At 41.8% G+C, this 416041-nt stretch overlaps 3 protein-coding genes across 16 annotated transcripts; 1 reads left to right on the top strand and 2 right to left on the bottom strand.

The window, feature by feature from the left end:
• Positions 1–30006: 30006 nt before the first annotated feature.
• Positions 30007–177646, bottom strand: LOC139752974 (aspartyl/asparaginyl beta-hydroxylase-like). 10 transcript variants are annotated; one of them, XM_071669131.1, is made up of 11 exons: positions 177286–177646; positions 112485–112667; positions 102600–102688; positions 91748–92959; positions 83570–83701; positions 72112–72361; positions 71621–71793; positions 63616–63783; positions 50574–50701; positions 39964–40195; positions 30007–32287 (listed from the first exon to the last, which is right to left on the bottom strand). In XM_071669131.1, exons 1-11 carry the CDS (start codon positions 177335–177337, stop codon positions 32006–32008), a joined length of 2901 nt encoding a protein of 966 aa, XP_071525232.1. In that variant the 5' UTR covers positions 177338–177646; the 3' UTR covers positions 30007–32005. The 10 variants fall into 10 exon arrangements, 7 of the variants coding, with proteins under 7 accessions (XP_071525232.1, XP_071525233.1, XP_071525234.1 ...); XM_071669132.1 differs by having other exon boundaries at positions 112494–112667; positions 177286–177443; XR_011713632.1 differs by lacking the exon at positions 30007–32287 and adding an exon at positions 43221–43572 and having other exon boundaries at positions 40058–40195; positions 177286–177443.
• A 909-nt stretch (positions 177647–178555) lies between these two features.
• LOC139752973 (U3 small nucleolar RNA-associated protein 25 homolog) lies at positions 178556–311354 on the top strand. Of its 5 annotated transcripts, none has more exons than XM_071669129.1 (10): positions 178560–178664; positions 197326–197540; positions 201538–201843; positions 233623–234314; positions 238471–238681; positions 242660–242794; positions 269218–269364; positions 274065–274325; positions 285878–286057; positions 310655–311354. In XM_071669129.1, the coding sequence occupies exons 2-10, from the start codon at positions 197367–197369 to the stop codon at positions 310823–310825; spliced, it is 2277 nt and encodes a 758-aa protein (XP_071525230.1). In that variant the 5' UTR covers positions 178560–178664; positions 197326–197366; the 3' UTR covers positions 310826–311354. The 5 variants fall into 5 exon arrangements, with proteins under 5 accessions (XP_071525231.1, XP_071525230.1, XP_071525226.1 ...); XM_071669125.1 differs by having other exon boundaries at positions 178563–178664; positions 269134–269364; XM_071669128.1 differs by lacking the exon at positions 178560–178664 and adding an exon at positions 196580–196594 and having other exon boundaries at positions 269134–269364.
• Positions 311355–339247: 27893 nt separating this feature from the next.
• On the bottom strand, positions 339248–372468 carry LOC139752972 (uncharacterized). The gene is made up of 7 exons (XM_071669124.1): positions 372363–372468; positions 369411–369639; positions 367492–367625; positions 353658–353828; positions 344684–344830; positions 344356–344532; positions 339248–339678 (listed from the first exon to the last, which is right to left on the bottom strand). The coding sequence occupies exons 2-7, from the start codon at positions 369568–369570 to the stop codon at positions 339382–339384; spliced, it is 1086 nt and encodes a 361-aa protein (XP_071525225.1). The 5' UTR covers positions 369571–369639; positions 372363–372468; the 3' UTR covers positions 339248–339381.
• Positions 372469–416041: the final 43573 nt, after the last annotated feature.

Here is a 416041-nt window from a genome sequence, read left to right as displayed (position 1 = left end):
ACAGACTATCGGAGTGCAAAAATGCCACCAGAAGCGCTCCGTATATTTGCGCTCCTTACCTCTCAGGTTAGCGCGCACAGAGTGTCGGAGGGCAAAAATGGTCCCGGAGACGCTCCGTTACTTTTCGCTCCTTACCTCTCAGGTTAGCGCGCACAGAGTGTAGGAGGGCGAAAATGGCCTCGGATGCGCTCCGTCACCTTCCGTTCCCTACCTCTCAGGTTAGCGCGCACAGAGTATCGGAGTGCAAAAATGCCACCAGAAGCGCTCCGTAAATTTGCGCTCCTTACCTCTCAGGTTAGCGCGCACATAGTGTCGGAGGGCAAAAATGGTGCCGGAGATGCTCCGTTACTTTTCGCTCCTTACTTCTCAGTTTACCGCGCACAGAGCGTCGGAGGGCAAAAATGGTCCCGGAGACGCTCCGTTACTTTTCGCTCCTTACCTCTCAGGTTAGCGCGCACAGCGTGTCGGAGCGCAAAAATGCCACCAGAGGCGCTCCGTAAATTTGCGCTCCTTACCTCTCAGGTTAGCGCGCACAGAGTATCGGAGGGCAAAAATGGCCTTGGATACGCTCCGTCACTTCACGCTCCTTACTTCTCAGGTTAGCGCGCACAGAGTGTCGGAGGGCAAAAATGGTGCCGGAGACGCTCCGTTACTTTTCGCTCCTTACTTCTCAGGTTAGCGCGCACAGAGTGCCGGAGGGCAAAAATGGTCCCGGAGACGCTCCGTTACTTTTCGCTCCTTACCTCTCGGCCTATCACGCGCATAGTGTCGGATGGCAAAAATGGTCCCGGAGAAGCTCAGTTACTTTTCGCTCCTTACCTCTCAGGTTAGCGCGCACAGAGTGTAGGAGGGCAAAAATGCCACCAGAGGCGCTCCGTAAATTTGCGCTCCTTACCTCTCAGGTTAGCGCGCACAGAGTGTCGGAGGGCAAAAATGGTGCCGGAGATGCTCCGTTACTTTTCGCTCCTTACTTCTCAGGTTAGCGCGCACAGAGTGTAGGAGGGCAAAAATGGTCCCGGAGACGCTCCGTTACTTTTCGCTCCTTACCTCTCAGGTTAGCGCGCACAGAGTGTCGGAGGGCAAAAATGGTCCCGGAGGCGCTCCGTTACTTTTCGCTCCTTACTTCTCAGCCTATCACGCACATAGTGTCGGACGGCAAAAATGGTCCCGGAGACGCTCCGTTACTTTTCGCTCCTTACCTCTCAGGTTAGCGCGCACATAGTGTCGGAGGGCGAAAATGGCCTCGGATGCGCTCCGTCACCTTCCGTTCCCTACCTCTCAGGTTAGCGCGCACAGAGTATCGGAGTGCAAAAATGCCACCAGAAGCGCTCCGTAAATTTGCGCTCCTTACCTCTCAGGTTAGCGCGCACATAGTGTCGGACGGCAAAAATGGTCCCGGAGACGCTCCGTTACTTTTCGCTCCTTACTTCTCAGGTTAGCGCGCACAGAGTGCCGGAGGGCAAAAATGGTGCCGGAGATGCTCCGTTACTTTTCGCTCCTTACTTCTCAGTTTACCGCGCACAGAGCGTCGGAGGGCAAAAATGGTCCCGGAGACGCTCCGTTACTTTTCGCTCCTTACCTCTCAGGTTAGCGCGCACAGCGTGTCGGAGCGCAAAAATGGTCCCGGAGAAGCTCCGTTACTTTTCGCTCCTTACCTCTCAGGTTAGCGCGCACAGCGTGTCGGAGCGCAAAAATGCCACCAGAGGCGCTCCGTAAATTTGCGCTCCTTACCTCTCAGGTTAGCGCGCACAGAGTATCGGAGGGCAAAAATGGCCTTGGATACGCTCCGTTACTTTTCGCTCCTTACTTCTCAGGTTAGCGCGCACAGAGTGTAGGAGGGCAAAAATGGTCCCGGAGACGCTCCGTTACTTTTCGCTCCTTACTTCTCAGGTTAGCGCGCACAGAGTGCCGGAGGGCAAAAATGGTCCCGGAGACGCTCCGTTACTTTTCGCTCCTTACCTCTCGGCCTATCACGCGCATAGTGTCGGATGGCAAAAATGGTCCCGGAGAAGCTCCGTTACTTTTCGCTCCTTACCTCTCAGGTTAGCGCGCACAGAGTGTAGGAGGGCAAAAATGCCACCAGAGGCGCTCCGTAAATTTGCGCTCCTTACCTCTCAGGTTAGCGCGCACAGAGTGTCGGAGGGCAAAAATGGTGCCGGAGATGCTCCGTTACTTTTCGCTCCTTACTTCTCAGGTTAGCGCGCACAGAGTGTCGGAGGGCAAAAATGGCCTTGGATACGCTCCGTCACTTCGCGCTCCTTACTTCTCAGGTTAGCGCGCACAGAGTGTCGGAGGGCAAAAATGGTGCCGGAGATGCTCCGTTACTTTTCGCTCCTTACTTCTCAGGTTAGCGCGCACAGAGTGTCGGAGGGCAAAAATGGCCTTGGATACGCTCCGTCACTTCGCGCTCCTTACTTCTCAGGTTAGCGCGCACAGAGTATCGGAGGGCAAAAATGGTCCCGGAGACGCTCCGTTACTTTTCGCTCCTTACCTCTCGGCCTAACACGCACATAGTGTCGGAGGGCAAAAATGGTCCCGGAGACGCTCCGTTACTTTTCGCTCCTTACTTCTCAGGTTAGCGCGCACAGAGTGCCGGAGGGCAAAAATGGCCCCGGAGACGCTCCGTTACTTTTCGCTCCTTACCTCTCGGCCTATCACGCGCATAGTGTCGGATGGCAAAAATGGTCCCGGAGAGGCTCCGTTACTTTTCGCTCCTTACCTCTCAGGTTAGCGCGCACAGAGTGTAGGAGGGCAAAAATGCCACCAGAGGCGCTCCGTAAATTTGCGCTCCTTACCTCTCAGGTTAGCGCGCACATAGTGTCGGAGGGCAAAAATGGTGCCGGAGACGCTCCGTTACTTTTCGCTCCTTACTTCTCAGGTTAGCGCGCACAGAGTGCCGGAGGGCAAAAATGGTCCCGGAGATGCTCCGTTACTTTTCGCTCCTTACCTCTCAGGTTAGCGCGCACAGAGTGTAGGAGGGCAAAAATGGCCTCGGATGCGCTCCGTCACCTTCCGTTCCCTACCTCTCAGGTTAGCGCGCACAGAGTATCGGAGGGCAAAAATGGTCCCGGAGACGCTCCGTTACTTTTCGCTCCTTACCTCTCGGCCTATCACGCACATAGAGTCGGAGGGCAAAAATGGTCCCAGAGAAGTTCCGTTACTTTTCGCTCCTTACCTCTCAGTTTAGCGCGCACAGAGTGTAGGAGGGCAAAAATGGTCCCGGAGACGCTCCGTTACTTTTCGCTCCTTACCTCTCAGGTTAGCGCGCACAGCGTGTCGGAGGGCAAAAATGCCACCAGAGGCGCTCCGTTACTTTTCGCTCCTTACCTCTCAGGTTAGCGCGCACATAGTGTCGGAGGGCAAAAATGGTGCCGGAGACGCTCCGTTACTTTTCGCTCCTTACTTCTCAGGTTAGCGCGCACAGGGCAAAAATGGCCTCGGATGCGCTCCGTCACCTTCCGTTCCCTACCTCTCAGGTTAGCGCGCTCAGAGTATCGGAGGGCAAAAATGGCCTTGGATACGCTCCGTCACTTTCCGCTCCTTACCTCTCAGGTTAGCGCGCACAGAGTGTCGTAGTGCAAAAATGGCCTTGGATACGCTCCGTCACTTCGCGCTCCTTACTTCTCAGGTTAGCGCGCACAGAGTGCCGGAGGGCAAAAATGGTCCCGGAGACGCTCCGTTACTTTTCGCTCCTTACCTCTCGGCCTAACACGCACATAGTGTCGGAGGGCAAAAATGGTCCCGGAGACGCTCCGTTACTTTTCGCTCCTTACTTCTCAGGTTAGCGCGCACAGAGTGCCGGAGGGCAAAAATGGCCCCGGAGACGCTCCGTTACTTTTCGCTCCTTACCTCTCGGCCTATCACGCGCATAGTGTCGGATGGCAAAAATGGTCCCGGAGAGGCTCCGTTACTTTTCGCTCCTTACCTCTCAGGTTAGCGCGCACAGAGTGTAGGAGGGCAAAAATGCCACCAGAGGCGCTCCGTAAATTTGCGCTCCTTACCTCTCAGGTTAGCGCGCACATAGTGTCGGAGGGCAAAAATGGTGCCGGAGACGCTCCGTTACTTTTCGCTCCTTACTTCTCAGGTTAGCGCGCACAGAGTGCCGGAGGGCAAAAATGGTCCCGGAGATGCTCCGTTACTTTTCGCTCCTTACCTCTCAGGTTAGCGCGCACAGAGTGTAGGAGGGCAAAAATGGCCTCGGATGCGCTCCGTCACCTTCCGTTCCCTACCTCTCAGGTTAGCGCGCACAGAGTATCGGAGGGCAAAAATGGCCTTGGATACGCTCCGTCACTTTCCGCTCCTTACCTCTCAGGTTAGCGCGCACAGAGTGTCGTAGTGCAAAAATGGTCCCGGAGACGCTCCGTAAATTTGCGCTCCTTACCTCTCGGCCTAACACGCACATAGTGCCGGAGGGCAAAAATGGTCCCGGAGACGCTCCGTTACTTTTCGCTCCTTACTTCTCAGGTTACCACGCACACAGTGTCGGAGGGCAAAAATGGTGACGGAGACGCTCCGTTACTTTTCGCTCCTTACCTCTCGGCCTATCACGCACAGAGTGTCGGAGGGCAAAAATGGTCCCGGAGACGCTCCGTCACCTTGCTCTCCTTGTCTCTCAGCCTATGGGACATAGAGTGTCGGAGCTGAAAAACATGACAAAGGTGCTCAGCTAACCCTTGATGCTGCTGCACCCTCCTCCTCCTTGCATGGAAGGTAAGGGGGAAACATCACCTCACAATTATCGACGCCAGTAGCGTCCGCAGCGAGTTTCCTTCTTACCTGAGAACATTATACGAGTCACAAGGGGAGGGAAACCACTTTTAATGCCTGGTGGCGTGTCTGATCAATAGTTCCTCTTATAGCAGAGGTAAGGGACGATATTTTTGGGGCGACATTCTCACCTAAAGCAATGAACCCACATCTGTGATGTGAGGAGGAGGCACGGAAAGGAGCGACTGATGGAGGGACCCAACAGGAGGATACAGGCAAATTTTCACACGAAAAATTTCCCCAAGCTTTTCCTCCGTTAACCAAGGGCTCTCTCTCTCCATACGTATGGTGGTGAACATCATCATTAGTGGACCTCTCTGAGGTGAGGAGGTACGTAAGGGAGCGATCGGCTGGCTGACATTTTTGCTCCCTCCCCGAGCGCGCATACATACCCACCACACACACACACACACAATCCTCACTGTCTCTCTCATCATCATCAGTTTCGAGTACCTGCCTGTCGTTGAAAATAGCTCGTGTGTGTTTTATATCTATATATGTAGGATGTTGCCATCGATTGGCGTGACAAATCCCCTAACCTTTTTGGGGTTAAACCTTACCGGATCGCACCTAACCTAACCTAAGCGAGAGAGCGGCGGCGGCCGATCCCCCTCCCTCCAGCGCGCATACCACACGTACACACCGAGCCAGCCAGCCACCTTCTCCTCACTCTCGCTTTCGATGACGCGCGGCCGACCCACCTCCCTCCCTTCCTCACCCACGGTGGTGGTGGTGAACATCAGTGGCCCATTATCGATCGACCCACATTGCATCCGTGGAGTTTGACATCACTCACTAGATTGGCGGTTGTTTTAGTAACGTATTCGTACGCGAGCGAGAGAGCGGGAGGTGGCGGGGGCGGAGGAGGAGGAAGAGGACCGCCACCCACCCCCCCCCAACCTCCACACCCCGCGCGGTCTCGCATTCCATACCACACACACCCAGCCAGCCACCCCCTCCTCACTCTCAATGCCGGCGTAGGGGGTCCATTTACGTTAGGTTAGTTGTACATTTACATACGTACAATGCTACTGACTTGTACGATTACTTACGGTGGCGAAATACACATGTCGATGGCATATAAATAAAACGTAAGTAAATGTACGGGCGCTTACCACACATACACCGAGCCAACCAGCCAGCACGCCACCTCCTCACTCTCGCTTTCGATGACGCTCGGCCGACCCACCTCCCTCCCTTCCTTACACACGTTGGTGGTGGTGGTAAACATCAGTGAACCATTGTCGATCGTCCTACATTGCATCCGTGGAATCTGACATCACTCACTAGATTGGCGGTTGTTTTAATAACATTGTCGTACGTGAGCGAGGGAGCAGGCCGGTGGCGGCGGAGGAAGAGGGCGGCACTTACGTTAGGTTAGTTGTACATTTACATACGTACAATGCTATTGACTTGTACGATTACTTACGGTGGCGAAATACACATGTCGATGGCATATAAATAATATATTTATTTATTTATTTTGCTTTGTCGCTGTCTCCCGCGTTTGCGAGGTAGCGCAAGGAAACAGACGAGAGAAATGGCGCAACCCACCCCCATACACAGGTATATAAATAAAAGGCATATAAATAAAACGTAAGTAAATGTACGGGCGCATACCACACATACACCGAGCCAACCAGCCAGCACGCCACCTCCTCACTCTCGCTTTCGATGACGCTCGGCCGACCCACCTCCCTCCCTTCCTTACACACGTTGGTGGTGGTGGTGAACATCAGTGAACCATTGTCGATCGTCCCACATTGCATCCGTGGAATCTGACATCACTCACTAGATTGGCGGTTGTTTTAATAACATGTCGTACGTGAGCGAGGGAGCAGGCCGGTGGCGGCAGAGGAGGAGGAGGGCGGCAACCCCCCCCCCCCAACCCCCCACCCAAGCGCCTCCCTTTCCCCAACCGCCCGCGCGCTATCACATTCCGTACCACACACACCCAGCCAGCCTCCTCCTACGCCGGCATTGAAAGTGAGGGCGAGAGGGAGGTCCAGTTACGGTGGCGAAATACACAACTCATCTTAATCCATATGTCTACTATGCAGGGGCTTTTGCCATCGATTAGCGTGACAAATCCCCTAACCTTTTTCCGGGTTAAACCTTAGTGGATCGCAGTGAGGAGACTGCTCTGCCACTCACGGCACCCAGGCTGATACGCAAGTCGTATGCAAACGGTTCGGTACAGCACATCAGGTTTTGGTTGATCCGTATTTGGGATGGGATAAAGTAGCAACTATAGCTCTCAACTCTACCCAATTTCCTCCCTTTGCTGCTGCTGGGGCATTGGTGTACAACACTAAGACCTACGATTCGCACGCGCACGGTCAAGCGACATGATGCATGTACTTGCCGAGGCAGAAGCTCTGGTGTAATCATCACCGTCTAATCATCATCATAAGAATTGGCTGGAGCGGGTGCCACCACAACATCCCGCACCTTTTTAAAACAAGGAGAAAATCCCATCTTGTGGAATTCTCAGGAAATGTACTGCATTGAAGCGTCGGGGGAAGGTAGGCAACTCTCACAATAGGAAAAAGCCATAAACGGCAAGGCGTCGTCTCCCCCGTGCTGCAGCGGGGGCCATGACGGTTCCATACGGAGAAGAATGTCTTCGAAAAGACAGACCAAGGATATCATTAGATTGGGTCTAATGGAATTGAAGAAGGATACTACTAATGCAGCTGCCGCTGATGTTGTTGTTGCGGCGGCGGCATTAGGGTCGAACACTAATACTACGATTCGCACGCGCATGGCCGAGCGACAGGATGCATGTACTTGCCGAGGCAGAAACTTAGACGACGGTACAGGGAGACCTAACAAACCTACAACAAAAAGGAGAATCAAGCTCCTACGACCAAGGAACTCCACAGGCATTCGTACAAGTATGACAAGACTCTTATGGTTTTCGTGCCTAACCTAACCTAACACAACCGCCCCAGGCGCATACCACACACAAACCGAGCCAGCCAGCCAGCCACCACCTCCTCCTCCTCACTCTCGCTTTCGATGACGCGCGGCCGACCATCCCTTCCTCACACACGGTGATGGTGGTGAACATCAGTGAACCATTATCGATCGACAAGTAAATGTAAAAGTCGATGGCATGTACATTTACTTACGTTTTATGTATGTTATCGACTTGTACATTCACTTACGTTTTATCTTTATGTCCTCGACTTGTACAAGTTGATGGGTAATAAATAAAAGGCAAATGTACGATTTGCTGGCATATAAATGAAACGTAAGTAAATGTACAAGTCGATGGCATATATATAAAACGTAAGTATATGTACAAGTCGATGGCATACATATAAAACATAAGTAATTGTACAAGTCGATATATATAGAGTAACGTATCCCAACACAAACCCCAAAAAATTCATAACGTGTTTCTTACCCCTAACAAGTTCCCCATTTTCTGCAATGACTAATTTTTACCATTTTCTGTGATTATCATGTCAAGCCTAACGTAACCTAACCTGTCGATGGCATATAAATAAAACGTAAATAAATGTACAAGTCGATGACATATAAACAAAACGTAATGTTCGAGTCGCTGGCAAATAAATAAAACGTAATTAATTGTGTAAGTCGATTGCATATAAATAAAACGTAAGTATATATACAAGTCGATGGCATATATATAAAAGATATGTAATTGTAAAAGTCGATATATGCAGAGTAACGTATCCCAACTTCTTACACCTAAAAAAATCCAATATGTTTGTAGAAAATGGTAAAATTTTTAGGGGTAACAAAGACCAATTTTTACCATTTTCTATTATTATCATTTCAAGCTTAACGTAACCTAAAATGTGGTTGGCATATAAATAAAATGTAAGTAAATATAAGAGTCGCTGGCATAAAAATGAAACGTAAGTAAATATATAATCTAATGGCATATAAATAAAACGTAAATAAATGTACAAGTCGATCGCTTATAAGTCAAACGTAAACAATGTACAAGTGAATGGTATATAAATAAAACGAAAGTAAATGTACAAGTCGATATATATAGAGTAACGTATTCCAACTTCTTAAACCACCCAAAAATTCATAACGTGTTTGTAGAAAATGGTAAACTTTTTTTGGCGTAACAATGACTAATTTTTACCATTTTCTGTGATTATCATTTCAAGATTAACGTAACCTAACCCGTCAATGGCACGTAAATTAAACGTAAGTAAGTGTACATTTCCTTACGTTTTATTTATATGCCAGCGACTCGTACAAGTCGATGGCTTATAAATAGAAAGCAAGCTAATATACAATTCGATGGCATATAAATAAACCGTAAGTACATGTATAAGTTGATGGCATATAAATATAACGTAAGTAAATGTAGAAGACGATAGCTTATAAATAAATAGTAAGTAAATGTACATGTCGATGGCATATAAATAAAACGAAAGTAAATGTACAAGTCGATGTCATATGAATAAAACGTAAGTAAATGTAGAGTGGCTGGCATATAAATGAAACGTACGTAAATATACAAGTCGATGGCATACAAATAAAACGAAAGTAAATGTACAAATCGATAGCATATAAATAAAACGTGTTAGTATATGTACGAGTCGCTGGCATATAAACAAAACGTAAAAAAATGTACATTTACTTACTGTTTATTTATATGCCATCTAGTTATACAAGTCAATGGCTTATATATAAAATGTAAGTAAATGTACGAGTCGATGGCATATAAATAAAACGTAAGTAAATGTACAAGGCAATGTATGTAGAGTAACGTATCCCAACTTCTTAAACCCTAAAGAATTCCTAACATTTGTTTCTTACCCCTAAAAATTTTACCATTTTCTACAATGACTAATTTCTACCATTTTCTGTGATTATCATTTCAAGCCTAACGTAACCTAACCTGTCGATGGCATATAAATAAAATGTAAGTAAAATTACAATTCGTTGTCATATAAATAAATCGTAAGTAAATGTACAGGTCGATGGCTTATAAATAGATTTTAAGTAAATGTACATGTCGACGGTATGTTAATAAAAGGTAAGTAAATGTAAAAGTCGATATATATATAGAGAGAGAGAGTAACGTATCCAAACTTCTTAAACACTAAAAAATTCCTAACATGTGTTTGTTAACCCTTAAAAGTTTACCATTGTATACACTGAATAACTAACCATTTTCTGTGATTATGATTTCAAGCCCAACGTCACCTAGACTATCGATCGCACATGAATAAAATGTAAGTAAATGTACGAGTCGCTGGTATAAAAATAAAACGTAAGTGAATGTATAATTCGATGGCATATAAATAAAACTTATGGAAATTTACAAGTCGATGGCTTATAAAAACGAAAGTGAATGTACAAGTATATATATATATATATATATATATATATATATATAGAGAGAGAGAGAGAGAGAGAGAGAGAGAGAGAGAGAGTAGCGTATCCCAACTTCTTAAACCCTAAAAAAGCACATGTTTCTTACCACTAAAAATTTTAGCATTTTCAACAATTACTATTTTCTACCATTTTCTGTGATTATCAATTCAAACCTAACGTAACCTAACCTGTCGATGGCATGTAAATAAAACGTATGTACAAGACATATGTATAGAGTAACGTATTCCAACTTCTTAAACACTAGATAATTCATAACGTGTTTGTAGAAAATGGTAAACTTTTTAGGTGTAACAATGAATAATTTCTACCATTTTGTGATTATTATTTCAAGCCTAACATATCCTAAATCAAACACAAGTAAATGTACAAGTCGATGGTATAAAAATAAAACGTAAGTGAATGTATAATTCGATGGCATATAAAAAATACCTAAGTAAATTTACAAGGCGATTGTTTATATATAAAACGTAAGTAAACGTACAAGTCGATGGCAAATAAATCAAACGTAAATAAATGTAAAAGTCAATATATATATATATATATATATATATAGATATATATATATATAGAGAGAGAGAGAGAGAGAGAGAGAGAGAGAGAGAGAGAGAGAAACGTATCCCAACTTTTTAAACCCTAAAAAAATCATAACATGTATCTGTTACTCCTAAAATGTTTACCATTTTCTACAAGGACTAATTTTCACCATTTTCTATGATTATCATTTCAAGCCTTACGTAACCTAACCTGTCGATGGCATATAAGTAGAACGTAAGTAAATGTACAAGTCGATGACGTATATAAAACATATGTATATGTAAAAGTCGATGGCATATAAGTAGAACTTAAGTAAATGTACAAGTCGAAATATGCAGAGTAACGTATCCCAAACATAGCACATGACATCAAAACCCTCGAGTTATTGTCAAGTTCTATCAGAGACACTGGGCGTGTATTTTGCAACCGTATCGCCAAATCCCTTACCTTATAAGAACACTCAAATCGTTGCACGGTAATTACAATGTAGACCCAGTCACTTTTACCCAGATCAAATCATACACTTACTGGTAACTATTACGTTCAACGGTGTCTAATTTCTCCTAAAATCCCTTTAAGTTGCCCCAGGTACCTCGGACATTAGTTTTCAATTTCTGACATTCCTGATAACACTATTAAATGTATTACCGCGCTCTTCACACCACAAGACAACTAAAGGCAAGCTAAAGAAGTTTGTCGCACCCAGACTTAAGGTAAAAAAGTTCTTCGCAGCCAGACATTTTAATGAAAGAGTTGAAACATATGACGTTGGACACCACAGGAGCTTTTCACCAGGAGTCGTTCAAAGTGGTGGAACCATCTGATGAGTTGTCAATGCTTATTGCCAAAGCAAAGAAGGCTCACTTTATTGAAGACTTGAAATCATTCTTGTAGAGTCATGCAAATATTGTGCTTAGCGGCGCAGAGCCACAAAAAGTTACCCAACATTTCACTTTTTGGTAACACATTGAAACGTTGAGTTGATGAACTTTTAGACATTACAAAACGAATCATGATACAGATAATCCCACTGTTTTGGAACACAGTACGATGAAACCACTGATGCTGATCAAAGCTTTCAACTGCTTGTTTATCCTCGATTAGAGGATGGAGTTGCGAAATACGAAATGATTTTCTCGAAAGCACTGGAGACCACATGAAAAGCTTCCGGTATCAATGAAAGTCTTTTTTTCAGGAGAATTACATTTCATGGGAAACGATTGTCGGAGTCTCCAATGACTGTGCACTAACGATGCTTATGTCTCGCTCGGATTCATAGAATTGTTCAAAGAAATGAATGGATCCGTAACTGGGACTCTTGCATCATCCACAGAGGAGCACTTGCTGCCAAGACTCTACAGAAAACATAAGTAATTCAACTTCCTAATGACCTACACAATTTGTTGAATTTGGCAATAAAAGTTATTTTGTAAAGAGCTCTTTATATTCTTTGCATCTCTGCACAGATGTTGGACCTCACCACAAAGCTCTCCCGTTTCCACATGGATGTCATCTGACCTTCAAAATGATATATGCAGGGTCGGCTCTATGAACGCAAGAGAGAGAGCAATTCTTTTCAATAAAGCCATAAACAAGTAGAACTGTAAGACGCATTTACAGGAGAAAAGTTTTAGTTTTCACGAGCGTACCTTGTGCACATTTCTGGGTATCAACAACCTCAATCTACAAGTTAGAAACGCAATTACCATAGCGTGTTATGCAATCAAAAGTTTCAAGGAGAAAACTGCTTCGGAAACATCTGGACCTTTTCATAGTCTCAAGAAACTCCAAACAAATTTCAGTGACTTCCTCACGCTTCAAACAAAAATGCATGTAGGTTTTTTTAAATTCCATTTTCCTGAGCAAAGAAGTTACGATTTTTTTTTTTTTTTTTACTTACAACACACAACAACCTACCAACGTTAAAGACTCCTGAACTTGTTGCTTCCCTTCCCAACAACCACTCACTCCCCACTAAAAATCTTACCAATCATCCTGACATCCCCGCTTCCCTAAGCTCTATCACAAATCCAACGTCCCTGGCCACCACCAGCACTACTGCAAAGCTTTCCTCAATTTCCCTAAAATTCTACATTTTTTACCACGACTCCCATCACCTCCCAGACCATCACTTATTCCAGGTCCCCACTTATCAATTCCTCTCCTCCTTCCTCCACCACACTGAACCTGGTCTTCCTGGAGGACCTCCAGAATCAGACCGTTAACTCATACGATAACTTCTCCATCAATACACTTTCCAACATTGAAATTCAATACCTCGACGAAGACGCTTCCCCGTCAAACCCCAGACCGTCCTCGACCCATGACCAGACAACTAGTCAAAAACAATCACAATCGAATGAAATTGGCTTATCTAGGCAAACTTAAATCATTTGATTTTTTCCAAAAATAAAATACCTAAAATATTGCAATCCAACGTGTTCGGCTACTACAATAACCACCGCCTGACCGCTACTCTCCTTGAACACGTAAAAGCAGACCAGACATTGTCTTCAGCAGTGGGGCAGCAATTACCTTCAATTTCTATCTCCCAGGTCTCTATGGGGTTCCGATTACATTCCCTTCTACCTTCAACTCTCATCTAATAACCTCATTATCATTACAAGAAGTCCCATTGGGACACTTTCAGAAACTCACTAATCACACATACGCGAAAAATTGCCATTATCAATCCGTCACATTCACAGACACAGAGATAGGGCACATACATCAGCAAATCATATGCAGCTGTCAACAGTCTCTAAATCACACTCTCCCCAAGATACTACTCCTTCCCTTCTACCAAAACCAAGTCTTCTCTGGTGCTACCGTCGATGATTTGACCAAAACTGACACCGATTAGGCCTAACACACTGGGATCTCACTACCCCAAGCAGCCACATAATGAACAGCCTCAGAGCAACCACATAATGAACAGCCTTAGACAGAGCCTAAGAATTCAGTAATCACCACAGCAGAAAAAAAACACAATCCCAAGACTTTTAGAAGCAAATCCATTAATTCAAAAGTACACCCAAAACAGACGTCAACAGGCTAAAAAATAGCACTTAACATCAAAACCCTCAAGACACTCAACATCTTTTAGAAACATTGGAAGGGTATTTATCAACCACATCCCCAACACTTAGATCGTTGCACAGCACATACAAAGTAGACCCAGCCACTTTGACCCAGTCAAGTCATACACTTATCCTTCCTCACAGAAGACCACTTATTCCCAACTATTACGTTTAACGATGTCAAATTTCTCCTACTTAAAAATCCCTTTAACTAGCCCAGGTTGTCTCGAGCATTGGTTATCAATTCCTCACACATATTCCTGACAACAATATTAAAGCCATTACCGCGAAATTCAGACCACAAAGCAACCAAAGGCCAGCTAAAGAAGTTCTTTGGAGCCAGACAGAATTGAAACATGACTGTGGACACCACGGGAGCTTTTCACCAGGAATCGTTCAAAGTGGTGGAAGCATCTTACGAGTTGTCACTGCTTATTGCCAAAGCAAAGGCGGCTCACTATTGAAGAGATTAATGAAATCATGCTCGAGACCTACAAATATTGTGCTTGGCGCAGATCCACAAAAAGTTATCCAAGATGTCACTTTCTGGTAACACTGAAGCGTCGCGTTGATGAACTTCTAGATGACAAAGTACAAATTATACAAATGAGAATCCCAGCGTTTTGGAACAGTACAACAAAACCACTGATGCTGACCAAAGCTTTCAACTGCTTGTTTATCCTACATTAGAGGATGAAGGAGTTGTGAAAGAATCTTTCTCTGGAAAGCACTGGAGACCACGTGAAAAGCTTCTAGTATCTTTGAAAGTTCCCCAAGAAAATTATCTTCCATGGGAAACGTATGTCGGAGTGTCCAATGACTGTGCCCTAACAATGCTTGTCTCTCGTTGGGGATTCATAGAATTGGTCAAAGAAAAGAATGGAGCCATAACTGGGACTCTTGCCTCATCCACAGATGAGCACTTGCTGGTAAAACCCTTTAAGAAAACATGCAATTCATCTTTCAAGATGACCTACGCAATTCATTGAATTGGTTAATAGAAGTTGATTATTTTGTGAAGATCTTTATATTCTGGCCTCTTTGCAGCTCTCTGCACAGATTTAGTTGCTGATCATAAAATTATCCTGCTTCCACATGGAAGCCCGCTGGCCTTGAAAAGGAATCGTGTCGAGTCGGCTCTATGAACGTGGCAAATATGAAGAGCAACTCTTCCCAATAAAGCCAGAAACAAGATCTGTATGACGCATTTACAAGCGAAAAGATTTAGTTTTCACTAGCGTACCTTGTACATATTTCCGAGACCATCAACAAACTCGATTTACAGTTACAAGAAAGGCAATCATTGTGCATTATGATGTAATCAGAGGTCTCAAGGAAAACTCTGTTTTGGAAACGGCAGAACATTTTCATAGTCTCATCTCAAGGAACTCCATGCTGACAGGAAAGATCATGATCAGTATGGTCTGGACACAAAGAAAAAATCTATCCCATCTGGATTCCGTTGCCGAGGAATCTATGCGCCATTTTCCATATCTTTGTGTTGGAAATTGGCGTGGTATCCATTTAACATTGATGTGGGGTAGTTAACGAATCCTGTGCAAGAAGCAGCCATCGAATTTATGCGCGACGCGAGTGCAAATGATAAGTTTGAAACCATGAGTATGGAAGAGCTCTGGGTCAAATAACTCCCAGTCTACCCAAAACTTGGCGAGGGAGCACTTCGTTTCAGGATTTTCTCTTCTATTTATCTCTGCCATTGTCCTGGACACAAAACAGCGTAATCTAACGAATACTAGAAAACTACTTGCGTAGTGCTCTTTTATCCCCGAAACCTATAATTTCTGAAAGAATGGCAGCAGCATCCACCTCGTTGAATGCACAAGATTCAAATCATCCTTTACTTCCAGTATGGTAATAGTTGAATATTAGATTCGACAGTTTTAATTCGTTTGCATATGATTTGTTTGTTCTAATGGGTTTACAAGATTTAACGTGTTTTTGGTTTCTATGATATTGGGTGTAATTTGGCTTTGGCTCACCTAAGTGTTGGCCAAAATGAATACTTATACCCTTGATACATGTTATGTTTTGACATTATTTCTATCTAATTTGTCTTCATCCATGCTCACGAGATACAAGGCTACATAAATGACGAACTAGCTGATCCTCAATACTAAAACACAACACAAAATGTCAAATTCTTCAAAAGAAATGGGGACGGGGGGGGGGGGGGGGGTTGAGCGAGTATTTCGTGAAAGCCAACAGGCGAGAGTCATGAAAGCTTGAGAAACACTGATCCAAGTGTATCAGACGATAAAACTAAACTTATCCAGGAAAAAAAAAATCGCCAAGGAAACCTGCAACGAAAATTTCGTTCATTTACTGTAACAACTGCCCGGCAGCGATGACCGAACTCTGAAAATCCTCACTATTTGTTTATGGACCGAATACATAAACGCCTATCGGTAGAGCATTAGGAGAAAATAATATTTATGAGAGTCACTCGTCTGTCATGCAAACCAACAATACAGAACTTACTAACACATATGCCTATTACGTCCTGCTTTGTAAATCTAACTTCTGAAATGCAGATATGTTAAGGATGAACAGAGATAATGCACTAATTCAATTTACGATGAACAAGGAACATTATGATCCGAGTTACCCAATTCAGAACGTGAACTTGCCGTAGCCCTGACCACGGGAAGATGGTACCACCTGCTACATTACACGACACCTACGCAATCCTCGTCTTGCACTATATAAGAGTCAAGTGGCAGATTACCTCTAGGACGACTAGTAGTATCCTAATACCCAAACAACCAAATACCCTTCATATCTACATCTTTATGAGATCTTATGCTAAACCTTTTGAGAGTATGGTCCTCTGTCATTTAGAGAACGAGAGATCCTCAACAATGAACCTTTAACTCCATCCAAGACACCACAAAAATTAATGTAAACACTAGATAATAGTAAAAACCGTTACATCTAGCTGGATATCATGGCGGCTATATAAACAATATACCATCACAAGGAATTTTCCGAGGTCAGTTATAAGAAAAAAATATGGCAGAAAGGAAAATAACAGTACTATAATGCAAACAATCGGGCGAATGTTCTGTCTATGGAAAACCCGCAGTCGGATATCTGGCAGTCTTTGTATCATCATTTTCAGGACGAGTTACCGATTCAATCAATTCCTCCTCCATGTTGCATCATTCACAATAAGGTAAGTTTCTTAGTGGTTCCTTCGTTATAGGTACGAAATTGTTACAATAGGTTTGGTTAGGTTTGATAATCGTTTTCTTACTAGCGGTAATCTTTAGGTAACGCTTGGCTAAGTTAAAGAACGTTAGGCTTCGTAACGTTAAGACTAAATTGTGTTTGGTCTTGTTATGGGTCGTTTGACTTCGTAATGTTACGGTAAAGTTAGGCTGGGATTGATTACGTTTCGAGTTACGTTAGGTTAAGGTAGGACGGTGGTGTGTCAGTTTATATATTTGTAATCCAGTATTTCCCTCTCTCTAAAGCCCAACCACCCCACCCACTGTGTGGAACTCAAAAGTCTTGTACACTTTTTTTTACGTCATTTCCGTATTTAAACAAGACGAACTGCTCCGGATTATAATACTGCGTTGTTTCTCCCAGAAATAACGATGACAATAAGTTAAAAAATAGCATAAACGAAGTTCCTACATACAATTTTAACAGACATCAAAAATGAAAAATAAAGTAACCGCGACTCAAATACTTAATACGTCCTGCGCTTTATGACAACTGAAGCAGCCCTGTGGCGCTTCCCTTATGCACTCACCGAGTGTTGTGGCAGCGAGGAGGTAATGGAACAGCAAAGCAGGATTTTGTCACTGTACATGAAAACCTATGTGTTGTGTTCAATGGTTTGCTATATCTTATTGCGCTTACTGTTACTTTCACTTTCAGAACGAAAAAGGCTTCCAAGCAAGATCTTACATCAATGGACAGGACAATTTCTGCTGTGCGAATGGAGTTTTTACGCCTAAATCACAAACAAGACAAATATCACACCTAATGAAAACTTCTACTAATTGTATTTTGGTGTGAAGATGGGAGACCACGATATATAGTGGGCACCGCACGTTGTTAGGTTACATCATCTGTGAATAACCATGAATATAATGCGTTCATGGATAACTGCATTATTTTTCTTTGGTCGTTACATAAATCTATATATTAGAAAATGGTAAAGTTTCCAGTCAACTTATGCACTGCGCAAAATAATGACGTCCTACATGACTTTGAAAGCCAGATCTGAATGCAGCAAGTCTGGATCGATCAGAAATTTTTTAGAAAAAAATTAGCGTAAATACCCAAATGACCAAACAACCAGCTACAGAAAGACTAGTGGAGGAAATCAACACCGAAAGACTAAAATCAAGTAAAAATATAATCAAATAAAAACTCCATGGATAAGCGGAAAAAAATAAACGTTTCCCAGAATACATCAAGAATCTCACCTGGACGTGGGCGAAATTCTAGCATGATGAATCAACAGAAATGTTCGAGTATTACGGACGACCCTCACACGAAGATATTATACACAAAACATACCTGAAAAATGAGAGAACAATATATCAGAATCAAGAAAAATATACAATTTCTTGGTTATTTGTATTGTAAAGCTTCAAGAAAAACCTGTGAAACTTTATAAGGAAACTAAGTTATAATAATGGCGTTAATGTTAACCTACTTGCTGAAATAGGCATCTTCAAAATCATGAAACTAGATAATCCCATACACATATAACTCTTAAATACCTTTTGGATGTGGTGGTACAAGGCAAAGACGGGTAACATTCCATTATACGACCGAACGTAAACAATTCTTACTTAGAAATCGTAACATATTCGTCAAACTCCGTGTGGCACGTATGAACGATAATTATAGTAATATTCCTCACACCATATAAACTCAGATCTAAATATTTACCACAGTGTACATCAAATTTACGTAGATAGTTCGAGCCCAACGTGTCCACACATCACTGACCTGCTACATCCTGCGACGAACACGAGTCCTGGTACTGGCAGATGTAATACCAGCACAAACATTACTCTCACTTAAGCTGTTGTCAGTACATATTCTCTGCACACTTCTACACGATCAGGTGTTTCCCACAGCAGCCCATTTTGAATATACTTCTCGACAAACACAGATATCAACACACACCGCGACCCGCTCGTCCAGCTGACGTTAACCCTATGGTAAAAGAGGTTCCACAAACTTCTATCTGGAGTACCGGCAGCGGTGGTGGCATTATGGGAGAGAGACTTCAGCTGCACCAATCATCGGCCACAATGCTTTGTTTACATTTGCTGGGCGACAACGACTGCTCTAACTACCTCTTATCGTCAAGGTACGATTACACGGTAGTAGGTAAAACTTTTTATTCATAAATGAGATAAACTAAAGAGCACAATTAACAAACGAGTTCTCCAGGACTCAGGTAAATAAGACAATCTTTCATCAGTACAATACTGATGACGCCTGAACAAGCCCGCCCACCGCGTGTTGACTGGTGCTTCGATACGGAGGATGAACCAATAGCAAGACCTTACAATAACGGAGTTTGACATCACTCACTAGATTGGCGGTTGTTTTAGTAACGTATTCGTACGCTAGCGAGCGAGCGGGAGGTGGCGGGGGCGGAGGAGGAGGAGGAACGCCACTCCCCCCCCCCCCCCCTCAACATCCACATCCCGCGCGGTCTCGCATTCCATACCACACACACCCAGCCAGCCACCCCCTCCTCACTCTCAATGCCGGCGTAGGGGGTCCATTTACGTTAGGTTAGTTGTACATTTACATACGTACAATGCTATTGACTTGTACGATTACTTACGGTGGCGAAATACACATGTCGAAGGCATATAAATAAAACGTAAGTAAATGTACGGGCGCATACCACACACACCGAGCCAACCAGCCAGCACGCCACCTCCTCACTCTCGTTTTCCATGACGCTCGGCCGACCCACCTCCCTCCCTTCCTTACACACGTTGGTGGTGGTGGTGAACATCAGTGAACCATTGTCGATCGTCCCACATTGCATCCGTGGAATCTGACATCACTCACTAGATTGGCGGTTGTTTTAATAACATTGTCGTACGTGAGCGAGGGAGCAGACCGGTGGCGGCGGAGGAGGAGGAGGGCGGCATGCCAGCATGCCACCTCCTCACTCTCGTTTTCCATGACGCTCGGCCGACCCACCTCCCTCCCTTCCTTACACACGTTGGTGGTGGTGGTGAACATCAGTGAACCATTGTCGATCGTCCCACATTGCATCCGTGGAATCTGACATCACTCACTAGATTGGCGGTTGTTTTAATAACATTGTCGTACGTGAGCGAGGGAGCAGGCCGGTGGCGGCGGAGGAGGAGGAGGGCGGCAACCCCCCCCCCCCCCCCCCCCCGCCCCCCCCCACCCACCACCCAAGCGTCTCCCATTCCCCCACCGCCCGCGCGCTCTCACATTCCGTACCACACACAGCAAGCCAGCCTCCTCCTACGCCGGCATTGAAAGAGAGGGCGAGAGGGAGGTCCAGCTACGGTGGCGAAATACACAACTCATCTTAATCCATATGTCTACTATGCAGGGGCTTTTGCCATCGATTGGCGTGACAAATCCCCTAACCTTTTTCCGGGTTAAACCTTAGTGGATCGCAGTGAGGAGACTGCTCTGCCACTCACGGCACCCAGGCTGATACGCAAGTCGTATGCAAACGGTTCGGTACAGCACATCAGGTTTTGGTTGATCCGTATTTGGGATGGGATAAAGTAGCAACTATAGCTCTCAACTCTACCCAATTTCCTCCCTTTGCTGCTGCTGGGGCATTGGTGTACAACACTAAGACCTACGATTCGCACGCGCACGGTCAAGCGACATGATGCATGTACTTGCCGAGGCAGAAGCTCTGGTGTAATCATCACCGTCTCATCATCATCATAACAATTGGCTGGAGCGGGTGCCACCACAACATCCCGCACCTTTTTAAAACAAGGAGAAAATCCCATCTTGTGGAATTCTCAGGAAATGTGCTGCATTGAAGCGTCGGGGGAAGGTAGGCAACTTTCACAATAGGAAAAAGCCATAAACGGCAAGGCGTCGTCTCCCCCGTGCTGCAGCGGGTGCCATGACGGTTCCATACGGAGAAGAATGTCTTCGAAAAGACAGACCAAGGATATCATTAGACTGGGTCGAATGGAATTGAAGAAGGATACTACTAATGCAGCTGCCGCTGATGTTGCTGCGGCGGCGGCATTGGGGTCGAACACTAATACTACGATTCGCACGCGCATGGCCGAGCGACAGGATGCATGTACTTGCCGAGGCAGAAACTTAGACGACGATACAGGGAGACCTAACAAACCAACAACAAAAAGGAGAATCAAGCTCCTACGACCAAGGAACTCCACAGGCATTCCTACAAGTATGACAAGACTCTTATGGTTTTCGTGCCTAACCTAACCTAACCCAACCGCCCCAGGCGCATCCCACACACAAACCGAGCCAGCCAGCCAGCCACCTCCTCCTCTTCCTCACTCTCGCTTTCGATGACGCGCGGCCGACCATCCCTTCCTCACACACGGTGATGGTGGTGAACATCAGTGAACCATTATCGATCGACAAGTAATTGTACAAGTCGATGGCATGTACATTTACTTACGTTTTATGTATGTTATCGACTTGTACATTCACTTACGTTTTATCTTTATGTCATCGACTTGTACAAGTTGATGGGTAATAAATAAAAGGCAAATGTACGATTTGCTGGCATATAAATGAAACGTAAGTAAATGTATAAGTCGATGGCATATATATAAAACGTAAGTATACGTACAAGTCGATGGCATACATACAAAACATAAGAAATTGTACAAGTCGATATATATAGAGTAACGTATCCCAACACCTTAAACCCTAAAAAATTCATAACGTGTTTCTTATCCCTAACAAGTTCCCCATTTTCTGCAATGACTAATTTTTACCATTTTCTGTGATTATCATGTCAAGCCTAACGTAACCTAACCTGTCGATGGCATATAAATAAAACGTAAATAAATGTACAAGTCGATGACATGTAAACAAAACGTAATGTTCGAGTCGCTGGCAAATAAATAAAACGTAATTAATTGTGTAAGTCGATTGCATATAAATAAAACGTAAGTATATATACAAGTCGATGGCATATATATAAAAGATATGTAATTGTAAAAGTCGATATATGCAGAGTAACGTATCCCAACTTCTTACACCTAAAAAATCCAATATGTATTTGTAGAAAATGGTAAAATTTTTAGGGGTAACAAAGACCAATTTTTACCATTTTCTATTATTATCATTTCAAGCTTAACGTAACCTAAAATGTGGTTGGCATATCAATAAAATGTAAGTAAATATACGAGTCGCTGCCATAAAAATGAAACGTAAGTAAATATATAATCTAATGGCATATAAATAAAACGTAGATAAATGTACAAGTCGATCGCTTATAAGTCAAACGTAAACAATGTACAAGTGAATGGTATATAAATAAAACGAAAGTAAATGTACAAGTCGATATATATAGAGTAACGTATTCCAACTTCTTAAACCACCCAAAAATTCATAACGTGTTTGTAGAAAATGGTAAACTTTTTTGGCGTAACAATGACTAATTTTTACCATTTTCTGTGATTATCATTTCAAGATTAACGTAACCTAACCCGTCAATGGCACGTAAATTAAACGTAAGTAAATGTACATTTTCTTACGTTTTATTTATATGCCAGCGACTCGTACAAGTCGATGGCTTATAAATAGAAAGCAAGTTCATATACAATTCGATGGCATAAAAATAAACCGTAAGTACTTGTATAAGTTGATGGCATATAGATATAACGTAAGTAAATGTAGAAGACGATAGCTTATAAATAAATAGTAAGTAAATGTACATGTCGATGGCATATAAATAAAACGAAAGTGAATGTACAAGTCGATGTCATATGAATAAAACGTAAGAAAATGTAGAGTCGCTGGCATATAAATGAAACGTACGTAAATATACAAGTCGATGGCATACAAATAAAACGAAAGTAAATGTACAAATCGATGGCATATAAATAAAACGTAAGTATATGTACGAGTCGCTGGCATATAAACAAAACCTAAGAAAATATACATATACTTACGTTTTATTTATATGCCATCTAGTTATACAAGTCAATGGCTTATATATAAAATGTAAGTAAATGTACGAGTCGATGGCATATAAATAAAACGTAAGTAAATGTACAAGGCAATGTATGTAGAGTAACGTATCCCAACTTCTTAAACCCTAAAGAATTCCTAACATTTGTTTCTTACCCCTAAAAATTTTACCATTTTCTACAATGACTAATTTCTACCATTTTCTGTGATTATCATTTCAAGCCTAACGTAACCTAACCTGTCGATGGCATATAAATAAAATGTAAGTAAAATTACAATTCGTTGTCATATAAATAAATCGTAAGTAAATGTACAGGTCGATGGCTTATAAATAGATTTTAAGTAAATGTACATGTCGACGGTATGTTAATAAAAGGTAAGTAAATGTAAAAGTCGATATATATATATATATATATATATATATATATATAGAGAGAGAGAGAGAGAGAGAGAGAGAGAGAGAGAGAGAGAGAGAGAGAGAGAGAGAGAGAGAGAGAGAGAGAAACGTATCCAAACTTCTTAAACACTAAAAAATTCCTAACATGTGTTTGTTAACCCTTAAAAGTTTACCATTGTATACACTGAATAACTAACCATTTTCTGTGATTATTTCAAGCCCAACGTCACCTAGACTATCGATCGCACATGAATAAAATGTAAGTAAATGTACGAGCCGCTGGTATAAAAATAAAACGTAAGTGAATGTATAATTCGATGGCATATAAATAAAACTTATGGATATTTACAAGTCGATGGCTTATAAAAACGAAAGTGAATGTACAAGTATATATATATGGAGTAGCGTATCTCAACTTCTTAAACCCTAAAAAATTCATGTTTCTTACCACTAAAAATTTTAGCATTTTCAACAATTACTATTTTCTACCATTTTCTGTGATTATCAATTCAAACATAACGTAACCTAACCTGTCGATGGCATGTAAATAAAACGTATGTACAAGACATATATATAGAGTAACGTATTCCAACTTCTTAAACACTAGATAATTCATAACGTGTTTGTAGAAAATGGTAAACTTTTTAGGTGTAACAATGAATAATTTCTACCATTTTGTGATTATTATTTCAAGCCTAACATATCCTAACCTGTCGATGGCAAATAAATCAAACATAAGTAAATGAACAAGTCGATGGTTAAAAATAAAACGTAAGTGAATGTATAATTCGATGGCATATAAAAAAAACCTAAGTAAATTAACAAGACGATTGTTTATAGATAAAACGTAAGTAAATGTACAAGTCGATGGCAAATAAATCAAACGTAAATAAATGTAAAAGTCAATATATATATATATATATATATATATATATATATATATATATATATATATATATATATATATATATATATATATATATATATTATATTATATTTATTATATATATATATATATATATATATATATATATATATATATATATATATATATATATATATATATATATATATATTTTGCTTTGTCGCTGTCTCCCGCGTTTGCGAGGTAGCGCAAGGAAACAGACGAAAGAAATGGCCCAACCCACCCCCATAAACATGTATATACATACGTCCACACACGCAAATATACATACCTACACAGCTTTCCATGGTTTACCCCAGACGCTTCACATGCCTTGATTCAATCCATTGACAGCACGTCAACCCCGGTATACCACATCGCTCCAATTCACTCGATTCCTTGCCCTCCTTTCACCCTCCTGCATGTTCAGGCCCCGATCACACAAAATCTTTTTCACTCCATCTTTCCACCTCCAATTTGGTCTCCCTCTTCTCCTCGTTCCCTCCACCTCCGACACATATATCCTCTTGGTCAATCTTTCCTCAATCATTTTCTCCATGTGACCAAACCATTTCAAAACACCCTCTTCTGCTCTCTCAACCACGCTCTTTTTATTTCCACACATCTCTCTTACCCTTACGTTACTTACTCGATCAAATCACCTCACACCACACATTGTCCTCAAACATCTCATTTCCAGCACATCCATCCTCCTGCGCACAACTCTATCCATAGTCCACGCCTCGCAACCATACAACATTGTTGGAACCACTATTCCTTCAAACATACCCATTTTTGCTTTCCGAGATAATGTTCTCGACTTCCACACATTCTTCAAGGCTCCCAGAATTTTTGCCCCCTCCCCCACCCTATGATCCACTTCCGCTTCCATGGTTCCATCCGCTGCCAGATCCACTCCCAGATATCTAAAACACTTCACTTCCTCCAGTTTTTCTCCATTCAAACTCACCTCCCAATTGACTTGACCCTCAACCCTACTATACCTAATAACCTTGCTCTTATTCACATTTACTCTTAACTTTCTTCTTTCACACACTTTACCAAACTCAGTCACCACCTTCTGCAGTTTCTCACATGAATCAGCCACCAGCGCTGTATCATCAGCGAACAACAACTGACTCACTTCCCAAGCTCTCTCATCCCCAACAGACTTCATACTTGCCCCTCTTTCCAAAACTCTTGCATTCACCTCCCTAACAACCCCATCCATAAACAAATTCAACAACCATGGAGACATCACACACCCCTGCCGCAAACCTACATTCACTGAGAACCAATCACTTTCCTCTCTTCCTACACGTACACATGCCTTACATCCTCGATAAAAACTTTTCACTGCTTCTAACAACTTGCCTCCCACACCATATATTCTTAATACCTTCCACAGAGCATCTCTATCAACTCTAGCATATGCCTTCTCCAGATCCATAAATGCTACATACAAATCCATTTGCTTTTCTAAGTATTTCTCACATACATTCTTCAAAGCAAAAACCTGATCCACACATCCTCTACCACTTCTGAAACCACACTGCTCTTCCCCAATCTGATGCTCTGTACATGCCTTCACCCTCTCAATCAATACCCTCCCATATAATTTGCCAGGAATACTCAACAAACTTATACCTCTGTAATTTGAGCACTCACTCTTATCCCCTTTGCCTTTGTACAATGGCACTATGCACGCATTCCGCCAATCCTCAGGCACCTCACCATGAGTCATACATACATTAAATAACCTTACCAACCAATCAACAATACAGTCACCCCCTTTTTTAATAAATTCCACTGCAATACCATCCAAACCTGCTGCCTTGCCGGCTTTCATCTTCCGCAAAGCTTTTACTACCTCTTCTCTGTTTACCAAATCATTTTCCCTAATCCTCGCACTTTGCACACCACCTCGACTAAAACACCCTATATCTGCCACTCTATCATCAAACACATTCAACAAACCTTCAAAATACTCACTCCATCTCCTTCTCACATCACCACTACTTGTTATCACCTCCCTATTTGCGCCCTTCACTGAAGTTCCGATTTGCTCCCTTGTCTTACGCACTTTATTTACCTCCTTCCAGAACATCTTTTTATTCTCCCTAAAATTTAATGATACTCTCTCACCCCAACTCTCATTTGCCCTTTTTTTCACCTCTTGCACCTTGAGACGTATCCCAACTTTTTTTTTTATTATATTTTTTATTATACTTTGTCGCTGTCTCCCGCATTTGCGAGGTAGCGCAAGGAAACAGACGAAAGAAATGGCCCAACCCCCCCCCCCATACACATGTATATGCATACGTCCACACACGCAAATATACATACCTACACAGCTTTCCATGGTTTACCCCAGACGCTTCACATGCCTTGATTCAATCCACTGACAGCACGTCAACCCCGGTATACCACATCGCTCCAATTCACTCTATTCCTTGCCCTCCTTTCACCCTCCTGCATGTTCAGGCCCCGATCACACAAAATCTTTTTCACTCCATCTTTCCACCTCCAATTTGGTCTCCCTCTTCTCCTTGTTCCCTCCACCTCCGACACATTTATCCTCTTGGTCAATCTTTCCTCACTCATCCTCTCCATGTGCCCAAACCACTTCAAAACACCCTCTTCTGCTCTCTCAACCACGCTCTTTTTATTTCCACACATCTCTCTTACCCTTACGTTACTGACTCGATCAAACCACCTCACACCACACATTGTCCTCAAACATCTCATTTCCAGCACATCCATCCTCCTGCGCACAACTCTATCCATAGCCCACGCCTCGCAACCATACAACATTGTTGGAACCACTATTCCTTCAAACATACCCATTTTTGCTTTCCGAGATAATGTTCTCAACTTCCACACATTCTTCAAGGCCCCCAGGATTTTCGCCCCCTCCCCCACCCTATGATCCACTTCCGCTTCCATGGTTCCATCCGCTGCCAGATCCACTCCCAGATATCTAAAACACTTCACTTCCTCCAGTTTTTCTCCATTCAAACTCACCTCCCAATTGACTTGACCCTCAACCCTACTGTACCTAATAACCTTGCTCTTATTCACATTTACTCTTAACTTTCTTCTTCCACACACTTTTCCAAACTCAGTCACCAGCTTCTGCAGTTTCTCACACGAATCAGCCACCAGCGCTGTATCATCAGCGAACAACAACTGACTCACTTCCCAAGCTCTCTCATCCCCAACATACTTCATACTTGCCACTCTTTCCAAAACTCTTGCATTTACCTCCCTAACAACCCCATCCATAAACAAATTAAACAACCATGGAGACATCACACACCCCTGCCGCAAACCTACATTCACAGAGAACCAATCACTTTCCTCTCTTCCTACACGTACACATGCCTTACATCCTCGATAAAAACTTTTCACTGCTTCTAACAACTTTCCTCCCACACCATATATTCTTAATACCTTCCACAGAGCATCTCTATCAACTCTATCATATGCCTTCTCCAGATCCATAAATGCTACATACAAATCCATTTGCTTTTCTAAGTATTTCTCACATACATTCTTCAAAGCAAACACCTGATCCACACATCCTCTACCACTTCTGAAACCACACTGCTCTTCCCCAATCTGATGCTCTGTACATGCCTTCACCCTCTCAATCAATACCCTCCCATATAATTTACCAGGAATACTCAACAAACTTATACCTCTGTAATTTGAGCACTCACTCTTATCCCCTGTTTGATGATAGAGTGGCAGATATAGGGTGTTTTGGTCGAGGTGGTGTGCAAAGTGAGAGGGTTAGGGAAAATGATTTGGTAAACAGAGAAGAGGTAGTGAAAGCTTTGCGAAGATGAAAGCCGGCAAGGCAGCAGGTTTGGATGGTATTGCAGTGGAATTTATTAAAAAAGGGGGTGACTGTGTTGTTGACTGGTTGGTAAGGTTATTTAATGTATGTATGACTCATGGTGAGGTGCCTGAGGATTGGCGGAATGCGTGCATAGTGCCATTGTACATGTATGTATATATGTGTGTATATTAGTGGATGGGTCTTTATTCATCTGTTTCCTGGTGCTACCTTGTTTACATGAGAAACAGTGATCAAGTTTAATAAATGTAAATGAATAAAAGTATACAAACATAACATGCATGGAATATTAAATGTACACGGTATACAGTGAACTAGAACGATCTGGTATACAGGATGACTTGCTGTCATCTCACTGAACCAGGTCATGTGAAGTGTCAGGGGTAAGCCATGGGAGCTGTGGTTTTGGTGCATTACACATGATAGCTAGAGAACGACAGTGAGTAGATGCAACCTATCTTCTGTTCCTGGCTCTACCTCTCTAAAGCCAGAAGCAGTGAAAAAGTATGAAAAATAAATTATATTTTTTCATCATACTTAACTGCCATCTCTCACATTATTGAGGTAGCACAAGAAAAAACATGAGGAATAGCCCAACCCACCCACATACACATGTATATACATAAACCACAGCTCCCTCTCCACATACCTTTCCATGGTTCACCCCAGACGCTCCACACGCCCTGGTTCAGTCCACTAACAGCATGTTGACCCCAGTATACCGCATTGTTCCAACTCACTCCATTCCCCACACCCTCCTGCATGTTCAGGCCCCGATCACTCAAAATCCCTTTCACTCCATCCCCCGACCTCCAGTTCGGTCTCCTGCTTCTCCCTCTTCACCCACCTCTGACACACATATCCCCCTTGTCAACCTTTCCCCACTCACTCTCTCCACATGTCCAAACCACCTCAACACACCCTCTTCTGCTCTCTCAACCACACTCTTTTTATTACCACACCTCTCTCTTACCCTTCCATTACTTACTCGATTAAACCACCTCACACCACATATTGTCCTCAAACATCTCATTTCCAACACATCCACCTTCCTCCGCACAACCCTATCTATAGCCCACACCTCGCAACCACAACATTGCTGGAACCACTATTCCTTCAAACCCACCCAACTTTGCTCTCTGAGACAACATTCTTGCCTTTCATACACTTCAATGCTCCCAGAACCTTTGCTCCCTCCCCCACCCCACAAATCACCCCCGCTTCCTTGGTTCCATCAGTTGCCAAGTCCACTCCCAGACATCCAAAACACCTCACTTCCTCCAGTCTTTCTCCATTCAAACCCACCTCCCAACTAACTTGTCCCTCAAACCTACTGAATTTAACAACTTTGCTGCCATTCACATTCACTCTCAACTTTCTTCTTTCACACACTGATAGGCGTGTAAAAGGGAGAATTTTGGATGTTAATGTGCTAAGCAGCTGGAGGGATGTCTGATCACTATCTTGTGGAGGCAAAGGTGAAAATATATATATAGCATTTGATTTGGGCATTCAGTTGCCCATGCCATCTCAGCTTTAGAGAAAAATAGTCAACACTTGGCAATTTCTTTTTGTTTTCTTCCTCCACCCCTGCAGTCACTTCCATAACTAGATTCTTTACCATTCCCTCTATTGCTGGTCCATTCCCCACTAAAGCTGATGTAGTGAAGAAAACTCTGTCATCATTATTGCAGCAGCAGCAAAATCATAAGTATTATGCCCCGTTGGGGTATGGAGTTTTGCTGTTACATTTGATGAATATCTGCAACAAAGTAAATTAACACCATAATATAATATTTCAGTTTATCTCATTAATATATTAGGCAGAATTATACTTTATATCTCATTACATATCAGGTAGAATCAGCACATAAAATAGCAATATCCCTTTATTTAGCAATAAGAACCATCCATAAAAAAGTCCATGTACACCAAATTAGATAATCCTAGTTGGCTTCTTGAAAGGGGGGAAAATAATACAAGACCCTTTATCCCTTGTACAGGATTGTATATCTATTTTGCAGGAGAGGTACAATACTACAAAAAGTGTACAAGAAGTCACCTCTATCATATTCAAATATCAGCTATTATTGTTGAGAAAATTGAGCAGTATCTGAATTAATAAATACTTGAAGGATAAAATATAGAATGAAAACATAAAAATTTAGAGACTCATGTTAGGATAAGAATTTTAACTTAATTTTCAGGACATATAATGAGAGAAATCTTGCAAAGCTTCAAATTTCCTAAACCAGTTATAATTTTTCCAAGCAAATGAACATTGCCAACTGTAAATAATCTCTCAATCGTTGCTTCAAAGATTAGCTGAAAAGAGCAAGGCAACATATAGAATCCACATATAGAGTATTCTGGTACCATTCAAATTTTCTCAAATCCTTTCTTTTGATCAAGCCCTTTGTGAACTAGTTATTTTTTCCGAGTGGCACAGTGGCCACGGTCTTGATAATATCAATGCACAAGAAAAAAATATATGTGTATATGTATGTGCATGTGTACAAACAGTGTCTAGGACACACACAATAATTATTTTATTATTCTGAACACAGCACTCTGCAGATTATATGTAAAATCTCATATTGCTGAGTCATATTTTCCAAGTGATACTGATTTAACATAAAATAAGTATAGTTTTGCAAAGTAAAACTGTACCATTATAAATATATTTAACAGCCAGCCAAGTCTCGTAGCCACTGGCCCCTGAACATTTGAGCAGTGGTAAGGCACACTAGGAAGTAGTCTTTGACCAGTAACTCTGGTCCTGACTAGCAGAGCATGTGGTAAATTGAAACATTTGATAAATAAAATAATTTGTAAATCGCTACACACTTTAGCTCCTGAAATAAATAAATACCTCTGCAACTCTACCTCTGAAATGTGCATCATTCAAAACATCAAGCACCAATTATAAGCTTACTTTTTCACTTTCAAAATTTTACAAAGGAAAAGCACCAACTACAATATCAATCTGGGCATAAAATTTCATAACAAGCACCAGCTGAATGGAACTCGACCATAAAAACAAGTCTAAGATTCTGTAATACAAGATCAAACATTTGAGAAATTATAAGACAAAACTTATTACAAAAAATGTTTGTACACCCAAAAACCATTCTATTATTAAAAGGTAAAAAATAATATATGTCATTCTATTATTTAGGAACAACATTGAAAAACTCTACTCAAGCCATGAGTACTTTAAAACTAAAATTAACAATCACTTTTGAATATTCATGCTAGGTTGGCAATAATGCTTGTATTGTAAATAACAGCAAATTACTTGATCAACTATGGAGTATAGGTTTTAATGGTTTTTTGTCCATTTGAAACATTTCACATCTTCACAAAGTTAGCTTTTAAGAATTAAGGTTACTATAAGAGAAGTCTCCAGTTGCTTTATCTATTTTATATTAAAAAATCCAAGAGGCCTTTTTCAGTATTTCAGTAGTTTTTCAACACTAATCAGAGTAAAACTATAAAGATAAAACTAATGTAATGAAACAGTGTTACTCAACTAACTAGGTTGCTTACATAATTATAATTCATTTGTATACTGGGGTTCATTTTCACAGAAGGCAGTGTATCTTCGAAAATGAACCCTACATCGAAAGAAATACATTTGCATGACTACTTTGTTTTGAAATTTGAACAAACCTGCAAGACTTGAGCCTGCCTTTAACAAAGTTATATAAGTCAATGCAAACAGCAATAATAAATCCAAGCAGCTGGTGTCTAGGTATGACAGGTGTACAGGAATAAAATAATTACTGGCCATTACTGACTAAGCTCAGTAATCTTTAAAATCTATTTTGATAAATGTGAATGATTATGAAGTAACCTATTAAACTAACTAACTTTTATATTGTTGACAAGGTTTTTCTCTCATGATCTGAGAGTTCTGGATGCCAAACATCCACGATCAACACTAGCCGATATGAGTCCCCTTCATGCCACACTTCATGTTCCCAGCTGTCATCAAATATAAGGATCTTTCCTTCTTGCCATGTAGTCATTTCATTCCCAATTCGAAGGCGGAGCCCAGATGGTACAACTAGACCCAAGTGAGCGCGCAGACGACAGTTGGTAGGGCCAGTGTGAGCATGTACGTGAGTGTCTGGGTGCATCACACTGAACTTTACCTGAAGATAGGCAATAAAGTAACTATTTTATACCTAAATGCTCTCTTAAAATTCAACAAAAGGTGGTAAATACAATATACAGCAAACAAGTTTATCTAAAGGTGAACAATAAAATATATTTATCTCTTCTGCAGTCCACCCATGAAAATAAAAATGTATTCCTTGAGAATATATGGGTCAAAAACCTTCCAAATCTAATGATTTTCAGAAAGGAGGCACCAGCCTTCACTCATCCTCTGCAAATTACCCTTGTGTGACAGCCACAATCTAGTTTCAGATCCGCCCTCAGACAAACAATGACCATCAGCATGATGTCATAAAACCACTCAACAATTTCTGGCAATGCACACTGTCATGACATACTGTAAGCAGCCACTCCTGTTACTGAATTTTCAGCACTCATGTCTTTCATTTCATTATTAACTGTATACTAGCATTCCCAATGTGTTATACAAGGCGACTAAAGGGGGCCCCATTCGTTCACACTCAGTCTCTAGCTGTCATGTAATAATGCACCAAAACCACAGCTCCCTTTCCACATCCAGGCCCCAAAGAACTTTCCATGGTTTACCCCAGACGCTTCACATGCCCTGGCTCAATCCATTGACAGCACGTCGATCCCGGTATACCACATCGTTCCAATTCACTCTATTCCTTGCACGCCTTTCACCCTCCTGCATGTTCAGGCCCCAATCACTCAAAATCTTTTTCACTCCATCTTTCCACCTCCAATTTGGTCTCCAACTTCTCATTCCCTCCACCTCTGACACATATATCCTCTTTGTCAATCTTTCCACACTCACTCTCTCCATGTGACCAAACCATTTCAAAACACCCTCTTCTGCTCTCTCAACCACACTTTTTATTACCATACATCTCTCCAACCCTATTATTACTTAATCAAACCACCTCACACCACATATTGTCCTCAAACATCTCATTTCCATTACATCCACCCTCCTGCGCACAACTCTATCCATAGCCCACGCCTTGCAACTATACAACATTGTTGGAACCACTATTCCTTCAAACATACCCATTTTTGCTTTCCAAGATAATATTCTCGACTTCCACACATTCTTCAAGGCTCCCAGAATTTTCGCCCCCTTCCCCACCCTATGATTCACTTCCGCTTCCATGGGGATAGGGGAGAAAGAATACTTCCCATGCATTCCTCACGTGTTGAAGAAGGTGACTAAAGGGGACGGGAACAGGGGGCTAGAAACCCTCACCTCCTTGTATTTTAACTTTCTAAAAGGGGAAACAGAAGAAGGAGTCACGCGGGGAGTGCTCATCCTCCTTGAAGCCTCAGATTGGGGTGTCTAAATGTGTGTGGATGTAACCAAGATGAGAAAAAGGAGAGATAGGTGGTATATTTGAGGAAAGGAACCTGCATGTTTTGGCTCTGAGTGAAACGAAGCTCAAGGGTAAAGGGGAAGAGTGGTTTGGGAATGTCTTGGGAGTAAAGTCAGGGGTTAGTGAGAGGACAAGAGCAAGGGAGGGAGTAGCACTACTCCTGAAACAGGAGTGGTGCGAGTATGTGATAGAGTATAAGAAAGTAAACTCTAGATTGATATGGGTAAAACTGAAAGTTGATGGACAGAGATGGGTGATTATTGGTGCATATGCACCTGGGCATGAGAAGAAAGATCATGAGAGGCAAGTGTTTTGGGAGCAGCTGAATGTGTGTGTTAGTGGTTTTAATGCACGAGACTGGGTTATAGTGATGGGTGATTTGAATGCAAAGGTGAGTAATCAGGCAGTTGAAGGAACAATTTGTATACATGGGGTGTTCAGTGTTGTAAATGGAAATGGTGAAGAGCTTGTAGATTTATGTGCTGAAAAAGGACTGGTGATTGGGAGTACCTGGTTTAAAAAGCGAGATATACATAAGTATACGTATGTAAGTAGGAGAGATGGCCAGAGAGCGTTATTGGATTACGTGTTAATTGACAGGAGCGTGAAAGAGAGACTTTTGGATGTTAATGTGCTGAGAGGTGCAACTGGAGGGATGTCTGACCATTATCTTTTGGAGGCAAAGGTGAAGATTTGTAGAGGTTTTCAGAAAAGAAGAGAGAATGTTGGGGTGAAGGAAGAGTGATGAGAGTAAGTGAGCTTGGGAAGGAGACTTGTGTGAGAAAGTACCAGGAGAGACTGAGTACAGAATGAAAAAAGGTGAGAACAAAGGAGGTAAGGGGAGTGGGGGAGGAATGGGATGTATTTAGGGAAGCAGTGATGGCTTGCGCAAAAGATGCTTGTGGCATGAGAAGCATGGGAGGTGGGCAGATTAGAAAGGGTAGTGAGTGGTGGGATGAAGAAGTAAGATTATTAGTGAAAGAGAAGAGAGAGGCATTTGGATTATTTTTGCAGGGAAATAATGCAAATGAGTGGGAGATGTATAAAAGAAAGAGGCAGGAGGCCAAGAGAAAGGTGCAAGAGGTGAAAAGAGGGCAAATGAGTGTTGGGGTGAGAGAGTATCATTAAATTTTTAGGAAGAATAAAAAGATGTTTTGGAAGGAGGTAAATACAGTGCGTGAGGCAAGGGAACAAATGGGAACTTCAGTGAAGGGGGCTAATGGGGAGGTGATAACAAGTAGTGGTGATGTGAGAAGGAGATGGAGTGAGTATTTTGAAGGTTTGTTGAATGTGTTTGATGATAGAGCGGCAGATATAGGGTGTTTTGGTCGAGGTGGTGTGCAAAGTGAAAGGGTTAGGGAAAATGATTTGGTAAACAGAGAAGAGGTAGTAAAAGCTCTGCGGAAGATGAAAGCCGGCAAGGCAACGGGTTTGGATGGTATTGCAGTGGAATCTATTAAAAAAGGGGGTGACTGTATTGTTGACTGGTTGGTAAGGTTATTTAATGTATGTATGATTCATGGTGAGGTGCCTGAGGATTGGCAGAATGCGTGCATAGTGCCATTGTACAAAGGCAAAGGGGACAAAGGTGAGTGCTCAAATTACAGAGATATAAGTTTGTTGAGTATTCCTGGGAAATTATATGGGAAGGTATTGATTGAGAGGGTGAAGGCATGTACAGAGCATCAGAATGGGGAAGAGCAGCGTGGTTTCAGAAGTGGTAGAGGATGTGTGGATCAGGTGTTTGCTTTGAAGAATGTATGTGAGAAATACTTAGAAAAGCAAATGGATTTGTATGTAGCATTTATGGATCTGGAGAAGGCATATGATAGAGCTGATAGAGATGCTTTGTGGAAGGTATCAAGAATATATGGTGTGGGAGGCAAGTTGTTAGAGGCAGTGAAAAGTTTTTATCGAAGATGTAAGGCATGTGTACGTGTAGGAGGAGAGGAAAGTGATTGGTTCTCAGTGAACGTAGGTTTGCGGCAGGGGTGTGTGATGTCTCCATGGTTGTTTAATTTGTTTATGGATGGGGTTGTTAGGGAGGTGAATGCAAGAGTTTTGGAAAGAGGGGCAAGTATGGTCTGTTGTGGGTGAGAGAGCTTGGGAAGTGAGTCAGTTGTTGTTCAAAATACTCACTCCATCTCCTTCTCACATCACCACTACTTGTTATCACCTCCCCATTAGCCCCCTTCACTGAAGTTCCCATTTGCTCCCTTGTCTTACACACTTTATTTACCTCCTTCCAGAACATCTTTCTATCCTCCCTAAAATTTAATGATACTCTCTCACCCCAACTCTCACTTGCCCTCTTTTTCACTTCTTCCACCTTTCTCTTGACCTCCTGCCTCTTTCTTTTATACATCTCCCACTCATTTGCATTTTTTCCCTACAAAAATCGTCCAAATGCCTCTCTCTTCTCTTTCACTAATAATCTTATTTCTTCATCCCACCACTCACTACCCTTTCTAATCAACCCACCTCCCACGCTTCTCATGCCACAAGCATCTTTTGCGCAAGCCATCACTGCTTCCCTATTTTTTTTTGTTTTTTTTTTTTTTGCCGCTGTCTCCCGCGTTTGCAAGGTAGCGCAAGGAAACAGACGAAAGAAATGGCCCAACCCACCCCCATACACAATGTATATACATACACGTCCACACACGCAAATATACATACCTATACATCTCAATGTACACATATATATACACACACAGACACATACATATATACCCATGCACACAATTCACACTGTCTGCCTTTATTCATTCCCATTGCCACCTCGCCACACATGGAATACCATCCCCCTCCCCCCTCATGTGTGCGAGGTAGCACTAGGAAAAGACAACAAATGCCCCATTCGTTCACACTCAGTCTCTAGCTGTCATGCAATAATGCCCGAAACCACAGCTCCCTTTCCACATCCAGGCAACACAAAACTTTCCATGGTTTACCCCAGACACTTCACATGCCCTGATTCAATCCACTGACAGCACGTCAACCCCGGTATACCACATCGATCCAATTCACTCCATTCCTTGCCCTCCTTTCACCCTCCTGCATGTTCAGGCCCCGATCACACAAAATCTTTTTCACTCCATCTTTCCACCTCCAATTTGGTCTCCCACTTCTCCTCGTTCCCTCCACCTCCGACACATATATCCTCTTGGTCAATCTTTCCTCTCATTCACTCCATGTGCCCAAACCATTTCAAAACACCCTCTTCTGCTCTCTCAACCACGCTCTTTTTATTTCCACATATCTCTCTTACCCTTACATTACTTACTCGATCAAACCACCTCACACCACACATTGTCCTCAAACATCTCATTTCCAGCACATCCACCCTCCTGCGCACAACTCTATCCATAGCCCACGCCTCGCAACCATACAACATTGTTGGAACCACTATTCCTTCAAACATACCCATTTTTGCTTTCCGAGATAATGTTCTCGACTTCCACACATTCTTCAAGGCTCCCAGGATTTTCACCCCCTCCCCCACCCTATGATTCACTTCCGCTTCCATGGTTCCATCCGCTGCCAGATCCACTCCCAGATATCTAAAACACTTTACTTCCTCCAGTGCTTCCCTATATATATATATATATATATATATTATCCCTGGGGATAGGGGAGAAAGAATACTTCCCACATATTCCCTGTGTGTCGTAGAAGGCGACTAAAAGGGGAGGGAGCGGGGTGCTGGAAATCTTCCCCTCTTGTTTTTTTTTTAATTTTCCAAAACAAGGAACAGAGAAGGGGGCCAGGTGAGGATATTCCCTCCAAGGGCCAGTCCTCTGTTCTTAACGCTACCTCGCTAACGCGGGAAATGGCGAATAGTTTGAGGGCAAATGAGAGTTGGGGTGAGAGAGTATCATTAAATTTTAGGGAGAATAAAAAGATGTTCTGGAAGGAGGTAAATAAAGTGCGTAAGACAAGGGAGCAAATCGGAACTTCAGTGAAGGGCGCAAATGGGGAGGTGATAACAAGTAGTGGTGATGTGAGAAGGAGATGGAGTGAGTATTTTGAAGGTTTGTTGAATGTGTTTGATGATAGAGTGGCAGATATAGGGTGTTTTGGTCGAGGTGGTGTGCAAAGTGAGAGGGTTAGGGAAAATGATTTGGTAAACAGAGAAGAGGTAGTGAAAGCTTTGCGGAAGATGAAAGCCGGCAAGGCAGCAGGTTTGGATGGTATTGCAGTGGAATTTATTAAAAAAGGGGGTGACTGTATTGTTGACTGGTTGGTAAGGTTATTTAATATATGTATGACTCATGGTGAGGTGCCTGAGGATTGGCGGAATGCGTGCATAGTGCCATTGTACAAAGGCAAAGGGGATAAGAGTGAGTGCTCAAATTACAGAGGTATAAGTTTGTTGAGTATTCCTGGTAAATTATATGGGAGGGTATTGATTGAGAGGGTGAAGGCATGTACAGAGCATCAGATTGGGGAAGAGCAGTGTGGTTTCAGAAGTGGTAGAGGATGTGTGGATCAGGTGTTTGCTTTGAAGAATGTATGTGAGAAATACTTAGAAAAGCAAATGGATTTGTATGTAGCATTTATGGATCTGGAGAAGGCATATGATAGAGTTGATAGAGATGCTCTGTGGAAGGTATTAAGAATATATGGTGTGGGAGGAAAGTTGTTAGAAGCAGTGAAAAGTTTTTATCGAGGATGTAAGGCATGTGTACGTGTAGGAAGAGAGGAAAGTGATTGGTTCTCAGTGAATGTAGGTTTGCGGCAGGGGTGTGTGATGTCTCCATGGTTGTTTAATTTGTTTATGGATGGGGTTGTTAGGGAGGTAAATGCAAGAGTTTTGGAAAGAGGGGCAAGTATGAAGTCTGTTGTGGATGAGAGAGCTTGGGAAGTGAGTCAGTTGTTGTTCGCTGATGATACAGCGCTGGTGGCTGATTCATGTGAGAAACTGCAGAAGCTGGTGACTGAGTTTGGTAAAGTGTGTGGAAGAAGAAAGTTAAGAGTAAATGTGAATAAGAGCAAGGTTATTAGGTACAGTAGGGTTGAGGGTCAAGTCAATTGGGAGGTGAGTTTGAATGGAGAAAAACTGGAGGAAGTGAAGTGTTTTAGATATCTGGGAGTGGATCTGGCAGCGGATGGAACCATGGAAGCGGAAGTGGATCATAGGGTGGGGGAGGGGGCGAAAATTCTGGGGGCCTTGAAGAATGTGTGGAAGTCGAGAACATTATCTCGAAAAGCAAAAATGGGTATGTTTGAAGGAATAGTGGTTCCAACAATGTTGTATGGTTGTGAGGCGTGGGCTATGGATAGAGTTGTGCGCAGGAGGATGGATGTGCTGGAAATGAGATGTTTGAGGACAATGTGTGGTGTGAGGTGGTTTGATCGAGTGAGTAACGTAAGGGTAAGAGAGATGTGTGGAAATAAAAAGAGCGTGGTTGAGAGAGCAGAAGAGGGTGTTTTGAAGTGGTTTGGGCACATGGAGAGAATGAGTGAGGAAAGATTGACCAAGAGGATATATGTGTCGGAGGTGGAGGGAACGAGGAGAAGAGGGAGACCAAATTGGAGGTGGAAAGATGGAGTGAAAAAGATTTTGTGTGATCGGGACCTGAACATGCAGGAGGGTGAAAGGAGGGCAAGGAATAGAGTGAATTGGAGCGATGTGGTATACCGGGGTTGACGTGCCGTCAGTGGATTGAATCAAGGCATGTGAAGCGTCTGGGGTAAACCATGGAAAGCTGTGTAGGTATGTATATTTGCGTGTGTGGACGTATGTATATACATGTGTATGGGGGGGGGGGTTGGGCCATTTCTTTCGTCTGTTTCCTTGCGCTACCTCGCAAATGCGGGAGACAGCGACAAAGTATAATAAAAAAAAAAATAATAATATATATATATATATATATATATATATATATATATATATATATATATATATATATATATATATATATATATCCCTGGGGATAGGGGTTTAAGAATACTTCCCACGTATTCCCTGCGTGTCGTAGAAGGCGACTAAAGGGGAGGGAGCGGGGGGCTGGAAATCCTCCCCTCTCGTTTTTTTTTTAATTTTCCAAAAGAAGGAACAGAGGGGGCCAGGTGAGGATATTCCAAAAAAGGCCCAGTCCTCTGTTCTTAACGCTACCTTGCTAACGCGGGAAATGGCGAATAGTTTAAAAGAAAGAAGAAATATATATATATATATATATATATATATATATATACTTATGATCACATGCTTACTTTATTCACATACTCTGGGGAAGTTTATGTCAAATATGAAAAAAAATAAGATGAAGAAAGACATGAATATGCAGTCTGCATAGTAAACAAAACAAAACTCATACCTGGCCTCTTTTACAACCAGCAGCTGGAGGGAAATTTTCAATCAATGAACAGGTTTTGGAGGCTTTTACACAGTTAGCTGTGATCTTGCGTCCCCGAGAGAACAACTCGTACTGTTTCCAGTCCCCAGTGTCTTGGAGATTTTCTGCCTCAGGACGAAATCCATCTTGTGGTGGCAATGCCAATAATGCAACACCTTCATCACGAATAGTCCTCCAGTTTTTCTCAAGATTCCTGTTAAAGTTTTGAGACTATTTGAACAAGAAAGAGCAGAAATATGTGTTTTCAATCTTCAAATTGGTAACAAGTTCAGTGACTAATTCATTAGTGAGAATGGAATGACAGAAAAATATCTGGCAAAGCAAATAATGATGATTACCACAAAATTAGTTATGAAACTCTACAAGCTTACTATATCCCTACTGAAAGAACATTGCACGCACCCAAAAACTAGTGTTCAGTTACAATTTAAATTTATCCTATATTGTTAAAATCATATCGTGATTCATCCAAAGTCTACTTTGGACCTGTTCATTATATTTGCAATGGAGTACTTGTACAAATCGTGAATCGACTTCCGCTGTTCATACGAGGTCAATTTACCTCCTGCAAGACATGTAAGGTATTTGCATATTCAAGATAAAATCCCAGTTCCTTTAAGTTCAGCTATACTTTACACAATTTCCTGGCATACATATATTCCAGAAGATGGTACATAGAGTGAGCACAAGAAGACAAAAACAGTGAGAAAAGCTGAAAGGAAGTGGTATCAGAAAAAATAGGTAAAAAAGATATGTAGAGAATATTTTGAATAACTGTTGAATGATTAGATGACAGAAGTAGCTGTGGTGCGTTTGGGATGGGGTGAGATGTGGATCAAGAGACTCGTAACAACTGGATGGTAAAGAGAGAGAAGGAAGTGTTGCAGCAAATAGGATGATGAAAAGTAAGAAGACAGTGAAAGCCTTCAGTAATTGAAATATGAAGTGTTGGAAGTGGACTGTACTGCAGCTCTCAAGAAAAGGGGTAACAATGTTGTTGAATGGTCAATCAGGATATCTGAAATATGTTTGGTACATGGTGAGTTGACAGGAGACTGGCTGAGTGCATGTATAGTGCGCTTGTACTGAGGGAAAAAGAGAAAAAATGAATTTTCAAATAAAGGTTAAAGTTTTTTTTTTTTTTTTTATATTGTCGCTGTCTCCCGCGTTTGCGAGGTAGCACAAGGAAACAGACGAAAGAAATGGCCCAACCCCCCCCCCCCCCCATACACATGTATATACATACGTCCACACACGCAAATATACATACCTACACAGCTTTCCATGGTTTACCCCAGACGCTTCACATGCCTTGATTCAATCCACTGACAGCACGTCAACCCCGGTATACCACATCGCTCCAATTCACTCTATTCCTTGCCCTCCTTTCACCCTCCTGCATGTTCAGGCCCCGATCACACAAAATCTTTTTCACTCCATCTTTCCACCTCCAATTTGGTCTCCCTCTTCTCCTCGTTCCCTCCACCTCCGACACATATATCCTCTTGGTCAATCTTTCCTCACTCATTCTCTCCATGTGCCCAAACCACTTCAAAACACCCTCTTCTGCTCTCTCAACCACGCTCTTTTTATTTCCACACATCTTTCTTACCCTTACGTTACTCACTCGATCAAACCACCTCACACCACACATTGTCCTCAAACATCTCATTTCCAGCACATCCATCCTCCTGCGCACAACTCTATCCATAGCCCACGCCTCGCAACCATACAACATTGTTGGAACCACTATTCCTTCAAACATACCAATTTTTGCTTTCCGAGATAATGTTCTCGACTTCCACACATTCTTCAAGGCCCCCAGAATTTTCGCCCCCTCCCCCACCCTATGATCCATTTCCGCTTCCATGGTTCCATCCGCTGCCAGATCCACTCCCAGATATCTAAAACACTTCACTTCCTCCAGTTTTTCTCCATTCAAACTCGCCTCCCAATTGACTTGACCCTCAACCCTACTGTACCTAATAACCTTGCTCTTATTCACATTTACTCTTAACAGGTTAAAGTATGCTAAGTATTTCTTAAGGTGTGTGTGCAATTAGGGCATTGCCTGGCTCCACCTGCAAGAGGTAACCCTGAGTGTGAAAAGTCACCTTCGATGAGCGTGTATCATTGGGAGTACAGTCTTGTCAAAGAAGTTCACTCCAAAAGAGTCTAAATTTCCCTGCTACTGAAAGTAGCATACCCTTGGGTTACAGGAGCCTATATATGTCCTAGGTAACACCAGGACTTCATAAAAATTAGCCCTGGGGTAATCATAAATAAAAAAAATATGGGAGAGTGGCGTCTAAAGGCCTGTCTACACGAGCGGGCCTGATTGGCGGGCTTGCCCGTTAACGGGCATATTTGACGGGCAAACGATCAAATTGCCCGAAAGCCCGCCGAGCGAAATCACTGAGCTGGTGCCCGGTAGCTGGAGTTTCTACCCTGCCAGACGCAAGATAATATCGTGAACCCACAGCGGGCCTTCATGCCACATCCCACGGCATAGTAGCACAGTGAACATTTAACGATGGCAGCCCAGGATAACTCTAGTGAGCCACCCACAATTTTTTGGTCTAAAGCACTTACTAGTACTTTGATTGACCTTTATCGTAAGAATCCATGTTTATGGGATGTGAAGCTGAAATGCTATAACAACAGAGACAAATGCATAACAGCAGTGAAGGCTATTGCTGCAGAGATGAGACAGCATGGTACTTCCGTTACGACGGATGACATAAGAAAGAAAATAGACACGCTGCGTAACCAATTTCGGCGTGAATGCAAGAAAGTAAAGCATTCACGGAAGTCAGGAGCTGGGAGTGAGGATATCTATGTACCTAAATTGTGGTGCTTCTATGACCTGATTTTCCTCCATGACAGTGATAATCCAAGACCTTCATTGTCAAACTTGGACACAAGCCAAAACACTGGGAATGGTGAGGATACGTCTTCCGGAGAAACATCTGATAATGAGGTAAGTAGTCAGCCTTCAGCACCTCGTATATGGCCCTACATGTTTCTGGTATTATGCGGGACAAGCTTTGCTTTGATATGCGTGTACTGTACTGCAACTCCGAATAAGTAGACCCACTTGCTAAAAATCGCAGAGTTGCTTCCAGACGAGCTTCTGCTGTAATGCTGTTTCTCATAACTGTGTCTTTCTTCACTATGTATGGCTCCACCTTTGATAACAAGATGTAAAAAGTGCTTACACTCATCCTCAGGTAATTTCTGAAGTCGTGTTCCTCACTACTTTGTAGTTCATGAAGTATTGTTGCAGTGCTTCCAAACATACTTCTTTTCTTTAACCAATCTTTATACCATATCCTTTTCTTCTTTTTCTTCTTGAGACACAAAGCTATTATCATAGAGCACAAAATCTTTTTCTTGACAATGTTAGGCACCATGGTTCTCGTACCGCACTCCACCCGCTACTGGCAACATCGTCGGGCAGGCCCGGCTGTTCATCACTTCGGTCGTGTGGACAACATTCACGGGCAGGCCCGCCAGGATTTGCCCGTTAACGGGCAAACCCGCCGATCAGGCCCGCTCGTGTAGACAGGCCTTAAGAAAGGAGAAACAATGTGGTCTCAGAAGAGGAAGAAATCATAGAGCAGATGCCTGCATTGAAAAATGTGTGAAGTATTTGCTAAAGAATTTGGCTTGAGTGTTTTTCAAAGATCTTGAAAAAGCACATAATTGGATAGCCTTATGCATTGCAGTAAAGATACACAGCATGGGATAAAAACATAATTGGGTAACCTTATGCAATGCAGTAAAGATACACAGCATGGGATAAAAGGGAAGTTTCTAAATGCAGAGATAGTTCTACTACGAAAGTACAGCACATGTGCTGGCAATAAGGGATTAGAGCAGTTCACAGAGAAGAAGTATGTAGGTGAAAGTGTGATAGAATGGATGCATCCAATATATAATTTAGCACAGAAACAAAAAGTCACACCTTAGGACTGGGTGAACTTTAACTGTTCCTTTACTCAACAGAAAAGGTGCTAAGGATGTATGTAGCAATTATAGGGGAATACGACAGCGGAGCATACCAGAAAAAGCATATGCAAGAATGATGATTGGTAGAGTGATGGAAATGACAATGCAGAATAAATGAGGAACAAGAGGGTTTTAGGAAAGGTAATGGATGTGTGAAAAGTATCTAGCTAAAGGTAAAAAGCTGTATATAGCTATTTTGGATCTAGAGAAATGCTTTACGGAACCTTATGCATTGCAGTAAAGATACACAGCATGGGATAAAAGGGAAGTTTCTAAATGCAGAGATAGTTCTACTACGAAAGTACAGCACATGTGCTGGCAATAAGGGATTAGAGCAGTTCACAGAAAAGAAGTATGTAGGTGAAAGTGTGATAGAATGGATGCATCCAATATATAATTTAGCACAGAAACAAAAAGTCACACCTTAGGAATGGGTGAACTTTAACTGTTCCTTTACTCAACAGAAAAGATGCTAAGGATGTATGTAGCAATTATAGGGGAATACGACAGTGGAGCATACCAGAAAAAGCATATGCAAGAATGATGATTGGTAGAGTGATGGAAATGACAATGCAGAATAAATGAGGAACAAGAGGGTTTTAGGAAAGGTAAGGGATGTGTGAAAAGTATCTAGCTAAAGGTAAAAAGCTGTATATAGCTATTTTGGATCTAGAGAAATGCTTTACGGAATGCATTAAGGGTATATGGAGAAGGGGGACAACTGTTGGATGGTGTGAAAGCCTTTAAAATAGCGAATGTATGCATGAGTGGATGGAGAGTTCAGCAAAAGTTTTGGAATACAAATGGGTGTGTCAGGGTTGTGTGATGTCATCGTGGCTTTTTAGAACATATATAGATGGAGTGTTAAGAGAGATGAAAACAAAACTAGGGAAAGTGGGGGCATAGATGGAGTGTGGTAGTGATGTATGATGGTTAGTGACAAGCCTGTTTGCAGATGATACCATTTTGTTAGCCGTATGTTTTATGATGTGTGTAAGTGTAAGCAACTGAAAGCAGATGTAAGCAAAACTACAGTAATGGTGTCTGAAAGGAAACAGAATAAAAAAACATATTTTGCAAAACTATATAGAGTGAGAGGAAAGTGTACTAAACCATCTTATGGGGGAGAAAGACTAGATGAGGTTAGAGAATTTAAGTATTTAGGAGCTATCTTGGTATTTTGGGTGAGATGGAAAGAGAGATGAGGGAGAGAATAGAATAAGGTAGAAGAATCACTGGGTCCTTTAACAGAATAATGAAGGGTAGAGGTGTAAGCATGGAAGTGAAGAAAGGTTTAAGGAACAGCAAAGTCCTCCCAACCCTGGCGTATGCAGCCAAAACTTGGACATGGAATGAGTCACAATTAAGAGTCTAGGTTGTGGAAATGAGCTATTTAAGAGGAGCATGTGGTACTACTAGATGAAATGCGGGAGTATGTGAGAGATGTATAACAGGGAAAGCAAAGGGAATGAACTGTGGATTGGTAGAGTGGATGAAACATAATACTTTGAGGTTGGGCATGTGGAAAGAATGCAAAAAGGGCAATTTAAGTGTATGGGAGTACAATTAAAGTAGTTGGTATGAAAGGAAGACCATCAATGACATGGGGAAGTAGAGTGGAAGAGTAATGGAGGGAGGGAAATGGAGGAAGAATGCATAGAATGGTATATGTGAAGGAGGCAAGTAAGAACAGGGATAAGTGGGTATTCTTTTGCTGTGGTCATCTACATGAAAGGAATTCCCATACGGAATAGGCATCAGATATATAGATAGACTGATATTTGCTCTGATATATAAGTCTCTTAGTTTCTCTACACAAATTTGAGTAATTCACTTTGTCATACTGGTTTTGAATTTCTTATGTGCTAATTTCTTAGACAACAAACAGTTCTTTAAGTCACTGCTCCATCATTTCAGCCTCATTTTGGAACATGACTATCTTATGCTCATTGGAACATATGTTGCCTCCACTACTTGGAAAGTGTTACTGAATCTTTTCCAAGCTATGTCCATATTGTTTTTATTAATTATATCATCCTAGGTTTGCCTGTCTAGAGCAATGGAAAGACCACTAAAAATTTCCACGCCTAAAATCTGGTACTTCTTTGCAACTTTTGTGTTGACCAGCATTACAGGCTATGCTGAGAGTTACTTCAAAAGTGATTTGCCAGTGATCACTTGTACCAAACCTTTCTCCCATGTCAACATCATGAACGAGATCCTCATATGTAATTAGACCAAAATCTAGTATATTCTCACTGAGTTAACTGTGTTAGGGCACTATCAAGCAAATTTCAGTACAGCCCAAACCTTGTGCTACTGGAAAGGGACTCTGCCCACTGAAATACCATTATGTTAAAATCTCCCATAATGGTTGAATGTTGTTCATTACAAATTTCGGCCAGGTAATCATAAAGTCTTTCATTGATCAGTGGTGGCTGTGCTGGGGTCCTATTAACTAATCCAACTTATTTTCTTATGAAGCTTGTCTTTAATTTCAACAAAAATGAAGTTGATTTTATCAAGAGCTGGAATTTTTTTTTTAGCATGGGATTAAGATGAGATTTAACAAAGAGAAAGACACCACCTCCTTCTTTAGTTTCCCTATCACTGTTTAACAGTGTACCCTAGAATTGCATATTAGGTAAGTGAATTTCTATTCTTAAGATTTACCAAGATTCTGAAATGCAAATTACATCAAAATTTGCTTTCAAAGTAATTGTTTTTAGAAATGCTCCATGCATTGACATAAAATATTCTGATATATAACTGAGACTTTTCATCACTGGAATGTGTGTATGTGTGTGTTGCAATGGGAATGATGCTAAAAACTTTAGTGTATATTTTCCTCTGCAACTAGTAAGTACCTTTGAAATCAATTCCCAGGGTCTGGTTATTGGTAAGTGAGTTTCAAACTCGGTTAGTCTGCACATGTGCGTGCACATTGGAAAAGAGAAGCCTGATGAGTGACAGTGCTGACTTTTTCCCAGCTCCCACTTGGATATTTTCCTGCAACCCCCTTGTTTGCCCTTATGCCTACCAGCTTCGATACCAACAGATGACATTGACAGATCCCACTATATTCCCTTACTGCCTCCCTACCCGAAACTACTTGAGATACAGCCCCTACCTGGGAACTTTCCATTACCTAACCTTTCCTATTCTCCTCTTTCTGATGCCAAACAAGTTCCCTAAAATCCTGGTCCACTCATCTCCTGCTTCTATATGCCAGATTTGTTCCTTAACCTGAATCCCAGTTTTCATTCCTCTGATCCTTGAGTATATAAATAATTTATGTTTCTGAAAAGAATGAGCCTAATATTCTTGTCAATGGCTCAGTTAAGGCGGGCTTTCCCCATTCCATTCAAATGAAGACCATCTCTAGCATTCAAGCTCCTATCATAAAAGAAGTAGTACCATAGATCTATGTAAAAGACTTTATCCTCCTTCCTACAGAAAGCCTTAACTTTGCTGTTCATCTCCAGTATTCTACCAATGGTACAAGAGTTAACATCAAAGCTAGGAAGCAATCCCAACAAAACTAATCTCTTACAGCTCACTTTAAACTTAAATACAAGATCTATATATTATGCTGAAGTTTTTCTAACCTACTATCTTGACGACAAATGTTGTGTCCTCCAGAGTAAGTCAACCTTCTCCAGAATATCTTTTAATTTACCACCAGGAAGCACAAATTTTTCCTTTTTTTCCTTAATACAGAGCTTCTGGTCCTGATCCCTAACAAGGGAGTGTCTAAACAGAATGATACTTTGATCATCTTGTACTTCATTTTCTAGCATACTAAACATATTTTGAGTTCATTTCTCCCTGGTCTAAGATGCTAGAATCCTACAAGTCTCCATAATTTGTTTGTGAATGGGGTGGTTAGGGAGGTAAATGCAAGAGTTTTGGAGAGAGGGACAAGAATGCAGTCTGTTGGGGATAAGAGGGCATGGGAAGTGAGTCAGTTATTGTTCGCCGATGATATAGCACTGGTGGCTGATTCGAGTGAGAAACTGCAGAAGATGGTGAGATGAGTTTGGAAAAGTGTGTGAAAGGAGGAAGTTGAGATGTACGTATGAATGGATAAAAATTGGAGGAAGTGAAGTGTTTTTGACATCTTGGAGCAGACTTAGCAGTGAATGGAAGTAGAGTTGAGTCACATGGTGGGGGAGGGGTCATAGTTTCTGGGAGCGATGAAGAATGTGTGGAAGGAGAGAACATTATCTCGGAGCAAAAATGGATATGTTTGAGGGAATAGTAGTTCCAGCAATGTTATATGGTTGTGAGGCATGTGCTATAGATAGGGTTGTACAGAGAAGGGTTGATAAGTTGGAAGTGAAATGTTTGAGTAGAATATGTGGTGTGAGATGGTTTGATCAAGTAAGTAATGAAAGGGTAAGAGAGATCTGTGGAAATAAAAAGAGTGGTTTGAGAGAGCAGAAGAAGGTGTGTTGAAATAGTTTGGACATATGGAGAGAATGAGTGAGGAAAGATGGACAAAGAGAATATATGTGTCAGAGGTGGAGGGAACAAGGGGAAGTGGGAGACCAAATCTGAGGTGGAAGAATAGATTGAAAAAGATTTTGAGTGACCAGGGGCTGAACATACTGGAGGTTGAAAGGCATCCAAGAAATGGAGTGAATTGGAACAAGATGGTATATGTGCTGTCATTGGACTGAAACAGGGCATGTGAAGCATCTGGGGTAAACCTTGGAAAGGTCTATGGGGCCTGGATGTGGATAGGAAGCTGTGGATTCTGTGCATTGCACATGACAGCTAGAGACTGAGTGTGAACAAATGTGACCTTTTCTGTCTTTTCCTGGTGATACCTCACTGAAGGGGGTGCTATTTCATGCAAGGTGGGGTAGTGACAGGAATGGATGAAGGCAAGCAAGTATGAATATATACATTTGTATATATGTATATCTTTTTTTCTTTCAAACTATTCGCCATTTCTCGCATTAGCGAGGTAGCGTTAAGAACAGAGGACTGGGCCTTGAGGGAATACCCTCACCTGGCCCAATTCTCTGTTCCTTCTTTTGGAAAATTAAAAAAAAAATGAGAGGGGAGGATTTCCAGCCCCCCGCTCCCTCCCCTTTTAGTCGCCTTCTACGACACGCAGGGAATACGTGGGAAGTATTCTTTCTCCCCTATCCCCAGGGATAATATATGTATATGTCTTATGTATATTTATGTATATGTTGATATGTACGTGTGTGGCGGGGTGGCGATGAGGGTGAGTAGGGGCAGAAGGTGTGAATTGTGTGCATGTGTATATATGTGTGTGTCTGTGTGTGTATGTGTACGTTGGGATGTATGGGTGTGTATGTTTGCGTGTGGGGACGTGTATGTGTATACATGTGTGTGGGGGTGGGTTGGGCCATTTCTTTCGTCTGTTTCCTTGCACTACCTCACAAACGCGGGAGACAGCGACAAAGCAAAATAATAAAAATAATAAAAAAATGTTGATATGTATGTATATGTGTGTGTATGGGCGTTTATGTATATATATGAGTGTATAAGTGGATGGGCAATTCTTTGTCTGTTTCCTGGTGCTGACTTGCTGACACAGGAAACAGCAATTAGGTATAAAAAAAAAATGAAATGAAAAAATGCTACATATTGTAACGAGTACAATAAATAAGTAAGCTGGTCAAACAAATGTTATACGTGGTGTAATTACAAGCAATAAACACTTTCATATTGTGATTATTTCCCATATTACTAATTTATGAGTTGAGTAAAATGTTTCTGAAGGAAACTGTGTAAAAATCAATGTAAAATCTGAAAGAGTACAATATGTTTTGATGAGTACAAGTTAATAAATGGGAAGTGCACCATGTCAAACAACTATTGTAAGCAGCGTAACTAAGAATAATTACAAATTTATTTCATGATAATTTCCCACATTGTCAACACAAGTGTTAGGCACATTTTTGAAGGGAACTGAGTAAAAGAGGCAACAGTAATTAAAAATGAAAAAATTACAAAGTATCTTCCAATAATACATCACTGTGGCATGTTTAGTGTATAACTGGCACTAACCACATTAAATATATAGGTGGTATGCTTAATGTGCAGGGTTAGTAGCTCATACATAACCTCACACAGAGGTATGTCATATGTCATACATGTAGATGAAGCTTATTTTTAAAGAAATGGCTCTTGATACTATTTTTTAAAGAATTGGCCCTTGATACTTCCAACATATTTCTTAACGAGCCATTTCATTTTTTGACTCAATAAACATTCCACTTGCATATCATTATTACCAAAAAAAAAAAAATCTTAAAACAATTCCTTAAGTATTATTATGCTAAGAGGGTTAGGGAATAGCATTTGTTATCAATATCTCTATACACTTCAAAAAATTTCCTTCTCAAAATCAAAAAATTATTCATTAAACATAATAAGACAGAAACAGCAATAACAAATTTTTTACCAATACTCAATTTTACTGTATCAATAACCTTTTAAATTTGCATCCAAGAGACTCAATGTACCAATCACAAATGCACTATAACTGCCAAATAACATGTTATTCTGCATCTACAAACCTGAAGAACATTTGGTAGGTAGTCTCTTCTGGGGTCCAGCATGGTTTTGAAGTGAGCCTATCCACATTGTATAAAGATCGTTGGTAGCGGTTGAGAAACAAGCCTTTTTTTACTGCCAGATCATACACCTGAGTTAAAAATGTAAATGCTAAATATCATTCACTGTACACACTGTACATCTGTCAGAAAATAGGCAATTTCTTCAGGCTGATAAAATGACATAATGGATTGCCACTCCAAGTGATAACACTGCAAGCAAGAAAACACCTTCAATGAGGGTACATCATAAAACCAGTAGGCTGCAGGAGCTACACAAAAGGGATCTTAGGGCTACATAATAATAATATTAACACTAATAATATCTTAATTTTTATAATTGTAAGCCATTTCCCATGTTAACAAGGTAGCACCAGGAACGGGCAAAGAAAAGGCTTTACATCAATTCTCTATCTGTCGAGTGTAATGCACCAAATCACAGCTCCCTATCCACATTCAGGCCCCACAGACTTTTCCATGGTTTGCCCAAGGTGTTTCACATGCCCTGGTTCAGCCCACTGACAGCATGCACATCGACCCCAGTACACCACATCGTTCCAGTTCACTCTTATTCCGTTAACGTCTTTCACCCTCCAGCATGTTCAGGTCCTGACCACTCAAAATCTTTTTCACTCCATCCTTCCACCTCCAATATGAACTGCTTCTCCTTGTTCCCTCCACTTCTGACATATAAATCCTCTTTGTAACCCTTCCTCATTCATTCTCTCTGTATGTCCAAACCATTTCAATTTTAGCACACGCTCTTCTGTCTCTCAATCTCTCAACGACACTCTTTATATTATCACACATCTCTCATACCCTTTAATACAATCATACATACATATAAATGTATATATATATTTATCCCTGGTGATAGGGGAGAACGAATACTTCCCACGTATCCCCTGCGTGTCGTACAAGGCGACTAAAAGGGGAGGGAGCGGGGGGCTGGAAATCCTCTCCTCTTGTCTTTTTTTTTTAATTTTCCAAAAGAAGGAACAGAGAAGGGGGCCAGGTGAGGATATTCCTTCAGAGGCCCAGTCCTCTGTTCTTAACGCTACCTTGCTAACGCGGGAAATGGTGAATAGTTTGAAAAGAAAGAAAAGATATATATATATATTTTTTTTATACTTTGTCGCTGTCTCCCGCGTTTGCGAGGTAGCGCAAAGAAACAGACGAAAGAAATGGCCCAACCCACCCCCATACACATGTATATACATACGTCCACACACGCAAATATACATACCTACACAGCTTTCCATGGTTTACCCCAGACGCTTCACATGCCCTGATTCAATCCACTGACAGCACGTCAACCCCGGTATACCACATCGATCCAATTCACTCTATTCCTTGCCCGCCTTTCACCCTCCTGCATGTTCAGGCCCCGATCACTCAAAATCTTTTTCACTCCATCTTTCCACCTCCAATTTGGTCTCCCACTTCTCCTCGTTCCCTCCACCTCCGACATATATCCTCTTGGTCAATCTTTCCTCACTCATTCTCTCCATGTGCCCAAACCATTTCAAAACACCCTCTTCTGCTCTCTCAACCACGCTCTTTTTATTTCCACACATCTCTCTTACCCTTACATTACTTACTCGATCAAACCACCTCACACCACACATTGTCCTCAAACATCTCATTTCCAGCACATCCACCCTCCTGCGCACAACTCTATCCATAGCCCACGCCTTGCAATCATACAACATTGTTGGAACCACTATTCCTTCAAACATACCCATTTTTGCTTTCCGAGATAATGTTCTCGACTTCCACACATTCTTCAAGGCTCCCAGGATTTTCGCCCCCTCCCCCACCCTATGATTCACTTCCGCTTCCATGGTTCCATCCGCTGCCAGATCCACTCCCAGATATCTAAAACACTTTACTTCCTCCAGGTTTTCTCCATTCAAACTTACCTCCCAATTGACTTGACCCTCAACCCTACTGTACCTTGCTCTTATTCACATTTACTCTTAACTTTCTTCTTTCACACACTTTACCAAACTCAGTCACCAGCTTCTGCAGTTTCTCACATGAATCAGCCACCAGCGCTGTATCATCAGCGAACAACAACTGACTCACTTCCCAAGCTCTCTCATCCACAACAGACTTCATACTTGCCCCTCTTTCCAAAACTCTTGCATTCACCTCCCTAACAACCCCATCCATAAACAAATTAAATAACCATGGAGACATCACACACCCCTGCCGCAAACCTACATTCACTGAGAACCAATCACTTTCCTCTCTTCCTACACGTACACATGCCTTACATCGTTGATAAAAACTTTTCACTGCTTCTAACAACTTGCCTCCCACACCATATATTCTTAATACCTTCCACAGAGCATCTCTATCAACTCTATCATATGCCTTCTCCAGATCCATAAATGCTACATACAAATCCATTTGCTTTTCTAAGTATTTCTCACATACGTTCTTCAAAGCAAACACCTGATCCACACATCCTCTACCACTTCTGAAACCACACTGCTCTTCCCCAATCTGAAGCATTATACATGCCTTCACCCTCTCAATCAATACCCTTCCATATAATTTCCCAGGAATACTCAACAAACTTATACCTCTGTAATTTGAGCACTCACTCTTATCCCCTTTACCTTTGTACAATGGCACTATACAAGCATTCCGCCAATCCTCAGGCACCTCACCATGAATCGTACATACATTAAATAACCTTACCAACCAATCAACAATACAGTCACCCCCTTTTTTAATAAATTCCACTGCAATACCATCCAAACCTGCTTCCTTGCCGGCTTTCATCTTCCACAAAGCTTTTACTACCTCTTCTCTGTTTACCAAATCATGTTCCCTAACCCTCTCACTTTGCACACCACCTTGACCAAAACACCCTATATCTGCCACTCTATCATCAAACACATTCAACAAACCTTGGAAATACTCACTCCATCTCCTTCTCACATCACCACTACTTGTTATCACCTCCCATTAACCCCCTTCACTGAAGTTCCCATTTGCTCCCTTGTCTTACGCACTTTATTTACCTCCTTCCAAAACATCTTTTTATTCTCCCTAAAATTTAATGATACTCTCTCACCCTAACTCTCATTTGCCCTTTTTTTCACCTCTTGCACCTTTCTCTTGACCTCCTGCCTCTTTCTTTTATACATCTCCCACTCATTTGCATTTTTTCCCTGCAAAAATCGTCCAAAAATCATGCCACAAGCAACTTTTGCGCAAGCCATCACTGCTTCCCTAAATACATCCCATATATATATGTTATTTATTTTTATTATATTTTATTTTGCTTTGTCGCTGTCTCCCGCGTTAGTGAGGTAGCGCAAGGAAACAGACGAAAGAAATGGCCCAACCCACCCACATACACATGTATATACATACACGTCCACACACGCAAATATACATACCTATACATCTCAATGTACACATATATATACACACACAGACATATACATATATACACATGTACATAATTCATACTGTCTGCCTTTATTTATTCCCATCGCCACCTCGCGACACATGGAATACCATCCCCCTCCCCCCTCATGTGTGGGGGGGTAGTGCTAGGAAAAGACAATAAAGGCCCCATTCGTTCACAATCAGTCTCTAGCTGTCATGTAATAATGCACCAAAACCACATCTCCCTCTCCACACCCAGGCCCCACAGAACTTTCCATGGTTTACCCCAGACGCTTCACATGCCCTGGTTCAATCCATTAACAGCACGTCGACCCCGATATACCACATCGTTCCAATTCACTCTATTCCTTGCACGCCTTTCACCCTCCTGCATGTTCAGGCCCCGATCACTCAAAATCTTTTTCACTCCATCTTTCCACCTCCAATTTGGTCTCCCACTTCTCCTCGTTCCCTCCACCTCCCACACATATATCCTCTTGGTCAACCTTTCCTCACTCATTCTCTCCATGTGACCAAACCATTTCAAAACACCCTCTTCTGCTCTCTCAACCATACTCTTTTCATTTCCACACATCTCTCTCACCCTTACATTACTTACTCGATCAAACCACCTCACACCACATATTGTCCTCAAACATCTCATTTCCAGCACATCCACCCTCCTGCGCACAACTCTATCCATAGCCCACGCCTTGCAACCATACAACATTGTTGGAACCACTATTCCTTCAAACATACCCATTTTTGCTTTCCGAGATAATGTTCTCGACTTCCAAACATTCTTCAAGGCTCCCAGAATTTTCGCCCCCTCCCCACCCCATGATTCACTTCCGCTTCCATGGTTCCATCCGCTGCCAAATCCACTCCCAGATATGTAAAACACTTCACTTCCTCCAGTTTCTCTCCATTCAAACTTATCTCCCAATTGACTTGACCCTCAACCCTTCTGTACCTAATAACCTTGCTCTTGTTTACGTTTACTCTTAACTTTCTTCTTTCACGCACTTTACCCGACTCAGTCACCAGCTTCTGCAGTTTTCACATGAATCAGCCACCAGCGCTATATCATCAGCGAGCAACAACTTCCCAAGCTCTCTCATCCACAACAGACCGCATACTTGCCCCTCTTTCCAAAACTCTTGCATTCACCTCCCTAACAACCCCATCCATAAACAAATTAAACAACCATGGAGACATCACACACCCTTGCCGCAAACCAACATTCACTGAGAACCAATCACTTTCCTCTCTTCCTACTCATACACATAACTCACATCCTCGATAAAAACTTTTCACCTCTTCTAGCAAATTTCCTACCACACATATTCTTAATACCTTCCACAGAGCATCTCTTTCAACTCTATCATATGCCTTCTCCAGATCCATAAATGATACACACAAAACCAGATGCTTTTCTAAGTATTTCTCACATACATTCTTCAAAGCAAACACCTCAGCCACACATCCTCTACCACTTCTGAAACCACACTGCTCTTCCCCAATCTGATGCTCTGTACATGCTTTCACCCTCTCAATCAATACCCTCCCATATAATTACCTAGGAATACTCCATCAAACTTATACCTCTGTAATTTGAGCATTCACCTTTATCCCCTTTGCCTTTGTACACTGGCACTAGGTATGCATTTTGCCAATCCTCAGGCACCTCACCATGAGTCATACATACATTAAATATCCTTACCAACCAGTCAACAAGACAGACACCCTATTTTTTTTAATAAATTCAACTGCAATACCATCCAATTCCGCTGCCTTGCTGGCTTTCATCTTCTGCTAAGCTTTTACTACCTCTTCTCTGTTTACCAAATCATTCTCCCTAACCCTCTCACTTCGCACACCACCTCGACCAAAACACCCTGTATCTACCACTCAATCATCTAACACATTCAACAAACCTTGAAAATACTCACTCCATCTCCTTCTCACATCACCACTACTTGTTATCACCTCCCCATTAGTCCCCTTCACCAATGTTCCCATTTGTTCTCTTGCCTTATGCACTTTATTTACCTCCTTTCAAAACATCTTTTTATTCTCCCTAAAATTTAATGATACTCTCACCCCAACTCTCATTTGCCCTCTTTTTCCACCTCTTGCACCTTTCTCTTGACCTCCTGCCTCTTTCTTTTATACATCTCCCAGTCATTTACACTATTTCCCTGCAAAACTCATCCAAATGCCTCTCTCTTCTCTTTCACTAATAATCTTACTTCTTCATCCCACCACTCACTACGCTTCCTAAAATTCCCACCTCCCATGCTTCTCATGCCATAAGCATCTTTTGTGCATGCCATCACTACTCCCCTAAATACATCCCATTCCTCCCCCACTCCCCCTTACATCCTTTGCTCTCACCTTTTTCCATTCTGCATTCAGTCTCTCCCGGTACTTCCTCACACAAGTCTCCTTTCCAAGCTCACTTACTCTCACCACTCTCTTCACCCCAACATTCTTCTTTTCTGAAAACCTCTACAAATTTTCACCTTCACCTCCACAATATAATGATCAGACATCACTCTGGTTGCACCTTTCAGTACATTAACATCCAAAAGTCTCTCTTTTGCATGCCTATCAATTAACACGTAATCCAATAATGCTCTCTGGCCATCTCTCCTACTTACGTATACTTATATATATCTCTCTTTTCAAACCAGGTATTTCCAATCAGCAGTCCTTTTTCAGCACACAAATCTACAAGCTCTTCATCATTTCCATTTAAAACACTAAACACCCCATGTACACCAATTATTCCCTCAACTGCCACATTACTCACCTTTGCATTCAAATCACCCATCACTATAACCCAGTCTCATGCATCAAAACTACTAACACACTCACTCAGCTGCTCCCAAAACACTTATATACACACACACACACACACACACATATATGCGTTGAAGAATGTGTGGAAGTCAAGAACATTATCTTGGAAAGCAAAAATTGGTATGTTTGAAGGAATAGTGGTTCCAACAATGTTATATGGTTGCGAGGCGTGGGCTATAGATAGAGTTGTGCGGAGGAGGGTGGATGTGCTGGAAATGAGAGGTTTGAGGACAATATGTGGTGTGAGGTGGTTTGATCGAGTAAGTAAAAATAGGGTAAGAGAGATGTATGGTAATAAAAAGAGTGTGGTTGAGAGAGCAGAAGAGGGTGTTTTGAAATGGTTTGGTCACATGGAGAGAATGAGTGAGGAAAGATTGACCAAGGGGATATATGTGTCAGATGTGGAGGGAATGAGGAGAAGTGGGAGACCAAATTGGAGGTGGAAAGATGGAGTGAAAATGAGAGAGAAGAGGTGTGAACCTAATAACCTTGCTCTTATTCACACTTACTCTCAACTTTCTCCTATCACATACTTTTCCAAACTCAGGTCACCAACTTCTGTAGTTTCTCACTTGAATCAGTGAACAAGAACTGACTCACTTTCCAGGCCATCTCAACCTCAACAGCCTGCATACTTGCCTCTCTCTCCAAAACACTTGCATTTACCTCCCTAACCATCCCATCCATAAACAAATTAAACAACCATGGGGACATCACACATCCCTGCCACAGACCAACCTTCACTAGGAACCAATCACTCTCCTCTCTTCCTACTCTGCACATGCCTTACACCCTTGATAAAAACTTCTTGCTGCTTCTGGCAGTTTACCTCCCACACCACATACTCTATAAGACCTTCCACAAAGTATCTCTATCAACCCTATCATATGTCTTCTCCAGATACATAAATGCTACATACAAATCCTTATGTTTTTCTAAGTATTTCTCAAACACATTCTTCAAAGCAAACACCTGATCCACACATCCTGTACCACTTCTGCTCTTCCTCAAACTGATGCTCTGTACATGCCTTCACTCTCTCAATCAATATCCTTTCATACAATTTCCCAGGAATACTCAACAAACTTCTGCCTCTGTAGTTTGAACATTCACATTCATTCCCATTACCTTTGCACAAAGGCACTATACATGCATTCCACCAATCCTTAGGCACTTCACCATGATCCATACATACATTGAATATCCTTACTAACCAACCAACAACACAGTCACCCCCTTTTTAATAAATTCAACTGCAATACCATCCAAACCCACCGCCTTGCTGGATTTCATCTTCTGCAAGACTTTCACCACCTCTTCTCTCTTCACCAAACCACTCTCCCTGACACTCCCACTTCACACACCACCCCGACCAAAACATACTACATCTGCCACTTTATCATCAAACACATTCAACAAATCTTGAAAATTCTCACTCCACCTCCTTCTCACTTCATCACTACCTGTTATCACTTTCCCCCATTGCCCCCTTCACTGATGTTCCCATTTGTTCTCGTCTCACACACGTTATTTACCTCCTTCCAAATCATCTTATTCTCCCTAAAGTTTAATGATAATCTGTCACCCCAACTCTCATTTGCCCTCTTTTTCAACCCTTGCACCTACCTTTTGACATCCTCCAACTTTCTTTTATACATCTCCCAGTCATTTGCACTCCTTCCTTGTTTTCTCTTTCACTAACAACTTTACTTCTTCATCCCACCACTCACTACCCTTTCTAACCTTCCCACCTCCCACCTTTCTCATGCCATATGCATCTCTTGCATATGCCATCACTGCTTCCCTAAATACATCCCATTCCTCACCCATTCCCTAACATCATTTGCTCCAAGTGAAGAGAAGAAGAAGAGGCAGTGAAGGTCTTGCATAGGTGAAATGTGGCAAGACGATTGGAGTGGATGGTATCGCTGTTGAATTCATTAAGAAAGGGGATGACTATGTTGTTGATTGGTTTGTGAAGATATTCAATATATGTATTAATCATGGATTGGCAGAACACTTGTATAGTGCAAATGTATAAAAGGCAAGGGGGACAAAGGTGAGTGTTCAAGCTACAGAGGTATGAACTGTTTAGTATACCTGGCAAGTTGTATGGGAGGGTATTGATGCAGAAGGCAGAGTTGTCAGATTATTCTGATGAAAAGTAGCTTAAACACAGTTCAAAAGTAGCAGACTTTAACACAAGGTAGCCCAATACAGATACATATTTCAACTAGTACTTACCAGTCTCCATTCATATGTTTGGTCTCCTCTTGCTGCATCTTCTCCAAAGGCAATGCCCTGGCTTCATTTTCATTTTGTTTGTTTTCTTTGCTTCTTTTTCATGCTTCATTTTGTTCTTTTTTTCTTAATTATTATCTTTTTGAGTTTACAAACAACGTACTTCCTTACAGTTTTAAATAAAGTATTTTTCCTTTTAAATAAATTATTTTCTTGAATTTATACTGCCATCTTATTGTTTTAACTGATAGATTTTATTTTCCCTTTAACTTAAGTGGATTCCGTTTGAGTTTACAAACTGTCCTCCTTCTTACAGTTTCAATATAGACTTTTTCCTTCCAACTTAATGTTTTCTTTCCCCTTTTAACTAGAGAAATATGTTCTTGCATCTTACTTTATATACAGATTTGCTTCATTCAATGTTATTTTCCTCTTCCATATCCTCTTCCTCTTTTCTATAGACTGGGGAATCATAGTTTTACATGTCCTTTGTTGGTTCAAATGATAAGAACAGCATGTTTCATTTAGTTCAAGGCTTGTTTTTATTCTTAATATTGATGTTCAGAGTTCCAATCCCATCTTGTTCCTTAACTTAGTTTTCACTTATGTAACTCGTGAAAACACCTGTTTAATTAGAGCATTACTTATTGGCAGGCTGTACGCTTTTAGTGCAAACTGTGCAAGGTCTTTCAGTACAATTTTTCCACCTGCATTTTGTACTGTTATTGCTTTTGTCTAAAACAAGGATCCAGTTCTTGGTACATCGCCTATAAATATGTCATTCCAGTCCATGGTTAATATCTGATGTCACTGGCTCTTTAGAGTGATCATCTAGATCAAGTGGTAGCTTTGAAAATGGAGGTCATGTGTGACTTTGGCAAACAGTTGGTGATAGGTTCTTAAACTTTTTCAATGTATCAAAATGTTCTGGTATATGAGCAAGAAGTTCCTCACATGCTCTGATTAGAAAATTGTGGCATCTAGACTTACTTTTAAACAAGTCTTCCTCTGAAACTAAACTGGCTTTTTTCTTCTTAGCCAATAGGACAGAGAATTCATAATCCAAGTCTTCTTTTCAAGGGAAAGAAAAATGGGAGTGAATCTGATGTCAACTTCCAACTTTAGTCAGGATATAAGATTCTTCTCAGCATGAGTGTGAGTTTTTCCAGCTCATCAATAAGACCAAAGATCAGCTTCCTCCTTTTGGAAAAGCAAGGTCATGCTTTCAAAATCATTTCATATTGGTCTCAAAAATTTTGAATACAGCTCATTTTCATGATCTGAGTACAGAGAATGGAGCTCTCTGGATATATACTTATTACATAAGGGAGCAGCAATCTCAAAATGAGCTTTTAGTGAGTACAACTGGTCAAGGACCCTTTTAATACTATTGTTTCTGGCAAACCAACATGTACCTGAAAGAGGCACCAGTTGCGGAGGTTCTTTACCATCATTAATGAATTTATAGATGTCCATAGAAGCCTCTTTTCTCAAAGCAGATCTATGAAACCAATTGTAAGTTTCTCTCAACAAATGATCAATACATGATGGCAGTTCATCTGATGCATGATGACAAGGTGAAGAGAATAACAGACACATTGCACAAGAATCAAGTTTGGTATGTCCTTCTTCATTAACATGTATACTGACTGGTGACATCCACATAAGTCTGCAGCTCCATCAGTCCCTAGTGCAAAACACTGCTTTAGATCAATCTCAATTTCCAGGAAAATAATCTTTGATGTGCTGATACAAGGCCTCTGTTGTGGTGCACATAACTGGAATAAGTCCCACAAAGTGAGTAGTCATCTTATTGAATTTAGCATTGTAAAACTGACATACACACAAGTGCTTTACGCATGCAATATCAGTTGAGTCATCTGTGACCAAAGAAAACAGGGCAGCATGCATGTCACTTACTAGCTCTCAAAAGCACTGGTGATATCACTTTCTTGATCAAGTCTGATGCTCTCAGAGCTTGGAGGGCATGTCTTCCTTTAGAATTAAAAAATTGCACAAGTGATCAATGAAATTAATTGATGAATGACATGCAACACATACTGAAAGCTGTAGTTCAAATTGTGAGACTGTTTCTCCCTTTGAAAAAGCAATTTTCAGACTTATTTGTTTTGGATTTAACTCCGACATGTTTTGTCTATGTTTTACTGATTCACCATGTTTTTTTCAGATCAGTTCTATGGGCTCTAAGCTCAGTCTTACACACTTTACAGTGGGCCTTCGTGTGATCATTTTTCACTTCTAACTATTTTTTGAACAATGAGTTTTTATCCAAGGGCTATGAAAAGCTCTGTCATATGTGGACCATTTCCCCATTGTATAACCACTTAAGATTTGATAAAACAGAAGAGGCAAGCCACAAGCAGGGTGTGCTATTCATGAGTGATACATGTTCTAGTCGGGTCCAAGCCTCCAAGAGGTGAAGGGCACGGGGCTGTCAGGTCGTAACAATTAATAGTAAAAAATAATAACTATCATTCTCTATACCTAATGTTTTCTATATTATTATCTTATAATTACTGTTATTATAATCACTAAAATTATTGTTACAGAAATAGCCCAATCATGTTCACAACTAGCCCAAATGTAATACGAAGTAGTCCAAAAAGTAGCAAGTAATAGATTAAATATTCAAGTAGCATGTAGCCTTTACAAAAAGCCCAATCCATGACTTTTCGCCCAATCTGACAACCGTATCAGAGGATGAAGGAATATACAGAGCATCAGATTCAGAAGAAATTTGGTTTCAGAAGTGGTTGAGGATGTGTGGATCAGGTGTTTGCTTTAAAGAATGTGAGAAAAATATTTAGAAAAACAGATGGATTTGTGTGTGGCATTTATGGATCTGCAGAAGGCATATGATAGGGTTGATAGAGATGCTTTGCAGAAAGTCTTGAATATATATGGCATGGGAGGTAAGCTGTTAGAAGCAGTGAGAAATTGTAATAAAAGGTGAGGCTTGTGTATGACAAGGAAGAAAGGAGACTGAACGGTTCCAAGAGGAAGTTGGTCTGTGATATCATGATGGTTGTTTTATTTGTTTATGGCAGGGGTGGTGAGGAAGGTCAATGTAAGAATCTTGGACAGAGGGGTGAGTAAGCAGTATGTGGGGAATGAAAGGGACTGGGACGTGACTTAGTTGTTTGCTGATGTTACAGCACTAGTGGCAGATTTTAATGAGAAACTGCAGAAGATGGTGACTGAGTTTGGAAGTGTGAGAAATGAGAAAGGTGAGAGTAAATGTGAATAAAAGCAAGGCTATAAGGTTCAGCTAGGTTGAGGGACAAGTTTATTGGAGTGTAAGTTTCAATGGAGAAAAACCTGGAGGAAGTGAAGTGTTTTAGATATCTGGGAGTGGAAATGGCAGCAAATGGATCCTTAGAAGTAGAGTTGGTCATAGGGTGGGGAAGAGGGTAAAGGTTCTAGAAGCATTGAAGAATGTGGAGAGAAAATCATCTGGAAGGGGAAAAATGGGTATGTACGAAGGAATAGTGGTCCAAACAATATCATATGGATGCAAAGCATGGGCTATAGATAGTGTTGTGCAAAGGAAGGTGGATAAGTTGGAAATTAAATGTCTGATGAAAATATGTGGTGTGAGGTCATTTGATCAAATAGGTAACGGAAGGATAACAGATGTGTGGTAATAAAAAGTGTGGTTAAGAGAGCAGAAGAGTTGAAATGGCTTGGACATATGGAGAGAATGAGTGAGGAAAGGTAGACAAATAGGATATATGTGTCAGAAGTGGTGAGAACAAGGAGAATGGGGAGACCAAATTAGAGTGCTATATAAAAGTCTGAAAGAGATATTGACAGAAAGTGGACCAAACGTAAAAGAACTGGATACCATCATAGATTGAAAACTAGATTTCAAAGAGCATACTGGAAATACAGCACTATTAAGTGATCATTGGTATGCCAGTTATCTGTTTGATTTTAATAAGTTGTGGTGGCAAAACTTTTCAGTAGCAAGATATCCAAAATCCTGATATCCAAAATCTTTATACTTATGAAATCTGGCAACTACTCAACCCATGGGTTGAATGACTCGAGACATTTGACTGTAGATATACAAACATATCTCTGGAATGCATTTCAATTCATATGAATTATGGATGGTCTGACAATGATTAGAGAACACATAGTCAGTATTACCTTGTTTCAGAAAAAGACATTATGACTGAAATTAAGTAAAAAAATTCTTTTACAATTTTTTTTCTTTATTCAAGTAATTATGCTTACAGGTTGGTGATAGGATGCTGTGGCTGAATCACATGTCTCAGCAACACAGCTGACATTACATCCAACAATTCTAATTCAATATTTCAGTTCCCCTAATAAAGTAGCAATGGGCTCAAACCTACTATATTAAGCTTAGCAGCTAAGTCCATTAACCTTACAGGTAACCACATAACCTTCCATTTAACAGGTATATAATCATTATCTCATGCACAAAACCATTCCAGAAGCTCACCTCATATGCCTCTTTGGTCTTGCCCTCACGCTGTAATGCATCACCAAGGTGGAAGTAAAATCGCCCATCCTCTGTTCCCTCTGCTCCACTTTCAATTCCTTTTTGCATATACACAGCTCCACCAGTGTTATTGTTGTAAGTAGTTTTCAAAATATATCCATAATGAACCTACATATTAAAAAAGACAAAGTACATCAAAAAAAATAAATAATCAGTTAAATATGTCAAAACAGCACAACTGATATTCATCACATAAAAAGCATGTCAGTAATGTCCAACCGTTACAAAGTTTTTTTTTCAGCAAAGACCTTTACTTCACATAACAGAAGACAAATATAAATGAGTATAAATAAGGTTGTGTAAACTGAAATGCATAAATATGTAAACTAATCAGACAAGAAAATAATGGCAATTAAGAATTTGAGTAAAATGAAATGGAGTTAGAGCAGAAAGTGACTAAGAATAGGTGGAAGAACAAATTAGCAGGGTGGGTGTGACAGGGTTCATGCATCAACAGTGACATCTACAAAATATAGAGAATGGAACTCTATTCCTTGTTACCTGAGCATTCTCAAACTAATCTTTGGTGCAAAAAAAACATTCCAACTTCATTTGAGATGCTTGTGTTCTGAAAATTATTAGCTCATTTTATTATCATGCTCATTTTATCAATCTATCTATATCTCTGATACCCATTCCCTCCAGGAACTCCCATCAAGGGGATGGCATGGTAAGTCTCCACTTATCCCTGTCCTTCCATGACTCCCTCGCATATATCATTCCATGCATTCTTCCACCACTTCTCTCCCTCCAGTACCCTTCCAATCTATTTCCCCATGTCACAAGTGGTCTTCCTCTCACACCAACCCATTTAATTGTACTATTATACCCTCTCCTTGTAAACTCCCTATATTGCATTCTTTCCACAAGCCCAAACTACCTCAAAGTATTATATTTCCCCCATTCTAACACTTCACAATTCATTCCCTTTGCATTCCCTACCATAACACATCTCTCATACATCTCCTCAGTTCTTCACCTTGTCATACCACAAGCCCCTCTCAAATAACCGATTTCCTCAGCCTGGATTTTTGACCTCTGTGACTCATTCCATATCCAAGTTTTGGCTGAACAGGTCAGGGTTGGGAGGACTATGCTGCACCTTAATCCTTTCTTCACTCCCATACTTACACCTCTACCTTTCATCACTCCCATACTTACCCCTCTACCTTTCACCATTCTGTTAAGGGACCCAGTGGTTCTTCTGCCCTGTGCTGCTCTCTCCTTATCTCTCCTTCCATATCACCAAATTTACCCTGAATAGCTCATATATTTTCAAGTTCTCTCACCTCTTCCAGTCTTTCTCACCCCATATCTTTTTCTTTCTTTCAAACTATTTGCCATTTCCCGCGTTAGCGAGGTAGCGTTAAGAACAGAGAACTGGGCCTTTGAGGGAATATCCTCACCTGGCCCCCTTCTCTGTTCCTTCTTTTGGAAAATTAAAAAAAAATAATGAGAGGGGAGGATTTCCAGCCCCCCGCTCCCTCCCCTTTTAGTCGCCTTCTACGACACGCAGGGAATACATGGGAAGTATTCTTTCTCCCCTATCCCCAGGGAATATGCCATTATCTATATCTATATCTATAGCACAGTTTTGTACACTTTCTTCTTTCACTATATAGGGGTTTGCAAAATCTATGCTTTCACTCTGTTTCCTTTCTATCACCATCACTTCACTTTTACTTGCATTTACCTTCAATTGCATACTCTTAAACACATTATAAAAAAAAAACAATTATGGCCATTTGCAACTCCTCTTCACTCTCAGCAAACAACACAGTATCATCCACAAACTGACTTTTCATTAGCCACCAGACCTCACCACTACACTCCATCTCCGCATCCCATTCCTCAAGTTTTGCTTTTACTTCTCATCACTCCAACCTCATATATGTTAAAAGCCACACTGACATCACACACAACCCTGCCTCACACCCACATGTATATTGAAACTTTTGCTCAACTCTTCATCCACCCAAAATATGTATTATGCTGCTCTTTAGATGGCTTTCACATCATCCAACAGTTGTCCCCCTACCCTACAACCTATTAAGCATTTCACTCAACTGTCATGAGTTTTTTTTTCCAGATCCACAAAAGCTGCATACAACTTCTTACCTTTCACTAGACACTTTTCCACAGTCACTTTCACCACAAAAATCAGATCCAAACATCCCCTACCTTTCCTAAAAACCCCTTGTTCCTCACTTATTCTGCATTCAGTCACTTCCATCACTCTATCAATCAACATTCTTGCATACACTTTACCTGGTGTACTCAGCAGGCTTATTCCCCTATAATTGCTATATACATCCCTAGCACCTTTTCCTTTGAATAAAGGAACAATAATAGTTTTCACCCATTCCTCACAACCCTCTGTTTCCATGCTAAATTGCATATCAAATGCATCTAGTCTACCACACTTTCTCCTCCATACTTCAGCATTTCAGCCTTAATCCCATCCACTCCAGGTGCCTTTCTTATCTTCAGCCTCATTATCACCCTTCTTATCTCCCTTCTTGCTATAGGCCCTTGCACTTGCATCCTTTTCCCTCCATCTTCAATATCCATGCATGTAACAAATGCTGCCTCACCTTCTCCCACATTCATCAGTTCTTCAAAATACTCTTTCCGTCTTCCTTTCACTTACTCCTCTTACATTATACCTCCACTTCTCGCTGATCCTCACCCCCACAAGAATTGCAAAATGGTCAGTCTCCAAGGAATCCTCTCACAACTCTAGCATCTACCACAGCCTTTCTCAAACTCAGCTGTAATACAAGAGATGCTTTCCAATCATAGTTGTGGGAGGCTTGAGAAGGGTATTACAACATAAGAATGCAGGTTATATTACCAACACAAGCTCAGGTGAGTTGGAGTACCTGCCAAATATATACCAGAATTCGCCACTTGGTTTTCACACTTTATTACACTAGTAGCCCTGAATTATCATTCACCAATTCACCAGTTATTGCAGCACATACTCTTTGAATATTATTATTTTTTTTATTATTTTGCTTTGTCGCTGTCTCCCGCGTTTGCGAGGCAGCGCAAGGAAACAGACGAAAGAAATGGCCCAACACACCCCCCATACACATGTATATACATACACGTCCACACACGCAAATATACATACCCATACATCTCAATGTACACATATATATACACACACAGACACATACATATATATACATGCACACAATTCACAGTCTGCCTTTATTCATTCCCATCGCCACCTCACCACACGGAATAACATCCCCCTCCCCCCTCATGTGTGCGAGGTAGTGCTAGGAAAAGACAACAAAGGCCCCATTCGTTCACACTCAGTCTCTAGCTGTCATGCAATAATGCCCAAAACCACAGCTCCCTTTCCACATCCAGGCCCCACACAACTTTCTATGGTTTACCCCAGACGCTTCACATGCCCTGATTCAATCCATTGACAGCACATCGATCCCAGTATACCAGATCGATCCAACTCACTCTATTCCTTGCCCACCTCTCACCCTCCTGCATGTTCAGGCCCCGATCACTCAAAATCTTTTTCACTCCATCTTTCCACCTCCAATTTGGTCTCCCACTTCTCCTCGTTCCCTCCACCTCCGACACATATATCCTCTTGGTCAATCTTTCCTCACTCATTCTCTCCATATGCCCAAACCATTTCAAAACACCCTCTTCTGCTCTCTCAACCACGCGCTCTTTATTTCCACACATCTCTCTTACCCTTACATTACTTACTCGATCAAACCACCTCACACCACATATTGTCCTCAAACATCTCATTTCAAGCACATCCACTCTCCTGCGCACAACTCTATCCATAGCCCATGCCTCGCAACCATACAACATTGCTGGAACCACTATTCCTTCAAACATACCCATTTTTGCTTTCCGAGATAATGTTCTCGACTTCCACACATTCTTCAAGGCTCCCAGGATTTTCGCCCCCTCTCCCACCCTATGATTTACTTCCACTTCCATGGTTCCATCCGCTGCCAGATCCACTCCCAGATATCTAAAACACTTTACTTCCTCCAGTTTTTCTCCATTCAAACTTACCTCCCAATTGACTTGACCCTCAACCCTACAGTACCTAATAACCTTGTTCTTATTCACATTTACTCTTAACTTTCTTCTTTCACACACTTTACCAAACTCAGTCACCAGCTTCTGCAGTTTCTCACATGAATCAGCCACCAGCGCTGTATCATCAGCGAACAACAACTGACTCACTTCCCAAGCTCTCTCATCCCCAACAGACTTCATACTTGCCCCTCTTTCCAAAACTCTTGCATTCACCTCCCTAACAACCCCATCTATAAACAAATTAAACAAGACATCACACACCCCTGTCACAAACCTACATTCACTGAGAACCAATCACTTTCCTCTCTTCCTACACGTACACATGCCTTACATCCTCGATAAAAACTTTTCACTGCTTCTAACAACTTGCCTCCCACACCATATACTCTTAGTACCTTCCACAGAGCATCTCTATCAACTCTATCATATGCCTTCTCCAGATCCATAAATGCTCCATACAAATCCATTTGAAACTTTGCAATATTTGTTTTTCATTTATTCTTTCATACTTGTTCATCATGTCCCAAATTAGCAAGGTAGCACCAAGAACAGATGAGAAGACGTCATTCGTTCACATCCATTCTCTAGATGTCATGAGTAATGCACTGGTATCACAGCCCCCTTTCCACAGCTAGGTCCCATAGACCTTCCATCACTTCCCCCAACAGCTTCAGATGTCTTGGTTCAGTCCAGTGACAGCACATTGGCCCCTGTATACCACATCACTCCTATTTGCCCTCTCCATATACACTTTTCACCCTTTGGAATATATGGAACTTGCCTCCATTCACAATTTCACATATTCCTACATTTCCTCCTTGAGCATTAGTGCTAACCCTTCCTTAGCTCTTGCCCTCACACTAATCCCTGACCCTATCCCTAAAACATTCCCCAGACCATTCTTCCCCCTTTTTCATGTTTCACTCACAGCTAAAACATCCAGGTTCTTTCCCTTAAATATACTACCTATCTCTCCTTTCTCCTCATCTTGGTTAAATTCAAACATATTCAGACACCCAAGCCTGAGCTTTTGAGAAGGATGAGAACACCTTGCTTTTAGAAACTGAAATACAATTAGGGGAGGCTTTTTAGCTCCCAACTCCACCTCTCTTAGCTGTCTACTACAATACCTAGGAAATACATTGAAAGTAGCCTTTTTCCATTACCCCCAGAATAAAAACCTTATATAAGAATAAAATTGGCAAGGCAGCAGGAGTAGATGGTATTGCCACTGAATTTCTTAAGAAAGGGGGTGACTGCGAAGGTTAATTGGTTAGTTAGGATTTTCAATGTATGTGTGCATCATGACGAGGTGCCAGAGGATTGGCAGAATCCAAGTATACTGTCAGTGTTATTATAAAGGTAAAGGGGACTTGGGTGAGTTTTAAATTTACAGAGGTACAAGTTTGATGAGTGTACCCAGTAAGTTGTACAGGACAGTGGTAATTTGAGAGGGTGATGGCATTTAAAGAGGATCAGACTAGGGAGGAACAATATGGCTTCATAAGTGGTAGAGGATATGTGGATGAGGTGTTTGCTTCCAAAAACATATATGAAAATTACTTAAAGAAACAGAAAGATTTGCATGTGGCATTTATGGATCTGGAGAAAGCATATGATGGGGTTGATAGACATACTCTGTGGAAGGTGTTACAAATATATGAAGGGGAAGAAAAGGTATCGGAAGCAATGAGAAGTTTTTATTAGGAGAGTAAGACGTGGGTGTAACTAAGTAAAAAGGAAGGCGAGTGGTTCCAAGTGAATGTGGATTTCCAGCAGATGTGTGTGTCACCATGGCTATTTAAACTGTTTATGACAGGGGCAGTGTAAATGCAAGAGTCTCCGAGGAGCCACTACGCAGTCTGTTGGAGGTGGGGGTGATTGGGAGGTGAGTTAGTTGTTTCCTGATGATATTGCTGTTGGCACATTTGAGTGAGAAACTGCAGAAGCTGGTGACTGAGTCTGAGAAAGTGTATGACAGAAGAAGTAATTGTGAATAAAAGCAAGATTTTAGGTTTAGCAATGCAAAAAGACAGGTTATCTGGAATATTGTAAGTTTGAATAAGACAACTGGGAGAAAGTGGTTTTAGATGCCTGATAAAGGATAAGACAGCAAATGGAACAATGGAAGCTGAATTGAGCGATAAGGCAGGTATGGGAGTAAAAGTCTTGGGTGTATAGAGGAATGTGTGGAAAGAGGTCAATGTCTTTCAGGGCAAAAATAGGCGAGTCTGATGGTATAACTGTCCCAAGGGTTTTGCATAGATGCAGTGTTTGGCCCTTAGACAAAAATGTAAAGAAAAGCATGGATGTGTTGAAAATGAAATGACTGAGGGGGTACACTGAATAAGTAATGCCAGGGAAAGAGAGAGGCATGATAATAAGAAGAGTATATACGAGAGAGCTGAAGAGGGTGTGCTTAAGTGGTTTTGACATACGGAAAGGATGAGTTAGGAGAGGATGATTAAAAAGGTATACACCTCAGATGTGGAAGAAACAAGGAAAAGAAGGAAAACAAGTAGGTGGAATGAAGTGAAATATGCTCTGAATGCTTAAGGCCTGAACATGCAGGAGGGTGCAGGGCACACAGGGGAGAGAGCAAACAGAAACAATTTCGTTTACAGGAGATGACACAGCGGCAATGGGTTGAGTTGGCACATGAAGTGGTCATGGGAAACCATGGAAAGTCTATTGGTCTGTGAAACCTAGTTGTGGATAAAGTACTCTGGTTTTACAGCATTATGCATGATAGCTAGAGAGTGGATGTAAGCAAATGTAGCCATTTCTTAACCAAATCCTGACACTAACTTAATAACATGGGAAATGGCAAACTTATGAAAAATATTTCACACTTGTTTGTCAGGAACAGATGAAAGACTGGCCTCATTCACTCACATCCACTCTCTAGTTAGCATGTACAGTGCACCAAAACCACAGCCCCCATCCACAACCAGGCCCTAGCCTAAAGCCAGACACCTAATTTACCTACCTGTCCCTAGGAGAGGTCAAACATCTAGGTGGACGGCAGGCCCCTGCATGTATCATGGTTGATAACACTAACCACTACACCATCAAGGTCATATCACATGTAACACACATTGTATTTAACAGACTAACCAAAAAATGTGTAAAGAAACTTTGAGACAGTGGTGGAGTGTAATGGGGGTAAAATGAAGGCACTAGGTGGGCAATGAGGGAGGGAAGCTAGGCTAATGTACTTCACCTATTGAATTGTGCAATCCAGCAACTGTTTCAACAGAGGACAACCACAGTTAAGCAAATGCCTAAACTTACCGAGGATGTAATAAATAGAGGAGTAGCAGTGAACACAAATGAATGTATTTTCTGTTGTTAGAATACAAATAGAATGGAAATTTGCTGTGACATAATTATAATATATATGATAAGTATGCAAAATACCTCACATATGGTGATATTCTTTCATAAAATAAAATATTCTTTCACACATTAGAAATATATAGACAAAAAATTCTTGTATTTTCCATTCTGTCACAAGTTAAAGCATAGTGTTATAAGTCAATAAAACATACCCTAAACTGCCAGAATTCCCAAACATCACAACTCAAAGCCTTGCTGCAGTGATACATTAGACAGTGATGAATTACTGTACAGATGGACAGCATGTAGATAAATAAACAAACTTAATTCTTAATATTCTTTGTACATTAAAAACTACAACTTAAAGAGTTGATTTGAATAAGTACAACTAAAATGGTGTTACAGTAACTAAGATATCTGGAAATTTCATCTTGTTCACCTAAGTTGTACAGAAAAATAAATCAAAGTATCATACATGTAACTACCAATGCTGACATTGGAGCATCAAGTCACCAACCTGAGCAAATCCATTATCAGGCCACTTTTGCAGCACAGTCTCAAAGATCTCCTTGGCAGCAGATCCCTGATTCATGAGAAGGAAAGTGACACCCATCTTGTTTCTTAACAGCACATCATCTGGGAACCACTGAAGAAGACGTTGCTGTACCCTCACTGCCTTTCCCAAAAACCCTATGACACGATACTTATATGAATCATGTATTGCTTTATCATTCAACCATCCCAAAGTTCATATATTGCATTTATACAGTCAACAATCCATTTACAATCTTAAGCTACAAGTGAAAATTAACTGAATTTGTGAAACACAAATTTCCTGTTTACATACTTAAAGATGGACTTGACACAATTAAGTGAAAAGCTGTATATTCCTCCACAATTCAATTACTCAGTAATATATGTGGCAATTATTAAGTTACATGAATTCAGCCTCAACAAATAATAGAAACGTTTACTGAGACAGACCTTTAACATACAAGCTAAACAAACCTCTAAATATCATGCGATCAATGCATCTCTCAGCAGACATACGTAAGAGTGGGAGTGGTACTAAGTTTGGGTCTTCATCAGCAAGATCAAGCAGTCCTCGGTAGATCACGATAGCTTGCTCCAATTTTGAATTAGATCGCTCTACTTCTGCTAACTGGTCCAAAGACCTAGCACGACCGTATAAGGCCCTTGCCGATTTGGGGTTGTGGTGAAGGATAGCCCCAAAGGTATTAAGGGCTTCCCTTGGGTTCTATGCAGGCAGAGCAAATGGGCAGGGTAGTCAGGCCGGGTGTGGAGGTAGGTTGTGAAAAAGGTTGAAGGTAAAGGTTGAAAGTGTACAGACAAGGAGCACACACCCATAGAAGCAACGAAAAAAAGATGAGGTGAATTATGGGTGAAGTTAAAAAATTGAAGTAAAAGATGTGTTTGTATAGCACATAAGAGTGATCAATACATAAACTAGGTCCAAATTCAAAGGTACAAGAAATGGAACTATGGATACTAGAAAAAGTAGCAGGCACAGAAAAAATTGACTGTAGTTTAGGAAGGCAAGGAAATCTTTGAACAAACAAATAAAATATTTTGAAAATATTTAAAAGCACACTACCATTTCCAACTGGTAAAATCATAAAAAAAAATCAACCAAAAATCATGTTTCAGTGATAAATGAGACAGACAAACACTGAACCTATACTTTCTAGTTGCATCAAAACAAACCTAATACCAACAAGTTTTAAACCCAGGCTGTAGAACTAAACATGTACAAATAATGTGTGAAATAAGTTGTCCTTATCCTGAGTAACCTATACAGATAAAATCCTAGACAAGTTTGTTTGTAAAAATGATCTATCACTGCAGTAGTCACAGTAAATATTATGCTTCCACAACAAAATCTTACAGTGTTACATACTACGGCTGATCTTAGTTCAACAAAAAAATAAAATAAAAATAAAATTCATAGGGTGGAGAGGCAAAACTGAATGAAAACGATTTTTCAACTATTTACTACCTAACATTAATCTTTTTTTTACTGAGTTTTTCATATGTTATTTATACTCATACTTTCAATCACTCTTCCTCTGTTATCAAAATAAATAAAAATCTGCTCCAACAACTGAAATGAATATACAACCCACAAATAATAAAAAAAGACATTGAAAAAGAAAAATTATTAATACTTCAACTTTGGAAAATTAAGCTTTCCCACAACATTAAACAGGACGGAACAAAAATATGACATGCAATAAAAGACATGACTACAGGAGATCGGAAGAACTTATTGAAGAGTCATGTGTCATCTATGTCCCATTTGAGCTTCATTACAGCACCACTACAGCTATGTATCCCTGCACTACAGACTAAAATCTACAACTAACATTAGCACTATTTCTTACCTTAGAGAAAATCTCTCCTTGGTTTTTCAGTTTACTGAGAACACTTGTGAGGTTATTTGCGACTAATAGAAAAGTTCAACTTTTATTTCAAAATCTTACTGAAGCTTGCTCACAAGTGAGAAAAAAAATTACATTTTCAGTATGAACTACAATTTCAAAAGAATTAAGTAACTGACACAAAAAATACTACACTGAATTTATCCTTGCACTACCACCCAAGACTCATGTGGCAATGACATGTACGGAAATTTCTATGCATCACAAAATTCCACAAACCAAACCTAAACAAATTTAAGAATGCATTATGGGTTAATGAGATGCTTAATACCACTACTGATATTCTGGTATTCCTTCTGCATCTTTCTGAGCCAGTTACAATGCACTTCAATGCATCATTCCAAGGCAATTAATATCAATTACAAATGTCCTTTTGATTTGAATATAAAGAACCTTTAACACTGCCCCATCTAAAAATGCTTTAATTCACATTGAGGCACAAAATTTGTATTAAAAAATATGAGCTTAAGCAATGTTTATCCATTTCTGTGCAAGGGCTCATATTGCAGGTTTTGATAACCTACACTACTTTCAAGATAGGAAATAAGTGGTTTACTACTAATACAAGAAGGGACTTGGTGACTGAATACCTCTTTCTTGCAAAAGTACTTAGCTGTCCTTTTAAAATGAAGAAGAAAGGATACTACACAAAGGAAATTCATAGAAGTAAGGAAAAAGGACAGAAAAGGAAGAAAGGATGAATTTAGGGACCCTAGAAAGATAAAAAGTACCATTTTAGAAATCTGTCAGTACAAATTTTGATAAAAAGTACATTACAAATATTCTATCAAAGGGCGTCCAAACTGAAACTATCAAAACAACTTTTGACAATTGTCATGTGATATGATAGATATTTGGCTGAATCCTAAAAAGTGAGAATGCATTCTTCATTTCATGTTAGTATAGGAGCTTCATTCATCTTACAACTTCATCAAAAATAAGTTAATACTCTTATTCCACCCTTGACTGAAGATGATCATATAAATATTCACTTGACTGAAGATGATTATATTAATATTCACTTAACAGGAAGACAAAAAATTTCTGAGTGAACAATGTTGAACTAAAAACTAATAAATAAAATATTAAAAAAACAATTAAGCATAAGGATATAAAATCTCAGTTCACCTGCCTCCACAATCCTATGGCCCGGATTTGTTCCCACAATTAGGAAGGAACAGCAAGGTATTATCAGCAATTGTATCTGCAGAACTGCTCACTATTACTATTCCTAAGCCCAATATTATGTTGATCCATCTGTCTATCTACTTATCTATCTATCTATCATTATTACTCAAGTTCCACTGGGTGCATAAGGTGCATACAACTTCAGAAATCATTCATACACATCCTCAAAGAATGCCTACTCAGCTAATAAACAGCAGTTTATCCTTAATTACGTAATCATGATTTGGAGGAAAAATAATCAAATTATCTGTCTCCCATTGTTAAGTGAAAGCAATACATGTAAAAGTAAAGGATACATAAAAACAAATCAGCAAACATAATTTATATGGCCAAGGTATGGCACTACAGTTCTATCAAGGGGTGGCCATGATAAAAGAGTCTCTACGTATCCTTGTCATATGCTTCCCTCACATACAACATTCCACACATTTTTCCTGTTTCTCTCCCTCCAGTATTCCTACACCCTATTTGCCCATGTCACAGGTGGTCTTCCACTAACACCAACCTCTTTAATTGTACTATCATACACACTCCTTTAAACTCCCAGTCTTGCATTCTTTCCACATGCTCGATCCATCTCAAAGTATTACGTTTCACCCATTCTACCACTTCAAAATTTACTCCCTTTGCGTTCCTTGCCATACCACATCTCTCATATATCCTTCCATTTCTTTCTTCATTCCATCTAATCACATGCTCTTCTCAAATTACTAATTTCCACAGCCTGGATTCTTGACCTTTGTGCCTCTTTCTATGTCCATGTTTTGGCTGCATAAGTCAAGGTTGGGAGGAATATGATGTCCCTTAATCCTCTCTTCTTTTCCCTACTTACACCTCTGCCCTTCATTATTCTATTCAGGGACCCAATGACTCTTCTACCCTCTACCAATCTTTCCCTTATCTCTCCTCCCATAACACCACAATTACCCAAGACAGCTCCCAGATACTTAAATTCCCTCACTTCTTCCAGTCTTTTTCCCTCCATATCCACAGCACAATTTAGTACACTTTCATCTTTCAACCTAGGTAGTTTTACAAAATCTATACTTTCACTCCGTTTCCTTTCAAATACCATTACTCTACTTTTATTTGCATTTAACTTCAATCCCCTATGCTTACACACATCATAAAACACACTTACCACCTTCTGCAACTAATGACAAGGAAATGGCTATCAGACTAATTTATTCTTTTAACTCTGTATTCACAATTGAACAAACATCTCAAATACCACAACCAATGAAAATGTTTCAAGAATCTGATGAAGAAGAGTTGAAGGTTAGTAAAATAAAGAACTATGAAGTACTTAAATACCTGGAACACTTAAATCCTAACAAAGCCAAGATAACTTACCTCTAAGATCTTTAAAGGAGGTCGGGAGACAGCTGATATACCCCATAACAAAAATATTCAACTAATCTCTATTGGATTTGTCAGGTGCCAACTGACTGGAAATGTTACTCCTATTTATAAAAAAGGAAATAAAAAGTGTGCCTTGAACTACTGCCCAATTTGCCATAAGTCGGTGTTAGGTAAAACGATGGAAAGAATAATACGAGATAAAACTAACATTTCTAGAAAAACAGAAATTCTACATTAATCACCACGGTCTCCACAGTAGAAGATCCTGCCTGACAAATTTGCTGGAATTATCTAATGTCATCATAATTGGATCAAAAAAATTACCATTTGATGTAATATATTTAGATTTCCAAAAGGCTTTTGATAGGTACCTCACAAGAGACTTTTACATAAACTTAAAGCAAACAGAATCAGTGAAGAACTCTGTGCATGGATCAGAGACTGGCTTACTGGAAGAAAACAGTGTGTAGTATTAAACGGCACAGCCTCAGATTGGCTAGACGCAACGAGTGGTGTGCCACAGGGGTCGGCTCTAGGCCCAATTCTTTTCATAACATAAGTTAATGACCTAGAATTTGGTCTCATATCTAAGATCTCCAAATTTGCTGACAATACTGAACTAGGAGGTAGAGCTGTAAACAGGCAGGATTGTGAAATGACTCAAAAAGATCTTAACTTACTAGCAGAAAGGTTAGACAGATGGCAAATGACATTTAATGCTGACAAGCATAAAGTTTTGCACTTTGGAGAAAAGAATATACATCACAACTACAAACTATTTGGAAACTCTCTCACTAAATTGTATGAAGAAAAGGACCTTGGAGTTGTCACTAACAACAAATCTGAAATACACTAAACAGTGTCAAGTAGCAAGTAAAAACTGCAACCAAACGTTAGGTTTCATAGCCAGGAACACAGATTACAAGACACCAGAAACAATTCTCACACTTTATAATTCTCTAGAGACCACACCTTGAATATGCGCATAGTCCAGATTTGGTCCTCAAACTATAAAAAGGATGAGGAAAAATTTGAGCAAGTACAAAGGCACGTGACAAAACTGATCCCATCCCTCTGAAACCTGGCATATGAAGACCGGCAAAAATGAGTGGATCCCTTCTCCCTTCAACAATGTAGACTTTGCAGTCACTTAATCCAAGTGTTCAAAATTGTGAACAAGTTCATCAAAGTAAATTACAAACATCTTTTTGAAATTCAAGAAAATACAGTTACCAGGACAAATGGAATGAAACAAACCTCAAAGATGTACTACAGATGTGGGAAAAAGCTTCTTTTTCTATAGGTGTGCTGACCATCTGAATAAGTTATCGTCGTACATATTGAATACTAAGACTATGAATACACTAAAAAGTCGTTTAAACAAATATTTTATACATTCAGGTATAGTGAGAAAACTGCCTGAAATAAACTGTATAAATGACAGTGGTAGCAGGGAAACTAAAAGCTAAAGTGCAGCAGTGGGGAGTCGGTGATAGCTTAAAAAACTGCTGAGTGGAATTACACTTTCTTGAAAAAAAAAAAAATTCTACTAGACAACTCAGTCGTGGGCCAATCAGGCCTCCTGTTGTCTGTCTTTCTCATGTAAGCTCATGTAAACACCCCTTAACTCTCAGCAAACAACACAGTATCATACACAAACAGGCTTGCCACTAGCAACCATATCTCACCACCACACTACACCTCTGCACCCTCCCTCTCTAGTTTTGTTTTCATCTCTCTTATCACTCTATATATATATATATATATATCAAAAAGCCATGGAGATATCACACTATCCTGCCTCACACCTACATGTATCCCAAAACTTTCGCACAGCTCTCCAACCACTCTTACATGTTTGCTCCTCTATATAGAAGGCTTTTACACCATCCATCAGTTGTCCCCCTATACCGTATATCCTTAACACATCCTACAAAGCATTCCACTCAACTCTGTCAAATGCTTTCTTCAGATCCATAAAAGCTGCATACAACTTCTTACCTTTCGCTAGATACTTTTCCACAGTCATCTTTATGACAAAAATCTGATCCATATCCCCTACCTATCCTGAAACCCCCTTGCTCTTCACTTATTCTGCATTCAGTCGCTTCCATAATTCCTGTCAATTAATGTTCTTGCATACACTTTTCCTGGTATACTTAACAGAATTATTCCCCTATAATTGCTACATACATCCTAAGCACCTTTCCCTTTGAATAAAGGAACAATAATAACTTTCACTCAATCCTCGGGCACAACCTTCTGTTTCCATGCTAAATCACATATAAGATGCATCCACTCGATCACACTTTCTCCTCCATACTTCAGCATTTCAGCCGTAATCACATCAACTACAAGTGTCTTTCCTACCTTCAGCCTCATTATTACCCTTCTTACCTGCATTTGGTTCTTCTTTATACTTGATCACCATTTCACAAATGAAGAAAGGCAGCATCTACTCACATTCATTCTCCAACTGTCACACGTAATGCACTGAAACCACAGCTCCTTATCCACAACCAAGCCCCACAGTACTTTGCATGGTTTACCCCAGAAGCTTCACACGCCCTGGTTCAGTCCATTAATAGCATGTCATCTCCAGTGTACCACATCATTACAATTCACTCTATCCCATGCATGCTTTTCACCCTCCTGCATCTTCAGACCCCGAATACTTAAATATTTTTCAATCTAACTTTCCAACTCCAATTTCTTCTCCTCGTTCTCCTTGTTCCCTCCACTTCTGATACATATATCCTCTTTGTCAACCTTTCCTTACTTATTCTCAATGTTCCAAACCATTTCAACAAACCCTCTTCAGCTCTCTCAGTTGTTTGCATACATATTCACACCAGAATTGCTTCCAGAGAAATGTAGTCTCTAAAATAAGCACCTATAGTGACCAAGGCAACACTTAACAGCCTGCTATGTAATCCATCATATGAAAATTCCTGGCATTTAAAGATTAAAATGACATGAACTTCCATTCTTTTAACTCTTAAACTGCAGCAATTATTAGAATTAAAGTTGGTTATCACTGTATGTGACACATGCAGAAGAATGAAAAATGAGAAAAAAGCCTTTATATACATTTCTTTTGTCAAGGTGGAGTGTTGGAGTGAGTATCTGAAGGCCAACCAACCAGCATCTCAGTATAGTAGAAGGGGGAGGACCAAAAGGAGAGAGCCATGTGTAGCAATGGAGGACGGAGCAAAATGTGAGTGGAGCACTAAACTTTGAATGCAGTTTTTAAAACAGTAGGTGGAAGTTCTCTCTGGTGATGCATGTCACAGCTGATTACTGATATGATATGATGTATACTGAAGTCTGGATATCCAAACAAGAGAGTAACCGAAACAAAGACAGTAAACAAGTTTTTCTAAGAATTGCAACAAAGCTCATGCTTTGCAAACACTTCTTTGCTGCCTTCCCTGCTGCACTACCTATACTGTAGAAGTATATGGTATTAGTTGATAGTAATTTGGTCTATGGGGCCTGGTTGTGGATGGGGGCTGTGGATACATGCATTATGCATGACAGCTAGAGAACTGATGAGTGAAAAAATTCATACTTGATCACTGTTTCCTGTGTTAGCAAGGTAGTGCAGGAATAGACAAAGAAAGGCCTCTTTTGCTCACTTCCATTCTGTAGCTGTCATGTGTAATGCACCAAAACCACAGCTCTCTAACCACAATCACCAGAAGAGTTCTTTAAGGTTTTAATTACATTGCTTATATCAGCAGGAGTGAAAGGTGGATGGGCAGTAGTTTCAGGATACATTTTGTGTAGGTTTTTCATGACTTTCGTGTTCTAGGGTGTCGGTCATTCGTGGCTGATTTTAGAACAGTGTTTCAGTAATGTTTGTGTTTTCTGAGTGAAAGGACTTCACTGGAATTGGTCAGGAGTGCTTTGTGAGTGGGGACTGGACTGGCATGATAAGAAGGGACTTTCTTAAAAGTGTACTAGAGTTGGTTTGCTGTAGGTCTTGTGATTCACTGCAATGAAGAAGGAGTGTCAGTTTTCAGTGTGTATTTCAGTTATTAGATTAGTGATGGTGTCATTTTTACTAAGGAACTGTTCTATGACTTCTATTAATGGTGAGAGGCTGTGTTTGAACTGGTTTCTTTGATCTATGAGGTATGCAATTTGTAGGGAGAAATTGGGTTATATTTCTTTCTGTACCCTTGTGGTTTGTGCTTTTTGCTGGCTTGGTTGGAGATGCTGATGAAGTGTGAGACTACATGATCTAGCAATGAGAAATCATTTATACTGAAGTCTTGGAGCTTTGTTTCTATCTACAATGCAAAGTCTGGTCAGTCTGCTTTCCTGTAGTTTGTGTTAAGTTTTTTGATGATTGTGATGATTTGGTGAGGTCGATGGAGTATAATCAAGATGGGTATGTGGTCAAAAGATAGTTCATGTAAGATGCTCCTGTTGATTCTTGTATGTACTGCTGGTAAGCAGGCTGTGATATCTGGAGAGACTGGATGCTAAAGGTGGCGAACTGGGAGTCTGATTGGATAGTTGCATACGTTGAGGATACTAAGAAGAGACAATTGTTTACGAGTAAATACCTTCAGGGATCATGGGTGTGTGTTAAGCCAAATGGAATGGTGGGTATAGAAATCTCCACAGAGATATGTATAGGTCATCCTTGTGAGGTTCTCCAGATGAGGAATGTACCTGGAGGTATTAAGATGGGGAATGTATGAAGATGCTGATTATGTTTTAGATGGTATGATGAAGTTTTATTCTTATGGACTGTATTCCAAGGTGTTGTTATTGTCTATGGGATGTTTTGTAACATCAGTGGTGTTGGAAATAGGGTATGATTTGGTGGAAGAGAATCATGAGTCATCCTCTTTGACCTTGTTGTCTGTCATTTCTTTCAGCTATGCAGTTGTAGAAAGGTGGGAGGTATATCTGAGTGCGAGTCTGGTTTCTTGGATGAGGGATATGTGGATGTTATCCTCTGAGCTGGTTGAGTATTACTGTACATTTGTTTCTGATGCCAATGATGTTAAGCTGCAGTGTGTTTAGCTTGTCACTAGGGATTTTTGTAGTAGAATGATTTGTTTGTGAAAAGTGAGAGTGTGCATTCAGTGATGTTTGTTGGATGCATGTACTAGAAGTGATGGGGTTTGTGATGGGATTTTGGGAGTTGCTGTGTAAGTGTTTGTTGCATCTCCAGTGTTATGAGCAGACTTTACTGGAAAATAGTGATGTGCATTGATGGTGATACTGAGAGCAGTTGGAGCAACAGATGGTGTGGTGCTTACTGGCATCAGGTTTTTGACACTGGGCATTGGTATACGAATTTTCCATGGTTAGGATCAATGTTATCAGCTTGCATAAGCAGTAAGGAGACTGTGACAAGGCCATATCCTTTTATTAGGGGAGAAATGTGAGTGAATGTGTAAAATATCAGAGTATGACTCACGGTCCAGCATGGCTGCTGAGGACACCTCAAGGCAGCACTCCACATGTGAAGTGGGATAAGTGGAACCCTTTGGGTCACGAAAACTTTGCAGGGCATGGCTCCAGTCAGTGGCATCCCAGTTCTTCTATTCTTGAGAGTAAGCAATAAGATGCTGCAGCTGGTCGTTCCCCCTTCTTACCCACAGTACCACCACAGGCAGGTGGGTTCCACTGACATATATGTATGCATGTATGTATGCACACATGTATGTATGTTTTCTCATATTTGATCACCGTTTCCCAACATTTGCTAGGTAGCTACATACCACCACAGGAAAATCTAGTTATGAATAATGAGCTGCATGAGCTAAGTGCTGTCAAAAGTTACATATGACAAGGAGAAATTGTATGTTTGTGGACAAAATGCCTGAAGTACGCATGTTAGTGAGGCAGAGAGAAAAGATAGCTACCTGGGTCAGACGAGTGCAACTTGACAGCCACTAAAAAGCTGGCTCACTAAGCAGATGTCACTAACCCTCCTGATTCCCGGGAGGGTAGTACTTACTTCTCACATCTACATTTCCACTCTTACATCCATCTCTCCTCTTTTACTCCCTTCCAGTACAATTTTGTATTTTCCTTAATCCTTTCTCTTAACTTCCTTCCAGAATCTTCATCCACTCTTTCTTTTCTTTCCTCTATCAGCTTCTCAACTTCCCATTTACACAACTTACAATCTTCCCTCCTCCTTTGCTGAACTTCCACTGGCATATTCCTTTCATGCAATCTATCGTTTGTCTTTTTCTTATCTTGCACAGCATTTCTAATCTCATCAATCCACCATGCATTTCCATTCTTATTCTTACATTTCACAACTTTGTATTCAGCTATGAATTCTACAACCTTTAACAGTCTTTCTCCAAATATTCTAACACTTCATTCACACATGACTCTCAAGCAAAATACCATATGCCTTTTTCTTCTCTTCTACAGCATTTCTAATGTCATATGTCCACCATATATTTCCCTTTAAATTCCTATATGTCACATCCTTGTACCCAACTACTAATTTTACAACTTTTAACAGTCTTTCTCTAACCATTTTAAATGCCTCATTCAGACTGCAACCCCACATTTACTGCACTTTCAACTACACTTTTTGTCACCCATCTTTCATACTCCTCCTTGCAATCTTTCTGATTCTTCTCCCTTGCCATCACTTTCACCTCTCCATTCCTTCTAATGTCACAACTCCACTTCTCCCTGATCATCACCTCCACTAAAGTGCAAAGTGGTCAGAATCTTCACAAAATCCCTCACAACTCTCCCTGATCATCATCTAAAGAAACTTCAAAGTGGTCAGAATCTCCACAAAATCCCCCCATTAGCAAGGTAGCATTAAGAACATAGGAGTGTGCCTTAGAGGGTATATCCTCACTTGGCCCACCTCTCCATTCCTCTTTTGGAAAATCATAAATGGGAGGGGAGGATTTCCAGCCCCCCGCCCCCTCCCTTTTTAGTCGCTTTCTATGACACGCAGGGAATACATGGGAAGTATTCTTTCTCCCCTATATATATATATATATATATATTATATTTGATTGCAATTTACTGTATCACCAATGTAGTGCAAGGAAATAGATGAAATACACATATATTTACATAAATGCCCATACACACAAATATATATAAACATATCAACATAACACATATACATACATACACATGCACATATTCACATTTGCTTGCCTTCATCCATTCTTGGCACTACACCACCCCACAGGAAACAGCATCGCTACCCCCTGCTTTAGTGAGGTTGTGCCAGGAAAAGACAAAAAGGCCACATTCACATTGTCTCTGTATTGATAGTATTCTATGTCCTTATTTACCCTGACAAATGTATTTCTGAAAAAAATTCAAAACAAATTTCAACAACTAACTATTGTCATTTCATTAGAGATAATCTAATCCCCAGAAAATAAACAGTCCCCTGTTCTATAATGAAATAATCTTTAAAAAACACAAAAATATCAACTTACCCTGGGTATTAATTTCTCTGCAGCATCAAGCTCCTCACGGAGACCATTGTCAATTTCACTAGTAATGTCTGCTTTCTCATGAAAAGGTGTTTTTGAGTCTTGTATAGCATCCTTCAGGTGTTCATTAGGTCCCTGCAGAGGTTCAATATGAATGGGATCAGGAATTACTTCATCTACAGGAACTGGATTTTCCCCTTTCACAGATGGAGGAAGGTTAAAGTTGACCACTTCACATGGGGGAAAAACATGAGGACGATCTATCTGGAGCAAATCATGGGGCAATATTTGTGCTTCAATGTCCGCAACCACAGCCTCAGGGATGCCCTCAGATTTTGTATGAGCTACAGGAGAGTAACAGTCCTTTGAGACTTCTTTCTCCACTTGTCCTCTTACTGCCACTGTTTCTACAAAATCATGTGTACTACTTTCTACTTCAGGTTCTGGCTCATCAACTGACTGTGGTTCAGGCTCCAGCTGATCAGCAGCTAAAGACTCAACAACAGGTGTGTCAATAGTCAGAGTCTGGAAATCAAATCCTACCTCAGTATGATAAATCACAAGCTCAGGCTCATGTTGGGTTTCAAGCACAGGTCTCAGCACCCCTTCTATGTGAGTGATCCTGGAGTAATGGATATGCTGGATAAGCGGGTAAAATTTGTTAATGTCATCAGTCCCTAGAAAAAAGGTAAACTTGATAGCTACTATGGAAAAAAAATTGAGTGAATGACTTACATCCGTTTGCAACTGATATCACAAAAACTTCACACAATATTCTCATTCAGTTTTACAAAACACTTTGAACAAAACTTAAAAGAAATTACAAAATAAATATATGTTAACTACTGAGCAGGCACTACAACTGGTGCAATGAAATAACTTAACTCATAGTGTAGTACATTAATCTTATTAATTGAGAATCTTACCAATTGAACTGGCAATGCACAACAAAAGAAAGAATTATAACAAACCCAGCCACATAAACATCAATCACAAAGTAAGATAATTTAGTGTAGCAAAATGAAATGCACAGAAAAGTATGTGAAAAGCATTGGTATGCCTACTGTGCAACAATATTATCATATGATGAACAAATATGTATCTTATGCAAATCTCTTCTGAACTTCAAAGTTTCATGACAAATAACCACTTCTTCCCATATTCACATTTATATAGAGGATTTTACAGTAATGCCTAAAATATTTACACAAAGCTTTAATTAAGATGCAAGTGTACTGGTTGATTGAGTTAAAACATAAAGCTTACCACAGCAATTGTACATATGGAAAATTAGGTTTTGAAGCAAAATAACAGAGTCCAGACAGACTCGTAGTGAGGATGGAAACAGGAAACAGTGAATGCAAATGGCTTGGCTCTAACAAGGATTATCCGGATGCAAGACATGGAAAATCATCTGAACAGATAGTAACAGAGGCTAGACATGGAAAATCATCTGAACAGATAGTAACAGAGGCCTACCATAATTAATATGTACAGCACTAAACAAAGGTTACCATAATAGGAATATCTGCCAACAAGTGGCACTAACTCAACACCAAGAACTATCAAAGTATTGTTATCTAAATCCAGAAACTTATGGACAGGAAGGATGGTATTTGTAACCTTGCTTCATCTATGCTCATGAAAATCACTTTCTTAACATAAACCAATTTTCTAAGTATTACAATGAGACAAGAATAAACATTCCTTGTATGAAACAAAAGATTTACCCACAAACAAACTAAAAGATACTAGTTTGCTTCTTCAGGTATTCGAAGAACAATGGAAAATTAGTCTCTACTTAAAAACCTACATCATTAATTGATATATAATCAAGGAAAAGTGAAACTCCAAGTAAAATTTAAGACCCTTTCAACTTTGGAACATGACGTTCATTGAGTAGATTATCTGTGCTTTCTAAGCTCAAAATCTGTATCATCAGAACCAAAGCAACAACATAAAAATCTTACAGAATATGAGGTAATATTGACTTTGGAATCTTTCAACAAATGTGACAGTCCCTGAATATAGACTTCCTACAGGGACCAAAGTATCAGGACTCTGAAAGCTTATCCAAAAATTTCATTCTAAAAGTAGTCCAAAGTATAGAGGATACAAAAGATAGTGAGAGGACTCCTGGCCATATGTTCAACAATGTAGTAAGCTGAAGACAAAGGAAGCCTGTAGGCATGGTTTCACTAAAAAGGAGACAACTAACTCTGGTACAAGGACCCAGAGGTGGGTTAGGCAATAAAGCTCCAACCCCCTGACTGATCCTCCTAAACCATAGGAGGGGGTCATACAGATTACATTTTCTCCATTAACAAGGAGGTGGGTCAGGCAGAAGGTAGCTGTCAGTTGGTTAGTCTTCAATGTGTCCTTAGGGGCTTAGTGCCAGCCCAAAATATCTCCACCTTAGCATCTGTTGGTATCACAGTCCCTAGAAAGTGGTCCAAAAAGTTTGTGTCAAGTGTCAACTCCACCATGCCCTTATGTTACAATGTCCAACATCTGCTACTGCATCTGTTCTTTTCTGTAACACTGATACTAGGTTGGAAGGATAGTTGTTTAATGTCTGTTTCTAGTCTTCTCTGTAATGTTGTTACTAAGTTGGAGGGATACTTGCTTGTTTAATGCCGGTTGAGTCATTCTAAAGTGATAATGTTTTTTTACTAGGTTGGAGGGATAGTTGTTCAATGCTGTTGAGTCATTCTAAAGTGATTATGTTTTTTTAAGTGTTATGATTGCTTAGGCAGGGGTAATTCAAACAGCAACAGATCAATGTGTCCTTATTAGGATCTTTGTTTTCAGTATCTAAACTCTGTGAAAAACTGATCTACAACAGAATGATGCAAAACATCCCATTCTCACGTACACAACATAGCTTCAGATTGAACCATTTCACCACCACTCTACACACTGACCTCATACAAAATATTCTTGATTGCTTCAACCAACCATAACCAATATCCCACACAATACTAATGGCAAAAAACATGAACAAAGTATTTGACATTCCCTTGAAACATCCTCACACAAAAGAAACATAACACTACCCTCCACAACAAATGATACTTGACACTACCTTCTACAACAATGACAAAAAGAAGTTAGCCAATTTTATAGCTGAGCATCATGCCATAGTCATTCACAATGGCTTCACCTCTACAACCTTTAAACTCTTGAGTGGAGTTCCCTAAGGAGCAGTTGATTCTCCAACCCTTCAATCTCTTCCCACACATCATCTTATTACCTCCAGGAAACCACAACATGAAGGTCCACTCATATGCAATGACGTGACAATAACATCATAACACCCTAACACCAGATTAAAAACAACAAACATGCAGCAGTACATTATATCTTCAGAACACAGGCTCACCACGAACAGAATTTCGGCATAACCAAAGAAATCTTCAATCATTCTTTTAACCCCAGACATCCATGAAACCAGTTTACACCCTCCAGTCACCCTGAATCATAATCACTCTCAATGAACAAATCACCAACCATTCTAATTATCACATATGACACTCCTGACATTCACCTCACCCCCTGCAATACCCATAACAGCAACATGAAAGCAACACAAACTAAATGCCCTCAGAAAACTAACTAACATCAGATTTGAACAAGAACATGAATCTCTACAAGCAATTCATCTCCACTCTATACTGTCTCACTTGTGTGGTCTTCCACCCTCTAAAAAGCAAATAAAACAAGAGCTGCAAACCACACAGAACTGAGCCCTTGCAATAATCACTGGCTGATTAGCAACCATATATACTTAACACTTACACAATGAAACAAAAATCCTCCCAATACAATCTCAACTCTAAAAGCTTGATTTTCAAATCTTGAAACAACAATAAACCCCTCCTGTCTAAAGCATTTCACAAGTAACCAACAACCTCCAAGCAGAAATTAAAAGCCTAACTCTGCCTCACACTTCAGCAACCTCTACACTCAGATCCCCTCACCCCAGCAGCATAACACCAATAAAATACACATACAGCAATGACCCAGCAAGCACTACATGGCCACTCTCTCAACTTAGTCTTAAACTTCAAACACCATCCATCAGAAGCTACACTCACAAACAAACAAGTCATATTCACCACAACCCAGGACCTTTCACGTCTGTGATAAAACAACCACTATGAACACATCGAACACCAACTGCTTAAATACCTCACACTCTCCACAGACAGATACACACAAAACTTTACTCCACTTTAGGACCCATGGTCATGCCCTGTGGACATGGCCATCTTCCTTAGTGCTGCAGGGGTTTCATAAAGAAAGAAGGAAGGAAGCTAGTAAGCATACATAGACTGCATCCTAGTTCAATCATACAAGAATGCTTATCACTGGTAATGTCAAAAGATGGTAAATGGTCTGGGCCCTCATCCACCTGCAAACTGAGATCATGTCGTCATGTCAAGGGACAACATCAGTCAAAATCTTGGACACCTCCCAAAGTTGTTCAAACCAAATAAAGGCTATACAAATTTTCAAGTATTTGGACCCTGCCAGAAGAGTGTCTGAAAAAGACAAGAAAGGCTGGATTTGTCTAACAGACTTGAAGATCCAGAGAATTATGTGTTGATCAACAAGGTGTGTGCTTACAGACAGCACCATAACGATCAAAGCCAGTTGATGATTGCTGATTGGCAGGGAGTACACTCAAAATGACCTACAGCTGCAACCACTGAATGGATGATTTGTGAAGGATGAGTAGATTTAAGCCCAACCAAAGATAGCGGGTTAGAGGCTTCTAACCCCCAGAGATTATGGCGATTCTCTCATAGCTAGTGGAATAAACTGACCTATGAGAGAAACAGTCATCCATTAATGATTATATAATCATAAATCCAAGGCAAGTGTTTTGGGAGCAGCTGAATGAGTGTGTTAGTGGTTTTGATGCACAAGACCGGGTTATAGTGATGGGTGATTTGAATGCAAAGGTGAGTAATGTGGCAGTTGAGGGAATAATTGGTATACATGGGGTGTTCAGTGTTGTAAATGGAAATGGTGAAGAGCTTGTAGATTTATGTGATGAAAAAGAACTGGTGATTGGGAATACCTGGTTTAAAAAGCGAGATATACATAAGTATACGTATGTAAGTAGGAGAGATGGCCAGAGCGTTATTGGATTACGTGTTAATTGACAGGTGCGCAAAAGAGAGACTTTTGGATGTTAATGTGCTGAGAGGTGCAACTGGAGGGATGTCTGATCATTATCTTGTGGAGGCGAAGGTGAAGATTTGTATGGGTTTTCAGAAAAGAAGAGAGAATGTTGGGGTGAAGAGGGTGGTGAGAGTAAGTGAGCTTGGGAAGGAGACTTGTGTGAGGAAGTACCAGGAGAGACTGAGTACAGAATGGAAAAAGGTGAGAACACAGGAGGTAAGGGGAGTGGGGGAGGAATGGGATGTATTTAGGGAAGCAGTGATGGCTTGCGCAAAAGATGCTCGTGGCATGAGAAGCGTGGGAGGTGGGTTGATTAGAAAGGGTAGTGAGTGGTGGGATGAAGAAGTAAGATTATTAGTGAAAGAGAATGAGTGGGAGATGTATAAAAGAAAGAGACAGGAGGTAAAGAGAAAGGTGCAAGAGGTGAAAAAGAGGGCAAATGAGAGTTGGGGTGAGAGAGTATCATTAAATTTTAGGGAGAATAAAAAGGTGTTCTAGAAGGAGGTAAATAAAGTGCATAAGACAAGGGAGCAAATGATAACTTCAGTGAAGAGGGCAAATGGGGAGGTGACAACAAGTAGTGGTGATGTGTTTGATGATAGAGTGGCAGATATAGGGTTTCTTGGTCAAGGTGGTGTGCAAAGTGAGAGGGTTAGGGAAAATTATTTGGTAAACAGAGAAGAGGTAGTAAAAGCTTTGCGAAAAATGAAAGCCAGCAAGGCACTGGGTTTGGATGGTATTGCAGTGGAATTTATTAAAAAAAGGGGTGACTGTATTGTTGACTGGTTGGTAAGGATACTTAATGTATGTATGATTCATGGCGAGGTGCCTGAGGATTGGCGGAATGCGTGCATAGTGCCATTGTACAAAGGCAAAAGGGATAAGAGTGAGTGCTCAAATTACAGAGGTATAAGTCTGTTGAGTATTCCCAGTAAATTATATGGGAGGGTACTGATTGAGAGGGTGAAAGCATGTACAGAGCATCAGATTGGGGAAGAGCAGTGTGGTTTCAGAAGTGGTAGAGGATGTGTGGATCAGGTGTTTGCTTTGAAGAATGTATGTGAGAAATACTTAGAAAAGCAAATGGATCTGTATGTAGCATTTACAGATCTGGAGAAGGCATATGATAGAGTTGATAGAGATACTCTGTGGAAGGTACTAAGAATATATGGTGTGGGAGGCAAGTTGTTAGAAGCAGTGAAAAGTTTTTATCGAGGATGTATGGCATGTGTACGTGTAGGAAGAGAGGAAAGTGATTGGTTCTCAGTGAATGTAGGTTTGCGGCAGGGGTGTGTGATGTCTCAATGGTTGTTTAATTTGTTTATGGATGGGGTTGTTAGGGAGGTGAATGCAAGAGTTTTGGAAAGAGGGGCAAGTATGAAGTCTGTTGTGGATGAGAGAGCTTGGGAAGTGAGTCAGTTGTTGTTCGCTGATGATACAGCGCTGGTGGCTGATTCATGTGAGAAACTGCAGAAGCAGGTGACTGAGTTTGGTAAAGTGTGTGAAAGAAGAAAGTTAAGAGTAAATGTGAATACGAGCAAGGTTATTAGGTACAGTAGGGTAGAGGGTCAAGTCAATTGGGAGATAAGTTTGAATGTAGAAAAACTGGAGGAAGTAAAGTGTTTTAGATATCTGGGAGTGGATCTGGCAGCGGATGGAACCATGGAAGTGGAAGTGAATCATAGGGTGGGGGAGGGGGCGAAAATCCTGGGAGCCTTGAAGAATGTGTGGAAGTCGAGAACATTATCTCGGAAAGCAAAAATGGCTATGTTCGAAGAAGTAGTGGTTCCAACAATGTTGTATGGTTGCGAGGCGTGGGCTATGGATAGAGTTGTGCGCAGGAGGGTGGATGTGCTGGAAATGAGATGTCTGAGGACAATATGTGGTGTGAGGTGGTTTGATCGAGTAAGTAATGTAAGGGTAAGAGAGATGTGTGGAAATAAAAAGAGCGTGGTTGAGAGAGCAGAAGAGGGTGTTTTGAAATGGTTTGGGCACATGGAGAGAATGAGTGAGGAAAGATTGACAAAGAGAGGATATATGTGTCGGAGGTGGAGGGAACGAGGAGAAGAGGGAGACCAAATTGGAGGTGGAAAGATGGAGTGAAAAAGATTTTGAGTGATCGGGGCCTGAACATGCAGGAGGGTGAAAGGCGGGCAAGGAATAGAGTGAATTGGATCGATGTGGTATATCGGAGTCGACGTGCTGTCAATGGAGTGAATCAGGGCATGTGAAGCGTCTGGGGTAAACCATGGAAAGTTCTGTGGGGCCTGGATGTGGAAAGGAAGCTGTGGTTTCAGGCATTATTGCATGACAGCTAGAGACTGAGTGTGAACGAATGGAGCCTTTGTTGTCTTTTCCTAGCACTACCTCGCACACATGAGGGGGGAGGGGGGTGTTATTCCATGTGTGGCGAGGTGGCGATGGGAATGAATAAAGGAAGACTGTGAATTGTGTGCATGTGTATATATGTATGTGTCTGTGTGTGTATATATATGTGTACATTGAGATGTATGGGTATGTATACTTGCGTGTGTGGACGTGTATGTATATACATGTGTATGGGGGTGGGTTGGGCCATTTCTTTCATCTGTTTCCTTGTGCTACCTCACAAACGCAGGAGACAGCGACAAAGCAAAATAAAATAAATAAAAAAAAAATCCAATTCAATGACAGCTTAGAAAGGCATCTCAGGTAACATGCAGTTACCCTGAATAAGCATGCTGAGCACTTCTGTAAGTCATGTTGTACTTTCATATAATAACCAATATGTCAAAAAGCTGTTTGTGCTGCAAAAATTCTACCACCTGTAAGGATAATGGTTCATTTTGAAATACTGCTCATCCAATTCATAATTTTGTATCATTGCCAAAAACAATCTTTATATGCACAGCAATAACTGAAATCCATTTTTCACTTTAATTAGAAGAAAGGCAGAACATATACTGAAATTCTTTATTAAGCATGCAGAACTTATAACTTCAATTTACTCACCTCTTTTTCTTCAACACGTCCCTTGACATCCTCCAAAAGAACTTGAATATGACTTAGTGTATCAAGCAACCCTTCTGTTTGACCACTTTCCATGGCACGAAGAACTCCTGAAAGATGTGGAGCCAACTGTGCAACCATGGCATTATCTGGATCCTTCATTAAAACTTCCTCAGCCAATGCCTCTACACGAAGATAAGCATCAGTTAAGGCTCCAGCCCCACCCTCTTTTCCATATTGTGACCAATCTTCTTCCTGTTCTTCAGTTTCTTCTTGACTTAATTTAGCACCAGCACCTCCCTCTTCTTTATCATCATCTGTTTCATGCTCTTCAACTTCAATATTATCATCTGTTTCCTTAGTAGATTCAACAGTAAGTGGGGAAGGTTCATCTTCCTGTACCTCAACAGAAGCATCTAAACCTTCAACTACTTTAGAAACTTCTGGTTCTTCAACTACTTCGACTGATGCAGTCTTCTGCACAACTTCCTCTCTTAGTGTACCATCCTCTACAACCCTCTCAGGAAGTATATCTTCATTCACACCCTCCATTGTAGGTACAGCTGTTTCAACTACTAAGGGGGCATCCGATTTAATTTCTTCCACTTTTTCCTCTGCCTGTGCAGCTTCTTCAACAGGTGTGATTTCTTGCGCTTCTGGTGTTACTTGCTCTACAGGGGCAACTTCTTCAACTACCTCCACAATTTCAACAACCTCCTCAACTGGGGTAATTTCTTCTATAACTTCAACAATTTCAACAACCTCTACTGGAGCAGCCTCTTCTACAGCACCCTCTATAGGTTCACTCTCATCTTTAGCATCCTCAACAGATATAGCTTCTGCAAAATCAGTGGAAGGTGATTCTTGGGAAAACTCATCTACTTTGACAACTTCTTCATCAGTTGTCTTATCTACTTTGACAACTTCATCAGTTGTCTCATCTACTTTGACAACTTCATCAGTTGTCTCAACTTCTTCAGTGGAAACAGCATTTAACACTGCATCTTCTTCAACAGCGACCTCTGCTGGCACAACTACTTCCTCCACAACCTGTCTTTGTTCTGGGGGTGGTACTTCTACAATAACTTCCTCAACTACTTGGACATATTCCTCCAGAGGAGGTGTTGCCTCTATAGGTTCATATTCTTCTTCCATTTCATGTTGTAATACAGGTGATGGAGCTTCTGGGATTATTTCTTCATCCATATCTATACTCTGTAAATATATGTACATCTATATTATTATTTTTTCATAATCATACCTATCGCCATTTCCCATATAAGTGAGGTAGCATCAGGAAACAGACTAAGAATGGCCCATCCACTCATATACACATATAAATACATAAACGCCCATGCACGTACATACATATACATATCAACATATCTACATACATATACGTACACATAAACAGACATGTGAATATATACATGTACATATTTATGCTTGCCTTCCTCTATTCCAGAGGATACAACATCGCTACCCCCTGCTTCAGCAAGGTAGAGCCAGGAAAACAGACAAAAAAGGCCACATTTGTTCACACTCAGTCTAGCTGTCATGTGTAATGCACCAAAATTACACCTTCCTATCCACATCCAGGCCCTACAGACCTTTCCATGGTTTACCACAGATGTTTCACACAATTTGGTTCAGTCCATTGACAGCACATCAACCCTGGTATACCACATTGTTCCAATTCACTCTATTTCTTGCCCGCCTCTCATCCTCCTAAATGTTCAGGCCGTGATCGCTCAAAATCTTTTTCACTCCATCCTCCCACCTCCAATTTGGTATCCTGCTTCTCCTTGTTCCCTCCACTTCTGACTCATGTATCCTCTTTGTCAATCTTTCCTCACTCATTCTCTCCGTATCTCCAAACCATTTCTGCTCTCTCAACCACACTTTTTTTATTTACCTCACATCTCTCGTACCCTTTCATTACTTACTCGATCAATCAACTTCACACCACATATTGTCCTCAAACATCTCACTTCAAACACATGCACCCTCCTCTGTACAACCCAATCTATAGCTCATGCCTCACAACCATATAATATTGTTGGAACTACTATTCCTTCAAACATACCCATTTTTGCTTTCCAAGTTAACATTCCTTACACATATTCTTCATTGCTCCCAGAACCTTCACCCCCTCCCCCATCTTGTAACTCACCTCCAATTCCATGGTTCCATTCTTTGCTAAGTCCATTCCCAGATACCTAAAAAATTTCACTTCCTCCAATTTTAATCCATTCAAACTTAATCCTATCTAACTTGTCCCTCAACCCTGCTGAACCTAATAACCTTGCTCTTATTCACATTTACTCTCAACTTTCTCCTTTCATACACTTTTCCAAACTCAGTCACCAACTTCTGCAGTTTCTCATTCGAATCATCCACCAGTACTGTATCATCGGTAACAACAACTGACTCACTTATCTCCTACAGACTGCATACTCGCCCGTCTCTCTAAAACTCTTGCATTTATCTACCCAACCACCCCATCTATAAAGAAATTAAACAACCATGGGGACATCACACACCCGTGCCGCAGACTGACCTTCACTGGGAACCGGTCACTCTCCTCTCTTCCTTCTCATACACATGCCTTACATCATTAGTAAAAAGTATTCACTGCTTCTAACAGCTTACCTTCCACACCATATACTCTTACGACCTTCCACAAAGCATGTCTATCAACCCTATCATATGCCTTCTCTAGATCCATAAAGCTACATACAAATCTATCTGTTTTTCTAAGTATTTCTCACATACATTCTTCAAAGCACACACCTGATCCACACATCCTCAACCAATTCTGAAACCACACTCCTCCCCAATCTGACACTCTGTGCATACCTTCACCTTCTCAGTCAATTCCCTCCCATACAATTTCCCAGGAATACTCAACAAACTTATGCCTCTGTAGTTTGAACACTCACTGTATCCTGTGGGGTGGGGTAATGCCAGGAATGGATGAAGGCAAGCAAGTATGAATATGTGCATATATATTTATATGTATGTGTATGTTGATATATGTATATGTATGCATATATGCGTGTATGAGCATTTTATGTACATATATATATATATATATATATATATATATATATATTTATTATATTATATTATTATACTTTGTCGCTGTCTCCCGCGTTTGCGAGGTAGCGCAAGGAAACAGACGAAAGAAATGGCCCAACCCCACCCCCATACACATGTATATACATACGTCCACACACGCAAATATACATACCTACACAGCTTTCCATGGTTCACCCCAGACGCTTCACATGCCTTGATTCAATCCACTGACAGCACGTCAACCCCGGTATACCACATCGCTCCAATTCACTCTATTTCTTGCCCTCCTTTCACCCTCCTGCATGTTCAGGCCCCGATCACACAAAATCTTTTTCACTCCATCTTTCCACCTCCAATTTGGTCTCCCTCTTCTCCTTGTTCCCTCCACCTCCGACACATATATCCTGTTGGTCAATCTTTCCTCACTCATCCTCTCCATGTGCCCAAACCACTTCAAAACACCCTCTTCTGCTCTCTCAACCACGCTCTTTTTATTTCCACACATCTCTCTTACCCTTATGTTACTCACTCGATCAAACCACCTCACACCACACATTGTCCTCAAACATCTCATTTCCAGCACATCCATCCTCCTGCGCACAACTCTATCCATAGCCCACGCCTCGCAACCATACAACATTGTTGGAACCGCTATTCCTTCAAACATACCCATTTTTGCTTTCCGAGATAATGTTCTCGACTTCCACACATTCTTCAAGGCCCCCAGAATTTTCGCCCCCTCCCCCACCCTATGATCCACTTCCGCTTCCATGGTTCCATCCGCTGCCAGATCCACTCCCAGATATCTAAAACACTTCACTTCCTCCAGTTTTTCTCCATTCAAACTCACCTCCCAATTGAATAGACCCTCAACCCTACTGTACCTAATAACCTTGCTCTTATTCACATTTACTCTTAACTTTCTTCTTCCACACACTTTACTAAACTCAGTCACCAGCTTCTGCAGTTTCTCACATGAATCAGCCACCAGCGCTGTATCATCAGCGAACAACAACTGACTCACTTCCCAAGCTCTCTCATCCACAACAGACTTCATACTTGCCCCTCTTTCCAAAACTCTTGCATTTACCTCCCTAACAACCCCATCCATAAACAAATTAAACAACCATGGAGACATCACACACCCCTGCCGCAAACCTACATTCACTGAGAACCAATCACTTTCCTCTCTTCCTACACGTACACATGCCTTACATCCTTGATAAAAACTTTTCACTGCTTCTAACAACTTGCCTCCCACACCATATATTCTTAATACCTTCCACAGAGCATCTCTATCAACTCTATCATATGCCTTCTCCAGATCCATAAATGCTACATACAAATCCATTTGCTTTTCTAAGTATTTCTCACATACATTCTTCAAAGCAAACACCTGATCCACACATCCTCTACCACTTCTGAAACCACACTGCTCTTCCCCAATCTGATGCTCTGTACATGCCTTCACCCTCTCAATCAATACCCTCCCATATAATTTACCAGGAATACTCAACAAACTTATACCTCTGTAATTTGAGCACTCACTCTTATCCCCTTTGCCTTTGTACAATGGCACTATGCACGCATTCTGCCAATCCTCAGGCACCTCACCATGAGTCATACATACATTAAATAACCTTACCAACCAGTCAACAATACAGTCACCCCCTTTTTTAATAAATTCCACTGCAATACCATCCAAACCTGCTGCCTTGCTGGCTTTCATCTTCCGCAAAGCTTTCACTACCTCTTCTCTGTTTACCAAATCATTTTCCCTAACCCTCTCACTTTGCACACCACCTCGACAAAAACACCCTTTATCTGCCACTCTATCATCAAACACATTCAACAAACCTTCAAAATACTCACTCCATCTCCTTCTCACATCACCACTACTTGTTATCACCTCCCCATTTGCGCCCTTCACTGAAGTTCCCATTTGCTCCCTTGTCTTACGCACTTTATTTACCTCCTTCCAGAACATCTTTTTATTCTCCCTAAAATCTAATGATACTCTCTCACCCCAACTCTCATTTGCCCTTTTTTTCACCTCTTGCACCTTTCTCTTGACCTCCTGTCTCTTTCTTTTATACATCTCCCACTCAATTGCATTTTTTCCCTGCAAAAATCGTCCAAATGCCTCTCTCTTCTCTTTCACTAATACTCTTACTTCTTCATCCCACCACTCACTACCCTTTCTAATCAACCCACCTCCCACTCTTCTCATGCCACAAGCATCTTTTGCGCAATCCATCACTGATTCCCTAAATACATCCCATTCCTCCCCCACTCCCCTTGCTTCCATTGTTCTCACCTTTTTCCATTCTGTACTCAGTCTCTCCTGGTACTTCCTCACACAGGTCTCCTTCTCAAGCTCACTTACTCTCATCACCCTCTTCACCCCAACATTCACTCTTCTTTTCTGAAAACCCATACAAATCTTCACCTTAGCCTCCACAAGATAATGATCAGACATCCCTCCAGTTGCACCTCTCAACACATTAACATCCAAAAGTCTCTCTTTCGCACGCCTGTCAATTAACACGTAATCCAATAACGCTCTCTGGCCATCTCTCCTACTTACATAAGTATACTTATGTATATCTCGCTTTTTAAACCAGGTATTCCCAATCATCAGTCCTTTTTCAGCACATAAATCTAAAAGCTCTTCACCATTTCTATTTACAACACTGAACACCCCATGTATACCAATTATTCCCTCAACTGCCACATTACTCACCTTTGCATTCATATCACCTATCACTATAACCCGGTCTCGTGCATCAAAACCACTAATACACTCATTCAGCTGCTCCCAAAACACTTGCCTCTCTTGATCTTTCTTCTCATGCCCAGGTGCATATGCACCAATAATCACCCACCTCTCTCCATCAACTTTCAGTTTTACCCATATTAATCGAGAATTTACTTTCTTACACTCTATCACATACTCCCACAACTCCTGTTTCAGGAGTATTGCTACTCCTTCCCTTGCTCTTGTCCTCTCACTGGAAGCGGAAGTGGATCATAGGGTGGGGGAGGGGGCGAAAATTCTGGGAGCCTTGAAGAATGTGTGGAAGTCGAGAACATTATCTCGGAAAGCAAAAATGGGTATGTTTGAAGGAATAGTGGTTCCAACAATGTTGTATGGTTGCGAGGCATGGGCTATGGATAGAGTTGTGCGCAGGAGGGTGGATGTGCTGGAAATGAGATGTTTGAGGACAATGTGTGGTGTGAGGTGGTTTGATCGAGTAAGTAATGTAAGGGTAAAAGAGATGTGTGGAAATAAAAAGAGCGTGGTTGAGAGAGCAGAAGAGGGTGTTTTGAAATGGTTTGGGCACATGGAGAGAATGAGTGAGGAAAGATTGACCAAGAGGATATATGTGTCGGAGGTGGAGGGAACGAGGAGAAGTGGGAGACCAAATTGGAGGTGGAAAGATGGAGTGAAAAAGATTTTGTGTGATCGGGGCCTGAACATGCAGGAGGGTGAAAGGAGGGCAAGGAATAGAGTGAATTGGATCGATGTGGTATACCGGGGTGGACGTGCTGTCAGTGGATTGAATCAGGGCATGTGAAGCGTCTGGGGTAAACCATGGAAAGTTGTGTGGGGCCTGGATGTGGAAAGGGAGCTGTGGTTTCGGGCATTATATATATATATATATATACATACCTATACATCTCAATGTACACATATATGTACACACACAGACATATACATATATACACATGTACATAATTCATACTGACTGCCTTTATTTATTCCCATCGCCACCTCGCCACACATGGAATAACAACCCCCTTCCCCCTCATGTGTGCGAGGTAGAGCTAGGAAAAGACAACAAACGCCCCATTCGTTCACACTCAGTCTACATATTTCATTTATTTTTTTTTTCTTTGTCGCTGTCTCCCGTGTTTGCGAGGTAGCGCAAGGAAACAGACGAAAGAAATGGCCCAACCCACCCCCATACACATGTATATACATACGTCCACACACGCAAATATACATACCTACACAGCTTTCCATGGTTTACCCCAGACGCTTCACATGCCCTGATTCAATCCACTGACAGCACATCAACCCCGGTATACCACATCGATCCAATTCACTCTATTCCTTGCCCTCCTTTCACCCTCCTGCATGTTCAGGCCCCGATCACACAAAATCTTTTTCACTCCATCTTTCCACCTCCAATTTGGTCTCCCACTTCTCCTCGTTCCCTCCACCTCCGACACATATATCCTCTTGGTCAATCTTTCCTCACTCATTCTCTCCATGTGCCCAAACCATTTCAAAACACCCTCTTCTGCTCTCTCAACTAGGTTCTTTTTATTTCCACACATCTCTCTTACCCTTACGTTACTTACTTGATCAAACCACCTCACACCACACACTGTCCTCAAACATCTCATTTCCAGCACATCCACCCTCCTGCGCACAACTCTATCCATAGCCCACGCCTCGCAACCATACAACATTGTTGGAACCACTATTCCTTCAAACATACCCATTTTTGCTTTCCGAGATAATGTTCTCGACTTCCACACATTCTTCAAGGCTCCCAGGATTTTCGCCCCCTCCCCCACCCTGTGATCCACTTCCGCTTTCATGGTTCCATCCGCTGCCAGATCCACTCCCAGATATCTAAAACACTTTACTTCCTCCAGTTTTGCTCCATTCAAACTTACCTCCCAATTGACTTGACCCTCAACCCTACTGTACCTAATAACCTTGCTCTTATTCACATTTACTCTTAACTTTCTTCTTTCACACACTTTACCAAACTCAGTCACCAGCTTCTGCAGTTTCTCACATGAATCAGCCACCAGCGCTGTATCATCAGCGAACAACAACTGACTCACTTCCCAAGCTCTCTCATCCACAACAGACTTCATACTTGCCCCTCTTTCCAAAACTCTTGCATTTACCTCCCTAACAACCCCATCCATAAACAAATTAAACAACCATGGAGACATCACACACCCCTGCCGCAAACCTACATTCACTGAGAACCAATCACTTTCCTCTCTTCCTACACGTACATATGCCTTACATCCTCGATAAAAACTTTTCACTGCTTCTAACAACTTGCCTCCCACACCATATATTCTTAATACCTTCCACAGAGCATCTCTATCAACTCTATCATATGCCTTCTCCAGATCCATAAATGCTACATACAAATCCATTTGCTTTTCTAAGTATTTCTCACATACATTCTTCAAAGCAAACACCTGATCCACACATCCTCTACCACTTCTGAAACCACACTGCTCTTCCCAATCTGATGCTCTGTACATGCCTTCACCCTCTCAATCAATACCCTCCCATATAATTTACCAGGAATACTCAACAAACTTATACCTCTGTAATTTGAGCACTCACTCTTATCCCCTTTGCCTTTGTACAATGGCACTATGCACGCATATAGTGCCACTGTATAAAGGCAAGGGGAACAAAATTTGAGTGTTAGAACTACAGAGGTGAAATTTTGAGTATATCTGGTAAGTTGTATAGGAGAGTAGAGATTAAGAGGGTAAAGGCATGTACAGAGCATCAGATAGGGCAGGGACAACGTAATTTCAGGAGCAGTACAGAATGTGTGGATCAGGTGTGGTTTTAAAGAATGTGTAAGACATACTTACAGAAAAAGAAGGATTTGTATATGGCATATGATATGGCTTAAAGAAATACCTTGAGGAAGGTCTTACAAATACATGGGGTGGAAGGAAAGCTAATAGAAGCAAGGAGTTTTCATCAAGAGTGTAAGGCATGCGAGTGGGAAAAGAGGAGAGAGGATGGTTTTAGGTGAAGACTGGCTTGTGCCAGGGATGTGATGTCACCATTACTGTTTTATTTGTTCATGGATGGGGTGGTGAGAGTGGTAAATGCAAGGGTATTGGAGGGATGGGTAAGAAGTCTGTAGGGGAGAGGGGTTCTGAGAAGCGAGTCAGTTGTTGTCTGCTGATGACACAGCACTGGTGGCAGATTCAAGTGAGAAACTGCAAAAGTTTTTTACTGAGTTTGGAAGTGTGTGTTAAAGGAGGAAGTTGAGAATAAATGTGAATAAAAGTGAGGTTATTCAGTTCAGCAGGGCGGAGGGTTAGGTTATTTGGAATTTGAGTCTGACTGGACAAAATCTAAAAAATTGAAGTGTTTTAGATACTGGCAATGAACATGGCAGCAAATTATGGAAATAGCAAAGTCTGCCTAAAAGAAACTGGGAGTCCTGTTTAGGTGTCAAAATTTCTTTCCTTCTGAACAGTTGCTCCATTTATACAGAGGAATAATCCATCCTTGTATGTTATATTGCTCTCATCCTTACTTGACAGAGTTGGGTTGAAAGCAGTCCAGCTCATCATCTTTCCCAGGCTAACTTCAAAACTTGACCCACTTGTCATATGCCACACTGTTGGTTCACTTTCCCTCTTTTAAAGGTATTTCTTAGGTTTTTGCTCCATACAAGCTGGCTGCTTGTGTGCCCGCACTATCATTCAGACTGTGCAATAGGTATCAAACTGCAATGTCTCATGATTACTGTGAGGCTACTGGCAATTCATGGATGGGCCATTTTGAAAACTGTCTCTTTCCCTACACCTTGAAGCTTTGGAACTATCTATACACTCATGTCTTTTCCAAAAACTATGTCCAGGCACATTTTGAAAGTAAAGTTTTTCACTTACTCAAAAATTCGTATGTACTTTTCCTTATCTCTTCATTTTCCCTTTAATTAACCTCTTTATATTTCAATTAAGGCCCAGCCTTGGTGTGGACTTTTGTCCATGGCTGGAGCTTCCAATATAAAAGGAAATAAAAAAATAAAGGAGCCTTGGTAATGGAAGCAAGTTGTAGGGTGAGTCAGTGGGCAAAGGTTCTTGGAACACTGAGGAAATTGCTATCAAGGAGTGTGAAAGTGGGTATGTTTAAAGGTATAGTAGTCACAGTGACATTGTATGGATACAAGGCATGGGCTATAAATGAGGATGCAAGAAGGGTGTAGGTGTTGAAAATGAAATGTTTGAGGATAATGTCGTGTCAGGTGGTGTAATCAACTAAGATACAAAAGGGTAAGAGTTAGGTATGGTTACAAAAAGATGTGGGAAGATTCTACATACCACAGAGGTTTGAATTAAAAAGATGTATATAACTTGGAAAAGGGAAACTCCTGAAAGAAGGAAATTTCTATCTACAGAAACAGTTATGTTTCTTTAAACTTACCCTAGTTTATATGAGACTAGTTTTATAATGAAATGCCTAAATCATCAAACCTCTATGAATATGAATGTTACCAAAAGGCCTGGCAAAATCTTTCTAACCCTTAACATATTTTGGTGAATCATCCCAAGAAACCTTATTTTCAGGCTTTACTAAAAATGTTTATACTTTTCACTGTTATCATTCGTATGGTCATAATATAATCCCCGGACCCCTTTCTCTGAAGGAGCTCCAATAGCTTAAAGGCTGCACTACTTCCAGTAGCTGGGAAAAGATGGTCTCCTATGGAATGAGAAGTTCCAAGACAAAACTGTACTCCTTTTCTCCAACATTTAATCATAAAGCCTTGACAAAGGTGACTTTTCAAACAGCATAACCACAAGGAAATGAAGCCCAGTAATGCCAATAGTTCTCATTAAACCATGATGCAAGAATCATACTACATAACATGAACTACCTGACAGCTCTAAAACATATATGATAACATGAAACTGTTGCAGCCTTTCATCAAAGTTACAACTAAAAGTACAGAAGCTCAAGAAAAATACAAAACATTACCGATGAGGGTATTTCAGGAGCAGGAAATTCCTCTTCCTTTCTGGCATCCTCTGCTTCAGATATCACAGACACAGTCTCCTTCATGCCCACTGTAAAATTAGAAATTTATAAGCTCTAATTTTCATTTATGAAAAAAATTAATAAAAAATCCATAAATGTTCAGTGTTGTAAATGGAAATGGTGAAGAGTTTGTAGATTTGTGTGCTCAAAAAGGACTGGTGATTGGGAATAACTGGTTTAAAAAGAGAGATATACATAAGTATACGTATGTAAGTAGGAGAGATGGCCAGAGAGCATTATTGGATTACATGTTAATCGATATATGCGCGAGAGACTTTTGGATGTTAATGTGCTGAGAGGTGCAACCGGAGGGATGTCTGATCATTATCTTGTGGAGGCGAAGATAAAGATTTGTAGAGGTTTTCAGAAAAGAAGAGAGAATGTTGGGTTGAAGAGAGTGGTGAGAGTATGTGAGCTTGGGAAGGAGACTTATGTGAGGAAGTACAAGGAAAGACTGAGTACAGAATGGAAAAAGGTGAGAGCAAAGGACGTAAGGGGAGTGGGGGAAGAATGGGATGTATTTAGGGAAGCAGTGATGGCTTGCGCAAAAGATGCTTGTGGCATGAGAAGCATGGGAGATGGGCAGATCAGAAAGGGTAGTGAGTGGTGGGATGAAGAAGTAAGATTATTAGTGAAAGAGAAGAGAGAGGCATTTGGACGATTTTTGCAAGAAAATAGTGCAAATGAGTGGGAGATATATAAAAGAAAGAGGCAAGAGGTCAAGAGAAATGTGCATGAGGTAAAAAAGAGGACAAATGAGAGTTGGGGTGAGAGGGTATCATTAATTTTAGGGAGAATAAAAAGATGTTTTGGAAGGAGGTAAATAAAGTGCGTAAGACAAGGGAACAAATGGGAACATCAGTGAAGGGGGCTAATGGGGAGGTGATACCAAGTAGTGGTGATGTGAGGAGATGGAGTGAGTATTTTGAAGGTCTGTTGAATGTATTAGATGATAGAGTGGCAGATATAGGGTGATCTGGATGAGGTAGTGTGCGAAGTGAAAGGGTTAGGGAGAATGATTTGGTAAACAGAGAAGAGGTAGTAAAAGCTTTGCGGAAGGTGAAAGCCAGGAAGGCAGCAGCTTTGGATGGTATTGCAGTGAAATTTATTAAAAAGAGGGTGACTGTGTTGTTAACTGGAAGGTAAGGATATCTAACGTATGTATGACTCATGGTGAGGTGCCTGAGGATTGCCAGAATGCATGCATAGTGCCATTGTACAAAGGCAAAGGGGATAAAAGTGAGTGCTCAAATTACAGAGGTATAAGTTTGTTGAGTATTCCTGGGAAATTATATGGGAGGGTATTGATTGAGAGGGTGAAGGCATGTACAGAGCATCAGATTGGGGAAGAGCAGTGTGGTTTCAAAAGTGGTAAAGGATGTGTGGATCAGGTGTTTACTTTGAAGAATGTATGTGAGAAATACTTAGAAAAGCAAATGGATTTGTATGTAGCATTTATGGATCTGGAGAGGGCGTATGATAGAGTTGATCGAGATGCTCTGTGAAAGGTATTAAGAATATATGGTGTGGGAGGCAAGTTGTTAAAAGCAGTGAAAGGTTTTTATCGAGGATGTAAGGTATGTGTGCAAGTGGGAAGAGAGGAAAGTGATTGGTTCTCAGTGAATGTCAGTTTGCGGTAGGGGTGTGTGATGTCTCCATGGTTGTTTAATTTGTTTATGGATGGGGTTGTTAGGAAGGTGAATGCAAGAGTTTTGGAAAGAGGGGCAAGTATGAAGTCTGTTGTGGATGAAAGAGCTTGGGAGGGGAGTCAGTTATTGTTCGCTGATGATACAGCGCTGGTGGCTGATTCATGTGAGAAACTGCAGAAGCTGATGACTGAGTTTGGTAAAGTGTGTGAAAGAAGAAAGCTGAGAGTAAATGTGAATAAGAGCAAGGTTATCAGGTACAGTAGGATTGAGGGACAAGTCAATTGGGAGGTAAGTTTAAATGGAAAAAACTGGAGGAAGTGAAGTGTTGTAGATATCTGGGAGTGGATTTGGCAGCAGATGGAACCATGGAAGCAGAAGTGGGTCACAGGGTGAGGGAGGGGACGAAAGTACTGGGAGTGTTGAAAAATGTGTGGAAGGCGAGAATATTATCTCAGAAAGCAAAAATGGGTATGTTTGAAGGAACAGTGGTTCCAACAATGGTATATGGTTGCAAGGCATGGGCTATAGATAGAGTTGTGAAGAGGAGGCTGGATGTGTTGGAAATGAGATGTTTGAGGACAGTATGTGGTGTGAGGTGGTTTGATTGAGTAAGTAATGAAAAGGTAAGAGAGATGTGTGGTAATAAAAAGAGTGTGGTTGAGAGAGCAGAAAAGGCTGATTTGAAATGGTTTGGTCACATGGAGAGAATGAGTGAGGAAAGATTGACAAAGAGGATATATGTGTCAGAGGTGGAGGGAACAAGGAGAAGTGGGAGACCAAATTGGAGGTGGAAAGATGGAGTGAAAAAGATTTTGAGCGATCGGGGGCTGAATATACAGGAGGGTGAAAGGCGTGCAAGAAATTGAGTGAATTGGAACGATGTGGTATACCGGGGTCGACGTGCTGTCAATGCATTGAACCAGGGAATGTAAAGCGTCTGGGGTAAACCATGGAAAGTTTTGTGAGGCCTGGATGTGGAATGGGAGCTGTGGTTTCGGTGCATTATACATGACAGCTAGAAACTGAGTGTGAAAGAATGTGGCCTTTGCTGTCTTTTCCTAGCACTACCTCACGCACATGCGGGGGGAAGGGGGTTGTCATTTCATGTGTGGCGGGATGGCAATGAAAATGAAAAAAGACAGCAAGTATGAATTATGTACATGTGTATATATGTATATGTCTGTGCATATATATATATATATATATATATATTTTTTTTTTTTTTTTTTTTTTTTTTTTTATACTTTGTCGCTGTCTCCCGCGTTTGCGAGGTAGCGCAAGGAAACAGACGAAAGAAATGGCCCAACCCCCCCCCCCCATACACATGTACATACACACGTCCACACACGCAAATATACATACCTACACAGCTTTCCATGGTTTACCCCGGACGCTTCACATGCCTTGATTCAATCCACTGACAGCACGTCAACCCCTGTATACCACATCGCTCCAATTCACTCTATTTCTTGCCCTCCTTTCACCCTCCTGCATGTTCAGGCCCCGATCACACAAAATCCTTTTCACTCCATCTTTCCACCTCCAATTTGGTCTCCCTCAGGCACCTCACCGTGAGTCATACATACATTAAATAACCTTACCAACCAGTCAACAATACAGTCACCCCCTTTTTTAATAAATTCCACTGCAATACCATCCAAAGCTGCTGCCTTGCCGGCTTTCATCTTCCGCAAAGCTTTTACTACCTCTTCTCTGTTTACCAAATCATTTTCCCTAACCCTCTCACTCTGCACACCACCTTGACCAAAACACCCTATATCTGCCACTCTATCATCAAACACATTCAACAAACCTTCAAAAGGCAAAGGGGATAAGAGTGAGTGCTCAAATTACAGAGGTATAAGTTTGTTGAGTATTCCTGGTAAATTATATGGGAGGGTATTGATTGAGAGGGTGAAGGCATGTACAGAGCATCAGATTGGGGAAGAGCAGTGTGGTTTCAGAAGTGGTAGAGGATGTGTGGATCAGGTGTTTGCTTTGAAGAATGTATGTGAGAAATACTTAGAAAAGCAAATGGATTTGTATGTAGCATTTATGGATCTGGAGAAGGCATATGATAGAGTTGATAGAGATGCTCTGTGGAAGGTATTAAGAATATATGGTGTGGGAGGCAAGTTGTTAGAAGCAGTGAAAAGTTTTTATCGAGGATGTAAGGCATGTGTACATGCAGGAAGAGAGGAAAGTGATTGGTTCTCAGTGAATGTAGGTTTGTGGCAGGGGTGTGTGATGTCTCCATGGTTGTTTAATTTGTTTATGGATGGCGTTGTTAGGGAGGTGAATGCAAGAGTTTTGGAAAGAAGGGCAAGTATGAAGTCTGTTGGGGATGAGAGAGCTTGGGAAGTGAGTCAGTTGTTGTTCGCTGATGATACAGCGCTGGTGGCTGATTCATGTGAGAAACTGCAGAAGCTGGTGACTGAGTTTGGTAAAGTGTGTGAAAGAAGAAAGTTAAGAGTAAATGTGAATAAGAGCAAGGTTATTAGGTACAGTAGGGTTGAGGGTCAAGTCAATTGGGAGGTGAGTTTGAACGGAGAAAAACTGGAGGAAGTGAAGTGTTTTAGATATCTGGGAGTGGATCTGGCAGCGGATGGAACCATGGAAGCGGAAGTGGATCATAGGGTGGGGGAGGGGGCGAAAATTCTGGGAGCCCAGACGCTTCACATGCCCTAATTCAATCCACTGACAGCACGTCCACCCCGGTATACCACATCGATCCAATTCACTCTATTCCTTGCCTGCCTTTCACCCTCCTGCATGTTCAGGCCCCGATCACTCAAAATCTTTTTCACTCCATCTTTCCACCTCCAATTTGGTCTCCCACTTCTCCTCGTTCCCTCCACTTCCGACACATATATCCTCTTGGTCAACCTTTCCTCACTCATTTTCTCCATGTGCCCAAACCATTTCAAAACACCCTCTTCTGCTCTCTCAACCACGTTCTTTTTATCTCCACACATCTCTCTTACCCTTACATTACTTACTCGATCAAACCACCTCACACCACACATTGTCCTCAAACATCTCATTTCCAGCACATCCATCCTCCTGCGCACAACTCTATCCATAGCCCACGCCTCGCAACCATACAACACTGTTGGAACCACTATTCCTTCAAACATACCAATTTTTGCTTTCCGAGATAATGTTCTCGACTTCCACACATTCTTCAAGCTCCCAGGGTTTTCGCCCCCTCCCCCACCCTATGATTCACTTCCGCTTCCATGGTTCCATCCGCTGCCAGATCCACTCCCAGATATCTAAAACACTTTACTTCCTCCAGTTTTTCTCCATTCAAACTTACCTCCCAATTGACTTGACCCTCAACCCTACTGTACCTAATAACCTTGCTCTTATTCACATTTACTCTTAACTTTCTTCTTTCACACACTTTACCAAACTCAGTCACCAGCTTCTGCAGTTTCTCACATGAATCAGCCACCAGCGCTGTATCATCAGCGAACAACAACTGACTCACTTCCCAAGCTCTCTCATCCACAACAGACTTCATACTTGCCCCTCTTTCCAAAACTCTTGCATTCACCTCCCTAACAACCCCATCCATAAACAAATTAAACAACCATGGAGACATCACACACCCCTGCCGCAAACCTACATTCACTGAGAACCAATCACTTTCCTCTCTTCCTACACGTACACATGCCTTACATCCTCAATAAAAACTTTTCACTGCTTCTAACAACTTGCCTCCCACACCGTATATTCTTAATACCTTCCACAGAGCATCTCTATCAACTCTATCATATGCCTTCTCCAGATCCATAAATGCTACATACAAATCCATTTGCTTTTCTAAGTATTTCTCACATACATTCTTCAACAAACACCTGATCCACACATCCTCTACCACTTCTGAAACCACACTGCTCTTCCCCAATCTGATGCTCTGTACATGCCTTCACCCTCTCAATCAATACCCTCCCATATAATTTACCAGGAATACTTAACAAACTTATACCTCTGTAATTTGAGCACTCACTCTTATCCCCTTTGCCTTTGTACAATGACACTATGCACGCATTCCGCCAATCCTCAGGCACCTCACCATGAGTCATACATAGATTAAATAACCTTACCAACCAGTCAACAATACAGTCACCCCCTTTTTCAATAGATTCCACTGCAATACCATCCAAACCTGCTGCCTTGCCGGCTTTCATCTTCCGCAAAGCTTTTACTACCTCTTCTCTCTTTACCAAATCATTTTCCCTAACCCTCTCACTTTGCACACCACCTCAACCAAAACACCCTATATCTGCCACTCTATAGATAATGAAGTATAATAATAATAATAATGAACAAGAAGGTTAAAATGTTAAAATGCACAAAAGCAAGCATCTAAGCCACAAGTAATGAATACAAAAATACTGTAGATGCTTAAAATTCCATGCCACAGTTGTTAAAATAGTATCCATTATCTTGAGAGAAGACACTCAAAAGTGCACTGGAAAACACAACTGCAGGCAAAGGACCTCTGTATAAGGTTCAACAAGAATGAAAGTGTCAAATATCAAAAAATGTGGCATTTCACATCAGAATGGTATGTAGTTATCTCATGAATATTGTGGGGGGTTGCTATTTCCTGTGTGGCAGGGAAGAGACAGGAATGGATGAAGGCAAGCAAGTATGAATATGTACTGTTCATGTGTATATACATACATGCCTGTGTATGTATATGATGTTATGTATATGTCTGTATATGTAAGTGTATGGGCATTTATTATATATATATATATATATATATATGTGGATGGGCCATTCTTCATCTGTTTCCTGGCGCTACCCACAGACACAGGAAACAGCGATTAAGTATAATGAATAAATGAATAACAAAATAACCATAAAAAACCATAATGAACCCCTATATGATGGTAAAATTCTGTAAAATTCACCTTCCTCATAAACACACATACACACACTCACAAATAAAGTTAAAGCTTCATATAATATTAGATGCCATCCAATAGTGAACAACTGCTGGCTACTGCTTTTAAGACCAGCATCTGTCAATTCATACATTATCTTTCCCTTTAACTGTTAATAAATACAGGCTTTCAAAACTGAAAAACCTTTTCTCACCAGGGCAATGTCCCACAAGCATGAGATTCTCCAGAAAAATCTCTAGTAAAAAAAACGGGGTCAGGATCTTCCAACCCTCAGTATTTCTGTGAGGAAGGATTGGCCTTTCTCACCCTTTGCTAAAATTTGATTGATGGTGAGAAACCATGGATCACAGATTTATGCGAGGTCCCCTTCACCATGCAACATAGATCAATGTAAGGCCTGGTACAGGATTACAAATTTTCTCCCAGAGAATACACTGCAGGTAAAAGAGAAATCTGGATCTAATAATGCAAATCCAAGGACACATCCGATGCAAATGCCCCAACAACCAAAACTGAAGAAACACACATCATTATCAATGCACTGTTTCTGATAGCAAGACCCACTTTGAACACTACTCCTTAGAAAAGGATCCAACTGAAAACCATCCCTTTTGCCATTTCTGATGACATTGTGTGTGATCTCAATCAAGCTTCTGCCCAGATACTACATACTCCTTGGAGAAAAGAGGTCTAAGAAAGAAGGGCCTTGAGACACAACTAAGGAGACAATTTTTTTCCACTGACTTTACAAGGAGGAATCTGTAAAAACCTTTGTTAATCAAGGAAGTTGACAGCCACAGCACTGTAAAGGAGAAATGAAATTCCACATGCTTGACTCTGGAAGTTCTGGGAGATGAAAAACCAGGAAACCAAAGTCCCCTTTTTGCTAAAATGAAAGGAATTTGCAAAAACAGTAAAAAAAATCATCTTACCACTTACTTTTTGTGTGGAATAATATGACACCATAGATGAAGAGTTTTGAGAAATGCCCATTAGTCTGGCCTCACGTTGGTAGCCCTGTTTTTGTGATATTTCAATATATCAATTAGTGAAGGCATTTCCTGTCATTCGCCAAAATGAATGATATATTGACATCATACATGACAGAAATAACTATAAAACAGGGCTACCATAATCATTAGGAAATCAGTTCTCACATTCACACTTACCAAGCCTACCAAGTCAACACAAGTTATATTGATCAATTCAAAATTCATTGGACCCATTCTGAATGATACTTTTTTTACCATGTGTACCTCCATCCAAAGGCTTGTAAGTACATGACTCCCCCAAAAATAGAAACTCCATCCTTGATTCAACATGTACATTCAAACCAGAAAAGTTGCAAGAAAATTCCAAGTCAAGAGTTTCTGGAGGTTCTCTAAATCAGTTTACCAAGATTCGGGAAGTTCACAGACATGTGCTCTTGGAGGATTTCTGCTTTCCATTTCCAGAGGAAAAAATGTGTTTAACCAAAAGGTAACCTTTTCAGCCTACAGCTTTGCCATGCACAAGAGTGTAAAACTGGACTTGACCAGAAGTTGCTCTGGATGATGTTAAGACATCAACATCTGGGAGTGTAAGGCATCTGCAACATGTGCTTAATCTTGAGCTTTGTTCCAAGGTAGGTAAAGAGTGCCAATCCAAGTGTACCAATCATATTTCACAGCCATGTAAAGTTCTGGCTAATAACAAGATCCCATTATTGACCAAAATGTTTAATGTGCTGATGGCTTTCAAAGCCAATGGCTCCCTGGCAGACAGATACTGAAGGCCCAAATCTACTTTAGTGAGGGCCTGTCAGGACTGAAAGTTCCCTAATATGTCATCTGTAATCCAACTGAGGTAATGGGACTCTCCAGTTACAAACATGACTTCTTTTCTTTCTTTCTTTTATACTATTCGCCATTTCCCGCATTAGCGAGGTAGCGTTAAGAACAGAGGACTGGGCCTTTGAGGGAATATCCTCACCTGGCCCCCTTTTCTGTTCCTTCTTTTGGAAAAAATAAAAAATGAGAGGGGAGGATTTCCAGCCCCCCACTCCCTTCCCTTTTAGTTGCCTTCTACGACACGCAGGGAATACGTGGGAAGTATTCTTTCTCCCCTATCCCCAGGGATAAACATGACTTATCTATATATTTTTTCTTCTAAAAACACCTTATCATGATTAGGGGATCAAAATATCTTGCCTCAGAGATTCTTGCAGTAACTACACTTGGAATGCAGGTATGTGAACCAGGGGTTATCTCACACGGTAGTGACTCAAGATGAACCATACCATACAAGAGATAGAAAACTTACAGTCAAATTGGATTAATAAAGTTTATGAACGTTTAACAATGCTATATTGGTCTATACTACTTTTGCCACCAACAATTCAACTCTGCCCTCCAACCTCTTCCTTGGGATTGGCTGTTTACAATATCATATTTTTGAAAAAGCTTACATTTTTTGGTTTATACACTTTCTTTTACCATACACATCTAATATGCTGCAGATATCTTTACAAGTCCTATCGCTTGCTAGCAAATGATTGCTCATGTGAACATGTGATCATCAGAGCGATTATCTGTCTCTGTTGCAACCAGTTTGTAAAACTTTTTCAAAACTTTTTCTATGTCTACATTATTCAATGTAGTGGTTGGAAGTGAGTGGGTTGGTAATCTCATACTGGTAGCAGGTGCTAACAGGCTACCAGCAAGCCAGAAACAGGCAAGCTGTAAATATGACTGATCAGTAGTTAGCGAAGGGTGAAGAAGGTCAGCACTTGCTAATGAAAATACTGAAACTTGGATGGTCCTGACCCTGAATTACCCAGAGATCATCCTGAAGAATCTCTCATGCTTACAGGACAGACTGCAAAGGAGAGAAAGATTGTTAATGGTATCATAACAATTAGTCAGTAATGCAAACACATGCAATCAGTACTCATTTCCAGTGTCCAATCCTGGCAAAAAGTTAACAATTACATGTCTAAAATTAGCAGCACTTTATCCTTAATAATATATTTTGCCAATGACTTCAGTACATTAACATATCAGCAATTCCCATATTTCTTATTTTGATTTTAATAATATCTAATCAGATCATACAAAAATAAACCATAGCTATTAATAACTGTGAATACAGTAACTCAATGAATCTTTAACTGGATATATTAGTCACTACCATAAAGTTTCTTCAGTTACCAAATCTTCTCATTTCAAAACGGCTTAAAGATCATTATCTAAAGCAGCAAGCATGCCATGCCCTACCCTGCTTGCCTCGTAGTTCAACCAAGATGAGCCCGATGACCACTGATAATGAAATGAGCAGGATCAAGAAAATAATCTTAGCCACAACTCCGCTGCTGTCACTGTTACTTGTGCTGTGGCTTTTGCTGGAATGATTTGCCATCCCTTTGCTCTTAATGTCTGTGACGTCATCATCCATTTCATCTGCAAAAGGAGACAAATTAAGCTTCGGCATTATCATCATTATTATCATTATTATAGTTGTCATCATCATTAATATTAAGCCTCAATGACCCCTTCAGGTGCTTCGCAAGCTTCAAGGCTTCTTTTCAATTGGCAGAAATGAAAAGATGGACTTGCCTGGAGTGAGAAGTTCTTTGACAAGATTGTACTCTGATGATACAATCTTGCAAAAGGTGATCTTTCACTCACAGTGTAACCACAAGCAGGAGGAGTTTGGTAATACCATTTTGCCACTTGAAAACAATATGATAATCATTTTTGACACATGATACAGCCTTGTACAAGTTAAAGTCAGCAAATGCAAGGCATTTTCCCTTACAACATGGATATTTACAGCCTTAACAGCCTTATATATGGAAAAAGACACAAAGCAACACCACTACTCTTGCAAATTAGCAATTTAGAAAAAGAACAAACTTATCAGTAGCATAAGTTATGGATCATTTGCAGATGATAACAGCCGTTTCCTTATGGCTACTATAACAATGGATTCAACACAAACACAAAATATTTCCTATGAGAAACCTTACATCATATAATGTAAGAAATATTACCATCTTTATCTTCCTTGTTCCAAATAAAAAAAATTCAAATATATAAGATATAGCTTTGTGAGTCAAACATGAATTTTTGACCCCTAGCCCTTTCCAGTAATTTTTCTTTCTTCTCATTACTAAAAAAAAAATTCACTTCTTTACCTAACTGCCTCTACTACTTTAGTAATGCCCTGTTAGCAATAAACAATGACTTCATTTGCACACATCCACTTATCAGCTGGAACGTCAGCACCCCTTCCGGATGAATAACAGAGCACGCTCTTTCTTTATTGGATTATAGAGTACCTAAGCAGCATTTGAATTATAATGCTGTCTCATTTCTTATGAATTGCCAGTGATTTGTGTGTGATCAAACTTGCCTTTTACAAAAGCTGCATTGACATACAATATGTTACAACTGGGTACTACCAACTATCCAGGCTATACCCAAACTGGACATGTCAGCACTCACTATGGAAACACAATCCCCATCCCCTCCAACCTAGATGGTGCAATGAGGGTTATCTAAGCCAAACCCAGGTCTCTCCTTCAAAATGGAACACTTCTGAGAAAATCAATCAAGCTGACAACCTTGAAAAGCCTACAACCATATAGGAGTTACATAAGTCATGAAGGGTGAAGATCAGTGCCATGCAGCTTAGGATTAGCAATAACATTCCTGCAACCCTTTGGGTCCTGATGACATAGGCAGGGGACCCACACCCCCCACCCCCATTCTAACTGGTACAAGTTACAGTTCCCCAAACACATGCAGCCAAGTTGTCGTGGTGCTTAAACTGCCAACTTCACTAAAGAAGACAAGAATCTAAAGGTTTAAACTAGGTATGGGGAAGACAATTATTGCAGTCATGTAGGACCCAGATGCAGTACCAGTGGTTGCTTCAGTATAACTACAAATGGCGGAGCCTTTTATACTTCAATTACTTAAAGATATGAAGATGAAGGTAATTATTAAAAACTTTCCAATTTTTTTGCCAGTACAATTCAGGATAAAATGTCTCTTGCCTGGGCCATAAAAAATGTGGGTATTGGTAAGGAGAATAAGTGTGTTACAGCTCTCTGGGATGACCAATTACTGAAGAAGCTCTACATTCCTGGCTGTTTCCCCTCTTAAGTTGGAACACTTCATTTGGGGACTGCCTTCCTGTGGGTACTGTCAAAGTTGGAGGCTATGAACTTGGTTACCAGTGTGGATCTCATGCCAGGTGTGGTTTCTTCAAAGGATGCCATGACTTAACTTTATGCAAAGAGAACATTGTTCTAAGGAAAAGAGTACCCTCCAGGTGTCTAAACTGTGGAGGGACTCACAATGCTTAGTCAATAATGTGTAACAGAAGGCTCAGTTGGGCATGTCAAGTACCATCATCAGCAATTCTGCTGGGGAGCTGACAACAAGATCAGTCAAAATCAGGATGGAAGACCACTTATGCTTAATGACAAAGACATTCCTTTATTATGGGAAATAACTGGCAAGAAACAATACGATGACAGTAGTTTTGTGAGCTGCAAACCAAGAGCATGACAGAAGGATAATGGTGTGGTGACCTATAAGCTGAAGATACAATAGAATTGACAATTAGTAATGTGGTGAACTGCAAGCTAAAAACATAACAGAGGAATAGTGGTGTGGTGAACTGTAAGCTAAAGGCATAACAGAGGAATAGTGGTGTGGTGATCTTCAAACCAAAGGAAACTATGGTCACCGATCACTTGAGTTACAGTACCAGTACCACCTTTGAACACTCATCACAAAGTACACTCGGTTAAAGACATACACACATCTTGACTATCTAGTGATATGACTGGTGTTGTTAAGCAAACTGTACCTATGGAGCCCCAAAATGACTCACTACAACAAAATATGCATGAAGGATTTCTATATACAGAGAGAGAATTCTATGTAACCTGACAAGTGCAATAAAGAATTTTCAGGTCAGTTGTACTGATATGGTTCCAAAATGCTCTCCTGATACTGACTCAAATAGTAGTATTGTATGAGGACTCTCAGACAATGGTTCAGGCTAATGTTTTCCTAATAAAATTTTAAAGGGGACCCTTTCAATTATAGTCATTCATATGCAAGTTTTCCTTTTCAACTAAATTCTGAGTCTTTTGTGTACTCATGGGGAAGTTATATTCATGGGTATATTATTAGAAACAATCTACAAATACCTGCACAGCCAATAGCAGCTGGTATGGCTGTAATGCACACACTACACCATATTGTGAATGGGGTCCCTCCCTTTTCTCAAGGATAAACATTTGATATCTGAAATCTGAAATCCAATTTATAGCTGTCCTGTGCAGCATCCTATTCTAAAATAAGAACCTACCATACATGGCCAAATCCCACAGCCTAAAACATAGTTTACCTTAACCACGTAAAATGCCATGGTTCTACACAATCACAGCACATCGTCCCACTGTACCACAGGATGCATGGGGCCAACATTACAGGGTGTATGTAGATGCATGGGGTAAGTGGATATAGAGTACTGGTTGACACACTGTGTTGGGGGAGGTGGGGATAAAGGGTGCTCGTGGATACAGGGCAATGGTAGATGAATGTGTTCACTGGTACCGGTTGCAGGTGTGTCATGATGCAGGTGGTAGAGAGTGCTGGTGTATTATGATGCAAGTGATACAGGGTGCTGGTGTATTATGGTGCAGGTGGTACAAGGTGCTGGTGTACTATGGTGCAGGTGGTGCAGGGAGCTCATGTATCATGATGCAGGTGGTACAGGATGATGGTGTATCATGGTGCAAGTGGTACAGGGTGCTGGTGTATCATGGTGCAGGCAGAATAGGGTGCTGGTGTATCATGATCCAGGTGGTATAGGATGTTGGTGTATCATGGTGCAAGTGGTACAGGGTACTGGTCTATCATGGGACAGGGAGTAGAGGGTGCTGGTGTATCATTGTGAAGGTGGTACAGAGTGCTGGTGTATCATGGTGCAGGTGGTACAGGGTGCTGGTGTATCATTGTGCAGGTGGTATATGATAGTTTATCATGGTGCAAGTGGTACAGGATGCTGATGGGTCATGGTGCAGGTGGTACAGGGTGCTGGCATATCATGATGCAGGTGGTACAGGATGATGGTGTATCATGGTGTAGGTGGTATAGGGTGCTGGTGCATCAAGGTGCAGGTGGTAAAGGATGCTGGTGTATCATGATGCAGATGGTACAGGATACTGGTGTATCATGATGCAGATGGTACAGGATGTTGGTGTATAAAGGTGCAGGTGATACAGGGTGCTGGTGTATCATGATGCAGTAGGTGGAGGATGCTGGTGTATCATGCTGCAGGTGGAACAGGGTGCTGGTGTATTACGGTGCAGGTGGAACAGGGTGCTAGTGTATCATGGTGAAGATGGACCAGGGTGCTGGTGTATCATGGTGCAGGTGGTATAGGGTGCTGGTGTATCATGCTGCAGGTGGAACAGGGTGCTGGTGTATCATGCTGCAGGTGGTACAGGGTGATGGTGTATCATGGTGCTGGTGGTACAGGGTGCTGGTGTATCATGATGCAGGTGGTACAGGGTGCTGGTGTATCATGATGCAGGTGGTACAGGGTGCTGGTGTATCATGATGCAGGTGGTACAGGGTGATGGTGTATCATGGTGCAGGTGGTACAGGGTGCTGGTGTATCATGGTGCAGGTGGTACAGGGTGCTGGTGTATCATGGTGCAAGTGGTACAGGGTGCTGGTGTATCATGGTGCAGGTGGTACAGGGTGCTGGTGTATTATTGTGCAAGTGGAACAGAGTGCTGATGTATCATGGTGCAGGTGGTGTAGGGTTCCAGTGTATTATAGTGCAGGTGGTAAAGGGTGCTGTTGTGTCATGGTGCAGGTGGTCCCGGTTGCTAGTGTATTATGGTCCAAATGGAACAGGCTGCTGGTGTATCATGATGTAGGTGGTACAGGGTGCTGGTGTATCATGGTGCAGGTGGTCCAGGTTGCTAGTGTATTATGGTCCAAATGGAACAGGCTGCTGGTGTATCATGATGTAGGTGGTACAGGGTGCTCGTGTATCATGGTGCAGGTGGCACAGGGTGCTGTGTATCATGGTGCAGGTGGTAAAGGGTGCTGGTGTATCATGGTAAAGGTGGTATAGGGTGCTGGTTTATCATAGTACAGGTGGTACAGAATGGTGCACCATGGTGCTGGTGTATCATGGTGCAGGTGGTACAGAATGGTGTATCGTGGTGCAGGTGGTACAGGGTGCTGGTGTATCATGATGCAGGTGGTACAGGGTGATGGTGTATCATGGTGCAAGTGGTACAGGGTGATGGTGCATAATGATGCAGGTGGTACAGGGTGCTGGTGTATTACGATACAGGCAGTACAAAGTGCTGGAGTACCATGGTGCAGGTGGTACAGGGTGCTAGTTTATCATGGTGCAGGTGGTACAGAGTGCTGGTGTATCATGGTGCAGGTGGTAAAGGGTGCTGGTGTATCATGGTGCAGGTGGTACAGGGTGATGGTGTATAATGATGCAGGTGGTAGAGGGTGTTGGTGTATTATGATATAGGCAGTACAAAGTGCTGGTGTACCATGGTGAAAGTGGTACAGGGTGCTAGTTTATCATGGTGCAGGTGGTACAGAGTGCTGGTGTATCATGGTGCAGGTGGTAAAGGGTGCTGGTGTATCATGGTGCAGGTGGTATAGGGTGCTGGTGTATCATAGTACAGGTGGTACAGAATGGTGCACCATGGTGCTAGTGTATCATGGTGCAGGTGGTACAGAATGGTGTATCGTGGTGCAGGTGGTACAGGGTGCTGGTGCATCATGATGCAGGTGGTACAGGGTGATGGTGTATCATGGTGCAGGTGGTACAGGGTGATGGTGTATAATGATGCAGGTGGTACAGGGTGCTGGTGTATCATGATGCAGGTGGAACAGGGTGCTGGTGTATCATGATGCAGGTGGTACAGGGTGCTGGTGTATCATGATGCAGGTGGAACAGGGTGCTGGTGTATCATGGCGCAGGTGGAACAGTTCGCAGGTGTATCATGATGCAGGTGGTACAGAGTGCTGGTGTATCATGATGCAGGTGGTACAGGGTGCTGGTGTATCATGATGCAGGTGGTACAGAGCACTGGTGTATAATGATGCAGGTGGTACAGGGTGCTGGTGTATCATGATGCAGGTGGAACAGTTCGCTGGTGTATCATGGTGCAGGTGGAACAGGGTTCTGGTGTATCATGGTGCAGGTGGTACATGGTGCTGGTGTATGATGGTACAGGTGGTACAAGGTGCTGGTGTATCATGGTGCAGGTGGTACAGGGTGCTGGTGTATCATGGTGCTGGTGGTACAGGGTGATGGTGCATCATGATGCAGGTGGTACAGGGTGATGGTGTATCATGGTACAAGTGGTATAGGGTGATGGTGTATCATGGTGCAGGTGGTACAGGGTGCTGGTGTATCATGGTACAGGTGGTACAAGGTGCTGGTGTATCATGGTGCAGGTGGTACAGGGTGCTGGTGGATCATGGTGCTGGTGGTACAGGGTGATGGTGTATCATGATGCAGGTGGTACAGGGTGCTGGTGTATCATGGTGCAGGTGGTACAGGGTGATGGTGTATCATGGTACAGGGTGCTGGTGCATCATGGTGCAGGTGGTACAGGGTGCTGGTGTATCATGGTGCTGGTGGTACAGGGTGATGGTGTATCATGATGCAGGTGGTACAGGGTGCTGGTGTATCATGATGCACGTGGTACAGGGTGATGGTGTACCATGGTGCAGGTGGAACAGTTCCCTGGTGTATCATGATGCAGGTGGTAAAGGGTGCTGGTGTATCATGATGCAGGTGGTACAGGGTGCTGGTGTATCATGGTGCAGGTGGTACAGGGTGCTGATGTATCATGGTGCAGGTGGTACAGGGTGCTGGTGTATCATGGTGCAGGTGGTACAGGGTGATGGTGTATCATGGTGCAGGTGGTACAGGGTGATGGTGTATCATGGTGTAGGTGGTACAGGGTGCTGGTGTATCATGGTGCAGGTGGAACAGTTCCCTGGTGTATCATGGTGCAGGTGGTACAAGGTGCTGGTGTATCATGATGCAGGTGGTACAAGGTGCTGGTGTATCATGGTGCTGGTGGTACAGGGTGCTGGTGTATCATGATGCAGGTGGTACAGGGTGCTGGTGTATCATGATGCAGGTGGTACAAGGTGCTGGTGTATCATGGTGCTGGTGGTACAGGGTGCTGGTGTATCATGATGCAGGTGGTACAGGGTGCTGGTGTATCATGGTGCAGGTGGTACAGGGTGCTGGTGTATCATGGTGCAGGTGGTACAGGGTGCTGGTGTATCATGGTGCAGGTGGTACAGGGTGACGGTGTATCATGGTGCAGGTGGTACAGGGTGCTGGTGTATCATGGTGCAGGTGGTACAGGGTGCTGGTGTATCATGGTGCAGGTAAAACAGTTCCCTGGTGTATCATGGTGGAGGTGGTACAGGGTGATGGTGTATCATGATGCAGGTGGTACAAGGTGCTGGTGTATCATGGTACAGGTGGTACAGGGTGCTGGTGTATCATGGTGCTGGTGTACCATGATGCAGGTGGTACAGGGTGCTGGTGTATCATGGTACAGGGTGATGGTGTATCATGGTGCAGGTGGTAAAGGGTGCTGGTGTATCATAGTGCAGGTGGAACCGTTCCCTGGTGTATCATGGTGCAGGTGGTACAGGGTGATGGTGTATCATGATGCAGGTGGTACAAGGTGCTGGTGTATCATGGTACAGGTGGTACAGGGTGCTGGTGTATCATGGTGCTGGTGTATCATGATGCAGGTGGTACAGGGTGCTGGTGTATCATGATGCAGGTGGTAAAGGGTGCTGGTGTATCATAGTGCTGGTGTATCATGGTGCCGGTGTATTATGGTGTTGGTGGATGTAGGTCACTGGTAAGGTGGACGGTTGGAAACAGGAGAGAGAGAGTGTGTGTGTGCCGTTGGAGGGCGCGCCAGTCAGCCGGTTGGTTATGTAAAGTTCCATCCACAGTATGAAGGAACCAGCCAGCCGGGTGACGACCGGCTACTAATGATAAACCTGTCTCACCAGCCCTCCTGATATCTGCTTATATAAGACCTTTCTAGTATATGCTAATATAACAACAGCCAACACACATACTATCTATCATTGCCCATCCAACTTTTCCAAACGTCAGAGTACTTAGTGTATGTAATGACCTATTTGTAGTATAGGACGGAATTTTGCACTGGTTGGGTGCCATCACTTGAACATTATCTACTATCTATCATTATACAAGTTGTCTGATATATTAACCAAGTCTCACACACAGGACACCACCTCCATCAGGTTACAACGTCGCTGGAAATGCATCTTTTGCCAGGCTGTATCGCTGCCAATACAGACGACCTAAAGAACATCTCACTCCAAAGTACATATTTCCCTAATACTGGAAGCAGCGCACCTTTGACCTGTAGAAACAGATCCTGGTATATATATATTTTTTTTTTCGCTGTCTCCCGCGTTTGCGAGGTAGCGCAAGGAAACAGACGAAAGATATGCCCCCCCCCCCCATACACATGTATATACATACGTCCACACACGCAAATATACATGCCTACACAGCTTTCCATGGTTTACCCCAGACGCTTCACATGCCCTGATTCAATCCACTGACAGCACGTCAACCCCGGTATACCACATCGATCCAATTCACTCTATTCCTTGCCCTCCTTTCACCCTCCTGCATGTTCAGGCCCCGATCACACAAAATCTTTTTCACTCCATCTTTCCACCTCCAATTTGGTCTCCCACTTCTCCTCGTTCCCTCCACCTCCGACACATATATCCTCTTGGTCAATCTTTCCTCACTCATTCTCTCCATGTGCCCAAACCATTTCAAAACACCCTCTTCTGCTCTCTCAACCACGCTCTTTTTATTTCCACACATCTCTCTTACCCTTACGTTACTTACTCGATCAAACCACCTCACACCACACATTGTCCTCAAACATCTCATTTCCAGCACATCCATCCTCCTGCGCACAACTCTATCCATAGCCCACGCCTCGCAACCATACAGCATTGTTGGAACCACTATATATATATATATATATATATATATATATATATATATATATATATATATATATATATATATATATATATATATAAAGTATACGCTGAGGGCAATTTTCTTTAATGCATATTAAATTGAATACGAGAAAATAGTTATATGTTCTCTAATGTTCACAGTATTATTCTACCATTAGGTGAGTGCTCAAATGCCAGTTTTCCGTAGTCCATCATTTAATACATTCAAGCTTTCGCCTTCAAAGAGGCATCATCAGGAATCTACTAAAAAATAGTGCGTCACAAAACTTAAATACGAAAAGTAAAACGCAAACAATATAAAAACACAGCACCTAAGTAAGGACACTTGAAGAGGCCTATTGGCTCATGCTAGGCACATTAAACTATGGGAAACACTAAACAAATTAGTAATCTCATGAACGGTAGTACAATCTAACATATGGAAACACAAAAATATTAAACTAACACTCGAGAAAAGAAAAACAATATTACACAACAAAGTCCATTACTAAATATACTAAGAAGGACCTTATTAGCCAGTTGTGGCGCTGAGGTCAGGTTGGGCTCGTCTGATTCCTGCATAACGTTAGACCAAGTTCCTGACGCCTACTAGTAGCGGGTCAAATCCCTCTACGTCCTACTGGCAGGCCATCAGCGAGCTGTATGGCAGTGGTCATGGTTGTCTGCATGTTGATGACAGGTGCTTTCTCTCTAATGTGAATGGCTTCTAATATCTGTAGTCTCCACCGATCACTGCAACCAGTAATGATTTTGGTTATTCACAATAATCTTTCTCGTTACCCTCGTTCCATGCCTATGTTCATGTCTGATTCCACCTTTTTTGTATATGTAGTGAGTGGCGGCGGCTCAGGATGCAGGTTATGTCCAATGTGGATTATGTGGTGGGGCTGATAGTGCCCAATATTACGTCGGTACTCATATACCACATCAGTAAGATTCCAACTTCCAGAGCGACCTACCATATTATTGTTCATGACGAGCGAGCATGGTTTTCGATTACTGTAGTATATCATCAGACCGATATCCTTGTCTTCATCAAGCCCAGGCCACAATATCTCGCACAATCTTCTCGTCCTTTCGATATGATGTGGTAAATATACTCGGGAGTGTAGTGAACTTTAATGCTGTCATGTTCAGGAAGTTTGTCTGCCACCAGACGCTGCTCTGGTATGTTCTGTACAATAGTATCAAATTCAGTACTTGAATATCCACTATTATTAATTAAGGTTTACCGGACATGTCGAAGATCTTGGTGTGGAAGTGGCCAGGTTGAGCACACCTTGATCGCTTGCTCTCCTCACGTATGCAACAATGACATTCCTCTCATCATCTAGTAATGTCATTCATAAATTGACCTTGGTTGGTGGGCTCTCTGTAAACATCGATGACAAATCTTGTGGAACTCATCATAACATCCAATAATCTTACCAGAAAGCATCATTACTACCAGTCATCCCTAGGACAACCATTACCACCAGTCATCCCTCGGGCATCATTACCACCCGTCATCCCTAGGGCATCATTACCACCAGTCATCCCTAGGACAACCATTACCACCAGCCATCCCTAGGACAACCATTACAATCAGTCATCCCTTGGACAACCGTTACCACCAGTCATCCCTAGGACAACCATTACCACCAGTCATCCCTAGGACAACCATTACTACCAGTCATCCCTACGACAGCTATTACCACCAGTCACCCCAAGGGAATCATTACAACCAGTCATCCCTAGGACAACCATTACCACCACTCATCCCTCGGGCATCATTACCACCAGTCATCCCTAGGACAACCAGTACCACCAGTCATCCCTAGGACAACCATTACCACCAGTCATCCCTAGGGCATCATTACAACCAGTCATCCCTCGGGCATCATTACCACCAGTCATCCCTAGGACAACCAGTACCACCAGTCATCCCTAAGGCATCATTACCACCAGTCATCCCTAGGGCATCATTACAACCAGTCATCCCTAGGGCATCATTACCATCAGTAATCCCTAGGACAACCATTACCACCAGTCATCCCTAGGACAACCATTACCACCAGTCATCCCTAGGACAACCATTACCACCAGTCATCCCTACGACAACCATTACCACCAGTCATCCCTACGACAACTATTACCACCAGTCATCCCAAGGGAATCATTACAACCAGTCATCCCTAGGACAACCATTACCACCACTCATCCCTCGGGCATCATTACCACCAGTCATCCCTAGGACAACCATTACCACCAGTCATCCCTAAGGCATCATTACCACCAGTCATCCCTAGGACATCATTACAACCAGTCATCCCTAGGGCATCATTACCATCAGTAATCCCTAGGACAACCATTACCACCAGTCATCCCTAGGACAACCATTACCACCAGTCATCCCTAGGACAACCATTACCACCAGTCATCCCTACGACAACAATTACCACCAGTCATCCCTAGGGCATCATTACCACAAGTCATCCCTCGGACAACCATTACCACCAGTCATCCCTAGGAAAACCATTACCACCAGTCATCCCTAGGACAACCATTACCACCAGTCATCCCTAGGGCATCATTACCACAAGTCATCCCTAGAACAACCATTACCACCAGTCATCCCCAGGACAACCATTACCACCAGTCATCCCTAGGACAACCATTACCACCAGTCATCCCTAGGGCATCATTACCACCAGTCATCCCTACGACAACTATTACCACGTCATCCCTAGGGCATCATTACCACCAGTCATCCCTACAACAACTATTACCACCAGTCATCCCTAGGATAACCATTACCACCAGTCATCCCTAGGGCATCATTACCACCAGTCATCCCTACGACAACTATTACCACCAGTCATCCCTAGGGCATCATTACCATCAGTCATCCCTAGGGCATCATTACCACCAGTCATCCCTAGGACAACCACTACCACCAGTCATCCCTAGGACATCATTACCACCAGTCATCCCTGCCTCCCTCATTTCTTCATACCAGCCTCCCTGTCTACCTCCCTCATTCCTTCTTACCAGCCTCCCCGTCTACCTCCCTCATTCCTTCTTACTAGCCTCCTAGCCTGACTCCCTCATTCCTTCTTCCTACCCTCCCAGTCTGACTCCCTCATTCCATACTTTCCTCCTTAACTGCCCCCTTCCTGCAGTCTCCCTGCCTACCTCCAGCCTACATACACCAGCCTTCAGCCTACATACACCACCCTCCAGCCTACATACACCACCCTCCAGCCTACATACACCACCCTCCAGCCTACATACACCACCCTCCAGCCTACATACACCACCCTCCTGCCTACATACACCAGCCTTCAGCCTACATACACCACCCTCCAGCCTACATACACCACCCTCCAGCCTACATACACCAGCCTTCAGCCTACATACACCACCCTCCAGCCTACATACACCAGCCTTCAGCCTACATACACCACCCTCCAGCCTACATACACCACCCTCCAGCCTACATACACCAGCCTTCAGCCTACATACACCACCCTCCAGCCTACATACACCACCCTCCAGCCTACATACACCACCCTCCAGCCTACATACACCAGCCTTCAGCCTACATACACCACCCTCCAGCCTACATACACCACCCTCCAGCCTACAAACACCAGCCTTCAGCTTACATACACCACCCTCCAGCCTACATACACCACCCTCCAGCCTACATACACCAGCCTTCAGCCTACATACACCACCCTCCAGCCTACATACACCACCCTCCAGCCTACATACACCACCCTCCAGCCTACATACACCACCCTCCAGCCTACATACACCAGCCTTCAGCCTACATACACCAGCCTTCAGCCTACATACACCACCCTCCAGCCTACATACACCACCCTCCAGTCTACATACACCACCCTCCAGCCTACATACACCAGCCTTCAGCCTACATACACCACCCTCCAGTCTACATACACCACCCTCCAGTTTACATACACCACCCTCCAGCCTACATACACCAGCCTTCAGCCTACATACACCACCCTCCAGCCTACATACACCAGCCTTCAGCCTACATACACCACCCTCCAGCCTACATACACCACCCTCCAGCCTACATACACCAGCCTTCAGCCTACATACACCACCCTCCAGCCTACATATACCACCCTCCAGCCTACATACACCACCCTCCAGCCTACAAACACCAGCCTTCAGCCTACATACACCAGCCTTCAGCCTACATACACCACCCTCCAGCCTACATACACCACCCTCCAGTCTACATACACCACCTCCAGCCTACATACACCAGCCTTCAGCCTACATACACCACCCTCCAGCCTACATACACCACCCTCCAGCCTACATACACCACCCTCCAGCCTACATACACCACCCTCCAGCCTACATACACCAGCCTTCAGCCTACATACACCACCCTCCAGCCTACATACACCAGCCTTCAGCCTACATACACCACCCTCCAGCCTACATACACCACCCTCCAGCCTACATACACCACCCTCCAGCCTACATACACCACCCTCCAGCCTACATACACCAGCCTTCAGCCTACATACACCACCCTCCAGCCTACATACACCAGCCTTCAGCCTACATACACCACCCTCCAGCCTACATACACTCCACAAAAGAAGACTGGAACGCCGCCAACTGGATCCACGCCCCAAAGGCTCTCAACTAACCCAGGTCAGGCATGTACTGCAGCCCCCAGCAGGCCTGCATCATCATCATCATCATCATCATCATCATCATCATCATCCTTATGAGAAAATCATACCCTTCCATATTACCAAAATGAGTCATACCCTTCCACATTAACAACATGTGTCATACCCTTCCATATTATCAACATGAGTCATGCCCACATTATTAATGAGTCATACCCACACATCTTACACATCAATAACAAGGGTCATATCCACACATCTTACACATTAATAACATGAGTCATACCCACACATCTTATACATTAACAACATGAGTCATATCCACACAACTTACACATTAATAACATGAGTCAAACCCACACGTTAATAACATGATACCCACATAACTTACATATTAACAACATGAGTCATATCCACACATGTTACACATTAACAACAAGAGTCATATCCACACATCTTACACATCAATAACATGAGTCAAACCCACACATTAATAACATGATACCCACATATCTTACACATCAATAACATGAGTCATACCCACACATCTTACACATTAACAACATGATTCATACCCACACATCTTACACATCAATAACAAGGGTCATACCCACACATCTTACACATTAACAACATGAGTCATATCCACACATCTTACACATTAATAACATGAGTCAAACCCACACGTTAATAACATGATACCCACATATCTTACATCAATAACATGAGTCATACCCACACATCTTACACATGAACAACATGAGTCATACCCACACATCTTACACATTAACAACACGAGTCATACCCACTCATCTTACACATTAATAACACGAGTAAAACCCACACATCTTACACATTAATAACATGAGTCAAACCCACACATTAATAATATGAGATACACACATATCTTACACATCAACATGAGTCATACCCACACATCTTACACATTAATAACATGAGTCATGCCCACACATCTTACATATAAATAACATGAGTCGTACCCACACATCTTACATTAATAACATGAGTCATACCCAAACATCTTACACAAAATACCATGAGCCATACCCACATATCTTACACATTAATAGCATGTCATACCCACATATCTTACACTTTAACAACATGATGAGTCATACCCACATATCTTACACATCAATAACAGGAATCACACCCACATATCTTGCACAATAATAACATGAGTCATACCCACACATCTTGCACATTAACAACGCGAGTCATACCCACACATCTTACACATTAATAACATGAGTCGTACACACACATCTTACACATTAATAACACGAGTCATACCCACATATCTTACACATTAATAACATGAGTCATACCCACACATCTTACACATTAATAACACGAGTCATACCCACACATCAATAACATGAGTCATACCCACACACCTTACACATTAATAACATGAGTCATACCCACACATCTTACACATTAATAACATGAGTCATACCCACACATCTTACACATTAGTAACATGAGTCATACCCACACACCTTACACATTAATGAGTCATACCCACACATCGTACACATTAATAACATGAGTCATACCCACACATCTTACACATTAATAACATGAGTCATACCCACACATCAATAACATGAGTCATACCCACACACCTTACACATTAATAACATGAGTCATACCCACGCATCTTACAAAATAATAATATGTCATACCAACACATCTTACAAATGAGTCATACCCACACATCTTACACATAAATAACATGAGTCATACCCACATATCTTACACATTAATAACATAAGTCATACCCACACACCTTACAAAATAATAATATGTCATACCCACACATCTTACACATTAATAACATGAGTCATACCCACACACCTTACACATTAATAACATGAGTCATACCACACCTTACAAAATAATAATATGTCATACCAACAAATCTTACAAATGAGTCATACCCACACATCTTACACATAAATAACATGAGTCATACCCACATATCTTACACATTAATAACATAAGTCATACCCACATATCTTACACATTAATAACATGAGTCATACCCACACATCTCACACATTAATAACATGAGTCATACCCACACATCTTACACATGAGTCATACCCACATATCTTACACATTAATAACATAAGCCATACCCACATATCTTACACATTAATAACATGAGTCATACCCACACATCTTACACATTAATAACATGAGTCATACCCACACATACACCTTATAAATTAAATAATATAAGTCATACACATACATCTTACACATGAGTCATACCCACACATCTTACACATTAATAACATAAGTCATACCCACAAATCTTACACATTAATAACATGAGCCATACCCACACATCTTACACAATAATAACATAAGTCATACCCACACATCTTACACGTTAATAACATGTCATACCCACAAATATTACACACTAATAAAATGAGTCATAACCACACATCTTACACATTAATGAGTCGTACCCACACATCTTCACATTAACAACATAAGTCATACCCACACATCTTACACATTAATGAGTCGTACCCACACATCTTACACATTAACAACATAAGTCATACCCACACATCTTACACATTAATAACATGAGTCATACCCACACATCTTACACATTAATGAGTCATACCCACACATCTTACACATTAATAACATAAGTCGTACCCAAACATCTTACACATTAATGAGACATACCCACACATCTTACACATTAATAACATGTCATACCCACACATCTTACACATTAATGAGTCATACCCAAACATCTTACACATTAATAACATAAGTCGTACCCAAACATCTTACACATTAATGAGACATACCCACACATCTTACACATTAATAACATGAGTCATATTCAAACATCTTACACGTTAATAACATAAGTCGTACCCAAACATCTTACACATTAATGAGACATACCCACGTATCTTACACATTAATAACATGAGTCATATCCAAACATCTTACACATTAATGAGAAACATTTGTTCAGAAGTAGCAGATGTTGACCCAGTCATCATCTGCTACCTACTTGGAGATGATGACCCAGTCACCATCTGTTAATTACTGGAAGATGATGAGCCAGTCATCATCTGTCAACTACTGGATGATGGGCCAGTCATCATGTCAACTACTGGAAGATAAGCCAGTCATCATGTCAACTACTGGAAGATGATGGACCAGTCATCATGTCAACTACTGGAAGATGATGGGCCAATCATCATCTGTCAACTACTGGAAGATGATGGGCCAGTTATCATGTCAACTACTGAAAGATGATGGGCCAGTCATCATGTCAACTACTGGAAGATGATAAGCTAGTCATCATGTCAACTACTGGAAGATGATGAGCCAGTCATCATGTCAACTACTGGAAGATGATGGGCCAGTCATCATGTCAACTACTGGAAGGTGATGAGCCAGTCATCAAGTCAACTACTGGAAGATGATGGGCCAGTCATCATGTCAACTACTGGAAGATGATGGGCCAGTCATCATGTCAACTACTGCAAGATGATGAGCCAGTTATCATCTGTCAACTACTGGAAGATGATGGGCCAGTCATCATGTCAACTACTGGAAGATGATGGGCCAGTCATCATGTCAACTCCTGCAAGATGATGGGCCAGTCATCATCTGTCAACTACTGCAAGATGATGGGCCAGTCATCATGTCGACTACTGGAAGATGATGGGCCAGTCATCATGTCAACTTCCGGAAGATGATGGGCCAGTCATCATGTCAACTACTGGAATATGATGGGCCAGTCATCATGTCAACTACTGGAAGATGATGGGCCAGTCATCATGTCAGCTCCTGGAAGATGATGGGCCAGTCATGTCAACTACTGGAAGATGATGGGCCAGTCATCATGTCAACTACTGGAAGATGATGGGCCAGTCATCATCTGTCAACTACTACTGGAAGATGATGGGCCAGTCATCATGTCAACTACTGGAAGATGATGGGCCAGTCATCATGTCAACTACTGAAAGACGATGGGCCGGACATCATGTCAACTACTGGAAGATGGGCCAGTCATCATGTCAACTACTGGAAGATGATGGGCCAGTCATCATGTCAACTACTGGAAGATAATGGGCCAGTCATCATCTGTCAACTACTGGAAGACGATGGGCCAGTCATCATGCCAACTACTGGAAGATGATGACCCAGTCACCATCTGTTAATTACTGGAAGAAGATGAGCCAGTTATCATCTGTCAACTACTGGAAGATGATGGGCCAGTCATCATGCCAACTACTGGAAGATGATGGGTCAGTCATCATCTGTCAACTACTGAAAGATGATGGGCCAGTCATCATGTTAACCACTGGAAGATGATGGGCCAGTCATCATGTCGACTACTGGAAGATGATGGGCCAGTCATCATGTCAACTACTGGAAGATGATGGGCCAGTCATCATGTCAACTACTGGAAGATGATGGGCTAGTAATCATCTGTCAACTCCTGGAAGATGATGGGCCAGTCATCATGTCAACTACTGGAAGATGATGGGCCAATCATCATGTCAACTACCGGATGATGAGCCAGTCATCATGTCAACTACTGGAAGATGATGGGCTTGTCATCATCTATCAACTACTGGAAGATGATGGGCCAGTCATCATGTCAACTACTGGAAGATGATGGGCCAGTCATCATGTCAACTACTGGAAGATGATGGGCCAGTCATCATGTCAACTACTGGAAGATGATGGGCCAGTCATCATGTCAACTACTGCAAGATGATGGACCAGTCATCATGTCAACTACTGGAAGATGATGGGCCAGTCATCATGTCAACTACTGGAAGATGATGGGCCAGTCATCATCTGTCAACTACTGGAAGATGATGGATCAGTCATCATGTCAACTACCGGATGATGGGCCAGTCATCATGTCAACTACTGGAAGATGATGGGCCAGTCATCATGTCGACTACTGGAAGATGATGGGCCAGTCATCATGTCAACTACCGGATGATGGGCCAGTCATCATGTCAACTACTGGAAGACGATGGGCCAGTCATCATGTCAACTACTGGAAGATGATGGGCCAGTCATCATGTCAACTACCGGATGATGGGCCAGTCATCATGTCAACTACTGGAAGATGATGGGCCAGTCATCATGTCGACTACTGGAAGACGATGGGCCAGTCATCATGTCAACTACACTACATTTCCAGGAGCGAAGTTTAGGCGTAATGAATAGTAAAATTCATTTACAAATTATGCTTTGGCTGACAGGCTATGGCCGAGTAGAAAGTGTAGCCCCATTGTTATAAAGAACTGGGACTATATGCCTCATTACTGCATGCCGTCACACACTTAACTGTAAACTGAGTCGCAAAGCAATCGCAACATTTGCATACAAACATCAATATTCGCCTGTACTTCTCATAATAATGCAGTCTATGTAAATATGTAGTGTTGTGAGTGGGACCTTGCCTCTCACAATTATGTGTGTGTGTCTACACCAGTACAAACCATATATACAAAGTTAAGAGACATCATCACAACAACACAAGGGGATATTTCGCCTCGTAACATACAAATAGAAATCAAAAGAAATGGACGCTGCAATCCTGGTGTTGCAAGTGTTTGGTGTAGCATTTTATGTTGCACTATGCTTACATAACTAAGTGGCAACTAATACACATACTCTCATAGGAAAATAAGAAACTTTACTAGTACAGCAATACACTATAATGCGTACCTTCAAGTTAGTTAATATACGAAAAATAACAAGAATGAGAATAAAAATGTCAAAATAATAAGGCATACACTGTGTTACACCACCATATTAAAGTTAGATAATACTTCAGCTGTTATGGTGATGAAGGAGCAAACTTGTAAGTAAAGGTAATGCCATATTAATAATGTTCAAACTCATTACCTGACAACAGTATTGTAGCAGTACATTGTGAAACCAAACTTTATCATAACATGATGAACCATCTATCATGACATGATGAACCATCTATCATGACATGATGAACCATCTATCATGACATGATGAACCATCTATCATGACATGATGAACCATCTATCATGACATGATGAACCATCTATCATGACATGATGAACCATCTATCATGACATGATGAACCATCTATCATGACATGATGAACCATCTATCATGACATGATGAACCATCTATCATGACATGATGAACCATCTACCATGACATGATGAACCATCTATCATGACATGATGAACCATCTATCATGACATGATGAACCATCTATCATGACATGATGAACCATCTATCATAACATGATGAACCATCTATCATGACATGATGAACCATCTATCATGACATGATGAACCATCTATCATGACATGAACCATCTATCATGACATGATGAACCATCTATCATGACATGATGAACCATCTATCATGACATGATGAACCATCTATCATGACATGATGAACCATCTATCATGACATGATGAACCATCTATCATGACATGATGAACCATCTATCATAACATGATGAACCATCTATCATGACATGATGAACCATCTATCATGACATGATGAACCATCTATCATGACATGATGAACCATCTATCATGACATGATGAACCATCTATCATGACATGATGAACCATCTATCATGACATGATGAACCATCTACCATGACATGATGAACCATCTATCATGACATGATGAACCATCTATCATGACATGATGAACCATCTATCATGACATGATGAACCATCTATCATGACATGATGAACCATCTATCATGACATGATGAACCATCTATCATACATGATGAACCATCTATCATGACATGATGAACCATCTATCATGACATGATGAACCATCTATCATGACATGATGAACCATCTATCATGACATGATGAACCATCTATCATGACATGATGAACCATCTATCATGACATGATGAACCATCTATCATGACATGATGAACCATCTATCATGACATGATGAACCATCTATCATGACATGATGAACCATCTATCATGACATGATGAACCATCTATCATAACATGATGAACCATCTATCATGACATGATGAACCATCTATCATGACATGATGAACCATCTATCATGACATGATGAACCATCTATCATGACATGATGAACCATCTATCATGACATGATGAACCATCTATCATGACATGATGAACCATCTATCATGACATGATGAACCATCTATCATGACATGATGAACCATCTATCATGACATGATGAACCATCTACCATGACATGATGAACCATCTATCATGACATGATGAACCATCTACCATGACATGATGAACCATCTACCATGACATGATGAACCATCTATCATGACATGATGAACCATCTATCATGACATGATGAACCATCTATCATGACATGATGAACCATCTATCATGACATGATGAACCATCTATCATGACATGATGAACCATCTATCATGACATGATGAACCATCTATCATGACATGATGAACCATCTATCATGACATGATGAACCATCTATCATGACATGATGAACCATCTATCATAACATGATGAACCATCTATCATGACATGATGAACCATCTATCATGACATGATGAACCATCTATCATGACATGATGAACCATCTATCATGACATGATGAACCATCTATCATGACATGATGAACCATCTATCATGACATGATGAACCATCTATCATGACATGATGAACCATCTATCATGACATGATGAACCATCTATCATTTTTTACACTTCTCGCAGAAGCTTAGCAGTCTGATGCAGCGCCGACAACAGCTTAAGTTGGCATCAAGCTTTGGGAAATTTCCGGAAAAGTTATCATACCTTTATATGGCCTATTTCCATGGTACGAGTCTATGTACAAAAAATGTAGGATATTATACTGAACTAAACAAGAAGAGAGTAAACACAAGAAATGGCAACTTTCACGTCGAAAGAGACTGCAAACACCACACAACCTGCTATTCCGGTCAACAGCTAGCAGCTATACAACCCACCTTCTCACATATTAACGGTCAACAGCTAACGGCTATACTACCCACCTTCTCACATATCAACGGTCCACAGCTAACGGCTATACAACCCAGCTCTTCATATTAACGGTCAACAACTAACGGCTAAACAACCATGTTTCTCACATATTAACGGTCCACAGCTAACGGCTATACAACCATGTTTCTCATATTAACGGTCAACAGCTAGCGGCTATACAACCGTGTTTCTCACATATTAACGGTCAACAGCTAGCGGCTATACAACCCAGCTTCTCACATATTAACGGTCAACAGCTAACGGCTACACAACCATGTTTCTCACATATTAACGGTCAACAACTAACGGCTATACAACCATGTTTCTCATATTAACGGTCAACAGCTAACGGCTATACAACCATGTTTCTCACATATTAACGGTCAACAACTAACGGCTATACAACCATGTTTCTCACATATTAACGGTCAATAACTAGCGGCTATACAACCATGTTTCTCACATATTAACGGTCCACAGCTAACGGCTACACAACCCAGCTTCTCACATATTAACGGTCAACAGCTAACGGCTACACAACCATGTTTCTCACATATTAACGGTCAACAGCTAACGGCTATACAACCCACCTTCTCACATATTAACGGTCCACAGCTAACGGCTATACAATCCAGCTTCTCACATATCAACGGTCAACAGCTAACGGCTATACAACCCAGCTTCTTACAGATTAACGGTCAACAGCTAGCGGCTATACAACCATGTTTCTCACATATTAACGGTCAACAACTAACGGCTATACAACCATGTTTCTCACATATCAACGGTCAACAGCTAGCGGCTATACAACCCAGCTTCTCACATATTAACGGTCAACAGCTAACGGCTATACAACCATGTTTCTCATATTAACGGTCAACAGCTAACGGCTATACAATCCAGCTTCTCACATATTAACGGTCAACAGCTCACGGCTATACAACCATGTTTCTCATACTAACGGTCAACAGCTAACGGCTATACAACCCAGCTCTTCATATTAACGGTCAACAGCTAACGGCTATACAACCGTTTCTCACATTAACGGTCCACAGCTAACGGCTATACAACCATGTTTCTCATATTAACGGTCCACAGCTAACAGCTATACAACCATGTTTCTCACATATTAACGGTCAACAGCTAGCGGCTATACAACCCAGCTTCTTACAGATTAACGGTCAACAGCTAGCGGCTATACAACCATGTTTCTCACATATTAACGGTCAACAACTAACGGCTATACAACCATGTTTCTCACATATTAACGGTCAACAGCTAGCGGCTATACAACCCAGCTTCTCACATATTAACGGTCAACAGCTAACGGCTATACAACCATGTTTCTCATATTAACGGTCAACAGCTAACGGCTACACAACCCAGCTTCTCATATTAACGGTCAACAGCTAACGGATATACAACCCACCTTCTCATATTAACGGTCCACAACTAACGGCTATACAACCCAGCTCTTCATATTAACGGTCAACAACTAACGGCTAAACAACCATGTTTCTCACATATGAACGGTCAACAGCTAACGGCTATACAACCATGTTTCTCACATATTAACGGTCAACAACTAACGGCTATACAACCCAGCTTCTCACATATTAACGGTCAACAACTAACGGCTATACAACCATGTTTCTCACATATGAACGGTCAACAGCTAACTATACAACCATGTTTCTCACATATTAACGGGTTACAGCTCACGGCTATACAACCATGTTTCTCACATATGAACGGTCAACAGCTGACGGCTATACAACCATGTTTCTCACATATGAACGGTCAACAGCTGACGGCTATACAACCATGTTTCTCACATATTAACGGTCAACAGCTACCGGCTATACAACCCAGCTTCTCACATATTAACGGTCAACAGCTAACTGCTATACACCCATGTTTCTCACATATCAACGGTCAACAGCTAACGGCTATACAACCCAGCTTCTCACATTTTAACGGTCAACAACTAACGGTTATACAACCATGTTTCTCACATATTAATGGTCAACAGCTAACGGCTATACAACCATGTTTCTCATAGTAACGGTCCACAGCTAACGACTATACAACCCAGTTTCTCATATATTAACGGTCAACAGCTAACGGCTATACAACCATGTTTCTCATATTAACGGTCAACAGCTAACGGCTATACAACCCAGCCTCTCACATATTAACGGTCAACAGCTAACTGCTATACAACCATGTTTCTCACATATTAACGGTCAACAGCTAACGGCTATACAACCAAGTTTCTCACATACTACCGGTCAACAGCTCACGGCTATACAACCCAGCTTCTCACATATTAACGGTCAACAACTAACGGCTATACAACCCAGTTTCTCATATTTTAACGGTCAACAACTAAAGGCTATACAACCGTTTCTCATATATTAACGGTCAACAGCTAACAGCTATACAACCATTTCTCATATAAACGGTCAACAGCTTACAGCTATACAACTGTTTCTCACATATTACCGGTCAACAGCTATAAAACCATGTTTCTCACATATTAACGGTCAACAGCTAACGACTATACAATCCAGCTTCTCACGTATTTAGATGAAAACTACTACTATCGAGACCTCCAAGAATAATCAACAAACGCTTTACTATATACATACTTCCATTATATATATATATATATATATATATATATATATATATATATATATATATATATATATATATATATATATGCTCTAACTGTGACTACATCGTTAAATAAGGTTGAGGTAAGCGTTAGCATTGCCTACAGTAAGATGACTAGCGAGACTTGGCAACCATTTCAGCTGTTACTAAGCAGAGGAAGGAAAGCGACGCGACGCGTCTCTTACATAACTAAGACTCGCCACTCCGTCCAGAAGTGAAGGTCACTTTTGCCTCACACACGTCCAACACCTTAACTTTTATATGCCAATTGTAGTTCATGATATGTTCCCACAAAACATTGCCATCAAGTACATAATCAAGTCAATCATATTTCGACAATTACTTCAATTTCATCCGTTAATGATGGTGCTTCCCGAAATGCTGTGATACTTGAATAGGATTAAATGTATTTAACCATAAAGATCAGAACGTTGTAAAAATTAAAAAAACTATCTCATATTCTGACGTACAGTATCTTGCAATAATGGGGATAAGCCAACTGTATAACTGCCTTGGTTTTATGCAACTGTGGATGCACCATGTGACAAACCTAACAGTAAATCAGGTGTTATCTTTCCATGATGGGTTTCATACACTCCTCACGACGCCGAAACAATTACATAATCTAAACCGTCATTTCCCAACATGTCACTATACTAATCTCTTCAAACAGCAGTGAACAAGTGTAAAGCCTACAATGATCTAAACAGGACTGCTCGACATTACCAATGACTTTCTAAGCTACACAAGTCTAAAACAGGCTACCTAGCATAATCCTTGGCTAAAGGATAAAGCCTGGGGAAAGGCATGATGGATTTCCAGGCGGGAATCCTCCCCTCCTATATTCTTACCTGAAGGAGCACAGAAAAGTGAAATAATTTTCCTCTAAAGCTTGTCATCTATTTTGGGCGTTTCCTCGATCATGCACTCTTGTGAAGGTGAAGATTTGAGTTTTTCAGAAAAGGAGAGAATGTTGGGGAGGAGAGAGTGGAGAGTAAGTGAGCTTGGAAAGGAGACTTGTCTGAGGAAGTACCATGAGAAATTGCGTGCAGAATGGCAAAAGGTGAGAGCAAAAGACGTGAGGGAAGTGGGGGAGGAATGGGATGTATTTAGGGAAGCAGTGATGGCTTGTGCAAGAGATGCATATGGCATGAGAAAGGTGGGAGGTGGGCGGATTAGAAAGGGTAGTGAGTGGTGGCCAAAGTAAAGTTGTTTGTTAGTGAAAGAGAAAAGAGGCATTTGGACGATATTTACAAGGAAGGAGTGCAAATAACTGGTAGATGTATAAAAGAAAGCGGCAGGAGATCAAGAGGAAGATGCAAAGGTTTAAAAAGTGGGCAAATGACAGTTGAGGTGACTATCATTAAATTTTAGGGAGGATAAAATGGTGTTTTTGGGGGAGGTAAATAACGGGCGAAAGAAAAGAGAACAAACGGGAGCATCGGTGATGGGGCAAGGGTGGAAGTGATAACAGGAAGTGATGAAGTGAAGAGGAGATGAAGTGAGTATTTTGAAGGTCTGTTGAATGTGTTTGATGACAGAGTGGCAGACGTAAGGTGTTTGGGTTGGGGTGGTGTGCGAAGTGAGAGGGTCAGGGGAATGGTTTGATTAACAGAGAAGAGGTAGTGAAGGCTTTGCAGACAATGAAATCCAGCTAGGAGGCAGCTTTGGATGGTACTGCAGTAGAATCTAATAAGAAAGGGGTGACTGTGTTGTTGATTGTTTGGTATGGTATTCAAAATATGTATGGACCATGGTGAAGTGCCTGAGGATTAGCAGAATGCATGTATAGTGTTATTGTACAAAGGCAAAGAGGATAAAGGTGAGTGCTCAAACTACAGAGGCATAAGTTCGATGAGTAATCATGGGAAATTATATGGGAGGGTATTGACTGAGAGGGTGAAGGCATGTACAGAGCATCAGACTGGAGAAGAGCAGTGTGGTTTCAGAAGTGGTGCAGGATGTATGGATCAGGTGTTTGCTTGAAAAAATGTGTGAGAAGTATTTTGAAAACATACATTTGCATGTGGCATTTATGGATATGGAGAGGGCATATGACAGGGTTGATAGAAATGCTTTGTGGAAGGTCTTAAGAGCATACAGTGTGGGAGGTAAGTTCCTAGAAGCAGTGAAAAGTTTCATCAAGGACTTAAGGCAAGTGTACAAGTAGGAAGAGAGAAGAGTGATTGGTTCCCAGTGAAGCTCGGTCTGCAGCAGGGGTGTGTGATGTCTCCATGGTTGTTAAATTTGTTTGGAGAGAGGGGCGAGTATGCAGAGTTTTGGAGATGAAAGGGCCTGGGGAATGAGTCAGTTGTTGTTCGCCAATGATACAACACTGGTGGCTGATTCAAAATGAGAAACTGCATAAGCTGGTGACTGAATTTGGTAAAATGTGTGAAAGAAGAAAGTTGAGAGTAAATGTGAATAACAGCAAGATTAAGCAGGGATGAGGGACAAGTTAATTAGAATGTAAGTTTGAGGAGAAAAATTGGAGGAAGTGAAGTGTTTTAAATGTCTAGGGAAGGACTCAGCAGCAAATGGAACCATGGAAGCAGAAGTGAGTCATAGGGTGGGGAAGGGGGGCGAAGGTTCTGGGAGTGATGAAGAACGTGTGAAAAGAGAGAATGTTATCTCAGAAGGAAAAATGGGTATGTTTGAAGGAAAAGTAGTTCCAACATTATATGGTTGTGAGGCACGGGCTATGGATAGGGCTGTACAGAGGAGGGTGGATGTACATATTTATACTTACTTGCCTTCATCCATTCTGGCAACATCCCAACCCACAGGAAACAACATCGCCACCCCCTGCATCAGCAAGCTACCGTTAGCAAACAGACGAAAAATGGCCACATCCACTCACACTCCTTCTCTAACTGTCAAGTATAATTCACCAAAACCACAGCTCCCTATCCACATCTAGGCCCTCCAAACCCTTCCATGGTTTACCCCAGACGTTCCACATGCCCTGGTCCAATCTACTCACGGTACATCAACCCCAGTATACCACATCGTTCCAAATCACTCTATTCTATGCATGCCTTTCACCCTCTTGCATGTTCAGGCCCAGATTGCTTAAAATCTTTTTCACTACATCCTTCTGACTCCAATTAGGTCTCCCACTTCTCCCCTTTTTCCCTCCACTTGTGACACACACATATCCTTTTTGTCAACTTTTCCTCACTCATTCTCTCCATATGTCAAATCATTTCAACACACCTCTTCAGCTCCCCCAACCACACTTTTTATTACAACCCATCTCTCTTACCCTTTCATTACTTACTCGATCAAACCATCTCACACCACATATTGTCCTTAAACATTTCATTTCCTCTCTGACTGGATTATGATCTTCATCCAGTCCAAAATAATCAAGGATTTTCATGTCAATTTCTGGGTTTATTTGTCAAACCTCCAAGTTTATACATCTATCTTACATCTATCTGACTTCATGACTGAGCCCACTAGTTTTGTTTCATTATTCTCTCTGTTTCTGGTTTTCTCTATAATTTCACCTTCTGCTTACAAGCAATGATCATGTATGCTCTGCACTTTCCTAAACTTTTTGTCTACTACACCAAAAAGCTCAACTCAATCCTAGTGCTACTCTGTTAGCAGTGTCCCCAGGTTCATGTCCCAATGCATCAATCATCATGTTCACAGTCTGTGTATCCCCATTTACAACGTTCTCTTTGGTTTCTGTGGCTTGTGTTTTGGACATTTCTTCTTCTCAACATTCTCTATGTCATCTAGAATAGCCTTCTTTCCTTTAATTATGTACACACTGATACCCTTCACCTGAGGTGTTCATGCTCCATTACTCTGTTTTCTAATTCATTTAGTTATTTTCGTATCGCAGAGCACCCTTCATGATCCTTGAAATGATGCTTCAGTTTCTTTAACTCCTTTAGGTATGAAGTGTTAACTTATGGTCTTGCTTTTTAACAATTTCCCTAACACATCTCTAAATATTTGTTCTTTGTTCGTTCCTCCTTCATCCCTCCTCTTGTCTCTTCCTTGTGAAACTTCCCATAACTGACTGGTCATGGTATAGTCCCCAGCTGAAGTCCATAACCAATGGGAGGCTAATTTTTAACAAAATAAAGTACTCAGCTCTGTTAGTATTTGTTGACTGGTTTGTCCTTGCTTTCATCTAATATTTCCACCTTCTTTAATACTTTTTCTTTCTTTCCTGGCTCAGTTAAACTGATCTCCTAAAGTAATGCTGGAAACAGAACGAAACTTACAAGCACAAAAGTAGCCCCAACCATAAGGAAAATTCAAATCTTTAATTGACAGTGAGTGTTGCCTTTTGGTTAAAATTCAGCTTTACTCCCTTATGTATAGTCATACCTACACTTTATACAGTAGAGCTATGCTATAATGTTTCATTTCATCAAAGCTGTTAACATTGATGGGCATTCAATTTGACAGAGAAAGTTCAAAAGTTAAGGCCTCACAAGTGTCAAAGTCCCTCCCCATACTAAATGAGTAATTGCACACTAAAACAAAAAAAAATCCAAAACAATTATACAATAAAAATATTGAAGGAACAATCAGGAATGAAAGGGTAGCAGCAGGAAATGCAATTCTCTGATATGGTTGGCATCTAATTAAAAAAAAAGACTTCAGTTACAAAGAGATACACATGGAAAATTCAGATTACCAATATTATTCTTTAAAGAAGTATTATTACCATACTTTGATGCTGTCTCCCGTGTTAGTGAGGTAGCGCAAGGAAACAGACGAAAGAATGACCCAACCCACCCACATACACATGTATATACATAAACGCCCACACATGCACATATACATACCTGTAAATTTCAAATTATACATACATATACATACAGACATATTCATATATACACATGTACATATTCATACATGCTGCCTTCATTCCTTAAAGAAGTATATTTATTTACTTATTCATTTTGCTTTGTCACTGTCTTCCGCATTAGCGAGGTAGTGCAAGGAAACAGACGAAAGAATGGCCCAACCCACCCACATGTATATATAAAAATGTCCACACATGCACATATACATACCTGTAAATTTCAAATTATACATACATATACATACAGACATATTCATATATACACATGTACATATTCATACATGCTGCCTTCATTCCTTAAAGAAGTATATTTATTTACTTATTCATTTTGCTTTGTCACTGTCTTCCGCATTAGCGAGGTAGTGCAAGGAAACAGATGAAAGAATGGCCCAACCCACCCACATGTATATATAAAAATGTCCACACATGCACATATACATACCTGTAAATTTCAAATTATACATACATATACATACAGACATATTCATATATACACATGTACATATTCATACATGCTGCCTTCATTCCTTAAAGAAGTATATTTATTTACTTATTCATTTTGCTTTGTCACTGTCTTCCGCATTAGCGAGGTAGTGCAAGGAAACAGATGAAAGAATGGCCCAACCCACCCACATGTATATATAAAAATGTCCACACATGCACATATACATACCTGTAAATTTCAAATTATACATACATATACATACAGACATATTCATATATACACATGTACATATTCATACATGCTGCCTTCATTCCTTAAAGAAGTATATTTATTTACTTATTCATTTTGCTTTGTCACTGTCTTCCGCATTAGCGAGGTAGTGCAAGGAAACAGATGAAAGAATGGCCCAACCCACCCACATGTATATATAAAAATGTCCACACATGCACATATACATACCTGTAAATTTCAAATTATACATACATATACATACAGACATATTCATATATACACATGTACATATTCATACATGCTGCCTTCATTCCTTAAAGAAGTATATTTATTTACTTATTCATTTTGCTTTGTCACTGTCTTCCGCATTAGCGAGGTAGTGCAAGGAAACAGACGAAAGAATGGCCCAACCCACCCACATGTATATATAAAAATGTCCACACATGCACATATACATACCTGTAAATTTCAAATTATACATACATATACATACAGACATATTCATATATACACATGTACATATTCATACATGCTGCCTTCATTCCTTAAAGAAGTATATTTATTTACTTATTCATTTTGCTTTGTCACTGTCTTCCGCATTAGCGAGGTAGTGCAAGGAAACAGACAAAAGAAATGGCCCAACCCACCCACATGTATATATAAAAATGTCCACACATGCACATATACATACCTGTAAATTTCAAATTATACATACATATACATACAGACATATTCATATATACACATGTACATATTCATACATGCTGCCTTCATTCCTTAAAGAAGTATATTTATTTACTTATTCATTTTGCTTTGTCACTGTCTTCCGCATTAGCGAGGTAGTGCAAGGAAACAGATGAAAGAATGGCCCAACCCACCCACATGTATATATAAAAATGTCCACACATGCACATATACATACCTGTAAATTTCAAATTATACATACATATACATACAGACATATTCATATATACACATGTACATATTCATACATGCTGCCTTCATTCCTTAAAGAAGTATATTTATTTACTTATTCATTTTGCTTTGTCACTGTCTTCCGCATTAGCGAGGTAGTGCAAGGAAACAGACGAAAGAATGGCCCAACCCACCCACATGTATATATAAAAATGTCCACACATGCACATATACATACCTGTAAATTTCAAATTATACATACATATACATACAGACATATTCATATATACACATGTACATATTCATACATGCTGCCTTCATTCCTTAAAGAAGTATATTTATTTACTTATTCATTTTGCTTTGTCACTGTCTTCCGCATTAGCGAGGTAGTGCAAGGAAACAGACAAAAGAAATGGCCCAACCCACCCACATGTATATATAAAAATGTCCACACATGCACATATACATACCTGTAAATTTCAAATTATACATACATATACATACAGACATATTCATATATACACATGTACATATTCATACATGCTGCCTTCATTCCTTAAAGAAGTATATTTATTTACTTATTCATTTTGCTTTGTCACTGTCTTCCGCATTAGCGAGGTAGTGCAAGGAAACAGATGAAAGAATGGCCCAACCCACCCACATGTATATATAAAAATGTCCACACATGCACATATACATACCTGTAAATTTCAAATTATACATACATATACATACAGACATATTCATATATACACATGTACATATTCATACATGCTGCCTTCATTCCTTAAAGAAGTATATTTATTTACTTATTCATTTTGCTTTGTCACTGTCTTCCGCATTAGCGAGGTAGTGCAAGGAAACAGACAAAAGAAATGGCCCAACCCACCCACATACACATGTATATACATACGTCCACACACGCAAATATACATACCTACACAGCTTTCCATGGTTTACCCCAGACGCTTCACATGCCTTAATTCAATCCACTGCCAGCACGTCAACCCCGGTATACCACATCATTCCAATTCACTCTATTCCTTGCACACCTTTCACCCTCCTGCATGTTCAGGCCCAGATTGCTTAAAATCTTTTTCACTCCATCTTTCCACCTCCAATTTGGTCTCCCACTTCTCCTCATTCCCTCCACCTCTGACACATATATCCTCTTGGTCAATCTTTCCTCACTCATTCTCTCCATGTGACCAAACCATTCAAAACACCCTCTTCTGCTCTCTCACCACACTCTTTTTAATACCACACATCTCTCTTACCCTTTCATTACTTACTCGATCAAACCATCTCACACCACATATTGTCCTTAAACATTTCATTTCCTCTCTGACTGGATTATGATCTTCATCCAGTCCAAAATAATCAAGGATTTTCATGTCAATTTCTGGGTTTATTTGTCAAACCTCCAAGTTTATACATCTATCTTACATCTATCTGACTTCATGACTGAGCCCACTAGTTTTGTTTCATTATTCTCTCTGTTTCTGGTTTTCTCTATAATTTCACCTTCTGCTTACAAGCAATATCATGTATGCTCTGCACTTTCCTAAACTTTTTGTCTACTACACCAAAAAGCTCAACTCAATCCTAGTGCTACTCTGTTAGCAGTGTCCCCAGGTTCATATCCCTATGCATCAATCATCTGTTCACAGTCTGTGTATCCCCATTTACAACGTTCTCTTTGGTTTCTGTGGCTTGTGTTTGGACATTTCTTCTTCTCAACATTCTCTATGTCATCTAGAATAGCCTTCTTTCCTTTAATTATGTACACACTGATACCCTTCACCTGAGGTGTTCATGCTCCATTACTCTGTTTTCTAATTCATTTAGTTATTTTCGTATCGCAGAGCACCCTTCATGATCCTTGAAATGATGCTCAGTTTCTTTAACTCCTTTAGGTATGAAGTGTTAACTTATGGTCTTGCTTTTAACATTTCCCTAACACATCTCTAAATATTTGTTCTTTGTTCGTTCCTCCTTCATCCCTCCTCTTGTCTCTTCCTTGTGAAACTTCCCATAACGACTGGTCATGGTATAGTCCCCAGCTAAGTCCATAACCAATGGGAGGCTAATTTTTAACAAAATAAAGTACTCAGCTCGTTAGTATTAGTTTGACTGGTTGGTAAGGTTATTTAATGTATGTATGACTGATGGTGAGGTGCCTGAGGACTGGTGGAATGCTTTGCATAGTGCCATTGTACAAAGGCAAAGGGATAAGAGTGAGTGCTCAAATTACAGTTATAAGTTTGTTGAGTATTCCTGGGAAATCATATGGGAGGGTATTGATTGAGAGGGTGAAGGCATGTACAGAGCATCAGATTGGGGAAGAGCAGTGTGGTTTCAGAAGCGGTAGAGGATGTGTGGATCAGGTGTTTGCTTTGAAGAATGTATGTGAGAAATACTTAGAAAAGCAAATGGACTTGTATGTAGCATTTATGGATCTGGATAAGGCATATGATAGAGATGCTCTGTGGAAGGTATTAAGAATATATGGTGTGGGAGGCAAGTTGTTAAAAAGTGAAAAGTTTTTATCGAGGATGTAAGGCATGTGTACGTGTAGGAAGAGAGGAAAGTGACTGGTTCTCAGTGAATATTGGTTTGCAGCAGGGGTGCATGATTTGTTTATGGATGGGGTTGTTAGGGAGGTGAATGCAAGAGTTTTGGAAAGAGGGCAAGTATGAAGTCTGTTGTGGATGAGAGAGCTTGGGAAGTGAGTCAGTTGTTGTTCGCCAATGATACAACACTGGTGGCTGATTCATGTTAGAAACTGCAGAAGCTGGTGACTGAGTTTGGTGAAGTGTGTGAAAGAAGAAAGTTAAGAGTAAATGTGAATAACAGCAAGATTAAGCAGGATGAGGACAAGTTAATTAGAATGTAAGTTTGAGGAGAAAAATTGGAGGAAGTGAAGTGTTTTAAATGTCTAGGGAAGGACTCAGCAGCAAATGGAACCATGGAAGCAGAAGTGAATCATAGGGTGGGGGAGGGGGCAAAAGTGCTGGGAGCATTGAAGAATGTGTGGAAGGTGAGAACATTATCTCGAAAAGCAAAAATGGGTATGTTTGAAGGAATAGTGGTTCCAACAATGTTATATGGTTGCGAGGTGTGAGCTATAGATAGAGTTATGTGGAGGAGGGTGGAAGTGCTTGAAATGAGATGTTTGAGGACAATGTGTGGTGTGAGGTGGTTTGATCGAGTAAGTAATGAAAGGGTAAGAGAGATGTGTGGTAATAAAAAGACTGTGGTTGAGAAAGCAGAAGAGGGTGTTTTGAAATGGTTTGGTCACATGGAGAGAATGAGTGAGGGAAGATTGACAAAGAGGATATATGTGTCAGAGGTGGAGGGAACGAGGAGAAGTGGGAGACCAAATTGGAGGTGGAAGGATGGAGTGAAAAAGATTTTGAGTGATCGGGCCTGAACATGCAGGAGGGTGAAAGGCACGCAAGGAATAGAGTGAATTGGAACGATGTGGTATACCGGGGTTGACGTGCTGTCAATGGATTGAACCAGGGCATGTGAAGCATCTGGGCTAAACCATGGAAAATTTTGTGGGGCCTGGATGTGGAAAGGGAGCTGTGGTTTCGGTGCATTATACATGACAGCTAGAGACTGAGTGTGAACGAATGTGGCCTTTGTTGACTTTTCCTAGTGCTATCTCACACACATGCAGGAGGAGGGGATTTTCATTTCATGTGTGGTGGGGTGGCCACAGGAATGAATAAGGGCAGCAAGTGTGAATTATGTACATGTGTATATCTGTATATATCTGTATATGTATCAAGAGAAAGGTGCAAGAGGTGAAAAAGAGGGCAAATGAGAGTTGGGATGAGAGAGTATCATTAAATTTTAGGGAGACTAAAAAGATGTTTTGGAAGGAGGTAAATAAAAGGAACATCAGTGAAGGGTGCAAATGGGGAGGTGATAAAATGTAGTGTGGTGTGAGAAGATGGAGTGAGTATTTTGAAGGTTTGTTGAATGTGTTTGATGATAGAGTGGCAGATATAGGGTGTTTTGGTCGAGGTGGTGTGCAAAGTGAGAGGGTTAGGAAATGATTTGGTAAACAGAAAAGAGGTAGTAAAAGCTTTGCGGAAGATGAAGGCCGGCAAGGCAACAGGTTTGGATGGTATGCAGTGAAATTTATTAAAAAAGGGGGTGACTGTATTGGTTGACTGGTTGGTAAGGTTATTTAATGTATGTATGACTGATGGTGAGGTGCCTGAGGACTGGTGGAATGCTTTGCATAGTGCCATTGTACAAAGGCAAAGGGATAAGAGTGAGTGCTCAAATTACAGAGGTATAAGTTTGTTGAGTATTCCTGGGAAATCATATGGGAGGGTATTGATTGAGAGGGTGAAGGCATGTACAGAGCATCAGATTGGGGAAGAGCAGTGTGGTTTCAGAAGCGGTAGAGGATGTGTGGATCAGGTGTTTGCTTTGAAGAATGTATGTGAGAAATACTTAGAAAAGCAAATGGATTTGTATGTAGCATTTATGGATCTGGAGAAGGCATATGATAGAGATGCTCTGTGGAAGGTATTAAGAATATATGGTGTGGGAGGCAAGTTGTTAAAAAGTGAAAAGTTTTTATCGAGGATGTAAGGCATGTGTACGTGTAGGAAGAGAGGAAAGTGACTGGTTCTCAGTGAATATTGGTTTGCAGCAGGGGTGCATGATTTGTTTATGGATGGGGTTGTTAGGGAGGTGAATGCAAGAGTTTTGGAAAGAGGGCAAGTATGAAGTCTGTTGTGGATGAGAGAGCTTGGGAAGTGAGTCAGTTGTTGTTCGCTGATGATACAGCGCTGGTGGCTGATTCATGTTAGAAACTGCAGAAGCTGGTGACTGAGTTTGGTGAAGTGTGTGAAAGAAGAAAGTTAAGAGTAAATGTGAATAAGAGCAAGGTACAGTAGGTTGAGGGTCAAATCAATTGGGAGTAAGTTTGAATGGAGAAAAACTGGAAGAAGTGAAGTGTTTTAAATGTCTAGGGAAGGACTCAGCAGCAAATGGAACCATGGAAGCAGAAGTGAATCATAGGGTGGGGGAGGGGGCGAAAATCCTGGGAGCCTTGAAGAATGTGTGGAAGGTGAGAACATTATCTCGGAAAGCAAAAATGGGTATGTTTGAAGGAATAGTGGTTCCAACAATGTTATATGGTTGCGAGGTGTGAGCTATAGATAGAGTTATGTGGAGGAGGGTGGAAGTGCTTGAAATGAGATGTTTGAGGACAATGTGTGGTGTGAGGTGGTTTGATCGAGTAAGTAATGAAAGGGTAAGAGAGATGTGTGGTAATAAAAAGACTGTGGTTGAGAAAGCAGAAGAGGGTGTTTTGAAATGGTTTGGTCACATGGAGAGAATGAGTGAGGAAAGATTGACCAAGAGGATATATGTGTCAGAGGTGGAGGGAACGAGGAGAAGTGGGAGACCAAATTGGAGGTGGAAGGATGGAGTGAAAAAGATTTTGAGTGATCGGGCCTGAACATGCAGGAGGGTGAAAGGCACGCAAGGAATAGAGTGAATTGGAACGATGTGGTATACCGGGGTTGATGTGCTGTCAATGGATTGAACCAGGGCATGTGAAGCATCTGGGCTAAACCATGGAAAATTTTGTGGGGCCTGGATGTGGAAAGGGAGCTGTGGTTTCGGTGCATTATACATGACAGCTAGAGACTGAGTGTGAACGAATGTGGCCTTTGTTGACTTTTCCTAGTGCTATCTCACACACATGCAGGAGGAGGGGATTTTCATTTCATGTGTGGTGGGGTGGCCACAGGAATGAATAAGGGCAGCAAGTGTGAATTATGTACATGTGTATATCTGTATATATCTGTATATGTATCAAGAGAAAGGTGCAAGAGGTGAAAAAGAGGGCAAATGAGAGTTGGGGTGAGAGAGTATCATTAAATTTTAGGGAGACTAAAAAGATGTTTTGGAAGGAGGTAAATAAAAGGAACATCAGTGAAGGGTGCAAATGGGGAGGTGATAAAATGTAGTGTGGTGTGAGAAGATGGAGTGAGTATTTTGAAGGTTTGTTGAATGTGTTTGATGATAGAGTGGCAGATATAGGGTGTTTTGGTCGAGGTGGTGTGCAAAGTGAGAGGGTTAGGGAAAATTATTTGGTAAACAGAAGAGGTAGTAAAAGCTTTGCGGAAGATGAAGGCCGGCAAGGCAACAGGTTTGGATGGTATGCAGTGAAATTTATTAAAAAAGGGGGTGACTGTATTGGTTGACTGGTTGGTAAGGTTATTTAATGTATGTATGACTGATGGTGAGGTGCCTGAGGACTGGTGGAATGCTTTGCATAGTGCCATTGTACAAAGGCAAAGGGATAAGAGTGAGTGCTCAAATTACAGTTATAAGTTTGTTGAGTATTCCTGGGAAATCATATGGGAGGGTATTGATTGAGAGGGTGAAGGCATGTACAGAGCATCAGATTGGGGAAGAGCAGTGTGGTTTCAGAAGCGGTAGAGGATGTGTGGATCAGGTGTTTGCTTTGAAAAATGTATGTGAGAAATACTTAGAAAAGCAAATGGACTTGTATGTAGCATTTATGGATCTGGATAAGGCATATGATAGAGATGCTCTGTGGAAGGTATTAAGAATATATGGTGTGGGAGGCAAGTTGTTAAAAAGTGAAAAGTTTTTATCGAGGATGTAAGGCATGTGTACGTGTAGGAAGAGAGGAAAGTGACTGGTTCTCAGTGAATATTGGTTTGCAGCAGGGGTGCATGATTTGTTTATGGATGGGGTTGTTAGGGAGGTGAATGCAAGAGTTTTGGAAAGAGGGCAAGTATGAAGTCTGTTGTGGATGAGAGAGCTTGGGAAGTGAGTCAGTTGTTGTTCGCCAATGATACAACACTGGTGGCTGATTCATGTTAGAAACTGCAGAAGCTGGTGACTGAGTTTGGTGAAGTGTGTGAAAGAAGAAAGTTAAGAGTAAATGTGAATAACAGCAAGATTAAGCAGGATGAGGACAAGTTAATTAGAATGTAAGTTTGAGGAGAAAAATTGGAGGAAGTGAAGTGTTTTAAATGTCTAGGGAAGGACTCAGCAGCAAATGGAACCATGGAAGCAGAAGTGAATCATAGGGTGGGGGAGGGGGCAAAAGTGCTGGGAGCATTGAAGAATGTGTGGAAGGTGAGAACATTATCTCGAAAAGCAAAAATGGGTGTTTGAAGGAATAGTGGTTCCAACAATGTTATACGGTTGCAAAGCGTGGGCTATAGATAGGGTTGTGCGGAGGAGGGTGGATGTGTTGGAAATGAGATGTTTGAAGAAAATATGTGGTGTGAGGTGGTTTGATCGAGTAAGTAATGAAAGGGTAAGAGAGATGTGTGGTAATAAAAAGACTGTGGTTGAGAAAGCAGAAGAGGGTGTATTGAAATGGTTTGGTCACATGGAGAGAATGAGAGAGGCAAGATTGACAAAGAGGATATATGTGTCAGAGGTGGAGGGAACGAGAAGTGGGAGACCAAATTGGAGGTGGAAGGATGGAGTGAAAAAGATTTTGAGTGATCGGGGCCTGAACATGCAGGTGGGTGAAAGGCGTGCAAGGAATAGAGTGAATTGGAATGATGTGGTATACTGGGATCGACATGCTGTCAGTGGATTGAACTGGGGCATGTGAAGCGTCTGGGGTGAACCATGGAAAGTTTTGTGGTGCCTGGACGTGGAAAGGGAGCTGTGGTTTCGGTGCATTATACATGACAGCTAGAGACTGAGTGAGAATGAATGTGGCCTTTGCTGTCCCTTCCTAGCACTATCTCAAGCACGTGCAGGGGGAGGGGTTGTCATTTCATGTGTGGTGGGGTGGCCACAGGAATGAATAAGGGCAGCAAGTGTGAATTATGTACATGTGTATATCTGTATATATCTGTATATGTATATATATCTGTATATGTATCAAGAGAAAGGTGCAAGAGGTGAAAAAGAGGGCAAATGAGAGTTGGGGTGAGAGAGTATCATTAAATTTTAGGGAGAATAAAAAGATGTTCTGGAAGGAGGTAAATAAAGTGCGTAAGACAAGGGAGCAAATGGGAACTTCAGTGAAGGGTGCAAATGGGGAGGTGATAACAAGTAGTGGTGATGTGAGAAGGAGATGGAGTGAGTATTTTGAAGGTTTGTTGAATGTGTTTGATGATAGAGTGGCAGATATAGGGTGTTTTGGTCGAGGTGGTGTGCAAAGTGAGAGGGTTAGGGAAAATTATTTGGTAAACAGAAGAGGTAGTAAAAGCTTTGCGGAAGATGAAGGCCGGCAAGGCAACAGGTTTGGATGGTATTGCAGTGAAATTTATTAAAAAAGGGGGTGACTGTATTGTTGACTGGTTGGTAAGGTTATTTAATGTATGTATGACTCATAGTGAGATGCCTGAGGATTGGCGGAATGCGTGCATAGTGCCATTGTACAAAGGCAAAGGGGATAAGAGTGAGTGCTCAAATTACAGAGGTATAAGTTTGTTGAGTATTCCTGGTAAATTATATGGGAGGGTATTGACTGAGAGGGTGAAGGCATGTACAGAGCATCAGATTGGGGAAGAGCAGTGTGGTTTCAGAAGCGGTAGAGGATGTGTGGATCAGGTGTTTGCTTTGAAGAATGTATGTGAGAAATACTTAGAAAAGCAAATGGATTTGTATGTAGCATTTATGGATCTGGAGAAGGCATATGATAGAGTGATAGAGATGCTCTGTGGAAGGTATTAAGAATATATGGTGTGGGAGGCAAGTTGTTAAAAAGTGAAAAGTTTTTATCGAGGATGTAAGGCATGTGTACGTGTAGGAAGAGAGGAAAGTGACTGGTTCTCAGTGAATGTAGGTTTGCGGCAGGGGTGTGTGATGTCTCCATGGTTGTTTAATTTGTTTATGGATGGGGTTGTTAGGGAGGTGAATGCAAGAGTTTTGGAAAGAGGGGCAAGTATGAAGTCTGTTGTGGATGAGAGAGCTTGGGAAGTGAGTCAGTTGTTGTTCGCTGATGATACAGCGCTGGTGGCTGATTCATGTTAGAAACTGCAGAAGCTGGTGACTGAGTTTGGTGAAGTGTGTGAAAGAAGAAAGTTAAGAGTAAATGTGAATAAGAGCAAGGTACAGTAGGGTTGAGGGTCAAATCAATTGGGAGTAAGTTTGAATGGAGAAAAACTGGAGGAAGTAAAGTGTTTTAGATATCTGGGAGTGGATCTGGCAGCGGATAGAACCATGGAAGCAGAAGTGAATCATAGGGTGGGGGAGGGGGCGAAAATCCTGGGAGCCTTGAAGAATGTGTGGAAGTCGAGAACATTATCTCGGAAAGCAAAAATGGGTATGTTTGAAGGAATAGTGGTTCCAACAATGTTGTATGGTTGCGAGGCGTGGGCTATGGATAGAGTTGTGCGCAGGAGGGTGGATGTGCTGGAAATGAGATGTTTGAGGACAATGTGTGGTGTGAGGTGGTTTGATCAAGTAAGTAATGTAAGGGTAAGAGAGATGTGTGGAAATAAAAAGAGCATGGTTGAGAGAGCAGAAGAGGGTGTTTTGAAATGGTTTGGGCACATGGAGAGAATGAGTGAGGAAAGATTGACCAAGAGGATATATGTGTCGGAGGTGGAGGGAACGAGGAGAAGTGGGAGACCAAATTGGAGATGGAAAGATGGAGTGAAAAAGATTTTGTGTGATCGGGGCCTGAACATGCAGGAGGGTGAAAGGAGGGCAAGGAGTAGAGTGAATTGGATCGATGTGGTATACCGGGGTTGACGTGCTGTCAGTGGATTGAATCAGGGCATGTGAAACGTCTGGGGTAAGCCATGGAAAGTTGTGTGGGGCCTGGATGTGGAAAGGGAGCTGTGGTTTCAGGCATTATTGCGTGACAGCTGGAGACTGGGTGTGAACGAATGGGGCCTTTGTTGTCTTTTCCTAGTGCTACCTCGCACACATGAAGGGGGAGGGGGATGGTATTCCATGTGTGGCGAGGTGGCGATGGGAATGAATAAAGGCAGACAGTGTGAATTGTGTGCATGGGTATATATGTGTGTGTCTGTGTGTGTATATATGTGTGTACATTGGGATGTATAGGTGTGTATATTTGCATGTGTGGACGTGTATGTATATACATTGTGTATGGGGGTGGGTTGGGCCATTTCTTTCGTCTGTTTCCTTGTGCTACCTCGCAACGTGGGAGACAGCGACAAAGCTAAATAAATAAAAATAAATAAATGTATATATATGTATACGTTGAAATGTATAGGTATGTATATGTGCGTGTGTGGACATGTATGTGGGTGGGTTGGGCCATTCTTTCATCTGTTTCCTTGCGCTATCTCACTAATGCGGGAGACAGTGACAAAGTATAATAAACAAATGATAATTTCAAAAGTGGTTTCATAGTGGTAGACAATATAGCTCCAAAACAGTAAGATGGGATGGGTAAGAAGCATTGAAAAGTATTGGAGTCACCACAAAAGACATTAATATGCTAACAAATGAAACTAAAGAAGACTCCTCAAACTGGATGTGCTAAAGGGGTACATTGATGAACAAGACAGGTTACTCAAATGTTCAATACAACACAAAAGGAGGGCTCAGTACCAAAAGGCAAACTCACACCTTTATGAGAAGAAAATGGAAAACTGCAGAGAACTACTGATCACTTTCTCTAGCATGTGGTGTATAATACACCAGAAAAGATAATAAGAAAGCAACTTGCAAAGGAGAACCTACATAAGTGAGAAGCAGCAACACATATCCTAAGGAGGGAGGTTAGGCATTAAAAATCTCTTAGACTTCTTTTTTAAACAAAAACAGAGACACAGGTGGATTTTGCATCTCGAATGTTAGCACGTAAATCACACTATCGTCAGAGGAAGGTACAGATGCTAGATCTTCAAGCAGGACCCACTGTTCTTCATGATCTATGTAATTAAATCCCTATTTTTATTGTCATGGAGGAGTTTTACACTCCTGGGTCCCCATCCCTTGAACATTACATACCATCTTACAACTTCTCAAATTCATGCATACTGTCTGCATTAACAATGTCCTTTGTCATTCTGTTCACTTCATTTAATCGCTCTTATTTTCCATTTTGCTGAAGGCTCCAGTCATGGACATAAGTCCACATCCAGGCCAGGCCTTCATTGAAATAGAGAGAGGTAAATGAAAGGGAAAACAAGAGACAAGGAAAACTATTTACAAATTTTGTGGGATGTAAAAACCTCTTTTAAAATGTACCATGTCATAGTTACTGAGAAAGAAATGAGAGGGTAGAGTTCCAAAGCCTTGAGGTGTAGGGAAAGAATCTGTTACCAAAACATTGAACCCTTAAATTGCCAACAGCCACACATCATGTGATGCAATAGCTTGTTGGGTATTATGTGATCTAGCTGATGGTGGGAGCACAGCAGCAGCCAGGTCTTGGGAGCAAAAACTAAATACCTACAAAAGAGGGAAACCATCATTATGGCATAAGGCAAGTGGGAGAGTTATTATGATGGACAGCTTTCAACACAACTCTGTCAAGTAAGGATTCAGAGTTAGAACCACACCAGATATGATAGCAGTAGTCCATATAAGAACAGATCAGATCGTTGTATAAATGAAGCAACTACTCAAAAGGAAATAAATTTTGATACCTAAACAGGACTCTAAGTTTCACAGGGGCAGAGTTAACTATTTCCATAAAGTGAGGTTTCCAAGACGGTGTGGATGTCACAACAATACTAATTATTCCTATCCTGGGGATTGGGGAGGAAGAGTACTTCCCACGCATTCCTCACATGTCGTAGAAGGCGACTAAAGGGGATGGGAGCAGGGGGCTAGAAACCATCCCCTCCTTGTATTTTAACTTTTTTTTTTTTTTTTTTTTTTTTTGTCGCTGTCTCCCGCGTTTGCGAGGTATCGCAAGGAAACAGACAAAAGAAATGGCCCAACCCACCCCCATACACATGTATATACATACGTCCACACACGCAAATATACATACCTACACAGCTTTCCATGGTTTACCCCAGACGCTTCACATGCCTTAATTCAATCCACTGCCAGCACGTCAACCCCGGTATACCACATCGCTCCAAATCACTCTATTCCTTGCCCTCCTTTCACCCTCCTGCATGTTCAGGCCCCGATCACACAAAATCTTTTTCACTCCATCTTTCCACCTCCAATTTGGTCTCCCTCTTCTCCTCGTTCCCTCCACCTCCGACACATATATTCTCTTGGTCAATCTTTCCTCACTCATTCTCTCCATGTGCCCGAACCATTTCAAAACACCCTCTTCTGCTCTCTCAACCACGCTCTTTTTATTTCCACACATCTCTCTTACCCTTACGTTACTTACTCGATCAAACCACCTCACACCACATATTGTCCTCAAACATCTCATTTCCAGCACATCCATCCTCCTGAGCACAACTCTATCCATAGCTCACGCCTCGCAACCATACAACATTGTTGGAACCACTATTCCTTCAAACATACCCATTTTTGCTTTCCGAGATAATGTTCTCGACTTCCACACATTCTTCAAGGCTCCCAGAATTTTCGCCCCCTCCCCCACCCTATGATCCACTTCCGCTTCCATGGTTCCATCCGCTGCCAGATCCACTCCCAGATATCTAAAACACTTCACTTAACTTTCTAAACGGGGAAAAAGAAGGAGTTACGCGGGGAGTGCTCATCCTCCTCGAAGGCTCAGATTGGGGTGTCTAAATGTGTGTGGATGTAAACAAGATGAGAAAAAAGGAGATAGGTCATATGTTTGAGGAAAGGAACCTGGATGTTTTGGATCTGAGTGAAACGAAGCTCAAGGGTAAAGGGGAAGAGTGGTTTGGGAATGTCTTGGGAGTAAAATCAGGGGTTAGTGAGAGGACAAGAGCAAGGGAAGGAGTAGCACTACTCCTGAAACAGGCATGGTGGGAGTATGTGATAGAGTGTAAGAGAGTAAACTCTAGATTGATATGGGTAAAACTGAAAATGGATGGAGAGAGATGGGTGATTATTGGTGCATATGCACCTGGGCATGAGAAGAAAGATCATGAGAGGCAAGTGTTTTGGGAGCAGCTGAGTGAGTGTGTTAGTAGTTTTGATGCATGAGACTGGGTTACAGTGATGGGTGATTTGAATGCAAAGGTGAGTAATGTGGCAGTTGAAGGAATAATTGGTGTACATGGGGTGTTCAGTGTTGTAAATGGTAATGGTGAAGAGCTTGTAGATTTATGTGCTGAAAAAGGACTGGTGATTGGGAATACCTGGTTTAAAAAGAAAGATATGCACAAGTATACGTATATAAGTAGGAGAGATAGCCAGAGAGCATTATTGGATTACGTGTTAATTGATAGGCGCAAGAAAGAGAGACTTTTGGATGTTACTGTGCTAAGAGGTGCAACTGGAGGGATGTCTGATCATTATCTTGTGGAGGCAAAGGTGAAGATTTGGTTTTCAGAAAAGAAGACAATGTTGGGGTGAAGAGAGTAGTGAGAGTAAGTGAGCTTGGGAAGGAGACTTGTGTGAGGAAGTACCAGGAGAGACTGAGTACAGAATGGAAAAAGGTGAGAACAAAGGAAGTAAGGGGAGTGGGGGAGGAACGGGATGTACTTAGGGAAGCAGTGATGTCTTGTGTAAAAGATCCTTGTGGCATGAGAAGCGTGGGAGGTGGGCAGATTAGAAAGGGTAGTGAGTGGTGGGATGAAGAAGTAAGATTATTAGTGAAAGAGAAGAGAGAGGCATTTGGATGATTTTTGCAAGGAAATAATGCAAATGACTTGAGAGATTTATAAAAGAAAGAGGCAGGTCAAGAGAAAAGTGCAAGAGGTGAAAAAGAGGGCAAATGAGAGTTGGGATGAGAGAGTATCATTAAATTTTAGGGAGACTAAAAAGATGTTTTGGAAGGAGGTAAATAAAAGGAACATCAGTGAAGGGGGCTAATGGGGAGGTGATAAAATGTAGTGGTGGTGTGAGAAGATGGAGTGAGTATTTTGAAGGTTTGTTGAATGTGTTTGATGATAAGAGTGGCAGATATAGGATGTTTTGGTTGAGGTGCTGTGCAAAGTGAGAGGGTTAGGGAGAATGATTTGGTAAACAGAAAAGAGGTAGTAAAAGCTTTGCAGATAATTAAAGCTGGCAAGGCAGTGGGTTTGGATGGTACTGCAGTCGAATCTATTAAAAAAGGGAGTGACTGTATTGCTGACTGGTTGGTAAGGTTACTTAATGTATGTATGACTGATGGTGAGGTGCCTGAGGACTGGTGGAATGCTTGCATAGTGCCATTGTACAAAGGCAAAAGGGATAAGAGTGAGTGCTCAAATTACAGTTATAAGTTTGTTGAGTATTCCTGGGAAATCATATGGGAGGGTATTGATTGAGAGGGTGAAGGCATGTACAGAGCATCAGATTGGGGAAGAGCAGTGTGGTTTCAGAAGTGGTAGAAGATGTGTGGATCAGGTGTTTGCTTTGAAAAATGTATGTGAGAAATACTTAGAAAAGCAAATGGACTTGTATGTAGCATTTATGGATCTGGATAAGGCATATGATAGAGATGCTCTGTGGAAGGTATTAAGAATATATGGTGTAGGAGGTAAGTTACTAGAAGCAGAGAAAAGTTTTTACTGAGGATGTAAGGCATGTGTACTTATAGGAAGAGAGGAAAGTGATTGGTTCTCAGTGAATATTGGTTTGCAGCAGGGGTGCATGATTTGTTTATGGATGGGGTTGTTAGGGAGGTGAATGCAAGAGTTTTGGAAAGAGGGGCAAGTATGCAGTATGTTGTGGATGAGAGAGCTTGGGAAGTAAGTCAGTTGTTGTTTGCTGATGATACAGTGCTGGTGGCTGATTCAGGTGAGAAACTCCAGAAGTTGGTGACTGAGTCTGGTAAAGTATGTGAAAAAAGAAAGCTGAGAGTAAATGTGAGTATGAGCAAGGTTATTCGGTACAGTTGGGTTGAGGGACAAGTCAGTTGGGAGGTAAGTTTGACTGGAGAAAAACTGGAAGAAGTGAAGTGTTTTAGATATCTGGGAGTGGATTTGGCAACGGATGGAACCATGGAAGCAGAAGTGAATCATAGGGTGGGGGAGGGGGCGAAAATCCTGGGAGCCTTGAAAGATGCGTGGATGTCGAGAATGTTATCTTGGAAAGCAAAGAAAGGGTATGTTTGAAGGAATAGTGGTTCCAACAATGTTATATGGTTGCGAGGTGTGAGCTATAGATAGAGTTATGTGGAGGAGGGTGGAAGTGCTTGAAATGAGATGTTTGAGGACAATATGTGGTGTGAGGTGGTTTGATCAAGTAAGTAATGAAAGAGTAAGAGAGATGTGTGGTAATAAAAAGAGTGTGGTTGAGAAAGCAGAAGAGGGTGTTTTGAAATGGTTTGGTCACATAGAGAATGAGTGAGGGAAGATTGACAAAGAGGATATATGTGTCAGAGGTGGAGGGAACGAGGAGAAGTGGGAGACCAAATTGGAGGTGGAAGGATGGAGTGAAAAAGATTTTGAGTGATCGGGGCCTGAACATGCAGGAGGGTGAAAGGCACGCAAGGAATAGAGTGAATTGGAACGATGTGGTATACCGGGGTTGACGTGCTGTCAATGGATTGAACCAGGGCATGTGAAGCATCTGGGCTAAACCATGGAAAATTTTGTGGGGCCTGGATGTGGAAAGGGAGCTGTGGTTTCGGTGCATTATACATGACAGCTAGAGACTGAGTGTGAACGAATGTGGCCTTTGTTGACTTTTCCTAGTGCTATCTCACACACATGCAGGAGGAGGGGATTTTCATTTCATGTGTGGCGGGGTGGCGACGGGAATGAATAAGGGCAGACAGTATGAACTATGTACATGTGTATATATGTATATCTGTGTGTGTATATATATGTATACGTTGAGATGTATAGGTATGTATATGTGTGTGTGTGGACGTGTACGTATACACATGTGTAAGTGGGTGGGTTGGGCCATTCTTTCGCCTGTTTCCTTGCACTACCTCGATAATGCAGGAGACAGCGACAAAGTATAATAAAAAAATGTAAATGTTCATTCAAGAGGTGGAATTATAGACCTCTCAAAAGGAAAGTTGTGGGGAATGTTCAAAACAGAGATGGCCAGAAACTGGATCTTGAAGGCATTAAAGTTAACAAGATTTCAGCTAAACAACTGAGATATCTTGTTCAAGTCCCAGTTTACGTTGTCAAGATGAGATGCAGATTGAGTAAGAGAGGAAGGAGCAGATTTGAATGATGTGGAGGAATGCAGTTTTGAGTCATCAGCATATGAGTGCACTTGGTTAAACACAGAAGAAAATCATTGGTAATAGGGAGAAAAAGTGTAAGAGACATGACAGAACACCATTATTGATGGAGAAAGGATGAAAGGCTTATTCATCAACAACCACATAGATAGATCAGCCAAAGAGGAAGCTAGATATGAGGGGCCACAGAGAGAGAGGGAAGCCAAAAGAGCAGAGCTCAGAGCTAAAATCCTGATGCTATACCCAGTCAAAAGCTTTGGATATATCAAGGGCAACTACATTGGATTCCCCATAAGAAAGGACTTCACTTGTGGATCTAGCCCTATGGAAGCCATACTGGTGATTAGAGAGGAGACAGTGAGATTCAAGATGTCTGAGGATAGGGGACTTAAGGAGCAATTCAAAGACCTTGGAAATAAAAGTAAAACAACAGGATAATAGTTTGAATGGTCACCATTCGACTGGATGAGATGTGCGAATGCACGCTTCCAAGAAGAAAAAGCTCTGGTTTTCAACAGAAATGGAGCAGACAAGCAAGCATAGGTGTAAGTTCCAAAGTCCATTTGCTTGTATCCAGAGAGCAGCACTTTTTGGAGTTTAAAGAGAGATTACAGGGACAAGCATACAAATAGTAAGAGGAGCATTAGTGGGTGAGGGAATGTTACAGTCATCCACGGTAGAGTTAGAGGAGAAACAAAAGCCAAAGAGACACTCTGCCTATGGAAGAGACAGCTATAGTACCATCAGAACAGAAAAGTGGAGGAAAGGGAGAGCAACTGAAGTTGTTAGTAATGCCTTCAGCTGAAGACCAAAAAGACCTATAAATGGATGAAGAGGAGAAGCTATCACACTTCTTTTAAATAAAGGAATATTTTGCCTCATGGGTAATATATTTGCAATGATTATGGGCAGTGATCAACGCTGAATGAGAACTGGAGGAGGGAGAGATTTTTCAAGCCCAGTATACCTGGTCCCTTGCCTGAATGGCCTTAGAACAGGAATAGCTTAACAATGGAATGGAAGATGTGACAGTTTTGGAGGATGAGGGCATATATGCTTTCATTCCCATAACAATAACCTCTGCATTACATGTGGCAGAGACAAAAGCATCACAAAGTGAGAGAGTAATCTACCCAGGGAAAGTCATAAAACAATTTAAGTAAATATTTCCCGTGACTCTTTATATCTCTTTTAACATGTTTCTTGCTCAATTTCATGTTAAGCTCTCCAGCTGCTCTTTTCCTACATTTCTCAAAGACATGTTCATTGTGTATGTCTTCAAAGTTTAAGGGTTGTGTTCAGGTCACCCCTCACTCTTCTCTCTTACAAGGTGGGCAAATTCAAATCCTCTAGCCTTTCCCTGTAACACAGATCTTACAATTCTGGTGCCATTTTTGTTGCCTGACTCTAGACCAAACTTGAGAAGTATATTCAACTTTTGGCCTCATGTAGAATATGAACAACTTGCTAAATATTTCCTCATCTATATACAAAAGTTATTCTAATACTTGCCAGAAAACAATTTATGTCCTTAACTTTTCTAATTAGCGAGGTAGCGCTGACACGGGAAATGGCGATTAAGTATAATAATAAAAATAATAATGGAGAAAGAATACTTCCCACTCATTCCTCACGTGTTATAGAAGGCGACTAAAGGGGAAGGGAGCATGGGGTGTTGAAACCCTCCCCTCCTTGTACTTCAACTTTCTAAAAGGGGAAACAAAAGAAGTCATGCGGAGAGTGCTCATCCTTCTCAAAGGCTCACATTGGGGTGTCTAAATGTGTGTGGATGTTACCAAGATGAGAAAAAAGGAGAGGTAGGTAGTATGTTTGAGGAAAGGAACCTGGATGTTTTGGCTTTGAGTGAAACGAAGCTTAAAGGTAAAGGGGAAGAGTGGTTTGGGAATGTTTTGGGAGTAGAGTCAGGGGTTGGTGAGAGGACAAGAGCAAAAGAAGGAGTATAACTACTTCTGAAACAAGAGTTGTGGGAGTATGATAGAAAGTAAGAAAGTAAACTCTTGATTGATATGGGTAAAACTGAAAGTGGATGAAGAGAGATGGGTGATTATTGGAGCCTATGCACCTGGGCATGAGAAGAAAGATCATGAGAGGCAAGTGTTTTAGGAGCAATTGAGTGAGTGTGTTAGCAGTTTTGGTACATGAGTCTGGGTTACAGTGATGGGTGGTTTGAATGCAAAGGTGAGTAATGTGGCAGTTAAGCAAATAATTGGTGTACAAAGGGTGTTCAGTGTTGTAAATGGAAATGGTGAAGAGTTTGTAGATTTGTGTGCTGAAAAAGGACTGGTGATTGGGAATACCTGGTTTAAGTATAAGCATGTGAGTAGGAGAGATGGCCAAAGAGCGTTATTGGATTATGTGTTAAATGATAGACGTGTGAAAGAGAGACTTTTGGAGGTTAATGTGCTGAGAGGTGCAACTGGAGGGATGTCTCATCATTATCTTGTAGAGATGAAGGTGAAGATTTGTAGAGGTTTTCAGAAAAAAGAGAAAATGTTGGGGTGAAGAGAGTGGTGAAAGTAAGTGAGCTTGGGAAGGAGACTTGTGAGAGGAAGTACCAGGAGAGACTGAGTGCAGAATGGAAAAAGAAGAGAGCAAAGGATGTGAGGGGAGTGGGGGAGGAATGGGATGTATTTAGGGAAGCAGTGAAGGCTTGCACAAAAGATACTTGTGGCATGAGAAGCAAGGGAGGTGGGCAGATTAGAAAGGGTAGTGAGTGGTGGGATGAAGAAGTAAGATTATTAGTGAAAGAGAAGAGAGAGGCATTTGGACAAGTTTTGCGGGGAAATAATGCAAATGACTGGGCGATGTATAAAAGAAAGAGGCAAGAGGTCAAGAGAAATGTGCAAGAGGTGAAAAAGAGGGCAAATGAAAGTTGGTGTTAGGGAACATTGGTGAAGGGGGCTAATGGGGGGAGGTAATAACAAGTAGTGGTAATGTGAGAAGATGGAGTGAGTATTTTGAAGGTTTGTTGAATGTGTTAGATGAGAGAGTGGCAGATATAGGGTGTTTTGGTTGAGGTGGTGTGCAAGTGAAGAGTCAGGGAGAATGGTTTGGTAAACAGAGAAGAGGTAATGAAAGCTTTACAGAAGATGAAAGCCAGCAAGGCAGCTGGTTTCGATGGTACTGCAGTGGAATTTATTAAAAAACGGGGGTGACTGTGTTGTTGACTGGCTTGTAAGGATATTCCAGACTGGCTTGTAAGGATATTCCATGTATGTATGGCTCATGGTGAAGTGCCTGAGGATTGGCGGAATGCGTGCATAGTGCCATTGTACAAAGGCAAAGGGGATAAAGGTGAGTGTTTAAATTACAGAGATATAAGTTTGTTGAGTATTCCTGGAAAATTATATGGGAGGGTATTGATTGAGAGGGTGAAGGCATGTACAGAGCATCAGATTGGGGAAAAGCAGTGTGGTTTCAGAAGTGATAGAAGATGTGTGGTTCAGGTGTTTGCTTTGAAGAATGTATGTGAGAAATACTTAGAAAAACAAATGGATCTGTATGTAGCATTTATGGATCTGGAAAAGGCATACGAGAGGGTTGATAGAGATGCTCTGTGGAAGGTATTAAGAGTATATGGTGTGGGAGGCAAGTTGCTAGAAGCAGTGAAAAGTTCTTATCGAGGATGTAAGGCATGTATACGAGTAGGAAGAAGAAAGTGATTGGTTCCCAGTGAATGTCAGTTTGCAGCAGGGGTATGTGATGTCTCCATGGTTGTTTGTTTATGGATGGGGTTGTCAGGGAGGTGAATGCAAGAGTTTTGGAGAGAGGGACAAGCATGTAGTCTGTCGTGGATAAGAGGGCTTGGGAAGTGAGTCAATTGTTGTTCGCTGATGATACAGCGCTGGTGGCTGATTCAGGTGAGAAACTGCAGAAGCTGGTGACTGAATTTGGTAAAGTGTGTGAAAGAAGAAAGCTGAGAGTAAAGTGAGTAAGAGCAAAGGTTATTAGGTACAGTAGGATTGATGGACAAGTCAATTGGGAGGTAAGTTTGAACGGAGAAAAAACGGAGGAAGTGAAGTGTTTCAGATATGTGGGAGTGGATTTGGCAGCAGATCGAACCATGGAAATGGAAGCAAGTCACAGGGTGGGTGAGGGGGCGAAGGTTCTGGGAGTGCTGAAGAATGTGTGGGAGGCGAGAACATTATCACGGAAAGCAAAAAGGGGTATGTTTGAAGAAATCGTGGTTCCAACAATGTTATATGGTTGCAAGGTGTGGGCTATATATAGGGTTGTGTAGAGGAGGGTGGATATGTTGGAAACGAGATGTCTGAGGACAATACGTGGTGTAAGGTGGTTTGATCAAGTAAGTAATGAAAGAGTAAGAGAGATGTGTGGTAATAAAAAAAAAAGTGTGGTTGAGAAAGCAGAAGAGGGTGTATTGAAATGGTTTGGCCACATGGAGAGAATGCGTGAGGAAAGATTGACAAAGAGGATATAGGTGTCAGAGGTGAAGGGAACAAGGAGAAGTGGGAGACCAAATTGGAGGTGGAGGGATGGGGTGAAAAAGATTTTGAGTGATCAGGGCCTGAACATGCAGGAAGGTGAAAGGCATGCAAGGAATAGAGTGAATTGGAATGATGTGGTATACCAGGGTCAACGTGCTGTCAATGGATTGAACCAGGGCATGTGAAGTGTCTGGGGTAAACCATGGAAAGTTTTGTGGGGCCTGGATGTGGAAAGGGAGCTGTGGTTTTGGTGCATTATACATGACAGCAAGAGACTGAGTGTGAATGAATGTGGCCTTCGTTGTCTTTTCCTAGTGCTACCTTGCACACGTGCGGGGAAGGGGGGTGTCATTTCATGTGTGGTGGGGTGGCAAAGGGAATGAATAGAGGCAGCAAGTATGAATTATGTACATGTGTATATATGTATATGTGTGTTTGTATATATCTGTATACATTGAAATGTATAGGTATGTATATATGCAAGTGTGGACATGTATGTATATACATGTGTAAGTGGGTGGGTTGGGCCATTCTTTCGTCTGTTTCCTTGCGCTACCTCACTAACACAGAAGACATTGACAAAGTATAATAAATATATAAATAAATAATAATCATAATAATCTTTCTAATGTGGACTCTGTTCACAGGTTAGAGATGCTGCAGACTCCTAAGTCCTTCTCATACAGAATCCTGAAGCTTATTTCCTGCTAGATAATAATCATAGCGAGGCCTTCATCCCATCCTCATTACTTTGCATATGCTCAGGTTGAATTTCATCAACTATGCATCAGACCAACTTTGGAGTATATGTAAATGACTTGCCAGAAAACCAAACTCATAATGGAATATGTTTGTGCATGAATCCATAATGAATAATGATGACAATGATTCTATGGTCACAATGAAAATGACTTATCAACTGAAAAGGAAACATCAGTAAATTCTTTCCATCATAACTCGTAAGTGGTAAGGGCACTTGAAGGGGAAAAAAGAAGGAAAGAATATTAAATGTGTAAGCCAAATATTAAGAAGCTGATACAGAAAAGCAAAGATAGAGTAGATAAAGATTTTGGAAGTTGAATGAAAAGTTAAGGGAAAATAAGAAACTGTAATGGAAGGAGATAAAAAGGAAAAAGGTGGATGTAAAATTAGAAACGTTAAAGTAAGATGTATGGGAGGGGACTTGCTGAATCAAAAGGTGGAAGTGAAAGGAAGATGGAAAGGGTAGTTTAAAGAACTGAAGAGTGTGGGAGAAGGTGACGCAGCAGTTGTTACACACGAGTATGGAGAATGGAAGGAAGAAGATACCAGTGCATGGAAGTATAGCAAAGATGGAGGTAAAACGAATGATAATAAGGCTGAGAGAAGGTAAGACACCTGAAGTGGATTGGATTATGGCAGAAATGCTGAAGTATGGAAGAGAAAAAGTGATATAGTGGATGCACCTGATATGTAACTTGGCATGGAAAAAGAAGGTTGTGCCTGAGGAATAGGTGCAAACTATTATTGTTCCTTTATTAAAAGGAAAAAGTGCTCAGGATGTATGTAGCGATTACAGGGGAAAAAGTCTATTAAGTATACCAGGAAAAGTACATGCATGAATGTTGACTGATAGAGTCATGGAAGTGACAATGCAGCATAAGTGAGGAACAATGGGGTTTTGGGAAAGGTGAGGGATGTGTGGATCATATTTCTGTGGTGAGGATGACTTTGTAAAAGTATTAGCAAAAGGTAAGAAGATGTATGCAGCTTTCGTGGATCTACAGAAAGCATATGACAGGGTCAAGTGGAATACTTTATGGGATGTGTTAAGGATATATGGGGTAGGAAGACAACTGTTCGATGAAGGGAGTCTTCTATAAAGAAGCAAATGCATGTGTAAGAGTGGATGGAGAGCTGAGTGAACTTGGGGATACATGTTGGTGTGAGGCTGGGCTGTGTGATGTCACCATGGCTTTTTAATATAAATAAGGATGGAGTGATAAGAGAGATGATAAAAAAAATTGGGAAAACGGGTGCAGAGATGAAGTCTGGCAGTGAAGTACTTTGGCTAGTGGCAAGACTGTTCGCAAATGATACTGTGCTATTTGCTGACAGTGAAGAAGAGTTGCAGAGGGTTGTGTGTTTTATGATGTGTGTAAGCACAGGCAATTGAAGGTAAATGCAAGTAAAGGTAAAGTATTGGCATTCTAAGGGAAACAGAATTGAAAGTATACATTTTGCAACTGGGTTTTGGATATGGAGGAGAAAAACTGAAAAACATTAGAGAATTTAAGTATCTAGGAGCTGTCTTGGGTAAGTGTGGTGATATGAATGGATATATAAGGGAGATAGCAGTACGGGGCAGAAAAGTCATTGGGTCCCTTAATAGATTATTAAGGGTATAAGTATGCAAGTGAAAAGTGGATTAAGGGACAGCATACTTCTCCCGACCCTAACCTATGTAGCCGAAACATGAAACATGGAATGAGTCACAGAAGTCAAGAATCCTGGCTGTGGAAATGAGCTATTTGAGAGAAGCATGTGGTATGACTAGGTGAAATGAAGAAGTGAAGGGGTGTATGAAACACGTAAGGCATGGATAAAAAGGGAATTAATTTTGAAGTGGGAGAGTGGGTGAAGGTGGTTTGGGCTTGTGGGATGAATGTAAACCTGGGAGTTTACATGGAGTGTGTACGAGAGTACACTTAAATTTATTTATTTATTTTTTTTTTTTTGCTTTGTCGGTCTCCCGCGTTTGCGAGGTAGCGCAAGGAAACAGACGAAAGAAATGGCCCAACCCATCCCCATACACATGTATATACATACGTCCACACACGCAAATATACATACCTACACAGCTTTCCATGGTTTACCCCAGACGCTTCACATGCCTTGATTCAATCCACTGAGAGCACGTCAACCCCGGTATACCACATCGCTCCAATTCACTCTATTCCTTGCCCTCCTTTCACCCTCCTGCATGTTCAGGCCCCGATCACACAAAATCTTTTTCACTCCATCTTTCCACCTCCAATTTGGTCTCCCTCTTCTCCTCGTTCCCTCCACCTCCGACACATATATCCTCTTGGTCAATCTTTCCTCACTCATTCTCTCCATGTGCCCAAACCATTTCAAAACACCCTCTTCTGCTCTCTCAACCACGCTCTTTTTATTTCCACACATCTCTCTTACCCTTACGTTACTTACACGATCAAACCACCTCACACCACACACTGTCCTCAAACATCTCATTTCCAGCACATCCATCCTCCTGCGCACAACTCTATCCATAGCCCACGCCTCGCAACCATACAACATTGTTGGAACCACTATTCCTTCAAACATACCCATTTTTGCTTTCCGAGATAATGTTCTCGACTTCCACACATTCTTAAATGGGTTGTTGTAATAGGAAGACCATCTGTGACTTGGGTAAAGAGAGTAGAAGAATACTGGAGGAAGAGAAATGGTGGACAAATGCATAGCATAGTGTATGCGAGGAAGGAATGTAAGGACAGACATAAGTGTAAGTGGAGACTCTTTTGTCTTGGCCAACCCAATGATGGGAGTTTCTGGAGGGAATGGGCATCAAAGATATGGTTACAACAGATAGAATAAACATGTTTTTTTCCCAGAGGTATAACACTTATTCTTTTTAAGTCAAAGCATTCAATACAGGACTTGGTTACATCTCTCATGGGTCACTTCTAACACCCTCTTTCCCAAAAGCCTATTACCTAAACATATGTAGTTGATAGAGATGCTCTGTGGAAGGTATTAAGAACATATGGTGTGGGAGGCAAGTTGTTAGAAGCAGTGAAAAGTTTTTATCGAGGATGTAAGGCATGTGTACGTGTAGGAAGAGAGGAAAGTGATTGGTTCTCAGTGAATGTAGGTTTGCGGCAGGGGTGTGTGATGTCTCCATGGTTGTTTAATTTGTTTATGGATGGGGTTGTTAGGGAGGTAAATGCAAGAGTCTTGGAAAGAGGGGCAAGTATGAAGTCTGTTGGGGATGAGAGAGCTTGGGAAGTGAGTCAGTTGTTGTTCGCTGATGATACAGCGCTGGTGGCGGATTCATGTGAGAAACTGCAGAAGCTGGTGACGGAGTTTGGTAAAGTGTGTGGAAGAAGAAAGTTAAGAGTAAATGTGAATAAGAGCAAGGTTATTAGGTACAGTAGGGTTGAGGGTCAAGTCAATTGGGAGGTGAGTTTGAATGGTGAAAAACTGGAGGAAGTGAAGTGTTTTAGATATCTGGGAGTGGATCTGTCAGCGGATGGAACCATGGAAGCGGAAGTGGATCATAGGGTGGGGGAGGGGGCGAAAATTTTGGGAGCCTTGAAAAATGTGTGGAAGTCGAGAACATTATCCCGGAAAGCAAAAATGGGTATGTTTGAAGGAATAGTAGTTCCAACAATGTTGTATGGTTGCGAGGCGTGGGCTATGGATAGAGTTGTGCGCAGGAGGATGGATGTGCTGAAAATGAGATGTTTGAGGACAATGTGTGGTGTGAGGTGGTTTGATCGAGTAAGTAACGTAAGGGTAAGAGAGATGTGTGGAAATAAAAAGAGCGTGGTTGAGAGAGCAGAAGAGGGTGTTTTAAAATGGTTTGGGCACATGGAGAGAATGAGTGAGGAAAGATTGACCAAGAGGATATATGTGTCGGAGGTGGAGGGAACGAGGAGAAGAGGGAGACCAAATTGGAGGTGGAAAGATGGAGTGAAAAAGATTTTGTGTGATCGGGGCCTGAACATGCAGGAGGGTGAAAGGAGGGCAAGGAATAGAGTGAATTGGAGCGATGTGGTATACAGGGGTTGACGTGCTGTCAGTGGATTGAATCAAGGCATGTGAAGCGTCCGGGGTAAACCATGGAAAGCTGTGTAGGTATGTATATTTGTGTGTGTGGACGTGTGTATGTACATGTGTATGGGGGGGTTGGGCCATTTCTTCCGTCTGTTTCCTTCCGCTACCTCGCAAACGCGGGAGACAGCGACAAAGTATAAAAAAAAAAAAAAAAAAAAAAAAAATGTAGTTTGCAAAACCCAGGGTCTTCTATGGTTGCCAAGGGACTTCTGTGTCTTCAGTACCCTCCCCTCTTTCAAAGTATTTTAACATTAAAGAAAAAAATTTAAAAATTACAGCACAATTGCAGTTTAGTACTGCTCTCTTATCAACTGTAAAATCTTAGTATTTTACAGCACAGCCTATTATCTTTCATGTTATTACATAGAGATTAAAACTGCCACAGCATGACTAGGATATTTTTCTCAACCTAGAACATTAAATGTGGGTTTAAGTAATGCAGAAGGTATAAATGAACAACCAAACTTCACCAAGTAGCTTTACATTTAAGCGTTTCTGTGTAAATACTAAATACAAGATACAAACATGATTTTAACATCATGATAACTCCTATATAATTTAGATAAAGTAGTTGACTCTCTGCAACTGATGACTCCACTGCCTATCCTCACCAAAACAGTAATATCACACAGTTTACAGCAGCTCACAATATTAACATTGCCATACTTCTGGCATGAATCTCGGCTACTAGGAAAACAGTCTAAAAAAAACCTTGTCTGCCATCCCATACATTTTCAAAGGTGATGCCACACTTACATTTTAGTATTTTGTCATCTCTCCTTTGGCCTTGTTTACTATTTTCAGATATCAGGGCCTGGGATTGATAAGGTTCCTGAAGAATTCTATGTCCATGTTACCTTGACCTAAATGAGGCGATGCACTGATTGGGAGTTGAAGGAAGCAGCTGCCTGATCATTTGTTCTGAGCACCCAGCGCACCTAAAAATCTCATGTGTACCCCAACCGTTTTCTTGCTTCCAGTCAAGAATTTGAGCTTTCTTCTCCTTAGGAAGGTTAGAGCCAACTAGCTTGAACAGGTGGATGAAATCCAGCATCCAAATGTGAAATTCCTAAAACAAAAAGGCAGCAAGAAGAGTAAAGAAAGAGTATCCTTCCCTTAAGATAGCCTCAGGCAAACTGAGGCAGGTTGCTGGTGTTCAAGCCATTAGAAACAATAGTTTCAGTGATCACATGTATGATGATTTCACTCTGCGAGCATCATGTTTGTATCCACAAAAAACGTTAGCCATGTATCACCTTTGTTTTTTGCGGACACCCTAGTTATAAGAGGTTCATTTTATTTGTTAAACCTACTTTTACATTCATTAATGCCACAATTTTCATGATATTCATAACCTTTATTACTATCCTAACCTGGGGATAGGAAAGAAAGAACACTTCACACATAATCCCTGTGTGTCACAGAGGGAGAATAAAAGGGAGGAGAGTGGGAAATGGAAACTCTCCCCTTCTTAATGGTGGTACAAGAGGAGCCAAGTAAGGAGTGCTCATCCTTGTCAAAGTCATAAGCTGGGTGTCTAAATGTGTGTAGGTGTAACCAAGATGAAAAGAAGGGAGAAACAAATAAGTGTATTTGTGGAGAGGAACCTGGATGTTCTAGCTCTGAAAGAAACAAACCTCAAGGATAGGGGGAAAGAATAGTTTTGGAATGTCTTCATGGTAAAGTCCGAGCTTAATATGAGGGCAGACATTAAGGAGTGGGTAGCACTTCTGTTAGAGGAATTATAGGATGTGTGAGAGTATAAAAAGTGAGCTACATACAGATGTGTGTAAGAATGAAAGTGGATTACTAAAAGTGGGTTATTATTCGTGCTCATGCATCTAGAAGTGATATGAGTTAGTAAGGGAGGAGAGTCATCTGAGAGGAGCTGAGTGGGTTTGTCAGCAGTTTTGAGGCAAGATCAGGTTATCTTACAACAAGAGTGGGTTGACAGTTGAGCACTCAGTGATGCGAATGAAAATGGTGAGCAGCTTGGTAATTTGTGTGCTGAAAATGGACTGCGGACAGGGAACAACTGGTTTGAAACAGTGACAAACATAAGTATAAAAAGGTGAGCAAAACAGGTGGTCAGCATGCACAACTGGGTTATGTACTAATTATCTGGCATGCAAAAGAGACACCTGGATGTAATTGTGCTGAGAAGGACAACAGGTGAGATGTGCGATCAATACTTGGTGATGAAGTAAAGGTTTGTAAAGGCGTTAAGAAAAGAGGAAATCATATGATGGGAAGATGGGGGTGAAAATGACTAAGCTTGGCAAAGAGGCTTTTATGAGGAGATATCAGAAATGTACAATGGCAAGAGGCAAGAATAAGTGAAGCTGGAGGAGTAGGTGAAATATATCTGGGAAGAATTTGGGTAAGCAGCACTGATGTGCAAGAGAGGCTTGTGTGAGATGGGCATCTGAGAAAGGATACCAGTAAAGTTGCCAGAGAGAAAAGAGAAATATACGAGTGTTACTTGTACCAAAGAAATGTGAGTGATTGGGAAACATACACATGGTAAAAAAGTATCTCATAACTTTTTGTGTAAAACAATATGAAAGCATGAACGAAGGATTCTGAGAAATGCCCATTGGTCTGACCTCATTCTGGTAACCCTACTTTAAAGATATTGTAGTATATCAATTGCTAGTGACATTTGCTGTCACTGACCATAATTAGTATTATATCAATTTCATATTTTAATAACTACATAGTAAGGCTACCCTTATTAAAACAATCTGTCTCACATTTATGCTTCCTAACACCACCTAGACAACACAAGTCATATTGATCATTTTGAAATTCATACATCCAAGAAGATACTTTATCTATGTTTGTATAACAGAAGCAGTAGGTCAAAAGGAAGGTGTGGGGACTGTAAAAGAAGGCAAATGAGGGTTGGAGTGAGCAACTACCAGCAAACTTAAGGAAGAATATGAAAATGTTTTGAAAGGTAAATAAAGGTTAATAAATGACAATATCTGTGAAAGGGGCAAATGGGGAAGTAATTACAGACTGAAGTAAGGTGAAGAAGAGATGAAATGATTTCTCTGATGGATTCCTGAATGTGTTTGATGATACGGTAGCAGATGTGGAGTGACAGGGTTGATGGGAAATGCTCTGTGAGAGAGCCATGGCAAGTAATTGGGTGAAAAGAGATGTGGTAAAAGTTTTGCTTAAGATAAAGTGTGGCAAGACAATTTAAATGGATGGTATTACTATTGAATTCTAAGAAAGAGGGATGACTGTATTGTTGACTGGTTAGTTTGGATTTTCAATGTAGGTATGAATCATGGTGAGGTGCCTGAGGATTAGTGGAATGTCTGTATAATGACACTGCATAATGGCAAGGGTAAGAAGCTGAATGTTCAAATCACAAAGGATGTACAAATCAGGTATTTGCTTTAAAGAATATGGGTGAGAAATGCTTACAGGATCAGGTTTAAAGATGATGTGGGAGGAAAGCTTTGAGAGGCAGCATGGAGTTTTTAATGAAACAGGATGGCATGCGCATGAGTATGCAAAGGAGCATGGGTGGTTCCATGTAAAGATGGGTCTGCATCACCATGGATATTTAATATATTCATGGATAAGGTGGTCAAGGTGATGGAAAGTGGGGTAGGTCTGCAGTCTGTGAAGAGTTGGGGTCTTGGGAGGTGAGTCAGTTACTGTTTGTAGATGATTCAGTGACATCCCACCAGCTGCCCCTCTCCACCACATTAACATCCAAAGGTCTTTCTTTTACACGCCTATCAATTAACACATAATCTACTAATGCCTTTTGACCATCTCTCCTACTCACATAAGTATACTAGTGTATATATCTCTTTTTAAAAAAGGTATTCCCAATCACATGTCTTTTCTCAGCACACATATCCACAAGCTCTTCACCATTTCCACTCACAACAGAGAATACCCAATGTACACCAATTATACCCTCAACAGCCACATTGCTCACCTTTGCATAAAAAACCTAGTCTCTTGCACCAAAGCTGCTGACACACTCAGTCAGCTGCTCCCAAAACACTTGCCTCTCAAGATATTTCTTCTCATGACCAGGAGCATAAGCACCAATAATCACCCATCTCTCTCCATCCATGTATGTTTGTTGAGTATTCCTGAAAAATTGTATGGGAGGGTATTTACTGAAAGGGTGAAGGCATGTATAGTGCATTAGATTGGGGAGCAGCAGTGTGGTTTTAGAAGTGGTTGAGGATGTGTGGATCAGATGTTTGCTTGAATGTGTGTGAGAAATACTTAGAGAAACAGGTGGATTTGTTTGTGGCATTTATGGATCTGGAAAAGACATATGACAGGGTGAATGGAGAGGCTTTGTGGAAGGTCTTAAGGGCATATGGGATAGGAGGTAAGCTGCTAGAAGCAGCGAGAATTTTTTTATCACAGGTGTAAGGCACATGAATGAGTAAGAAGAGAGGAGAGTGATTTACACAAGACAGACAACAGGAGGCCTGATTGGCCCATGACTGGGTTGTCTGAAAAAAAAAAGATTCAACCTAACAAGAAAAATTTAATTCCACTCAGTACTTTTAAAAGCTATCACTGACTCCCCACTGCTCCACATCAGCCTTCTAGTATCCCCATTAATGCTGTCATTTACATTTTCATTTCTAGTGTTTTTCTCAAAGTATACCTGAATTTATATTTGTCTACACAACTTTTGAAGGTATTTATAATTCTAGCATTCACTTCGTCTGACGGTAACTTACTCCAGTGCTCTACACACCTACAGGAAAAATGCCTTTTTCCTAGGTCTGCCATACATCTTTGAGCTTTGAGTTTTATTCCATCTGTCCAAGTAACTGTATTTTCTTGTATTTCAAAAAGATGCTCATGGTTTACTTTATGGAACTTGTTCCGAATTTTGAACACCTGGATTAAGTGGCCGTGAAGTCTACACATACATATACATATATACACATGTATTATTCAAGATTACTTCCCTTCAATCTATTCCCGGCACCAGCTTACCCCACAGGAAACAGCATCAATGATCCTCCTCTTCAGCAAGGTATCGCCAGGAAAAAAAAAAAAAAAAAAAAAAAAAAAGGCCATTCGTTCACACTCAGTCTCTAGCAGCCACGTGTAATGCACCAAAACCACAGCTCCCTATCCACATCCAGGCCCCACAGACCTTTCCATGGTTTACCCCAGACATTTAATATGCCCTAGTTCAGTCCACTGACAGAGTTGACCCCAGTATACCACATTGTTCCAATTCACTCTATTCCTTGCACGCCTCTCACCCTCCTGTATGCTCAAGCCCCGATCACTCAAAATCTTCTTTGATCCATCCTTCCATCTCCAATTTGGTCTCCCGCTTCTCCTTGTTCCTTCCACCACTGATACATATATACTCTTTGTCAACCTTTCCTCACTCATTCTCTCCATATGTCCACACCATTTCAACACTCTTCTGTTCTATCTACCACACTCTTTTTATTATCACACATCTTTCTTACCCTTTCATTATTTACCTAATCAAACCACCTCACACCATACAATGTCTTCAAACATTTCATTTACAACACATCTACCCTCTTCTGTACACCACTATCTATAGTCCATGCCTTGCAACCATATAATATTCTTGGAACTACTATTCCTTCAAACATACCCATTTTTACTTTCTTAAATAATGTTCTCTCCTTCTACACATTCTTCATCGCTCCCAGAACCTTCGCCCCCTCCCCCACCCTGTGACTCACTTCCGCTTCCATAGTTCCATTCGCTGCCAAGCCCACTCCCCGATATCTAAAACACTCCACTTCCTCCAGTTTTTCTCCATTCAAACTTATATCCCAATTAACTTGTCCCTTAACCCAACTGAACCTAATAACCTTGCTCTTAATCAATTTACTCTCAATTTCCTCCTTTCACACACTTTTCCAAACTCAGTCACCAACTTCTGCAGTTTCTCACTTGAATCAGCCACCAGTACCGTATCATCATTGAGCAACAATGGACTCACTTCCAAGGCCCTCTCATCCCCAATACACTGTACAATTGCCCCTCTCTCCAAAACTCTTGCATTTACCTCCCTAACCACCCCATCCATAAACAAATTAAAAAACCATGGATATATCACATACCCCTGCTGCAGGCCGACCTTCACTGGGAATCAGTCACTCTCCTCTCTTCCTACTTGTACACTGGCCTTACATCCTTAATAAAAACTTTTCACTGCTTCTAAAAGCTTATCTCTCACACCATACACTCAAAAGACCTTCCACAAAGCATCTCTATCAACCCTGTCATGTCTTCTCCAAATCCAAAAATGCCACATACAAATCCTTCTGTTTTTCTAAAGTATAATACGTAACTAATAAAAAGATAAAAGTATGGTTTTGGAGCTGAATGTGCAGAAATGGTTTGTAAATATGAAGAGAATGATTGAGGAGATACTGACATTGACAGTTTACACGTCAGAAGTGGAGGGAACGAGAAGGGGGAAATTGAACTGGAGATGGGAGGATGGAGAGAAAAATTTTTTAAGTGCTTGGAGCCTGAAGAAGCAGAAGGAAGTAAGGCCTGCACAGGATAGAGGGAACTGGAATGATGTCATACACAGAGGTTGACCCGCTGTCAATGGACTAAATAAGGGCATATCAAGTAGTCTGTAGAAACAATGGAAAGGTCTCTAGGATCTGGTTGTGGATAGGTGAAAGTTTCAGAGTATTACACATGATATGTAGATAGTGGATGTGAGGGAATGAGGCTATTTCTTTATCTGTTCCTGGCACTGCCTTAATGATATGGGGAAACAGCAAAGAAGTATGAAAAATATATCAACCCATATCATGCTCCACAGTGTAGCCATTTCCTAAATAACCCACTACCTATGCAAAACAATATCACTTAGTATCGAGTATCCCTAAACTCCAAACACAACTAAAATTGAAGAGGATTGTCACAGATTCAGTAAAATACATCTGTAATATTGTATGAAACCCAGGTGGCTGTAGAAAAATTTTCATGTTTATTACATTTCTGTATCTATTCACATGAATTTGTTATCTGAACTCCAACCCAATGATGTGACATCATACTTTCCAATATCTGAAAAATCTGCATTGCTCAAGGAAATTTTTTTTTGTGTAGTGAAAGAACCTCATATATAAAACATATAAAGCCAAAGAAACAAGTAGTAGGCTGTAACTTATCCAGGGAAGAATAAAAACTTCCAGTAAGAGTGTATTACCAAGATAGCAGTATTAGAAAGTTTGGTGTTGGCCGTGTCACCAAATGGCATTCAGTTCTTAGCACATACACCACCAGCTGCTGATGTTCCTCATTGCTTTAGATGGGCTTTCAGTTTCTTTACATCTGTAGTGAGGATTTCAGTGATCTTTGTTGGGGGGAGGGGGGGGGGGGTGATGCCTGAATATTCAAAGTACTAAAATGTGTGAAGCTAAACAGATACATGACCTGCAAAATAAAGCAGTTTCTGAATCACTTGGTAAGTGTAAGGAGTTCATTTATCTTCATCTCTTCCAATTCTATAAAAAAAATTCTATGCTATTGTTTCGTCCATCAATTTAATGAAGAGGCACATGAAGAGTACAGTACCAACCAAAATCAATCTATCAAATCATGAACTATATATACTACAGAGAAGTAATGAGTACAGTACCAACCCAAATCATGTACAATATATGTACTACAGAGAAGTAATGAGTACAGTACCAACCCAAATCATGTACAATATATGTACTACAGAGAAGTAATGAGTACAGTACCAACCCAAATCATGTACAATATATGTACTACAGAGAAGTAACGAGTACAGTACCAACCCAAATCATGTACAATATATGTACTACAGAGAAGTAATGAGTACAGTACCAACCCAAATCATGTACAATATATGTACTACAGAGAAGTAATGAGTACAGTACCAACCCAAATCATGTACAATATATGTACTACAGAGAAGTAATGAGTACAGTACCAACCCAAATCATGTACAATATATGTACTACAGAGAAGTAATAAGTACAGTACCAACCCAAATCATGAACTATATATACTACAGAGAAGTAATGAGTACAGTACCAACCCAAATCATGAACTATATATACTACAGAGAAGTAATAAAACAAAAATAAGAGACCCGAGATGTATGACGAGAATACAAAACAGAGTGAAGTTAAAGGTGGCAAGAGGTTTATATTTAACTAGATTTCAAAATCTGCACCAAATGATACTAATCACTGGACCCAGATGTGGAGTAGCATTATATTATCACTGGAACCCCCATCTCTAGCGCTCAAGATCTGACCACAGCATCATCTGTGATTTGACTAACGGCGTATTCTTTTTACTTAATTATCTACTCTCGATTTAACCTATCTCACATATTCACTCTATGATGGATACTCCATCAGAAACAACGTGTAAATACAGAGAGCCAAGATTAACAATTCAGTCTCGTGAAATCGGTAATCTTGATTTGTTGTTCTGTCCGTCTCATCTCCACTAAATATAACAATACTCGCTTCACTTCAACATAAAGTATTGACGCTACATTTACTAATACGTACCTTTTTTCTTTCCCTTCCCCTTGCGCTTTCTGGGTTGGATATCGCCTGACATTATTACTGGGTAGGTAATCCAGTGGTGTCAGATAGTTCCTGAGATGATGTGTGTGTGCGTCCTTCCTCACCGACGGTCAGGCCAAGACTGGACCGCTCAAAACAAAAAGATGTTGTCATATGAGACTACCTCCTCACATTGCATGAATCAGCACAAAAAATCTTAATTTCGTTCTGATTTATTAATTCAATTCATTTTCAACATTTCAGGAGAGCCTTTCATCGTGAATATAAGATGAAGTTAATATGTGGTGAATATATAATCAGCCGAGCATCCCTGTATGTGATGATGTGTGCAGACGCAGCAACAATGATACCAGATCAAAAGTTTCTATATAGTGAATGAAGTATACAGTTTTAAATTAATCCCAGAAAGTTATGAAAAAATCTGTTGTATTCAAATCATATATGGTAATTCAAATATGAAGAAATACAGCATTACGTCAAAGAAAAAATTATACTTCACTATAGTTTAATAGTTATTTAGACAAGTCAGGTGGCAATACTGAGACTTGTGGCCCGGGAAAATTCGACCCATTACTAGTGTACTTCCATCTCTTCATTGACTTACATGGATATATTCATATTGAGATAAGGGGAGGTAGATGCTTTAGGGATACCACACTTTGGGATCCCCATAGATCTAAATTCGGTTCTGCTGATTTTATCTCTCCCAATATGTCTCCCCTATCTTTTAACTCTATTCACTTTTTTCCTTTCCTCTTCATGATGTTGGAAGAGCATTCAAAGGTGCATACATTATATATAATGTACATCAAGAGCATATGTGGCTCATGTTATACACACATTCCAGCTTCATCCAATGCACTTCCAGGTTAGTGTGTAAAACATGATGATGGCTTTCGAAAAGGATTAACTTAATTCAAATTTAGTATTGTAGTGTTTAGAAAATAAAAAAAAAATCAGGTGAAGAATATTTAAAACGTTATATCCAGTTCTGTGATATTGAATAAGTTGATCTGAGTGAGAGCTATAAAGACGAGGGAATATATGATGAATGTGAAATATTCCACATATTTAAACATGAGCAGTGTTGCCAACTGTACTACCATTACCTTAGGTAGGCACTTGACTAATTTTCAAAGGCGTGGGGAAGTCAAGGCAAAATTCTTAAAAACCCAGGGATTTTGAACATTTATTGATAATTTGAATGTTTTTCTGTTAGAAAAGTAGCAATTATAGTGTGTTTCTTTACTTGTTAGATTCTTCGTTTCAACTACAAGAAAAGTGGCGCGGTACACCACATGTTCTTCCTCATCATGTGTTACAATAGCACATATTTACCGTATCACTCACTCTTTTCTTCCGTAAGTTGGAAAATATCATTGATTTGTTGACACATGCAATACAGTATTACATTGAATGGATTGTGTATCAGTGGGAAGTTTTAGGATTACTTTTTGAAAAACCAAATAAAGGATAAGGTATTTTGAGCAAAACTAATTATGAAAGATTTCTACAATCCTTATTCAAAAGCCTACCTGACCTCTTTGAAGTATGTCTTAGGATATTTCAATAAAATGAATGCATTGTCAAATTAGAATGAGTTTGATAGCTATCCTACAAGATGAAATTATCCAAATGACAAGAATAATATTTAAGACTTTCATCAGAGCAGAGTTTGTAGATGATTTATCCAAGATAATACAAGTCATCTTCTTGATCAATTTAGTTTAGCAAGTGAGTCAATTTCGTCTTGATGAGAATATTAACACTTCAGGAGAGCACAGGTTATCTCTCCTTTTATCAAATCGCATTTGTTCATCAACTCAATAAAAAAAATGCTTGCTTCTCTTTGATTTTTTGTTTAAGGAAATGAAATTCACATCTACTAAGACTGCATTGGATTTGGATGCTAAGGAAAGTCTACCAGAGCTAGACAATTTGATGATATGATCATTGAGTATATTCTCAGTGATGGTCTTCCTAAAGTGGCAGGAGTTGCCGGCATATTTCAGTGGTGATAAACGTCAAATGCTTCTTAAGAAAAGCTGTGAAAAGTTGTATCTTTCCAAACTCTGAAATTTTTCTGAGCAGAATGTTATTTGGAACCTTACCTCTCTCACAAAGCTTATCCTAATTTTGCCACATTCCAATGCAGAAACTGAGAGGCTCTTTAGTGGCAAGTGCCAAAACCAAAAAAAATAAATAGGATGGGACCTGAGTTATTACGTTTCTTACCGTTTATCAATTCTATTATGAAATCTAAAGATAAGAATTGTCTTGATATTGCAAAGGAGATTGAATAAAGAGAGAATTGGCATTTCATAAATAGGATGGGACCTGAGTTATTACATTTCTTACCATTTATCAACTCTATTATGAAATCTAAAGATAAGAATTGTCTTGATATTGCAAAGGAGACTGAAGAGGGAGAGAGAGAGAGAGAGAGAGAGAGAGAGAGAGAGAGAGAGAGAGAGAATTGGCATTTCATAACCAACAAATCTATGATCACAAAGGATAAAGTTTTCATCATGTCATAACTTAGTTATGCTCATTATGAAGCAAATCTGATTCTAATGAAATACTGCAAGTGTTTCCTCAGAGCTAAACATACATACCATGGCAGAAAGTACGACATTCCTCTATTTAGTGACTAATTCTCTTTCATGAAATATACGCCTTTCACCCTGGCATGATCATCAGAAATATATACCTTTCACCCTGGCATGATCATCAGAAATATATACCTTTCACCCTGGCATAATCATCAGAAATATATACCTTTCACCCTGGCATAATCATCAGAAATATATGCCTTTCACCCTGGCATGATCATCAGAAATATATACCTTTCACCCTGGTATAATCATCAGAAATATATGCCTTTCACCCTGGCATGATCATCAGAAATATATACCTTTCACCCTGGCATGATCATCAGAAATATATACCTTTCACACTCGCATGATCATCAGAAATATATACCTTTCACCCTGGCATGATCATCAGAAATATATACCTTTCACCCTGGCATAATCATCAGAAAAATATACCTTTCATCCTGGCATGATCATCAGAAAAATAAACCTTTCACCCTAGCATGATCATCAGAAATATACGCCTTTCACCCTGGCATGATCATCACAAATATATACCTTTCACCCTGGCATAATCATCAAAAATATATGCCTTTCAACCTGGCATAATCATCAGAAATATATGCCTTTCACCCTGGCATAATCATCAAAAATATATGCCTTTCAACCTGGCATAATCAGAAATATATACCTTTCATTCTGGCATAATCATCAGAAATATATACCTTTCATCCTGGCATAATCATCAGAAATATATACCTTTCATCCTGGCATAATCATCAGAAATATATACCTTTCACCCTGGCATAATCATAAGAAATATATACCTTTCACCCTGGCATAATCATCAGAAATATATACCTTTCATCCTGACATAATCATCAGAAATATATATCTCATCCTGGCATAATCATCAGAAATAATTAAAAGAACTACCAAGGCAATGAAACATATTATCAAGTTAACTAAATTGAAAATAAATGTAAACTTAATTTTTTCCTGTTCTCAATTTATGAGGAATTAAGAATATTGGATGCATATATATTGAAACAAAATAACTTACTTTTCTCTAATAAACATTAAACATGTCATTGCATTCATTATTTGGTTCTCTTTCTCCATGAAGTCTATTAATCACTTCATAAGAAATATATCATATGCATTTCTTGGTAAAAAACAAATTCAGTTCAAGTAGGGACTTTGACTTTGTCAGCAGGAACACATACAGACTTTTCATGATTTCTTCAGTGATATTTAGACAAAAGATTAATTTCTGAGTTTGCACCACTGAATATGAGAGCTTGGCATACCTTCCCAGCAGTCAAGATGTACTTACTATATACCATCTTTATTACTGTTGTACACATATCTTACCCCAGCAGTCAAGATGTACTTACTACATACCATCTTTATTACTGTTGTATGCATACCTTACCCCAGCAGTCAAGATGTACTTACTATATACCATCTTTATTACTGTTTTATGCATATCTTACCCTAGCAGTCAAGATTTACTTACTATATACCATCTTTATTTCCTTGCGCTACCTCGCTAATGCGGGGGACAGAGACAAAGTATAATAAATAAATATTTCATATATATTCTATTCATTATACTTAATCGCTGTCTCCCGTGTTAGCGAGGTAGTGCAAGGAAAGACACGAAAGAATGGCCCAACCCAACATAAATGCCAACACAGGCACATATACATTCCTGTACATTTCACCGCATACATACATATACATACGCAGACATACACATATATACACATGTACATATTCATACTTGCTGCCTTCATCCATTCTCGTCGCCACCCCGCCACACATGAAATAGCATCCCCTCCCTCCACATACACACACCATCTGAGAGGTAGAGCTAGGAAAATACAACATAGGCCACATTCATTTCCACTCAGTCTCTAACTGTCATGTGTAATGCACTGAAACCACAGCTTCCTTTCCACATCCAGGCCCCACAAAACTTTCCATGGTTTACCCCAGACGCTTCACATGCCCTGGTTCAATCCAATAACTGCACGTCAACCCCGGTATACCACATCGTTCCAATTCACTCTATTCCTTGCATGCCTTTCATTCTCCAGTATGTTCAGGCCCGATCGCTCATAATCTTTTTCACTCCATCCTTCCACTTCCAATTTGGTCTCCCACTTCTCCTCATTCCTTCTATCTCTCACATATACATCCTCTTTGTCAATCTTTCCTCACTCATTCTCTTCATGTGACCAAATCATTTCAATAATCCCTCTTCTGCTCTCTCAACCATACTCTTTTTGTTACCACACATCTCTCTTAACCTTTCATTACTTACTCGATCAAACCACCTCACACCACATATTGTCCTGAAACATCTCATTACCAACACATCCACCCTCCTCCGTACAACTCTATCTATAGCCCATTCCTCACAACCATATAACGTTGGAACCACTATTCATATGAACACACCCATTTTTTCTCTCCAAGATAACGTTCTCGCCTTCCACACATTCTTCAACGCTCCTGGAACCTGCGCTCCCCCCCCCCCACCCCACATGACTCACTTCCACTTCCATGGTTCCATCTGCTGCCATATCCACTCCAAAATATCTAAAACACTTCACTTCCTCCAGTTTTTCTCCATTCAAACTTACGTCCCAGTTAACTTGTCCCTCAACCCTACTGAACCTAATAACCTTACTCTTACTCACATTTACTCTAAGCTTTCTTCTTTCACGCATTTTACCAAACTCAGTCACCAACTTCTGCAGTTTCTCACCCGAATCAGCCACCAGCGGTGTATCATCAGTGAACAACAGCTGACACTTCCCAAGCCCTCCCATCCACAACATACCGCATACTTGCCCCTCTCTCCAAAACTCTCGCATTCACCTCCCTAACCACCCCTTCCATAAACAAATTAAACAACCATGGTAAAATCACGCACTCCTGCCGCAAACCAACATTCACTGGGAACCAGTCACTTTCCTCTCTTCCTACTCGTACACATGCCTTACATCCTTAGTAAAAACTTTTCACTGCTTCTAGTAACTTACCTTCCACACCATATGCTCTTAATACCTTCCATAAAGAATCTCTATCAACCCTATCATATGCCTTCCCCAGATCCATAAATGCTATACAGAAATCAATCTGTTTTTCTAAGTATTTCTCATATACATTCTTCAAAGCAAACACCTGATCCACACATCCTCTACCACTTCTGAAACCACACTGCCCTTCCGAAATCTGATGCTCTGTACATGCCTTTACATTCTCAATCAATACCCTCCCATATTATTTTCCAGGAATACTCGACAAACTGTAATTTGAAAATTCACCTTTATCCCCTTTGCCTTTGTACAATGGCGATATGCATGCATTCTGCCAATCCTCAGGCACTTCACCATGAACCATACATACACTGAATATCCTTACCAACCAATCAACAACAACGTCATACCCTTTTTTAATAAATTCCACTGCAATACCATCCAAACCCGCCGACCCGCCGCATTGCCGGCTTTCATCTTTTGCAAAGCTTTCACTACTTCTTCTCTGTTTAACAATCCATTCTCCCTGACCCTCTCACTTTGCACACCACCTCGACCAAAACACCCTATATCTTCCACTCTATCATCAAACACACTCAACAAACCTTCAAAATACTCACTCCATCTCCTCACTTCACCACAATTTGTTATTACCTCCCCATTAGCGCCATTCACCGATGTTCCTATTAGTTCTCATGTCTTACGTACTTTATTTACCTCCTTCCAAAACAACCTTTCATTCTCCCTAAGATTTAATGATACTCTCTTACCCCAACTCTCATTTGCCCTTTTTCACCTCCTGCACCTTTCTCTCGACCTCCTTCTGCTTTCTTTTATACATCTCCCAGTCATTTGCACTACTTCCCTGCAAAAATCGTCCAAACGCCTCTCTCTTCTCTTCCGTTATCAATCTTAATTCTTCATCCCACCACTCACTACCCTTTCTAATCTGCCCACCTCCCACCGTTGTCATATGGATATATATATATATATATATATATATATATATATTTTTTTTTTTTTTTTGCTTTGTCGCTATCTCCCGCGTTTGCGAGGTAGCGCAAGGAAACAGACGAAAGAATGGCCCAACCCACCCCCATACACATGTATATACATACGTCCACACACGCAAACATACATACCTACACAGCTTTCCATGGTTTACCCCGGACGCTTCACATGCCTTGATTCAATCCACTGACAGCACGTCAACCCCGGTATACCACATCGCTCCAATTCACTCTATTCCTTGCCCTCCTTTCACCCTCCTGCATGCTCAGGCCCCGATCACACAAAAGATTTTTCACTCCATCTTTCCACCTCCAATTTGGTCTCCCTCTTCTCCTCGTTCCCTCCACCTCCGACACATATATTCTCTTGGTCAATCTTTCCTCACTCATTCTCTCCATGTGCCCGAACCATTTCAAAACACCCTCTTCTGCTCTCTCAACCATGCTCTTTTTATTTCCACACATCTCTCTTACCCTTACGTTACTTACTCGATCAAACCACCTCACACCACACATTGTCCTCAAACATCTCATTTCCAGCACATCCATCCTCCTGCGCACAACTCTATCCATAGCCCATGCCTCGCAACCATACAACATTGTTGGAACCACTATTCCTTCAAACATACCCATTTTTGCTTTCCGAGATAATGTTCTCGACTTCCACACATTCTTCAAGGCTCCCAGAATTTTCACCCCCCTCCCCCACCCTATGATCCACTTCCGCTTCCATGGTTCCATCCGCTGCCAGATCCACTCCCAGATATCTAAAACACTTCACTTCCTCCAGTTTTTCTCCATTCAAACTCACCTCCCAATTGACTTGACCCTCAACCCTACTGTACCTAATAACCTTGCTCTTATTCACATTTACTCTTAACTTTCTTTCACACACTTTACCAAACTCAGTCACCAGCTTCTGCAGTTTCTCACATGAATCAGCCACCAGCGCTGTATCATCAGTGAACAACAACTGACTCACTTCCCAAGCTCTCTCATCCCCAACAGACTTCATACTTGCCCCTCTTTCCAAAACTCTTGCATTCACCTCCCTAACAACCCCATCCATAAACAAATTAAACAACCATGGAGACATCACACACCCCTGCCGCAAACCTACATTCACTGAGAACCAATCACTTTCCTCTCTTCCTACACGTACACATGCCTTACACCCTCGATAAAAACTTTCCACTGCTTCTAACAACTTGCCTCCCACACCATATATTCTTAATACCTTCAACAGAGCATCTCTATCAACTCTATCATATGCCTTGTCCAGATCCATAAATGCTACATACAAATCCATTTGCTTTTCTAAGTATTTCTCACATACGTTCTTCAGAGCAAACACCTGATCCACACATCCTCTACCACTTCTAAAACCACACTGCTCTTCCCCAATCTGATGCTCTGTACATGCCTTCACCCTCTCAATCAATATCCTCCCATATAATTTACCAGGAATACTCAACAAACTTATACCTCTGTAATTTGAGCACTCACTCTTATCCCCTTTGCCTTTGTACAATGGCACTATGCACGCATTCCGCCAATCCTCAGGCACCTCACCATGAGTCATACATACATTAAATAACCTTACCAACCAGTCAACAATACAGTCACCCCCTTTTTTAATAAATATATATTTTTTGATATATATATATATATATATATATATATATATATATATATATTTTTTTTTTTTTTTTATACTTGGTCGCTGTCTCCCGCGTTTGCGAGGTAGCGCAAGGAAACAGACGAAAGAAATGGCCCAACCCCCCCCCATACACATTTACATACACACGTCCACACACGCAAATATACATACCTACACAGCTTTCCATGGTTTACCCCAGACGCTTCACATGCCTTGATTCAATCCACTGACAGCACGTCAACCCCTGTATACCACATCGCTCCAATTCACTCTATTCCTTGCCCTCCTTTCACCCTCCTGCATGTTCAGGCCCCGATCACACAAAATCTTTTTCACTCCATCTTTCCACCTCCAATTTGGTCTCCCTCTTCTCCTCGTTCCCTCCACCTCCGACACATATATCCTCTTGGTCAATCTTTCCTCACTCATTCTCTCCATGTGCCCAAACCATTTCAAAACACCCTCTTCTGCTCTCTCAACCACGCTCTTTTTATTTCCACACATCTCTCTTACCCTTACGTTACTCACTCGATCAAACCACCTCACACCACACATTTTCCTCAAACATCTCATTTCCAGCACATCCATCCTCCTGCGCACATCTCTATCCATAGCCCACGCCTCGCAACCATACAACATTGTTGGAACCACTATTCCTTCAAACATACCCATTTTTGCTTTCCGAGATAATGTTCTCGACTTCCAAACATTTTTCAAGGCTCCCAAAATTTTCGCCCCCTCCCCCACCCTATGATCCACTTCCGCTTACCTGGTTCCATCCGCTGCCATATCCACTCCCAGATATCTAAAACACTTTACCTCCTATAATTTTTCTCCATTCAAACTTACCTCCCAATTGACTTGACCCTCAACCCTACTGTACCTAATAACCTTGCTCTTATTCACATTTACTCTTAACTTTCTTCTTTCACACACTTTACCAAACTCAGTCACCAGCTTCTGCAGTTTCTCACATGAATCAGCCACCAGCGCTGTATCATCAGCGAACAACAACTGACTCACTTCCCAAGCTCTCTCATCCCCAACAGACTTCATACTTGCCCCTCTTTCCAAAACTCTTGCATTCACCTCCTTAACAACCCCATCCATAAACAAATTAAACAACCATGGAGACATCACACACCCCTGCTGCAAACCTACATTCACTGAGAACCAATCACTTTCCTCTCTTCCTACATGTACACATGCCTTACATCCTCGATAAAAACTTTACACTGCTTCTAACAACTTGCCTCCCACACCATATATTCTTAATACCTTCCACAGAGCATCTCTATCAACTCTATCATATGCCTTCTCCAGATCCATAAATGCTACATACAAATCCATTTGCTTTTCTAAGTATTTCTCACATACATTCTTCAAAGCAAACACCTGATCCACACATCCTCTACCACTTCTGAAACCACACTGTTCTTCCCCAATCTGATGCTCTGTACATGCCTTCACCCTCTCAATCAATACCCTCCCATATAATTTACCAGGAATACTGAACAAACTTATACCTCTGTATATATATATATATATATATGAATGTATATATATATATATATATTTTTTTTTTTTTTTTTTTTTTATACTTTGTCGCTGTCTCCCGCGTTTGCGAGGTAGCGCAAGGAAACAGACGAAAGAAATGGCCCAACCCCCCCCCATACACATGTATATACATACGTCCACACACGCAAATATACATACCTACACAGCTTTCCATGGTTTACCCCAGACGCTTCACATGCCTTGATTCAATCCACTGACAGCACGTCAACCCCGGTATACCACATCGCTCCAATTCACTCTATTCCTTGCCCTCCTTTCACCCTCCTGCATGTTCAGGCCCCGATCACACAAAATCTTTTTCACTCCATCTTTCCACCTCCAATTTGGTCTCCCTCTTCTCCTCGTTCCCTCCACCTCCGACACATATATCCTCTTGGTCAATCTTTCCTCACTCATTCTCTCCATGTGCCCAAACCATTTCAAAACACCCTCTTCTGCTCTCTCAACCACGCTCTTTTTATTTCCACACATCTCTCTTACCCTTACGTTACTCACTCGATCAAACCACCTCACACCACACATTGTCCTCAAACATCTCATTTCCAGCACATCCATCCTCCTGCGCACAACTCTATCCATAGCCCACGCCTCGCAACCATACAACATTGTTGGAACCACTATTCCTTCAAACATACCCATTTTTGCTTTCCGAGATAATGTTCTCGACTTCCACACATTCTTCAAGGCCCCAGAATTTTCGCCCCCTCCCCCACCCTATGATCCACTTCCGCTTACCTGGTTCCATCCGCTGCCATATCCACTCCCAGATATCTAAAAACACTTCACTTCCTCTAGTTTTTCTCCATTCAAACTCACCTCCCAATTGACTTGACCCTCAACCCTACTGTACCTAATAACCTTGCTCTTATTCACATTTACTCTTAACTTTCTTCTTCACACACTTTACCAAACTCAGTCACCAGCTTCTGCAGTTTCTCACATGAATCAGCCACCAGCGCTGTATCATCAGCGAACAACAACTGACTCACTTCCCAAGCTCTCTCATCCCCAACAGACTTCATACTTGCCCCTCTTTCCAAAACTCTTGCATTCACCTCCCTAACAACCCCATCCATAAACAAATTAAACAACCATGGAGACATCACACACCCCTGCTGCAAACCTACATTCACTACCTTCCACAGAGCATCTCTATCAACTCTATCATATGCCTTCTCCAGATCCATAAATGCTACATACAAATCCATTTGCTTTTCTAAGTATTTCTCACATACATTCTTCAAAGCAAACACCTGATCCACACATCCTCTACCACTTCTGAAACCACACTGTTCTTCCCCAATCTGATGCTCTGTACATGCCTTCACCCTCTCAATCAATACCCTCCCATATAATTTACCAGGAATACTGAACAAACTTATACCTCTGTATATATATATATATATATATGAATGTATATATATATATATATATTTTTTTTTTTTTTTTTTTTTATACTTTGTCGCTGTCTCCCGCGTTTGCGAGGTAGCGCAAGGAAACAGACGAAAGAAATGGCCCAACCCCCCCCATACACATGTATATACATACGTCCACACACGCAAATATACATACCTACACAGCTTTCCATGGTTTACCCCAGACGCTTCACATGCCTTGATTCAATCCACTGACAGCACGTCAACCCCGGTATACCACATCGCTCCAATTCACTCTATTCCTTGCCCTCCTTTCACCCTCCTGCATGTTCAGGCCCCGATCACACAAAATCTTTTTCACTCCATCTTTCCACCTCCAATTTGGTCTCCCTCTTCTCCTCGTTCCCTCCACCTCCGACACATATATCCTCTTGGTCAATCTTTCCTCACTCATTCTCTCCATGTGCCCAAACCATTTCAAAACACCCTCTTCTGCTCTCTCAACCACGCTCTTTTTATTTCCACACATCTCTCTTACCCTTACGTTACTCACTCGATCAAACCACCTCACACCGCACATTTTCCTCAAACATCTCATTTCCAGCACATCCATCCTCCTGCGCACATCTCTATCCATAGCCCACGCCTCGCAACCATACAACATTGTTGGAACCACTATTCCTTCAAACATACCCATTTTTGCTTTCCGAGATAATGTTCTCGACTTCCACACATTCTTCAAGGCCCCCAGAATTTTCGCCCCCTCCCCACCCTAGATCCTCGCTTCCATGGTTCCATCCGCTGCCAGATCCACTCCCAGATATCTAAAAACACTTCACTTCCTCCAGTTTTTCTCCATTCAAACTCACCTCCCAATTGACTTGACCCTCAACCCTACTGTACCTAATAACCTTGCTCTTATTCACATTTACTCTTAACTTTCTTCTTCCACACACTTTACCAAACTCAGTCACCAGCTTCTGCAGTTTCTCACATGAATCAGCCACCAGCGCTGTATCATCAGTGAACAACAACTGACTCACTTCCCAAGCTCTCTCATCCCCAACAGACTTCATACTTGCCCCTCTTTCCAAAACTCTTGCATTTACCTCCCTAACAACCCCATCCATAAACAAATTAAACAACCATGGAGACATCACACACCCCTGCCGCAAACCTACATTCACTGAGAACCAATCACTCTCCTCTCTTCCTACACGTACACATGCCTTACATCCTCGATAAAAACTTTTCACTGCTTCTAACAACTTTCCTCCCACACCATATATTCTTAATACCTTCCACAGAGCATCTCTATCAACTCTATCATATGCCTTCTCCAGATCCATAAATGCTACATACAAATCCATTTGCTTTTCTAAGTATTTCTCACATACATTCTTCAAAGCAAACACCTGATCCACACATCCTCTACCACTTCTGAAACCACACTGCTCTTCCCCAATCTGATGCTCTGTACATGCCTTCACCCTCTCAATCAATACCCTCCCATATAATTTACCAGGAATACTGAACAAACTTATACCTCTGTAATTTGAGCACTCACTCTTATCCCCTTTGCCTTTGTACAATGGCACTATGCACGCATTCCGCCAATCCTCAGGCACCTCACCATGAGTCATACATACATTAAATAACCTTACCAACCAGTCAACAATACAGCCACCCCCTTTTTTAATAAATTCCACTGCAATACCATCCAAACCTGCTGCCTTGCCGGCTTTCATCTTCCGCAAAGCTTTCACTACCTCTTCTCTGTTTACAAAATCATTTTCCCCAACCCTCTCACTTTGCACACCACCTCGACCAAAACACCCTATATCTGCCACTCTATCATCAAACACATTCAACAAACCTTCAAAATACTCACTCCATCTCCTTCTCACATCACCACTACTTGTTATCACCTCCCCATTTGCGCCCTTCATAAGTATACATAAGTATACTTATGTAAGTAGGAGAGATAGCCAGAGATCGTTATTGGATTACGTGTTAATTGACAGGCGCGCGAAAGAGAGACTTTTGGATGTTAATGTGCTGAGAGGTGCAACTGGAGGGATGTCTGATCATTATCTTGTGGAGGTTAAGGTGAAGATTTGTATGGGTTTTCAGAAAAGAAGAGTGAATGTTGGGGTGAAGAGGGTGGTGAGAGTAAGTGAGCTTGGGAAGGAGACCTGTGTGAGGAAGTACCAGGAGAGACTGAGTACAGAATGGAAAAAGGTGAGAACAATGGAAGTAAGGGGAGTGGGGGAGGAATGGGATGTATTTAGGGAATCAGTAATGGATTGCGCAAAAGATGCTTGTGGCATGAGAAGAGTGGGAGGTGGGTTGATTAGAAAGGGTAGTGAGTGGTGGGATGAAGAAGTAAGATTATTAGTGAAAGAGAAGAGAGAGGCATTGGGACGATTTTTGCAGGGAAAAAATGCAAATGATTGGGGGATGTATAAAAGAAAGAGGCAGGAGGTCAAGAGAAAGGTGCAAGAGGTGAAAAAGAGGGCAAATGAGAGTTGGGGTGAGAGAGTATCATTAAATTTTAGGGAGAATGAAGGGATGTTCTAGAAGGAGGTAAATAAAGTGCGTAAGACAAGGGAGCAAATGGGAACTTCAGTGAAGGGCGCTAATGGGGAGGTGATAACAAGTAGTGGTGATGTGAGAAGGAGATGGAGTGAGTATTTTGAAGGTTTGTTGAATGTGTTTGATGATAGAGTGGCAGATATAGGGTGTTTTGGTCGAGGTGGTGTGCAAAGTGAGAGGGTTAGGAAAAATGATTTGGTAAACAGAGAAGAGGTAGTGAAAGCTTTGCGGAAGACGAAAGCCGGCAAGGCAGCAGGTTTGGATGGTATTGCAGTGGAATTTATTAAAAAAGGGGGTAACTGTATTGTTGACTGGTTGGTAAGGTTATTTAATGTATGTATGACTCATGGTGAGGTGCCTGAGGATTGGCGGAATGCGTGCATAGTGCCATTGTACAAAGGCAAAGGGGATAAGAGTGAGTGCTCAAATTACAGAGGTATAAGTTTGTTGAGTATTCCTGGTAAATTATATGGGAGGGTATTGATTGAGAGGGTGAAGGCATGTACAGAGCATCAGATTGGGGAAGAGCAGTGTGGTTTCAGAAGTGGTAGAGGATGTGCGGATCAGGTGTTTGCTTTGAAGAGTGTATGTGAGAAATACTTAGAAAAGCAAATGGATTTGTATGTAGCATTTATGGATCTGGAGAAGGCATATGATAGAGTTGATAGAGATGCTCTGTGGAAGGTATTAAGAATATATGGTGTGGGAGGCAAGTTGTTAGAAGCAGTGAAAAGTTTTTATCGAGGATGTAAGGCATGTGTACGTGTAGGAAGAGAGGAAAGTGATTGGTTCTCAGTGAATGTAGGTTTGTGGCAGGGGTGTGTGATGTCTCCATGGTTGTTTAATTTGTTTATGGATGGGGTTGTTAGGGAGGTGAATGCAAGAGTTTTGGAAAGAGGGGCAAGTATGAAGTCTGTTGGGGATGAGAGAGCTTGGGAAGTGAGTCAGTTGTTGTTCGCTGATGATACAGCGCTGGTGGCTGATTCATGTGAGAAACTGCAGAAGCTGGTGACTGAGTTTGGAAAAGTGTGTGGAAGAAGAAAGTTAAGAGTAAATGTGAATAAGAGCAAGGTTATTAGGTACAGTAGGGTTGAGGGTCAAGTCAATTGGGAGGTGAGTTTGAATGGAGAAAAACTGGAGGAAGTGAAGTGTTTTAGATATCTGGGAGTGGATCTGGCAGCGGATGGAACCATGGAAGCGGAAGTGGATCATAGGGTGGGGGAGGGGGCGAAAATCCTGGGGGCCTTGAAGAATGTGTGGAAGTCGAGAACATTATCTCGGAAAGCAAAAATGGGTATGTTTGAAGGAATAGTGGTTCCAACAATGTTGTATGGTTGCGAGGCGTGGGCTATGGATAGAGTTGTGCGCAGGAGGATGGATGTGCTGGAAATGAGATGTTTGAGGACAATGTGTGGTGTGAGGTGGTTTGATCGAGTGAGTAACGTAAGGGTAAGAGAGATGTGTGGAAATAAAAAGAGCGTGGTTGAGAGAGCAGAAGAGGGTGTTTTGAAGTGGTTTGGGCACATGGAGAGAATGAGTGAGGAAAGATTGACCAAGAGGATATATGTGTCGGAGGTGGAGGGAACGAGGAGAAGAGGGAGACCAAATTGGAGGTGGAAAGATGGAGTGAAAAAGATTTTGTGTGATCGGGGCCTGAACATGCAGGAGGGTGAAAGGAGGGCAAGGAATAGAGTGAATTGGAGCGATGTGGTATACCGGGGTTGACGTGCTGTCAGTGGATTGAAGCAGGGCATGTGAAGCGTCTGTGGTAAACCATGGAAAGCTGTGTAGGTATGTATATTTGCGTGTGTGGACGTATGTATATACATGTGTATGGGGGGGGGGGGGCCATTTCTTTCGTCTGTTTCCTTGCGCTACCTCGCAAACGCGGGAGACAGCGACAAAGTATAAAAAAAAATATATATATATATATATATATATATATATATATATATATATATATATATATATATATATATATATGTGTGTGTGTGTGTGTGTGTGTGTGTATGTATATATATTTATTTATATTTATTTATTTTGCTTTGTCGCTGTCTCCCGCATTAGCAAGGTAGCACAAGGAAACAGACGAAAGATTGACCCAACCCACCCACATACACATATACATACACGCCCACACACGCAAATATACGTACCTATACATCTCAACATATACATTCATATATACACACAGACATATACATATATACACATGTACATAATTCATACTGTTTGCCTTTATTCATTCCCATCGACACCCCGCCACACATGAATTAACAACATAATGCACTCCAACAGAAAGGATTATTGTCCAGACATTTTTGCGTGTTCACTAGGAGAGCCAACTGCTAGACTATGATAGCCCCTTAATAGGAAAATGACCATTCGAATACTAGTAATGGAAAACCCTTCGTCTCCCATCCACGAGGAACGGGGTCTAAACTGGTCAGATCCCTTCAGGCTCACATTACCAGTAGTTAGCCATTTTACATAACTTACATGTGGTGGGAGTATAAAAATGTGATATAGTGTATATGAACATGCACTTTTTATAGAGTACTGAATACCTTCCAACAGTAACAAATGTTCTCCTGCTAGTGGGGTGTGTGCCTACTGTAATACAATGACAAATGTTCTGCTGGTGGGGTGTGTGCCTAGTGTAATACAGTAACAAAATGTTCTGCTAGTGAGGTGTGTGGCTACTGTAATACAGTAACAAATGTTCTCTTGCTGGTGGGGTGTGTGCCTACTGTAATACAGTATCAAATGTTCTCCTGCTGGTGGGGTGTGTGCCTACTGTAATACAGTAACAAATGTTCTCCTGCTGGTGAGGTGTGTGGCTACTGTAATACAGTAACAAATGTTCTCCTGCTGGTGGGGTGTGTGGCTACTGTAATACAGTAACAAATCTTCTGCTGGTGAGGTGTGTGGCTACTGTAATGCAGTAACAAATGTTCTCCTGCTGGTGAGGTGTGTGGCTACTGTAATACAGTAACAAATGTTCTCCTGCTGGTGAGGTGTGTGGCTACTGTAATGCAGTAACAAATGTTCTCCTGCTGGTGAGGTGTGTGCTTACTGTAATACAGTAACAAATGTTCTCCTGCTGGTGAGGTGTGTGGCTACTGTAATGCAGTAACAAATGTTCTCCTGCTGGTGAGGTGTGTGGCTACTGTAATACAGTAACAAATGTTCTCCTGCTGGTGGGGTGTGTGGCTACTGTAATACAGTATCAAATGTTCTCCTGCTGGTGAGGTGTGTGCCTACTGTAATGCAGTAACAAATGTTCTCCTGCTGGTGAGGTGTGTGGCTACTGTAATACAGTAACAAATGTTCTCCTGCTGGTGAGGTGTGTGCCTACAGTAGCAGGTGTTGCTCTTGTGCTGAATCTTGACTCTCCAACTTGGATGACATCTGGCTCAACATTTTTCCGTCTTCTTTTACCATGTTTGTGTTTTGTTAATGTTCCATGTAAAACGGTTCGACTATTTGGCTTCTTGCCTTTAAACTAAGCTCTCTCTCTCTCTCTCTCTCTCTCTCTCTCTCTCTCTCTCTCTCTCTCTCTCTCCACATTCACAGGCTGACATACTTTGTCTGGGACATTTCAAAGTACATCACAAGGACTGGTTAGGCTCTAACCGGCACTATCCTGGTGGAGGCGAAGCATTTTCTTTTTCTATCTTTAACGATCTGGAACAATTAATTAATCACCTTGTCCGTGTTCCCGACAGTCGGGACCATTCCTCTAAGGCATTAGAACTTCTTTTCTTCTGAAGCCTTCCACCACTGGTCATACGGTATTTTTGTCCTGGAAAATTGTCCTCTGAGAACAGTATTACTCATGGCCATCCTCTCTATCCGCCCCAACAGGAATGCCACTTTAGGAGGACTTGCTGGGAGGTTTACTGTCTCTCTGGTTAGGATACCTCGTTTTGTACTGAGCGCAGAGCAGAAGTTATTTCGGCAGCATTGTAGTCTTACATCTCATCTTCTTCCGTCTTTTTTCTCCACAATCTTGTTTTGATCCTTACGTCCATGATGCCTGTTGCATCACGGATGGTTCGTACCAGACCATGAAACTCTTCCCTTCCCCAATAACCCATACCATTTTCATTTTTGCTCTAAATCATTGCAAAGTTATTGGCAAAGTCCAAGAAACTGTACTGACTTGACTTCTACCAACAAATCTTCATGATCTTCAACCAAATGTTAAACGTCTGGTATCCTACCTTTCCTCGTCTCTTCCGACCTACTAACTAAGCGGCTCTCTTTGGCACCTTGTTTTCCTCTAAGTCAGCTTTGAATGACTCATATTCTAATCCTCCACCCCATGTCCTCTCTCTGAACTTATGCCGTCTCTTAGATTCTCCTCACCCAAGGTCTTCCAGATACTCTCCCAGTTACAGATTGGAGAGGGCGTAAGGCTCAGATGGTATGCTTCCTCCGATTCAAAGGGGGTATGCTTCAAAGCAATCACCAATCCTTGCTCGCATATTTCGCCACTGTCAAAAAAATCCAAACTTTTTTCTTTGCTCAGAAGCTCATATCGGTACAGCCAACCCACTCCAACTATAACCACATTGCTCTCACTTTTGTTATGACCAAAGTCTTTGAAACTCTCCTTAACTCTCGCTATCTCAAACACTAAGAACCTCGTTTCCTTGTTTCTGGCCACCAGAATGGATTTCGTAATACTAGGTCTCTGGCGATCTCTCCTATGTGACTCACCTCTGGTTCTCCTCTCTTAGGGAGTTGGGTCAAACTTTCGTCGTAGTCCTCGACGTCTTAAAAGCATTTGACAGGGTGACAAGAGTCTTTGCTTTCTAAACTCCCTTTGGTTTCACTGCTTTTCTCTGTTCTCTAATGCATAGCATTCCCTCAGGCCGCTCCATCCTAGTTGTAGTCGATGGAGCGACTTCAATAGTGATGTTCCTCAGGGTTCTGTCCTATCACCTACTTTCTTTTCACAGTAAACGATCTCATCAGCTTCTAAACCTATTCACTCGTACGCTGATGATTCCACTTTATATATTTCATCTCAACCATCCTTCTACTTGATTCTCGTTCTCTTTTCTCCTACAGATCGTATTTCCTCTCTGGGTTGTAACCTAAGCACCATTTCGGATTGAGGAATAATATGAAGATGTTAGGCATAACTCTATCCTTCACACTCTCCTGGAATCCCCACACGATCATCATAAAGTCTGCTTCCCAATAGGTGGCAGTGTTGTATAGGTGCCGTAATTATTTTCCTGTGAACAACTGTTTCATATGTACAGGGGTTTGGATGGCTCTGAGGTGCCTCATCCTCTACCTCCCTAATAACTAGAGAGGAATCAAAAGCCTTCCTCCGTCTTACTGATCCTCCTGGTATCACCTCTCCTCTTTCCCGTACGCCACTGTTCTCGTAGACCCACCCACCCTGATCAAGGTTTGAACCTGTGCCACGTACGAGTTGGGGCTGCTGCTTTCCACAGCTAGTGTGTGATGACCGGCCAATCGAGACTGTCCCTTATTAATACCTCCCTCTTCCCTCGGCCAGCTAAGCTTTGGAATTCGTTTCCTTCTCTTTCTTTCATCATATAACACTTTCTTCCTTTAAGAGTCAGGTCTACAAAGACTTGTGAAGCCCTAACTTATTTCTTATTCATTTTATTTTTTCTTTCACCCGAACTGGCGTTGTTTGGAGCACATAATGTTGGCGACTTTAAGTGAAAGATATTGAAGAACAACACCTTCCATATCTTTACATGATGATTGGTACAATTATGACGATTTCAATGTCTGGTCTTTGTATAAAAGTTGTTGGAACAAATTGTACCTAACCTGACAGGCTGGCGGCTCTGTCACCTTCCACACGTGGGAGTGTTTACATTAAGAACAGGACAAATACTGTAATAAAAGATTTTGTCGTTTTTGTTAAAATGTTGACGATATATTATGAATATTATGATTTTGTAGAAGTTTGATTATTGGGGTTTATGATCTGATCTTTATTTTTAGACGAGAACCCTGAACGATTCCATTATATTTGGAATAATCATGATAAGTTGATAATAGAATGATAAATCATCATCATCATCATCATTATTATTATTATCATTATTATTATTATTATTATTATTATTATTATTATTATTATTATTATTATTTCCTGTGTAGCTGGAGTTGTGCTGGGGAGGTGAACGTTGCCGAGGTAAACAATGGCTGGGGGAAGAGGTGGTCGTCGGCGGAGCAGTTATCTCCACAAATCATCATTTACAAAGGCAAGAGGAAAAGCTTGGAAAAGTAAAAATAATCAGGAGAGAAAACAGTATGAGGAATTTGGTGAAGCGCACCCTATCGAGGAAAAAGATTTAAGCGTGAAAAGAAGGAAGGTAATGTATTAATGAAGTGTTTGAGGTTAAGATACATTTTTCATGTCAGAAAAATAAAGATTAATTATATAGAATAACTCGGCATCAGTCATAACTTGGATTCTTGTGATCTGCTTGACCATGTTATGGTAGAGAACATTAAGTTGTGAATCATGCTGAAGAACATTTTATTAAACGATATTAGCTAAACCGATAAGTTTATATATATATATATATATATATATATATATATATATATATATATATATATATATATATATATATATATCCTTAAGGTAATTGTAGAGCTATTGGAATAGGTTATAAAGCTTCAAAAAATGTAAGATTTTGAAATATGGACGTGCATTATATAGGTTTAGAGTGTTTGGTGTACTCGTATAGAATTGTTATTGATGTAAAGTGTAAAGCTGTATTACATTTTCTTTTTTATCCCAGAAAACCTATTTTTCCTTATTGGATAACTTGTCGTTGGTACGGTAGCAAGATGGTAGATATCCTCCATTAACACAAGTATATCATGATGGTAGATAGCCACTATTAACACAGCCGTAGCAAGATGATACATTACTACGTAACAGGTGTACGATTATGTTTTTTATAATGTTCAAGGCTCTAATCACGGACATAAGTCCACGTCAAGGCTGGATCTTAGAAGAAATATAGAGAGAAATTTGATATGGAAAATTAAGACAAGCAAAGTATTTATAAATTTGGAGAAAGTGAAAAACCTGTCTTTTGAAATGGGCCAGGTCATAGTTATTGGGAAAGGCATGAGAATGTAGGGAATTCCAAAGCTTTGACACGTAGGGAAAGAAGCAGGTATCAAAATGGGCCCACCTTTGAGTTGCTGATGGCCACAAAATAATCATGTGATGCAGCAGCTTGCTGAGTATTGCATGGTCTACCTAGTGGTGAGGGCACACAAGCAGCCAACTCTTAGGAGCAAAATCCATCATAATACCTATAGAAGAGGGAAAGTGAACCAACATTGTGGCATAGAGCATGGTGGTCAAGTTTGGAATTTAGCCTTGGACAGTTTACATGTTGGACTGCCTTTAGCTGTGTCAAGTAAGGAAGCAGAACTAGAACCACTCTAAATGTGAGAGCAGTTCTTCTTACAAGGATGAATCAAACCCATGTATAGATGAAGCAACTGTTCAGAAGAAATAAGTTTCGACATCTAAACAGGACACTCAGTTTCTTAGAGGCAGACCTAGCTATTCCTATAATTTGGGGTTTCCAAGAAAGTTTAGATATTACAGTAATACCAAGTATGTTCAATGAGTCAAGAATGGAATTACAGAACCATTGAAAGAGAGGTGAGAGTTGTGAGGAGTTTTCAGTTGAGAGATGGGTAGAAATTGTACTGAGATATCCTGTCAGAGTTTACTGAGGAAGCTGTTTCAAGACAAGATACAGATCAGGTTAAAGAAGCGGAAGCAGAATTGAAGGATACAGATGAATGCAGTGTTGAGTTGTCAGCGTATAAGTGAATTAGATTATTTGTGGGGGATAGGAAATTGTTGAAAAAAAAGAAGAAAAAGTGTAGGGGACAGGACAGAGCCTTAAGGGACACTGCTGTTGATGGAGAAAAGGGGGAAGGCTGATCCATCAACAACCACCGAGACATCGGCTGGAGTGGAAGCTAGATACAAAGGAGCAAAGTGAGGGAGGGGAGCTTAGAGATGATACCCTAATGCCATACCCTGTCAAAAGCCTTAGATATGTCTAGGACAACTACACAAGATCTTTCAGGGATGATGACCGGACATTAGTAAGATAGGAAAGGATATCACTAGTGGATCTCGCCTTACAGAAGCCATACTGATGATCAGAGACTGTGATTTTTGAGTTGTTTAAGGATATGGGAGTTGAGGAGGGATTCAAAGGCTTTGGAAATGGTAGATGTCAGAGCAATAGGATGATAAATGAGGGATCAAAGCAATCATCCTTCTTAGGGATGGGATGGATCAATGCATAGTTCTAAGGAGAAGGAAATGTTTTGGTTTTTAAACAGAAACGGAAGACGATGAAACACAGGTGCAAGTTCAGAGGCACAGGAAGGGGCATAGGATTATTAAGAAGAGCATCAGGGGGTGAAGGAATGTTAGTCATTCAAGGTGGAGTTAGAGGAGAAACGGGAAACAGAGAGTTGCTTTGTCTGTGGGAAAGACAACTATTGTATCATCAGAACGGAAAAGTGAAGGTAAGGTATGGCAACAGAACTTGTTAGAGATGCCTTAAGCTAAAGACTAGAAAGACCTATCAGTTGATGATGAGGGGAGGTTATCACACATCCTTTGAATAAAGGAATGTTTTGTCTCAGGTAACATGCTTGCAGTGATTACAATGATAAAAGCTGTACGACAGCCAGAGGAAGGAGAGTTTTTCTGAGCCCAATGTGCCTGATCATTTGTCTGAATGGCCCCAGACAGGAATGGTTGTTCTATGGATTGGATGAAGAGGTCATCTTGGAGGGAGAGGGGATAAATGCTTCCGTTCTGGCAAGAATAACCTTTGCCATGCATTTGGCGGAGACAGAAGCATCACCATATAAGAGAATAATTTACCCAAGGGAAGTCAGAAGTTGCATAAGTTATTCCAGTCAGCTTTATTGACGTGCCAGTATTTACACTTAGAAGGGGCTGCTAGTGGGGAAATGCCATTAGAATAGATATTATGAAAGTGTGATCAAATGAACCAGTTAGGGGCGAGATTGTGTATTTACAGTGGGATGGACTAGAGTGGTCATAGGGGTCAAGAATATGGGTGGTGTGAGAGGTAATTTTCTCTAAATTATTGAGAATGGAGAACATGAGGGCCTCAATCCCTCTACCATCTGTGTGGGAGGAATGCAACCATTTCCTGTGGTGAATGTTGAAATCCCTTAGGCAGAGGATCTCAGCTTGCAGGTGATAAGATGTCACAGTCTCATGGCAGGAGTTTAGATAGTTGAAGAAGGATATAAAATTTGTAGAATTAGGAGAGTAGAAGGCAAAACAGAGGAAATGTGTGGTAGTTGGGAGACAGACCTTGAGCCACATAACATTAAAGTTTGGAGACTCAAGGTTCTTAAGGTGCACAACAGGTGTGTTGCTGTTGCTATAAGCAGGAGCATAACCTTTGAACTGGAATGGAGAGTGGAGGTTATAGTTAGATGTGAGAAAGGGTCTAGTGAGAAGATCATTAGACAGCTGTATCTTAGACAGAAATAAGATACTAGTAGTGGTACCAGACAGATGACGTTCATCTGAAGAGAGGTTACTGGAGAGACCATGAATAGGAAAAAAGGAAGGTCTAACAGAGAAGGAGAGGTCGTGGGAGGGGCAGTTACTGCTACTGCCAGAGCCCTCCATCTTTGGCAGTAGTCAGGCAGAAACCTGGAGTTTCTTAGCACTCCATGATGCCAGGGAATAGGGGCCATAGATTAGACGAACTCTGTCATGATGATACTTGTAAATGTTTGAGCAGACAGTAATTGGCAAGAGTACTTATGTGAAAAAAAGTCGTGATAATAAGCAAGGTTTGAGCAGATGTATAGTGCTTGGAAGAAGATGGTAGGACTTGTCCAGTTTTAATGAAAAGAAAAGTAAGACCAGCAATCCTAACATGGAGAGTGTAAGATGATTTCGGCAACATTTTAACACTCCTCAGTTAGGTAGATAGACACAGTTAACACAGGTATGGCAAGATAGTAGATAGCCACTGTTAACACAGGTCAGCTTACTGGAAGTCCAAGTGATGGCTGTTTCACTGAAGTATTCCCTTTGTAAGAGAATGATTGAAGGCCAAGAAGACAAGTGGATAAGAACAGAGCTAAAGTTTGCAGTACAATAGTCAATCTTGCCGATACTTTAGATGTTGGGATTTGTGCACATCTACTTAGAGATGTATTGTTTGCCTGACTCAGAGTGATTATTATGATTTGCCATGGTATGTGTTTGGTTATGTGATTTAATTTCTTTGCCTTTACTTTGAGATTTCTTCTGATTTACAGGCACATGATACTAATGAAAATTATGATGAAAATGTAGTGGAGGAAGACAGTGATTTTTCCAATGATGAGGAAAATGTATGTTCAGATGCAGTATCTTCACTCCTTGCAACTTTCAAAACCAGTTCTTGTAAAGCCTTTGGTAGTGATGAAGAAACTGCACTTGAGGAAGAAGATGCGTCTGATGTAATTGAGGAGACTGACATAGATAGTGAAGATAATCATGCCAGTTCTGAAGAGGAAAATATTGCTGATTTTGAACAAGAAGTCATAGCTTCAGATGATGCAGAAACTTTAGACCAAATGCAGGTTAGTACTCATGAACTTGCCATAGGGGAGTAAAATTTTAATGTAACCAGAAAGGCAACACAGTGTTTCTTAAAGATTTAAAATCTCTTAATGTTTATCTTCTTTTATTATACGTGATCACCGCCTCCTCTGACAGTGAGGTAGCACCAGGAAACAGAAAAAGAATAACCCATCCACACACACACACACACACACACACAACACACACACACACACACACACACACACACACACACACACACACACACACACACACTCAGTGGTTTGGTCACATGGAGAGAATGAGTGAGGAAAGATTGCCAAAGAGTGGAAGGAACGAGAAGTGGGAGAAAAAATTGGAGGTGGAAGGATAGAGTGAAAAAGATTTTGAGCAATCGGGACCTGAACATGCAGGAGGGTGAAAGGCGTGCAAGAAATAGAGTGAATTGGAATGATGTGGTATACCGCGGTCGACGTGATGTCAATGGATTGAACCAGGGCATGTGAAACGTCTGGGGTAAACCATGTAAAGTTTTGTGGGGCCTGGATGTGGGAAGGGAGCTGTGGTTTTGGTGTATTATACATGACAGCTAGAGACTGAGTGTGAACATATGTGGCCTTTGTTGTCTTTTCCTAGTGCTACCTCGCACGTGTGCGGGGAAGGGGGTTGTCAGTTCATGTGTGGCGGGGTGGCGACAGGAATGAATAAATGCAGCAAGTATGCATTATGTACATGTGTATATATGTATATGTCTGTGTATGTATATATATGTATACGTTGAAATGTATAGGTATATATATATATATGTGCATGTGTGGACGTGTACGTATATACATGTGACTATAGGTGGGTTGGGCCATTCTTTAGTCTGTTTCCTTTAGCTACCTTGATAACGCGGGAGACAGCGACAAAGTATAATAAATATATATATGTATATGTGTGTGTGCGGCGGGGTGGCGATGGGAATAAAATAAAGGCAGACAGTATGAGTTATGTACGTGTATATATGTATATGTCTGTGTATGTATATATATGTGTACATTGAGATGTATAGGTATGTATAGTTGCGTGTGTAGACATGTATGTATATACATGTGTATGTGGGTGGGTTGGGCCATTTCTTTTGTCTGTTTCTTTGCGCTACCTCGCTAACGTGGGAGACAGCGACAAAGAAAAATATATATATATATATTTGGTGAAGAGCTTGTAGATTTATGTGCTGAAAAAGGACTGATGATTGGGAATACCTGGTTTAAAAAGCGAGATATACATAAGTATACTTATGTAAGTAGGAGAGATGGCCAGAGAGCGTTATTGGGTTACGTGTTAATTGACAGGCGCGCAAAAGAGAGACTTTTGGATGTTAATGTGCTGAGAGGTGCAACTGGAGGGATGTCTGATCATTATCTTGTGGAGGCTAAGGTGAAGATTTGTATGGGTTTTCAGAAAAGAAGAGTGAATGTTGGGGTGAAGAGGGTGGTGAGAGTAAGTGAGCTTGGGAAGGAGACTTGTGTGAGGAAGTACCAGGAGAGACTGAGTACAGAATGGAAAAAGGTGAGAACAATGGAAGTAAGGGGAGTGGGGGAGGAATGGGATGTATTTAGGGAATCAGTGATGGATTGCGCAAAAGATGCTTGTGGCATGAGAAGAGTGGGAGGTGGGTTGATTAGAAAGGGTAGTGAGTGGTGGGATGAAGAAGTAAGAGTATTAGTGAAAGATAAGAGAGAGGCATTTGAACGATTTTTGCAGGGAAAAAATGCAATTGAGTGGGAGATGTATAAAAGAAAGAGACAGGAGGTCAAGAGAAAGGTGCAAGAGGTGAAAAAAAGGGCAAATGAGAGTTGGGGTGAGAGAGTATCATTAAATTTTAGGGAGAATAAAAAGATGTTCTGGAAGGAGGTAAATAAAGTGCGTAAGACAAGGGAGCAAATGGGAACTTCAGTGAAGGGCGCAAATGGGGAGGTGATGACAAGTAGTGGTGATGTGAGAAGGAGATGGAGTGATTATTTTGAAGGTTTGTTGAATGTGTTTGATGATAGAGTGGCAGATATAGGGTGTTTTGGTCGAGGTGGTGTGCAAAGTGAGAGGGTTAGGGAAGATGATTTGGTAAACAGAGAAGAGGTAGTAAAAGCTTTGCGGAAGATGAAAGCCGGCAAGGCAGCAGGTTTGGATGGTATTACAGTGGAATTTATTAAAAAAGGGGTGACTGTATTCTTGACTGGTTAGTAAGGTTATTTAATGTATGTATGACTCATGGTGAGGTGCCTGAGGATTGGCGGAATGCGTGCATAGTGTCATTGTACAAAGGCAAAGGGGATAAGAGTGAGTGCTCAAATTACAGAGGTATAAGTTTGTTGAGTATTCCTGGTAAATTATATGGGAGGATATTGATTGAGAGGGTGAAGGCATGTACAGAGCATCAGATTGGGGAAGAGCAGTGTGGTTTCAGAAGTGGTAGAGGATGTGTGGATCAGGTGTTTGCTTTGAAGAATGTATGTGAGAAATACTTAGAAAAGCAAATGGATTTGTATGTAGCATTTATGGATCTGGAGAAGGCATATGATAGAGTTGATAGAGATGCTCTGTGGAAGGTATTAAGAATATATGGTGTGGGAGGCAAGTTGTTAGAAGCAGTGAAAAGTTTTTATCGAGGATGTAAGGCATGTGTATGTGTAGGAAGAGAGGAAAGTGATTGGTTCTCAGTGAATGTAGGTTTGCGGCAGGGGTGTATGATGTCTCCATGGTTGTTTAATTTGTTTATGGATGGGGTTGTTAGGGAGGTGAATGCAAGAGTTTTGGAGAGAGGGGCAAGTATGAAGTCTGTTGGGGATGAGAGAGCTTGGGAAGTGAGTCAGTTGTTGTTCGCTGATGATACAGCGCTGGTGGCTGATTCATGTGAGAAACTGCAGAAGCTGGTGACTGAGTTTGGTAAAGTGTGTGAAAGAAGAAAGCTGAGAGTAAATGTGAATAAGAGCAAGGTTACTAGGTACAGTAGGGTTGAGGGACAAGTCAATTGGGAGGTAAGTTTGAATGGAGAAAAACTGGAGGAAGTAAAGTGTTTTAGATATCTGGGAGTGGATTTGGCAGCGGATGGAACCATGGAAGCGTAAGTGAATCATAGTGTGGGGGAAGGGGTGAAAGTTCTGGGAGCGTTGAAGAAAGTTTAGTAAAGTGTGTGAAAGAAGAAAGCTGAGGGTAAATGTGAATAAGAGCAAGGTTATTAGGTACAGTAGGGTTGAGGGACAAGTCAATTGGGAGGTAAGTTTGAATGGAGAGAAACTGGAGGAAGTAAAGTGTTTTAGATATCTGGGAGTGGATTTGGCAGCGGATGGAACCATGGAAACGGAAGTGAATCATGGGGTGGGGGAGTGGGCGAAAGTTCTAGGAGCCTTAAAAAATGTGTGGAAGTCGAGAACGTTATCTTGGAAAGCAAAAATGGGTATGTTTGAAGGAATAGTGGTTCCAACAATGATATATGGTTGCGAGACGTGGGCTATAGATAGAGTAGTGCAGAGGAGGGTGGATGTGCTGGAAATGAGATGCTTGAAGACAATATGTGGTGTAAGGTGGTTTGATCAAGTAAGTAATGAAAGGGTAAGAGAGATATGTGGTAATAAAAAGAGTGTGGTTGAGAGAGCAGAAGAGGTTGTTTTGAAATGGTTTGGTCACATACAGAGAATGAGTGAGGAAAGATTAACCAAGAGGATATATGTGTCGGAGGTGGAGGGAACAAGGAGAAGTGGGAGACCAAATTGGAGGTGGAAAGATGGAGTGAAAAGGATTTTGAGTGATCGGGGCCTGAACATGCAGGAGGGTGAAAGGCGGACAAGGAATAGAATGAATTGGAATGATATGGTATACCGGGGTAGATTTGCTGTCAATGGATTGAACCAGGGCATGTGAAGCGTCTGGGGTAAACCATGGAAAGTTCTGTGGGGCCTGGATGTGGAAAGGGAGCTGTAGTTTCGGTGCATTATCCATGACACCTAGAGACTGAGTGTGAACGAATGTGGCCTTTGTTGTCTTTTCCTAATGCTACCTTGCACACATGAGGGGGGAGGGGGTTGTTATTTCATGTGTGGTGTGGTGGCAATGGGAATGAATAAAGGCAGACAGTCTGTATTATGTACATGTTTACATATGTATATGTCTGTGTGTGTATATATATGTATACATTGAGATTTTTATCGAGGATGTAAGGCATGTGTACGTGTAGGAAGAGAGGAAAGTGATTGGTTCTCAGTGAATGTAGGTTTGTGGCAGGGGTGTGTGATGTCTCCATGGTTGTTTAATTTGTTTATGGATGGGGTTGTTAGGGAGGTAAATGCAAGAGTTTTGGAAAGAGGGGCAAGTATGAAGTCTGTTGGGGATGAGAGAGCTTGGGAAGTGAGTCAGTTGTTGTTCGCTGATGATACAGCACTGGTGGCTGATTCATGTGAGAAACTGCAGAAGCTGGTGACTGAGTTTGGTAAAGTGTGTGAAAGAAGAAAGTTAAGAGTAAATGTGAATAAGAGCAAGGTTATTAGGTACAGTAGGGTTGAGGGTCAAGTCAATTGGGAGGTGAGTTTGAATGGAGAAAAACTGGAGGAAGTGAAGTGTTTTAGATATCTGGGAGTGGATCTGGCAGCGGATGGAACCATGGAAGCGGAAATGGATCATAGGGTGGGGGAGGGGGCGAAAATTCTGGGAGCCTTGAAGAATGTGTGGAAGTCGAGAACATTATCTCGGAAAGCAAAAATGGGTATGTTTGACGGAATAGTGGTTCCAACAATGTTGTATGGTTGCGAGGCGTGGGCTATGGATAGAGTTGTGCGCAGGAGGATGGATGTACTGAAAATGAGATGTTTGAGGACAATGTGTGGTGTGAGGTGGTTTGATCGAGTAAGTAACGTAAGGGTAAGAGAGATGTGTGGAAATAAAAAGAGCGTGGTTGAGAGAGCAGAAGAGGGTGTTTTGAAATGGTTTGGGCACATGGAGAGAATGAGTGAGGAAAGATTGACCAAGAGGATATATGTGTCGGAGGTGGAGGGAACGAGGAGAAGAGGGAGACCAAATTGGAGGTGGAAAGATGGAGTGAAAAAGATTTTGTGTGATCGGGGCCTGAACATGAAGGAGGGTGAAAGGAGGGCAAGGAATAGAGTGAATTGGAGCGATGTGGTATACCGGGGTTGACGTGCTGTCAGTGGATTGAATCAGGGCATGTGAAGCGTCTGGGGTAAACCATGGAAAGCTGTGTGGGTATGTATATTTGTGTGTGTGGACGTATGTATATACATGTGTATGGGGGTGGGTTGGGCCATTTCTTTCGTCTGTTTCCTTGCGCTACCTCACAAACGCGGGAGACAGCGACAAAAAAAAAAAAAGTTGAGATTTATAGGTATGTATATGAGTGTTGACGTGTATGTATATACATGTGTATGTAGGTGGGTTAGGCCATTCTTTTGTCTGTTTCTGTGTGCTATCTTGCTAAAGCGGGAGACAGTGACAAAGTATAATAAATATAATAAGTAAATATAATAAGTAAATATATTGGTTCTCAGTGAATGTAGGTTTGCGGGAGGGGTGTGTGATGTCTCCATGGTTGTTTAATTTGTTTATGGATGGGGTTGTTAGGGAGGTGAATGCAAGAGTTTTGGAAAGAGGGGCAAGTATGAAGTCTGTTGGGGATGAGAGAGCTTGGGAAGTGAGTCAGTTGTTGTTCGCTGATGATACAGCGCTGGTGGCTGATTCATGTGAGAAACTGCAGAAGCTGGTGACTGAGTTTGGGAGAGTGTGTGAAAGAAGAAAGTTAAGAGTAAATGTGAATAAGAGCAAGGTTATTAGGTACAGTAGGGTTGAGGGTCAAGTCAATTGGGAGGTAAGTTTGAATGGAGAAAAACTGGAGGAAGTAAAGTGTTTTAGATATCTGGGAGTGGATCTGGCAGCGGATGGAATCATGGAAGCGGAAGTGAATCATAGGGTGGGGGAGGGGGCGAAAATCCTGGGAGCCTTGAAGAATGTGTGGAAGTCGAGAACATTATCTCGGAAAGCAAAAATGGGTATGTTTGAAGGAATAGTGGTTCCAACAATGTTGTATGGTTGCGAGGCGTGGGCTATGGATAGAGTTGTGCGCAGGAGGGTGTGAGGTGGTTTGATCGAGTAAGTAATGTAAGGGTAAGAGAGATGTGTGGAAAATAAAAAGAGCGTGGTTGAGAGAGCAGAAGAGGGTGTTTTGAAATGGTTTGGGCACATGGAGAGAATGAGTGAGGAAAGATTGACCAAGAGGATACATGTGTGGAAGGTGGAGGGAACGAGGAGAAGTGGGAGATCAAATTGGAGGTGGAAAGATGGAGTGAAAAAGATTTTGAGTGATCGGGGCCTGAACATGCAGGAGGGTGAAAGGAGGGCAAGGAATAGAGTGAATTGGATCGATGTGGTATACCGGGGTTGACGTGCTGTCAGTGGATTGAATCAGGGCATGTGAAGCGTCTGTGGTAAACCATGGAAAGTTGTGTGGGGCCTGGATGTGGAAAGGGAGCTGTGGGTTTGGGCATTATTGCATGACAGCTAGAGACTGAGTGTAAACGAATGGGGCCTTTGTTGTCTTTTCCTAGCGCTACCTCGCACACATGAGGGGGGAGGGGGATGGTATTCCATGTGTGGCGAGGTGGCAATGGGAATGAATAAAGGCAGACAGTTTGAATTGTGTGCATGGTTATATATGTATGTGTCTGTGTGTGTATATATGTGTGTACATTGAGATGTATAGGTATGTATACTTGCGTGTGTGGACGTGTATGTATATACATGTGTATGGGGGTGGGTTGGGCCATTTCTTTCGTCTGTTTCCTTGCGCTGCCTCGCAAACGCGAGAGACAGCGACAAAGCAAAATAATGATAAAAAAAGATATATATATATATTTTGTATGTACATACACATGTATGTATATACATGTGTATGGGGGTGGGTTGGGCCATTTCTTTCTTCTGTTTCCTTGCGCTACCTCGCAAACGCGGGAGACAGCGCCAAAGTAAAATAGATTTTTTTTTTCTTTTTTTTGTCTCCCGCGTTTGCGAGGAAACAGACGAAAGAAATGGCCCAACCCACCCCCATACACATGTATATACATACGTCCACACACGCAAATATACATACCTACAAAGCTTTCCATGGTTTACCCCAGACACTTCACATGCCCTGATTCAATCCACTGATAGCACGTCAACCCCGGTATACCACATCGATCCAATTCACTCTATTCCTTGCCCTCCTTTCACCCTCCTGCATGTTCAGGCCCTGATCACACAAAATCTTTTTCACTCCATCTTTCCACCTCCAATTTGGTCTCCCACTTCTCCTCGTTCCCTCCACCTCCGACACATATATCCTCTTGGTCAATCTTTCCTCACTCATTCTCTCCATGTGCCCAAACCATTTCAAAACACCCTCTTCTGCTCTCTCAACCACGCTCTTTTTATTTCCACACATCTCTCTTACCCTTACATTACTTACTCGATCAAACCACCTCACACCTCACATTGTCCTCAAACATCTCATTTCCAGCACATCCATCCTCCTGCGCACAACTCCATCCATAGCCCACGCCTCGCAACCATACAACATTGTTGGAACCACTATTCCTTCAAACATACCCATTTTTGCTTTCCGAGATAATGTTCTCGACTTCCACACATTCTTCAAGGCTCCCAGGATTTTCGCCCCCTCCCCCACCCTATGATCCACTTCCGCTTCCATGGTTCCATCCGCTGCCAGATCCACTCCCAGATATCTAAAACACTTTACTTCCTCCAGTTTTTCTCCATTCAAACTTACCTCCCAATTGACTTGACCCTCAACCCTACTGTACCTAATTACCTTGCTCTTATTCACATTTACTCTTAACTTTCTTCTTTCACACACTTTACCAAACTCAGTCACCAGCTTCTGCAGTTTCTCACATGAATCAGCCACCAGCGCTGTATCATCAGCGAACAACAACTGACTCACTTCCCAAGCTCTCTCATCCCCAACAGACTTCATACTTGCCCCTCTTTCCAAAACTCTTGCATTCACCTCCCTAACAACCCCATCCATAAACAAATTAAACAACCATGGAGACATCACACACCCCTGCCACAAACCTACATTCACTGAGAACCAATCACTTTCCTCTCTTCCTACACGTACACATGCCTTACATCCTCGATAAAAACTTTTCACTGCTTCTAACAACTTTCCTCCCACACCATATATTCTTAATACCTTCCACAGAGCATCTCTATCAACTCTATCATATTCCTTCTCCAGATCCATAAATGCTAAATACAAATCCATTTACTTTTCTAAGTATTTCTCACATACATTCTTCAAAGCAAACACCTGATCCAAACATCCTCTACCACTTCTGAAACCACACTGCTCTTCTCCAATCTGATGCTCTGTACATGCCTTCACCCTCTCAATCAATATACAATAAATGAATATATATTTTTTTTTTTTTGCTTTGTCGCTGTCTCCCGTGTTTGCAAGGTAGCACAAGGAAACAGACGAAAGAAATGGCGCAACCCACCCTCATACACATGTATATACATACACATCCACACACGCAAATATGCATACCTGTACATCTCAATGTACACATATGTATACTCACACAGACACATACATATATACACATGCACACAATTCACCCTGTCTGCCTTTATTCATTCCCATTGCCACCTCGCCACACATGGAATAACATCCCCTTCCACCCTCATGTGTGCGAGGTAGCGCTTGGAAAAGACAACAAAGGCCCCATTCGTTCACACTCAGTCTCTAGCTGTCATGCAATAATGCCCGAAACCACAGCTCCCTTTCCACATCCAGGCCCCACACAACTTTCCATGGTTTACCCCAAACACTTCACATGCCCTGATTCAATCCATTGACAGCACCTCGACCCCGGTATACCACATCGATCCAATTCACTATTCCTTGCCCGCCTTTCACCCTCCTGCATGTTCAGGCCCTGATCACTCAAAATCTTTTTCATTCCATCTTTCCACCTCCAATTTGGTCTCCCACTTCTCCTCGTTCCCTCCACCTCCGACACATATATCCTCTTGGTCAATCTTTCCTCACTCATTCTCTCCATGTGCCCAAACCATTTCAAAACACCCTCTTCTGCTCTCAACCACGCTCTTTTTATTTCCACACATCTCTCTTACCCTAACATTACTTACTCGATCAAACCACCTCACACCACATATTGTCCTCAAACATCTCATTTCCAGCACATCCACCCTCCTGCGCACAACTCTATCCATAGCCCACGCCTCACAACCATACAACATTGTTGGAACCACTATTCCTTCAAACATACCCATTTTTGCTTTCCGAGATAATGTTCTCGACTTCCACACATTCTTCAAGGCTCCCAGGATTTTCGCCCCCTACCCCACCCTATGATTCACTTCCGCTTCCATGGTTCCATCCACTGCCAGATCCACTCCCAGATATCTAAAACACTTCACTTCCTCCAGTTTTTCTCCATTCAAACTTACCTCCCAATTGACTTGACCCTCAACCCTACTGTACCTAATAACCTTGCTCTTATTCACATTTACTCTTAACTTTCTTCTTTCACACACTTTACCAAACTCAGTCACCAGCTTCTGCAGTTTCTCACATGAATCAGCCACCAGCGCTGTACATCAGCGAACAACAACTGACTCACTTCCCAAGCTCTCTCATCCCCAACAGACTGCATACTTGCCCCTCTTTCCAAAACTCTTGCATTCACCTCCTTAACAACCCCATCCATAAAAAAATTAAACAACCATGGAGACATCACACACCCCTGCCGCAAACCTACATTCACTGAGAACCAATCACTTTCCTCTCTTCCTACACGTACACATGCCTTACATCCTCGATGAAAACTTTTTACTGCTTCTAACAACTTGCCTCCCACACCATATATTCTTAGTACCTTCCACAGAGCATCTCTATCAACTCTATCATATGCCTTCTCCAGATCTATTAATGCTACATACAAATCCATTTGCTTTTCTAAGTATTTCTCACAAGCATTCTTCAAAGCAAACACCTGATCCATGCATCCTCTACCACTTCTGAAACCACACTGCTCTTCCCCAATCTGATGCTCTGTGCATACCTTCACCCTCTCAATCAATACCCTCCCTTATAATATACCAGGAATACTCAACAAAATTTTTTTTTTTTTTTTTTTCAAACTATTCGCCATTTCCCGCATTAGCGAGGTAGCGTTAAGAACAGAGGACTGGGCCTTTTTCGGAATATCCTCACCTGGCCCCCTCTGTTCCTTCTTTTGGAAAATTAAAAAAAAACGAGAGGGGAGGATTTCCAGCCCCCCGCTCCCTCCCCTTTTAGTCGCCTTCTACGACACGCAGGGAATACGTGGGAAGTATTCTTAATCCCCTATCCCCAGGGATAACTCAACAAACTTATACCTCTGTAATTTGAGCACTCACTTTTATCCCCTTTGCCTTTGTACAATGGCACTATGCAAGCATTCCGCCAATCCTCAGGCACCTCACCATGAATCATACATACATTAAATAACCTTACCAACCAGTCAACAATACAGTCACCCCGTCTTTTAGTAAATTCCACTGCAATACCATTCAAACCTGCTGCCTTGCCGGCTTTCATCTTCCGCAAAGCTTTTACTACCTCTTCTCTGTTTACCAAATCATTTTCCCTAACCCTCTCACTTTGCACACCACCTCGACCAAAACACCCTATATCAGCCACTCTATCATCAAACACATTCAACAAACCTTCAAAATACTCAGTCCATCTGCTTTTCACATCACCACTACTTGTTATCACCTCCCCATTAGCCCCCTTCACTGAAGTTCCCATTTGCTCCCTTGTCGTAAGCACTTTATTTACCTCCTTCCAGAACATCTTTTTATTTATTTTGCTTTGTCGCTTTCTCCCGCATTTGCGAGGTAGCGTAAGGAAACAGACAAAAGAAAATGGCCCAACCCACCCCCATACACATGTATATACATACACGTCCACACACGCAAATATACATACCTATACATCTCAATGTACACATATATATACACACACAGACATATACATATATACACTATATACACATGTACATAATTCATACTGTCTGCCCTTATTTATTCCCATTGCCACCTCGCCACACATGGAATAACATCCCCCTCCCCCCTCATGATTGCGAGGTAGCGCTAGGAAAAGAGAACAAAGGCCCCATTCGTTCACACTCAGTCTCTAGCTGTCATGTAATAATGCCCAAAACCACATCCAGGCCCCACAGAACTTTCCATGGTTTACCCCAGACGCTTCAAATGTCCTGATTCAATCCATTGACAGCACGTCGACCCCGGTATACCACATTGATCCAATTCTCTCTATTCCTTGTCCGCCTTTCACTCCCCTGCATGTCCAGGCCCTGACCACTCAAAATCTTTTTCATTCCATCTTTCCACCTCCAATTTGGTCTCCCTCTTCTCCTCGTTCCCTCCACCTCCGACACATATATCCTCTTGGTCAATCTTTCCCCATTCATTCTCTCCATGTGCCCAAACCATTTCAAAACACCCTCTTCTGCTCTCTCAACCATACTCTTTTTATTTCCATTCATCTCTCTTACCCATACATTACTTACTCAATCAAACCACCTCACACCACATATTGTCCTCAAACATCTCATTTCCAGCACATCCACCCTCCTGTGCACAACTCTATCCATAGCCCACGCCTCGCAACCATACAACATTGTTGGAACCACTATTCCTTCAAACATTCCCATTTTTGCTTTTCAAGATGATTTTCTCGACTTCCAAACATTCTTCAAGGCTCCCAGGATTTTCGCCCCCTCCCCCACCCTATGATTCACTTCCGCTTCCATGGTTCCATCCACTGCTAGATCCACTCCCAGATATCTAAAACACTTTACTTCCTCCAATTTTTCTCCATTCAAACTTACCTCCCAATTGACTTGACCCTCAACCCTACTGTACCTAATAACCTTGCTCTTATTCACATTTACTCTTAACTTTCCTCTTTCACACACTTTACCAAACTCAGTCACCAGCTTCTGCAGTTTCTCTTATGAATCAGCCACCAGCGCTATACCATCAGCGAACAACAACTGACTCACTTCCCAAGCTCTCTCATCCCCAACAGACTTCATACTTGCCCCTCTTTCCAAAACTCTTGCATTCACCTCCCTAACAACCCCATCCATAAACAAATTAAACAACCATGGAGACATCACACACCCCTGCCGCAAACCTACATTCACTGAAAACCAATCACTTTCCTCTCTTCCTACACGTACACGTGCCTTACATCCTCGATAAAAACTTTTCACTTCTAACAACTTGCCTCCCTCACCATATACTCTAAGTACCTTCCACAGAGCATCTCTATCAACTCTGTCATATGCCTTCTCCAGATTTATAAATGCTAAATACAAATCCATTTACTTTTCTAAGTATTTCTCACATACATTCTTCAAAGCAAACACCTGATCCACACATCCTCTACCACTTCTGAAACCACACTGCTCTTCCCCAATCTGATGCTCTGTACATGCCTTCACCCTCTCAATCAATACCCTCCCTTATAATTTACCAGGAATACTCAACGAACTTATACCTCTGTAATTTGAACACTCACTCTTATCCCCTCCGCCTTTGTACAATGGCACTATGCAAGCATTCCGCTAATCCTCAGGCACCTCACCATGAATCATACATACATTGAATAACCTTACCAACCAGTCAACAATACAGTCACCCCCTTTTTTAATAAATTCCACTGCAATACCATCCAAAGCTGCTGCCTTGCCGGCTTTCATCTTCCGCAAAGCTTTTACTACCTCTTCTCTGTTTACCAAATCATTTTCCCTAACCCTCTCACTTTGCACACCACCTCGACCGAAACACCCTATATCTGCCACTCTATCATCAAACACATTCAACAAACCTTCAAAATATTCACTCCATCTCCTACTCACATCACCACTACTTGTTATCTCCTCGCCATTAGCCCCCTTCACTGAAGTTCCCATTTGCTCTCTTGTCTTGTGCACTTTATTTACCTCCTTCCAGAAATCTTTTTATTCTCCCTAGAATTTAATGATACTCTCTCACCCCAACTCTCATTTGCCCTCTTTTTCACCTCTTGCACCTTTCTCTTGACCTCCTGCCTCTTTCTTTTATACATCTCCCAGTCATTTGCATTATTTCCCTGCAAAAATCTTCCAAATGCCTCTCTCTTCTCTTTCACTAATAATCTTACTTCTTCATCCCACCACTCACTACCCTTTCTAATCAACCCACCTCCCACGCTTTTCATGCCACAAGCATCTTTTGCGCAATCCATCACTGCTTCCCTAAATACATCCCATTCCTCCCCCACTCCCCTTACCTCCTTTGTTCTCACCTTTTTCCATTCTGTACTCAGTCTCTCCTGGTACTTCCTCACACAAGTCTCCTTCCCAAGCTCACTTACTCTCACCACCCTCTTCACCCCAACATTCTCTCTTCTTTTCTGAAAACCCATACAAGTCTTCACCTTTGCCTCCACAAGATAATGATCAGACATCCCTCCAGTTGCACCTCTCAGCACATTAACATCCAAAAGTCTCTCTTTCACGCACCTGTCAATTAACACGTAATCCAATAACGCTCTCTGGCCATCTCTCCTACTTACATACGTATACTTATGTATATCTCGCTTTTTAAACCAGGTACTCCCAATCACCAGTCCTTTTTCAGCACATAAATCTACAAGCTCTTCACCATTTCCATTTACAACACTGAACACCCCATGTATACCAATTATTCCCTCAACTGCCACATTACTCACCTTTGCATTCAAATCACCCATCACTAACCCGGTCTTGTGCACCAAAACCACTAACACTCTCATTCAGCTGTTCCCAAAACACCTGCCTCTCATGATCTTTCTTCTCATGCCCAGGTGCATATGCACCAATAATCACCCATCTCTCTCCATCAACTTTCAGTTTTACCCATATTAATCTAGAATTTACTTTCTTACATTCTATCACATACTCCCACAACTCCTGTTTCAGGAGTAGTGCTACTCCTTCCCTTGCTCTTGTCCTCTCACTAACCCCTGACTTTACTCCCAAGACATTCCCAAACCACTCTTCCCCTTTACCCTTGAGCTTCGTTTCACTCAGAGCCAAAACATCCAAGTTCCTTTCCTCAAACATAATATCTATCTCTCCTTTTTTTGCATCTTGGTTACATCCACACGCATTTAGACACCCCAATCTGAGCCTTCAAGGAGGATGAGCACTCCCCGCATGACTCCTTCTGTTTCCCATTTTAGAAAGTTAAGATACAAGGAGGGGAGGATTTCTGCTTTGTCGCTGTCTCCCGCGTTAGCGAGGTAATGCGAGGAAACAGACGAAAGAATGGCCCAACCCACCCACATACACATGGCAGATATAGGGTCTTTTGGTCGAGGTGTTGTACAAAGTTAGAGGGTTAGGGAAAATGATGTGGTAAACAGAGAAGAGGTAGTAAAAGCTTTGCGGAAGATTAAAGCTGGCAAGGCAGCGGGTTTGGATGGTATTGCAGTGGAATTTATCAAAAAAGGGGGTGTCTGTATTGTTGACTGGTTGGTAAGGTTATTTAATGTATGTATGACTCATGGTGAGGTGCCTGAGGTCTGGTGGAATGCTTGCATAGTGCCATAGTACAAAGGCAAAGGGGATAAGAGTGAGTGCTCAAATTACAGAGGTATAAGTTTGTTGAGTATTCCTGGGAAATTATATGGGGGGGTATTGATTGAGATGGTGAAGGCATGTACAGAGCATCAGATTGGGGAAGAGCAGTGTGGTTTCAGAAGTAGTAGAGGATATGTGGACCAGGTGTTTGCTTTGAAGTATGTATATGAGAAATACCTAGAAAAGCAAATGGATTTGTATTTAGCATTTATGGATCTGGTTAAGGCATATGAAATAGTTGATAGAGATGCTCTGTGGAAGGTATTAAGACTATATGGTGTGGGAGTTTAGTTGTTAGAAGCAGTGAAAAGTTTTTATCAAGGATATAAGGCATGTGTCTGAGTGGGAAGAGAGGAAAGTGATTGGTTCTCAGAATGTCGGTTTGCGGCAGGGGTGCATGATGTCTCCATGGTTGTTTAATTTGTTTATGGATGGTGTTGTTAGGGGGGTAAATGCAAGATTTTTTGGAAAGAGGGGCAAGTTGAAGTTGTTGGGGGGAGAGAGCTTGGGAAGTGAGTCAGTTGTTGCGCTGATGTACAGCGCTGGTGGCGGATTCATGTGAGAAACTGCAAAAGCTGGTGACGGAGTTTGGAAAGTGTTGAAAAAAGAAAGTTAAGGTAAATGTGAATAAAAAGGTTATTGGACAGTAGGGTTAGGGTCAAGTAAATTTGGGGAGGTGGTTTGAATGGTAAAAACTGGAAAGGGGAGGTTTTGATATCTGGGAGTGGATCTTCAGCGGATGGAACCATGGAAGCGGAATGGATCATAGGGGGGGGGAGGGGCGAAAAATTTTTTGGGAGCCTTGAAAAATTTTGGGGAAGCGGAACATTACCCCGGGAAAGCAAAAATGGGTATTTTTAAAGGGAAAAGTAGTTCCAACAATTTTGTATGGTTCGGGCGTGGGTATGGATAGATTTGCGCGGAGGATGGATGTGCTGGAAATGAGTGTTTGAGGAAATTGTGGTTTGAGGTGGTTTATGAGTAAGTAACGAAAGGGGTAAGAAGATGTGTGGAAAAAAAAGAGCGTGGTTGAGAGAGCAAAGAGGGTGTTTTGAAATGGTTTGGGCACAGGAGAAATGAGTAGGAAAGATTGCCCAAGAGGATATATGTGTGGGAGGTGGGGGGAACGAGGAGAAGGGGAGACCCCAAATTTGGAGGTGGAAAGAGGGGAGTGAAAAGGTTTTTGTGTGATCGGGGCCCTGAACATGCAGGAGGGTGAAAGGAGGGCAAGGAATAGAGTGAATTGGATCGATGGGGTATACGGGTTGACGTCGTCAGTGGATTGAATCAAGGCAGTAAAGCGCCCGGGTAAACCATGGAAAGCGTGTAGGTATGTATATTTCCGTGTGGGGAGGTGTATGTACATGTGTAGGGGGGGGGTTTGGGCCTTTTCTTTCGTCTGTTTCCTTGCGCTACCTCGCAAACGCGGGAGACAGCGACAAAGTCAAAAAAAAAAAAAAAAAAAAAAAAAAAAAATATATATAGGGTGTTTTGGTCAAGGTGGTGTCAAAGTGAGGGGTTAGGGGGAATAAATTGGTAAACAGAGAAGAGGTGTAAAACTTGCGGAAGATGAAAGCCGGCAAGGGAGCAGTTTGGATGGATTGCGGGGGAATTTATAAAAAAAAGGGGGGCTGTATTGTGACTGGTTGGTAAGGTTATTTAATGTATGTATGACCTGGGGAGGGCCTGAGGTTGGGGGAATGCTTGCAAAGTGCCATTGTAAAAGGCAAAGGGGGTAAAAGTGAGTGCTCAAATTCAGAGGTATAAGTTTGTTTAGTATTCCTGGTAAATTATATGGGAGGGTATTGATTGAAGGGGGAAAGCATGCCAGAGCATCAGATTGGAAAAGCAGTGGGTTTTAGAAGTGGTAGAGGATGTGTGGATCAGGTGTTTGCTTTGAAGAATGATGTGAGAAATATTAGAAAAGCAAAAGGATTTGTTGTAGCATTTATGGATCTGGAGAAGGCATATGTAGACTTGATGAGTGCTCGTGGAAAGGGATTTAAAATATTGGTGTGGGGGGCAAGTTGTTTGAAGTAGTGAAAAGTCTTTATGGGGATGTAAGGCATGTGTAGTGTAGGAAAAGAGGGAAAGTGATTGGTTCTGTGAAAGTAGGTTTGAGGCAGGGGTGGTGTTTTCTCCGTGGGTGTTTTAAAGTGTTTAGGATAGGGTTTTTTAGGGGGGTGAATCCAGTTTTGGAAAGAGGGAAATATAGTTTGTTGGGGATGAGAGAGTTGGGGGAATTTAGTCAGTTTTGTTCGCGATGAACAGCGTGGTGGGTGATTCGTGTGAGAAACGCAGAAGCGGGGACTGAGTTTTTGGGAAAGTGTGGAAAAAGAAAGCGAGAGTAAATTTTGAAAAAGAGCAAGGTTACTAGGTACATAGGGTTGAGGGACAAAAGTCAATTTGGGAGGTAATTTGAATGGGGAAAAAACTGGAGGAAGTAAAAGTGTTTTTAGATATCTGGGAGTGGATTTTTGGAGGGATGGAACCATGGAAGCGAAAATGAATCTAGTGGGGGGAAGGGGTAAAGTTCGGGGGGCGTTTAAAAAAGTTTAGTAAAAGGGGTGAAAGAAAAAAGCTAGGGTAAATGTGAATAAAAGCAAGGTTATTAGGTACGTAGGGTTGAGGACAAGTCAATTGGGAGGTAATTTGAATGGAGAAAACGGAGGAAGAAAGTTTTTTAGATTTCTGGGAGGGATTTGGCAGCGGATGGAACCAGGGAAACGGAAGTGATCATGGGGGGGGGGAGGGCGAAATTCTGGACCCTTTTAAAAATGTGGGGAAGTCGAGAACTTTATTTTGGGAAAAAGAAAAAAGGGGTATGTTTGAAGGAAATGGTTCCAAACAATGTTATGGTTGCGAGCGTGGGCTATGGAAGAGTGTCGAGGGGGGTGGATGTGCTGGAAATGAGATGCTTAAAGCAATATGTGGTGTAAGGGGGTTTTGATCAAGTAAGTAATGAAAGGGTAAGGAGATTGGAATAAAAAGAGGTGGTTGAGAGAGCAAAGGGGGTGTTTTAAAAGGGTTTTTGGTCCATACAGAGAATGAGTGGGGAAAGATTCCAAGGGATATATGTGTCGGAGGTGGAGGGAACAAGGAGAAGGGGAGCCCAAAATTGGGGGGGAAAAGAGGGAGTGAAAAGGATTTTGAGTGATCGGGGCCTGAAATCGGGAGGGTGAAAAGGCGGACAAGAATAGAAGAATTGGAATGATATGGTTATCCGGGGGTAGATTTGCTGTCAATGGTTAAACCCGGGGCATGTAAAGCGTCTGGGGTAAACCAGGAAATTCTGTGGGGCCGGGATGGGGAAAGGGAGCTGTATTTTGGGTGCTTTATCCAGACACCTAGAGACGAGTGTGAACGAATGTGGCCTTTTTTGTCTTTTCCAAAGGGCCCCTTTCACACTGGGGGGGGGGGGGTTGTTATTTATGTGGGGTGTGGTGGCAATGGGAATAAAAAAAGGCAACTCTGTATTATGTAATTTTTACATATGTTTGTCTGTGGGTTTATATATGTAACATTGAGTTTTTATCGAGGATTAAGGCATGTTACTGTAGGAAGAGGGGAAAAGTGATTGGTTCTCAGTAATGTAGGTTTGGGCAGGGGTGTGTGATGTCTCCAGGGTTGTTTAATTTGTTATGGAGGGGGTTGTTAGGGGGGAAAATGAAAGATTTTTGGAAAGGGGGGGCAAGTAGAAGTCGTTGGGAGAGAGAGCTTGGGAAGTGAGTATTGTTTTTTCGCTGATGATACAGCCTGGGGGCTGTTTCTGTGAGAAAGCGAAGGGTACTGATTTTGGTAAAGTGTGTGAAAGAAGAAATTAAGAGAAAATGTGAAAAGAGAAAGGGTTTTTTTTGGTACGTAGGGTTGAGGGTCAAGTAATTTGGAGGTGAGTTTGAATGGAGAAAAACGGGAGAAGTGAATTTTTTAGATTCTGGGAGTGGATCTGGAGCGGTGGAAACCCATGGAACGGAAAAAGGGGATCATAGGGTGGGGGGGGGGCAAAATTCGGGGAGCCTAAGAATGTGGGGAAGTCAAACATTATCCGGAAAGCAAAAATGGGTATTTTGCGGAATAGTGGTTCCAACAATGTTGTATGGTTTTGGAGGCGTGGGCTATGGATAGAGTGTGGCAGGGGGATGGATGTACTGAAAATGAGATGTTGAGGACAATGTGTGGTGTGGGTGGTTTGACGAGTAATAAGAAGGGAAAAAGGAGTGTGGAAATAAAAAAGCGGGGTTGAAGAGCAAAAAGGGGGGTTTTTTGAAATGGTTTGGGCCAGGAGAGAATGAGTGGGGAAAGATTGACCAAGAGGATAATGTGTGGAGGTGGGGGGAAAGAGGAAAAGGGAGCCCAAATTGGGGGTGGAAAATGGAGTGAAAAAGATTTTGGTGATGGGGGCCTGAACATGAAGGAGGGTAAAAGGGAGGGAAAGGGAAATAGAGTAATTGGGCGATGTGGTATCCCGGGGGTTGGGTTGCTGTCAGTGGATTGATCGGGGCAGTGGCGTCGGGGGTAAACCGGGAAAGCTGTGGGGTTTTAAATTTGGTGTGTGGACGATTATATACATTGTAGGGGGTGGGGGGGCCCATTTCTTTCGTCTGTTTCCTTGCGCACCTCCAAACCGGGAGACAGCGACAAAAAAAAAAAAATTTTGAGTTTTTATAGGTATGTATATGAGTTTTGACGTGTAGTATATACATGTGTATGTAGGTGGGTTAGGCCATTCTTTTGTCTGTTTCTGTGTGCTATCTTGCTAAAGCGGGAGGACAGTGACAAAGTATAATAAATATAATAAGTAAATATAATAAGTAAATATATTGGTTCTCAGTGAATGTAGGTTTGCGGGAGGGGTGTGTGATGTCTCCATGGTTGTTTAATTTGTTTATGGATGGGGTTGTTAGGGAGGTGAATGCAAGAGTTTTGGAAAGAGGGGCAAGTATGAAGTCTGTTGGGGATGAGAGAGCTTGGGAAGTGAGTCAGTTGTTGTTCGCTGATGATACAGCGCTGGTGGCTGATTCATGTGAGAAACTGCAGAAGCTGGTGACTGAGTTTGGTAAAGTGTGTGAAAGAAGAAAGTTAAGAGTAATGTGAATAAGAGCAAGGTTATTAGGTACAGTAGGGTTGAGGGTCAAGTCAATTGGGAGGTGAGTTTGAATGGAGAAAAACTGGAGGAAGTAAAGTGTTTTAGATATTCTGGGAGTGGATCTGGCAGCGGATGGAACCATGGAAGCGGAAGTGGATCATAGGGTGGGGGAGGGGGCGAAAATTCTGGGAGCCTTGAAGAATGTGTGGAAGTCGAGAACATTATCTCGGAAAGCAAAAAAATGGGTATGTTGAAGGAATAGTGGTTCCAACAATGTTGTATGGTTGCGAGGCGTGGGCTATGGATAGAGTTGTGCGCAGGAGGGTGTGAGGTGGTTTGATGAGTAAAGTAAGTAAGGGTAAGAGAGATGTGTGAAAATAAAAAGAGCGTGGTTGAGAGAGCAGAAGAGGGTGTTTTGAAATGGTTTGGCACATGGAGAGAATGAGTGAGGAAAGATTGACCAAGAGGATACATGTGTGGAAGGTGGAGGGAACGAGGAGAAGTGGGAGATCAAATTGGAGTGGAAAGATGGAGTGAAAAAGATTTTGAGTGATCGGGGCCTGAACATGCAGGAGGGTGAAAGGAGGGCAAGGAATAGAGTGAATTGGATCGATGTGGTATACCGGGGTTGACGTGCTGTCAGTGGATTGAATCAGGGCATGTGAAGCGTCTGTGGTAAACCATGGAAAGTTCTGTGGGGCCTGGATGTGGAAAGGGAGTGTGGGTTTGGGCATTATTGCATGACAGCTAGAGACTGAGTGTAAACGAATGGGGCTTTGTTGTCTTTTCTAGCGCTACCTCGCACACATGAGGGGGGAGGGGGATGGTATTCCATGTGTGGCGAGGTGGCAATGGGAATGAATAAAGGCAGACAGTTTGAATTGTGTGCATGATTATATATGTATGTGTCTGTGTGTGTATATATGTGTGTACATTGAGATGTATAGGTATGTATACTGCGTGTGTGGACGTGTATGTATATACATGTGTATGGGGGTGGGTTGAGGGGTTGGGCCATTTCTTTCGTCTGTTTCCTTGCGCTGCCTCGCAAACGCGAGAGACAGCGACAAAGCAAAATAATGATAAAAAAAGATATATATATAATTTTGTATGTTCATACACATGTATGTATATACATGTGTATGGGGGTGGGTTGGGCCATTTCTTCTTCTGTTTCCTTGCGCTACCTCGCAAACGCGGGAGACAGCGCCAAGTAAAATAGATTTTTTTTTTCTTTTTTTTTTGTCTCCCGCGTTTGCGAGGAAACCAGATTTTCCCCCCCCTCCCCCACCCAAATAAACCCCACTTCCGTTCCAGGGTTTTTACCCCGCGGGCCCAGATCCACCCCCAGTTTTATCAAAACTTTTTAATTTCCCCTCCAGTTTTTCCCTCCATTCAAACTTACCCCCCCCAATTGACTTGACCCTAAACCCCCTACGTCCCCAAAATTAAACCTTGCCCCTTTAATTTCACATTTTAACTCTTAATTTTTCTTTTTTCCCCACCCCCAACCTTTACCAAATTTAAAGTCACCAGTTTCCCCGGGCGGGTTTTTCTCACATGAATCACCCCACCAGCGCTGTACCCTCAGCAAACCCAACAACTGCCCTAAACCCCCCCCAAGTTTCTCTAAACCCCCAAACAGATTTTCATATTTTTCCCCCCCTTTTTCCCAAAAAATTTCCTTTGCTTTCCCACCTCCCCCCCCAACCCCCCACCCCATAAACAAATTAAAAAACCCCCAGGGAGACACCCACACACCCCGGGCCCAAAAACCCCCTACATTCACTGAAAAAAACCAACCCATTTTTTCCCTCTTTTTCCTACACGTACACATCCCCTTACACCCCCTTCGAAAAAAACCCTTTTCCCAACGGCTTCTAAAAAAACCCTTTCCCTTCCCACCCCCCAAAAAAAATTTCTTAATACCTTCCACAAAAAGAAAATCTCTATCAACCCCAATCAAAATTCCTTCCCCCCCAGACCCCCAAAATTTGCAAATAAAAAAACCCCATTTCCCTTTTCAAGTATTTCCCCCACATACTTCTTCAAAGAAAAAACCCCCCTTAAACCCCCAAAAACATCCTCTCCATTTCCCTAAAACCCAAACCAACGGGCCCTTCTTCCCCAAAACTAAAATCCCTCTGTACACCCCCTTCCCCACCCCCCCCAATCAATAAAAAATTTAAATAAATTTAAAATATTTTTTTTTTTTTGTTTTTGCCCCGCTGTCCCCCCCGGGTTTTTTTCCCAAGGTAAACGGGGAAAAACAAGGGAAAGAAATGGCCCAACCCACCCCAACCCCATGTATATAAAATACAATCCACAAAACCCAAAAAAACATCCCCTAAAACACTCAAGGGTTACACATATGTAAAAACTCCCCCCAAAAGACCCATAAAATTAAAATACACATGCCCCCCCAATTCCCCCCGGGCCCCCTCCCTTTTAAATTCCCAATTCCCATTGCCACCTCGCCAAAAAAGGGAAAATAAAAAACCCCTTCCCCCCTAAATGTGGGGGGCGAGGAAAGCGTTTGGGAAAAAAGACAAAAAAGGGCCCCCCTTTCCCTTTTCACACCCCCAGCCCCCCCTAGCGTAAAGCAATAAGCCCGAAACCACAGTTTCCCTTTCCAAAACCGGGCCCCCCACACAACTTTCCCCAGGGTTTTTCCCCCAAAACCAACTTCACATGCCCTGATTAAAAACCCCAATTGCCCAGAAACCTCGACCCCGGTATACCACATCGACCCCAATTTTAAACTTTTCCCCTTCCCCGGGGCCCCTTTCCCCCCCTTTCCCTCCATTTTTAAAGGCCCTAAACACTAAAAATTTTTTTCCCATTCCACCCTTTTCCACCCCAATTTGGCCCCTTTCCCACTTCTCCTCGTTTCCCTCCCCCCCCAAACACAAAATATCCCCCTTGGGCCCCCAATTTTTCCCCTCACCCCATTCTCTCCATGTGCCCAAACCATTTAAAAACACCCTCTTCTCCCTCTCAAACGCTCTTTTTATTTCCAACATCTCTTTCCTAACTTTAAAATTTTCGACAAACCCCTCACACCACATATTGTCCTCAAAACTCTTTTCCGCACATCCACCCCCGCCCAACTCTATCCATACCCCACCCTCCAACCATAAACATTGTTGGAACCACTATTCCTTCAAACAAAACCCATTTTTGCTTTGAGATAATGTTTTCGATTTCCCCAACATTTTTTCAAGGCTCCCGGATTTTCCCCCCCACCCCCACCCCTAAATCACTTCCGTTTCCCAGGGTTCCATCCCTGCCAGACCCCACCCCAATATCAAAAACACTTTACTTCCCCCAGTTTTTCCCCCATTCAAATTACCCCCCCAATTGCTTCCCCCCCCAACCTACTGTACCTAAAAACCTTTGCCTTATTAAATTTACTTTAAACTTTCTTCTTTCACACACTTTACCAAACTCAGTCACCACTTCTGCGTTTCTCACGAATCAGCCCACGCTGTACATAAACGAACAACAACTGACTCACTTTCCCAAGCTCTTCTCCCCAACAGACTCATACTTCCCCTTTTTTTTCCCAAAAAAACTCTTGCATTCACCTCCTAAAAACCCCACCAAAAAAAAATTAAACAACCATGGAGAAATCCACCCCCGCCCGCAAACCACATTCACTGAGAACCAATCACTTTCCCTTTTTCCCACACGCACATCCCTTTTTACATCCCGTAAAATTTTTTTAATGCTTCTAAAACTTGCCTCCCCCCCAAAATATATTCTTAGTACCTTCCACAGAGCATCTTATAAACTCTATCATATGCCTTCCCCCAGTTTTATAAATGCTAATACAAATCCATTTCTTTTCTAAGTATTTCTCACAACATTTCTTCAAAGCAAACCCCTGATCCACATCCTTACCACTTCTAAAAACCCACTGCTTTCCCCAATTGATGCTCTGTCTCCTTCCCCCTCTCAAAACTACCCTCCCTTATAAAACCAGGAATATCAACAAAATTTTTTTTTTTTTTTTTTTTCAAACTTTTTCGCCATTTCCCGCATTACCAAAAACTTAAAAAAACAAGGACTCCCCCCTTTTTTTAATTTTCCCCCTCACCGGGGCCCCCTCTTTCCCCTTCTTTTGTTTACCAAATCATTTTTCCCACCCTCTCACTTTTTCACCCACCCTCGCCAAAAAACCCTATTCGCCCTCTAACATCAACCATTCAACAAACCTTCAAAATACCATCCATCCTTTTTTTACTCACCACTAATTGTTATCACCTCCCCATTAGCCCCCCTTTACTGAAGTTCCCATTTGCTCCCTTGTCTAAGCACTTTTTTACCTCCTTCCCGAACATCTTTTTATTTTTTTTGCTTTGTCGCTTCTCCCCCCGTTTTTCGAGGAAGCAAAAGGAAACAGCAAAGAAAAAGGCCCAACCCACCCCCATACCCATTTACAAAAACGTCCAACCACCAAAATAACATACCTTACTCTCAATGTACACAATATAACACACACAGACAAACATTCACATTAAAATGACTAATTCAACTGTCTGCCCCTTTTTTTATTCCCTTTGCCACCTCGCCAACATGGAATAACATCCCCCTCCCCCCTCATGTTGCGAGGTAGCCTAGGAAAAGAAACAAAGGCCCCTTCGTTCAACTCATCTCTAGCGTCAGAATAATGCCCCCAAACCACATCCAGGCCCCACAAAACTTTCCATGGGTTTTCCCCCGCGCTTTTAAATGCCTGATTCAATCCTTACAGCACCCACCCCGGTATACCAAAATTTATCCAATTCCTCTATTCCTTTCCCCCCTTTCACCCCTGCATGTTTTAGGCCCGACCCCCAAAATCTTTTTTTTATTCCATCTTTCCACCTCCCAAATTTTGGGCTCCCCTTTTTCGTTCCCTCCACCTCCCACACATATACCTCTTGGCAATCTTTCTCATCATTCTCTCCCATGGCCCAAACCATTTCAAAACACCCTCTTCTGCCCTAACCAACTCTTTTTATTTTCCACCCTCTCCTTACCCAAAAATTTTAATCAATCAACCACCTCACACCACAATTTTCCTCAAACATCTCTTTCCAGCAATCCACCCTCCGGCACAAATCTATCCATAGCCCACCCTCGCAACCCTCAACATTGTTGGAACCACTATTCCTTCAAACATACCATTTTTGCTTTCGAGATTTTCTCGACTTCCACACTTTCAAGGCCCCAGGATTTTCGCCCCCCCCCCCACCCTATGATTCACTTCCCCTTCCAGGTTCCATCCGCTGCCAGATCCACTCCCAGATATCTAAAACACTTTACTTCCTCCAGTTTTTCTCCATTCAAACTTACCTCCCAATTGACTTGACCCTCAACCCTACTGTACCTAATAACCTTGCTCTTATTCACATTTACTCTTAACTTTCTTCTTTCACACACTTTACCAAACTCAGTCACCAGCTTCTGCAGTTTCTCACATGAATCAGCACCAGCGCTGTATCATCAGCGAACAACAACTGACTCACTTCCCAAGCTCTCTCATCCCCAACAGACTTCATACTTGCCCCTCTTTCCAAAACTCTTGCATTCACCTCCTTAACAACCCCATCCATAAAAAAATTAAACAACCATGGAGACATCACACACCCCTGCCGCAAACCTACATTCACTGAGAACCAATCACTTTCCTCTCTTCCTACACGTACACATGCCTTACATCCTCGATAAAAACTTTTCACTTCTAACAACTTGCCTCCCACACCATATATTCTTAGTACCTTCCACAGAGCATCTCTATCAACTCTGTCATATGCCTTCTCCAGATTTATAAATGCTAAATACAAATCCATTTACTTTTCTAAGTATTTCTCACAAGCATTCTTCAAAGCAAACACCTGATCCATGCATCCTCTACCACTTCTGAAACCACACTGCTCTTCCCCAATCTGATGCTCTGTACATGCCTTCACCCTCTCAATCAATACCCTCCCTTATAATTTACCAGGAATACTCAACAAAATTTTTTTTTTTTTTGCTTTGTCGCTGTCTCCCGCGTTAGCGAGGTAATGCGAGGAAACAGACGAAAGAATGGCCCAACCCACCCACATACACATGTATATACATACACAAACATATACATATATACACATGCACACAATTCACCCTGTCTGCCTTTATTCATTCCCATTGCCACCTCGCCACACATGGAATAACATCCCCCTCCCCCCTCATGATTGCGAGGTAGCGCTAGGAAAAGACAACAAAGGCCCCATTCGTTCACACTCAGTCTCTAGCTGTCATGCAATAATGCCCGAAACCACAGCTCCCTTTCCACATCCAGGCCCCACACAACTTTCCATGGTTTACCCAGACACTTCAATCCATTGACAGCACCTCGACCCCGGTATACCACATCGATCCAATTCACTATTCCTTGCCCGCCTTTCACCCTCCTGCATGTTCAGGCCCTGATCACACAAAATCTTTTTCACTCCATCTTTCCACCTCCAATTTGGTCTCCCACTTCTCCTCGTTCCCTCCACCTCCGACACATATATCCTCTTGGTCAATCTTTCCTCACTCATTCTCTCCATGTGACCAAACCATTTCAAAACACCCTCTTCTGCTCTCTCAACCACGCTCTTTTTATTTCCACACATCTCTCTTACCCTAACATTACTTACTCGATCAAACCACCTCACACCACATATTGTCCTCAAACATCTCATTTCCAGCACATCCACCCTCCTGTGCACAACTCTATCCATAGCCCACGCTCGCAACCATACAACATTGTTGGAACCACTATTCCTTCAACATACCCATTTTTGCTTTCCGAGATAATGTTCTCGACTTCCACACATTCTTCAAGGCTCCCAGGATTTTCGCCCCCTCCCCCACCCTATGATTCACTTCCGCTTCCATGGTTCACCATCCGCTGCCAGATCCACTCCCAGATATCTAAAACACTTTACTTCCTCCAGTTTTTCTCCATTCAAACTTACCTCCCAATTGACTTGACCCTCAACCCTACTGTACCTAATAACCTTGCTCTTATTCACATTTACTCTTAACTTTCTTCTTTCACACACTTTACCAAACTCAGTCACCAGCTTCTGCAGTTTCTCACATGAATCAGCACCAGCGCTGTATCATCAGCGAACAACAACTGACTCACTTCCCAAGCTCTCTCATCCCCAACAGACTTCATACTTGCCCCTCTTTCCAAAACTCTTGCATTCACCTCCCTAACAACCCCATCCATAAACAAATTAAACAACCATGGAGACATCACACACCCCTGCCGCAAACCTACATTCACTGAGAACCAATCACTTTCCTCTCTTCCTACACGTACACATGCCTTACATCCTCGATAAAAACTTTTCACTGCTTCTAACAACTTGCCTCCCACACCATATATTCTTAGTACCTTCCACAGAGCATCTCTATCAACTCTATCATATGCCTTCTCCAGATTTATAAATGCTAAATACAAATCCATTTACTTTTCTAAGTATTTCTCACAAGCATTCTTCAAAGCAAACACCTGATCCATGCATCCTCTACCACTTCTGAAACCACACTGCTCTTCCCCAATCTGATGCTCTGTACATGCCTTCACCCTCTCAATCAATATACAATAAATGAATATATATTTTTTTTTTTTTGCTTTGTCGCTGTCTCCCGCGTTAGCGAGGTAATGCGAGGAAACAGACGAAAGAATGGCCCAACCCACCCACATACACATGTATATACATACAAGTCCACATACACACATATACATACCTATACATTTCAATGTATACATATATATATATATATATACATACACAAACATATACATATATACACATGTGCAAAATTCACATTTGCTGCCTTTATTCATTCCCGTCGCCACCCCGCCACACATGAAATGACAACCCCCCCCCCCATATGTGTGCAAGGTAGCGCTAGGAAAAGACAACAAAGGCCACATTCGTTCACACTAAGTGTCTACCTGTCATGTATAATGCACCGAAACCACAGCTCCCTTTCCACAACCAGGCCCCACAAAACTTTCCATGGTTTACCCCAGACACCTCACATGCCCTGGTTCAATCCATTGACAGCACGTTGACCTCAGTATACCACATTGTTCCAATTCACTCTATTCCTTGCACGCCTTTCACCCTCCTGTATGTTCAGGCCCCGATCACTCAAAATCTTTTTCACACCATCTTTCCACCTTCGATTTGGTCTCCCACTTCTCGTTCCCTCCACCTCTGACACATATATCCTCTTTGTCAATTTTTCTGTACTCATTCCCTCCATGTGACCAAAACATTTCAAAACACCCTTTTCTGTTCTCTCAACCACATTGTTTTTATTACCACACATCTCTTTGTCAATCTTTCCTCACTCATTCTCTCCATGTGACCAAACCATTTCAAAACACCCTCTTCTGCTCTCTCAACCACAATCTTTTTATTACCACATATCTCTCTTACCCTTTCATTACTTACTTGATCAAACCACCTTACACCACATATTGTCTTCAAGCATCTCATTTCCAGCACATCCACCCTCCTCTGCACTACTCTATCTATAGCCCACGTCTTGCAACCATATATCATTGTTGGAACCACTATTCCTTCAACCATACCCATTTTTGCTTTCCAAGATAACGTGGAGGCGAAGGTGAAGATTTGTAGTGGTTTTCAGAAAAGAAGAGAGAATGTAGCGGTGAAGAGAGTGGTGAGAGTAAGTGAGCTTGGGAAGGAGACTTGTGTGAGGAAGTGCCAGAATGGAAAAAGGTGAGAGCAAAGGACGTAAGGGGAGCGGGGGAGGAATGGGATGTATTTAGGGAAGCACTGGTGGCTTGTGCAAAAGATGCTTGTGGCATGAGAAGCGTGGTAGGTGGGCAGATTAGAAAGGGTAGTGAGTGGTGGGATGAAGAAGTAAGATTATTAGTGAAAGAGAAGGGAGAGGCATCTGGATGATTTTTCGAGGGAAATAGTGCAAATGACTGGGAGATGTATAAAAGAAAGTGGCAGGAGGTCTAAAGAAAAGTGCAAGAGGTGAAAAAGAGGGCAAATGAGAGTTGGGGTGAGAGAATATCATTAAATTATAGGGAAAACAAAAAAATGTTTTGGAAGGAGGTAAATAAAGTGCATAAGACAAGAGAACAAATGGGAACATCAGTGAAGGGGGCTGATGGGAAGGTAATAAGTAGTGGTGATGTGAGAAGGAGATGGAGTGAGTATTTTGAAGATCTGTTGAATGAGTTAGATGATAATGAGTGGCAGATATAGGGTGTCTTGGTCAAGGTGGTGTGTGAAGTGAGAGGGTTAGGGAGAATGATTTAGTAAACAGAGAAGAGGTAGTGAAAGCTTTGCAGAAGATGAAAGCCAGCAAGGCAGTGGGTTTGGATGGTATTGCAGTGGAATTTATTACAAAAGAGGGTGACTGTGTTGTTGACTGGTTGGTGAGGATATTCAATGTATGTATGGCTCATGGTGAAGTACCTGAGGATTTGCGTAATGCATGCATGGCCCCATTGTACAAAGGCAAACGGGTTAAATGTGAGTGTTTAAATTACAGAGGTATAAGTTTGTTGAGTATTCCTGGGAAATTATATGGGAGGGTATTGATTGAGAGGGTGAAGGCATGCACAGAGCATCAGATTGGGGAAGAGCAGTGTGGTTTCCGAAGTGGTTAGAGGATGTGTGGATCAGATGTTTGCTTTGAAGAATGTAAAACAAATGGATTTGTGTGTAGCATTTGTGGATCTGGAGAAGGCATATGATAGAGTTGATAGAGATGCTCTGTGGAAGGTATTAAGAGTATATGGTGTGGGAGGCAAGTTGCTAGAAGCAGTGAAAAGGTTTTATTGAGCATGTGTACGAGTAGAAAGAGAGGAAAGTGATTGGTTCCCAATTTTGCAGCAGGGGTGCATGATGTCTCCCTGGTTTTTTAATTTGTTTATGAATGAGGTTGTTCGGGAGGTAAATACAAGAGTTTTGGAAAGAGGGGCAAGTATGCAGTCTGTTTTGGATGAGAGGGCTTGGGAAGTGAGGCAGTTGTTGTTTGCTGATGATACAGCACTGGTGGCTGATTCGTGTGAGAAACTGCAGAAGCTGGTGACTGAGTTTGGTAAAGTGCATGAAAGAAGAAAGCTGAGAGTAAATGTGAATAAGAGCAAGGTTATTAGGTACAGTAGGGTTGAGGGACAAGTCAATTGGGAGGTAAGTTTGAATGGAGAAAAACTGGAGGAAGTGAAGTGTTTTATATATCTGGGAGTGGATTTAACAGTGGATAGAACCATGGAAGCAGAAGTTAGTCATAGGGGAGGGAAGGGGGCGAAGGTTCTGGGAACATTGAAGAATGTGTGGAAGTCAAGAACATTATCTCAGAAAGCAAAAATGGTTATGTTTGAAGAAATAGTGGTTCCAACAATGTTATATGGTTGCGATGCATGGGCTATAGATAGGGTTGTGTGGAGGAGGGTGGATGTGTTGGAAATGAGATATTTGAGGACAATATGTGGTGTGAGGTGGTTTGATCGAGTAAGTAATGAAAGGGTAAGAGAGATGTTTGGTACTAAAAAGAGTGTTGTTGAGAGAGCATAAGAGGGTGTATTGTAATGGTTTGGTCACATGGAGAGAATGAGTGATGAAAGATTGACAAAGGATATATGTCTCACAGGTGGAGGGAACGAGAAGTGGGAGACCAAATTGGAGATGGAAGGATGGAGTGATAAAGATTTTGAGCGATCGGGGCCTGAACCTGTAGGATGCTGAAAGGCTTGCAAGGAATAGAGTGAATTGGAATGATGTGGTATACGGTGTCGACGTGCTGTCAGTGGATTGAACCAGGGCATGTTTAGTGTCTGGGGTAAACCATGGAAAGTGTTGTGGGGCCTAGATGTGGAAAGGAAGCTGTGGTTTCGGTGCATTACACATGACAGCTAGAGACTGAGTGTGAATGAATGTAGCCTTTTGTTGTCTTTTTCTTGTGCTACATTGTGCGCGTGTGGGGGGAGGAGGGTGCAATTTCATGTGTGGCGGGGTGGCGACGGGAATGGCTGAGGGCAGCAAGTATGAATATGATGTACATGTGTTTATATGTATTTGTTTGTGTATGTATATGTATGTATATATTGATATTTTCTTTTTTTTTCTTTTATACTATTCGCCATTTCCCGCATTAGCGAGGTAGTGTTAAGAACAGAGGACTGGGCCTTTGAGAGAATATCCTTACGTGGCCCCCTTTTCTGTTCCTTCTTTTGGAAAATTAAAAAAGAATGAGAGGGGAGGATTTCCAGCCCCCCGCTCCCTTCCCTTTTAGTCGCCTTCTACGACACACAGGGAATACGTGGGAAGTATTCTTTCTCCCCTATCCCCAGGATAAAAATATTGATATGTATAGGTATATATATGCATCCTCCTGCAAGGGGGCCGGGTAAATGGATGAGGAGATTCAATCCAATTAAGTGCATGGTAATGAGGAAGCACAAAGAACTAATAAAGAAGGTCCAAAGGAGAGCAACAAATATAGCTCCAGAATTAAGACAGCTGAGTTACAGGGAAGGACTAAAGGCCTTGAAGTGGGCAAAATAAGGCATAAGAGTTGTCTTGGTCTTAACCTTTATGTTTTTAAATCAGATCTTTGACACAAACAGTGAACATCTCTTCAAAAGATGTAAAGACAGAAGAACCAGAGGCCATAGCATGAAATTAGGAAACTTGTTGGAGAAGATGTAAAGAAGGACTTTTATAGTGTGAGAGTTGTGGATGAATGGAATATACATAGTTGAGAATATGATGTGGATGGTATACAAAACTATAAAATCACATGATAGAGAAAATTTAAGAGATAGGGCCTCATGAATGTAGAATTCCCTTCCTGTACACAGTTTTGTAAAGTATCAGATTACATATTGAACATAATTATTTAAGCCTGTTAATCATAAGCTTTTCATTAAACAGGTTGTTAGTGACAGTACTGAAGTGGAAGAAGAGGAAGAGGACTCAATGGAAAGCCAGGAAGACCCATTCATAAAGCATTTTGAAAGAAATCTTAGTGAAACTGCTGCAGGGCAAATCAGGGATATCAGAAGTTGGACAGCATCTTTCCAAAATTGGTGTACATTGGGGAGAATTAAAGTAGAATTTCCAAATGTTGAAATGAAAGCTCAGGAACTTTCATTACTTGGAGATAAAAAGGAACTTTCATTACTTGGAGATAAAAAAGAGGAAACCTCTTCACCTAACTTTGCAGCCATTCCAAAACCTCCTGATTTAACTAACTACAATATAGAGGACTATTACATTAAGAAGGAATTTTGTGAGAGAATATCAGCTACTAATCAGTGTTATAGTTCTAAATGCCCAACAAATCTAACAGATTTACAAAAGGAACTATTTTGTATTTTATCTAATTATTCAGATCTTTATTTTCCTGAGGCTACTTATGAACACTGGGAAGAGGTAAGGACAGTTTATGCAGTCCATGCTATTAATCATATCCTGAAAACTAAGAAGAAAGTAAAAAATCACACTACCAAAATCATCAAGGCAAAATTAGAGAAGAGGTATGAGGACTCTGATAGATATCGTGATCAAGGGTATGCAAAGCCGAAGATTCTTATTCTCCTTCCTTTCAAACATTCTGCATACAGGTATTTTTCCTCAATGAAAAGAAACCTTTTGTAGATATTTTAATCTATTTTTGTGTAATATACTGGATATTTTTGAGTTTTTAATTTGCCAGAACAAGCCTTTACAATTAAGTGTCTCATGAGATATGGTGTCCTTTTTTTCTCTTCTTTTTGCATGGATTTAATTTTCTGTGTATTATCGTTGGTCCAATCTTGATGGAGTCTTTAAGTTGCATACAACCTCTGCAGCATATGTATCCTTAACCTTTGATTAGTCTGTTAAGATGAAACATGGATTTCCAAACTTATTAAGGCACTCTTTATTTTTTCAGTGTGTAGAGTAAATTGATTCATCTGCTAAGACCAGAATCTTCATTCATACCTTTTTTATACACAGTATGTTTTCTTTTCAGTCATTCCTGTAAACTCTTCATCTGGAATATATGCCCTAATCAGTTTTATCTACTGTCCATATCTTCTGTGGTTTGCCTCTTCCTTAAACCTTCTACTGTAGTACAGTATGTCTTCTTGATTAGTCAGTTGTCTGCCATTCATTTCACATAGTCTTACCATTCATGTGCCTTGATAATGAGTTATTCCCATAACTGCCTCATATCTTTGTTCCCTCCTCCTCCCACCTTTTTCATTTATGGATCTGGAGAAGGCATATGATAGAGTTGATAGAGATGCTCTGTGGAAGGTATTAAGAATATATGGTGTGGGAGGCAAGTTGTTAGAAGCAGTGAAAAGTTTTTATCGAGGATGTAAGGCATGTGTATGTGTAGGAAGAGAGGAAAGTGATTGGTTCTCAGTGAATGTAGGTTTGTGGCAGGGGTGTGTGATGTCTCCATGGTTGTTTAATTTGTTTATGGATGGGGTTGTTAGGGAGGTGAATGCAAGAGTTTTGGAAAGAGGGGCAAGTATGAAGTCTGTTGTGGATGAGAGAGCTTGGGAAGTGAGTCAGTTGTTGTTCGCTGATGATACAGCGCTGGTGGCTGATTCATGTGAGAAACTGCAGAAGCTGGTGACTGAGTTTGGTAAAGTGTGTGAAAGAAGAAAGTTAAGAGTAAATGTGAATAAGAGCAAGGTTATTAGGTACAGTAGGGTTGAAGGTCAAGTCAATTGGGAGGTAAGTTTGAATGGAGAAAAACTGGAGGAAGTAAAGTGTTTTAGATATCTAGGAGTGGATCTGGCAGCGGATGGAACCATGGAAGCGGAAGTGGATCATAGGGTGGGGGAGGGGACGAAAATCCTGGGAGCCTTGAAGAATGTGTGGAAGTCGAGAACATTATCTCGGAAAGCAAAAATTGGTATGTTTGAAGGAATGGTGGTTCCAACAATTTTGTATGGTTGCGAGGCGTGGGCTATGGATAGAGTTGTGCGCAGGAGGGTGGATGTGCTGGAAATGAGATGTTTGAGGACAATGTGTGGTGTGAGGTGGTTTGATCGAGTAAGTAACGTAAGGGTAAGAGAGATGTGTGGAAATAAAAAGAGCGTGGTTGAGAGAGCAGAAGAGGGTGTTTTGAAATGGTTTGGGCACATTGAGAGAATGAGTGAGGAAAGATTGACCAAGAGGATATATGTGTCGGAGGTGGAGGGAACCAGAAGTGGGAGACCAAATTGGAGGTGGAAAGATGGAGTGAAAAAGATTTTGTGTGATCGGGGCCTGAACATGCAGGAGGGTGAAAGGAGGGCAAGGAATAGAGTGAATTGGATCGATGTGGTATACCGGGGTTGATGTGCTGTCAGTGGATTGAATCAGGGCATGTGAAGCATCTGGGGTAAACCATGGAAAGCTGTGTAGGTATGTATATTTGCGTGTGTGGACGTGTATGTATATACATGTGTATGGGGGTGGGTTGGGCCATTTCTTTCGTCTGTTTCCTTGCGCTACCTCGCAAACGCGGGAGACAGCAAAAAAAAAAAAAAAAAAAAAAAAAAAAAAAAAAAAACTTACACCTCTACCTTTTACAATTCTTTTAAGGGACCCAGTCACTCTTCCACCCTGTTGTGTTCTCTCCCTTATCCCTCATTCCATATCACCAAACTTACCCATGGTAGCTACTAAGTACCAAAATTCTGTCTCCTCTTCCAGTGTGTCTTCCCCCATACCTATAACAGCTTAGTACACTTTCTTCTTTCACTTTATAGTGTTTTGCAAAGTCTATACTTTTCCTTTGTTTCTTTCCAAACACCATTACTTTACCTTCAGTTGCTTATGCTTACACACATCATAAAACACTTACAACCTTCTGATGCTCCTCCTCACTGTCATTAAAAAACAATATCCTTCAAAGACAAGCTTGTCACTGGCCACCATACCTCACCATGTCACTTCATCTCTACACCCCCTTTCTATAGTTTTGCTTTCACCTCTCTTATCACTCCATTGCATATGTTAGAATGCCAAGGTGACGTCACACAGCCCTGCCTCACACCCACATGTATACTGAAACTTTTGCTCAACTCTCCGTCCACTCTTATACAACATTTGTTACTGTGTAGAAGTCTTTCACACTATCCAACAGTTGACCCCCCTATTTCATGTATCCTTAACACCTCTTGTAAAGCATTCAACTTGACTCTGTCATATGCTTTCTGCTGATCCATGAAAGCTGCATACAACTTTTTACCTTTGCTTGATACTTTTCCGTAGTCATTTTCACCCAAAAAAATCTGATCCACACATCCCATAACTCCTAAAACCTTCTTGCTCCTCTTTTATTCTGCATCCAATCACTTCCATTATTCTCAGTCAACACTTGCATATGCTTTTTTTTTGTTTACTTAATAGACATATTCCCTTATAATTGCTACATACATCCTTAGCACCTTCTCCTTTGATTAAAGGAACAATAATAGCTTTTTCCCAATGTTCAAGCACACCCCTTTGTTTCCATGCTAAATTGCATATCAAATGCATCCACTCTGTCACACTTTCTCCTCCATACTTTAGCCTTTCAATCATAATCCCATCCGCGTTATTGCCCTTTTTGCCTCCCTTCTTACTGTAGCCCTATGCACTTGCATCTTTTTCCTTCCATCCTCCACACCCATGCATATAACAACTGCTGTTGCACCTTCTCCTACATTCATGAGTTCTTCAAAATACTCTTTTCCATCTTCCTTTCACTTCCTCTATTTGATTCAGCAACTCCCCTGCTTACTTTTCACATTAACATTTCCACAATTACATCTGCATCTTTCCTTTTTCACTTCCTTCCAGACCTCTTTCATACATTTGATTTTTTTCACAGATTTAAGTACAGTAAACCCTTAATTTGATGGACTCTGATATAATGGATTTTGGATTTAACGGACTGGGCAAGTGATAAGACATTAGTTAATGATAATTAAAAGAGATTCAAAAATCTCAAACGTTGCACCATGTTCATTTCATATCACACTTGTTTTTGGTAGTGTGGGGTATACTTGCTTTGTTTCAACCACAGTTTGCCTCAAGCCATGGTGCTGTCAGGATGCTTACAGAGAATTATGACTTTATTTATGAAATAATTTTGCAATCCTTACAATTCAAAATGGCATCAAGTGATACAGGGGTTAAAAGAAAGCATGTAAATAGTATTTTGTATATTGTATAAAAAATGGCTCATAGGTTACATTCGATTTAACGGACTTTCAGCATTAATGGACACCCCTCCCTCTATTGTCCATTAAATCAAGGGTTTACTGTATTCTTTGAAATTTGATCTATACTGTATACTGCAGGTGATATAGTTGAATATCTTTTTAAGATGTAGAACTAATCTTGGCATCATGCACAAGGCTTGGTTTTTTGTAAATGGCATGTAGCCCCATAAGCACTAGTGTATTTGGGATTCTAACATGAATCTAGTAGTTTGTTATATATTTTCGGTTCTGCAGCTGTGTAGAACCTTTTTAAACATTAAGAACTGAATGTTTGTAGATGCACATTCATTCTTGCAGTGCTTTGGTATGCAAGGCCCTCTTTTTATTTTATTGGCTTTGATAGATTCATAATCTTTAATTTTTTATTCATGATCACTTCGCCACGTTAGCGAGGTAGTGCTGGGAACAGACAAAGAATGGACGCATACATTCACATCAATTTTTTAGCACTAAAACCACAGCTTCCTATCCACAACTGACCCCACAGACCTTTCTGTGGTCTTATAGTACCATATTTCTTTTACAGACTGGTGGAAACAATTATAAAACTCCTGTTTGAGGGTAAGAATATCACAGTTCAGAATCTAAGTCGTTTCCGTGAAGACTTTGGCCCAGGAGAGGAAGGACAAGATGTTTTTAGGATGCAAAGTAAAGCAGAAGATTTCCAAGAAATATTTAAGGGTAATATCACTGAGGACTTCAAGATTGGTTTGAAACTCACAAAATGCTCACTCAAGGTAAGAGTATTTTCCGTAAAGTTGAAGATTTTTAGGCAATAATTCTATAGCTATCCAAGAAGTTTGTTTTAGTTTATGTAGTTATTATTGGAAACTTTCAGTATCTAGATTTTTGAAACCAGCATAAGTCAGTAGGTGGCATATTTCTCTCCAGGGTCAGTTTGTATAATGAGGCATGAGAGATTTCTTGGATCTACTAGGGTTAGAATTCTCTTAACCCCACCTCACTGGATAGGCTAATGCCTGTCACCCCACAGTAAATACCAGATAGGTAGTCAGCAGTGTGGTTTGGCATAGGTCTGTGCTCTTTCCATTTAATAATCTCCATTCAGTGGTGATGTATTAACCCTTTCTTCCCTTTGACCCTTTTTGTTTATTGTATTGTCTTGTCTGTATTTTTCTCTTGTAGAGTCTTTCAGTGTATTGACCCCTTAAAGGGGGAATACACAGAGGTTGGTACTAAAAGGGTGCTGTTTCAAAGCAACAGTGCACTTTACTTTGACTTCCAGTGTTTCAACTTGTTTCATTTTGGAATTGCAACATTTAAGAATTAGGGCATGTTGTGTAGAGTTGTGACACGTATGCTTTGACTTGGAACAAATTTGAAAAAGTTTCTTTACCTTCATATGTTGATGTTGAAAAGAATCTACTTTTTTGATAGTAGAATCTGTCTTTGTTTATAAAGGTATTTATGTTCTGATGTTGCATATTTTAACTTTTTAAAGATCGGTGACTTGCAAAAAGTTAATAACAATAGACAAAAAACAGTCTTCATTTTTTTCCGTTTACAGTTTGAAAGAAATATATATGTGTGTAGGGTGTAGAAAAAAGCTCACAAACATACCTTATGTGGCTGTGGTACAATTCTGGTTGGTGGAGATATGTAGGAAGAGGGTTTTGGTGGGTTTGCATCACTGAGATTACCTTCTCCCCATTTTAGAATGAAAGGAATTCATGTAAAAGCAAAAGCAATGTGCAAAAAGTGAGCTAATATCTTCTGTCTGTGGTATATTATGATGAAGCTAACACTTAGATCCCCCTGTGAGTAGTGGAATATAGTTTTTGGGAGGTGTTGTCATTTCATGTTCCTGTTTCTCATAATAAGATGAAAGAAATACATGTGAAAGTATAGGATATCTACAAAAATAAAAGTTAGCTAACATATTTTGTATTTCTATGATTATTTATTTATTTATTTCATTTTACTTTTTTGCTGTCTCCCGTGTTAGCGAGGTATTGCAAGGAAACAGACGAAAGAATGGCCCAACCCACCCACATACACATGTATATACGTACACGTCCACACACGCAAATATACATACCTATACATCTCAATGTATACATATATATACACACAGACGTATACATATATACACATGTACATAATTCATAGTGTCTGCCTTTATTCATTCCCATCGCCACCCCACCACACATGAAATAATAACCCCCTCCCCCCTCATGTGCGCGAGGTAGCGCTAAGAAAAGACAACAAAGGCCCCATTCATTCACACTCAGTCTCTAGCTGTCATGTAATAATGCACCGAAACCACAGCTCCCTTTCTACATCCAGGCCCCACAGGACTTTCCATGGTTTACCCCAGACGCTTCTCATACCCTGGTTCAATGCATTGACAGCATGTCAACCCTGGTATACCACATTGTTCCAATTCACTCTATTCCTTTCACGCCTTTCACCCTCCTGGATGTTCAGGCTCCGATCACTCAAAATCTTTGTCACTCCATCTTTCCACCTCCAATTTGGTCTCCCACTTCTCGTTCCCTCCACCTCTGACACATATATCCTCTTGGTCAATCTTTCCTCACTCATTCTCTCCATGTTACCAAACCATTTCAAAACACCCTCTTCTGCTCTCTCAACCACACTCTTTTTATTACCACACATCTCTCTTACCCTATTATTACTTACTCGATCAAACCACCTCATACCACATATTGTCCTCAGACATCTCATTTCCAGCACATCCACCCTCCTCCGCACACCTCTATCTATAGCCCACGCCTTGCAACCATATAACATTGTTGGAACCACTCTTCCTTCAAACATACCCATTTTTGCTTTCCGAGATAATGTTCTCGACTTCCACACATTCTTCAACGCTCCCAGAACTTTCGCTGCCTCCCCTACCCTATGATTCACTTCCACTTCCATGGTTCCATCTGCTGCCAAATCCACTCCCGGATATCTGAAACACTTCACTTCCTCCAGGTTTTCTCCATTCAAACTTACCTCCCAATTGACTTGTCCCTCAACCCTACTGTACCTAATAACCTTGCTCTTATTCACATTTGCTCCAGTGTAATTGTATTTATAAGAGGATAACAGTCCCTCTTAGATTTTAGGAATCTAGAATATGATATTGCACTTCTATCAGATGACACAGAATGTTAGAATAAAGAAATTGGAAAATGTATGTTGGAGATAGGAAGAAAAGTATAGTAAAATATAGGTTTGCGGCAGGGGTGTGTGATGTCTCCATGGTTGTTTAATTTGTTTATGGATGGGGTTGTTAGGGAGGTAAATGCAAGAGTCCTGGAAAGAGGGGCAAGTATGAAGTCTGTTGGGGATGAGAGAGCTTGGGAAGTGAGTCAGTTGTTGTTCGCTGATGATACAGCGCTGGTGGCTGATTCATGTGAGAAACTGCAGAAGCTGGTGACTGAGTTTGGTAAAGTGTGTGGAAGAAGAAAGTTAAGAGTAAATGTGAATAAGAGCAAGGTTATTAGGTACAGTAGGGTTGAGGGTCAAGTCAATTGGGAGGTGAGTTTGAATGGAGAAAAACTGGAGGAAGTGAAGTGTTTTAGATATCTGGGAGTGGATCTGTCAGCGGATGGAACCATGGAAGCGGAAGTGGATCATAGGGTGGGGGAGGGGGCGAAAATTTTGGGAGCCTTGAAAAATGTGTGGAAGTCGAGAACATTATCTCGGAAAGCAAAAATGGGTATGTTTGAAGGAATAGTGGTTCCAACAATGCTGTATGGTTGCGAGGCGTGGGCTATGGATAGAGTTGTGCGCAGGAGGATGGATGTGCTGGAAATGAGATGTTTGAGGACAATGTGTGGTGTGAGGTGGTTTGATCGAGTAAGTAACGTAAGGATAAGAGAGATGTGTGGAAATAAAAAGAGCGTGGTTGAGAGAGCAGAAGAGGGTGTTTTGAAATGGTTTGGGCACATGGAGAGAATGAGTGAGGAAAGATTGACCAAGAGGATATATGTGTCGGAGGTGGAGGGAACGAGGAGAAGAGGGAGACCAAATTGGAGGTGGAAAGATGGAGTGAAAAAGATTTTGTGTGATCGGGGCCTGAACATGCAGGAGGGTGAAAGGAGGGCAAGGAATAGAGTGAATTGGAGCGATGTGGTATACAGGGGTTGACGTGCTGTCAGTGGATTGAATCAAGGCATGTGAAGCGTCTGGGGTAAACCATGGAAAGCTGTGTAGGTATGTATATTTGCGTGTGTGGGTGTGTGTATGTACATGTGTATGGGGGGGGGTTGGGCCATTTCTTTCGTCTGTTTCCTTGCGCTACCTCGCAAACGCGGGAGACAGCGACAAAGTATAAAAAAAAAAAAAAAAAAAAAAAATATAATAGATGAAGAAAAGAATATCTGGGTAGGTGAAGTTGAATCCGATAGAATTAATGGGCCACAAAAAGTAGGAATAGTACATAGAAATGTAGAATTGTTTGGATTCTCTTAGGTTTGTGCGCTTATATGATGGAGTGGTGGTCAGATGTACCAAGATAATTTATTTTTGGGCATTGATGCACATAATAATAATTGGCATCCTATGGAAGGGTCATATGTTTTGTACCAAAGACACTCACTGTTCTGAGGATATTTCTCTACAGCTTTTAATTAGATTATTTTAAACTTTTCAGCTTTATGCAGATTTTTACCATCCACTGCCACTGTTCTGAGGATATTTCTGTACAGCTTTTAATTAGATTCTTTTAAACTTTTCAGCTTTATGCAGATTTTTACCATTCCGACATCATCATAGCTTCACCACTTGGTCTTCGTTATGTTGTTGGAAACTCAACCAGGACTGATGCAGAGACAGACTTCCTAACTTCAATTGAAGTCCTCATTCTTGATCAGGTAAAGGATGATATACTGTTTAAGGTATTTCATTGCACTGGTTGCACTGTAAACCGATTCTTGCCATTAGTTAAGTTGTAGAAGAGAAGTCATCTCTGCAAGGCTGTAACATTGTCAGTTGAAGGAAAGAAGTATAGTTTCATTAGGACATTGTTGCTCCAAAGGAGCACATTGTTGCACCAAAGGAGCAACAATGTCCTAATGAAACTATTTTTCCCTAATCCTGTATGGAGTTCATCCTTGAAGCAATAGGAGCTCCAAAAAAGTGGTGTGGGTTAAGTAATAGGGGAGAAAGAATACTTCCCATGTATTCTCCGCGTGTCGTAGGAGGTGACTAAAGGGGACGGGAGCAGGGAGCTGGAAACCCTCCACTCCTTATATTTTGATATCTGAAAGAGGAAACAAGAAGGAGTCAAGTGGGGAGTGCTCATCCTCCTGGAAGGCTCAGATTGGAGTGTCTGAATGTGTGTGGATGTAACCAAGACAATAAGAAAGGGGAGATTGGTAATATGTTTTGGGAAAGGAACTTGGATGTTCTGGCTCTGAGTGAAACGAAGCACAAGGGTAAATGGGAAGAATGGTTTGGAAAAGTTCTGGGAGTAGAGTCAGGGGTTGGTGAGAGGAAAAGAGCTTAGGAAAGAGTAGCTCTACTCCTAAAGCAGGAGTTGTGGTAGTATGTGATAGAGTGTAAGGAAGTAGATTTTAGATTCATGTGAGTAAAACAAAGTGGATGGAGAGAGATGGGTGATTATTGGTACATATGCACTTGGTCATGAGAAGAAAGTTCTTGAGAGGCAAGTGGTTTGGGAGCACCTGATTGAGTGTGTCAGCAGTTTTGGTGCACTAGACCAGTTATTAGTGATGGATGATTTAAATGCGAAGGTGAGCAGTGAGGCAGTTGAGGGTATAATTGGTGTACATGGGGTATTCAGTGTTGTGAATGGACGTGTGGAAAGCCTGTGGATTTGTGTGCTAAAAAAAGACTGGTGATTGGGAATACCTGGATTAAAAAGAGATATACACAAGTGTACCTATGTAAGTAGGAGAGATGGCTAAGGGCATTATTAGATTAAGTGTTTATTGATAGGCATGTAAAAGAGAGACTTTTGGATGTCAATGTGCTGAGAAGTGCAGCTGGAGGGATGTCTGATCACTTCCTTAAGGAGGCGAAGGTGAAGATTTGTAGAGGTTTTCAAAAAAGAAGAGAGAATGTCAGGAAAAGAGGGTGGTTAGAGTGAGTGAGCTTGGAAAGGAGACTTGTGTGAGGAAGTACCAGGAGAGATTGAGTGTAGAATGGCAAAAGGTGAGAGCAAATGACTTGAGGGGAATAGGTGAGGAATGGGGTGTATTTAGGGAAGCAGTGATGGCATGTGCAAAAGATGCATGAGGCATGAGGAAGGTGGGAGGTGGGCAGATTAGGAAGAGTAGTGAGTGGTGGGATGTAAGGTTGTTAGTGATAGAGAAAAGAGAGGCATTGGGAAGGTACTTGCAAGGAAGGAGTGCAGATGACTGGGAGATGCATAAGAGAAAGCCTCAGATCAAGAGGAAGGTGCAAGGGTTGAAAAATAGGGCAAATGAGAGTTAGAGTGAAAGAGTATCGTTAAACTTTAGGTAGAATAAAAAGATGTTTTGGAAGGAGGTAAATAATGTGTTTAAGACAAGAGAACAAATGGGAACCAGTGGAGGAGGTAAGGGAGGAAGTGATGACAGGTAGTGATGAAGTGATAAGGAGATGGATTGAGTATTTTGGAGGTTTTTTGAGTGTGTTTGATGACATAATGGCAGATGTAGGATGTTTTGGTTGGGGTGGTGTGCGAAGTGAGAAGAGTCAGGGAGAGTGGTTTAGTGCAGAGAGAAAGTTGGTGAAGGACTTGTGGAAGATGAGATCTGGCAAGTTGGTGGATTTGGATGGTATCACATTTGAATTTATTAAGAAAGCGGGTGACTGTGTTGTTGATTGGTTGGTAAGGATATTCATTGTATGTTTGGATCATGGTCATGTGCCTGAGAATTGGCAGAATGCATGTATAGTGCCATTGTACAAAGGCAAAGTGGATGAAGGTGAATGTTCTAACTACAGAGGTATAAGTTTCTTGAGTATTCCTGGGAAATTATACGGGAGGGTGTTGATTGAGAGGGTCAAGGCATGTACAGAGCATCAGATAGGGGAGGAGCAGTTGTTAAGCATTCCTGGAAAATTGTATGAGAGAGTACGGATTGAGAGAGTGAAGGCATGTACAGAGCATCATATTGGGGAGGAACTGTATGGTTTTCATAAGTGGTAGAGGATATGTGGAGCAGATGTTTACTGTGAAGGATGTGTATGAGAAATGCTTAGAAAAACATGGATTTATATGTGGCATTTATGGATCTGGAGAAGGCATATGACAAGGTGGATAGAGATGCTTTGTGGAAGGTCTTAAGAGTACATGGTGTGGTGGGGAAGCAGCTAGAAACAGAAAAGTTATTCTCTAAGGTGTAAGGCATTTGTACAAGTAGGAAGAGAGGAGAGTGATTGGTTCCCACTGAAGGTCGGTCTATGGCAGGGGTGTGTGATGGCACCATGGTTGTCTACTTTGTTTATGAATGGGGTGGTTAGGGAGGTAAATGCATGAGTTTTGGAGAGAGGGGTGAGTATGCAGTCTGTTTGGGATGAGAGGGCCTGGGAAGTGAGTCAGTTGTTCGCTGATGATACAGCTGTGGTGGCTAATTTGAGCGAGAAACTGCAGGAGTTGGTTATGGAGAAAGTAAATGTGAATGAGAATAAGGTTATTAGGTTAAGTAGGGTGAGGGGACAAGTTAATTGGGATGTAAGTTTGAATGGAGAAAAATTGGAAGAAGTGAAGTGGTTTAGATATTTGGAAGTGGGCTTAGCAGCGAATGGACCCATGGAAGCTGAAGTGAGTCACAGGGTGGGGGAGGGGGTGCAGGTTCTGGGAGCAATGAAGAATGTATGGAAAGAGAGAATGTTATCTCAGAGCAAAAATGGTTATGTTTGAAGGAATTGTAGTTCCAACAATATTATATTGTTGTGAGGCATGGGCTATATAGATGGGGTTGTATGGAGGAGGGTGGATGTGTTGGAAATGAAATATTTGATGACAGTATGTAGTATGAGGTGGTTTGATCAAGTAAGTAATGGAAGGGTAAGAGAGGTGTGTGGAACTAAAAAGTGTGGTTGAGAGAGCAGAAGAGGGTGTGTTGAAACGGTTTGGACATAAGGAGAGAATGAGTGAGGAAAGATTGACAAAGAGGATATATGTGTCAGAGGTGAAGGGAAGAAGGAGAAGTGTCAGAGGTGGAGGGAACAAGAGGAAGCGGGAGACCAAACTGGAGGTAGAAGGATGGAGTGATAAAGATTTTGAGCGATCGGGGCCTGAACATACAGGAGGGTTAGAGGCATGCTAGGAATAGAGTGAATTGGAACAATGTGGTATGCCAGAGTTGACGTGCTGTCAATGGACTGAACTAGGGCACGTGCAATGTCTTAGGTAAGCCATAAAAAGGTCTGTGGGGCCTGGATGTGGATAAGGAGCTATGGTTTCAGTGCATTAAGCACGACAGTTAGAGACTGAGTGTGAATGAATGTGGCCTTTTCTGTTTGTTTCCGTGGTGCTACCTTGCTGAAGCAGGCGGTAGTGATGCTGTTTCCTGTGGGGCGGGGTAGTGCCAGGAATGGATGTGTTATGCAATTGGGAATTTGCTGTCAATGGATTGAACCAGGGAATTTGAAGTGGCCAGAGGAGACCAATAAAAAGGCCTGAAGAGCCAGGTTGTGGACAGGGTGCTATGGTTTCCCTGCACTACACATGACAGTTAGAAAATGGATGCAAGTGAATCCAGCTTGTTTTCATGTGTTCCTCAAACTAACACTAGAAGTGCAGGACAAATATGAAAAAAAAAATCATCACATGAAAATATTCCATCTTATTCAGATTCATTTTAAACTTTCACTAAGGGTCATGTTTTAGTTCACCAAACCAATAAACCTATTGTGGTTTGTAAGGAACGGGTCTTGAATGTCAGCAGTTATCTTAACCAAAGCATTCCAGTAAAAAACTACACATACTGACAACATATGATGCAACATCAATGGAAGTGCACTGTCTTTCCCTGTATCTTAATGGAGCAGTAATATCATTATTGATTATTATTATTATTATTATTATTATTATTATTATTATTATTATTATTATTATTTTCTTTTTTCTTTCAAACTATTTGCCATTTTCCGCGCTAGTGAGGTAGCATTAAGAACAGAGGACTGGGCCTTTGAGGGAATATTCTCACCTGGCCCCCTTTTCTGTTCCTTCTTTTGGAAAATTAAAAAGATAACGAGAGGGGAGGATATCCAGCTCCCCGCTCCCTCCCCTTGTAGTCGCCTTCTACGACATGCAGGGAATACGTGGGAAGTATTCTTTCTCCCCTATCCCCAGGGGTAATTATTATTATTATTATATTTTTTTATTTATCTTTTATTAGGGAGGTGAATGCAAGAGTTTTGGAAAGAGGGGCAAGTATGAAGTCTGTTGGGGATGAGAGAGCTTGGGAAGTGAGTCAGTTGTTGTTTGCTGATGACACAGCACTGGTGGCTGATTCATGTGAGAAACTGCAGAAACTGGTGACTGAGTTTGGTAAAGTGTGTGGAAGAAGAAAGTTAAGAGTAAATGTGAATAAGAGCAAGGTTATTAGGTACAGTAGGGTTGAGGGTCAAGTCAATTGGGAGGTGAGTTTGAATGGAGAAAAACTGGAGGAAGTTAAGTGTTTTAGATATCTGGGAGTGGATCTGGCAGCGGATGGAACCATGGAAGCGGAAGTGGATCATAGGGTGGGGGAGGGGGCGTTAATTCTGGGGGCCTTGAAGAATGTGTGGAAGTCGAGAACATTATCTCGGAAAGCAAAAGTGGGTATGTTTGAAGGAATAGTGGTTCCAACAATGTTGTATGGTTGTGAGGCGTGGGCTATGGATAGAGTTGTGCGCAGGAGGATGGATGTGCTGGAAATGAGATGTTTGAGGACAATGTGTGGTGTGAGGTGGTTTGATCGAGTGAGTAACGTAAGGGTAAGAGAGATGTGTGGAAATAAAAAGAGCGTGGTTGAGAGAGCAGAAGAGGGTGTTTTGAAGTGGTTTGGGCACATGGAGAGGATGAGTGAGGAAAGATTGACCAAGAGGATATATGTGTCGGAGGTGGAGGGAACAAGGAGAAGAGGGAGACCAAATTGGAGGTGGAAAGATGGAGTGAAAAAGATTTTGTGTGATCGGGGCCTGAACATGCAGGAGGGTGAAAGGAGGGCAAGGAACAGAGTGAATTGGAGCGATGTGGTATACCGGGGCTGACGTGCTGTCAGTGGATTGAATCAAGGCATGTGAAGCATCTGGGGTAAACCATGGAAAGCTGTGTAGGTATGTATATTTGCGTGTGTGGACATATGTATATACATGTGTATGGGGGGGGGTTGGGCCATTTCTTTCGTCTGTTTCCTTGCGCTACCTCGCAAACGCGGGAGACAGCGACAAAGTATAAAAAAAAAAAAAAAAATCTTTTATTATACTTTGTTGCTGTCTCCTGCGTTAGCGAGGTAGCTTAAGGAAACAGACGAAAGAATGGCCCAACCCACCCACATACACATGTATACACATACACACCCACACATGCACATATACATACCTATACATTTCAATGTTTATTATTGTTAGTAGTATACTTTGGCGTTGTCTCCTGCATTAGCGAAGTAGCAAGGAAAACGACGAAAGAATGGCCCATCCCATCCACATAAACCCACACGCACATGTACATACCTATACATTTCAATGTATACATATATATACATACACAGACATATACATATATACACATGCACATAATTCATACTTGCTGCCTTTATTCATTCCCATCGCCACCCCGCCACACATGAAATGACAACCCCCCTCCCCTGCATGTGCGCGAGGTAGCGCTAGGAAAAGACAACAAAGGCCACATTCGTTCACACTCAGTCTCTAGCTGTCATGTATAATGCACCGAAACCATAGCTCCCTGTCCACATCCAGGCCCCACAAAACTTTCCATGGTTTACCCCAGATGCTTCACGTGCCCTGGTTCAATCCATTGATAGCACGTTGACCCTGGTATACCACATCGTTCCAATTCACCGTATTCCTTGCACGCCTTTCACCCTCCTGCATGTTCAGGCCCCGATTGCTCAAAATCTTTTTCACTCCATCCTTCCATCTCCAATTTGGTCTCCCACTTCTCCACATTCCCTCCACCTCTAACACATATATCCTCTTTGTCAATCTTTCCCCTCTCATTTTCTTCCCGTGACCAAACCATTTCAAATACCCTCTTGTGCTCTCTCAACCACAGTCTTTTAATTACCACACATCTCTCTTACCCTTTCATTACTTACTCAATCAAACCACCTCACACCACATATTGTCCTCAAACATCTCATTTCCAACACATCTGCCCTTCTCTGCGCAACTCTATCAATAGCCCACGCCTCGCAACCATATAACATCGTTGGAACCGCTATTCTTTCAAACATACCCATTTTTGCTTTCAAAGATAATGTTCTCGCCTTCCACACGTTCTTCAACATTCCCAGAACTTTTGCCCCCTCCCCCACCCTATGATTCACTGCCAACTCCACTCCCAGATATCTAAAACACTTCACTTCCTCCAGTTTTTCTCCATTCAGACTTACCTCCCAATTGACTTGTCCCTCAACCCTACTGTACCTAATAACCTTGCTCTTATTCACATATACTCTTAGCTTTTTTCTTTCACATACTTTACCAAACTCAGTCACCAGCTTCTGCAGTTTCTCACCGGAATCAGCCACTAGCGCTGTATCATCAGCGAACAACAACTGACTCACTTCCTAAGCCCTCTCATCCACAACAGACTGCATACCCTCCCCACTCTCCAAAACTCTTGCATTCACCTCCCTAACAACCCCATCCATAAACAAATTACACAACCATGGAGACATCACTCACCCCTGCTGCATAACGACATTCACTGAGAACCTATCACTTTCCTCTCTTCCTACTCGTACACATGTCTTACATCCTCGATAAAAACTTTTCACTGCTTCTAAAAACTTGCCTCCCACACCATATAGTCTTAATACCTTCCACAGGGAGAGATAGGTAGTATGTTTGAGGAAAGGAACCTGGATGTTTTGGCTCTGAGTGAAACGAAGCTCAAGGGTGAAGGGGAAGAGTGGTTTGGGAATGTCTTGGGAGTAAAGTCAGGGGTTAGTGAGAGGACAAGAGCAAGGGAAGGAGTAGCAGTACTCCTGAAACAGGAGTTGTGTGAGTATGTGATAGAATGTAAGAAAGTAAATTCTCGATTAACATGGGTAAAACTGAAAGTTGATGGAGAGAGATGGGTGATTATTGGTGCATATGCACCTGGGCATGAGAAGAAAGATCATGAGAGGCAAGTGTTTTGGGAGCAGCTGAATGAGTGTGTTAGTGGTTTTTATGCACGAGACCGGGTTATAGTGATGGGTGATTTGAATGCAAAGGTGAGTAATGTGGCAGTTGAGGGAATAATTGGTATACATGGGGTGTTCAGTGTTGTAAATGGAAATGGTGAAGAGCTTGTAGATTTATGTGCTGAAAAAGGACTGATGATTGGGAATACCTGGTTTAAAAAGCGAGATATACATAAGTATACTTATGTAAGTAGGAGAGATGGCCAGAGAGCGTTATTGGATTACATGTTAATCGACAGGCGCGCGAAAGAGAGACTTTTGGATGTTAATGTGCTGAGAGGTGCAACTGGAGGGATGTCTGATCATTATCTTGTGGAGGCTAAGGTGAAGATTTGTATGGGTTTTCAGAAAAGAAGAGTGAATGTTGGGGTGAAGAGGGTGGTGAGAGTAAGTGAGCTTGGGAAGGAGACTTGTGTGAGGAAGTACCAGGAGAGACTGAGTACAGAATGGAAAAAGGTGAGAACAATGGAAGTAAGGGGAGTGGGGGAGGAATGGGATGTATTTAGGGAATCAGTGATGGATTGTGCAAAAGATGCTTGTGGCATGAGAAGAGTGGGAGGTGGGTTGATTAGAAAGGGTAGTGAGTGGTGGGATGAAGAAGTAAGAGTATTAGTGAAAGAGAAGAGAGAGGCATTTGGACGATTTTTGCAGGGAAAAAATGCAATTGAGTGGGAGTTGTATAAAAGAAAGAGACAGGAGGTCAAGAGAAAGGTGCAAGAGGTAAAAAAAAGGGCAAATGAGAGTTGGGGTGAGAGAGTATCATTAAATTTTAGGGAGAATAAAAAGATGTTCTGGAAGGAGGTAAATAAAGTGCATAAGTCAAGGGAGCAAATGGGAACTTCAGTGAAGGGCGCAAATGGGGAGGTGATAACAAGTAGTGGTGATGTGAGAAGGAGATGGAGTGAGTATTTTGAAGGTTTGTTGAATGTGTTTGATGATAGAGTGGCAGATATAGGGTGTTTTGGTCGAGGTGGTGTGCAAAGTGAGAGGGTTAGGGAAAATGATTTGGTAAACAGAGAAGAGGTAGTAAAAGCTTTGCAGAAGATGAAAGCTGGCAAGGCAGCAGGTTTGGATGGTATTGCAGTGGAATTTATTAAAAAGGGGGTGACTGTATTGTTGACTGGTTGGTAAGGTTATTTAATGTATGTATGACTCATGGTGAGGTGCCTGAGGATTGGCGGAATGCGTGCATAGTGCCATTGTACAAAGGCAAAGGGGATAAGAGTGAATGCTCAAATTACAGAGGTATAAGTTTGTTGAGTATTCCTGGTAAATTATATGGGAGGATATTGATTGAGAGGGTGAAGGCATGTACAGAGCATCAGATTGGGGAAGAGCAGTGTGGTTTCAGAAGTGGTAGAGGATGTGTGGATCAGGTGTTTGCTTTGAAGAATGTATGTGAGAAATACTTAGAAAAGCAAATGGATTTGTATGTAGCATTTATGGATCTGGAGAAGGCATATGATAGAGTTGATAGAGATGCTCTGTGGAAGGTATTAAGAATATATGGTGTGGGAGGCAAGTTGTTAGAAGCAGTGAAAAGTTTTTATCGAGGATGTAAGGCATGTGTACGTGTAGGAAGAGAGGAAAGTGATTGGTTCTCAGTGAATGTAGGTTTGCGGCAGGGGTGTGTGATGTCTCCATGGTTGTTTAATTTGTTTATGGATGGGGTTGTTAGGGAGGTGAATACAAGAGTTTTGGAAAGAGGGGCAAGTATGAAGTCTGTTGGGGATGAGAGAGCTTGGGAAGTGAGTCAGTTGTTGTTCGCTGATGATACAGCGCTGGTGGCTGATTCATGTGAGAAACTGCAGAAGCTGGTGACTGAGTTTGGTAAAGTGTGTGAAAGAAGAAAGTTAAGAGTAAATGTGAATAAGAGCAAGGTTATTAGGTACAGTAGGGTTGAGGGTCAAGTCAATTGGGAGGTGAGTTTGAATGGAGAAAAACTAGAGGAAGTGAAGTGTTTTAGATATCTGGGAGTGGATCTGGCAGCGGATGGAACCATGGAAGCGGAAGTGGATCATAGGGTGGGGGAGGGGGCGAAAATTCTGGGAGCCTTGAAGAATGTGTGGAAGTTGAGAACATTATCTCGGAAAGCAAAAATGGGTATGTTTGAAGGAATAGTGGTTCCAACAATGCTGTATGGTTGCGAGGCGTGGGCTATGGATGGAGTTGTGCGCAGGAGGATGGATGTGCTGGAAATGAGATGTTTGAGGACAATGTGTGGTGTGAGGTGGTTTGATCGAGTAAGTAACGTAAGGGTAAGAGAGATGTGTGGAAATAAAAAGAGCGTGGTTGAGAGAGCAGAAGAGGGTGTTTTGAAGTGGTTTGGGCACATGGAGAGAATGAGTGAGGAAAGATTGACCAAGAGGATATATGTGTCGGAGGTGGAGGGAACGAGGAGAAGAGGGAGACCAAATTGGAGGTGGAAAGATGGAGTGAAAAAGATTTTGTGTGATCGGGGCCTGAACATGCAGGAGGGTGAAAGGAGGGCAAGGAATAGAGTGAATTGGAGCGATGTGGTATACCGGGGTTGACGTGCTGTCAGTGGATTGAATCAGGGCATGTGAAGCGTCTGGGGTAAACCATGGAAAGCTGTGTAGGTATGTATATTTGCGTGTGTGGATGTATGTATATACATGTGTATGGGGGTGGGTTGGGCCATTTCTTTCGTCTGTTTCCTTGCGCTACCTCGCAAACGCGGGAGACAGCGACAAAAAAAAAAAAAAAAAAAAAAAAAAAAAAAAAAAAAAAAACCTTCCACAGAGCATCTCTATCAACTTTATCATATGTCTTCTCCAGAACCATAAATGCTACATACAGATCCATTTGCTTTTCTAAGTATTTCTCACATACATTCTTCAAAGCAAACACCTGATCCACACATCCTCTACCACTTCTGAAACCATACTGCTCTTCCCCAATCTGATGCTCTGTACATGCCTTCACCCTCTCAATCAATACCCTCCCATATAATTTCCCAGGAATACTGAACAAACTTTTTTTTTTTTTTTGTCGCAATTTGTCTGTAATTTGAGTACTCACCTTTATCCCCTTTGCCTTTGTACAATGGCACTATGCATGCATTCCGCCAATCCTCAAGCACCTCACTATGAGTCATATATACATTAGATATCCTTACCAACCAGTCAACAACACAGTCACCCCCTTTTTTGATAAATTCCCCTGCTATACCATCCAAAGCCGCTGCATTGCTAGCTTTCATCTTCCGCAAAGCTTTTACTACCTCTTTTTTCCTTCTTTTCTTTCATACTATTCGCCATTTCCCGCGTTAGCAAGGTAGCGTTAAGAACAGAGGACTGGGCCTCTGAGGGAATATCCTCACCTGGCCTCGTTCTCTGTTCCTTCTTTTGGAAAATCAAAAAAAAAAAAAAAAAAAAAAAAAACTACCTCTTCTGTGTTTACCAAATCATTCTCCGCAACCCTTTCACTTTGCACACCACCTAGACCGAAACACCCTATATCTGCCACTCTATCATCAAACACGTTCAACAAACCTCCAGAATACTCACTCCATCTCCTTCTCACATCACTGCTACTTGTTATCACCTCCCCATTAGCCCCCCTATACCGATGTTCCCATTTGTTCTCTTGTCTTAGGCACTTTCTTTACCTCCTTCCAAAACATCTTTTTATTCTCCCTAAGATTTAATGATACTCTCACCCCAACTCTCATTTTCCCTCTTCTTCACCTCTTGCACCTTTCTCTTGACCTCCTGCCTCTTTCTTTTATACATCTAGTCATTTGCACTATTTCCCTTCAAAACTCGGCCAAATGCTGCTCTCTTCTCTTTTACTAGTAATCTTACTTCCTCATTCCACCACTCGCTACCCTTTCTAATCTGCCCACCTCCCACGCTTCTCATGCCACAAGCATCTTTTGCTCAAGCCATCACTGGTTCCCTAAATACATCCCACTCCAACCCCACTCCCCTAATGTCCTTTACTCTAACCTTTTTCTATTCTGCACTTAGTCACTCCTGGTACTTCCTTACACAAGTCTCCTTCCCAAGCTCACCTACTCTCGCCTCTGTCTTCACCCCAACATTCTCTCTTTTCTGAAGACCTCTACAAATCTTCACCTTAACCTCCACAAGATAATGATCAGACATTCCTCCAGTTGCACCTCTCAGCACATTAACATCCAAAAGTCTCTTTTTTGCACGCCTATCAATTAACATGTAATCCAATAATGCTCTCTGGCCATCTCTCCAGCTTACATATGTTTTCTTATGTATATCTCTCTTTTCGAACCAGGTATCCCCAATTACCAGTCCTTTTTCAGCACACAATTCTACAAGCTCTTCACCATTCCCATTTACAATACTGAACACCCCATGTACACCAATTATTCCCTCAACTGCCACATTACTCACTTTTGCATTCAAGTCACCTATCACTTTAACCAGGTCTCGTGCATCAAAACTACTAACACACTCACTCAGCTGCTACCAAAACACTTGCCTCTCATGATCTTTCTTCTCATGCCCAGGTGCATATGCACCAATAATAACCCATCGCTCTCCATCCCCTTTCAGTTTTACCCATATCAATCTAAAGTTTACTTTCTTACACTCTATCACATAATCCGAGCACACCTGATTCAGGAGTAGTGCTACTCCTTACCTTGCTCTTGTCCTCTCACTAACCCCTGACTTTGCTCCCAAAACATTTCCAAACCACTCTACCCCTTTACCCTTGAGCTTCATTTCTCTCAGAGCCAAAACATCCATTTTCCTTTCCTCAAACATACTACCTGTCTCTCCTTTTTTCTCATCTTGGTTACATCCACACACATTTAGACACCCCAATCTGAGCCTTTGAGGAGGATGAGCACTCCCCGCGTGACTCATTCTGTTTCCCTTTATTTTATTTATTTCGTTATACTTTGTCGTTGTCTCCCGTGTTAGCAAGGTAGTGCAAGGAAACAGACACCATCCCACCACACATGAAATAACAACCCCCCTCGTACCTCATGTGTACGAGGTAGCGCTAGGAAAAGACAACAAAGGCCACATTCGTTCACACTCAATCTCTAGCTGTCATGTAATAATGCACCGAAACCACAGCTCCCTTTTCACATCCAGGCCCCACAGAACTTTTTATGGTTTACCCCAGATGCTTCACATGCCCTGGTTCAATACATTGACAGCATGTCGACCTCGGTATACCACACCATTCCAATTCACTCTATTCCTTGCACGCCTTTCACCCTCCTGCATGTTCAGGCTCTGATCACTCAAAATCTTTTTCACTCCATCTTTCCATCTCCAATTTGGTCTCCCACTTCTCCTCGTTCCCTCCACCTCTGACACATATATCCTCTTGGTCAATCTTTCCTCACTCATTCTCTCCATGTGACCAAACTATTTCAAAACACCCTCTTCTGCTCTCTCAACCACACTGTTTTTATTACCTTACATCTCTCTTACCCTTTCATTACTTACTTGATCAAACCACCTCACACCACATATTGTCCTCAAACATCTCATTTCCAGCTCATCCACCCTCCTCCGCATAACTCTATCTATAGCCTATGCCTCGCAACCATATAACATTGTTGGAACCACTATTCCTTCAAACATACCCATTTTTGCTTTCCAAGTTAATGTTCTCGACTTCCACACATTTTTCAATGTTCCCAGAACTTTTACCCCCTCCCCCACCCTATGATTCACTTCTGCTTCCATGGTTCTATCCACTGCCAAATCCACTCCCAGATATCTAAAACACTACTTCCTCCAGTTTATCTCCATTCAAACTTACCTCCCAAGTGACTTGTCTCTTAACCCTACTGTATCTAATAACCTTGCTCTTATTCACATTTACTCTCAGCTTTCTTCTTTCACACACTTTACCAAACTCAGTCACCAGGTTCTGCAGTTTCTCATGCAAATCAGCCACCAGCGCTGTATCATCAGCGAACAACAAGTGACTCACTTCCCAAGCTCTCTCATCCAAAGCAGACTGCATACTTGCCCCTCTTTCCAAAACTCTTGGATTCACCACCCTAACAACCCCATCCATAAACAAATTAAGCAACCATGGAGACATTACACACCCCTGCCGCAAACCAACATTCACTGAAAACCAATCACTTTCCTCTCTTCCTACATGTACACATACCTTACATCCTCGATAAAAACTTTTCACAGCTTCTAACAACTTACCTCCCACACCATATATTCTTAATACCTTCCATAGAGCATCTCTATCAACTCTATCATATGCCTTCTCCTGATTCATAAATGCTACATACAAATCCATTTGCTTTTCTAAGCATTTTTCGCATACATTTTTCAAAGCAAACACCAGATCCACACATCCTTTACCACTTCTGGAACCACACTCCTCTTCCCCAGTCTGATAATCTGTATATGCCTTTACACTCGATCAATACCCTCCCATATAATTTCCCAGGAATACTCAACAAACTTATACCTCTGTAATTTGAGCACTCACTCTTATCCCCTTTGCCTTTGTACAATGGCACTATACAAGCATTCCGCCAGTCCTCAGGCACCTCACCATGAGTCATACAATCATTAAATAACCTTACCAACCAGTCAGTAATACAGTCACCCCCTTTTTTAATACATCCCATTGCAATACCCTCTAAACCCGCCGCCATGCCGGCTTTCATCTTCCACAAAGCTTTTACTACCTCTTCTCTATTTACCAAATCTTTCTCCCTAACCCTCTCACTTCGCACACCACCTTGACCAAAACATCCTGTGTCTGCCACTCTATCATCAAACACATTCAACAAACCTTCAAAATACTCACTCCATCTCCTCACATCACCACTACTTGTTGTCACCTCCCCATTAACCCCCTTCACTAATGTTCCCATTTGTTCCCTTGTCTTACGCACTTTATTTACCTCCTTCCAAAACATCTTTTTATTCTCCCTAAAGTTTAATGATACTCTCTCACACCAACTCTCATTTGCCCCCTTTTTTGTCTCTTGCACCTTTCTCTTGACCTCCTGCCTTTCTTTTATACATCACCCAGTCATTTGCATTATTTCCCTGCAAAAATCGTCCAAATGCCTCTCTCTTCTCTTCCACTAATAATCTTACTTCCTCATCCCACCACTCACTACTCTTTCAAATCTGCCCACCTCCCACACTTCTCATGCCACAAGTATCTTTTGCACAAGCCATCACTGCTTCCCTAAATACATCCCATTCCTCCCCCACCTCCCCTTACGTCCTTTGCTCTCACCTTTTTCCATTCTGTACTCAGTCTCTCCTGGTACTTCCTCACACAAGTCTCCTTCCCAAGCTCACTTACTCTCACCACTCTCTTCACCCCAACATTCTCTCTTCTTTTCTGAAAACCTCTACAAATCTTCACCTTTGCCTCCACAAGATAATGATCAGACATCCCTTCAGTTGCACCTCTCAGTACATTAACATCCAGAAGTCTTTCTTTCACGCGCCAATCAATTAACATGTAATCCAATAACGCTTTCTGGCCATCTCTCCTACTTACATATGTATACTTATGTATATCTCTTTTTAAACCAGGTATTCCCAATCACCAGCTCTTTTTCAGCACATAAATGTACAAGCTCTTCCCCATTTCCATTTACAGCACTGAACACCCCATGTATACCAATTATTCCCTCAACTGCCACATTACTCACCTTTGCATTCAAATCACCCATCACTATAACCCGGTCTGGTGCATCAAAGCTACTAACACACTCCCTTAGCTGCTCCCAAAACACTTGCCTCATGATCTTTCTTCTCATGCCGAGGTACATAGGCATCAATAATCTCCCATCTCTCTCCATCCACATTCAGTTTCACCCATATCAAACTAGAATTTACTTTCTTACACTCTGTCACACTCTATCACATACTCCCACCACTCCTGTTTCAGTAGTAGTGCTACTCCTTCCCGTGCTCTTGTCCTCTCACTAACCCCCGACTTTACTCTCAAGACATTCCCAAACCACTCTTCCCCTTTACCCTTGAGCTTCGTTTCACTCAAAGCCAAAACATCCAGGTTCCTTTCCTCAAACATTCTACATATCTCTCCTTTTTTCTCATCTTGGTTACATCCACACACATTTAGACACCCCAATCTGAGCCTTTGAGGAGGATAAGCACTCCTTGCATGACTCTTTCTTCTGTTTCCCCTTTTATTAAGTAAAAAGACAAGGAGGGGAGGGTTTTTAACTCCCCACTCCCATCCCCTTTAGTCGCTTTCTACGACACTTGAGGAATGTGTAGGAAGTATTCTTTCTTCCCTATCCCCAGGGAAATTATACTTCATCGCTTACTCCCGCGTTAGCGAGGTAATGCAAGGAAACAGATGAAAGAATGGCCCAACCCACCCACATACACGTGTATGTACATACACGTCCACACACGCACATATACATACCTATACATTTCAACGTATACATATATATACATACAGACATATACATATATACACATTTGCATACTTCATACTTGCTGCCTTCATTCATCCCTGCCGCCACCCCACCACACATGAAATGGCACCCCCTCCCCCGCACATGCATGAGGTAGCGCTAGGAAAAGACAACAATGGCCTCATTCGTTCACAGTCAGTCTCTAGCTGTCACGTGCAATGCCCCGAAACCACAGCTCCCTTTGCACATCCAGGCCCCACAAAACTTTCCACAGTTTACCCCAGACACTTTGCATGCACTGGTTCAATCCATTGACAGCATGTCGACCCCGGTATACCACATCATTCCAATTCACTCTATTCCTTGCACGCCTTTCACCTTCCTGAATGTTCAGGCCCCGATCACTCAAAATCTTTTTCACTCCATCCTTCCACCTCTAATTTGGTCTCCCACTTCTCGTTCCCTCCATCTCTGACACATATATCCTCTTTGTCGATCCTTCTTAACTCACTGTCTCCATGTGACCAAACCATTTCAAAACACCCTCATCTGCTCTCTCAACCACAGTCTTTTTATTACCACACATGTGTACGTGTAGGAAGAGAGGAAAGTGATTGGTTCTCAGTGAATGTAGGTTTGCGGCAGGGGTGTGTGATGTCTCCATGGTTGTTTAATTTGTTTATGGATGGAGTTGTTAGGGAGGTAAAGGCAAGAGTTTTGGAAAGAGGGGCAAGTATGAAGTCTGTTGGGGATGAGAGAGCTTGGGAAGTGAGTCAGTTGTTGTTCGCTGATGATACAGCGTTGGTGGCTGATTCATGTGAGAAACTGCAGAAGCTGGTGACGGAGTTTGATAAAGTGTGTGGAAGAAGAAAGTTAAGAGTAAATGTGAATAAGAGCAAGGTTATTAGGTACAGTAGGGTTGAGGGTCAAGTAAATTGGGAGGTAAGTTTGAATGGAGAAAAACTGGAGGAAGTGAAGTGTTTTAGATATCTGGGAGTGGATCTGGCAGCGGATGGAACCATGGAAGCAGAAGTGGACCATAGGGTGGGGGAGGGGACGAAAATTCTGGGAGCCTTGAAGAATGTGTGGAAGTCGAGAACATTATCTCGGAAAGCAAAAATGGGTATGTTTGAAGGAATAGTGGTTCCAACAATGTTGTATGGTTGAGAGGCGTGGGCTATGGATAGAGTTGTGCGCAGGAGGATGGATGTGCTGGAAATGAGATGTCTGAGGACAATGTGTGGTGTGAGGTGGTTTGATCGAGTAAGTAACGTAAGGGTGAGAGAGATGTGTGGAAATAAAAAGAGCATGGTTGAGAGAGCAGAAGAGGGTGTTTTGAAATGGTTTGGGCACATGGAGAGAATGAGTGAGGAAAGGTTGACCAAGAGGATATATGTGTCGGAGGTGGAGGGAACGAGGAGAAGAGGGAGACCAAATTGGAGGTGGAAAGATGGAGTGAAAAAGATTTTGTGTGATCGGGGCCTGAACTTGCAGGAGGGTGAAAGGAGGGCAAGGAATAGAGTGAATTGGAGCAATGTGGTATACCGGGGTTGACGTGCTGTCAGTGGATTGAATCAAGACATGTGAAGCGTCTGGGGTAAACCATGGAAAGCTGTGTAGGTATGTATATTTGCGTGTGTGGACGTATGTATATACATGTGTATGGGGGGGGTTGGGCCATTTCTTTCGTCTGTTTCCTTGCGCTACCTCGCAAACGCGGGAGACAGCGACAAAGTATAAAAAAAAAAAAAAAAAGAAAAAAAAAAAAATCTCTCTTACCCTTTCATTACTTGATCAAACCACCTCAGACCACATATTGTCCTCAAACATCTCATTTCCAACACATCCACCCTCCTCCGCACAACCCTCTCTATAACCCACGCCTCACAACCATATAACATTGTTGGAATCGCTATTCCTTCAAACATACCCATTTTTGCTTTCCGAGATAATGTTCTAGCCTTCCACACATTCTTTAAAGCTCCCAGAACCTTCGACCCCTCCCCCAGTGTTTGACCCACTTCCGCTTCCATGGTTCCGTCTGCTGCCAAATCCACTCCCAGATATCTAAAACACTTCACTTCCTCCAGTTTTTTCCATTCAAACTTACCTCCCAATTGACTTGTCCCTCATCCCTATTGTACCTGTTAACCTTGCTCTTATTCATATTTACTCTCAGCTTTCTTCTTTCACACACTTTACCAAACTCAGTCACCAGGTTCTGCAGTTTTTCACCCAAATCAGCCACCAGCGCTTTACCATCAGCAAACAACAACTGACACTTCCCAAGCCCTCTCATTCAGAACAGACTGCATACTTGCCCCTCTCTCCAAAACTCTTGCATTCACCTCCCTAACAACCCCATACATAAACAAATTAAACAACCATGGAGACATCATGCACCCCTCCCGCAAACTGACATTCACTGGGAATCAATCACTTTCCTCTCTTCCTTCTCGTACACATGCCTTACATCCTCGATAAAAACTTTTCATTGCTTCTGGCAACTTAATTCCCACATTTTATACTCTTAATACCTTCCACAGAGCATCTCTATCGACTCTATCATATGCCTTCTCCACATCCATAAATACTACATACAAATCCATTTGTTTTTCTGAGTATTTTTCACATACATTCTTCAAAGCAAACACCTGATCCACGCATCATCTACCACTTCTGAAACCACACTGCTCTTCCCCAATCTGATGCTCTGTACATGCCTTCACCCCTCTCAATCAATACCCTCTCATATAACTTCCCAGGGATACTCAACAAACTTTTTTTTTTTTTTTTTTTTGTTGCTGTCTCCAGCGTTTGCGAGGTAGCGCAAAGAAACAGACGAAAGAAATGGCCCAACCCACCCCCATACACATGTATATACATACGTCCACACACGCAAATATACATACCTACACAGCTTTCCATGGTTTACCCCAGACTCTTCACATGCCCTGATTCAATCCACTGACAGCACGTCAACCCCGGTATACCACATCGATCCAATTCACTCTATTTCTTGCCCTCCTTTCACCCTCCTGCATGTTCAGGCCCCGATCACACAAAATCTTTTCCACTTCATCTTTCCACCTCCAATTTGGTCTCCCACTTCTCCTCGTTCCCTCCACCTCCGACACATATATCCTCTTGGTCAATCTTTCCTCACTCATTCTCTCCATGTGCCCAAACCATTTCAAAACACCCTCTTCTGCTCTCTCAACCACGCTCTTTTTATTTCCACAAATCTCTCTCACCCTTACGTTACTTACTCGATCAAACCACCTCACACCACACATTGTCCTCAAACATCTCATTTCCAGCACATCCATCCTCCTGCGCACAACTCTATCCATAGCCCACGCCTAGCAACCATACAACATTGTTGGAACCACTATTCCTTCAGACATGCCCATTTTTGCTTTCCGAGATAATGTTCTCGACTTCCACACATTATTCAAGGCTCCCAGAATTTTCGCCCCCTCCCCCACCCTATGATCCACTTCCGCTTCCATGGTTCCATCAGCTGCCAGATCCACTCCCAGATATCTAAAACACTTTACTTCCTCCAGTTTTTCTCCATTCAAACTTACCTCCCAATTGACTTGACCCTCAACCCTACTGTACCTAATAACCTTGCTCTTATTCACATTTACTCTTAACTTTCTTCTTTCACACACTTTACCAAACTTAAACTCAACAAACTTATACCTCTGTAATTTAAACACCCACCTTTAACCCCTTTGCCTTTGTACAGTGGCACTATGCATGCATTCTGCCAATTCTCAGGCACCTCATCATGAGCCATACATACATTGAATATCCTTGCCAACCAGTCAACAACACAGTCACCCCCTTTTTTGATAAATTCCACTGCAATACCCTCCAAACTTGCCGCTTTGCCGGCTTTCATCTACCACAAAGTTTTCACTACCTCTTCTCTGTTTTCCAAATCACTCTCTCCAACCCTCTCACTCCGCACACCACCTCGACCAAAACATCCTATATGTGCCACTCTGTCATCTAACACATTCAGCAGATCTTCAGAATACTCACTCCATATCTTTTTCACATGACCACTACTTGTTATTGCCTCTCCATTACCCCCCCTTCACGGATGTTCCCATTTGTTCTTTTGTCTTACGCACTTTATTTACCTCTTTCCAGAACTCTCTCTCCCCAACTCTCATTTGCCCTCTTTTTCACCTCTTGCACCTTTCTCTTGACCTCTTGCCTCTTTCTTTTATACATCTCCCAGTCATTTGCACCATTTCCCTGCATACATCGTCCGAATACCTCTCTCTTCTCTTTCACTAATAATCTTACTTCTTTATCCCACCACTCACTACCCTTTCTAATCTGCCCACCTCCCATGCTTCTCATGCCACAAGCATCTTTTGCGCAAGCCATCAATGCTTCCCCAAATACATCCCATTCCTCCCCCACACCCCTTATGTCCTTTGCTCTCACCTTTTTCCATTCTGTACTCAGTCTCTCCTGGTACTTCCTCACACAAGTCTCCTTCCCAAGCTCATTTACTCCCACCACTGTCTTCACCCCAACATTCTCTCTTCTTTTCTGAAAACCTCTACAAATCTTCACCTTCTCATGACCAGATGCATAGGCACCAATAACCACCCATCTCTCCATCCGCTTTCAGTTTTACTCATATCAATCTAGAGTTTACTTTCTTACTCTCTATTACATACTCCCACAACTCTTGTTTCAGGAGTAGTGCTTCTCCTTTCTTTGCTCTTGTCCTCTCGCCAACCCCTGACTTTACTCCCAAAGCATTCCCAAAACACTCATCCCCTTTACCCTTGAGCTTCGTTTCACTAAGAGCCAAAACATCCAGGTTCCTTTCCTCAAACATACTACCTATCTCTCCTTTTTTCTTATCTTGGTTACATCCACACACATTTAGACACCGCAATCTGAGCCTTTAAGGAGGATGAGCACTCCCCGCGTGACTCCTTCATCTGTTTCCCCATTTAGGAAGTTAGAATACAAGGAGGGGAGGGTTTCTATCCCCCTGCTCCTGTCGCCTTTAGTCTCCTTCTACGACACGCAGGGAATGCGTGGGAAGTATTCTTTCTCCGCTGTTCCCAGGGAGGGATGTCTGATCTGTGTTTAATGGTAGAATGGCAGATATAGGTTGTTTTGGTCAAGGTGGTGTGCAAAGTGAGAGGGTCAGGGAGAATGATTTGGTAAATAGAGAAGAGGTAGTGAAAGCTTAGCGGAAGATGAAAACCGGCAAGTCGGCGGGTTTGGATGGTATTGCCGTGGAATTCATTAAAAATGGGGATGACTGTGTTGTTGACTGGTTGGTGAGGATATTCAGTATACGTATGGTTCATGTTGAAGTGCCTGAGGATTGGTGGAATGCATGTATAGTGCCATTTTACAAAGGCAAAGGGGATAAAGGTGAGTGTTCAAATTGTAGAGGTATAAGTTTGTTTAGTATCCCTGGGAAATTATATGGGAGGGTATTGATTGAGAGGGGTTAAGGCATATACAGAGCATCAGATTGGGGAAGAGCAGTGTGGTTTCAGAAGGGGTAGAGGATGTGTGGATCAGGTGTTTGCTTTGAAGAATGTATGAGAGAAATACTTGGAAAAGCAGATGGATTTGTATGTAGCATTTATGGATCTGGAGAAGGCATATGATAGAATCGATAGAGATGCTCTGTGGAAGGTATTAAGAGTATAAGATGTGGGAGGCAAGTTTCCAGAAGCAGTGAAAAGTGTTTATCGAGGATGTAAGGCATGTGTACAAGTAGGAAGAGAGGAAAGTGATTGATTCCCAGTGAATGTCAGTTTGCGGGAGGGGTGCATGATGTCTCCATGGTTGTTTAATTTGTTTTTGTATGGGGTTGTTAGGGAGGTGAATGCAAGAGTTTTGGAGAGAGGGGCAAGTATGCAGTCTGTTCTGAATGAGAGGGCTTGGGAAGTGTCAGTTGTTGTTTGCTCTGTGGAAGGTATTAAGAGTATAAAATGTGGGAGGCAAGTTGCCAGAAGCAGTGAAAAGTTTTTATCGAGGATGTAAGGCATGTGTACGAGTAGGAAGAGAGGAAAGTGATTGGTTCTCAGTGAATGTCGGTTTGTGGCAGGGATGCGTTATGTCTCCATGGTTGTTTAATTTGTTTATGGATGGGGTTGTTAGAGGGAGGTGAATGCAAGAGTTTTGGAGAGAGGGCAAGTACACAGTCTGTTGTGGATAAGAGAGCTTGGGAAGTGAGTCAGGTGTTGTTTGTTGATGATACAGCGCTGGTGGCTGATTTAGGCAAGAAACTGCAGAAGTTGGTGACTGAGTTTCGGTAAAGTGTTTGAGAGAAGAAAGCTGATAGGAAATGTGAATTAAGAGCAAGGTTATTAGGTTCAGTAGGGTTGAGGGACAAGTAGATTGGGAGGTAAGTTTGATTGGAGAAAAACTGGAGGAAGTGACGTGTTTCAGATATCTAGGAGTGGATTCGGCAATGGATGGAATCATGGAAGCGGAAGTGAGTCATAGGATGGGGGATGGGGCGAAGGTTCTGGGAGTGTTGAAGAATATGTGAAAGACGAGAATGTTGTCTCGGAAAACAAAATGGGTATGTTTGAAGGAATAGTGGTTCCAACAATGTTGAATGGTTGTGAGGCTTGGGCGATAGATAGGATTGTGCGGAGGAGGATGGATGTGTTGGAAATGAGGTGTTTGGGGACATTATGTGGTGTAAGGTGGTTTGATTGAGCACGGAATGAAAGGGTAAGAGAGATATGTGGTAATATAAAGAGTGTGGTTGAGAGAACAAAAGAGGGTGTATTGAAATGGTTTGGTCACATGGAGAGAATGAGTGAGGAGAGATTGACAAAGAGGATATATGTGTCAGAGGTGGAGGGAACGAGGAGAAGTGGGAGACCAAATTGGAGGTGAAAGTATGGAGTGAAAACAATTTTGAGCAATTGGGCCCTGAACATACAGGAGGGTGAAAGGTGTGCAAGGAATAGAGTGAATTGGAATGATTTGGTATACCGGAGTGGATGTGCTGTCAATGGATTGAATCAGGGCATGTGAAGTGTGTGGGGTAAACAATGGAAAGTTTTTTGGGTCCTGGATGTGGAAAGGGAGTTGCGGTTTCGATGTGTTAGACATGACAGCAAGAGTCTGAGTGTGGACGAATGTGGCCTTTGTTGTTCTTTCCTTGTGCTACCTTGCACGCATGCCAGGGGAGGGTGGTGTCATTTCATGTGTGGCGGAGTTGCAGAGGGAATGGATGAAGGCAGCATGTATGAATATGTGCATGTGTATATATGTATATGTCTGTGTATATGTATGTATGTATGCGTTGAAATTTATAGGTATGTATATATGTGTGTGTGTGTGCGTTTATATATATACATGTGTTTGTGGGTTGTTTTGGCCCTTCTTTCTTTTATTTCTTTGCCCTACCTCGCTAATGCGGGAGACAGGGACAAAATATGGTAAATGATAAATAAATGACATATAAATGCTTATACATACACATGCAAAGACATATATACACATGTATATATTCATCTCCCACTCCCACTCAGATTTATAAAAGAAAGAGACAGGAGGTCAAGAGAAAGGTGCAAGAGGTGAAAAAGAGGGCAAATGAGAGTTGGGGTGAGAGAGTATCATTAAATTTTAGGGAGAATAAAAAGATGTTCTGGAAGGAGGTAAATAAAGTGCGTAAGACAAGGGAGCAAATGGAAACTTCAGTAAAGGGCGCTAATGGGGAGGTGATAACAAGTAGTGGTGATGTGAGAAGGAGATGGAGTGAGTATTTTGAAGGTTTGTTGAATGTGTTTGATGATAGAGTGGCAGATATAGGGTGTCTTGGTCGAGGTGGTGTGCAAAGTGAGAGGGTTAGGGAAAATGATTTGGTAAACAGAGAAGAAGTAGTAAAAGCTTTTTCGGAAGATGAAAGCCAGCAAGGCAGCAGGTTTGGATGGTATTGCAGTGGAATTTATTAAAAAAGGTTGGTAAGGTTATTTAATGTATGTATGACTCATGGTGAGGTACCTGAGGATTGGTGGAATGCGTGCATAGTGCCATTGTACAAAGGCAAAGGGGATAAGAGTGAGTGCTCAAATTACAGAGGTATAAGTTTGTTGAGTATTCCTGGTAAATTATATGGGAGGGTATTGATTGAGAGGCTGAAGGCATGTACAGAGCATCAGATTGGGGAAGAGCAGTGTGGTTTCAGAAGTGGTAGAGGATGTGTAGATCAGGTGTTTGCTTTGAAGAATGTAAGTAAGAAATACTTAGAAAAGCAAATGGATTTGTATGTAGCATTTATGGATCAGGAGAAGGCATATGATGGAGTTGATAGAGATGCTCTGTTGAAGGTATTAAAAATATATGGTGTGGGAGGCAAGTTGTTAGAAGCAGTGAAAAGTTTTTATGGAGGATGTAAGGCATGTGTACGTGTAGGAAGAGAGGAAAGTGATTGGTTCTCAGTGAATGTAGGTTTGCGGCAGGGGTGTGTGATGTCTCCATGGTTGTTTGATTTGTTTATGGATGGGGTTGTTAGGGAGGTGAATGCAAGAGTTTTGGAAAGAGGGGCAAGTATGAAGTCTGTTGTGGATGAGAGAGCTTGGGAAGTGAGTCAGTTGTTGTTCGCTGATGATACAGCGCTGGTGGCTGATTCATGTGAGAAACTGCAGAAGCTGGTGACTGAGTTTGGTAAAGTGTGTGAAAGAAGAAAGTTAAGAGTAAATGTGAATAAGAGCAAAGTTATTAGGTACAGTAGGGTTGAGGGTCAAGTCAATTGGGAGGTAAGTTTGAATGGAGAAAACTGGAGGAAGTAAAGTGTTTTAGGTATCTGGGAGTGGATCTGGCAGCGGATGGAACCATGGAAGCGGAAGTGAATCATAGGGTGGGGGAGGGGGCGAAAATCCTGGGAGCCTTGAAGAATGTGTGGAAGTCGAGAACATTATCTCGGAAAGCAAAAATGGGCATGTTTGAATGAATAGTGGTTCCAACAATGTTGTGTGGTTGCGAGGCGTGGGCTATGGATAGAGTTGTGCGCAGGAGGGTGGATGTGCTGGAAATGAGATGTTTGAGGACAATGTGTAGTGTGAGGTGGTTTGATCGAGTAAGTAATGTAAGGGTAAGAGAGATGTGTGGAAATAAAAAGAGCATGGTTGAGAGAGCAGAAGAGGGTGTTTTGAAATGGTTTGGGCACATGGAGAGAATGAGTGAGGAAAGATTGACCAAGAGGATATATGTGTCGGAGGTGGAGGGAACGAGGAGAAGTGGGAGACCTAATTGGAGGTGGAAAGATGGAGTGAAAAAGATTTTGAGTGATCGGGGCCTGAACATGCAGGAGGGTGAAAGGCGGGCAAGGAATAGAGTGAATTGGATCGATGTGGTATACCGGGGTTGACGTGCTGTCAGTGTATTGAATCAGGGCATGTGAAGCGTCTGGGGTAAACCATGGAAAGTTGTGTGGGGCCTGGATGTGGAAAGGGAGCTGTGGTTTCGGGCATTATTGCATGACAGCTGGAGACTGAATGTGAACGAATGGGGCCTTTGTTATCCTTTCCTAGCGCTACCTCGCACACATGAGGGGGGAGGGGGATGGTATTCCATGTGTGGTGAGGTGGCGATGGGAATGAATAAAGGCAGGCAGTGTGAATTGTGTGCATGGGTATATATGTATGTGTCTGTGTGTGTATATATATATATATATGTGTACATTGAGATGTATGGGTGTGTATGTTTGCGTGTGTGGACGTGAATGTATATACATGTGTATGGGGGTGGGTTGGGCCATTTCTTTCTTCTGTTTCCTTACGCTACCTCGCAAATGCGGGAGACAGCGACAAAGCAAAATAAAAGATAAAAAAAAAAATACATATATATATTCATACTTACTACCTTCATACATTCCTGTTGCTACCATACCACACAGGAGATAGTACCCTCCATTCTCTCTTCAGGGAGGCAGCACCAGAAAAAGACAAAAAGGACACATTTGTTCACACTCACTCTCCAACTGTCATGTGTAATGCACCGAAAGCACAGCTCCCTTTCCACATATGTTTATTATTGCTCTAGGATCGATCTCTTTTTAAGAAAGAGTCCTGGTGTTATCTAGGACTTTCTTTCCAGAGGCTCTTGCACTCCAAGGATGCACTGCTTCTAGTTGCTGGGAAATGATGGACTCCTTTGAAGTGGGACGTTCTGTGATGAGATTGTATTTCTGATGATACAGCCTTGCCAAAGAAGACCTTTCATTTGTGGCAACATCCACAATGGATATGAGTTCTTACATGTGTACTTAAAAATACAAGTGGAAATGGATACATGATTTTGTATATGCATACTTAAGCATACAGATAGATAAAGATGTAAGGAAAGAGAGGAGAATTCTCCATCTCCTAATCCCATTTGTAATTTCACAGTGCTTTTGTCTTTTGTACAGGCTGATATCTTTATGATGCAAAATTGGGAACATGTTCTTGTATTGATGGAGGTAATTAACCGTCCTCCTATTGACATTCATAAGCTTGATGCGGACTTGACTAGAGTGCGCTTGTGGTCTCTGGAAGGTCATGCTTCACTGTATCGTCAGACTGTTGTCTTCTCAGCCACTCATGTAGACCACAACAGAGCACTTATCAGCAAGTGTACCAATTTTACAGGAAGATTACAGGTATTGTGAGCAATTTTTTATTCTTGTTTATGTCACTGAGGATTTTAAGAATTAGTTAGTTGTTGTATGATGATACTGCACTGGTCACAGATTCGAGTGAAAGACTGCAGAAACTGGTGTATGAGTTTGTGCGTGTGTGTGAAAGGAGAGGATTGAGAGTAAATATGAATACAAACAAGGTTATTAGTTTAGCAGTGAATAGAGACAGGTTATATGGATTGTGAGTTGATATGGAGAAAACTAGGAGGAAGTGAAGTGTTTTAGATGCCTGGGAGCAGATATGTCAGTAAATGAAACCATGGGAGCTGAAGTGAGCCATAGAGTGGGTGAGGAGGCAAAGGTCCCACGATAGGTGCATTTAGGAATGTGTGGAAAGAGAGGTCACTGTCTTTAAGGGCAAAAATAGGTATGTTTGATGGTATAGTAGGTCCCTTAGGGATGTCTGAATGTTAGGTGTGGGCCTTAGGCAAAAATATATAGAATAGATTGAAGATGTTGGAAATTTAATGTTTGAAAACATTATGTGGTGTAAGGAGGGTTGATTGAATAGAAATGATTGGGTAAGATATTGACTAAGATTATTATTATGTCTGATAAGATAAACCTTTCTCCCCTATCCATTCAAACTTATATTTATTTATTTATTTATTTATTTATTATACTTTGTCGCTGTCTTCTGCGTTAGTGAGGTGGCGCAAGGAAACAGATGAAAGAATGGCCCAACCCACCCACATACACATGTATGTACATACACATCCACACACGCACATATACATACCTATACATCTCAACGTATACATATATATATACACATACAGACATATACGTATATACACATGTACATAATTCATACTGTCTGCCCTTATTCATTCTCGTCGCCACCCTGCCACACATGAAATGAAAACCCCCTCCCCCCGCATGTGTGTGAGGTAGCGCTAGGAAAAGACAACAAAGGCCACATTCGTTCATGCTCAGTCTCTAGCTGTCATGTATAATGCACCGAAACCACATCTCCATTCAAACTTACATCCCAATTAACTTTTTCCTCAACCTTACTGAATCTAATGACCTTGCTCTTATTCACATTTACTCTCAACTGTCTCTTATCACACTTTTCCAAACTCAGTCACCAACCTCTGCAGTTTCTCACACGAATCAGCCATTAGAGCTGTATCATCAGCAAACAACAACTGACTCACTTCTCAGGCACTCTCATCCACAACAGACAGCATACTCGCCTGTCTCTCCAAAACTCTTCCATTTACCTCCCTAACCACCCAAGTCATAAACAAATTGAACCATGGGGACATCACACACCCCTACCGCACACCGACATTCACTGGGAACCACTCACTTTCTTCCTACTCGTACACATGCCTTGAATCCTTGGTAAAAACTTTTCACTGCTTCTAGCAACTTACCTCCCATACGATATATTTTTAAAACCTTCCACAAAGCATCTCTATCAACCCTATCATATACCTTCTCCAGATCCATGAAAGCTGCATACAAATCCATTTGTTTTTCTAAGTATTTCTCATACAGATTTTTCAAAGCAAACACCTGATCCACATATCTTCTACCACTTTTGAAACCACACTGCTCTTCCCCAGTCTGATTGTCTGTATGTACATGCCTTCACCATCTCGATCAATACCCTCCCATATAATTTTACAGGTATGCTAAACAAACTCATGACTCTGTAGTTTGAACACTCTCCTTTATCCCCTTTGCCTTAGTACAGTGGCACTATGCATGCATTCTACCAGTCCTCAGGCACTTTACCATCATCCATACATACATTGAATGTCCTTGCCAACCATCAACAACACAGTCACCCCCTTTTTTTAATAGATTCCACTGCAATACCATCCATACCCGCCGCCTTGCCAGATTTCATCTGCCGCAGAGCCTTCACTACCTCTTCTCTCATCCCCAAATAATTTTCCCTGACCCTCTCACTTCATACACCACCCCAACCAAAACACCCTATGTTTGCCACTCTATCATCAAACACATTCAACAAACCTTCAAAATACTCACTCCATTTCCTTCTCACTCCATCACCATCTGTTATCACTTCCCCACTTGCTCCCTTCACCGATGTTCCCATTTGCTATCTCGTCTTATGCATGTTATTCACCTCCTTCCAAAACATTTTACTCTTCCTAAAATTTAATGGTACTCTCTCAGCCCAACTCTCATGTGCCCTCTTTTTCAGCTCTTGCACCTTTCTGTTGATTTCTTGCCACTTTCTTTTATACAGCTCCCAGTCATATGCACTACTTCCTTGCACATATTGTCCAAACGCGCCCCTTTTCTCTTTCACTAGCAATCTTACTTCTTCATCCCACCACTCACTACCCTTTCTAATCTGCCCATGTCTCACCTTTCTCATACCACGTGCATCTTTTGCATAAGACATCACTGCTTCCTTAAATAGATCCCTTTCCTCACCCACTCCCCTCTCATCATTTGCTCTCATCTTTTGCCATTCTGCACTCAATCTCCCCTGACACTCCCTTCACGTCTTCTTTCAAAGCCCACTTATGCTCACCACTCTCTTCTCCCAAACATTCTGTCTTCTTTTCTGAAAGCCTCTACAAATCTTCACCTTCACCTTCACAAGATAGTGATCAGACATATATGTATACATGTATATTTTTTATATAGTTGATAGAGGTCCTCTGTGGAAGGTATTAAGAGTATATGGGGTGGGAGGTAAGTTGATTGAAGTAGTGAAAAGCTTTTATCAGGGATGTAAGGCATGTGTACGAGTAGGAAGAGAGGAAAGTGATTGGTTCTCAGTGAATGTCGGTTTGTGGCAGGGGTGTGTGATGTCTCCATGGTTGTTTAATTTGTTTATGGATGGGGTTGTTAGGGAGTTGAATGCAAGACTTTTGGAGGGAGGGGCAAGTATGCAGTCTGTTGTGGATGAGAGAGCTTGGGAAGTGAGTCAGTTGTGGTTCGCTTATGATACAGCGCTGGTGGCTGATTCGAGTGAGAAACTGCAGAAGCTGGTGACTGAGTTTGGTAAAGTGTGTGAAAGAAGAATGCTGATAGTAAATGTGAATAAGAGCAAGGTTATTAGGTACAGTAGGGTTGAGGGACACGTAAATTGGGCAGTAAGTTTGAATGGAGAAAAACTGGAAGAAGTAAAGTGTTTTAGATATCTGGGAGTGGATTTAGCAGCAGATGGAACAATGGAAGCGGAAGTGAATCATAGGGTAGGGGAGGGGGCTAAGGTTCTGGGAGCGTTGAAGAATGTGTGGAAGGCGAGAACGTTATCTCAAAGCAAAAATGGGTATGTTTGAAGGAATAGTGATTCCAACAATGTTATATGTTTGTGAGGCATGGGCTATAGATAGGATTGTGCGGAGGAGAGTGGATGTGCTGGAAATGAGATATTTGAGGACAATATGTGGTGTGAGGTGGTTTGATCGAGTAAATAATGAAAGGGTAAGAGAGATGTGTGGTAATAAAAAGACTGTGGTTGAGAGAGCAGAAGAGGGTGTATTGAAATGGTTTGGTCACATTCAGAGAATGAGTGTGGAAAGATTGACAAAGAGGAGATATGTGTCAGAGGTGGAGGGAACAATGAGAAGTGGGAGATCAAATTGGAGGTGGATGGATGGAGTGAAAAAGATTTTAAGTGATCAGGGTCTGAACATACAGGAGGGTGAAAGGCGTTCAAGGAATAGAGTGAATTGGAACGATGTAGTATACCGGGGTTAACGTGCTGTCATTGGATTGAACCAGGGAATGTGAAACGTATGGGGTAAACCATGGAAAGTTTTGTGGTGCCTGGATTTGGAAAGGGAACTGTGGCTTCGGTACATTACACATGACAGCTAGAGTCTGAGTGTGGACAAATGTGGCCTTTGTTATCCTTTCTTAGCACTACGTCGCACGCACATGGGGGAGGGGGGGTGTCATGTCATTTGTGGCGGGATGGCGGCGGGAATGGATGAAGGCAGCATGTATGAATATGTGCATGTGTGTATATGTACATGTCTGTGTATGTATATTTCCTTGCGCTACCTCGCTAATGCGGGAGACAGCAACAAAGTATAATAAAACAAATAATAGTATATTTTTTATATGTAATTTTTTGCTACATACAAATTTACTGTGGCAGTCTCTCCTGGACCTTATGTCGTATTGCTTCTTTGACAGCGTTGTATTAGCACAGCAAGATATGTTAAGAAAATTTTTTTCATAATTAGTAGACATGTCTGAAATTTTTTTTGTCCAACCGGTGAAATTACAACCTGAGTTTATAGGGTATATTGGTAGTTATGCAAGTCAAGTGTATAATATGAGTGATTCCTGAAAGTTAATGTGGCTGTAGATATATGGGTTCACTGTGGTTGATAGTTGAGGAGCAGGTGATCATTTCAGGTAAACTGCTTTTTTATGATGCATTTTGTAAAACTGGTCATAAGGTGATTGTTCTCATAGTCTATGATATCTTTTGTAGGAGAGATCTAAAGGTGTGTGTGTTTGCATAGTTTTAAGATTGTTCATGCAAGCAAAGATGTAGAAGTTTGTAACATTGACTCATTCTTAAAGTATCATCTTTAGTCATATATTTTTAAGAGCAAATTAATTATCAGAGAAATAATTTAGTCATAGAGCACATACTTTATATGATATATTACTTTTCATAGATCATTGTATTAAAACTGATTTTTATACAGGTACTAAACCCTGTGAAATATGGGTCCCTGCAGGAAGTTGTTGTTCAAGCTGAACTTGTCCTTAGTCGTATAGCAGGGATGAGAGATCCAGACAGTCGTTTCCACTACTTTACACGAGAGTTGCTTCCTCAATTCCAATCAAGCATGCGCTCCCATACAATGATATACATTCCAGATTATTGTGATTATGTTCGATTGGTGCGGTTTTTGAAAGAGGATCGTGGCACTAGTATTGCTACCATTAATGAATACATGGTTGGGGTAAGTATAACATTTTGCCTTTCATTCAACAAAGATAAAATGGATAAGACAAGCCAAAGTAGGCATACTCAAACCAGTACTTAGTGTTATGGTGATCACCACATTTTCCATTAATGGTTTTATATTTATCATTAGCTACAGCAGAATATCATAGAGAGGTTCCACTTTTTCAGAACCCTTACAAACCTTTTACAGGGTACAATGTTTATTTTATTTATTTATTTTTTTTTTTGCTTTGTCGCTGTCTCCCGCGTTTGCGAGGTAGCGCAAGGAAACAGACGAAAGAAATGGCCCAACCCACCCCCATACACATGTATATACATACGTCCACACACGCAAAATATACATACCTACACAGCTTTCCATGGTTTACCCCAGACGCTTCACATGCCCCGATTCAATCCACTGACAGCACCTCAACCCCGGTATACCACATCGCTCCAATTCACTCTATTCCTTGCCCTCCTTTCACCCTCCTGCATGTTCAGGCCCCAATCACACAAAATCTTTTTCACTCCATCTTTCCACCTCCAATTTGGTCTCCCTCTTCTCCTCGTTCCCTCCACCTCCGACACATATATCCTCTTGGTCAATCTTTCCTCACTCATTCTCTCCATGTGCCCAAACCATTTCAAAACACCCTCTTCTGCTCTCTCAACCACGCTCTTTTTATTTCCACACATCTCTCTTACCCTTACGTTACTTACTCGATCAAACCACCTCACACCACACATTGTCCTCAAACATCTCATTTCCAGCACATCCATCCTCCTGCGCACAACTCTATCCATAGCCCACGCCTCGCAACCATACAGCATTGTTGGAACCACTATTCCTTCAAACATACTCATTTTTGCTTTCCAAGATAATGTTCTTGACTTCCACACATTCTTCAAGCCTCCCAGAATTTTCGCCCCCTCCCCCACCCTATGATCCACTTCCGCTTCCATGGTTCCATCCGCTGCCAGATCCACTCCCAGATATCTAAAACACTTCACTTCCTCCAGTTTTTCTCCATTCAAACTCACCTCCCAGCTGACTTGACCCTCAACCCTACTGTACCTAATAACCTTGCTCTTATTCACATTTACTCTTAACTTTCTTCTTTCACACACTTTACCAAACTCAGTCACCAGCTTCTGCAGTTTCTCACATGAATCAGCCACCAGCGCTGTATCATCAGCGAACAACAACTGACTCACTTCCCAAGCTCTCTCATCCCCAACAGACTTCATACTTGCCCCTCTTTCCAAAACTCTTGCATTCACCTCCCTAACAACCCCATCCATAAACAAATTAAACAACCATGGAGCCATCACACACCCCTGCCGCAAACCTACATTCACTGAGAACCAATCACTTTCCTCTCTTCCTACACATACACATGCCTTACATCCTCGATAAAAACTTTTCACTGCTTCTAACAACTTGCCTCCCACACCATATATTCTTAATACCTTCCACAGAGCATCTCTATCAACTCTATCATATGCCTTCTCCAAATCCATAAATGCTACATACAAATCCATTTGCTTTTCTAAGTATTTCTCACATACATTCTTCAAAGCAAACACCTGATCCACACATCCTCTACCACTTCTGAAACCACACTGCTCTTCCCCAATCTGATGCTCTGTACATGCTTTCACCCTCTCAATCAATACTCTCCCATATAATTTACCAGGAATACTCAACAAACTTATACCTCTGTAATTTGAGCACTCACTCTTATCCCCTTTGCCTTTGTACAATGGCACTATGCAAGCATTCCGCCAATCCTCAGGCACCTCACCGTGAGTCATACATACATTAAATAACCTTACCAACCAGTCAACAATACAGTCACCCCCTTTTTTAATAAATTCCACTGCAATACCATCCAAACCTGCTGCCTTGCCGGCTTTCATCTTCCGCAAAGCTTTTACTACCTCTTCTCTGTTTACCAAATCATTTTCCCTAACCCTCTCACTTTGCACACCACCTCGACCAAAACACCCTATATCTGCCACTCTATCATCAAACACATTCAACAAACCTTCAAAATACTCACTCCATCTCCTTCTCACATCACCACTACTTGTTATCACCTCCCCATTTGCGCCCTTCACTGAAGTTCCCATTTGCTCCCTTGTCTTACGCACTTTATTTACCTCCTTCCAGAACATCTTTTTATTCTCCCTAAAATTTAATGATACTCTCTCACCCCAACTCTCATTTGCCCTTTTTTTCACCTCTTGCACCTTTCTCTTGACCTCCTGTCTCTTTCTTTTATACGTCTCCCACTCAACTGCATTTTTTCCCTGCAAAAATCGTCCAAATGCCTCTCTCTTCTCTTTCACTAATACTCTTACTTCTTCATCCCACCACTCACTACCCTTTCTAATCAACCCACCTCCCACTCTTCTCATGCCACAAGCATCTTTTGCGCAATCCATCACTGATTCCCTAAATACATCCCATTCCTCCCCCACTCCCCTTACTTCCATTGTTCTCACCTTTTTCCATTTTGTACTCAGTCTCTCCTGGTACTTCCTCACACAAGTCTCCTTCCCAAGCTCACTTACTCTCACCACCCTCTTCACCCCAACATTCACTCTTTTTTTCTGAAAACCCATACAAATCTTCACCTTAGCCTCCACAAGATAATGATCAGACATCCCTCCAGTTGCACCTCTCAGCACATTAACATCCAAAAGTCTCTCTTTCGCGCGCCTGTCAATTAACACGTAATCCAATAACGCTCTCTGGCCATCTCTCCTACTTACATAAGTATACTTATGTATATCTCGCTTTTTAAACCAGGTATTCCCAATCATCAGTCCTTTTTCAGCACATAAATCTACAAGCTCTTCACCATTTCCATTTACAACACTGAACACCCCATGTATACCAATTATTCCCTCAACTGCCACATTACTCACCTTGCATTCAAATCACCCATCACTATAACCCGGTCTCGTGCATCAAAACCACTAACACACTCATTCAGCTGCGTGAAAGAATACTTCCCACGCATTCCTCGCGTGTCGTAGAAAGCGACTAGAGGGGACGGGAGCGGGGGGCCAGAAATCCTCCCCTCCTTGTATTTTTTAACTTTCTAAAATGGGAAACAGAAGAAGGAGTCACGCGGGGAGTGCCCATACTCCTCGAAGGCTCAGATTGGGGTGCCTAAATGTGTGTGGATGTAACCAAGATGTGAAAAAAGGAGAGATAGGTAGTATGTTTGAGGAAAGGAACCTGGATGTTTTGGCTCTGAGTGAAACGAAGCTCAAGGGTGAAGGGGAAGAGTGGTTTGGGAATGTCTTGGGAGTAAAGTCAGGGGTTAGTGAGAGGACAAGAGCAAGGGAAGGAGTAGCAGTACTCCTGAAACAGGAGTTGTGGGAGTACGTGATAGAATGTAAGAAAGTAAATTCTCGATTAATATGGGTAAAACTGAAAGTTGATGGAGAGAGATGGGTGATTATTGGTGCATATGCACCTGGGCATGAGAAGAAAGACAATGTTTATACGTTGCAATTTTGTGTACTGTGAGTTAGGGTATAAGCTTGGGAAATTTCTTAATTTAAGAAAGAAATTCAAGGGATTTTTGAAGATATAAAACTCATTGGTTAACTGCATTGTTAGGCTTTGAAGTGATATATTGCCTCCTCGCAAAATTGAAATGAATCCATTTGACTAAATATGAAGCATTTTTTCTTTAATTCAGCTTGCTTTTCTTCTGTCTTAGGTTCATTTATTTATAAGCAATAGGTGCTTGTATCAGGGTTAGGGGAGAAAGAAGTTCCTGTGTGTTGTAGAAGGCAATTTTATGGAATGGGAACTGGGGAGCCGGAAACCCCATTCTTGAATTTCAGATTCTAAAGGATGGAACAAAAGAAGGTGGCTTAGGCTGGGTTCTCTGAATGTGTGTGGATGTAACCAAGATGTGAAGAAAGGAGATATAGGTAGTATGTTTGAGGAAAGGACCCTGAATGTGTTGGCTTTGAAACAAAGCTCAAGGGTTAAAAGGAAGACAGGGTAAGGTTTGGAAATGTCTTTGGAGTAACGTGAGGTTTTGGTGTGAGGGCAAAAGCTAAGTAAGGGGTATCACTGCTGCCATAGCAGGAGTTGTGGATGTTTGAAAGAGTGGAAGGAAGTGAGATCCAGACTGATGTGTGTAAAAATGAAATTTGATTGTGAAAGTTAATTACTAGTGCTTATGCACCTGGCCATGAGAAGAAGGAGCATGAGAGGTAATTGTTTTAGGAGTAGCTGAGTTAGTGCATACCACATCATTCCAATTCACTCTATTCCTTGCACACCTTTCACCCTCCTGCATGTTCAGGCCCCAATCGCTCAAGATCTTTTTCACTCCATCCTTCCACCTCCAATTTGGTCTCCCACTTATCCTCGTTCCCTCCACCTCTGACACATATATCCTCTTTGTCAATCTTTCCTCACTCATTCTCTCCATGTGACCAAACCATTTCAAAACACCTTCTTGTGCTCTCTCAACCTCGCTCTTTTTATTACCACACATCTCTCTTACCCTTTCATTACATACTCGATCAAACCACCCCATACCACATATTGTCCTCAAACATCTCATTTCCAACACATCCACCCTCCTCCGCACAACTCTATCTATAACCAACACCTCGCAACCATATAACATTGTTGGAACCACTATTCCTTCAAACATACCCATTTTTGCTTTCCGAGATAATGTTCTCGCCTTCCACACATTCTTCAACACTCCCAGAACTTTCGCCCCCTCCCCCACCCTGTGACTCACTTCCGCTTCCATGGTTCCATCCGCTGCCAGATCCACTTCCAGATATCTAAAACACTTCACTTCCAGTTTTTCTCCATTCAAACTTACCTCCCAATTGGCTTGTCCCCCAACCCTTCTGTACCTAATATCCTTGCTCGTATTCACATTTACTCTCAGCTTTCTTCTTTCACACACTTTACCAAACTCAGTCACCAACTTCTGCAGTTTCTCACCCGAATCAGCCACCAGCGCTGTATCATCAGCGAACAACAACTGACTCTTTTCCCAAACCCTCTCATCCAGAACAGACTGCATACTTGCCTCTCTCTCCAAAACTCTTGCATTCACCTCCCTAACAACCCCATCCATAAACAAATTTAACATCTATGGAGACATCACGCATCCGTGCCGCAAACCAACATTCACTGAGAACCAATCACTTTCCTCTCTTCCTACTCGTACACATGCCTTACATCCTCGATAGAAACTTTTCACTGCTTCTAGCAACTTGCCTCCTACACCATAGAAACTTTTCACTGCTTCTAGCAACTTGCCTCCTACACCATAGAAACTTTTCACTGCTTCTAGCAACTTGCCTCCTACACCATATATTCTCAATACCTTCCACAGAGCATCTCTATCAACTCTATCATATGCCTTCTCCAGATTCATATATGCTACATACAAATCCATTTGCTTTTCTAAGTATTTCTCACACACATTCTTCTGAGCAAACACCTGATCCACTCATCCTCTGCCCCTTCTGAAACCACACTGCTCTTCCCCAATCTGATGCTCTGTACATGCCTTCACCCTCTCAATCAATACCCTCCCATATAATTTACCAGGAATACTCAACAAACTTATACCTCTGTAATTTGAGCACTCACCTTTATCCCCTTTGCCTTTGTACTGTGGCACTATGCATGCATTCTGCCAATCCTCAGGCACCTCACCATGAGCCATACATACATTGAATATCCTTACCAACCAGTCAACAACACAGTCACCCCCTTTTTTGATAAATTCCACTGCAATACCCTCCAAACCTACCACCTTGCCGGCTTTCATCTTCCACAAAGCGTTCACTACCTCTTCTCTGTTTACCAAATCATTTTCCCTAACCCTCTAACTTCGCACACCACCTCGCAAAGACACCCTATATCTGCCACTCTTATCATCTAACACATTCAACAAACCTTCAAAATTCTCACTCCATCTCCTTCTCACATCACCACTACTTGTTATCATCTCCCCATTAGCCCCCTTCACTGAGGTTCCCATTTGTTCTCTTGCCTTACGCACTTTATTTACCTCCTTCCAAAACATCTTTTTATTCTCCCTAAAATTTAATGATACTCTTTCACCCCAACTCTCATTTGCCCTCTTTTTCACCTCTTGCACCTTTCTCTTGACCTCCTGCCACTTTCTTTTATACATCTCCCAGTCATGTGCCCTATTTCCCTGCAAAACCCATCCAAATGCCTCTTTCTTCTCTTTCACTATTAATCTTACTTCTTCATCCCACCACTCACTACCCTTTCTAATCTGCCCACCTCCCTCACTTCTCATGCCACAAGCATCTTTTGCACAAGCCATCACTGCTTCTCTAAATACATCCCATTCCTGCCCCACTTCCCTTACATCCTTTGCTCTCACCTTTTTCCATTCTGTACTCAGTCTTTCCTGGTACTTCCTCACACAAGTTTCCTTCCCAAGCTCACTTACTCTCTTCACCCCATTTTCTCTTCTTTTCTGAAAACCTCTACAAATCTTCACCTTTACCTCCACAAGATAATGATCAAACATCCCTCCAGTTGCACCTCTCAGCTTATTAACATCTAAAAGTCTCTCTTTCATGCACCTATCAATTAACACGTAGTCCAGTAACGCTCTCTGGCCATCTCTCCTACTTACATACGTCTTCTTGTGTATTTTTTTATTATTTATTATAGTTTGTCGCTGTCTCCTGCATTAGTGAGGTAGCGCAAGGAAACAGAAGAAAGAATGGCCCACCCCACCCACATACACATGTATGTACATACACGTCCACACACAGCATATATACATATCTATACATCTCAACGTATACATATATATTCACACACAGACATATACATATATACATATGTTACACATGTACATATTTCATACTGTTTGCCCTTATTCATTCCCCTCGCCACCCTGCCACATATGAAATGAAAACCCCCTCCCCCCACATGTGCACGGGGTAGTGCTAGGAAAAGACAACAAAGGCCACATTCATTCTTCCTCAGTCTCTAGCTGTCATGTATAATGCACCAAAACCACAGCTCTCCTTCTTATGTATATCTCTTTTTAAACCAGGTATTCTCAGTCAACAGTCTTTTCAGCACACAAATCTCCAAGCTCTTTACCATTTCCATTTACAACACTGAACACCCCATGTACACCAGTTATTCCCTCAATTGCCACTTTACTCACCTTTGCATTCAAATCACCCATCACTATAACCCGGTCTCGTGCATCAAAACTGGTAACACTCGCTCAACTGCTCCCAAAACACTTGCCTCTCATGATCTTTCTTCTCATGCCCAGGTACATAGGCATCAATAATCTCCCATCTCTCTCCATCCACTTTCAGTTTCACCCATATCAATCTAAAGTTTACTTTCTTGCACTTTATCACATACTCCCACAACTCCTGTTTCAGGAGTAGTGCTACTCCTTCCCTTGCTCTTGTCCTCTCACCAACCCCCTGACTTTACTCCCAAAACATTCCCAAATCACTCTTCCCTTTATCCTTGAGCTTTGTTTCACTCAGAGCCAAAACCTCCAGGTTCCTTTCCTCAATCATACTTCCTGTCTCTCCTTTTTTCTCATCTTGGTTACATCCACACACATTTAGACACCCCAATCTGAGCCTTCAAGGAGGATGAGCACTCCCTGCATGACTCCTTCTTCTGTAGGCCGTTTTAGAAAGTTAGAATACAAGGAGGGAAGGGTTTCTAGCCCCCTGCTCCCATCATCTTTAGTCCCCTTCTATGACACGTGGGAAATGCGTGGGACGTATTCTTTTTATTGATTTAATATATTTATATCTATTATCTTCTGTTAGGGTTGTTAGGGAGGTGAATGCAAGAGTTTTGGAAAGAGGGGCAAGTATGAAGTCTGTTGTGGATGAGAGAGCTTGGGAAGTGAGTCAGTTGTTGTTCGCTGATGATACAGCGCTGGTGGCTGATTCATGTGAGAAACTGCAGAAGCTGGTGACTGAGTTTGGTAAAGTGTGTGAAAGAAGAAAGTTAAGAGTAAATGTGAATAAGAGCAAGGTTATTAGGTACAGTAGGGTTGAGGGTCAAGTCAATTGGGAGGTAAGTTTGAATGGAGAAAAACTGGAGGAAGTAAAGTGTTTTAGGTATCTGGGAGTGGATCTGGCAGCAGATGGAACCATGGAAGCGGAAGTGAATCATAGGGTGGGGGAGGGGGCAAAAATCCTGGGAGCCTTGAAGAATGTGTGGAAGTCGAGAACATTATCTCGGAAAGCAAAAATGGGCATGTTTGAATGAATAGTGGTTCCAACAATGTTGTATGGTTGCGAGGCGTGGGCTATGGATAGAGTTGTGCGCAGGAGGGTGGATGTGCTGGAAATGAGATGTTTGAGGACAATGTGTGGTGTGAGGTGGTTTGATCGAGTGAGTAATGTAAGGGTAAGAGAGATGTGTGGAAATAAAAAGAGCGTGGTTGAGAGAGCAGAAGAGGGTGTTTTGAAATGGTTTGGGCACATGGAGAGAATGAGTGAGGAAAGATTGACCAAGAGGATATATGTGTCAGAGGTGGAGGGAACGAGGAGAAGTGGGAGACCAAATTTTAGGTGGAAAGATGGAGTGAAAAAGATTTTGTGTGATCGGGGCCTGAACATGCAGGAGGGTGAAAGGCGGGCAAGGAATAGAGTGAATTGGATCGATGTGGTATACCGGGGTTGACGTGCTGCCAGTGGATTGAATCAGGGCATGTGAAGCGTCTGGGGTAAATCATGGAAAGTTGTGTGGGGCCTGGATGTGGAAAGGGAGCTGTGGTTTCGGGCATTATTGCATGACAGCTAGAGACTGAGTGTGAACGAATGGGGCCTTTGTTGTCTTTTCCTAGCGCTACTTTGCACACATGAGGGGGGACGGGGATGGTATTCCATGTGTGGCGAGGTGGCGATGGGAATGAATAAAGGCAGACAGTGCGAATTGTGTGCATGGTTATATATGTATGTGTTTGTGTGTGTATATATATGTGTACATTGAGATGTATAGGTATGTATATTTGCGTGTGTGGACGTGTATGTATATACATGTGCATGGGGGTGGGTTGGGCCATTCTTTCATCTGTTTCCTTGTGCTACCTCGCAAACGCGGGAGACAGCGACAAAGCAAAATAAATAAAAAATAAATCTATTATACTTTACCGCTGTCTCCTGCGTTAGTGAGGTAGCGCAAGGAAACAGATGAAAGAATGGCCCAACCCACCCACATACACTTGCATATACATATACGTCCACACACGCACATATACATACCTATACATTTCAACTTGTACATATATATATATACAGACACAGACATATACATATATACACATGTACATGATTCATACTTGCTGCCTTTATTCATTCCTGTTGCCACCCCTCCACACATGAAATGACATCTCCTCCCCACCCCACATGCGTGCGAGGTAGCGCTAGGAAAAGACAACAAAGGTTACATTCGTTCACACTCAGTCTCTAGCTGTCATGTATAATGCACCAAAACCACAGCTCCCTTTCCACATCCAGGCCCCACAAAACTTTCCATGGTTTACCCTAGACGCTTCACATTCCCTAGTTCAATCCAATGACAGCACGTTGACCATGGTATACCACATCGTTCCAATTCACTATTCCTTGCACGCCTTTCACCCTCCTGTATATTCAGGCCCCGATCACTGAAAATCTTTTTCACTCCATCTTTCCACCTCCAATTTGGTTTCCCACTTCTCCTCGTTCCCTCCACCTCTGACACATTTATCCTCTTTGTCAATCTTTCCTCACTCATTCTCTCCATGTGACCAAACTATTTCAAAATCTTTTGGGATCTCTATTGATATTATTTTGAAATACTAACTTTGTATTTTCTCTTGGCTTCTGATTGTGCTATACTGTGTTGCAGTATTTGGGTCACTGTCCAATTTCTTGAGCTTATAAAGTTTGTTTTTGTCTCATATAGCTCTTTGAATATTTTGGGTTTACCTTTCAGGCTTGTTGGTTGTATTGCTTCTGTCGTGCTTTGAATGAATAAAATTGGCCCAGAATTCCTCTGAGCATGAACCAACAAGGGTGAGACTCTTTAATTCACCCTGCAGCCCATAAAAATTTGCCCTTTTAAAGTTTAGGAGTAATAGTACTGGTTTTTGGAGTCTGTTTTGATATTTACATCAAACTTAACTCTGTTATGGTCATAAATGCTTAGAGGTTTGCCAACATGGCTCTTAGTTATTAAGGACTTCTGTGACATATATGTCAGCTCAGTGATGGTTTGGTAGAGGAAATTGTCTTTGACAGACTTTCTACACCTGAGACAGTTTAAATACCAATTGATTTCTGGGAGATTAGAATTCCCAAGAATGATTGAGTCTTTATCTTGTATTACTCATAAACTCTTGTACATGACTGTGTCATTATCTACTGGCTGACTAGGGCATCTATAGATAATGTTTTTGCAAAGTTTGGAAGATTTTGTGCTATTCTGAACATACAAGTGTTCAATAGTATTGGATGTTGTAGTCTGAATTTTGATGGGGTTTAGGTAAGGTTTTACATAAAGTGCAGTTCTGCCTCCTCAACCGTTTCTGTCCCTTATAAGTAATTTGTAGTCTGGTAGATTGTGCTTGCTAATCTTATGTTTTTTTTGTGTTCAGAAATGTTTCTGTTAAACCAGTGGTATCAACATGTTCACTGTTTACCAAACAATGCAATTCAGCTGTTTTGTTTTAAATGGATCTTATATTCATGTTGTCCATTTAATTTCTTCAAGTGATTTCTTTAGGACACTGGCGGCATAATTTGGTGACCAGCTACTTTTAGGACCAGGTGTGATGAGTCCCCATGACTTACATCCCTGATATCACTGCGTGGTGCAGTGGGGAGGGGATTTGATCTGACCATCCTTGTGTTTTATGTAATATGACCAGACCTGACAATAACCACCCATTTGATGTGGTCAACACACCACCCTCTACTGGGTCTCACCAAAAATTTTACCCCATTAGTTGTAAGGCAGTTTAATCTTTGATTTGCATAACTAAGAGTTCTGCCCCTTTATTGTTGAAGTGAATGCTGTCTTTGTTGTATTGTTCCTTTTCTTTTATGAATTTGAGCCAAGGACCTAAAAAACCAATGTTAACATCTGAGAGAGAGAGAAAGAGAGAGAGAGAGAGAGAGAGAGAGAGAGAGAGAGAGAGAGAGAGAGAGAGAGAGAGAGAGAGAGAGAGAGAGAGAGAGAGTTTTAGGCTGGATATTATTTGCTGTGGTATGATCAAAAGTTTTATGACCATCTTGTCCGCTAAACCTTCATAAACACATGGATGCAGCCCACATTATCTTTTATGAGTAATTCAGATGTTAGGTAATTTCTTATCTTTGTATCTATGGAAAGTACCATATAACTGAGTAATTAATTTTTCAGTCTTGCTTGATTTTCATATGAAATTGAGAAACCTCTTTTGTATATCCATATATATCATACTATGTAAATAGACTGTAGAAAACAAAGAATGTCTAATATTCCTTTGTCTTCAGCATAACAGCAAAGTTGCTAAAGCCCGTAGTCTGTTCTTCGATGGAAGACGCAAGTTTCTCTTGTACACTGAACGATTTCATTTCTACCGACGCTATCGGATCAAAGGAGTTAGAGATATTATATTCTATGACCTGCCAACTTACCCACACCTGTTCTCAGAAATTTGCAACTTTTTAATGGTAAGATGTGAGTGTTTTGGTTAGGATTCCAGAGAGGTAGAGTACTGCTTTGAAAATGACTCACTGTACAATGCAGAAAATAAGATAGGAATTATTAGTATTTAACCAAAGAAATGAGGTAGCGCAAAAAATAAGATATGAATTATTAGTATTTAACCAAAGAAATGAGGTAGCTTTTGAATATATTATTTGCTTTGTCGCTGTCTCCCGCATTAGCGAGGTAGCGCAAGGAAACAGACGAAAGAATGGCCCAACCCACCCACATACACATGTATATACATGCACGTCCACACGCAAATATACATACTTATACATCTCAACGCATACCTATATATACACACACAGACATATACATATATACACATGTACATAATTCATACTGTCTACCTTTATTCATTCCCATCGCCACCTCGCCACACATGAAATAACAACCCCTTCCCCCCTCATGTGTGCGAGGTAGCGCTAGAAAAAGACAACAAAGGCCCCATTCGTTCACACTCGGTCTCTAGCTGTCATGTAATAATCCACCGAAACCACAGCTCCCTTTCCACATCCAGGCCCCACAGAACTTTCCATGGTTTACCCCAGATGGTTCACATGCCCTGGTTCAATCCATTGACAGCATGTCGACCCCGGTATACCACATTGTTCCAATTCACTCTATTCCTTGCCCGCCTCTCACCCTCTTGCATGTTCAGGCCCCGATCACTCAAAATCTTTTTCACTCCATCTTTCCACCTCCAATTTGGTCTCCCACTTCTCCTCGTTCCCTCCAACTCTGACACATATATCCTCTTGGTCAATCTTTCCTCACTCATTCTCTCCATGTGACCAAACCATTTCAAAACACCCTCCTGTGCTCTTTCAACCACACTCTTTTTATTACCACACATCTCTCTTACCCTATTATTACTTACTCGATCAAACCACCTCACACCACATATTGTCCTCAAACAGCTCATTTCCAGCACATCCACCCTCCTGCACACAGCTCTATCCATAGCCCATGCCTCGCAACCATATAACATTGTTGGAACCACTATTCCTTCAAACATACCCATTTTTGCTTTCTGAGATAATGTTCTCGACTTCCACACATTCTTCAAGGCTCCCAGAATTTTCGCCCCCTCCCCCACCCTATGATTCACTTCTGCTTCCATGGTTCCATCCGCTGCTAAATCCACTCCCAGTTATCTAAAACACTTCCCTTCCTCCAGTTTATCTCCATTCAAACTTACCTCCCGATTGACTTGACCCTCAACCCTACTGTACCTAATAACCTTGCTCTTATTCACATTACTCTCAACTTTCTTTCACACACTTTACCAAACTCAGTCACCAGCTTCTGCAGTTTCTCACATGAATCAGCCACCAGTGCTGTATCATCAGCGAACAACAACTGACTCACTTCCCAAGCTCTCTCATCCACAACAGACTTCATACTTGCCCCTCTTTCCAAAACTCTTGCATTCACCTCCCTAACAACCCCATCCATAAACAAATTGAACAACCATGGAGACATCACACACCCCTGCCACAAACCTACATTCACTGAGAAGCAATCAGTTTCCTCTCTTCCTACACGTATACATGACTTACATCCTCGATAAAAACTTTTCACTGCTTCTAACAACTTGCCTCCCACTCCATATATTCTTAATACCTTCCACAGAGCATCTCTATCAACTTTATCATATGCCTTCTCCAGATCCATAAATGCTACATACAAATCCATTTGCTTTTCTAAGTATTTCTGACATACATTCTTCAAAGCAAACACCTAATGCACACATCCTCTACCACTTCTGAAAGCCATACTGCTCTTCCCCAATCTGATGCTCTGTACATGCCTTCACCCTCTCAATCAATACCCTCATGTATAATTTCCCAGGAATACTCAACATACTTATAACTCTGTAATTTGAGCACTCACCTTTGTTCCCTTTGCCTTTGTACAATGACACTATGCAAGCATTCCGCCAGTCCTCAGGCACCTCACCATGAATCATACATACATTAAATAACCTTACCAACCAGTCAACAATACAGTCACCCCTTTTTTATTTATAAATTCCACTGCAATACCATCCAAACCCTCTGCCTTGCCGGCTTTCATCTTCCGCAAAGCTTTTACTACCTCTTCTCTGTTTACCAAATCATTTTCCCTAACCCTCTCACTTTGCACACCACCTCGACCAAAACACCCTATATCTGCCACTCTATCATCAAACACATTCAACAAACCTTCAAAATACTCACTCCATCTCCTTCTCACATTACCACTACTTGTTATCACCTCGCCATTAGCCCTCTTCACTGAAGTTCCCATTTGTTCCCTTGTCCTACACACACTATTTACCTACTTCCAAAACATCTTTTTATTCTCCCTAAAATTTAACGATACTCTCTCACCCCAACTCTCATTTCCCTCTTTTTCACCTCTTTGACCTTTCTCTTGACCTCCTGCCTCTTTCTTTTATACATCTCCCACTCATTTGCATTACTTCCCTGCAAAAATATTTTGAAATATTTTATTAAAGAATTTTATTAGTTTATTAGTTTCTTTTGAAAAATTCATGTAGGACTCAGGGCTCTTTATATGAAAAGGGCACAGAGCACCTGCTTCATGAGAGTGCATCTGAAGAAAGGGAGGTATCTATTGTATTTCCATTTAGGGTGTTATGTGTGATTAGAATTCATGTTCATTATTATATTTATTTTAGTAAGGCTCACACTTATACAGAATGTTTGAAATGCTTTTTGTAATGGGTTAGGGCATTATTTTCACTGTATTTCTATCTGTTTAGGATATATTTGATATAAGAATTCATATGCAGTTTCCTGTGAGCATAATCAGAACTCTAGTAATCCTTGAATGATTTTTATTGAGTCTGTGGGGTTGCCATGTTGGAAATCTGCTTTTGCCTAACCTATGGGATTTAGGTTGGGAATCATACTGCTGGAAAATTGATATTCACTAGTGTATTATACCTGCATGTAGTTGATCCACCTCATATAAATGAGATTCAAAGGTAATACTGTAGGTAGAAAGATAGATTTCTTGACCATAGAAATATGAAAACAGATTTCTGTCTTTAGCTTTTGAGGAAATCTAGGCAGCAGCTAGCTCAGAATCAATTCTGTACATCATTGAGGAAAAGAGAAAGTAAGAGAGAGTGCAGCACCATCCTATGAGTACATTTACCATTAAGTGGTGCTAGCATGTATTACTAACCTTATGGCACTCACAGCTGTTTAGGGTTCATCTACAACTGATTTTAGCCATTTATTAGGGCATCTTTAGAAGGTTTATAATCCCATGCTGCTTTCATATTTCTTTTGTAACATTAGATTCTGCAAATATGAATATGTTTTTTATTATTTTGCTTTGTCGCTGTCTCCCACGTTAGCGAGGTAGCGCAAGGAAACAGATGAAAGAATGGCCCAACCCACCCACATACACATGTATATACATATACGTCCACACACGCAAATATACATACCTGTACATCTCAATGTGGGAGATGGCAGTTAAGTATAATAATTTTTTTTATTTTCTTATTTTTTTTTTTGCTTTGTCGCTGTCTCCCGCGTTTGCGAGGTAGCGCAAGGAAACAGACGAAAGAAATGGCCCAATCCACCCCCATACACATGTATATACATACGTCCACACATGCAAATATACATACCTACACAGCTTTCCATGGTTTACCCCAGACGCTTCACATGCCCTGATTCAATCCACTGACAGCACGTCAACCCCGGTATACCACATCGATCCAATTCACTCTATTCCTTGCCCTCCTTTCACCCTCCTGCATGTTCAGGCCCCAATCACACAAAATCTTTTTCACTCCATCTTTCCACCTCCAATTTGGTCTCCCACTTCTCCTCGTTCCCTCCACCTCCGACACATGTATCCTCTTGGTCAATCTTTCCTCACTCATTCTCTCCATGTGCCCAAACCATTTCAAAACACCCTCTTCTGCTCTCTCAACCACACTCTTTTTATTTCCACACATCTCTCTTACCCTTACGTTACTTACTCGATCAAACCACTTCACACCACACATTGTCCTCAAACATCTCATTTCCAGCACATCCATCCTCCTGCGCACAACTCTATCCATAGCCTACGCCTCTCAACCATACAACATTGTTGGAACCACTATTCCTTCAAACATACCCATTTTTGCTTTCCGAGATAATGTTCTCGACTTCCACACATTCTTCAAGGCTCCCAGAATTTTCGCCCCCTCCCCCACCCTATGATCCACTTCCGCTTCAATGGTTCCATCTGCTGCCAGATCCACTCCCAGATATCTAAAACACTTTACTTCCTCCAGTTTTTCTCCATTCAAACTTACCTCCCAATTGACTTGACCCTCAACCCTACTGTACCTAATAACCTTGCTCTTATTCACATTTACTCTTAACTTTCTTCTTTCACACACTTTACCAAACTCAGTCACCAGCTTCTGCAGTTTCTCACATGAATCAGCCACCAGCGCTGTATCATCAGCGAACAACAACTGACTCACTTCCCAAGCTCTCTCATCCCCAACAGACTTCATACTTGCCCCTCTTTCCAAAACTCTTGCATTCACCTCCCTAACAACCCCATCCATAAACAAATTAAACAACCATGGAGACATCACACACCCCTGCCGCAAACCTACATTCACTGAGAACCAATCACTTTCCTCTCTTCCTACACGTACACATGCCTTACATCCTCGATAAAAACTTTTCACTGCTTCTAACAACTTGCCTCCCACACCATATATTCCTAATACCTTCCACAGAGCATCTCTATCAACTCTATCATATGCCTTCTCCAGATCCATAAATGCTACATACAAATCCATTTGCTTTTCTAAGTATTTCTCACATACATACTTCAAAGCAAACACCTGATCCACACATCCTCTACCACTTCTGAAACCACACTGCTCTTCCCCAATCTGATGCTCTGTACATGCCTTCACCCTCTCAATCAATACCCTCCCATATAATTTACCAGGAATACTCAACAAACTTATACCTCTGTAATTTGAGCACTCACTCTTATCCCCTTTGCCTTTGTACAATGGCACTATGCAAGCATTCCGCCAATCCTCAGGCACCTCACCATGAGTCATACATACATTAAATAACCTTACCAACCAGTCAGTAATACAGTCACCCCCTTTTTTAATAAATTCCACTGCAATACCATCCAAACCTGCTGCCTTGCCTGCTTTCATCTTCCGCAATATATATAATAAATGATATATAATTTTTTTTTTTTTTTTGCCGCTGTCTCCCGCGTTTGCGAGGTAGCGCAAGGAAACAGACGAAAGAAATGGCCCAACCCACCCCCATACACATGTATATACATACGTCCACACACGCAAATATACATACCTACACAGCTTTCCATGGTTTACCCCAGACGCTTCACATGCCCTGATTCAATCCACTGACAGCACGTCAACCCTGGTATACCACATCAATCCAATTCACTCTATTCCTTGCCCTCCTTTCACCCTCCTGCATGTTCAGGCCCCGATCACACAAAATCTTTTTCACTCCATCTTTCCACCTCCAATTTGGTCTCCCACTTCTCCTCGTTCCCTCCACCTCCGACACATATATCCTCTTGGTCAATCTTTCCTCACTCATTCTCTCCATGTGCCCAAACCATTTCAAAACACCCTCTTCTGCTCTCTCAACCACACTCTTTTTATTTCCACACATCTCTCTTACCCTTACATTACTTACTCGATCAAACCACTTCACACCACACATTGTCTTCAAACATCTCATTTCCAGCACATCCACCCTCCTGCTCACAATGCTATCCATAGCCCACGCCTCGCAACCATACAACATTGTTGGAACCACTATTCCTTCAAACATACCCATTTTTGCTTTCCGAGATAATGTTCTCGACTTCCAAACATTCTTCAAGGCTCCTAGAATTTTCACCCCCTCCCCCATCCTATGATTCACTTCCACTTCAATGGTTCCATCCGCTGCCAGATCCACTCCCAGATATCTAAAACACTTTACTTCCTCCAGTTTTTCTCCATTCAAACTTACCTCCCAGTTGACTTGACCCTCAACCCTACTGTACCTAATAACCTTGCTCTTATTCACATTTACTCTTAACTTTCTTCTTTCACACACTTTACCAAACTCAGTCACCAGCTTCTGCAGTTTCTTACATGAATCAGCCACCAGCGCTGTATCATCAGCGAACAACAACTGACTCACTTCCCAAGCTCTCTCATCCACAACTGACTGCATACTTGCCCCTCTTTCCAAAACTCTTGCATTCACCTCCCTAACAACCCCATCCATAAACAAATTAAACAACCATGGAGACATCACACACCCCTGCCGCAAACCTACATTCACTGAGAACCAATCACTTTCCTCTCTTCCTACACGTACACATACCTTACATCCTCGATAAAAACTTTTCACTGCTTCTAACAACTTGCTTCCCACACCATATATTCTTAGTACCTTCCACAGAGCATCTCTATCAACTCTATCATATGCCTTCTCCAGATCCATAAATGCTACATACAAATCCATAAATGCTACATACAAATTTTGTTCTGTGAATTGTTTCTGAATTCTTTCTGGCTTACTAATTTTGTTCTGTCTTGATAACCATACATTACTGCAGTTTGCTTATTATGTGTATTGAACAGCCTCATAAAGTTAGCTGGTCCAGTAACGATTATGGAAGTTAACTTCTGATGATAGTCCGATAAAGATTAACTTCAATAATTGTCTCTGCATATGCCCTCTCCAGATCCATAAGTGGTACATACAATCCATCTGTTTTTCTAAGTATTTCTCACATACATTCTTCAAAGCAAACACCTGATCCACACATCCTCTACCACTTCTGAAACCACACTGTTCTTCCTCATTCTGATGCTATGTACGTGCCTTCACCTTTCAATCAATACTCTCCTGTATAATTTCCCAGGAACACTCAACAAACGTATGCCTCTGTGGTTTGAACACTCACCTTTATCCCCTTTGCCTTTGCACAATGGCAGTATGCATGCATTCTGCCAATCTTCAGGCACCTCACCATGATCCATACATACATTGAATATCCTTACCAACCAATCAACAACACAGTCACCCCCTTTTTTAATAAATTCCACTGCAATACCATCCAAACCCACCTCCTTGCCGGCTTTCATCTTTCGCAAAGCTTTCACTACCTCTTCTCTCTTTACCAAACCATTCTCTCTGTACCTTTCATTTCGCACACCACCCTTACCAAAACACCCTGTATCTTCCATTCTATCATCTAACACATTATACAAACCTTCAAAATACTCACCTTATCTCCTTCTTCTGGTGACTGAGTTTGGTAAAGTGTGTGGAAGAAGAAAGTTAAGAGTAAATGTGAATAAGAGCAAGGTTATTAGGTACAGTAGGGTTGAGGGTCAAGTCAATTGGGAGGTGAGTTTGAATGGAGAAAAACTGGAGGAAGTGAAGTGTTTTAGATATCTGGGAGTGGATCTGGCAGCGGATGGAACCATGGAAGCGGAAGTGGATCATAGGGTGGGGGAGGGGGCGAAAATTCTGGGGGCCTTGAAGAATGTGTGGAAGTCGAGAACATTATCTCGGAAAGCAAAAATGGGTATGTTTGAAGGAATAGTGGTTCCAACAATGTTGTATGGTTGCGAGGCGTGGGCTATGGATAGAGTTGTGCGCAGGAGGATGGATGTGCTGGAAATGAGATGTTTGAGGACAATGTGTGGTGTGAAGTGGTTTGATCGAGTGAGTAACGTCAGGGTAAGAGAGATGTGTGGAAATAAAAAGAGCGTGGTTGAGAGAGCAGAAGAGGGTGTTTTGAAGTGGTTTGGGCACATGGAGAGAATGAGTGAGGAAAGATTGACCAAGAGGATATATGTGTCGGAGGTGGAGGGAACGAGGAGAAGAGGGAGACCAAATTGGAGGTGGAAAGATGGAGTGAAAAAGATTTTGTGTGATCGGGTCCTGAACATGCAGGAGGGTGAAAGGAGGGCAAGAAATAGAGTGAATTGGATCGATGTGGTATACCGGGGTTGACGTGCTGTCAGTGGATTGAATCAAGGCATGTGAAGCGTCTGGGGTAAACCATGGAAAGCTGTGTAGGTATGTATATTTGCGTGTGTGGACGTATGTATATACATGTGTATGGGGGGGGCCATTTCTTTCGTCTGTTTCCTTGCGCTACCTCGCAAACGCGGGAGACAGCGACAAAGTATAATAAAATAAAAAATATCTCCTTCTCAGTTCATCACTACCTGTTAACCTCCCCACTTCCCCCCTTCACCAATGTTCCCATTTGTTCTCTTGTCTTACACATGTTATTTACCTCCTTCCAAAACATATTTTTATTTTCCCCAAGATTTAATGATACTTTCTCACTCCAACTCTCATTTGAAATTTAATGATACTTTCTCACTCCAACTCTCATTTGCCCTCTTTTTCACCTCCTTCACCTTTCTTTGACCTCCTGCCACTTTCTTTTACACATCTCCCAGTTATTTGCACTACTTCCCTGCAAGTATCATCCAAACACTCTTGTCTCTTTCACCAGCAACATTACTTCATCATTCCACCACTCACTACCCTTTATAATCTGCCTACCTCCCGCTTTTCTTATGCCACATGCATCTTTTGCGCAAGCAATCACTGCTTCCCGAAATACATCCCATTCCTCACCTATTCCTCTCATGTCATTTGCTCTCACCTTTTGCCATTCTGCACTCATTCTCTCATGATACTTCCTCATGCAAGTCTCCTTTCCAAGCTCGCTCATTCTCACCACTCTTTTCTCCCCAGCATTCTCGCTTCTTTTCTGGATACCCCGACAAATCTTCACCTTTGCCTCCACAAGATCGTGATCAAACATCTTCCAGCTGCCCCTCTAAGCACATTAACATCCAAAAGTCTCTCTTTTACAAGCCTATCAATTAACACACAATCCATTAATGCCCTTTTACCATCTCTCCTACTCACATACGTATATTTACGTATATCTTGGAAAGCAAAAATGGGTATGTTTGAAGGAATAGTGGTTCCAACAATGTTATATGGTTGCAAGACATGGGCTATAGATAGAGTTGTGCAGAGGAGGGTGAATGTGCTGGAAATATGTTTGAGAACAATATGTGGTGTGAGGTGGTTTGATCGAGTGAGTAATGAAAGGGTAAGAGAGATGTGTGGTAATAAAACGAGTGTGGTTGAGAGAGCAGAAGGGGGTGTTTTGAAATGGTTTGGTCACATGGAGAGAATGAGTGAGGAAAGATTGACAAAGAGGATATATGTGTCAGAGGTGGAGGGAACAAGGAGAAGTGGGAGACCAAATTGGAGGTGGAAAGATGGAGTGAAAAAGATTATGAGTGATCAGGGCCTGAACATGCAGGATGGTGAAAGGCGTGCAAGGAATAGAGTGAATTGGAATGATGGGGTATACCGGGGTCAACGTGCTGTCAGTAGATTGAACCAGGACATGTGAAGCGTCTTGGGTAAACCATGGAAAGTTTTGTGGGGCCTGGATGTGGAAAGGGAGCTGTGATTTCGATGCATTATACATGACAGCTAGAGACTGAGTGTAAACGAAAGAGGACTTTGTTTTCTTTTCTTAGCGCTGCCTCACGCATATGGGGGGGGGGGGGGGTGATTTCATGTGTGGCGGGGTGACGATGGGAATGAATAACGGCAGACAGTATGAATTATGTACATGTTTATATATGTCTATGTCTGTGTATGTATATATATATGTATACGTTGAAATGTATAGATATGTATATGTGCTGTGTGTGGATGTGTATGTATATGCATGTGTTTGTGGGTGGGTTTGGCCATTCATTTGTCTGTTTCCTTGCGCTACCTCGCTAACATGGGAGACAGCAACAAAGTAAAATAAATAAATAAAATGTATATAGATATCTGGGAGTGGATTTGGCAGCGAATGGAAGCGGAAGTGAATCATAGGGTGGGGGAGGGGACGAAAATTCTGGGAGCCTTGAAAAACATGTGGAAGTCGAGAACATTATCTCGGAAAGCAAAAATGGGTATGTTTGAAGGAATAGTGGTTCCAACAATATATGGTTGCAAGGTGTGGGCTATGGATACAGTTGTGCGGAGAAGGGTGGATGTGCTGGAAATGAGATGTTTGAGGACAATATGTGATGTGAGGTGGTTTGATCGAGTAAGTAATGTAAGGGCAAGAGAGATGTGTGGTAATAAAAAGAGTGTGGTTGAGAGAGCAGAAGAGGGTGTTTTGAAATGGTTTGGTCACATGGAGAGAATGAGTGAGGAAAGATTGACCAAGAGGATATATGTGTCAGAGGTGGAGGGATAGGGGAGAAAGAATACTTCCCATGCATTCCTTACGTGTCGTAGACGGCTACTAAAAGGGGAAACAGAAGAAGGAGTCATGCAGGGAGTGCTCATCCTCCTCGAAGGCTCAGATTGGGGTGTCTAAATGTGTGTGGATGTAATCAAGTTGAGAAAAATAGAGAGATAGGTTGTATGTTTGAGGAAAGGAACCTGGATGTTTTGGCTCTGAGTGAAATGAAGCTTAAGGGTAAAGGGGAAGAGTGGTTTGGGAATGTTTTGGGAGTAAAGTCAGGGGTTAGTGAGAGGACAAGAGCAAGGTAAGGAGTAGCACTACTCCTGAAACAGGAATTGTGGAAGTATGTGATAGAGTGTAAGAGTATGTGATAGAGTGTAGGAAAGTAAACTCTAGATTGATATAGGTAAAACTGAAAGTGGATGGAGAGAGATGGGTGACTATTGGTGCATATATACCTGGGCATGAGAAGAATGATCAAGAGAGGCAAGTGTTTTGGGAGCAGCTGAGTAGTGTGTTAGTAGTTTTGATGCACGAGACCGGGTTATAGTGATGTGTGATTTGAATGCAAAGGTGAGTAATGTGGCAATTGAGGGAATAATTGGTGTACATGGGGTGTTCAGTATTGTAAATGGGAATGGTGAAGAGCTTGTAGATTTATGTGCTGAAAAAGGACTGTTGATTGGGAATACCTGGTTTAAAAAGAGAGATATACATAAGCATATGTATGTAAGTAGGAGAGATGGCCAGAGAGCGTTATTGGATTATGTGTTAATTGATAGGCGCACTAAAGAGAGACTTTTGGATGTTAATGTGCTGAGAGGTGCAACTGGAGGGATGTCTGATTATTATCTTGTGGAGGCAAAGGTGAAGATTTGTAGAGGTTTTCAGAAAAGAAGAATGTAGGGGGTGAAGAGAGTGGTGAGAGTAAGTGAGCTTGGGAAGGAGACTTGTGTAAGAAAGTACCAGGAGAGACTGAGAACAGAATGGAAAAAGGTGAGAACAAAGGATGTAAGGGGAGTGGGGGACAAATAGGATGTATTTAGGGAATCAGTGATGTCTTGCTCAAAAGATGCTTGTGGCATGAGAAGCGTTGGAGGTGGGCAGATTAGAAAGCGTAGTGAGTGGTGGGATGAAGAAGTAAGATTATTAGTGAAAGAGGAGAGAGGGGCATTTGGATGATTTTTGCAGGGAAATAATACAAATGACTGGGAGATGTATAAAAGAAAGAGGCAGGAGGTCAAGAGAAAAGTGCAAGAGGTGAAAAAGAGGGCAATTGAAAGTTGGGGGTGAGAGAGTATCATTAAATTTTGGGGAGAATAAAAAGATGTTTTGGAAGGAGGTAAATAAAATGTGTAAGACAAGGGAACAAATGGGAACATCAGTGAAGGGGACTAATAGGAAGGTGATAAGTAGTGGTGATGTGAGAAGAAGATGGAGCGAATATTTTGAAGGTTTGTTGAATGTGTTTGATGATAGAGTGGCAGATATATGATGTTTTGGTTGAGGAGGTATGCAAATTGAGAGGGTTAGGGAGAATGATTTGGTAAAGAGAGAAGAGTAGTAAAAGCTTTGCAGAAGATGAAAGCCAGCAAGGCAGCGGGTTTGGATGGTATTGCAGTGGAATGTATTAGAAAAGTGGGTGACTGTATTGTTGACTGGTTGGTAAGGTTAATTAATGCATGTATGACTCATGGTGAGATGCCTGAGGATTGGTGGAATGCTAGCATAGTGCCATTGTATAAAGGCAAAGGGGATAAAAGTGAGTGCTCAAATTACAGAGATATAAGTTTGTTGAGTATTCCTGGGAAATTATATGGAAGGATATTGATTGAGAGGGTGAAGGCATGTACAGAGCATCAGATTGGGGAAGAGCAGTGAGGCTTTCAGAAGTGGTAGAGGATGTGTGGATCAGGTGTTTGCTTTGAAGAATGTATGTGAGAAATACTTAGAAAAGCAAATGGATTTGTATGTAGCATTTATGGATCTGGAGAAGGCATATGATAGAGTTGATAGAGATGCTCTGTGTAAGGTATTAAGAATATATGGTGTGGGAGGTAAGTTGTTAGAAGTAGTGAAAAGTTTTTATCGAGGATGTTTGGCATGTGTACGTGTAGGAAGAGAGGAAAGTGATTGGTTCTCAGTGAATGTTGGTTTGTGGCATGGGTGCGTGATGTCTCCATGGTTGTTTCATTTGTTTATGGATGGGTTGTTAGGGAGGTGAATGCAAGAGTTTTGGAAAGAGGGGCAAGTATGCAGTCTCTTGTGGATGAGAGAGTCAGTTGTTGTTCGCTGATGATACAGCGCTGGTGGCTGATTCGGGTGAGAAACAGCAGAAGCTGGTGACTGAATTTGGTAAAGTGTGTGAAAGAAGAAAACTGAGAGTAAACGTAAATAACAGCAAAGTTCTTAGGTACAGTAGGGTTGAGGGACAAGTCAATTGGGAGATAAGTTTGAATGGAGAAAAACTGGAGGAAGTGAAGTGTTTTAGATATCTAGGAGTGGATTTGGCAGCAGATGGAAATATGGAAGCGGAAGTGAATCATAGGGTGGGGGAGGGGGTGAAAATTCTGGGAGCCTTGAAGAATGTTTGGAAGTCGAGAACATTATCTCGGAAAGCAAAAATGGGTATGTTTGAAGGAAAAGTGGTTCCAACAATGTTATATGGTTGTGAGGCGTGGGCTATGGATAGAGTTGTGCGCAGGAGGGTGGATGTGCTGGAAATGAGATGTTTGAGGACAATATGTGGTGTGAGGTGGTTTGATCGAGTAAGTAATGTAAGGGTAAGAGAGATGTGTGGAAATAAAAAGAGTGTGGTTGAGAGAGCAGAAGAGGATGTTTTGAAATGGTTTGGTCACATTTAGAGAATGAGTGAGGAAAGACTGACCAAGAGGATATATGTATCAGAGGTGGAGGGAACGAGGAGAAGTGGGAGACCAAATTGGAGGTGGAAAGATGGAGTGAAAAAGATTTTGAGTGATCGGGGCCTCAACATGCAGGAGGGTGAAAGGCTTGCAAGGAATAGAGTGAATTGGAATGATATGGTATACCAGGGTCAACGTGCTGTCAATGGATTGAACCAGGGCATGTGAAGCGTCAGGGGTAAACCATGGAAAGTTCTGTGGGGCCTGGATGTGGAAAGGGAGCTGTGGTTTCGGTGCATTATTACATGACAGCTAGAGACTGAGTGTGAACGAATGGGGCCTTTGTTGTCTTTTCCTAGCGCTACCTCACACACATGAGGGGGGAGGGGGCTGTTATTCCATGTGTGGCGAGGTGGCGATGGGAATAAATAAAGGCAGACAGTATGAATTATGTACATGTGTTTATATGTATATGTCTATGTGTGTATATATGTGTACATTGAGATGTATGAGTATGTATATTTGCGTGTGTGGACGTGTATGTATATACATGTGTATGGGGGTGGGTTGGGCCATTTCTTTCGTCTGTTTCCTTGCGTTACCTCGCAAACGCGGGAGACAGCGACAAAGCAAAATAGATAAATATATATTATTTATTTTGCTTTGTCGCTGTCTCCCACGCCTACAAGGTAGCACAAGGAAACAGACGAAAGAAATGGCCCAACCCTCCCCCACACACATGCACACACACACACACGTCCACACACGCAAACATACACACCCACACATCCCAACGTACACACATATATACACACACAGACACACACATATACACACATGCACACAATTCACACTGTCTGCCCCTACTCACCCCCATCGCCACCCCGCCACACACTGAATGACATCCCCCTCCCCCCTCATGTGCCCGAGGCAGTGCCAGGAAAAGACAACAAAGCCCCCATTCGCTCACACTCAGTCTCCAGCTGTCATGCAATAATGCCCGAAACCACAGCTCCCTTTCCACATCCAGGCCCCACACAACTTTCCATGGTTTACCCCAGACGCTTCACATGCCCTGATTCAATCCATTGACAGCACGTCAACACCAGTATACCACATCGATCCAATTCACTCTATTCCTTGCCCGCCTTTCCCCCTCCTGCATGTTCAGGCCCCGATCACTCAAAATCTTTTTCACTCCATCTTTCCACCTCCAATTTGATCTCCCACTTCTCCTCGTTCCCTCCACCTCCGACACATATATCCTCTTGGTCAGTCTTTCCTCACTCATTCTCTCCATGTGCCCAAACCATTTCAAAATACCCTCTTCTGCTCTCTCAACCACGATCTTTTAATTTCCACACATCTCTCTTACCCTTACATTACTTACTCGATCAAACCACCTCACACTACATATTGTCCTCAAACATCTCATTTCCAGCACATCCACCCTCCTGCGCACAACTCTATCCATAGCCCACGCCACGCAACCATACAACATTGTTGGAACCACTATTCCTTCAAACATACCCATTTTTGCTTTCGGAGATAATGTTCTCGACTTCCACACATTCTTCAAGGCTCCCAGGATTTTTGCCCCCTCCCCCACCCTATGATTTACTTCCGCTTCCATGGTTCCATCCGCTGCCAGATCCACTCCCAGATATCTAAAACACTTTACTTCCTCCAGTTTTTCTCCATTCAAACTTACTTCCCAATTGACTTGACCCTCAACCCTACTGTACCTAATAACCTTGCTCTTATTCACATTTACTCTTAACTTTCTTCTTTCACACACTTTACCAAACTCAGTCACCAGCTTCTGCAGTTTCTCACATGAATCAGCCACCAGCGCTGTATCATCAGCGAACAACAACTGACTCACTTCCCAAGCTCTCTCATCCCCAACAGACTGCATACTTGTCCCTCTTTCCAAAACTCTTGCATTCACCACCCTAACAACTGCATCCATAAACAAATTAAACAACCATGGAGACATCACACACCCCTGCCACAAACCTACATTCACTGAGAACCAATCACTTTCCTCTCTTCCTACACGTACACATGCCTTACATCCTCGATAAAAATTTTTCACTACTTCTAACAACTTGCCTCCCACACCATATATTCTTAACACCTTCCACAGAGCATCTCTATCACCTCTATCATATGCCTTCTCCAGCTCCATAAATGCTAAATACAAATCCATTTGCTTTTCTAAGTATTTCTCACATACATTCTTCAAAGCAAACACCTGATCCACACATCCTCTACCACTTCTGAAACCACACTGCTCTTCCGCAATCTGATGCTCTGTACATGCCTTCACCCTCTCAATCAATACCCTCCCAGGCGGGCATGGAATAGAGTGAATTGGATCGATGTGGTATATCGGGGTTGACTTGCTGTCAGTGGATTGAATCAGGGCATGTGAAGCGTAAACCAAGCGTAAACTTCGCACGTCTTCTAACCCCACAGCTCGCGCTAGGCCTAAGTGGTTGAGAGAAGGTGGTTGTTCAACCATGCTGTTGGTGACCGCGGCCCGTAGGTCTACGTAACCACCACAGATGGATAACCAGGTACACCTTGTAATGACAGCATTCTTTAGTTTCTCCGTCGTGTATGCCACAGTGCAGCTGATGGCTGCAGGCGACGTGCTGCATAGCGTTGCGCTCGGGATAAACCATGGAAAGTTCTGTGGGGCCTGGATGTGGAAAGGGAGCTGTGGTTTTGGGCATTATTGCATGACAGCTAGAGACTGAGTGTGAACGAATGGGGCCTTTGTTGTCTTTTCTTAGCGCTATCTCGCACACATGAGGGGGGAGGGGGATGGTATTCCATGTGTGGCGAGGTGGCAATGGGAATGAATAAAGGCAGACAGGGTGAATTGTGTGCATGGGTATATATGTATGTGTTTGTGTTTGTATATATATGTGTACATTGAGATATATAGGTATGTATATTTGCATATGTGGACATGTATGTATATACATGTGTATGGGGGTGGGTTGGGCCATTTCTTTCGTCTGTTTCCTTGCGCTACTTCGCAAACGCGGGAGACAGCGACAAAGCAAAATAAAAAGAAAATATATATATATGTTTTTTTTTTTTTTTTTTTTTTTTTTTTTTTTTATACTTTCTCGCTGTCTCCCGCGTTTGCGAGGTAGCGCAAGGAAACAGACGAAAGAAATGGCCCAACCCCCCCCCCATACACATGTACATACACACGTCCACACACGCAAATATACATACCTACACAGCTTTCCATGGTTTACCCCAGACGCTTCACATGCCTTGCTTCAATCCACTGACAGCACGTCAACCCCTGTATACCACATGACTCCAATTCACTCTATTTCTTGCCCTCCTTTCACCCTCCTGCATGTTCAGGCCCCGATCACACAAAATCTTTTTCACTCCATCTTTCCACCTCCAATTTGGTCTCCCTCTTCTCCTCGTTCCCTCCACCTCCGACACATATATCCTCTTGGTCAATCTCTCCTCACTCATTCTCTCCATGTGCCCAAACCATTTCAAAACACCCTCTTCTGCTCTCTCAACCACGCTCTTTTTATTTCCACACATCTCTCTTACCCTTGCGTTACTTACTCGATCAAACCACCTCACACCACACATTGTTCTCAAACATCTCATTTCCAGCACATCCATCCTCCTGCGCACATCTCTATCCATAGCCCACACCTCGCAACCATACAACATTGTTGGAACCACTATTCCCTCAAACATACCCATTTTTGCTTTCCGAGATAGTGTTCTCGACTTCCACACATTCTTCAAGGCTCCCAGGATTTTCGCCCCCTCCCCCACCCTATGATCCACTTCCGCTTCAATGGTTCCATCCGCTGCCAGATCCACTCCCAGATATCTAAAACACTTTACCTCCTCCAGTTTTTCTCCATTCAAACTCACCTCCCAATTGACTTGACCCTCACCCCTACTGTACCTAATAACCTTGCTCTTATTCACATTTACTCTCAACTTTCTTCTTCCACACACTTTACCAAACTCAGTCACCAGCTTCTGCAGTTTCTCACATGAATCAGCCACCAGCGCTGTATCATCAGCGAACAACAACTGACTCACTTCCCAAGCTCTCTCATCCCCAACAGACTTCATACTTGCCCCTCTTTCCAGGACTCTTGCATTTACCTCCCTTACAACCCCATCCATAAACAAATTAAACAAACATGGAGACATCACACACCCCTGCCGCAAACCTACATTCACTGAGAACCAATCACTTTCCTCTCTTCCTACACGTACACATGCCTTACATCCTCGATAAAAACTTTTCACTGCTTCTAACAACTTGCCTCCCACACCATATATTCTTAATATATGTATTTTATATTTTATATTTTTATCGAGGATGTAAGGCATGTGTACCTGTAGGAAGAGAGGAAAGTGATTGGTTCTCAGTGAATGTAGGTTTGCGGCAGGGGTGTGTGATGTCTCCATGGTTGTTTGATTTGTTTATGGATGGGGTTGTTAGGGAGGTGAATGCAAGAGTTTTGGAAAGAGGGGCAAGTATGAAGTCTGTTGTGGATGAGAGAGCTTGGGAAGTGAGTCAGTTGTTGTTTGCTGATGATACAGCGCTGGTGGCTGATTCATGTGAGAAACTACAGAAGCTGGTGACTGAATTTGGTAAAGTGTGTGAAAGAAGAAAGTTAAGAGTAAATGTGAATAAGAGCAAGGTTATTAGGTACAGTAGGGTTGAGGGTCAAGTCAATTGGGAGGTAAGTTTGAATGGAGAAAAACTGGAGGAGGTAAAGTGTTTTAGATATCTGGGAGTGGATCTGGCAGCGGATGGAACCATTGAAGCGGAAGTGGATCATAGGGTGGGGGAGGGGGCGAAAATCCTGGGAGCCTTGAAGAATGTGTGGAAGTCGAGAACATTATCACGGAAAGCAAAAATGGGTATGTTTGAAGGAATAGTGGTTCCAACAATGTTGTATGGTTGTGAGGCGTGGGCTATGGATAGAGTTGTGCGCAGGAGGGTGGATGTGCTGGAAATGAGATGTTTGAGGACAATATGTGGTGTGAGGTGGTTTGATCGAGTAAGTAACGTAAGGGTAAGAGAGATGTGTGGAAATAAAAAGAGCGTGGTTGAGAGAGTAGAAGAGGGTGTTTTGAAATGGTTTTGGCACATGGAGAGAATGAGTGAGGAAAGATTGACCAAGAGGATATATGTGTCGGAGGTGGAGGGAACGAGGAGAATTGGGAGACCAAACTGGAGGTGGAAAGATGGAGTGAAAAAGATTTTGTGTGATCGGGGCCTGAACATGCAGGAGGGTGAAAGGAGGGCAAGGAATAGAGTGAATTGGATGGATGTGGTATACCGGGGTTGACGTGCTGTCAGTGGATTGAATCAGGGCATGTGAAGCATCTGGGGTAAACCATTGAAAGCTGTGTAGGTATGTATATTTGCGTGTGTGGACATGTATGTATATACATGTGTATGGGGGTGGGTTGGGCCATTTCTTTCATCTGTTTCCTTGCGCTACCTCGCAAACGCAGGAGACAGCGGCAAAAAAAAAAAAAATATATTTTATATAAGAGAGAGGCATTTGGACGATTGTTGCAAGGAAAAAATGTAAATGAGTGGATGTATAAAAGAAAGGCAGGAGGTCAAGAGAAAGGTGCAAGAGGTGAAAAAGAGGGCAAATGAGAGTTGGGGTGAGAGAGTATCATTAAATTTTAGGGAGAATAAAAAGATGTTTTGGAAGGAGGCAAATAACATGCGTAAGACAAGGGAGCAAATGGGAACTTCAGTGAAGGGGGAGGTGATAACAAGTAGTGGTGATATGAGTAGGAGATGGAGTGAGTATTTTGAAGGTCTGTTGAATGTGTTTGATGATAGAGTGGCAGATATAGGGTGTTTTGGTCGAGGTGGTTTGCAAAGTGAGAGGGTTAGGGAAAATGATTTGGTAAACTGAGAAAAGGTAGTAAAAGCTTTGCGGAAGATGAAAGCCGGCAAGGCAGCAGGTTTGGATGCTATTGCAGTGGAATTTTTTAAAAAAGGGGGTTGACTGTATTGTTGACTGGTTGGTAAGGTTATTTAATGTATGTATGATTCATGGTGAGGTGCCTGAGGATTGGCAGAATGCTTGCATAGTGCCATTGTACAAAGGCAAAGGGGATAAGAGTGAGTGCTCAAATTACAGAGGTATAAGTTTGTTGAGAATTCCTGGTAATTTTTTTTTTTTTTCCCGCTGTCTCCCGCGTTTGCGAGGTAGCGCAAGGAAACAGACGAAAGAAATGGCCCAACCCACCCTCATACAACATGTATATACATACGTCCACACACGCAAATATACATACCTACACAGCTTTCCATGGTTTACCCCAGATGCTTCACATGCCCTGATTCAATCCACTGACAGCTCGTCAACCCTGGTATACCACATCGATCCAATTCACTCTATTCCTTGCCCTCCTTTCACCCTCCTGCATGTTCAGGCCCCGATCACACAAAATCTTTTTCACTCCATCTTTCCACCTCCAGTTTGGTCTCCCACTTCTCCTCGTTCCCTCCACCTCCGACACATATATCCTTTTGGTTAATCTTTCCCCACTCATTCTCTCCATGTGCCCAAACCATTTCAAAACATCCTCTTCTGCTCTCTCAACCACGCTCTTTTTATTTCCACACATCTCTCTTACCCTTACGTTTCTTACTCGATCAAACCACCTCACACAACACATTATCCTCAAACATCTCATTTCCAGCACATCCATCCTCCTGCGCACAACTCTATCCATAGCCCACGCCTCGCAACCATACAACATTGTTGGAACCACTATTCCTTCAAACATACCCATTTTTGCTTTCCAAGATAATGTTCTCGACTTCCACACATTCTTCAAGGCTCCCAGGATTTTCGCCCCCTCCCCCACCCTATGATCCACTTCCACTTCCATGGTTCCATCCGCTGCCAGATCCACTCCCAGATATCTAAAACACTTTACTTCCTCCAGTTTTTCTCCATTGAAACTTACCTCCCAGTTGACTTGACCCTCAACCCTTCTGTACCTAATTACCATGATCTTATTCACATTTACTCTTAACTTTCTTCTTTCACACACTTTACCAAACTCAGTCACCAGCTTCTGCAGTTTCTCACATGAATCAGCCACCAGTGCTGTATCATCAGCGAACAACAACTGACTCACTTCCCAAGCTCTCTCATCCCCAACAGACTTCATACTTGCTCCTCTTTCCAAAACTCTTGCATTCACCTCCCTAACAACCCCATCCATAAACAAATTAAACAACCATGGAGACATCACACACCCCTGCCGCAAACCTACATTCACTGAGAACCAATCACTTTCCTCTCTTCCCACACGTACACATGCCTTACATTCTCGATAAAAACTTTTCACTGCTTCTTACAACTTGCCTCCCACACCATATATTCTTAATACCTTACACAGAGCATCTCTATCAACTCTATCATATTCCTTCTCCAGATCCATAAATGCTACATACAAATCCATTTGCTTTTCTAAGTATTTCTCACATACATTCTTCAAAGCAAACACCTGATGCACACATCCTCTACCACTTCTGAAACCACACTGCTCTTCCCCAATCTGATGCTCTGTACATGCCTTCACCCTCTCTATCAATACCCTCCCATATAATTTACCAGGAATACTCAACAAACTTATACCTCTGTAATTTGAGCACTCACTCTTATCCCCTTTGCCTTTGTACAATGGCACTATGCACGCATTCCGCCAATCCTCAGACACCTCACCATGAGTCATACGTACATTAAATAACCTTACCAACCAGTCAATAATACAGTCATCCCCTTTTTTAATAAATTCCACTGCAATACCATCCAAACCTGCTGCCTTGCCGGCTTTCATCTTCCGCAAAGCTTTTACTACCTCTTCTCTGTTTACCAAATCATTTTCCCTAACCCTCTCACTTTGCACACCACCTCGACCAAAACACCCTATATCTGCCACTCTATCATCAAACACATTCAACAAACCTTCAAAATACTCACTCCATCTCCTTCTCACATCACCACTACTTGTTATCACCTCCCCATTTGCGCCCTTCACTGAAGTTCCCATTTGCTCCCTTGTCTTACGCACTTTATTTACCTCCTTCCAGAACATCTTTTTATTCTCCTTAAAATTTAATGATACTCTCTCACCCCAACTCTCATTTGCCCTCTTTTTCACCTCTTGCACCTTTCTCTTGACCTCCTGTCTCTTTCTTTTATACATCTCCCACTCAATTGCATTTTTTCCCTGCAAAAATCACCCATATGCCTCTCTCTTCTCTTTCACTAATAATCTTACTTCTTCATCCCACCACTCACTACCCTTTCTAATCAACCCACCTCCCACTCTGCCACAAGCATCTTTCGCGCAATCCATCACTGATTCCCTAAATACATCCCATTCCTCCCCCACTCCCCTTACTTCCATTGTTCTCACCTTTTTCCATTCTGTACTCAGTCTCTCCTGGTACTTCCTAACACAAGTCTCCTTCCCAAGCTCACTTACTCTCACCACCCTCTTCACCCCAACATTCACTCTTCTTTTCTGAAAACCCATACAAATCTTCACCTTAGCCTCCACAAGATAATGATCAGACATCCCTCCAGTTGCACCTCTCAGCACATTAACATCCAAAAATCTCTCTTTCGCGCGCCTGTCAATTAACACATAATCCAATAACGCTCTCTGGCCATTTCTCCTACTTATATACGTATACTTATGTATATCTCGCTTTTTAAACCAGGTATTCCCAATCACCAGTCCTTTTTCAGCACATAAATTTACAAGCTCTTCACCATTTCCATTTACAGCACTGAACACCCCATGTATACCAATTATTCCCTCAACTGCCACATTACTCACCTTTGCATTCAAATCACCCATCAGTAACCCGGTCTCCTGCATCAAAACCACTAACACACTCATTCAGCTGCTCCCAAAGCACTTGCCTCTCATGATCTTTTTTCTCATGCCCAGGTGCATATGCACCAATAATCACCCATCTCTCTCCATCAACTTTCAGTTTTACCCATATTAATCGAGAATTTACTTTCTTACATTCTATCACATACTCCCACAACTCCTGTTTCAGGAGTACTGCTACTCCTTCCCTTGCTCTTGTCCTCTCACTAACCCCTGACTTTACTCCCTAAGACATTCCCAAACCACTCTTCCCCCTTACCCTTGAGCTTCGTTTCACTCAGAGCCAAAACATCCAGGTTCATTTTCTCAAACATACTACCTATCTCTCCTTTTTTCACGTCTTGGTTACATCCACACACATTTAGACACCCCAGTCTGAGCCTTCGAGGAGGATGAGCACTCCCCGCGTGACTCCTTCTTCTGTTTCCCATTTTAGAAAGTTAAAAAATACAAGGAGGGGAGGATTTCTGGCCCCCCGCTCCCGTCCCCTCCAGTCGCCTTCTACGACACGCGAGGAATGCGTGGGAAGTATTCCCTCAACCCTATCCCCAGGGATAATATATATTATATGGGAGGGTATTGATTGAGAGGGTGAAGGCATGTACAGAGCATCAGATTGGGGAAGAGCAGTGTGGTTTCAGAAGTGGTAGAGGATGTGTGGATCAGGTGTTTGCTTTGAAGAGTGTATGTGAGAAATACTTAGAAAGGCAAATGGCTTTGTATGTAGCATTTATGGATCTGGAGAGGGCATATGATAGAGTTGATAGAGATGCTCTGTGGAAGGTATTAAGAATATATGGTGTGGGAGGCAAGTTGGTAGAAGCAGTGAAAAGTTTTTATCGAGGATGTAAGGCATGTGTACGTGTAGGAAGAGAGGAAAGTGATTGGTTCTCAGTGAATGTAGGTTTGCGGCAGGGGTGTGTGATGTCTCCATGGTTGTTTAATTTGTTTATGGATGGGGTTGTTAGGGAGGTGAATGCAAGAGTTTTAGAAAGAGGGGCAAGAATGCAATCTGTTGTGGATGAGAGAGCTTGGGAAATGAGTCAGTTGTTGTTTGCTGATGATACAGCACTGGTGGCTGATTCATGTGAGAAACTGCAGAAGCTGGTGACTGAGTTTGGTAAAGTGTGTGAAAGAAGAAAGTTAAGAGTAAATGTGAATAAGAGCAAGGTTATTAGGTACAGTAGGGTTGAGGGTCAAGTCAATTGGGAGGTAAGTTTGAATGGAGAAAAATTGGAGGAAGTAAAGTGTTGTAGATATCTGGGAGTGGATCTGGCAGCGGATGGAACCATGGAAGCGGAAGTGGATCATAGGGTGGGGGAGGGGGCGAAAATTCTGGGAGCCTTGAAGAATGTGTGGAAGTCGAGAACATTATCTCGGAAAGCAAAAATGGGTATGTTTGAAGGAATAGTGGTTCCAACAATGTTGTATGGTTGCGAGGCGTGGACTATGGATAGCGTTGTGCACAGGAGGATGGATGTGCTGGAAATGAGATGTTTGAGGACAATGTGTGGTGTGAGGTGGTTTGATCGAGTAAGTAACGTAAGGGTAAGAGAGATGTGTGGAAATAAAAAGAGCGTGGTTGAGAGAGCAGAAGAGGGTGTTTTGAAATGGTTTGGTCACATGGAGAGAATGAGTGAGGAAAGATTGACCAAGAGGATATATGTGTCGGAGGTGGAGGGAACGAGGAGAAGAGGGAGACCAAATTGGAGGTGGAAAGATGGAGTGAAAAAGATTTTGTGTGATCGGGGCCTGAACATGCAGGAGGGTGAAAGGAGGGCAAAGAATAGAGTGAATTGGAGCGATGTGGTATACCGGGGTTGACGTGCTGTCAGTGGATTGAATCAAGGCATGTGTATGGGGGTGGGTTGGGCCATTTCTTTCGTCTCTTTCCTTGCGCTACCTCGCAAACGCGGGAGACAGCGACAAAGCAAAAAAAAAAAAAAAAAATATATATATATATATATATATATATATATATGTATATGAGTGAATAGGCAGTTCTTTGTCAGTTTGTTGGTGCTACCTTGCTGATGCTGGAAACGGCACTCAAGTTTGGTAAATAAACAATAGAAATATATGCATATACATGTATACATTTGTTTGCTTTGCCATCATCCATTCCTGATGCCACCTCGCCCCACAGGAAACAGCACAGATGCATTAAAGACAAAAACGTGATAACATGTATAGTTTCTTCTCCTCCTTCATCAGTGAAGTAGCGCCAGAAAACATATGAAGAAAGGCCTCATCCGTTCACATCCATGCATGAGCCCTCATGTGTAATTCATTGAAACAGCAGCTCCCTATCCACATCAAGGCCCCTCAGATCTTTCCATGGTTTACCCCAGATGTTTCACATTCCCTGGTAAAATTGATTAAAATGCATTTTTAAAACAGGAGGGGAACCAGAACCCAAGGATACGTCATAAGCACCTCGGAGCAAGCACAGTGACAGTTCTCTTCCAGCGGACAGACCTCAGCAAGCTGATTGGAGTCTTAGGATCAAAGAGAGCATGGGAAGTAATCAATTCAGAAAAATCTGTTCACCTTTGTGTGATTGGGAAATAACTGAAAACAACTTTGATTTACAATTGTGAATGTTTGCAGTGTGACTCGTATAACTAGGAAGCAAGTATCATCACCATCAAACTTTCAGGTCCTGCACATTCAGAATGAATTTTTTATTCTAAAAATTTTATGATCCAATAAACCTATTTTCTGAATATTGTTCATTCTGTTTACCTTTTTCCATGAAACTTTATTTCTCTACAATAGAGAAAGATGAATGTGTTGTTTATTAGAAGACTACATTGAATAAAAGGAAACTAATCAGGACTTTGGTATGGGTATAGGTCAAACAATACAAAGGATTACAAAAATTTCAAACAACAACAGACCAGTGGGTCCTTTCGAGGCTGTTTGTACTGCTGAAAGATATCAGAAATTCACAGACTGGTGTGGTAAGAGAATAATGACAATCGCTTGTTTTACCAAATGGCGTCCTAGCTTTGTCTCTTCGATGTATATCAATTGACTTATATTTCTCTCTTGTGTCTCCCCTGATGATGTGATTATTACATGAAAGTGCACTTAGGAACTTATTGTGTTTCATTTTCCCTGTGGACTCATAGAAATGTATGTATATGTGCATGTATGTGCATTTATGTAAGTATATATATATATATATATATATATACCCCTCTCATTTTTTTTTAATTTTCCAAAAGAAAGAACAGAGAATTGGGCCAGGTGAGGGTATTCCCTCAAAGGCCCAGTCCTCTGTTCTTAACGCTACCTTGCTAATGCGGGAAATGGCGAATAGTTTGAAATAAGAAAGAAAATATATATATATATATATATATTTTTTTTTTTTTTTTTTTTTTTTTTGTCGCTGTCTCCCGCGTTTGCGAGGTAGCGCAAGGGAACAGACGAAAGAAATGGCCCAACCCACCCCCATACACATGTATATACATACGTCCACACACGCAAATATACGTACCTACACAGCTTTCCATGGTTTACCCCAGACGCTTCACATGCCTTGATTCAATCCACTGACAGCACGTCAACCCCGGTATACCACATCGCTCCAATTCACTCTATTCCTTGCCCTCCTTTCACCCTCCTGCATGTTCAGGCCCCGATCACACAAAATCTTTTTCACTCCATCTTTCCACCTCCAATTTGGTCTCCCTCTTCTCCTCGTTCCCTCCACCTCCGACACATATATTCTCTTGGTCAATCTTTCCTCACTCATTCTCTCCATGTGCCCGAACCATTTCAAAACACCCTCTTCTGCTCTCTCAACCACGCTCTTTTTATTTCCACACATCTCTCTTACCCTTACGTTACTTACTCGATCAAACCACCTCACACCACACATTGTCCTCAAACATCTCATTTCCAGCACATCCACCCTCCTGCGCACAACTCTATCCATAACCCACACCTCGCAACCATACAACATTGTTGGAACCACTATTCCTTCAAACATACCCATTTTTGTTTTCCGAGATAATGTTCTCGACTTCCACACATTCTTCAAGGCTCCCAGGATGTTCGCCCCCTCCCCCACCCTATGATCCACTTCCGCTTCCATGGTTCCATCCACTGCCAGATCCACTCCCAGATATCTAAAACACTTTACTTCCTCCAGTTTTTCTCCATTCAAACTTACCTCCCAATTGACTTGACCCTCAACCCTACTGTACCTAATAACCTTGCTCTTATTCACATTTACTCTCAACTTTCTTCTCTCACACACTTTACCAAACTCAGTCACCAGCTTCTGCAGTTTCTCACCCGAATCAGCCACCAGCACTGTATTATCAGCAAACAACAACTGACTCACATCCCAAGCTCTCTCATCCACAACAGACTGCGTACTTGCCCCTCTTTCCAAAACTCTTGCATTCACCTCCCTAACAACCCCATCCATAAACAAATTAAACACCCATGGAGACATCACACACCCCTGCCGCAAACCTACATTCACTGAGAACCAATCACTTTCCTCTCCTCCTACACGTACACTTGCCTTACATCCTCGATAAAAACTTTTCACTGCATCTAACAACTTGCCTCCCACACCATATATTATTAATCCCTTCCACAGAGCATCTCTATCAACTCTATCATATGCCTTCTCCAGATCCATAAATGCTACATACAAATCCATTTGCTTTTCTAAGTATTTCTCACATATATTCTTCAAAGCAAACACCTGATGCACACATCCTCTACCACTTCTGAAACCACACTGCTCTTCCCCAATCTGATGCTCTGTACATGCCTTCACCCGCTCAATCAATACCCTCCCATATAATTTCCCAGGAATACTCAACAATCCTATACCTCTGTAATTTGAGCACTCACTTTTATCCCCTTTGCCTTTGTACAATGGCTCTATGCAGGCTTTCCGCCAATCCTCAGGCACCTCACCATGAGTCATACATACATTAAATAACCTTACCAACCAGTCAACAATACAGTCACCCCCTTTCTAGCCCCCCGCTCCCATCGCCTTTCGTCGCCTTCTACAACACGTTAGGAATGCGTGGGAAGTATTCTTTCTCCCCTATCCCCAGGGATAATATATATATTTATATTTATTTTGCTTTGTCGCTGTCTCCCGCGTTTGCGAGGTAGCGCAAGGAAACAGACGAAAGAAATGGCCCAACCTACCCCCATACACATGTATATACATACACGTCCCCACACGCAAATATACATACCCATACATCTCAATGTACATGTATATATATACACACAGACATATACAAATACACACATGTACATAATTCATACTGTCTGTCTTTATTTATTCCCATCGCCACCTCGCCACACATGGAATAACATCCCCCTCCCCCCTCATGTGTGCGAGGTAGCGCTAGGAAAAGACAACAAAGGTCCCATTCGTTCACACTCAGTCTCTAGCTCTCATGTAATAATGCCCGAAACCACAGCTCCCTTTCCACATCCAGGCCCCACAGAACTTTCCATGGTTTACCCCAGATGCTTCACATGCCCTGATTCAATCCATTGACAGCACGTCGACCCCGGTATACCAGATCGATCCAATTCACTCTATTCCTTGCCCGCCTTTCACCCTCCTGCATGTTCTGGCCCCAATCACTCAAAATCTTTTTCACTCCATCTTTCCACCTCCAATTTGGTCTCCCACTTCTCCTCGTTCCCTCCACCTCTGACACACATATCCTCTTGGTCAATCTTTCCTCACTCATTCTCTCCATGTGCCCAAACCATTTCAAAACACCCTCTTCTGCTCTCTCAACCACGCTCTTTTTATTTCCACACATCTCTCTTTCCCTTACATTACTTACTCGATCAAACCACCTCACACCACATATTGTCCTCAAACATCTCATTTCCAACACATCCACCCTCCTGCGCACAACTCTGTCCATAGCCCATGTATATATCTTTTCTTTCTTTCATACTATTCGCCATTTCCCGCATTAGTGAGGTAGCGTTAAGAACAGAGGACTGGGCCTTTGAGGGAATATCCTCACCTGGCCCCCTTCTCTGTTCCTTCTTTTGGAAAATTAAAAAAAGAATGAGAGGGGAGGAGTTCCAGCCGCCTGCTCCCTTCTCTTTTAGTCACCTTCTACGACACGCAGGGAATTTGTGGGAAGTATTCTTTCTCCCCTATCCTATATATATATATATATATATATATATATATATATATATATATATATATATATATATATATATATATATTTTTTTTTTTTTTATACTTTGTCGCTGTCTCCCGCGTTTGCGAGGTAGCGCAAGGAAACAGACGAAAGAAATGGCCCAACCCCCCCCCATACACATGTACATACACACGTCCACACACGCAAATATACATACCTACACAGCTTTCCATGGTTTACCCCAGACGCTTCACATGCCTTGATTCACTCCACTGACAGCACGTCAACCCCTGTATACCACATCGCTCCAATTCACTCTATTCCTTGCCCTCCTTTCACCCTCCTGCATGTTCAGGCCCCGATCACACAAAATCTTTTTCACTCCATCTTTCCACCTCCAATTTGGTCTCCCTCTTCTCCTCGTTCCCTCCACCTCCGACACATATATCCTCTTGGTCAATCTTTCCTCACTCATTCTCTCCATGTGCCCAAACCATTTCAAAACACCCTCTTCTGCTCTCTCAACCACGCTCTTTTTATTTCCACACATCTCTCTTACCCTTACGTTACTTACTCGATCAAACCACCTCACACCACACATTGTCCTCAAACATCTCATTTCCAGCACATCCATCCTCCTGCGCACAACTCTATCCATAGCCCACGCCTCGCAACCATACAACATTGTTGGAACCACTATTCCTTCAAACATACCCATTTTTGCTTTCCGAGATAATGTTCTCGACTTCCACACATTTTTCAAGGCTCCCAGGATGTTCGCCCCCTCCCCCACCCTATGATCCACTTCCGCTTCCATGGTTCCATCCGCTGACAGATCCACTCCCAGATATCTAAAACACTTCACTTCCTCCAGTTTTTCTCCATTCAAACTCACCTCCCAATTGACTTGACCCTCAACCCTACTGTACCTAATAACCTTGCTCTTATTCACATTTACTCTTAACTTTCTTCTTCCACACACTTTACCAAACTCAGTCACCAGCTTCTGCAGTTTCTCACATGAATCAGCCACCAGCGCTGTATCATCAGCGAACAACAACTGACTCACTTCCCAAGCTCAAATATATATATATATATATATATATATATATATTTTTATCCCTGGGGATAGGGGATTAAGAATACATCCCACGTATTCCCTGCGTGTCGTAGAAGGCGACTAAAAGGGGAGGGAGCGGGGGGCTGGAAATCCTCCCCTCTCTCTTTTTTTTTTTTTTTTAATTTTCCAAAAGAAGGAACAGAGGGGGCCAGGTGAGGATATTCCAAAAAAGGCCCAGTCCTCTGTTCTTAACGCTACCTCGCTATCGCGGGAAATGGCGAATAGTATGAAAAATAATAAATTTTTTTTTTTTTTTTTTTTTTTTTTTTATACTTTGTCGCTGTCTCCCGCGTTTGCGAGGTAGCGCAAGGAAACAGACGAAAGAAATGGCCCAACCCCCCCCCCCCATACACATGTACATACACACGTCCAGACACGCAAATATACATACCTACACAGCTTTCCATGGTTTACCCCAGACGCTTCACATGCCTTGCTTCAATCCACTGACAGCACGTCAACCCCTGTATACCACATGACTCCAATTCACTCTATTTCTTGCCCTCCTTTCACCCTCCTGCATGTTCAGGCCCCGATCACACACAATCTTTTTCACTCCATCTTTCCACCTCCAATTTGGTCTCCCTCTTCTCCTCGTTCCCTCCACCTCCGACACATATATCCTCTTGGTCAATCTCTCCTCACTCATTCTCTCCATGTGCCCAAACCATTTCAAAACACCCTCTTCTGCTCTCTCGACCACGCTCTTTTTATTTCCACACATCTCTCTCACCCTTACGTTACTTACTCGATCAAACCACCTCACACCACACATTGTCCTCAAACATCTCATTTCCAGCACATCCATCCTCCTGCGCACAACTCTATCCATAGCCCACGCCTCGCAACCATACAGCATTGTTGGAACCACTATTCCCTCAAACATACCCATTTTTGCTTTCCGAGATAATGTTCTCGACTTCCACACATTTTTCAAGGCTCCCAAAATTTTCGCCCCCTCCCCCACCCTATGATCCACTTCCGCTTCCATGGTTCCATCCGCTGACAGATCCACTCCCAGATATCTAAAACACTTCACTTCCTCCAGTTTTTCTCCATTCAAACTCACCTCCCAATTGACTTGACCCTCACCCCTACTGTACCTAATAACCTTGCTCTTATTCACATTTACTCTCAACTTTCTTCTTCCACACACTTTACCAAACTCAGTCACCAGCTTCTGCAGTTTCTCACATGAATCAGCCACCAGCGCTGTATCATCAGCGAACAACAATTGACTCACTTCCCAAGCTCTCTCATCCCCAACAGACTTCATACTTGCCCCTCTTTCCAGGACTCTTGCATTTACCTCCTTTACAACCCCATCCATAAACAAATTAAACAACCATGGAGACATCACACACCCCTGCCGCAAACCTACATTCACTGAGAACCAATCACTTTCCTCTCTTCCTACACGTACACATGCCTTACATCCTCGATAAAAACTTTTCACTGCTTCTAACAACTTGCCTCCCACACCATATATTCTTAATACCTTCCACAGAGCATCTCTATCAACTCTATCATATGCCTTCTCCAGATCCATAAATGCTACATACAAATCCATTTGCTTTTCTAAGTATTTCTCACATACATTCTTCAAAGCAAACACCTGATCCACACATCCTCTACCACTTCTGAAACCGCACTGCTCTTCCCCAATCTGATGCTCTGTACATGCCTTCACCCTCTCAATCAATACCCTCCCATATAATTTACCAGGAATACTCAACAAACTTATACCTCTGTAATTTGAGCACTCACTCTTATCCCCTTTGCCTTTGTACAATGGCACTATGCACGCATTCCGCCAATCCTCAGGCACCTCACCATGAGTCATACATACATTAAATAACCTTACCAACCAGTCAACAATACAGCCACCCCCTTTCTTAATAAATTCCACTGCAATACCATCCAAACCTGCTGCCTTGCCGGCTTTCATCTTCCGCAAAGCTTTTACTACCTCTTCTCTGTTTATCAAATCATTTTCCCCAACCCTCTCACTTTGCACACCACCTCGACCAAAACACCCTATATCTGCCACTCTGTCATCAGACACATTCAACAAACCTTCAAAATACTCATTCCATCTCCTTCTCACATCACCGCTACTTGTTATCACCTCCCCATTTACGCCCTTCACTGAAGTTCCCATTTGCTCCCTTGTCTTACGCACCCTATTTACCTCCTTCCAGAACATCTTTTTATTCTCCCTAAAATTTACTGATAGTCTCTCACCCCAACTCTCATTTGCCCTTTTTTTCACCTCTTGCACCTTTCTCTTGACCTCCTGTCTCTTTCTTTTATACTTCTCCCACTCAATTGCATTTTTTCCCTGCAAAAATCGTCCAAATGCCTCTCTCTTCTCTTTCACTAATACTCTTACTTCTTCATCCCACCACTCACTACCCTTTCTAAACAGCCCACCTCCCACTCTTCTCATGCCACAAGCATCTTTTGCGCAATCCATCACTGATTCCCTAAATACATCCCATTCCTCCCCGACTCCCCTTACTTCCATTGTTCTCACCTTTTTCCATTCTGTACACAGTCTCTCCTGGTACTTCCCCACACAGGTCTCCTTCCCAAGCTCACTTACTCTCACCACCTTCTTCACCCCAACATTCACTCCTCTTTTCTGAAAACCCATACCAATCTTCACCTTAGCCTCCACAAGATAATGATCAGACATCCCTCCAGTTGCACCTCTCAGCACATTAACATCCAAAAGTCTCTCTTTCGCACGCCTGTCAATTAACACGTAATCCAATAACGCTCTCTGGCCATCTCTCCTACTTACATAAGTATACTTATGTATATCTCGCTTTTTAAACCAGGTATTCCCAATCATCAGTCCTTTTTCAGCACATAAATCTACAAGCTCTTCACCATTTCCATTTACAACACTGAACACCCCATGCATACCAATTATTCCCTCAACTGCCACATTACTCACCTTTGCATTCAAATCACCCATCAGTAACCCGGTCTCGTGCATCAAAACCGCTAACACACTCATTCAGCTGCTCCCAAAACACTTGCCTCTCATGATCTTTCTTCTCATGCCCAGGTGCATATGCACCAATAATCACCCACCTCTCTCCATCAACTTTCAATTTTACCCATATTAATCGAGAATTTACTTTCTTACATTCTATCACATACTCCCACAACTCCTGTTTCAGGAGTATTGCTACTCCTTCCCTTATATATATATATATATATATATATATATATATATATATATATTATCCCTGGGGATAGGGGAGAAAGAATACTTCCCACGTATTCCCTGCGTGTCGTAGAAGGCGACTAAAAGGGAAGGGAGCGGGGGGCTGGAAATCCTCCCCTCTCGTTTTTTTTTTTTTTTTTTTTTTCCAAAAGAAGGAACAGAGAAGGGGGCCAGGTGAGAATATTCCCTCAAAGGCCCAGTCCTCTGTTCTTAACGCTACCTCGCTATCGCGGGAAATGGCGAATAGTATGAAAAAGTATATATATATATATATATATATATATATATATATATATATATATATATATCCCTGGGGATAGGGGATTAAGAATACATCCCACGTATTCCCTGCGTGTCGTAGAAGGCGACGAAAAGGGGAGGGAGTGGGGAGCTGGAAATCCTCCCCTCTCTCTTTTTTTTTTTTTTTCTAATTTCCAAAAGAAGGAACAGAGGGGGCCAGGTGAGGATATTCCAAAAAAGGCCCAGTCCTCTGTTCTTAACGCTACCTCGCTATCGCGGGAAATGGCGAATAGTATGAAAAAAAAAAAATATATATATATATATATATATATATATATATATATATATATATATATATATATATATATATATATATATATAGAAGAATATATGGTGTGGGAGGCAAGTTGTTAGAAGCAGTGAAAAGTTTTTATCGAGAATGTAAGGCATGTGTACGTGTAGGAAGAGAGGAAAGTGATTGGTTCTCAGTGAATGTAGGTTTGTGGCAGGGGTGTGTGATGTCTCCATGGTTGTTTAATTTGTTTATGGATGGGGTTGTTAGGGAGGTGAATGCAGGAGTTTTGGAAAGAGGGGCAAGTATGAAGTCTGTTGTGGATGAGAGAGCTTATGAAGGGAGTCAGTTGTTGTTCGCTGATGATACAGCGCTGGTGGCTGATTCATGTGAGAAACTGCAGAAGCTGGTGACTGAGTTTGGTAAAGTGTGTGAAAAAAGAAAGTTAAGAGTAAATGTGAATAAGAGCAAGGTAATTAGGTACAGTAGGGTTGAGGGTCAAGTCAATTGGGAGGTAAATTTGAATGGAGAAAAACTGGAGGAAGTAAAGTGTTTTAGATATCTGGGAGTGGATCTGGCAGTGGATGGAACCATGGAAGCGGAAGTGGATCATAGGGTGGGGGAGGGGGCGAAAATCCTGGGAGCCTTGAAGAATGTGTGGAAGTCGAGAACATTATCTCGGAAAGCAAAAATGGGTATGTTTGAAGGAATAGTGGTTCCAACAATGTTGTATGGTTGCGAGGCGTGGGCTATAGATAGAGTTGTGCGCAGGAGGATGGATGTGCTGGAAATGAGATGTTTGAGGACAATGTGTGGTGTGAGGTGGTTTGATCGAGTAAGTAACATAAGGGTAAGAGAGATGTGTGGAAATAAAAAGAGTGTGGTTGAGAGAGCAGAAGAGGGTGTTTTGAAATGGTTTGGGCACATGGAGAGAATGAGTGAGGAAAGATTGACCAAGAGGATATATGTCTCGGAGGTGGAGGGAACGAGGAGAAGTGGGAGACCATATTGGAGGTGGAAAGATGGAGTGAAAAAGATTTTGTGTGATCGGGGCCTGAACATGCAGGAGGGTGAAAGGCGGGCAAGGAATAGAGTGAATTGGATCGATGTGGTGTACCGGGGTTGACGTGCTGTCAGTGGATTGAATCAGGGCATGTGAAGCGTCTGGGGTAAACCATGGAAAGCTGTGTAGGTATGTATATTTGCATGTGTGGACGTATGTATATACATGTGTATGGGGGTGGATTGGGCCATTTCTTTCGTCTGTTTCCTTGCGCTACCTCGCAAACGCGGGAGACAGCAGCAAAAAAAAAAAAAATATATATATATATATATATATATATATATATATATATATTATCCCTGGCATAGGGGAGAAAGAAATACTTCCCACGTATTCCCTGTGTGTCGTAGAAGGCGACTAAAAGGGGAAGGAGCGTGGGGCTGGAAATCCTCCCCTCTTGTTTTTTTTTTTTTTAATTTTCCAAAAGAAGGAACAGAGAAGTGGGCCAGGTGAGGATATTCCCTCAAAGGCCCAGTCCTCTGTTCTTAAAGCTACCTCGCTAACGCGGGAAATGGCGAATAGTTTGAAAAAGAAAAAAGAATATATATATATATATATATATATATATATATATATATATATATATATATATATATATATATATATATATATATATATATATATATATCCCTGGGGATTGGGGAGAAAGAATACTTCCCTCATATTCCCTGCGTGTTGTAGAAGGCGACTAAACGGGAAGGGAGCGGGGGGTTGGAAAGCCTCCCCTCTCGTTTTTCATTTTCCATAAGAAGGAACAGGGAAGGGAGCCAAGTGAGGATGTTCCCTCGAAGGGTCACTCCTCTGTTCTTAGCGCTACCTCGCTAACACGGGAAATAGCGAATAGTAGTACGTATATATATGTATATGTTATCCCTAGCGATAGGGAAGAAAGAATACTTCCCACGTATTCCCTGTGTCTTGTAGAAGGTGAATGAAACGGAAGGGAGCGGGGGCTGGAAATCCTCACCTTTTGTTTTTTTTTAATTTTCCAAAGGAAGGAATAGAGAAGGGGGCCGGTTGAGGATGTTTCTTCAAAGGCCCAGTCCTCTGTTCTGAACGCTACCTCGCTGACGCGGGAAATGGCGAATAGTATGAAAGAAAGAAAGAGTGAAAGCAAATGATGTAAGGGGAGTGGGGAGGAATGGGATGTATTCAGGGAAGCAGTGATGGCTTGTGCAAAAGATGTCTGTGGCATGAGAAAGGTGGGAGTTGGGCAGATTAGAAAGGGTAGTGAGTAGTGGGATGAAGAAGTAAGATTGTTAGTGAAAGAGAAGAGAGAACCATTTGGATGATTTTTGCAGGGAAATAGTGCAAATGACTGGGAGATGTATAAAAGAATGAGGCAAGAGGTCAAGAGAAAGGTGCAAGAGGGCAAGTGAGAGTTGGGGTGAGAGAGTATCATTAAATTTTAGGGAGAATGAAAAGATGTTTTGGAAGGAGGTAAATAAAGTGCGTAAGACAAGAGAACAAATGGGAACATTGGTAAAGGGGGCTAATGGGAGGTAATAATAAGTAGTGGTGAAGTGAGAGGGAGATGGAGTATTTTGAAGGTTTGTTGAATGTGTTTGATGATAGAGTAGCAGATATAGGGTGTTTTGGTTGAGGTGGTGTGCTTAGTGAGAGGGTCAGGGAGAATTATTTGGTAAACAGAGAAGAGGTAGTGAAAGCTTTGTGGTAGATGAAAGCCAGCAAGGTGGTGGGTTTGCATGGTATTGTTGTGGAATTTATTAAAAAAGGGGGGTGACTGTGTTGTTGACTGGTTTGTGAGGATATTCAATGTATGTATGGTTCATGGTGAAGTGCCTGAGGATTGGCGGGATGCATGCATAGTGCCAATGTACAAAGGCAAAGGGGATAAAGGTAAGTGTTCAAATTACAGAGGTATAAGTTTGTTGATTATTTCTGGGAAATTACATGGGAGGGTATTGATCGAGAGGGTCAAGGCATGTACAGAGCATCAAATAGGGGAAGAGCAGTGTGGTTTCAGAAATGGTAGAGGATGTGTGGTTCAAGTGTTTGCTTTGAAGAATGTACGTGAGAAACACTTAGTAAAACAGATGGGTTTGTATGTAGCATATATGGATCTGGAGAAGGCACATGATAGAGTTGATAGAGATGCTTTTTGGAAGGTATTAAGAGTATATTGTGTGGGAGGTAAGTTGCTAGAAGCAGTGAAAAGATATTATCGAGGATGTAAGGCATATGTACGAGTAAGAAGAGAGGAAAGTGATTGGTTCCCAGTGAATGTCGATTTGCGGCAGGGGTGCGTGATGTCTCCATGGTTTTTAAATTTGTTTATGGATGGGGCAGTTAGCGAGGTGAATGCAAGAGTTTTGGAGATGGGCAAGTATGCAGTCTGTTGTGGATGAGAGGGCTTGGGCCCAAAAGTGAGTGAGTTGTTGTTCACTGATGACACAGCGCTGGTGGCCTATTTCGGGTGAGAAACTGCAAAAGTTGGTGACTGAGTTTGGTAAAGTGTGTGAAAGAAGAAAGCTGAGAGTAAATGTGAATAAGAACAAGGTTATTAGGTTCAGTAGGGTTGAGGGACAAGTGAATTGGGAGGTAAGTTTGAATGGAGAAAAACTGGAGGAAGTGAAGTGTCTTAGATATCTGGGAGTGGAGTTAGCAGCGGATGGAGCCATGGAAGCGGAAGTGAGTCACAAGATGGGGGATGGGGTGAAGGTTCAGGGAGCGTTGGAGAATCGAGAACGTCATCTCGGAGAGCAAAAATGGGTATGTTTGAAGAAATAGTGGTTCCAACAATGTTATATGGTAGCGAGGCTTGGGGTATAGATAGGGTTGTGTGGAAGAGGTTGGATGTGTTGGAAATGAAATGTTTAAGGACAATATGTCGTGTGAGGTGTTTTGATCGAGTAGGTAATGAAAGGGTAATAGAGATGTGTGGTAATAAATTGAGTGTGGTTGAGAGAGCAGAAGAGGGTGTGTTGAAATGGTTTGGTCACCTGGAGAGAATGAGTGGGGAAAGATTGACAAAGAAGGTATATATGTCAGAGGTAGAGAGAACAAGAAGTGGGAGACCAAATTGGAGGTGGAAGGATGGAGTGAAAATGATTTTGAGTGATTGGGGACCTGAACATACAGGATGGTGAAAGACGCGCAAGGAATAGAGTGAATTGGAACCATGTGGTATGCCAGGATGGACATGCTTTTAGTGGATTGAACCAGGGCATGTGAAACATCTGGGATAAACCATGGAAAGATTTGTAGGGCCTGGATGTGGAAAGGGAGCTTTGGCTTTGCTGCATTACACATGACAGCTAGAGACTGAGTGTGAACAAATGTGGCCTTTTTTTTGTTTTTTCCTATTGCTACCTTACTGGAGGGGGAGGGGGGTTATTTTCTGTGTGGCAGTGTAGTGACAGGTGTGGATGAAGGCAGCAAGTATGAATGTGGGGGGAAGGGGATGCTATTTCATGTGTGACATTTTTAATCAATATTCTTATGTATGTGTTATGGACACATGACATTTTATGTTCCTATTATCAGATGAGTGTTAACAGAACCTGATATTTTTGTTATTCTCAAGTGTGTCATCAAGACCTGACATTTTCTTTTATTATTCTCAGATGAGTGTTATCAAGACCTAACATTTTGTGTTATTATGAGATGAGTGTTATCAAGACCTGACATTTTCAATCATTATTCTCAAATGAGTGTTTTCAAGACCTGACATTTTATGTTTTTATAATCAGATATGTGTTATTATGTCCTGACATTTTGCGTTCTTATTATCAAGATGTTATCAAAATCTGACGTTTTGTGTTGTTATTATCAGATGAGTTAACGTTATCAAGACCTGACATTTTCAGTCATTATTCTCAATGAGTGTTATCAAGACCAGCATTTGTTTGTTATTATTGGATGAGTGTTATTAGGTCCTGACATTTTGTGTTGTTATTATAAGATTGATGTTATCAAGATCTGACATTTTGTGTTGTTATTTTCAAATGAGTTTTATCAAGACCTGACATTTTCGATCATTCTTCTCAGATGAGTGTGATCAAGACTTGACATTTTGTGTTGTTATTATCGGATGAGTGTTATTAGGTCCTGACATTTTGTGTTGTTATTATCAGAAGAGTGTTATTAGGACCTGACATTTTGTGTTGTTATTATCCGATGAGTGTTATCAAGACCTGACATTTTGTGTTGTTTATTACAGATGAATTTACCAAGACCTGATCTTTTATGTTGTTATCAGATGAGTATTATCAAGACCTGACATTTGTGTTGTTATTATCGATGAGTGTTTATTAGTTCCTGACATTTTATCGTTGTTATTATCAGATTAGTGTTATAGGACCTACATTTGTGTTGTTATTATCCGATTAGTTTTATCAAGACCTGACCATTTTGTGTTGTTATTATCAGATGAATGTTATAAGACCTGACATTTTGTGTTTTTTATGAGATAGTGTTATAAAGACCTGACATTTGTGTTGTTATTATGAGATGAGTGTTATAAAGACCTGACATTTTGTGTTGTCATTACCAATGAGTGTTACAAGACCTGACATTTTGTGTTGTTATTATCAGTTGAGTGTTATCAACACCTGACATTTTCAGTCATTATTCTCAATGAGTGTTACCAAGACCTGACATTTTGTGTTGTTATTCCAGATAGTGTTACCAAGACCTGACATTTTGTGTTGTTATTCTCAGATGAGTTTTTATCAAGACCTGACATTTTCAATCATTATTCTCAATGAGTGTTTATCAGACCTGACATTTTGTGTTGTTATTACCAGATGAGTGTTATCAAGACCTGACATTTTGTGTTGTTATTCTCAGATGAGTGTTATTATTAAGACATGACATTTTCAATCATCATTCTTAGATGAGTGTTAGCAAAACTGACATTTTGTTTTTTATTGTCGGGTGAGTGTTATCAAAGACCTGACATTTTAAATTTATTATTTTGAGGGGGATGTTATCAAGACCTGACATTTTGTGTTGTTATCATCATTGAGTGTTATCAAGACCTACATTTTGTGTTGTTATTCTCAATGAGTGTTATCAAGACCTGACATTTTGTGTCATTATTATTGGATGAGTGTTATTAGGACCTGACATTTTGTTTTTGTTTTTATCCACTGAGTATTATCAAGACCTGACTTTTTTGTTTTATCAGATGAGTGTCATGAGAACCCACACTGTATAGTTTATTATCCGATGAGTGTTATTAAAATCTGACTTTTGTATTGTTATTTCAGATGAGTTATCAGACCTGACAGTTTGTGTTGTTATTATTGGATGAGTGTTATCAAGACCAACATTTTGTTGTTATTCTCAGATGATGTTATCAACAACCTGACATTTTGTGTTGTTATTATCAATGAGTGTTTTCAGCACCGACATTTGTTTTTGTTATTATTGGATGATGTTATGAAAAACTGTGATTTTGTGTTGTTATTTCAGATGAGTATTATGAAGACCTGACACTTTGTGTTGTTATTACCAGATGATGTTACTATCAAGACCTGACATTTCGTGTTGTTATCAAATGAATGTTATCAACACCTGACATTTTCCAATCATTATTCTCAAATAAGTGTTATCAACACCTAAACTTTTATGTGTTTTTATTTTCAGATGAGTGTTATTAAGACCTGACATTTTTGTTATTATTATGGGATGAGTGTTATTAAAAACCTGACATTTTGTGTTGTTTTTTTACGATGAGTATTATCCAGACCTGACTTTTTGTGTTGTTATTATCAGATAAGTGTTAAATTAAAGACCTACATTTTTAGTCTTTAATTTCTCAATGAGTGTTATCATGACCTGACATTTGTGTTGTTATTCTCAGATGAGTGTTATCAAGACCTGAAATTTAGTGTTGTTATTGTCAGATGAGTTTATCAAAACCTGACATTTTCAATTATTATTCTCAATGAGTGTTTATCAAGACCTGACATTTTGTGTTGTTATTATCAGATGAGTTATTATCAAGACTTGACATTTTTCAATCATCATTCTCAGATGATGTTATCAAGACCTGACTTTTGTGTTGTTATTATCGATGAGTGTTATTAGGTCCTGACATTTTTGTGTTGCTATTATAAAGATTAATGTTACTAGATCTATCATTTTTTGTTATCAAATGAGTGTTATCAAGACCTTACATTTTCAATCATTTTTCTCAGATGAGTGTTATCAAGGCCTGACATTTACAATCATTATTCTTAGATGAGTTTATCAAGACCTACATTTTGTGTTTTTTTACTATCGGATGATTGTTTTTGGGTCCTGATATTTTGCGTTGATATTATCAGAATGTGTTTGATGATAGAGTGGCAGATATAGGGTGTTTTGGTTGAGGTGGTGTGCTTAGTGAGAGGGTCAGGGAGAATTATTTGGTAAACAGAGAAGAGGTAGTGAAAGCTTTGTGGTAGATGAAAGCCAGCAAGGTGGTGGGTTTGCATGGTATTGTTGTGGAATTTATTAAAAAAGGGGGGTGACTGTGTTGTTGACTGGTTTGTGAGGATATTCAATGTATGTATGGTTCATGGTGAAGTGCCTGAGGATTGGCGGGATGCATGCATAGTGCCAATGTACAAAGGCAAAGGGGATAAAGGTAAGTGTTCAAATTACAGAGGTATAAGTTTGTTGATTATTTCTGGGAAATTACATGGGAGGGTATTGATCGAGAGGGTCAAGGCATGTACAGAGCATCAAATAGGGGAAGAGCAGTGTGGTTTCAGAAATGGTAGAGGATGTGTGGTTCAAGTGTTTGCTTTGAAGAATGTACGTGAGAAACACTTAGTAAAACAGATGGGTTTGTATGTAGCATATATGGATCTGGAGAAGGCACATGATAGAGTTGATAGAGATGCTTTTTGGAAGGTATTAAGAGTATATTGTGTGGGAGGTAAGTTGCTAGAAGCAGTGAAAAGATATTATCGAGGATGTAAGGCATATGTACGAGTAAGAAGAGAGGAAAGTGATTGGTTCCCAGTGAATGTCGATTTGCGGCAGGGGTGCGTGATGTCTCCATGGTTTTTAAATTTGTTTATGGATGGGGCAGTTAGCGAGGTGAATGCAAGAGTTTTGGAGATGGGCAAGTATGCAGTCTGTTGTGGATGAGAGGGCTTGGGCCCAAAAGTGAGTGAGTTGTTGTTCACTGATGACACAGCGCTGGTGGCCTATTTCGGGTGAGAAACTGCAAAAGTTGGTGACTGAGTTTGGTAAAGTGTGTGAAAGAAGAAAGCTGAGAGTAAATGTGAATAAGAACAAGGTTATTAGGTTCAGTAGGGTTGAGGGACAAGTGAATTGGGAGGTAAGTTTGAATGGAGAAAAACTGGAGGAAGTGAAGTGTCTTAGATATCTGGGAGTGGAGTTAGCAGCGGATGGAGCCATGGAAGCGGAAGTGAGTCACAAGATGGGGGATGGGGTGAAGGTTCAGGGAGCGTTGGAGAATCGAGAACGTCATCTCGGAGAGCAAAAATGGGTATGTTTGAAGAAATAGTGGTTCCAACAATGTTATATGGTAGCGAGGCTTGGGGTATAGATAGGGTTGTGTGGAAGAGGTTGGATGTGTTGGAAATGAAATGTTTAAGGACAATATGTCGTGTGAGGTGTTTTGATCGAGTAGGTAATGAAAGGGTAATAGAGATGTGTGGTAATAAATTGAGTGTGGTTGAGAGAGCAGAAGAGGGTGTGTTGAAATGGTTTGGTCACCTGGAGAGAATGAGTGGGGAAAGATTGACAAAGAAGGTATATATGTCAGAGGTAGAGAGAACAAGAAGTGGGAGACCAAATTGGAGGTGGAAGGATGGAGTGAAAATGATTTTGAGTGATTGGGGCCTGAACATACAGGATGGTGAAAGACGCGCAAGGAATAGAGTGAATTGGAACCATGTGGTATGCCAGGATGGACATGCTTTTAGTGGATTGAACCAGGGCATGTGAAACATCTGGGATAAACCATGGAAAGATTTGTAGGGCCTGGATGTGGAAAGGGAGCTTTGGCTTTGCTGCATTACACATGACAGCTAGAGACTGAGTGTGAACAAATGTGGCCTTTTTTTTGTTTTTTCCTATTGCTACCTTACTGGAGGGGGAGGGGGGTTATTTTCTGTGTGGCAGTGTAGTGACAGGTGTGGATGAAGGCAGCAAGTATGAATGTGGGGGGAAGGGGATGCTATTTCATGTGTGACATTTTTAATCAATATTCTTATGTATGTGTTATGGACACATGACATTTTATGTTCCTATTATCAGATGAGTGTTAACAGAACCTGATATTTTTGTTATTCTCAAGTGTGTCATCAAGACCTGACATTTTCTTTTATTATTCTCAGATGAGTGTTATCAAGACCTAACATTTTGTGTTATTATGAGATGAGTGTTATCAAGACCTGACATTTTCAATCATTATTCTCAAATGAGTGTTTTCAAGACCTGACATTTTATGTTTTTATAATCAGATATGTGTTATTATGTCCTGACATTTTGCGTTCTTATTATCAAGATGTTATCAAAATCTGACGTTTTGTGTTGTTATTATCAGATGAGTTAACGTTATCAAGACCTGACATTTTCAGTCATTATTCTCAGATGAGTGTTATCAAGACCAGGCATTTTGTTGTTATTATTGGATGAGTGTTATTAGGTCCTGACATTTTGTGTTGTTATTATAAGATTGATGTTATCAAGATCTGACATTTTGTGTTGTTATTTTCAAATGAGTTTTATCAAGACCTGACATTTTCGATCATTCTTCTCAGATGAGTGTGATCAAGACTTGACATTTTGTGTTGTTATTATCGGATGAGTGTTATTAGGTCCTGACATTTTGTGTTGTTATTATCAGAAGAGTGTTATTAGGACCTGACATTTTGTGTTGTTATTATCCGATGAGTGTTATCAAGACCTGACATTTTGTGTTGTTATTATCAGATGAATGTTACCAAGACCTGATCTTTTATGTTGTTATCAGATGAGTATTATCAAGACCTGACATTTTGTGTTGTTATTATCGGATGAGTGTTATTAGTTCCTGACATTTTTCGTTGTTATTATCAGATTAGTGTTATTAGGACCTGACATTTTGTGTTGTTATTATCCGATGAGTGTTATCAAGACCTGACATTTTGTGTTGTTATTATCAGATGAATGTTATGAAGACCTGACATTTTGTGTTGTTATGAGATGAGTGTTATCAAGACCTGACATTTTGTGTTGTTATTATGAGATGAGTGTTATCAAGACCTGACATTTTGTGTTGTCATTACCAGATGAGTGTTATCAAGACCTGACATTTTGTGTTGTTATTATCAGTTGAGTGTTATCAACACCTGACATTTTCAGTCATTATTCTCAGATGAGTGTTACCAAGACCTGACATTTTGTGTTGTTATTCTCAGATGAGTGTTACCAAGACCTGACATTTTGTGTTGTTATTCTCAGATGAGTGTTATCAAGACCTGACATTTTCAATCATTATTCTCAGATGAGTGTTATCAGGACCTGACATTTTGTGTTGTTATTACCAGATGAGTGTTATCAAGACCTGACATTTTGTGTTGTTATTCTCAGATGAGTGTTATTATTAAGACATGACATTTTCAATCATCATTCTTAGATGAGTGTTAGCAAGAACTGACATTTTGTGTTATTGTCAGGTGAGTGTTATCAAGACCTGACATTTTCAATTATTATTTTGAGGTGGATGTTATCAAGACCTGACATTTTGTGTTGTTATCATCAGTTGAGTGTTATCAAGACCTGACATTTTGTGTTGTTATTCTCAGATGAGTGTTATCAAGACCTGACATTTTGTGTCATTATTATTGGATGAGTGTTATTAGGACCTGACATTTTGTGTTGTTTTTATCCACTGAGTATTATCAAGACCTGACTTTTTGTTATTATCAGATGAGTGTCATGAGAACCCGACACTGTATAGTTATTATCCGATGAGTGTTATTAAAATCTGACTTTTTGTATTGTTATTATCAGATGAGTTATCAGGACCTGACAGTTTGTGTTGTTATTATTGGATGAGTGTTATCAAGACCAGACATTTTGTTGTTATTCTCAGATGAGTGTTATCAACACCTGACATTTTGTGTTGTTATTATCAGATGAGTGTTTTCAGCACCTGACATTTTGTGTTGTTATTATTGGATGAGTGTTATGAAAAACTGTGATTTTGTGTTGTTATTCTCAGATGAGTATTATGAAGACCTGACACTTTGTGTTGTTATTACCAGATGAGTGTTACTATCAAGACCTGACATTTCGTGTTGTTATCAGATGAATGTTATCAACACCTGACATTTTCAATCATTATTCTCAAATAAGTGTTATCAACACCTGACATTATGTGTTGTTATTTTCAGATGAGTGTTATTAAGACCTGACATTTTGTGTTATTATTATCGGATGAGTGTTATTAAGACCTGACATTTTGTGTTGTTTTTTTACGATGAGTATTATCCAGACCTGACTTTTTGTGTTGTTATTATCAGATAAGTGTTATTAAGACCTGACATTTTTAGTCATTATTCTCAGATGAGTGTTATCATGACCTGACATTTTGTGTTGTTATTCTCAGATGAGTGTTATCAAGACCTGAAATTTAGTGTTGTTATTGTCAGATGAGTGTTATCAAAACCTGACATTTTCAATTATTATTCTCAGATGAGTGTTATCAAGACCTGACATTTTGTGTTGTTATTATCAGATGAGTATTATCAAGACTTGACATTTTCAATCATCATTCTCAGATGAGTGTTATCAAGACCTGACATTTTGTGTTGTTATTATCGGATGAGTGTTATTAGGTCCTGACATTTTGTGTTGCTATTATAAGATTAATGTTATCTAGATCTATCATTTTTTGTTATCAAATGAGTGTTATCAAGACCTTACATTTTCAATCATTATTCTCAGATGAGTGTTATCAAGGCCTGACATTTACAATCATTATTCTTAGATGAGTGTTATCAAGACCTGACATTTTGTGTTGTTACTATCGGATGATTGTTTTTAGGTCCTGATATTTTGCGTTGATATTATCAGAATGTGTTTGATGATAGAGTGGCAGATATAGGGTGTTTTGGTCGAGGTGGTGTGCAAAGTGAGAGGGTTAGGGAAAATGATTTGGTAAACAGAGAAGAGGTAGTAAAGGCTTTGCGGAAGATGAAAGCCGGCAAGGCAGCAGGTTTGGATGGTATTGCAGTGGAATTTATTAAAAAGGGGGGTGACTGTAGTATTGACTGATTGGTAAGGTTATTTAATGTATGTATGACTCATGGTGAGGTGCCTGAGGATTGGCGGAATGCGTGCATAGTGCCATTGTACAAAGGCAAAGGGGATAAGAGTGAGTGCTCAAATTACAGATGTATAAGTTTGTTGAGTATTCCTGGTAAATTATATGGGAGGGTATTGATTGAGAGGGTGAAGGCATGTACAGAGCATCAGATTGGGGAAGAGCAGTGTGGTTTCAGAAGTGGTAGAGGATGTGTGGATCAGGTGTTTGCTTTGAAGAATGTATGTGAGAAATACTTAGAAAAGCAAATGGATTTGTATGTAGCATTTATGGATCTGGAGAAGGCATATGATAGAGTTGATAGAGATGCTCTGTGGAAGGTATTAAGAATATATGGTGTGGGAGGAAAGTTGTTAGAAGCAGTGAAAAGTTTTTATCGAGGATGTAAGGCACGTGTACGTGTAGGAAGAGAGGAAAGTGATTGGTTCTCAGTGAATGTAGGTTTGCGGCAGGGGTGTGTGATGTCTCCATGGTTGTTTAATTTGCTTATGGATGTGGTTGTTAGGGAGGTGAATGCAAGAGTTTTGGAAAGAGGGGCAAGTATGAAGTCTGTTGTGGATGAGAGAGCTTGGGAAGTGAGACAGTTGTTGTTTGCTGATGATACAGCACTGGTGGCTGATTCATGTGAGAAACTGCAGAAGCTGGTGACTGAGTTTGGTAAAGTGTGTGAAAGAAGAAAGTTAAGAGTAAATGTGAATAAGAGCAAGGTTATTAAGGTACAGTAGGGTTGAGGGTCAAGTCAATTGGGAGGTAAGTTTGAATGGAGAAAAACTGGAGGAAGTAAAGTGTTTTAGATATCTGGGAGTAGATCTGGCAGCGGACGGAACCATGGAAGCGAAAATCCTGGGAGCCTTGAAGAATGTGTGGAAGTCGAGAACATTATCTCGGAAAGCAAAAATGGGTATGCTTGAAGGAATAGTGGTTCCAACAATGTTGTATGGTTGCGAGGCGTGGGCTATGGGTAGAGTTGTGCGCAGGAGGATGGATGTGCTGGAAATGAGATGTTTGAGGACAATGTGTGGTGTGAAGTGGTTTGATTGAGTAAGTAACGTAAGGGTAAGAGAGATGTGTGGAAATAAAAAGAGCGTGGTTGAGAGAGCAGAAGAGGGTGTTTTGAAATGGTTTGGGCACATGGAGAGAATGAGTGAGGAAAGATTGACCAAGAGGATGTATGTGTCGGAGGTGGAGGGAATGAGGAGAAGTGGGAGACCAAATTGGAGGTGGAAAGATGGAGTGAAAGATTTTGTGTGATTGGGGCCTGAACATGCAGGAGGGTGAAAGGAGGGCAAGGAATAGAGTGAATTGGAGCGATGTGGTATAACGGAGTTGACGTGCTGTCAGTGGATTGAATCGGCATGTGAAGCGTCTGGGGTAAACCATGGAAAGCTGTGTAGGTATGTATATTTGCGTGTGTGGACGTATGTATATACATGTGTATGGGGGTGTGTTGGGCTATTTCTTTCGTCTGTTTCCTTATGCTACATCGCAAACGCGGGAGACAGCGGCAAAAAAAAAAAAAAAAATTATCAGATGAGTGATATAGAGACCTGACATTTTATGTTGTTATTATCATATGAGTGTTATCATGACCTGACATTTTCAATCATTATTCTTAGATGAGTGTTATCAAGACCCAACATTTTCAATCATTATTCTTAGACGAGTGTTATCAAGACCTGACATTTTGTGTTATCATCAGATGAATGTTATTAGGTCTTGACAATTTATGTTGTTATTATAGGATTAGTGTTATCATGGCCTGACATTTTCTGTTGTTAGTATCAGATGAGTGCTATCAGGACCTGACATTTTCAGTCATTATTCTCAGATGAGTGTTATCAAGACCTGACACTTTGTGGTTATGATTGGATGAGTTTTATTAGGTCCTGACATTTTGCGTTGTTATTATAAGATTAATGTTATCTAGATCTGACATTTTGTGTTATTATCAAATGAGTGTTATTAAAAACCTGACATTTTCAGTCATTATTCTCAGATGAGTGTTATCAGTACCTGACATTTTTAATCATTATTTTTAGATGAGTGTTGTTAACACCTGACTTTTGTGTTGTTATTATCGGATGAGTGTTATTAGGTCCTGACATTTTGTGTTGATATTATCAGATGAGTGTTATCAAGACCTGACATTTTGTGTTGTTATTATCAGATGAGTGTTGTCAAGACCTGACATTTTCAATCATTATTCGTTGATGAGTGTTATCAGTATCTGACATTTTGTGTTGTTTTCATCGGATGAGTGTTATTAGGTCCTGACAATTTTTGTTGTTATTATAGTATTTGTATTATCAAGACCTGACATTTTGTATTGATATTATCAGATGAGTGTTATCAAGACATTACATTTTGTGTTATCAGATGAGTGTTATCAAGACCTGTCATTTTGTGTTGTTATTATGAGATGAGTGTTATCAAGACCTGACATTTTGTGTAGTTATTATCAGATGAGTGTTATCAAGACCTGACATTTTCAATTATTATTCTCAGATGAGTCTAGACCTGACATTTTGTGTTGTTATTATCAGAGAGCGTTATTGGATTACGTGTTAATTGACAGGCATGCGAAAGAGAGACTTTTGGATGTTAATGTGCTGAGAGGTGCAACTGGAGGGATGTCTGATCATTATCTTGTGGAGGCTAAGGTGAAGATTTGTATGGGTTTTCAGAAAAGAAGAGTGAATGTTGGGGTGAAGAGGGTGGTGAGAGTAAGTGAGCTTGGGAAGGAGACCTGTGTGAGGAAGTACCAGGAGAGACTGAGTACAGAATGGAAAAAGGTGAGAACAATGAGAGTAAGGGGAGTGGGGGAGGAATGGGATGTATTTAGGGAATCAGTGATGGATTGCGCGAAAGATGCTTGTGGCATGAGAAGAGTGGGAGGTGGGTTGATTAGAAAGGGTAGTGAGTGGTGGGATGAAGAAGTAAGAGTATTAGTGAAAGAGAAGAGAGAGGCATTTGGACGATTTTTGCAGGGAAAAAATGCAATTGAGTGGGAGATGTATAAAAGAAAGAGGCAGGAGGTCAAGAGAAAGGTGCAAGAGGTGAAAAAAAGGGCAAATGAGAGTTGGGGTGAGAGAGTATCATTAAATTTTAGGGAGAATAAAAAGATGTTCTGGAAGGAGGTAAATAAAGTGCGTAAGACAAGGGAGCAAATGGGAACTTCAGTGAAGGGCGCAGATGGGGAGGTGATAACAAGTAGTGGTGATGTGAGAAGGAGATGGAGTGAGTATTTTGAAGGTTTGTTGAATGTGTTTGATGATAGAGTGGCAGATATAGGGTGTTTTGGTCGAGGTGGTGTGCAAAGTGAGAGGGTTAGGGAAAATGATTTGGTAGACAGAGAAGAGGTAGTAAAAGCTTTGCGGAAGATGAAAGCCGGCAAGGCAGCAGGTTTGGATGGTATTGCAGTGGAATTTATTAAAAAAGGGGGTGACTGTATTGTTGACTGGTTGGTAAGATTATTTAATGATTGTATGACTCATGGTGAGGTGCCTGAGGATTGGCGGAATGCGTGCATAGTGCCATTGTACAAAGGCAAAGGGGATAAGAGTGAGTGCTCAAATTACAGAGGTATAAGTTTGTTGAGTATTCCTGGTAAATTATATGGGAGGGTATTGATTGAGAGGGTGAAGGCATGTACAGAGCATCAGATTGGGGAAGAGCAGTGTGGTTTCAGAAGTGGTAGAGGATGTGTGGATCAGGTGTTTGCTTTGAAGAATGTATGTGAGAAATACTTAGAAAAGCAAATGGATTTGTATGTAGCATTTATGGATCTGGAGAAGGCATATGATAGAGTTGATAGAGATGCTCTGTGGAAGGTATTAAGAATATATGGTGTGGGAGGAAAGTTGTTAGAAGCAGTGAAAAGTTTTTATCGAGGATGTAAGGCACGTGTACGTGTAGGAAGAGAGGAAAGTGATTGGTTCTCAGTGAATGTAGGTTTGCGGCAGGGGTGTGTGATGTCTCCATGGTTGTTTAATTTGTTTATGGATGGGGTTGTTAGGGAGGTAAATGCAAGAGTTTTGGAAAGAGGGGCATGTATGAAGTCTGTTGGGGATGAGAGAGCTTGGGAAGTGTCAGTTGTTGTTCGCTGATGATACTGCGCTGGTGGCTGATTCATGTGAGAAACTGCAGAAGCTGGTGACTGAGTTTGGTAAAGTGTGTGGAAGAAGAAAGTTAAGAGTAAATGTGAATAAGAGCAAGGTTATTAGGTACAGTAGGGTTGAGGGTCAAGTCAATTGGGAGGTGAGTTTGAATGGAGAAAAACTGGAGGAAGTGAAGTGTTTTAGATATCTGGGAGTGGATCTGGCAGCGGATGGAACCATGGAAGCGGAAGTGGATCATAGGGTGGGGGAGGGGGCGAAAATTCTGGGGGCCTTGAAGAATGTGTGGAAGTCGAGAACATTATCTCGGAAAGCAAAAATGGGTATGTTTGAAGGAATAGTGGTTCCAACAATGTTGTATGGTTGCGAGGCGTGGGCTATGGTAGAGTTGTGCGCAGGAGGATGGATGTGCTGGAAATGAGATGTTTAAGGACAATGTGTGGTTTGAGGTGGTTTGATCGAGTGAGTAACGTAAGGGTAAGAGAGATGTGTGGAAATAAAAAGAGCGTGGTTGAGAGAGCAGAAGAGGGTGTTTTGAAGTGGTTTGGGCACATGGAGAGAATGAGTGAGGAAAGATTGACCAAGAGGATATATGTGTCGGAGGTGGAGGGAACGAGGAGAAGAGGGAGACCAAATTGGAGGTGGAAAGATGGAGTGAAAAAGATTTTGTGTGATTGGGGCCTGAACATGCAGGAGGGTGAAAGGAGGGCAAGGAATAGAGTGAATTGGAGCGATGTGGTATACCGGGGTTGACGTGCTGTCAGTGGATTGAATCAAGGCATGTGAAGCGTCTGGGGTAAACCATGGAAAGCTGTGTAGGTATGTATATTTGCGTGTGTGGATGTATGTATATACATGTGTATGGGGGTGGGTTGGGCCATTTCTTTCGTCTGTTTCCTTGCGCTACCTCGCAAACGCGGGAGACAGCGACAAAGTATAATAAAAAAAAAAAAAATAATTATCAGATGAGTGTTATCAAGACCTGATATTTTGTTATTATTATCAGATGAGTGTTATCAAGACCTGACATTTTGTGTTGTTATTATCAGATGAGTGTTATCAAGATATGACATTTTCAATCATTATTCTCAGATCTGGCAGCGGATGAAGCCATGGAAGCGGAAATGAATCATAGGGTGGGGGAGGGGGCGAAAATCCTGGGAGCCTTGAAGAATGTTTGGAAGTCGAGAACATTATCTCCGAAAGCAAAAATGGGTATGTTTGTAGGAATAGGGGTTCCAACAATGTTATATGGTTGCGAGGCGTGGGCTATAGATAGAGTTGTGCGCAGGAGGGTGGATGTGCTGGAAATGAGATGTTTGAGGACAATATGTGGTGTGAGGTGGTTTGATCGAGTAAGTAATGTAAGGGTAAGAGAGATGTGTGGAAATAAAAAGAGCGTGGTTGAGAGAGCAGAGGAGGGTGTTTTGAAATGGTTTGGGCACATGGAGAGAATGAGTGAAGAAAGATTGACCGAGAGGATATATGTGTCGGAGGTGGAGGGAACGAGGAGAAGTGGGAGACCAAATTGGAGGTGGAAAGATGGAGTGAAAAAGATTTTGAGTGATCGGGGCCTGAACATTCAGGAGGGTGAAAGGCGGGCAAGGAATAGAGTGAATTGGATCGATGTGGTATACCAGGGTCGACGTGCTGTCAATGGATTGAATCAGGGCATGTGAAGAGTCTGGGGTAAACCATGGAAAGTTCTGTGGGGCCTGGATGTGGAAAGGGAGCTGTGGTTTCGGGCATTATTGCATGTCAGCTAGAGAGTGAGTGTAAACGAATGGGGCCTTTGTTGTCTTTTCCTAGCGCTACCTCGCACACATGAGCGGGGAGGGGGATGTTATTCCATGTGTGGGGAGGTGGCGATGGGAATAAATAAAGGCAGACAGTATGAATTATGTACATGTGTATATATGTATATGTCTGTGTGTGTATATATATGTGTACATTGAGATGTATAGGTATGCATATTTGCGTGTGTGGACGTGTGTGTATATACATGTGTATGGGGGTGGGTTGGGCCATTTTCTTTCGTCTGTTTCCTTGCACTACCTCGCAAACGCGGGAGACAGTGACAAAGCAAAATAATAATGATAATAATAATATTCTCAGATGAGTCTAGACCTGATATTTTTTGTTATTATCATCAGATTAGTGTTATCAAGACCTGACATTTTTAATCACTATTCTCAGATGAGTGTTATCAAGACCTGATATTTTCTCTCATTATTCTCAGATGAGTGTTACCAAGACCTGACATTTTGTGTCATTATTATTGGATGAGTGTTATCAAGACCTGACATTTTCCTGGCATTTTGTGTTGATATTATCAAATGAGTGTTATCAAGACCAGACATTTTGTGTTGTTATTATCAGATGAGTGTTATCAAGACCTGACATTTTCTCTCATTATTCTCAGGTGAGTGTTATCAGAACCTGACATTTTGTGTCATTATTATTGGATGAGTGTTATCAGGTCCTGACATTTTTTGTTGTTGTTATCAGATGAGTGTTATTAGGACCTGACATTTTGTGTTGTTATTATCCTATGAGTGTTATCAAGACCTGACTTTTTGTGTTGTTATTATCAGATGAGTGTTATTTGGACCTGACATTTTGTGTTGTTATTATCTGATGAGCGTTATTAAGAACTGACATATTGTGATATTACCAGATGAGTGTTATCAGGACCTGACATTTTTTGTGATTATGGATGAGTGTTGTCATGACCTGACATTTTGTTGTTATTCTCAGATGAGTGTTAATAAGACCTGACATTTTGTGTTGCAATTATCAGATGAGTGTTATCAAGACCTGATATTTTGTGCTGAGATTATCAAATGAGTGTTATCAAGACCTGTCCTTTTCTGTCATTATTTTCAGATGAGTGTTATTATGACCTTACATTTTGTGTTTTTATTATCAGATGAGTGTTTTCAGGACCTGAGATTATGTGTTGTTATTATCATATGTTATGAAGACCTGACGTTTTGTGTTGTTATTATCAGATGAGTATTATCAAGACCTGACTTGTTGTGTTGTTATTATCAGATGAGTGTTATCAGGTCCTGACATTTTTTGTTGTTATTATCAGATGATTGTTATCAAGACCTGATATTTTGTGTTATCATCATCTGATGAGTGTTATCATGACCTGACATTTTGTGTCGTTATTATCAGATGAGTGTTATCAAGACCTGACATTTTCAATCATTATTCTCAGATGAGTGTTATCAAGGCCTGACATTTTCAGTCATTGTTTGCAGATGAGTGTTATCAGGACCAAGACATTTTGTGCTGTTATTATCAGTTGAGTGTTATCAAGACCTAACATTTTCAATCATTATTCTCAGATGAGTGTTATCAAGACCTGACATTTTGTGTTATTATTATGAGATAAGTGTTATCAAGATCTAATATTTTCAGTCATTATTCTCAGATGAGTATTATCAAGACTTGGTATTTTCATTGTTTTCAACGTCTTTACTATTATAAATACAGTTTTACTGTAGATATTGATATGTTGTTCAATGTGATCTTAAGTGCTTTTAAGAAGCGCAAGAGAAAGCCTGGAAGCCATAGATTGTATATAATGATTAGAGAGAAGATGTGGGTTCTCTTCTCTCGTAAAGTGGATTTGACAGTCCCTCTACAGACACTTCGTTCATTGCATTCACCTCTGGACCAGTGCACAGCCGTTCTTCTGAAGACATGAGGCCATTAAAAAAATGGAAGGTATTACCCTTCCTGTACTGGCATTTTCTTTGGCTAAGACCATAGCAGTAAAGCAGTGCTGCAACCACAAGGAACAGCAGTATGGCCAGCAAGACCCAAGTGGCTTTACTGGTGACATTCACTTCTTCTGGCTTGGCTGCACTCACCACCATAAACACCTACAACAGAAGAGAGAATTTTCATACTATCAGAAGCTTTGCAATTATGATCCAATCAGAAACTCTATAGTTATGATATACTCAGAAGTTCTGGCATTATGATACAATAATGATGCAGTTGGTATGATTATGATGCAATCAGAAACCCTAAAATCATAATACAATCAGAAGCCCTAAAACCATGATACAATTGTAGCATGAAAATCATGATGCAATCAGAAGTATTAAAATTATGATACAACCTTTAGCATCATGATACAATCAGAAACTTTAGAATCATGATACAATCAGAGGAATTAATTCATGATACAGCCAGAAGCATTAAAATCATGATACAACCAGAAGCTTTAGCATCATGATACAATTGAAAACTTTAGAATCATGATACAATCAGAGGCATTAATTCATGATACAGTCAGAAGCATTAAAATCATGATACAATAAGAAGCTTTAGAATCATAATACAGTCAGAAACTTTCGAATCATGATACAATCAGAAGCACATTAAAATCGTGATACAATAAGAAGCTTTAGAATCATGATACAGTCAGAAACTTTAGAATCATGATACAGTTAGAAGCATTTGAAATGATACAATCAAAGGCATTAAAATCATGATACTGTCAAAAGCATTAAAGATCATGATACAATCAGAAGCATGAAAATCATGATACAAATAGAAGCTCTTTAACTATGATACAATCAGAAGCTCTATAACTGTAATACAATCAGAGGCACTACAATTCTGATAGTTCTACCACTATAATAAGGTCAGAAGCTCTATATTTAATACAATAAGTTTTACCGTTTTAATGCAATCAGAAACTACAGTTGTGGTACACTTAAGCTATATAATGGAAATACTATGAAAAGCTATAATTCTGATACAATCTGTTGTACAGTTTTGATACAGTCACAAGCTCAATAATTGTGGTACAGTCAGAATTTACAATTAAGATACAATTGGACACCCTATAATTTTGATACAGTCAGTTCTACAATTTACGAGCAGAAGCTCTACAATTGTGGTACATTCAGGCACTACAATTGAAATACAGTCAAAAGCTCTATAATTCTGATACAATCAGTTCTACAATTTTAATATAATCAAAAGCTCTACATTTATGGTACAATCAGAATTTCTACAATTACAATACAGGAAGGAGCCCTATAATTCTGATACAATCAGTCTTACAGTTTTATACAATCTTCTACAGTTTTATACAATTGTGGTACCATCAGAATCTCTACAACTTAGATATAATCAAAAGCCTAATAATTCTGTTACAATCAGTTCTACAATTTTTACAATCTGAAGTTCTTCAATTCTGTTGCACTCAAAACTCTACAGATGTAATATAAAAGTTCTTCAATTATGATACATTTACAAGCTCTACAACTGTGATAAAATCTGAAGCTCTAGCTTTAGAGTTGTGATAAATTCCGGAACTCTAAGATTGAAAAAATCAGAAGCTGTAATTCTATTATTTGAATACAATCAGGAACTCTATAATTGTGGTACAATCAGAAGCTTTATAGTCATGAGACAGTTGGAATCTTTGCATTTAGAATGCAATAAAAACAATTATGAAACAATCAGAAGCTCTCCAATAATCATTTAATTTAAAGCTCTAGTCATAATACAAGCAAAAGCTCTAGGTCTATAATTTTCATATGGTCAGAAGCTCTAAGATTTCAATATTGGCAGAATAACTACTACTGTATGCAATCAGCTCTACAATTTGATACAGTTAGAAGCTCTAGCTCTATGACTCATAAAATCAGGAGCTCTGGCTCTATATAGAACTGTGATACAATCAAAAGCTCTAGCTCTATAGTTGTGATACAGTCAGAAGCTCTGGCTCTATACTTGTGATACAGTTAGAAGCTTAGCTTTCTAATTGTAATACAGTCTGAAGCTCTACAATTGATTCAGAAGCTCTAGCTCTATAATTGTTATATAATCAGAAGCTGTAGAATTGTAATTATGGTACAATTAGAAACATTTGCTCTATGATTGTAATGCAATCAGAAGTTCTAGCTGTATAATGTTTATACAATCAGAAGCTTTGGCTTTGTGATTGTGATACAATCAGAAGCTCTAGCTCTGTAATTGTTATACTAACAAGCTCTATAATTTTGATATAATCAGAAGCTCTGTGATTGTAATACAAATTGGAGTTCTAGCTCTGTGATTATAATACTTGATTATAATACAATGACAATTTTACAATTTTGATACAGTTCGAAGTTCTAGCCCTATAACTGCGTATAATCAGTGGCGCTATATTTGTAATACAATTGGAACATCTAGCTGTATAATTGTAATATAATCAGAAGTTTTATAATTGTAAGATAATCAGAATATCTGAATGTATAATTCTAATACAATCAGAAGTTCTGCAACTGTGAAAAGTTAACTTTGGCGCGGCTTTATCATAGGGAGTATAGATTGCCTCGCCAAAGAACTTCCTGCTGCGAAAGAATCCCTCATTTCCCTCCTGTGAGAAGTAGTGCAGCTTTGGAGCTGCTGGAGAGACATAACATCAGGAATCTTTATAGGAAGGAAGAACTTGGGGAATTATATATCAAATATATAGTTCTTTCTCAGGTGTTCACTGTTTCCTGCGTTAGTGAGGTAGCACCATGAACAGAGTAAGAAATGATCTCATTTGCTCATCCACATTTTAGCACTGAAACCACAGCTCTCTATCCACATCCAGGCCCCACAGATCTTTCTATGGTTTACCCTAGATGCTTCACATTCCCTGGTTCAGTCCACTGGCAGCATGTCGACCCTGGTATACCACATTGCTCCAATTCAGTCTACCTTGCATGCCTCTTACCCTCCTGTACGTTCAGGCCCCAACCACTCAGGATGTGTCTCACTCCATCCTTCCCCTTTAATTTCTGCTTTCTCCTTGTTCCTTCCGCTTCTGTATACCCTTTTGGTCATCTTTGGATATATTTCTAAACCATTCCATCAAATCCTCTGCACCTTTCTCATAAATCATTCTCTTAGTGCCACACTTCTCTCTTACCTGATGATCATTTCTTATTTGATCATTCCTTACAGCATATATTGTTCTCAAACGTTTCATATGTATCTCATCCATCCTTTTCCATACTTGTTTATCACGTGCCTTATATCCTTAAAACACAGCAATTATGCCCACCCATCTTTGCCCTCACTGACAGTGACCTCTCTTTTAACACACTCTTTGATGTGCCTAGAACCTTAGCCTCTCCTCACCCACCCACAAACCACAAACTTTTACAGTATCTCACTTGAATCAGCCACCAGTGCTGTGTTATCAGCGAACAACAATCAACTCACTTCCCAGGCCCTCTCTTCCACAACAAACTACATACTCTCCCCTCTCTACAAAACTCTTGCATTTACCTCCTTAACCACCCCATCCATAAGCAAATTAAACAACCATGGGGACATCACTCACCCCTGCCACAAACCAATTTTCAGTGGGAAACACTAGCCATCGTCTTTTCCACCCAGCACACTTAACACACTTTCTCTCATGGTGAAATTTTTCACTGCTTCTAGCAGCTTACCTCCCATACCATATACTCTTAATACCTTCCACAAAGCATTTCTATCAACCCTATCATATGCCTTCTCTAGATCCATAAATACCACGTACAAATCCATCTGTTTTTCTAAGCATTTCTCATAAATTCTTCAAAGCAAACAGCTGATCCACACATCCTCTACCACTTCTGAAACCACACAGCTCCTCCTCAACCTGATGCTGTGTTCATTCCTTCATCCTCTCAATCACCACCAGTCTGCCCCATCAGGAACACCCAACAAGCATAATGAACATACATTAATAGCCAGTTCTCAGACACCTCACCATGAGCCACAATAAATACGTCAAACGTTCCAATTAACCACCAAACTAAATAGTTACCAACAGTATGATCACTACCAACAGAGTGGTTACTACTATCACTACCTACACTATGGTTACTCTCAACAGTATAGTTACTTCTGTCACTACCAACAGTATGGTCACTACCAACAGAGTAGATACTACTTTCACTACCAATAGTATGGTTACTCTCAACAGTATGGTTACTATTGTCACTACCAACAGTATAGTCACTCACCAACAATATGGTTCTACTAACAGTAGTCACTATCAACAGTATAGTCCCTACCAACAGTATAGTCACTATCACCAGTATGGTCACTACCAACAGTATGTTTCCACTAACAGTATGGTCTCTATCCAAAAGTATGGTTACTACCAACAGTATGGTTACTACCAACAGTATGGTCACTACCAACAGTATGGTCTCTGCCAAGAGTACAGTCACTCACCAACAATATAGTCACTCACTAACAGTATGATTGCTACCAACATTATGGTAATTACTAACAGTATGGTCACTACCAACAGTACAGTCACTCACCAACAATATAGTCACTCACCAACAATATAGTCACTCACCAAGATCACCCTCCAACAATTTAGTCTCACCAACAATATAGTCGTACCAACAGTATAGTCACTCAGTAAGATCACCCACCAACAATTTAAGTCACTCACCAAGATCACCCACCAACAATATAGTCACTCACCAACAACATAGTTACTCATGAACATTATGGTCAGTCAACAAGGGTGTGGTTACAGATACTAATTGTTAACGTACCTGAGGATTGCCACAAGATATATGGAAGGGACTGACACTAGTGTTGGGGATCTTGTCCAGATATGCTGTATTCTTCTCCAAGGATGTTAGGTTGTGGCAGATGAGTCCTTCAAGGGCATTCACATCAAGTGACAACGCTACATTCTCTTCAAACTTGAGTTCATTCTTCACATCAATCTGAATATTTGCGCAATACATTACCTTCCTCTTACAGCACATGGAACTATCACATCACAATATTACTTTGAGAATATCTTGACACTATTGAGGAAAATTGCATTTACTATAAGTTAGCATAGGAATTTGAAGAAAAACTCAGGCGACTTACATTAAAGGCTTTACTCTCAAGCCTTTGGAAGTGGTTGCCTTTGATGGTAACAGCAATGTTTCCTGCCACAGTCATGGCTCCGGTCCCCACTGTTCCCAGACGACAATTTGTAACATCGGCTTTACAAGTGTCGTCACTCTCTCTTCCCTACCAGAGAATAACAACAGACTATGATATATATATATATATATATATATATATATATATATATATATATATATATATATATATATATATATATATTTTGCTATGTCGCTGTCTCCCGCGCCTGCGAGGTAGCACAAGGAAACAGACGAAAGAAATGGCCCAACCCACCCCCACACACATGCACACACACACACGTCCACACACGCAAACATACACACCAACACATCCCAACGTACACATATATACACACACAGACACACACATATACACGCATGCACACAATTCACACTGTCTGCCCCTACTCACCCCCATCGCCACCCCGCCACACACAGAATAACATCCCCTCCCCCTCATGTGCACGAGGCAGTGTCAGGAAAAGACAACAAAGGCCCCATTCGCTCACCGTCTGTCTCCAGCTGTCATGCAATAATGCCCGAAATCACAGCTCCCCCTACACATCCAGGCCCCACAGAACTTTCCATGGTTTACCCCAGACGCTTCACATGCCCTGATTCAATCCATTGACAGCACGTCAACCCCGGTATACCACATCGATCCAATTCACTCTATTCCTTGCCCGCCTTTCACCCTCCTGCATGTTCAGGCCCCGATCACTCAAAATCTTTTTCACTCCATCTTTCCACCTCCAATTTGGTCTCCCACTTCTCCTCGTTCCCTCCACCTCCGACACATATATCCTCTTGGTCAATCTTTCCTCACTCATTCTCTCCATGTGCCCAAACCATTTCAAAACACCCTCTTCTGCTCTCTCAACCACACTCTTTTTATTTCCACACATCTCTCTTACCCATACATTACTTACTCGATCAAACCACCTCACCCTACATACTGTCCTCAAACATCTCATTTCCAGCACATCCACCCTCCTGCGCACAACTCTATCCATAGCCCACGCCTCGCAACCATACAACATTGTTGGAACCACTATTCCCTCAAAGCCATTTTTGCTTTCCGAGATAATGTTCTCGACTTCCACACATTCTTCAAGGCTACCAGGGTTTTCGCCCCCTCCTCCACCCTATGATTGACTTCCGCTTCCATGGTTCCATCCGCTGCCAGATCCACTCCCAGATATCTAAAACACTTTACTTCCTCCAGTTTTTCTCCATTCAAACTTACCTCCCAATTGACTTGACCCTCAACCCTACTGTACCTAATAACCTTGCTCTTATTCACATTTACTCTTAACTTTCTTCTTTCACACACTTTACCAAACTCAGTCACCAGCTTCTGCAGTTTCTCACATGAATCAGCCACCAGCGCTGTATCATCAGCGAACAACAACTGACTCACTTCCCAAGCTCTTTCATCCCCAACAGACTTCATACTTGCCCCTCTTTCCAAAACTCTTGCATTCACCTCCCTAACAACCCCATCCATAAACAGAGTAAACAACCATGGAGACATCACACACCCCTGCCGCAAACCTACATTCACTGAGAACCAATCACTTTCCTCTCTTCCTACACGTACGCATGCCTTACATCCTCGATAAAAACTTTTCACTGCTTCTAACAACTTGCCTCCCACACCATATATTCTTAATAACTTCCACAGAGCATCTCTATCAACTCTATCATATTCCTTCTCCAGATCCATAAATGCTACATACAAATCCATTTGCTTTCCTAAGTATTTCTCACATACATTCTTCAAAGCAAACACCTGATCCACACATCCTCTACCACTTCTGAAACCACACTGCTCTTCCCAATCTGATGCTCTGTACATGCCTTCACCCTCTCAATCAATACCCTCCCATATAATTTACCAGAAATACTCAACAAACTTATACCTCTGTAATTTGAGCACTCACTCTTATCCCCTTTGCCTTTTTACAATGGCATTATGCAAGCATTCCGCCAATCCTCAGGCACCTCACCATGAATCATACATACATTAAATAACCTTACCAACCAGTCAACAATACAGTCACCCCCTTTTTTAATAGATTCCACTGCAATACTATCCAAACCTGCTGCCTTGCCGGCTTTCATCTTCCGCAAAGCTTTTACTATATTTTTTTTTTTTTTTTTTATACTTTGTCGCTGTCTCCCGCGTTTGCGAGGTAGCGCAAGGAAACAGATGAAAGAAATGGCCCAACCCCCCCCCCCCATACACATGTATATACATACGTCCACACACGCAAATATACATACCTACACAGCTTTCCATGGTTTACCCCAGACGCTTCACATGCCTTGATTCAATCCACTGACAGCACGTCAACCCCGGTATACCACATCGCTCCAATTCACTCTATTCCTTGCCCTCCTTTCACCCTCCTGCATGTTCAGGCCCCGATCACACAAAATCTTTTTCACTCCATCTTTCCACCTCCAATTTGGTCTCGCTCTTCTCCTCGTTCCCTCCACCTCCGACACATATATCCTCTTGGTCAATCTTTCCTCACTCATTCTCTCCATGTGCCCAAACCACTTCAAAACACCCTCTTCTGCTCTCTCAACCACGCTCTTTTTATTTCCACACATCTCTCTTACCCTTACGTTACTCACTCGATCAAACCACCTCACACCACACATTGTCCTCAAACATCTCATTTCCAGCACATCCATCCTCCTGCGCACAACTCTATCCATAGCCCACGCCTTGCAACCATACAACATTGTTGGAACCACTATTCCTTCAAACATACCCATTTTTGCTTTCCGAGATAATGTTCTCGACTTCCACACATTCTTCAAGGCCCCCAGAATTTTCACCCCCTCCCCCACCCTATGATCCACTTCTGCTTCCATGGTTCCATCCGCTGCCAGATCCACTCCCAGATTTCTAAAACACTTCACTTCCTCCAGTTTTTCTCCATTCAAACTCACCTCCCAATTTACTTGACCCTCAACCCTACTGTACCTAATAACCTTGCTCTTATTCACATTTACTCTTAACTTTCTTCTTCCACACACTTTACCAAACTCAGTCACCAGCTTCTACAGTTTCTCACATGAATCAGCCACCAGCGCTGTATCATCAGCGAACAACAACTGACTCACTTCCCAAGCTCTCTCATCCCCAACAGACTTCATACTTGCCCCTCTTTCCAAAACTCTTGCATTTACCTCCCTAACAACCCCATCCATAAACAAATTAAACAACCATGGAGACATCACACACCCCTGCCACAAACCTACATTCACTGAGAACCAATCACTTTCCTCTCTTCCTACACGTACACATGCCTTACATCCTCGATAAAAACTTTTCACTGCTTCTAACAACTTTCCTCCCACACCATATATTCTTTACTATATATATATATATATATATATATATATATATATATATTTTTTTTTTTTTTTATACTTTGTCGCTGTCTCCCGCGTTTGCGAGGTAGCGCAAGGAAACAGACGAAAGAAATGGCCCAACACACCCCCATACACATGTATATACATACGTCCACACACGCAAATATACATACCTACACAGCTTTCCATGGTTTACCCCAGACGCTTCACATGCCTTGATTCAATCCACTAACAGCACGTCAACCCCGGTATACCACATCGCTCCAATTCACTCTATTCCTTGCCCTCCTTTCACTCTCCTGCATGTTCAGGCCCTGATCACACAAAATCTTTTTCACTCCATCTTTCCACCTCCAATTTGGTCTCGCTCTTCTCCTCGTTCCCTCCACCTCCGACACATATATCCTCTTGGTCAATCTTTCCTCACTCATCCTCTCCATGTGCCCAAACCACTTCAAAACACCCTTTTCTGCTCTCTCAACCACGCTCTTTTTATTTCCACACATCTCTCTTACCCTTACGTTACTCACTCGATCAAACCACCTCACACCACACATTGTCCTCAAACATCTCATTTCCAGCACATCCATCCTCCTGCGCACAACTCTATCCATAGCCCACGCCTCGCAACCATACAACATTGTTGGAACCACTATTCCTTCAAACATACCCATTTTTGCTTTCCGAGATAATGTTCTTGACTTCCACACATTCTTCAAGGCCCCCAGAATTTTCGCCCCCTCCCCCACCCTATGATCTATATATATATATATATAGCTTAAGGTTTTATCTCTGTTTGAAACTTCATAAATTCTTCGTCATGGAATTTATCAAAAAACAAAACATCTTAAAACATTAGTGCCTATATATGTAGTTTTTATGAACTTAAGTTTCCTCTAAACTTGGCATTATTTCCAAGGTCATCAAGTCAATAGTTACTGGCATTATTTGTCAGGTCATCTGGTGACTAATTTGTCGTACACTTGACATTATTTCCAAGGTTATCTGTTGACTTGCAGTAAAGGGGAGACAAAGAGATTGGTACCTTATATCCAAGGAGTAATTTCATTAAGTTTCTCAATGTCAAATGCATTATTATATCTTCACAATAGCTTAAGCCATGTTACTAGCAAGATGCAAGCTATATGTTCATGAAAGCTTAGGCTATTATTAGCTCATTAAGTAGCTATTTAGTGCTTGGATTAACACTTGATTAATTAACTATACTCATAATGAGATGGTCACATTCATTCAATCTTGATTGATTAACTATACTCATAATGAGATGGTCACACTCATTCAATCTTAATTCCTCAGACACGGGGTTTTTACTTCCTCGGAAATTAGTAAATACTTTTCCTTGTCTCTTCTTTTTCCCTTTCATTAACCTCTCGATATTTCAGTTAAAATCCAGCCTTGATGTGGACTATTGTCTGTGACCGGAACCTTCAACATGTAAAAATAATGTATATTTCTGTGTGTGTGTTTACACATTTTCGATAGCTGATCACTTGGTGATGCAGGATGATACATGGGTGTTGGGGCTCTGGTTAGATGCACAAGGAGAGGAGTGAGTGGGATGAATTCCTCTATCATTATAATGGGTATTTGTACCTTATAAAATTGCATAGATCATCCTATCATCCTAACTTGACACAATAGTTCACGATGATACACATGAGATGTAGACACACTAACCAACCAACTAACTAACTAACATTATTATTGGTACAAAACTAATAGTAACCTTATTAAACGTGTATTAGAGAAGTATTAGTTATACATTAAAGAAGTATTAGTTATACAGAGTGTATTACAGAAAAGTGTTAGTTATACAGTGTGTATTACAGAGAGGTTTTAGATATACAGAGTGTATTACCGAGAAGTGTTAGTTATACAGAGTGTATTACAGACAAGTGTTAGTTATACAGAGTGTATTACAGAAAAGTGTTAGTTATAGAGTGTATTACAGAGATGTGTTAGTTATACAGAGTGTATTACAGAGAAGTGTTAGTTATAGTGTATGGCAGAGAATTGTTAGTTATACAGAATGTATTACAGAGAATTGTTATTTATACAGAGTGTATTAGAGAAGTGTTAGTTATAGTGTATTACAGAGAAGTGTTAGTTATACAGAGTGTATTACAGAGAATTGTTAGTTATACAGAGTGTATTACAGAGAAATGTTAGTTATAGAGTTAATTACAGAGAAGTGTTAGTTATACAAAGTGTATTACAGAGAAGTGTTAGTTATAGAGTGTATTGTAGAGAAATGTTAGTTATACAGAGTGTATTACAAAGAAAGTGTTAGTTATACAGAGTTTATTAGAAAAGTGTTAGTTATACAGAGTGTATTACAGAGAAGTGTTAGTTACAGAGTGTATTACAGAGAAGTGTTCGTTACAGAGTGTATTTCCGTGAAGTGTTCCTTATATAGAGAGTATTACAGAGAAGTGTTAATTATACAGAGTGTATAACTGAAAAGTGTTAGTCATACAGAGTGTGTTACAGAAAAGTGTTAGTTATACAGAGTGTATAACAGAAAAGTGTAGTTATACAGAGTGTATTACAGAGAAGTGTTAGTTATACAGAGTGTATTACAGAGAAAGAGTTAGTTATACACAGTATATTAGAAAAGTGTTAGTTATACAGAGTGTATTACAGAGAAGTGTTAGTTATTCAGAGTGTGTTACAGAAAAGTGTTAGTTAGAGTGTATACAGAGAAGTGTTTCTTATATAGAGCATATTTCAGAGAAGTGTTAGTTACACTGAGTGTATTTCAGTGTTAGTTATACAGTGTGTATTGCAGAGAAGTGTTAGTTATACAGAGTGTATTAGAGAAGTGTTAGTTATACAGAGTGTATTACAGAGAAGTGTTAGTTATTCAGAGTGTGTTACAGAAGTGTTAGTTATACAGAGTGTATTACAGAGAAGTGTTAGCTATAGAGTGTATTACAGTGAAGTGTTACTTATACAGAGTGTATTACAGAGAAGTGTTAGTTATACAGTGTATTACAGAGAAGTGTTACTTATACAGTGTATTACAGAGAAGTGTTAGTTATACAGTGTATTACAGAGAAGTGTTACTTATACAGTGTATTACAGAGAAGTGTTAGTTATACAGAGTGTATCACAGAGGTGTTAGTTGTTCAGAGTGTATTACTGAGAAGTGTTAGTTATACAGTGTATTACTGAGAAGTGTTAGTTATACAGTGTATTACACAGGTGTTAATTTTACGGTGTTTATTATAGAAAAGTGGTAGTTTTTCAGTGTTTATTGTATGGAAATGTTAGTTTTACAGTGTTTATTATAGGGAAGTGTTAGTTTTACAGTGTTTATTATAGGGAAGTGATAGTTCTACAGTGTTTATTATAGCGAAGTGTTAGTTTTACTAGTGTTTATTATAGAGAAGTGTTAGTTAACATCATAAAGATGATATTTACTACTAGTTACTCGACTGAAAATCTGTTTATGATAATGCTTACTATTGTTCACTCGACTGAAACTGTTTAACATCATAAAAGATAATGTTTACTATTGTTTACTCGACCGAACTTCAGTTTAACATCATAATGATAATTTTTACTATTGTTTACTCGAATGAAACTGTTTAACATTATAACGATGATGTTTACTATTGTTTATTCGACTAAAACTCTTTAACATCATAATGATAATGTTTACTTTTGTTTACTCAACTGAACCTCTTTACAACATGATGATGATGATGTTTACTATTGTTTACTCAACTGAAACTGTTAACATCTTCATGATAATGTTTACTTTTGTTTACTCAACTTAACCTCAGTTCAACATCATAATGATGATATTCACTATTGTTTACTCAACTGAAACTATACTTAACATAATGATGTTTGCTCGACTAAAACTGTTTAACATCAAAATGATCATGTTTACTATTGTTTACTCAGCTGTACCTCAGTTTACCATAATAATGATGTCTACTGTTGTTTACTCAACTGAAACTCTTTTACCACTATAATGACAATGTTTAATTTTGTTTACTCAACTGACCCTCAGTTTAACATCATAATGTTACTATTGTTTACTCAACTGGAAGTGTTTAACATCATTATGATGAGGTTTACTATTGTTTACTCAACTGACCCTCAGTTTAACATCACAATGATAATGTTTATTATTGTTTACTTGACTGAACCTCTGTTTAACATTATAATGATAACGTTTACTTTTGTTTACTCAACTTAACCTCAGTTTAACATTATAATGATAATGTTTATAATTGTTTACTCGACTGAAACTGTTTAACATCATAATGATAATGTTTACTATTGTTTACTCAACTGAACCTCAGTTTAACACCATAATGATAATGCTTACTATTGTTTACTCAACTGAAATTGTTTAACATCATAATGATGATGTTTACTATTTTTTACTCAACTGCACCTCAGTTTGACATCATAATGATAACATTTACTGTTGTTTACTCAACCTTTGTTGAACATCATAATGATAATGTTTATAATTGTTTACCCAACTGAAACTGATTAACATCATAATGATAATGTTTACTATTGTTTACTCAACTGAACCTCTTTTTAACATCATGATGATAATGTTTGCTATTGTTAACTCAACTGAAACTGTATAACATCGTAATGATGTTTACTATTGTTTATTCAACTAACCCTCAGTTTAACATCATCATGATGATATTTACTATTGTTTACTCGACAAACTGTTTAAGATCATAATGATAATGGTTACTATTGTTCACTCGACTGAAACTAGCATCGTAATGATAATGTTTACTTTTGTTTACTCAACTGAACCTCTGTTTACCTTCATGATGATGATGTTTACTATTGTTTACTCAACTGAAACTCTGTTTAACATCATAATGATAATGTTTACTATTGTTTACTCAACTGAACCTCAGTTAGACATCATAGTGATGTTTACTCTTGTTTACTTGACTGAACCCCTGTTTAACATCATAATGATAATGCAAACTTTTATTTACTCAACTGAACCTTAGTTTAACATCATAGTAATGATGTTTGCTATTGTTTGCTTGACTGAAACTTTAACATCATAATGATAATGTTTACTATTGTTTACTCAACTGAACCTCAGTTTAACATCATAATGATGATGTTTACTATTGTTTACTCGACTGAAACTCTGTTTACCATCATAATGATAATGCTTATTTTTGTGTGCTCAACTGAACCTCATTTGACATAATTATGATGTTTACTATTGTTTACTCAACTGAAACTCTGTTTAACATCATAATGATAATGTTCACTGTTGTTTACTCAACTGAAACTTTAATATTGTAATGATGATGTTTACTATTGTTTACTCGACTGAAACTGTTTAACATCATAATGATAATGTTTACTATTGTATACTCGACTGAAACTCTGTTTACATCATTATGATCATGTTTACTCTGACGCAATCATACACAAAGACTAAACGTGTTCCAATATAGAAGACCTTCTATAATGAAGGTGTAAAGTAAAACCATGGGGAAGTAAATGGATCTTACCTCATGAGTCAGATTAAAGGCACCAGCTCCCAGCCTCCGGATGGTGGTCTTGGAAATGATAAGGCCATTCCATGTGTGCCCCAGGCGCTGACCCAAGGTCATGTAGCCTTCTGTAGCCACGGGTCCCTCCACAGTGTCCACGACAGAGTCCTCTAGCACTAGGTACCTCATCTGCCACAACAACATCCATCAGTACCAGGTACCTCATCTGCCACAACAACAACCATCAGTACCAGGTACCTCATCTGATACAACAACCATCATACCAGGTACCTCATCTGCCACAACAACAGCCATCAGTACCAGGTACCTCATCTGCTACAACAACAACCATCAGTACCAGGTACCTCATCTGATACAACAACAACCATCAGTACCAGGTACCTCATTTGCCACAACAACAACCATCAGTACCAGGTACCTCATCTGCCACAACAACAACCATCAGTACAAGGAACCTCATCTGATACAACAACAACCATCATTACCAAGTACCTCATCTGCCAGAGCAGCAACCGTCAGTACCAGGTACCTCATCTGAAACAACAACCATCAGTACCAGGTACCTCATCTGCCACAACAACCATCAGTATCAGGTAACTCATCTGCCACAACAACAACCATCAGTACCAGGTACCTCATCTGCCACAACAACAACCATCAGTATCAGATAACTCATCTGCCACAACAACAACCATCAGTACCAGGTAACTCATCTGCCACAACAACAACCATCAGTACCAGGTACCTCATCTGATAAAACAACCATCAGTACCAGGTACCTCATCTGCCACAGCAGCAACCGTCGGTACCAGGTACCTCATCTGCCACGACAACAACCATCAGAACCAGGTACCTCATCTGCCACAACAAGCATCAGTACCAGGTACCTCATCTGCCACGACAACAACCATCAGTATCAGGTACCACATCTGATACAACAACCATCAGTATGAGGTATCTCATCTTCCACAACAACCATCATCAGTATCAAGTACCTCATCTATCGCAGCAACAACCACCATCAGTTCCAGGTACCTCACCTGCCACAACAACTATCTGTACCAGGTACCTCATCTGCCACAACAACAACCATCAGTACCAGGTACCTCATCTGCCACAACAACAACCATCAGTACCAGGTACCTAATCTGCCACATCAACAACAATCAGTACCAGATATCTCATCTACTATAACAACAACCATCATACCAGGTACCTCATCTGCCACGACAACAACCATCAGTACCAGGTACCTCATCTCCCACAACAACAACCATCAGTACCAGGTACCTCATCTGCCACAGCAGCAACTGTCGGTACCAGGTACCTCATCTGCCACAACAACAACCATCAGTACCAGGTACCTCATCTGCCACAACAAGCATCAGTACCAGGTACCTCATCTGCCACGACAACAACCATCAGTATCAGGTACCTCATCTGCCACAACAACAACCATCAGTACCAGGTACCTCATCTGTCACAACAACAACCATCAGAACCAGGTACCTCATCTGTCACAACAACAACCGTCAGAACCAGGTACCTCATCTGCCACAACAAGCATCAGTACCAGGTACCTCATCTGCCACGACAACAACCATCAGTATCAGGTACCTCATCTGATACAACAACAACCATCAGTATCAGGTACCTCATCTGCCACAACAACAACCATCAGTACCAGGTACCTCATCTGATACAACAACAACCATCAGTACCAGGTACCTCATCTGCCACAACAACAACCATCAGTGCCAGGCACCTCACCTGCCAAAACAACAACTATTTGTACCGGGTACCTCATGTGCCTCAACAACAACCATCGGTATCAGGTACCTCACCTGCACCAACAACAACTTTCAGAACCAGGTACCTCATCCGCCACAACAACAACCATCGGTACCAGGTACACACCTGCCTCGACAACTCATCAGTACCGGGTACCTCACCTGCCACAACAAGAACTATCAGTACCAGATACTTCACCTGCCACAACAACAATCATCAGTACCAGGTACCTCATCTGCCACAACAACAACCATCAGTAATAGGTACACTCCTGCCACAACAACAATCATCAGTACCGATTACCTTATACCCCACAACAACAACCATCAGTACCAGGTACCTCTCGTGCCACAACAAGTACCAGTATTAGGTACTTCACCTTCCACAACAATAATCATTACCAGGTACCTCATCTGCCACAACAACAACCATCAGTACCAGGTACCTTATCTGCCACAACAACCAGCAGTACCAGGTACCTCACCTGCCAAAAGAACGGTCATGAGTACCTGGTACTTCACCTGCCACAACAACAACCATCAGTACCAGTTACCTCACCTGCCACAACAACAACCATCAGTACCAGTTACCTCACCTGCCACAAAACAACCGTCAGTACCAGGTACCTCACCTGCCACATCAACCATCAGTACCAGGTACCTCATCTGCCAAAACAACCATCAGTGCCAGGAACCTCACCTGCCACAAAACAACTGTCTAAACTAGTTACCTCATCTGCCACAACAACAACCGCCAGTACCGGGTACTTCACCTGCCACGACAACAATCAGTACCAGGTACCTCATCTGCCACAAAACAAACATCAATACCAGGTACATAATCTGCTACAACAACCGTCAGCACCAAGTACTTCACCTACCACAAAACAGCCATCAGTACCAGGTACCTCATCTGCCACAACAACAACCATCAGCCAGTTACCTCATCTGCCACAACAACAACCATCAGTACCAGGTACCTCATCTGCCACAACAACCATCAATACCAGGTACCTCATCTGCCACAACAACCGTCAGTACCAGGTACCTCATCTGGTACAACAACCATCAGCATCAGGTACCTCATCTGGCACAACAACAACCATCAATACCAGGTACCTCATCTGCTACAACAACCATCAGTACCAGGTACCTCATCTGTCACAACAACAACCATCAGTGCCAGGTACCTCATCTGTCACAATAACATCCATCAGTACTAGGCACGTCATCTGCCACAACAGCAATCATCAGTACCAGGTACTCATCTGCCACAAAACAACCTTCAGTACCAGGTACCTCATCTCCCACAACAACATCCATCAGTACCAGGTACGTCATCTGCCACAACAACAATCATCAGTACCAGGTACCTCATCTGCCACAACATCCATCAGTACCAGGTACGTCATCTGCCACAACAACAACCATCAGTGCCAGGTACGTCATCTGCCACAACAGCAATCATCAGTACCAGGTACGTTATCTGCCACAACTATAACCATCAGTACCAGGTACCTAACCTGCCACAACAACAACCATCAGTACCAAGTACCTCATCTGCCACAACAGCAATCATCAGTACCAGGTACCTCATCTCCCACAACAACATCCATCAGTACCAGGTACGTCATCTGCCACAACAACAATCATCAGTGCCAGGTACGTCATCTGCCACAACAGCAATCATCAGTACCAGGTACGTTATCTGCCACAACTATAACCATCAGTACCAGGTACCTAACCTGCCACAACAACAATCATCAGTGCCAGGTACGTCATCTGCCACAACAGCAATCATCAGTACCAGGTACGTTATCTGCCACAACTATAACCATCAGTACCAGGTACCTAACCTGCCACAACAACAATCATCAGTGCCAGGTACGTCATCTGCCACAACAGCAATCATCAGTACCAGGTACGTTATCTGCCACAACTATAACCATCAGTACCAGGTACCTAACCTGCCACAACAACAACCATCAGTACCAAGTACCTCATCTGCCACAACAACAACAACAACCATCAGTGCCAAGTACCTCACCTACCACAACAGCAGTCATCAGTACCAGGAACCTCTTCTGCCTCAACCGTAACCATCAGTACCAGGTACTTTCACCTACGAAAACAACCTTCATTCCCAAGTAGCTCACCTGCCACAACAACATTCTCTACAGGACAAAAACTCAGTACCAAGTAAATCATCTGCCAAAAGAAACAACCGCTATTATCAGGTAATTGCTATAATAACACCCGACAGTGCCACGTACACCTGCAAGTGTAAGACGCATTTCGCCACTGTATCGGGCACTGAAAACAACAAAACAACGTAAACCAGCATTAAAACATATTGCACTCCAGCATTTACGAAGAGAGGTGTCACCCTAGCGTGGTTCACCTGTACGATTAGAGGTATCACCCTAGCTTGGTTTACCTGTAGGAAGAGAGGTTTCACCTTAGCGTGGTTCACCTGTACGAAGAGAGGTGTCACCCTAGCATGGTGCACCTGTACGAAGAGGTGTCACTCTAGCATGGTTCACCTGTAGGGAGGTATCACCTTAGCATGGTTCACCTGTATGGAGAAGTGTCACCCTAGCATGGTTCACCTGTAGGGAGGTGTCACCTTAGCATGGTTCACCTGTACGAAGAGAGGTGTTACCCTAGCGTGGTTCACCTATACGAAGAGAGGCGTCACCCTAGCGTGGCTCACCTGTACGAAGAGAGGTGTCACCCTAGCATGCTTCACCTGTACGAAGAGAGGTGTCACCCTAGCGTGGCTCACCTGTACGAAGAGAGGTGTCACCCTAGCATGTTTCAACTGTACAAACAGAGGTGTCACCCTAGCGTGGCTCACCTGTACGAAGAGAGGTGTCACCCTAGCGTGGCTCACCTGTACGAAGAGAGGGTCACCCTAGCATGTTTCAACTGTACGAAGAGAGGTGTCACCCTAGCATGGTGCACCTTTACGAAGAGAGGTGTCACCCTAGCATGGTTCACCTGTACGAAGAGAGGTGTCACCCTAGCATGTTTCACCTGTACGAAGAGAGGTGTCACCTTAGCATGGTTCACCTGTACGAAGAGAGGTGTCACCCTAGCATGGTTCACCTGTACGAAGAGAGGTGTCACCCTAGCATGGTGCACCTTTACGAAGAGAGGTGTCACCCTAGCATGATTCACTTGTACGAAGAGAGGTGTCACCCTAGCATGTTTCACCTGTACGAAGAGAGGTGTCACCCTAGCATGGTTCACCTGTACGAAGAGAGGTGTCACCCTAGCATGGTTCACCTGTAGGGAGGTGTCACCTTAGCATGGTTCACCTGTACGAAGAGAGGTGTCACCCTAGCATGGTTCACCTGTACGAAGAGAGGTGTCACCCTAGCGTGGCTCACCTGTACGAAAAGAGGTGTCACCCTAGCATGGTGCACCTTTACGAAGAGAGGTGTCACCCTAGCATGTTTCACCTGTACGAAGAGAGGTGTCACCCTAGCATGGCTCACCTGTACGAAGAGAGGTGTCACCCTAGCATGGTTCACCAGTACGAAGAGAGGTGTCACCCTAGCATGGTTCACCTGTACGAAGAGAGGTGTCACCCTAGCGTGGCTCACCTGTACGAAGAGAGATGTCACCCTAGCATGTTTCAACTGTACGAAGAGGTGTCACCCTAGCGTGGTTCACCTGTACGGAGAGAGGGTCACCCTAGCATGTTTCACCTGTATGGAGAAGTGTCACCCTAGCATGGTTCACCTGTGCGAAGAGAGGTGTCACCCTAGCATGGTTCACCTGTACGAAGAGAGGTGTCACCCTAGCATGGTTCACCTGTACGAAGAGAGGTGTTACCCTTGCATGGTTCACCTGTACGAAGAGAGGTTTCACCCGAGCATGGTTCACCTGTACGAAGAGGTGTCACTCTAGCATGGTTCACCTGTACGAAGAGAGGTGTCACCCGAGCATGGTTCATCTGTACGAAGAGGTGTCACTCTAGCATGGTTCACCTGTAGTGAGGTATCACCTTAGCATGGTTCACCTGTACGAAGAGAGGTGTTACTCTAGCGTGGTTCACCTGTACGAAGCGAGGCGTCACCCTAGCGTGGCTCACCTTTACGAAGAGAGGTGTCACCCTAGCATGCTTCACCTGTACGAAGAGAGGTGTCACCCTAGCATGGTTCACCTGTACGAAGAGAGGGTCACCCTAGCATGTTTCAACTGTACGAAGAGAGGTGTCACACTAGCATGGTGCACCTTTACGAAGAGAGGTGTCACCCTAGCATGGTTCACCTGTACGAAGAGAGGTGTCACCCTAGCATGTTTCACCTGTACGAAGAGAGGTGTCACCCTAGCATGGTTCACCTGTGGGGAGGTGTCACCTTAGCATGGTTCACCTGTACGAAGAGAGGTGTCACCCTAGCATGGTTCATCTGTACGAAGAGAGGTGTCACCCTAGCATGGTGCACCTTTACGAAGAGAGGTGTCACCCTAGCATGGTTCACCTGTACGAAGAGAGGTGTCACCCTAGCGTGGCTCACCTGTAAGAAGAGAGGTGTCACCCTAGCATGGTTCAACTGTACGAAGAGAGGTGTCACCCTAGCGTGGCTCACCTGTACGAAGAGAGGTGTCACCCTAGCATGTTTCAACTGTACGAAGAGAGGTGTCACCCTAGCATGGTGCACCTTTACGAAGATAGGTGTCACCCTAGCATGGTTCACCTGTACGAAGAGAGGTGTCACCCTAGCATGGTGCACCTTTACGAAGATAGGTGTCACCCTAGCATGGTTCACCTTGGCGAAGAAAAGTGTCACCCTAGCATGGTTCACCTGTACGAAGAGAGGTGTCACCCTAGCATGTTTCACCTGTACGAAGAGAGGTGTCACCCTAGCATGGTTCACCTTGGCGAAGAAAGGTGTCACCCTAGCATGCTTCACCTGTACGGAGGGAGGTGTCACCCTAGCATGGTTCACCTGTACGAAGAGAGGTGTCACCCTAGCGTGGTTCACCTGTACGAAGAGAGTGTCACCCTAGCATGGTTCACCTGTACGAAGAGAGGTGTCACCCTAGCATGGTGCATCTCTAAGAAGGGAGGTGTCACCAAGCATGGTGCATCTGTAAGAAGAGAGGTGTCACCCCAGCATGGTGCATCTGTAAGAAGGAAGGTGTCACCCCAGCATGGTGCATCTGTGAGGAGGAAGGTGTCACCCAGCATGGTGCATCTGTAAGAAGGGAGGTGTCACCCAGCATGGTGCATCTCTAAGAAGGGAGGTGTCACCCCCGCATGGTGCATCTGGAAGAAGAGAGGTGTCACCCAGCATGGTGCATCTGTAAGAAGAGAGTTGTCACCCAGAATGGTGCATCTCTAAGAAGGGAGGTGTCACCCCAGCATGGTGCATCTGTAAGAAGGAAGGTTTCACCCAGCATGGTGCATCTGTAAGAAGGAAGGTGTCACCCCAGCATGGTGCATCTGTAAGAAGGAAGGTGTCACCCCAGCATGGTGCATCTGTAAGAAGGAAGGTGTCACCCAGCATGATGCATCTGTAAGAAGGGAGGTGTCACCCCCGCTTGGTGCATCTGGAAGAAGAGAGGTGTCACCCAGCATGGTGCTTCTGTAAGAAGAGAGTTGTCACCCAGGATGGTGCATCTCTAAGAAGGGAGGTGTCACCCAGCATGGTGCATCTCTAAGAAGGGAGGTGTCACCAAGCATGGTGCATCTGTAAGAAGAGAGGTGTCACCCCAGCATGGTGCATCTGTAGGAAGGAAGGTGTCACCCCAGCATGGTGCATCTGTGAGGAGGAAGGTGTCACCCAGCATGGTGCATCTGTAAGAAGGGAGGTGTCACCCCCGCATGGTGCATCTGGAAGAAGAGAGGTGTCACCCAGCATGGTGCATCTGTAAGAAGAGAGTTGTCACCCAGGATGGTGCATCTCTAAGAAGGGAGGTGTCACCCAGCATGGTGCATCTCTAAGAAGGGAGGTGTCACCCAGCATGGTGCATCTGTAAGAAGAGAGGTGTCACCCCAGCATGGTGCATCTGTAAGAAGAGAGGTGTCACCCAGCATGGTGCATCTGTAAGAAGAGAGGTGTCACCCCAGCATGGTGCATCTGTAAGAAGGGTGTCACCCAGCATGGTGCATCTGTAAGAAGGAAGGTGTCACCCCAGCATGGTGCATCTGTAAGAAGGAAGGTGTCACCCAGCATGGTGCTTCTGTAAGAAGGGAGGTGTCACCCAGCATGGTGCATCTGTAAGAAGGGAGGTGTCACCCAGCATGGTGCATCTGTAAGAAGGGAGGTGTCACCCAGCATGGTGCATCTGTAAGAAGGGAGGTGTCACCCAGCATGGTGCATCTGTAAGAAGAGAGGTGTCACCCCAGCATGGTGCATCTGTATGAAGGGAGGTGTCACCCAGCATGGTGCATCTGTAAGAAGGGAGGTGTCACCCAGCATGGTGCATCTGTAAGAAGGGAGGTGTCCCTCCATCATGGTGCATCTGTAAGAAGGAAGGTGTCACCCCAGCATGGTGCATCTGTAAGAAGGAAGGTGTCACCGCATGGTGCATCTGTGAGAAGGGAGGTGTCACCCAGCATGGTGCATCTGTAAGAAGGGAGGTGTCACCCCAGCATGGTGCATCTGTAAGAAGAGAGGTGTCACCCAGCATGGTGCATCTGTAAGAAGGGAGGTGTCACCCCAGCATGGTGCATCTGTAAGAAGGAAGGAGTCACCCCAGCTTGGTGCATCTGTATGAAGGGAGATGTCACCCAGCATGGTGCATCTGTATGAAGGGAGGTGTCACCCAGCATGGTGCATCTGTAAGAAGGGAGGTGTCACCCAGCATGGTGCATCTGTAAGAAGGGAGGTGTCACCCAGCATGATGCATCTGTAAGAAGAGAGGTGTCACCTCAGCATGGTGCATCTGTAAGAAGGGAGGTGTCACCCAGCGTGGTGCATCTGTAAGAAGAGAGGTGTCACCCCAGCATGGTGCATCTGTAAGAAGAGAGGTGTCACCCCAGCATGGTGCATCTGTAAGAAGGGAGGTGTCACCCAGCGTGGTGCATCTGTAAGAAGAGATGTGTCACCCCAGCATGGTGCATCTGTAAGAAGAGAGGTGTCACCCAGCATGGTGCATCTGTAAGAAGAGAAATGTCACCCCAGCATTGTGCATCTGTAAGAAGAGAGGTGTCACCCAGCATGGTGCATCTGTAAGAAGAGAAATGTCACCCCAGCATTGTGCATCTGTAAGAAGGGAGGTGTCACCCAGCATGGTGCATCTGTAAGAAGAGAAATGTCACCCCAGCATGGTGCACCTGTAAGAAGGGAGGTGTCATCCAGCATGGTGCATCTGTAAGAAGAGAAATGTCACCCCAGCATGGTGCACCTGTAAGAAGGGAGGTGTCACCCAGCATGGTGCATCTGTAAGAAGAGAAATGTCACCCCAGCATGGTGCACCTGTAAGAAGGGAGGTGTCAACCAAGTATGGTGCATCTATAAGAAGAGAGGTGTCCCCCCAGCATGGTGCACACCTATAACAAGAGACTGTACCCCAGCACGGTACACTTTTAGCAAGAGAGACTGTATCGAAGCATGTTACACTTGTAAGAAGAGAAACTTTACCCCAGTATGGTGCACCTGTAAGAAGAGAGACTGTACCTCACAACATGGTGCATTTGTAAGAAGAAAGACTCTACCCCAGCTTGGTACACTTGTAACAAGAGAGACTGTACCCCGGCAAGGTACACTTGTAACAAGAGAGCTTGTTCCCCCAAGCATGGTGCACCTGTAACTGAGACATTGTACCCCCAAGCATGGTGCACCTGTAACAAGAAAGACTGTACCCCAGCAAGGTACACCTGTAAATAGATAATATACACCAGTATGGTACACCTGTAACAAGAGATAATATACCCCAGCATGGTACTAATTCTTCAAATATATAAGACAAAGGAAGACAATAAAAGAAATAATTGGACCTTTACGAAACGAGCATTATACACTACTGACGACAAGGAAATGGTTACCATACTGAGTTATTCTTTTATCTCCGAATTTACAACTGAAGAAGCATCTCGAATACCACAACCAATGAAAATGATTTAATGATATGATGAAGTAGAGAACTCTCAAGTACTTAAATACCTGGACCAATGTTTTAATGATATGATGAAGTAGAGAACTCAAGTACTTAAATACCTGGACCAATGTTTTAATGATATGATGAAGTAGAGAACTCTCAGGTACTTAAATACCTGGACCAATGTTTTAATGATATGATGAAGAAGATTTAGAGAACTCCCAAGTACTTAAATACCTGGACCAATGTTTTAATGATATGATGATGAAGATTTAGAGAACTCCCAAGTACTTGAATACCTGGACAAATGTTTTAATGATATGATGAAGATGATTTAGAGAACTCAAGTACTTAAATACCTGGACCAATGTTTTAATGATATGATGAAGTAGAGAACTCTCAGGTACTTAAATGCCTGGACCAATGTTTTAATGATATGATGAAGAAGATTTAGAGAACTCTCAAGTACTTAAATACCTGGACCAATGTTTTAATGATATGATGAAGTAGAGAACTCTCAGGTACTTAAATACCTGGACCAATGTTTTAATGATATGATGAAGATGATTTAGAGAACTCTCAAGTACTTAAATACCTGGACCAATGTTTTAATGATATGATGAAGTAGAGAACTCTCAAGTACTTCAATACCTGGACCAATGTTTTAATGATATGATGAAGTAGAGAACTCTCAAGTACTTCAATACCTGGACCAATGTTTTAATGATATGATGAAGTAGAGAACTCTCAAGTACTTCAATACCTGGACCAATGTTTTAATGATATGATAAAGTAGAGAACTCTCAAGTACTTCAATACCTGCACCAATGTTTTAATGATATGATGAAGTAGAGAACTCTCAAGTACTTCAATACCTGGACCAATGTTTTAATGATATGATGAAGTAGAGAACTCTCAAGTACTTCAATACCTGGACCAATGTTTTAATGATATGATAAAGTAGAGAACTCTCAAGTACTTCAATACCTGGACCAATGTTTTAATGATATGATGAAGTAGAGAACTCTCAAGTACTTCAATACCTGGACCAATGTTTTAATGATATGATGAAGTAGAGAACTCTCAAGTACTTAAATACCTGGACCAATGTTTTAATGATATGATGAAGTAGAGAACTCTCAAGTACTTCAATACCTGGACTAATGTTTTAATGATATGGTGAAGTAGAGAACTCTCAAGTACTTCAATACCTGGACCAATGTTTTAATGATATGATGAGGTAGAGAACTCTCAAGTACTTCAATACCTGGACCAATGTTTTAATGATATGATGAAGTAGATAACTCTCAAGTACTTCAATACCTGGACCAATGTTTTAATGATATGATGAAGTAGAGAACTCTCAAGTACTTCAATACCTGGACCAATGTTTTAATGATATGATGAAGTAGAGAACTCTCAAGTACTTCAGTACCTGGACCAATGTTTTAATGATATGATGAAGTAGAGAACTCTCAAGTACTTAAATACCTGGACCAATGTTTTAATGATATGATGAAGTAGAGAACTCTCAAGTACTTCAATACCTGGACCAATGTTTTAATGATATGATGAAGATTTAGAGAACTCTCAAGTACTTAAATACCTGGACCAATGTTTTAATGATATGATGAAGAATATTTAGAGAACTCTCAAGTACTTAATTACCTGGACCAATGTTTTAATGATATGATGAAGTAGAGAACTCTCATGTACTTAAATACCTGGACCAATGTTTTAATGATATGATGAAGTAGAGAACTCTCAAGTACTTCAATACCTGGACCAATGTTTTAATGATATGATGAAGTAGAGAACTCTCAAGTACTTAAATACCTGGACCAATGTTTTAATGATATGATGAAGTAGAGAACTCAAGTACTTCAACACCTGGACCAATGTTTTAATGATATGATGAAGTAGAGAACTCTCAAGTACTTCAATACCTGGACCAATGTTTTAATGATATGATGAAGTAGAGAACTCTCAAGTACTTCAATACCTGGACCAATGTTTTAATGATATGATGAAGTAGAGAACTCTCAAGTACTTCAATACCTGGACCAATGTTTTAATGATATGATGAAGTAGAGAACTCTCAAGTACTTCAATACCTGGACCAATGTTTTAATGATATGATGAAGTAGAGAACTCTCAAGTACTTCAATACCTGGACCAATGTTTTAATGATATGATGAAGTAGAGAACTCTCAAGTACTTCAATACCTGGACCAATGTTTTAATGATATGATGAAGTAGAGAACTCTCAAGTACTTCAATACCTGGACCAATGTTTTAATGATATGATGAAGTAGAGAACTCTCAAGTACTTCAATACCTGGACCAATGTTTTAATGATATGATGAAGTAGAGAACTCTCAAGTACTTCAATAACTGGACCCATTAAACAAATCCAATGGCCCAGATAACTTAGTTGTCAGGAGACAGCTGATATACCCCATAACAAAATATTCAACTCATCTCTTTCGGATCGTCAGGTGCTAAGTTGAAACTAGCAAATGTTACTGCTATATATAAGACAGGAGACCAAAAGTGTGCCTTGAACTACCTCCCAATTAGCCTTACATCAGCGTTAGGCAAAATGATGGAAAAATTATTTGAGATTAAATTGTCACGTTTCTAGATCACAGATTCAAATTGGACAACCAGCACGGTTTCCGCAATAGAAGACCCTGCCTGACAAATTTGTTGGAATTTTTTAATGTTATCTATCAAAATTGTGACGAAAAAGTACCATCTAATTTAGTTTATTTAGATTTCCAAAAGGCTTTCAATAAAGTACCTCACAAGAGAGTTTTATATAAACTCACAGCACATGGAATTGGTGAAGAACTCTGTACATGGATCAGAGACTGGCTAACCGGAGAAAAGCAACATCAAACAGCGAAGCCTCAGGCTGGCTACGCGTAACGAGTGGTGTGCCACAGGGGTCGCTTCTAGGTCCAATTCTTTTCGTAATGTATGTTAATGGCCTAGAATTCGGTCTCATATCTAAGATCTCCAAATTTGCTGACGATACTAAACTAGGAGGCAGAGCTGTAAACAGGCGGGACTGCGAAATGACTCAAAGAGATCTTAATTTATTACCAGAGTGGTCAGACAGATGGCAAATAAAGTTTAATGTAGACAAGTGTAACGTTATGCACTTTGGAGACAAGAATATTCGTTACGACTACAAACTATTTGGAAACTCCCTAACTAAAGTAAATGAAGAAAAGAACATCGGAGTTGTCATTAACAACAATCTGAAGTACAGTAAACAGTGTCAAGCAGTAAGTAAACCAAATGTTGGGTTTCCTAGCCAGGAACACAAGACACCAGAAACTATTCTGACACTTCATAATTCTCTAGTAAGGCCACATCTTGAATATGCAGTCCAGCTTTGGCCCCCAAACTAGAAACAAAGGACGAGGAAAAATTAGAGCAAGTACAAAGACGTGCGACAAACTTGATCATGTCCCTTAGAATTCTGGCATACGAAGAGAGGCAAAACGATTGGATCTCTACTCCCTTAAAAACGTAGACTTCGCGGCAACTTAATCCAATTGTTGAAAATTCTGAACACTTTGATATCGTAAATCACGATCATCTTTACGAAATACAAGAAAATATACCGTTACCAGGACAAAAGGAATATAACACAAAGCTAAAAGATGTAGTATGGACTTCGAAAAAAGCTTTTGCTATGCATGTGTTGAGCACCGGGATAGTCAGACGTAGTGAATACTCGACTATAAATACCTTCAAAAGTCGTTTAGACAAATATTTTATAAATTTAGATATACTCTGAGAACAACGCCAGATATAAACGACAGCGGGAACGGGGACGCTAGAAGGTTAATGTGCAGCAGCTGCTGAGCTGAATTGTATTTCATTTTTTTCAAGTAAAATAATTCTATTTTAAAGACAAGACAGTCGTGGGCCAATCAGGCCTCCTGTTGTCATGTAAACTCGTGTAAACATACCTGGTGGATGTTATGAAGGAAACCTTTACGCATGATGTTGACAACACTGTTCTTGATCCTCAGACTTGCAACCATCCTGTCCCTCAGGAACTGGTGAGGAATCTCCGGCACGGAACAGCCAATGATACCAATACCTGGGGAGAGAAGCAGAGGTGACACACTGAGGAATCTTGGGTTCTCCCTTCACCTGTAACGGCTCGGTGTCTTGAGCTCCAGCTATGTTTACTTGGGTTCTCCCTTCACATGCGACGGCTCGTTGTCCTGGGCTTCAGCTGTTTACTTGGGTTCTTCCATCATATGTGACGGCTCAGTGACTTGGGCTTCAGCTATGTTTACATGGGTTTCCCCTTCACCTGTGACAGCTCAGTGTCCTGGGCTCCAGCTATGTTTACTTGGGTTCTCCCTTCACATGCAACGGCTCGTTGTCCTGGGCTTCAGCTGTTTACTTGGGTTCCTCCTTCATATGTGACGGCTCGGTGACCTGGGCTCCAGCTATGTTTACTTGGGTTCTCCCTTCACCTGTGACAGCTCAGTGTCCTGGGCTCCAGCTATGTTTACTTGGGTTCTCCCTTCACCTCTGACGGCTAGGTGACCTGGGCTCCAGCTATGTTTATTTGGGTTCTTCCTTCACCTATGACGGCTCGGTGACCTGGGCTCCAGTTATGTTTACTTGGGTTCTTCCATCATATGTGACGGCTCAGTGACCTGGGCTTCAGCTATGTTTACATGGGTTCCCCCTTCACCTGTGACAGCTCAGTGTCCTGGGGTCCAGCTATGTTTACTTGGGTTCTCCCTTCACCTCTGACGGTTCGGTGACCTGGGCTCCAGCTATGTTTACTTGGGTTCTTCCTTCACCTATGACGGCTCGGTGACCTGGGCTCCAGTTATGTTTACTTGGGTTCTTCCATCATATGTGACGGCTCAGTGACCTGGACTTCAGCTATGTTTACATGGGTTCCCCCTTCACCTGTGACGGCTCGGTGACCTGGGCTCCAGTAATGTTTACTTGTGAGACAGAGATTACAATGTGTGGTAAAGAAGGTGAATTTTCAACCAGGAATGAGACCATTTATTGATAATAGAAAAAGAAAAATGTCTCAGAGAACCTTATCGAAATTGGTTGAGGTCAGTGCTGACGTGTGAGAGGATTGTCTTCTGGGACCATCGACCTTTCTTGTCTGAGCACAAGGATGAGACTCTTATCTTAATGATTGCAAGATCATGAGGAAAGTGACATCAACTTACAAATGATTTCTACAACTTTCAGAGATGGTGTGATGAAATGGGACATAGCAAACGAAAGTCATTCTATGAATATTTGCTTTAATAATCTATTAGTGAGAGGAATTTACGAATTGACATGGTGCCCAAGGTGTCGGCAGAGCCCTGTATTAGACGATAGTCAAGGAAACCAACTGTAAACATGTGACAACGGATGAATAAATGTTAAAAGCTGCGCACATTATATATTCGGCCAGACTGCAAGATAATTCAAAGAAACATCGAAAAAAACACAGTGAATTAACAGAGAAGATCCAGAGGAGGGAAACAAAGTTGGTACCAAAATTCAAAGAACTGAGTTATTAGGAAAAACTGGAAGCCTTAAATGTGGCCATCACAAGGGAAGAGAGAATAGTGAGGGGTAACACCATCATCAACTTGAAGCTTTTCAACTTGACGTAAATAAGTGCAAGAGAAGAGCAGCCAGAAGCAAATAAGTTGAATGGAATATAGTGCATGAGGACATTAAACACTTAAATGATGTTAAAGATGGAACCCCAAAAGTGTTCAACTCCCTTCCTGTATTATACACATAACTTGCACGTGAAGGACAAAAGACAGTATGTATGTATTGCCATATATGTACGCAATCAGTCATTACCAGTTAAGATTTGCCAATAGTTTGGTGGAGTCCTTACCTACGAAGGTGGAGAAGGAGGCGAGGAACCTGTAATTGTCCAATGGGGGTGAGGCGTCCAAGGTCACTGTGCCGCTGTGCCATATGTCCAGAGCGGCTGAAGGTACCGTCAGCCACTCCTGCAGGAAGTCCTGCGTCACCTGTAGCCTGCCTGCGTTCATTATACGCACGTAAGTGCTCACTACACTCCTTCTCCGGAATGGGAAAAGTGCGTCTGTTAGCAGAACATCCTGGTGGAGAGGGAAGAGTGCATACGTTACAAGAACACTTTGATAGGGAAGAGTACATAAGTTACAAGAACACTTTGATAGAGAGGGAAGAGTACGTACGTTACAAGGACACTTTGATAGGGAAGAGTACGTACGTTACAAGGACACTTTGATAGGGAAGAGTACATAAGTTACAAGAACACTTTGATAGAGAGGGAAGAGTACATAAGTTACAAGAACACTTTGATAGAGAGGGAGGAGTACGTACGTTACAAGGACACTTTGATAGGGAAGAGTACATAAGTTACAAGAACACTTTGATAGAGAGGGAAGAGTACATAAGTTATAAGAACACTTTGAAAGAGAGGGAAGAGTACGTACGTTACAAGGACACTGATAGGGAAGAGTACATAAGTTACAAGAACACTTTGATAGAGAGGGAAGAGTACGTACGTTACAAGGACACTTTGATAGGGAAGAGTACATAAGTTACAAGAACACTTTGATAGAGAGGGAAGAGTACATAAGTTACAAGAACACTTTGATAGAGAGGGAGGAGTACGTACGTTACAAGGACACTTTGATAGGGAAGAGTACATAAGTTACAAGAACACTTTGATAGAGAGGGAAGAGTACGTACGTTATAAGGACACTTTGATAGGACACTTTGATAGGAGAGGGAAGAGTACATACGTTACAAGGACACTTTGATAGGGAAGAGTACATAAGTTACAAGAACACTTTGATAGAGAGGGAAGAGTACATACGTTACAAGGACACTTTGATAGGGAAGAGTACATAAGTTACAAGAACACTTTGATAGAGAGGGAAGAGTACGTACGTTACAAGGACACTTTGATAGAGAGGGAAGAGTACGTACGTTACAAGGACACTTTGATAGGGAAGAGTACATAAGTTACAAGAACACTTTGATAGAGAGGGAAGAGTACGTACGTTACAAGGACACTTTGATAGAGAGGGAAGAGTACGTACGTTACAAGACACTTTGATAGAGAGGGAAGGAGTACGTACGTTACAAGGACACTTTGATAGAGAGGGAAGAGTACGTACGTTACAAGGGACACTTTGATAGAGAGGGGAAGAGTACAGTACGTTACAAGGACACTTTGATAGAGAGGGAAGAGTACATAAGTTACAAGAACACTTTGATAGAGAGGGAAGAGTACGTACGTTACAAGGACACTGATAGAGAGGGAAGAGTACGTACGTTACAAGGACACTTTGATAGGGAAGAGTACATAAGTTACAAGAACACTTTGATAGAGAGGGAAGAGTACGTACGTTACAAGGACACTTTGATAGGGAGATGGAGAAGTACTTGATGGGCGTTACAAGGACACTTTGATAGAGAGGGAAGAGTACGTACGTTACAAGGACACTTTGATAGGGAAGAGTACATAAGTTACAAGAACACTTTGATAGAGAGGGAAGAGTACGTACGTTACAAGGACACTCTGATAGAGAGGGAAGAGTACGTACGTTACAAGGACACTTTGATAGAGAGGGAAGAGTACGTACGTTAAGGGCGCTTTGATAGAGGAAAGTAGTACGTTACAAGGTGCTTTGATAGAGAGGGAAGAGTACGTACGTTACAAGGACACTTGATATAGAGGGAAGATACGTACGTTACAAGGCCTTTGATAGAGAGGGAAGAGTACGTACGTTACAAGGACACTTTGATAGAGAGGGAAGAGTACGTACGTTACAAGGACACTTTGATAGAGAGGGAAGAGTACGTACGTTACAAGGACACTTTGATAGAGAGGGAAGAGTACGTACGTTACAAGGACACTTTGATAGAGAGGGAAGAGTACGTACGTTACAAGGACACTTTGATAGAGGAAGAGTACGTACGTTACAAGGACACTTGGATAGGGAGGGAAGAGTACGTACGTTACAAGGACACTTTGATAGGGAGGGAAGAGTACGTACGTTACAAGGACACTTTGATAGAGAGGGAAGAGTACGTACGTTACAAGGACACTTTAATAGAGAAGGAAGAGTACGTACGTTACAAGGACACTTTGATAGGGAGGGAAGAGTACGTACGTTACAAGGACACTTTGATAGGGAGGGAAGAGTACGTACGTTACAAGGACACTTTGATAGGGAGGGAAGAGTACGTACGTTACAAGGACACTTTGATAGGGAGGGAAGAGTACGTACGTTACAAGGACACTTTGATAGAGAGGGAAGAGTACGTACGTTACAAGGACACTTTGATAGAGAGGGAAGAGTACGTACGTTACAAGGACACTTTGTTAGAGAGGGAAGAGTACGTACGTTACAAGGACACTTTGATAGGGAAGAGTACGTACGTTACAAGGACACTTTGATAGAGAGGGAAGAGTACGTACGTTATAAGGACACTTTGATAGGGAGGGAAGAGTACGTACGTTACAAGGACACTTTGATAGGGAGGGAAGAGTACGTACGTTACAAGGACACTTTGATAGAGAGGGAAGAGTACGTACGTTACAAGGACACTTTGATAGAGGGAAGAGTACGTACGTTACAAGGACACTTTGATAGGGAGGGAAGAGGGCGTACATTACAAGGACACTGATAGAGAGGGTAGAGAATAATCTGTTCCATAACGCCCTGGGAAGGGGACAAGAGTACGTTTTTCACTAAGAGAGTTAACAGGAGACTAAATTCCTCACCAGGAAAACTATGATAAGAGGAAAGAATGCATTCTGGTGGAAAGGGAAGACGTTTCTCACCAGGATAGTCTGGTGGAAAGGGCGAAAACGTTCTTCAGCAGTATAACTTGGTGGAGAGAGGAGGGTGCGTCTTAACCAAGACAGCCTGGTGGAGAGAAAAAGATTTTTTTCTTTTATCCGGATAACCTGGTAGAGAGAGGAGTGCGTTCTTAACCAAGAAAGTCCGTCAGAGAGAGGAGTGCGTTCTTTACCAAGAAAGTCCGTCGGAGAGAGGAGTGCGTTCTTAACCAAGAAAGTCCGTCGGAGAGAGGAGTGCGTTCTTAACCAAGAAAGTCCGTCAGAGAGAGGAGTGCGTTCTTAACCAAGAAAGTCCGTCGGAGAGAGGAGTGCGTTCTTAACCAAGAAAGTCCGTCGGAGAGAGGAGTGCGTTCTTAACCAAGAAAGTCCGTCGGAGAGAGGAGTGCGTTCTTAACCAAGAAAGTCCGTCGGAGAGAGGAGTGCGTTCTTAACCAAGAAAGTCCGTCAGAGAGAGGAGTGCGTTCTTAACCAAGAAAGTCCGTCAGAGAGAGGAGTGCGTTCTTTACCAAGAAAGTCTGCCGGAGAGGGAAGAGTGCGTTCTTCACCAAGACAGTTTGTCGGAGAGGGAAGAGTGCGTTCTTCACCAAGCCAGTCTGTTAGAGAGGGAAGAGTGTTTTTTCACGAAGACTGTCTGTGGAAGAGAGGAGTGTGTTCTTCACCAAGGCAGTCTGTCGGAGAGGGAAGAGTGCTTTCTTCACCAGGACAGTCTGTCAGAGAGAGAAGAGTGTGTTCTTCACCAAGATAGTCTGTCGAGGAGGGAAGAGTGCGTTCTTCAGCAAGACAGTCTATCGGAGAGGGAAGAGTGTGTTCTTGACCAAGACAGTGTGTCGGAGAGGGAAGAGTGTGTTCTTCAGCAAGAGAGCCTGGTGAAGTAATTTTATAGGTACACACACTTGGTGAAGGTTGGGTTGGAGAGGGTCCATCACCTCTCACAGGGGTTCTTGTTGGCCACAATGATGATTATAATAAAGATAGGGCAGCTGTGTCAGAGACCAGTATCACCTTACAGAAACGAATTGTTAGCACTAAGATAACCTCGTATGTTACACCATTATCATCTTACAAAAACTTAATTTCATGAGAAAACGAGATGTAATCATTAAGATAACCTGTGTTGCACCATTAACATCTTCCAGAAGCTTATCTCCCTATGAGAACGAGAAGTTATCATAAAGATAACCTCCTATGTTACCCCATTATCATCTTCCAGAAGCTTATCTCTGTGAGAACGAGATGTAATAATTAAGATAACTCCTATGTTACCCCATTATCATCTTCCAGAAGCTTATCTCTGTGAGAACGAGATGTTATAATTAAGATAACTCCTATGTTACCCCATTATCATCTTCCAGAAGCTTATCTCTGTGAGAACGAGATGTAATGATTAAGATAACTCCTATGTTACCCCATTATCATCTTCCAGAAGCTTATCTCTGTGAGAACGAGATGTAATAATTAAGATAACTCCTATGTTACCCCATTATCATCTTCCAGAAGCTTATCTCCGTGAGAACGAGATGTTATAATTAAGATAACTCCTATGTTACCCCATTATCATCTTCCAGAAGCTTATCTCTGTGAGAACGAGATGTAATAATTAAGATAACTCCTATGTTACCCCATTATCATCTTCCAGAAGCTTATCTCTGTGAGAACGAGATGTAATAATTAAGATAACTCCTATGTTACCCCATTATCATCTTCCAGAAGCTTATCTCTGTGAGAACGAGATGTTATAATTAAGATAACTCCTATGTTACCCCATTATCATCTTCCAGAAGCTTATCTCTGTGAGAACGAGATGTTATAATTAAGATAACTCCTATGTTACCCCATTATCATCTTCCAGAAGCTTATCTCTGTAAGAACGAGATGTTATCATTCAGATAACCTATGTTACACCATTATCATAATACTGAAATTTGCTTGATACTGAAACTGTTACCTGTGATACTGACACCGTTGCCTGTGATACTTAAACTTGCCCGTAGCACTGAAACTGCTGCCTGTGATAATGAAACTCGAACTTGGTACTGAAACTTGCCTGTGGTACTGAAACTGTTCCCTTTGATACTGAAACTTGCCTATGATACTGACACTGTTGCTTGTGATACTGACACTTTCCCGTGGTACTGAAACTTGCCTGTGATACTGAAACTTGCCTGTAATACTGAGTGTTTCTTGTGATACACTGTTGCCTATGATGCTGAAACTTGCCTATGATAATGACACTGTTGCTTGTGATACTGACACTTGCCCGTGGTACTGAAACTTGCCTGTGATACTGAAACTTGCCTGTGATAGTGTTTCTTGTGATAATGACACTTGTCTATGATACTGAAACTTGCCTGTGATACTGACACTTGCTTATGATACTGATGACACTTGTCTGTGATGCTGAAACTGTTGCCTATGATGCTGAAACTTGCCTGTGATACTGACACTTACCCGTGGTACTGAAACTTGTCTATGATACTGAAACTTGCCTGTGATATTGGCACTGTTGCCCGTGGTACTGAAACTTGACTGTGAAACTGACACTTGCCCGTGGTACTGAAACTTGCCTGTGATCCTGACACTTGCCCGTGGTACTGACACTGTTGCCCCTGATACTGAAACTTGCCTGTGATACTGACACTGTTGCCCGTGGTACTGACACTGTTGTCCCTGATACTAAAACTGTTGCCCATGGTACTGAAATGTTGCCTGTCGTACAAAAACTGTTGCCTGTAATGCTGACAGTATTGCCTTTGATATTGATGCTGTTGCCCGTGGAACTGACGCTGTTGCCCGTGATACTGACGCTGTTGCCCCTGATACTGAAACAGTTGCCTGTGGTACTGAAACTTGCCTGTGATACTGAAACTGTTCTCTGTGATACTGAAACTTGCCCGTGATACTGACGCTGTTGCCCGTGGTACTGACGCTGTTGCCCCGGATACTGAAATAGTTGCCCGTGGCACTGAAACTGTTGCCTGTGATAGTGACATACTTGCTTGTGATACTGACACTGTTGCCTGTGATACTGAAACTTGTGTGATACTGAAACTTGTCCGTGATACTGAAACTTGCCTGTGGTACTGAAACTAGCCTATGATACTAAAACTTGCTTGTGGCACTGAAACAGTTGCCTGTGGTACTGAAACTATTGCCTGTGATACTGACACTGTTGCTTGTGATACTGAAACTGTTGCCTGTGATACTGACACTATTGCATGTGATACTGGCACTGTTGCCCGTGGTACTGAAATTGTTGCCTGTGTTACTGACACTTGCCCCTGGTACCGACACTGTTGCCTGTGATACTGACACTGTTGCCCGTGGTATTGAAACTTGCATGTGATACTGACATTATTGCCCGTGATACTGACACTGTTGCCCGTAGTACTGAAACTTGCCTGTGATACTGACGCTGTTGCCCGTCGTGCTGAAACTGTTGCCTGTGATACTGACGCTGTTTCCCGTCGTACTGAAACTTGCCCCTAGTACTGAAACAGTTGCCCGTGGTACTGAAACTGTTACCTGTGGTACTGAAACTTGCCTGTGATGCTGGCACATGCCCATGGTACCGAAACCTGTCTGTGATACTGACACTATTGCCCATGATACTGACACTGTTGCCCATGGTACTGAAACTTGCCTGTGATACTGACGCTGTTTCCCGTCGTACTGAAACTGTTGCCCCTAGTACTGAAACAATTGCCCGTGGCACTGAAACTTGCCTATGGTACTGAAACTTGGCAGTGATACTAACACTATTGCTTGTGATACTGTAACTGTTGCTCATGGTACTGAAACTTGCCCTTGGTACTGAAACTGTTGCCTGTGATACTGAAAATATTGCCTGTGATACTGACGCTGTTGCCCGTGGTACTGAAACTGTTTCCTGTGATACTGACACTCTTGCCCTTGGCACTAAGACTATTGCCTGGTGTACTGAAACTGTTACCTGTGATATTGATGCTGTTGCTTTGGCACTGAAACTTACCTGTGATATTGAAACTTGCCTGTGGTACTGAAACTTGTCTCTGATACTGAAACTTGTTTGTGGTACTAAAACTTGCCCGTGATACTGAAACTGTTGCCTGTGATACTGTTGCCCTTGGTACTGAAACTTGCCTGTGATACTGTTGCCCTTGGTACTGAAACTGTTGCCTCATGCTAAAACTGTTGCCTGTGATACTGAAATTGTTACTTGTGATACTGACACTGTTGCCTATGATACTGAAACTGTTGCCTGTGATACTGACACTATTGCCTGTGATAATGACGCTGTTGCCCGTGGTACTAAAATAGTTGCCTGTGATACTGACAATGTTGCCCGTGGTACAGAAACTGTTGCCTGTGATACTGACAATGTTGCCCGTGGTACAGAAGCTGTTGCCTGTGATACTGACAATGTTGCCCGTGGTACAGAAACTGTTGCCTGTGATACTGACAATGTTGCCCGTGGTACAGAAACTGCTGCCTGTGATACTGACAATGTTGCCCGTGGTACAGAAACTGTTGCCTGTGATACTGACAATGTTGCCCGTGGTACAGAAACTGTTGCCTGTGATACTGACAATGTTGCCCGTGGTACAGAAACTGTTGCCTGTGATACTGACACTGTTGCCCATGGTACAGAAACTGTTGCCTGTGATACTGACAATGTTGCCCGTGGTACAGAAACTGTTGCCTGTGATACTGACAATGTTGCCCGTGGTACAGAAACTGTTGCCTGTGATACTGACAATGTTGCCCGTGGTACAGAAACTGTTGCCTGTGATACTGACAATGTTGCCCGTGGTACAGAAACTGTTGCCTGTGATACTGACACTGTTGCCCATGGTACAGAAACTGTTGCCTGTGATACTGACAATGTTGCCCGTGGTACAGAAACTGTTGCCTGTGATACTGACAATGTTGCCCGTGGTACAGAAACTGTTGCCTGTGATACTGACAATGTTGCCCGTGGTACAGAAACTGTTGCCTGTGATACTGACAATGTTGCCCGTGGTACAGAAACTGTTGCCTGTGATACTGACACTGTTGCCCATGGTACAGAGACTGTTGCCTGTGATACTGACAATGTTGCCCGTGGTACAGAAACTGTTGCCTGTGATACTGACAATGTTGCCCGTGGTACAGAAACTGTTGCCTGTGATACTGACAATGTTGCCCATGGTACAGAAACTGTTGCCTGTGATACTGACAATGTTGCTCGTGGTACTGAGACTTGCCTGTGGTACTGACGCTGTTGCCCGTCGTACTGAAACTTCCCCAATACTGAAACGGTTGCCCGTGTTACTGAAACTTGTCTGTGGTACTGAAACTTGCCTGTGATACTAACAGTATTGCTTGTGATACCGAAACTTGCCTGTGATACTGATACTGCTGTCTGTGGTACCGAAACTCTTGGGGTACTGAAACTGTTACCTGTGATATTGACACTGTTGCCTTTGGTACTGAAACTATTGCCTGTGATACTGAAACTTGCCTGTGGTACTAAAACTGTTGCCCTTGTTACTGAAACTTGCCTGTGATACTGACGCTGTTGCCCGTGGTACTGAAACGCATGTGATACTGACACAGTTGCATATGATGCTGAAACTGTTGCCTGTGATACTGACAGACTTGCTTGTGGTACTGAAATTGTTGCCTGTAATACTGACACAGTTGCTTGTGATACTGAAACTGTTGCCTCTGATACTGACACTGTTTCCTCTGTTACTGACGTTGTTGCCTGTGATACTGACACTGTTGCCCTTGGTACTGAAACTGTTGGCTGTGATACTGACACTTGCCTGTGGTACTGAAACTTGCTTGTGATACTGACACTTGTCCGTGGTACTGAGACTGTTGCCTGTGATACTGACACTTGCCCGTGGTACTGAAACTTTTCTGTGATACTGAAACTTGTCTGTGATTCTGACACTTGATCGTGTTACTGAAACTTGCCTGTGATACTGACGCTGTTGACCGTGGTACTGAAACATGTATGTGATACTGAAACTTGTATGTAATATTGAAACATGTCTGTGGTACTGAAACTTGCCTGTGATACTGACACTGTTGCCCGTGATACTGAAACTATTGCCTGTGATACTGATACTGTTGTCCGTGGTACCGAAACTTGCCTGGGGTACCGAAACTGTTACCTATGATATTGACACTCTTGCCTTTGGTACTGAAACTTGCCTGTGACACTGAAACTTGCCTGTGGCACTAAAACGTGCCCGTGATACTGAAACTGTTGCCCGTGATACTGTTGCCCTTGGTACTGAAACTTGCCTGTGATGCTGAAACTGTTGCCTGTGATACTGACATTGTTGCCTTTGATACTGAAGCTGTTGCCTGTGATACTGAAACTGTTGCCTGTAATACTGACACTGTTGCTCGTGGTACTGAAGCTGCTGCCCGTGATACTGACTCTGTTGCCTGTGATACTGAAACTTGCCTGATACTGACATTATTGCCCGTGATACTGAAACTGATGCCTGTGATACTGACACTGTTGCCTGTGGTACTGAAACTGTTGCCTGTGAAACTGACACTTCCCCGTGGCACTGAAACTGTTGTCTGTGATGCTGACACTTGCCTGTGAAACATACTTGCCTGTGATATGAAACTTGCCTGTAGTACTGAAACTTTCCTCTGATACTGAAACTGTTACCTGTGATACTGAGATTGTTGCCTGTTATACTGCCACTGTTGCCTGTGATACTGACTCTGTTGCCCGTGGTACTGAAACGCCTGTGGTACTGAAACTTGCCTGTGATACTGACACTTTTGCCTGTGATACTGACACTTGCCTGCGATACTGACACTGTTGCCTGTAATACTGAAACTTTCCAGTGATACTGAACTCATCTCTGTTACTGATACTGTTGCCCGTGATACTGAAACTGTTGCCTGTGGTACTGAAACTTGCCTGTGATATTGAGACTGAAGCTTTTGATAATGGGACTGTTGCCTGTGATACTGACTCTGTTGCCAGTGATACTGGCACTGTTGCCCTTGGTACAGAAATTGTTGCCTGTGATATTTACACTTGCCCGTTGTACTGAAACTGTTGCCTTGATACTGACACTGTTGCCCATGATACTGAAACTTGCCTGTGACTCTGACACTGTTGCCTGTGATACTGACACTGTTCCCCGTGACACTGAAACTTGCTTGTGATACTGACACTATTGCCTGTGACACTGACACTTGCCTATGATCCTGAAACTTGCTTGTGATACTGAAACTTGCCTGTAGTACTGAAACTGATGCTTGTGTTACTGAAACTGTTACCTGTGATATTTACACTGTTGCCTGTGGTACTGAAACTTGCCTGTGATACTGAAAATTGCCTGTGGTACTGAAACTGTTGCCTGTGATTCTGACACTGTTGCCTGTGATACTGACACTTGCCTGTGATACTGCAACTTGCCAGTGATACTGAAACTCATCTGTGTTACTGATACTGTTGCCTGATACTGAAACTTGCCTATGATACTGACACTGTTGCCTGTGATACTGAGACTCTTGCCTTTGATACTGAAACTTACCTGTGATACTGACACTGTTGCCTGTGATATTGAGACTTGCCTTTGATAATGAGACTGTTGCCTGTGATACTGACTCTGTTGCCTGTGATACTGACACTGTTGTCCTTGGTACAGAAATTGTTGCCTGTGATTTTTACACTAGCCCGCTGTACTAAAACTGTTGCCTTGATACTGACACTTGCCCATGATACTGAAACTTGCCTGTGATACTGACACTGTTGCCTGTGATACTGACACTGTTCCCCGTGATACTGAAACTCTTGCCTGTGATTCTGAAACTTGCCTGTGTTACTGACACTTGCCTGTGGTACTGAAACTTGCCTGTGATACTGAAAATTACCTGTGATACTGACGCTGTTGTCTGATACTGAAACTTGCCTGTGATTTGACCCTGTTGCCCTTAGTACTGAAAGTTGCCTGTGATACTGAAACTGCTGGCTGTGATACTGACACTTGCCTGTGGTACTGGAACTTGCCTCTGATACTGAAACTTGTCCGTGGTCCTGAATCTGTTGCCTGTGATACTGACACTGTTGTCCGTGATACTGAAACTTGCCTCTGATACTGAAACTTGTCCGTGGTACTGAAACTTGCCTGTGATGCTGACACTGTTAATCAGTACTGAAACTGTTGCCTCTGATACTGGTGCTGTTGACCGTGGTACTGAAACTTGTATGTGATACTGAAACTTGCCTCTGGTACTGAAACTCTTGCCTGTGATTCTGAAACTTGCCTGTGTTACTGACACTTGCCTGTGGTACTGAAACTTGCCTGTGGCACTGAAACTTGCCTGTGATACTGACTTGCCCTTGAGACTGAAACTTGACTGTGATACTGAAACGCATATGGTACTAAAACTTGCCCAAGATACTGAAACTTGCCTGTAATACTGAAACTTGCCTGTGGGACTGAAACTGTTGCCTGTCATATTGAAATTATTGTCTGTGGTACTAAAACTGTTGCCCGTGATACTGAAACTTGCCTATGATACTGACGCTGTTGACCGTGGTACTGAAACTTGTATGTGATACTGAAACTGTTGCCTCTGGTATTGAAACTTTTGCCTGTGATACTGAAATTGTTGCCTGTGGTACTGAAACTGTTGCCTCTGATTCTGATACTGTTGCCTGTGGTACTAAAACTTGCCCGTGATACTGAAACTTGCCTGTGGTGCTTACACTGTTGCTCTTGGTACTGAAACTTCCCTGTGATGCTGAAACTGTTGCCTATGATACTGACACTGTTGCCCGTGGTATGAAACTGTTTCCCTTGATACTGAAACAATTGCCTGTGGTATTGACACTGTTGCCTGCGACATTGAAACTTGCGTGTGATACTGACACAGTTGCTTGTGATACTGAAACTTGCCTGTGATACTGGCACAGTTGCTTGTACTGAAACTTGCCTCTGAAACTGACACAGTTGCCCTTGTTATTGAAACTTGCCTGTGACGCTGCCACTGTTGGCCCTGGTACTGAAACTTGCCTGTGATACTGATACTGTTGCCCTTGGTGCTGCAACTTGTTTGTGTTACTGACACTGTTGCCTGTAATACTGAAACTTGTCCGTGGTACTGAAACTTGCCTGTGGTACTGAAACTTACCTGTAATACTGAAACTTGCCCTTGGTACTGAAACTTGTCCGTGGTACTGAAACTTGCCTGTGTTACTGAAATTTGCCTGTGGTACTTGAAACTGTTGGCTGTGATGCTAACACTTGACCATGGTACTGAAACTTGCCTGTGATACTGAAACTTGTCCAATGAACTGAAACTTGTCCGTGTTACTGAAACTTACCTGTAATACTGAAACTTGTCCGTGGTACTCAAACTTTTGCCTGTAATAGTGAAACGGTTACCTTTGGTACTGAAACCGGTACTCAAACTTGCTTGTGGTAGTGAAACTTGCCCGTGATAATGAAACTTGCCTGTGATACTGACACTTGTCCGTGGCACTGAAAGTGTTGTCCGTGGTACTGAAACGCCTGTGATAGTGAAACTTTTCCTGTGGTACTGAAACTTGCTTGTGGTACTGAAACATGCCTGTGATATTGAAATTGTTGCCTGTGGTACTAAAACTTGCCCGTGATACTGAAACTGTTGCCTGTGATACCGACACTGTTGGCCTTGATACTGAAACTTGTGGTACTGAAACTGTTGCCTGTGATATTGAAATTGTTGCTTGTGGTACTAAAACTTGCCCGTGATATTGAAACTTGCCTGGGATACTTACGCTGTTGACCGTGGTACTGAAAGTTGTATGTAATACTGAAACTTGCCAATGGTACTGAAACGTTTGCCGGTGATACTGAAACTGTTGCCTCTGATACTGACACTATTGCCTTTGGTACTAAAACTTGCCCGTGATGCTGAAACAGTTGCCTGTGATACACTTTTGCTCTTGGTACTGCAACTTGTCCGAGGTACTGAAACTATTGCCTGTGATGTTGAAACTGTTGCCTGTGATACTGACACTCTTGATCGTGTTAGTGAAACTGCTGCCTGTGATACTGACACTGTTGCTGGTGGTACTGAAACTGCCTTGATGCTGAAAAAGTTACCTGTGGTACTGGCACTGTTACCTGCGATACTGAAACGCGTGTGATACTGACGCAGTTGTTTGTAATACTGAAACTTGCCTGTGATACTGACATAGTTACTTGTACTGAAACTTGCCTGTGATACTGACACAGTTGCTTGTGATAATGAAACTTGCTTGTAATACTGAAACTAGCCTGTGACACTGACACTGTTGGCCGTGGTACTGAAACTTTCCTGTGACACACACTATTGCCCTTGGTACTGAAACTGTTGCTTGTGATACTAAAACGTGTGAAACTGTTGTTTGTGATACTAAAACGTGTGATACTAAAACAGACATGGTTGCCTGTGATACTGAGACTTGTCCGTGGTGCTGAAACTTGCCTGTGGTACTGAAACTTGTCTGTGGTACTGAAACTTGTCCGTGATACTGAAACTTTTATCTGTGATACTAAAACTTGCCCGTGGTACTGAAACTGGTGGCTGTGATGCTGACACTGTTGATCATGGTACTGAAACTTCCCTGTGATACTGAAACTTGTCCATGAACTGAAACTTGTCCATGGTACTGAAATTTTTGCCTGTGATGCTGACATTGTTCATCGTGGTACTGAAACTTGTCCGTGGTACTGAAACTGTTGCCTGTGATACTGATGCTGTTGCCTGTGATACTGACACTTGCCCTTGGTACTAAAGCTGTTGCCTGTGATACTGAAACTTGCCTGCGATACTGAAACTTGCCTGTGATACTGAGACTTGTACGTTGTACTGAAACTTGCCTGTGATGCTATGTTGATCGCGGTACTGAAACTTGCCTTTGATACTGACACTGTTGCCCTTGGTACTGAAATTTGCCTGTGATACTGAAACTTACCTGTGATAGTGAAACTTGTCTGGTACTGAAACTTGCCTGTGATACTGACACTGTTGCTCGTGGTACTGAAACTGTTGCCTGTGATACTGACACTGTTGCCTGTGATACTGAAAGTGTTGCCTTTGATTCTGACACTGTTGCCTGTGATACTAAAACTGTTGCCTGTGATACTGACACTGTTGCCCTTGGTACTGAAACTTGCCTGATACTGAAACTGTTGCCTGTGATAGTGAAACTGTGGATTGTGTTACTGAAACGTGCCTGTGATGCTGACGCCGTTGATCGTTGTACTGAAACTGTTGTCTGTAATACTAAAACTTGTCCACTGTACCGAAACTTGCCTGTGATACTGAAACTGTTGCCTGTGATACTGACACTATTGCCCGTAATACTATAACTGTTGCCTGTGATATTGCCACTGTTGCCTGTGGTACTGAAACTTGTGTGATGGTGACACTGTTGCGTGGGATGCTGAAACTTGCCTGTGATTCTGACACCGTTGTCTGTGATACTGAAACTGTTGCCTTTGATACTGAAACTTGCCTCTGATAGTGAAACTGTTGATTGTGTTACTGAAACTTGCCTGTGATGCTGACACTTGATCGTTGTACTGAAACTGTTGCCTGTGATACTGAAACTGTTGCCTGTGATACTGCCACTGTTGCCCGTGATACTGAAACTTGCCTGTGATACTGACACTGTTGCCTGTGATACTGAAACTTGCCTGTGATTCTGACTTGTCTGTGATACTGAAACTGTTGCCTGTGATACTGAAACTGTTGCCTTTGATATTTACACTGTTGCATGTGGTACTGATACTGTTGCCCGTGATACTGAAACTGTTGCCTGTGATACTGAAACTTGCCTGTGATACTGACACTGTTGCCTGTATTACTGAACTGTTGCCAGTGATCATGACACTGTTGCTCTTGGTACTAAAACTGTTGTCTGAGATACTGACACTGTTGCCTGTGATACTGACACTGTAGCCTGTGATACTGACGCTGTTGCCTGTGATACTGGCACTGATGATCGTGGTACTAAAACTGTTGACCATGGTACTGAAACTGTTGCCTGTGATACTGCCACTGTTGCCTGTAATACTGAAACTGTTGCCTGTGATACTGCCACTGTTGCCTGTAATACTGAAACTGTTGCCTGTGATACTGCCACTGTTGCCTGTGATACTGAAACTTGCCTGTGATACTGAAACTTGGCCTCTGATACTGACACTGTTGCCTGTGATACTGACATAGTTGATCGTGGTACTGAAACTTGCCCGTGGTACTGAAACTATTGCCCTTAGTACTGAAACTTGCCTGCGATACTGAAACTTGCCTGTAGTACTGAAACTGTTACCCGTGGTACTGAAACAGTTGCCCGTAGTACTGACGTTGTTGCCAGTGATAGTAAGACTGTTGCTTGTGATACTGAAACTGTAGCCTGTGATACTGACACTGTTGCCCGTGGTACTGAAACAATTGCCCGTTGTACTGAAACTGTTGCCTGTGATACTGACACTTTTGCCTGTGATACTGACACTGTTGCCCATGGTATTGAAACTGTTGCCTGTGATACTGACACTGTTGCCCCTGATAATGACGCTGTTGCCTCTGTGTAAGGGGAAGAAGGTCTTACACCACGCACAAACACCCTATGTTTAAGGGTATGGGTCTTACTTCAATTAGAACCAAACTGTGTGTAAGGGTATACGGTCATACATCACGCACAGACACCCTATGCGTAAAGGTATGGACTCATACATCAATAACAATCAAATTATGTGTAAGGGAAAAGAGGCCTTATATCACCCCCACCCATCCTATGTGTAAGGGTATGGGGTTATACGTCGCCCACAACTATCCTATGTGTAAGAGTTAGGAATTTCCATCATTCACAACCATCCTACAAGAAAGGGTATGGGGGCTTACATCACCCGTAGTATGATCATCACCTGCAACCATATTACGTGTATGGGTATGGGGTCATACGTCATCCACAACCTTCCTATGTGCAAGGGCATGGGGTCAAATATCACCCATAAACATACTGGTTATGAGGGTATGGGGACTTACAAACATCCTATGTGTTAGGGTATGGTGACTTACATCACCCACAACCATCCTAAGTGCAAGGGTATGGGGTCAAACATCATCCACAACCGTACTGGGTGTAATGGTATGGGGACTTGCATCGCCCACATCCATACTATGTGTAAAGTATGGGGTCATACATCACTCACAACCATCATACGTTTAAGGGTATGGGGCATTATATCTCCCACACCCATACTGTGAGTAAGGGCATGGGGACTTACACCACTCAAAACCATCCAGTGTGTAAGGGTATGGGGCCTTACATCACCCACAACCATCCTATGTGTAAGAGTGTGCGGCCTTACATGACCCACAGACATCCTATGTGTAAGGGTATGCGGCCTTATATCACCCACACCCATACTATATGTAAGGATGTGGGGACTTATTTCACCCAAACCTATACTATGTGTAATGGTATGGGGCCATATGTCACCCACACCAATACTATGTGTAAAGGTATGGAGACACATCACTCACAATCATCCTATGTGTAAAGGTATTGGGCCTCATATCACTCACACCCATACTGTGTGTGAGGGTATGAGGCCTTATATCACCCACACCCATACTATTTGTAAGGTTATGGGGCCTCATATCACCCACACACATACTATGTGTAAGGGTATGGGGACTTATATTACCCACTACAATCCTATCTGTAAGGGTATGGGGACTTACACTACTCACAACCATCATTAGTGTGAGGGTATGGGGCCTTACATCACCCACAAACATCCTATGTGCAAGGGTATGGGGACATATATCACCTACAACCCTCCCATGTGTAAGGGTATGGGGTCTTACATCACCCACAACCCTCCTATGTGTAAGGGTATGGGGCCTTACAACACCTACAAACATCTTATGTGTAAGGGTATGGGGCCTTACATCACCCATACTATGTGTAAGGGTATGGGGACTTATATTACCCACTACCATCCTATTTGTAAGGGTATGGGGCCTTACATCACCCACAACCATACTATGTGTAAGGGTATGGGGACATATTACCCACTCCCATTCTCTATGTAAGGGTAGGGGGACTTGCATCATTCACAAACATCCTATGTGTAAGGGCATGTGAATTTACGTCACTCCAAACCATCCTACGTTTAAGGGTATGGGGACTTATGTCACCCACTACCATCCTATGTATAAGGGTATGGGGACTTATATCACTCATACCCATACAATGTGTAAAGGTATGGGGACTCACAACCATCCATTGTTAAGGGGTATGTGGACTTACATCACCCACAGCTATCCTATGTGTAATGGTATTGGGCCTATCATCACCCACAACCATCTTATGCGTAAGAGTGTGGGGTCTTAAATCACCCACAAACATCCTATGTGTAAGGGTATGGGATCGTACATCACCTACAACCATCCTACGTGTAAGGGTATGGGGTCATACATCATCCACACTCATCCTATGTGTAAGGATGTGGGGCCTTACTTCATATGCAACCATACTATGTGTAAAGGTATGGGGGCTTATATAACCCACAACCATACTATGTGTAAGGGTATGGGGTCCTGCGTCACCCTCAACCATACTACATGGGGTCATACATCACTCACAACCATACTGTGTGTGAGGGTATTGGGTCATACGTCAACCACAACCTTCCTATGTGTAAAAGCATGGGTCCTTGCTTCACCCACAACCATCCTATGTGAAAGGGCATATGGACTTACATCAACCACAACCATCTTATGTGTAAGGATATGGGTACTTACATCGCACAAAACCTTCCTATGTGTAAGGGTATGGCGGTTATATCACCCACAACCATCCTGTTTGTAAGGGTATGGTGACTTATCACCCACAACCATCCAATGTGTAAGGGTATGGCGACTTATATCACCCACAATCATCTTATGGGTAAGGATGTGGGGATGTATATCACCCACACCCATCCGGTGTGCAAGGGTATGGGGCCTTACATCGCGCGCAACCATCTTGTGTGTCCGGGTATGGGCACATATATCACCCACAACCATCCTATGTGTAAGGGTATAGGGACATATATTACCCACAGCCAACCTATGCGTAAGGGTATGGGGACATATATCACCCACAACCATCCTATATGTAAGGGTGTGGGGACATGTATCACCCACAATCATCCTATGTGTAAGGGTGTGGGGACATATATCACCCACAACCATCCTATATGTAAGGGTGTGGGGACATGTATCACCCACAATCATCCTATGTGTAAGGATGTGGGGACATCACCCACATCACTCACATCACCCACAACCATCTTGTGTGTAAGAGTATGGGGGCTTACATCAACCACTATCATCCTATGTGTAAGGTAATGGGGATTTACATCACCCACTGTCATCTTATGGTTAAGGGTATTTGGTCTTACGTCACCCACTATCATCCTATGTGTAAAGGTATGGTTAATTATATCACCCACTATCATCCTATGTGTAAAGGCATGCGGACTTACATCACCCACTATCATCCTATGTGTAAGGGTATGGGGACTTACATCACCCACTATTATTCTGTGTGTGAGGGTATGGAGACACATCACTCACAACTATCCTATTTGGAAGGGTATGAGGACTTACATCCCCCACTATCATCCTGTGTGTAAGGTATGGGGATTTACATCACCCACTGTCATCCTATGTGTAAGGGTATGGTGACTTACATCACCCACTATCATCCTATGTGTAAGGATATGGTAACTTACATCACCTGTTATCATGCTATCTGTAAGGGTGTGGGGACTACATCACACACTATCATCCTATGTGCAAGGGCATGCGGACTTACATCACCCACTATCATCCTGTGTGTAAGGGTATGGTCACTTACATCACCCACTATCATTATATGTGTAACGGTATGATGACTTACATCACCCACTATCATCCTTTGTGTACGGGTATGGTGACTTACGTCACCCACAGTCATCCTGTGTAAGGGTATAGTGACATACCCACTATCATTTTATGTGTAAGGGTATGGTAACTTACATCATCGACTATCATCCTATGTGTAAGGTATGGTGACTTACATCACCCACTATCATCCTATGTGTAAGGGCATGGGGACTTACATCACCCAGTATCATCCTATGTTTAAGGGTATGGTGACTTACATCACCCACTATCATCCTATGTTTAAGGGTATGGGGACGTACATTACCCACTATCATACTATATGTAAGGGTATGGGGATTACATCACCTACTATCATCCTGTGTGTAAGGGTGTGGGAACTTCATCACCCACTATCATCCTATGTGTAAGGGTATGGTGACTTACATCACCCACTATCATCCTGTGTGTAAGGGTATGGGGACGTACATCACTCACTATCATCGTGTGTGTAAGGGTATGGGAACTTGCATCACCCACTATCATCCTATGTGTAAGGGTATGGTGACACATCACCCGCTATCATTCCATGAGTAAGGGTATGGGGACTGATATCACCCACTATCATTCTATGTGTAAGGGTATGGGGACTTAATCACCTACTATCATCCTATGTGTAAGGGTATGGTGACTTACATCACCCACTATCATTCTATGTGTAATGGTGTGATAACTTACATCACCCACTTTCATCCTATGTGTAAAGTGATGGTAACTTACATCACCCACTTTCATCCTGTGAGTAAGGGTGTGGTGACTTTCATCACCCACTATCATCCTGTGTAAGGATATGGTGACATATCACCCACTGTCATCCTATGTGTAAGGGTATGGTGACACATCACTCACTATCATCCTGTGTGTAAGGGTATGGTGACTTGCATCACCCACTATCATCCTATGTGTAAGTGTATGGTGACTTACATCACCCACTATCATCCTATGTGTAAGGGCATGTGGACTTACATCACCCACTATCATCCTATGTGTAAGGGTATGGTGACTTACATTATCCAGTATCATCCTGTGTGAGGGTATGGGGACGTACATTACCCACTATCATACTGTGTGTAAGGGTATGAGGACTTGCATCACCTACTATCATCCTGTGTGTAAGAGTGTGGGGACTTACATCACTCACTATCATCCTATGTGTAAGGGTATGGTGACTTACATCACCCACTATCATCCTATGTGTAAGGGTATGATGACATCATATGTGTGAGAGTATGGGGACGTACATTACCCACTATCATACTGTGTGTAAGGGTATGAGGACTTGCATCACCTACTATCATCCTGTGTGTAAGGGTGTGGGGACTTACTTCACTCACTATCATCCTATGTGTAAGGGTATGGTGACTTACATCACCCACTATCATTCTATGTGTAAGGGTATGGTGACATCACCCGCTGTCATTCCATGAGTAAGGGTATGGGGACTTACATCACCCACTATCATTCTGTGTGTAAGGGTATGGGGACTTACATCACCTACTATCATCCTATGTGTAAGGATATGGTGACTTACATCACCCACTATCATTCTATGTGTAAGGGTATGATAACTTACATCACCCACTTTCATCCTATGTGTAAAGGGATGGTAACTTACATCACCCACTATCATCCTGTGAGTAAGGGTGTGGTGACTTTCATCACCCACTATCATCCTGTGTAAGGATATTATGACATCATCCACTATCATCCTATGTGTAAGGGTATGGTGACTTACATCACCCACTATCATCCTATGTGTAAGGGTATGGTGACTTATATCACTCACTATCATCCTATGTGTAAGGGTATGGTGACTTACATCACCCACTATCATCCTATGTGTAAGGGTATGGTGACTTACATCACTCACTATCATCCTATGTGTAAGTGTATGGTGGCTTACATCACCCACTATCATCCTATGTGTAAGGGCATGTGGACTTACATCACCCACTATCATCCTATGTGTAAGGGTATGGTGACTTACATTATCCACTATCATCCTATGTGTGAGGTTATGGGAACGTACATTACCCACTATCATACTGTGTGTAAGGGTATGAGGACTTGCATCACCTACTATCATCCTGTGTGTAAGAGTGTGGGGACTTACATCACTCACTATCATCCTATGTGTAAGGGTATGGTGACTTACATCACCCACTATCACCCTGTGTTTAAGGGTATGGGGACTTACATTACCTACTAGCATCGTGTGTGTAAGGGTATGGGGACTTAATCACCCACTTTCATCCTATGTGTAAGGGTATGGTGACTTACATCTCCCACTATCATTCTATGTGCAAGGGTTTGGGGACTTACATCACCTGTTATCATCCTATGTGTAAGGACATGGTGACTTACATCACCCACTATCATCCTATGTGTAAGGGTATGGTTAATTACATCACCCACTATCATCCTATGTGTAAGGGCATGGTAACTTACATCACCCACTATCATCCTATGTGTAAGGGTATGGAGACTTATATCACCCACTATCATTCTATGTGTAAGGGTATGGGGACTTACATCACCCACAACCATCCTATGTCTAATGGTATGAGGATTTATATCACCCACTATCATCCTGTGTGTAAGGGTATGGGGACTTACATCAACCACTATCATCCTATGGGTAAGGGTATGGTGACTTACATCACCCTCTATCATTCCATGTGTAAGGGTATGGGGATTTACATCACTCACTATTATCTTATGTGTAAGGGTATAGGGAATTACATCACTCACTATCATCTTATGTGTAGGGTATTGTGACTTATATAGGAACTTACATCGCTCACTATCATTTTATGTGTAAGGGTATTGTGACTTACATCACCTACTATCATCCTATGTGTGAGGATATTGTGACTTACATTACCCACTATCATTCTATGTGTAAGGGTATGATGACTTACATCACCCACTATCATCTTATGTGTAAAGGTATGGTAACTTACATCACCCACTATCATCCTATGTGTAAAGGTATTGTGACGTATATCACCCACTATCATCCTATGTGTAAGGATATGGTGACTTACATCATCTACTATCATCCAATGTGTAAGGGTATGGTGACTTACATCACCCACTATCATCCCATGTGTAAGGGTATGGTGACTTACATCATCCACTATCATTCTATGTGTAAGGGTATGGTGACTTACATCACCCACTATTATTCTATGTGTAAGGGTATAGGGACTAACATCACCTATTATCATCCTATGTGTAAGGACATGGTAACTTACATCACCCACTATCATCCTATGTGTAAGGACATGGGGATTTACATCACCCACTATCATCCTATTTATAAGGGTATGGGGACTTACATCACCCACTATCATCCTATGTGTAAGGGTATGGTGACTTACCTAACCCACCATCATCATATGTGTTAGGGTATTGGGACTTACATCACCCACTGTCATCCTATGTGTAAATGTATGGGGACTTAAATCACCCACTATCATCCTATGTGTAAGAGTATTGGGACTTACATCACCCACTATCATCCTATGTGTAAGGGTACGGGGACTTGCATCACCCACTATCATTCTATGTGTAAGAGTATGGGACTTACATCACCCACTATCATCCTATGTGTATGGGTCTGGGGACTTACATCACCCACTATCATCTTATGTGTAAGGGTATGGGGACTTACATCACGCAATATCATCCTATGTGTAAGAGTATGGGACTCACATCACCCACTATCATCCTATGTGTAAGAGTATGGGACTTACATCACCCACTATCATCCTATGTGTAAAAGTATGGGACTTACATCACCCACTATCATCCTATGTGTAAGGGTATGGGACTTACATCACCCACCATCATCCTATGTTTAAGAGTATGGGACTTACATCACCCACTATCATCCTGTGTGTAAGGGTATGGGGACTTACATCACCCACTATCATCCTATGTGTAAGGACATGGGGATTTACATCACCTACTATCATCTTATGTGTAAGGGTATGGGGACTTACATCACCCACTATCATCCTATGTGTAAGGGTATGGGGACTTACATCTCCCACTATCATCCTATGTGTAAGAGTATGGGACTTACATCACCCACTATCATCCTATGTGTAAAAGTATGGGACTTACATCATTCACTATCATCCTATGTGTAAGGGTATGGGGATTTACATCACCCACCATCATCCTATGTATAAGAGTATGGGACTTACATCTCCCACTATCATCCTATGTGTAAGGGTATGGGGACTTACATCACCCACCATCATCCTATGTGTAAGAGTAAGGGACTTACATCTCCCACTATCATCCTGTGTGTAAGGGTATGGGGACTTACATCACCCACCATCATCCTATGTTTAAGAGTATGGGACTTCCATCACCCAGTATCATCCTATGTGTAAGAGTATGGGACTTACATCTGCCACTATCATCCTATGTGTAAGGACATGGGGATTAACATCACCCACTATCATCTTATGTGTAAGAGTATGGGACTTACATCACCCACTTTCATCCTATGTTTAAGGACATGGGGATTTACATCACCCACTATCATCTTATGTGTAAGGGTATGGGGACTTACATCTCCCACTATCATCCTATGTGTAAGAGTATGGGACCTACATCTCCCACTATCATCCTATGTGTAAGAGTATGGGACTTACATCTCCCACTATCATCCTGTGTAAGAGTATGGGACTTACATCACCCACTATCATCCTATGTGTAAGAGTATGGGACTTACATCACCCATTATCATCCTATGTGTAAGAGTATGGGACTTACATCTCCCACTATCATCCTATGTGTAAGGACATGGGGATTAACATCACCCACTATCATCTTATGTGTAAGAGTATGGGACTTACATCTGCCACTATCATCCTATGTGTAAGAGTATGGGACTTACATCTGCCACTATCATCTTATGTGTAAGGGTATGGGGACTTACATCTCCCACTATCATCCTATGTGTAAGAGTATGGGACTTACATCACCCACTATCATCCTATGTGTAAGAGTATGGGACTTACATCTCCCACTATCATCCTATGTGTAAGGACATGGGGATTAACATCACCCACTATCATCTTATGTGTAAGAGTATGGGACTTACATCTGCCACTATCATCCTATGTGTAAGAGTATGGGACTTACATCTGCCACTATCATCCTATGTGTAAGGGTATGGGGACTTACATCTGCCACTATCATCCTATGTGTAAGAGTATGGGACTTACATCTGCCACTATCATCCTATGTGTAAGAGTATGGGACTTACATCTGCCACTATCATCCTATGTGTAAGAGTATGGGACTTACATCTGCCACTATCATCCTATGTGTAAGAGTATGGGACTTACATCTGCCACTATCATCCTATGTGTAAGGACATGGGGATTAACATCACCCACTATCATCTTATGTGTAAGAGTATGGGACTTACATCTGCCACTATCATCCTATGTGTAAGAGTATGGGACTTACATCTGCCACTATCATCCTATGTGTAAGGGTATGGGGACTTACCTCTTTTATTCCTCTGATGTGAAAATCACAAGAGATGGTAATGGAACGTCCACTACGTGTGTTATTCTGCAGACATTGACAGTAGGGTTGTGAGTTGTCTTTATGTTGACAACTGGGTACCAGATAATGTGAAGATATTGTATGTAGTATATTCATCATCATTATTATTATTATTCCCATATGAAACATAGTACATTTCTTCGTCATCATCTTTCTCATAACACTTGGAGGAAACTCTTATAGTTTATATTATTATCAAGGTCTCTCTTCTCCTGGGATACATATGTTATCATCCAAGTTACATGACAAATGTTACAACAACATTCATCTTGCCTCTTCTACTGCCCTTCTCAATTTACAGATTTTCTGAAATATTTCTTATCTACATGTTTTTCAAACTTTAATTTACTATGATAAAAAGAGTTTTGCATATCAAAACACACGAATGAAATATATATATATATATATATATATATATATATATATATATATATATATATATATATATACATATATATATATATATATATATATATATATATTGTTATTCACTGTTTCTCCCTATTAACTGAGCACTGGAGGGAGCAGCTGACACTTGGGGATGAAGGCTGCACAGTGGGAGGGCTAGTAGAGGAAGCAGCTGACACCAAGGATGGAGGCTACACAGTTAAAGAGCTCCTTAGGTGAGCAGCTGACACCAGGGGCTGAAGGCTGTACAGTGGGAGGGCTGATAGAAGAAGCAGCTGACGCCAGGGGCTGGGTGCTACACAGTGGGACGGCTGGTAGAGGGAGCAGCTAACACCAGGGGCTAGAGGCTACACAGTGGGAGAGCTGGTGGAGGGAGCAGCTGACACCAGGGGCTAGAGGCTACACAGTGGCAGATCTGGTGGTGGGAGCAGCTGACACCAGGGGCTGGAGATTAGACAGTGGGAGGGCTGCTGATGAGTGCATCTAACACCAGGGGCTGAAGGCTACACTGGGAGTGCTGCTGAGGAGAGCTGCTGATATGAGGGGCTGAAGGGTACACAGTGGGGGAGCTGGTGGAGGGAGCAGCTGACACCAGGGGCTGGAGGCTGTACAGTAGGAGAGGTGCTACAGAGAGCAGCTGACGCCAGGGGCTGGGGGCTACACAGTGGGAGGGCTGGTAGAGGGAGCAGCTGACACCAGGGGCTATGGGCAACACAGTGGGAAGGCTGGTGGAAGGAGCAGCTGACATCAGGGGCTGGGGCCTATCCGGCGGGAGGCCTGGTAGAGGGAGCAGCTGACACCAGGGGCTGGACGCTACACAATCGGAGGGCTGCTGAGGAGAGCAGCTGACACCAGCGGCTGGAGGTTACACAGTAGGAGGGCTGCTGAGGAGAGCAGCTGACACTAGGGGCTGGTGGTTACACAGTGGGAGGGCTGCTGAGTAAAACAGCTGGCACCAGGGACTGGAGGCTACACAGTGGTAGGGTTGCTACAGGGAGCAGCTGACACCAGGGGCTGGAGGCTACACAGTGGGAGGGCTGCTGAGTAGAACAGCTGACACCAGGGGCTGGAGGTTACACAGTGGGAGGGCTGCTGAGGAGAGGAGCTGACACCAGGGGCTGGAGGTTACACAGTAGGAGGGCTGCTGAGTAGAACAGCTGGCACCAGGGGCTGGAGGCTACATAGTAGGAGGGCTGCTGAGGAGAGGAGCTGACACCAGGGGCTGCAGGTTACACAGTGGTAGGACTGCTGAGGAGAGGAGCTGACACCAGGGGCTGGAGGTTACACAGTAGGAGGGCTGCTGAGGAGAGCAGCTGACACCAGGGGCTGGAGGTTACACAGTAGGAGGGCTGCTGAGGAGAGCAGCTGACACCAGGGGCTGGAGGCTACACAGTAGGAGGGCTGCTGAGGAGAGCAGCTGACACCAGGGGCTGGAGGTTACACAGTGGTAGGACTGCTGAGGAGAGCAGCTGACACCAGGGGCTGGACGGTCTACGCAGCACCAGACCAACAAGACATGTGAGACGGGAGGGACTGGCGGACAGCCTCACCGGTCAGTACCCATGTCCTCAGACAGCCTCAGTTGTCATCTAATTATTATAGGCAATCAAAGCAGCTCTTACTATACGTACGTTACCTTATACCTATAACCATGGTTATCACAACTACTGTACGATCATAAACCATTGACAACTACCCACTTGACAGGAGAGCATATATATATATATATATATACATATATATATATATATATATATATATATATATATATATATATATATATATATATATATTATATATTCTATCTATCATACTTTGTTGCTGTCTCCCGCGTTAGCGAGGTAGCGCAAGAAAACAGACGAAAGAATGGCCCAACCCACCCACTTACACATGTATATACAAACACTCCCACACACGCACATATACATACTTATACATTTCAACGTACACATATAGATATATACATATGTACCCAGGTACATATTCATACTTGCTGCCTTTATATTCATTCCCACCGCCACCCCACCACTCATGAAATAACAACCCCCTCCCCCCGCATGTGCGCGAGGTAGCGCTAGGAAAAGACAACAATGGCCACATTCGTTCACACTCAGTCTCTATCTGTCATGTATAATGCACCGAAACCACAGCTCCCTTTCCACATCCAGGCCTCACAAAACTTTACATGGTTTACATAAGTATGTTGGTGGGTTGGGCCATTCGTTAGTCTGTTTCCTTGCGCTACCTCGCTAACGCGGGAGACAGCGACAAAGTATAATGATAATGAAATATACATATTATATATATATATATATATATATATATATATATATATATATATATATATATATATATATATATACGGTGTGGATGGTAAGTTGCTGGAAGCAGTGAAAAGTTTTCATCGAGGATGTAAGGCGTGTGTACGAATAGGAAGAGAGGAAAGTGATTGGTTCTCAGTGAATGTAGGTTTACGGCAGGGGTGCATGATGTCTCCATGGTTGTTTAATTTGTTTATGGATGGGGTTGTTAGGGAGGTGAATGCAAGAGTTTTGGAAAGAGGGGCAAGTATGCAGTCTGTTGTGGATGAGAGAGCTTGGGATGTGAGTCAGTTGTTGTTCGCTGATGATACACCGCTGGTGGCTGATTCGTGTGAGAAACTGCAGAAGCTGGTGACTGAGTTTGGTAAAGTGTGTGAAAGAAGAAAGTTAAGAGTAAATGTGAATAAGAGCAAGGTTATTAGGTACAGTAGGGTTGAGGGACAAATCAACTGGGAGGTAAGTTTGAATGGAGATGTATTGGAGGAAGTGAAGTGTTTTAGACATCTGGAGATGTATGGGAGGAAGTGAAGTGTTTTAGATATCTGGGAGTGGATTTAGCAGCGGATGGAACCAGTGGAGGTGACTCACAGGGTAGAGGAGGGATGAAGGTTCTGGGAGCGTTGAAGAATGTGTGGAAGTCAAGAACATTATCTTGGAAAGAAAAAATGGTTATGTTTGAAGGAATAGTGGTTCCAACAATGTTATATGGTTGCGAGGCGTGGGCTATGGATAGGGTTGTGCGGAGGAGGGTGGATGTGTTGGAAATGAGATGTTTGAGGACAATATGTGGTGTGAGGTGGTTTGATATGTGCATATGTGGGCGTGTATGTATATATATGTGTATATGGGTGGGTTGCGCCATTCTTTCGTCTGTTTCCTTGCGCTACCTCGCTAACGCGGGAGACAGCAACAAAGTACAATGAATGGATGAAGGGAGCATGTATGAATATGTGCGTGTGTATGTATGTAATGTATGTATACGTTGAAACGTATAGGTATGTATATGTGCGTGTGTAGGAGTGTATGTATGTACATGTGTGCGTGGGTAGGTTGGGCCTTTCTTTCGTCTGTTTCCTTGCGCTACCTCGCTAACGCGGGAGAGAGACAGCGACAAAGTACAATGAATAGATAAGTAAATAAATAAATGAATAAATATATTAAAAAGATATATATATATATATATATATATATATATATATATATATATATATATATATATATATATATATATATATATTCTTTATCACCGATTTCTTCTCTTCTGCAAACAATCCAATGCAACATAATACACTGACGACTCAACACTACATTCATCCTCATCCTTCAATCCAATGCAACATAATACACTGACGACTCAACACTACATTCATCCTCATCCTTCAATCCAATGCAACACTGACGACTCAACACTACATTCATCCTCATCCTTCAATCCAATGCAACATAATACACTGACGACTCAACGCTACATTCATCCTCATCCTTCAATCCAATGCAACACTGACGACTCAACACTACATTCATCCTCATCCTTCAATCCAATGCAACATAATACACTGACGACTCAACACCACATTCATCCTCATCCTTCAGTCCAATGCAACATAATACACTGACGACTCAACACTACATTCATCCTCATCCTTCAATCCAATGCAACATAATACACTGACGACTCAACACTACATTCATCCTCATCCTTCAATCTAATGCAACATAATACACTGACGACTCAACACTACATTCATCCTCATCCTTCAATCCAATGCAACATAATACACTGACGACTCAACACTACATTCATCCTCATCCTTCAATCCAATGCAACATAATACACTGACGACTCAACACTACATTCATCCTCATCCTTCAATCCAATGCAACATAATACACTGACGACTCAACACTACATTCATCCTCATCCTTCAATCCAATGCAACATAATACACTGACGACTCAACACCACATTCATCCTCATCCTTCAGTCCAATGCAACATAATACACTGACGACTCAACGCTACATTCATCCTCATCCTTCAATCCAATGCAACACTGACGACTCAACACTACATTCATCCTCATCCTTCAATCCAATGCAACATAATACACTGACGACTCAACGCTACATTCATCCTCATCCTTCAGTTCTGCTCACTGGATCTGCATCTCGTCTTGATGCAGCTTCCTCGGTAAACTCCCACTTGGACAGCATATCTCAGTGAGCTACTCAAAATCTGGTGAAGTTTGATGCCTCCAAGACCCAGTTTCTAACCATCTCTTTATCGAAAACTCCTCACAACTCTCGTCTCTCTGATGGTTCTGTAATTCCACCTCTTGACTCAATGAACATACTTGATATTACTGTAACATCCACGCTTTCTTGGAAACCTCACATTATGGAAATAGCTAAGTCTGCCTCTAAGAAACTGGATGTCCTGTTTAGACGTGGAAACTTGTGAAGACTTACACCGTTCATACAAGAGTTTGATTTATCCTTGTGTGGAGTACTACTCTCACATTTGGGCTGGTTCTAACTCTGCTTCCTTACTTGACAGAGTTGAGTTGAAAGCGGTTTGCCTTATAAACTGAACGGGGATAACTTCCAAACTTGACCCCCTTGCCCTACGCCGCAATGTTGGTTCACTTTCCCTCTTCTATAGATATTAACGATGGTTTTTGTTCCCGAGAGCTGGCTGCTCGTGTGCCCCCCACCACTAGGTAGATCACACAATACTCGACAAGCTGCTGTATCACATGATTATTGTACGGCCATCAGCAACGGGTGGGCCGTTTTGATACCTACTACTTTTCCTACACGTCGAAGATTTGGAACTCTCCTTCTTCTCATGTATTTGCCAATAATTATGATATGGCACATTTCAATATACAGGTTTTTCACTTTTTCAAAAATTGGTAAATACTTTCCCTTGCCTTTTTGTTTCATAATTCTCTCTACATTTCAATTAAGTCCCGGACATGATGTGTGCTGTTGTCAATGACTGGAACCTTCAACGTAGAAAAGAAGAGAGTGCGGCATCAAGTGAACCTTAAAAAGTGAGTGTCAGCAGGTGGACCTTAAGCAGGTAAGTGTCAGCAGGTGGACCTTAAGCAGATGAGTATCAGCAGGTGGACCTTAAGCAGGTGAGTGTCAGCAGGTTGACCTTAAGCAGGTGAGTGTCAGCAGGTTGACCTTAAGCAGGTGAGTGTCAGTAACGGGCGGATGGATGGCAGCGGGAGGATGGACGTCGTCAGCTGGTGAGGATATCATTGGGTGAGGACAGCAGGAAGATATCTGGGTGAGATCAGCGGGAGGATCACAGTGGGTGAGGACAGCGGGAGGATGACAGTCGGTGTTTGCAGTGGGATGATGTCAGTGGGTATTTGCAGTGGGAGGATGTCAGTGGGTGTTTGCAGTGGGAGGATGTCAGTGGGTGAGGACAGCGGGAGGATGACAGTGGGTGTTTGCAGTGGGAGGATACCAGTGGAGGAGGATGACAGCCGAAGGATGTTAGTCGGTGAAGACAAGGAGGATGTCAGTGGGTGAAGACAGAGGGAGAATGTCAGTAGGTGAGGACAGAGGGAGGATGTTAGTGGGTGAAGACAACCGGAGAATATCAGTGGGAGGATGTCAGTGGGTGAGGACAGCCGGAGAATATCAGTGGGTGAGGACAGTGGGAGGATGTCAGTGAGTGAGGACAGCCGGAGGAAGGAAGATGTTAGCCGGAGATTGTCAGCGGTTGAGGACAGTGGGAGGATGTCAGTGGGTGAGGACAGCCGGAGGATATCAGTGGGTGAGGACAGCTGGAGGATGTCAGTGGGTGAGGACAGCCGGAGGATGTCAGTGGGTGAGGACAGCCGGAGGATATCAGTGGGTGAGGACAGCTGGAGGATGTCAGTGGGTGAGGACAGCCGGAGGATGTCAGTGGGTGGGGACAGCCGGAGGATGTCAGTGGGTGAGGACAGCCGGAGGATGTCAGTGGGTGAGGACAGCCGGAGGATGTCTGTTGGTGAAGACAGCCGGAGGATATCAGTGGGTGAGGACAGCCGGAGGATGTCAGTGGGTGAGGACAGCCGGAGGATGTCAGTGGGTGAGGACAGCCGGAGGATGTCAGTGGGTGAGGACAGCCGGAGGATGTCAGTGGGTGAGGACAGCCGGAGGATGTCAGTGGGTGAGGACAGCCGGAGGATGTCAGTGGGTGAGGACAGCTGGAGGATGTCAGTGGGTGAGGACAGCCGGAGGATGTCTGTTGGTGAGGACAGCCGGAGGATATCAGTGGGTGAGGACAGCTGGAGGATGTCAGTGGGTGAGGACAGCCGGAGGATGTCAGTGGGTGAGGACAGCCGGAGGATGTCAGTGGGTGAGGACAGCCGGAGGATGTTAGTGGGTGAAGATAGAGGGAGGTTGTCAGTGGGTGAGGACAGAGGGAGGATGTCAGTGGGTGAGGATAACCGGCGGATATCAGTGGGTGAGGACAGCCGGAGGATGTCAGTGGATGAGGACAGAGGGAGGTTGTCAGTGGGTGATGACAGAGGGAGGTTGTCAGTGGGTGAGAGCAGCAGGGGGATGTCGGTGGGTGAGGACAGAAGGAAGATGTCAGTGGGTGAGGACAGCCTAAGGATGTCAGTGGGTGAAGTCAGCCGGAGGATGTCAGTGGGTGAGGACCGCAGAAGGATGTCAGTGGGTGAGGACAGCCGTAGGGTGTCAGTGGGTTAGAACAGCCAGAGGATGTCATTGGGTGAGGACAGCCGCAAGATGTCAGTGGATGAAGACAGCCAGAGGATGTCAGTAGGTGAGGACAGCCGTAGGGTGTCAGTGGGTTAGGACAGCCAGAGGATGTCAGTGGGTTAAGGACAGCCGCAGGATGTCAGTGGGTGAAGACAGCCAGAGGATGTCAGTGGGTGAGGACAGCCGCAAGATGTCAGTGGATGAAGACAGCCAGAGGATGTCAGTGGGTGAGGACAGCCGGAGGATGTCAGTGGGTGAGGACAGCCGGAGGATGTCAGTGGGTGAGGACAGCCGCAAGATGTCAGTGGATGAAGACAGCCAGAGGATGTCAGTGGGTGAGGACAGCCGGAGGATGTCAGTGGGTGAGGACAGCCGGAGGATGTCAGTGGGTGAGGACAGCCGGAGGATGTCAGTGGGTTAGGACAGCCGGAGGATGTCAGTGGGGTAAGGACAGCCGGAGGATGTCAGTGGGTGAGGACAGCCGGAGGATGTCAGTGGGTGAGGACAGCCGGGGGATGTCAGTGGGTTAGGCGGGATGTCAGTGGGTGAGGACAGCGGAGGATGTCAGTGGGTTGAGGACAGCCGGAGGTGTTAGTGGGTGAAGATAGAGGAGGTTGTCAGTGGTGTGAGGACAGCGGGAGGATGTCAGTGGGTGAGGACGCGGATATCAGTGGGTGAGGACAGCCGGAGGATGTCAGTGGGTGAGGACAGCAGGAGGTGTCAGTGGGTGATGACAGGGGGATTGTCAGTGGGTGAGGACAGCAGGGGGATGTCAGTGGGTGAGGACAGCCGGAGGATGTCAGTGGGTGAGGACAGCCTGGAGGATGTCAGTGGGTGAAGTCAGCCGGAGGATGTCAGTGGGTGGGACGCGAGGATGTCAGTGGGTGAGGACAGCCGTAGGATGTCAGTGGGTGAGGACAGCGGAGGATGTCGTGGGAAGACAGCGGAGATATCAGTGGTGAGACAGCGGAGGATGTCAGTGGGTGAGGACAGCCGGAGGATGTCAGTGGGTAGGACAGCGGAGGATGTCAGTGGGTAGGACAGCCGGAGGATGTCGTGGGTGAGGACAGCCGGAGGATGTCAGTGGGTGAGGACAGCGGAGGATGTCAGTGGTGTGAGGACAGCTGGAGGATGTCAGTGGGTGAGGACAGCCGGAGGATGTCTGTTGGTGAGGACAGCCGGAGGTATCAGTGGGTGAGGACAGCTGGAGGATGTCAGTGGTGAGGACAGCCGGAGGATGTCAGTGGGTGAGGACAGCGGAGGATGTCAGTGGGTGAGGACAGCCGGAGGATGTTAGTGGGTGAGATAGAGGGAGGTTGTCAGTGGGTGAGGACAGAGGGAGGATGTCAGTGGGTGAGGATAACCGGCGGATATCAGTGGGTGAGGACAGCCGGAGGATGTCAGTGGATGAGGACAGAGGGAGGTTGTCAGTGGGTGATGACAGAGGGAGGTTGTCATGGGTGAGAGCAGCAGGGGGATGTCGGTGGGTGAGGACAGAAGGAAGATGTCAGTGGGTGAGGACAGCCTAAGGATGCCGCAAGATGTCAGTGGATGAAGACAGCCAGAGGATGTCAGTGGGTGAGGACAGCCGGAGGATGTCAGTGGGTGAGGACAGCCGGAGGATGTCAGTGGGTGAGGACAGCCGGAGGATGTCAGTGGGTGAGGACAGCCGGAGGATGTCAGTGGGTGAGGACAGCCGGGGGATGTCAGTGGGTTAGGACAGCCGGAGGATATCAGTGGGTGAGGACAGCCGGAGGATGTCAGTGGGTGAGGACAGCCGGAGGATGTCAGTGGGTGAGGACAGCCGGAGGATGTCAGTGGGTGAGGACAGCCGGAGGATGTCAGTGGGTGAGGACAGCCGGAGGATGTCAGTGGGTGAGGACAGCCGGAGGATGTCAGTGGGTGAGGACAGTCGGAGGATATCAGTGGGTGAGGACAGCCGGAGGATGTCAGTGGGTGAGGACAGCCGGAGGATGTCAGTGGGTGAGGACAGCAGTTTCATGGTGACAAAGTTCAAGTTGTCCGGAATGAGATATTAATTCCACCCCTTGTACTTCCGGCCTCGGTCATTGTGTGTGTGAATGTGTGTGTGTGTCTGAGTGTGTGTGTATGTATGTGTGTGTGTGCATGTGTATGTGTGTGTGTGTGTGTCTGAGTGTATGTGTGTGTGTATGCGTGAGTGTGTATGTGTGTGTGTATGTGTGTGTGTGTGTGACGCCTTTGATGGTTCTGTAATTCCACCTCTTGACTCAATGAACATACTTGATATTACTGTAACATCCACGCTTTCTTGGAAACCTCACATTATGGAAATAGCTAAGTCTGCCTCTAAGAAACTGGATGTCCTGTTTAGACGTGGAAACTTGTGAAGACTTACACCGTTCATACAAGAGTTTGATTTATCCTTGTGTGGAGTACTACTCTCACATTTGGGCTGGTTCTAACTCTGCTTCCTTACTTGACAGAGTTGAGTTGAAAGCGGTTTGCCTTATAAACTGAACGGGGATAACTTCCAAACTTGACCCCCTTGCCCTACGCCGCAATGTTGGTTCACTTTCCCTCTTCTATAGATATTAACGATGGTTTTTGTTCCCGAGAGCTGGCTGCTCGTGTGCCCCCCACCACTAGGTAGATCACACAATACTCGACAAGCTGCTGTATCACATGATTATTGTACGGCCATCAGCAACGGGTGGGCCGTTTTGATACCTACTACTTTTCCTACACGTCGAAGATTTGGAACTCTCCTTCTTCTCATGTATTTGCCAATAATTATGATATGGCACATTTCAATATACAGGTTTTTCACTTTTTCAAAAATTGGTAAATACTTTCCCTTGCCTTTTTGTTTCATAATTCTCTCTACATTTCAATTAAGTCCCGGACATGATGTGTGCTGTTGTCAATGACTGGAACCTTCAACGTAGAAAAGAAATATATATTAATCTTGAGCAGATATTTTGTTTACCTTGTTCACATACCATGTTAACTTTGTACACATATGTTAACCTTGTTCACATATCATGCTCACCTTGTTCACATATCATGTTAATCTTGTTCACTTATCATTTAACCTTGTTCACATATGTTAACCTTGTTCTCATATCATAACCTTGTTGACATATCATATTAACCTTGTTCACATATGTTAAACTTGTTCCCATTATGTTAACCTTGTTCACATATGTTAACCTTGTTCACATATCATGTTAACTTTGTTCACATATGTTAACCTTGTTCACATATCATGTTAACCTTGTTCACATATCATGTTAACCTTGTTCACATATCATGTTAACCTTGTTCACATATCGTGTTTACCTTGTTCCCATTATGTTAACCTTGTTCACATATCATGTTAATCTTGTTCACATATCATGTTAACCTTGCTCACATATCATGTTTACCTTGTTCCCAGTATGTTAACCTTGTTCACATATCATGTTAATCTTGTTCACATATCACAATATAAACTTGGTCATGTACCAAAGCTCAACCTTGCTGATATATGACAAGTTAACCTTGTGCACATATCATGTTAACCTTGTTCATATATTACAATATAAGCTTGTTCATATACCATAGTTCAACCTTGATATATGACAAGTTAACCTTGTGCAAATATCATGTTAACCTTGTTTATATATCACAAGTATCCTTGTTTTTATATAATACTTCAACAATATTCATATATAAGTCTACCTTGTTTCTATATCATAATTCAGTCTTGTTCATATATCATATTTACCTTGTTCATATATCATGATTTAACCTTGTTCCTATATCAAAATCAAACCTTCATATATCACAAGTTAGTCTCGTACATACATCATAAATCAACCTTGCTCATATATCAGAAGTTAGCCTCGTACATATATCATAATTAAACCTTGTTCATATATCACAAGTTAACTTTGTTTATATATCATAATTAACCTTGTTCATAAATAGCAAGCTACTTTTTCATATTTTGTCACTCAACCTTGTTCATACATCATAATTCAATATTGTTCATATATAAGTTAGCCATATGTTCATATTTCATAAGTTAACCTTTTTCATATATAATTCAACCTTTCCCTTCTATCATGCGTGAACCATATTCATAAATCACACGTTAATAATCTCAATATCCATGCTAGTATGTATGGAGACAATGTATCACATATAATATTCTCAATATCCATGCTCGTATGTATGGAGACAATGTATCACATATAATATTCTCAATATCCATGCTAGTATGTATGGAGACAATGTATCACATATAATATTCTCAATATCCATGCTCGTATGTATGGAGACAATGTATCACATATAATATTCTCAATATCCATGCTAGTATGTATGGAGACAATGTATCACATATAATATTCTCAATATCCATGCTCGTATGTATGGAGACAATGTATCACATATAATATTCTCAATATCCATGCTAGTATGTATGGAGACAATGTATCACATATAATATTCTCAATATCCATGCTCGTATGTATGGAGACAATGTATCACATATAATATTCTCAATATCCATGCTAGTATGTATGGAGACAATGTATCACATATAATATTCTCAATATCCATGCTCGTATGTATGGAGACAATGTATCACATATAATATTTTCAATATCCATGCTAGTATGTATGGAGACAATGTATCACATATAATATTCTCAATATCCATGCTAGTATGTATGGAGACAATGTATCACATATAATATTCTCAATATCCATGCTCGTATGTATGGAGACAATGTATCACATATAATATTCTCAATATCCATGCTAGTATGTGTGGAGACAATGTATCACATATAATATTCTCAATATCCATGCTAGTATGTGTGGAGACAATGTATCACATATGATATTCTCAATATCCATGCTAGTATGTGTGGAGACAATGTATCATATAATATTCTCAATATCCATGCTAATATGTGTGGAGACAATGTATCACATGTAATATTCTCAATATCTATGCCAGTATGTGTGGAGACAATGTATCATATATAATATTCTCAATATCCATGCTAGTATGTGTGGAGATAATGTGTCATATATAATATTCTCAATATCCATGCTAGTATGTGTGGAGACAATGCATCACATATAATATTCTCAATATCCATGCTAGTATGTGTGGAGATCATGTATCACATATAATATTCTCAATATCCATGCTAGTATGTGTGGAGACTGTATCACATATAATATTCTCAATATCCATGCTAGTATGTGTGGAGACAATGTATCACATATGATATTCTCAATATCCATGCTAGTATGTTTAGAGATAATGTATCATATATATTCTCAATATCCATGATAGTATGTGTGGAGACAATGTATCATATAATATTCTCAATATCCATGCTAGTATGTGTGGAGATCATGTATCATATATAATATTCTCAATATCCATGCTAGTATGTTTAGAGATAATGTATCATATATAATATTCTCAATATCCATGCTAGTGTGTGTGGAGACAATGTATCATATATAATATTCTCAATATCCATGCTAGTATGTTTAGAGATAATGTATCATATTTAATATTCTCAATATCCATGCTAGTATGTGTGGAGATAATGTATCATATATAATATTCTCAATATCCATGCTAGTATGTGTGGAGATAATGTATCATATATAATATTCTCAATATCCATGCTAGTGGGTGTGGAGACAATGTATCATATATAATATTCTCAATATCCATGCTAGTATGTTTAGAGATAATGTATCATATTTAATATTCTCAATATCCATGCTAGTATGTGTGGAGACCATTTATCACATATAATATTCTCAATATCCATGCTAGTATATGTGGTGACAATGTATCACATATGATATTCTCAATATCCATGCTAGTATGTGTGGAGATCATGTATCATATATAATATTCTCAATATCCATGCTAGTATGTGTGGAGATAATATTTTATTTATTTATTTTGCTTTGTCGCTGTCTCCCGCGTTAGCGAGGTAGCGCAAGGAAACAGAGGAAAGAATGACCCAACCCGCCACATACACATGTATATACATACATGTCCACACACGCACAACATACATACCTATACATCTCAATGTACACATATATATACACACAAAGACATATACATATATACACATGTACATAATTCATACTGTCTGCCTTTATTTGTTCCCATCGCCACCTCGCCACACATGGAATAACAACCCCCTCCCCCCTCACGTGTGCGAGGTAGCGCTAGGAAGAACACCAAAGGCCCCATTCGTTCACACTCAGTCTCTTGCTGTCATGTAATAATGCACCGAAACCACAGCTCCCTTTCCACGTCCAGGCCCCATACACTTTCCATGGTTTACCCCAGACGCTTCACATGCCCTGGTTCAATCCATTGACAGCACGTCGACCCCGGTATACCACATCGTTCCAGTTCACTCTATTCCTTGCACGCCGTTCACCCTCCTGCATGTTCAGGCCCCGATCACTCAAATCTTTTTCACTCCATCTTTCCACCTCCAATTTGGTCTCCCACTTCTCCTCGTTCCCTCCACCTCTGATACATATATCCTCTTGGTCAATCTTTCCCCACTCATTCTCTCCATGTGCCCAAACCATTTCAAAACACCCTCTTCTGCTCTCTCAACCACACTCTTTTTATTTCCACACATCTCTCTTACCCTTACATTACTTATTCGATCAAAGTACCTCACACCACATATTGTCCTCAAACATCTCATTTCCAATACATCCAGCCTCCTGCGCACAACTCTATCCATAGCCCACGCCTCGCAACCATACAACATTGTTGGAACCACTATTCCTTCAAACATACCCATTTTTGCTTTCCGAGATAATGTTCTCGACTTCCAAACATTCTTCAAGGCTCCCAGAATTTTCGCCCCCTCCCCCACCCTATGATTCACTTCCGCTTCCATGGTTCCATCCGCTGCCAGATCCACTCCCAGATATCTAAAATACTTCACTTCCTCCAGTTTTTCTCCATTCAAACTTACCTCCCAATTGACTTGACCCTCAACCCTACTGTACCTAATAACCTTGCTCTTATTCACATTTACTCTTAACTTTCTTCTTTCACACACTTTACCAAACTCAGTCACCAGCTTCTGCAGTTTCTCACATGAATCAGCCACCAGCGCTGTATCATCAGCGAACAACAACTGACTCATTTCCCAAGCTCTCTCATCCACAACAGACTGCATACTTGCCCCTCTTTCCAAAACTCTTGCATTCACCTCCCTAACAACCCCATCCATAAACAAATTAAACAACCATGGAGACATCACACACCCCTGCCGCAAACCTACATTCAATGAGAACCAATCACTTTCCTCTCTTCCTACACGTACACATGCCTTACATCCTCGATAAAAACTTTTCACTGCTTCTAACAACTTGCCTCCCACACCATATATTCTTAAAACCTTCCACAGAGCATCTCTATCAACTCTATCATATGCCTTCTCCGGATCCATACATGCTACATACAAATCCATTTGTTTTTCTAAGTATTTCTCGCATACATTCTTCAAAGCAAACACCTGATCCACACATCCTCTACCACTTCTGAAACCACACTGCTCTTCCCCAATCTGATGCTCTGTACATGCCTTCACCCTCTCAATCAATACCCTCCCATATAATTTACCAGGAATACTCAACAAACTTATACCTCTGTAATTTGAGCACTCACTCTTATCCCCTATGCCTTTGTACAATGGCACTATGCAAGCATTCCGCCAATCCTCAGGCACCTCACCATGAATCATACATACATTAAATAACCTTACCAACCAGTCAACAATACAGTCACCCCCTTTTTTAATAAATTCCACTGCAATACCATCCAAACCTGCTGCCTTGCCGGCTTTCATCTTCCGTAAAGCTTTTACTACCTCTTCTGTATTTACCAAATCATTTTCCCTAACCCTCTCACTTTGCACACCACCTCGACCAAGACACCCTATATCTGCCACTCTATCATCAAACACATTCAACAAACCTTCAAAATACTCACTCCATCTCCTCACATCACCACTACTTGTTATCACCTCCCCATTAGCGCCCTTCACTGAAGTTCCCATTTGCTCCCTTGTCTTACGCACTTTATTTACCTCCTTCCAAAACATCTTTTTATTCTCCCTGAAATTTAAAGATACTCTCTCACCCCAACTCTCATTTGCCCTCTTTTTCACCTCTTGCACCTTTCTCTTGACCTCCTGCCTCTTTGTTTTATACCTCTCCCACTCATTTGCATTTTTTCCCTGCAAAAATCGTTCAAATGCCTCTCTCTTCTCTTTCACTAATAATCTTACTTCTTCATCCCACCACTCACTATCTTTTCTAATCAACCCACCTCCCACGCTTCTCATGTTACAAGCATCTTTTGCGCAAGCCATCACTGCTTCCCTAAATACATCCCATTCCTCCCCCACTCCCCTTACCTCCTTTGTTCTCACCTTTTTCCATTCTGTACTCAGTCTCGCCTGGTACTTCCTCACACAAGTCTCCTTCCCAAGCTCACTTACTCTCACCACTCTCTTCACCCCAACATTCTCTCTTCTTTTCTGAAAACCCCCACAAATCTTCACCTTCGCTTCCACAAGATAATGATCAGACATCCCTCCAGTTGCACCTCTCAGCACATTAACATCCAAAAGTCTCTATTTCGTGCGTCTATCAATTAACACGTAATCCAATAGCGCTCTCTGGCCATCTCTTCTACTTACATACGTATACTTATGTATATCTCGCTTTTTAAACCAGGTATTCCCAATCACCAGTCCTTTTTCAGCACATAAATCTACAAGCTCTTCACCATTTCCATTTACAACACTGAACACTCCATGTATACCAATTATTCCCTCAACTGCCACATTACTCACCTTTGCATTCAAATCACCCATCACTATAACCCGGTCTTGTGCATCAAAACCACTAACACACTCATTCAGCTGCTCCCAAAACACTTGCCTCTCATGATCTTTCTTCTCATGCCCAGGTGCATATGCACCAATAATCACCCATCTCTGTCCATCAACTTTCAGTTTTACCCATAGCAATCTAGACTTTACTTTCTTACATACTCCCACTTCATCACATACTCCCACAACTCATGTTTCAGGAGTAGTGCTACTCCTACCCTTGCTCTTGTCCTCTCACTATCCCCTGACTTTACTCCCAAGACATTCCCAAACCACTCTTCCCCTTTACCCTTGAGCTTCGTTTCACTCAGAGCCAAAACATCCAGGTTCCTTTCCTCAAACATACTACCTATCTCTCCTTTTTTCTCATCTTGGTTACATCCACACACATTTAGACACCCCAATCTGAACCTTCGAAGAGGATGAGCACTCCTCGCGTGACTCCTTCTCCTGTTCCCCCTTTTAGAAAGTTAAAATACAAGGAGGGGAGGGTTTCTGGCCCCCCGCTCCCGTCCCCTTTAGTCGCCTTCTACGACACGTGAGGAATGCGTGGGAAGTATTCTTAATCCCCTATCCCCAGGGATAAATATATCATATATAATATTTTCAATATCCATGCTAGTATGAGTGGAGATAATGTGTCATATATGATATTTTCAATATCCATGCTAGTATGTGTGGAGATAATGTATCATATATAATATTCTCAATATCCATGCTAGTATGTGTGGAGATAATGTGTCATATAACATACTCAATATCCATGCTAGTATGATTGGAGATAATGTATCATATATAATATTCTCAATATCCATGCTAGTATGTGTGGAGACAATGTATCATATATAATATTCTCAATATCCATGCTAGTATGTGTGGAGATAATGTATCATATATAATATTCTCAATATCCATGCTAGTATGTGTGGAGATAATGTATCATATATAATATTTTCAATATCCATGCTAGTATGAGTGGAGATAATGTATCATATATGATATTCTCAATTTCCATGCTAGTATGTGTGGAGATAATGTGTCATATAACATTCTCAATATCCATGCTAGTATGATTTAATATAATGTATCATATATAATATTCTCAATATCCATGCTAGTATGAGGAGATAATGTATCATATATAATATTCTCAATATCCATGCTAGTATGTGTGGAGATAATGTATCATATATAATATTTTCAATATCCATGCTAGTGTGTGTAGAGATAATGTATCATATATAATATTCTCAATATCTATGCTAGTATGTGTGGAGATCATGTATCATATATAATATTCTCAATATCCATGCTAGTATGTGTGGAGATCATGTATCATATATAATATTCTCATTATCCATGCTAGTATGAGTGGAGATAATGTATCATATATAATATTCTCAATATCCATGCTAGTATGTGTGGAGATAATGTGTCATATAACATTCTCAATATCCATGCTAGTATGTGTGGAGATCATGTATCATATATAATATTCTCAATATCCATGCTAATATGAGTGGAGATCATGTATCATATATAATATTCTCAATTTCCATGCTAGTATGTGTGGAGATAATGTATCATATATAATATTTTCAATATCCATACTAGTATGAGTGGAGATAATGTGTCATATATAATATTCTCAATATCCATGCTAGTATGAGTGGAGATAATGTGTCATATAACATTCTCAATATCCATGCTAGTATGATTGGATATAATGTATCACATATAATATTCTCAATATCCATGCTAGCATGAGTGGAGATAATGTGTCATATAACATTCTCAATATCCATGCTAGTATGATTGGATATAATGTATCACATATAATATTCTCAATATCCATGCTAGTATGATTGGATATAATGTATCATAGATAATATTCTCAATATCCATGCTAGTATGTGTGATCATGTATTAGATATAATATTCTCAATATCCATTCTATTATATATAGAGATAATTTATCATATGATATTCTCATTATCCACGCAAGTATGTGTGGAGATAATGTATCATATATAATATTCTCAATATCCATGCTAGTATGTGTGGAGATAATGTATCATATTTAATAATCTCATTATCCATGCAAGTATGTGTGGAGATAATGTATCATATATAATATTCTCAATATCCATGCTATTATGTGTGGAGATAATGTATCATATATAATATTCACAATATCCATGCTAGTATGTGTGGAGATAATGTATCATATATAATATTCTCAATATCCATGCTAGTATGTGTGGAGATAATGTATCATATGTAATATTCTCAATATCCATGCAAGTATTTGTGGAGATAATTTTTTTTTTTTTTTTTTGTCGCTGTCTTCCGTGTTTGGGAGGTAGCGCAAGGAAACAGACGAAAGAAATGGCCCAACCCACCCCCATACACATGTATATACATACACGTCCACACACGCAAATATACATACCTATACATCTCAATGTACACATATATATACACACACAGACATATACATATATACACATGTACATAATTCATACTGTCTGCCTTTATTTATTCCCATCGCCACCTCGCCACACATGGAATAACATCCCCCTCCCCCCTCATGTGTGGGAGGTAGCGCAAGGAAAAGACAACAAAGGCCCCATTCGTTCACACTCAGTCTCTAGCCGTCATGTAATAATGCCCGAAACCACCGCTCCCTTTCCACATCCAGGCCCCACAGAACTTTCCATGGTTTACCCCAGACGCTTCACATGCCCTGATTTAATCCATTGACAGCACGTCGACTCCGGTATACCACATCGATCCAATTCACTCTATTCCTTGCCCGCCTTTCACCCTCCTGCATGTTCAGGCCCCGATCACTCAAAATCTTTTTCACTCCATCTTTCCACCTTCAATTTGGTCTCCCACTTTTCCTCGTTCCCTCCACCTCCGACACATATATCCTCTTGGTCAATCTTTCCTCACTCATTCTCTCCATGTGCCCAAACCATTTCAAAACACCCTCTTCTGCTCTCTCAACCACGCTCTTTTTATTTCCACACATCTCTCTTATCCTTACATTACTTACTCGATCAAACCACCTCACACCACATATTGTCCTCAAACATCTCATTTCCAGCACATCCACCCTCCTGCGCACAACTCTATCCATAGCCCACGCTTCGTAACCATACAGCATTGTTGGAACCACTATTCCTTCAAACATAGCCATTTTTGCTTTCCGAGATAATGTTCTCGACTTCCACACATTCTTCAAGGCTCCCAGAATTTTCGCCCCCTCCCCCACCCTATGATTGACCTCCGCTTCCATGGTTCCATCCGCTGCCAGATCCACTCCCAGATATCTAAAACACTTTACTTCCTCCAGTTTTTCTCCATTCAAACTTACCTCCCAATTGACTTGACCCTGAACCCTACTGTACCTAATAACCTTGCTCTTATTCACATTTACTCTTAACTTTCTTCTTTCACACACTTTACCAAACTCAGTCACCAGCTTCTGCAGTTTCTCACATGAATCAGCCACCAGCTCTGTATCATCAGAGAACAACAACTGACTCATTTCCCAAGCTCTCTCATCCACAACAGACTGCATACTTGCCCCTCTTTCCAAAACTCTTGCATTCACCTCCCTAACAACTCCATCCATAAACAGAATAAACAACCATGGAGACATCACACACCCCTGCCGCAAACCTACATTCACTAAGAAGGTCAAGGAGGTCAAGAGAAAGGTGCAAGAATTGAAAAAGAGGGCAAATGAGAGTTGGGGTGAGAGAGTATCATTAAATTTTAGGGAGAATAAAAAGATGTTCTGGAAGGAGGTAAATAAAGTGCGTAAGACAAGGGAGCAAATGGGAACTTCAGTGAAGGGGGCTAATGGGGAGGTGATAACAAGTAGTGGTGATGTGAGAAGGAGATGGAGTGAGTATTTTGAAGGTTTGTTGAATGTGCTTGATGATAGAGTAGCAGATATAGGGTGTTTTGGTCGAGGTGGTGTGCAAAGTGAGAGGGTTAGGGAAAATGATTTGGTAAACAGAGAAGAGGTAGTAAAAGCTTTGCGGAAGATGAAAGCCGGCAAGGCAGCAGGTTTCGATGGTATTGCAGTGGAATTTATTAAAAAAGGGGGTGACTGTATTGTTGACTGGTTGGTGAGGTTATTTAATGTATGTATGATTCATGGTGAGGTGCCTGAGGATTAGCGGAATGCTTGCATAGTGCCATTGTACAAAGGCATAGGGGATAAGAGTGAGTGCTCAAATTACAGAGGTATAAGTTTGTTGAGTATTCCTGGTAAATTATATGGGAGGGTATTGATTGAGAGGGTGAAGGCATGTACAGAGCATCAGATTGGGGAAGAGCAGTGTAGTTTCAGAAGTGGTAGAGGATGTGTGGATCAGGTGTTTGCTTTGAAGAATGTATGTGAGAAATACTTAGAAAAGCAAATGGATTTGTATGTAGCATTTATGGATCTGGAGAAGGCATATGATAGAGTTGATAGAGATGCTTTGGGGAAGGTATTAAGAATATATGGTATGGGAGGCAAGTTGTTAGAAGCAGTGAAAAGTTTTTATCGAGGATGTAAGGCATGTGTACGTGTAGTGGAGATAATGTATCATATAATATTTTCAGTGCCCATGCTAGTATGTGTGGAGATAATGTATCATATATGATATTTTCAATATCCTCGCTAGAATGTGTGGAGACATTGTATCATATATAATGTTCTCAAAATCCATGCAAGTATGTGGGGAGATAATGCTTCATTTATGATATTCTCAATATCCATTCATGTATGTGTAATGTATCATATAATATTCTCAATATCCATGCTAGTATGTTTGGAGATAATGTATCATATCTAATATTCTCAATATCCATGCTAGTATGTGTGGAGATGATGTATCATATATAATTTTTTCTCGTTTACTCACATTTTCTCTCATTTTCTCACATTTACTCTCAGCTTTCTTCTTTCACACACTTTATCAAACTCAGTCACCAGATTCTGCAGTTTCTTACCCGAATCAGCCACCAGTGCTGTATCATCAGCTAACAACAACTGACTCACTTCCCAAGCCCTCTCATCCACAACAGACTCCATACTTACCCCTCTCTCCAAAACTTTTGCATTCACCTCCCTAACAACCCCATCCATCAACAAATTAAACAACCATGGAGACATCACGCACCCCTGCCGCAAACCGACATTCGCTGGGAACCAATCACTTTCCTCTTCCTACTCGTACACTTGCCTTACATCTTTGGTAAAAACTTTTCACTGCATCTAGCAACTTGCCTCCCACACCATATATTCTTAATACCTTCCCCAAAGCATCTCTTTCAACTCTATCATATGCCTTCTCCAGATCCATAAATACTACATACAAATTCATTTGTTTTTCTAAGTATTTCTCACATATATTCTTCAAAGCAAACACCTGATCCACACATCCTCTACCACTTCTGAAACCACACTGCTCTTCCCCAATCTGATGCTCTGTACATGCCTTCACCCTCTCAATCAATACCCTCCCATATAATTTCCCAGGAATACTCAGCAAACTTATACCTTTGTAATTTGAACACTCACCTTTATCCCCTTTGCCTTTGCACAATAGTATTATGCATGCATTCCGCCAATCATCAGGCACTTCACGATGAGCCATACATGCATTGAATATCCTCACCAACCAGTTAACAACACAGTCACCCCCTTT

Source organism: Panulirus ornatus, chromosome 13 (assembly GCF_036320965.1).
Source record: "Panulirus ornatus isolate Po-2019 chromosome 13, ASM3632096v1, whole genome shotgun sequence".
Taxonomy (NCBI): Eukaryota; Metazoa; Arthropoda; class Malacostraca; order Decapoda; family Palinuridae; genus Panulirus; species Panulirus ornatus.
Note: the sequence above shows the minus strand (reverse complement) of the source record. Positions and strands in the feature narration are given on the sequence as shown.

Excerpts from the sequence above, each read along its gene's own strand:
- LOC139752974 (XM_071669131.1), bottom strand. The coding sequence starts at position 177,337 with ATGTCAGGCGATATCCAACCCAGAAAGCGCAAGGGGAAGGGAAAGAAA. Across the intron at positions 83,702-91,747 it reads GACGTGTTGAAGAAAAAGAG|GGACCTAATGAACACCTGAA; the intron begins GTGAGTAAATTG and ends GAACCTCTGCAG. Across the intron at positions 63,784-71,620 it reads CTGATAATGGATTTGCTCAG|GTTCATTATGGATATATTTT; the intron begins GTTGGTGACTTG and ends TTTAATATGTAG.
- LOC139752973 (XM_071669125.1), top strand. The coding sequence starts at position 197,367 with ATGGCTGGGGGAAGAGGTGGTCGTCGGCGGAGCAGTTATCTCCACAAA. Across the intron at positions 201,844-233,622 it reads AAACTTTAGACCAAATGCAG|GTTGTTAGTGACAGTACTGA; the intron begins GTTAGTACTCAT and ends TTCATTAAACAG. Across the intron at positions 274,326-285,877 it reads TTAATGAATACATGGTTGGG|CATAACAGCAAAGTTGCTAA; the intron begins GTAAGTATAACA and ends CTTTGTCTTCAG.
- LOC139752972 (XM_071669124.1), bottom strand. The coding sequence starts at position 369,570 with ATGAACGCAGGCAGGCTACAGGTGACGCAGGACTTCCTGCAGGAGTGG. Across the intron at positions 367,626-369,410 it reads CTCCTTCTCCACCTTCGTAG|GTATTGGTATCATTGGCTGT; the intron begins GTAAGGACTCCA and ends TTCTCTCCCCAG. Across the intron at positions 344,831-353,657 it reads CCTTTAATCTGACTCATGAG|GGAAGAGAGAGTGACGACAC; the intron begins GTAAGATCCATT and ends ATTCTCTGGTAG.